Source organism: Melanotaenia boesemani, chromosome 23 (genome assembly GCF_017639745.1).
Source record: "Melanotaenia boesemani isolate fMelBoe1 chromosome 23, fMelBoe1.pri, whole genome shotgun sequence".
In the NCBI taxonomy this organism is placed as follows: Eukaryota; Metazoa; Chordata; class Actinopteri; order Atheriniformes; family Melanotaeniidae; genus Melanotaenia; species Melanotaenia boesemani.
In genome coordinates, this window is record NC_055704.1 from 14171056 (window position 1) to 14716592 (window position 545537).

A 545537-nucleotide genomic window follows, 5' to 3' on the forward strand; every position below is an offset into this window, starting at 1 on the left:
GTTATAGTCAGTAATCTAGTGGAGCTATGGTAGTGGAGTAGTTTACGTCTGCCCTAGTAACCTTGAAAGCATGGTTTCAGCACAGGGTGGGTTGGGGGATCCACGGCTTTTTGGTAGTTGCATGAAGGGAGCCTTTAAGGAACTCGGTTGGGCACCACCCTCACATTGAGCTGTGCTGCTCATTCCCCAGAGGCACAATCCTCACAAATTATGCTTCATTGAGTGACTAATTAGGCTTTTAAACAATGTATGACACAACATCACTTAGTATTTTTAAATGGAACTAATAATAGATTAAACAGACATTTATTTACCTGTACTTAGTTTATTCAAATTGATGGACCATGTTCTGCCGCTAGATGTCACCGTCGTTTCTCAGTGCGCACATGCAGCGGCATGCAGCAGCAGCCACCCGGTTTGAGGAACTCCAGCAGCTCCGCTCCGTGTATTTGCACTGACCCCGTGTTTTTAGGATTCATTCATCTCAGACAGAGCTGCTGTTCGACCCACCCAAACAGGATCTGTCCATTCGTCCACCCGTCTGTGCATCCAGCTGCGCAAATCTGTGCTTCCATCCAGCGGTGCGCCGAGTCCGCATCTTTCTCTCAGAAGGTCAGACATAATTCTTCTTTCTTTTTTAATAAACGTACCTGGCAACTTTTTTCCTCCCTCATATTCTTCTCCACCTGATCCACGTTTGGACACCGGGGGATTATTTCTGCATTTAGCTGTCGCTGGTGAGTAGACCTGCCAGTGTTTTTAGGTGAAATGTGTCCCTTTAGAGGACACCACTGCAGAATTCAAGTGTGGAGTAGATCAGAGCTGTGGTCAGACCGGAAGGTCTAATATTTTACCAATATCATAAAACCTTTAAGAAAAGGCCATGCCATAGACCATTACCTGTGTACTTTAAAAAGACACTTTCATGGTTAAGAAAGAATATTTCTACAGATAGTAGGTATATGTTTGATGATATCTGACTCCATGTCTATCAATAAGATGTTTATCTTTTTTTCTAAAGTGCAGTAAGATTGTGCATGTTGAAAAAATCTTTGTATTTATACAAGTCAAACTGGGGTAAAAAAATCAACATCAAGAGCAAAGTGTAAAAGTTAAGGTGCTGTTAGAAGCATCTTTGTTTCAGTCTGTTAATATTTTCTTTTCTTACTTGATTTCTGCAGCTTAAAATCCCTCCAAGTTTCTTGCTTGGGATCAAGGATACAATTTGCATTCAGGGGTAGCCCCGAGTGTTACATAACAACCCAAATCTCAATAGGATTAAGGGTCAGTCACCCGACACAGGTGTCTGCCAAACTAGGGGCCGTGGAGCTTTCAGGGGTCCTCAAGCAGGAAGGTTACAGGATTGGCCAAAATCTCAGCATAAAATATAGATTTTTATAATAACATGTATTTTGTTAGTTGTTGCTTATAAGAAATAGCAGGGGCAGGGAAACTGAGTCCTTAAAATAAAAAAGTGTAAAGTGCTGCCGGAAGTGTTCGTAATAGTGTAGATACGATAACAGGAGCCACTCAATGAATACTTTATATGTGTACAGTTTTCATGAGAGGATCCACCAATGTAATGATGCAGATTAAAAAATGTACACCTTTAAAAAATCAGTTTGTTAAACAAATATTTGAGCTTTAAGTTCTGCCTCTTCTATCTTTGCTTGGGGAGAAACTAAAAACAATTTGTCAACCTTTTTATTGTAATTTTGAGCTTGAGTCTGCAATTTTAGACTGGCAGATCTACTTTCAGTTGATAAAATCTTGTGGAAATCTTTTCCTCACTGCTTTTCCTCCAGCTGTAGTGCACAATTTTCCTGCATATATTTTGATGTCAGACCTGTGGTTTGCTGTCGTTCTATAGTCAGTGGTGCAGTAGGTCTCCTCCCTTGGTTGGAGTTATATAGTCTGTAATCTCTCAAAGCCACAGCACCACCCAGATTCATTTCGCGGAGTAAAAATGACACTGAACTCAGCTGGGTATACAGTGGGAAAAAAAAGAACAAAAAACACTACACACGTGCTCAGTTTGACAGTTTGGACGAGGTCTATTTAGCACTGAGTGCCATGTGTAACAGAAAAAGCAAACTTGTGCATCCTGGAACGGAAAATTAGGCTCAGTATGTTTCAGTGTAGATATTTTTTTTATTTCCCTTTGGCCTTTGCTGAATGAAGGAGGTTTTATTCAAGTGACAAAGCCTACACTGGATATTGATGAAGAAACTAAACAATACAAAACATGCCCTTATGGGGTTTTTCAACAGTTTGCTTTGCACTTCATTTCAGTCTGTGCTGTCGCAGTGAGGGAAATATTTGCCACCTTGTTCCTTAACCTTATGTTTTGAGCCTCTGAATAAATCCTGGTACCCGCTTGGATGTAGGCTTTGGAACCTGGGAATTATGTTGGGTTCTTAAGCTCATACAGAAACCTGGATCCCGCACTAGACTCACACTTGGGTGGCAGGATGTCGTCCCCGGCCCCCTGGGGCCCTGTGTTCCATGGCCACGAAGGCTCTGACATGCGGCCTGGTTGTTCTGGTCGGCTGCTGGTGTTCCAGGTCTGTTATTGCTGCTGGCTGCCCAGGTTGCATTTGTATGATTGTACTCATCTTTAACCACAACTTACTCCCTATATTTTAAAATCACCCTCATAAACACACACATTGACTACCAAGCATGTGCACAGTTACTGTGTTACCCTGCAGGTTTAATCACCAATAGCTACAGTTATGTTTTCATGTACTTGTTGATGGTGTTGATGTTGTTCATGTTTTTCTGCAGGTGCACATGATGATTCTCTGCTTTGTTTTCTTACAGAGGCTGTTGGATATTCTCTTTTAAGTTTATTTACCAATGTTGCATGTGTGTTTCTTTTTTGTTTTGGTTTTAATTGTACAGTTTCCTATTGTTTGCATCTTTGTCGCCCTTCCTAACTTTCTCCTTCTCCTCGCTCATCCTCTTCGTTTGTTCACTATGTCAAGTCCAGCATTAACATGTAATTCAGCAAGCAAATTAGAAAATAAAGAGCAATACTCAAGAATCAAAGGAAGCCTTACATCAACAAAGCTTCATTCCCTTTATATCCATAAAGGTCCCCCTTGGAAAACAAATTTGTTTGGCACAACATGGCAATCAGACCATCACTTTGCTTGCCATGAGCAATTAAGGAGAATCAGATCATTTCCTTATCATCCTGTTAAGAGTAATAAAGACATTGTTTCCACTCTCACCTCTATGTGAAACTATGATCAGGAAACATTAGTCAGGCCATAGCATGCAAACATAATTACACTAAAAATAGAAAAGCCAGTTTACCTACAGTAGTAGAAAACAGGAAACAGTGGGGTGCAGCTAGCTAGCTAGCTAGCTTCTCCACTATTAAGTCAGTTATTGAAGGACTTGAGGACAACTTCCACCGCTGTCGGTTTATCACCATTTCAGAAATACTTTATGGAGGATGAAATAACACACATGCTAACTCAATGCTAAACCAGAATATTTCTCATTCTTAGACTACTCAATTTCAACCAGTATGCCAGAACAAAGTGTTACTGTGGTTGTTGCAGCATTACTTCTTCACTGTTGACTGTACTGTTGAGTGTGTGTATTAATAATGACAAAAATAAATATTTAAAGATGTTGACAGCTGCCATGATGACCCCTGTTGAGTGAAAGACAAAGGAAATGGATGATGGACCTCCATTTGAGTCACCCCAAGCGGCACACAGCCTCACTATATATGGGCATGTGTGTGTCAGTATAAAAAGAAAATGTCAGCTTAAACTACCACTGAAACACATCTCTCAGCTTTTATTTAACTGGGCACCGAGTGCTGAAACTAATTTGAAGTCTGAATCTCATGAGCCAAGATAAGTGAAGGGATTTTTCTCGTGTGATTTATTATTCACACGTTGGATTAGATAAAGTGTTTGCAGGGAATTTGGTCATGTGGTCTTTTAACAATTTATTAGGCTTTATTCAAGTTTGTAAACCAAGACAATTTAAGTAAAGAATTAGTTATCCATTTAGAGATTTTATTGCTGCTTGAGCAAATCTGATTTGTTCATTTAATACTGCTAAGCATCATAACTAGATATGATGTTAGTTTTTGCATCAGTGTTGTTATAAATTTACAATAATATTACCACTACAAATTTGCCTGAAAAAATCATAGCCATATTTTGCATTAAAAACTGGAATATTACTTAGAGCTGTTACAATTAACTATTAATGTGGCCTAATTACAGTTATTTGTAATAATTATGATCATATCTGCATAATTGTTGAAATAATTGAAAAACTCTTTCATAGAGTTGATGTCATTTGCTGCGGACATGGCATACCTGATATGTGGAGTGTTTATTTAAAAAGCCAAAAAGGTAATCTGACCTTTTTTTTTTTAAAAAAAAAATCGATGTTCTTGTATTCTTCATCAGTAGGATTAAAGGAATTATAAATTAAGCTAAAAAAATTTAAGAAATCAAGAGATCAAGAATATCTGAGCCGTGAGTGAAAGCTTTGGCTTGGTGGTAGAAGGAGGAGGCAGGAGCTCAGATCTTCTTATCCTTGTTTTTATTTTGCTCAACAGTAAAGTGACGCTCAGATGTGCAAAAGTGAACAATTTATAATTTAGAAATTAAGTAGAAAGTACAAAAATGTAACGTAGGAGCTAGAACAATGCCATGGCTAACAGAAGACCCATAGCTATGGGGCTCTAGTACTTGCTGCCCTGCCAAGTCCAAGCTGAAGAAACTACCACGTGGAGCTTCAACTACAGGCTTTATACTAGAAGCCTCTCCTATGATTCCTTCTATGTACTGACAACGACAGGCCTTCGTTTCAACAGGTTTAAGTCTCAGCAGCTCCAAAAAAAAAAAAGAAAAAAATAATCACCATTTTCTTCATCTTCTTTGCCCAGGCCCAGTTATAACATTATAGTTGCATCCAAACACATTACTGGGGATGATTTAAGCATTACATCCACAGTTGTGAAAAAAATTGACCACCCCTTTCAATTAGTTTAAAAATATGTGGTCCATGGCATGTCTTTAAATTAGAAAGGTCTTTAAATGACAGCTCAGATGTATTCTGGAGTCGTAAGTGAGACCATCTGTCTGACAGCTACAACTAGACCAAAGTTTGGTCATGTAACAGGACAATGATCCCAAACTAGCAGCAAATCTTCACCAGAATGTCTGAAAAAGAAAAGAATCGGTGTTGCAATGACCCGGTAAAAGTCCAGACCGCAACCTGATTAAAATGCTGTGGTGGTTGCACAAACTTCAAAGAAATGAAAGAATGCTGTAAAGACCTGAACAAATTTCCTTCACAATGATGTGAGAGACTGGTAACGTCAGAAAATTATAACTTAAAGTCATTGGTGGTAGAAGGTGTATTTAGCTTTTCCACATACTGCTTCTCCAGTTTAGTTTAGAGCTTGTTAAACAGAGAGAAAAAAGGAAAGAATTATATAACAGTATAAATACTTTATACTGTGTTTATCTGAGACACCATTTAAAGACAGTTATAGACACTTAGATTAACTTTCAACCTAAAGCTCTTTGTGCAACAGGGAATAAAGTATCAAGCAAAAAAAATTTTAAAAAGTCAGATAAACGGCTTATATTTTCACCTGATGCAGCATCATCAGTATTTAAAATATAGATATTAGCAGCCCAGTGGGAACTATGTTACATGCATCCAGTTGCATCACTGCATTTCAACATATTGCAAAAATCTCCTCCACCTGCAATTTAAACAGGCGACACTTTGATTTAACTCCTGAACAGGCTGATGAAAGGCCATTGTATTACAGTGCATGACAAACTTTAAGGAAATTTAACATTTATCTTCTGCTGCAGACACCGAACGTTCATAAACACACTTCTGTATTTGGCTTCTTATCTCAGTTGTCATTGCGGATATTCCTCTGGAATTTGTAATTTGTAATTTGTGTGTTTCTTGTTAATGGCTGTGAGGAGACACCAGGAGAAAAAAAGTCTGTTCAGGACAGTGATTTAGTCTGGTGAGAAATCTTCAAGACTTTGTGCTTAGTTGTTTAATCAGGCTGTAGTTGTTGCAAATGATTCCACTTCTCTCCGTGCATTACTTTTGTCCTTAGTAAAGCTCAGTTTGGAGTTTGAAACTAAAGCCTTGATTTGTGGTCTTTAATTCTGTTCTCTTCTGCGGAAGACCACCGCAAGAAAAACGCTCTTTATAGTATATTTTAATGCTTACGCACTTTTAATGGCTTGACAGTTGTAGAGTAAAAGAAGACAAAATACAAATAAAGGAATATAAACCGAGCAGTGACAAGGTTGGACTCAAACAAAAGTCCTGTGCTATGCAGACAGATGTCTACTCCACTCTTCCTGACTGGCTTAGCTTCTGTGTTAATTGGTAAACTAGCATAAAGAAATACCATTTTAGTGCAGCTGCTGGAGGATAACTGCCACCCTGAAGCTATTAAACAGCTCACCGTGCATCCTAAAGTAACTGTAAAGGGGTAACTTTGTGTTAACCAAGCAGCATGTGACAAGTTGCAAATGGGAATGAATTTGCAATGAAAGACTTGTTACACCTGCACGCACAAAGACAGAAATGTGGAAATGAATTCCTCTCATCATAAATATAAAGCCCTGTGTGTGTATATATATATATATATATATATATATATATATATATATATATATATATAATATTATTTCAATATATGTATTGAAATAGTTATATTACACTGTGCTGTAATGTAAATTAACAGAAATGGTTTTCATTCATTTAAAGAACTATTCATGAACTGAGTGTCTCTAAAGTTCAGTACAAATTCTAATAAACAAATCAATAAAATTAATAATAAAAAAACCCTTCCCTTGAAAATGTAAGTGCTGCAGTGATTTAAATAGATGCACTATGATTTGTTCAACACTGCAATATATTAAAAATCATTTAGTTTGCTTGCGTCAGTCCACTTTTGAACAGTGTGTTTTTTATTCTCTGTTCCCTTTCAGACTGAGCCCTGTTATGCCAGGATGCAATGGTTTCTTTTATAATATCAAAAATTGCTGTCATTCTAAATTTGAGTCCATATTAATGAAAAAAATAAGAATTAAAGCCGCAAGCGGCATCCATCGGGTCCGAGCGGCCTGGACCCCGCCACCCAATGTTGCCATGACAACAGGTGTTGTAATGCGTTAAGGACCCAACGTGTATGAATCCTGTCAAGTTTGGTGCAGTTCCCATGTATTGCTATGGAGATATGAGCGAACCGTGTCTCATGGCGAAGAGGCTTTTTCCGTCGGTTGCCATGGTTACAGGCTTGTTCCTATTAGAAAGATTTGAATAGCGTTTGGTCCCCAACTTGTCAGGAAGCTTCCCACCAAGTTTGGAGTCAGTCGCACGAATCCCCTCAGACTAGTTCGTTCAAATACGATGTGTGTAAAGTGCAAAAAATGGCAAAAAAATGGCCGCACACGCCAAGATGGCGGGCACCCCATTGCCATGGCAACAGGTGTTAGATTGACTTTTTTGCTCGACTCGGGGTGTTACACGTGTGTGCCGAGTTTCGTCTTCCTATGTCGAAGTAGACTTTTTGGACCCCATTCATTTGGGCATTTTCTTGGTGTCTAGGTGGCGCTGTTGAGCCACTTTTGCATTGAAGTGTATGCGGACCTTATAATATCCGAGTTACACCGGGCTTGACGTGTGTGCCAAGTTTCACAACTTTTCATGGGTGTTTAGGGGGTCAAATTTGGCCTCGAAGCTCTTAGTATAATAAACATTTCAGGAACAATAGGGTCCTTCCATACTTCGTATGGCTCGGTCCCTAATAAACATTTCAGGAACAATAGGGCCTCGCCATACTTTGTATGGCTCGGACCCTAATAAAAAGAAACAAAGCACTAACCTTTTACATGTTGTGCACACAAACCGGTCCCCTAGAAACCATTTTTATAGACCTGTGTTCATGACTGTATTTGACTCACATCACTTGCCTTGAAGGATGCACACTTTATTAACCAAAAACAGGATATATAAAATGTTTCCTCCCTTTTACTGGGTGCAGTTAGTCATACTTTGAAGAGAAATTCTTGTCTGTATGTATGTTTTGCTGAGCTTAATATAGAAATGTTTTTAAAGAAATGTTTTGTGTTGAAAGAAACAAACTAAAAATCTAAATAAGAACCTGCAGATAATGAAGTCAAGATGTTTAAATACTCTCCCCTTTTGAAGAACTAACAAAGTGTTTTTGTTCAATTGATCCATTCAGACGCTGCTTCCTCTTGTAAGGACAAAGGGATGGTCGGCTGACCTCTGAGTTCACTGACTGGCTCGCTGAGCTTCACCAACTGTAGCTGCTGTCATGGCCAAAAGTCCGGAGGTGAAGCTGGCCGTCTTTGGCAGAGCAGGAGTGGGCAAGTCAGGTAACATGTGTCTTGTGTTAAATGGCTTCAAGTGCATACCTTTGTTTGTTATTCAGTTCCTCAACACGATAAGAAACTTAACAAATATTCTCATTGTGATCACACATGATATCTGGAATGATCTAAACTTAGCTTTGTATCAGTGTTATCTGTTATTACCACTATGTTCCAATCTGGTCATCAGTACTTTTATGCTTTCATTTTCCTCATACTGGGTCTGTTTGCGTGGTCACCAGTAGAGTAGGTGGTTGTTTTGGTCAGGTTTACATGCCTTCACTCTCTCAGATGACTCAGCAGAGTCATTTTCACTTGGTTTCAGCATTCATCCATAAAGATGCAGCAGCCCAGGCATCCTGAACATTCTCTCCATGCTAACACATATTGCGTGTTTCCTGTCAAGGCACAAAGACAAATTGCTTCTATGTAGTAATCAAATGCTAGAATACATGCTTCTGGATTTCTCTCACATTGAAGGAGGTCATTAAAATGTTGGGAGGTAAACTCAAGGGCTGCAGTGAAAGGCGTAATGGCTGAGGAGCTCATAACTTTGAATGGAGTAGGCTTTAAAACATGACAGCAAGGCTGAAGGCGTCAAGACTTAAAGTACTGGAATCTTGTTCAAGAAAATGAGAGCTTGGAGCTTTAAACTGCAGCATTTCTCTGAGCATGTTCCAAGACTTGTGTTTTTTTTTTTGGCCAGGGGTTGTATGCATACAAACCAGAGAAAGACACTAGATGTCGCTTTTGCTGTGCTTATATGAAAGATGTCCACAAACTATATGGAGAGGATGATGGACGTACATGTGACCATGAAATGTCACACTAAAATCACAGATGCATAATAATCTTATTTTCCTACACTTGTCCAAAATTCATATCAACTTTTAATTTAATCTAAGTCAGGAAATGTTTCAGTTTTTAGTCTTGTGTCTGTGTAGGAAGACAGCCAAGTGAACTGAAAGGAATAAAAAAAGTCACCAAAATACATAATGAATAAGATGCAGATGCAGTTTTTAAAGCTACTGCTTGATTCTGCAGTGGCGGGTAGAGACAGAAATCTGAGTAAATAAGTTCTGATTTTCTGTGAGAGCAGACAGAATTGGTTTATTGAGGTTTTATAGCTGAACTGTAAAGACTGGTTAGGAACATAAATGAGGACATTTGTGCGTGTCATTTGACGAATTATTAGCTAGTTTCAGTTTCGCTCGGAGCTCCCCCCAGTTTCAGAACTTCTTTCAGCTGATGCGCCGTGCGCTTTTACGCGCGACAACAAAGTGTGTTGGAGAACAGAATCATGCAGGCTGTCAGTGAAGGAAGGTGTCTCATTTAGAGCTGACCCGACCCCTCAACATGATCCTGCTGCTCAGTTTGTTTTGTTCTCTGTGGGTAGAACCGGTTCTGAATCTGGAAGAAGATGAAGGTTTTACTTTTGATGGAGACCTCCAGAAATTCACCGTGAGCAACAACAACGTTTACGCCGCTACAGAAAAGAAGCTTTACCAGCTGAGCCACGACCTGAAACTGATCTGCAGTTTGAACCAAAGGGGGGTCTTGAAGGACGCGGACCCATCAGATGAGAAGATGTTTCACCGGGTCTCTGAGTCGGCTCCGTGGACCAGAACTCTCAGAGTTACCTTGTTGTTACCATTTGTTGAGAATAAGACTCTGGTCAGCTGCGGAGTGACTGACAAGGAGTGTGGTTACTGTGAAATTCTGGACCTGAAGAACATCTCTAACCTTCTGCACAGTGAAAACATCCTGGTGGGACCAAAGAGGCGCAGCAACGCTTCTGTCGGTTTTCTGGTGGATGTGAAGAAAGATTCAACTCAGACAGACACTTATATTCTGACAGCGATACAACAACACAGAGAAGAGTCAAGTATCAAGTGCAGCTCAGATACAAGGACAATCAACCTTCACTCTGTCGATAACACACAGAGTGGAGGCTTATTTTCTGTAACCGATGACCGCAGCACAACTGTAATCAGAAGTGAAGGTTATGTGGAATTTGTGGACGGATTTCAGATCAATTCAACGGTGTATCTGCTCTCCAACGTGCGCCCAAGCGATGAAAAGATCATGTCTCAAGCCAAAGTCCGTCTTATTTGGCTTAAGAGTGAAAAAAGTAAAACCGAGACTCTCAAGTCTCTGCAAGGCGCGACCCTCAGTATCTCTGATAGAGGTGGAAGCTGCAGACTCCTGGCCTCCTCCATCATCCCGGGTGGACAGCAGGTGCTTTGGAGCGGCGTCTTCATTGTGGACGGAGAAGAAAGCAACACAGAGCTGGTGGTGTTTGACATCAGCCCTGATCGCAGCAGTGCGCAGCAGAGCGGTGTGTCTTATATAGATCCAAACTTCTACACAACAGTGAAAAAACCTGTAACCACGGTAGGTTGCACAACAGTCTTTATATATATATTCATTCAAGTTAAACGTTTAAAATTGTAGGGAACTCATATTTTCCCACAGGACAAGAACAGAGCAAAATTGTGGTCTATAATATAACATCTCATTGAACCAAACACGTTTTTTGTGTCATGGTTTGGTTCTGTAATTAAAGACAGACAGGAAGACATAGAACTATTAAAGTAGCTGTGGGTTAGAAAAATATTCTTGGAGCATCACTACTCAACTTTGGCTAATTTTCTCCCTGAGGTGCCCACTAAGGATGGCTAATTTGGTATTAGTCTTGCATCCTGTTTCTTCTCTAAGTTCTTGACAGCCAGTAAAGGACAGATGTTGACTCTTGTCTTATGTCTTGCTCTGTCCTTACTCTCTTTTGTTTTTTGGCATCCTCTGGAAATGCCGTCTTGGGTTCCTTTGCTGATTCAGCCATAATGTCCTTTTAAAACAGCTGGCGTGTTGATATCCATTTGGGTGATGCCATAAAGCAAAACACTGCTATAAAATGATGGTTACGTTTATGTTTATACTTCCTTGTAGCAAAGTCCACCCACTTTGGTTCTGGTTAAACTGGTGTGCACACAGACCAGTTTGCCAGAAAGTGCAAAGGTTCTGAGACTCAAGAACAGAGAGTAGCCAAAACAATTTGTGTGAAAACACCAAAAGTGAGGTAGAAATTTACATCAATTTACGCAGAGGTTTTTCTTTATTTTGACTGTTTTGTACTTCCACACCATCACACCCCCTACACCATGCTTTACAGTGGGAATCACACATGCAAATGACATGAAATTTCCTTCACTACATCTCACCAGAAATCTCAAATTTTAACTTCTCAGAATAAAATGCAGATTCCCACTGGTCTGAGGCACATTTCCTTCATTTCTTGACCAAACAATCCTCCTCAAATTACTGACCCGTTAAGAGCCATTCAACTTTAAAAGCCTGATTTATGCAATTTCCTCTGAACAGATATTGTTTAATTATGTTTGCAAGTTGAACTCATTTATGTCAACTTAAGCCAAAGGTGATGTTATCTGGTGTTTTCTGAGTCTGAAAAGTCTAAAGAACCTATACTTTGTTTAATTTTAGTCAGGTGTGTTGAGGTGTGTCAGTGAAACATCTAAAATGTATAAAATCTGCAGGGCAGTGACCCTCAAAGACTGGAGTTTTACATTCCTGATCTAAGGTTGATTTACATACATTTTGCTACCAAAAAGGCAGTTTAAAAAAGTTTCTCTCTCTCTCTTTCTCCAGATAAATAGATTGATAGATTAAATAATTTAATATCATCCAAACTTCCTTGACACAACCATAAACCAATGTAAGAGCTAAACAATGTCCATGCTGGGGACCTTTACAATTGTTTAATAACAGGCTGTTACTCTATTGAAGCCTTTAATACATACACATCTCCAACTGTCCATAAACATCAGATCTGACCATTATACTTGTTTCTCAGTCAGAACCAAAGATCCTGAAACCAAATGCGGTGCTCTTCAAGCAGAACCACATGACATCTGTGCTGGCAGTGAGACAGAGGAGCTGGATGGTCTTCTTCATTGGAACAGGAGACGGGCAGCTCATCAAGGTGAGTAGATGAAATAACGTGCATCCACCAGTGGTCAGAGAAAAATAATCCCACTTGGGTCTTCATTAGCAGATGTGATATGACAAATTAACTTGAATCTATTATAATTAGTGAGGTAATCATTGTTCTATCTAACTTTAACTGTAGGAGCCATTATTTCTCTTTATTGTTTGGTCCAGGTTTATTGTGGTAGTGGTAGTGTTTGTTTATGTTTGGGATGGCATAGGTGACCTATATTCCCCTCGACCATTGGTGGTGGTGTTGAGGGGAAGTGCATATAGGCATGGAGGTGACAGTGCACGGGGTGCGTGGGTAATGGGAGATTGCACGGTTTTTATCGCTTCTAAACGATTTAATGTTTTTCCACAACCTTTCGCTATACCTCCATCCCTCTCATAACCTCTGGGCCATCTATCTATCCTGTTGCTGTATAACGCCATCCTGGACTTCAAGTCGTTTTTCATTCATTCAACAAGTGGGAACACACCCAAACTTACCTTTCAGTCTGGACATTGGTTTAATGAAGTGCGTTATCACCAGGATTCCCCGCATCCAGAGCGACTAAAAAGGATAGGACCAGTGTTGTAGAAAAATTACCAAGAGTCTGGAATGAGTAAAAGAATATAAGGTTTATTTACAGGAGAAGTATTGAAAAAGGATTACATGCAAGTAAGAGAGTGATTGTCCCGACTCACATGAAATCGTGAGAGACTCTGATGATTCATCAGAGAGAATTTTTTTTTTTTTTTTTTTTTCCTTTGGAGTTCCTTCAGCATGAACACACCTACTGAGATCCATTCAGAACAAAATTCTATTCTATTGAATTCTTACCATCTATCTAGCATGTGCGGAAACCAGTCTCAACTCTGTCATATCAGAGTTCTGGGAAGAAAGTGGTCAGTCTGACCTCACACACGCATACAATGAAAACTGTAACTTCAGTATTCTGTAGAATGAGAACACACAATATAAAAATGTAAAAGTGAATGGATTAACAATATTAAATTAATAAAGAAACTGAATATACATGTGATTATTATGAGTATATATGAGTGATTACCATATGCAGCTAAATTTCTTTCACACCAGATAGTCGCTATATTAACTATCTAAGCCACAAGTCAGTTAGCAGTTAAAAAACAGATTTCTGATAGGAATATGATTGTTTGCTTAACAGAGGTTCTGTAAATACTTCCATTATCCTTTCATCTTTATTCTGTTCAACACTACCACCATGATTTCCAGTGGTACTGTTCCGTTTGCTATGTTGGAATAAACATGTAAGCTCTCTTAAAACAGTGAAATATGCACAAAATGAAGCTGTTGTTATGTTATATAATGTTGAGTATAAACGTAAAAAGACCAATGAAGACAACAAATTCATCAACAGGTTTAAGATTAAGACACTTTTCACTCTTTACATAGTTGCATCACATCCTGTTTTGTATGTCCTGACTAAGTCTGGCAACAAAGTGGACATGGATGGAATTTTGATTTCAGAGGTGGAGGCAGAAGTTTTTTTTTTTTTTTTTTATAAAACTAATCTTTCAGCTCACGGTGTTTTCTAGTAGTTCTTCTAGTTTTCTATTGCTACTTTTAAGCTTAATGTTTCCTTTTTTGGTTTGACTGGTTGTAAAGCATGTAGCAAAATGTTATCACCCAATTTTGTTTCACCTTGTTGATAAACTTCACACCAACTCAGTACCACCAATTTTACAGTTATTTATTGATTTTTATCATTTACATAGCACCACCCAATGGTGGGCAGCTCAAACTGGCATCACAGGTAGGAAGAAATTGAATAAAATGTCCATTATTCAGTGTAAGTATTCAAGTATTAAATTTTATTTTAAGTAAGTGTAACACAGAACCATTTTTTTTTTTTTTTGTAAATGAAAAGTGAGCAGTAACACCACAGAAGGGTCAACATAATGAACTCAACCAAAGATCATTTGGCAGAGATAAATTCCTGGCAGAGTTTCTTTCTGTCTAAAGCATCAACTCCTTCTTGATGTATGAGACAAAATGCCACAATGTTAATGCGTTTCTGGCTCATGCAGTTGCGAAGCCAGGTCTCTAAACTCCTCAATGCGCTGCAACTCTGCTCAGCTTCAGCAGACAAACACCTAGCCGCAGACTTACCGTTGTGCAAAGTGGAGTGACAGCGGGGACAGCCAATCACACAAGAAGTAGCAGAGCCAATGGGGGAGCTTGTGGGCGGTCTAAACGAAGGGAAACAGGCTTTAGCTTGAGCGACCGTTTTCCGCTTGGTCCTAGTGCTTGACCTTTCTCTGTTTACAACAATGAAACATTGTTTTTGGACAGTAAAAAGAGCAGGCAACCAAAACGGCCATTTGAAAAGGTGCAGGGGACATGTTTGCTCAGGTCAAGTCTCTGGTCCATCTACAGTATATCACAAGGATAAGAGACACTTTTCACATTTTAGAGCACAAAACAACTCGAAAAGCTAAACCATATAACTATAACTATGATAACTCCATAATAAAAACATTAAAAGAGTCAGCAAAAAAGCCAGCATCTCAGGCTGAGTTAAAAGCCAATGATTATGTGTGTTTTCCTTTCTGGTTTGATTTAAACATTTCAACCAAATGTACCAACATGGCAGCAAAGTGTCTCAGAAGCATAACAATTTGTTTTCTTGTCAGCTTGTTGTGGACAGAAACTATCGCCCTGCCTGTCCCAGGGTGCTCTACAGAGCCAACAATGATCACCAAGTGTTTCCCAACATCCTTCTGGACCCAGTGGATTATAAATATGTGTATGTGCCATTTAGAAACCAGGTACCTAAATTACTTACTTATTATAATATGTTAGTATTCATGGACGTGTGTTTTGTTGTAATGTGTTTCTAAATGTTGTTTCTTTGCTCCAGATCAGGCGTGAACCTGTGGCAAACTGTGGCTCATACAGAGACGTGCAGAAGTGTTGGTCTGCACAGGATCCATACTGTGTCTGGTGTGGCTCTAAGAAAAGGTCAGGAAAACATCATCTGCAGCTCACAATTGTACATATTTAAACATGAGGATGACATTTTTCTCTTTCTCCAGCTGCACGTTTGAAAGTGACTGCAAAGATTCAGACTGGTTGTCCATCCCTGATGAATTACATCAGAAAATTGTTTCCCACAAAGTTGAAATGGACCCCACTGGACAGGTAGATTACAAACACACTTAATACTTAATTCATTAGTAACTACCATCAGTTATTTGTCTCTCACATTTATTCCTCTTACAGATCAAATTTGTTGTCCAGACACACTTGACTGGGAGCCCAGATGCACTGTCAAACTTTGCCTGTGTGTTCTCTTCACCCTCCAGGACTCTAGACCAGATATCCTCTCCTCCAAAGTTCCCACAATGCACAAACATTTTTCCTAATGTAACTCTTCCTGCAGGCGGTCAGTAACTTTTAAGAAATTATCTACGAATATAAATTTAAGGAATTGTCGTGTAACCAGAGTGTAACCAGCCTCTTACCTAGTAACTGCTGGGATAGGCTCCAGCCCCCCATGATAGGTATAGGAAACGGATGGAACTAAAAACTGCTGGACTGGAAGCAGTGTAGTTAAGATGTCATCTAATCTAAGATAAATCCATCTCAGGTCCTGTGAAAGTTGCTGTAATGAAATGGTAAATAACACTTTGTTTACTTTACCATCTCTACCAAACTTAATCTCTTTAAGCAGATCACCTAACTCCATGTTTGTTTTTGGAGAAGTTTAAACATAAGACAGAACTTCACATGTTTTAAATCTTAATTGTGAATGGATATCTAGTGTGTCCAGTACAGACAAGTAAACAAAACATAGTGTGTCATCTTTGTCTGATTTTAAATGTACTGTAATTGTGACTCTCGTGAAGATCAGACCTCGTTCTCAGAGTTTTAAATTAAAAATTACAAAGACCACAAAACTTTTATTTTTTCTTTCTTCTAGCCATGAAGTAATTTGACTAAATGATGGAGCTTATTTTTAATTCCCAGGTCTGGCTGTCACAGTAAAGATAAGACTTGGAACGACGACACTGACAGAAAAACTGAATATAATCAACTGCTCTGATATTCGTGGACCACCGAGTCCTGTTATGTAAGTGTGATCAGATGTTCAACAGACCATGAATCAAGATATTCACCTGCCACATGTAAAAGCTGCAAAATGATCAACATCTGACACTGTGCTGCTTAAACAGCAACACACACACGTTGCATTTTATATGATCCATACTGGTGGTGTTACACATAATAATGTACCCATCTCATTTTCTCCTCAGGTGTCAGAAGTGTATCAAGGCTGGATGTGGATGGAGCAACAATGCCTGCTCCTGGGCCAACCAAGGCGTGCAGAATGTAATAAAGATTTTAAAATTGGATTTAAATAAGCTTTAAAACCATAAATGTCATTTTTATATTCTTTATATTGCCATACCAAATGCTTTTATCATCCAATCATCACATTAATTGTAATTTATTAAAAGATGGCTGAAGATTCTCTGAAGTTCAAGTATTTATTACAAGTGAAGACAAAAATACAAACAATTAATAAATAAATAAATAAATTGCTGCAATCTGAGTTACTGAGCACATTTGCTTTATTCTTCTTTTTGTCCTCTTGCAGGACAGTTTTTGCCAAAAGATGGAGGCTGGGATGAACTTTTCTGTAAGTCTGAACGTCATTTCTCACTCATCTTATTCACAGTCAGTAAAACCTCAGGAGAGCAGATTGTATTCAAGGAAAGTTAATTGTTTGTGTGTGTTTGTGTGTGTTTGCTGTCAGAGGCCAGAAATCTCCTCCATCGAACCCAGTGCTGTGTCTTTCTACGGCAGAAACCATGCTTTGCTGTCAGGTCATAACCTCCGTAGTGTGACTGGAGTGAGGATCCAGGCGGACATGGACTGCTCTCCACGGGAGTGAGTCATTTACAGAAAGCTGCAACCATTCTTAGACTATAAATAACAAACTGAATCATAAATATTACATTGTTTTCTGCAGGTTTGCTTCAGACGCACACTTTAGATTTAGTTTGTACTGAATATGAAAAAAATGTTGGGCAACACTTTTCGCATATTCACATATTTTCACATTAATTGTGTTTGCACAAGGCGTTCATCTGAAAAACAAATCTTTTGTTAAATCTTTTTCTTATTCTTATCGTGAACGATTAACTTTAATTAAATCTGTTGAGTCTGATATGCAGCTCTTGGGTTTCTTGTATTTCTTTGCAATGCACAGATTGGGGTGATTTTGATGCAATCTCTGTTCCTGGGACGACTGGCATTTTAAATTCCACATTCCACAAATTTCCACATACAAATAGTTTCCTTGCTGTTTGAGGAAATCCACATTGTTTTTAAACCTTTTTCAAAATGGCTTCTCTCTCTTTGCTGATGTCTTTCCTTCTTAACATTGTGTTAACACACCTGCTCCAGACCAGCAAGCTGCTAAAAACACTTTCTGATAATCATATAATCAAATACATTTGATCAGCAGAACCCAGCTACAGCTTCCCCTCTTGTTTCCTATAGAAGCAGTAAAGGAGCACGTTTGACTTTATTCTTGTGAAATGAATAATGACACAGTGTGATATGTCATGTGTTGTTGTTTATCTGAGTCTGTATTTATCTAACAGACTTGGGAAGACCAGGTGATTTTATTATGTTTTTAGACTTTGTAACTAAAAGAAAGGACAGTTTCTTTTTCACAGGACTGCATGCTGATGTTGGTGAATCTTGCTCAATTTGACTGTTTCTGCGTCATCTTGTGTTTTCTGGTCAGATCTCCTGTTTGGAACAACACTGGTGTGACTCTGACGTTCCACATTCCCAGTACAGATATTAAAGGCTTGGTCAAAGTGTGTCTTCTTCTCCCAGATGGTAGCTGCCACAGTAATGCTATGATCACCTACAAGTCTTCACCAGTCTGCAGCAGCGTTACACCGAGCAGCTCATGGAGGAGGTATTTGCTTAACATTTTTTTTTTACCAAAATAACTTATTTAGGTGAAACATGTCCAGAATTAATACATTAAAGAATGCATTTAATGAATGTAGCCTCAATTCATGTGTTAAATTTAATAGAAAAGTGTTTTCTAACCAGTGGTAGGAAATTTCACTGAAACTTATTCTAGGTTACAGGGTTAGTCACAGCTACAGGCTGCGGGTGATCTGGTAAGATAAAAGAGTCACTTCTCAGAAGCAATGTCTTACACTGTGAGAGCACTTCTTCTTTTTAAATGCACCATTCTCTCTCCTGAAGCTTGTTCATATTTCAATAATAATGTTGTTCTGGTCACTGAATGACTACATAAGTGATCAGGTCACCCAGAATGGATGTTAGCACCATGTGTAAACAGAGGCACAGTTAAATCTTAGAAGCAGAGCTTTTCTATGCAGTTTTAGTATTAAAGCACATTAAGTTCAATGTTCTTCTTTGGCCATCAAGAAACTATGAAGTTAGCAACTTCTTCCTTCTGAGATCTAGGATGACTCATGAGATTTATTATGCTAGTACATGAGGGAACTAGGACGTCTACTTAGAGTCTATTTAGCTTTTTTGCATGGTTGTATTTGTTGAGTCCATCAAACACTTTGGTGCAGAGCGGAGCATCTTTAGATCCTCTGAGCATGATTTAGGTATGACGGTAAATATAAATAAGTGAAAGTAATGATATATTTAGATATCAGGTACAGAAAAGCCTTTCTTTGTGTTTTAATTTCATCTCCTGTGATTGGCTGCTGCTCCGTGTCCTGCAGTGGGAAGAGGAAGATGACACTCAGTGGGGCCCACCTGGAGTTTGTGGAGGGGGTCATACACAGCCACAACCCTCAGAAAGTTGTTATTCCCAGAAACAGCAGCTATCAGGTGGTTCTGCAGACACAACATCCCATCTGATTTTTATCCAAGATTTACTTTCCCCTTACATTACACTGTATTTTACTACATTGCTGTAGTCTCACAACATTCCACTAAATTACAACTTATATGAATATGTGAATCATCCAATGCATTCTTGTATTTTGTAATTTAAGTACGTTACATATGTGGAAGTACGAGTTGTTTCAAACCCCTATTACCAAAAAAAAAAAAAAAAAAAAGAAAGAAAAAAGAAATTGGATTGCTGTGTTAAACTAAATAAAAACAGAATGCAATCATTTTCAAATCTAATAAACACATTCTTTATTATAATAAAACAGAAGGAAACATGAAATGATAAAAGTGAGACATTTTACTAATTAATTGTAAATATTTCCTCATCTTGAGCATCAAGTCGTAAAAATGTTGGGACGGATGCAAGAAATGATGAAAAAGGTCTAAAAAGAAACAGCTGGAGAAAAATGTTGTGATTTATTTGGTTAATTGTTAGCAGGTCAGCAACTTAATTGGACATAAAAAGAGCACCTAAAAGAGGCAGAGTCTCTCATAAAAAAAAGATAAGCAGATGATTGTCAATCTGAAACAAAAGGAAAAGAAAAACAAATAGAAATTGTGGATCAGTTTTAGAAGAAGTTTCTTCAACGAATTGTAAATACTAAATTTCCATGATCTACAGTACATAATACTATAAAAGATTCTGAGAATACGGAGACATCTCTGTGCAAAGGGGACACGGCTGACGATCAGTATCAGAACACATTAAAGCTGATAGAAACTGGCAACTCCTCATCTGGAAAGACTCCATCACTGTTGAAGGTATATAAAATTTGTAGAGCAGCATATGCTCCCACCCAGACTACATCTTTCAGGCAAAGCCTTTTATATGGCACCAAGACAAGGAGACTGTATCTTTTACAACAACATGGCTTCATATTAGAAGAGTCTGGGTGCTGGACTGGCTTACCAACAGCTCAGACCTTCACCAGCCGGAAACGTTTGGTGCATCATGTAACCGAATTTACAACAAAGAAAATGTTAAACAGTAAACAGGTGGTTCGTCTTTCACAGCGTTTTTTAGATGTGTTGCTGCCATCAAATTCAAGAGGAAGCAGTTTTTCATGAAATACTAAAATGTCTCAGATTCAGTTTAATGTGTTCAATTTTCTATTGTGAATAAAATATTCATTTTTTAGATTTGCAAATCATTATATTCTGTTTATTTATATCTTGCACAGCATCTCTACTTTTTGTATGTCTGGTTTTGTTTTGTCACATTACATCTTATATCACCACATTCACATTCTACTATATTTTGGAGGCCTGTACTGTTACATTACAATTGCCAATATATTAGTTTTATTGTGATATTTAGTATTTTGTTGTGAAATCCATTCCTTAGATCACTGGTTTCCAACCTGTTTTCCTTAAAACCCCCCTTCTAGCAACTACCAAAAGCCATGGATCCCCTTCCCCACCCTGTGCAGAAACCATGCTTGGTTTGTTGCTTTCTTTAGCTAGCTCCTTGCCATAAATGATGCGTTCTGGCTCAGTCCTTTCCTGTCCTTTCATAAAAGAATAATGTAATGAACCAAATTAATAAAAAAAAATCTTAAGCTGATGCACATCATCTCCTCTCTGTGTGAACGTGGCCTTAATTTTAATCACACTGGCTCTGAACAGTCAAATCTTCGGGGACCCCTTGTGCTCTGTGGGGAGCCCCTTGAAGGGACAGGAACCCCAGGTTGGGAACCACTGACCTAGATCACCTTGTTATGATAGCCATATTTTATTCTGATATATAATAAAGCTGGTGTTTCATTTCTCTGCAGTATCTCATCTATGAAACACCTGCAGCTGAAAGCACTGTTTCCCACAGTACCGTGTCTGTGAAAGTAGCCAATCAAACACTGGCCTGCTCTAGTATTACTTACTATCCAGACCCAGTGTTTACCAGCTTCACATCCGTGAGCACAGGGGACCATGTCCGTGTCACTATACAGGTGATTTTATTTTTTTATTCCACATGCACAAGAGGCATCCTTTAATTAAATGTGTTAAAGATAATAATTTATTTGTATTGCTTTAACAGAAAGAGCCAGATAATCTGGAGATAACAGCAGCAGAGCTCTCAGTTTGGGGTGTTCATGAAGAAACACACCATCCCTGTGTCGGCATACTCAAAGCCAGTAACAACACTTTCACTTGCAAGATCAAACAGGGAGGCAACACCACGTTTCAGCAGCTGCAGGTAAGTCTTTATATCAAGTTATATTAAACTTTGCAGTTTTTTGAGCTGTCAAGATTAAATTTGATGTTTCCACTGTAGTAATTGGTTTACCTTTACAGTGTAGTACCAGATAAGTTCAGATTTCCAGAAGTGGATAATAAAGTAGATGATGAGGATGCTCTCTATAATACAGTACAATATGGACTAAACAGAAAAAAATCAAATAAAATGAAATTCCTCCGTGGGTATTTCTGCAGACTTTTTGTAACTGAATGTAGGCCTCACATGTAATAAATATTTAAACTACAGGCTTTATGTTCATAACTTATAAATGTTTAACATTGTTGCATTTGACAGTATACTGTATATTGTACATTTCAAATACAGTGTGATTATATTTATTTCAGATAAAAGTTGGAGATGAAACCATAACACTTAAGAGCTCTTCACTGCTGTTAATTTTGGTATTGCTTACAGTAGTGGTGATACATACCATCATTATTGGTAAGTGCAAACTTTAATCTTTTATAACTTTAAAAGCGCATACAAATACAGTTTGACCAAACTATAGAAGCCCTTTTCTCTTTAAGGGTCTGACTGACTAAACCAGGCACCAATGGGAGTGTCCAGTTTTGAAAGTTAGGTTTCAAATTAGGATTTATATTGAGAAAAAAAACCTCTATTTTCAATTAAGTGTCTTAACACTTCAGTCTTTAATATAGTTGTATTATAATTAGTAGGTTTTATGGAGAGGAAAAGTCCTTAAAACCCAACATGCATCTCTTACATACATCTCTCTTACATTTATCTCATGGACTCTTCTAACAGCTACTGAAGCCTACAGTTCACTCCTGCAAAATCGTAAACAACCGACATTTCAGAACTATTCCAGTCAATGTTAAAGCTTTCCATCCCAGTTAACCTGTCGTTGTGTCTTTGGGCAAGACACTTGATTCCATTGTCAGCATTGTTGGTAAATGAATGCTTATGCCTGTTGGGTGAAGGTTGAAGAGGCTGTTGTTGTGGATTGGCTGCCTCGTTTCTGTCAGTCTGCCTCAGGGCAGCTGTTGCTACACATGTAGCTTATCATCACCAGGTGTGCATGTGGAATTGATGAATAATTCACTCTAAAGCACTTCAGGTGCCTTTAAAAGTGCTATAGAAATCTAATCCATTAATGATTCACACCTGCTGCATAATATAGTGATAAAGCAATTAAGTGTATTCAGTCAGAGGCTTCTTCAGCTTTGCTACAACAAAGGAACAAAGGTCTAGGAGGGCACTCCTGTCCCATTGTACACAATGACTTTTTAATGATTGGCTAATGAGAAATGACTGTATCATTAATGATTCTGTACACCCATCCTTCCATCCATCCATCCAAAACATGCCGGTTTGGGATGAATGAGTGTTAAAAAAAATTCTTCCACCAAACACCAAGCACCACTAAGCTAAACCTTCAGACACAAGAAAGAACCAGAGTGTTACATAAACTGAATTGTTTTACACATCACAAGGCATTATAAAGGGAGGTTCACAAAGTCCTTCCCTCGAACATCACACACTTCAAAATTACACAAGTCTCAGGTTACAGCATTTTCCACTAAGATAAGACATGAAAAAACAGAAGGCATGGGTAGGTTAGTGTCTGGTCTTGTTGTGGTACAATCACATCCTTTAATCTCATCCATGGCCTTGCCTTTTGTTTTTTCAGACTCAAGCATAAAACCAGCACACATGCACAAAGAATGCTGCTGAGTACATTTTCTAAATCTTAATACTAAAAACATAATGATTTGTAGAAAGTATAATGAATCACATATTATAATAGGAAAATATAATTATAATATGCATGATTTTTCTTACAATGAGTAAATGGATAAAAGCCTATGCCTCTTGAATAAAAACCTTTTTGGTATTGGTTTCAGTGCCATTTCTCTACACTTCAGGAAAATGCAGGAGAAAACTTTGGATGATGAAATCAAAGCTACTTAAATTATGTTGTATCTTTTGAAACAAAGCGCACATAAGAGGTTAAAAATAAGAGGTTAAAAAATGCCACAACCATGAGTGAATTGCAAGCTCAGACCTTAAGAAATCCCTCTGCTTGGTTTGTTTTATATATGTCTAGTATATGTATGGTAAAAAAGAAACTATAAATATAAATGCAGCAGGGCCAGCGATAGAAATCTTTGTCCTCAGCTTTAAGTGGTTAACTTACCACTGTAAATACAAAATACTAAATACTGTTGCTTTTCAAAGACAAAACAGGGTTTGCACCAGCTGCAAAGAAATAGTAAATCTGACCCTAAGTGTGCAAAATTCAACATGGTCTCACATTTGCTTTTCAGTGACGGTGATCGTCTGGATTCTACGTCTACGAAGCCAGAAACATGAGCAGGTTTATGGAAGACCTGGACGAGGTCAGTAACACACTCTTACAATTAAGCAACACAACAGCATGATAAAACTGAGCACCACTCCTTAGTATCAGCTTTTTTTTTTATTAGAGTAAATGCCACTAACTTGATAGCCAAAATGAAAGATGTTTAGATGATGTAGATGATTATGGTTCCAGTGCAGCATATTTTATGCCATAAAGAGAAATAAAGCAGAGTACTTTTCAGAGAAAGACGTAAAACTGTACTCTCAAGCTGCTACTTCTGTTCCCTCATTGACTAAGTTTCATTCATACTGCTGGATAACAGCTTTCCTTCAACTGATCTCCAGGCTTCTTCTAAGATCTCATCACCACGCTTACTGCAACAAATATTTCTTGGCATATGTTAAGGGGTGACTAATTGTGTCCTATGAAGAACTTTTCAGGCTTATCGTCTGGAGAAAGTTTCCACTGACACATAAGGGGAGCTGCACTGTTTGCCCTGTTTAAAATCAAACAAAAAGGTCTTCAGTCTGACTCAGCAGAATAAAAACCTTGTCTCTAAACATATCATTGAAGCCATTCATCTAGGATTCCAACAGTATGATGTGGAAGAAGTTTTACTTATTATGCTATATATATATATATTATATTATAATCACACCTGTAGTCACTTTATTATATACATTTATTCATTCATTTTTTAATCGTATTCACATCGATTGTTCCTATGTTACATTTTATGTTATACTTTTCCATTTGTTCATTTCTTCATCTGCGTTTGTTAAGTTAACTGAGGACAGGGTGACCTCATCTTCCTCAGACCTCTGTTAGTGGGTAGTTGTTATGACTCCAGTCTGTAGATTTATAACTCCAGCGTCCAGAGAGAAAAGGCTCCATTTTGTCTGGTCTTATCTGTTCAGGATGATCTTCAATGGTAAAGAGAAAGGTATAAAACTTTTACCTGACTTTGGTCCAGCAGAGTCTCTCCTGACTTCACTCGAGTCAGGACGACTAGACTCTTGGTAATTCATTTTTCTACAAAAATGAGCTTTCACTCTGTGTTTAGTTTAGTTATTAAACGGGTTGTAGACAGATAAAGTTAAATGGAGCTCTTAGAAAGCTTCCATGCAAAAAAATAAAGTTGTAAATGCTCTTCTGGCTGTTGCTATGGTAGCCAGAGCCACAGGAAACATCACAGAAATAAGAGGAAGGAAGAATGCCCCATTTTAAGAACAAATAACATGCAAGGGTCGCAAAGGTGAAAACAAAGGTGTCAAATTTTGCAGAACTTTAACTTCAACATGAGAAGAGAGTGGGGTTTCTCTAAAAGTAAATTAAAAATAAAAGCTGTTGCAAATTCAAATATTCTCTACAGAAAACATATCTACAGTAAAAAGTAACATTGCAGTAATATTATTCTTGCTGTTTATTTTGCATGCAGTCTGACAACTTTAAAACAGCATTAACCCACATCACCGCACACTAACGTCTTCCTCTTTCATTTGGTTTATTTTTTCCATCTGTGTCTTCATACCTTTCATCTAACATTTATGATGGCTCATAAGAGTTTATAAGGAGCTTGTTGTAAATGTTTTTTTTTTCTCTGAAGGTGCAAAAGATTATACATCTACATCACAGTGACCCTGAAAGTCTGGATCCTTTTTTAAGAAACTAGACCAGTTGTTATGGAGTAAAGCTAATTTTACTGTGTCTATATTTACTCTGCACAAATAACCCATGACAGTTTTATTAAAGGAAGCATCACTATGGTTACAAACATTTTCTGTAAATACTATCAGAGGAGAGTTATTGACATAATCATCAGTATCTTTACTTGGTTCTGTTACTATGTACGACACACACTTTATAATGATTTTAATTTATACATGTTAAAATGATAAAATAATCATTATTACTAAATTTGTTTATTGTGTAAATCTTGCTGTTTCCTACAATTAGAAACCACAATAAATGTTCAAAAAAGACATTAAATAAACCTGTTTAAAGTTTTTAACACAAATTTTTCCAGGATGTTTCTTGTATAACCAGCTGAATATCATATTTGTCATTTGTGCAGGAGACCGCCGGCCAGCACTTGTTCCTCATGGTGAGCGCATATCGCCAAAAGGGCCGGTGGACAGTGTGACGGAGAAAGCTCTGTACATGCTCAACGAGGACTTGCATGCTGGGGCAGGCTTAAGACTTTAGCTCCCTGGATACACACAAAACACACACTTAAGCCCAAACTATTTCTTAGCTAACAAGCTGCAATCTATCTTCAAATGACTTAAACCTAACGGTCTAGATGAACCGTGGTTAGATATAGAGCGAGCATTGTGTGAGGATCTGGTTATCTCTGAAGTGCCACTCATCAGCTCAACCATCAAAACACATTAGTGTTTTAAAAGCATCAACGTCAGTTCTTCTTTAATGGCTTGGTGGGAATTTCTTAAGATAACCAAGTCTTCAATTATTCCATGTAAGCTCACACCCATCTGGAACAACCCTGACATCCTGCAAAACAAGAAGCTGATTATACTTCCTGCTTTGCTGGCGTGCGGACGCTTCCTGCTTTGCTCTCCTTTCTGCTTGCATTTTCTTCTTTTTTTTTCTTCTTTTTTCTTATCTTTACTGGCAAATTTAGGAACAAGGACTCCTGGTCACTTATAAATCACTGGAACGAATATATTTTTTGATTGCCATTGGAGAACTAGTGGAATAATGTCTCCTAACCCTGCAGTATCAGTGAGCTGCACTGAGTGTGAGCAAGTTTCTTTGAGGATAACACAGCTGGAGAAGAGGATTGAAACACTGCAAGACATTCGTGTGAATGAAGAATTTATTGACTCTGTTGTAGCTTCTGTACAAGCTACTGAGTTGCCAAATGGATTGAGTCAAATCTTCATACGTGAAGGCATGTCGAATGTGGAGCCTCCCGCTACAGACCTGGCTGATACACTTCCTTGGATGTGTTCAAATGACACTGGAATAGCTGGGGAAGATCTCAAACCGGATGGTCAGACTGATATGTCCTATTGGAACAGTGTTGGTGCCAGACCAAAGTCATCAACCCCGGCCAGAACCTGGTCTGATGTTGTTCGTTGCAGAGGTAAATCCAGCAGGAAATTTAAAGCTCCAGAACTCACTCCACCACCTGAAGTCTCACTGTGTAATAAATATGATGTGTTGACTCATATTAAAATAAATGATGATGAATGTAATGCAAGGATCTATAAAAATTCAAGAAATAGCCCTAAAACTCAGCCCAGGGCTAACCAGAGCAGGAGGAGAGGCCAAAATTCCACAAACGGGAGGACTAGAGAAGCTAGTTTTTACCTCAGTAGAAAGTGATCTCCTACTGATAGTTAACAGGTCACTGGCATCAGGCATTTTCCCATGTCACTAAAGATAGCTGCTATTAGGCCACTCCTAAAGAAAAGGACTCTAGACGCCTCTATAATGAACAACTATAGACCTGTCTCTAACCTCTCTTATTTCCAAGATTATTGAGAAAGTTGTATTTCACCAGCTTAATGACTAAACAAGTGGAAATCTTGTTTAATTTCAGTCCGGCTTCCGACCTCATCACAGCACTGAAACAGCTCTGGTCAAAGTGTTAAATGACATTAGGTTGAATACTGATTCTGGTCAAGTATCAGTCCTGGTTCTGTTGGATCTCAGTGCTGCGTTTGACACTGTAGATCACAGAATCCTGTTGCACAGGCTGGAAAACTGGGTTGGACTTTCTGGAGCGGTTCTTAACTGGTTCAGGTCCTATTTAGAAGGCCAGAGTTATTTTGTTACGATCAGCAGCTATGAATCTGAGCGAGTGGCCATGACTTGTGGAGTCCCCCAGGGGTCAGTCCTTGGACCTCTTCTGTTCAACTTGTATATGCTCCCTTTGGGTCAAATATTACAGAACTATAGCATTAATTATCAAAGTTATGCAGATGATATACAACTTTATGTGTCTCTGTCACCAGATGACTGCAGTCCAATAGACTTAATGTGTCAGTGTCTGGAGCAAATAAACACCTGGATGAAGGAGAATTTTCTAAAATTAAATGAAGACAAAACTGAGATTATTCTGTTTGGTAGCAAAGAGAAGAGGGTCAGCATTGGCAAACACCTGGAGACTCGGGCTCTTAAAATCACCAACCAAGTTCGTAACCTGGGAGTGTTGATAGACTCAGACCTGACTTTTAGCAGCCACATCAAAGCTGTCACTAAGACGGCTTTTTACCAGCTCAGAAACATCAACAGAACTAAAAGTTTAGTCTCCCAGAAAGACCAAGGGAAACTCATCCATGCATTCATCTCCAGTAGGCTGGATTACTGTAATGGTCTTTTAACAAGACTTCCTAAAAAGAGCATTAAACATCTGCAGCTCATCCAAAACGCTGCTGCTAGAGTTTTAACCAGGACTAAAAGATCTGAACACATCCCACCAGTTATAAAATCTTTACACTGGCTTCCAGTCAGTCACAGAATAGATTTTAAAACCCTTCTGATCATTTACAAATCCCAAAATGGTTTAGGCCCAGAATACATCTGTGATATGTTCAGAGAATATAAACCTAGCAGAGCTCTTAGATCCAAAGACTCTGGTCAACGAGTCCAGACCAGAGTCCAGACTAAACATGGGGAAGCAGCATTTAGCTGTTATGCTGCAAACAAGTGGAACAAACTGCCAGTGGAGATTAAACTTTTACCGAATGTAGACATTTTTAAATCCAGGTTAAAAACATTTCTTTTCTCATGCGCCTATGCATGAAATCTGCACGGAAACTTTTTAACTTATCTTGCTTTTAATCATTTTAATGTAATTTATTATTTTGTTGTGATTATGTGTTGATGCCTTTTACTATTTTCTTTTTTTGTTTTCTTTTTTTTTTTTAAACTTGTCCTGTCCAGCATCATAGCAAGCAAAATGATAATCTGGTTGCTGTATCGTGCTGAACAAAGGGGAGGCCTATGGGTAAGGCTCCTCTTGATAATGTGATTAATTTATTTATTTATTTACTTTGAATCACGGAATCTATGTAATCTTGCTGGACCTGACCGGAGGGGACAGAAAAAGATAGAAAATAGCAAAAAGAGCAAAAGGGAAAGAAGAAGGGAGACAAGAAGACCACAGACAGAAGGCAACAACCCTTGAATCCACACCATCACCAGACAATAAACAACAAACTGTTACACCTGTACACACCAGAAAAAAAAACCTACAACTTTTACAAAAGCAGAAACATACACACAGAAAAAAACTAGTCATTAAGAGTTTTTAAATAATAACCAAATCAAAAAGACATAACAGCGACCAGATACTAACTCACAGAAAAAAAATAAAAAAATAATCGCTTAGTATTAAAACCCACTGGACGACTCAGTGACCGTGTCAGCATGCAGAGCATGAGAAACAAGCAGAGGTGGGTAGAGTAGCCAAAAACTTTACTCAAGTAAGAGTACAGTTACTTCAAAATATTTTTACTCAAGTAAAAGTAAAAAGTAGACCTAAAAAAATTACTCAAGTAAGAGTAAAAAAGTACTTATTGAAAAAACTACTCAAGTACTGAGTAACTGTTTAAATGTAACATCGGATTTATTTCTTTGTATTTATAAAATCAGACAATAAAATAAATAAAATGTGCAAATTCTTGTATTTTCAAAAATAAACTAAATAATCAGTAAAAAAACAAAATAAATGACATCTTTATAAATAACTTGTACAAGCTTTCAAACAAAAGCTTTTTAACAGCAACAAAAAACATACAACATATTGTATGTACTGTATGTGAGAACCCTGCAAACTATTCCAAGTCACAAAACAAACTTCTGATTAACTTTTGCCCTCCAAATGGCTCAGCATGCTTGGCAACCAGAAAATAACATTAAAACAACACTGTTATGGCAAATGTCTGATATGAAGAAGAGGACACAACAGAAGTCATTGTGTGTGTGCTATGGGGAGTGTTTTTGTTGTACATGCCACTTTTGAGTCTGTGCATGTGTGGTGCTTGTTCTCACTCAGTGAACTGACGGTTAAGCTTCAAGATTCTTGCTGTGAAGCTGTGATCGTTTAGCAGTAAACATAAGTCCTGCATGATTGAAAAGTCTCTTGGAGGCCGCAGATGCAGGAAGACCAGTGTTGAGTTTCAGTGAGAGCTTCTTGATGTGAGGAAAGGTGTGCAGTAGATCCATACCTTCAGAGGATGGACATGAAAGGTACCTCTCCAGCTCTCCTGCTTGTGGTTTTCCTGATTTCATGGATGCAAAGAAGTCACCTTCATCATAGCGACTGCTGTTTGTGCTGCCATCATCGGAGTCTGTGTCTAGGTGATTTCTAATGAAGTCAAGTCCTGCGGAAATTGTTTAAAATAAATAGGTCAGCATACAATTCTTAACCATGGACTTCAAAAGCTGACAAGTCAGAGTTTACAAGCTCAAATTTAAATTAACAAAAATATAGATAGATACCAGCTTTTAAGATGCACTCCTTTGTTGTCCAGAATGTTCGAAATCTTAAGAGTATAAGAGGTAAGAGTATTGCTGCTGCAATCAGCTCAGGGTCCTCCATGGCGCCTCCAAAACGTTTCTGAATCCCATTGAGCAGGGCATCTACCAGAGCTCTGCAGACTTTGCAGGATAACTCCAGCCTTATTAGCTTCTCCTGCAACTGGTAAAGTGTTGGCAGCAAAAATCCCATGTGCACAGACGTTTCCCCTTGAAGGATGTTGATGGCCATGGCAACAGGTTTCATGACAGCAGTGTACCCAGCCAAAAATCCAAATTCAGCAGGATTAAACCTAAAAGAAAAAACCCACACAGATCAGAAATTAAATTAGTTTAGTGGTTTTCAAACTGTTCACACAGAGGACCACCTCAGAAATAGTTTGCTCTCCACATACTAGTTTATTGAATGCAAAACTAAATCTAGAATAAACCAGTACTAAGCCAGGATTAAACTAAAACTAAACTCAGACTAAACCAGTTTAAATGAATTAACAGTGGAATTAACCATGGGTTGTATGCATAATTGTGTTTAAAACATGTCATAAGTCAACTTACATCTTTATCTTCAGTGCTGTGCAGACATTCTGAATTGCTGCCTCTCCTTGCTCTTTCTGAATGCATACAACTCTCTCCACAGCCAGGAACAGGGAGCTCCAACGTGTTTGAGTTGGTTGGAGGAACTGCAGCTTACATTCACGTTCCACTATTTCAAAGGCCATGGTTGACCTACTGGTTTTGTTCCATAGAGCAGAACACTTTGGAAAAGCAGATCGAGACAGCCTTTTGTATGTGTCATTGGTCGCTGCCGTGGCGGCAGCATCTACTGTAGACATCAGGTTTAGGAGATGGCAGGCACACTTTTGGTGCCTCGGAAGTTGGTATTCAAGGCCTGTATTATCATTCAACACAGCAGAGACATCCTGGATCTCCACCTCCGACTCACACTCATCCTCTGATGCCTCATCATTGGTGATGTCCATCTCCTCCTCTTCATTGGTGACTTCTTCATCTTCGCCATATATTCGAAAAGCTTTTAGAAAGTTGGAACCACTGTCAGTGGTTGTCCTTGTCACCTTATCTCTTATTTGATATTCAGAATGTATCTCTTCTAACGCTGCTGCAAGCACATCAAAGGTGTGTGAGCCTTTAAGAGGCCTACAAGCCAGTGCAGCAGAGTGCCTTTCTAAGGTGCTGTCATGAATCCAGTGGCAGGTCACTCCTAAGTAGCTGCGCTGTCGGGCTGACCAGCAGTCTGTTGTTGTTGCAACATAGTTAACAGTACTGAGCGTTTTTATAATAGTGTTCTTCATTGTTTTGGCAGCTTCCTGTATTTTTGAGCACAATGTTTTTCTTGTCATTACTGTATGCTTAGGCAGTATTGTTCCCATCATAGTCTTAAACGATGGTGTCTCCACCACAGAAAAAGGTAAGTTGGCCTCACAGACAAATCTGATTACAAGATGATCAAATGTTGCCTTGGATACTCGTTGTGGGCTTGAGAAGGGAGAGCTTTGCACTTTTTGCAGGTGGTTCACTTGTAGTGAAGGACCTTCGTTTTCTGTGGGACTCAATTAGGTCTGTGTATTTCTTCATGCTGTCGGTGTGAACCCTCTGTCGACAGAAAAATATAAATGAGGCTTCAAAGTATAACATATTAAGTCATAAAGTTTTATATACGGGAAGAGTGGTAAATAGTGTGTTGTAGTTGCACTTTAGTTGTGTGATTTATGTACTGGTGCTGAATTAACGCCTCTGAAAAAAGGTTTAACTTACAATATTTCTTGTGCATGAATAGTATACAATGAGAACAATAACACTTTTAAAACATTAGTGATGGGTGCCTTTTTTATTATTGTTAATGTGGTTATTAGATGTACTAACCTTAACGTTAGATGCAGCCCAGATGAAAGAACTGTTGGATGAATTATGGCTGATATGTAGGCTAATGATAATGATATGTAATAAAATTATAACGTTATACTTATCGCAACGTGTTTCCTCAAATTAGACGTCGAGTTTTTGAATGCTGAAATGTCGGTTTGTTTTGGTAGGCACAGAAGACACCGCATTACACAGCTGTTCTTTTGCGTTTTGCGCAAGCTAAACATGCTTTGAATATGAGGCCTGGGATGTTCTCCAACTTCGCCGTCTTCTGTTGTGTCCTCTTCTTCAATGCAGACATTTGCTGCTGCCATTTTCCCTTGTTTTTCGCCGTAGCTCGTCTTTGGAAGAAAATACTTTCTGCCGCTAATATTTTGTTTCCGTGCAAGTTGCAGCATGGATACATCTGATAGGTCAGACGGAGTCATGTGATTATTGCTGCTACATTTGACTGGCGGAACATGGTCATATGGTTATCCACGGGAGAAAAACAAACGTTATAAAGAGAAGTAACGAGTCCACTTTTGCCCAATGTAGCGGAGTAAGAGTAGCGTTATTTGCTCATAAATTTACTTAAGTAAGAGTAAAAAGTACAAGCCATTAGAAATACTCATAGAAGTAAAATTTTTTCAAAAAGTTACTCAAGTAAATGTAACGGAGTAAATGTAGCGCGTTACTACCCACCTCTGGAAACAAGGAGTGATCAGTGATGAAGAGTGATGAGTGAGATCATGCAAATGCGACCACGCCTCCACGGAGGCCAGAGGCAGACCAGGGCCAGAGGCCCGGGCCCCCAGCAGCAGACCCGGAGCACCAACCCAAGCCACCCCACCACGAAGATGACTCCAGCCCCACCCGAAGGGCGGCAGAGGAGAGCCCCAGCAAGAGCCCCCACTGTCCCGGGGCACAGGCCCCAGTGGGCCAAGATCAGCAGCAGCCGGCCCCGCCAGGGACCGGCCACCCAGGGCAGCCCAAGCGAAGGGCCCAGGGCCCCAGGAGCCCAGAGGCGGCCGCCCCACCCCCCAAAGGCAGAGGGCCCGCGACATGCCTAGGAGGACCAGGCCCCCCCCAGACAGCCACCCGGCGCAGGCCAGCACACACCCCGATGTTCCAGCCGCACACCCCTGGAACCAGGGTGCTATCGGCCCCCTCCCCCCATTCCCCACCTGCACCCTATATAACCCCACACCACACAACCCACCCACCATGCCCCGTGGGGGACACCCCAGGCGAACCAGAGGACAGCGAGCCCCAAGCACCCCCCTTTGACCCAACACCCACAGAGCCAGCAGCCCACCAGTGCAGCCACCCCGGGACCCGGCCCCGGGGCAATCACCTCCCCCCGCCCCCGGCCACACACAGGGGGAACAGGGGTGTGAGAGGTCCCCAATACCCTCTCCCTCCCCGCTCCTGACTGTTTAGGTAGTGTGTGTTGTGTGCAATTAAAATTGAGGGGCAGTGACCGCAATGAGCCGGGAGCCGGGCCACCTAAGTGGCCCCGCCTGACATGCACTGCATGCCATGCCCCCCAGGTGTTGTTTGTGTGTTGTGTTTCTTGTGCTTTGGTGTCTTGGTGCAAATAAAACAGAGAGGCAAGTCGCCACGGGGTGCATCCAAGGAGACCACTGAATGGTCTCCTCTGCTCCACCCCGCATGGCTTCACGCCTCCCAACTCCCTACGTGTGTGTGTGTGTGTGTGTGTGTGTGTGTGTGAGACAGAGAGAGTGGGAAGTAAGAGGGGTCCGGGGATGTACGTCCAGAGGGAAGCAAACTTCCCTCTGGATGATGAGCCTCTAGTGGCATTAGGCACCCCCGCTCCCCAGGAGGCCCCCCAGGGCAAGACAGGCCAGGCGAGGCCGCCCCCCACGACCGGGCCACTCAGGGACCACAGCCAGTGAGACCCCCCCACAAGTGCACTTAACCCCACCCCAACCACACACAGAAACACATGCACACACCTGTTTCCTTGCACACTCCCGCTCATCCTAACTCATATATGCCCTCTCAGCCCCACCCACACAATATAAACACTCACACAGCATCCAACCCTCCCACTCTCACTCCCCAGACACACCCCCACTCATCCTAACGCATGCATACACACGCACACAAACATACCCCCACATCCACACAAACATCATCCAAAGTACACACACACACACACAACATACAGGCATCCCTGTCTCACACCCCAGCACCTCCACCTATAATCCCCCGAATCCCACTCAGCCCTCCTCCAAACCCCTGCACCCCCCCTGCCCCCGGGCCATACCCTGGGTCCCAGGGCGTCAACCAGACACCAGGGCATGCACCAACCCACACCACGGCAGCACATCCAGGCAGGCCCAGATCCCCGGCACACACGGACCCCACCACCCCGGAGGGAGGAGGACCACCCCCGGGCACCAGAGCCCAGAACCCCCGCCCAGCCCGCCCCGGAATAGCCCGGCCGCCCGGCCGCTTGGCCCAGGACCGACGCCCACCAACCCAGGCGCCACCAGTGGCCTCACCCCCCGCTACGAGGCGACTCCAACCGCTGGCCCCCACAGCCCCCGACAAGGCCAGACCCAGAGCCACCCCCTACCACAGAGCAGCCCTGTCCCACACCATGGGCAACCACAAAGAACCCGCAACCACCAGTCACTCCCGGCCATATCCCAAACCCTCATAGCATAGCTTTGTTAGTTCTGATAACCTGGGGGAAATGTTTATGCCTAGATATCTAATGTTTCCAGACTGTATTGTAGTATTGGGTATGTTTTGTAGGTCACAGTTGATGGGCATAATAATAGTCTTAGACCAGTTAATAGAGTAGTCAGATATTGATGAGAATGTGTTAATAAGTGTGATTGTCTGGGGGAGAGATGTCGGTGAGTTCTGGAGGAAAAGTAATACGTCATCAGCATAAAGACTTATCTTGTGTTCTATATTTTTGGCATGGATTCCTTTAATCTCTTTATTTTGTCTTATTGCAGCAGCTAGGGGTTCAATAAAAATAGTAAAGAGTGATGGAGAAAGCGGGCAGCCCTGTCTGGTGCCTCTATGCAAACAGAAGCTTGGAGAGGTTTGATCATTGGTCTTCACACATGCATTTGGGTTGTTATATAATATTTTTATCCAATCTATGAAAGATGACCCAAACCCAAATTTGTTCAACGTTGCAAATAAAAATTTCCAGTTTACTCGGTCAAATGCTTTTTCTGCGTCTAAAGAAATGACTGTGGATTCCGGGTTATGTAGAGTAGAATAATCTATGATGTTAATTAATCTACGCATGTTAGTAGAGGAATGTCTACCTTTAATAAAGCCTGTTTGGTCAGGATGTATTATTAAAGGGGTTATTTTTTCTATTATTCTGGTCAAAGCTTTGCTTATTATTTTGAGATCTACATTTATTAATGAAATTGGACGGTAACTGGATGGAAGTGTCGGGTCTTTACCTGGTTTTAATAGTAGAGTAATATTGGCTAGGTTCATATTTGAAAGTATTTTTTGTTTTTCCCTTATTTCTAATATCATATTGTAGAAAGTGGGTGCCAGCATTGTCCAGAATTCTTTGTAGAATTCTGCTGGGTAACCATCTGGACCTGGAGCTTTATTGTTGGGCAAATGCTGGAGAGCTTCTTGGAGTTTGCTGACTGAAAGGGGGGAATCCAAGACCATTTTATTTTCATGTTTTAATTTTGGAAGATTGATGTTACTAAGAAATTTATCAATATTGTCATCTGTTGTAGTTAGTTGTGATGTATATAATGTTTTATAGAATTCTTTGAAAGTGTTATTTATCTTGTCAGGGTCGTGGCTGATGTTTCCTTCTGGATCTCTGACAGAGGAGATGGTTGTTTGTTTTTAACTGATTAGCCAGGAACCTTCCAGATTTGTTGCCATGCTCAAAATTCTCCAAGCGAAGTCTTTGCACCAAGAATTGCGTCTTTTTATCTATTATTTCATTAAGTTCAAGTTTAGCTTTCCTTATAGCCTTTAGTGTGTGTTCTTCTGGGGAGACATGGTAAGCATCCTCTAAGGATTTAATTCTGAGTTCTAACTCTGAAATTCTCAAAGTTTCCTTCTTTTTCTTATGAGAAGAAAAGGAGATGCCTTTTACTATTTTTAAATATCTGTAATGCCATTGTTTTATGTAAAGCACTTTGAATTGTCCTGTACATGAAATGTGCTATACAAATAAACTCCCTTTCCTTAATTTCACTCAATGGAAAAATAAAGGAATAAAATAGAACATATAATAGAAAATTGAAACTTTTTGTTATTTTATATTCTGACTTCACAATATGGAATCAACAGCAAAAGTTTTTTTTTAGAATATCACCAGTTTAAATCTATTATATCTAAAAATATGGTCCTGCCTTGTGGTCCTGCACACCTGTTCACAGGTTCTGGCTCCAGGTTTGTGAAGATATATCAACGTGGCTTCAATGTAATATTCCTGCAAACTCCACACTGTGTCTACTAGGTGACTTGGGTGACATTAACATGACAATAAACTCTGCACACATGATACACACAGCATTATGCATCACAAAGAAAACTATCCTTGTGAACTGGAAAACGAAAAATAATCTGTGTATTCAGCAGTTTAGGAATCTCTTAGTTGACCACATCAGTACTGAGACAATGTCTGCCTCCTCAAAGAACCAGCTAGCTGAATCTCATTCCCTCTGGTCCCCTGTGATTAACTCCATCAGTTAGTGTAGGTGGAGGACTGTGACCTCGTCGCTAGTTTTGTGCTTTTTTTGCAGTTTTCGGGGACTGCTACCTGCTGTTCTTTTTAGATTTATAAAGCTTTGGTTTTGTTTACCAAGTTAGTCCGCTCCTGGTCCAAGTTGTCTCTTCTATGTTGTAAGAGCGGACTAACTTTTTTTTTTTTTTTGTATGTTTTGTTTAGGGGGTCACCTTCCCCTAAAATGAATTATGTCCTCCTGTCAGTAGCTACTCAGAAGTGTTTACACCCTTATCTTGTAGGCATGAAATCTTTGCGGTGTTCTAAATGCAGTGCAATTGATTGAGGTTTAATTGGGCATTGTCGGCGGGTGCCGTGTATTTAAGTGGATTATCCTCTGTGTGGTGTGCAGGTGAATTCGGGTAAGTAAACTAGCTCTGAGTAGGACAGCAAGTGGAGAGAAAATGGGAGTGCCTTCTTATTTGTTACAGAAATAAATATACTTAAAACTTTATTTCTGTTTTTGTCTCTTTGTGCTTTTCCTTCTATTACCACTGGAAATGCATGCACACATACATTAAATGTACAAACACACACATAATTTGCAAAAATCTCGAGAGATTAGAGAGATAAATGCAAAAAATCACATATGGGAACTAATACTGCTTTTGATAATTGAGCACCATTGTAAAAATAACTTAAATACTTATAAATAAAAAAGATATTATACCGGTATATAAATTAAAGGCCTATTTACGCTCGATGCAGAAGACGGATTGTTAATTAGGAGTTGACAGGAAACTTGGTTCAGGATGGATTGGAGGATACTCGCCCTGGGGTGTCGGTTAGGACACTAAGGACATGAGGCGGGATGTGGTCGAACAGTTTAATGAAGGGTTATTACATACAGCACAACAATGCGGCAGGCCCGCTGACGTAGCAGCTATTAGGCTTGAGGTCTTTAGGTAGAGTGTGCAAAGTGGTCTGGAATATACAAAAAACACATACACCAATCAGCATAGGAGCACATCGTTACAGACCATAAATCAGATATTGTACTGCTTATGCAACCATAAACCTTCACTATGCAGAGAGCTATGGTCATATTAGCACCATTAGACCAGAACAACCCGCTGGTAAACTCAAAACATGAACAGAAAGACGCACCGCGGCACGACGGGCGGCATATTAGCTAACATGACCTATATGAAATAACAGGCACGCAGCATAACATGAAATAACAGGCACGCAGCATAACACCATTCAAAACATCAGGGAAATTACATAGAACTTACTATCTCTTCATGCACGCACTCACACACAAGGAAACAGTTTGTGGACGAGGGTGAACAGCAGGTGGAGGGACAAACGTCGTTCGAGGGCGAAGGCGAAAGCATGAAAGTAAGGGGCTTTGTCTTCTCCGCGGCGCTTATTCCCGCCGCTGCTCGTTCGGCTGAGCTCGTGTCCGCTCGGGTGCTGTCGGGAGCGCTCAGCTTCGCTCGGCTGCACTCGTGCCCGCTTGTGCGCGCTGTCGGGACAGCAGTGGACTTTATTACACGGATACGCAGACTGACGTATAGTCGGTTTCGTCACACGTCCGACCTCATTCCACGCGTCTTTTACGTTTCCATGGGTAATAAGTCAGTTCATCCACAAGTGGACAGGACCGAGTTCAGAATTAACTTTTTGCGTTTTGACCCCGGTTGGTGGCGGTATTGCACCCCTATAAAGTTGTTTACAACCATCCAGAAACACACAACACACATTATGCTTGTCCCCTCGCCCTGGCGACATGACATCATAAATATTGCTGTGGTTTCAGACACATTGACACAGCCTCTCTTAAAATCCTCCAGACATGTCTACAGTTGTATCTGTAAATGCTGATCTTTCTTCTAGCTCGACTTACAACATATTCTTCACCAAACTAAACTGAAACAACTGCTGGCAAAAATGATGGATTAACCTAATGAATGAATGAATGAATGAATGAATCCAACAGCTGATCATCTGTCTTTGCAAAATAAAACAAACAAACCTTTGAAAAAATTATAGTAATTCTTTACTACTTCCCGTCAGATCATGTAGGAAAAGAGAGAAATTTTGAGCCAAGAAAAAAAAAAAAAAAAGGAAAAGAACGAGGAAACTGTTTTTCTTGTCTTGAAATTATTCTTTGTATTTTTGCACTGTGGGATGGAGAGAAATGTCCTTTTTTAATTCCTGTTTATGTACTCACATACTGCAGAAATTGACAATAAAAAAGCTTGATTCTTAAATCAAAGCCTATCCCAGCAATTAGCAAGCAAAAGGAAGGGATAGGTTGTAAATCTATCGTATGCAACCAACCATTCAGGTTCACACTCAGGAGGATGGTCTGGAAAACAGGAACATCATTGCCAACATTGTTCAGGAGAAGGCTAAGGTTTTCCATATATGTATACCTTTTGTTTGGACTTTTTACAACATGCTTGCTCAGAGTGAGGTAGGAAGAGACTGAAAAAGCACTGTCTCATAATCCAGAGGTTCCCAACTTGGGGTCCCCCATAGAGCATAGGGGACACCTCAAGGCTTTGACTGTTCAAAGTCAGTGTGATTAACATTAAGGCCACATAAGGTGTAGCCATTTATGTTTTTTTTTTTTTTTTATATAATTTGGATCTTTCATTCACAAGGAACTGGTGTTTGGGAACCAGGTAACATGAACCTTTGAAACCAGGTCCCAAAGTGACTAAAAGGGGATCACCAAGATCTATTACACAAGAATATTTTTAAAGATATATTCTTAGTCAAATATGAAAAAAAAAATCATTGTGCATCCAATCAATTTTACTGTACTATGGTTTAGTTATAGTCAGTAATCTAGTGGAGCTATGATAGTGGAGTAGTTTACGTCTGCCCTAGTAACCTTGAAAGCATGGGTTCAGCACAGGGTGAGATGGGGATCCACAGCTTTTTGGTAGTTGCATGAAGGGAACCTTTAAGGAGCTCGGTTGGGCACCACTAGCCCTCAAATTGAACTGTGCTGCTCATTCCCCAGAGGCACAATCCTTACAAGTTATGGTACATTGAGTGACCAATTAGGCTTTTAAACAATGTGTGACACAACACCACTTAGTATTTTTAAATGGAACTAATAATAGATTAAACACACATTTATTTACATGTAGCCTACTTAGTTTATTCAAATTGATGGACCATGTTCTGCCGCTAGATGTCACCGTCGTTTCTCAGTGCGCACATGCAGCGGCATGCAGCAGCAGCCACCCGGTTTGACGAACTCCAGCAGCTCCGCTCCGTGTATTTCCACTGACCCCGTGTTTTTAGAATTCATTCATCACAGAGAGAGCTGCTGTTCGACCCACCCAAACAGGATCTGTCCATTCGTCCACCCGTCTGTGCATCCAGCTGCGCAAATCTGTGCTTCCATCCAGCGGTGCGCCGAGTCCGCATCTTTCTCTCAGAAGGTCAGACATAATTCTTCTTTCTTTTTTAATAAACGTACCTGGCAACTTTTTTCCTCCCTCATATTCTTCTCCACCTGATCCACGTTTGGACACCGGGGGATTATTTCTGCATTTAGCTGTCGCTGGTGAGTAGACCTGCCAGTGTTTTTAGGTGAGATGTGTCCCTTTAGAGGACACCACTGCAGAATTCAGGTGTGGAGTAGATCAGAGCTGTGGTCAGACCGGCAGGTCTAATATTTTACCAATATCATAAAACCTTTAAGAAAAGGCCATGTCATTGTTCATTACCTGTGTACTTTAAAAAGACACTTTCATGGCAAAAGAAAGAACATTTCTACAGATAGTAGGTATATGTTTGATGATATCTGACTCCATGTCTCTCAATAAGATGTTTATCTTTTTTTCTAAAGTGCAGTAAGATTGTGCATGTTGAAAAAATCTTTGTATTTATACATGTCAAACTGGGGTAAAAAAATCAACATCAAGAGCAAAGTGTAAAAGTTAAGGTGCTGTTAGAAGCATCTTTGTTTCAGTCTGTTAATATTTTCTTTTCTTACTTGATTTCTGCAGCTTAAAATCCCTCCAAGTTTCTTGCTTGGGATCAAGGATACAATTTGCATTCAGGGGTAGCCCCGAGTGTTACATAACAACCCAAATCTCAATAGGATTAAGGGTCAGTCACCCGACACAGGTGTCTGCCAAACTAGGGGCCGTAGAGCTTTCAGGGGTCCTCAAGCAGGAAGGTTACAGGATTGGCCAAAATCTCAGCATAAAATATAGATTTTTATAATAACATGTATTTTGTTAGTTGTTGCTTATAAGAACTAGCAGGGGCAGAAAAACTGAATCCTTAAAATAAAAAAGTGTAAAGTGCTGCCGGAAGTGTTCGTAATAGTGTAGATACGATAACAGGAGCCACTCAATGAATACTTTATATGTGTACAGTTTTCATGAGAGGATCCACCAATGTAATGATGCAGATTAAAAATGTACACCTTTAAATAATCAGTTTGTTAAATAAATATCTGAGCTTTAAGTTCTGCCTCTTCCATCTTTGCTTGGGGAGAAACTAAAAACAATTTGTCACCCTTTTTATTGTAATTTTGAGCTTGAGTCTGCAATTTTAGACTGGCAGATCTACTTTCAGTTGATAAAATCTTGTGGAAATCTTTTCCTCACTGCTTTTCCTCCAGCTGTAGTGCACAATTTTCCTGCATATATTTTGATGTCAGACCTGTGGTTTGCTGTCTTTCTATAGTCAGTGGTGCAGTAGGTCTCCTCCCTTGGTTGGAGTTATATAGTCTGTAATCTCTCAAAGCCACAGCACCACCCAGATTCATTTCGCAGAGTAAAAATGACACAGAACTCAGCTGGGTATACAGTGGGAAAAAAAAGAACAGAAAACACTACACACGTGCTCAGTTTGACAGTTTGGACGAGGTCTATTTAGCACTGAGTGCCATGTGTAACAGAAAAAGCAAACTTGTGCATCCTGGAACGGAAAATTAGGCTCAGTATGTTTCAGTGTAGATATTTCTTTTATTTCTCTTTAGCCTTTGCTGAATGAAGGAGGTTTTATTCAAGTGACACAGCCTACACTGGATATTTATGAAGAAACTAAACAATATAAAACATGCCCTTATGTGGTTTTTCAACAGTTTGCTTTGCACTTCATGCAGATGATCATTTCAGTCTGTGCTGTCGCAGTGAGGGAAATATTTGCCACCTTGTTCCTTTACTCAAAACCTTACGTTTTGAGCCTCTGAATAAATCCTGGTACCCGCTTGGATGTAGGCTTTGGAACCTGGGAATTATGTTGGGTTCTTAAGCTCATACAGAAACCTGGATCCCGCACTAGACTCACACTTGGGTGGCAGGATGTCGTCCCCGGCCCCCTGGGGCCCTGTGTTCCATGGCCACGAAGGCTCTGACATGCGGCCTGGTTGTTCTGGTCGGCTGCTGGGGTTCCAGGTCTGTTATTGCTGCTGGCTGCCCAGGTTGCATTTGTATGATTGTACTCATCTTTAACCACAACTTACTCCCTATATTTTAAAATCACCCTCATAAACACACACATTGACTACCAAGCATGTGCACAGTTACTGTGTTACCCTGCAGGTTTAATCACCAATAGCTACAGTTATGTTTTCATGTACTTGTTGATGGTGTTGATGTTGTTCATGTTTTTCTGCAGGTGCACATGATGATTCTCTGCTTTGTTTTCTTACAGAGGCTGTCGGATATTCTCTTTTAAGTTTATTTACAAATGTTGCATGTGATAGCCTGTGTTTCTTTTTTGTTTTGGTTTTAATTGTACAGTTTCCTATTGTTTGCATCTTTGTCGCCCTTCCTAACTTTCTCCTTCTCCTCGCTCATCCTCTTCGTTTGTTCACTATGTCAAGTCCAGCATTAACATGTAATTCAGCAAGCAAATTAGAAAATAAGAACAATACTCAAGAATCAAAGGGAGCCTTACATCAACAAAGCTTCATTCCCTTTATATCCATAAAGGTCCCCCTTGGAAAACAAATTTGTTCTGCACAACATAGCAATCAGACCATCACTTTGCTTGCAATGAGCAATTAAGGAGAATCAGATCATTTCTTTATCATCCTGTTAAGAGTAATAAAGACATTGTTTCCACTCTCAGCTCTATGTGAAACTATGATCAGGAAACATTAGCTTAGCTTAGCATATAGATCAGCAGAAAATGACATGAAACAGTAGGTGTTAATGGCACCTCTAACTTAGGTCACATATTATATCCAGTTGCTTTAATCCACAGAAAACACAATTTATGTGTGTGTGTGTGTGTTTATAGTGATAGGCTGTTTTATCTTTTCTTTACCTTGAGTACAGTAGCAGGATATCTAATATCAGAACTTAACAAGAAAACAAACATTTCCAGTATAATGAATTCTTTATGCTGAGACAGAAAGAACTAGTCAGAACGGACATTCACTGCATTTGGCTTCACTGAAGACTTATACATACTAAAATGTACTTTTTCATACCAAGTGAGAGTCTCAGTGTAGTTTTCATCAGTTTATTTTAAAAAAGAAAAGCCCACAACTGAATCATTCACATGCTATATCTTGTCAGGAAAGTAACACTTTGGATTTCACAGAACTAACAGCATCCTCCTGATTCCAGGTTTATTGTTCTGTTCTGTTACACCTACCATCGCGTGTCTCACTCTGGAATGGATACAGCTGAGATAAAGTGGATAACGATCATCCAGTCTGACACATAGAGGTGGCAAACAAGCATGGTGATGCTTTAAAAAAATGTTACTCCTTAGTAGTTTATTATTGCACTGTGGTACATTATATTTGACGTCAGATCCATTCCTAATTTTTAAATGAATTTATTTCTTTTGTCTTGGCAACGTGTTGCACTAGCAGCTGCTTTAGCTTCACTGATGCAGTCTATTCCTCTGACGTCTACATGACTGAGGTGTGTGTGAGAGCCTGGATGATGAGTGGGTGGAGGCCATAAATGGCAAAATGAGAAGAAGAATGATCTCGTCAGTCCGCTGTGTGTTTGTATTCCTCTTCTCAATGGTGATTCCCTGCTGCAGCGTTGGAGTGTGAGGGATTACTGTGGTGGTCTCCGAGTGTATGTCGCAGAAATATGCATGAGATATAAAAAACATAACGAAGAAGCAACAGCATAAAAGTGTCGCAACCTCTCCCTTTTCATTTTTACTGAAGAACATGATGTATTGATAGTTCACCCTGTTTATCAGTGGAGATGCACAATTCTGCACAGAATTGAAACAGTTTAAACTAAGAAAATAGGATCTAAAAGTATGTTTTGAGGGATTGTACACAAGCTGCTAAACAGGCAGTTTATTTATTTTATAAGATGCATATGAAAGAAGTGGCCCAAAAAGTATGCACTACAATCAGACAATAAGATGAAGTTTTGTACACAAACCATGGCCACGATCCTATATTGGACTAAATGGGTATAGAAAATGGATGGATGGACCCTGGTGTCTTTTTTTTAATGAGACACAAATATTGCATATTAGAGAAGTCATCTTAGAAACAAGAATGTAAGTCATGATTCTTGGATTCTTGTCATGATTTATTATATGTGACCACTGCAACCCACGACATTGTGCACAAGAATTCCAATGTTGTCAGCTTGTTGGATTGAACTATTTTTCCATATTCTATCGTTGTATTTTTCATAATAGCAGTGAGCAGAGAGCAGAGCTGTTAAATATTGATCAGTAAGAGCAGATACAGCTGTCAACTATCACTCAGAAATAATGTTTGAGATTCTGCCTTTTCTTATTTTCTGGCCGATCATCATTACAGTAATAGTAGAGCAACAGCATGTCAGTTGTTCTCAAAGAGACAGAGGATCAGCATGTCATCTCGGTAGGACCCTTTTCAGTCCTTATTTACTGGCTTGTAATAGAAACTGAAAATTGAAAGAGAGCATTTTTGAAAATTTGACTAATAAAATACAGTAAATGTGATCACACACAGTAGGAGTGTAAAAAGGCTAGCACAATGCAAATAACTTTATTAGTCTATGATGCCATCTAGGATGTTTTTAGGCAAAGGCTCATTTTTGATTATTTTATGTATGGGAATAGGTATTTCTGTTTCAAATGTTGCCAAAAGTTACTACCCACATACTCCACGTGAGTGCTTTATGTTGGCATGGATGTTAGGCAATACATCCACTGGAGGATGTGCAGAATTCAGAGATCACTTCTGTGTTCTGATGTCACTTTCAAAAGCAGCAGACAACAGCAAACATGGGGATGGTGGAAGAGATCATGATAATGCACATTCTCAGATAGAGACATAAAAAGCTGCAGCACAGTAGACGGCGTGGTGTGCAACACTGCTCCATAGTCGTTGGTGGTTTTGCTATGATTGTTACGTTTGGGTACGCATTCAAAAGCTCTCCAAAAATGCATTGAAATACATATGAAATGAACGCAGAGGACAGACAAAACGCTAAGTTTGCGTGTGTTTAAAATTGAGCATAAATGAGCCATTAAGCTACATTCCACTGCAAATAGTTGATAACACTCAGCACTGCTGCAGAGGTATTATGCTAACATGACGAAACCACAAAACCTTTCCATGTTGCTAATGGTCATTCACAACTTCAATCAAGGTGTTCAAGAAAAATAGTACCAGTCAGGCCATAGCATGTAAACACAATTACACTAAAACTAGAAAAGCCAGTTTACCTACAGTAGTAGAAAACAGGAAACAATGGGGTGCAGCTAGCTAGCTAGCTAGCTTCTCTACTATTAAGTCAGTTATTGAAGGACTTGAGGACAACTTCCACAGCTGTCGGTTTATCGCCATTTTAGAAATACTTTATGGAGGATGAAATAACACACATGCTAACTCAATGCTAAACCAGAATATTTCTCATTCTTAGACTACTCAATTTCAACCAGTATGCCAGAACAAAGTGTTAACTGTGGTTGTTGCAGCATTACTTCTTCACTGTTGACTGTACTGTTGAGTGTGTGTATTAATAATGACAAAAACAAATATTTAAAGATGTTGACAGCTGCCATGATGACCCCTGTTGAGCGAAAGACAAAGATGGATGATGGACCTCCATTTGAGTCACACCAAGCGGCACACAGCCTCACTATATATGGGCATGTGTGTGTCAGTATAAAAAGAAAAATGTCAGCTTAAACTATGAGTGTGTGTGTCTGAAAAGAAAAGAACTGAAAACTGGAAGTTTGCCATCTCATAACTTAAACCAGTGTGAAGTTGTCTAACATGTTTTGGCTCAGAAACCCACTGAAACACATCTCTCAGCTTTTATTTAACTGGGCACCGAGTGCTGAAACTAATTTGAAGTCTGCATCTCATCAGCCAAGATGAGTGAAAGGATTTTTCACGTGTGATTTATTATTCACACGTTGGATTAGATAAAGTGTTTGCAGGGAATTTGGTCATGTGGTCTTTTAACAATTTATTAGGCTTTATTCGAGTTTGTAAACCAAGTCAGTTTAAGTAAAGAATTAGTTATCCATTTAGAGATTTTATTGCTGCTTGAGCAAATCTGATTTGTTCATTTAATACTGCTAAGCATCTTAACTAGATATGATGTTAGTTTTTGCATCAGGGTTGTTATAAATTTACAATAATATTACCACTACAAATTTGCCTGACAAAATCATAGCCATATTTAGGATTAAAAACTGGAATATTACTTAGAGTTGTTACAGTTAACTATTAATATGGCCTAATTACAGTTATTTGTAATAATTATGATCATATCTGCATAATTGTTGAAATAATTGAAAAACTCTTTCATACAGTTGGTGTAATTTGAGGCGGACATGGCATACCTGATATGTGGAGTGTTTATTTAAAAAGCCAAAAAGGTAATCTGACCTTTTTTCTTTTAAAAATCCATGTTCTTGTATTCTTCATCAGTAGGATTAAAGGAATTATAAATTAAGCTAAAGAAAAGAAGAGAAAGAATTATATAACAGTATAAATACTTTATACATTGTTTATCTGAGACACCATTTACCCAGGTAAAGACAGTTATAGACATTTAGATTAACTTTCAACCTAAAGCTCTTTGTGCAACAGAGAATAAAGTATCAAGCAAAAAAAATTTAAAAGTCAGATAAACGACTTATATTTTCACCTGATGCAGCATCATCAGTATTTAAAATATAGATATTAGCAGCCCAGTGGGAACTATGTTACATGCATCCAGTTGCATCACTGCATTTCAACATATTGCAAAAATCTCCTCCACCTGCAATTTAAACAGGCGGCACTTTGATTTAACTCCTGAACAGGCTGATGAAAGGCCATTGTATTACAGTGCATGACAAACTTTAAGGAAATTTAACATTTATCTTCTGCTGCAGACACCGAACGTTCATAAACACACTTCTGTATTTGGCTTCTTATCTCAGTTGTCATTGCGGATATTCCTCTGGAATTTATAATTTGTAATTTGTGTGTTTCTTGTTAATGGCTGTGAGGAGACGCCAGTGATTTAGTCTGGTGAGAAATCTTCAAACAGACTTTGTGCTTAGTAGTTTAATCAGGCTGTAGTTGTTGCAAATGATTCCACTTCTCTCCCTGCATTACTTTTGTCCTTAGTAAAGCTCAGTTTGGAGTTTGAAACTAAAGCCTTGATTTGTGGCCTTTAATTCTGTTCTCTTCTGTGTTTTAAGACCACCGAAAGAAGTTAAAGTTTTCTGCAAGAAAAATGCTCTTTATAGTGTATTTTAATGCTTACACACTTTTAATGGCTTGACAGTTGTAGAGTAAAAGAAGACAAAATACCAAAACAGGAATATAAACCCAGCAGTGACAAGGTTGGACTCAAACAAAAGTTCTTTGCTATGCAGACAGATGTCTACTCCACTCTTCCGGACTGGCTTAGCTTTATGTGTTAATTTGTAAACTAGCATAAAGAAATACCATTTTAGTGCAGCTGCTGGAGGATAACTGCCACCCTGAAGCTATTAAACAGCTCACCGTGCATCCTAAAGTAACTGTAAAGGGGTAACTTTGTGTTAACCAAGCAGCATGTGACAAGTTGCAAATGGGAATGAATTTGCAACGAAAGACTTGTTACACCTGCACGCACAAAGACAGAAATGTGGAAATGAATTCCTCTCATCATAAATATAAAACCTTGTTTATACATAAATATATAAATATATATATATATATATATATATAATTATATTACACTATGCTGTAATGTAAATTAAACTTCCCTTGAAAATGTAAGTGCTGCAGTGATTTAAATAGATGCACTATGATTTGTTCAACACTGCAATATATTGAAAATCATTTAGTTTGCTTACGTCAGTCCACTTTTGAACAGTGTGTTTATTATTCTCCGTTCCCTTTCAGACTGAGCCCTGTTATGCCAGGATGCAATGGTTTCTTTTATAATATCAAAAATTGCTGTCATTCTAAATTTGAGTCCATATTAATGAAAATAATAAAAGGAATAAAAAGAAACAAAGCACTAACCTTTTACATGTTGTGCACACAAACCGGTCCCCTAGAAACCATTTTTATAGACCTGTGTTCATGACTGTATTTGACACACATCACTTGCCTTGAAGGATGCACACTTTATTAACCAAAAACAGGATATATAAAATGTTTCCTCCCTTTTACTGGGTGCAGTTAGTCATACTTTGAAGAGAAATTCTTGTCTGTATGTACAGTATGTTTTGCTGAGCTTAATATAAAAATGTTTTTAAAGAAATGTTTTGCGTTGAAAGAAACAAACTAAAAATCTAAATAAGAACCTGCAGGTAATGAAGTCAAGATGTTTAAATACTCTCCCCTTTTGAAGAACTAACAAAGTGTTTTTGTTCAATTGATCCATTCAGACGCTGCTTCCTCTTGTAAGGACAAAGGGATGGTCGGCTGACCTCTGAGTTCACTGATTGGCTCGCTGAGCTTCACCAACTGTAGCTGCTGTCATGGCCAAAAGTCCGGAGGTGAAGCTGGCCGTCTTCGGCAGAGCAGGAGTGGGCAAGTCAGGTAACATGCGTCTTGTGTTAAATGGCTTCAAGTGCATACCTTTGTTTGTTATTCAGTTCCTCAACACGATAAGAAACTTAACAAATATTCTCATTGTGATCACACATGATATCTGGAATGATCTAAACTTAGCTTTGTATCAGTGTTATCTGTTATTACCACTATGTTCCAATCTGGTCATCAGTACTTTTATGCTTTCATTTTCCTCATACTGGGTCTGTTTGCGTGGTCACCAGTAGAGTAGGTGGTTGTTTTGGTCAGGTTTACATGCCTTCACTCTCTCAGATGACTCAGCTGAGTCATTTTCACTTGGTTTCAGCATTCATCCATAAAGATGCAGCAGCCCAGGCATCCTGAACATTCTCTCCATGCTAACACATATTGTGTGTTTCCTGTCAAGGCACAAAGACAAATAGCTTCTATGTAGTAATCAAATGCTAGAAAACATGCTTCTGGATTTCTCTCACATTGAAGGAGGTCATTAAAATTTTGGGAGGTAAACTGAAGGGCTGCAATGAAAGGCGTAATGGCTGAGGAGCTCATAACTTTGAATGGAGTGGGCTGTAAAACATGACAGCAAGGCTGAAGGCGTCAAGACTTAAAGTACTGGAATCTTGTTCAAGAAAATGAGAGCTTAGAGCTTTAAACTGCAGCATTTCTCCATGAAATAAGAAACCTGTTTGTGGTGTCTTTCGCCTCTTCATTTCAAGTTCATCCCCCTAAATTTGTCAGTCATCTTGATGAGCAGCCACCTGCCCTGATCTTTCACCACAGCTATGATTTCTCATTTCCTCATAGTTTTTAGTTTGACTTAATCTTCTGTAATGGCCTTAGCATAATGTTTTTCTTCCAGCTTTGGGCAACACAGTATTTTCTTTGAAAATAGCACCAAAGCGCACATCAGTGGATTTGAATTTCTTTTATTTCTGAAAATTATGAAATACAGTCAAATGGGAGTCAACATCACTGTGATCTGATCAGCACGAACAAAGCCAGGAAAGTGGCTGCCTTCACTCTAGACATATTACATCAGATATCTAGTCAAGAAAACTCCATTATATTTACATACTGTACGAGTGTGCAGCTTCAAAAATATTTTCTGTGTAGGTCTATTCACAGCTGTAAGAGCAGCACAGTGAGCTAAGTGTTAGCATAAACATGCTAACATGTTTATTGTTTTTTACCATAATGTTTGAACTTTTTTTTTTAAATAAAAATTTTAACTTTCTGAAAAAATTTTCCCCCAATTATCAGTAGTGGTGTGTTTGAACATCAGTTCCTGAAAGGTTACAAGAGCACAGAACTGTGGCTGCATTCAGCAACACTACTACCTCCCAGGAGACAACTCCGCAAGTTAAAACAACAAACCATGCCATGACCATGCTTCTGTAAGTTATGTGTTGGTTTAAAAATGTGCTTCTACATGCTGCTGCTGCTTGGACGCGGTCTCAGAAATAAGCTAAACGATCCTCAGTATGGGTTGTTTTATGTTGTGTTTCTGGTCCTTTAGCTTTGCTCTGTTGTGAAAAAGTGGACAAAGATCTGCTTCGTGATGGAGGGAAACAAATTGGTAAAATAATAAAAATTCGCCATATTATCATCAACATTTAAACTACATGTAGCACCATTACAGTCGACTACACACTGTTAGCTTGTTGAAAGGTTCACACTGCATAAGTGACCCAAACAGATGCCTTTCTGCAAACAAACGAGCTCTTACAGTATTCTGCATGCAGCATTTTTTCTAGTTAGCTCACCTCATTCCTCCAGCGATAAGTCTAGCATCCTCCTTAAAAGTAATTCCTCCCTCTATGAGTTGTGTTCTTATCAATAACAATGAACCAATAAAGACTTTCCCATTGCACCCAAAAGCCAGATTACTATAAACAGGGGTTTACAGTATTTGAAGTGTTGAAACTAAACTGCTGACAGGGTTCTGGACATGTGTTCCTGGGAAATAATTCAACATAAAACAGAGAAAAAACTGACATCATCTCTACTTCTGCAACCCCCTCTTCCCAAGAAAACCATTTTCCCTCCCAACCTAAGGTCTAAAACACTCATACTGTATATGATCTAGTCATGAATAGGTCACCGCTTAGAATACTAAACTCAAAAAGGCTGAACTTAACTTACAAGCCACTAGTCAGGCAACAATTAAAATGTTTCTTGTGGTCTTGTTCTGATTCAAAACTTATTATCTGTCTCCTGAAAAACCAGCTTGCTCTCCTGCTAACTTTTAGGTGGGCAATAGATGCCTGATCCTTGCTCACCAAAATGCCTCCCTTTTGTTCTTATCTATGCACAAAAACGGACACAGCAGGATGGTAGCCATTGTTGTCACATCTGAAACTACAGTACATGTATCCCTGGTGATCAACAATAAACTGCTCTCATCTAAACATAACCCCTTAATGGAAACCAACAGATGCTAATGAATCAGTTTTCTCTCCAGTTGGCCAACACATGGATTCAAGTAGTAAATTACACTCGTACTTCATGAACAATATCATGGGGAGTAAAAACAAAACATTGATATGTAGCAGATTAACATTTTGTTAGGAGGTTCGTGTGTTTGGAGTAATGACTGTTTAGTTTAATAATCTCTAACTAGGCTGCTGTTTCAGCTGTTTTTATCGTTTTAATAGATATGTGTGTACAGGAAATCATTTTACTGTTCCATGGATCCCATCGTGGCAGTAAAAACGCCATTTGAGGAAAAATATAAAGCATACAATTAAAGATGTTGCCATATATTTTCCATGTAGATAGCATCATCACAAAACTATGCAAGATCAGTACCGAACAACCCACTTAAATCAAACATGGGGTGTTAAATATTCTTTCCAAGAGCAAATCGGACAATTTTAGGCTCTAAGAGAAGAAATTTAATTTTTTTAAAATTCACATTCTTTGTGCAGTAATGTTTTCATAATGTCTGATTAGGGTAACGCCAACAGTTTGTGTTTTAGTTTGGCTTATGGGATTTGTACTTAGCAGTGATTATTCCTAATGATCAGCAGCAGAACTGCATGATGTCTCAGCATTGCAGGGGTTTTCCAGGCCAGGTATGTCTGTCCAACCAGGACTCCTGCAGAGCACTAATAAAGAGCAACATGTCTTAACTCAAGTGGGGGCTGTTCTGGCACTTTGCAGTTTTTTAGTTTATTGACTCAGCAGGGGGAATCTGGGGTTGGGAAACAAGATACATTTAACTCACACATGCACAGATGGGTTTGGTTGATTTCTGAGAAAGCATTTAAGTAAATATTAACTCACGTGACCATTTCTTTTGATTTTTTACATTTATAAAATTAAAAGAAGTCAAGTGACTGTTAACAACACTACAGAGAACCTTAATTAGTATCTGAGCTACAAATGAATTTCCCTTTCTGCTGCTTCAATCTCTGGTAACACAAAACGTATGCACGCTGAATGACTCATTGTTAGTCACATTTATTATTATAATTATTTATTATTACATGGATGGATGGATTACTCTTCCTTACATTGGACACTAGACACGATGTATCAGAAACAGAGATAATGTCTTGCTTTTGTTAGCCGTATTTCAAACCAGCATTTAAAACCGGTAATAAAATTGATTTGGAGGAAAAGTTTTAGTTGCACCATATTTCTTTTGAAAAATTATGTTGCATTAAATCACTGGCTGGTAAAAACCTTGTTTTGCTCCTCAAACATATCACCTCCCCTCCTCTTCTTGACCTATAAGCCAACAGAATATCAGAACAATAACAAGTAATGGAGCCAGCATGTGTCTGCCCCAGAAATACCAGTGTTTGCTACCTCCAGTTCCAGGCGTGATCTATGAATCAGCCTGTTGTGTGGTCTGGAGTGTGTAAACAGTCATTCAGAGGTTAGAAAACAAGTCATGACAGAAAATAGCTGAATATTTGGTTTGATTTTTCTATATTGGGAAAATATCTGCAAATAAGGGAATATAAAAAAGTAATAGCTGTAGTTAAAAAACAGTTAATTTTACATACATATTTTCTTAATATACAATAATCTCTTCAAAGAAAACAATGATTCCTGCCCTCACATTTAAAGGTCACCGTAAGTTTGAAATGAACCTTCTGCTGAGAGCCGGTAAAGTCAACCATTCACTGTCATATCGCTGTTGCATTGATCATGCCGCTTCCACATATCAACCACTGGTGCCTTCTGGGGAAAATGAATGTCCTGGAGAGTGATTAAATAACTCATTGTAACCTTGGCATCCATCAGCAGTGCTGCATAGCTTCTTGCTCAGCACCATCAGGCAGTCAACGGGATGCCGAGGAACTCAGACTGTCTCATCCTGCTGCTTGTAGCTTTTTAACTGCTGCACAAATTTAATAACTTTGACATAGTCAAGGTTTTTATAATACCAAGCTTTAAGGCTTTATTCTCCTTAAATATGTTTTACTTGTGTGCAGAAGTCTGTGGAAACAAATGTGATTAAGCAGTTCTTCTTCCTGTCAATCAAACAACTGAATCAAGCAAATCCTGTTTCACTGGCGTAACACTCCACCATTTTTATATTGCTCCCATGTATCAGATTATCAGGAGGCTCTCTTCTGTTCTTATACCCACATTCTTATTTGGGTTATAACAGGCTGAAAGTTGAAAATATATTAAGATTTTTAACAGGCCTAATGAGAAGTTATGATCAGGTGATGTTTTTTAATCCAAGCAGTCAAGGAAATAAACCCACACAAGATAAAGCTCCACATTTATGTGCAAACATCAATCCAAATGACTTCTGTGGGTAATTAAGTCAGCAAATTGAGTGTTTGCTGTGTCAAATAAACCTGATGACATTGTAGGCACTCATGACTTCACCCACATCAGCTGATGAAGAAAGTCAGTCATTAGAAAATGAATGAAGTTTTGCATTTTCCAAAAGGTCTAAAAATTGCTCACCTTACAAGTTAAAATCAAAAGTAGCATCATAAAAACACGGTTAAACATACAGGCATTGGTATAATCAGCCCTGAATTCTTCTTTTCTTATATGTGGCATACAGCATGAAATTATTTCAGATGTGTACAGGAGACACTGATTAAGTAAGCGTTGGGACTGGTTAGTTTATGATACTGAAAGTTTATGAGTGACTCTCGTGTCATTCATTGATAATGTCTGATTTGTCTTGCTGTTTACCAGAAGAAGCTCTTAAATCCCATCATCTTTATTGTGAAATTTTTGGATTTATATGATTATAACTTTTCAGTGAATGCATGTATACTTTTGGTTTAAAAAAGAAGGATCATGGAAGTCCAACATGCCTGCTAGTATGCTAGTGGACAATGACTTGATCCATTTACATTACATGTAGCATTAGCTAAACTGATATCCCATTAACATTCAATACATAGCAGTTTAGATGCAGTTGCAGCTACCGGATGATATCCACGTTGTAATGTAAGGGTCCCCTTTGATGTTTAATCACTACCACCATGAAGACAAAACATATTTTCCTCAATAATTGGTTATACCTGCTAAACTTTCCATTAGCTTATACGGTACTTTCTGTTTTGTGTAATTTTTTTAGCAAGTGTTAGCATACTAACTAGAGCGGTAAAAAAAAAGAAAATAAAGTGAATTAATCAATTGGAATTGATTAAAATTTAAACAATCCAATAATGATTAATAAAACTCAGACAAAGATTTCTTTATATTTATATATTTATATTTTTCAAGTGGGCTTCACCACGCACATAAATCAGATAATGGACTGGTAAACGTAGAGAACCTTATAAATATGGTATTTCAGAAGTGTATGTAGATCCATATCAGATTACAGTAATCTGATTACACCCAGATATCTGATTTTTATGGTCATGTAAATGGATCAGTGTTTTATAAAAATACTTATCTGAGAATTTTTCTAATATTCAAGAAAATTAGTTGTTACATGAATATCTGTAAACGAATCGATATTGTACAGGATTGAATCAAGTCAAGCTGTAAGTAGTGCTAGTTCTTAGTTTCTGACTCTTACTGACTCCTACACCACACCTTCCACCTCTTCAAGAGGAAAACATTGTGCTACTTTAACTAAATCCATTAAAATGTTAGTTATGTGTAAGCTAGCAGCTTCTTTGTACGTCAGAAGAATCCATGTACTTTTCTTCCATCCCATGCCTCCATGCTGTATTTATGTAATCAATCAAAAACAACAAGAATGAAAACCCCCCCATGCAAATTTGTGTTCTCAAATCAAAATGTTTAACATTCACCCAGTGAAAATTCATTAACATCTTTTCAAATTATTCCTTTATATCAAAGTTTTAAAAAGCCACTTTTAACCAATGCATGAACATCTTGGCTAAAACAAATCCACTAAAGTCACAGTATAACTGGAGCAAGATCATTTTGACACTACAGTGGATAAGCAGCTCTTCTGATATCCCAGTCTAACATATCTGAAGCATCTTAAAATGCCAAATGAGTTGCATTCCCTTAGGATGCTCAAACTCAGTCTCTCCATCCTCCTCCACTTCCTGTTCTGAACACACATCTGCTGCCTGCAGCTTCTTTTGTCCTCAGAAGAACATGATGTCTCTACTATTCATTTTTACTGTGTGAGCTTTCTTAAGGCCACATGCCCGCTTCAGTATCCAAACCTCCCCCATCTTTTTTTTCACCTGGCACATGCCCACCAAGGGATTGCTAATATCGGGCTTTGCCAGTTATAGGATATGTCTATGCAGTGATGGAAGCCAGCGCTCTGTATCTCTAAATATAAAGACCAGTACATTAATCAGCTGTCCCCTGACATATAAATATGAATTGAACCCATAGAGGGAAGAGATTGTGTCACAGGAAGGTGGGCTTTGAGTGGTCTTGTTTATTTTGTCTATTGAGCCATTTTTAGAGCCTACCTCCTACTTTCCTCAGCCTCTGCATATTGTCCATTTTCCATTCATATTCTCTGATGGCTCCTGCTGTCCTTGGCCCGTAAGCGAGTCTTTGCTGATCATTTCCTTTTCTGCTTTAGAAAACTTTATTCTCTAGAGATTAATAGATTTTTAATAGCCTGTGTTCAAAATCATACCTAAAAGAAGCCAATATGAGGATGAAATGCTGACGCTCTGCACAATCTCTTCATGCTCTTTACAAAGCAATGAATGATAACTACTTTTCTAAGAGTTCTGTAAAGTCTGTTTATACAACATATTGTATGTTATGATTTGATGTTGAATTAAATTTAACTGTATTGCTCTATTGTACTAAATTAAAAAATAACATATCAGTGCTACTAAAGCTATCATGGGTCCACTTTATTTTTGATAGACCGCAGTCACCAGTTGCATTGTGTATTGTACTTTGAAGCCTTGAGTTCAGCATTTCACCGATGTCATGTTGGCCTTTCTGCTGGAAGTGACCACATATCCAATCAGCCATATGACCACTGAAAAGTAAAAACACTGCTCAGTTTGACCCAATACAATGTTCTGTTAAACTACTTGAGAAGGGCTCAAAGAACAAGACAAAGTCTGTTCACCTGGCATCCAGACTCCCCAGATATCAATTTGATAGCATCGGTGGGAAGCAAGCCCAGTGCACAAAGAACCACAACCCACAGGGACCAAAGAGATTTATAACCAGCTTCCTGGCATCGGGTACTTTAGGGTCCAGATGCATAAGATTGTATAAAGATTCATGAATAACACCCTTTGCATAACAGTGTCCAAGTGTAATAAATCCAAGTTTATTCTTATAAATAATATGTGCACATGTTAGATTTCCAGCTCGATTTGTTGATGTATGCAAACATTTCCCTAATTAGTCATTGGCATATTAGAATATTGTTTGCATCACAACAATAAGTAAATAGAAAAAAAAAGCAACAGAACAACCCAAATTTAAAGCAAATGATTCTGCAAAGGGTAAAATGTGTAGTGGGAGAGAAAGAGGGTACCAAAGGAGTGTCATAAAGACAGTATGACAGCAATGTGGAGGACTGGCACCAACCCCTGCTTTATCTAATATAGATGAACACCTAAGGCACATAATCTTTAGAGCATACCACTTAGTGTCAAAGTTATAAAAATGGTATATCTCTAGTCTTCCTAATGCAGCCTAAAGCAGTGCAGCAGCTATCTATCCAGGAAGGGGAGAAAACAGTTTTATTTCCCAAATAAAATCAACACTCACTATATATATAACTTACTCTATTCATAAATAAGTTAAATTGGATATTATGCAGAATTACATAGTACAGATAACGTCTGGCAGAGTTTTTGTTTTAGCAGTTGCAGCGCGTAATGCATCCGCCCGTAGGACTACAAAATAAATGTTATTACACTCAGGTTGTTGGTTTTCTTGGTGAAAATAGGTACTTTGCTTGTTCTCTCTGCTCCTTGTACATAATGTTTTACCTTCTCTGTAATCAGAGAAGGGATTGCTCTCTAAGGTGTGGTTACAGTAGCATCTCAGTCCTGATTTGCCCTGCATGATGAATAGCACTGTGGAGCTATTGTTGGAGACTAAATTAAAAGGGCTGAATAGGGTGTTTGGATCCTCACACCCTCCCCTTTATAACCCCAACAGTGCTAGCTTCTGTCCTTTTGCATTTTCACAGATGTGATATGAAAACCGCTCTGGTGTCCCATTTTACAAAGCCACAGGGCCCCAAGGAGAATGGCAGCCCGTTTCACTATTGTAATTACATGAAGCTCATCCAGAGCCGAGAGTAGGGAAGTTTCTGACCTTTTTTTTTTGTCATTCTAAAGGGAACATGATATATAGACTGTTGTGTTTAAATAATGACAATTTCCCATCTTCAATGTGCAGTTTTTCAAAGATAGAAAAGTTGAGGTGATGAAGACAATACTTATTGTTCCTTAGTAGCCAACAAGGAGCTATGGAATTTCTGTTTTCCATATAGTCTGTTGTTAGCGTTTAACTGACAGGACTAGTTGCTACTTTCTACCAGCATCTGACACCATTTATTTCACCTGACTCAGCTTAGTCATTACTGAACAAATGAGAGGGCTCACACCGACAGACCAGCTAATAGAAGCAAAAAAAAAAAAAAAAAAAAAAAAAATCAAATCGGATAAAACCAAAAATACTGAAAACAAATTAAAAGGATTATTTTGAAGATTTTTAAAACAAATTATGCTTTAGTTTAGATTTTATTTATTTATTATTAAAAATATACACACTAGATAGTGAAATTTACTACTGGCCATAGACATGTTGCATTCTTCTTCCCTCTAAATATCATAAAATGTTGTGGGAGTCATGTTTCTGGTAACCTGACAGATAAGTCATGTTAACTCAGTTTTTAGCATAAAAAATATTTCTAATAAACAAAAAGAAAACAACAAAGAAAAACACCTCTCTTGTAATACATTCAAGTGTTTAGTAGCTAATAAGCACCTAGCTAGCACACTGAATTCCTAGCTAGTTGCTAGCTTGTGTGTTGTGTAGAGGGGAGCTTTACATATGGTTTTCTTCCTTTAAAAATTTTAATGTTCAAGAAACAATGATAATGAAATGGAATTGAACAAGTTATAGCTGTAAAAACAAGAAACAATCAAAGATGTTAAACCCCTCTTTAAGTGATTTTGAATAGCTATTGTCTTCTAAATAGCTGAGTTGATGAGTCCAGCTCCATCAACAACTAACACAGACAATTCATAGACACAAAGCAAACCTTCAAACTGGAATAAATTATGGAAGTCATGCTGACACTCAGGAAAACAGTAGCCAATTTGTATCAGTCTAAACAAAACCATTTATTTCATTTTGTTAGCATTTCTTGATATGCCATGAGACTGCACAGAATTAGATGACTCATAATTGCTGCAAAACCTTTCCACATTTCAATGTATGTAGGCAAATGAATAAATAAGTCAGGAGTATAACACTTGATTGTCTTTTTTTCTCTTTGGATTTGTGTCTGAAATGTGGTTTGAGGCAGCAAAACAAATTTATCAATCAAAATACCTTCTTGTCACACCAGTAATTTAAACCTGTCAGCTGATATGAGACTTCTCACACGATAAACATGTTTTAATTTTCATTTGTGGTTCTATTCTAAGCAAAACTGAATCTTTCAAGTTTGACAAATGAGTTTTAGATATTTGATGGCATTACATGCTAGTTTATTTGTGGTTTTCTGGGTGAACTGGGATGTGAAATGAAACGACAATATCAAAGTGACCACCAGATTCTTTTCCAGAAAAAAAAAAAAGTCAATTATATTTGCTAATGAACTGTATACAAATAAATGCAGGCTGGTTTATGAAACTCAGGAGCACTTGTTCTGATTACATGCCGCATCTCTTACAAATTGAGTCGTAAGAGTTTACAAGCATAAAGGAAAAAAATGAGTCATGCACTGTTAATCAACCAGCTTTGGTTTGGTCTGGAAAGGTTTCAAGTATAGTTTTGCAATTTAAGAAGACATGCATGATGTGTGTTTTCTATTCTGATCGGTGAATTTAAAATACAAAGCAGCACCCTTCCTCTTTGAATCAAATGGACAATGAAGTTGGAACGGGCAGCATGAAGACCAGTCACATAGAACAAAACAAATAATAATTTTTCTGAATGTGGTCTCATAACATTACTGTAGGTCTAACAGCTCAGTACAAAGTACAATTACAATGTGGCAGATGCAGCGCTCACAATCAATAATTTGATTTAGTAGCTTGATTTTAAAACAAGTTGAAAAGCTAGACATTTAATTTCTAAGAAACAAAACAGCCACAAGCAGAGTTTTATGATGGTGATTGTCAATAGGTGTGGAAACATGCTTCACCCACACTAGGCTCCTCTCATTTCTTTCTCCTTGTCTCTGCCCACTGTCTTCTAATCCAGAATTCAGTCTTTGCAGATTCAAAGCTATAACTCAAACTGTAATCAAAAAATCCATGTCTTCACTCATCCATACAGTATTTTCTATAGAGAGGACTTACCATGAGATAGGAGTAGCCAGCTGCTAGTCCATTCTGGACACTAATGCTGCTTCACAATTATCTGCAAAATAGTCAGTTACATGTCAAATAGCGGCAGGAAAGATACCTACCCACTCTGATGTGATGGACAGCACAAAACATGTCATTTTAAAACATTATGTGTTTGACCTCCTCATCTTTCACAGCACTGACAAAACCCTCACTGACTCTACTCATCAACACAAACAAACATAATGATTTTTTAAAAATTGATTATTAATTAATATTACCAACAAAAGTTATCTGAATTTTTTTTAAACTAAACAACTTGTCACAGTTGTGTATAGTTGAGGACCCCAATGCAAATTCACAGACACAAGGTAGGTGGGGAAAGGATAATGACATCCACAGAATCCAGAGGTAACAATCAGCAGTAGGGAAACAACCAGAGCAGGAACATAGCCAGGAAGAATGACAAATGAACTGGCAAAGGACAAAGAAAACCAAAGGCAAAAAACCAAGGAGACTAATAATAACTAACAAAACACATGGCTTAATCAGTAAACTGCAACCAGGTGTTTATGGGAGTTTGAGGAAAGAACAAAATTTAACCTAATACATTAGAGGTATAGCTCTTATATGATAAACATAAAGTAAACTAAACTAAGGAACGAACATCCTGCCACACAGATCATGACACAATTTGTTAAAATCTGTATTTTGAGTCAACAGCTGATGTGTTGGCTCCAGACTGCAATGCATGATGATCTAATTCAAGTCATGCAGGTGTTTAAATTGTCTACTCATTCACTATACAGTCCATTATGCAGTGAGTCAGCCATTCTGTAGTGCTGTTTGAAGTTTCATCCTCTTTTTTCTTTTATTCACTGTGCAGCAGACTGCAAACTTGTTATATGGCACCACAAAACCAGTGTACAGAAGCTCAACATAATTCATCATGTATTGCAGCTGTGGAGCTAATAAAGCATGCTAATGCTAGCGCTACTCCTAGTTAGCACCAGCTAACATTTGCAGCTCATTATTGCAATTTTCGTTGCCATAGAGAATGTCTGGTGAGCACTCTTCACACGTCTCAGCTGTAAAGTGGTTTGTCCCTGAACTTGTGAAGCTTGTAGTAAAACATGTTTTCTACTTTAGGTTATTGAGCAGATTACGTTGAGGATTGTTGCACTGAACATAGAAACACTTTATTTAAACAACCTCATAAATGCTCAGTTTAGCTTATCTCTAATGTCATGATTAGCTAACATGGTTAAAAATGTTTGTGTTATGTTAAGTGATGTTTTTCTTTGTTACGTATCTGATTCTGAGCCACTGTTTGGTTTTAACTGTGACTCTCTTGGACCCCAGCACAAAGTGAAATATTTGTTTTTGACTGGCCCAGACAGTAACACCATCAATCGTGGGAGTTGACATGTTTACTGTTGATGTGTTATTGTTACTCTGCTGACTTTAGACTTCCCACATCCGTTATTCTTGAATATAGGTCCTAAACATAACAAACATGAATGCAGTCTAATTGGTGAGCTGTGATATTATGTAAAAGAGGGCTGAGATGATATGATGTCTGACTTGATCTCTATCTATATTGGGCAGGAAAGAGTGGATTTTTTTTCCTGGCACTATGGAGACTCCCAACAGTACCATATAACACAGATATACATGTCTGTCCTTGCTGAGAAAAATGGTTTATGTTTATTAAACAGGTCCAACGAGGCTTGGCGTTTGTGGTTTGGGATTCAGACATGCCCCAGGGAGAGAGTGGTGGTGAGAGGAACTCTGGGAAAGCTCTGAGATTTGGAATAATGGGCTGTTCAGGAAGTGTTGGATAATTTTGTAGCTCTTTTGTGTGCTTTTACTATCACATCAGGGCATAAGCAGACACAATCTTGCCTTATAAACCAGGCATTTTCAGAGAAGTCAGTAGATGAACATGTGAACCCAGCACCATGCTGAGTTTACATCCTGCCTATAGACATTATGTATGATTTAAAACACACAAAAATGTATAATATATTTTCAAGATGGCTGTAGTTTTATTACAGTACTTTGAAGGAAATCAATCAGTCAGTCAGTATATATATATATATATGTATATATATATATATATATATATATATTGTATAACAGTAAATATAACAATATACTACAGTTGCCCCAGAAAGCTTTTTATTTATTTATTTATTTAAATAGATTTAAGTACTTTAACTAATATTTCTGGCTATTCTCTAATTAAGAGTCAACTACATGTTACAGTACTTGACACTTTGTAAATATTTTTTGTCCAGCTTAATGAGCTTAATGATTATAGGTGTGTCTACATGAGGCGCATCTATAATGTTTTCTTAATACTGTTACCTTTTGAGTGCTAAGAGGAAAAGTTGGAAACCATAAATCAATGATTGTAACAAAAAGGGCAGCAATCCATAATCCTGTTGTCAACATCTCTGGTAACAAGTGGAGGAGATATTGATTAGAGGCCAGAGCTTCCTACATAAATGGCCATTTCCTGGACATGTGAACAACTAATGAGACTTAGAATCAAACTGCTTGACAGAATTGACATATAAATGTTAGTATTTGTTTTGCACATGCTTTTTGGCCGTATATTTTCATGTTACTCGTCTACATGTGATTGACACCATATTGGGTCAGTTTTAATGTTTTGCCTGCAAACAGATAAGTAAGGCAGTGATAGTCTGCAACCCAGTTCCCTCTTCTATTCATGTAACACACAAGAAAGCCTTCAAGAAACCCTGTCAACCAAAAAGTGAATTAACATGTCTGATTAAATCAGTAAGCTCAATTAAATCCCCATAATTACTCAAACTAAGTTCAAAGTTGATCTGAATCATCCGTGATTCTTTTAATCTTTTAATTTGACTTATTTACTCCATTTCTGTTATTTTGAACTCTTCTGAGTATGAGGTAAGGTTTAGGCCTTCAACCGCAGTCTCAATTGAACGTTTAGAATAATTATCTAAATTAGTGTAAGCGTAAACAATAAGCACGGAATCATACTACAACATGACAAGCCTAAATATTTAACATCATGTGGTCATTTTGCATAATTCTGTGTGCTGCTATGGCTAACTGTTGGTGATGGTGTGAGACATTTTAAATGTCAACTTCGTCATGTTAACTTCACGCCTTCTGATTCTGTAACACCGTAATGATTTGTGAGAAAACATAGTGACAGATCAAGACTTGCTTGTTTGGCTCACCTGTAAAATGTGCAAAAGTGACTTAGAAAGGGACTTATTACTGCTATCAGGCGCAACTGATCTATGAGAGGGTCTTTTTGGTGATAATGTGGTAAAAATCTGGCTTCACCCAGGTAGCAATACAACAAGTCGTTCAACCCAAGTAATCCAATTGTCTCTACTATTAGAAACAACCCATAATAATGTATATAATATACCACACTGAGAGACAACAACAGCTACAACACATAGAGCCAAGTAATAAAACACATAAAAACTCAAAGCAATGGGAATGAAATAAGTAGGTCACTTATAAAATGAGTTTGCAAAAGAAATAAATAATGAAATACTTAGCATGCTTAAAGCACTGAGTGCTGTTAAAAGCCACCAAGAGCATTTGATCTTTATGTGTGTTAATGTTTAAATATATGGGGCAAATTTAACAGTGGATTCACAGTGGAAGGCTGTTCCACAGGGCTACTAACATAAGGCAAATAATGGACTTTGCCTTATTATCTTTAATTGCAAAAAGCAATTTTTCTACCACAGAATTGGTCTGTTTATTTTATTATTTTTAGAATAAAGTTTTACATCAAGTTTCAGAAAAAAGGATCCTTTTTGGGTTCTTCTTTGATTTTATGCCTTTTCTAACGTTTTCTTTGGTTTATTGTTGATGTTCAGGTTCAAGTCCTGTTTGTAAGATTTAGACACTAATATCACCTGCTTAGGTTTAGCCACTAAAACTACCTCTTTAGGTTTAGACAACAAAAATAAACACTGTGGGTAGACTGAAGGGTATCACAAAAATGGTCTTTCCTTGCTTCTGTAGGCTTTTCAGGCACTTTGAGTTCAGCCATTTCTCTCCTGGTCTTATCAGTACAAGTTGTTGTATGACATGACCCGAGATGACATGAATACAAAAGGTTCAGAGCTTTGCTATAGAGGCACAGCTCTTGGAGAGCCAGTAAAGGGGTATTTTTGTGACTGAAGGGAACGAAAGAGCCGTGGGTGTCCGTCTGATGGCCACGGGGAATCAATAGAAGCTGTTCAATGAGTAACACTGCACCGGCTCAGAACAGAGCCATAGGCGCCACTAATTGCTCTTGCTTTGTCTGCAATTAGTCCAGCATTCTGCTCCTAATGTGATTAGGTCACTTTGGATAAAAGCAGCTTTTGGCAAACGTCTCCTATGAATGATGTGTCTGATGTAAAAATATAAAAAGTTAGGAGTGCCAAGTTTTTATATTTCACATCCACACTTTAAGCAGTAAAGTCTGGGCTGCAGAATTTGAATAAACCAAGTCTGTTTACCCATGCAGAAAGCAGCTGTAATACATGGTGGAAAATATTAAGTTGTTAAAACCAGCTCCCAGCTTCAGAATGTCAGATACACAACAATGTAAGAAGGCAACAGAACGTTTGCCAGCATGCCAGAAAGCAGACGTTACATGGCAGCAGCTTTAGTCAATGCAGATCACCGCTCAGCTGGAGAAGTGACTCCAGAGACTAAACACTTTAAGTATAATATATTTTAATCTCTTAGCATCACAGACAAGCACCTGTCCTGATGAGTTAAAAGTATTTGAGACCATTAATAAACTGTATACAATGATTTTTTTTGTAGATTTCAGATCCTTCTACAGCCAATATGTCTAATCTGAAACCTAACTTTCCTATACTCCTTAACTTCCAGTGCTAATCCTGATGGACTGTAGCTCTTCTGTGCAAACCTAAAAAAGGCTTTGTTTGACAGAATTCACTTTACTGACAAACACAATGTACAATGAGAAAGTCCAAACAGCGCAGTGCAGTTTGCAGAAAGTGAAATACAGATTTACACATGTCTCATGTTTCTTAACAATCTCATATTCATCATATCATCGGTTCAAACAACTGTGTGTAAATACACATTACTGAGAAAAGAGGTCAGCCTGACCCAAGGTTTGTATCTTTAGGGACGATCAAGAAACCACAGAGACACACGTATGCCATGAAATGAAAGATAGATCTATGTTTTTAGGAGTGAACGTCTCAAATTCATTTATAATAGTAAGTGGCTTATTCTAATCTAGCTCTCAAGCAGAATAAATGACTGGTGAGAACGAGACAGAAGCTTCTGGCACGTGACCCATTAGAAATGCCCACCTTATAACTTCACAGCAAAGAAATATAGATTTTTATTTGATTTACTGTAACATGTTAAATAATACAATTTTAGTATAGAATGGATAACTTGCTCAAAAGAAATGGGAAAAATAAGCATACCACACATTCCCAACTGAAAACAAACAAACAAAATACATAAATAAATAAATAATAGATGAATAATTGAAAAAGATAACAGAAAGGACAATACTAGTTTAAGCACCCAATCTAAGCCCTTTTTCTCTTCTGTATTTTTTAAGAGTCGTTTTAAAGACCAATAAAGGTTCTCACTGTTGTTCTTGCGTATTTATATTTAAAAATAATAAAACTCTCCACTTAATTTATAGTATTTAATTTTGGTTGACAAACTGTTTTAAAATGTTGTCAGGGATTAGTTTTTTATTTCATACATGAATATTGAGATGTGAAAAAGAACCAGATCTGTGAATTTTATAGGTGTTGCCCCTTCTCCACAACAATTTCAATAAGGAGAAACAAGTTATTAATACAGAACACGAAGTGATTCATGAGCCAAAGTTTGTTTTGATTTACTAAGAATAGAAATATTTCTTGAAACCTTGTTGTGTTTATTTAATGTGAGATTTCCATCTGACTCCATCATCCAGTACTATGCCAAGAAATATTTTCTTGAAATGTGTTACAGGGCTAAAAGTAAATGTATTTTAACAGATCAAGTGAAGCTAATTAGAGAGAGAGAGGGAGGGAAGCTAATCAGAAGAATCTTGTTTTGCCTTTATTTGCATTTTCAGTACTATGCCAACTTTTTCTGATTAGAAGTTGTATTTTCTCTACATTCCAGCCAACATTTGTCCCCTTCCAGACTGGTTACTGCCAAAACTGTACCCTCCACGCTTCTCTAAGCTCATAAACAGATCTGAGTAGGGCACTAATGACATTATTTTTGACAAAACCATGTTTATTACAAAATATATTGGAAAAGAAAAAGAGTAGCTATAAACTTTAGCTTTTCACTATTAAATAGCATTGAATAAAAACGTGCAGTGGATAGTGAGGCTTCTGCTTTTTCTTCTTTCTTTATAATCATTGTTTTTATTGTGTTTAATCATCTTTAGATATTTTCTAACACTACTTTTCCTGTCTTTGCTCAGACACCGTATCTCTCACATGAATCTGGGCCACAGTGTCCATACTGATGCCTGTTCACAAAGACTTTTCTCTGCCTTGTGTACATTTCTTTCAAGTGGGAGCGAAAAGCAGGAGATACAGTTACCTCTAATGAGGAGAGGACTTCACACCCCATTGGTTGTTCTGTGTACCTGGAATCCAGGCCATTGTAGCAGAAACATTACAAAATCACTTCAGAGGGAAATTCGGGGCCAAGGAAAGTAAAGCAAACGTACCCAGAGAAGAAACGTGCGTCACTTCTCAACAGGCTGACAAATTATCTGCTGCTGATCTGCTTTCAGTGCTTTGGGGAATATCTTTCTTTGGCTGGAAGAAGAAAAGGCATATGTGATTTACTGAAGGACAAAATCAACAAGACAGGGATAAGGTAGACTGTTAAGTGCATAACTTGTTCGGATAATAACCAAGACTAAAGTAAAGCTTTCCACACCACTCCATATGGTCAGTACAAATCATTCTTCACACATGCAAATCCGTCATTAACCACTGTCCTGAGCTCGAAGACTGGACTTGACTTCTTTAGGACTTCAATGAAACGTGACAGGGACACTTCAGCTTACACAATAGTTTCTCTCCCTTTTTCCTCGTAGCGGTTAATTAGAAACAGGGGCCAGCTGAGGATCTTTTTTCACAGTTCAAAAGCAGCTTTCACAGGGGAAGCTGTCTCCTCAAGTTCTTCCTGCTAACAGGGGCAGCACGATATGTTGACTTGAGGACACCACTACTTACATGGACTCAAGAGGACCACTCCACTGGGAATCTGTCACACACGTAGCCGCTCATGCAGAGAATCTGAGCGGAAGTGGGAACACCAGGCTTGAGTGGTGTTAATGTTTTATAGCTTAGCAGCTTTTCATCCTCTCACTAGAGTACAGCATATGTTGTACGACAGATTTTGTTACTACAACAATAATAAACCAGTTAAAAGAAGAAGCACATACTGTATTATTTGTACGGTAACACTGGGAACTGGCTTGTACACCAGTCATTCTACTGAATTTCGATTTGTATTAACTGGGAATTTTGGTTGTCGTTATCAATATATAACAAAAACTAAGTCAGTTTGTAGAAAGTGGGGGTAAAAAAAGACAACAAAACCGTACACCCCATGATTCAGTAGCTTGAAGAACCACTGTCAGCAACACTTATTTCAAGTAATTTTTTCCTGTATGACACTTTCCGTCTCACATCATAGTGGAGGAACTTCGGCCCACTCTTCTTTATTACAGGATTTCACTTGTGCTCTCTTTGAGTCCTGCTACATTTCAGCCGGGCCAAGGTCTTGACTTCAGATTGTTACAACACCTCAATTCTTTTCTTTTTCAGCCATTTCAGGATGAATTTAGTATCATCGATCTGTTGCATAGCCAGATTTTCAATTTGGTCTTTTACTTTGTTTAGATGCAACTTTCCAACGCTTAGCTGTGCTGCCATGTACTTATTAAAGTAAACAAGTCTTACTCGTTCAGTCCTTTTCTAATTGTACTGTCATGAACTTCAACATTCAACATGCTAATTGAGGCCTGTAGAGTCTCAGATGTAGCTATTGTTGTTAACAATTGTTTCTCTTACATCATTGCTGATGTCTTTCCTCCTTGGCATTGTATTAAAACGTGCATGCATGATTTGGACCAACAAAGTGCTCGTCTAGATGGGCTTAAACATGCCAGTCATCATTTAATCAGATGCATTTATTTAGCATCATATTGCTGCCACTTACCCTCCTAATCTTTCAGGAAGCAGTGAGGATAAACATAGTTTTTCAGACAGTGTCTGACTTTAATATAAAACTGGAAAACTGAAAGAGGGTTTACCTCCTTTTTTTCCACAAGTGTCCAATAAATCAGCAAAAACATGATTGATTTAGGCTACTGTACAGATCAAATTATCTGAGTATATCATGTCACTTCTTTAATTTAGTTAAAATTAAAGTTTTGTTGTGTTTCCTGTTTTCGCTACAGATTTCACACATAGCTTCATCTTTGTAGGCTTGTCATAAGATCTGAACTCAAAACATTTCCACAGTGAAAACTGTGTATCCCCCACCAGCAGTTGCCATCTGTCTCAGCCTGGCTGTCTATAAGCGTGATGCCTCATTAGTTCATTCTGTACAGAAACATGACAACAAAAATTGGCCAAGACAGGCTGGTTTTGTGCCTTTGCCCTCCATTTTTTATGTTTAAGCCAAAACAAAAACAAAACAACTGTCATACACTGATCATTTAGATTTATATGGAAGTTCATTAAGAAATACATTCACCAGCCACTTTATTAGGTACACAGTCAAGATGACTTGTTGAATTTCAAACTGAGCATAAGAATGGAGACGAAAAGGGATTTAAGTGACTTGGTTGATCTGAAAAGGGTTTGCAGAGATTGGCCTAAAAAAGAGAAATTATCCAGTGAGAGGCAGTTTTTTTGGATTAATTCAGAAGTCAGAGGAGAATCGGTAGGCTGGTTGGACGCAACTGTATATAATACAGTCAGAGGATGAAGAAAATCTCTGAGGAATGTTTCCAACACCTTGTTGAATTTATGCTATGAAGAGCTAAGGCAGTCCTGAAGGCTAAAGGAGGTCCAACACGGTGCTAGCAAGCTGCAAACTCGTGTGTGTGTGTTTACACTAAACTGATTTACTATTTTCTGGTAGAACTAAATAAGCTTTTTCCTACAAGACCAGAATTCAAAGTGGCACCATGCTTACCCACTAACAGAAGCAAAAAGGAAAATGTTGCAGCGTTCAGATAAACACATTTTACATTAGTGTTTACAGCCACTTCCCCTCTGGCAAAGACCAGAAGGTTGTTTAGTTTGAGTGATAAACAGGTAATGACGTCTAATTCTGTCTTAATAAAGGGGGCACCACATTTCCGTTCAGCAGATTACTTGTTAATGGTAAACCATTAAGTCAGAGAGTCAGATGCTCCCTGATGATTCTCTATTTGTTAAGATGGGCAGATGCTCTAAAACCACGTTAACTACCACATATAATACAAGATGAACTTTGAGAGCTGAAGTTTTTTAGTGGAGGCTGTTTGAATTCTACCTTTATCACTCAGATCTGCTCAAAAAGGTACAGTATTAGCATTTAGATGAAAAGATGATTAAAGTGGTTTGGATCGGATGCTCTCATGGTGAGTTATCTACAGCTGATTAGTAATTGAAGTAGACATTGATGCGTACATGGGGGCAGCATCCTGGAGTGATTAGCACCATTAAGAACTGCTGGTCATGCTATTTGAGTTTATTTTTAAACCAACTCTTTACTTAAAAACCACATTCAAGACATAATACCCAGTATGATAAAATCCTGCACTTTATATTCACTAAACCTTGAAATTCAAATAGCAGCACACATAACTCCTGTTTTCCCTGTTTCTGTTTCAGCATTGGTGGTGAAATTTCTGACCAGACGTTTCATCTGGGAGTACGACCCAACACTTGGTAAGAAAACTGTAAACACTACCTGTTTGCCCCCTACAATATATATATATATGTATATATATATATATAAATCTGTGCTTGCTAATTATCTTTTAGGACTGCACAAAAATGAGAAAATTATTACTGACTGGTTAAGATGTGGTCATTTCAAATACACAATTCTAAGTGATACAGTTTAGTTTAATGCAAAAGAGGCACAATGAAGAACTTTCCTTTTCATGTACTGGTTTTGGCTGAACTGATTGCCGACTCTTTAATTGTAGGGCACAAAGACAAACAGTCCATTGTGCAAAGTGCTTTTCATTTCCTGGCTGCACAGATCAGGTCAGAGCCTTGCAATTGTTCATTTGGTGCTCTTTTCAAAAGCACGCCTGTTTGTGGTGACATGACAAACACCAGGGTGCAATCAACAGTGTAAACAGACCTCTCTCAGAGAATTATTCCATTTTTACAGCGACCACATAATGATTAGAAGCTTATATGATGTTCTCTGATATCTCAAAATATGCCCTGTTATTAACATGCCAAAGAAACGTAGCCTCTTCTCCTTTTATTCTAAATTTTTTTTTGTACTCTTGTACGTGTACTTTAGAAATTCCAAGTAATGTACATGTTTTCTAAATCAAGAATAGAATAAAAGCTGCCTCCTTGGTTACAAGAGTTGGCGTCACAACCACGAAAGCACAGCTTGAGGTCTGTAATGGTAATAACAGCACCGCTGGTGGGTGTCTGTAACCAATCAGACTGCCTGGCTGAAATTACCCATGAAGTGGTAGAAACATTATTAAACGCTATTGTGGAAACATCACACAGGTAGGGGGTTTGTGTGCAGAGTGCTAACTTTAAAAAACCAAGAACATGAACTTCACTTCATCGATCTCAATATGCCTGCCACTGGCTCGTCATTCGTCTCTATTTATTATCTACCTATTTATTTTTGTCAGGTGTATAAAAAAGTTCTTTTCAACAATGAATAACATCTGATTAAATGTACCTGCTGGGAGATGTAGTCCTTTTAACACTGCAAATCCTTCCAAAACCAATATTAATATATGGATTTATACAAAATAGCTCAGTTTGTTTCGGAGTGAGGTTCTTTCTCTCTGGTGGTAGACAACCAGCATTTTTCAAGAGCTATTTCTTAATGACCTTTATGATTTAAAGCTACTGAAAATGTCTCAAAACGTAAGTTAAAATTTCTGTTACCATCAACATCAGTTTTAACTTCACATTCCAGGACATTAAAGTATTAGTACTGTAGGATTGTTAACATTTCCTGTAGTCCATCTGTTGATCTGTTATTTGTCCTGAACTGTATGTTCCTTGCTGGCTTCAGCAGATATTATAAGTACACATAAATGTCACAGGATGTCCAGTTAGGTCTCATTAAACAGGAGCAATAAAGAGAACAGTAGCTGTTCATACTGTTGACGGCCCCAATGTGGCCATCATACAGCAGAATTTAATTTCCTTTCCTTCGGTGAAATTAACTCTGGTTGAACTAGGAATGCTTAAAGTTCAGGGGATATTTTTAAATTTCCCTTTTGTGCAAGGGAGAAATTGTTTGTGGGAGTTTATGGGAGCACGTGTTGGCATGCCCTTTCAAATAACTGGACTGTTTCTAGCTGTGTCACAAGACTGAGACTGACACTTTCTTTCTCTGTCTGTGCCTACGACAGCTGTCAGCCATGCCAGAAAAATTAGTGTTCTTGTTTTTTCTCCACGAGATGATTGTGGAGCTGGTTAAATCGAACCAGCTCTGCACTGTGTGTGAGTCTATGGACCAGTGTGCTGGGGAATGGACTTGGACAGATCGGTTTTTATCGCAGCTGACAAAAGTGATGGCTCCTGAAATAGTCTGTCCCACGAGTCACAGTGTGAGACTCGGAGATGCTGCTCAAGCTTCCAGGAAACAGCTGGACATGCTACTTCCTCTGGCTCTTTGTGACATTCGATTTGCGTCACAGGTACGCAGTTTATCCTCCAGAGAGGTGAGCGCACCTGGGGCACTGCAGGGTGAGCGTGCGGGACCTGCCATTTAAAAATGCCCCATCACGAGAAACTGAACATCTCTCGGACATCTTTATCTATTCTTTATTTAGACTCAGGTTTTTAGAATTCATCAAAAAAGTACATAACAAATATACTTCTTGTATAGCAGTATGGTCACAAGGAAAAAAGAATATTTAGAAATAACCATTTATTCAGATATTTATCTAATTCACAAGATTTTCCTTTAGATTAAAGATGAGTTTAATTCATGGTTTTCAATATATAACCTAACAGGCTTAAATGAACCTGTTTGTGTAAACTTAAAAGTAAAGAAAATGTGTTTGGTCTATCATTTCTCCCCTTATAATAATACTAACTGGTGTTGCATTATACAAAAAGCCTGATTAGTCACCTTTACAGCCATAGATAACATGTAAGGATCAAGCTTCTGTGGAATGAGCAACACGGCTAAATGTGTGGGTAGTGCCCGCCAAAAATGTTCCAAAATCCCCTGCAATATTCCCCTGTTGGTATTTGCTCTTGTTTTGAGTTTCTTGGATAATTGCACTGCAGTAATAAATAAAAAAATGCAACATATTGGCCATTTGTTACGCTGTCAGAAGCCTCAGTAGTGTGTGAAAGATCCATACACAGCAAGCTTGGCACCTCCTCCTCATGCTGGTCACATTTTGCTGTGTGATGGCATCTCATTCATTCCTCAAACAGGAGTGGTTGAGTTGTCGAGTGTGGTTATGTTGGTCACTCTAGCATGGACATCACAACCAAGTCTGGACTCCCAGCAGGTCATTTCATCCTCTCTGCTCCCAAATTCTGGAGGTTCTCTGTATTAGTCACATAGGTGGCTTAATATAAATTCCTTTAATTAGGACCAATAAAAAAAGGGAGAACCAAGTGGCAGACTGGCAAAAGTATCCAAGGGGCTATGGATGAATGCAAATTACATTAGTTAAGCTGGATCATTAACCCTAGGATTCACAGGGAGAAAATGAATGAGAGCACAAGGGAAGGAGTATATATATGAGACACAGGTGAAACACATTAGGGGGTCAATTACAAGAGGGCAGGATGTGAAGATGTCTGAAATGAGACATTAGTGCACAAAATGAAACAGGAAATAGAAAACTGGCTACCATGATGGAAGAAAACACACTAGTGAAGCTGGATCTAACAACAACACAAATTATTATTGAAGGGAGAAATAATGGACCAAAGACAAAATTCCTTGCTTTTTGTCCTAAGTTTAGCTAAAACACTGTAAAAAATGTTAGTTTAAATTAACCCAAAAAGAATGGCACGGACCATATAAGGGAACAGTGAAATTAAGACAGCTCGGTCTGACCATGATGTTATTTTTGTGAAAGATGTTAGAAGTCCTCCATCCATCCTTAAACAGCTTCTTAATAATGTAGATCCCAAAGTTAGCTGAACATCGTCATTAAATTTTCATTAGAATATGTTAAAAACCTAAGACTCCATTTGGCTGCCAAGCTAGCAGTTTGTTAGCATCCTTGCTACATTGTTTTTCAAACTTCCTGGCACACTGTGTGGTCTCTTCCAAAATCCTCTGCAATGTTTAACCTTTTTCAACATACTTGAAGCAAACTATGGTAACAGAAGGCTGAGTTTCACACTTAAAGGGGTTTCCCATTGTAGTTAGTGGACTGCAAAAAACAGAGATAAAAAAATTGGATTGTTTATGATCATTGTAGCCACCATCCAGCAACCAGGAGGGCCAAGCAGTAGGGTGAAAAATTTTAAATCTTACAGATATTTTACATGAAAATAACCAAACTGATATTTTTATTTCTATTTCAAATAAGTCAGCATCTTGTCTATACCTGTCAGAAAGCAGCATGTTTCCTTGTTTTAACCCTAAGTAGAAACGACCTCATCCTTAACATCAAAGTGTTTATAAGTTATTCAGGAAATGAATAATACCCACACTTCATTCTCAAGTGTCTGAGGGGAAAGGTCTTGCACAAAACCATAAAATTTATGCATGATTATTCAAATATTTTATTTTTGAGACAATTACATCCCCCACTTTGGTAACTTTGGAAGTGATTACACATAAAAACATCACCCTGGTGGTGATCTGTGATTTGGTAAGCCAAAAATGCATTTTAATGTTTTACGCCCACATTAGGATTTGTCACCATCATCAAAGAGTGAATCAAAGCTGAATTCATTTTTCAAAGATGTGATAAAACTATCTTGTTATTTTCTCTCTCAGAGTCAACATATCGTCATCAAGCCAATATCGATGATGAAGTTGTTACCATGGAGATTCTGGACACTGCAGGGCAGGTAAGACAAATATCATCTGTTCAAACGTGGAGAAACTTGGAGCAGCAGCTGGTTAATTAACTAAAATCTGCTTGAAACATGGAGCTAAACAGAAATAAAAGCAGAACATTCACTTTAACTACTTAATTCTACTGATGTACTTAATACTTTTTGAAGCTCTAACTTGTAATTTCCAGAAAATAAGTTTATCTTATCAACTGCTAAGGGATTTCGTTGAATTTTGAGTCTATAGCTCAGAGTCCAAATCACATTTTCAGATGGTACAATGAACATGGACACAATGAGTTAAAAAAGTTGTTGTCCTTGTTTGAAATCTAGGTAAAGATGTCCTTAAAGTATTAGGTTGTTGTCTTCCCCTTGCTGCCTCTTTTGAAGATATTCAACAGTTGTTTGAAGACTTGTTGGATGGATGTAAGAGTGAATGGCATTTGAAGATGGTAATTTCCTGCAGCCTAGCAGGAGCCTGTTGCCACGCTCTGACCGTGAGGGAAGGCTTGCGTAAGTCCTCGAGCTGAAGATAAATATGCTGCAGTGCTGCGTAGGTGTTGTGCTGAAGGCTGATTTCCCCTGTGACACTTCAGCCCAGTCATCTCTCTCTCATTACACTGTGGGTTATTTTCAGTTGGCATTAGGATGAGGCCTGAATGTTTCCAGACATGACTGCAGTGGATGTCAGGTCACTCCACAATGATTGCATCAAAGCATTTTGCTAACTCAGCTGAACAAGTGGAGTCGTCTTCGTAGCTCATAAATTCCAGATTCAAAAGTTGGGTCAGGTAAACAAAAGCTTTAAACTCTTTCTCATCTGCCTCATAACATTGAAATCATAGTCTAATTTTCCCTCCTGTCATGGTAGGACTGCAGCTCCGCCATGCAACCAGTTTGGTCATATTAAAACTGAACACAACCTGACTGGTTTCTGCCTGGATGTGATCAAATTAGGAGCACATGCCTGACCCTTCGCGTTCCTCGGATGGCTGCAGAATTTAATTTATGTCTCTAAGTGTGAGAAACAGCATTTAGAAGTCAGAAACTGGAAATAAATGCTTCATACATCAAAAATACAACACAAAAATCACCATTGCCAGATTATTTTTTGGATGTTAATTAGCTCATTCAGTGCAGAGACTGAATGAGCTAATTGAAAATACTAATCATTACAGGAACTATACAGACCATTCATGTTGTTGTTTAAGGTCTTGCAAAATAGACATAAGAAGGTGCAGTTCAGTTCTTTGGATCTTTGAAATGTAGGGAATCATGAAAAAAAAAAATCCTGTAAGCAGCAGTTGTCTGGACCAAAATGTCTTGATGTCAGAAGAGACTTGATGGATAGACCAGTTGGAGAGAAACTCAAATAACCACTGGTGCCAATCAAGGTATGTGCTGTAGAATAACATCTCTCAGTGGCTCAGCAAGCTTTTTCAAAGTGTGGTTCATGGTTTGCCAGGTAGGGGGGCTCTCTTTACCATCCATATTTGCTAGGTTTTCTCAAAACCTGTCAAAGAAACCTCATAGAGTCAAATAAATTATTCCCAAGGGACATAATCTGTATGACACACTTCATCAACTGAGCGCAATACATATATACACATATGACAGCCCATAAATGTACTTATTAAAAATGAAGTAACAGAGTGAGGGATTGAATGCGGTCTTGCACTGCAGGAAGAGTGGGATGTGTTAAGAAATACACAGTTCTCTTTAGCTGCCAACATCTTAACAATTCAAAGACACTGGCCTTGCTCTATAGTCTAAATCTATGACATTATTTGGTATGACACAAGCCTAGACTGATATTTAATGTCACTTTACACAATGAGCCCGAGAAACAGAGCAAACACACAAACATATAACTTTACTGTAATTCAGGGCAACTACAATAATGCACTCATCCCAACTAAGAGTTTATGTTTGAGGGACGTCAACGTCCCAGATGAAAAATTCCTCATGAACGCATCACTGAAAACATGTCGTGAAAATGTAGTGGGAGTGTAGGAAAAAAAAGAAAAAGAAAACATACTCGACCAAACTCACAGTAACACTGCTTGTCCTGTGGCGTCTACAGAGCAGAAGATGTGCTTTCAACCTAGCATGTAGCCCGATTTTAGTCCCAAATATCTGCGGCTACATTTAGACCACTTTTAGCCGAGCAGTTTAGTTTGTAAAAAGAACTCATTTGTATATCACACAATTATCGTCTAAAATTTGCAAACCTCAGCAGTATACAAATAATATTGTCTAACGCTAAAATGTTGCATTTTCAACAGTAAAATGTCATTTCAAATATAACATGTCTTATGTATGACAAACATAGATCCACACAGCCTGTGATTGAAATCAAGACTTCTACTTTTTAAAGGCAGCAGTTGACTAACTTTAAAGAATTGTAGTGATTTTTGACTTCATCATTAAATTCAACTATTCTGCAAACAAGACTGGTATATTACAGCTCTGGTACAACTACATCAAATCAACTGAATCAAAACCCATTTATATTTAGATATATAACAGTTCTAGACATCTTTTAAACCAGAAAGTGCTCTGTGGGTGGAGATCCATGAATGTAAAGTAGAATATAAAAGTCAATAAAAGGCTTTGGGGTCTATGAGAGTTGTGGAAGGAAGAAAAAAAAGAAGCTGATGTGACATAGCAGTATATTAGTAAGTGGTAAACCAGGAGAAAATAAAACAAAATAAAATTAACATGAATTGTTTCAGCTCAATAAATCCTGGTTAATAATAAAGATTTCTCCTGAAATAAAATCCCAAAGCACCGTCAATAGATTGAGCAAATCTCCTTAAATAAATGAGGCAAATAAAGTCTGTCTTATCTCACACCAAAATAAAATCATATAAGCTGTGTTTTTTCTTTGCATATAAAGCATAACTTGAAAATAGGCTATTGTATTTTAGTTGGAGGCTTGGTTTGCATCTCTCAAATTTCTTTAGCTTTTTGCCAGGGGCCGAGAGTTGACATATGGTATGACAGGAAAAGTGTTTGCTTTGACAAAAGATATAATTTTTTCCCTGACCACATAGCTTGTGTCTGAACCCCTTGGTCTGGCACACACAGTTTCAGTGTGTGCCCGTGTCACAAAATGCCACGAGACTGTATTTATGCTATTCATGCATCACTTGCATGGAAAAGTTTAGAAGTTCAGTTCTCTACACTTGAAAGTGTTTAAGCCTGTTTCACAAACATCTATCAGACTCTGTTCAAATCTAAACATTTCAAGTAGCTGCTGATCAGTTTAGAGGAAACATAACTCAGTTCTTTCACAAAGGTTTCAACCCTGAGATGTTTTCTTACATAAGCTGCTTCCTTTATGTCCTTCAACACAATTTCTGCTGGATTTAAGCTTGTACAGGCCTTTCCAAAGCATTAACTTTGTTTTCCCTTTACTAGTCTTTGATTAACCCATGTGTTCAGGCTTGTTCATGGATGTCTTACACTCCCTGGAGATAAAGTTAATGGACAGATGTCCTGATATTTTCCTTTAATTTGACTTAAGTTCATAATTCATTGCTTCATTTTTAATGGTATTTTGGCCTAGAAACTAGTAAGAGGTTCAAAGCTCAGTAATTCCACTATATTTTACAGATGGGAGCAGTAATGTGTATATTTATAATAAAATCGTGACAAGTATATTTCTTAAAATGTAAGATTATTCTTTCAAAAATATTCTAAATGTAGAATTAGCAGTTTTATCACCATATTTTCCATCTTCGTCACAGGAGGACATCCAGCAGAAGGAGGGTCACATGCGTTGGGGTGATGGATTCATCATTGTGTACGACATCACAGACCGGGGAAGCTTCGAAGAGGTGGCCCCGCTACGAAGTCTCCTAGAGGAGGTGAAGAAGCCGAAGAACGTCCCTTTGGTCCTGGTGGGCAACAAGTCAGACCTAGACTACGCCCGCCAGGTCACCACAGAGGAAGGAGAGCGGCTGGCAGCTGAAATGGCTTGTGCCTTCTACGAATGTTCGGCCTGTGCTGACGAGGGTGGCGTTGTGGCCGAGGCTTTCCATGAGCTATGCAGAGAGGTGAGACGCCGCAAAGCCGTTCAGGGCAAGGCCAGACGTCGCAGCTCCACCACCCACGTCAAACAGGCCATCAACAAGATGCTGACCAAGATTAGCAGCTAGGGACACGCTATGCTGCTGTCAGATGACAAGATAAAAAAAAAAAAAAGTACATTCTTCCCTTGGGAATTGTTTTGGACAATTGTTGGCAGAGATATGACTGATTCAGCGTGAAAAGTGTGTTATTCTCCTTTTCTGCTTCATGTGCAATAGCCCTTCCCTTCAGAAGAGGTAAATGTTGTCACTCTTATGGATGATTTCTTATTTAAACCTTAAAGTTAATTCAGATCAAAATCATTCTTGGTCCTGCTGAGACGTGTTAACATGCTAATCCGACAAATCAATTTTATGTTAAAGCTGTTGACTTCTACCTTTTATTCATATGGACATGGACGTTTTAACTCAGACTAACTCTTTAAATTATTCCATAAACCACAGTGTAGTCTAAAAATGTTGCATGCAGGGATTCCAAGAATTTACAGATAATTAATGAGATTTAAAGATGCTTTATTGTAACCCGTCTGTAGGACTATATTGTGATATGCTTCAGCCCACGTGTCAACTTTTCCCCGTCTGCAGCAGTCAAAGAACATTAAGAGAAGATCAGAAGACTAGATGAAGACAGATCCACCGTGCTTCGCCCACATCAATCCTAGAGAAATCCCCAAAGTTGTCATTGTCTATCCCTTCAAGCAAACCTTGCCCACGTTCTGTTGACAAGAGCTGTTCTTCAATGGACCGTTGTGTTTATCTTGGGTACATCTACTCAAGATTTTTCAGATAAAGAACCAAAACAAATGTTCAAGACATGTCACAGCTAGTCCATGTAAGAGTTTGCTGCATTCTTAAAATATAGGAAGGGAAGGGAAACAACGTCGTTCTAAGGATTTTCTTCATGTCTGTAATGTTAATACTGTAAGCAACAGCATGTATGATGTAGTATATAGCCTTAAACACTGCTGGGTCTTACAGTAGGAATGGACAGAACCCAAAGGTATCTTCAGTAGAAGATACTGTAATTGTTTAAATGTGATATATATGTGAGCTGTCTCTGATCAAAACAATCAGCTGTGCACTTAATTAAAAGCTAATATATCCCACCAGTGCTTCTCCTAATGACTGTTTAACCAAGTTAATCAAATAGCAATCATTTAGATTGATTTAGAGATCTTCTAAATGTCATGTTTAGTGACAATCTAAAAGGCAAAACAATGTTAAACCTCAAACCTTGTTCATTATCGTGACAGCATGTAAAATTAATCAGTTAGTTTTCTAATCAAATGATGACTATATTAGTCTATTATCACATAGAGGCAGATAATACTGACATGCATGAAAAATATGTATAATCCACTTGTCCTAAACGCAATTGTGTCATCATGTATTGATGTAAGAATGAGACATTTGTTACCATTTTATCAGGCATATTGTAATATACAATATGGTCCAATTTATGTAAATTAATTCTAACTGTTTGCGGATGCAAGTATTATCAAGTGTAAAGGATCACAGATGGGAGGAAAGTAGGAAAATTACAATAATGGTTGTATAGATAAAGCAGGATGGGTTTACAGCCAGCAGTCTTTGGCACAGCAGTGTTCAGTGTTACAAAGGTCCTTAAATTAGCATCTCCATTCATCTTCTGTGCAAGTGTAAAGTGAACATCATTAAGTAGGAATATGAATGGAGATTTAATATGCTGATGGATGAAGTGAACGTGAAGCTGCTGAGACTTTGGAGGAAAATCCTGCAAACATTTGGAAAGCATCAAACATCTGTTTCATGAGCTTATTTAAAGAAAAAAAGAACAGTATTTACTGTAATCAGTTAACCTCAAATGATATGAAAATGCCTCTCTTTCCACAGACTAAGGCCTAGTTCATTTTAGCCATCTTTGTTCTTAAAAAAAATAGGGCTGTCAAAAATAATTAATTGCATTAATATCTTTAATGCAGCTAAACTCCATTTTTCTGTTATGATGGCGGGAAAGGAGACGCAAGATAGAAACGATAAGCCACACTCGCACTTTTCCTGCATTGCTTTTTAAAGTTATCCGGTACCAACGTGTCTGCTCTAGAGTATCTCTGGTCGTCTCTGTTTGTGCAGCTGTTTTCTTCTTCTCCTCCCATGTTGTTCCATGAATCATGATGGCTCCGCTGATCAGCTTTTCTCTCTTGTTGCGTTTGTTTATCATTCATCTGAGGAAGACACTAGCGATTTATGGTTCACACCCTCACATATTTACCCAAAAGAATTGCTTTTGGCAGGAAGGTTCATGGTTCAGCTTTGCAGGGGCGGGTCTAAAAAGGTTTTGATGGGTGGCCAGACAGGAGCACTGACCAGGAAAAGGGGGCACAAATGAGACGTGTATATATATACATATATATATATATATGTATATATATAGGTGTGTTTGTGTAAATATGACAGAACATTTAAAAAAAACAAGTTTTGAAGAGAGGTTACTGTGTATGCACAGGGCAAAAGTTTTATCAGGCAGAAACAACAGGAAAATGTTTTGCTATAAGACTTCATGGTCTGACGCTGTCTTGTCCAGAACCAGCAGTGTTGAATTGTGCAGCCATGTCTCTGTTTTACACACTACACTTCTCACCTGATAATTTTTATTGCACTGAAAAAACACCTTTTTATGTGCTCACTATCTATACAATATGGACATATCAACATTTAAATGTTCATTTCTGTTCTTTTAAGGGTGTGCTTCTTTTTTTAAAGCCTTTAGAATTTCCCTTTTTTCTTTCATACATTAAAGAAACACTACAGATCTTTGACAGATTCAGTTGAAAAAAAAAAAAAAAAAGCAAAACCAAAGGTCACCCACTTCTGACAGTGGACTATATTTACAAAAATCAAAAAATCAAAAAAAGGAAACCTCACCAACTACACCCTGATACTTAAGATAGATTACCAGCTCAAGGGGAGAATAAAAGACAAAAATTGCTTTTGGTTAAGCATGAGGACTGGCCCTGCTATCTAGCAGATAATTACTAGAGTGAAAAATCTCAATGAGTGGGGAGAGAAGCCACAGCGCTCCTCCACATCCTGACCAGCTGGAGAAAAGGAGAATGCCGGGTTTTCCTATCACTGCAGGTTAAAATCTGCCTTATAAAAATCTGCTGGGACGAGCTTTGAGCTTCTCAACTCTAAGGGAAATAAAAGGAAAATTAAAACATACTTTAGTTAGTGACAGTAAATCTGGACTGTGCATGCGGACAGTCGTTCTGTGTTACATGCTAAAGGTTAGCTAATGTGGTCAGACTGCAGTGTTCTCTACTTCTGATAGTCAGCTGATCCGATTGTTTTGCAGAGTTCTGAATGCAGCTGGAGGTCTGATGGTTCAGCCTGTTGGTGAGGTAATTGTGTGGGGGGCACACTCTGGACCCCTTAGTACCAACTGAGCATGGTTTAAACACCACAGTCTACATGAGTATTGTTGCTCACCATGTCCATCCCTTTATGACCACAGCGCACTATTTTCTGATAATGGACCACATCACAAAGCTCAGATCATCTCCACATTGTTTCTTGAACATGACACTGAGTTCACTGGACTCCAACGGCCTCCACAGTCACCAGATCTCAATCCAACAGAGCAGCTTTGTGTTGTGGTTCAATGGGAGATTCTTATTATGGATGTGCAGCCGACAAATCTGCAGCAACTGTGTGACATTATCATGTCAATATGCAGCAAAATCTCAGAAGAATGTTTCCAACACCTTGTTGAATCAATGCCATGATGAATCAAGGCAGTTTTGAAGGTAAGAGGTCCAACCTGGTATTAGCAATGTTGCACAGATCAATCTTTCTCTCCACAAACTGTAATAAAAATAATGAATCTCTTTTATTATCCAAGAAAACAAACTTTTGTGGGTGTGCACAAAACTCTTCACTGCATCAACCAAGTCCTCACAATGCCCATAAAATAATCTGTTTTCTGCTGATTTAATGTTGCTATTGTTCCTCTAAAGTAAAAATATGAACTAATATAAGCTAAAATGTTTCTAACATCTATTTGCAAAAATCCAGAGGCAATATTATACATGAACACATGAATGTAAGTTTATACAGCATGAGTTCTGTATGGCATGACACTTATTTGGACTGTTATGCTTCAGCACAAAGAACTGTTGGCTCACTTGTCAAGAGTGGGATGAGAAAGTCACTGTGGCACAAGAGACTAGTTCCACACACATCTCAGAGCCAGCAGAGTCCTCAGCTTGAATGGGATTTGACAAGTGCATCAGTCATGAGGATGACTGCAACTTACAAATACCAGCTGCCAGAAAGACCTGAACAGTTGGCGCTACAGCAACTCCTCCAGCTTCATTATTTACAGTTTCAATATTGTTTTACATGTTGATCATACATGCTACATTTAAGTCTTTTAATCAATTAAAAAATAATAATAATTGATACCTTCAGTAATCGATGGCTAAGCCCTTCTAACGTGCTATGCACTTTTCTACAAGGACCACTTCTGTGTGACTCTTGATTCATGGATGGTGATTTTCAAAAAAGGATTCAGGACTGGACTTCAGCTAAACATGTCAAAATGTCGACAGAAACTCTAGAAAATGATACGATGCAGTATGACAAAATATGATAGAACAGAACTTTACGCTCAGATAAGATCGATACTTCTTTAAAAGCTTCTCAAGAGTACTTCTTAAATGTGAGATTTTTTCTTTTATCTCCAAATTTATCCATTTTTCCAACCTATTTCGACTACTAACTCTTCACACACTTGGTCAGGAGCATCACTCTTAAACTTGCAGTTTTCCAAGCTCCTGGTGGCCATCATGGGACACGTAACCATAGAAACGTAGAAAATGTCAGCTTATACAAATTTATATTGCGGTAACCATTTCCACATAATTTTGATGGTTAGGTGGAGTTTGACACCTAACCACATGTCTTTTCTCGCCTTGATCAAGGGTTTTTGATGTGTATCAAGGCAGTGGAGTAGTGGAGTCAAGAAAGTTTAATGGAATAATAAAAGTAAAAAATAAGGATAAATTCTGGATGTGTGTCTCCTGTTGACATCCTTACAGTTGTTACTTTACTATTGGTGCAACTGGTGTGTCAACTAGGAAAATACAACAGTTTCCTTTGAGTAGGACAGTGATTACAGGAATACCACATGATTTTAAACTGAAGGGTTTTCTTGACCAGGTGTGAAAAGGTGCTTCTCAAAGTCAAAAAGGATCCTTAACAGGATACTCCATCATAACAGCTTGTTTTAGGACTGTTCTGATGTCAAGGATCCTTTAAAGAATGTAGTTCTTGGTTCGCTGAGATTTCAAGGATGCTTCTGTAAATCATGTTTGCTCTCCAAGCACCCATAATTCTTCATGCATGCTGGAAATGATGCAGACAGAAGATGGATTGAGGTTGCAGCAATATGGTGTTAGATTTATGCAGTTTTTAGCACATTTGTTGTCATCATAAAATTGCTAGTATCAAAATGTGTTATTTTATAAGTTCCTTCATAATTGCCATCATAAATGAGAGTTTCGGGCCTTCCAAGCCGTGTCAGTGTTACACCCGTTTGTAGGGTGTAACTGAAGGTGGGAGTCATGGCTGTGAGTTATGCTCTGTTGTGATGTGTGTTTTGAATGCGAGTAAAGAGACATGACTTTGAAGGCTCCAAACTACTGAGGAAGCAGAATGTGACAAGCTGGGAATGACATTGTGCTTATTTATCATGGGTTCCCAGCCGCGATAGTTTCTCTACTGATGCTCCTTGAAATCTATAAAAAGGATATTAATGTCGCTTGAACAAAACTAATTCCTATATCCTTACAAATACTGTCACTATGCATCTGTTTAGATTTGCAGTCATTGTGAAACACAGCACCGCAGTGATTTCATCACAACCTCACAGAAGAAAACACTAGTATCTTGACTGATAAGCTGTGTGAGTGAGATACAAATGCAGCCGATGATCATTCATCAGAGATGAATCATTTACAAGCAAAGAGTGATTTTATTTGCTTTTCCATGTTTACATGTACTCTGTGTTTATTTTTTATGAACTTGTTTGGGAGGAGACGTGTTCTTGAGACAGATTTGATTAAATTTTGTTTTACAAGGCAGAAGGAAAACAAAACAAAACAGAGCTTCATAGCAGAGGAAATGAAAGGCGTTCAGAGAGGGGTAACGTTCCTTCTGTAAACAGGCGCTCTCTCCAGAGCTCTTCACTCCTCTTCAGCCCAATCGCCTACAAATAACATATACTTCTTCCTTAAGTAGGGCAGCTATATCCTGACATAATGTTTAAGATGAACTTGAAGGGTTTATTTCTAAAGTGATAAATGACATCTTTTTTAGAGGAGACAAACATCATGGAATTTGTCATTTTTTTGTCTGTTAAATATTATTGTGAGCCGTCCTGTAATTTCATCAAGTCTGGGTACTCCACTGTTGATATATATATCAATTTTCCATCCATTTATCTTTGATATCCGCTTAATCCACTTCAAGTAACTGTGAGAGGAATGCAGAGGATCTGGAGAGAAAACCACACAGACATGGAGGCAACAAGCAAACTCCTCAGCTGAGCTTTATACATAATGTTTCAATGTTTTTAACCCAAAAACATCAGTTTTATCTGACTTTTACTGTTTGTATTATGTGTACATTTATGTTTTTTAACATCAGGAGGACATAAATCCTTTAGAGTCACACTGTCTGCACCATCTTCAGAGACATAAAGAACATTTTCATGAAGAAAATTATGCCGTTTTTAAATCTAGATCTAGAAGACTTGTTTAAATGGTTTTGGGGAAGTGAATATGAATCAAAGCAGTGACCTCTGAATGGACATTTATGACAACTCTGTGCCTGTTTGTGTGTGTGTTGATTTGGGTGAACTGACCTTTCTGGAAAAAATGTGTCTTGACCGAACATCCTTTGAAACAGGAAATTCATCACATTTAAGGTGCATTAAAGGGACGTAGGTTGTCATTATCTCTGCTTTGAATCTGCAGAGCAAGGTGAGCTAATTTGAGCTAATTTGCATGTGCTGTGAACTTATAAAATAAGAAGGTCAGGCACAAAAGAGAAGTTGGCACAAACTTGGAGGCAACTTGGTAGAAACAAGGAGGAGCTACTTGGTATTTTTTTCTCTCGTGAAGATGGCTGAGAGGTTGTATTTATGGCTGTAAAAAAAACAAAGATTCTGCATGTATTTTGCAAAGATGTTAAAAATATAGAATAAAGACAAAAACAGAGCAAAATACTCAAAGTCAGGGTACAAAGAGAAAACAAGGTATAGGTTAACTGGCAACAGGTCAGTAACATGAGAGCATTAGACAAAGTCTCTTACATATGAAGATGGACAGCAATCTGCAAAGAAGTTGCAAAAGTTGTGGAGCAATTTTGGAAAAATGCTCCTGAATATAAAACTGGAAATCATTCCATGGCCTCAGGAACAGTTGCTGAAGTCACTGTGAAATACATTTCAGTGTGCCATACACATCATGCAAAGAAGTCATATGTGAACACGATCCAGATGAACAGTTATCTTTTCTGAGCCAAAGTTAATTTTAAATGAGACTAAAGCAAAGTGGAAAAACTATTTTGTGCACAAACACATCAAAATGTGAAATTCTATTTAGTAATCAAGGCTACTACATCCTCCAGGGTGAAGAAGAGAGGAACTACCCAGCTAGTTATCAGCAATCAGTTAAAAAGCCTGCAACTCTGATGGTACAATGGTGTATTCGTCCCTACTTAACTGGCTACTTGCGCATCTGGAAAGCCATCTTCATGCTTATACATCATGTTTATACGGGTTTTAGAGCAATATCTGCTCTACTATCTTTTCAAGGCAGCCCATGCTTATTTCAGCAAGGCCACACATATTAAAGCAGCATGGTTTTGAAGTAGAAGACAATCCAGACCCTTACCAACTAAAAACATCTGGCACAACATGAAATGCAAAGTAAGACAAATGAGACCCAGGAGTGTTGAACAGAATCCTAAATCAGGTAATATTAGGACAACATTCCTTTCCTAAAGCTGGTCTGCTCAGTTTGCATTTACACACTTAGAAGAAGAGGGGATGTGACACTGTGGTTGACATGGGCAGGTATCAACTTTATCAAAACGTGACAACGAATTCAAGATGAGCCAGTGTTTTTCATGAAATACTTAAATATCTCACTTATGTGATATGTTTTCTATTTTTATTTTCTTTTGTGATTAAAATATGTGTTTATGAGACTTGCAAATGTGCATTCTGTATTTATTTATTAACATTTTACACCACAACTTATTAAAAATTGGGTCTTTACATACGTATGTTTTCATATACTTGTCAACTAGAAATACATTCATTGTGATCTACATAACCACCAACAGGTGTGTGAAACTGAATTTTCTTCGAGTGTGTAAAATAATAAATAAGTAACATTTGCAGTGGATTTTAGAAAGAGAGCTTATAACTTTGATAGCCTGTGATGCCATCCATGTATTCCATTAAATTTGACAGGAAAATGGCCTAAATGGGCTTTCTCTGTTGCTACAGTGACATTTTCATTCATTCAAACAGGAATCTATATCTTAGCAATTTCAAGGCCATTAGCGGTTTTTAAGTTGCACAGAGATTTTTTTTTAAACAGAACACCTCATCTTTTTCATTTTTCCATCTACAAAACTTGGAAACATGTCAACAGTCAAAATAAAAACTGTCAAAACAAAAGTAGGGTTTCTCTGCTCATCTGTGCTCTACAAAAAAATTGCAGTCACCATGACAACCAAGGCCTTTTTTTCTTTAACAGATACTCCCTATGATGGCCAAGGCATTGCTGCACAAACACACACACATATGCAGATATAAATGTGTAAAAGCAGGATGCTTGCGGGCAAACACACACATCTGCCCACACATACAGTATGCACTATAACAGAGAGGTTAAATGTTGCGATGAACCCTCTGCTGCATGCTGAGACCTTCAGGGTCTGACATATAAACTGAGCTGAATAAAACACATTGAAGGTTAAATTTAGAAGTGCCACTGCAGCCTTTTAAATTAATGTTTCCCTTCATGCAGGTGATGCAGTCTTCATACGCTTGCACTTACAGTTTGGAGATGAAAGGCCAATTTTCATGAAAAAAATGTTTGATTTAGTCAAGAGAGGGAACTACACCAATACCAAACACAGGTAAAGACATTCATATAGCGTGTGCAAAACCATTTCCTAGATTTACCCTCCAGCTTTTAAGTATTTAAGTGTGTTGGTGTATCCATCACTTGTACCCTAAAGCAGAAAGAGATTCAGCTCGTTATGTGTCCATTTTATGAGATGCACTGAAGAAGTAAAAATGATAGAGTGATTTCAGACAAACACTAAACTTCATAGCACCACCCTAAAAACTCTGGTCGTGTGTCTGTGATCCTGTTTGACTGTCAGGCAGCAGCTTTTAATCCACAGCAACACAGATGTAAGGACAATTTTAAGGTGTTACTAGGTGAGAACATCCCTAATAAAGAACCAAATTAATGCATTTTGCATGTGTCTCTATTTGTTGATACTCCAGCTGTTGCTAAGCTACATCTTCTCCATTCCTTCCTGTTCTCACATTTACATGAAAAACATTTGAATGAATTCTACAGGCAGAGCTACCCTTTATTTAAAGCTGTGCAGACATGAGGACATTTACATCCTCAGAGGTTTGGGCTTTTCCCATAAATTAGGAGTTAACCTTCCTTTGACTCTGGATTGGCTCTGGATTCCTGCTGGACAGAGGGAACCTCCATAGTCTTAGAACTAAAGCAGCTAAAATATACAATAAATGCAAAATGTAGTAGTGAAGAAAGCAGCTGCCATGATTTAATAGAGGAAAGAAAAATAAAAACTAAACAAAGATGTTGATGGATGGGAGGGAGAAGAACAGATATGAAGAAGAGTTTGAGTTTAGTTTGAGAGGACGATGCCCCCTTCTGGTTCAATTCATTTCCCATGCAAGCCTGAAACGGACCACAGATTTCTCCCCTAGACGCCGTGCTTAGTTTAGGTGGTGTTGTGAGGACAGACCATCACCAAGTGCGCAGGCAGGCAGGGACCTGCAGCAGATGAGAGATTCGACATTCCATCTTAAGAATGCAAGAAATCACACTGGCAGCAGATTACCATCAGGCTGCCAGTGGTCTGGTATGCAACACGTGTCTGGTTCAGTCCATTCAAATGTGGATGGCAGAACAAACTGTGAGGGTTTAGGTTTAGAGCGCTGTGATGGGGTCAGAGGTTGACTGATGTGAGCTGAATATATAAAAGAAAGGAGTCCAATGTCTTTTTAAGGATGATACATGTGTACTTGTGGGGTCAAAGTTGGGTGAACATGGCTGTGAACTGCATCAAAGTGGTAGATGTAGAGGATAAAAGAGTTTCCAAGAGGTAATGTTATGTAATGCTGGATCTTATCGCTAATTCACTTAACTGCTGTAGAGTTGGAGGGTTTGAAGTCTGAAGCTTCACAACATGTGCTGTAAAGGCAAGAAGACTGCGTTTCATCTTCAGTGTTTCATGACTTTATTTTCTCAGTGCGAATTGTTGGAGATTAATTGAAAGAGCAAACCAAATCATAAAAGGAGACAACAAAAGCTGAAGTTCACTCGCTTTTCTTATTGCTCTGACATTATTTGTAGTTGATTACATAAATGTTGCAAGTCTGCATGATTACTGTAATATTATGGTACTGAATAGAATAGAATTGCTGTTCTTCTGGTTTGTTTTGTGGAAATATGGAGAATTTTGGCTCTGGGGTCAACTTTTCTTTGTTTTCTTTTAAAATTTAGTCAAAGGTGGTTTGTATATCTCAATAAACTTCAAGAGAACGAGGCTGTTATTGCTGCCAAAGGTACATCAACCACATCAATAACCAAAAAGCTAAAAGGGTTTACTTTTAAATTCAGATAGTGAGCATGCAGATGTTTTTGATCAAGTATGTAAACTATTAACACACCAGCATCTTTTATTATACTGTTGAATTAGTAGAAGTAATATGCTTGGGATAATAAAACCCACCAGTTAGATTTTCCACAATTTTGTTTAATTTTATTGCAGGACCCCCTTAGCCAGCCTCCGCTTTGCAAAAATATGTTGTGGGAAACGTATCAATGATCTCATGACTCAATATTTAGCTCTGACCTTGAGCCAGAATGGTGTCAGAGAGCTAGCTTAGCTTAATCACTGTGGAACAACAGGTATCATATATTAGATTCTTATATATTTAGGATATTAATTCATATGTTAAACTCATGGTCCAGTGGGAAAAAAAAAACCTTTTAGCCCAGCGCCAGCCTCTGGGCCAGTGGCTGTGGACCCCTGTTCTAGACAAGTCTACACTAAGTACCTGTTTTCACATGTTTAAGTCAGTTTAGTTAAATTGTCCACAGCTGACTAACATTCTGCATGTAATCTGAAGTGTTATTTACCTAACCATGCAGCTACGATTCTTACAACTCTGCCAGTGTTTTAGATACTTCTGTTACAGCTCACAACTCATCAACCTTTTTCCAGCTGCAAGCAGCTCTGCATGCGATCAAACAGAGAAAGTCAATGACAAGCATATTTGTCCTTGAAGCTGTGTCTACAGTACTGTTTTGACTTATACGGCATTTCTACTCATGTTAACAGTTTTCAGAAAAGCATTGTACCCGTTCCAACTTCCTGGTAGTTTATAGAGAAATGAGGGGGAGCCGCAAGACGTTTGCACAGTACATAAATATAAATAAACATCCAGATATATAATTTTATAATCAGCTACACCTGAATGCTGATGGCACTGTTTGAAAAGTCATAATGTCAGTGAGTGTGTGCAGTGACATTCATGGCTGAATGTGTTTCATATTATCTCTAAATGCGGTTAATTTAAAAACTTGCCGTAAAGTGGGCAGTAGATGAAAGCTTGTGCTGCGGCCTTGCACTTGCCAGTCAGCTTTTAACACCCTGAGCTTCATGCCAAGGGGAAATAAATACGGTACTAATCCAAGATGAAGGGATTTTAGGATTATCAAGGCATATTATGAAAGTTGCATTTTTCAAACAGGACTTTTAAAAAGAGCCCAGACTTCCATAGCAGTGACCAAAAAAGGAGAAAAACCTCCAAATCATGGCAAGCGTTGTGAATGACTGACAGAGACTGGAATGCAAAACCACAGGTATAATAAAAGTTGATACCTTTAATAACAGAAATTTAGTTTTCAGACTAAAGAACAAAATACAGAAATAATATTAATACTAATAAATTACAGGAACATACAAGACGCATCACGCTTCTCACAAATAAGCAGCCAGACATTAAGATAACATGATCACTAAATTAACACACCTTAGGCACACAAGAAGAGTTGGTTTTCATGCCACATTTACACCAATATACAGAACGTTAATACACTTAAAGAACCACACAACATCACCCACCATTTAGCAAGGAGGAAGGAGCACAGTGGACTGAACGATTGGCAAATAAACCCGTGCAATGACATTATTTCTCTCATGTACATACAGTACACAAACTCAAAAATGGACTTGTTTGCTTGCAGTAAGTATTAGCTGTATTTAATGGCAAGTCTCTGTGGCTGCATATTATTTTTTTGTGAGGTTATGTAACACTTTAACAGACCCTAAGTAGATCCATATGACAGACATGTGTTGATTAAAATAAAGTAGCAGTATTGCCATTTTTTAAACAAATAAGCAAAAGAGAAGTGGCGTTTTAATTTTGTGAAATGAGCATAAACTCCACAAAAACAAGTAAACCAGGGCTGTAATAACATATATAGGCATCTCAGGGCAAAAAATAAGAGGTGGGCCCCAGATGGGCCCCCTCAGGGAGCTAGTTCTGCTTTAAAAACAAAGAATATAAACTTTGGAAATCTGTCTTTAGTATGAAATATATATTATGCTTAGTATGAAATATATAGTATACTAGTACAATACTAATTTAACTGAGGAAGTTTAAGGACCCTTTTAGGAGTAGTTTTCTATGTCCACATCTGGAAACAAATTCTGGGTGGAGTTTCAATTTGTAATAAATATCCAAAGTCTGACCTTCAGAAGACATCTCAAAACAACTCAAACCTCAAAACTTTGACAGAATTTTGAACTAACACCATATTTTATGTTCTTACATTGCATGTAAGTGGGATCGGGTAAAAATCAACATTACATAGAATTTTGAGGTTTAAGCAGTTTTAGATGGTAAAAAAAAAAAAGAAGCTTGGCTCTTAGTTAGGATTTACAAGTATTGCATATGACTCCACTTAAAAAATGATGAAAAAATCCAATTAAATTCTAATTAATGGTATTTTGGTGCTTTAGTCCAATTATCACTAGATATGTCACTGGATGAAAGTGTCAATAACTGGACAGACGGGTGAAGATGGGCATGTTTTAAGCTGTATCTCAGATTTAAAACATCCTATTCTTGTCAATCTTCCAGGAGTGATCTTTTACCATGATATGAGTAGTCTGCAGTTTTTCGATCAGGAGTGTGACTGTAATCTGAAGGCTTTAGTTCTAGATACTGGGGAACACGCACCCACTTTCAACAGGAGAATGGTTTGTTTCCAACTGAACGAGAAAGCTGCGCTTTAAAAAAAGAGTCTCATTGGGGAATTAGTCTTTGTTTTTTCCACATCATATCGACTGTACTAGCTGTGACATGCAAGACACACATACTTTATTCTGCTAGATCTTGCTGGAAAACTAGTGTTTTTTCTCAAGTTACTATCCCAGACACTACGTCATTGTATTTTTTTACAGTATCAGATGTATCAAGCTGGTTAAGGGCTTTTTTTTTTTTTGCACAGATAAAAAAGAAAACACTGCTCATTTCACAAAATCTTCAACAGTACTACCAATCTGTTGTCAGTTTCTGCAGCACACTGCTAAACTTGAGGTAGGTACTAGTAAAATTTGCAATTCACATCCAATTTAGTGAGATGAAAGAAAAAGATCTTTAGAGTTTTGACCAAAAAAAGCAGAAAAATAGGCAAATCTACAAGGGCAAGGACAGAAATCATCTGACATCAGATCTCAAACTGCACTTCATTCCCAAAGTACATAAAACTGAGTAAACTGACATCAAAGTTTATCCCTCATCCTGGCTGAAGTATTCAACACACTTGTGGTTTTAACTGAAATTAATACACAGCTACTGTTGAGTGTCTCTGCATGGCAGGACAAGCCACGGACACAGTGATCAAAGTTAATACGTCAGTTTGTCTGTGATGTCACAGCATTATTGCGCGGTACATCAGGGATAGGAAATCCTCATCGATTAGTTATGGCTTATCACACCGCTGTGTTACATACTGAATAGTGATATTCTTTACAATGTAGATGAAACAAATTGATTTCAATCATGCAATCTCACAATGATGTCCTGATTTGGTCCATTTTGACACACAGCTTAAGGTTAAGAAATGATTGCAAAAGTGCTCAACGACAAGACACTGCATTGACCCAAGAGATAAAGCAGGATTTTTACTTTAACAAACAACCCTCTGAGGCAGAGTTCAGACAGTAGGTAACAGCAAATAGCAGAAGGACCTCGGATGTGGCAGACATAGTAGAATCAAACAAGGGTATCTTTTCAGAAACACACCTAGAGCACCAAACACCATATAAGCTAATGACAACACAGCAGTACCTGTAACAGTTTCTTGCTCTTTGATGTAAAGAGCGAAGCATCTTAGTTAAATGCAACAACAATGTCAAGAATATACAAAAATGTTGCAATTCTTCAAGAAAACCACCATCTTTTCGAAGTTGTCCCACCACTGATCCGAGGTTGGTGATGTTTGGTTGTGTGTCATTAAAGAGTGTTTGATGTAGCAGTGAACAGTCTCACACCTTTTTCATCAGCTTTTAACTCTGCATATATGTCCAACGTAAACGATCCTGCTAGCAAGATTAGCATTAGCACCATGTTTGCTAATCCGCCATTGCCATGTTAAACAATGGAAAAACTGGATTCTGACATTCAACTGTGGAAACAGAGGTGCGAAATAGAATAAAAACAGCAGAATATTACAGTTTGAGTCTGAATATCTCCACCCTGAGAAATACTGTTCACAGCACTGGTGTTTGTGTGTCTAGCTTAGCTCGCTCTTTAGGAAACCTGTCTTATTATCCAAACAGAGAACACTGAATGCGGCTGCTCCAGGTAAGACACCGACTACCACTCTCAAAGAATCAAATTCTTTTCTATTTTTGATTGGATGTTTGAAATGTCCAAAGCAGAGCTGATGAATCCATCCATTCATATTATTTCTGCCTCAAGAGAAACTGCTTGTAAAAGCAAAACTCTTTTTGTGTCATTGTCAGCAAGAAAAGTAGGAACGTTTCTTATTAAAAGCCAAAGCTTTTCTTAGAGTGTCAAGTTTTAAAGTTTAAATCAAAATTGCTTAAAAACTTAACATAATTATTGCAAAAATGGCTAGTTCTTTTTTTAAGCAGAATCTCTGTTGATAGTATTAGCATAGCTACAACTTCAGGCATACATACTCATTCGTACACAAACAGAATTTTACTCAACTCCATGCGTTTAAATGTTTGATCATAAAATGGGTTCTTTTCTATTATATTTATTATTATGAACCACCACAGGTCCATTTAAACTGCTGTTTACGGCAAACGATTGATTCAGGTCCCTCTCAGTCAAAAGGAGATGAAAGAACATTCAGTTTGTCAATAAATACCAGGAATCTTAATTTCTTAGAGGACAAATTTGTGATTCAGAGTGATTGTGTCTGCATAGCAGTAAGTTTCAGAAAGTAAAATATGAAGATTTAACATGGTATTATCTTGTGATTTTGTAGCACAGACTTTTCTTTAAACAAATAGATGTTTTTAATAAATTTAATTGTAGTTTTTTTTTTCTTTTTTAATGAAGGCTACATGTCATATTGGAAGGATGTTTATTGAGCTGTTTTAATACTTGTGTTTCTTGGTCAACCTGTATGTTTGTCTTTTACAGCCTTCCCATTTTGTTTTTACTTGCTTCATTTGTCTACGTCTCCATCTGCCATGCGGGAGACCCGAGTTCGAATCCCACAGGGGACATATTACAACGGAGTGAATAATAACACCTTCCAGTTGGGTCCTTAGGCAAGACCTTTAACGCCACTGCCTACTCTCAGATGTAAGTTGCTTTGAAGAAAAGTGTCTGCTAAATGACTGCTGTTTCCACAGATAGCTCTCTTGTTGGGGCCATGTTTCCTGCCAGTCAGTTTGGTATAAAAACAGCTCATTAAAATCTGCATATTATTATTGTTAGAATTAGTGGATTTGAAAAATTCCATTAAATCCAACTTTGATTTCTCTCTCCCCCCTTTTTTTCTACATGTGTATTATTAAAACAGAATTTTCACCAGTTAAGTGAAAATGCTTAGTCATATCTGATTTTTTTTAACTCACCAAAACCAAAATAAAGGGCTGAATTAACATCTTTCCAAGAGTGTTGAGTCCATATATTTTTTTCTAGAGGTTGTACATTTTAAATACAGTTTTCACCTTCAGGGCAGGGAAAAACTTCTTAGGAAATGATGAATTTTTGACCAAGAAAAGCATCGCTATTGTAAAATAGCCAAGATCATGAACCCGTCTCAGTTTTCCCATTTGACTCCACATACGAAATTAATTCAGGTCCAAAACTAATTAAATGTTGGAGGAGGACATCTGCTATCACTGCAGTACAAACATGAAACCAAAACCCACAAAAGGCTGAAGATAAATCATCTGTAAGCCAAGCTGACAGTAGTTGTAAAGGTAAAGAAAAATAATGGAATGTTACTTAAGAAAACATCATCAGTCTGAATGGATATAAGCTCATAAGTCTCAAAATTTTACATCCTCATGATTCACCTTCCAAGACCCAGCACGGTTAATTATGATTAAAATCCCCCACAACAGATACTCAATAGTGCTATTCACAAAGCAAAATAAGAAAAAGGACAGTTGTAGGGTAAGATCTGAGCTGTGATGGAAGACGATGGCTGTAAGCCAGTACAGCATTCGCAACTTGTAAAAATCCAAAGCTCAAAAGTTGCGTTACTGTAGCTGTGTGACTGCTTTCTTGACGAAGTGCAAAGGGTATTTTTATGTTCTATTAAAAAGCACTTTGGTACTGTTAGGCCAAGGTAAGTCACTACGTCGTAAACTAATAAGTGTCTCCAGCACACAGATGTCTGAGAAATGCAACTGCTGGCTAAGATGCTTGAGAGCTCGCTGGTGAACTGTGAGGATCTCATCAGTTAGGAGGAGCTACAACGGGTGAGAATATTGCCGTAGACATCTTCAAAACAATTTGGAAGCTGACTGTCAATTAAAAAGATATATGTAAACAAATGTAGAAATATGTAAATAGCATCACCAGGTGGACAAAGAGAATGCAGAACGATTATATACCAAGCAGTACAAGCCAGAATATGAGCAGTAGCTATAATTATTTAGCACTAGAAAGGCCAAACTGCCATCAGCTGATCTGAATTGAAGGGTGCAGATGGGAAAAAATGGTAGTTAGGGCAATAATAACAAAATACAGCCTGAACACTGCATCTATGCCATCTTTAACAATCTGACATGTTTCCTCAACACCTTCATGTGAGATCCCAGAGACAAGTTGGCCATTTCTAGTGACAGGTGCATCACTGATCTAAGGACATGAAGAAAGAGAAAGAAGAGAAAGCTGAGCTCTGGAGGTGAGAGGAGACTCCATATCAGATGGATATCAGAAGTGACTGACAGGAAGTGGGGGGCTTTTAGTCGGAAAAGAGGCTGGCAAAGGACTGCCGAAGGCTGCGGATGGTCTCAGCTTTAGCCTCGTCATCAGTCAGGCTTCCTCGTAACGTCTCTGTGAAGGTGTTGGTCAGTGACTGGGATTTGCTGTGCAATGCAGAAAGAAAGGTCAGAAGAAATAAAGAAGACAGAAAATCCCTCAACCTGAATGCAACATTCATTCAAACGCACTCTCCAGCAAAGGTAACGTCAACAGTGAGGTTGTGCCAGAAAAATACAATATCAGCCTGAAATGTGGACTTACTTGAGCTGAGGTGACTGTTTCTGAGATCCAGGCCCAGAGGAAGCTGGGATGGGACCAGGTTGGAAGGCCTGGCTGGGTGAAGTGGTGGCTGACCGAGCTCTCTGAGGTGACCCCTGAGCTGACTGGGATGGAGAGGCGGAAGCAGAGCGGTGTCCTCCTGCAGTACGTATATGCACATGACGCATGCATCATCATTTCACTGCACCAAACTGTACATCACTGTACTAAGAAAAAGTCAAACAGCTGAGTCTTTTACCTCTTCTGGGCTGTGTAGTCTGAGATTGTAGGGAAACAAGAGAAGGAAGCAGAAATATTATATTCAGAAAACAATCAACATGCATTCTGCTGCTGACACTACTTCTATAGATATTAGATTCTTCTTTAAACATCGAATAGGTAGGAGGATGTGACACCTAGTGGCTCAAAACACAAGCTGCAATCAACTGAATGTCCTTAATGTACCCACAGGTATTGAGAAGTAAGCTCACTTTAGAACCAGTGAGTACTTTTATGGGCACATTTATGGATCTACTGTAGGTTATTTTACTTTATCTATGACCATGTCTCAATATTGCAAGTATAAGAGACAAATCAGTTTATTAATATTGCCTAAATTACAGTATGACCAACTACCTACAACAGAGCCCGATATGCATCCTTTCAGGCTGGGCTTTTTCCCAGCAGACCTAGTAACATCATGGACCAAAACAACTGAAAAACAATCTTTAAGCTTTTTTAAGTCAGCTTACGAAAGTCTGTACATTTTGAAAGCATTTTTAAGCTTTTTCTTCTCTATTTTCAGGTTAGTCTGACTTTGAGTAATTGGATTTGATACACTTTCAGTCCAGCTAACAATTTTACAACAGAACTATTAATTTCACTCATTTCTACAGTTCTGCTATAAGTAGTTGTGTTCAAAGCTACAGCAGGTACAATAAGAAGAAGCATTAGAAGTCATATGAATGATTGTTTATCATTGTACCTTCACAGAGGAAGGCTGAGGCGTGGAGACTCCCAGCAGCACATTAGCCATCTTATTGATGACCAGCTCTGTGATCAGCTGTTTGTCCTCCTCCACATGCTCACCAATTAGAGGCATTGAGCTGTCCATCACCTGCAGAGACAGAAAAATAAAGCCAAGGCTCACTTGAAAAGCTAAAATACTCCACCAGATGGCAGAATTGTATGAGTTATGATGACTGAATCTACACCAACCCCAACTGATTTCAGTGATAATGGACTCAGTGGTGTGTGGCCAAAAACGATGAGTCATTTCTGCAGATCACATGTATAACTGTGTAGTTTGTTGAGGTCAGGGGACATAAGCTTTACAGCCCTCTGCTGGCCCTAAATCCAATTAACTGCCGGATGAGACTGACTACTCGACATGTTCCCATGCACAGCAGTGCTTGTCAGAAAGTCTCTCAGTGTATATCTGTCTCCATGTATCAAAGCTGTAACAACCACTCAAAACTACTTTTAAATTTAGGGATTCAAGATATAAACTAAGATTTTTTAGACGACTGATTGTTTCTTGTCTGCTGTGATAATGAAACCCATGAACGACTTCCCCTGTTTTGGCTTTCAATAAACTTTAGTGGTACATCAAAACAAAATTCAATTACTTTCACAAAGATAATGTGAATCCATCAGAAAAAGGGCACAGGCCAATTTAAAAGTAAATAATTCACCTAAAAGAAAGACAAAACAAACATCAAAAACTTTCCCAACACTTGAGCTCACGTGCACATACACGTGCACTCCTGAACCACAGCGTACAAGAGGCCTGGAAAGCCACCATCCTCCTCCATGAGGACCAAAACAAACAGCGGCAGAGGAGTGTGGCTGCTGGCGCTGATGCTGGCTGGGTTGCAGATTCCCATCATGGTGGATGAGGCTGCTGCACCGCGCCCCGACCCTGAGCTGTAAACACAGTGCACGGCATGGATGCGTACACTGATCCTCACGCACTCAGTGCTGTCCAAGCATGAACTGCAGTCATGCGCTGAAGTTTCATTACAAAACCTCTCTGTGTGGTTTTTATTAGTACTAGTAGATAAATACTTTCTCAAGGGTAATTCTACATGAGCTGCTTTCTAAACATCTGGAGGTTTGTTTGACAAGGCTGCAATTTTATGACCTTTAATGACACAAGATACAGCTAATGTACCCAAGAATGTTCCAAAGGTTGGGATTAGTTGTGTACATATAATTTTAAAATCTGTAGTAACAAACTGTTAATGACAGGTGGTTATTGGACCCTGTGTCCTGTTTTCTTTTCTGTTCATAATATGAACATTGTTCTGTTACTTATTAAATTATGCATTGTGATGAAGAAATACTCATGTCTAAAACAAGGCTGGACAATAACTTGACGTTGCATGGATAATTTTTATTGATTAAATAATTGTGTAATTTCTTTAAATTGGTTTTATGTTTCTGTAATGCAAAAACAAACCAAGACTTCAGACAGTCTTGATGGACAACCACAGACTGCTGTGATCATGTCACCAAGGCAGCCAAATGTAATATGCTTGTACTGTAGATTCCTTCCTTGCTTTCCTTTTCCATATTTCAGACATTCCCATCCTTTCTCTTTCCTTTGTTCCTTAATTTCTTTCTTTTAATTTTCAAAACACTTGCAGGGCCTTTTTCAGGGGTTCAGCTTACAAATGATAAGGAAAAAAACAAATCAAACTCAAAGTGGAGGTATTAAGTATCTCAAGAGTCTGGTTCACCAGTGAGGGAAGGATGAAGCAGGAGATTGAGGCAGAGGTGCTGCTCAGTTTTTTTTTTAACATCACTCTCTTTTGCTGTGGTCCCTGTGCCTGAGCAATTCATTCATCCAAATAGTCAGCACAGAACTTTCTTTCCGGACCATCGGCCCATTAAACACATTAACCTAAAGCCCATTGGTTCTGTTCTTAACTGACAGCTGGCTGAACCAATCAGGTACTTTAACCCACTTTTGGCTGTGTGCCAGTGCCATTGAGGTTCTGCTCTGAGTAAAGAGACCATTAAACCCAGTAAGTCTGATCCATATGAGCAAGTAGTAATAACATGTCAATAAAACCATTGTTTTATTACCACGTTTGTCTCCTTAAATTTATGAAATTAGTTGACGACAATTTCCAGCAGGAGAACAGCTGGTTAACTGGTTGTGTTCATTGGTTAAAACACCAGATCTTAAACTGCGTTTAGCATACACACAACAGTTTTCATCTGATTCATTGTTTCTTATGTCCGTTCAATTTTCTCTCTGCCTTAAACACACAGTGCCATGCTAATATTCATCACTATGCTGGAGTATAGATGTTTTTCTATTTACAAATGACACTTTTGGAAGTATTAATGTGTCACTTTCACCGATTCCTGCCATCTCACCGAGTGGTTTTAGTAGTTTAAAGAAGTTGCACGGTTTAAATTCACATATAAGAAAGAACAATGATTTGAAGTGTGCATGATTGTTTTTGTTCCAGTCTGCCCCTGGTTGACTGTATTGTTCTTGTAGTCTGTGGCTTAAACCATAAACATTAAATCAATGGCCAAAGAGTCAGTACAGACCACAATGGAGCTTCCTGGTAAAATGAACTAACTGGAGCATTGGAAACACCAGTAAATGTATTTCCCTTATGAAGAGGTTGTCTTGCTTTTCCATGTTACTCCACAAAATGCAGTGTATTGATTTTATATTAAATTTAACAAGCAACAGTATTTATAACTACAGTCATCTGGCAATTACCACACATAATAACCATACACATCATTATGATGTAACACGCAGTACCAGTCAAAACTTTACACACATCTGTTCATTAAATTTGTATGGATGTGTGTCAGTTTTTTGACTGGTATTGTAAGTGTTAAAAGGTGGGTTTTAAAACACATAAATGGTTTTACAATGATGTCAAAAACAGCTTTAAATAGCTTCAAATGTAGAAAAGTTTTTAATGAAAAATGTTTAGGAACCCTGATGAGGTTTAGCCAGTAGATTTTTTTAACTAATTGGACCCAAGATCACTTCTTTAAATTTCTTCCTGAAGAAACATAATAGTCTGTTAAATCAGTCTGAAACAGCTGCATAGCTTTGACGCCAAAATAAACAACCTGACACACCCCACAACTGGAGCGCTATATGAGGTGATATTACAGCAACAAAAACATCATTCACTTTTCTCCAAGCAACACTAAATGACCACTGCAATGAAGATGCCAACCCTGAAAATATGGTGCCAGTTGTGTTTGAGAAACAAACATGTCCTTTTCCAGTACAAAGGCCTCCAAAAGGTCAGTGGCTGTTTGTTGGACAAAGTCAACAACACTGTGTTGAGCCAAAGGTGCTAAAGACAGTAAGCTAACAAGCAGATACCATACAGGTGTAATGTTTATCATGACTGTGGCTCGCCTCATGTTTTTCCTATTATTGTTTGCATAATTTGAGTTCATAAATACACACTGAAAATCAACACAAGCAGTGTGCTGTAACAAGCAACTGAACAGAATAAAGTGGAGTGAATGTAATCCAAAGGCTGACAGTACAAGGACTAATATGTACCTTTAAGAGACAATCTTGATTCAAAACCCAAACTTTCTTAAAGGACAAAAAAAAAAAAAAAAGAACAAACTAGATTTTTTTACCTCTGTATTTTTTTGCCCTTACTTTTTGTTTTTCAGAGCTATCCAGCTGTTTGGATTCATACTGTTCAATATAGAAGTATTACCCATACCGTGGGACCCTTTAAAGCCCTTCCTTTTCTGTGTGTACCCAGCTTCTTGGCGAGGATTTGGCGGTAAGTTGGGGTGTGGCCCGGTGTTTTGGCCAGTTGAGTCATTACCACATGGGACTTTGCAGAGGCCTGGCAAATGATTGCCAGGATCCACTTCAAACAGTGTGCGGTGGCAAGCGGAGCAGGGATCCACCCTGCTGATTTATTAGGTTACAGAGTCATCTAGCAGAAGACTGGAGCTGCCGCTGGCCTTTTCAACACTGGAACACAGAAGTGTTGTTCTGCATTTTCCCTGAGTAGCACAGTCTGTCTGTCTGTCTGTCTGGACAATGTACCTAACTGCAGGTGAAAGTTCATGGAAAGCAACATGTGACGTGCTGATTAAAAATTATAATGCAGTTGCTATAGGGATAGGCAAAGAGGGGCTTTTCTCTGAGAAAACAACTTAAACCTTATTTGTACTCCTCTCTGCTTCTAGACTATGTATTTATTTGATTTTCTTTTGTGACTTTTTAGAGTGTTTTAAATATATCCCTATTCTGGTGTCATCTAATCATGTGTGCACAGTTTCCTTCCTTTAAAGTGTCAAAATGTTGCTGTGTCATGTCCATCACATGATTAATGCAATGTCTAAAGTTATCAGAATAGACCATCAGGATGGTGCATTACTGGGCAAAACTGATGCATAATGATTAATAACAATAGACAATATTTCATTGGCTAGTTACATGTTTATGTATACAATTTTAAACCTTATTCAAAGCAATATTATAGCAATCAAGTTTGTTTATATGTATTTCTACAGCTTTGTAAATGCTATCCTCTGGTCTGCCGGGGATGTCTCCTACAGGGCATGGTGGGAGGGTTCAGTTTGATTTGGATGTGTGACAGTGAGTGTTCATGTGTACGGCACAGAGGAGGCTGTGAGTGAGGGATTACAGGGTGGATAGATGGGGGTAAGGGGTAGGAGGATGGGACAGTGGTTGATGGTGCCCTGGTTCAACGCTGGTGTGGCTAGAACACTGGGGTGAGTGCTGGCCCATGCTGGATGGTTGTCTGGAAGGGCCTGGTTCCGGGTTCGTGCTCTGGGATTGTTGCTGATCGCACTGGTCTCTGGGCTGCCCTAGTCTGCTTCCTCTGTAGAGGCATGGTCGCATTTGCATGATCACATTCATCTCTGATCACTCCTCATGCATGCTGACACAGTCACTGAGTTGTCCAGTGGGTTTATACACTAAGGGCTACCTTTCTTTAGGTTTTTGTGTGCGTATGTGTGTGTGTGTGTGTGTGTGTGTGTGTGCGTTTCTGGTACTTTGGTTGTTGTTGTGATACATGTTGTTGCTATCTTGGTTATTTATTTTTTTTTTAGGAACTCCTGATGATTGTCAGCTAAGTTCACCTGTAAAAATTCTCTGTTGTGTTTTTTTTTTTAGGTGTAGCAGTTGGTTGTCTACTGCTAGGTTGAATTGAAGGGTCGTTGCCTTCTATCTACTCTATCCCATCCTATTTTCTACTTTACTTTTTACTTCTCTTCACTATTTTTCTATTTTTTTTCTGTCCCCTCTGGTCAGGCCCAGCAAGATTACATAAATTCCATAATTCGAAATAAATAAATTAAAAATAATAATACTTTAAAAAAATATATCTGGCAAAGTAAACTTGTTTGGCACGACACAGCAGTCAGACCATCATTCTGCTTGCTCCCATGCTGGACAGGACAAGTAAAAAAAATAAAATAAAATAAAAAGCTAGCTGCTCTGTGAATTTGTGAGTTGTTTTATCTTTGAGCTGAATGCTAATATTAGCATGCTAACAAGGGGCTGGTTGTGGGTCTGCATCACATTGTAATCTAAAATATAATCTTAAACTGTTAAATAAAGTCAGTGAATCATGCTGATGGTCATAACTTCAAGCCAGCTTACATCCTGACATTAGGAATAGGAGACAAACCAGTTAATACATACACATCCCCATTCCAGTTATCAATAGACAAAAGTATTTTAACAGGTGTTTAACATAAATCAGGTATTTATGAAAATATATCTTAAAAATTAACTTCTATACTTGCAAAATATGCCAGATCATGTCATATAGTGCAATGTTCCAGCATGTCATATGAGTTGTATCACAAGATAATGTCGAATATAAAATTACTACGGCACTGCGGCCTCAATGTCAGTATCATATACCATAATATACAATTGTATTATTAAGTAAACCTAAATGCAGACATGCAAAGGAGGCAGGTAGTTGAAGGACCATAAGGCAACTTTAATAACTTATGACATGAGAAGAGAAGACCTCCAAAAGAGAAAAACAAGAGCATCATGGAAGACATGACCTAACTGGGAGAAAACAAAACACGATAAACTCAAGAAACTAAGTTTCAACTAAATCCACAGGCCATGACAACTATAAATTAAATGAACGCTCAGGAGGTCACGTCCGTCATGGCAGTTGTTATTACACTGTGCTGTGGTCTGCAATGCTGTGGGACATCAAGTTAAATGCCACACCACGTCACTCCTCTTGCATGCACGCTATTCCTGGAAAGCACCACAAAACTAGAGCTTTGTGTTTTATCAGCTGCAGTACAGAGATAATGAAGTGCCTCTGAGTAGCTCATTACTTTTCATTAGGGAGAGGTGTCAAGGCTGTTGTCTTTGTCTTGAACTGAAAATAAATCTCCACTGTTATGGACCGACAACTCTTCCCAACTTAATTAAACTGAATCAAGGGTTAGAGAGATATGTAGAAGAAGTAGAAAAGGTGGCGGAAGTATTGCTCATCAGAAAACACTGCTACTCGACTGTGTCGAAGGTTTCTCTGCCTAAATAGTTCAGCTCTTAGACTACACATCCCTTGGGAGCTATGAGATATTTCCTGAGATAGTTTGAGTTTTCAGTGGGTTATTTCTTCACAGCTGACCACACCCAGCATATAGATAGAGGGAAGAGTGATGTCATGCTCTCGGCCTATAAATGGCCATGTCAGACACCCCAGACTGGTCTGTTTCCTCAGATTTCAAGGCACAGGAAACTGTTCTAAAAACAAGACTGACTACCCATGATGCAACTTTTTATCTCATGTTATTCTCTTGGGTGTAATCTTTTCAGGAAAAAACATTATTCTCTCATAGTTTATTCATTGCTATATGGGGACTGATGTTTCTACTATCCTCATAATATTGCACACATGAATACATTTGTCAGAGCATTATGACTTAAAAAAAATCTTTAGAAAAATAATTGTATTAGTACTAACAATTAAACATGTACTATTACTGTAACAGCAGCTAACTCGCTTATATTAGACCCCTTCCTCAATGATAATTTTTTCTGTATTAGGAAAAACTGATTACTACTAAAAGTTTTCTTTGCCCTTCACTTTCTTACTAAAATGTTTTATTTGCCATTCTATTTCCACATTTAACATGATATAATATTTCTTTGGATGCTCAGACACAGTGGAAACAATCTAGAAATTTTCACACCTTGTTAGGAAACAACTGCACTGAGTGAATATGACGTTAGCATCAACTCTAAATAGTGTGTATTGGCCAACTTTTTAAGGATAGTATTTGGTTTAACAGCTTCCCAAATGCATTTGTCTTGTTTTTTTTTTTACCTTATAAATGCTCTACTGGTAATTAGCTAGTGATTGACTGACTTTGGAAACAATGTGGGTGTGGTCATTGAATAGTGAGACATGGATAAGCTAATGCTAATGCTAACTTTGTAGCTTGCAAACAATTTATCAGAATTTTGTTGCTAAAACTTACCTGTTGTGTTTAGACACACCACTAATAAGAGCAAAGAGATGAAACAAAGTAAAAATATGAGCTGTAAAAGAAAAACAATTAGCTAGAAAAAAAAAGAAGCTAGCACTTCATAGGTGAATTGGAAACTTTTTAAAATTGGTGTGTTGCAATGATGAGATATCAAAGACCCTTGAGTATTTAGTCATTGAAGTGGTGGAAACTTAAATCCAGACAATGTTACTTCCCTACTCATGTTGTGGAATGAAACCCCAAACATCCAACCACATTTGTTATGTCGGCCTGTGGTTATTTTATTTATCTACAAACCTCAAGCTACAAGTCAAAAATTAAACTTCACCAGAGGAGTTAAATAAACAGGTTGTTTTTGCTGACTGTATGAGACAACCACAGGCCCTGATGTTTTCATTTTGATCCCTGTGTTTGGTCTACAGACTAATCAGTCTTTCAAGGCTTGGCTGATTGCACCCCATTAAGTCTGGCTACAACCATCTCTGTTGACTTTGACCATGGCTTTTACCCGCTATCTTTTCCCTGCTGATGGCATTGTCAACAGAGGAGAGAAAAAAAATGGAATCCAAGGTGATGTTTACATTTGATTGGTAAATTGCCAAAAGCATTAACAATGTTTTTTTTTATCTTTCCTAAATAAGTGCAGCTTCTGTAGATGTACTGTAATATTTTAATAAAAGCTGAAAATAAATGTTAGTAGTAACCTAAAAACCTTCCTTTTTCTTACAACCTTGCTCAAACCCCTTTGAGCTGCTTTCTGAAAAACACACTTACCTCAATGATATAGTCATTGCCATCCTTTCCATGAACAGCCTTCACAGCACAGATATCTAGGCCACCAAACATCTCAGAACAAGAGTCAATCCACATCCGATATCTGGAACAAAGTTACACTAATTACTGATGAACCAATAGTTAAAGAGCCAGCAATCTTTGATGATATCATTGGGGACAAACTGAACAGTACAAACAGTGACATATGTGATCTTCTAAAAATAAACTAATAACAGCTGCACTCTCAGATTTGCCCTTATTATGTGAAGCTGAAAGCAAAATATACAGTCAGTCTACCTGTCAGTCATTGCAATCTGTTCCAACATGGCGGAACCTGTGTTGGCCTTCCAGTTGCCAGAAATGGATGTTCTCCTGGAAAAAACAAAACAAACAAACAAACAAACAAAAAAACATCAGGAAATGCTACAATCTGCTTCAGTACAAAAGTTTGCAACACTCAGAGTTAGTCTCTCCCAACTACTGCATGTGTTGTTGAATCAGAAAACTCATGGGAGAAACTATCGTGAATGCATCAGTGATAGTGATTGTGGTCCACACCTACAATATGTTTGTGTCAGGGCCAATTACAAACATGTTTTCATGGCGAGGCCGGTTCTCTGAAATATGTTGAGCAATTGTTTAGATTCAGAAACATGAAAGTTAAGAGGGCGTTGACACATAGTTTCTTTGTTTCTCTATGTTCGACTGAATTTACAAAGCAACGCCTCTTACTTCCAAATGGGTGTATGTGCTTGAGTGAGGAGTGGAAACATGGAATCACATGGATGCTGAAACTTGCCAGAAATCTATATGAAGACTGACATCTGCAGGTATAAACTAAAACATGAAAGTGAATGAGCCACCTCCCAGGTTTATAAAAATAGAAGAATAACGCTGCAATGTAGAAAAAGTTATTACTGTATAGTGATTATTACTGATCATTGCTGATTAAGTTTGGAGGGTGACTGAATACCAGCTGCATACCATCATCCATGAGATGTGAAAATAAGTAGTGGTTTAACTGTACAGCCTTGTATCATCCCATTACCAGTCATTTCAGCTTGCAGGAATGTGGTCACATCTTCAAAGTCTGAATTAGTTCTCCTTCTGAACACCTGCTATTTTCAGCACAATCCTTTTTAAAGTGTTAACACTTCATACCAAACTGGATTAATTTGCTAAAAAAAAAAAAGAAGTTTGTGTCACTAAAACCTTCCCTGAAGTACAATCCCTTCAGTTTAATCGCACAGGGCATTTTGTAAACAAGTCATGGGTCTACATGCTAATGTTAATTTAATTTAATCTGATTTTACCTCAAAATTCTACAATTTTCACTGGAGATAATTCTTGCCACCATTAAAACAGCAACTTTTTAAGCAAATAGAAACATCTACTTCTATTTGCAAAAAAACTTTTATTACCTTCAATTCTTTAATTGAATGCTATATTTTAGAAACAAAACATTTGGAAACAGAGCCGAGAGTTGTGCAAAGGTCTAATTTCTAGAACTTTAAATACAATTAAAAGATTGTTGTCCTTTTTTTTAAAAAAAAAAAAAATCATAAATGTCATCAAAAGAATGAAAGAAAATGACTCTAAATGACCCTAATTAAGTCACATTAAAGCACTAAGAACATCACAACAAGCAATAATCATTTTCACCATTCAGTGTACTGGTAATATTGGAAATATCTACTCTGTTAATCAGATGTGACAGACTGTAGAAACCTGTTGTGTAAGCAAATTGAGGGTTAGTTGGCAGATGTTAATGAGACTCCGCTCAGACTTGTGGAGCTTCTATTTAAAGAATAAAAAGTAACGATTCGCTTGAGACTTGGTTTACTTTGTGGTTCACACTAGCATCACTCTTTTAGGACGTTGTCATTCATTGTCGCCCAATGTTTGCACTTTATTACAACACCCTCCACAGCATTTCTCATGAAATTTGCTTAAATAAACCAGAGGCAGCTGGCTCAACAACTAATTTAAAGGCAGCTTCACCACATATTTTCCCATCACATGTACTTGTTAAAAGCTAAATGTAGGATGCTGGTGGTGTGAAACTTCTCACATGTAAGCCTTGTAGTTATTGCCAATCTTCTGGATGCGGATATCATATTTGGACTGGACGTAGGGCTCGGTGGTGGCATACGTCCCAGCAAGAGCCACCACACTAGTGATGTCCTGGAAGTCTTGTTGGTTTTCAACTTTGATCTGTGGGAGAGAGGCCACTTGTTAGTGAGAAGCTAATTACAAAGTGTGTTGTCAAAGCTGGCAGTGGCTGCTTAAAATCCCACAGGAATGTCACACTTGTACACAGGCCAGGTAATGAAGGGTCCTTGGATGGAAACACTGCCAGGGGCAGCTTTGAACAACGTCACCATCAAGTTATTAGACTGTAGACTGTAAACACAGGATGAAGGAAAATGACGAGGTGGTAACTAATCAACACAAAACATGTCTGTTGCATAAATTCAAGTAGATTTTTTTTGTTCTTTTTTTCTTCTATGGGAATAGCTAAATCTGAACAACCTTCAACAACAAAGTTTTTTTTTTAAAACAGCTAATGCACAAAATAAGAGATAATAGCAGCGTCCAGTTTAGTTTGGATGACCATATAACTTTCAGGTGATCTGAATAATCAGTTGTTTGTACCACCAAAAAACCTAATAGCCTAGTTTATTTAATAAAACATCTGCAAGTATGGTTAAAAGACATGGGAAACAATGATTCTGGAAGAGCTTCTGGGTCATTTGTAGTGATCACAAGGTGCTCTTGATCCTTCAGTTGTGCAGATTTCTTTTTTTTTTTTTACTTCATGTAGGACTTCTTGCTTAAAGTGAAAAAACTTTAAGAGCAAAAAGCCTACAAAAAATCATCAAAGACCCTCTCCAGAGTAATTTTCAAACATGGGATTGCACATGGGATTGCAAGACAATTAAAAATAGCCTAATTCTGATTTTTAATCATGTTTATTTAAATATTTGATCTCTTTTTTTTATTTAAATATGGTAACAGCATCTTAGAACATAAACTCATCAATATCTAAGACTTATTTCTTTAAACCAGGACGTATGTGCCTTCATTTCACATTGGTGTAGTGTGTGTAAACACAAATGTAACGCTGGGGGAGGGGGTTGTGTCAAAGTTGATCCACCACTGAAGCCTCTGAGCTAATTCACTTTGTCTTACACAGCAGTGTAAAAAGAGCACAGTGCAAGTCTTAATCAAAACTGGGTTGGATCACTCCAATAAAATTCTTGTGTCTTTGTAATACACTTCAAAGAGGAGGTTCTGAATGGAAATGGAAGCCAGGACCTGCGGGAAAATCTGTGAGGTCTTCATCTAAGTGTTTACAAGGGATTATGTTTGGCACCCGTTCACATACAAACAACTCCTAAAAACCGCTGACAAAAAAATACAAATTGTCTGGGTGGAACAAAGAAATCCAGAGAAGCATTTAAAGATGATGCAACCTTTCACTCGAAGATGAGCAACAGAAACAACACCAGGAAAACAAATAAAGGAAAACTGAGTAAAAGCAAGAATATTTCCAAAACTATAAAAGTTTCATAGTTAAAGAAGGATGGGCAACTTTGATGCTTAATTTGATCTGTAAATGGTGTTTTCACTTTGTCAGGTCCTAAGATGAAAGTAGTGGGCATCCACATATAGAGCTGTTGCTAAACCATTTAGTTTCTAAAATTAGCTTAGAATACAGAGTGGAAAATACATTCAAGCCAACAGAGAACATGGTAGATGAGCACAATCCAAATTTAAAAGGTGTCATTTTATGTTCTGAGTGATTTTCCTGTGTTGTTCAGCTTTACAGTGGATGTAAAGGGTCTGCAAAGTTACATGGCCTAAAGGACGTTATTCTTTCCCAGTAAGTCTGAATTACTCTATTTCCAATCCTGGCTTTTCTTCCATTACTTATCTTTTTCATAATAATTATACTTTACATGTCTGTTTAGTACATAGTTTTTTAAAGCCAAATTACTGCTAGTTAACAGGGAGGTTAAGGAGAGTTGATATACACTATATTGGCTCACCTGCCACGACTCTTGTTACTTCTGGGAATTTCAACCTATCACAGTAACACGCTGGAATTCACTGAGCACCAGAGAATGTTTGTAGAAACAGTCTGAATGCCTCGGTGCTTGATTTTTATACACCTGTGGCCATGGGAGGGATAGGAACACCTGATTTCAATTATTTGGGTGAGTGAATACTTTTGGCAGTATTGTGTATCAAGACGTTATTTCTGTATGGATTTCCAAAAGTAAAATGAACAATCAGTAGCTAAAAATAATTTTTATTACAATTTCTTGGAAGTTTTTTTTATTTTACTGAGCACTGCTTTAATGCTTGAAAATCTTAGAGACAGCATTGCAGAGTTAGGATACAGAGAAATAGTCAAGAAAATGACTTCTTGTATCTTTACCTGAACTCTTTTGCTAATCCTCAGTTGAAAATGCCACAAAGCCAAAGTCAGATGGTAGAGATAACTTGTCAACCATGCAGATTAGACTCCAACTATGCAGGTTGCAATTGCAAGGAATTGTGTGATAACACTTTCACATTTTCTTTCATAAAGGATAGCCCATTGTATTCTCTGTTAAAGGGAATGATGATGAAAGCATTGAAGCATTTACAAAATGAAACCACCCACCCTGGATCACTTGGGAGGGGGTTTAAGAGACAGGAATGGGCCTAGTATTGGCTCTTTTAGAAATATTCCATTTTCTGTATCGGATAAGTCAAATGATTTAGGAAAAGCAGTGAATACAGTGATGCCATCTTTGAATGACTATAACAGTAATTAGTCACTTTGCAAAACAGATTAGTCAAAAAGAGAGACTGAAGCTTCAGTGTCAAGCTGGAAGACTGGTCTTTTAAAGTGGAAATAACTTTGAAGCTAAAAGCTTGATTTCATAAACACACTTTTTTTTATGCAATCAATACTGCTTTCATGGCCAGTAGCTTACTAAATGGAAAGTTTAACCAACCTCTGACATTAAACAGGGAAACCTGTTTCTTCTTCCACAGACTGTGTTGTGGGTGGAAAGGTGTTGCTATTACATTTACTAAAGCTTTCAATCTGAGCCCACTCGTTTACAGTAAGCAGGCAGAAACTGAAAGAAAAATAGACTGAAGGGACATTGATCAGGCCACATAATGGCTCTTCAGGAAAACCCTGATAGAAAGTAGAAGGCAAAGCTATATACTATATATATATATCATAAAATATAATTACTGATATAACTATAATCTTAAAGCAAATGAATGTATGTTTTTTTGCTTCTAGATTTCCACATGTATATCTGAGTATTATAGTTGAATATTTTATTAGTGCACTAGTAACTGAATAACACAAAATGGATGAAATAATAAGATAAAATTCTGTATGTGGCACCTTTAAGCTATATTATAATATTGGGCAAAACAGTGGAGCCAGTTTTGTACAAAATTCTCAGAGCTCTGTGAGGTCTGATGGGTTAAACAAGGTCCTGACCAAAAAGAGACTTCCAGTTCCTCGTCAGCCTTATGGGATATTCTATAGCATGTCTGGCTCCTGAACAGGAAACCAAGCCCATCCAGACAGACGAGGGAAAGACAGAGCCTTGCTCTGGGAATTTTAATAAATGACGGAGGAGGAAAGCTAAGTGCTAAGTTTAAAACTGCTTCAGCTACTGTGTAACTTCATATCTAAAAATGAATAATTAACACTTATTTATACAAGATAAGTTTTAAAAGAAAAACAACTGCTCACTGGTTATTGCTCATTTTGTAGTCAGAAGACCTGATAGACATCAGCTGGTTATTTCTTCACAGCAATCATGGTTGAATATGTAAGACAGCCAGAATATGTAAAACAACAGTTACAGTTTTAATGAAATGCTAATGAAACAAAATACCAGTGGACTGTACTCTGATCTTATCAGTGGTGTTAAACATCTGCGTTCATCAATCTTTGTGGTAATCAGATATCTGCTTCACAAGAGAAAATCCAAGAACAGTTTTCACACGATACAGCCTGATTAAAATAATTACTTGGAGCTTGTCTTATTTTAATCTTTCCAGATTTCAACAGGTGGGCGTTTAGAATTTAGACCTCCTGCTTGATCCCAGGTTAGTAGAAGCAGCTCAGATATTATCATGTTTGATTTACATGACTGCAGTCTAGACAAATCTGTGTGAACGTACATGGTCTTAGCTTTTATACGAGGAAATCCAAACCTGGGTGCTTATCTGCATATTAACAAATTTGTTTAAAGCAGCACTACTGAACTTTGGCAGATTTTTGTACTGTAGCGCCCCCTAAGGAAAGGATAATTCAGCATCTGTCTTGCATCCTGTCTTTATTGTTCTCGTTCCAGCAAGTAAAAGCCAGCCCAATGTTGACGTCTGTCTTATCACTTGCCCAGTCACATTCTCTCTTTTCTTGCTTCCTCCAATAATGTCCTCTCCTCAAAATGGCCACTGTGTTGATATCCAGTTGCTGGCGTGTGACGTTGTGCCAAAAACCACCAGGTTGTGACACCCCCAGCTCAGCAGAAAATCCCCCTAGGCTAACTTTACTGCGCTTTCAGGATTGGTGCAGCCCTCTAGTAGACACTGTTGCATCCATCAGACAAAGCAGCAACACAAGCCTGCGCAATACTCCTTCAGAAAAGGTTTTAAAGCAAGCACACAGCTAACATTTCTCGAAAAGAGATGACACAGGGTTAGTTGCTAACTCTGTAAGTACAACAGAGAAGCGACCAATTTTTTTTCTTCCAAAAATATCAAGAATTTAAAAGCAGAGTTGGGACATTCCTAAAAACTGGAAATCTCCAACTCTTTATTCCATGAATGACAACAACACTGGAATGGTAAGAATGTTATGGTCAACGGGTTTTTGAGTTACGGTCTTGATTTTGTCTTTTGGTTTCTTAATAATACCTTATTCTACTTTACTATTTTTTAATAAGCTTATTTCTTGCCCTCAATTACCTTACTTCCTGTTTTTTGTTGTAGTTTTTGCCCTTGTCGTTTTGGTTGTGTTCACTTCCTGTTTTGGTTTCACACCAGTTTAAAGTAAAGTTTACCTACAGTTATTTGTAAAATTGTGGGTCTTCATATCAGAATCTGTTCATGTCCTGCTGGAACTTTTTGGGCGGCAATGATTTGTTTGTGATAAAAGTTAGAGAGACAAAGGGATATACAGTGTTAAAGTTGCAGGATGCAAGATGAATATTGAATTACAATGTTGTTAGGAGGCGCGTTACTAAGAAAATTTGCCAGAGTCCTATAGTGCCTCTTTAAGGTCAAGAAAATGGTTAATTTTAGAGTGTACGGTAACAAAAGCTTTGTATATGTGTATTTATATTTTAAGGAACTTACCTTTCCCATTCCAGCATGTGCATGCCCCATCTTGACTACTACGGGGAAGGAAGGAGTTGTCACCTGCAGACAGGAACGTCATCACATAATTAAATGAATGTCACACTAAGTGAAAATAAATAAATAAATAAAAATATAAGACCTCTATTCTAAAAGTCAAGAACATCAACATCATAGGTTGAAAGTATAATTTCATTTCAAGGTTTTCAACTGTAACCGATGTCATTTGTTCTTGCCCCTTGGAAAAACTGGAATTCTTATTTTTATTTATTTATTTATTTTTTATTTCACATTTATTTTACCAGGTAAGTCCCATTAAGATTACAAAATCTCTTTTTCAAGGGAGCTCTGGCCAAGGCAGAGGTAGTCCAAATTTCATTACAGGTAATCATTATAGACAGTTTAAAAAACCAACATAAACCATACAGTATAAAACGTTTAACATATACATCCAAGAGGGCAAAGGTGATGCATTAACACAGCAATGATGCATTATTTTCCTTCCCCATAAAATTAATATTGCTTGCTAATAAACAGTCTAGTTTTATAAATATATAAAGCAGATGTTTTTCGCAAATGTGTGTGGCCTGCTGCTAAATTCCTATCTTCTATTTAACCTAGCTCTGACGAAAACATTTAGGCGCTATTGCTCAAACCTGTTTAAATGTGGTATATACATTAAAGCATTTTTGCTTCAAATTGTACTAATCAAAATTAATATATTTCTTCACAGTCACATACAGTATGTCTGAAAACTAAATGCTAAAGTCAATGGCTTAAGGAACAATGAAAACCAACAACACCCGATGCTAAAGCTAACTTTGTTTAAGAGCTAAAAACTGGAGGTTTGACAATACAAACAAAACCTTTCCACACACTAACACATATACTGAGATAAGGATGTCTATGTATTGAAAGAAAAGTGAAAAAGACCGGTGTAGCAGGTAAACCTTTCCATTCATTCATGTGTTGAAATTGAATATTATTCTCAAAAAGTTAAAAATGGGAAAGAAAAGGATTATTACATAACGCTAAAAGTTTGATAAGGTTGTGGTCTGTGAGGACATTCAACTCTTTGTACTCTAAATATCCAGCTAGACCTCTTGTAAACATCACATTGAGACACAACTAAAAGCAGACAACTATTTCCTTTGCATATGTTCCGAATGTGTACATGAAGTGTCCAGAAAGGCACTGGCTCTCATGCCATCCCACTAAACTTGAAACTGCCCCGCATGAGGAAGAGTTGGAAGAATGTTGGTTTATTACACAGTTCTGGGAAGTTGGGTGGAAGACCACATTTCAGTGGGATGGCTTTGGACAAACCAAATAGACTGCAAACATGTTTTGTCTCATAATTTGTAGAACTGAAGTGGACAGAACATCAACAGATTACTTCAAACCTTCCTGTGGTTTGATCGGCCCTTGATAAATTTACTGATAGGGAGGTCATCTAAAGAAGCACTTTTCCTGTTTCAAAAGCACTTTCCCCATCCTTGTGTTAAATAACTCCGGCTTCAAAACCAGGTTACATAAGTTTTTTGCTTCTTTAACACAGCCACTGATATAAAGAAAATAACACTAATATGACAGTTGCTAAAGGACCCCCCCCCCTGAACAGCTGCTATCATTTCATCCACACCTCCTGACAGTTGACAATCTGCACATCCCAGTGCTGCCGTCAGCTTGTTTTGGGCTTTGAACTGACAGAGCTGCTTGAGGGTGTGAGTGACGCATCTACTGACAGACCTGGCTGACATGCAGACAAGTGATTTTAATTGTCTCCCATTATCACTTTACAAGTGCCGAAGTACAGAAAGGAGGCTAGGCTGTATCGAGGAGTCATCTCTGTAGTCCACTTTAAGAGCTGAGTGCACAACAAGCATTTAGGAAAATGAAGAACACACAGCCTTGAAAAATAAATTAGAAACTAATGCAATTATGCATTTGATCAGCCTTGCCTTGTAATCATGCCTTCTGGATTGAAATACCAGGAAAGTCGGAATAACTACCCATCAGATTTTCATGAGATCCGATACTTTCGAAACCAAGGTTTCAAAAACAGGTTAAATGTTTGAGGGTCTGTTGAGTCTTTGTGCTGTATAATAGCGGAATTCCCTGAAAGACTATACAAATTGTACAGCGCTGTAACAAAAGGGGGGCAAGTTTGTTTTGTGGGCAAACCTTGCTCCTGCTCATGGATTGAACCAGATAGGTCATGGGCACATTCTGGGTGGCCACTCAAAGCCACAGGATCCCAGTCATAAGGAGAAAATATAGGTTTGTTCATATCTGTAAGTACAGGCATCCTCTATATAAAATATGACTTATACGGGTGTTTCCACAGTTTCTTTTAAAAGCCACAAAGGCCTCCTAAACACCTTTTTGACCAAAGTTTCAGTAATACCGGTGACCTGTCAAGGATGTACCCTGTCTCTTGCCCTGCCTAAGCTGCAGCCCGCCACAGCCCTTTACTGGAATAGGTAGGTATAGAAAATTGATGGTTGGTTTCTTTACTGGTGCTAAAACCAGTTCTAAGATCAATGATGTCAATTTAAACACAACTATACAAGACTGTTGCTTCCCATATCTCCAAAATTTTATATCAATGATGATGACCAAAGTACAAAGAGTAAGTTTTTCATTATAGGTTTTCAACTAAAAATAACAGTTTTCTGGGTTACATTCAGTTAATAATACTGCAACACTTTACAAAATACTAAGTTGGTTTCATATGCAAAATATGAATGAAATTGATGAGTATTTTCTGTAAGAAAGCAGGAAGTATGAAGCCTGTCAGAAGTTCACAGTTTAGAGCATCTACATGTGTGCGTCAAATGACGCATGATGACATGCCTTCAGTTTAACAAGTAACTGAGAAGTGCCACAGCAGGGTGGATGCCTGTTTGTCTGCGGGAGTGAGTGGGTTGGGTGGATGGAGTAGTAGCCACCTACCCTGTCTGGACATGTTACTTCCAGTCATTGTCATCAGCATGGTGATGACGGCAGATGAGCCTAGACTATTTTTTTCCAGGTGATTCACTGACCTCAACAAGTCACCTTTACTGATATCCAAATATTGAAGAAGGTGAAAAAGCCCTACAGGGTGTAACAATGTTTTCAGGAACATTTAAAGAATGCTGTCTGGGAATCATCTGTCGAGCTATCAACGAAGATACTGTCAGGTCAGACACTGTCACTCGCACCCTTCCAGGTTTTTAAATTTTTAATGAATAACTTACAAAAGAAGTAGATGCCATAATGTTAAAAATATTGTTCAACAAAACAAGGTTCCACCATTTAAAAATCTTGGCAAATAGCCTCCATTAGCTCTCAGATGTGGCAGGTTTCTCTTTTAAAACTTCAGCTGTGTTTCATCTAAGTTGTATGTGCACCCCTCAGCCTTTTGCTCCAAGCAGAAATCTGTTAAAGGCATCCAGTGTGGTAAAGATGTTAAGAAGTCACATGCTAAAAAAGCTAATTATATGGTGGGTGATTTCACCAGTCTAGGTTTCCTTTAGGAACAGGCAGGCTCCCCTCATTTTCAGTAAATGTGGCTAAAAATCAAGAGCTGGCAGACGATGGAAATACTTCAGGGAAACCCACCCACCCAAACCCCTCTGTGGCTGTTTGCGCAAAGCTTGTTGGGTGAGAGTGAAGCAAGATTATTGCTCAGGTCAGTTTCTGAGGTGAATCATGCTTCCATGCAACATTCCAGCCTGAAAACTTTCATCTGTACTTTTATTTGTACATATGGAGACCAACACTGTCTCCACTGGAAAACCTGTAAAAGGCCCTTTAAGCTCACAAACGGAGGATCTGTCACAAATAAATGGCTGTTTTTACCAAATAATGGTTTGTTTAAACACGATAAAAAAAAGCTTTTCTTACAAAGCCTTGAACACTTGACTGGACTGGTTTAAGTCTTATTTACCTGGTAGAACACCAGTCTGCACATGTGATGTGTCCTTTATGTAGTTTGGAGACAAAGACATTGGCTGCAGCATTAAGACAACATTGAAGACCCTCTCCAAGACTTGCTGAGGGGTATCAGACCTTATTAGAGACCAGAGAATCAGTGTGTGTGGCAGCTGCAGTGGCCAGCCTGGAGCCTCAGCTCCTATAAGTCTCCTGTGAGGTTGCTCAGGGACTGGTTCCAGCTGATAACTGGCTCTTTTAATCACCTGTAAGGGAAAGAAGTCTAAAGGAGTAATGTATTTAGCTGCTGGGTTTAGTCTTGGTCAGTTCATTTCACAGTGTAGTGGAGCAGGACCCAAATGTAGACTAACCCAGGAGGCAGTAGGTGCAACAAGAAACTTAACTGACTCATGTAAAAGGTGCAAAAATACTATGAGTGCTGTTGGAGCAGGGTAACAAAATGTATATGGAGGCAGGAATCCAAGAAGCAAACTTTAAGTCATGGGAAAACTGGAACTAAGGGGAATGATATTAATACAATAGATGGCTATTAAGAAAGGAATTGGGGTATATATATTAAGGAAACAATAACTGGGTGTATCAGCTGTGTATCAACACAATGGCCAGTAGGAAAGACGTCAGCAATGATGTCTTCCCTAAAAAGGCAACTGTTGTGGGCCATTAATATGAAAAAGATTATACAGATTTCCCAAAAATTTGGTGTCCGTCAATCTTCAGAGAAAGATTATTCAGAAGTGGGAAAAAATCAACATAATCTAAATAAAAAACAGATGTTGATGTTCATTGGAGTTTGTTGGAGCAAGTTCCCCCCAAGATCAGATTGTGCAATGCTGAGAAACTGCAAAAAGGGTGGCCCAATAAGCTACTGAATCATGGGGTGTTTTAACTTTTTCAAACATTGATTATGCATTTTGGATTGTTTCTTTTTTTTCTGTGATGGACTGGTGACTTGTCCAGGATGTACCCTGCATCTCACCAGATGACGGGATGGGCTCCAACCCCTTCACAACCCTATTTAAGCAGGTATAGAAAACAAGTGGGTTAGTTTTTGTTAAATGAAACAACAGATATAAAAGGAGGTTGGGGTATTTTTTGGACCAGGATTTTTCTTTTTATTCATGTTGACATGACGATTGGTCTCTATCATGGCCTTCATTCGTCTGAAAAATATTGGAGAAATCAGAAGCTTTCTTTCTTAAATTAAGCCTGAAAAACTGGTTAAGTCATTCATCACATTTCTGCCAGACCTCAGCAATGTCATTATAGTTGGGTGTCCAAATAATTCCCTCAAAATCTTTTAGTTGATCCACAAAATTGGAGCCAGAGGATTGACTGATGTATAAATAAACCCCAACCTCAACACAGCTTACTTCTAACCTAAACCTTTTACCCAAACTTATTTCTCACCTTAGTCTTAACCACAACCTCAGAGTCTAGCCTTTGTCCCTATAAGGACTGTTGGTCCTTAGGTCTGTGATTATACCAGAAGTCCTAATAAAGTAACAACAAGAACACACAAAGACAAGCTATTTCCAATTACAAGCTTGTAGAGCGGTATAGCGATTAAGTTGCTGAGCAACGAGTGTTAAACCTCTTGTTGGGAGCAAAGGCAGTATAAAACAAAACACATGGTACATCCATCCTCTATTTATGATCTCTTAATTTTTATTATGGCCACTCAAACTTGCCACATCAAGGGGAAAACATAAGGCCCAATGGTTTATGCAGACGTCGAGAGCAGGGGGACCCCCGACTCAGAATCCCATTTCAAGAGTCTGACTGCAGTAGGACCAAAGAGTGCCTGACCACATCAAACCCTGCTTACGGATTTAGAGAGCCTCAAAAGACCCATAATGTTTATTATGCGAATCCCCTCAAGTTACTCACTGAACTCATACACCTGATGGGAAAGGATTCAGTAGCCAACAGATGAGTCCTGTCTTTTTGCTTCTACAGCTATGCTGAAACAAGATAACCAGACTGCAGAATTACGGTATGTGTCATAGGCATGACCCACACAGTAGTTCCTGTAACAGACATTTACAAGTTGTCATAGTAACCCCCTGGAATAACATCCGCCCCGAAACTGCAGTAGATGCCATTGTGTTAAAGTGTATACAGTAAAAGCTGTCTAATGCGGCATGGTAATTATTGTTGTGGAATTTGAGCCCATATGGCTCCCATTAGGATCCATTCCTGTGTGCTTCCATGAGGCTGGCAGCTGTCTGGAAAAAATACAAGTTAGACCTGAGGATGGAAGTTTCCAGGGTGGATGCATCCTAGCAGCACTGAGGTGTTGATGGTCAGTGGCATCCTTGTTGTTAAGTAACCTGCTTTGTCATCAAAGCTTGCTTGGTTTTTGGGAGGATTTAGCTTTATCCAAACCATATTAAGGTTGGTAACATCCCCTTGAGCAAATAGATTCTGTTATCCATTACCTCAAACTGAGTCAGTGTCTGATCACAAAGCAACATTTCTTTAGTACTCTTGTGACTAAATTCCCCAAACATAAATTTTTGTTGTCTGTTTTTCTTGGAAGATGCATCATATTGTGGGTTTCTACTGTAAACAGACTTTTTAGCACTGATGTATCGTTCTGGTTCATTAGTTTGGTCCCACATGTCTACAACTTTTCTTTATATTTGTTATTAGTGTCCAATTTGGTTTCCATATAAAAGTAGGGGAAACAGTGAAGACATGTCAAAGTAGCGAAGTGTTTTCTCAGATGTTGTGAAAACTGGTAGATATACAGAGAGGAAAATTGAGTCAGTAAAGCATTTTTTCATAATTCCATACATCAAATATGAGCTTATTCAGGCTAAAGTAGTCAGAAATGGCTTTTTGCATAGCACTGTCATATTCAAAGCGAGGTCTTAATGAGATAATACTAATAATAATGTAGTTATTGTTGTAGGTTGTAATGTCCATCCATCCATTCGTTATCTGCCGCTTATCCGGAGTTGGGTCACGGCTGCCTAAGCAGGGAAACTCAGACTTCCCTCTCCCCGACCACATTCACGAGCTCATCTGAGGGGATCCTGAGGCGTTCCCAGGCCAGCCGCGAGATGTAGTACATCCAGCGTGTCCTGGGTCTTCCCCAGGGCCCCATTCTGATGGGATGTGCACGGAACATCTCACCAGGGAGGCGTCATGGAGGCATCATGAACAGTTGCCTGAGCCACCTCATCTGGCTCCTCACGATGCGGAGGAGCAGTGACTCCACTATGAGCCCCTCCCGGATCACCAAGCTTCTCACCCTATCTCTAAGTGAGAGCCAGCCACCCTGTGGAGAAAACTAATTTCGTCCACTGGTATTTGTGATCTTGTTCTTTCGGTCACTACCTATATATACCTATACTACCTATACTACATCTGAGCCATCTCACCACCAGGTGGTGATCAGCTGACAGCTCCGCCCCTCTCTTCACCCGAGTGTCCAAGACATGCGGCTGCAAGCCGGTTGTAATGTCATTTTTTTAAAAGTCCATTCATTTTCTATACACGCTTATTCCAATGCAGAGTCACAGAGTCTGGAGCCTATCCCAGGTGCTACTAGATGAAAGGCAGGGTACATCCTAGACAGGTCGCCAGTTTCCAAAAATGAAAAGAAAAAAAGAAGGATATTCTTATTCTACTTTTATTAATTATTCTCTACAGTGTAGATTGTGTCCCCAGGTGGCAGCAATTAAAGTAGGTCTGATTATACCTTTTTTTTTTTAAATAAATACAGTTGACTTTTTTATTAGACAATCTGTTCATCTCTCTCTCGCTCTCTCTGTCTCTCTCTCTCTCTCTAATTAATGTAATAATACCAATAATCACACAAATTCAAGAGGAAAGGAAGAGGCGGCAAGACAGGAGCAAAGCAGAGAAAAAGCAGAAGAAATTCAAACCATTTCTTCCAGCTGCTCTGATGGGAAATGTGCAGTGTTGTGCATGAACGAGTTCAAACGCAGCATTCATTGAACGCTTTTGTTTTTTTGTGAGTGTTGAACTGATGAAAACATTTTTTAAATAACAACTTTAAAGAACTCGTTAAAAAAGGTCCTGCAACAGTCAATGCCTACATTTTCCTGGTCATACACCTACTTCACACTACATTACCCATGATGCATTGTACACTAACATAACAAAGGAGGAATGCTTAGTGGCAACGTTGATAGGAAGAAGCTGCAGATGTAGCATGCACATCAGACACCTCTTCTGCTTATGATTACTAATGGAAATATTATGTACTGCCTAAAAACAAATCTAACATTTCTGTGCAAATGCTGTCCACCTGAGTCAAAATGTCAGATGCAACTTTATGTATTTCAGATTATGGCTGCAGGAACATATCCTGGACTCTTATTTATATGCCGCTTTAAGACTTTACGAGCAGATTGAGACAATCAAATTAACCAAAAACTACAAGGTGCTTTTCAACTTTGACGAGTCACTGTAAAGGTAAAAATCTTCCCACTGGAAACCAGTCTGTGAGCAATTTGTTTCGTATTATCTTTCAAGAATCAAGATCAAACTCAAGAAGCCTGGCTCTGTGCTGGGGACTGATCTGGATCTCTTGGAACTCAAATTTCAGAGAAGAAGGCAGCATAAGCTGCTGAACATAATGGACAATGCTTCACATCCTCTACACACAGTGAGAAAACAGTGTGTTCAGGAAGAGGCTTCTTCATGAAGCTTAAAGACACAACAATACTAACAATCTTTCTGTCTTGATACAGACCAAGATACTAACAGCCATCGCCTTATAAAATATAATTATTCATTCATTCATTCATTCATTCTCTGTACCGCTTGGTCCATTAAGGGTTGCGGGCAAGCTGGAGCCTATCCCAGCATTAACAGGTGAGAGGCAGGGTACACCCTGGACAGGTCACCAGTCCATCGCAGGGCCAATACATAGGGGACAAATAATCATTCACACTCGCACACACTCCTAGGGAGAATTTAGAGTCATCAATTAACCTAACATGCATGTCTTTGGACGGTGGGAGGAAGCCGGAGTACCCGGAGAGAACCCACGCATACACGGGGAGAAAATGCAAACTCCACACAGAAAGCCCACCGCCCTCAAGGTTCGAACCTCCCCCCAGCCGAGATTCGAACCAGTGACCTTCTTGCTGTGAGGCCTTATGAAATATAATTCACAATTATTTAAAAAGAATAAAGAAACAATAAAAATCAAAAACAAACCAAAAAACAGAAACAAATCCGGGACATCATCAATTTCCTGATGCCGAATTACAAAGTTTTCTTCATTTCATTCAACTTCCAAGATTACATACATTTCTCATTAGCTATGTTTACATGGAGCACTTTTGATCCGATCGAACATCCAATCAGAATATAAATGCATCATGTAAACATGTCAGCTGATCCGATCGCCCTCGATCGGAAATAATTTTCCAACTGGTTGGATCACTTTATCTAGCTCCCATGTACACATGTCAGCTGGAATTTCCAATCAGACTGATTTTAATTGGACAGATTTAATATTCATCCATGTAAATGTAGCTATTGAACCACACAAAACTTCATACTAAACTTTAAAAAGGCCTTGTAACTGTATGTAAACATAACAACCCAAACATGGTTTTCTTTGGTTGATCAGTTCATCCATTTCTTATCCAAAACTAAGCATCAAATTTAGGGTCTCACTTGTAACATTTGAGTATAAGTATAGAGGGACAATCTGTCCCACCATCTGAGCCACTGATTTATACATAGTTGCTTCATTTATTTACTTTGTGATACTAGGTACAAACTGTGGTCTCAACGTATCTCTTACATGAACTTTGAGAAGCATATGTCAGGTATATTCAGCTGTAATTGCCCATTTATTATGTCTTCAAGAACATTATGTTAAATATGTCAATTAAAACAAAAAAGTAGTAAAGTCTCAGAGCTCTCACAGGTGGTTATTACAGATGGTTAACCAATAAGTTTTATTAACAGAACACAACCACAACATGCGTCCAATCCATTAATTCTTAAAAACACAGATTTGTTTGAAAGTCAGTGTTAAGTACATGTCCAGACTGCACCAAAGTTGTGTTATTTATTTTCCAATTCTCTTTAGTCATACTGTGATGGGGGACGAGATAGGATTTTTTTAAAGCGATAATTCACTAACCTACATTCCTTTTTAGAAAGAGAAAAGACAGACAAGTCGTGGGTAAGCCAATCCTGCAAAAGCCATCAACGCTGTGCCACATTCTTCTCAGTCTAAGAGGAAAAGTGATGTTTCATTCCCACTTTCCAGGCTTTCCGACAGTATTAGGTCTCGGAAAAGGCTGAGCAGAAATGAGGTAGCCGTGTGCAGTTTTGGATTCCCTGTCCCATGATGCATGGAGTGAATAGACTCATTCAGTCAGTTCTTTCAGCTTCATCATGCTGGCAAAAACAATCACAAACCTGCACCTGTGACTCAAAACTATGTACACAAATGAACAAAATATTGACTTGTAGGGTCAGATTTTATTTGTGTGAAACCTTCCCGTGAGTGTCCATTCACAGAGGTCAGAGGTTACTGTGACACACTGTTGGCAGCTGTTGCCATCCATGAAACCACTCAGCTGCTCCTACTCATCTCTGATTCTAAGAAAGAAAATGTTCATGCAGCCACTTTCTTTATCTTGCCCAAATATCCAGTTTCTACTGAAAGCATGTTTAATGAAGGAAGCCGGACGCATAAATATGCAGCTTCACATTCAGGATATAAAGCAGATGTTAAGACTGAATTTGACGGAATGAACACAGTTTTGTCTTAACTACATTTACAATGGACTTGCACTTTGCAGTTTTCCAAAGTTTCATGCAAGATTAAAGTTTGCCGAAGCATAAATCAAAACCCTCAAAGCTGGTGTCAAGTTATCTTCAAATGCAAAAACAGAACAGAAGCATACACTGTTCAAACAGTAATATTTATCAAAAGTTGAAACAGCATACCCCTTATCATTTGAAGCTCCCATCATTTTGCTGAATGGAAAGTTGAGCTTACATGAACCCACCGTGTCTAGTTACTGTTAGAATAAACAGGGTGCCTTCATTTTCCTTGCTCTTCTCTTACATCTTTCCAACATAATTTCGCTCATAGTTTTTCAAGTCCTTATTATGATTTGGATGTAAGAAAATCTGTAAAACTACCAAGGCTTACTGTGGCCACAACAATAAGAGAGGATTACTGTATTTAAGGCCTCTGTGGAATTTCAATTAATCTGCAGAATTAGGGGAAATGAAGATGGAAGAAATCATACTGTGACAGACAAAAACAGAAAAGATTTTTCTTTTTTTTCTCCTTTAAACAAGCCAAGTAATGCAGAATTATCCTCTTCTGGACAAGAGCCCCCTATACAGAGGGCAGAATGAGATACTACAGTACAGAAGTGCCTTTGGAGGGCTATCTCTCGATTCTCCTGACTGACGATTGACAGAGGGGACGATAATCAACATCGGCTGATGGCTTCCTGAGACATAACACCTCTATTTAAACATCTGTAAAACTGCTCAGGGTCACTTTTTTAGCTTTTACTTTTGCACAGTTCCTTGTCAGACATTATTTTACTAATTCCTAGATGAATTGGGCTGCTATACTCTGGTTTTCACTGAAAATAATGTGGTTCTCTTTAGGCGAGGCGAGTTTATTTGTACAGCACAATTCAACAACAGGGTGATTCAAAGTTCTTTACAGAAAATAAGAAGCATAATTCAACATTTAAAAAACAAAAGAGAAAGGAAAAAGAAAGAACATTGGATAAAATTTATTAAAACGTGATCACATTTAATAATTTAAGCTTACATATTTGACTAGGTCTCTACAAACAGGAGAAAACCTGTTACAGTAAAAGTAACACGGTAGCCATGATCATGCATAAGAGGTTAAATGTCCCAAAATGACTTGATGTGCATTAAAAAGAAAGAAAGAAAGAAAAAAAATTTCCTGTGTTTTATTCATAAGATGCAGAATTTGAGTGGACGTTTGAGGCAGGAGCAGTCAGCAAGCCTGACAGCTAAGGAAGGAAAAGGAGGACTTGGACAAAGTGCATACATAGTTCAGCCCAAATGTCAGCAATGCCACTGTTTTCAATTAAGACATGGCACACAGGGAGCAGAGAAGGGGAAACATCATGGAGGAAGATGCTTTGGAACATGTGGATGTGGCAAAGCTAGTCTGTATTTATCCCAGACTGTGCAAGCAACAGGAATGGGCAGTACTCTGGACGGTACAGTAAACTGCACCAACATGAGCAAATTACCTTACAATGTAAATTTTGATAAAGATTTGTGTCATGCAATATGGAAGACGTTCTACAAAGAATTTGTCACTGCTCTTACTTTAGTGGGCTTGAGTGACATCAAAGACTATAGTGATCATTTAAAGAAAATAAATAGGTGCAGCCAGAATGACACAGTGCTGTGGAAGTACGGAGGCAAATCAAATGAACCTATGTTTAAATAAAACGAGAGGATGAACACAAGGTTGACTTGTTTGACATGACTCAGATAATGAGAGATCCCCCTGCAGGTTTGACATGGACACTGTCTAAACACCATTATAAATTTCCTAACAGCTAGAAAAATAATTGTGTAACACAACTCTGTTTCCATGCTGTGCATAAATGTTTGTGTAGTCTCTTGTGTACTTAATGGGGGATTCCAGCTATAAAAATACATGTGTAATACCTTACCTCCTGCTGTGGTTTGTCGAGCAAATCTTGGTCAACAATGGACAAGAAAACCCGCGCCCTCTGGTCTCATCCAAAGAGTTCATCACTACCCACAGAAACACTGACACATCAGGAAGTGATTCAAGAAGAAAAACCTCCTAGCAACAGTTTAGTTCGAACCAAATAATGATGAAAAATGTGAGATATCTTCGATTAGACTTGTTTTTAATAAGAAAGATGTCACGTGCAGACATTAAGCTGCACTTAAGCAATTATTAGTTGCCTAAAATTGAGAAGCTTTTACCAAAATAACAGACACACACAAACAACCTTAGCGTAAAATGGTGTGTTTATATCTCCACATCTTTTTTTTATGCTAATTTTGCCCTGCACACAATGAAAATGACACAAAACAAAAAGCCACAAGACGTTTGTGGTAACAAGCAGAGGCCAAACACTTGGCCCAGAGCTGAGCACCTCCTACAAATAGTTAGAATCGGATCCTCCATGCTTCTCGAAAACGTGAAAAAAACTGTCCATTTTTTCAGGAACTAATGTCCACAGCCCTGTTTCCTTGGTTACCGCAGTCGTCCGATCTGAACACCCATACCCACACACAGGTGCACACAACTTCACCTGACAGAGCAACAGAGTGACAATACCTGAGAACAAATAAGGATATAACATATATGGGAGGTGATTCGAAGTCATTCTACACGACTACACACAGTTTTAGTGTGTGTAAAGTGTGTGAGAGAGTGAGATGAGTCATGTATGTCTTATTTTAATCAAAGTTTAAGTTACTCAAGAACAGACAGACAGAGAAAATATACTTTTTTTCTTTTGTAGAGGGGGCAAGTCACTTCTTTTGAGTTGGTTGCTTGTTTTTCTCGTAAGATCTGGCAACACTAATGCTAATCTGGTCAGATTTATATTCTCACCCACCAGCAGATGACGAATTAACAGCCTGCTGGCAGCTAGGAAGGACCAGGCTAGTTGCAGTTTCTAGTCAGGGACTAGCAGTGCACCACTTTGCAAGAATCAAAAAGTGATTTATGAGATTTGACGACCAGAGCAGCTACGGTTGTAATCTTAGCAGCAGAGACTGCGAGTTGCTGTGACTGCTAGTCACCTTCTACAGAGTGCAGCTAGGCTGGCCTTTCCAAGCTGCATTAAAATGAGAATCTAGCTTGCCCTAAGATTTGTTTTTTTAAACAGTTCCTTACAACATAAGCAAATTAGCTCTGAAGTCCCATCCTACGAGTAGTCAGGATTGGTTTCTCCAATGTAAACCTACATGGTGTTTGACCTCACCATATCTAAGACTATATATTGGTGCCTTGTTGGTTCAAACTGGAAATCACTGATTTTGTTCACAAACTTTTACCAGATGGGTAAGCAAGCAACTCCAACCAAGACACTAAGGTGTGTAAAAGACCTGACTGTAACATGAATGTATCAAAATGGACATGTCATCTTATTAAACTATTTGACAAAATGCTAGTAAATGATTGCCTAATGGGATGCCATAAAGATACATAGCAACATCAGCATTTATTTAGAGCAATTTTTTTAGCAATCCTATGAATCTACAATATGTCCAATACTAGCAAACAGTCTCCCATTAGCTCAGTTTTTGTCTCACTTTTAAAACTTCTGAATGAGACACATTTTCTTTAATTTTTTTATACTTTGTCAGTTCCCTGTTTGCTGTTGTGCTGCTTGAGTACGGTTAAATACATATAACCAGCTACACTTAACAGTGGTAATCTCTTCGACCAGGGTTTCTCAATCCTGGTCCTCGGGACACCCTGCCTTACATGTTTACAATATTTCCAACTCCAGCACACCTGATTCAGATTGATTTGACTACTTTCCAAGTTCTTTGTAAGCATGTTAATGAGCCATTTATTTCAGTCAGGTGTGTTAAAGTGTGGAAATATCAAAAACATGCAGGGCTGGGGGTCCTGAGGACCAGGATCGAGAAAACTGCTTTAGACCCTGGATATTCATCTGCTTTATACATTAGGATAAACAGTCATTTCTGCTGCATTTTTCATTGTCCTTTGGGAGAGTTTAATGTTACTTTAATAATGCAAAGGTTAAGCAACTCATTTCTAAAAGAGTAAGTCATAAACTGACTCAGCTTTATGTCAGCCCTAGGATACTATAAGAACGACAGTTAACTTACCGTCAAGGGGGGAAAAAAATGGCAGAGGCCTCACAAAAACACTGTCATTTCTAAATTTGGACTTGCTAGAGTCCCTCGACCCTCCCATTGTGTGACACCAGCTTCCTGTGATCCCTCTTGACCCTGTTGGCCTCTGACCTATCAGTGACTCACTCTAACATCTCCCCCAAATGAACTCTCTCACACACACCTCCCTGTTGAAACAAACTTTACACTTTTCTGAATGAAGGAAATTGGTTTATAGAGACGTAGTTTTAATAAAGACACTTCTCAGTTTGTCTTTTCTCAAAACAGTTTAGGTAGCTGGTCTATAATCAGGTTGTATTTTTGGTTTATACTTTTTAGGAGCACATCATTGCTAATGAACTGCATCCCAGAATTAATCTCTCAATCAGTGCAGACTGTCATATAAATGCCATCTTATTTCTCATATATTTGTAAATAAATTGTGTGCCCCTTAAATGTGGGCTTGATGTTTGATACTGTAAAGGTCTTATGCACTTCAGAGCTGACTGAATTGATCTAAGATCTGCAAACATCAGTTTATTTTTCAGTCTCAACCCAAGGTGGAAAACAAATTTTAGTCACCAGTTTGGTGTCACAAAATATGGTCACAATCTCCCCTTTTATTCCCGAGTTATGGTGTTAAAGACTTTTTACTGTGCTCAGCATAATACCCAGTTAAGGCATTCTCTCAGCCTTAAGGAATTCCAGAAAGCTATTTCCATGCTGTCATATGCCCATGGTATGGTCAGGCCTGGTGTCTCATTGTCTCATGCTGTAATATAACGTAGTCATTTTGTGGGGTTTCCTGACCACATACACACCAAATATGTACAGTAGAGTACAGCAGGGGACCCTGCGTCTGAGCAGCGAGCGCTGTGGTTGCATTTGGCCCGCCTGAGTGGTAAGTAACTGACCGTTCATCATATTTTATTACAGGGGGAGTCCCATTGTGAGTAGGATCATGGGTCGGGGCCATGTTTGTGTTTCCTCCTCTGATGTCTTAACTCCACATCAGATGACAGACATGCCAAAATCGGAAACCAATAAGCATCTGTTAAATTGTTCAGCAAAGTAGAGGACTAAAGGCTTTGGCGAAACCTTGACCAAGTCTAGATATCTTTTCCTATTAATGTGGGAAGGTGGAGACTAGAACAATAAACAATATCTAATTGTACTGATTGTTTTCAGATCGTTAGCTTTGAGCTCATTTCCAACCTTTCAGGCTAATGCTAATATAATACCAGCCTGATAAGAAGATTATCTCTGACAACCATTGGCCATTTCTTGGTCTACTCAACTTTTCAAGGCTTTCAAAAGTAGATAGATACCAAAGGTAAATGGGCTTGTATGTTATTGGGTCCACTGTTCGACAAGCAGGATCCTAAAACAAGACCACATGTATGATACCGAATTATTTGGTTGAGGCAGAAATTGGGTAAAGAATTCTCTTGGCAACAAAAATGATATAGCCTACATAAAAGTGTACTCCAACTTTTAACTGCTTTACTAAGCTTTTGGTCCACACAGGCAGGCCAAAAATGACCAATCCACATCCTGTTATAACATTTATCAGCAACTTATCCTTTTGTTTAATTTGTACCATTTTATTATAAGCGTGCTGCTTTTCACTACCAACTCATTATGTATTTGGTCAGGAATGTTTAATGTCATGCTTGATGTCCCCCTTTAGTGTATTTTTGAATGTGGGTATTAGAAATCTTAATCAGCATCTTGTTGAAGATGTTCAGTTAAAAACAAAATGTTTGTTTTCAGTTTAGTTAGGTTTAGGAACTAAACAGCTGAGTTAGATTTAGGAAAATATTTTAATATGGATTAAATATATCCTTGGACAACATAATCCATACATAAGAAAAGCTGATGTGGAAGCTGTAAAATGCAATTCCACCAATGACTACTACTAGTACTACTATTGGTACTAATCTCCACTCTAGCTTTAATATGAATGTGCTAAATTTAAGTTATTAGCAACTATTTTTGCAGTATATTTGTAAGTATGTAACATTCAAAACTTACACATTCAAGCCCATATGAATAATCTAGGAAGCACATAAGCTTCAATCCTCAAGCAAGCTAAAGAATGAATGAATGACAAAATAAAAGTCTGAAGTGACAAAAAAAAAAACACTAAATCAGAGCAATAAAGGTAATTTTCTGTTGTTTGAGAGATATTATGTTAAAAAATTAAAATGAAAAACATCCACAGTGAATAAACAAGTGTGAAAATTCTAATATGATCTTATTTAGGCAAATCCGTTAAGTCTTATAACAAACTTACTAATTACCATATTACAAGCAGAGCTGCAGTCAGTATGTCAATACTTTTGAGATACTAAATATGTAAAAATAAACCCATCACTACTATTATAAGATTCCAACTCCCCCTGAGAAGTAGTCAGATTTATGCAAAAATGAAACATGTTTGCCTGCTGTGACACGGCTTCCTGTCTTTTCCACAGCACAGAGCTGCACAGCGTGGGTCAACCTGTCTGTCCCACTTAACTGGAACGTCACGTCGGCTGTGCAACAGGGACCGAGTGAGTCAGGCCTGAACGTTCTCCCCCAGTGTTTGTCGCTCCCAGGAGTGCTCTTTTCTTTCTTAAAAAAAGTTTTGATTCTTCCGGTGTCTCTTTCACGGCTTGTCAGTAGGATGAAAAGTATTTCCTCTGAGTCACCAGCTCTGTTCTCTTTTGTCAAATCAAAATCAGACAGGGCTTAAAAACCTCTGCTGCACAATGGCAGCTGGCCGGCTTTGATTCAAGCCTTTTTCTATAATTGGACTTTTTCAGATGATAGAACTGTGCCCTGCATTATGCTTACAGTATGTTGGCCTACTTTGGTGACATAATTTCTAGAGGTTCTTATTTTACATTTTTTTTTATATTTTTTTTACCAGTTTAATGTTTCAAATGACAGTGACAAGCAGTGAGAGACACACATAACCAAACCCATAACCCATTTCTGACAGGGAAGTTAAAATAGAGCATGTAGTTTTGCATATTAATGGCCAAAACACAGAACTTGTTGCTGGGCTCCAGGATCTTACTTTATTCATTTTACTGTCAGAGCTATCCTGTGAGGACATCTCCAGCCAAAGACACACACTAATCCCGCACACAGATGGCATCTCTCATCAGTCAACTCCTAACTCAAAAGGCAAAATTATACTTTATGTACTTGTAAAATCTCACAAATCACTTTTTGATTCTTGCCACACTCCAAGAAATAATGAGAGAAAGTGGTGCACTTAACTTTTCCTTTATAATAACAACCATTTCCATCATTCTCATAGTTAATGTGCTGTGTTCAATTTTCTGAATTGAAACACAAACAAGAGAATGAAGTTAGCATGTTGCCTTGATCCAGATTACAGTGAGTATAAACAGACTTGTAGCCCTAACAGAAAGACAGTACAAGTTCAAGGTAATTTTTTATCACACAAGTGTTTATGGGACAACTCTACAAGGACCAAACAAGAGAAGGAAACTCGACAAACAATGAAAACATTTACAATAGCCAACAAATATACAATCACTGTAATGGGTTTCTGGGGCTAGAGTCAAAGGCAGCTGTAAATAATTTCCACCATGTTAGGCTAGCATATCAGTTTGCTTTTATATTTCAATTTATACTAAACATTGTGCTGATATTGACTGTAATGTTACGACTTTTGTAGGTGCCTGCTATAAAATTGTTATATAAAAATTGGAGCCAAGCGTGGTGCTTGAATTAATCTGATGTTCAACCTGTCCAGAAAAAGAAGAAGAGCAACAAAAGACTAATTCGGGCAAACACCAGAAGTAGACCCTCCACCACTGCTGAGGTGGCATTTCTGTGCATGTCAGAGATAAGAATTTAGGAATATTCATACACACACATTCATTCGCTGACATCTAGGAAGGTGAAGTGTCTTGCCCAATGACTCAGTGACAGATTAACTGGGAGAGCCAATCTTGTGGTCACTGGACAACCCATTCTACCGCCTGAGTCACTACCGCCCCAATGCTGGTTAACGAACTATGAGACAAGAAGCTGTGGTGTTGCTGAGAGTAAATGACTAACTTGGGAAAGATTATGAAATGTAACGCTATTTGCTCTATACAGTGCAGCCTAAGCTAGTTATAACTAGGTCAAATATCTGACAAAACAGAAAATTAACAGCTTTTGCAAAAGTTTGAAACTATTTCTTTACTATCTTTTGATAAGTTATTAGAACGAGATTTGCGTTTTTATATTCCAGTATAGATTGTCAGTCATTAAAAGCAGTTTTTGTCAGATCAGTCACAGTTTACATTCATGTCTGATGTCTGACTAATATGGAAAAAAAATCTCCTGGTAACATACACATATCAATAAATGTAGACCACTGTCTTAAGCTGTCAAGTCCAGATATCCATGCTGCTGTCCGTGTCAGCAGATATGTAATTAGGATTTGCCACCTCAGTAATGGCGGCGCCACAAGAGAGAGAAACACACAAAACAGTCGCTGGATTAGTTTATATAAAAATACTGTCCAACAGCATTTTGTAAAATTGTCATAAAACATGTAATTCTCAGCTTTAACTGCTGTAAAAGTCAGTACTGACAGTCTGAATTGGTGTGGCACTGGAGTTACAGACATTACTTCATTGCAAGAGACCAGTTGTCTTAAGTCTGGACCAGTACCTTCATCAGTACCACATTAACTTCAGCTTACCTTCTTTATTTACCTTCTTTGATTAGGTTTAAGTGATATCAATTCATTTTCAGGTTTAGACATTAAAAAGTAAATGTTAAGTCTAGGCTATTTAAAAAAGCAGTTAGGTTTGAGCTAAAGAAAGTAATTAGTTCGGGTTTAGACATTAATTTGAGGTTTAGGTATTAAAAAGTAGTTGCTGATTCATTAAAATTAATAATTTAATACAACTTTAAAAAGGGTTGTTAGGTTTAAGTATTAAAAAGAAATGAACGAGCTTGAGGTTTTGAAGAGTAATTAAATTAAGGAGTAAGAAATAATTAATTAGCCACTGAAAATGATTGTTTGGTCTGGGCATTAAAAAGTAATCACTTACTACAGCTATGCTTATTTTCACTTTTTCCATTAATTATTTTTTCATTTTAAACTATTTTATTAACATGTTAATAACATTTTTAAACACCATTTAATTAACATGTTCAGCCCCAAAACATTATTTTTCCCCATCTGGACTTGATGATTTTAAAACTTACAAACACCACTTCTTTTCCCTCCATTTAGCAAAAATGGAAACAAAATAATGGGTATATCAAAAGAAACACAACACCTGTCCATCCCATCCCAGTTTCATACTCAGATAATTTTTTTTGTACTATCAAATTCCAACCATCATATCACCAGTTTTATTTGGTTTATCAATTTCAAACAATAACAGTGTTTCAAATCTGCACTGTCCAGTGAAGCTGACAGCAGCGCTCTATCTGACCTACTTTTCTTTGTTACGACACTGTCATGCAATCTGATGCATGCCGCCTCTGCTCTCTTAGACGTGCACAGTATTAGAACTAACAACATTATAAATACAAACTAATTTATTTAAAAATATATCTGGTTACTTAAAATCCATGTTAAAAATTGACCAGCTAGTTAGTAAGTGGAGAAACTGTTACCAGTTAGCCTGATGAGAAGGATGCTCCTATTTCAAATTCACTCCAGCCACCTGGATCAATCAGTATTAGCCTCATATTTGACTTTCATAATATTTTTCTTTTTGAATTTTTCTTAGTGTACCACGTGAACCACAGTTTGAGAACTACTGGTCTGGGCATTAAAATGTAACTGGGAGGGTTGAGCGGTTGAAGAATAACAGATTAAATGTGGGTGTAAGAAGTAACTGTTCAGGCAGAGAGAATAATTCTTAAGTTTGGACAATAAAAACTAATAATTGGGTTTGGATATTCAATGGTAATTGGTAGGTAAATGTTAAAATGCAATTGATTAAATACAGTTGATTACTTTGCTTTCGGCTTAGGAAAACACGATGGCTTCCTTCTATCTTACTTGGTGATGAGTCATGAAGAATAAAGAAATTCATAAAGAAGTTTATTGAAAATGACTTATAGCATTGCTTTGACAGCTAGACGTTGCAAAAGAGGCACAATTTGTATTCATCAGAATAAATAAAACTATGTAATGTTTTAATTAGACTAAGAGACCAGGACCAGGATATGAACCATACCTGCATCTATTTTTGTGTATCATGTGTTTGAGATAATTTCCTTTTTAAAGCAATGTTGCCATTTTAGGCTTGTTCTTTGTCTGATTCAGGCTGTTACTTTGTTATCTATCTTTCTATGTGAGGAATCCAGGGTTGTTCTACTCTCTATGTATGAATGAAGTCATATGTTATGTTGCCCCAAGTGAATCACTCCATTGACTTCCTGTAAGTTCTTGTCTTCACTTCATTTGGGTGTAGAAAATGTAAACTCAGAGGCCACACATTCAGATCCACTGTCTAACAAAGGGATGTCATGAACACTAAGTCATGACGCTGAGTGAAGGCTGGAAGCTGAAATAATATGTGAGCGGCTGTTATCAAACAGCAGCTGCCATGTGTCTCGCAGCTGTAGCAAGCTGGTCTGCACCATCAGCAGCAGCTCAGATAAAACATGGCAGTGATGTTAAATTTCCACAGATGGTTAATGTCCTGTGTTTTATCTTTTGGTCAGGGTATTTTGATACATCACACCTAAATGAACCACCGAACAAACATTGAGCTTCTCAGAGGGAGAAGGAGAAACACAGTGGATGTTGAGCTCTTTATATAACTCAAGAGTAAAGTGTAAAACAATATCTTGTTTATTATTTTATCATCAACATTATTATTATCTATAATTATCAGTATATAATAATGAAGAAAATCATTGTCAACTACTGTATTGTTTATAAAAAACAACATTTTCAGCATATTTTTAAGCAGAAAATACAGCCTCTATCTGGCCTTGCAGCCTCTTTAAGTAAGATAACTGTTAATGAAGGCGCATTAAGGGTCAGAGGTCCCCAACCTGATTATTTCTAGTTGCTTATATAACCATGAGTTTAAACGCCAACTCTTAACATAGCTCTCTCAGCCCCTCAGCAGATAAGCCTTTGCGGTGATAACATAGCTCAGCTCAGGGCCATTAACACAGTCAGTTTAGAGACAAAGAAAAAGAGTTTCATTGTCTGATTTGACAGGCTGTGCTTCAAGAGAAATATAAGTGAGGTCTATTTAGAGTAAAATTAGGTTTTAGCCAAGACAGTCACAAGTAGTTTTTCTGTTTTACGCTCTGACAATTGAATAATTTAAAAATGTTACTTGACTTTGCAATGATTAAGTGTTGATAATAAAGAGAATGTCAGGAGAAAGGAAAGATGACTGAGACTCCTGAATGAGAAGGGAGCAAAAACAAAAACGGACAGGATCCAGTCTTCATTGTAATGTTTTAAAGTGGGCAAGAGTAACAGTTTTCCAGGACTTCTGAAGGTTTTTCAAAGGGTTTTCCTCTAAGCACAGTTCTTATATGGTTCTTATATTCTTATATATATATATATATATATGACCTGAAATTTTATTTATTTATTTATTTATTTATTTGTGAGCAGCTTGATACTGACCCGTAAATCATTGAAGCATAAAAAATGCACCTAATTCAGGGATGAATCAGTGTTTTCTCTACAAAGAAATGAGCAAACTTCGGCAAAGACGAAAGTGAAGAATTATATTATATATCAATGTGCATTGCATCTAGAAAAACATCATTTTCAGCAGATAATCAGCAACCTATCAGCTGGATTTCTTTTCTTTTCCCCCCATTTCTTAGTATCACTTCCAAAGGCCTGACAGGACCTGAGGGATGGATCAGAACCTTCAGCTGATCCATTTACTGTTTACTTAAGCCTCTTCAGGAATAGTCTCCCTATCAATGAGGTGTTTAAATAACATGATCCTGGCAACATATGGAGAAGTGACAGGACACTTGTTGGTGCTGAAGATAAACATGTAAGAAGGAAATACGATTATATATCAGGTTTAGACATATTGTTGCCAATCAATTAAATCTGAGATCTAAACGTTTAATTTTTATTATATAAATCAGTCTAAAACATGAATTTATTTATTATCAAGTTTGAGAGACTTTTCTTTTATCTTCTGTTAAAGGGAAAAAAAAAAACACTGCTCCTTTTTCTTTCCATTTTTTTTTTTTTAAGCCAGTATGATACGTTGTTTTTCTGTTCCTTTTTTTATTTGGTCAGTCTGGGAAAATAAAATGAAGTATGGTACAAGTTCCAGTAGCTATGTCATCCTGATTCCCCCTGTGGCATCACCGGCCTCTGATTGGCCACCGGAGCCGCGCGCGCTGCAGAGGTGGAGAGGGGGCGTGGACGCGTCTCCAACGCGCTACAGTATATGTACCACTGCGCGCTTCTCCGAGTTCAGAGAAAAACGCTCAAGCGAAGACAGAGAAGCAAGAGCATTAAACACAGTGAGCAGCAGAGCAGGCTTGGAGGTTAAACAGCCCACAGAGCTCATCAGTACCGCCGCGGATCCAGTCGGACTTCGGTTTCGTCTTTTTTCCAGCAGCAGAGAGGAGTGGGGAACTTTGGAGAAATGCAGTCGGTGTACAAGCACCTGATCAGCCTGCTGTTCGTCTTCATCAGCCTGCAGGTTAGACAGCTAACGGAGGGCTGCTCGTGCGCTCTGACGCACCCGCAAGACGCTTTCTGCAACTCCGACATAGGTGAGTTATCATGTCAAACCCTTAAAACGGCGCAAATAAATATATTATCATGTTAAATAGATCTGTTGAGAATGAGGGGTATATGGATTCCACCACTTTCCACCTTTGGAAGTAAATCTGTCCTTTTAATCTTTTTAATATGTCTTCGGATTTCTGGGAATTTTTAATGAACATTTTTTATGCTTTTTTTGGTTCTTTAACTGCAATAATAAACGCTTACTTGTCATAATATAATATAGAAAAGGATTATTTTCAGCATTTAATGCAAACCTTTTGTAAGGTAACGAACTTGAGTCTGTAAAGGAAAACATTGATGTTTTTTTAAAAGCTGGTTTCTACTCTAGCTCAAGCTATGCATGTCATAGGCCAACTGTAAATGCTCCAAAACAATAGAAGGTTTTGGGCTTATTTTAGCTGTTTAAGTGTGAGGAAAAAAAGAAAAGTGGGTCACTTCTTTAATTCCACTGCAAATTTTTGTTGACAATGTAGGTATCCTAAATAAAATCTAATATTTCCCCCCAATTTTTTTTTGAAATATTTACCTTTTTGTCTATTTTATTGCTCACATCTGGATAAGCTTGGGTCTTTTTGGGCTTTGGGTAAGGTTTTCAGAATGTTGACTATATAACCCAGAGTGTTTTTCATACCCTGCTTATTACTTTGCACACTCTGGTATTTGTGTGTTGAAGTGACTGGCTCACAAGCAGCAGCAGAAAAGAGGGCTAAGTAGCTTATTTTACTACTTGCACAAGTTTTCTTTGAGTCCCTAGAATAATATGAACTCAGGAGCTGGCTTAGCCTGGAACGCCAGGTCCACCTCACCTCTGTTTTTGGATAACACTAACAAAGACCTGAGGATTATGTGAACTGCCCTGTAGGGAGCAAGGACATCTCAGGGTTGCAGGCTGTCAGGGGTAGCTCAGGTGATCTAGAAGGGATCCTTTTTGGTTTTTTGTAGAGAAGCAACATTGCGTTTGGAAGCTGATGGTGTTGGAGTTGAGCTGATATTTTGTTTCAGTAGCTTTTGACCCCTGAGTGCAAGGCTGTCATGAGGCACTGTAATACCCTGGCAACATAATCGAACAATAATCTCTCAGTCTGAGCTACCATAAGCTCACACACACTGCACAGCACTGCAGCCATGTGCGTAGTCCATGTGTTTAATAAGTTGATTATTTACAATTCCAATATATAAATCTAATAAGCAGCTCTCATATACAGCTCAACTTTAATCCAGATAGCATACTTTGCAAATAAACCAAAAAAACACAACCTTGAAAGCTACAGTAAATTTCATATTTATATAAAACTGCTTCCCTTTGCTTTTTAACCTTCAATAACATGAAATTATTAACATTAGGGCTGCATTGTGCCTTCAGAGTTGTGATTTCCCTCATGAAGACTGATTATGTCAGTATCACACCAAACAATTCAATTTCCTGAAGGTTTGCCAAATATAACTGAAAAGGAACCACCGCCCTCCATTTCTGGAGGACACAATCAGTACGTAGGCTTTTGTATCAGGATGTCACTTAGTTTGCTCTGACGTGGGCGGTAATTCACAATATAGCTGTGGTGAATCCTTTATAGTGTCTTAAAAGGGAGGCGTGTTTAGCTTTGTACATCCTGGATTTTTCAGGATCCTACATTTTTAAAGGGAAAGCCTTTGAAGCACAATTATTGAGATTGAAAGAGTCCGGGCTGAGAATGGCCCCTCCATCTGTCTTGCTCTGTCAGCAGTTCAGATAGTTCATGGTGTTGACACCCATTGATAGTCATTAGTGTAGAAACCAGGGCTGACTTCAGTGGGGACAGTGATTAGCCCCAGAAATCCCATTTCCAAGGTCCTGGCTGAGCTCGGGGTGTACGTTAAATGCTTGCAGTCCCTCTTACATCCAGTCCTTTGAAGGAAAACACATTTAAAACACTGATCCACATAAAGGTCACACAGCTCGTGTTATTGATTGATCTGGGCTGACTTTAGTTAAAATGAATGTGCAGTTAAAGTTATAATTTAAGTTCAGATGGTACAGAAATACCATGTTAAAGCAATTGATCTCCTTCTATTGTATTAGGTCACAGTTTTAATATGCAGAGGACACATTTACATTTGTCAGTGATGTGCAATCCACAGATCTTTTTTCACTCTTTAACCAAACCTCTTTTCTATAACTTGAAACGAAAGGTTGCTCTTCTGCTTTCATCACCTAATCTAATTAAAGCACAGACAGGAAAACAACAAGGTATGGGGCTGAAATGGTAATGCAATGAGAGAAACCCTGTAATTCTCACTGCTGACATCAAAGGCAACAAGACTGGATCTTCCCAGTTTAAGACCGGCAGTAGAGTTCAAAGCATTTTTCTCTTGTTTTCTTGGTGCTGACCCAAAATCACTAGCAGGCGTTACGCTAGATGAATCACAATTAGGATAAAGTGGTGGAAATTGGGTTATTGAAATTGGTATCGTTCCACTAGACAACATTTAAAACAGAAATATTGAAGAGCATGAAGATCTTGAGACAAATTTAGTTTTTAATCTGGTGTCCTGCTTGGTGTTTGTTTGTACTGTGTTTTGTCAGTTGTAAATCTTCCACAATAACTTTGGCTAGCTAAACGTGGTTGTACTCAGGCTGCATGCTGACAGTCCTTCATGTTACACACCTTAGCACTGGGCCGTGACCTGGCTGCTATTTTAGACGCACAACTAATTGGCTGATATTAACCAGCCCATTCACCAGAGGAAGTGAGCAGCATTTGTTTTCTCAAAGTCCTCCCAAAGCAAGATAAGAGGCTCAGCAGCAAGCTCTGACCCTGAAGCATAATATCGCTCTGTAAAGACGCTCATTTCCAAGTGCATTTACATTTACATGTTGGTACCATGGGTCAGGTTAGAGAATGGGTAAAAATTTGTGTGGTACGTTTATGCTTGCTTTGAAATACAAGCATGTGCATGTTTTGTTATGTACAGAGAAAGTGGGTTTAGAGAAATGTTTGGCCTAGAGTTTTGTGACAACACTCTCCTTGCACCAGTGCATACTATTAATGACTTAGTTTGATTAGTTTTGGCAGCAACCACCTCTCTCCTTATCTGCAGGGCAACAGGTGGTAGATGATGACCTAAGCAAAGACAAGACTCCCATTATGTAAGCTTGGATAAGATATCTGTAGTTTTTTCAAAAGTGAGTTAAAATACGATAAGATGTTGGAGAGTCTGGAATCTCAACAAGCCTGGGATGTCCATCCTCTGAGCCAGGCATATCAAATCTCCAGACCCCCTCCTTACCTAATGACCACTTAGGAGCTTTGGGGTTTCCCTTTGTTTAGCATGCCAGCACAGAGGTAATGGGCAACGGCCTAAAAGGTACTCATGGGAATATAATGCACTATAAACCATTAAACAATGAGTTGAACAATTCATGCTCATCTATTCTAAATATGATTATCAGTGGTGAGCTGTAGCTGTAAAAAAAAAATGAAGTCACACTTTTAAATAAAAAAGTTCTCAGTTGGATAACCCATGCCAAAACTAAAGATCTGTCCCACAAGTGTAAATAGAAAAAGGCAAGAAGCAGTCGGTGACTGTTGAGCAACAAGTAAATGAGTTGGATAAAACGCGACAAGAGGCAAATGCAAAGCAGGTACCAGGATAGTAAGACTGCACAGATAATACCGGGTCTTTGCAATAACGTCATGGATGTTCCTTAACATTGAGGTTGGGTTCATGATATTTTAGTCTTTGGAGGTTAATCAATCCCTCAGACCCTCATAGTTTTTGCACTCTGTCAAGGATCATTGTCCTGTTCATTGCCGTGATGGCTTGTATTTTCTGCACTAGTATTTTGATGGATGGCATGTGTCAAACATTCAGTGGTAGCAAGATGAGCTATGTTATCCAGGTTTAGTTCTGTTCAATCTTGAGTGTCTGATGACAGTTGAAGCACCATAATATTATATTCTTTAACCTTTATCTAGTCATATGCTAGCATTTATTGACTACCTCTTTCCTCTTTTACTCCTGCATTACCTTAGTTCCAAGAACTTTAAATATTAATGGGCTAGAGCCAACATGCTCATATCCACCTCAAAACAGTGCTCTGATGCAGGTGCCAGGCAATTCTTTCTTAGAATCCTTCTTATCTGCACCAAGCAGCTACTTTTAAATAAATCTGCAAAGCAGACCCTGCTACAGGTGAGGAAAGAAAAGAAAGAAAAACACAAACCACACATACATTCAGTATGTGCTTTATGACTTAATTTGCGTTTAGTCAGCCTGTGACAGTGTGACATGCTTTCTGCTCCAGAGGTTTCAATCTGTAATGACATTTGCCAGCAGGGTTTTAGTTTCAGTGTTTATTTTTGAGCGTGGTAGTGTCGTTCCTCTTCCTCCCACTTGCCTCCTTAAACTTGGACAACTTTCTCCATACTAAAATCACAATCACCAACCACATGCATTTCTAACCTTTCTACTTCACACATACAGACACTGACACACTACTGAGTAAACCTATTTTTTGTCTTCTTGTGATTAGTCACATTTTATGTAGACTGAAATAAATGTTTAACTTAATTACATGCTCACCTTAAGATTTGCCATTTGTATTCAAGCCTGTGTAATCCCCTGCTTTAGGCAAGAGATACAGAGTGAAAAATGGATTCACTTTCACTCAGAACCTGGTTACCTCTTATCATGAAAAGCCTCCCACTCTTGAAAATGTGTGTCAGATTCTCTGCAGAAAATACATTTTAGTACATCACTACACTGACCTGTAATTCCATACAGTATAATTTCATCCATTGGTACTGTTAGCCTTTTAATGTAAGGCTAAAAATGCTAAAAAAAAAATGTAATAATTTAAATAAACAAGTATATGTTTCTTTACTTTCATTCTTAAGTTGTTTTCATCAAAAATCAAGCGTCAAAAAACAACATAGATAATGAAATCAGTGGAAATCAGAGGCGTGTTAGCTAGGCTAGCCTCCACTAATGGAGTGCTAGCTAGTTAGCTAAGTTTGATAGCTTACAAATAACCAAATAAAATAGAAACTCAAAAACCCCAAGTCCCCCTAAAAAGGGCCCAAAGCTAAAATTGCCTTTTATTAGCAGTCATTGTTAGCTTACAATTGACGTGAAAACAAAGTCAGAATGATTGCATTATAAACATGAGCTGCCATGTTGTAATAGCCATCACTTAGCGAGTGTAAGTTATGTTACTTTACGTAATGAACATACATTTCTGTTTAACCATATGTTAATGCTGTAAACAGTGCTGACTGATTATTTAACATTTAAATGTTGAACTTGGTTACTTTATGCTGGTATAACAATTTTTTGAAAGAGGAACTAATTTACAGTATCTGATTCCTAAGTTTTCATTTTAATCAAGGACATGAGAGATTATAGAACTGGGTTAAATAAACACTTTAAATTTTTTGAGTGAGTTGTATGTAAAAAAAAAAAAAAAACTGCTAAACGCAGAGGGCAGTGACACACATACAGCATCTTCTGAGGATCTTGGGCCCTTCATATATTCCCCTGGGTGATAGCATCAACATCAATATTGACCAATTAGTGGCTGCTTGCCAACATGGAGGGGTCCTATCTGGATGTACTTCAATTAAATCGTCTGACCTGTGGTTCTTTCAGCTTGAACATGTTTCTCCTGAGGGTTGGTTTTGAGTTCAGGCTGAAGTATGAAACTAGGTTTTAGGGAGAAACTTAAAAATAATGACAGATGGCTTTAACTAAGTCAAAAGTATCATGTTATAGCCACAAATTCCTGTGTAATTGTGCACAGGCTTTACTGTAATTGCACCAGCAGACTTCAGTATTTGGGTACATTTAGTAGAGACCAATTGTGTAGTGGTGCACAAGAGGTGATAGATGAATGGATTAGAGACATTATAATGAAAGGTTGGAAAGCAGGGCACAGACAGGAAGCAACACTTTAATCTTAAGACTTGTGTTTGATTGGGTTGTGGGTTGTCTTTTGAAGCTGTCAGTGAAAGTCTATAGGTGACACTATAAAACTGGTAGCTGAAAATAATTACTCATGAACAACTTTACATGCAGATTGACATATTTTACTCTTGCTAGTGTGGTTTACTACATGGCTAAATCAGAGAAGGGTTTTTGTAGTTAGCTGCTGGATGGCAGTTGGTTTTCAAACTGACTCGAAGTGAGGTAAGATTTCTGACAGTTTATTCAAATAAACTCTTGGTTCATTTCAAGGACATCATGTCCAGAGTAAATTTGTGGTCACCACTTTTGGGTGGCCATGCTGTAACAGCTTCCCATTAGAGCTGCCCAGCTTCCGTTTCACAGCTAGACAAATACAGACCCAACAGAAGATGCCACATGCCTCATTTCTCTCCGGAGTTAAAAAGGATGAAGGCCTACTCTTTTCTTTTCTTCCTTCCTTTCTGGGGAATGTGACCCTCCCAAAGAATGTGGGAAGGAAATTCCACTGGGAGAAGATAACAAACATGTCCAGCGTTAAGTTGTGTCTGCAGCTGGTTGGTTTTGGGCAGCAGGTGAACTTCAGAGAACTAAAAGCTTATGCAGGACCCGCAGCCACAGTTAGGTCCTATCCAGCAGCTCAAACAACTTTTCCACATTCCCAGTTCCTGGGCTAACACAATGAGCCCCCTTTCTCCAGCATCAGTGAAAGCAAACAAATCAAAGCCACCTCCAAACATTTTCACCTCACCTCCATGTACATGAGGGCCCTGTGCACGGATGAGATATTTATCAGTCTCTGATGCTAATACTGATATACACATTTGACTGAGTCTGCTTGGGGTCATGTTCTTCTTATGTTGCTCCCAAAATTAAATCTGCACAAAGACTGGAAAAAGGGAATGGTATGGCTTTTCTAATTTCTACCAGTTGCATCCCAAAAAAAACAAACAAAAAACCTTTCTGGGCAACAAATCACCAAGATTTCATAACATGTGGATGTGTCCTGTTTTACTCTTTACCCCTAATATCTGTATCCCACTCTCTTCTTGGCAAACAATGCAGCAATGCGGAAAATCGGATAAACAGATTAACTATGGTGCCAACCTGGTTCTGAAATGGTTTTTATAAGGGGTTTACTAATGCCTCCTGCTGGCTGAGGTGTAGTGTTATTTGCTGGATTGGAAAGAAAAGCTCAAACTTGTATACTAATTGGAATGTGGCTGTCTCTCTTCACAGTGATTCGAGCTAAAGTGGTGGGCAAGAAGCAAATGAGAGAAGGGCCATTTGGAACAATGCGCTACACAGTCAAGCAGATGAAGGTGAGAATTAGTCCCCTGCTGAAGTTTTGTAGAACAAGATGACAATCTCTGTCACCAAAGACTGAGCGGTCATTTTAGCTCAAGACAGTTACTTCCATTCTTGTTGAAATAGATAAGATTAATACCAGTCACATGGTTGTAAGCTATAAATGAAGCTAGGGCTACTATGGTTAACTCAGCTTATTCAATGACTAGAGGACAATGATTTTAAAGGGCCTTCCTCATTCCAAATACAAAATCAACTGAGCCCTAAAGCATACTCCTGCTTTATTAACAATTTTACTCCAAGTGGGACCATAATTTTATAAAGTTATCATGCTTTATTCATAAGACATCACACTAGTGATTCAAACTATAAAATCCCTTAATTATTCGGAGGTAAAAAATAAATGAGGACAGTTGTTTTTTTAGAGACTCCTACACAATCATACATTTATTTGACAATCACAAAAGTCGACCGCTCAATTAGAAATAAAGCAGATTTAAAGTATGGATACATGAGCTTAATTTTCCAGATCATGTTTTTAATGGTTTAGCTGCATGTTAGTCCCCCTTTTACTTTCAGTCTTTTTAAGCTAACCGTGCTGCAGCCTAACTTTTAGCGTGCAATGATCTTAGACAAGCACCTGTAATGTTGAACAGTTAATGAGCTGTATCTCATAACTTCAACTTCTTATAGAAACATTTTTATCTCTGTAATTAACAAAGAGGTAATTAGAGAGATAATTAACTCTTATTTCAAGTCTTTATGTAACTGTCCCAGACTATAGCTTCACATTCAGCACACAGATTAAAGTCCTTAATCTTTAATTACATTTTTAAATGTCACACATTAGGATATTGAGAAGAAAATGTTAGCATGGCCTAATGCTAGGCTATGAATTTAAATAGCTAACATTGGGTTAGAGCTGTATGTGATAACAACCGAGACACTGCTAATGTTCAGGCAGTGTACAGATAAAATACTTCCAAAACATTTTAAGCTACAAAAGCTAAACTTTATCAGCCAGTACATATAAATGCACAGTTAAGAGCTTGGGTTGTGAACTGTAGAGCATGCACAGAATCCCTAGTCTAGTTTGAGTCCAGTTGGGCTTATACATGCAGGAGTACTTCTCTGCATTATCTGGGGGTAATAGTCTGACTTTTTTTTTAGTTGGATAATGGTCAAACTAATTTGACTTTATTTTCTAACACTACATAAATGCACTAAATGGCTTTATAACAGGCCGTTAATGTAAACATATTAGTCTAATACCACTGATGTGGACATCAGTTACATCTGTGCAAATTTGCAGCTGGATTTAAATTAACTAAAATCAAGATTTCCCTCATGTAGGACAAGTAAATTATACTGGTAAACTTGTTTGCTGCATTCAATACTTTCTTTAGTTTCCTTTAGCACAGTCAGATATGAGTTATATTAGCCAACCTTACAGCAACTCTTTAGTTCCTGCGGTGGCTCTCCACCCCCTCAACCGCTATGTGATAGCTAAAAAGCAGCTTGGGCTATTTTGGCCAAAAGCCGGCTCCTCACTTCCTCTACATTCTTACATAACGCTGCATATTTCTGACAGATGCTAACATCAGCCTGCTGGTCAGACAGGAGCCGGGCATGAGGATTAGTGGGCTTACGGGCATTACAGCTCAACCAAACTCTTTGCACCAAGTGTAAACATTTCGTCAGAGTCATTCATTACATCTGTACAGTCTCACTTTGTAACAAAAGGATTAAATGACTTCTTACTGGTAAAGGATAGCCATTATCACCATATGGACTTTCACCTCTTGGATTAAAATACCTTTAAATTTCAACAAATCCTAGAAGACATATGCCTTTGGTTTTTTTTTTATTTTATTTTCCACACTGTGTGACTAAGGTAAAAGATTGTTCTGTTTTTTCAAGGAGTTATTTTTCTGGGAACAACAGGAAATCCCTATTTAGACACATAACTTGCACTGAAAAACATTTCTCAGAGAACACCCTGACTTTAGGCCATTTACCTGCTACAACAGTCACAAAGTCCAAGGACATTATACAACATAACCATACACACCATTCTTTTCCTGAAGGCATTCTTAAAAATGTCATCTGATAAAGTCAGCATGTTATTTTCTTTCTCAAGGATGCAGTGCAGTCCATGGTGAAGGCTGTTTTTCTCTTGCAGCTGTTAATTCTACTTTTTTTTTTTTTTTTTTGCTGCAGATGTACAAAGGATTTGACAAAATCCAGCACGTGCAGCACATTTACACAGATGCCTCTGAGAGTTTGTGTGGCGTAAAGTTTGACATCAACAAGTACCAGTACCTGATCACAGGTGAGCTGTATAATTTTTTTGCCATACATTAAAACCATTGAATGTCTCTTTTTGTATCTTTCAGAAGTGCATCTCATTTATACATGCTAACTCTGGTCATTTCCATTAAAAGATGCTAAACCATTCTAGGCAGTGAAAGCCTTTTCCCTCTCCGAGGCCTTTCAGAATCCAATGATCATCACTGCAAGTTTGTTTGGCCTAACAGACTCCTCCTGCTTGCTTCCTCCCCAAGGACTTCATTTGTCCTGTGACAGAAACTTTCCCACTATTTATAACCTACCATTTGCCACTGTGTAAGGAAGGCAAAGCAGGGGGCTTTTAAAATTTTTGTGAACTCATTTCCCTCAGCTTCTTAGGCCAGGAACAGCAGTTTTCTCTCTCTTACAACTTGTAATTAACAGCCAGCAGGAAGCGACTGGCGTTTTCCAGCACAAGCATTTTATGAGTTGCCATTTCTAACAGAGGTGCAGTTTACTTTGGACCCTGCAGTGTTTGGTGTATATAACTGTCGCTAAGTCCCGACCTGTAAATACTGTAACTCCACCGCACGGTGCAAGCCAACGAGCCAACGTTGCCAGGCAACATCAACTATGTTTACACAGCCCGGGTGCGAGTGACATCAACAATGTCTTTCCCTGCTCTCAGGACATCTATAATAAGTCCTGCATATGACCAGGACTACATTAAAAGCGACTGAAAACACATCAGAGCCTGCAAGATGAGCCACTTGAATCTCTTTTAATCAAGCTTTGAGCATATTGGCCCTGATTAGTATTTTAAGAGCACATTGCACTCAGCACTGTATAATCAGCCTGCAAATGACTCCAATAATCCGATGTGGGATTGCAGGCAGAGTGGGATGTTCAGGGGGTGTCAAAGAAGCACATATTTGTGATTTGTGAGCTGTTAAGTTCCCACTCAATGACAGCACTGGAAGAGAGACAAACAGTGACAAATTGTAATGTTCCTGAGCGCTCGCAGGCTGTAATGGGGCACCTGTCTCATGAGTCGGTAAGCTGCAAATGGTCCAACGCTAAAAATAACCGTCTCATGACCTTTCAATATTCAGAAATAGGGGTGTTGGTTTAATATGGGCTCACTGTATGAGATTGTCTTACCTTAGATAAACAAGTTGGACTACTTACAGTATACTGTGTTACACGAGGAAGATTAGAAAATTAGCCAAATAATGCAACCGCATGTGTGCGTTTATGGTATCCCTCATCAGTGTAGTTCTTCACAAGTTAGGCGTGTAAGATACCAGCAGCGAAGCTGTGGCTAGGTTAAATTTGCATATATACCATCTTAAGATTTACATACTCCACAGTCCTTTCAGAACAGTTTTACTTCACAGAGAACACAGTTTTAATTTGGTTAGATCTCTTAAAACTGCAAAGTTCGGCCACCGGAGTGTTTTTGCTGCATGTGGCATCAAGGATGGGGGTGATCGCCATAGATACCACACACATTAACAATATCTCTTTCATTAACAGAGAAAAATTGTGTTTTTGTCTTGTACCTGCTATAGAAAACCTGGATATAACAAAATAGCTTGATCTTGTTGGTTCAAGTCTAAAGTTGGTTTTTTAGTATTTTTATTGCCATCCATGAAGTTCACCTCATGTTTGGTATGAAAACACTGGAAGTATAAATTAAAATTTCTTCTCTGTTCTTTATTCCAACAGGTCGTGTGTATGATGGCAAGGTTTACACAGGGCTCTGCAACATGAACGAGAGGTGGGAGAGGCTCTCATTGGCACAGAAGAAAGGGATCAACTATCGCTACCAGCTGGGCTGCAACTGCAGGGTGAGTGGGAACACCGTATGCCCGACAAGAGAAAGAAGAAGAGGCAGGAGGAGGATCAAGAAGAGGAGAAGCTAGAGCTTGCTGCTTCTCAGTGTTGCATCATATATTAACCACAAAACTGCTAGCTGACTCCTTATATAAAGTCTGTTAGGGCACCTGTTAATGATTACTAAAGAAACAATTACTTTGATATTCATAGTGACTGTGAATAAGGGGTCAGTGTTTTTTTTCTATTAAGACTGAATTACGAGCTCATTTTTAGGGCCTATTTTCTTCCAATATACATGATGGATGTTTAACAGAGAAAGAAATGGAGAAAAAAAACAAGTTTTACTACTATCATTGGGAATTATTAAGTAATGGCTTTGGAATCAGCTCAAGTCTTCATTCCCAGTTTCATGTGACTCAAGCATGTAGCTTGCCGCTGTGCAGCTGCTGACCCATCTCACAAATGGCCTACTGTACAGCCGTGTCCTGGACATCTGCTAACACACTCAGCCCCTATCAGTATAAGTGGATTAGCAGAGAGACCTATTTGTTTCCAATGCAGGCCACTACTTGTAAACTGTGTTCAGAGTATAGATGACAGCAGCCCAGAGACATCCAGAGAAAGCCATCCATCAAAAGAGGCTTAAGAATGAGAGTCTGTAAACATAAGCAGGCAAAAACATCACCAAACTTATTAATAATACTCCTCCTTCTTCTGCAGCCCCACACAAATGATTTACGGCGATGTAAAGGAGGAAGTGTATTGCACCAGTTAGAAAATTACTCTACACATCATTAGGCCTTCTCAAACCAGGAAGTTATGTCAAGCATCTTTGAACCATTGAGGACAGACTCCCCAGCCTTGAATAACAAAAGCAGCCAAAATGGGAAGCATGCCCTCTTATGTTCCAATTGAATTTGCCGGTGCATTCACAACCAGATAAGTGCAGCTCTTTGCAGCCAGTGACTTGGTTTTACTGCCATGACATAAAGCCTTTCCGTTCATCACCTCTCGGAGCAGTTGTGAATCTTCCTGTCAGTCGATGCTGTTCATTCATTCAAAAAGCTGCTTTTTGTGCCAGCACCTGGAGTAATGACGCACGATAGAGAGGTCGGGTAAAGTCTGACTGAATACTTAACTACTAAAAACTTAAGGAACATAATTTGACATTCCACAGCATAGGCATACTGTGCCAGGGTACGCCTAGTTATTTAAAAAGTAGCCTGATTTCTACAGCTGGTGCAGCAAATGACTGAAAGCAAATGCTCAAAAGAAGCTGAGCAAAGATATTTTTTTTTATGTTTTACCAAAAGCATGTTCACCCATTGCTATTTCAGAAAATCATAGTATAGCCACTTGCTTTGTTTAATTTTTCAAAGCACTTGTGCAGTGTTTATTTCATATGCTAATGGCTCATTTAGCTAATTCTTCTTTGGCGTCTACACATCTTTTTGCACTGTAGACTCACTGTTGTGTGTATGAGCCTTTGAGATGAAAATATGATCAATATATTGTTCAATAAAATTAAATGAATGCCATTTATAGTGAAGAGTATCTTTATTTGCTTTCTAGCTGACATTTAGACAAGTTGACATCACTCTCATCTATGCTGAATATGAAGCAAGACGAAACAGTTTGCTTCAGCGACTATTAGCAGGAAGCTAGCTTGCCTTTGTCCATAGTTTTAAAAATGAATAAAGTTAATATTAACTTGGTTTAACTGACTTTTTAATGAAGCTGAATGACATTTTCTTCCAGTAGTTACTGGTACTTTTGTATTTCTCTCCATTTCTATTGTCTTGTTACATTTTATAACTTATCAACACTAGCTTCATAATTAGCATAAACAAATGATTGGTTTTAAACTTATAATCTAACCCTTGCCAAGAAAGCCACCTTTTTTTTTTCTTTCAAAATAAAATCATTCTAAGCTCAGTTTTTTTGTTTTTAAAATCAAATATCTTTAAGAATAAAAACCAGTATAGACTTGTTTTCTGCTTCATGGGTACATCTTTAGTCTTGCTTGTGTCTCTGTAGATTAAACCCTGCCACTACCTGCCTTGCTTCGTGACCTCAAAGAACGAGTGCCTGTGGACGGACATGCTGTCCCACTTTGGTTTTCCTGGCTACCAGTCTCGGCACTATGCCTGCATCCAGCAGAAGGAGGGCTACTGCAGTTGGTACCGAGGCATGACCATCCGTGATAAAACCACAATCAACGCCACCGACCCCTGAATCCAAACGCACCTAATCCCAAAACTCACTGCCACCCCACCCCCGCCCCCCTTCCCCAGACTCCATCCTGTTCCTGATCACTTTTAGAGTATTAAAGGACTCTTGTAAGGTCACTGGCCTAGATGATGGCCTCCCTTTAAAGGGGAGAGAGAAAAAAAGAGCAAATATATTACAGTGCCTGTTTGTAGCACTTCTGATAGAGAGAAAAAAAGCCTTTTTGTTGTACAGATTTCCCTTTTAGTATGTTTTTCCCATTCAACAGTGTTTTAATCAAACTGTCTTTTATGATCGGGTGGTGTTAATAAAAAGTAAAGACATACAGGGCCAATATGAAGTATAAGACTGTGATTGACCTCAATTGGGATATTTAAAACATTTTCTACAATATCAAGTGTTACTGTTCTTAAATAGCAACTTGTAGCTAGTCGAACTCAAGTGCAGGGCTACTCAATTCGGTCCTAGAAGGGCTGCAATCCAGCAGGTTTTCTATGTTTCCAAGACACCTGACTCAAACTGATGAGTCATTGTGCAGTCATTATGCCCTCGTAGGACCGAATTAAGTAGCCGTGCTCTAGTGTGATTGTCATTTTTGCATTAGAAAGTTCATCTTCTGTAATGCAAGGACTCCACAGCTAGGTCTCCAGTTATTCAGTGAACTTCAGTTAGACAAAATACAACCAAAAAGACACAAGGTAAACTGGAGTTGCAAAGCTCCTGCAACATCACATATGTACTGCACTTGCCAGCAACACTGCCAATAGTTCTTTTAACACAGATTCAGTGCCAATACCTGTACAATTTGACAATTATGCTTTTCATTTGGCTCCAAAAACTTATAAAAAAAAATACATTTTACAGTGAGGTATACATTGATTATGTTCCCAGCTTTTTACTGTAACATGTGTCTATATGACAGTATATGATGGTAGTGTCTCTGCTTCCCTGATTGTTTGTATTGTGACTCATTTTGCAGTTTCATCACAGACAAACTCCCCACTGTTGTGCATGTCAGAAAAATGTTGATATCAAGCAGTGCCAATGCAGGGAAGAGCTCTTGTTTTTGAAAAAGATTGTGATATTTTATTTTTTGCTGTATATAACATAAGCTACAGAAATGAACTATCAACTCAGCTGAAACCTCTATATTACATTTATTTATGTTTATTGGATTACAAAGTAACTATGTGGTGTATGTGCAGAAAAGGAGGAAAAAATATATATATAAAATAAGCCAAACTTTTTGTGACAAGCAGAGCAGCATGTTAAAATGTCCAGAATGAAGGACAAGTATCTGCAAATTTATTATTATGGTACTTTTCTGTTTAATCTTCGTTCTCTTGGCTGGTACTCAACTATCCAGTGACAGTACAGTATAAACAGGGGTTTCAGAGAATGAGATATTTTTTAAGTGTATATTCAATCTTTTATATTTAACTATTTTAAATGGATATTATGTATAAATAAAAGTAATAATATTGTCACTAAATTCATTCTTGTTCACCTGAACCCATCTGGGGTTTTTTGTATTTCTACTTCCCTTCAGTTCATTCCATTAACAGACCCAGTCTGGCCACAAAGAGGGCTAACAGCTTATTTATCACTTATGCTAAAACAGAACACCAAGCACAAATACTGTTCCAATAAGTTTTATTTTCTAAGCTAAAATGATACCTTAATTATGTCTAATCAAGAAAGGGGACACATTTATTTGCTTTCCTGTGTAAAAGTTAGGAGAGAAAATTGACATTGCTTTTTTATCAGTAAGCTAAAAATTAGGCCAGTGACAGTAGTTAGCTTAGCTTACATATGACAGTATTACAGTTAGCTAAGTTGAGCGATTTCTTAGTTGGTTTAAGTGACTTTTCTGGGAGTCTCCAAATGTTCACATTTTAATAAAAAAAAAAAGTTTAAGATTACATTAAGATTAATTAATTGGTGAGCTTTTGATTTTCTATTACACATATCCTAGCTAACTGTTACCAATGCTAAGCTAACCACCTGCTGGCTTTAGCTTACAGATAGAGTGTTTAAAGTAATTTTCTCAAACTAGCTTTAGTTGTCAATCAATCAAAAAACCAACAACAAAAAAGTATTTTTAGTTTCAAACATCCTTTTTCTCTTTGTAAGTGATGAGATTTCTCCAGCTGTGGCATTTCTGGGTCATAATTTCTGTGGTTCATGTTTCTGTAAATATACTGTCTGCTTAACAGATGAACAACTGGTTAAGTTTGATGCGTAAAACAAATAAAAACATAAAAATCCAATCAAGGAAGCTGTGTACAGTGTGGGTTTAAACACTGATTCCTGAATTGTGTGGGTCGGGGGAGGGGGGTGATGTTTCCATGTAGGGGCTATAGAAATGTTTGAGTTAATTTCTGTTTTATATTTTTATAATAAAGATTTAATGAAAAAATGGACCAAACAAGGTCACTGGTGATTTTTTTACTCTTCCCACCCAAAAAAAAAAGAAAAAGGAAAAAAACATTTTTAATGTTTTTTAAAAGATGTATGGTCTTCACTCTGAATTGTTTAAATGGTAATATTTGTGAGGCACTCACCATCTGCATATGGTTGGGATAGAAGGTTTGTTCATTCAGGGGGAATTTCTCTGGGCCAAGGGAGTGGTAGAGCTTAATCATCTGAGAATACTGCAAGAAAAAAATAAACAAGACAGGCTGTCATTATTTAAGCAGTGGAGGACAGGCAAGGTTAGATGAAAGCTAAACCTGTGTTTGCAGCACAACATTTATGACCAGATGTCACTTGGGTGATGGATCATCCTGAACTCAACCTGTTGCACTGGGATGGCATCGTTTTTTTTTTTTTTGTTTGTTTTTTTTTTGGCAGATCATTTTAAATACTGATAAAATATGACTGGGGAGGGTTGCTTTCCTCTCTTTCTCTGCAAAGGCTGCCGTAAAAGGAAAACTTTTTTTGAGGGACTCAAAAACAAAACTTGCACAATTTACCATAGCAACAATGCAATACTCTGCCTGACCCAAATTGAAAAAAAAAATTACCTAAAGATAACCAAACAAAAACGTAGTGGCTTCCCATTGGGAAAGTACCATGGTTATTAATGTGTTTCATCTCACAAGTTATTTAACCCTAAATTATGAATTAAGTAGATTCTCAATCCTTAAAAAGTCATGTTGGAATGCATGCCCTGTGGTTGTGAAAGAGATGCTTATTTTAAGTGTCTGCATTAAGCAACCAAAACTACCAAAGGAGACTGGTGAAACTGCCAAAACACCTCCAAAAACATTAAAGCAACTGGGGGGATACTGAAAATGAAGAAATTTGGTTGAAAGAAAATCTTCAATGAACTCCAAAGATCACCAAAAATGCCTGGGGTAATTAAAATTAAAGAAGACAGAACTTATTTTTTGCCATCAAACATAGTTTTACAAGTATCGCCAAGTGTTATGAGAAAAAAAAAACAAAATACTGCAAGTAAATAGTTATGTAGCCTTAAGAAAACTTGTACTGAGTGAGGCCAGGGAGTGTATATACAGAAATATTAAAGCATATCCCTACTAACTGACTATGAGGTTATGATTTTTTCAACTTATGGTGTGCTTTGTAAAATACATACCAAAGCTGTGTAAATGTGGTGCATTGGTAAGTTTTTTCACCACATTATGTAACTATGTGTCAGCTCTTGCTGAACATACTTTAAACTCAAACTGCAGGTGACAAGACTGCAATTATGAAGTCATGCAAAGCCAAACATGCACATTCTTTCCACTACAGTTTTGTAGCTTTCCTTCTGTACAGAGTTACTTATAAAGTCTGGTGATTGAGGCCTCCTGCGCTAGGCACAGGTGTTTCAGCTCCATTTAATAGCCCAAATAAATCAGTCGGTGGCAGCTGCTGAGGGAAGACCTCATGACGCCTTTGTGGAGGTTAAAGAAGGGCAAAGAGAGCTGTTAAAGACTGCTTACCACCCAGGGTTTGCTGCAGAAATTGTAGATGGAGTAGAGCGAATTAATGCTTGGGACGCCACCAAAATGAAGGCCAATCACGAGGTTCCTGAAGTCTTCACCAGGAATCATGCTGTAGGCATGTTGGCGAATCAGGACAAAGTCTGGCTTGAAGGACCTGCACAAAGACAGATATTAAAAAGAAAACTGTTGGTGAGATTCAGATCATCAAGCTGCAAGGTTCTGGCAAATTGTAAACTTAAGAAAAGGTAAAATAATCCAGGACAGAAGAATTTAATGCGGTGGTTGAGAGTGAAATTCCTCAAACTTCATTAGATTCTGTGCTATGATTCACACTGATAGCTCCCAGAGGATGTTCCCAGATGTTTTCTCTGATCTCTTGATACCAGTGTTAAACTATGGGCTCCCTAAGGTCTGTATATTATAAATGCTGTCATCAGCAGGTCTATAAGTCTATGCAGGCACTGTACGAAGCAACCCCAAAAACACAAATTGCACTTCTGCAATAAGAAAATTCAATTTTAGCAATTTTCTTATTCAGTTCAAAGAAATATGCACATGGAATTATTTCTGCAGAGTGACACGTCTTCCCACTACGAGAGAAGAAGCAGCTTCTTTTCTTAGTTTAGCAGTTTTGTGAAAACAATCTAACAACTACACATCTTTGTACATTGCATAGTTTCTCATTATTTTGATACCAATCTTAACTATACAAGTGAAATTCAAAAAATTGAATATCGCACAAAACTTAATTTACTTCAGTAATTTAACTTAAAAAGGTAAACTAATATATTACATAAACTCATTATATGCAAAGTGAGATATTTCATGTGCTCTTTTCTGATGAGAGCAAATTTTGCTTCTCATTTGGAAATCAAGGTCCCAAAGCCTGGAGGAAGAATGGAGAGGCAGCAATCCAAGACATTGAAGTGCAGCGTAAAGTCTGTGTTGATTTGGGGAGCCATGTCATCTGCTGGTGTTGGTCCACTGAGCTTTATTAAGTCCAGAGTTAACGCAGCATCAACCAGGAGATTTTAGAGCACTTCATGCTTCCTTCAGCAGAAAAGGTTTTTGGAGATGCTGACTCTATTTTCCAGCAGGACTTGGTACCTGCCCACACTACCAAAAGAACTAAAATCTGGTTAAATGACCAAGAGATGACTGTGCCTGATTGGCCAGCAAAACTCCCCTGACCTGAACCCCATAAAAAATCTATGGGGCATTGCCAAGAGAAAGATGAGACACATGAGACAGAGCATTGCAGAAGAGATGAAGGCTGCTATTAAAGCATCCTGGTCTATATCTCACTTACAATGTATCTATATAATATATTAGTTTACCTTTTTAAGTTGAATTACTGAAATAAATTAGGTTTTGCGCAATATTAAAATTTTCTAGTTTCACCCGTATATGAGAGTTTTCCCTTAAAGGTGTTCAAAATATCGTAATCAGTTTGCTGAAGTAAAGTTTCGTAATTTGTTAGCTGTTTGTGCAATAGAGCATGCACCTGCAAAACCAATAGCGGACACTTAAAAAGAGTAGTCTGTAAAATTATGTGACATCCAGTAGTGAAGTAACAGACCAACCAGCTAATTACTCCTTACCTCACAACATGGAGCATTGCAGGCTTTGCTAGAGAGATAGAAATGCCAGATCTTATTGTTGTAATTCTACACTAATGACAATAGAGTTTATATTTTATTGCATTTCTGCCAGATTCATCCATGAGTTTCTGTCAGTTGTTTCCTTAAATGCTTCTCATAGAAGGTAAGTCCAAGGTACTTCATGTTCAATGCTGATAGCAAATGTTAGCATCTTATAATATCTTGAACATTACCACATTATGAACATTAAATATAAAAGTGTTACATACAGTATAGACATGAGTTGCCTGTCTTTATGACAACTGACTTTCTTTTCTTTTTTTTTAATGAAACACTACAGAATTACCTGTTTAATCACTGACCTGACTGTGCTAAGCCCAGAAACCTCCTGTGTACTAGTTGTTCCCAGGTTCACGGCTCTGTCAGCACATTGGCACGCACTGAATCTGGGCCTCGTGTTTACAGTCAGGGGCTTCATTATTCACTGACTGAGTCGGGTTGAAGAGGTGAAGAAATGCTCCTCACAGCACCTAATCTTTTTGGACTATCTATCCAATTAACACTGCCTAATCCTTCCTTTACAAACTGTTCTGGGAGCAAGGCCAAATGGCCCATCAAGCACCTGCAGGCATCCTTTAACCAGCCCACATCTTATATTCACAGAGGGAATTAAGCTTGACTTAAGTCTTTTTTTGTTTTTTTAACCTACAGTTTTAATTTCAAGTACAGTGCAGCTTAGATGCCTTTCATTTGTACAGCAGGGTCCTCGGGGTAAGGTCATGCAACCGTTTACTTCCAGTTTTTATGCTTCTACACAGAAACTATTACTCTTTCTGTGAGATATAGAACATACATAAAATGGACCTCATTGTATCAGTGGTAATAAAACACAAGTTTTTTTCTTTGTCTTTGACACCCACTGCAATTCAAAATTTTACAAACAATGCATTTCAGTAATAATGTATTCTCCTCCCTGAGCTGAACCCTGAGGATCCTAGGAGCTATGCTGTCTGTGCCTTTATGACCCTGCTAGGGTCACCCATGGCAATTAGGTCTTTATGGGGAGGGACCAGACAAAGCGCAGCTGAACAGACCCCTATGATGAATAAAAACAATAGATCCAGGTTTCCCTTGCCCTAAAGTGGGTGATCGAGGTCCCCCTCTGTAGCCAGGCCTAGGAGCGAGGGCCTGGTGGCCAGGCCTCTGCCCAGAGTGACATGGGCCCCTCCTCCTGTGGGCCTGTGGGTAGTGAATAAGGTTGCGAATACAAGCGGCTGAAATGAGTTTTCTCCTCGGGATGGCCAGGCTCTCCCCTAGAGATAGAGTGAAAAGTTTGGTGATCCTGGAGGGGTGCAGAGTAAAGTTACTGCTCTTCTACATCGAGAGAAGCCAGATGATGTGGCTAGGGTATCTGGTCAGGATGCCTCCTGGACGCCTCCCTGGTGAGGCATTCCAGGCATGTCCCACTGGGAGGAGACTACATCTCTCAGCTGGCCTGGGAATGCATGTATGTATTGAAATTAATGCTATGCAATCACAAGATACAATACGGAAGCTATTAGTAGAGGTAGTGTAGGGTCAAATGAAAGTGAATATCTAATACCCTTATTTTAAGCACTAATAACCTCCTATGCTACAGTCATCCTTTTTTCTGTCTTATCATCTAAATACAAACCTACATTGTTGTCTCCATAGTCATTGTTTACATCCTACAAATCCTGAAGCTCAGTATAATCTCAGTATGTAGCTCTTTCTTCTCGACAATCACAGTTATAATGATACTGAGGAACAATGTAGTGATTCAGAGTCTTGCCAAAAAACATTTTGACACATGGAAGGGCTAAGACTCAAACCACCCATTTATATTTACAAAATCAATCCCTCTTTAACCTGAACCAAAACCCTCCAAAATGTGTGCTTGTAAGCACAGGTACACATAAAATAAATCAATTTGGTGTGTGGACTGAAGTTACAGCTAGACCCCTATCAAACACCTTAAGTGTTGCTTTTGTAAGACAGCAAGGTCCAAATTGGCAGGATCGTTGAGGACGATCTGGTCTGAACAACAGAATGACTGCAGCTGTTCCTTCCTTCATACACTCAGCCAGAGCGGCAACAGAAAAGGGCTCCTCTCTTTTATTTATACTGGATAGAGCTGTCTTTTGAGCCAAAAAGAAAAATTATTCTCAAGAAGAGCATGTCACGACTCCTGACTAATGCTACAGACTCTGTTTCCTATTGATAAAGCAGCACTGGACACACAGCAAGTCTTCAAACATCAGGTGCAGAGAGTGTTTAAGTACACAGTAAGAGTAAAACACTGACAAAAATAATGCAGATGAAAAAAAAAAGTATTAATTTGATATATTATTAATCATGCTAATGAGAATGTTTCAGAGAATGACAAAGAGGAGGGAAGTAAAATAACTAGGATTATGGATTCTGTTTTATATAAGAGCAATTTGAAGATCTATATCAAGCATTTAACTTATCGAATTATGTAATGCCAGAACAGGCAACATCCCATAAAACCAAAGATTTAAAACAAATCTTGTAAAGATGAAAGCAAAAACCAAGAAATAACTGAGAAAGAACTAAAATCTTTAGAGTAGTGCTTAAATTGTTTGTTTTTAAATAATTTCATTAAAAAAATTTTTTTATTTAATATTTTATACAGTTTATAGACAGCATTTAAGATAGTTGCCATCTCTAACTTGACCAATTACAGATACAGTAAGTAACTGTTATATCGGAAAACTATGCAAAATGTTAATCAAAAATGTCCCAGAAATCAAAATTACATGTTTGACATTTCCTGTAAGTTCTTTGAAAAGCTGGAAGTTAGTTTTTGTTTGTGTTTTTAAATTAAAATAAGTAAGTGGATAAGAATTTCTAGAAGCTTCATCTCTGGTTGAAATTGGGCTGAAACATTAAAAAGAAATCAGAACCTCAAAATAGTGATTTAATACATGTTTTGTCTTATACTATGTAGTCACAACACATCTGCATCTGAGGTAAGAAACCATTGTCTCATTTCTCTGCTAAAATCCTCATAAAACTGTTTTAGTTTTACGGATTCTCCTTATATTGTGAATTGTATACATATAGAAAAAATAAAAATAAAACATCTGACTCATGCCATAACTACAGGAAGGTTTTAACCAAGCTATGGTTAATGCAGCAAGTGCCCCAAAGCAACAAAACATCAAAGGTTTGCCACCCAATGACTATGTTTTTTATCTCTTTACTCAAGCTTGTTCGTCCAAAGCAGGTCTGCCTGTGAGTCATGGATTAACAATAAAGCAGCACATTTATGTTTTACGATCTGAATCAGTTAGGCCCTAGAGATACCCCTTCACGACCGATATGCTAATGTGCCCTTTAAATGGGTTCAGTGTTGCAATAAAGGCTGGTACAAGGCTCTGATGGGGGGTGATGGGGTTATAGATAGGGACATGAGGACAGAAAGGCTCTCCATGAAATCATCAGCCCACTAATAACACATGAATAGTAAACTGAGTAAGAAAAGTATTGAAGTGTTGGGGGGAAAAAAGAAGAAACAAATCGGCATAATAGGAAATGATTTTTGCCATGAAGTCAAATGAACCTGAATCTGAAAAATGCAACATTAACTAATCTAGCAGAGTTATTTAATTCAATAAATCCATTTGCTATGGATAGCACAAAATTACTACCAATTTTTAATAATGCCATACTTGTAGCTTTATATGAGTTCTGGGCTTAAAACCTAAAAATCATTGAATGCTGCTACAACAGATGTTTATATATGAATGCTATTTGTGTGTAGCCCTTTTTATTCATCATTCCAAAGCTTTACACACAGTAGATAATGCAGTAATAAAGCAAATACTTTTCAGTGCAATACTGTAGAACCTGGTCTTGGTAGTTTTTGAAAAGGATCACTCTAACAGATCCTGGTGCATGAGAGCAAATGGCATCATCTCCATCTACCTCAGTGTGACTAATGGTGTTCCTCAGGGGTGGGTTCACTGGTCACTGGTTCAAGCCTCGTCTGGGAGAAGGTTCAATCAGTGGCCTTTCTTCTGGAGTTTGCATGTTCTCCCCATGTATTCATGTTAAGTCTTATCTTTCTTTTGCGTCAAAAAAAGAAACACTTTTACGTCTTTGCTAGATTATGACAATGGTCTTTATATGCATGCTTCTTCAAAATGCCTACATACCTTGGACACTGCCTACCACAAACCACTGAGTTTAATCAAAACTGAGTGCATCTTAATTTGTCAAGTTGTAGGGTCATCTTTGCCCTTTAGTCCCAAACACCATCACATTCTTTTATAAAGCAATTGTTAGTCTTCTAGACCCATCTACAGACCAGCGTACTTCAAAAAGTACTGGAAGTTATTAATCCAAAAAAGTTCATAGTATCGATAATTTTCTATAGCTAATTTAGTTCTTATGTTATCAGACACTTAGTTTTATCATAAAACCTATTCCCATAGGTAGGCTAATGATAAACTAAGTGTCTGATAACATAGGAACTAAATCCGCTACTGGAAGTTATTTTTTCAGCTCCTAATATTCTTTCCTTTCAACATTATGTAGAGACCATACTGAGCTGTTCAGATTTGCAACAATAGCATTGCTAATGCTACTAGCTAGCCAGCTGAGCATACATGAGTTTCACTGCAGCAAGCATGGAAATAACAGAAAAATGTTTCATTGAGAGTCTGGTAAATGTAAAACTTCCCCAGTTTGATTTGAGACCACACTAGCGGGTTAAAAAAAAAAAAAAAAAACATTCAGAAAAAAAGGTGTGCTAAATGTAAGCGTATTAAGAATTTGTAAAACATACCATACTTGCTTTGGGAGTTGGGTACAGCTAAAAACAGCTAAAAGAGGAAGTTTAAAAAAAAAAAAAAGTTAAAGGGGGATGAAGGGGGTTGCTTTGTATGTGCTTGATGTGTTAAAGATGTAACTGGTTGGTATTTAATTGTTGTTTAATTGTTGTTTTATTCGGTAAGCAGCTAACTCCGGTTGGGGCTGTTATCCGGCAGGTTTTTGTTGTTTCCCTGCTCCAACATACCTGACTGAAATTAATGCGTGATTGTGAAGAAGTTGTCAAGAAGCTGAATTCATTTGATTTGATTCTGGTGTGTTACCTGCTGGTTAGCGGCACTCGAGAACCAAAGTGAGTAATAGAATGGTAAGAGAAAAAAAAAGCTAGCAAAGCTCAGAGTGCCAATACATATATGTAAAGCAAGAACAATTCACTTAATATCTGCTTATAGTTATGAATACATAATGGAACAAACCTGACATTTATATGGCTATTATACAATATACTGTACAACAGTGCCAACAGGATCTTTTCATCAGCAGACCTTAAGCAAGAAGCTATTCATACTCAGGACAATATGCTGCCACTGGGTCACAAGATCCATTTATCACACAGAATCTCTGACCTAATAGGCTCTAAAGGGATACTGAGTTGTGGGGAACATTTGTACTCAAAACGACCCTTTGCTTGGCTCTAAAGCTGCTGAGGGCCTTATCTTCCTCCATTAGTCTGTCTCTCATTGATAAGGCTAGTCGGGATAGAACTCACTTGGAATGCCACAAATGTCAAACAGTACATACCGAGGATCAGCACAGCACTCGTACACAATGGGGCATTGTACCATGCTGGCCCTCCGTCATCACAGGGAAATGCACCTTAGAGAGAAAAGTGTGCTTTCCTGTTTTTCAGGACAGACGCTAAAGCATAATGCCATAAATATGTTATGTGGCCACATAAATTAACTGAAAATTTCACTGGATTGTAAAATAGGGAATATATTCTACAATTATTTACTTTTATCATTTAAAACTGATATTATTTCTTATTCAGATTCTCATTAACATAAGTCACTAAAACTTATATAAATAGATAACTTATTTAATAAGAAAATAGTACCTCATATCCACTATAAACAGAATCATCATGTCACTCAGCAGGTACCCGAGCTTTTCAGGGTGGTTTAGGGTCAAAACCATCCATTTTCCATCCATCCATTTTCTACCGCTTATCTGGAGATGGGTTGCGGGGGCAGCCGCCTAGGCAGGGAAACCCAGACTTCCCTCTCCCCGGCCACATTCACTAGCTCATCCGGAGGGATCCCGAGGCGTTCCCAGGCCAACCGAGAGATGTAGTCCATCCAGAACACCTCACCAGGGAGGCGGCCAGGAGGCATCCTAACCAGATGCACAAGCCACCTCATCTGGCTCCTAACGATGCGGAGGAGCAGCGACTCTACTCTGAGACTATCCACCTGAAGGCGGAGGATAGGCTACCCTTTCGTCCACTGGGGTAAAACCCAACGTACAGGCACCAAGTTGGGTGGCAATGAGCATGCCAACACCTGCTCGGCTCCTCTCACGGGGAGCAACTCCAGAATGGAAGAGGGTCCAGCCCCTCTCAAGGACAGTGGTTTCAGAGCCCAAGCCATGCTTTGAAGTGAGTCCAACTATATCTAGCCGGAACTGCTCAACCTCACGCACCAGCTCAGGCTCCTTCCCCGCCAGAGAGGTGACATTCCACGTTCCTAGAGCTAGCTTTTGCAGCCAAGGATCAGACCGCCAGGGTCCCCACCTCTGGCAGCCGCCTAGCTCACACTGCACCCGACCACTATGGTCGCCTCCTGCAGGTGGTGAGCTCACGGGAGGGTAGGCCCATGTCACCCTTTCGGGCTGAGCCTGACCGGGCCCCATGGGTCACCAAGCACTTGCCTCCGTGCCCCACATCCAGGCCTGGCTCCAGAGGGGGGCCCCGGTGACCCACGTCCGGGCAAGGGAAACCCTGGTCCTTGCTTTGTCATCATCTTAGGAGTGATTTGAGCCGCACTTCGTCTGGTCCCTCCCCTAGACACCTGTTTGCCATGGATGACCCTACCAAGTGCATGAAGCCCCTGACAACACAGCCGCTAGGATCATCAGGACCCACAAACTCCTCCACCACGATAAGGTGACGGCTCAAGGGAGGAGCAAAACCATCCATTTTTCCATCCACAAGCGGGTCCGGCACTCCATACTCCCAGAGTATCCCAAACCCCCCACAGGAGTCCCCCCAGGTGGGGTGTACACATGAACCTCATTTAGTCTCAAATGTCATTTAGTCTCAAATATCTTTTCACTCATTTGCAGGAGTAGCTCATTGAGCTCAGAGAAAAAGCTCCAATTACCTACTGCATGCCACCCACACGGCATCATACCACAAAGTCAGGACCCGCAACGGCTGCAGAAGGGACCGGGCGAGCCGTCTTTCATGCTTCCCCTCACTGACGGCGTATCCCTGGAGAACAAGTTCAACGTCCTGGATCTTGTGGATTTTCCTCCTCTGGCCGCTGGCCCTTGCCATCCTGCTGTGTCTCCGGGGTCGCTACCATCCTGCTCCCGGAGCCGTGACGGGCAGTCCCACGCTGCTGTCAGAACTCGCTTAAAGCTTAAAGCTGGATTTCCTTCATCTTTTCACGTTGCTTGGACTATGTCAAGTAAATGTTTATATCTCTGGCCCCACCCCCACTTGCGGCAGAGGGATAGGCTGCTTCAGCAGGCTGCTCAGCCTCAACAAGTGGCTCTCCTCCGCCTGTAGTTCCCACAGCCTGGGTTTTATTAACAACTCTGATGCTTTCTGGGAGCGGAGGCATCTTTTTGGGGCTGACGGGCTCCACCTCAACACGCGGGGCTGCCGTCTTCTGTCCGCCAATTTGGTATTTGGTGTACAGCACTCCTACTCCCAGCCCACTCATTACACCAAACCCACTGCACCTGCTGACCTGTCCGCCATGGATTGATGCCCCCCTGGTCCCAGTTCCTACTTATTCAGTTCCACTTTTAACAGCAAAGCTCACAATACTGGACTTGGACCTAACATTCCTCCAAACAGTTCATCAATTCATGTCATCATCACATTCAGAGAGCAACCACACCACCACAAACCATATCATACCGTAAACATCAATAATCTCAGGCCTCTTCCAAAATGTCAACCAGTACCTGCCTTTTCAGTTCAAATGTCACCAGTCACACTCAACATGGCACTTTTAAATATACGCTCTCTGTTAAACAAGTCTTTTATTGTCAATGACCTGATTTTAGACCACAAACTAGACTGTTTGTTTTTAACTGAAACGTGGTTGGGTGTGGATGCACCTGTTGTTCTAGCTGAGGCCTCCCTGCCAAATTTTAACTATTCTTTTTCTATAAGAACTGGTAGGAAAGGTGGTGGCACAGCATCTTTAACCAATAACACTCTCACCACCAAACAGATTTTATTCGCTAATTTTACCACTTTTGAATACCACGCCATTGTTTTTAGCAGCCCTCCAATTTTATGTGTCACCGTTTATAGACCACCACAAAAATGTGCTGCTTTTATTAATGAGTTTTCAGAATTTTTATCAATCATACACACAACGTACAACATGATAATTTTAACCGGTGATTTTAACCTCCACATAAATAATCCTTTAGACTCTGTTTCAAAAGAGTTTTTAAACATTCTTAACTGTATGGATTTTACGCAACATGTCACGCAGCCAACTCACAACAGAGGACACACACTGGACTTGGTCATTACCTATGGCCTTTCTGCCAGTGTGTCCTCTGTTGTTGACTTGGCTGTCTCTGACCACTACTGTGTGTTTTTTAACATCACCGGTTTTATTCAGCGGGAGACCTCGGTGCGAACTGTGAGGAAGAGCTATCTAACCTCTGAAGTGGCTGCAAATTTTATCAAGGTTTTAGATAAATGTCCTCCTGTGATTTTACCTGCACCCTGTGATTTTATTGTTGAACACTTTAACAGTAAACTGAAGACAAGCCTCGACTCTGTTGCTCCACTCACTACAAAAAAGATTTACACAAAACTTATATCTCCCTGGAGGAATGAGGAGGTCAAAAAACTCAAAAGAAATTGCAGGGCGGCAGAAAGGAGATGGAGGAAAAATAAAATGACAATAAATTATCAGATATTTTGTGAGCAACTTAAAATTTACAATAACGCACTAAGGAACTCAAGAAACATGTACTTCGCAAAAATAATCAGTAACAATGAAAATAATCCCAAGGTTCTTTTTTCCACCATCGATCACCGATGTAACCCTGATTTTAACAGCTCCCAGCGAACCTCCACGGACTCTCTCTGTGAGCAGTTTGCAGACCACTTCAGAGGTAAAATCAGTGCCATCAGATGTGGTATTTTATCCAACCAGAACACGAACACATCTGAGTGCTTGCTTTTACCTGAGGAGACACTGGACAGTTTTGTCCTGGTTAATGCTGAGATCCTTGATAAAGTTTTCTCCACAGTAAAACCCACCACATGTCTTTTAGACCCAATTCCCACTTCACTTTTTAAATCATTTTATGGATTTTTTAAAGACGAGCTTTTATGCATGATAAATTGCTCTCTTCAGATGGGCGTTTTCCCTGCGGCCTTTAAAACGGCGGTGGTGAGGCCCCTTCTGAAGAAGAGCAATTTGGATTGTAATGATTTTAATAACTATAGACCTGTATCCAACTTACCATTTTTAAGTAAAATTCTAGAAAAACTGGTTTTTATTCAGCTTAATGATTTTTTAAATAGTAGAAATATCCTTGAGATATATCAGTCTGGATTTAGGGTGAACCACAGCACAGAGACTGCTCTCCTGAAGGTTTTAAATGATTTTAGGATTAACTGTGACTCACAGAACCTCTCAGTCTTGGTGCTACTGGATCTTAGCGCAGCATTTGACACAGTAGACCACACTATTCTTTTAAACAGACTGAAACACCCGGTGGGCCTCTCTGGTGCTGTTCACAACTGGTTCACTTCCTATCTCACAGACAGAACTTATATGGTAAGTTTGGATACATGCTCCTCTAAGATCCATAAAATGACATGTGGTGTGCCTCAAGGGTCAGTTTAATGCCCTGTTCTTTTTAATTTGTATATGCTCCCTCTTGGCAGTGTCATCAGGAGGTATGGAGTAAACTTCCACAGTTATGCTGATGATACTCAGCTGTACATCTCCATGTCTCCTGATGACACGAGACCAATGGATGCCCTTTTCAACTGTATTTTAGATATCAAATCCTGGATGGCAGAAAACTTTTTACAGCTTAACCAGGACAAAACTGAAGTTTTAGTCATTGGTCCTGAGGCTCAGAGAGAGAAACTCTTAGCTAAATTACAGGCATCCGCATTAAACCCATCATCACAAGTAAAAAACCTGGGCGTTATTTTTGACTCTGAGCTTGGTTTTATTCCACATATTAAACATGTTACTAAAATAGGATTTTATCACCTAAAAAACATAGCCAGAGTCCGTCCCATTCTCTCTCGGGCCAACACGGAGATGCTGATGCATGCTTTTATCACCAGTCGTATTGACTACTGTAATGCCCTGCTCTCTGGTCTTCCCAAAAAGAGTATTGCACCTCTACAACTCCTACAGAACTCAGCTGCTCGTGTGCTGACGAAGACCAGAGGGCGGGCCCACATTACACCGGTTTTAGAATCACTGCATTGGCTCCCCATGTGTTTCAGGATCAATTTTAAGGTTCTCTTATTGGTTTTTAAATGTCTTAATGGTCTTGGGCCTTCTTATCTTTCAGATCTGCTTTTACCTTATGAACCCTCGCGGCCCCTGAGGTCTTCCGGTACTGGCCTCTTGACTGTACCTAAAGTCAGGACACATACTCACGGAGAGGCAGCTTTCCAGTGGTATGGTCCTCGTCTGTGGAACAGCCTGCCGGAGGAGCTCAGGGCTGCAGAGAATGTTAATGTTTTTAAGAGCAGGCTCAAGACCCACCTTTTTAATTTAGCTTTTACTTAATATTTATTCATTTTATTTTTATTTATTTTATTCCCCTAGCCTATTTATTTTTCTGTGTTAACCCATTTTTATTTATTTTATGCTTTTATTCTATTTATATTATTTTTAGGTTATTTCCCCAGTGTTTCCTCGGAGGGGGCTCTCTGCACCGGGGGCTTTCATCGGCTGTGGCTGCTGCGGCTCTGTCCTGCGGGTTCTTCAGTCTGGTTGGGTGGCTCCTCTGCCTCTCAATTGGCCGTGTGCCCTGGGTCGGTGTCCTGGCGGTTGTAGCCTGTGAGCGGCTCCCGGTGCAGACGGCTCCCTGTGATAGTGTTTCCTTACCAGGCTCATCTGTGCTCAACCTCACATTAGTCTTTTAATATGTGCAAGTATGTGTGTGTGTATGTGTATGTGTATGCTTGCTTGTACACAAGCGGGGAGGGAAGGGGTTGTGTGTGGTGGTTTCGGTGGGGTGGGGTGTGGGGGTGACATTGTTTTAACCATGGAAAGCACTTTGTGCTGCATTTATGTATGAAAAGTGCTCTATAAATAAAGATTGATTGATTGATTGAAAGTTATTTTTCAAACACTGTAGTGACTATTCAATCATCGTTGTTTGTTGGATCAAAATTCAACAAATCAAGATCTGATCCATATTAATTTCAGAAAATCTGTATAGCAATACACATGAAATTTAGTTTTCACACATCAGAACCCAACTGCGTCATCTAGCCTGACTTTTGTAAAGACATTAAGAAAATAGCCTTAGTAAGCTACCAAAAAGCTGGACAGATTTAGAAATGTTGACAAAAGAAGCAATATTTTTGCTCATTTCTGACAATGAATATATTTGCATCTCTAAGACAACATTGACTACTACACGACTACAGTGGAACCTACCTGGTTAGGATTATGCAGAAAAAGTACTTGATAATGGTTAGGTAAAAATCACAGGTATAGTCAACTCTTTAAAACATTAACCGCATACTTTGAAGCTTAATTTTACAGTTTGTGTGTTTATTGAGTCCAGAGATTTTGCATGCACTTGTTGTTCCTAAGGTTGGATTCACACCAGCCCTTCTGAAACAAATTGTAGTTCTTTTGCTTGAAATGTCCAGTATGAAAGCGCAGCTGAATTCTGATGTGTATCAAAGACTTGAAATCTGGTCATTCCAAAAACATCTTCTTCGTCTTGGTTTGCATCAAGTGAACCAAATGCAGAAAGTAGACTAAACGTCTGTGGCAGAAATGGAGGTTGTCCTGCCTCAATCAATAAAGGGGCAAGTTTCTTATGTCCATTGATAGTCTTTCTTCAAAATTCTTGATGCAGTGCCACCTCTGGTAAGGAGGGGAATGTGTTATTCAAAAGGTTCAGTTGACTAAGTGCAGCATGAAAGCCAGTTCAAACCAGAACAATGTTCCAAACCCCAATTGAGCCGAGTCCCCCAATCGTACCAAGTCTTGCGGACATTTAGGTTTGAACACAAACCTAAGACTTGTTAAATCTATGACTTCTTGTTCCAGTAACACTAGGCCTGGCGGTACCTGGCATGGACCCTCTGTAGTGGGCTAGTCATGGCTGCCAGAACTCTGATTTGCCTCCAGCTAAAATCCTTCTCTGGGGCTCTTATCCGCTCTAGCAAAGGTCATATAGCAAACAAAAAACAGTTAGATACCTTTATTTAAATCACACGTGAAATCCAAGGAGCAGGTATAACTTAAGCACAACTACAAGCTAAACAAATTACAGAGCATTTAGTCACTTATATGTTATTGTGTCGAGGATTTGGAGAAGAGTCCCATGGGAGGCAGATGTAATGACGAGAGGAGCTGCAAGAGAAATAGAACACCAAATGACCTATAGCAGAAAGGGAAATGAGCATTGTAAGGAGTTTGAGTGAATTAGGAGGGCCATTTGTATTCAATGTTTTATTACAAAAGCAGAGATAGTGGAATGGGCCTCATGGCCACTCACATACTTTCATTATGGTCACAGCACTCTGCAAGGAAACACCCTCAGGCCTCCTAAAGCCATGTCTGTACTCGGCATGTTTGTAAGCGGGATTTATTTGCTCGGTAACAAGATGAACCTTTCTGAGGTATTAGGTGTTGCTCCAGGCAGACAGTTCCTTCCTTGATTAAAACAGACTTTCCTGGGAAGGGTGTAAGGGGTGTTAACACTGTATACGTGTGTGTGTGCTTATGAGGACTGTTTCTATGTGGTCTAAGTATTAAATTGTCACCTGAGGAAAAAAAACAAGTGTCCTTGTGTACTTAAAGGTTTTGGAAAGAAAGTGGGCCTGGCTCTGTCTGGTTGAAACTGATAGCTTTCACAACATAAAATTAAAAAGAAATAGAAAGAATTAAGTCAGACAAGGATCTGTTACTATATTTCTGCCTATATTTCTGCCTTCCTCCAGAGATACCTAGGAAAGGCGACAAGGCAAGATGGCAGTGGCAGCCATGAACCCCACACATAGTAATACAAGGCCCATTTGAACAGTTGATAAAAATCCTGTCAAGTAATCTAAAATATTCATAGAATTTTTTTTAATCTGAAACTTTTTATGAGTACTTTTATCTGATTCAGAAAGGACTGTTTGTCTGTTACCCATTCACACCAGCCTTTTTGATTCAGATCTGAGTCTTTGCTCAGAAAGTTCACTTCATTTTGGGTATTTGTGAATGCGCAAACTAATTCTGATTTGAAACAAAGAAGCGGACTCGGTACATACGCAGGTCTCTGTAACACATCGAGCAGACCAAATACAGGAAGCGGGCAACAAAACAAAGTGCATTGTGAGCTCAGCGCACGGCAACGTGGGTAAACACAACCAAAACTGTTCAGATTTAACACTAAACTTGTGAATAATGAGTCTGTCTCAGATAAATTCTATGAATAAGCAAGAACTCTGAGACTAGAGTAGAGCTCAACACTTTAATCCAACAAGGACAACAAAAGTATATACAAAATATGTGATAAGAATATTATGAAATGTTATTTCTTAGTATTTTTTCTAATTCTTAAAATGAATTTAAGCTTTGTCTAGCCTGTAGTACTGCTTTGAAAGTTAAATTTCTTCACAAACTAAGTTTTATACAAAGACACTTTAAAATATTATAAGGAACTTTGTTTTCTAAAATTATGTTTCATCTGGATTAATATAGCTGCTGTGGGTTTCTTTGGATATTGAATGTAAGAGTGAGATATTTTCAACCATTTAGGGATTTGGGTCAGTCTATTTTGACTCTGCCTTTAAGGACCAAACACGTACATCCCAGATGCAACAGGGAAGTTGTGCCTGGAAGTAACCAGGTTCAGGTACACTGCTTCAGTGCTAACTGCTTGTTTTAGTCTGCAGCGGAATATGAAATGCACCATTTTTCTCTCATTTTTCTCTTTTCAGGAATAAATCAGAGTGATGCCATTTTTTCTAAAATACAATTACGCTGAAAAAAATAAAACAAAACAAAACCTTTAGCTAAAATCAAAGGGCGATCAGTGCAACAGAAAGCAAAATATCCATTAATTCCAGTTTGCTGTGAAGACGTTTGTCCATTAGCAATGGATTAGAGAATTTTAGCCAATCAAATCGCTCTACAATGTACCGAAACATCTACCATGACTATATTTAGTCTGAATGCAGCAGGGCATTTATTCTTTCATGTATTTTATATCATACTTAATGTATGTTTTGTTATGTCTGCAAATATTTCTAACAATCAAACTTCATTTAAAGGTCTTGAGCTACCCCATTTCTTTATATATTAGGAATACTTTTTTTTAAAACATATAAATAATAAAAGTACAGTTTGTGAGTTTGTACAATTCTAATGAACCTGAAGGTCAATATTTGGTGTGGCCACTGTTATTCTTCAGCACAGCCTGAACCCTTACAAGTAGGTCTTCAGAAATAGTTCTCCAGGGTTCTTTAAAGGACTTTCCAAAGCTCTTCATTGGATGCTGGCTGCCTTTTCTTCTGTTCTCTGTAAAGATGATCCCATACCGTTTCAGTAATGTTGAGGTCCGTGCTCTGGAGCAGCCAATCCATGACTAAATTGTATATTTTTCTATCAAGGTCCATTTTTACAAGATTGGTTGTGGGATCATTTTAACCTGGCAAAATAAAGAAATTACCAATAAGACACTATCCAAAATCTAACAGCAACCCTAAAAAAAAACCTTCAACTCCTCCACTTTCATGAGTCAATTCTTTACATGGAGGTGTTTAAGTATCATGAACTGTTGTTCACGAGTCAGGTTAGTGGGATGGTGCCCCAAGCCGCCTGTCAGATGCCAAACGAGCCTGTCATAATGAAGAAATCTGAGCTGAAATACCAGCTGATCCATGCTGTAAACCCTTTCCTATGCTCGTGAACGGCTGGAAGTGACTGAACCAGTGAGTTTCATCACGAGTGGTCAAAATAACCTTCCTCTGAAGGGTGTTATCTTTAGAGATCAGATGACGAGCTTGCATATCCGAGAGGGGCTAACGTCACTGCTTTGTGCATCCAAATAGACCATCTGAGGTTGTTTGCTCAGGATTGCTTCCGGATTTTTCACAGGGGATGTGTTTAGGACGTCCTATCAGAAGGCAGCCATTGGGAAGACCCAAGATTTGCTTCAGAGGTGATATTTCTGGCTGGGAAAAGCTTTGTTTTCCCTCTGGAAAAGTTAAAGGGAACTGCCTGAAGATCTCTTCTCAGACCTGTTGCCAGACCCAAACAACTTTCATTTACAGTTCCAAACTGCTTTTTCCCCTCATTACATTTGTTCTAGCTCATACACTACATAGAAATGTTTGTGAAAAGGTTGACTGTCTCCAGAGATCGTCTCAAATGGCTCTAGTGAACCATGATTAATGAAGAAAATACTTTATAACTTTCCACACCGTTTACCCTCCCTATGTAGATGTTGCAAGAGATTAATATTTAATGCACACTACACATGACAAGTGTGAGAGAAACCTGACTACATTAGCAGCAGTGAAACTACAGAACTGTGAGAAAGTGTGTTGCTACATGGAGCCAACAGTGGAGAGCACGCCTGTAGACAAGAGGTCAGAGGTTCCATCAGCCAGGAGACACGTGGAAAAGCTGGAGCCTGCCTTAAATATATTCAGTAAACGTGCCTGCACGCATGTGTGCAACCCTTGTATGAACGCACATACAGAGACAGAGGCAACACAATCACTGAGGGTGTGATTCATTTGTGGTTGGGAAGTTAGTGTTTGAACATTCCTTAGGCTGAGAACCAAACATACAGCTGTCACAGAAATAATTAGGCCATGATCTATGGAAAGGACACATTTTAAAGGAAGTTTGCACAGTTTTCAGCACGTTCTTTTATCCAGACAATTCTCCAGCGTCCTCCTTGAGGAGGGAAAATTACGAGTCAATAAAGCAACTTCTAGAAGTTTGAACTTGTGACTTTCTAGTTGCAGGACTGCTACACATTAATAATCATCTGGTTGCTTGAAGCAACTATTATTCCATTTGTAGACATAAATAATGTGCAAAAACAATTTGGCAGTGAATGTCAGTGTTTGTGAGCAAGGCAGTCATCGCACCATCTGCATCCAATTTAGCCTCTAAATCATTACAGCAAATATCACCAAAATATTCAAAGCACGCAATAACCCCAGTGTCAGCTCCTACAACAGGTTGCATTGTAACAACAGCTGCATTAAAACCCCTAGTCAACTACTATCCTCACTGAACTGGTGCAACATGGTCAGACCATTTTCCACAACTTTTTGTAGTCAAGCATAAAATCACAGATCATCTGATTATTATTTCTCAGAGAAAAAAGAATGAATGGAGTGATGACATTGAATGGCATGCACAAATATTTAGATAATAGTGTATTCACAGAGGTTTTTTTTTTTTATTTAGATTTTTTTTTAATGAAAAGTTTAAAATCAAATATTCATTTGAATGCATCAACAGCTTGCAGCCTACACAAAAATTAGGTCTTCCTGTCTCCATCATTTCCTCCAGCTCTTCATGGAGACATGGGTTTACCAAAGCTTGCAGAAATATGCTTGCTTTGGTGATCATGGGTTTTTGCCAGGGTTTACACAGTAGGACATGCTGGAAACAGTGGAAATGACTGAGTTCTACATCTATTTGTAATCTCAGATCTGCAAATCTACTGGGAGGAGGAATGCAACTCAATATTAGATATCACAAGTGAAACAATCTTTCAACACATAGGCCAAGCATTATCAACTTGGAAGGACTGACCATCAACGTCTCAAAAACCCTGATTTAAATGGACATAATTTTCATCCATAAGAAATTAACAAGAACAATTTCTTCATAGGTGGAAATATTAAAGGTTAATTCAACATTAGCAACACATATTATATATATACATATATATATATAATAATGGTTATATATAATAACAGTTCACCACCAATTTCTTTCTGGATGTTAAACAACTAAATGTTTGCTTTTCTTTGCTAGCTGCTGTATGTCTCAACTCAAAGTAGCCCATTGAAAGTGGAGATGACAAAATACTAAACACAAATATAGAGGGTTAAATATTATCTGTATAATTATCCATCTTTTGCAACCAACTTTTACATTCCATGAACTCAGGTGATCCATGTTTTAAATAAAAGAATAAGGCTTATGGTTATCTCAAAGCTGTGATGTCTGACAGCTCTTGGTTTTGATTATAAAAAGCACTGGCGACTTTCATCAGGTTGGCTGTGGCAGGGACATGACATTGTTAGCCGCTTCTGCCACTGCTAGCTACAAATTTAGCTCTATAATCTTTATAAGCTAAGCTAAGTGCTGACATACTAAAATATAGCACAGGCATGGCTTCAGTTGGTTGAGAGAACTTTTTTCACTGTGACTTTTGCAGGTGATTCATATTATGTAAAATCTATCAAATTCACTTAATAACTGCAGTCAAAGGTTTTAATTTAAGGTAACAGATTAAGGCTATAGATTGATTAACTGCATGCTAATTTTGCTAACTAGCTTCCCATTAACCTCAACAGGCTAGCATTGCAACCAGAGAGCTAACAGGAATCTGTGTTGTTAGAGCACTAATTAGACTCCATAGTGACAATGGCTGTTTGCTTAACATCCCAGTAGAGAAGTTGACAAGATTAAGCTTTAAAACAAGCTGTTTTGGGTTTTCTACCAACATAGTGACAGTACAGACCTTATTCTTCTAAGTTTTTTTTTTTTTCTCACAGCCATGCTTAATATCCCTGAAAAAACAAAACTGCTGTCATTGTGATGGTTCTCGAGGATTCAAGATTAATAAGGTCAGTGTCTCATCTTCTGTCTACCCATCTCACCTGACCACTTTGCTGCCACCCTTGTTGACTTGCATGTCCACCATACATCCTGAGTTGACGTATGAAGCCAGGTTAATCTCCGAGAACTCTGCCTGGAAGATACAAGAGCAAAAGAAAAAAAAATGTTTTATGTCCCATAGCAACATGTGAAGTAACTGAACTCCCTGACTTAAGTCTGTTTATCTCTTATTCATGACAACTTGCTTTCTAGTCTCATGCTTTTGAAATCTTTAAGTTCTGTGATGTAGTTTTCAGAATGTAAGAAAACCATCTGCAACCCCCAGGAAATGTTGCAATGGATCCTTTAATGTCATTTTAACATTTTGAATTTGCACTGACAAAAGAAAAAGAGCTGGAGAGATAGAGCATGCTGGTCAGGGAAGGCAAATTGAGTTATCCCCAGTCATGGCCTCTAGGACAGTGAGAGCCTTGTGAAAGGCTGTAGCCTGGCTACCTAATGACTCAGTCAAACTCCCAGAGATACTCAAAAGGAGGGGCGACACTCGACTTCTGGGAAACTCTTTGGATGTTCAACAACAAAAACGGGACAATTCAATATTCTGTAAATCCACTAATGTGAATCCATTAAGGAAAACCACCTACATGCCTCCTGAAGGTTACAGGCAGATACTAAAGAGCAGCAAGTGTCCATAAATGGCATTTAGGGTCAACTTTAAACTATCAAGTCAATGGCTAGGCATCTACAGCTACAAGTGGAAACAAAAAAACACTGAAAACACAAAAAGTCTATTTTATTTTTTTTTAATGCACATGTAAAACAAAATAAGAAAATAATGTGTCTTCTGTGTATTTTGTGTATTCAGCAGACACAGGGCTGATATAACTTCCAAGTCCCGCAACATGTTAAAGAGCCAGCATCACTGTAGATGCTACACCAATCTACCCAGCTCCCGTCTTCCCATACTCTACCGAAGCCTGAGACAGAGGAACCAAACAGCCCTTAACAGAGGATCTGATACCCCATGCTCCTGAAAACATTCTCTGCAGGATTCTCCAAGCGAAATGGTAAATGCTTTCTCCAAGTCCACAAAACACAACACTGGTTGGGCAAGCTCCCTCCAAGACCTAGAGGATGTAGATCTGGTCCAGTGTTCTACGAACAGGATGGAAGCCACACTGCTCCTCCTGAATCTAAAGCTCAAATATCCCACGGAACCTTAAATGTACCTTAACATGAAAGCTGGGGAGTGTGATCCCTTGTAGTTGGACCACACCTTCTGGTCTTCCTTCTTGAAGAGGAGCTACATACCAGTCTGCCAGTCCAGGGAAACTATCCCCACTGTCCATGAGATACTGCAGAGGCATGTTCCACAGCATTCAGAGTATTGAGGAACCCTGGGCAGATCTCATCCACGCCTTGGGCCCTGGCACAGAGGAGCTTTTTAACCACCTCTGTAACTCCAGCTTCAGAGATAGGAGAGTACCCCCAATCCCAAAAGAAAGGCATCTGTACTGCTATTACTGTTGTATAGTGGTGTTATTTTCTCTATAGCAACACCTACTGTTTAAGATGAAGACTGCAGAATCCAGAGCACCTCTAAAATCTGGTATCGCATGGTTAAGTTGCTATGTTGATGTCACAATTCAGCTATGCAACAAATAATACAGTGAGCATAATAGCTGCTTCATTTTTAGTAAACACTCATTTTACTTCTGCAGAAGAGAAGTGAAGGAATTGCTTAAAGCTGCAAAGCTCATAAAGAATGGTTTCAGACAGTCTAACACGCGACATGCCCTACAGATTCTATGTTGCCTGACAATAGTTTTTTGTGTTAGATTCAGGCAGCGTCATTGTAAAAATCCCCTCCGGACCAGGTACTGAATATCCTGCAGGGATGCTAAACAGCAGTAGCTGACCTCAAGACAGAAATAGCTGCCATTTGTTATTCTTCACATCCCTTTAAAGTATGAGACATGACACTAATGTAGTGGATTAAATTGACCCTAAACAAGTAGCCTGCTGACTCTGTGGAAAAAACAAAAATTCAATTTGACATGTTACGGTTGACTACCAAAAACAACACGACATGAAGAGCACGGCTGCACCTCATTTGTAAGGACGCCAAGGCTGAGTCAGCTGTGGACCAGATTCAGTCTCTTGTGGCTTCTAAACGCTACTGTGTGAAGCAGTAAAATATTACTGAACAGATAAATAATCAAGTGAAAAGCCTTCCACAAAAGTGTCAAAACCAGAGCAAAGAGTTCAGCTCCGCTATTAATGTGACATGACTACATGTTGCCAGCAAAGGCAGAAAAATACTGCAATCTGATTCTGTAACGTGCTAAATTTGAGGAAATACTAAGTTAAAACTGTTTTATTTTCTGCAGCATACATTCATGTTATACAACTTTTTAGAAATCAAATACTAAAATACTTTATGTACTTTATTCACAGAGTCAGGATGTAATTAAAAAGAAAAGATATTGCTTTTTGGAATGAGTCTCTGTACACATGTGCAACACATGGCTAATATTATAGTCAGCTAACCAAAGAAATCAGTTTATGACTGGGAGGTTGATGGATTACACCCTGAACTGCCTTGGTAAATAAATAACTAAATGAGAGCGCAAATAAGCCTTTGTGGCTTGTTTGAATTTGGATGAAGTATTTGTGAGGACTGAAGAATTTGGAACTTTGTTTTCATTTTACCTCCATCCACTTTGAATTTTGAACCACTTTGCTTTGATAGTAGATGTGGCTCAATGTTAAGCATTAAAGGTTTTTCCTCATGTTAATCAGTCAGATGTGAAACTTTTAGCAAAGTAACTTTAAAGCTGCATCTCTCCCTTAAAGATTGGTGGAGAACAAACCAGAGACAAAATAATTGTGAACGTCTATGCTACATTATGCTACTACCAGGGCCTGCTTATGGTGCCCCATACAAAGTTAAAAACTAAAGGAGACAGAGCTTTCTGTTCAGTGCCCCCAGACTCTGAAACTCTCTTCCTTTGGACTTGAGATTGCTGTGCTCTGTGGTCGCTTATGAAAACATCTTTTTAAATCAGCTTTTTATTCATTTTTTGTTTCTTTGTTTTTACATAGTTGGCTCTTGTTAAGCACTTTCACTGATTTTATATCTTGAGAGGTGCTATATAAATAAAGTTTTAAATACTTAACTTACATTACATTTAAAATTAGTCTTTTGGCAGACCTTCAAAGCAACTTCAAATTTTAAGCACAACATTTTGGCTTTCAGTGCAGTAAGAAACCCAAGATTAAAACTCAGTACTAAGGTTATGTCCACACAAACATAGGTATCAATTTAGCCTCGCCTCTTAAGTCATGCTGGTGACCTTTAGTGTAACAAATGTGTAAAAAGTCCTGGTACCACCCAGATAGCAAATATTGTTTGGCCCAAATTTGCATTTTTGTTTGGGCCATATTTGGTCTTGACTTACAGCTTTGTCTAAATATTAGTGTGGCTGCCAAAACTCAGTTACATGATCACCACATGTGGCCTATAAGGAAACTGCCATAAAGCAGGCCCATTTCCGGCTTATAATATACTTGTCTGAATAAATGTTCAGGCCAAAAACGTACATCCGGACCATACACCGTACAGAGTACATTGGTGAATGAGCATGAAATTATGAGTGAGTTTAGGTAGACTTATATGTTGTAAGTCTTAATGTTTGATTTAGGAGGCCATGGGTACCCAGTTGGGTTTAATAAGTAAACAGCTTTTAACCATTTTGGTTGGTCAACTCTTACCCTAAACATGAGTCTAAAAAAAGAGTAATGCTACATACATGTAGATATGTAACTGATTGTGAGCAAGTTTACCATAATAAGTTTCAATAAATGGCTCCATTTAGGTTTTAGGTTTTAGGAAATAAACCAGTCTGTTTTTTTCAGGAAATAAGATCAATTTAGAAAGAAATATCTATTTTTTTATCTAACAGCTGACACTGTGACAACCCGTCAGCAATACAAATCTAAATAAATACTTATCTGCATTATGTGCTTCAAAAGACAGGCACTGCAATACATTTCACACACAGCCTTCGTACACCTCAACATGGATGAAGAATGAAACAAATCCAGCAGCTGACCCTCTATCCAGCCCAGCTCCTTCCAATTTGCATAGTAAATTTAATCAATCACTATCATATTCCTCATTCCTTTATTACCACTTGTGCAAAGTAGTTCATGTAAAAATATCAAACTGTCATCTACATATAAAAGGAGAACGCTATCAGCAAAATGATCAAGTTCCCCTCTCATCCAGTGCTGTGGTCCATGTAAAGTCCATATGGGGGAGTAAGTTGGCCTTAAAAGAATGTGGCAACCTAATGACACTTTTTTTTCCTTCCACTTCAGCTAAGACAGAAAAGGAAAGACACTCACCTCTTTCATTTATTGTTTTGCACTCTCAGGAGAAGATCAGTGGGCGAGTAAATGCCATAATCTTATTTGAAAGGACAATGAGGAGCCACTCACTCAGCGACACACACTTGGCTCCGATCCTCTTCGCTGCTCATACCCATCCCCATAAGAAACATCTGTGTGCTCAGCAGCACAGGCTTTGCCAGAAAAGCCTCCCAAATGTGTAAACACACACCGACACTCCCATGCACATGCACACATCCAAGCATCTTTTGCCTTCTAAACAAATCCCATTCCAAACATGGAGGCCTACACTGACTTCTGCTGCAATAAAAGAAAAGAAAAAAAAATAAAAATAAAAAAAGAGTGGGCAACATTTTGTAAAATTATTCAACACCATCTCTGATTGGCTGGTTAAGGATAAGAGGTGTGCTAACAGCCACTGTCATTGGGCAAGTAATACATGAAGTGGTGGCTGATGTAGGGCACAGGCCCAGAAGCCAGGACAGGAGGCTTTTCATAGTGCCATGGTTACCATCACGGTAACACATTCAGACACTTGTCTTGGAGCAGCTCCTGCCCCTGGGAAAGGAAAACAGGAAGTAATACATAGAACAACCTCCTCCAGAGCAGATTCTTTTCATCCATCAACATGCATCCAGGCCAAGTTAAGAATGGTTCTCAGATGACCTGCCAGTAAAAACTATGCTTTACACAGTTGGGCTTAAGTTTAAAGGGCATACGCCTGGTTGTTCATGCATTCTGGCTTATCTGCAAAGGTAAAACACTGTATTTCTTCCTCACTTTGTGCCACAAGGAACGAGTGATCTGCCACTACCTTTCAGGGAATGCCACTGCGTTTTAGTTTCAAAGATGTCTACAAGAAAATGTTATTTTTGCTTTAGTGACAAGCTAACCCTTATCAGCTTCCCTAAAGACCCAGCAATCTTGTATCAGGTATTGCAGGTTCTGTTGGGAATAAAATATGAGTCTGAGATAATAAATCATTGCATTCATTTACATTATACACAGCATCCCAACTTTTCTAGAATTATGGTTGTATGTGGAGTTATGACAGTTGAAATGCTAATCTAGATGTGGCCAACATTAGGAATTAAATGACTGGAAATGATAATGCCAGGTCCACCTAAAGCTCAACTCTTATTCAAGCAGGATTCTACAAGCCATATATTTGGAACTTCCACCATTTGTGTCATTTATCCCTGTAACGCTGTCTGGCCTTACTGGCAACTCATTTAAGCATGTGGACAGAACAATAAACACCACTTGAAAGAAATTCATCTGAAAACTCTGCAAGTATTTTTAGATTTGAACTAACCTGTCACTGAAGTTCATGTGGTTTGGTCATGAATGAAACTGTACACGACGTGCCCTTTTTTGTCACCTACACTATGATTTGCAACTTTTATTGTGCAGCTAAGGGAAAGGTTCCTGATTAAACCTGTGTTCCTTGAGCAAAATAAATTGTTGGTGAAAACAATATAAAAATCTTAATCATTTGTATCTAATCTCTTTTGTATCTAAATGGGGACTCGAATTGGGCACTTGGACTCGAGTTGCATTTCCAGGACTTAAGACTCGACTCAAACTCCCAATTTGAGACTTGCGAATAATGTTTTTATTATTTCCCATGATCTCCTCTTTGATCTCCTGTCTGCTGTCTGTGTTGTGTACTGTCATTTTCCCAGATGCAAAACTGGCGTAATGTCACACAAACACAAACACGTCCATTCCCACATCAAAACAATGGCACCACCGGTGAACACATCTTTTGCTGCTGCACCATTGTAATGTTTGGCTATTTAAAAAAAGGTAATAAAAAAAGAGACAAATATAACAGTAGCAAACTGTAACATCTGTGGTATTAAATTCCAGGATGATGGATCCACAACATCCACTTTAAAAGCACACCTGGTAATGTTATTCACTATAACATTATAACATCTCATTCTAGAATGCGCCGCTAGGTGGCAGCAGCAATTGTAGTAGCTCTGTTTTTAACTTGTGATTTTTTGCAATATAGCCGTCTTTTTTAAGACATCAGCTGTCAATCTGTGTCTGTTCGGGTAGATTTTTTCGCGCTGGTCAGAGGCTGTGCTATACGGGAGATTTTTCTGAATATTTTTTCTTTTTTGCAAGACTTGTTATTGTGAGTCTCCATGGCAACGAGACTTGTTTACCATCGGGATCAACTGATAAAACTCTCCAAACTCAAGATTATCAGTGAAACAACACTTCAAATCCCAACGGAGTTGAAAAGAAAGAGAAGAGGATGCAGGGCAGGAGCGAGGCAGAGAGAAAAACGGTGGCGATTCAAACCGTTTCTTCCAACGGTTGTTATGGGAAACGTGAGATCGCTAGTTAACAAAATTGATGAACTCCAGGTGCTAACCAGGTCTCTTAAAGAATACAGAGAGTGCAGTATTATGTGCTTCACCGAGACATGGCTGCATGAACACATCCCAGACTGTAATGCGTCTGTACACGGCTTCAGGACGGTCCGTGCAGACCGCAATAAACAACTCAGCGGGAAGCTGAAGGGAGGTGGAATTGCGGTGCTGGTAAACCAGCGCTGGTGTCATCCTGAACATGTCACTGTTAAAGAGAAGATCTGCAATAGAGACATTGAACTGCTAGCTGTGAGTCTCCGCCCGTATTATTTACCCAGAGAGTTCACATGCGTTATTCTGGTAGCGGTATATATATTACCTGGTACCGCTCCAGACGCAGCCTGTGATGTCATTAACTCTGTAGTGGCCAGGCTTCAAACACAACATCCAAACGCATTTGTGGCGATCTCTGGAGATTTTAACATCTCCCTCTCTGCAACTCTACCAACTTTCCAACAGTTTGTCAGCTGCTCCACCAGAGAAAACAAAACGTTGGACTTATTTTATGCAAATATTAAAAATGCATACAGCTCCTTTGCCCTGCCACCTTTAGGAAGATCAGACCATAACCTAGTTCTTCTCTCCTCCTCCTACAAGCCCATCGTTCAGCAACAACCAGTCATTAGAAAGGCTATTAGAACCTGGTCTAATGAAGCTGAAGATGCTCTGAGAGGATGCTTCGAGGCTACAGACTGGAACGTCCTATGTGAACCTCATGGAGATGACATCAATGCCTTGACTGAGTGTGTGACAGATTATATTAACTTCTGTGTGGACAGCACAGTTCCAACAAGAACAGTGAGGTGCTTCCCCAATAACAAACCCTGGATCACCAGTGACCTGAAAAAGCTGCTGAACATCAAAAAGAAAGCTTTTAGGGATGGAGACAGGGAGTTATTGAAGTCCACACAAAAACAACTTAAAACACAAATGAAGAAGTGCAAGGAGGACTACAGGAAGAAGTTGGAAAGTAAGCTTCAGAAAAACAATGTGAGGGATGTGTGGTCAGGAATGAAGAAGATCACTGGCTTCGGGATAAAGGAGGATCAGACCGATGGAGGTCTGGACAGAGCGAATGAACTGAACATGTTCTTCAATAGGTTTAGCTCACCTCCTGCTTCAACCCCAACTAGCCACACACCCTCCATGAGCCCACAGCTTTCCTGTCACACCTCCACTCTGTCACCCTGCAGCTCAGTCAAGGACCTGGACACAACCTCATCTCCCTCCACATCAGGACTTCCTGAAACCTCCTCTGCCTCCACCTCCACTCTGTCTGTCTCCTGTAACCAAGTCATGCAACAACTGGTGAAACTGAACCAGAACAAGGCTGCAGGTCCAGATGGTGTCAGTCCCAGAGTTCTCAAGACCTGCTCAAAACAGCTATGTCCGATTCTCCAGCACCTGTTCAACACCAGCCTGAGCCAGAGAAGAATCCCAGTGCTGTGGAAAACATCCTGCCTTGTTCCAGTGCCTAAAAAACCACAACCAGCTGAACCTAAAGACTACAGACCAGTCGCCCTGACATCTCACGTCATGAAAGTCCTGGAGAGACTCTTACTGGCTCACCTCAGCAAGCAGGTGAAGACCTTTCAGGACCCATTACAGTTTGCATACCGTAATGGGCTTGGGGTTGAAGATGCCATCATATACCTGCTTCAGAGAGCCCACTCTCATCTGGACCAGTCAGGCAGCACTTTGAGGGTCATGTTCTTTGATTTCTCAAGTGCTTTTAATACGATTCAGCCTGCTCTGCTGTGTGAGAAGCTGCAGAAATTCCAGGTGGATCCCTCCACAACCACCTGGATTTACGACTACCTCACAAACAGACCACAGTTTGTGAGACTGAAAGGTTGTGTGTCTGAGATGGTGGTCAGCTGCACTGGAACACCACAAGGGACTGTACTTTCACCATTTCTATTTACGCTGTACACCTCAGACTTCCAGTACAACTCTGAGTTCTGTCATCTGCAGAAATACTCTGATGACTCAGCAGTTGTTGGGTGTATCAGTGATGGACAAGAAGCAGAGTACAGAGAACTGGTCGGTCAGTTTGTGAAATGGTGCGTTGACAATCATCTCATCTTGAATACCAAGAAAACAAAGGAGATGATTGTTGACTTCAGGAGGAACAAGAACACACATAGAAGTGTTTCCATCATGGGAGAGGAGGTGGAGGTGGTGGAGGAATACAAGTACCTTGGAGTTCAGCTGGACAACAGACTTGAGTGGAAAAGCAACACTGAGTACATTTACAAGAAAGGTCAGAGCAGACTCTACTTCTTAAGGAAGCTGAGATCTTTTAACGTCTGCACCAAAATGTTGCAAATGTTCTACAGGTCTGTTGTTGAAAGTGCAATCAGCTTTGCAGCAATCTGCTGGGGCAGCGGCATCAGAACCAGAGACTTGAAAAGAATTAACAAACTGATCAAGAAAGCCGGTTCTGTGCTTGGAGTAACTCTGGAGCCGCTGGAGTTGATCATCAAAAAAAGAATTCTGTACAAGCTGACGAAGATAATGGAAGATCCTTCACACCCTCTACACAACGCCGTGACGAAACAACAGAGTGTGTTCAATGGGAGGCTTGTTCAAGTCCGATGCAAGACAGAGAGATACAGAAGATCCTTCCTTCCAGCAGCTATCAGGCTGAAGAACAAAGCCCTTAATTAATTAATGTGATTGTTTTACTAAAAAATTACTACTACTACAATATTGAATTTCCCTTTGGGATTAATAAAGTATTTTTCATTCATTTCATTCATTCATTCATTCATTCATTCATTCATTCATTCATTCATTCATAATATGAAAGCTTAATGTTAGCATCTATATTAGCAACAAGCTTAGAGCCACAGTGGTGTAAATGTTAGCTTGTTGCTCTAAAATAATGTTTACTCCCCCAGATTGGCAACACTGAATGTGTTGAGAAGAAGAATGAGACATTTACTGAACAGTTTCCATAAACTGCTGAGTTTGCCATGATGATGTTAAACTGGGACCAATTTGGGATCAGGCCCACTGTGAACAAAATGGTTTTACTGGGTCTGTTTTACTTACAGCTGTTGCTGGTTTAAGAATGTAAGGAATATTTACTGGAATCTATAAATTAAATAAAAAAAAAAGTGATCTCACAAAAATGAAAAAGAACCATAGCTACAGCCAGAAAACACAACACCCACCATGGAAGAGGACATACAAGACTGGGGAATGATGGTGGTCTTGTGAGTATTGTTAACAGAAAAATCTCGAACCTAAGAAAAAGAAAATACTTTGAAAAATAACGGCGGAGACAGTGTAAACATAGACCTTAAAGTCCTTCCTTGCTTCCCAGTCCCCTCACCATCTTAATATGCTACACCCTGTTCCACTTCACAATCCACAAAGTCACAACTCAGCAGTTGTCTGCTTTCCCCACACATGTAAAGAGTTTTGGTTGTAAATATTTAAAGTTTAAAAACTTGTGTGTCGTAGAAAAATTACCAAGAGTCTGGAATAAGTAAAAGCATAACAAAATTTAATAAAGAAAAAATTAACACTGACAAATTATTTGCAAGTAATGAGAGTGGTCGTCCTGACTCGCGTGAAGTCAGGAGAGAAGGTTTTATACCTTTCTGTTTACCTGAACAGATAAGACCAGGACAGAGTGGAACCTCCCATCCTCAGAATCTGGATTTGGGCGTGTAAATCTGTAGATTGGTGTCTTAAACAGCCTATGTTATCTTTAAAGAGTTAAGCTATGTCCCAGATCTGCGTCTGTACCAGTTCCAGCCTGCACCCACTATCAAAGTTCTGAGGAGATTGGGGGTCTCGTCAATCCCTTAGTGAACTTTAAACAGAGACAGAACAGAACACAATGCACACAAGTGTAGTATAGGAACAATCACTGTGAATACAATTAATAAGTCAAAGAATAAAGGTATATAATAAAGGAAGTAATTATAGGGGTGATTATAATATATAAAGCATAATAAATAAAATTTCTTCCACACTTGCCATTGTCGGCCACAACCCGTTTCAGAGCCAATTTTCAGGACAAACTCACTCTTAACACTCCTCAGACCACAGGGTAATTTTCTAGAATAATTTTATGAGATTTAAGATAATCGGGCGTTTGCCATCCTTGGTCAGGAAGGGGAAAAATTGGGATAAAAACAGCCCGATAATCTTAATGCGAGTACCCCTCTTAACTGTGGGCATCTTAAGCCATTGTTGTGCAGATTTTACATCTTTATCTGCTGCAATACACCAGTCTAATTATTAATGAGTCATTAAGAGACTTGTGCAGAACTTAAATGTCATTTTAATCAGATTTGTTTCAGCGGGAAAATATCCAAAACCTGCAGAATAGCTGGTGATCCCTGCACGGGGGCGTTGCATACTGGCCCTTCTCTTTACATTCAAGAAAGAAAATGCTATGAATTGCAGTATTAGTTTTTAAAATTTCTCAGTGGGTCCAGATGGAGTTTTATACACATTAAAAACTCATGGATGAGTTAAGTTAAGAGCATATTTACTAATCTGAATACATTTCCATGTTCATCTACAGGTTTTTTTTCCCTATATTCAGTAAGAGATGGACAAGGCATTTGTCAAGCTGAAGATCAGTGCTGTTACAAAATACTGGTAAATAAAAGGTGAGTATGAATTTTAAATTGCTTGGATTTTATAATGCAGCCTTCTGAGCAAAGCGGACAGCAAGCATTGCATGGCAGATTACTCGTTACAACTAAAAGTGACTTGCGACTTGACTTGGACTTGAGGTCAATGACTTGAGACTTAACTTATTTTCCTGCTAATCTGATCATTAAAAGGTTTAAACCACCCCTCCCAAACAGACTGAAAATTTTCCAATAGAGGCTGATTGGATAAACTGAGATCCTTACATGACACATTTATCGACTGGACATTCGCCTGGATCAACAGTACAGTCCTAATACTCAGGGGTTAGCATGTTGCTCCCCAGCACAGTATGACATGATATACTGTGTAGTCTCCCACTTTTTCATTACACACCCTCTTTCTTGGACAGCATCTTTTCTCTAGAGTCAGATCACATCAGCGTTCATGCCCCATGTACATTAGTTATCCTTAAACACCTCGGAACCCCATTGTCTGTTGACTAGTTTTCCTTCCCTGAGTCACTATTTGTAGTCAACTACTGCATACACACCCTACTCTCTTGGAGAAGAACCAATCCAGCTGTACAACCAACACAATGTCTTCACACTTCCTCACATTTCAACCCATTTACTTGCTGCCATCATCACAGATAGATAATCATGCAAGTCCTCTCACCAAAACAAAGACACATTCATTGCTAAAAAGTATTTCTTAAAAGTTAAAACTTAACTAAATAGATGTTTCCAGAATTATTTACAGAAATCTAAACTAAAATTAAATTTCTTGAACTTCAATTGTACCCCCACCAAACAGTTACCTTTTATATATTCATTTTAAAACTCACCTTGTTTTAATAATACTTTTGGGTTCCCAGTTGTCTAAACTGAAAAGCAGGCCGGTAAAAAACATTTTAACACAGACTGCCATTGTGTGATTTGTTTTCATTTTTAAAATCAGCATTTTTTTTCTGTCAAACGAGACTTTTATGGCTTTGCCGTACAGAAAAATCAGTGGCAAACCAAAGTCTGGATAAAATAAAAAACTGGATAGAAAACAGTCCATCAACAAAGCCTTATACAAGAGAACAAAGTACATTCAGCACACTGGAAACAAACAGTAGCTGTGTGGCAGACATTTTTTACATTGACAAGATCTGCATTTTTTTGTAATTTCTTGGTAAGCTTGGCTGAATCACATACTGATGCAATTGAGAAGTCTGAGTTAAATGGGTTTATTCATATGCACTACAGAGAAGTATTTGCTGCTAATCATTACCACCTTGTGTAATAGTGAAATAATCCATTGAGGCACTAAATGCTAAAATTTAAAACAGATGCTAAACACAACAAGAGGGCATGAGGACAGCTGAATGAGTCAACTGGCTGCAGCCAGTAACAAACCATCTCATCTGTGCCTGTATGATCTACTGCACAGGAGATATCAGCCAAAAGCAGGTATGGATAACATTTAACCAACTGCCTGTAACCTGCCATGACTGTGGCAGAAAGAGTTTGGACAGCACTGAGGTCATACGGCTGCTGAGCAGATGTTGCCCCACAAGACCCAAACCATGCAGGGACCACAAACCCTAAAGAACAGCCCCTTGTTCCTTTACAAACACCACACCTGTTCAGCTCTGTTTAATTTGTCCAATTGTGTAAATTACTGTGTTTATGACTTGTGGGCCGTAAACAGGCAGTTTCTCTGGCAGCCTTTCATTGGGTGTCATTACATATGGAGAACATTTAATTATTCACAGCAAACTATCATTTTTAGCATGCCAACGAGGGATGCAGGCGACAACTTTCTGTGTATGAGATGTAAAAGAAAAAAAGAAAATGAGGAGGCCTTAGTTTGGCACTGTTGAAGCTGTGCACATCCAAGATACTTCAAAGACATAAAAGGCATTGTAGGCGATACCCAATCCTCCTCAGCTCAACAGATCTGTGGAATGCGTCATTCATCTGAATGAACACAATCACTCGGAGTGTAGATGTAAAGGGGGCGGACATATGAGCTCAGATAAGAGATCAGCTGAGTCAGTGGGCCAAATTATCTTTGGCCAGCTAAAGATAAATCACTCTTAGGGAATAAACTAAAGAAAACCAAACACAAGCTGGTCAGATGGAAAAAATAAATAAAATAAAAAACAGCTATTTGTATTTATAAAATGTAAAAAAAACTAAAACAATTTTATACATAGATTTGCTTGACTGGGTTTCTTGCCATATACAGTGCCACTAACCTACATGTTTCTGCAGACCAATCAACCCCCCCCCCCCCCCCCCCCCCCCGCCCTGCAAAAGTTGCTTAGAAAGTGCTCAGAGAATATTGCAGGGAGTTTGAGGTGCTCACACTCCTCAAAACTCCCAAGATGCCAGTCTGATTGGATTTGTGGGACGCAAGCCCAAGCCACAAAGACTCTATAACTCACAGGATCCAAAGAATCTACAGCTAACATCGTAGTACCAGATCCACAAGGACAGCCGCATGTTCTTTGTCCACACCTTGACTGATCAGGGGTCTTTGGCACCATAAAGAAGACCTACTCAATAAGGTGGTCATAATATTAATTCAAATTAAAGGGCTCTGCTCAACAGCTTGATGTCACGTGGTGCCCAAGCATATTGACCAGTTAATATGACTCGGGTGTATTGCAACAGGAAACATCCAAAACCTGCAGGACAGCAGTCTTCGAGGACCAACGTCAGACACCCCTGGTCTATAGCATGCTTTCATTCTGACTTTAAAAAATTCTCATAAGCACAGAATATGGCATTTGCTTTGCACCTTCAATAAAATCATGGGTATAACATATAATAGTAATGAAGGGGTTGAGACAAAAGTCCACAGGCTGAGTTGACACAAAATAACATTTAATGGTGCGTTTAACAACCTGGAATCATGGAAAATCTTCGATTGCTATCAGTCTTTGCACAATATAATACATACAAAGCACTTCGGTAAACAATATGCAACACAAGCATCCTCAGCACTTATCTCCGACAGTTACTGTCGCCATGACAATGAGGATGGGTATAGTTGGGCGATTTAGCTTCAAAGAAAATTGTGATAACATAACACAATACGGAAAAAAGTTTCCACCATCATCTTATCATGATTAGCCAATATCATTGGCACAAACTAAATTAAGGGAATATTCTATTCTTCCACTCCATTCAACACCAGATTACCATATTCAAAGTGTGTTTCTTTTGCTAAACATTGCCTACCACAGCAGCATTGTAGTGCATAAGAAGCCAAAACTCAGTTTTCCCAACGGGTGGTGATCAGGAAGCAAGACAAAGGCAACTGAGGACATCTAGGGATAATAAAAAAAAAGCCACTCTGACAGAGATTAAAAACCAAAAATGAAACAAAGCACAGTACAAAAGAAATAGGCACATAAAAAACAAAAAGAAAGAAAAAAAAAGAACAATCCAGATATAAACTAACTGGGGAGCAGAATAAAGGCAAATGACACCCCCAATAACCCAGGAAAACAAATGACAAAACCCCAAACAAAGCTCAACCAAAACCCCCAGATTTTGACATCCTTGCACGTTTTCATAGTCTGGTTTTACTCAAACAGTATGTTTTTACTCAAGTTAATTGTTCCAACCTTCAGCTGTTGGCCAGCTGATCTCTTGTAGCAAAACTACGTCCACACTGTTAAAATAGCTTCTTTTAAAGGGAATCAATCATCATGTGTGGTGGCAATTTTATTTATCAAGATAAAAAAAATTCTGGTATTATCATGGACAGTCTGACATGGGAAAGTTTTAATGTGGAGAAGAAGAAAATAATTCACCTGGTAAGATTGCTGTGAATTATTTCTATTTGCAAACCATTTACAGGTTGAAATACACACTTATTACATACTTTATCTGGTTGGACCCGTTCCTTTTGCCCTCAGAATTTCCTTAATTCTTCAGAGATTTTACTCCACATTGACATAATAGCATCACACAGTTACTCCAGATTTGTCGGTTGTACATCCATGATGAAAATCTCCTGTTCCACCACATTGTAAAGATGCTCTATTGACTGTGGAAATGATATGATATGATATGATATGATATGATATGATATGATATGATATGATATATGATATGATATGATATGATATGATATGATATGATATGATATACTAAGATATGATATGATATGATATGATATGATCTGATCTGATCTGATCTGATATGATATGATATGATATGATATGATATGATATGATATGATCTGATATGATATGATATGATATGATATATGATATGATATGATATGATATACTAAGATATGATATGATATGATATGATATGATATGATATGATATACTATGATATGATATGATATATGATATGATATGATATACTATGATATATTATATATGATATGATATGATATACTATGATATGATATGATATGATATGACATACTATGATATGATATGATATGTTATGATATGATATGATATGATATGATATATGATATGATATACTATGATATGATATGATATATGATATGATATGATATGATATACTATGATATGATATGATATGATATGATATATGATATGATATACTATGATATGATATGATATACTATGATATATTATATATGATATGATATGATATACTATGATATGATATGATATGACATACTATGATATGATATGATATGATATATGATATGATATACTATGATATGATATGATATGATATGATATGATATGATATGATATATGATATGATATGATATGATATACTATGATATGATATGTTATGATATGATATGATATATGATATGATATGATATACTATGATATGATATGTTATGATATGATATGATATGATATATGATATGATATACTATGATATGATATGATATATGATATGATATGATATACTATGATATATTATATATGATATGATATGATATACTATGATATGATATGATATGATATGATATGATATGACATACTATGATATGATATGTTATGATATGATATGATATGATATGATATACTATGATATGATATGATATAAAATGATATAATACGATATATGATATGATATGATATACTATGATATATTATATATGATATGATATGATACACTATGATATGATATGATATGACATACTATGATATGATATGTTATGATATGATATGATATGATATATGATATGATATGATATGATATACTATGATATGATATGATATATGATATGATATATGATATGATATGATATACTATGATATGATATATGATATGATATGATATACTATGATATATGATATGATATGATATATGATATGATATGATATGATATGATATGAAATTATATGATATCCTATTTTTGATGGACTTAAATTTCAGTTCAGATATGAATAGACACTCTTCCTCATTTTTGCCTATTTTCCAAATTGGGGTTTGCTGCTAGACAAAATCAAATCCTAGGGAAGGATTGGTGGGTTTTTGAGACCCACAGCATCAAGAACCACTACTAAACAAACTTGAGTCCTTACTTTGTTTAAAAAAAAAAAAACTCAGAGCCTGCAAGAGTGTTTAAATTAGCTATATGGGAAACAAAGAAGCTGTCATCAGTTTCCCCACAAGCATGTGTTCTGTGGTCGAAAAGATGCCTGAGGTCTTATGCCCAGTTGACATAAGACCTCAGGCATCTACCAAATGTGATTTCAAAGTGGGTCATGTTAAAAAAAGGAATATTCCATTATAATGGGCATACAAATCTGGGATGGTTTTAATGGCAGGTAGGTAGAGGTGGTAGAGAGGTAGTCATATCTGAGTATCTAAGTCTCTCTCTATATATATACTTTTCTCTTTCATAGAAATTTGTTTCAGGCCTCCCTTGTGCAAAATCACATGAAGAGTACCATCATGTAGAGATGGTACTTTAAATGGCAGCAAGGGAGTCAGCAAAGAGTTATGATGGATTGGAGCTTGTGGGTACAGTTTAAGCTAACTGACCTAGCATTAACCTGTCAGACAGAAAATAGCATGTGATTGCTTAGTCAAATGTCAGTCCATATAAGACATATATGGTATAATGACAGTTTTAGAAGGATGAGAATATAAAAAAAACTGCTTTGGGGGGCTGCTTTGAATAACTTGGTGCTAATGCTGTGTTGCAGCACTGGTGTCAGTCACTGTAAAAAAATTACAGGATGGAAATAAAAAGTAAACATAAGTGGGATTGAAGAGAGAAGAAGAGAACATGTAATAGGTCTCCCTGCCTTGATTGTCACACTCTAAAAGGGTTCATCTTTGCATGTCAATTGCTCTTCGCATAGCGATCATGTTTCTATTGTCCTACAGCTCTCAGCAAGGTGTGTAATCAGCCTATGAAGAGTCTGGCATCTGAAGGCAATTAGCAACCGACTTTTTATCGTCACTGTAGAGGGCTTTTGGGAAAAGAGCAGAGGGGCCAACGAGATCTAACTAGGTCACCCATGGCTGAGCACTGGAGGCTAGATTGTTCCCCAATCAATCGACTTAAGGGGCCTAATTAAATCTGCCAAGTTTTAGTGGGGTTCAATAACTATGACGGCACAAGATTTCAAAAAGAATAGTCAAATTTCATAGAAAGGTCTTAAGTCGCTGCAGCTTCCACTCTGTCCCAGACAGAAGATGTGACCACAACAGTGGAGAGCTGAGCAAACAAGCAATAAAATCACAGTCCAGCTTTTTGTGGTTCTTTTTTTCTTTTCCCATAAAAGCCTACCACTGTATTTCAAAGACAGCTTCAGTCTCAACAATGGTTTGCACATGTATAACTGAACAGCTCTTTGAGGTAAATTAGATACCATTGAAGCTCAGTAAATACTGGATGTCTAGACATATAAACATATTTCTGTGCATACTGTATGAAATACTTTAACAACTGCATAAATATTGAAATAGTCCAATATTTGGGGAACACTTTCCCAATATTTCTTGCTTTTATGTACAGAAAAAATGGATGTTTCAGGGCCTTAAATGGATCTCATCAGAAAGCAACTAAACATCCAGTGCATGTGAACAGCCCCGCTATGACAGAGAAATGCAGTGATCCTTTTATCAAGTACTAAAAACCCTCTTGCACGACAAGCAGACAATGAGGTATTTGTTTTTGCTAACTTTATTTTACCAGTTAAACTTGTGTTAGTTAGTTTAATTGTTATGCTGTATCTTTAAACATGTTTTGTTATGGAGGCACGGTTGTGATGGAAACTATGCAGAGGACATGCCTGTATAAGAAATACTTGTTCCAAGGAACTGATCTGTCCACATCAGTGGAGAGGTCAGATAAACAGTGCCTGGGAACCTTGTTCTAAAAATTACTAGATTTAATAAAATCTCTGGAATGTCGGTGAGTGAGACAGCATATCAGCAAAATGTCCGGAGTAATTTCCACAGCGTAATTTCTGCATAATGTTCTGCCTCCTGTACATATTTAGCCAGAAATTGTGGAAAGAGACTGAACAAAACTGTCCTCACTTTCTCCTTAAAATATCTGCTGTTCATGTGTAAAAGTTGGTGAGTTAGAGTAGTTGGTCTGCAAAAGCAGTCATTTTCAAAGATAAAAGATTTTATTAACCCAGACCCATTCCTCAATGCTAATTTTATACATGCCAAACAGATGCAGTTCAGCCCCACATCAATGTGTGCATACACACAACAAGCTGACAGCAGCTCAGTGATGATAGCACCATTGGTCAGCAGTGCTTGTTCTACAATGCCAGCTTTGTTTACCATCCCACCATGTTAAACCTTTGTTAATCAGTCCATTCCAGCTCACAGGGGCATTAGTGATGGATCAGTTTTGAGTCCTATCATGTTACCTCTTTATTTTCACACAGATGCACAAAAGGCATATCCATCCCATCTTTAAAGGCTTAATGTTTTGGTGGAAGGTAAATATTAATGTCAAATACACACCGATGTCGCCTAAGAATGTTTCATTCTGACCCAATAATCAGATATATTCCCCTCATCTTTCACTTTGTATTGTGATCCATTAGTGTAAAGCCATTTTAAACTATAACTGTCTGGGTCACAGGGTGGACTAAACCAAAGAAATTAAATTTTGAACCAAACACCATGAGCCAAATGGCTTGAAATAAATACATGCTGTGCATGTATTTATTGCATGTACAAATATTCACTAGGAAAGTGTTTATTATACAGTTTATGCTGTACCTGCTCCACTCGAATCTCGTACTCTCCGTTTAGTCTCTTCCCCCGGAAATACTTCCCCCTGCATGGAAATAAGAGACAAAAAGTGATCATCAAAACATTGGACATATGCTTTTTATACACACTAGGCCACTTTCACATGTGGATTCTCCTCCTGCACCATAGCGCACATGCTCCACAAATTCCTCAAAGTCAAAACAACCTTAAAATATCCTGCTGTTTATTTCATTCAAGGCGAGCTGAAACAGACCTTCCAAAATACCTTGCAAGTAGGCAAATAATAACTCACATTTTCCATGATTACATAATCTGACCTTTCAGGCTTTCAAGTAAACAGAATCCCTTGAGAAAGAACAACTGGTGAGAGGCTATAGAGCTCTTTTAACAAAGTGTAAAACCAAACAGGGAGTTTTTATTTATTTATTTATTTATATTTTGGAGTTTGTGTGTGTAACTGCAGCCATTTTTGTTCAAAGAGGAACCATAGCATTAGCTCCATTTAATGAACTAAATCATATCATCTATTCACTGATAATCAACACTGCTCTAAGGTTTTGGAGAACTGTCAAGGAAAATATGCAGAAATCCTCCTGTACTCATCCACCTGTTAGCTTGAAGTCTAAACAATGAAGTTCCAGTTACAGAGATTTCGCCCCTTTTGTTGGACATGCAAAATGTAGCCTGACCAAAAGACACATGTGGATTGTTTGGGCTATTAAAAATATTTTTTTTTTATAAACAGAAAAGTGTAACTTGACTTTGTTACATATTTCTACATGGCTAATTTATATACACACTGCTAAATTTAACATGTTTAACATGTTTACTGCTTATCTGGTTTAGCTAAAATACTATCCCACCGGGAATGAATTCAGTATCCTGTAATATCACTGTATTCTTCTGTATTTTTATATAGACACAATGAACTAAACTGATTCAAGACACAAGCAGTGCTTTTTGAAAAGCTAGCATAAGGATGATGCTTACCATGCTAACATTAGCTAAATAGCTGAACTATTTTAAGCCTAAAGTTTAGCTCGGGATTGTGGATATTGCACATCATTTCTTAGAATACTGAAATTTTAGTGCTTAAAATGCATACAATTCCCAACACACATTTACACTGACGTAATCTTGGGTTAGCATTGTTAGCATTGCAGAATGCAGGAAGAATGTACAGAAACTTTGCAACTGACTAACTTCTATCCAGGAAAATTCCCAGCTTCCCTCTGTGTAAAGTTACAAGCTCATGCTGTTGTTGAAACAATGAGAGAAAAAAAAGAAAAGAAAAGAAAAGAAAAGCAGTTCTTTGCATAAGGTTTGGGTCATCCCTCATTGCTTTTTATATTTCCAGGAACATAGTTGCAACATTTTGTTGAAACATGTGCAAACTAGTATGAAAGTCAATATCTTGTGTAACTGCTTGTAGTCTTCAACAAACTTTCCTGTAATTTCTAAGTTTAACAAAGTGCCTAAAGATACCATTTAAAATAGGGTCTTTGCAAATTCATCAGTTGTGGGTAGAAACCACATTAGTTCATCTCTTGAGTTAAATGCTTTTCTCTGACTAAATGATTCATAGGTCAATGACCTTCTTAAGATTTCTCTAAATCTTATCATTTTGTTTTTTATTCATGTCACCTTCTTTTTGCAATAACAACTTCAGTACAGAGGTAAAAAGGGAAAATCTAATAAATTAAAGACAGCATTAAAGGAGTTTCTCAGATCTCCTTGCTCAAGCACGTTTCTTGATAGGTTTACTGTTTTGTCTTTACAGCCATGCCCCAGTGTTCAGGACTGAACTTTTACCTTTTGCAAGCATTGGGCAATGAGCAATCTGTCAAGGGCTTCAGGCTGAAGCTGGGAGTAGCGGACTATCTAGGCTACAGGCCTTCAGTTACTGGGACAGGCTGTATATAAGTGCTTTTTTGAACCCACTCACACTCAAACACATTTCCCTTTTGCACCATTTTCCTCAGAGCTTCTCTCTAAACGAAGCACTGTTCCCACTCTGCTTGTCCTCTCTATATCCGCCTCCTTTGTTTTTCATCTGCCTACATCTGTCCTTTCAGGACTGATTATTAATGTTCATTACAGTCACTGAGGAGCATCTTGTACTTAACTTTTCCCAGCTGTTTGACTTGAAAGTGTTTGGTTCCAAAGTGTATCATTCTCTGCAATTTTGGAGGCCATGAATCTTCAGCGTGACAGACCTACATATTAAACAGTTAATGCCCCCTGTGTATTGGGACCACCAATGAAAGTGAGCATGAGCCAGGACCATCAGACTCACAGACTAAAAAGGACTGGTATGCCTTTAAAGGTATTGCAAAGCGTGTCGTCACTTTAAGTGATCAATGAGCAAGAGTTTTAAATGTGTTCTGCTTAGAAACGAGGTTTGAGCTCTCCCTCTCTCAATCAGACCCACACCCAGAACATAAACACTATGAAGCTGAATTCCTCCTTCTTTTACCATGAGAATATGTTCCCTCTTGTGTGTACCACTAATAGAAAGCATACATGAGTCATATGTAAAAAGAAGCTGCTGCCCCTCTGGGTTTTCCTCTTCCCCTTATCACAGATTCTTTCTAAAACCAATGTTATGTTTATATTAATGCATGTGTAAAAGTAATTTTCAAATAATCAAGATAATTTCTTTTATTTTTCATGTATGAATCAGGATTTGTTTAGACTTTCTTTCAGCAGTTCATTCAAGAATGTTTGAGTAATATGCGACCTCTAGTGGTTATTAGAGCAACAGCACGTTAAGTGTCAAGATGGCTTCCATTAATGCGACAGAAATTTTACAAAACAGTCTAGTCTTTACCCAAACCATGATCTTTTAAAACCCTAAATGAGTCATTTGATGCTTGTTTGATTCATTTTAAGTTACAAAAGGTTTTATTGCGCAAAATTAACCCAGATGCCAGTGCTCAAGTCAAGTCCTGTAGCTTTAATCACGACATGTAATGGTGGCATCCATCCAACATTATCACCTGTTTAAGTAAATACTTGAAAATTATGTTTGTTTGATAGTGAAACACCCATGAGAGTCATATTTGAGGGAGAACAAATATCTTAGTTCAGAGACTTGCAATAAATAATAATAATAAGGTATAATAAATACCTGCCCACCTGTGGAAGTGATAACGCAGAGGATGCCTCTATGGACTCTAAGGGTATGGCCTACACAGTTGTATGGATTGGAGGACTTAATGGGTTCTCTGTAATGTTTTAACAGTGTTTTAGCCCACTTAGAGGGAACAGAAATGAAAGCATTACTACTGAAGTTTCCAACCTTCAACTCTGTTTCTAAATTGTTGTGATGGCACACTGACATTTATTAGGCACATTCCTGAGGCTATCGTTGTCCTGCAATGCACCAAAGGTGAAAAAACACATTTTAACACATTTTGTTCTGGCCTGACCAGTCAAACAAAGATCCCATCTTTGAAGTTGAAATTTTAGGTGCAGCTGGATTCAGAACTTTATGGTGAATGAACTGGATGCATCTTATTGGCCAGGCTAATAGCTGGTTTTGGCTAGGACACGGCTTCCCTTAGCTTTCATTAGCAGAAAAAAAACGTTACTCAGATTGAGGACAGGGGGGGATTTATAATGGAGGACACACCTGGGCCAGGTTTATTATTGAAAGGTTGCATGTTATAAAGATATCATCTCCTCATTACCGCTTTTCACCAAAGTCTTTGAGAATCAAAATCAAGACATTTCTGGGATGTCATCATTAATGAACCCCTGGATTCTCAGATCAGACCAATATACACAGCTAAAGATAATGGGATTAATTTTCCTTCATTATGTACATTACTTTCTTAACTTTTAAGCTCCTTCCCAAAACAGTTCTAGGACTTGCCTGCAAGTGCTTGTGCTGCAGTTCATGAACTTTTGCCCTCTTCGTGAGGCACAGCACAGATAAACTAATCCCACGGGGGAATTTTCTGCTTCTTTCGGTGAGTGTGTGGGCTTCATGCTTCTTCTGTAGACATAACATTAAGTTAAGACTCTTCATATGGCTCAGGGCAACCAGGGGCTCTTCTGGTACTTCACTATGTTTAAGAAGATGTAAACAATTTGCCAGAGCAGGACTGAATTGAGCAATCAAATGCTTATATCATTCAGAACGCATTGCAAACAGACCGACAGCTACTTGGCAAATCTTCCAAATGTCGGCCTGAAAGAGAAGGAGAGAGAGAGATGTGGAGCGAGAAAGGGAGGAATTGTTGGTGGTTGTGGTGATGCTCTCAGTGCTGTGTACTGCTATTGTGCATCAGTCATTGCTGGAAGCCAAGGCTGTCAGGACAGAGCAGGGTTTCCCCAGAGACCCTAGCCTCTCTGTTGGAATGACCAGGAGGAAATTCAGCCCCAGAGAGCGAAGGGTGGATGGACAGACACCCTCATAGTCAAAGCTATTCAGAGAGACTGGACAAACAGATAAGTAACCTATATGACATCATTGCAAAAGATCATGGACATTACTGAGGCAAGGAACGTTGACAGAGCATCGATTGTGGGGGCATAACATGCCTGAATTAAAAAAAAATACAGAATTGTTTTCTTGTTGCAGTCAGAAAAGTTCTGTTTTAGCTCTTCTTTGCTCTCTGTTTCTGCTTCTTTAAGTCCAAGTCTGCTCTGACTGATTGGTGGAAAATTGGGGGAGTAAGTACAGAAATCAAAAGCAAGTTTTCTCAAGATTACATGCTGATTATTCTGTTATCTCAAGATAAGAAATCACATTTTTGCATAAAAATATGTTAACTTACCTTATTACCCCAAGAAATTAGCTTTTTGTTTTTGTAACTTTTTTTTGTTTTGTTAAGATGATTAGATGGGATGATAACGGGGAGCTCAAAATTATTAATGTCACAAGCAAGTGCAAACACACATTTTTTTTAAAAACCAGGTCCCATAGAAAATAAATCCGAAAATGCTACTGATTTGTTTCTGCATTTACAACCAATACACAAGTTTACTAAATGATGATGTCATAGCCCCACCCCTTCTTTAGTCCACATGTGCAAACACCCCCAACAGCTCCAACAATAGAAGATATTTTTTTTATTTATTTGCTTTTTTGTATTTTTAAATCGTAAAGAATGTGTATTAATGTAAAATAAATTCCCAATGACGTTGTTCTTTACTAAATGCATTAGAAACTGTGTCAACTTGCAGTTACTTAAAGGTTTACCATGTTGTGGCTTTCCTTTCATAAAATCATGACTTTATAACTGCAGTGTTAAAAAAAAAAAAAACACCACTCAAGTACCTTAAATACACCTGTGCAGTGATTTCTGCTGCATGTGTATTTGAGATGATCTTCCAAATGTCTAACGTAAGAGATTAAAACTAATTAAATGTGCTCTCATGAATAACAAGCCTATGATATCTTTTCCATACCTTAGTTTGCTTTTGCACCCAATATCAGTACCCAAGTAAAACACACGATCGTCTCATCATATCATGCTACACATTCTCAAAACTAAGTCTCACTTTCATCAAATGTCTTTTTTTATTTGCTGCATCAAGTAACTGGAACTTGTTCCGAAAACTCTAAAACTAGATGCTTTCATTTCTGTCTTTGTCTCTCCTCCTAAAGAAGAAATTTGGTGCCACAACCTAATAGCACTTTTTAAATGATTTACCTAAATTTATGTGCATTATATATATTTTTTTGTTTGTTTGTTTGTTTTGTTTTTTTATTCTGTGCTACAAGTGCTTCCTGGCATTTGCCAGATCAACATAATAAATAAGAATTTGTTATTAATGTTTTGCCTGGTAAAATAAAGGTTAAATGAAATGCTGTAGTTTAAAATAAAATTTATTTTTTCTATTGTAAAGTATATATTGTATGTTGTTGTGCTGACCTAATTTGTTTAAAATAACTTGGGTATAGTTCAACAACACAGTGAGAAGTGGCTAGCAGCTAGCAGCTAGATCCATGTCCCTAGGCTGAGCTAAGCGCTTAGCCCCGAGCTAACTTATCCTTGTAGCTCATTTTAGCTTCTCATGTCATCAGTACCCCAGATTGCAACAAACAACTGTACAGCCCCATCCTGCAAGTAGTAAGGACTGATTTCTTCAGTCTTCTATGGTCTGTTTGACCTTAATGAAACTTCCAGCCATTAAAATGATTCATTTAAACTTCATCTTATGACTAAATTAAGGTTAAAACTCGCGTTTTAGCAGATTAACTTTCCATTGGTGGTCGGTACAACGTTAAATGAGACATGCTGCAAGAGTGATTGACTGTTTACTGTGCTCAGATGTCTGGTATGCTTCCCCCATGAGCTACGGTAAAGATGTGTTCGGGCTTCGGGTGCTTTCTTGCAGATAAAGTCATTCTGCTGGCTGATGAGGCTCCAGTTAAACTGGTGACCGCAGACAGGATAAAATCAATGTTTACTCATGCAAATGCATGAAAAGCACACCACATCTGTTTAGATAGCGACTGCTGGAAGACTCTCGAACTCATGTGGCTTACAAAACAAAAATAAGATCCCATCTGTAGTCACCACAGGGACTTAAAGCAGATCTGATTTCTGGCTATTGTGGCTGAAACTTTTTATCTTTACTTTGTCATTCAAGCAACCCAGTTCAGAGATTTGAAAAGCAAAGCAGCACACAGTACACCAATTTCCTAATATGCATAGATTTAGAGCAAGACTTAGTTCCACACTGTTCTGCAAGCCCGCCATGTCATAGACACGTTACCAAAGCAGCAGCCAAATATTTGCCTTTTTAATGGGTTTTACTTGAGTCTGGGAGTTGAGCAACACCAGTTCAGCTGTTGCTTCATTCTCTACCTGTGCCCTTCAAACTGGTCACTGACTTTTTTTAAGAAATGTTTACTTTAACCCGTGTGAGAAGGGTCTCTGATTTAATTTTCATGTTTTGTTGTTTTTTTAACAGTAATGACAAAGTGCATATAAAGAGGTTGCAGGCTAAATGAATTGTGTAAGTTTATATTCTTCTTGTATGCACACTGCTGCTTATTTTGGGCTTGTTCTCATAGATCAGGTTGCTTGCTTCTGTCACAAAATCTGGCTGCGCTAACCAGCATAGCTTAATGCTCTATAGAGATGTGTCATGTACACATTATAATAGAAATATTGCCTTATTTAATTTAAGATCAACACTGAGGATATAGTTGTGCATGTACATGTACAGATAACATCATACTGGAAGCCATTACTTTAAGTTACTGCTGGTGCCATAAACGGCTGTTTCATTTCGGCTTAGTTTTTGCTCTGTATATTTTTGTTCATCTGAAGCTGTATTTGCTAAATCTGACATCTAATGAAATGGAACTGGTTGAGTTTAACGAAGGGCCCAGAATAAAGTGCTCTCCTCAGATATCAGGTATCAGTATATTGTTTTATTTGTAAATGAGAAGAAATGAGGACTCATGGAATATATTTTTCATTTAAAAAGCCAGTTCGTTTGCTTTTATTGTGCTTTAAAAGGTTTTATATTATTCTAGTCTATTAAATATATATTTAATATAATTGAATTATCACTGCCTAGTAATCTGAAGACTGTTAGAAATAAAGTGGGGATATCTGTAATCATAAAATCCTGCAGGTGCACAAAATCCTTCAGAACCCAAAGGAATATAAAACCATATAATCATTCTTTAACAATATTAAAAACAGATAGGTGTCTCATATCAACTTTAGATCCTGTCTTATACCACCATCTGCTGGTCAAAACTCTATTTCTACACCACGGCTTCACTCAGAGGTATTCTCTGCAAGCTTGTAACTGAGTTACAGTGCCACCCTGTGGTCAATAATGGAACTACCAGTCAGTCAGGCAGAAATGCAACCGGACCTCATCCAAACTGATTTCAATTTTAAATGAATAATAATGTGGCAAATTCCCAGTAAGTCACATCAGTCAATTTTTCCATGGAGATTACAGTTTATAGGAGTACTCAACACTGTATATACTCTACTGAAACCCAGTAAAAACTGAAAAACCTAACCCTAAGATGCAAGAAAATGGATGGATGAACTATCCCTTTAAGTGTTGGTTTTTGGGTTTTTAAAGGCTAAGATTAAAATGCAAACATTCAAGAGTTTACTATGGTGTTTTAAAAAATTATTATATATTTTTCTCTGTTTTAGGTTTGATTTTTACTTGAACAAGTTAGCAGGAAGTGAATTACACAGACAAGCCAGAAAATGACAAGTGCTTTTATCTAAACACAAATACTTGCCTTGGCACAGAAGCATCTTTCAATCTAACAGACATGTTTCCTTATGAAAAATTCTTTAACATAAAATGAAGAAAGCCAATTATAATAGATTGGCTGTGTTTTTTGAGTCTTACATGGAATGAAAAACACTTTCATGTACAACCCCAATTCCCAAAAATTTGAGACGCTTTGTAGAATGTAAATAAAACAGAAAGCAATGGTTTGCAAATCTCACAAACCCATCTTTTATTCCCAATAAAACATAAACAACACATCAGATGCTGAAATTGAAACATTTTACCATTTCATGGAAAATATTAGCTAATTTTTAATTTGATGGCACCAGCACACCTAAACTAAATTGGGACAACAAAAGGCTGGAGAAGAATTTAATACAAATTTAAAAAAAACAAATGGAGGAACATTTGACAGCCTCTCAGATGTAAATATGGGCAGAGGTTCACCAATCTGTGACAAACCTGGGCCAAAGCTCGATAAAATGACCTGAGGTGAAGTGGAAAACTGTTTTATAGTCAGATAAATATAATTTTTAATTCTTTTTGGAAACCGTGGACACCATGTGTTGCAGACTAAAGAGGAGAGAGATCATCCAGCTTGTTATCACAGTTTAAAAGCCTGCATCTCTGATGGTATGGAGTCACATTAGTGTCTATGGTGTGGGCAGCTTCTACATCTCTGAAGGCTAATAAATGCTTAATAAGTCCATAGAGCTTTTAGAGACACATCTGCTCCCATCCAGACAAAGTCTCTTTCTAAGGAGGATCTTGGATATTTTGTCAGGACAATACTAAACCGCATACTGCATCCGTCACCACAGCAAGGTGATGAGGACGAGGTGCTGAACTGGTCTGCCTGCAGTCCAGATCATGAAATGAGAAATCCAGCAACGAAGGCTTAGAACTGTTGAGCAGCTAGATCAATCATCTCCTCAAAACTCTTACAGACAGTTGGAGATGCCACAAATGGTAAACATCACCCTGTTCCTACTTCACTGACATGTGTTGTTATGTTCTATTGGAAATAAAATATGGGTTTCATGAGATTTGCTTTTTGTTTTTATTAATAATTTACACAGCATCCATAGTTTTGGAATTGGGGTTGTGCATTAGGTTTATTAGACTGAAGAAGGGACTAAAAGAAAATCTGGGCAATCTACCCCACATTTAAAAGAAATCATATTAAGACCATGAAAAACATCCATGTTGAACAACAAGGTACCAGTGAAACAGAAATTCCCCTGGTGGGGATGAATAAAGAGCTAATCTTATATTATAAACTGAAAATCAACCACTTTGTTTCATTAATGTAATAAAAAAACACTTAATATTTCATAAAGATAGGATTTAGTGCAAGTATTTTGCACACACAGGTTTGTTGTTAGGCACAAATGAATTGTTCTCTTTGTCTGTACATCACAAAAAAAAAACCTAGTATTTTCTATAAGTATGCTTACTCAGAGAGGAAGAATGAGCCTGGATGCCTCAGAGGGGGGATGATCCCCTGATGTCTCATTTCAGAAACACCAGGGTCTAAAGAGAAATGGGCTCTTTCAGGATTTCAGTCAGCCAGCTCACAGAAAAGAGGCTACCAGACTTTTTATTTTTAGAAAATTGAGGGCAATCTTGGATCTTTAGACACATCTGTCAGCAGGCTGCTTTAATTTAGTTATCAATTTCAAACCCCAGCTTGATCTTCCCGCAGAGGACACTTCTGTACATAATCATCCCCACTGACATGGTAGATAAATTCCAAGTGCTGGAAATGGCAAATAACAGCCTCACTGAGGTCAATCTGCCTGCAAATGTCAGGCAACAGAATAACAGTTCACGAAATGGAAGAGTAGCTTATTGATTCAGTAAGACGAACATGAAAAACTAAATGCTGCATGTCTTCACTGCAAGCTGTGGAGATAGAGTAATCCATCATGTAGAGCAAAAGGCAGCTGACACCATGTACATGCGTGTACTGCTGGTAAAAAACAGAGCAAATTCTCCTCATGAAGCCCATATAGTTCACTATCATGTAAGCACCAGCGTACGTTCCTCCTGTTACCATGACAATACTTATGCCAGCACCAAGGGGAGGTATGGCATGTGTGCCAAAGCCAAGGACATACAAGTCTATCACATCAAATATAAAGCAAGCAATAAACACATTACGTAAAAGGGTTAGTATAAAAGTGTTTACAGTATTATTGACATATTTCTCTTTACAGTAACATTACTGTATTTCCATTTGCAGTATCAATACTGTAAATTATTTTACAGTGACATGTAGTATTTTTTACAGTACCATTAACTTATTTAATTTTACGGTATATATATTGCATTTCATAGAAGTGAGTGAATTTTCTATTTTATGAATATACTGTAAAAACAGATTTCATAGGATCTTATTATCCACATTACTGTAAGATACATTTCAACATTTAACACAGACATAAATTAACCTATATCACTTATTAATTATGATCTATCTGACTTCCTGTACCTAAGAAATTTTATAATTAGCATTTTCTTCCAAGTAGTACAAAATTAAATATAAACAAATAAAGTACCCAGGCATGCAGACTGTTTCTACAACATTTGTGAAGGAATGGGTCGCTCTCAGGAGCTCAGTGAATCCCAGCGTGGTACTGTGATAGGATGTGTAACAAGCCCAGTCATGAAATTTCCTCACTCTAAAATATTCCACATTCACTGTCAGTGCTATCATAACGAAGTGGACGCGATTGGGAACGACAGCAAGTCAGCCATGAAGCGGTCGGCCCTGTAAAATGACTGAGCAGGGTCGGCGGATGCCGAGGCGCGTAGTGCACAAAGGTCTGCAACTTTCTGCAGAAACGATTGCTACAGACCTTAAAACTTCATGTGGCCTTCAGATCAGCTTCATGGATTGGGTTTCCACAGCCGAGCAGCTACATCAGAGCCATACATCACCAAAAGCAAAGCAAAGCAGTGGTGTAGAGAGCACCACCACTGGACTCTGGATCAGTGGAAAAGCATTCTCTGGAGTGAAGAATCACACTTCACCATCTGGCGATTTGATGAAGAGTCTGGGTTTGGCCAGGAGAACAGTACATGTCTGACTGCATTGTGCCAAGTGTAAAGTTTGGTGGAGGGGGTATTATGGTTTGGGGTTGTTTTTCAGGAGCTGGGCTTGGCCCCTTAGTTCCAATGAAAGGAACTCTGAATGCATACCAAGAGATTTTGGACAATTCCATGCTCCTAACTTTGTGGGAACAGTTTGGAAATGGCCCTTTCCTGTTCCAACATGACCTCAACCCAACAGAACTGTTTTGGGATGAATTAGAGCTGTTACAGCTGTTGAAGCTGTTATAGCTGCAAAGTGTGGGGCAACATCATATTGAACATGAACAAAATGAACAACAAAAAAGAAGAAAACAGTCAATATTTCTGTTATTAAAACAATGTACTGTTAAAGTACTATTTTTGATTCAAATATCAACCCACATGTTAAAACTGTCAGACCTTCCACTCACCAGTCTGTGTGCTGATCATCAATCACCAGCAGGATCTTGGGTTTGCGGATCACAGGCTTGGCTGGCTGACTGCTTCCTGCAGGGGTGCCCTCAGCGGCTGTAGCTGCAGCTGATTTAGCGTGTGCAGCCGCAGCAACATTCTGGGCCATCTGTGCGCTCTTCACCACACTGGAAAAGGAGCTGAGGAAGCTCCCTGAGCCTGCAGCCGAGCCCGAGCCTGAGCTTGAACCCTGGGTCTGGCTGGGGATACTCGGGGGCTGCCGCCTCTCTGTGGCCGGAGAGGCGGGAGAGGAAGTGGATGAACCTGGAGGGGTTGGCCTCTGCAGATCCATCATGTAGCCATTGGGAAGGTTAGCCACAAAGCTGCTGTCTGACAGGCGCCGGCGAAGGTAGTTCATGATGACGGCTGGTCGGTCTGTCAGGCCAGAAGAGGTGAGGGGAAGAACGGCTGAAGTCCTGCAATAAATAGAGGAGAATAGAAGAATTTCAGTCAAGTTTATGATGAAAAGCTAGAATTTCTGGAATAAATCCTTCATTTATGTTTTACTTGCTCAATACTCGTCTCACCTGTGTACTGTCCATGGTCCTGAATTGTGAAAGACTAAGAAATTGAATTGTTATTCATTTTAAAAGACTAAATTCTTATTACACTTCCCTAAAAATAGTTTATTTCATAAAGTAGATTAATCACAGCCAAGCAACTCAGCTCAAATAAACCTAGCATAGAAAGTGAGAAAATTTCAGATTTTTTCTTTGTTGTCACAATGCTTCATGGCAACAAATCTTATACTGTTTATTTCTCTTTTAAATGATGCCACACTCGCAAGGAAAATGCATTTATGTGATGAGCAGCCCAGTTGAGTATGTGGGTTGCACCCATGAAAGAATCTTCTCTGCTCCACCATTTAATAAGGAAATAAAACAGGCTTTCATACTGTATAAGATTTATTGCCAAACACATTGTTAAAACAAACTAATGATCCACCAAACACAAATTTCCTTACTTTTTGTCCTAAGTTTTATTTAACAAGTGGTAAGTACTTATCATAACTTGTCATAACTTTAACAAAGACCTGGCAGATTGGTTTAGTCTTAGCTGGGCGCCATAGATGAATTTCCTGCTTTGGAAATCAGAGGAAGCTCACCATACTTAACCTTGACATCATGGCCGCCCTGTGCATAAAAACTGCTAATAATTAGAGCGTCAGCTAGTTTGTGTGTCATTAAATCAGTCCCCCATATGGTGTGGTTCAACCTTTCTCCACGTACAAAACACTACAGTGTTTACATTTACATAAGAAAGCACAGAATTCCCAGTGAGTGAGCACAACAATGGTCAGATTTTACTGGTTTTCTGACTTCTAACCGGAACATGTTCAAATAAAAGGCAGCATATCTCTTGAAATCCGGGCCAGGCAGTACCTGTACGGCCTTTCACACAAGTACTAAACACCAGAGGATGGTTTTCTATAGTGTACTAATGATAAGAAACATCACAGCCCAGCTTTGAGAGTGATTTGAGTTATACTTAAAGTGTCACAGAAGAGCTTGTGCTGTTTTACTGATAATGCATTTTACTGATTTCACCACAGATATGAATCTGCTAAAGCTGATTTGCATAAGACTGAGTTACCCAGGCAGACTGGGACAGAAACCGCTCACAAATAATTCTGTGACACAGAAGTGATGAGATTCACAGCTAATTTCTCTGTAAAGCAGATGAAGTCTGTTAGGAGGAAGGACTCGGTTATGTAATACATGAAATCCAGTGGTGCAGAGAGGAGGAATTCAAACAGATTAGCTATAAAACTGCAGTGACTCAATATGCTAACAGAGGGGGGAAAACCTTTAAACCTGATTAAAACTAGGCCGCTTTCATAGTAAAAAAAAAGAACAAGGATTAGATGAAAGCGCATTTCTTGTTGGGGAATCGTGTCTCAGGAGGATGCATCTGGTGATTTTGCAGTTAAAGGCGGAGATGGGTCTAACAAACCCACAGCAGCAGGAAGAAAGGGATGTAGGACACAATGTTAAACCATCCTGACAAGTTCATGTGGTCCGCTGATTACTACCATAAAGCCACTGAGTGAGGTAAAAGTTCTAGCTTCTGTCTGATCATCGAGAGAGAAGTCTAAACTCTGACATATCTGCGAAACCTAACATATGATTGCCATTCAAGCTGTGTAGGATTCACACTGTTAAGCCACAGATGATATATAATAGAAGCATCTCTGGCAGAAGGCAACACAAATAAGATCTGAAGGTTAAATCCTCAGTTTTCACAAGCTGTTTTTAGCATAGACCTAACATTATAATCTCCAAAATGTGGGAATCAAAAGGATTAAAAAACTATTTAGCATAGTCATAATATTAAAACAAGTATTATCACAAGGCCACAAGTATAATGCCACTTTTTTTTTTTACAAAGACTTAGCCGGGTTCTGCAAAACAGGCTTTCAGGCAGCGATGCTGAGAAACAATATCCTGACGTGAAAAATAAAAAACATGCAAAAAAGTGAAAAGGTGGCAGTAGTTTGAATATATCACAGAGTGACAGGAAGAAAAAAGAAAATATACCCTTTAAGTGCCAAGATTTCAGGATATGTCTTAAAAGCAGGTAAATACAACTTTAGATGGCAACACATAACATACAGTGTCATTAGTTTTTTTTTAGCAAAAACTAAGCCAAAATGCTGAAGCTGTGTTTGAACCCCCCCCCCCAAAAAAAAACACCCTGTGATTCAATAATCTTTAGAACCACCTTCAGCAACTCTAAAACAGTTTGCTATATACAGGAGTTCATTGTTGACTCAAGGACTGTAGCTATACAAGCCCAAATCATCACCCCTCCACCACCTTGCTTGACAGGTGAGATGCTTGTGCTGCTGTGCTGCCTTGCAGACTGTTAAGATGCAACTTACTAAACCAAAGCTATGCTGCCAAGTTCTTTTTGGAGAGAAGTAGCTTTCTCCTGGCAATGTGTCCAGCTAAGCTGTACTTGTAGCATTTCATTTTACCTTTAAATAACTGTTAGGATTTTTGCACTTTCTCTGAGCATTGTGATGTCTAACCATAGCATGGGAAATCCACTACTGTGAAGATGTGTAATTGTCTTGAATGTGTCCGACTTGTGATTTATTTCAGTGCAGAAACGATGGGACTCCAAATTATTCCCTACCCAGATGGATGGCCAGGAACATTTGCCTCTCAGATCATTGCTAATGTGTGTCCTCCTTGGTAAGATGTTAACACACCTGAATGCTCCATACAGGCAAAATGCCAAAACATCAGCTTTTATAGAGATGATAAACTTGCTGATGTTCAATATCAAATGCATTTTACTGGCAGCACCTTGCTGTTACTTAGCCCCATAATAAAGAAGCAGTGGGAGTGTTCTTGGTATTTCACACACTATTTCTGCATTTTGGCTAAGTTAAATAGATAACGGAACTATAATAATCACGTTTCATTTACCTCATTTTAAGACCTGGGTAGGCTCAAATTATACTAAAGCCTTAAAACTAAATGATGATATGTCATCCACTTCAAAGATTTTTCAGAAACAATTAACATTCATGTCAAATGAAAGGAAATTACTAGAAAACACAAAAAAGAAGAACAAACGGTGATAGTTATACTCACAGTTTCCAGTCCAGCTCCCTGGACCATGCCTTATTTGGTCATGTTTCCTGTCACTTCTCTAACCTCTCTATTAAATACAATCAACTCCTAACAACCAAACCAGTTTCACCTGTCCCTCTCTCTTTATAAGCAGCAGTGTCAACCCCAGTCCCTTTCCAGATTGTCTGTAAACCTGTCCTCAGCTGGCGACTCTCCAGCCTTCGGTATTGTGCACCCGGATGTTGATCTGATCTGATCTCTGCCTCTGACTGCTCGACAATATTGTCATCCTGTGTGTAACCTTCCTCTGACCCCGGACTTGCTCTCATTCAGTGAGCACTCTATTATTTGGATCTGGAAGTTTAACAGGTTAATGGGTTAAGGATCTGGATGTTGTCCTGGATTTTGACCTCTGTTCTCACTTTAAACCTCTGCAAGCCTATTTCCCTCAGTTCACCCTGCAGTCTGACTGAACTTTACCCATCATCCCCTGTACCTGCTCGCCTCCGGACTCTGGCTTAACTACTTACCCGCTGTGTCTACAAATGTCACTGCCCCATTGCTACAGCATCCTGTAACGTATACCTGGTTCATCACAAAACCTACAGAATTTTGATGGAAACTCTAATCTGAATGAAGACTCCACTAACGTGTCTCTCTGTTTTTTAGACTCAAGAATCACCTTCCAGCCACTGCCAGTACTCTCAGTTCCTGCTCATCAGCTCTGTGACTCTGTTAAACCAATTACAACCTTATCCTTCTGGCCCTTTGTGAGTCCACCACACTGTTGTTACACTGACTGCAGTTACGACCTCTTTGCATTGACTTGATCTCATTGGACAGATACAGAGCTGCCTACAGAACTGATGAAAATCACTGCCTTGGTATCACTGCCACTTTCTCCACTTTCTTAACGCCTCATAAGCAGCTTTGTGTCTGAGCCTGAAGCTATTAAAACTGTAAAAGCTTTGCCTCTTAGTTCTCTCTGTGTCTTCACAGTGGGAGGAATCCACAGGAACTCCATGATACATTACAGCTCACCTGATGGCAAACATAACTGACAAGACAGAGTAAATAGCATAGAGGAGAGAACAGAGTACTGAATAGATAAAAAGCTCAATTTTAGTACAGTTCCTCTTCATGCTTCTTTAAGACCTTTTTTTTTGTTATAAAGAGCCTGTTGGGGTCAATATGTTAAATTATATTTCATCAATATTTCCAAAATATACACTTCCATGACAGAGCACTATGATAAGTCAAGGAGCATGCAGAGAAAATATTAGAGGCTGTTAAACTCTAACAGACTGAGCAATAATCACGGGCTTCACTCTGTAATGATGGGGAAGAGCAGGATAATACCACACCAGACTCTGAGACCCCTGCTGACGTACAGTGTGTGTTTGGCTATATTTAAAGAATCTTGTAATTGATGAAGACAGAGCACAAGGGTTGCAGCAGCTCCTTCCTGTTCTTCACATCCTGCCTGTGAATCTGTTAAATCTTGCACATAATCTGAATGGTGGTTCTGTGAATTTACACATCAAAGTCTGATAAAAAAAAATAAATAAATAAATAAAATCTTGATTAGATGTTGCAGTGGAGCCATGTCTATGCACTCTTCTCCAAACATTTAATATTCCAGTCACACACATATTGACACATTATGTCAAAATGGCCAGTGTACACTCAAATGTTTTGGGATTAGGATTGTTGCTGAAAAATAGATACAGCATATCTCAAAAGAGAGTTTAACCTTTTAAACCCTGAGATTTCTTAATTTGAGAGCAGATGGTGTCAAGCTGTTCCAAAAAGGTCATTTTGGAGACCTAGCTGGGACTGTCTGTACTATCACGTCTCTAATTTTATTCTGCTTTCTTTATCAGAGTTGCCTTTTGAAGAGACAACTGTCACATCTTTTACTGCGATCTGATATAAATATATATATCCAAAAATATATTAATCCTGAAAGTGTTTTGGGGGGGGGGGGGTTTGGCAAGCCTGAAACTTTTATCTTCATTTAGTCTTCACCAGAAACACACATACTGATATTTATACATCTTAAAAGTATTCAAATTGCCCTTGTGGTAGCAGTTATACTAATTTCCAATAGGGATATGCAACTTTCAAGCAGGAGCCTAAAAAAAAGGCACAGATTAAAAGGCTGTTCATTTCCAGTAGGCTTATCATTATGACTATTAGAGGAATGTATGCTTTGCACAGTTTGAGCTAGGGGTGAAATTGCAGGGAAGAGTGGCAACTCTACTGAATGTTTACCACTAGTTATGGACTCCAAATAATTTGGAAAAAGCATTTATTTTTAATCTTATTTAACCTTCGTTTGTACAGGTCATCTCTTTAAAACACAGTCTCAATTACAAGCGATAGCTAGTTAAGACCCCTCCCCTCCCAGATTGATAAGCAGCAACAACTGCTTCTGTAATGCTTTCTTCCTCCATGATTATACCTTTAACTTCCTTGTAGGCTCCAACATGAACTCCTGGTCAAACACTGATAAACTGAAATGAGCTTAGAGAGATTACTGTCTCCATAAGCAGACAAACATGGCTTTTATAATTCATGTCAGGCTGAGCTGATGGGTTGGGGGTGTAACCAGTTAAGACTTGAGGGTCACCGGCTAGACTCATGTCAGAGAGGGGCAAATGAAACTGAGAAGAGGTGGAATGATTGCGAAACATAATGCCAGGATGAGGAGGTATCAGAAGCCTGCCCTGAGGCATTCTGAGGAATTATTAATAAATGAGTGGGACTCACTGCCAGATGGATTATCACGACAGTTACTTTATTGGAGTTTTACTGTAAAAAGTCCTTGGATTCAGTGCTGTTGTCATGGTTGCTATAATTATATTTATATTCATTAACAGTCCGCCAGAGTCTGTTTATTGCCAGATTGGAAAGACATTTTAGGCTTCAAGTCATGTTCGTAAAGGTCCCAATACATTAATACTGCTTGTGGAAACTGAGTGGGTGAACATTTCAGCAAGAGACAGAAAATATGATCAAAATATCTAAATCTAAAGGGCAGACTGAAATCAAATCACTGAGCCAATTTAGGTTTCTCAGACCTCTGCTGTTGCTCAAACCTGCACCCAGTCTCAAAGAGTAATGAAATCATTGGGTGTTTTTGCTTCAGTTCAATGGCATTTATCTGGGTTTAAAATGATAAATAGTCTCCAAAGAAAAGTGACTTCCATTTCCTGTTATTTTGTTTTACTCAAGTATAAGATTAAAATAAATATATATATATATATATATATATATATATATATATATATACACTGTATGTAAAAAAATCACAGTGTTATATTCATTCATATTCTACTAAATCAAAATGATTTTGTGCCTTAGAAAACCTTTTAAACAGCCTGTTATTGTTAGCTTTTAGCCATATGGTAGCTGATTTAGTTCCGTCAAAAATACGCGGTGCATATGTTTAGCAGACAGCCACGACAAGACGCTTCTCTACCGCACCGCGGTACGCCCAGTGTGAACTGAAACATTGACTAAAATGGCCATGAATAGCTGCGGAGGCCGCGGTGCAGCCATAACATGCCACACATGCACCCGGTGGAAATGAGGACTACTTTAGTTGAGCCCTGATCGCTGTAGATGCAGAGATTCTAGCTAACAAAATTCATCCCTGTCAAAGTCACTCAAATTGTTTATGCTATTTTTCTTTTCTACTTCACTCAATTTAAGCTTCAAGGACAAATGTTTACCATTCCACCCACCACCGGTTACCATTGTATTTAGATAACTACATCTTTTAATTTCACCTGTCAGAGGTCATCATCTTAAGGCAAACAGGTGTATAATGATTCTTTCTACAGAAGGAATTCTGTCTGAAAACCTTCTACATTTTGTTATTAACATGATTGTCCGGTATCTTTAACTTCCTGGGTTGTTGTGAGGAAGCCTGCTGCTTATCTTAATGAGCCGTTAAAAATGTGTTGCTTTTGAAGACACTATTAGGCTTGGGCTATTAACTTCAGTGCACCAAAATCCAAGCTTCTATTTTGTACAAGTGTCTACAGGCGTTTCCAAACAGAACAACAGCCAAGACGTACAAAGATATTCAGAAAACAATTAAGTTCAGAATGCCGATCAATTTATAATCTAAAAGCTATAAAGCATAAAAACTTATCCGAAGCTCTTGCTGCTTTTTTGCACAAGAACAGCCTGCAGGGACAGAGAAAGTCATCTGTGAACTGTGAACCTTGTCGGCTGCAGTGTCAGAACGAGCTTGGTGACACAACAGTCTCAGCTCAGAGTGTTACTGCAGCAGTGACGGGTGAGGGAAAGGCGGGGTGTCACAGCCAAGTCACCACACAGGAACCTTACAGCACCTCTCACTGCAGATGCCACATTCATTTACAAAAAGACAATAAAGCAAGAGGCTGACTCTTGTCTCTGCCTACAGGCTCTGGACCACCGCAGTGACTGGTCGTATTCTTTAAAGACAACCTAACAAAAACCTTGAATAAAACTGTAAACGTCTCAGAACTCTAAAACTAATAAAACATTTTTTATTTGTTGAGACAAAGAGAAAATCTGCTTGAATTTTGTATGCATGGAAGCTCAGTAAAGTTTTTTTGAAGAGTCAATGGGGGAAAAAAAGAGAAAGAAACTTCTTAATACACCATTCATCTCCTGCGTCTGCTGTGAGAAACAAGCCGTCAGTGAATCACTTCCATATAAAGAGCATCAGCAGCATATTGATTCAGTCAAATAACAGCCACTCTATTACTACAACTTGTTTCTACACCAAAGAAACAAAAAACAATCCATTTCCTGCATGAAATCTGGTGGACAATCAGCAAAACCAGCTAATTAAGGACAAAAAAGGTCACCGTCATTTTGAAATTCATCTTCACATTTAAAAACAGGGATCATTAGTGGCTGCAGCCTCTCGTACTGAAGAGCGTCTGTTGGAAGACAAAAATCACTGCTTATTGGCAGAACTTGTGTCACCCTCCTGATGGTGAGATTAACATTTCATGAAATAGTTTAGCACCATCACGTCATTTTCAGTCAATAATCGAACCTCAACTGTGACTGAATTCGGAGTGTCAGTACAGTGATTGTGTGGAAATAACATAAATCTGTTCCTGAGCTCATGATGCCTTTAAATGTAGCCTCATTTACTGAGTTCAATACTATATTGACAATATGAAAGGGTTATTTATATGGGTGCAACCACAGTAAACACAATAAATGGAGGCATGATAAGCCCTCAAGAACACAAAGAAAATAACAGTAAATAATGTTTTTCATGGTAGCCCATTGCTAGCAAGATGCTAACTGTGCTAGATGAATTTACAGCTAAACCCAAACAGTTAGCATAGATCTACAAAGTATTGCAGCTTCACAGAACTCTTGTTCTAAATATTTCTCCCATTGTTTCATTATGAAATCCTATATGAGCTGTTTACAGGCGCAGCCGATAGGTCATATTAGTGATAAAGCTAAAAAACTCACAGTATAACTTACAAGGCAACTACAAATAAGAATGTACCTGATAGAAGTCATTTTTAGCTGAATACACATGCGAATACATGTGGATTGCTTAAAGACTAAATAATGAGAACATTTAATCAGAAAAAGTGTTAGTGTTTGTAAAATTCAGCTTTTTTCACATGTAATTGCTCCTATGAAAGGTAAAGTGTAGCCTAATCTACAACTTAAAAAAAAAACAAAATACATTTTACAGGTAAAATCAATATCTTAAAAGGTAATCCACGATAATTTGTAACTTCTGTAATTGCTTATTGCTTATTATTTTTGTAATCTACTTGGACAACTAGATAACTGTGAGGTTGGTTGCAACAAACTGTCACTCCCAACTAGGTACATGCTGACAGAATTAATTGTGACAGAATGTCCAAAGCAAAGGTGACAAAACTTTAAAATAAAGAGATGTCTTGTTATTGACTTAGTGTAAGTCAGTATTCCATATGGCTAAAATTTGGAAAGGCTTAGTATGTCAGGTTTCTTTTTAAAGCTTGTTTTTGCTGCTCCCAGGTGGCAATACATAAAATATTAGGGGAAAACAAGCAATCTTAAATTAATTCGTGGATAAATATTTAAATAAAAAGGAAAAAGATGCTGACAGAAAGCTACATCAGCATGCTGCAAGACTGACTTTTTAATGCAGCGGGTCTTCAAGGATTGAAATGGGCCCCGGACACACAAACAAACACACGCACACATACACAGTGCTCCCCATCTTTCCCCCAGTGGTGAAAGCTGGGAGGAGTGACTGGACTGAAGGCTGCAGAAACGCGGCTGAGGGAATCCCTGCACAGACCTGATGTCCACCAGAAAACCACCGATTTAACGCAGTCCGACACAGACAAACCCTCAAGTCACGGCGCCACTTATACGAGGAATAATAACCTAATCAATAATTAGAAATAAATACTCGGGAAAGATGATCGTTGTGTAGAGTGACTGCCTTTTTTTCTCTCTCTCTCTAAACAGCAAAGCCCTCAGCAGCAAATACTAAAGCACCGACACGCGGGTTGGAAACAAAGACGCGGGTTATGATGCCGATATTAAAAACTCAAACACGCACAAATTACCTGAGCAGTTGAAAATGATGAACAAGTGTTGGATGATGACCCTTCTTCTTCTTCCTCGGATGCTGCTGATGCTTCTTCTTCTTCTTCTCTTTTCAGCGCTCCGGTCCTCCTCAGCCTCCCAGCCAAGTCCCCCCCTCCCACCGACCCACCACCTCCACGCGCTCTCTCTCTTCTCTCTCTCTCTTTCCACAATGCATGCTGGGAACCTGAGGGATGTCCTGTGTTTATTACCGCAGTCGGTGCCTTAGAGATGGGATTTATGGCTCTTTGAAGGGAGCCGGATCTTGAGGAGCCGTTCCTTTCAAAGATTAACAATATCTTACAAAATTTCACAATATATAAGAATGGCAAACAATCAGAATTTGTACCTATATAAAATCTACTATACACGATTTATATACACGATAAAAATTATAGGAAAAATATAGATAAAAAAGGATAAACCTGAGCAGTCAGTGCAAATTCTAGTAAATGTTTTGGATAGAACTCACAGTATTTGTTTATATAGATGCTTCACATGAATGGAGCGTGTTGGACATCAGACTTCTATTATGTCACAAATGTTATTTATTTTATTTTCATTTGACTCAACTGTACTACTTCTTATTTACTTATTTATTATTTATTCTTATTCTTATTCTACTTTGATGTATGTAAAGGCTTGTTTTATTGAACAATGACATATGAACTGAGATATGCATAAATGTATTTAATCATGTAAAGAACTTTGTGTTGCCTATGGCATTAAAAGAGCTTGATTAATAAAGTTTGATTTGATTTGATTTGATGAAGGCAGTGTCAAAAATTTGTATATAAAAAGAATGGCTCACAAATGAACGGCTCACAGCTGTGAATCGGTTCCCATCGTTCATTTAAAAGAGTCGTTCAAAAGCATCGATTCGTTCATGAACGCCACATCTCTAGCCTGAATCTAATGAGCTTATAGGACAATTAAGTATCTAACAGAAGAGGAAAAAGAAATTAGGAGATATTAGTTCTTCCATGGTCTTTCTAGCCTTTTAGAGCACAAAAACCTACTGAGCAAAGTGCTGAGCCACCTCTCTCTTCTTTTCAGTAGGCTTTTTGTTATTTTAAAGTGGTCTTAGGCTTAAGTTTTCAAGGCTTTTTAATGGTTTTCATAGAGGGGTTAGCTCACTATGATTTATTAAAGCACAAAAAAAGGCAGCATCATTGTCAGAGTTAATTTATTTCTTTACTAATGACAGTTTAGAATAGCAAAGTTTGAGAGGAAAAAGGAAACAAAAATATTTGAACTATTTATATAAGAAGTGAACAAGGAAGTTAAATTCAAGTGCAAGTGAATGCAATCCAACAGATTTAAAACTATATGGTTCAAATAAATACAAAAAGTTGTTTGATTTGTTTCTTTTTTCCAAGTTTGGAAGTTTTCTTTCCTTTTAATTTACAATAAAAATTTCTGATTCTGACATTCTGAGCAGGTCTTCATCTTGTGTTGTGTATAAAAGAAACAACAATCCAAATGCAGTTTGTCTGATTTGAAAATGTTTTGAGTTGTCTGGGGAGAATTTTTGCAGACATTTTCATTGTTGTACTCTTGTCATTAATTGCGATAAAAAAAACTTTCAATGTTAAAGTTCTGCAATAAAATAACACTCAAAGCTGCTTCCTTTGAGACAAGGGTGGCAGACTTGCTTTCACAGGGACAATTATGTGCCAGTGGATTTTTAAAAGTAAAGACTGAAAGCAATGATTCCTCTAAAGACCCAGGTGGAGGCCAAAGCAAAGCTAAAAGGAAAGTGATGGTTATACTCGAAACTTAACACCACATAGATGTTATTGTTGCTCCATAGATGTTGAATGTGTTAATTAGCACATTTATTAATCAGTGTAACCTGTGGCTATAGCTTACCCCCCCCCCCTCCTCCAAAAAAGGCTCTGGACCAACATGAGATTTTTTTATTTCCATTGCCAAGAAACTGAAAAAACAACAGTGAAAAGTGAAATGGTTGTGAGATCTGTCATGCTGATATCAGCAGAGGTAAATATTTGGTGATGGTGCTCAGGAGGAGAAGTAGACCCACAACTAACACTGATGTAACACAGTGTAACATCATCGCTGGCCTGTTTTAATCCACAGCCATGACACCACTGAGCCTCATATGTCATGTTTAAAGTTTTCAGTCATAGCTTCAAAGTTCATCTGGCAGAATGTCTGCGTTACAGCAATTACATAATGAGCCTAATTACAACACTGCTTTCTCTAGTCAGTGCTGCAGATAAAGACTTTACATGCACAAAGCTGGATGAGGAAAACTTTTATGAAATTCATGTGAATGAATGTACAAATCCCAAGACTGTGTTTGAGCTAATTACTCATTAATGAGAAGAGCTGGTCCAGCCCTCTGGATAAAAACATCCCAGATGCTGCAAACATAGCAGATAATTAATTCTACCTCTCATATTGCACTGCATCAGAAACCCTCATCAGCATGAACATTATTACTTACAAACACATACATGAATAAACTTTCATATGTGTATAGTTTTGTTGATTATTAGCAGTATTAGGCCTTTGTTTTAACCCTTAAATGGTTGATCTATTGCCCTGTTTCCATGTTGTTTCGGTGAAACAGCCGTTACATTGGTCTGTGTGCAAGAAAAATGACAAGAATAGAGACAGAGGCAGCATCCCCAACATGTAATACAACTGTCATCCAGTTACAGCAACAGCTTCACAATGCAAAGTGGTGATATAGCCTCAGAGGGCCATAGTCTTTCTCACAGCAGTGGCATCACTGCAGTGAGGCAGGTTTCTCCAGATTACATTAAGACTATACTTGCTATTGTCCCATTTGCTTCCTGTCTTCCTCCCTGAGGGCAAGATATTTTTACTAATATAGAACAACAAAATAAATAGATGTGGTGGAAGAACTAATAGAATCTCTCTCTTTTTCTCTCTCTCTCTCTCTCTCTCTCTCTCTCTCTCTCTATATATATATATATATATATATGGTGGCAGAGGAAGGCCCCAGCAGGCCAAGACCAGCAGTTGCCAACCAACTAAATTTTTCAGACTATTGTAGCATTGTATATTTTTTTGTAAGTTGCTGTTAGTGGACATAACTATAGTCTCAGACCAGTTAATAGAGCAGTCAGATATTGATGAGAATTTTTGAATGCGAGTGATTGTTTGGGGCCCAGATGTTGATGAGATCTGGAGGAAAAGTAATACATCATCAGCATAAAGACTTATCTTATTTTCCATATTTTTAAAATGGATTTCTTTCATTTCTTTATTTTGTCTTATGGCAGCTGCTAAGGGTTCAATAAAAATAGCTAAAAGTGCTAAATTGAGCCAGCATGCGTTGTTGAGCATATATGAAAGTGGTATACACTTCAGATACATTTGGAAAAAAGTAAGCAACATGTCATCATGGAGTTCATGGAGTTCACCGTGGAGCACGGTTTGCAAGCCTCATCTATATAACACTGTGAGCTCTGGAGGCTCTGCATAAAACCATAATAGCAGTTCATCAACAGATGCTTCATTGATTTATTGAGGGAGTCCATACAGTGGATCTGCTGACCACAGCTGTTACCTGCCACATTAAAGACTGACTCACTTCCTCCCCAGTCCCTCCTGGGGTCATTTGCCACTTTGCTGTCCCTCCATCTGCTGGACCTAAGCCACAATGACTCAGCGGATATATAACCATCTCCAACACCAGGAGGCAGACATAAAAACAAAGGGATTCATATTTAATTCATAAGGTTAAGCAGTACAGATTTTCCAATATGCTGAGGCTTGTATGCTTGTGCCAGCTTGCCCTGGAAAATCTACTCAGTCCAAGACACAGCAGCCACCATGAGCACACATCAGACAGGAAGTGGCAGCTTAAGCTGGTTAATGTCATTGCATATTTACTGCCATCGGGTGGGCTGTTGCATCCTGCAGGGCACAGCTGCATTTCCCATAGGACAACTCCATCTTAATGGTTTGCACAGCCATAATGAAGCTGGGGATGCAGATAAATGGATGCAGTGGAAATGAGAGCCAAATCTATTTTCACTCAGGGAATTGTCCCTCAGCAATATGAGGTATGGTGGGAACTGTGTGCCTTTTTTATATGCATATGATAAAAGGAAATAAATTCTCTAGATGATAACATATAATAATTCTATCTACCCTAAAACAGACATCAGTACTGGAGCTTCTAAAAACATGTATTTTCCAAACTAGTGATTGTCAGTCAGGAACTTGTGGATTGTTAGTGAATGTCTCATCTCAGCACGCTATACTGTTGGACCCTCAGGTCTGTTAATGAAACAGGTCCTTCTGACTGATGGCTCCGTGTAGCTGGAGAACCTACGATTTTACATTCTTCTTATTTTTCATCACCGTTTCTTCTGTTCCATCATCACAACAACTTCTGCCAACTTCTTCTTTGGAAAGTCTCATCCTCTTTCAGAGGCATAGATGATTAACCCTTGCCTTTGCTGGAAGTCCGAGGTTGTCTACATGGTCTAAGTGCGACTTTTATGCCCAGACGCAGGCAATCTGAGGATACCCAGCCCTTTCCTTGCCGCTGGGTTTGACAGTTTAGCCCACAGAAGCCCCGAGATTTGTTGTAATGAATACAAACCCAAGCTCAAATAGTGAAACTTTATTTTGAACACACAAGATAGGGTCCATTAAAAACATGATCAACAGCAGATTTTGAAAAGTTTGTATCAAATCAGAACACAATATATGCGCACCAAACAAAATGGTACAATGAGCTCTGTACCATCAGAGGCTCGACTCATTATAAATCCCTGATTGTGCATGCGTTTCTCTTTAAGGCATATGTGCATATATTGAAGCTTTAAAGAACATATAAATTCATTAGCCATCTAAATGGCAGAACTTCTGGGCATTTATGGTCCAATTTCCCTTCTGTATAGGTCTAAAATCAAACTTTGAAGTCAATTATTTTTAGATCTGGTCTACTTAATCATCATGAAGCAAACATCAGCAAACTGTCCACACAAGGCCAACAAAAATTAAAATCCTGAACATATTTCTGTGTCCACATGGCTTTATAAACAAACTTGGTAAAAGTTGGCAGCAAATCTAAAACAAGGAACTAAAAGCAGTTAAGTCCACAGAAATGAGTTCAGCTCCAGAGTCGAGAGTTTAAATATTCGTACTAAACTTAGACACTGGGATAGAAGTTTAGTGGCCATTATATCTATTATTACCATTTGATAAAGCCACAGCGAGAGGTGTTTGTTGAGAGGTTGGGGGTCATCTGCAAGACTAACATCTTGTATTAGAGGAAGAACTGACATTGATCATTTCTTAACGTCTTCCTCTCATTTCACTAAGAGGCTTGACCTGACTGCTGGTTGCTTTTTCATTTCACTTCTGAGACGTACACAAAAAGACAGAACTGTATCGCAAAGAGCAAAAGAAAAAGAAAAAAAAACAAAACAAAAAAAAAACAACCCTCAAATAATGTGTACTTAAAAATTAGACAATTAATATGAACCTCGCTCTGAGGATACAAGCACGAAATAAGTTGTAGTAATTTGAACAATTATGCAACATCCAAAATTTTATTCAAAGCAAATCATCTATCAAACACATAAGAAAGCCTTATTTATGTTTGCTGATTTATGACTTTTTATTTGAATAACCATTAGTAATTTGTTGCCCTCTACTGACCAGTAGAGTGTGACAAAATGAGTATTTCTCCGTAGTTTATCACAAATCAACGCTGCATTTGGCGCACCGTTTGGCTTCTTCACGTTGTATTGTAATATCCGAAATGTGGTAACTAAAAAGAGCACAAACTACTATTTAGTTCACAAAACGGTGACGTAAAGTAGCATGTAATCGTCTGTTCGAGACCTGATGGCACTCCAGAGAGAGCTCAGGCATTTCTGAACACAGCAGCCGGTGTAATACACGTTTGTTAGCGCTGTTGTTGTTTTTTTGTTTCTTTTTTGTTTTTAAGATTTCGTAAGTACATTTCTCGTACTTCTTCCACAATGACATTACGGATGTCGTGGAAAATGGTAAGCCATGATTGGCTGGGTGCCAACATAATGTCTATGTGGCGTCTCAACCAAACTAGTTATTCATTATTCGTTGCCTAAGCTGACACACCGACCATCATGGTTACCCGATGAGTTACGAGACTTTTCCAAGCAGAGATGCTGCTTTAAAGACTCGATATTCCGTTGCACCCTTTCACACGTTATTGCATGTATTTAAAAAGCATGCCGACGTGGACTCAGAAGTGACAACAGCATTAGTATGTAGTGCGTCACATTTAGCTGTGCTTCTGCCCCTTTATGTACATATTGTATATCAACTCACATACATTCAAGGCCCAAAAGTTCAGTTGTGTGGGTGGGTAGGGGGATGATCTATCAGAAATATGTGATATATAAGACTATATGAGTCAACACCCCCAGAGTCACCTAATGCTTTTAGCATTAACTTCTATTGGAAATTTTTTAAAATGAAAACAGAGAAGACATCCTAAATAAGTATATGGTTATAGGTGGGAAAGTTGAGGTTAGGTAGACAGAAAGCAATAGAAACATGTTGTGAATCAAGTGACATTACTAAAGTATGTGTCTTGAAAATCTGTTTTGTTTTGTAATTCCTATAAACTGCACCCAAGATGGTTTAATCCCTCCTGATGGAGGAGTTACCACCCCTTATCACTGGCCAACACAATTACTTATTTTTCTACAAATCTGCTTTTATTAATGGTATCATTAATTTTTTGTGATATTTTTAAGTTTGTTCAGACATTAACACCACCAACCTTTATTCCTGCTTTGTTATTAAGATATGACGCAGGAATCAGATTTTTTTGGCTTTGGTGATGAGTAAGATTGGGTGGTTTGGGATGATAAGTAGTTTTGTTGCAAGCTTGTGGCTGTGCTGGGTTGGTATGATGATGTGTTGGATAGGTACGATGATGTGCTCGGTTGATGCGCTGATGTACTGGTTCGATATGATGATGTGTTGGATAGGTATGATGATGTGCTTGGTTGAAATGACGGTGTACTGGCTCGATACGATGATGTGCCGGATAGGTACGATGATGTGCTTGTTTGGTACAAAGATGAGCTGTGCTTGTAAGGTGTCACGCTTGGTTGGACTGAGGTTGTACTGCTTTGATGCACTGACGGAGCTGGTTTCGGTGCCGGCGCTGGTTTCAGTATTGGCTTAGGTGCCACTATTGTTGTCTGTGTTGGTGCTGATGCACCACTGACGATGTCAACAAGTGGGTGTGTGGTTCTGTACTGCAGCAGGTACTCAGGATAGATCTGGTGCTTCTCAAAAATAACAAATATGGAAGGGTTTATGTCATCGTTCACGCAGCTGTCATAGAAGTTTATGTCTCCTCCATCCTTGGAAGGAGGCCGGCGGTATTCAGAGTCCCCTTTGGTGTAGCTTCCAACCAGCACCCGTGAGATGAACATGGTGTTGACATCAGAGCCATCTGTGTAACTGTGGGAGTATTTGGCATCCCGGGCAAAGTAACTACCTGGAGTTGGAAACAGAAAGAGGTAATAGTAAGAGGACACTTTTATTCGGTATAATATTTAGGGGTTGGACTTTAACACGTTAATTACCATTAATTACAAAAGAAAGAATGCATTAAAAAATGAACAAATCTAGAGAGTTTTTCTGGTGTTACTGGGGTCTTTTGGAGACTGACGTGAAAGCACGTATAGTTTACAAAGCGTTGTGGGTGCTGCTGCAGGCCCCTCCCCCACCCAAAAGCTCCCTCATCCTGTAGTCAGTGGCAGATGTTCACCTCTACTAGTGAGGACAGAAAATGAAACGCACAAAGCTGACACTGGCTGATCCCGCCCTACTCACCGCTATATATTAATGCCTATGAATGAAGTGTGGACAAAAACATTTTAAAAGTTAAAAGTACTGTAACATGTTGTAGACTCATCAGTGAACAATAAAAGTACTGGCGCTTTACTGGCACTTTAACTTTAGGTCTGTTCAGTTTTTGTCTGGGATATTTTCTATTTCTTTTTCTACAGTTTTTAATTGAAATGCAGTTGAATGCATTTTTCAAGTCATTACTAAAGCTTGAGTTTACAATGTTAATGTCTGTGTCTTTTATTTGATACAGTTATCCACTAAAATCCATTTAAATTAAAAAATGTTTTTTGGGGAAAAATATTGTTATGCAATTAAAATGTGAATAATCAAGATTAATTCATTACAAAGCCCCTAATTAATAAGATTCATTTTTTTAAATCGTGTCCTACCCCTTAAAATATTGTTACCAACCAAAATCCTCCAGAACTGAAAAATGAAGCCATTTAAAAGCACACAATGCTGGTATTCTCTGAGAAGCCACTAGAGGCTGGCTTAGAGAGAAATCTGCACATAACATCACATTAAAATGAAAACAGAAATATATGAAGACTGCTACTAAAAACATTTCTGTTAATGCCAACAGTATAGGGGTTACACTGATACTAAATTCAGTTGTTTAAGTTACATAAAGGCTCTACAGATATGCTCCATTAAGTCAAGGGGTCACTTTAGGTCATGGAAAGTAGCACGACTCAGTGGAAACACAGTGTTTTCAACACAATTTCCATACAGTGGAAAGAAAATAAAGACATTCTCATTACCCTGCTCCTGTTCATCTTTAGTAATTCATGCATGCCAAACAGAAGTGTCTCCGCCCTACATCAATGCCTCAACCTCCAATACAGTCTCTGTACTTTTACACATGTAAGTAATCTGTGACACAGTTCCAGTTTGAAAAGCATGTCTAAAAAAAGCTTTATGGGTTTTCATTTAGATCCATCTCAATTCATTTCTGGATCTAAATGTCTAAGATGATGGCTAGAAGACAAACGCAAGGTTGCTACGGGTTAAGTCACCACAGTGGTAATGTCCATCTTTTACACATAGCCTATAGTGGTGTTTCCATCCAGCTGTTTATTATGTGCATTTTCAATTTGTTTAGAAAAACAGCTCGATGGAATAATTAAAATTACAAAAATATCTGGGGACATTTTACACTTAGAAGTGGTGGAGAACTCGACTGATCTTGGCACTTCAGTAAAATGTAAATAAAACAGCATTTTTGTCTTGAAAATCTGTTAAAATTTATTGAAAAAAAAAACAACTTTTTAAAACAGTTGTTGATTCATTTTCATAAAATAATCAATTCGTTGAATTATTATTTAGGATGTAAAAGAATGCAACTAGTTTCTCAGATAGAAAAGATATCCCATGATGCTTTTTGGTTTACTGTTTGAATCGGATTAATCACTGTGATTTTTAAGTTTAGTTTATGTACAACTTCATTCAACTCACTTGCCATTGACAAAGCATAAAGCACTGGTAACAAACATTTCTTTAGCTTACCTTTGCCAAAAGCCGTTCCATTAACCCCACAGATCCTCCAGTCGAAGTTGTTAAGGCAGATGGTGTCCACAAATTTAGACCTTGTGCCATGAAAAAGTTGCTTTTCCATCACATCGCACCCACCGTTGTTGTTCTTCATCACATTTTTCTGCCTTTAAGAGATCCATATCTCAAATTAATCTTATGTATTAGTCATGTTCAAAGAAAAAATTTAAAAGTCATTGCTTGACTAAAAGATATGAAAATGATGAGTTTGCATCTCAGAAAAACAAACTTATTTTCATAAGCCTTTAATGTGTTATCTTGATTTTTATATCTAACATTTTCCTGTGTTTGGTTTGGAAACTGAAATCACATTCATACCACTGAAAGACTTCCCAGAGAGCTTTGTTCTGAATCCTCTCAAGACTGATAATGTCAAAGCCTCTCATGGTTGTACGGAAGAGAGCTTCAATTGCCTTGAACTCATCTGAAGTCCGTTTCACTGAGACTTTCTGGAAAAGACAGAAACATGAAACATCAGTCACAATCATAAGTCACTTGGAGGGATCAGAAAAATTAAGATATTTTTTTGAGGTGATGTGAAAACTTTGTCACTCAGTCCACATCTAAACAGATGCATAAATGGATCCATATCAACTATGATATTCTAACTAAATATGAAATGCTAGCAGGCGACATCAGATGACCTCTAACCTGGACGAGGCGGTCAACCTAAAAACAACATACTGTAGAGTGGACATTTCTACTAAACTAGGCCTTTCCAAAGAGTGAAGGTTTGATCCTGAACACACTTTTGTACATTAAACATTAGAAACTATACCAGAGCGAAGTTCTGTGCTCAATTAAGTTTGTATTGAGACTCAACTTACACTGTTTAGTATTAATCTGTAAATAACTCTTAATCTATTTTATTCTAGCCTTTTGGTTTGTGGAACCATCTGGAATGCTAAGTATAAAAGAAGTGTCAGTTTAAGGACCAATGTGTGACCTTAGTGATGAATACGTTGCCTCCTCTGTACTGTAAAGACCTGCATTCAACCTACCATTTTTAAGTAAAATCATAGAAAAAGTTGTTTTTATTCAGTTAAATGACTTTTTGGATAAAAACAATATCTTGGAAAAATATCTATCTGGGTTTAGGAGGAACCATAGTACCGAGACGGCCCTTTTAAATATCGCTAATGACCTCAGGTGTAACTTCGACGCACGGAAACTTTCAGTTCTGGTTCTACTGGATCTAAGCGCCGCCTTTGATACAGTAGATCACCAGATTTTATTAGACAGACTCAGAAGTCTGATGGGCCTCTCAGGTACTGTTTTTAAATTGTTTTACTCCTATCTCACAGATTGATAGTTTTATGCAAGTATGGATACATGCTTCTCAAAGATCCATAAAATCCAAGGTGGCGTTCCCCAAGGATCAATTCTAGGCCCACTTCTTTGTACATGTTGCCACTTGGAGATGTCATCAGGAGACACGGCTTTGATTTTCACAGCTATGCTGATGATACGCAGCTTTACATTGCCGTGTCTCCTGATGACCTGGAGCCTATTAACACCCTTTTAAACTGAATTTTAGATATTAAGTCATGGATAGCAGATAACCTCTCACAGCGCAATCAGGACAAAACTGAAATTTAATTATCGGTCCTAAAGATAAGGGAGAGATCATTTTACCAAAATTACAAAACTTTAAATACTCTAAGTGTGTGAGAAATCTGGGTGTCCTTTTTGACCCTGAACTGGATTTTATTCCACACATTAGAAATGTCACAAAGACAGGATTTTACCATCTTAAAAACATCACCAGAGTTCGCCCTTTTCTCTCCCTTGCCAGCACTGAGGTGCTGATGCATGCTTTTATTTCTAGTAGATTATATCACTGTTCTACCCAAAAAGTATTTCTAACCTGCAATTCTTTCAGAACTCAGCAGCATGAGTTCTAACGAGGACCAGAGGGCGGAAACACATTGGCTCCCCATGTGTTTCAGGATTGATTTTAAGGTTATTTTAGTTGTTTATAAATGTTTTAATGGTTTTGGACCTTCTCATTTATCGGACCTGCTTTTAGATTATGAACCCTTACGGACCCTGTGATCCTCTGGTACTGGCCTCTTAGTTGTTCCCAGAGTCAGAACCAAGACTTATGGTGAGGCCTTGTTCTACCACTACAGGCCTCAACTGTAGAACAGCCTGCCAGAGAACCTCAGGTCTACAGAGACTGTTGATGTTTTTTAAAAATAGGCTCAAGGCCTTTCTTTTTAGTTTAGCTTATAGCTGAATTTTATTTAATTTTGTATAGATTTTTACTTATTTAATCATATTTTTTTCTATTATTTTAAATACCACCTAATAACCCATTTAGGCCCGACCCATGAAAAAATGGTAAGAAAATTAATATTTTTTAAATATGAGGTCTTTATTGGGTCCTTTAACAAAATGTAACAAAAAAAATGTACTTTTTTTGGTGGGGGGTATCTACCATTTATTACCATGTGATATATTAAAAATGTTATAATGTGGTTTTCTGCTTCTGAGTATCTATTAGGGGACAGAGGATGAGTATCAGATTGTGTTCAACAGGATTTTGAGCAAAGTTTATACCATAAATTGAAGCAAAATGTCTCAGAATCTGTATGTGACAAATATGTTATGTCGGGCTCTTATGGGTTAATGTGGCTTTCCATTTTATTGTTTTATTTTTACCCAAGTACACAGTTTTGATAAACTCCTTTATTTTATCATTTTCCTGAAATCTTTTATCTATATTTTTATTTAAACTTGTTTTTACTTTTTAACTCCAGTGTTTTCCTCCTGGGGATCCTCCACACCGGTAGCCATGGTGACTGCCCTTTTTTGGGTGGCTGGGGGACCTGCACTGCAGCCCTGTGGCTGTGGTGTGGACCCCGGCCTGCCCTGACCTGGGTGGTTCCTGTGGTGGCACCCTCTGTTGTCATGGGTGGGCTGGCTTCAGGTGTGACTGGATCCCCAAGATATCATTTCCTTACAGCAGCGTCAAGCCAGATGTTCTCATTTTATTATTATTTTTATGCTTACTTAAGTGACAGTAACTAAGGATGGAGTTCATGTTCGTACAGAACGGGGTATGGGTGGGTGGGGGGAGTGTACATACACTGTGTGTGAGTTGGTGTGCGCTTTTGTGTGAACTACTATGAAGTGTGTTTTAACTTTTTGTTATACTTTGGTGTGTGAAGGCTTTTAAATTTTTTTTTTATATGCAAAAGTTTTTATTATGTGAACTTTGTGTTGCTTTTGTGCATGAAAAGTGCTCTATAAATAAATTTGATTTGATACTGTTCTGTAAATGTGTAATCTCCACAGGTTGTCTGGTCGGAACGGATGAAAAATATAAAACCAGTCCAACACATTTCTCTTTATGTCATTTTTTTATTGCTGTGGAAGCAGAGCAGTATTTTCAGTGGGTGATTTTAGTCATTTATGCATACGTCATTTGTGCATGCTCGTAATTGCGTCAGTCGGTTAGAAAGCTAAGCAGTGAATTGAAATGTTCTTGGCAGTGCTGACATAGTCTCTGTTTGTCTGTGTACTGTCACTAAAGACGTGGATGGTGGAGTCAAGAGAAATAGGAGGCAACGTAGGTCCATGGCTGTAAAAAGTCAGCATTGCATAACCGCTTCCTGGGCAATTTTGCCCAGCCGATCGCACAAATCCAGGGTGTTCGCTGGTGTTTCTTCATGGAAAATCATTAAAAACGCATTCCCTGTTCGCATGCCTTCTTGACTTAACAATTTGAATAGGCAAATACTCTGTCTAGAATCGCTCTGATTTTCTCAGTAGAGACAGACCCACTGCATATTTCAATTGACAGCGTAGCTTTCTAACTGGCAGACACGTACGAGTCACATATGCATAAATTATTAAAAAGGCCTAATGAAGGAATATGAATGTGTAAATCTGTGGTTACAATCAAGGGAAAAATGTTATACAAAGGGCCAATTAAACACATGCCATAATGGATATAAACAAACAGAAACAACATAATAATACAATGTAAATAAAGGCTACAATCATCAACAAGCCTAAACCCTTTAGCACAAATGGGAAAGCAAATATATTGCAAATAAGCACTAATAATGGTAAAACACCAGATTACATACTCGAGAAAAACCCTGAACAAAGTCCAGTAATAAACAGGATGAACTCCATAAATATAATGGTGAGAACAGTGAGTGGTCTTGTCTTCATGTTAACAAGCAGATGTTTAGAAACACCTGATTGGCTAATTGTGCAAGTAGACTGAGTCAGTGTCTGTCCAGGTGTGTTCTGTGGATGTCATAAGGTTGTAGTGTGAGGTAGGGAGTTTAACTCGACTGATATCGACCTTTAATACACTAAGTGACCACTTTTCCTATATCCCCAAAAGAAAAGGATCCACAATTAAAGTGACACAAGGCAAAATAGAGCTTTAGGATTAAGAGGAGGAATTGGGACTGATATTTAAGATGCGGTGCACTTATAATACCGAGAATCCTGTTTGAGGAATCTGTGTCTTGTCCCAGTTGTCTGGCAGAACAGTGGAATTTAGTTGAGGCTTTCTGCAGGGAGAAAAGGGTTGGGAATAATTTTAAAATACTTGATTAGTTTTTTTTCCTCAAAAAAAAAAAAGAAGAAGAAGATATTGATTTAATAATTTATGAGAAAAAATAAATAAAAAGTAAGCCAAGGAGGTCAAGTCACCTCAATTTTTGTGGCTACACTATAAACTGGTAAATAAAGTGTGAAAATACTACAGGGGTCTTTAATATTTTGCTAATTTGAAGTATTTTAGAATTCTCACCTCACTTTTGCTTCTCTAACATCAGCAGCAGAGACAAAGCGAGGACGTCGACACACAACCCTTTTAGTCCCGTACTTCTTGTTTGTTTGGATCATGTCTGAGAGGAAAATAATGCAATTTAAAACAAAACAATTCTGCTTTTTTCACCATGGCTTTGAAGGCAGGCAACTTACCCTGGAAACTGAGTGAATACGACTGCAAGCCAGCGATGAACTCCACCACATCTTTGTCATTGTCCAGAAACATCTGCTCCAGCTTCGTGCTGTTGATGTCTGCCGGTTTGTGCCCACCGTTCTGCAACACAACACCAGTGTGTCTGTTTAATGGGTGGACAAACTATCTGGGACACTTTTAGAATAATAATAAAAAATACTAACTTTTTGATGTGGATTTCACAATTTTAAAAGAATTAAACAAAAAAATCTTGATTAATTTTTTTAATTAAATAACATTTAAGACTATTTAAAACTAGAGCAAACATTGTACATATGGAGTAATTCACCTAATCAGATTTTGGTGCAAGATTAGTTTTAATATTAAAATAAAAGTTGTTAGTTAATCTTTTGAGGCCATCAGAGAGCCTTACTATTAAACCAAACAGTTCAACATCAGCGTGCCAAATTCAGATAATTTGCCCACTATCGCATAACATCTCCTCAGAGATGCCTGGGTTCAGTGAACAGGCCGGAAGGCCACTTCACTGTATCCAGTATGAATGTAGAGCCATTCAAGATTTATTTTTTAATCTGTGTGCTGTATGTTTAGCAGCTGAGGTACGAATACAGCATAAAATAGATTAACATTAAACAGATCCGGATGTTCCAGTGTTAGCTAAACTCCTGTAGTTGTCAGTTCAACAAGAGTTAACTAGACATTAAGTGGGAGGTGTAGAGTGGGATGGAGCACTCCAGCAGCCTCACCTCCTTCTTATCATGAGTAGTATTTAAATACCATGGTCATTATTGGCAGCATTTAGGCTCATGGCAAGTCTCCAAAATGTCACTGAAACTGTGGCACAGCAGCCATTTTTAGCCCACATCAGCTCCACTTGCTTTCCTCACTGAGGCATCCTGTCACTATGAATATTCTTAGTGAAACTCTCAGCTGCCAGAGCCATTTTTTCCACTCCACTTTTTGTTAGCATGTATTGCTACAAGACTTCAAACTATGGTTGCATCAAAATGGTCAACAAATATTTGCCTTGGAGAACTACAATACCACCAGGGTGGAAATGGTGGGACAATCATGTATGTTTATGAGAGGCTTTCTATCCTTTTTGAGGCCTGAATATTAGAAGCTAATATTTCAGAGATGGACATTGTGGGTATTTTCAAATGCATCGGTACAACAGAAACATGTTAATTATCATAAAGACTGTGGTTACTAACGTCTGAAGCATACAGGTTCCACTTCCCAAACTCATCCTGCCAGTACCAAAGCCATTCAGTGGTGTGGATGAAGTCCGGCTTAACCAAAGAGTTTATAGTAGAGAGTCGTCGTACTTTATTCTGTCCCTGGGTCATCGTGTCAAAATGCACCGGAGGGCTGCTGCTACTAAACAAGATGATACGAGAAACTGTTAATTGAATTCATTAGGTTACGCCATAAAAGTGCTCCAACACCAGGATGTCAGTGAAGTACCTGTATGCGTTGTTAGGATCACAATAGTCTTTCTCAATCGTCTCATTTTTCGGCAAGTTGGTCCACTTATCGCCTTCCTGGACCATCCATCTGTACGGCATCTTATCATGAGCTTTAATACATCGCTCTGAAAACATAATATCAGTCAAAACTGAATTATCTTTATGACATCTGACGACTAGAAAGTAGATTCAATAAGAATTATAATTGCTCACCCTCGTGTTTACAATATCCTTTGATGAAGAACATGCAAATCTCTGTTTTATCTAGAAGCAAAGTAAAAGTACAACATGAAACAAGTTCTTTTACACAATCCCCCAGTTTTATCCTCTCCTAACAGATTTTACAGCTTACCTCTGACAGCAGCAGCGATGTCGCCGATGAATCTGGCTCCCCCGAGCTGGTGATTGTTGCCCCTGTTGCCGCCTCTCCCTCGAACACCTGCTGGGGTTCGACTCCGACTTCGTCTCCGTCGCTTGTCTCGATCACCGTCATTGCTCGCAACATCACTGGCGCAAACAGATACATCACTGCTGGAAGAGTACATGCGTTGATGGTCGTCCTGACTCAATCCATCGCTGGTATACAGATCTAAGCCATCAATGTCCATGCAGAGGTCTTCTGGCTGCTGGACAGGACCGCCCATGTTTCCTCCATTTCCTCTGTTGCCCCTGCTGCCTCTGTAGCCCCCGTTTCCACCTCTCCCTCTCCCTCTTCCTCTTCCTCTCCCTCTGTACCACTGTGTCTGTTGCGAATTCAGACCATATTCACCGTTTGCACTGTTGGCAGCAGCGGAGTGGCCGCCTCTTTGGCCTCTACCGCGCCCATTGCAAACTAACTTCAACGCTCTTTTATTTGCGCAAACAGACCTCAACGAGCGAATGAGGGTCTCAGGGACACCTTTATCATGCAGGTTTTTTAATATCTGGACAGCATAAAAATCATGGTTCTTCCAGCAGCTGCAGTCGTGGTTCAGGTAGTTCTCACAGATATGGAGCCTCTCGCAACCAACACCACTCTGACACCTTCCAAACTCTCCGTCACCATTGTTGTAATCATGACATACCTGGTAAAAGGGGAAAAGCATGAACATAATCTTAGGGAATTTAAAAGGTGATGCAAGGGGAGTATAAAAGCTGGTGTGAAATGCAAACTAAAACGTGAATATCTCCTCTGGATGATGCTGTGTTTGTTGTCAGACTTACAGAAGGCAGGAGTGTCACGTCGTTCTGCAGCAGCAGCGTGCACAGCTCCGTCCTGTCCAGATTCTCCAGTTCATGCTCCCTCAGCATCATTTGATTGTGATCAGTGTACAAATCATGGGAGAAGCTGCAGACTCTTCTGTTATCAAAAAGTGCACAGAGCTTAGTCATGACTGTGACCAAATGTGGTTTCTCAAAATAAAAATTAAAAAGTTAGGGATACTATTTTGCAAATGATATTTCTATAATTAGAATGGACACATTATTGAGAAATATGAGTTTTTTCCACATATAATGTTAGTGTTGCTGTACAATCTGAAAGGCAGATATTACAGAGAACAGAGGACAATGTACCTCTGTCATAAAGTTAGGGCGTGGTAGAAATAAGTTACATGCAACTGGGATGACATCATCAGATAATAAAACATAAGCAATTAGTTAATAGTTAAAATTTGTATAAAGAGATTTTCCTGTTCGTAACTAATTATTTTCAGTTTATAAAAGGTTTGAAGGAGTTTTACATTCAATTTATTCACACCAAATATAAATAGCATGACTTGAGGGTGAACTTTTCCATCACAGGAGCAAAGTATTACCGGTACTGGTATTATCTTAAATACAGGTCTTGCTGTGTCCCACTTGTCCCTCAGATTAATATGCAGCTTTCAATCTGAAATTGAATCTGATTATAATCTGTGTATCGTAATGAGTTACTTGGTGTTATTTATGGCAGATACATCCATTATTAAAGAAAACATAAGACTTTTAGCACAGCTTTGTCAATATCTTTCATGTGTACCTGTAAGTTTTTGGTGCATTTCTGGCAGACCTTTTTCATTCATGTAGCTGCCATAGTTTGGTGTTTCTAGAAGTAAACGTCATCTCTTTCATGAACTTAACCAAATGAGAAAAATTTGCATGAGCCAATTCATGTATTTAGTAGCGTTGGTCTGACTGTTAGCAACATAACTCAAAAAGGTGGGGATGGATTTTCATTCAATTTTCAGGAAATCTCAGAAATAGAATAAAGGACAATGTAATTATATTTTGGGGGTGATCCGGATCACCAATTGGAACCAGGAATTTTTTAAAGGATTCTTTACTATGGGGAGATAGAAGCTTTAATGGCAAAATTATTCCTAACTGAAAAATAATGCCCACAGTCTTAGGAAAAATAAAAATTACAATGGCCTGGCAGAGGTCCAATCTTTAATTGAAATCTATTTTCATATAGACATAAAAAAGAGAAGAATCTGTCAATAAGGGAAAAAATTGTTAGTTCATAATTCTGACAAATCTAAACGTGTTAACTTGTTATTTCAGGTTAAGTGTTGTAAATTAAGCATTTATTATATCTTTTAAAAGCTCATAAAAACAACCAGAAAAAAGTTTCAAATTCTGATTTCCATATAAATTTGGTCAATTTGAAGCAAATTTTCAGTCATATTTGTTAAAATGGGACAGCTAACACTGCGCATACATTTTAATGACATCACACACTCAGGCTAATCGTATCACGTGCGTGTGACGACAGTGACTCTGAATAAGGAAATAACTTCCTTAAAGTCAGGGTGTCTTTTATTGTTGTTCTTTATGACTGTCAGCTTTGTTATTCTGGAGATGCTGCAGGTTTTTTTCAGTTTCCTTATAGGTGTAGCTGCTGGGTGTCCGGTTTTTCCTCTTTTTCTCTTAGGTGTACTTTCTCCTTTCTATTGCCCCCACCAACCTGTCAGGTTGAGCATTATTCTTTCATTATTATTATTATTTCTCATTATTATTATTATTTCTCATTATTATTATTATTATTATTATTATTCTATATAAACTCATCAGGAAGTAACTTTGTGAAATCATAAGGCATTCACGGCTGTATCGCTCTTGTTTTTGTGTAAATAACTTACAAAGAAAACAAGTGTAATGGGTTAATGATTACAAAACGCATTAGAAAATAAGGTGTTTCTTCTCTGGCCTTTGGATGGGCTCCACCTAATGACTCCTAATGCCAACTAGGCCAAATTATGCTAACCGTGGCGGCTTGAGCATGACTAGGCCTACCTTGTAAGCTAATTTTCTGATCTAAAGACAATCAACCGAAGATGTTTCTAAAAGCTTCAAATTAATAATAACAGCTTCATTTTAATTTTAAATGCAACTGAATACGCAGCACCCCTTTAAATTCTTCCATTAGCGTGTGGAGGGGCATTATTTTCTAGTTAGCTTCTCTGAAACTTGGCAATTCACAAAACCTGGGTTTTCCCAACAGAGCCTGAATGCACCGAATCGAAGCTTAATCAAATTAAACTTTGACGTCAAATTATACTATGACAGTATCGCGCTTTACTTGATCATTTTACATAAAAATACAAAACGCTGATAGCTTTTATTTCCGAGATTAAACGACCTTCTCAAAACAATAAAAAAGCCATATAACTATCTCAGAACCCTAACCCTCAGGCCAACCACCACAATAAAATGTTTACCTCGGACAGGATCCTGTGTAGAGGAAGTTTTTACACAGGTGTAGCGCTCTGCATGTTCCCAAACAGCCTTTGATTCTGCACAGCTTCAGATTGGTCCTGGCCAAAACTTTCTGCTGTCCATTGGAGAAAAATATGGCAAACTTTCTCTGGTTACAGATGGCCTGGTTCGTGGAATCGCCAGGGAAAAGATTGAACTTTAAATCATCCGCATCAACTGCTCCTTGATTGGCGCAGATGAACTTAAATATTTCGGACTCCATCGGTTTTGGACCGTCTCTGCGCGCTCCTCCACCTCAAACAACAGCTGCTAACGCTGGGCTGCTCGGTTTAAAGGAGGAGGAAATGTTTGGTATCATTTCTGCAGAGAGGAAACCGAAACCTAACTTAATTTACCGGGATGATTCTGCAATAACTGCATTCTCCGCTTGGGGGCGACATCGCGTTGCATGACTTCAGGCTTTGATGATGTGAGCTGAGTTTCTTTACCTTAACTTGAAAGAGTTTTAGCTGACACTTGTGAAAGCAACGATGGACTCTACTCACCAGCAGCACTTTTCAGAAATATTCCTGATCACACTCTTAGATAAGCCTTAATCTTTTTAAAGCAGTGTTGAAGATCATGTCCCTTCACTACTTTCTTTTTTTTCTTGTTTACATATTTTCCCAGATTCTAATATGTGCAGTGCAGAAAATTATATCCTAAAATGATAGTTTTAATGAAATATTCCCAAGATATTTAACTATTTGCTTGACAAGCCTTTGAACTAACAGAAAGTGTCAACATGTAATATTTTTCTAAACTATCTAAATAAAAAAATATATGTGTAAATACAAAATAAAGTAAGGAAATTTGCGTTTGTCAATTTCTCCCCTGATTAGTCAATGTATAATTCGGAAAGACCATTCTTCTGTGGAACCAGCAATGCAGCTAAACATGTGGATAGTGTCCCTTTAAAAATGTGCCAAATTCCCCTGTAATATTCTCCTGTTGGAGCAGCATCCGAGTAAGACCTTGAATATGTCTTTAAAGAAGTCTATATATTTGCACATATTTCCCATTTTCCTGGCAGCATATGAGGGGTGGTCCAAGACTTTTGCACAGTCTTGTATCTTCCCTGAATGTCACTCATCTGCATTTTCTCATTTACTTGCAGCACATTTCTCCTCACCTTCAGTGCTTTCTGTCTCCCCACCCCCTCTCTCCCTGAAGACCATAAACATGTTGGTAGTGATTTTTTTTTTTCTACAATTCTACCATCTGTTGTCACCAGCAACTTTGAAGCTTGAGGGCTCATCCCTCTGAGCAAACATTTACGCCTGTTTTGTGCCATTAAACACACCATATTTGCAGACAAATCTAACCTAAAGCCTCAGGAGTGCTAAGTTTGGTATGAATATTTATAATAGCATTCTATAACATTCTATTCCAGAGGTACCTTGTTCCAGTATCTAAAAAATCTCAACCATCTGAATTAAATGACTACAGACTACTTCCTGGACGATGCTCTACCACTTCTCTTCACACTGTACACCTCAGACTTCCAGTACAACTCTGAGTCCTGTCATCTGCAGAAATACTCCGATGACTCTGCAGTTGTGTGTTTGAGTGATGGACAAGAACATCTTGAACATAAATAAAAGAGATGATTGTTGACTTTAGGAGGGACAGGAAAAAGCAACTTAGAGTTCAGTTTGACAACAGACTAGACTGGAAATGCAACACAGGTACATCTACAAGAAGGGATGTAGTGCAGACTACTTCAAGGAACGTGAGATCATTCAGTGCCTGCACCAAGATGTTGCTACTCTTCTATAAGTCTGCTGTGGAAAGTGCAGACAGCTTTGCAACCATCTGATTGGGCAGCAGCATCAGAGGCTTAAAGAGACTGAACAAACTGATCATGAAGGGTGGTTTTGTGCTGGGAATAACTGGAGCCGATTGTCCAGAGAAGAATGATGTACAAGCTGCTGAACATAAAGGACAATTCTTCCCATCCTCTACACAACAGAGTGAAGAAAAAACAGTATGTTCATTCAGAGGCTTCTTCAGGTACAGTAGCATAAATCTTGATGAGTCATTTACTCTGTGTCATGTGACTCACTGGTTCTGCATGCTAAATAGGTTTCGTTAACATGCTGTGGGACACAACTTCAGCGCATTATTACTACATTTAAGATTAGTTGATTATTAAATTAACATTATTAAATTTTCAGGTCCCTGACCTAAGGTTGGGAACCACTGATCTAGATGATAGGACAAGAGAAAAATGCCATTTAAGGGGTGCTTGAGATCTATATGGTAGTTTGAATAATATTTTGGAACATATTTTCCAACAACTATATTTTAATTTTTTTCTCAAGACAAGTGTGATTTACACAAGCAGCGCATGTATTAATGCTCTGTGCATGGATTACTTGAAATTTTACAGGTGGGACTGAAAATATCCTCCAATTTTGGAACGTACCCTCTGCAACATACAAGCTAATTGCTTTTCCACAAAAGAAAGGGACCTTTTTTTTTTTTGCTTTTGCTGTTTTTTTTTCTGTTTGTTTTTGTTAACAGTGTTATATGAACAATTTATATATCAAGTTTCATACCTCAAGTCCACAGTAGTCAGAGGACTCTTCAGTTGGTGAATCAAAGGTTTGATATGCGAGTATATGCCAAGAGGCATTCATAAGGGAGCCTTGAAAGGAGCTAATTTTTCAGTAATCTATCTAGAACAATTTACATTATAATGATTAAAGTTTTCAAGGTAGCTCATCCAAGACCCCCTCTGAATAGCTTTTAGCTTGACCTGCCAGTCAAGATTTATCTCTGATTATCCACACGGAGAGCTTTATGTCTGCTGCAGGCAAGACCTACTTAAAAAAGAATAAATAATTCCATGTAATCATTTTACAACCTTCCTCTAGGTAATCTATAAATTATTAGAGGATATGCTTATAAATTTGACATATCTATAAATCCAGGCTACTGTATATGTCTGTTTGAGACAATTTTAGTGCAACATCTGAGTCAAATAATTTCTTCTAGCGTGCTGGATTTATACTTCTGAGACTAAATCAGAGTGCCTACCTCAGGTGTAATATGTTTTTAGTATCTTTAAAATCACCCTGACAACAAACAGCCTGCTTTAACTCATGAAACACACTCCATTTGCCTTTATTAAGTAGATGTTACTACTGGGGGACATTTTAAAGGACAAAATGGGTGTAAATGTTGTGAGTTCATCCTCTGTTCTTTACTTTTGCTGTTGAGTTTTTGCACTGAGGATAATCTAATTAAAGCACGTGGATAAACCTATTGTGTAACCGCATTTGGCTTAAGCTTTGATTCAAACAAATAATTAAGCAGAAAATCGGTCTGTCTTTCTGTCTTTCTGTCTCTATGGTTGTGTGTCTGCAAAGCGATCTGCTGCGATTTCCTGCTTCGGGTTTCCCTTTAAAAGGGGGCAAGGCTCATTGCTGGGAATTCACGTCATTTCGCCGTTTTACACACGTCCAGATCAATGAGAGAGAGACAGAGAGGGAGGGAGAGAGAGGGAGGGAGAGAGAGAGAGAGAGGTGTCTCTCTCTTCCAGGAAGGGATTATTAACCAGCGCGCTGCCGACATGTGAAGGAAAACACACGCAGACAAAAGAAGTTTTCACACCGACGGCTGCGCTATGGACCCGGCCAGCACATAAAGGAAAAGGAAAGCAAGAAAAGAAAAAGAAAAGGAAGCGGGCTACATGAAAATAACTTCTCCCACAACAACAAGCCGAGCAGTCGGACTGCCGCTTCTGCTGCAGCTGTGCGGCTTTCTATAGGAGAGCAAAGGAGATAAAAGAGCGGAGCACAACGGAAAAGTGGAAGGAGAGGGAGCGAACTTGACGGGAGATAATGTCTGAATCCGCGACGAACAAGGTAACACCGTCGGCTTGTTTTCTCCTTCACACTCTTTACTTTGAGCGTTAGAGCTCGCGCGGATACACCGCGAGAGAAAAAGCTCCGCTGCTGCGGACACGGAGCCCAGGAGCGCAGCTGCTGTAGCGCCATTCAGTTGAGGCTCGCGCGTTTGTTTGTGCTCGTCATCTGTTGCTCGCGGCTCCACGCGTTCACTTCGCCTCCACTCTGCTGGTGGTGGCAACAAGAAGTCGTGACTATATGTTTGACTTACCGGCAGTAAAAGTGCTTGGGGCCGTGTGGGAAGGAAGGAGCGTGTTGGAACCTGAGCACGAGCACAGAGCGTCAGTTAGGAAAAAAAAAACAACAACAACCATATATCCACAACAATGGGGTTACATTGAACTGTGAGTCGTTGAACTCACTATATTGAGTAATTAGAGCTATTTTGAGTTATAACAAGCCGTTAATCTGAAATAATTAAGTTAAGATATTGACTCAAAGAAAGAAATTGGGTGACACAGATAGCTTTTCTACTTTGTGTTTGCGGAAAAACTACACATGGGGTCTGAACCTTGGGGAAAAACAAATGTCCATAATAATATAACAAAAGAAACTGATGTCTGATTTAGGGTTTTGCATGTTGGTAAGACTGTGTTTCACATGGTGCAATCTAAATGATCCTGCCATTAATCAGTAATGAACCAAATCCATAGTTGTAACCCTCGAAAAAGGACAAACAGCAGGGGATTCAAGCCAATACTGACCAACACAGACTTCCTCCAAGCACTTGAAAATTAACTGATTGATCTGGAATTTGATATCTGATTAAGCCTTGGGGTCTGTGATTTCTGTTGGTTTGCGTTTGTTGGTCAGACAAAAAGTATCTGAAGATGGCACTTTGGCCTTTTAGAATTGATTTTTTTATTATGATTATACAGTAAGTTGCAGTCCTGCAGCCTCCTACACTAGAGATTTAATAATGACTGAAAATAAATGAAGTGTTTTTTTATGGGGGCTGTCTGCTCATTATTGACTCTGATGTCAGTGCAGGATTACCGAAGTATGATCAGCACTAGACTCCAAGAAGTTCCACTTCTGACAGCGAGAGGGGACGGTTTCCCCCTCGCCTTTACTCTGCAGCTCTTTCTTAGACTTATCACTTTGTCTTTATTGCAAACTTCATACCTGGTCTCAGCATCTCTGCAAAAACTGACCCAGCTGAAGCAGTTTGAAGATGCTGGATGGTTGGATTTTTAGAACAGAGGAGAGAGGGGGCTTGTCTTTACTGCAGGAGGAGGAAATAAGGGGGCTAAGAGATTATTGCTTGGCTTCCACAGGAAATTCCTGGTACATGCTGTTGGCATGCAGGTCTCAAAGCGGCTGGGTGGTGACAGTAGGCTGAAACCAAAGGAAGAAGAAGAAAAAAAAAAACCCTAACAAAACCCAGTCTTCATTTCCTCGTGAAGTTCAGGTGGCTTTATGTTCTGTGTGCACTTACAGGAAAGGAAGCCATTCAACATAGAATGACCGCAGACTGTAAATACATATGTACTAACCTAGATTTGGTGCTGTATGTGTCCTGTACGGTAAAAGACCTAAGTATCTTAAAATTCAAGCCACAAAGAGATGTAAAATAAAGCAAGAAAGACCATAAAACCAGTGAGTTGCTTTACAACTTAAAGGACAGATCGCTCATGAAAGCTCGATTATAATAAATTGAACAACTATATAAAGGACAATTAAATGCGTTTCACATTGAATGGGCTTATTTTTTTAGCTTTACAAAGATAAAGATTCAGCATCTTCTTATAATACCCCTGGAAGTCACGATTTATCAAATATTTCCCTCAGTTATTACGTTTCCTTTCATTATATACTTCCCAGGCTTGAATGAAGTATGTGGGACTGTGTTACACTACATGGGAAACGTCTTCTTTTAGCTTGTTAGGCCTGATCTTTTTCCCGTTTCCCTGGCCTGTTACATAGCATAAAAACAACCGACCAGTTAAGGCGACAACATACTGGTACCACACATTTTTATGGTTTCTTCTGTTATTTTCAGGTCAAATCCTGGAACTGAAACTGTGAAGTGTGTGTGCAGGGTACCTGGACAACTCCAGTTCAACACACACACACATGCAGGAATGATTTGATTTGTAGTCTTGGAAGATTTACGCTACTTCCACTGATTTCATTTTTAATTTTTTCTGCAAAGATGGAATTATTAAAAAAAAAAAACGTGCATGTCCACACAAAAACACTGAAAATGCTGTTGTATGTATGGCAGGCCTGTAGGTCTGCTGCCACAGAAATACAATGTTGGTGGAGTAAAGGTAGCATCTACTTTTTTGGGATCTAATCTTACAGATCTGACCCTAAAGGGTGGAGGTTGACATGCTGCAAGAAGTTGATTGTTTGTTTTTAAGCCACATGCCAAGTAGAAGAAGTCATTCTCATCCTTTGTTTCTATGTAAAACTCTTCTGCAATATAATTGGAGAAAGGCATGGTGCCTCTTAAGATGTCACACTTTTACACAGCTGGGGCATTTAACTGGCTTATACCCCACCTACCAGGTAAGGGTAGGGTTGGTTGTGGAAATGCAACATAGATCAGAGTTTACTGAACCAAACTGTCCCCATCCTAAGTCCATGGTGGATACAGGCTTATGTTTCTTTCTCTTGCGCATCATTCAAGGTCTACAAATATCTGTAATATTTGGACAAATCTCTTGATTATTTGCTTAAATCAATCCATTATAGAAATAGATTAACTGCCTATAAAGTCTGCACAATAACCTAAAAACATATAAGTTGAGACTGAAGATTTCTTTCTAAAAAAAAAAAGTGTCTTTAAAACATAATTTTTTTTTGTTTTTATTTAAAAAAGAAAGAAAAAATTAAAAATACTTTGGCAGAAAAGTAGCTTGCAATGCTGTTTCAGCTTCAAATCAGAAAACTTGTTTAACATTCCTGCACGAGAATCATTAAAACCTCAACAACGAATTTAGTTAAATTTAGACTAAAATGACAAATATCTGCTGGTTCCAGCTTTTCAAATCTGCCTAATAATTTTTATTTTAGATGTTGTACTAGTGCACCAATGGATAGAAGAGTTGGAGGTCAAAATGTTGCACAGATTTATTCGGCTCCTCAGTGTTGCAAAGTGCACATGTGCTAAAAGTATTGCAGAAGGTGACCTCACCGCTCTTCGGGGTCGTGCATCAGTTTGTCAGAGACACGTTTCCCTCTTTTTGTAGCGGTTGTTGTGTGTACACGGCGAGGTGAGGCGAGTCGGCGTGGGGCTGTTTGGGTTCAGGGCCGGTGCATCGTGGAGCTTTGTGAGCCATGCTTTGTGTCTCTGTGTCTATTCATAGCAGGAGAGGAGCTCTTTCAGTCCTTCCGCGAACCCGCTGCCAAACTCCACTTCCTCCCCCGTCCATGCTCCCGCCGCGAGGCCAGCCAGCCGAATGGAGGACGAGCCTGCCAGGCTGCCTGCGCACCTGCGTGAGTCACACACACTTGCACACACAGATGACCACTGACTCCTACACACATCAATCATTCGGTCATCTGAACAGGACAGATTCTTTTTTTTCCAAGCATCTGACTTTGGAAATGTTTTAGTTTGGCCAAAGTGATGATCCAGGTAGTCGGTTTTAGATTTATTTTTCTTCTCACACCAAAAATCACATGTCAGTCAGGCTGTGTGGGCGGGACAGCGACATCTTTGGATCTTACTGTTGACACAGTCTTAGAGTTCAGCAAAGCAAACAGAGTGATATCTAAAGGAGAACAGACATGAATAAGAAAAGGTCCCGAAGTATTTACTTTTACAAAAATTTTAAAACCCATCACATCCAGACAGGATGATGGAGGGAGAAGAAGAAGCTGCTGGAGAAGGAAAGGCTGGGGTAAGAACGAGGAAGGAAGCTGACACTTACTGTAGGTGTACAAACACGTAATGCTCACATCTCTGACATCATGTCCCCATTTCTTCCAAACGCTGGATTACAGGCACACTTGATCATCAATCACACCAACAGGACAAGTTAATAGTTGCTTAGAAAAAGAGGAAGAAAAAGGGGCAGATTGAATGTAAATAACTGGGTGAGTGGAGAGATCTAGTGAGGTTGTGAAATGGACTGAAACTGGGTCTGAGCTTCAGATTGTTTGCAGCTCTGTTGAAAACAACTGAGTCAGAGTTCGATGAAACAGCAGCTTTGTGGGAATTCTTTAGATAACTAAAAACATGCTTGTCCTCCTATTAGAGGAAAGTTGAATTTATGAACAATAAAACCAAACTCGATTCACAAAGGTCCTTATAGATACAAGTCGCATCTATCTTGTTAACTTCTTTAGAAAAATGTGGAGGAGGCAATAAAATTTTCTGTCTGAGGAACAGAGAGACAACCATAGATGTAATATCAATGACACCTTAACATAACATCCCCCGTTATCGCAACCTTTTTCTCATTTCCATAAGAATGGCTTCTTGACAGCCATCCCTCCATGGAGAAAAGGACATCTTTTTCAGTTACTGTTCATTGGCTGTTCATCGTGTCTTCTTTTCTCTTGCATACCATGCTCAGATATGCCAGGTTGAATGTTCTTGGCTTGTAGAAGTATACTATGACTGTATGCTTTCAAGCCATCTTTAAGTTGCAGCTCTTTCTGTAATGATGTCTCTGGTGGATCTCAGTAAGCTGAGAGGTATTGCTGAAACAGGCATAACTGGTCTTGTGTTAGCTAACATTGCTAAACTTTTGGAACGAGGCTTCTGTGGCAAACAAATTCCAAGCTCTCCCCACTGAGTAAGGCACGAGCCCATTTAGTTTAGCTTTTATAACACAGTATAGAGATTTATGATTTAGTGTTTCATTTTATTTCTGGCTCAGTTTGTTCTGGGGTTAGTCTGCTGTTCTGATGTGACAACCAGTGGTTAGATAGTGCACCTTTTAAAGGCCCCCAAAAGGAGTTGAGAACAAGGTTCTCCGTGTATCGTTGTGCTAACTCCACCTGCTTGATGCAACTCTGATGTTTGGCTGTGTTAAAATGATGCAGACCCACTTTGTTTTAGAAAAGAAAAGCTGCAGCAATGATCAATGAACTCCAGCTTAGTTACTCACTTGTTGCATTGGGGAGCTTTATGCTTCATCTGTGTCTGCAAGCAAAAATGTAAACGGTATAGATTAAAATTATCTGAGGATATGCAGTCAGTATGATGCATTTCTTTGGAATCACTGATTGTGTGTATGTGTGTTAATTAGCCGTTTGGTCTTTTTCCCAGCCAATGACAGAGGACTGCATTCACCACTGCCTTTTATTTTTAGAATTAACCAATGACAGGAAGGTGAAACAGGTTGGTTAGTCATGGTAAAATCTGCTGAAATGTCGAGGAAAACTATGAGCTGTAGCAGTCCCAGTTGTTTTGAGATTATAGTTTGGTTGCATCTGCCCGTTCATCTCTTAGCCAATCATAATGGAGGTGGGTCTGGAGTTGGGCCAAAAGGTAGACTCACAGTTCAAAGAGTAAACTGGAGCTTCTTCATCCACGCACCCGTCAATGTTTAACCAGCTTTTTTATTTTTCCTAGTTAAGTGTGAAGTTCAGGGCTTGTTGTGGGGCGCCGGTCTGAGCGGCTGCACTGGCTGAAGCTGGATGAGCTGAACAGGAAACTCCCTCAGCGCACTTCCTCTTTTGCATTGTTGCAGAAAAAGGAAGAAGGCCCAACAGGTCCGCGTTGAGTTTCCTGTCAAGTAAACCGATGGGTCAGTTCACATCCGCAGACGCGTGGAAGTCCTTCTGTGTTTTAATGAGATTTTAAACTCAGTTCCTCACACAGACTCGTCTCTCACACACACACACCTGCAAGTCAGGAAGAGGTTTAAATTTCCTCTTCTGCGTTTGGTTTCTGGCTGTTGCTGGTGAAGATCCTCTGTCTTCTTTCAGACAGAACGTAACTCGTCTCCGTCACGACTCATGGTCCAAAAAACATCCCATCTTGTCCCTTCTCATCCTTGCTGTCTAAACACACATGCTGGAAAACAAGCTGTCTGTTAACCCCCACACTCAGAGGGAGATTTGTCCTAGGCAAAGGGGGAGGTGGAGGGAAAAAGAAGAGAAAGACGAGGAGGAGGACAGGGGAGTGGAGGAGGAGGAGAGGGGTGAAAAAAGACAGAAAGAAAAAAGAATGAGGGAGGAAATTGCAGTGTGGGCAGAAATCCGCCATCTCCATTTCCTGGGGAGGAAGTGGATTAGATCGGGGAGAGTTGCAGCCTGCTCCTCACACTAAAGAATGCTACCAGGCTCAGTTTTTAACCCTTTCAGCCACACATCACTGAAACACTCTAAACCCACTAGAGGGTCGTCTCTAGTCACAGCTAAAATATCTTTTTTTTTCTTTTTACTTGTTTTTGCTGTGTTTAAATCTTTTCCATCCACATTTTTTATTCTTATCAGAAAATGTCTAATAAGTTATTTTCCATTCATTATATTTTTTTTGTGTAAAACCACCTCACAGTTTGTGCCGTTAATGTCAACAACTTCAGTACATTAAAACTGATATCTGAAGGACATATATATATATATACATATATACATATATATATATATACATATATATATATATATATATATATATATACATATATACATATATATATATATATATATATACATATATACATACATATATACATATATATATATATACATATATACATATATATATATACATATATATATATATATATACATATATACATATATATATATATATATATATATACATATATACATACATATATATATACATACATATATACATATATATGTATATACATATATACATACATATATATATATATATATATATATATATATATATACATACATATATATATTTATATATACATACATATATATATTTATATATATATATATATATATATATATATATATATATATATATATATATATATATATATATATATATATATATATTAATAATAATAATAATAATAATAATAATAATAATAATAAACAAAAAAGTTTTTTTCTTTTATAACCCGAGTTACTTTTGAATTATAAGTAATTTAAATTGCGACTAATTGCTTACTCTTCTGGCCTTTTTGGTGATACTGGACTTCTGCTCTGTCCCCCAAATGCTCTTCATCCAGTCATGTAACCATTCTCAGTGTTTCCTTCCGTTTCGTGTACAAACATTTGCATCTACCAGGAAGTGTGAAGTAGATCTGCTTCTTCACTGACACACAGAGGAAAGTTGCTGTGCTGACAACGGACTTAGTCAGGTCCATATATATTAAGAAGTTGTTATTTTTGCTGCTTGCCAAAACATTCAAGTGACAAGTTACAAGTTATCTAACCAATATAGGCTTAAAGTGCACATTCTCAGCTTTAATTTGATGGTATTCACATTTAAATTGGAGGAAAGGTTTAAAGATTACGACTCTTTAAAATGTAGCTGCCTATTTTTTTTCCAAGGGACCAAAAGTAATTGGATATTTAAAAATATTTCATGGGCTATTCCCTCTTTAACCAATCAGGTATAAGGTCTAGAGTTGATTCCAGGTGTGGCATTTACATTTGCAATATATTTTTCTTCCATTTTCTATTTATCACAAATTATATTGATAAGAATGTAGATTTTTTTCCTCTTGTATATGCACCGCGAACACTCCTTGGGCTTCCACAGTTAGCAGTGGGCTCAGCCCTCCATCCACACCAGAACGGTGTTTGTCTGAAGGCACTAAGATTTACAGCCGTCACTCATGCCTGGAATTTAGCTGTGCATACAACTGCAATGAGAAACGCTGCTCTCTTTGAGATGCAGAAGACAACTTCAGCCCACACTCTCGCTAAGAGACGAGCTACATCAGGGGAATTATTTCCGCAGTGGATCCCGTATGATAAGGATCTAGATGGAACGAGATCACGGATGCAATTGTGTTGCATATCTCTATGAAAGATATGAAGTCATTACACAGTGGAAAATTCAGGATGTTATTTATTTATTTTGCTGTAATTCATTTATATAAATAAAATATAAACATTTTGCATGCAAAAGCTATAAGTTAAATATGGTTTTTAATAAGTTTATTATATTTTTAAGAAAGAAAAGCTAAAAAAAATGGATTAAAATTAGAAGTTGGAATTGGTAAAAAATCACCCAGCCCTAGTTCTGGAACAGCATTCTTTGGACAGATTAAACTAAGATCAACCTGTACCAGAATGATGGGAAAAGAAAGTATGAAGAAAGCTTAGAACAGCTTGTGATCCAAAGTACACAATGTCTTCTGCAAAACACGGTGGAGGCAGTTAGATGGCAAAAACATCCATGGAGTTCTAACAGCTCTGGGTCACTGGTGTTTTTTGATGATGTGACAGCAGACAGAAGCAGCTGGAGGAAATCTAAAGTTATAGAGATTTGCTTTCTGATCAGATTCAGCAAAGCTGATTTGGAAGTCACATCAAGTACAGATGAACAATGACTGAGAACATAGTGCAGAAGCAACCCAGGAGTTTTTTTAAGGCAAAGGAATGGAATATTCTGCCATGGTTGATGGTCAGTCATCAGATTTCCTAAAATGAGGAGATTTTACATAAGAATGGTTGCAGTTCCCTAAATGCTTTGTAGGATACTTTAGTTGAACTATATGAATTAAACCTGAAAGTTTGCACTTCAGTTACATCTTATTTGTTTAATTTAAAATCCACTGGCATAGAAAGCCCAAATCATGAAAATGGTGTTATTGTCCAAATATTTCTGGGCCTAACTATATTTAATAGCTGCTTCCAATGAATTACATGTAGAGTATTGAGGTGAGTTACTGACATTCAGCTTTTTATAGTAAAGATGATCACAGAAGTTACTTTTTCATGGTTCTGGGTGTACTAGATCATTTCAATGGACTACTGTTTGTGTTGCAGAATGCAAGCATGAGGGGAGGTGACGACTCCACCACAATAAGTGACATTATGTGAATGTGCAACTTGTTGGAATCAGTTTTTTGGGGGAAAACTTATCACATAACAGAACTACAGACAATTTACCTGATGACAACTTTTTCCCACATTGAGCGGTGAACTGGACAGCTTCATAGTTCTGTACATTTAACATGTGCTGTGCAGTTTTACAAATAAGATGGCTGCTGTTCCTCATGATAATTCTCTGTTATTCCTAGTTTATTGTCTCTTCTGTGTCACCTGACTGGATCTACGGAACACGGACAGGACAGAATAGTCAGTTTAAGTGTTGAGGAATGAGAACTATCTCTCCTCGCGTTCATTTATGCCTATTTTGGTACGCTTTCAAAAAGCTTAAAACAGAGCAGTACCACTGAAAATCATGGGGGCAGTGTTGAGTACTATAGCTTATATGAAACCAGTGAAAGGAACACAGAAGAAGCTGCAATGTATTTCATGGCTGCAAAGACAACCACCATCTACTGCACAGCCTCTTTTTATGTCTCTCTCTGAGAATGTGTGTTATCATGATTTGCAACATGTTGACATTTTTTTTAAGTCTGGTTTTGATTAAACGTAAGCTTGTTTCATACTCTGCACAAAGTAAGAACTTTCTTGTTCTCAAGGCTGCAAGAACAAGAAAAAAGCTTGCGTTGGTCCGATCAATTCATACTCTACGAGAACTTTCGTCCGCAATGGGGTGGGAATTACTGTGAGGGGTGTCTGTGTGTTTATGTGCAATGAACAACTGATGCAGCGATTTTGTACTAAACAAGAAACTTCAAACCGCAGCAGTGTATGTGTCTTTATATACTACGTGTGTTGTATTCATTTTCATACTTTTTCACCACTTCGATCAGCTATTAATTGAAACTGTCCGTTCAACCTCGCATCAACAGATGTGGAAGTGACAACTTTCTGCTTAACGTTTTCCGCGTTTACTATGCCCGCCTTAAATGTCTGACTAATCACACAAAACGTCTCGGAGCCCCACGGTAAGAAAGTTCTGTTCGGCTAATTGTTGAGAACAAGCTGCAAGATGTCCCCAACCACGTTCGGCCCCAAGAACATGAAAAAAGTTCTTGCTTGTCGCAGAGTATGTAACAGCCTTTGGATAATATTTCCTTTTTAAAAGAGATAATTCCCTTGCTGAAACCCAAAGTTCCCTTATGTTGAGTTCTTTTAGGCTTTTTTTATGTTTATCTATGCTCAAACAACTTAGTAAGTCCAATCGATGTTCTGAAGATGTTCCTTCTCAGTGCGAATACTGTATTAAATTTCATTGCCATTTTAGCCTCTGCTACAAACTGAGCTGAATACTGTCTTTAAAATGTTACCATCATTCGTGATGTCATGTTTATTAGAGTTTCATGTCTTCAGATTGTGGTTAAATTGGTTGTAATTTTTAAACATCTTGTGTTTAATCTGCCTGTCTTACAGTGAAAATTGAAAACTTTCAAGGTCTGGATTTTTGATGGACATTTTGTTCCCCTTGTATCATCTGACATTGAAAATCTATATCTGTTGCATTCTTATTCAGTAAAGATCTGAAACAGACTTAACTATGAGCTTTGACTCAGATAATTTTAAAAACAAAAGCAGAAATTATTATTCTGTGGTTTTAAAAATGTCTTCCAAGGAGTTGTGCTGTAGCAATTGGCAGAAGTGTCAACTGAAACATCAGCCTCAGGGCCACTGTCAACTGTACATTAATTTTTTGTATTTTTCTTCAATGGAAAGACGTCAGCAACTATAAAGTCAACTTCTGCAAGCCTGTACAGACACTATGGGTTTTAATTCGTTCGTAACCCTGGCAGCGTCGGCCAACTTAGTGCCTACACACCAAGCAGGCTACAAGTGAAGGCTAGTTGGTGGAGAAAACGGTGAATTATTTCAAGGTCTATATCAGAGGGGCAGCTGTCTCATTCTACAATAAACGTGCATGAAATGCACAAAAGCAGCGACTGCCACAGAAGAAATATCTTCCAGGGTGATTAAAAAAAATCTATGTCCATGGAAACAAGAATGGCTAGTTTCATTGGTGTCTGTGTGCACGCTCACAGCTGGGTTTGGACTATGCATGCTCGTATGAGTGGGTGGATGAGTGTGAGTGAATCTTGTCTTTGTGTGAAGCTTGCCAGAGGTAATGTAGGTGTATACTGTATCTGTGTGTGCGTGCGTGTGTGTGTGTCTTACCGTACATCACTGCAACCCCCTCCTCCTTAAGCATCCTTTGGGGTCTCTCTCTGTTTTCTGTTTTTTTTCTGCTTTTATGGTTTGTTACCCTTTTACAGCAGGGGGAGCGGGTGTTAAAAAAAAAAGTGTGTGTGCGTGCGTGTGTGTGTGTGTGTGTTGGGTCTTTCTAAGGGGAAATTTCCTGCCCCTGGAAGCAGCTCTTGTCCTCAGGAATTTCCTGAGTGGGCAGACAGCGTTTCCTGAATAAATGTTGTTGTTGTTAGTGTGTATTTGTGTGTGTGTGTGTGTGTATTTTAAGCCTTTTCTCCTCTGAAAGGGAAACTGTTCTCACATGCCATCGTATGAGCTGAGCGCAGCCCCCTTCTCTTCCTGTTCGCGACACACTCCACATGGTGCTTCTAATATAATATGGGGGTGGTGGGGTCACTGAACTCAAAACATTACCACGCACATACAAAACCAAAAAACAACACACCGATGTTGTGTTGTTTTCAGGGTTTTATAGATAGAGTAACACTGACTAAAAATGCTTCTCCTCTTGTTAAATGTCCAGGTAATGAAATCTCTTCCATGTGCTTTGTAAACACTCTTTTGGTAGCTCTTTCCTGCCACACAGGAAGTGATGTGTTTTTATTTATGAGAGAAAGAAGGAATGTTTATTGTGACTTTGACCAACTGCACACACTTAAACAGCAAATGGATATTTCCAAGGCAGAAAATGTATTATTGTAACATCCTAAAGTTGCGACATTTGAATGTGTCAGTTGTGATAACAGGTCTATGTTGGTCTATGGTTAGGCTTCTGAAACTTTAGGTTACTGTCGTAACCCCGGTTCTCTGAGTAGCATGAATTGAGTGTCTCACTATGGGGAACGCCTACTGCGTGACCTCGTCAGAAGCTCAAATTTTCATTACGCCAGCCCTTAGTGGCTGGCACTGGTGACGTACGTATATGTCTGGAGAAGCTCCGAGCCCCTATATATAGGGCTGACATAGCGTCAGTTGTCATTCAAAACAAGCTCACCTCGACCTTGCTTCTGCTGCAAGGAGGGTGATGTGGTGAGACACTGTAACATCCAACTTATAAAACCTAGCGAATGTATGCGGGGAAGCCCAACATGCCGATGCACACACGTCTTGGATTGAAACTCCCTTAAACAATGCCCAAGAGGTTGCCAGGCTCCTTGTGGTGTGTGCACGGAGCCCCCCAGGTGGCTGCAGTGTATGCCAGGGCAATAGCCCCCACTATCCAGTGGGAAAGAAGCTGCTTAGACACAGGTTTCCCAACATATGGTTTGGCCCAGGACACAAACAGCTGGTCACTTTTCCTAAAGGACTTGGTTCTGTCCAAATAAATCCTATGTGCCAGGACAGGGCACAAAGAATGTAAAAGCTTCTGCTCTTTGGAGGCAAAAGGCGGGGGACAGAAGGCTGCTAGCTCTATAAGCAAGGATGAGTCTGTAACCTTAGGGATGAAGGCTGGATTAGGCTACAAGCTAACCTTAGTATTTTCCGGAGAAAACCGGATGCACGGCGAATTTACAGACAGTGCATGTATCTCACCAACACGCTTAGCCAAAGCTAAAGCAAGCAGTAAGGCCATCTTTAAAGACAACAGTTTCATATCCACCCGTTCAAGCAGTTCAAAAGGAGAACTGGTTAGAGCATTCAGAACAGCAGGAAGGTCTCACGACGGGGCCAATGGCCTAGACACGGGCTATTTGCGGCGCGCGCCCTTGATAAAACAACATACCAAAGGATGCTGGCCAACAGTTTTTTCATCAAAGCCAACATGACAGGCCGAAATTGCAGCCAAGTACACCTTGATGCAGGGACGGACTGGGACAAAAAAGCAGCCCTGGACTTTGACTCAGCCCGGCCCAAAATTGATACGCAAACTCAACGCCACCACCTGGCACAGATACTGTACTGTCTAAATTATACCAATAGCGATGGCCTTAGTTAATGCATAAGGTGTTGTGTTATGAGCACTGTATAGGGTTTGAACTTGAATACTCACAATAAGAAGATGCTGTAGTTTCTTCTCCGTCTGACTGAGCCAAAATAAAACAGGTCTCTAAAATACACAACACATAATCTTTGGTTTATTATAAATCACAAACTATTATTTTGTAAAGTATCTGTAATATACTTACAATGAAAAGAAGATGTAGTTTCTCTCTAGTTTCTCAGACTCAGCCAAAAAACAGGTAACTAAAACACACAACACATAATCTTTGGTTTATCATAAATCACAAACAATTAGTCTGTAAAGTATCTGTTACTATTTAATTTTTTTTAAATTACATTTAAATACTTACCTTAAAAAACCCAGCTAGGATCTGTGGCGTTTTCCTCAATGTTGGGGGATTAAGAGTTTCTTTAACAGGTCACTTTTTTCTGCAACTCTGTCAATGACCAAGTCATTGTCAAGAGACATGAGGATGTCTTTTTCTGTGCTCATAAGCATGAATGCTTCCAGGTGCTCTTGTGACTGCGTGCTCCTTATGCGACTTTTGATGTGTTTGAGAACAGAGAAGGTTCTCTCACAGGCTACCTGTGTCACAGGCAGAGTAAGGAGGAACTTGTATGCCCAGCCTAGGATATGATAGGCATCTGTGAAGAGGTTGTAGCGTTTCAGAATTTGGTAGCAGCAAACTGGGCAATCCTTACAAGATTTGCACTGTTTATTTAGTACATCTGTGTCTTCATCATCATTACAGTTATCCTCTACCATCCTCACTTTGTACTCTTCAAGAGCAGACATTTTAAGTCGTGGCCACTGAGCTGCCAAACATTTTAACTCAGACTGCAAATTGACAGCTGTTGCTCCACTGTTAAATCTGAGCAAACATTTGCTCAGTTCTTGAAATGCAGAATCAGGCAGAGTGTTCAATGATACCTCAGCAAAGTTTCTTGGATCAAGAAGGGCCAAGTCAGCATAGAGTGTACCATGGGTCAAAAAAACGCCTGTGGATGCTCTCTGTGATTGTATCCATAATCTGGTTATGGACCTCAACTTCATACTGTCTGTCTGCATCTGTGAAAGTCTCAACACTTGCCGTTTCACCAGCCATCATCTTCCTTTTCCTCTTCCTCTTCTGTGGATGTGCTGCCTCCAACTCAAGCTCACAGTCCTCTTCCTCCATGAGTTGTGCATTTACCCATTGGATGAAGGTATCAGCAGCTTGCTTAATGGACTCAAAATCTCTTGCCATGTTCTTAACAGAATCTTGAGTTGCCATGACCATCCTGTGGGCACTTAAGATATCTAGTCTACTTGACTGTAGATATTTTGACAGTGGTGTTGTGACCTCAAAAATCCGCATGAAAAGCTGGGCAGTTAACACTGTGTCATACTTCATCAACGCCTCTAAGAATCCCCTAGCTTTGACACGCACTGCAGTTTTTAAGTTGGGTTGACCTTGGAAGATGCTGAGTGTCATGAGGACATCTACATACAAAGCTTGTTCTGGTTTTCCAAATGAACCAAAGATTCTCTTCAAGGCTACATCTTTGGCCCACCATCTTGTCTCTCCAATAACAGAAAGACGCCTGTGTCGGGTTTCCTGACTTCTTTGTTCCCACACGTTCATCCTTTGATAAGACTCACGAATAAACACAGCAATGTCATTCATGAGTGAGAAGAGGGACCCACTAGATATGGCCACTTCAGTTGTATCAGCCAGGACCAGGTTTAGCACATGAGCATAACACCAAACATGTATTTGGTTAGGGGCTTTGAGTGAGAGGAGGGTAGAGAAGCCTCTGTACTGGCCCTGCATGTTTGATGCACCATCGGTAGCATTGCTGACACAGTTACTGATGTCCAGATTAAAGCGTTCCATCACATTTGTTAGCATCTGAACAAAATATTGGCCAGTGGATGCCTCACACTTGACCACTGCAAGAAGCCGTTCCTGAATTGCATCTGTAACATATCTCAAAATTACAGAGCACTGCTCATGGGATGTGATGTCCTGGGTTGTATCTATCTGAACAGAAAACATCTTGCTTTCAGCAACCTCTTTTGCTATGGTCTCCTGAATTAGCAACTGTACTGTGGAGATGACTGTGTTCACAGTGTTTTTGGATAAAAATGTTACAGCAGCACCACGACCCCTGGTCTGTGACTGATGCATCTGTTTACTTTTTGCTATGCACTCAGTGAGATGTTCCTTCAGGCATACACCGTATTTCCCTAGAAGAGTGATGAGCTCTAAAAAGTTGCCATGGTCGATGTTGTGGTCATCAAGAGTGTATGCTGCCTCCGACTGCTGTCCTCGATAACTCAGTCCTCTCTTTCCAATGAACTTCACCACATCAACTACACGTTCCAGCACTTGTCGTTTCTTCCTAACTTGATCTCTGTGAGCCACAATTTGGGGGCCATGTATTAAGCTGGCTATATCTGACTTGGATGCCCTCAAAAAATATGCCTCAGCACAACCTCTGTGCATGCTGCTTCGCTCATGCTCCTCAACTCTCTGACTGATATGATTCCAGTCCTGCATACCACTTATAAATGGATTGTTTACATTTGGTTTTGCAAATGCTAAACATACCACACAATAAAGTGTATGGTTTGCCTCACAGTATGTCAGCCACTTTCGGTCTGTGCCATCTTTGTGTTTAAAAAGCCTCTGTACCAAAAGCTGCTTGGTATTTCTCTGTGGATGGAAGGAAAAAAAAACATCCAGACTGTGATTATCAGGCTTGGGGCGCTCAAAGCAGTTTAAAGTGGAGCTGGGGGGGTCTCTGGGCCTTGGTCTATGCTCGACCTGAATAAACAAATGATGAATAGACTTTTAAAAAGTTATTAAAAAAATTAAAATCATTTAAAAAAATGTTTTATGTATTTAACACAGAACACCATACAATATAATGTTGTCCAAAGACAAAATAATATATTCACGCTATTTCCCTTTTTAAACTTAATCAATTAATAATCTTTATTAAAGCAGTAACTTAAATTATCTTACTGCACAAATATACCATTTCAATGAAAAACACCAGATTAAAAATATAACCTTTTTATTCAAAGTCTAGTTTTTGAGAAGTAACTGTATGTTACTGCAATTTTTAAAACATAAAACGTAGAAGTAAAAACTGAAAGCACTATCTACTGCCTACTGTCTTTTTTTATTTCTCTTTTATTTACTATTTTTCAATAATAATCCTACATGTGGCATTTAACAGCATAACTGTTTCAAGTTTAGCTATTTCAACTCCTACAGTAATGTTTTTATTTCATGTCAGCACAAGCATGTCACTCTCTCTTACTTTCTTATGTTCCATACTTACTTGCCCTGTGTCTGTCTGTGGAACTTCCACAAGCTCGACTCTCTGTCCCTCATTATTATGAACAGGTGCTGCCGTGGCGCTGCTGCTAGCTCTGGCTGGCTCTGTGCCGCTGGCGCTGCTGCTGCTGCTGCTGCTCCTGAACATATCTGTTAGTTTGTGGCATTTTGCAGCTTCATCATCTAAATTACGCTTTTTCTTATCCCTTGCTTTTTCTGCTCCACCTTTTTCTTTCCGTTTTTTATTCGTAGTACTTTCCATACTCGATTTTATCTTACTCTTCGTTTTAGATTTTCTTCTTCTGCTGTGCAATTTGTGCGCATTGGCGGATGACATTCAACTTTAAAGCGCATTGCTGCCACCTACAGGTCTGAGATGTGAAACAGCAGATTGTAGCACTGGTAACGTCTGCGGCCGGCCATCAGCTGCTGTGACAGCTGGCGGCCGGCCGTTACATAACAGCTGATGCAAATTACATACTGTATGTGACGGCCGGACCGGCCGCCAGCCGTCCTATAGCACCGGCCGTTCTGTGATTCTCCAGAACTCACAGATGGCCAGTCCGCCCCTGCCTTGATGGTTAAGAGGGCTTTGCCTTTGTCAATGAGGTCCTGAAGAAATGAAAGAATCACTTCCACTGAGCACTGAAAAGGCACAGCCTGAACTTCTGTGCGCCACTTTTCAAACACAGCCCTTTTGTGATGCTACAATGTCCTAGTTGAAGGTGCCCTAGCACACCGAATAGTGTCAATGACAGAAAGGGGCAGCTCACTGTATGGCTTGGATACAGTTGCTGCGATGTTGTTGAGCAGTTCCGGGGAAAATTGGCAACGACTGTTTCCCTGTCTTTTTGGCCGTGGGCAATTTCTTTTTTGCACGCCTGAACAGCAGGTCACAGGATGTTCAGTCGGGTGGCTGCATGCGTGCACATGTCCTGCTTATCAAAATCCAAGGGAGACGGTGTAGAGGGCTTGTCATCCATTCCTGCAAACCGGCTTTGCAGCTCCGCAGGTGTTAACTTTGGGGAAGGACTACTCAACCTCATCTGATAACAGGAGCTCCGAGTCGGCCGACTCCGCTCCGTCATTGTAACCCTCCCCTTCCAGGACCGGCAGTGTCCCGGCACACATCATCCGTCTCGAGCAGGGGAAACATGGCAGAGTCTGGCTGGGGGTCTGCATCCGCCCAGCTCAGACCAGGTGTAGCGACCAAGCTCTCACTCATATCCACTTCAGGGGTGGCCACTTTACACATCACTGGGTCTCCACCCGACAAGTTAGCCTGGCGAGCTAGCCTGCGGCAAAGCAGTTTACGTGGAAAGGCGGTGCAGTGGCTGCACTCGTCCGTGGAGACTATGGCAGCCTTGGTATGAGCTAGGCCTAGACACGTCGCACACATGGGATGAGTGTCCCAGGTGGATATCTTATTGCCACTAGGGCTGTACCTAATGACTATTCTGATAGTCGATTAGTCACCCACTATTAAAACGACTGGTCGACCAATCGGATTATGTATCTCATGATTATTATAAATGGCTCTTATTTCACTTTCAGCTTTGAAATCTTGCATGAGGTTGTTATGAAAGTCCGCCATGCCTCCTCTTTAAATGTTCGAGCATTGCAGACATACTTCCGTGGTACGCAAGGTCCGCTTGACAAATCTGGCATGCATTTAATTTATTTTATAAGTTTAACGTAAAGTTAGCCCAGACTTTTGACGTCCTCTGCTGCCGATTTGCTCCCTAGTCAGCCGCCATATTTTCCCGCTGGTGGACTTTATTGTGCATGTGCAACTCTCAGCAGAGATTAAAAAAAAGGAGACGATGTCTCACTCTGTAGTTTTTTTTCTCTCCTCTTTGCGCATGTGCAGTGTGCAACTCTCAGCGGAGATAGGATTAGAAGACGATGTCTCACTCTGTAGTTGTTTTTCTTTTGTTTGTTTTTTTTTTTGCCGACAATAGTCGACGGCTAAATTCGTTGTCGACTATTGTCGATAACGTCGACTAATCGTTGCAGCCCTAATTGCCACAGGGGCAAAGCTTGGGGTTTGCACCGGGGTTGAAAGCCGTAGCCATGTTTAGCTATGGGGCTATCAGAGCTAGCCTGATATTTAGCCCGCTTTGGCTTGTACAGCCAAAAACGTAACCTGACTAGCCATGAAAAGTAGACCAGAGTGGAGCTGCTCCTCGAGGTATTGCTCCCCCTTAGCAAAGTGTTGCCACTTCGTTAAGAGAAATATTGCTATTTCTTTTCAGTGGAAATTTTGCTACTCTGCACCTGTATAAGCTGCTGAAAAGTATTGCTACTCATCGTGAGCTTAGCAACTGTGTTGATGGGAACAAGCACCCGGTGACCGAGTTGTGCATCCAGTCGGTGGACAATTTAGCTTTGCGCCCAGGATACAGTTGTTGTAAGGCTTCTATGAGAAGCGAGAAGAGGTTTTTGAATGATGACTGATGCCATGTCAGCCCTATATATAGGGGCTCGGAGCTTCTCCGGACATAGACGTACGTCACCAGTGCCAGCCACTCAGGGCTGGCGTAATGATTTGAGCTTCTGACGAAGTCACGCAGTAGGCGTTCCCCATAGTGAGAATGCTATGAAAGAGAACTATAAAACATACAGTAAGTGACTGGAAGTAACTCTGTTCAAGGAGGCATATTGGTCTTTAAACGTTAATAAGTGAGTTTGCGTGACATTACTCAAACACAGAAAATGGCCACGACATCAGAGAAGATGGTTGAAATGAGAAGACGGTGTGTAGTTAGATTCTGATAACCTGATGTGAACACAGCCTGTTACATATTCTTCTCCCTATGTAAATAGGTATGTCCATTTTAAACGCCACTGCCCTAATATTTCTATGTCCTTTGCGTTGGTATGTTTTTAAGGCAACATATCCACCAGAGGGGAGTGCAGAGTAAGAGTTCACCTCCGAGTTCCGATGTCGGTTTTAGACAATAGTAAACATGGGGATGGTTGAGGAGATCATGACAATATACATTCTCAGAAAGATGCATTAAAAAAAAGGCACTGCAGTAGGCGGCGATGGTGTGTTTTTGCCGGTTGCCTGTCACCTATACTGCTGAACACTGCCTCCAGGTTCCAGCGGTACTGCTCCACTCACTGCATCAGGGGATCAAACCGCAAGAGTCCTGTAGACGGACCAGATGACGCAAGCATGAAATGGGCAGAAAGCTTCCTTGCTTACTTAAATTATGTCCTCTTGGTCAGCAATAATGCACAGCAAAGTCAGCTATAATGCACAGTCAAAACAGCCCGTGTGTTTATATCCAGTTGCTGGTGTAATGCTCCAGGCTAGAACACAAGTTGGTGAAACGCAGTTCCAGGACGCAGCAGGGCAACGATGGCTCCAGTAATGTGCATAATCAATGACAATGGACCATCAAAACAAGTCAGAATCACCCAATTTTATGGTTGGAAAGTTATGTAGTGTTGTTTTAAACAAAACTGTATGCCATTTTTATATTGTATACCGACTGGACTGGTTACAGTCACAGTGGTTATCATGATGTTTAATGTTTGGGGAGATGCAAGTTGGGCTACATCCACAAAGGTTCTGTGTCTATCATTCAGTTGTAACTGATAAGTACAAAAATTTGGTGCTTACCTTTTTTGTGAATTATGATTTACAAAACAAGCTGTGATAGGAAACTTCCAAACAGATTATGTTGCAGGTAAAGAGTAAAAATGACTAATGCTCTCCTTTCTCACCAAAAACATTCAACAGTTTTATTTGCCCCAGAAACTTAAGGTTTTGGTTTATGGTTGCTGTTCTTCCCATTGTGAAATGAACTAAAATTGACGTCAAAATAGCTGTAGATGCTTTGCTGTTGTTTTGGTTAGTTAGGCACCTCCGGATTTTTATAACTTGTTGGACACTTCATTAATGGTATGTTTAAAAAAAAAAAAATTAAACTCTAAAATTGTGAGATATAGTTAATTTTTGCAGGCATCTGTACAACCCATCAAATCCCCATAACTAAAACTGTTTCAAATGCCATAAAATGCTATAAAGTGTTTGTGTTTGCATGCTTTACTTCCTGTAGGACTTCTTTTAAGTGTCAGAGTGCCCTTTTCTCAGTTACTGTTTAACTTAAGAGGAAAACCGCAGTGAGTCCAGTGCACCTAAAGCCCGGGCATTGTGTAGACATCACAGTTTGCTTGTACAGTGACAAATATGGCAAGCATAACTGTAGCTACAGCAGTATAAACAAAGTACATTCAGTTTGAAGATTTAATCTAAGATATTTTCCCTATTATGTGATATATAAAATAAATGGTTAACTTGTGCCATTTGCAGTGTAATCTCTCCCTTTTTGTGTGTGTATATCTATCTATCTATCTGTCTATAAAACCATAGGTTATTAGCTTCATGAAAACCTCAATAAGATTTTGCAAGCCAGCATTTGTGTTTATTTTACACTACATTAACTTTTGATTTCCCATTCTTTGTCTGGAAAGGAGAAAAAAAAGGTATTGAATGATGTACCTGTGTGTAGGGGGGGGGTGTTAGACAAGCACAGGCCTTTTGCTTTAGTTAAGTCATGTCTTTGAAGTTGCTGCATTAAAAAAATGGAGGGAAAGAGAGAGAAAAAAAAATTGGCTCCCGAACAAAAGGAAGAGTGGCAGCTAACGCTGAATTCAGGAACTAACCTACAAGAGCCGGCTTGCTCCTGCGCTCAACAACTAACTATCAAAAACAGGTAGTGCTACTTCCTGGCCATAAAAGTTGAGTGTGATTGATGAGCTGTTTTATGTTTGTTGTGACTGGATGAAGTCCAGTTTTGCCGGACGAGGGCAAGCACGTGCATGCCGGTGGAGGAAGCAAAGGATGTATGGGGGGGGGGTTTCTTTTGACTGAAAAGTAAAAGTGCGTGTGTTTGCGTGCGTGTGTGTGTGTGGGGGTGGATTTTCCCCTGCCGCACCCACCTGACAGGGAATCGATGTAGAGACTCACACAAAGCGAGGGGAGATGAATAGTGTGTGAGAACTAAGTGAGGAAATGTGTCGCTCTCATGCCCACATGTCCCTGAGTCAGGGTGTCAGAAGGTCACGACTAACCCACCTCCTCCTTCCTCCTCCTCTGTCTGGAGAAAGAAAAACCTTTTTCTCGATTGAGATAGCAAGACTAATATCCGCCTACTTCTGCTTTGAGAGAAAAGACAAACATTTACTGAGGAGCTGAGTGACTAAGGAGCTCTGAATTTTGAGAGCTAAGTTTCAGTGTTACTGGTGCAGCCATGTTTTTTTTTCTTGCTGTTTGTTTAGTAACAGTTCATCCAGGTCAAGTTGAACTGAAATTCAGTTTGATATGAATTTGCATCAGTTATGTCTTTGTTTCTATTTTGACTGCTGAAAGCAAGACGTTTCTGATAGAAAGTAATATCTGATCTGACATTCACATCCCATTATGACTCAAAATACAGAATCGGTACAATTTGGTTCCAGTTTTACACATTAAGAAGGAAGCAGGACCTCTCATATATATATTATACATTACAACCGAACATAATAAGTATCTGTTAGGAAATTAATACAAGTGCTGATAAACTTTGAATGATACAGAACAGGAAACAAATGGTTATGAACACAGGTTTCACTGTTTTGACAAGCAGTGCATCCGAAAATTCATATAATTTATAAATTTATAAGCATAACTAGAAATAAATAAAAGCTAAAAACAACATGTGTGTCTGCAGATATGTTCAGATTACCCACAGGCAAAATAATCAACATGAAGAAGTAGCTAGCTTGTTTTTGTAAATTGTTGTAAATCACAAAGTGTAATAGAAAAATGCTTATGTTAATGCTAACATTTTACTAGCTTCTTCCAAGTTGAGCTTGCTGTTAAGGTAGATACATCTAGCTGCTAGTTATCCAGACAACCAGCATAAAAAAAAAAACTAAAACATAGCTTCTTTTAAGTTGTTCACCTATTTTTATTTCAATGCTACAGAAGTATTTACAGGTTAAGACACAAGCTAGCTTATAATCTGTGTGTGTCTGTGCATCAAAGATGTGCTTTATTTTTTTTTATTTATCACAGGTCATATCGTCATCGCAACTTAAAAACACATTAACAGTGTTATCGCATATCGCAGGTTTTTCCTGATATCATGCAGCCTTAGTATGTATGCATGCATGTATGTAATACAAGTCAAGTAAGTTCCTGCTGTTTAAAAACAAGCTGTTTTTTTGACAGTAACATTCATTAATAAGTCATTTTTGCATTGTACTGCCATTTACTATTTAAAAAAAACATGTTTAGAATTGTCCTACTGTGTAGTATTTGTACTCAGTTAATCATAGGACTTGGATGAGGACAAATTAAAATTAGTCCAATAACAACGCAACATAATCTGACTCAAAATCAGCAAAATAATAATTTGTTCCAGATCAAAAATGGTCACGATTAAATAATTTGCACCTTTGAACTGTGGCCCAATATTTGTGGGAGTAAAACATCAAATCCACATCAAGCTTTCTGCTAGGTGGCAAAAGCACGAGGAACATTGCCCGCAGTGAGTTGTGGTGACATGTAGAGTGGAACAGTGGTTCTGGACAGGTCCTTGCAGCAATGCAGCAGGACGGACATCATGAACTCATCTGGGAGGGGAAGTCGGCTTCTGTACCGCACCGACGAAACAAGATACCAGTGATCTCATCCTCCTCTTCCCTTCATTCATCCCAAGCGCTTATGAGTTGCCTAGGCAACTTGTTTGCTCTGTGTGTGTATGTGTGTGTTAGTGAGCATTAGCGGGGGCCTGAGAAACCACAGAGTGAAAATTATGTGTCATCAGAGAGGATTAGGAGCCCACGGTTTAGTCAAGGGTTTGGGATCCTGCTGCTGTCGTGCTTGAGGGTTTTATTCTAAGTAAACACACACATGCTGAGAGACCCACGCACACGCAAACATATTTGCTTACATTCTCATGAATGCCACCAACCTGAGACGCATTCAGCAAGCAGGCTGATGACGATGAAGGCTGAGATAGATTTGTAACAGGTTATAAGAAAGGACATATATACCAGCTCCAGTCAAGTATGAGGACATAACAAAGGAATAGAAGGTCAGAGTTGAAGGTATTTCTTATTTTTCCTTTTTCTTCCTTTCTCTTTGTAAGCAAAGCATGTTGGTGTCTGCACTTCAACACTTCAAAAACATCATCGTTGTTATAGCACACAAATCATATCTGTAACAAAATCATAAAAATGCAGCTTAACTTATGAATCAGAAAGACTCCAAACTGTAATCTTTTTAAACTCTATCTTAGATGTACTTCTGTTTTGATATAATCAGTTGATCTTTATTGTTGCATTTAGTGCAATTAAGATGTGATTTGGTGTTGTACAGTATGGGAACTGTAGCTCCTGTGTAGCTTGTGAATTTTTAAAGAGTACAAGCTGTGCAGAAAATTACCAGAAATTAGACAATGAGAACACTAACCGGGTTTTATTAAACAGGAATGCAATTCTGCAGCAATCCTTTGAAAAAAGCCTCAAAACAGAAATATGAATCAGACACATTTCTATTGATTGGTTTGAAGTAGTAATGGGCATTTTAGGTGATTTTCAAGTTGACTAGTCTGGCCAATCAAAATCAGTTCGCTGTAATGTCATCATGACATCATCAATAAATACTTTATCTCCAAAGGGAAATGGTCAAACGTGTGTAAGATCTTATTTGTATATTGTGTGTGTGTGCTATGCATGAGCATTTTTTATTTTGTTTGTTTTTAACATTGTGTGGGCTCTAGTGTCCTTTATTGCTCAGCAGGTAGATGAGAAAGTGGTTTAGAGAGACTCCAGGATTGAACCTTGTCTGGTTGTGTTTATATGGCGACTGCTATGCTAAGTGGGCTAAACACTTTGCCCACAGGAGCAACAACAAAACAAGTTTTCCTCGTCTTTATGTGAGGGTTTAGTAACTGTGCCACCCTGGTCTGTTGCCTCCACCACTGACCAAAACTTTGTCAGAAAAAGCTGTTAAACTTCCTGTTTTCGCCTCAAAACTGAGGCCAGGCGGCGGAGGCGAGGTGATTCCTCCTGGCTGAAGCTGCGACTAGGTTCGAAGTTAACTTCCGTCACTTTACCCAGCAGTGGTGAAGCAGACACGGGACTCTCATGCACGTAGCAGAGCTGTGTGGTGTTTATTGCTAAAGCTTGTAGCAAAACATTTTTCACTAAACAAGCAGTTTCTCACAGCTAACTTTCTCTGCTCCGACCACCACACTCTGACTCAAACCAGCTGACTCGTTGTGCTTCTGTCTCTCTCTCTCTCTCTCTCTCTCTCTCTCTCTCTTTAGCTCGACCTTTCAGGGGCCACTCTGTTCTTTTAACACAGCGCTGTAAACAATACCAGGTCTGCACAATGAGACATAACTCTAGTTCAAACAAAAAGTCAACCTTTAATAAAAGTAACCGACTCTGTGCTTTGTTTTGGCTAATCAATTAGTCAATTAGTCATGCACATCCTTAGTTGGAAGCCAAAAGACTCCGCTGCACAGCGTCCCTAGAGGTTGGCGGTATGAGCTACACTGATTTTGGTTGTAGTTTAGCAGAAGAAGTAGTTGTCCTAACTAAACACAAAACTGTTCAACAAGTAGAAAATTGAGTTCTTTAGGAGTTTTGTCCTGTAGGAAAATCTGGTAGGATGCTATTCACCTTGTAAACACCTTTTGAGCCATGTCCTTTTATTCTTTGGAATGTCAGACACAATTGCAAAGTAATCTTTTTTTTTTTTAATGTTCAACAGCATTTTGAGAAGGTAGATTTTTTTCTCTTGTATATTTTCCAGATGAAAATTAAAAAATGCCAGCTGACTCACAGCTTGTTACATTTGTCCATGTTTCTAATCCACAATATTTTTCTAGCTTGGTTTGTACTCTTTTTTTCCAGGTATAGCTCACCTTTTTAGGGTGCTGCTCCACCTAAAAGGGGTGCAGCTTCTCTCACACTATGAAAAAAAGTTTTAAAAACAAGTTGCTTGTCATTTCTGTTCTTTTAGCAAAGATGACAAAATTCCTTAAACACATCACATGTGGCCATAAAATGAGCCTACAGATTCAAACTGATGATTTTTTTAACTGACAGTTGAAAGCAAAATGTGTCACCTGAAATCACACACAGACAGTGTTATATCAGAACAATATGATTCATTTAGAGATTTTTACTATCTATAAAAGCAATATCCATATATAAAATACAGGCTCAGTGGGTAAGGGGCAATATTTTAGGTATCGGAAGCTACTTAGCTTCAGTTTGTAGTTAGTATCAAATGATTTTTATATCCATTATATATAATCCATATATAAACAGCAGATATCTAAAGAAATACAATGGCTGAAATTGAAAAAAGGAGACAAATATAGCTTTCAATGACCAATTATATATCTGTATATTTATTATAAACTGATTAGCAGTATTGTTCCATAGCATTCATGCAAACAAGGCTGCTTACTATATTGATATAACAGATTTTTTTTGCCAGTAGCAGAATCTGTGCATCTGTGAAGTAATTGGCCAATGCATATCACATCAAAATGGCAAGTAATCTGAAGCACCAGTTATCATGACATGTTGACCAGTATGACCCTTACAATTTACCCTATAAGTTGCTTTTAAAAGTTACCTGCATTCAAAAAATAACGTTAGCCACACTAAAAGCACAGAAGTATTTGACATCGACAGTGGAGGCATAGTTTTTAGACTTTTGGGGACAAATTTGAAAACCAGTTTTTAGTGAGCTACTAATTATCAATATTAGCTAACTTGGATGACTTATGAATTGTTATGTGAATACAGTGTTACTTTGATGTCATCGCTTCTTAAACAAAGCAACATGGCTATATGGAAAGTTGGTCTGTAAACTGGTGTAGCAGCAGGAATATGTTATGAGACATCATGTGATCCAAGTTTATTGCCTAAATATCAGCCTGGCTTTGCTTCATACACGTTACATCTTAAAACAAATGCAGATTAAGTAGCAGCATTAATGAGGTATGAGGAGGAACCAAGGACTGAGCATGATGTCCGGCTTTGATCGACGCTCCCGCTCGGTTTCTGTCTCCCTTCCTGTTTGCCTTTCCTTCCTCTTCTTGCGTCTTTGTTTAGTTCTCCTGCTTTTTAACCCAATCTGCATTCATTTATCGTCATGACACACCATCCGCTGCGACTCTCACCGCACTTTCCTTTCTGTTTCCACTCTTCCTTTTCTCTTCGCTGCATCGCTGCTGCTCATGGCATTGCTGTCTAACCTTACCGCAGGAAGTTTCCTGTGCTGAAACCAAGCCCACGCTGGATTGCTTCCTGCCAAAGTGTGTTGTGGGACACATTTGTTTGGGCCCCCTTCTTCTTTCTCTTCCTCCTCCCTCCTTCTGTTCCCCGTGTTGCTTCTTCCTCTGGGCCCTGTGCAGATGGCCGAGACCGGCAGACCGGATCTCGGAGGGGTTTTGGCAGAGCAGTACATCTCTCCGGCCCTGGAGAGAGCATACCGCAACAGTGACCTCTCGACCTGGGCTGCACTTCTGCCCGCCTCAACGTCTCTGCTCTCACAAATCAGCCACGAGAGACAAATGTACAGCTGGTGTATGTAGTGCAGGAGGCAGCTTGATTCAATATTGATAAAAAGTCAGAGTCAAAGTCACTTAGTGGTATTCCAAAGAATCCTGGATGTGTCCCTGTTTGGTAGTTCAGTTACACTACAAAGGAGGCATATTTGTATCAGTCGTATGTGCAATGGACTATGTGAAGCCATGTTTGAGACCATGTTTATGTGTATGGACATGCATTTACATGCACATAACTATAAGGTGATGTTCTGTGTAATGTTTTGGTGAGTGAGGCCCACCTTCGAGGTGCTTTTGTTCTGTCCTATAATGACCTCTGACAAAGTGGAGGTCATGTATTTGGCAGCCTTGGTCTGTCTGTCTGTTAGCAACATAATAGAAACTTATGGACAGAGTCTGAGGAAATTTTCAGGACATCTGCAAAATAGAACAAGGAACAAGTGATTAGATTTTGGTGATCACCACGTGGATCCAGGAATTTTTTAAATGATGCTTTACTATGGGAAGATCGGGATAATTTGGCCATTAGAGCTCCTAACTCAAAAATAATGCCCACAATCATTGGTGGAGGTATGCACTCTCCGAGTGCTTCTATTATTTTTGGAAGATGGCAGTTACGTTAAGAAAAGATATTTTAGCAACATCAAATGCCACATTTACACATTATAGTATACTTGAATATAAGTCATGGCTATTAAAGTACAAGACAGAGAAGCTGAAGCTTGGCTATGATTTCTACTCTGCTTGTGCTCCACGAAGGCAATCCTGTGATGAACTAGAATCTCAGCAGTAAAATTTTCAGAAATATAGTGTCTAATCGGCTCTCCCTGTAGCTGTGCAACACCTGTGTGTTGACAGTCTGAAGGGTCAGCGCTTGTCAGGCTGTGAGCAGTGCTTTAGATAACCCAGGTCGTCCCAGGCTTATCAACTGTGCTCGTGCCGCTATCTGAATAGAGAGGACTAAAAGGGAAGGGAAGAAATTGGAAGCAGACAATCTAGACAAGGTTTTGTTTTTTATTGATTGCACTCTGTGAAAACTTCCTTTGTTTGACGCGTCGGAATAGCAAAAAGCGGAGGGGGGGTGGGGGTGGGGGTGATCACAAGGTTCTTATTACTCGTGTGACAAGTGACATTGGCAGCCAAAGATAACAGCTGTACGACTCCCAAAGGAAGTGTTTGAGGCTGGCCGATAAGTCAGATGTAAGAAATGAGTAGTTATGCTCCGTGTGGGTGTCATGATGTTCTGATCAGAGCTATACACAGCTACTAGTCTGGCTTTATGTGTGTGTGAGAAAGAGGAAAGAAGATAGAAGAAAGAAAGGAAGGTGAGCCTTAGTCATACAGTAATTCATCAGGTTACAGCAACAGCACAAAGAGATATGATGAGATGGCTGCATCTGTGTTGACTGGGATGAATATGTTTCAATTTATAATGCTAAATATATCCATCCTGTTCTGTCAGACAATTTACATTTTTATTTTATTCATTGGTAAAATTCTTACATTTACTAATGAAAGCAAGCTTCTCTGTAGAAAATGGTCAAATTTAGCACAATTTAAAATAAATAAAAGTACAGCAATTTTCCTTAATGTGACAATAAGTGTAGGAATTTAAGTTTATACATTTTCTTATTATAATAATCTCATTTGAAAATAATAAAATATCTTGTCAACAGGTGAACACCTGTACAGGTGAATGGGGTACACACTGCAAAAAGAGATCAAATATCTTAAAGTAAGGCAACATAATGCTTGTTTCTTCTTTGTCAGACAAGATATCTTTTCTTCCCTTGACATTTTTACCAAAGCACATTTTACTTTCATCAAGCACTTTGATTCTTAATTTACTTAAGAAATTCTAACTTGCTAACGTTTTTTAAAGTAAATTAATTAGTAATAAAGATTTTAAAACACTGACAAGATGGAAATTGAAAAACTTCATAGCAGTCTGGAGTATTAACTCGTTGGTATCAGAGTGGCCCATAATATTATGATAATGCAATATTATGATAATAGTTTAGATAATTTATATTTTAAATTGATATGTTATTGCCATGTAAAAATTGATAAATTGATATCACCTGACATTTCCTCTTGATTGATTAACTACCAATATGACCCAGAGAATTTGTCTGTTACCTTTGACAACATAACGGCATTGCAGGCTCTGTGGGACCATAAGTTCTTATATATATATATGTATGTATATATATATATATATATATATATATATATATGTATATATATATATATATGTATATATATATATATATATGTATATATATGTATATATATATATATATATATATATATATATATATATGTATATATATATATATATATATGTATATATATATATATATGTATATATATGTATATATATATATATATATATATATATATATATGTATATATATATATATATATATGTATATATATATATATATATATGTATATATGTATATATGTATATATATATATATATATATATGTATATATATATATATATATATATATGTATATATGTATATATGTATATATATATATATATATATATATATATATATATATATATATATATACACACACCACACATCTGGGGGAGACTGAGCTGCAGAATTTCATAGACAGTGTATCAGCCACATTTCTTGCTGCTCTTATCAAGAAGAAGTGCACACCAAAATGTAGTACTCTCATTGGAGGTTTGCCTCTTTGCTCATGTGTTATGTTCCTATCATAGCTGACAGTGGTCAGGGCAGATTAACCCTTAAAATCCTGCAGTTTCACCTAAAACAAGTTTTTATGGTTAAAAGATGTGCTGTGGACCAACTATTTTACCAGACCCTTGCTGATGTAAGAGGGCTCTTTTTGTTGCAGTATCATCTGCTACTAGAGTACAGTATAGCTTCAAAGATGAATTGCATTTGGGACTGGTCTGAAAGTCTGAAATAAATGTTTACTGAATCTACAGTTATGATTGTAACCTGAAATGGTATTAATAATTAAAATCTCACGAATCTTAGCTTTCTAATGGTGTATAACATGTAGGTAGTTGGAATGTAGACTGAGTAAAATACATATTTGCCATGTCCCGCCCACGGGACATCTGCTACCAACGGGTTAATACTCCCGACTACTATGAAGTTATTTGACGTGGGCCTGAATGCTGATTTAAACACATTTATCTTTTTGCACTCAAGCAGCTGTGTTTGTTTTTTTGTTTTTTGTTTTTTTTTTCTAAAGTTTTTCGAAACCATATTGTTTTCCAGCATCATAATGATTTTTCATTTTAATTCATTAGCATTAGAGTTTCCTCTATAGCAGCTGTGAAAAATCTTGTTCCATCCAGAATCCATTTTCCACAAAATTCCCCAATATTCAATTGAGACTGATCTTTTGGTCAGATTTCCTGCAGCCTTCTCTGTTCTGTCCCAGTTGCCTGTAAATACTTGTTGGTTACCAGTGCAGCTGTTTTACACTTTGGTTCCCACAGCAGTGAAAGAAACAGGACAATGTGAGGGAGTGGGGAAAAGAGAGCCATTCCTGTTTCTTCCCTTTTTTTCCTTCCATGTGTCCTCGTCCTTTTGTACACAAACCAATAAACTGTCTGTCCTCTGATGAGTCTGTCTGGAGTTCAAAGAGCCAAAGAGCAGAACAGATCATAACATATCAAAATAGCAGTCTGGACTGTCTCTCCTATGCCCTTCCTTCCTTTATCATCTCTCTGATTTATGCTGTATACTTCCCTCTAACCTATCATATTCTAATCTTTTATTCTAACCTCCTCTCCCTCTCCATCATCTTTTTTTTCATCTCTGCTGCCGTTCCCGTAATCACTCCCTCCTTTTGGCTTTTATCTGCACTTCCTCAATATCCTTTTTACTGCCTCTGCCTCCTTCCTTCCTCCCACCCCTTCCCCTCCTCCTTTCCTCCCTACCTCTCACTCCCCATTCCCCCCATCCCCTCCTTCCTGCCTTTCCTTTCTTCCTTCCTCCCCCACCACACCACCCCCATCTCACTGTCTCTTAATCACTACACTTATCCTTTTTTTTTTTCTTCTTTTTTCATTTTGCCTCCATTTGATTGCTTCTTCAACAATCCCCCCCCATCTCGGCTTCTTCTCCACCTCCAGGTCTGCAGCCCGTCTTTTGGAACAGGGAGGACGTGGCCCAGTGGCTGCGATGGGCCGAAAAGGAGTTTGCCCTGCGGCCCATCACCAGTGGCACTTTCCAGATGAACGGCAAGGCCCTGCTGCTCCTCACTAAGGAAGACTTCCGCTACAGATCCCCTCATTCTGGTACTGCTCTTAATATACTCGATTTTGACACAAATTCCTGTCTTGGAAAAATGTTTTATAAATGAGTCATTTCAGGTGATTGCATTAGATAATTCTCTAGTCCAACTGGAGCAAGATCACTGGAAAATAACACGACTGGGAAGGAAGCACACATGTAGATCATGGAAACTCTGGTTAGTTCTAATTGTAAATAGAGGCCTAATTTCTAAGTGAAAAAAAACTGTTCAAACCATGTGTAGTCTCTTAAAACTCACCAGGGGCAAACACATTGGCCCTTGTTCAGTCTGACTTTATTACCAGTAGTATGTTTATCTGTGCATGTAAGCACGTGTTAATGCATCTTCAAAATCAATGTGTTTACAGCAAAGCTACACCCTTTAAATAAATCAATAAAGCCAGCAGGAGGAGATGATGGAAGGTGGCAGTGTGAGGTTACAGCGGAGGGAGGCAGCTGTTACAGCGTGGCTGCTGGGGGAGGAAGTAGGAGACGGTTGATCAGGAAGTACAAAGCAACCTCAACTGTCGCCCCGGCAACGCCAGAGACCAGGCGCGTGAAAATACAGCAGAAAAAGTGAACTAATTTCTGTTTTTAATTTTCTGTTTTGAACATGAAACGGGATTTCGTGACCGTTGTGTGGCACTGTGGAAGTTTTACAGTGTGGAGTCGTCGTGTGATGTGGCTCACCATAAAAGTCATGAGTGGGATGTTGCAAAGCCTTCATCAGTTTAAAAACAAAATGTAGTATAAGCACCTTTAAAAGCTGAACAAACTGCTCATATAAATTATTTTATTTTAGATTAAAAATTAAGTTGTGTGGAGGAAAGTTAGAAATGAAAATAAACTGATAATTATTCTTTTTTAATGAACATTTAATAGTAGTTTAACAGTTCTGGAAAATCCCAGCTAAGTTAATTTGCAACAGCATAATAATATAATTAGAGTTGCAATATGTAGCAATAACAGACTGATAACTAAGACTAATTAAAAACATTTACTTTTTTGTTTGTTAAACAGTTATTAAAATTCCATAGTTCCTGTTATGAGTGTCAGTTTCCAAAAAGAATACAGCAGGTTAAATAAACCAATAACCAAAAAAATAGTCTGTAATGAATGTGTTGTTTTTTTAAGTTGATATCTTAATATTAAAATCCCAAGAATATTATGATAAAATTGTTATCGTGATTACTTTTTGCCACAATAATCGTGCAGTGAAAATCAGACGGCTTTACAGCCACAGCTTCTGTCATTTCTCAACTTAGTTGATAAGTTGTCGTGTTTTTATTAGTTTAGAATTAAAGATTTATCTGCTCACACACCTTGTCATTTCACATAAAACAACCATATTACCGCTGTATGAGGCATGTAGAAGAAGAGTAGAGCTCAGATTACCACAAAGTAGGAAGTGGAAGAATCTGTGTTTGTTGTTTGCGAGAACTTAGTGTACAAAACTGAGAAATCACATCTTTTAATGTAAGGATGTAGCTGTACCTTATTGCACTCGGTATAACTAAATCAGTCTAAAAGCAGCATGAAGCGCCAAAGAAAACTCCAGATTTGCAAAAACAAGAACGAACACTAGTGTGGCTTTTTACACTTGGAAAGAAAAGAAAAGAAAAGAAAAACAGAGGCCTTTATTGTGACACATAGTTGATGTTTTCTCAGGTAATTAAATGGTAAATAAAAAAATTTCAAGTATCAAAAATAATTATGCAATTTGTAAATGGAATATGTTTAGAAACGCTGCATAATTTTGTGGTGCTCATTTAAAATAAAGTTAAATATTTAATTAAAATGTAAAGTGAAGGATGCTTGATATGAGAACACTGTTCAAGGGTCAGCTTCCATTGGTGATATGAGGGTTCTGTAATGTATGTGGTACAGATTTTGGAGGACAAAACCTCACCCTACTTCCGTAACCTTGGCGTTATCTTAGATACCAAACTCACTTTCACCCAACACATTAGACTCGCCACTAAAACAGCCTTCCACCATCTCAAAACATTGCCCGCCTCCATCCCCGTCTCTCTTCCCCTGCAGCTAAAACCGTCATTCAAGCCACCATAACATCCCACACTGATTACTGCAACAGCACCCTTGCCGCCTGCATCCACACCCACAACTGTTCCCGAGACCACATCACCTATGTCCTCCAAAACCTTCACTAGCTCCCTATTCCATACCGCATCAAATTCAAAATCATCCGGCTCACCCATTAAGCACTCCAACACTAGCCCCCTCTTACCTAAAAGACCCCTACACCCCTTCCTGTACCCTCCGCTCTGATCAAGGGTATCCTCTTGATCATGCCTAGGTCCAGGCACCAAACCTGGGGGAATTGGACCTTTTCTGTTGTCGCCGCCACCCTTTGGAACTCTCATAATACCTCCGAGATACCGCAGACCCGGCCACATTTAAATCCAAACTAAAAACTCACCTGTTTTGCTCTGCTTTAAGCATATAAACTTTTAATTTGAACTTCTTTGTTTTATTTTATTTGTGTTGTTTTGTCTGCTTGCTTGTATTTTTACCTTGTTTTTTATCTTGTAAAGCATCTTTGGGTTTCTGAAAAGTGCTATATAAATAAAACTTATTATTATTATTATTATTATTATTAACCATGCTAGCATTTTCTTTTCCCTTGTTTTCTAATTCATGCAAGACAGTGCTAAATGATCCAATCTAGATCTATAATCCATTGAAAAATCATTTGACCCACTTTATAACAGATTTAGACAAAGCTGACCAGATTTTTTCTTTTCTTTGTTAAAGAGTTGTTTTCATATATATAGATACTGATATGTAGGGATGGGTGTGCTTGAATTTACTGTTCAGATGAGCAATAAATCAGTTACGGTTAGTAAAGGCTGAACTGTTCAGAATATACTCATCACCTGTTACTTTAAATGACGTCACGTTATGGGAATAATGTGACTCTAGATCAAAGAGACCCAGCTGACAGCTGCCGTCAAGCTTATATCAAGATGTCTCTGTTTTCAGCTGAATGCAAAGATGTTTCACATCCTGTCAAGACATTGATGCTCAGGTGAAAAACTGGAAATGTGATTCATATTTTATAGGTTTTATCAGCTGTTTTGTAAAGCTGGGGTAATTTTGTTCTGAAACAGTTCCACGTGTCAGCAGCTTTGGATGCTCGATGACTTTCCCTCCACCTCCACAACTAAAATGAGTTGTCAAGTGATAAATCTTGGGAGTTTTAACATTTCAGTATTAGTTGTCATTCGCACCGTGGCCAGTGACATCAGCGATAACGTCAGTTTAGGGAACAGAGCAATTTTCTGGCTTGTGATGCGTTTATTTCCTCTTTTGCATGATTTAAGGATATCATATTTTCCTTTAAAGAAGCTTTAATAATATACTTAGAATAATGAGCTACTTAAAAAAAAGACATAGCAAGTTTGTTGGGGTCCATGGTAACCAAAATGAGACATTTAAAGCATCGCATCTGACTGTGATGACTACAAAATGACATATTTACATAACATACACAGATTTTATACTAATTCAGTTTATTTAAATACAGAATCAGCAAACACCAGGAAGCAGGATTTTTCCCCAAACTGCAACTTAGTGCCTCAGGAAGATAAAGCGAGAACTGAAAGGGTGGTTGGTGGTGGTGGGGGTGGGGGGGTGCGCGTGTGTGCCTGCTCACCATTACTTCCTTTATGAGAATCATTTCCTTGTTATAGTAAGTCTTTAACAAAACAGTTAAATAATACATGATGGTGATGTCTGTTAAATTCCCATCTCCGTGGTCATTTGTTAACTGTGTAAATGTTTTGTCACGCCTGGAGCTCAGCTGTTGGTTCTGAGGAAAAACAAACTGATGAGAAGCATTTGATGGACTTCCTGCTCAGGCTTTGTTCCAGGTTCTGGCCAATACTCTACTTAAAGGTTAATACAGAGGTCTTAGAGAGCTGTGGTGCATTTACTCATGTTAACAGATTTTAACTCCTCACTAGCAACTGTAGTCACTACATGTTTTTTTACCCCATTAAGTTATATTGTTAAGTTATTTAATCTGTCTTATCACATTTATGTTTTATATTCCTTCCGGTTTTAATAACACAAACAAACACCATCAGAGAGTCGTGAAGTATTTGCAGTATTTGCTAGATTATTAGACAGTATATCAAGTTGAGTGTTTTGTTACAGTTTATATAAAGATATTACCATGCTGTAGTTGAGTAAAACTTAGGGAAACAGCAAATGAAACAGCAGTGAATTGGAAAAGCTGACAATAGTCAAGAAACAGAACCTTCATCTGCAGTCAAAATACTCTCAAGCTCACTTTTCTATTTTCATTTTGCTCATACGCTGTTGAAAAAAACACGCCATGGTGCTGCAGCTTGGACAGTGTTGTTACCTGTTTAATAATTTAGTCTTTTGGATTCTTCCAAATGGCCAGTGATGAGCCAAATGAACCCACCACTACAGAAAGTCTAACCATTAATGCAGTTAAGACCCTTGCTTTGTCAAAATTGCAATAAGCAGAAAAAATAGTTGCATGGCTCTGATTTGAAAATTCGGTGAAAACATGAAGTGTGGAAAAAATGTGAGTGTAATTTATTCTGCTGCTCCGCAAAAGTAAAATGCTCGTCTTCGGGATAGGTATCCTCTGTATTTAGTGGCTCAGCAGGGTTAGGTGTTGAACATGTAAAGGAATTGTAAATGTGCTTGACCTCCTTTTCCTGCAACTACATCGTCATTCATTCTTCCATTATTGCTCAAGCTCCTTGAAGCTTGAGCAATAAGAGCAGTAAGGATGCGAAAGAATCCTGGATAGCATAAAGAAGTAAAGGGAACCAGATACTCTGGGTGACGCCAGTGCTAATTTCCAATTTAATGCATTTGTGTCACAGAGAGACATTTTTTAACTTCCAACCTTTCCATCTCGGCAGGGGACGTCCTGTATGAGCTGCTGCAACACATCCTGAAGCAGAGGAAGTCCCACGTGTTTTGCCCATCTCCTTATTTTCCTGGGAACTCCTTCCATTCACTGCCTGAAAGCGCTGTGCAGCACCTGAAGCTCGAAGGTCGGTCCTGCACAAAGTTGTTTATTTCACATAGAGCTCATACATTTTTAGCCCTGAATAAGAGATCTCTCATGAAAAAATTTGTCTACTTAAAAGTTTTTCTACAATGCTGTACCCAATTTCCATAAAACAAAATAATTGCTCTTGATAATTAGTTTGTGTATTTTACAGTAAATAGTCCCAATTCTATTCAATTTAAAGCAACAATACTACCTAATAGCCAACTAGTTTAATGCTAATTGTTAGCAACCTAAGTAGTTGTAGTAGTAGTAGCTCTGTGAAAATAGCAGACATTGTTCCAGGAATTTCTTATTGAAATTTTCCAGTACAGTAGTGCAGTACAATTTCTGTATTTTACAGTAAATAGTCCAATCTCTGGGAAATTTAAAGCAACAAACCTAGCTAAGGGTCAGCTATCTTAATGCTATTTGCTAGCAAAAGATTCATATTACCAATGTTAATGTTCCATCTTTGCTAGCGTTGGTTAAAGACTGACTATGTTAAACTTGAAATAGCAGTCTTTTGTTTGATTGCATTGGCATCAGTTTTATGGGGTAAAAGATAAAGCTTAGGTTAGCTTGAAACCAGTTTCATGGAGTATTCCTTGCATGTGAAGTATGCTGTGTGTAAGCCAATAGCTTACCTGCTATGTTGATTATTTTCTTTTGATTAGCACATTAAAGTGGGAGTTTATAGCTGTATGAGCGCTGTAGTACAGCACAAATCCAGTAAGGGCTGTAATCATGTCAGTTTTCAGAACTTCCCTGAAATGTCCTTGAGCAAGAGTCTAAAGCATCGTGACTGCTATCCAATTTTAGCTGGCCAACTTTATGGCCTTTGCATTTTGAATCAGAATATATGTAATCATGTTATCAGCAATTACACAAAAGCTTTATAATTATACTTCTGTTGCTAATGGTCATAACAGGCAACATAGACCAAGCATCTGGTCTAAAACTGACATTATTAATCAAATTGGCTCTATTAAGACAATGTTGGCTAATACTGCATCTTTATGGTATCAGTGTTGAGGTTTACAAAAGCTAAATTAAACAAGAACTGATAGTGATGAACCTTGTGTTGCCAGATCTTGCAAAATAAACAAGCGACCAACCCTATATAACGTGCCCAAAACAACTTGCCCCCCCAAAAATTATAATAAATAAAATAAAAAAATATATATAATATTTATATTAGTTCCTGAATTAAAAGGACTCTCTAGTTCATGTTTCCTGCATCCAGGGGTTATTGCCATATTGTGGACAACTGCGATAGAATCAGGAGGGTTTTCACAAGGGGAAGCCTAAATATGCAAAGCTCAAAAACCAGCAACCTGCTACTGATGACATGTGAAAGAGACTTTACAGAAAAACAAGTCCAAAGTCACTTATAACAAGTGGACTTGGCAACACTGTATGAACCTTGCATTCACAATTAGATGGGCTAATGTGTCACCCATAGTGTTGAGCAGTTCCTAAAAATGTTCAAGTCTATAAAACTTTGACTGGAAAAAAACTCCTTGATTAGTAAGGTAGATGTTAAAAAATGTATTATAAATGTGCAGTGTTGGTGATGGAAGTCTTAACCTTACCTGGCACCTTTGTTTGTTTTATTCAAGGAAGTAATGATGTTTGACTGAAATACCTTAGACTGTTTTCTGGCTTTGACCTGAGGAAACGTGACACAGCAACAATAAGGCATGGCGAACATCAAATGTTTTCAGTTAAAACCTGCTCCACAAGGAAATGCTGCTTTATTTAAACAATACAAACCTCATGTAAAGTGCCTGACAAATTATTGTGACTGGCTTCCTTGTTTTGAGTGCTTCCCAGAATATACGATTTTTCCTTTTAGAAATGAAGAAATCATTGCAAATTCAAACTGCTTCCAAAACTTTGAGAATCTTGATTAAAATAATGTCAGCACCACGTTCAGTCTAACTGTGGGATATTAGTGACACCTTGTGGGATGTTGTATGTGAAGCAAGTGTAGTAGGAAGTCAGGGATTTGTACTTCTGAATTCCCAGCAGTGGTGATTACAGGACACAGAAACAGCATCAGACCAGTAAAATATGAAAAGCACGCCATGCTTTGTTAATCCTATTTCCTGTTTTCAAAACAGTTTTTATTTTTGTATTTTTTAGGTAAGTTTTTTAGTGACACAAGATACAACTGCAAAGATAAACTTCTTCAGGTAGTTGTGGGAATTTTTGCTGACAAAATATTTAGATAATGAAGCAAGTTTTAATATTTTAGCTGCTGAAATGAAACATTTTAGAGTTTGTTAGAAAATACACATGAGTTTCTGCAAGCTACTGTCCTAACACCTCAAAGAAGGGAGATTATTGCTTTAAATCTTAGCTGAGGGGACCTTTCTTTCAACAGCCTACACATTATTATTATTATTATTACTATTATTATTACTATATCCTGTTTCCTAAAATTACTACTTCATTATTTCACCATCACTTAAGGAGGTACAAAAGTTGAACTTTATTACTAAAAGTGGCATTTGCATTTAGAAGTTGTTGCAAACCCATAACATAGTAAAATTAGCTTTCAATACAAATGGAAGATAGCATCCTAAAGTTGCCTAAAATGAAATGAGATAGTTGTAATTTTAGAAGCAATCACATTCTGCAAAAAAGTTGAGTTCAATGATATAGGAAAGCCCAGTCTTCTACAGAGAAGATCAGTGGTGGGGGATTGCAAGATTCCCTTGGAACATCCAGCTAAGTGGAGAACACTGCACAAGGAAGACATCTTTATCCAAGTCTGTGCAAAAGACCAAAAAGGATTATGACAACATGGAGTGAACTAGATTACAATAAACTGGTGAAAATTATGTATTTTTTTCTATTCTCAGAAACGGTACGGCGGGCACCACGTGGTACAGAGCCCATCCCCCAGCATCCACCAACTATTGAACTGCGGCACCGATCCCGCTCCCCCCACAACCCGACCCCACGACGGTCCCCTCCTGAACCAAACCACCCTCGCTCCACCAATGAAGACCACCTCCAAACCTTCTCTCAGCTTCCTGACAGCAACCACCACCTGCCAGATGAAATGTACCCCCTGTCGGTGTCCCCTGCAGCACCCAACGGGCGCTGTGCAACACCTAGAGAAGCCCCCTGCCCGGGCAGCCCTGGAGGCCAGGAGGCAGGCCCTCCTCGCGTCATCCAACTCATGCCCAGTGCCATTATGAACCCTTTGCTCCTCAGCCCAAGCAGAGGAGGCGGGGGTGCCAGCATGGACTTCAGGCACAGTCGCGGTGGACCTCCATCTCAGGTGACAATGGAGAATGGACGTGAGGGGAAAGTACATGTTCACCATCATCAGCTGGCTCAGCAGCAACAGCAGCAGCACCTAATTCAGCAGCAGCAGGACGAGGCGCTTTACAGGAACCACATCATCATGCCTGTGTCTCCTCCAGAGGAGCAGCAAATGCCCATTGGGCGGATAGCAGGTAATGTTCAGTTAGATGTTCACATTTAGAGTATCTTTAGGATTCTGCTTTTAAAGGCTGCTCTGTGATAGAAATCACAGTTTAACATCAGCTCATCAAGTTTTTTCTCTTTTGGGTCCTTGCAGACTGCAGGTTGCTGTGGGACTACGTCTACCAGCTCCTGTCAGACAGCAGGTACGAGAACTACATCCGCTGGGAGGATCCGGAGAATAAAGTCTTCCGCATCATGGACCCCAACGGCTTGGCAAGGCTCTGGGGCAACCACAAGGTAAAACCATTCACTCTCTGGGCTCTTGGTGTTCAGATATACTCTACAATTGGGCTGCTGGTGGCTCAGTAAACTTGTAGTGGAAACTTGTAGCTCCAAATAGAAAGAAGTCAGTACCTACATTTACATGGAGCACTTTTGATCCGATCAAACATCCAATTAGAATAAAAATGTGTTATGTTGCAAACATCTGGATGTTGCTGGAAAAAAGCACAAAGTGGCAGCAGGTGCAAAAGGAATCAAAGTGATCCCAGAATGGAGCCTTGTGGTATCCCTCAGGGAAGGGCAGCAAAGGTTTCTACATTACAATTTCAACAATGACTCAAAGCAGCACTGAGGATCAATTTAAGACAATGTAGCATAGAAATACTGCCATGCTGACAGAAATGTCACCCAAAACTTTATTTTGTCTTATGTTAATAATATGAAATGTTTGTGTTTGTAATTTATCAGTTTAATCCAAATGTCTTAAGACCCAATTATGCTTGATGCATTAGACGGATGCGCAGACAGACGGACAGTTTCGTTCATCTCCTGCATCGGTTACGCATGCAATTTGGTCTGTTTTCAGGGAGCTTAGCCAGCCGTTGCTTGACACAGAAGACAGAACAATACAACAGGAAATCGCGGGGGTAGTTCTGAGCAGCATAGTTGATATACGACCAGCGAAAGAAACAAACCAGAGGAGAGTAAGAGGATCAGTAAGAGAAGAAAAAAGCAGAAGAAGAATGTAGAGGAGCACAACTGTAGAAATGGTTCAAGCTTTTGAATGAAGACGGTATGTGATTGTTTAGGGTGTGTTGGGCGGTTGTAAATAACTTTATAGTGATGCATTACTGTTGCCAAACAGTGTCTGAAACTGACGTCGGCTCGCGGGGGTGAACACTAAAGTTAGCGCTGCTCACTAGTGGAAGAATTGACGTAACCATGGCAATGCAAAAGACGCATGGAAGTATGAGGATGACAACGTATGACAAGATTTGAAACAGAAGTCGCTATTTACGCACGTAAGGGAGCATAAATGGGCCTTTAAAATTACCCTACAGTAAAATAGTTTCAGTCACTTGCAGTCATCTGATGACTGATAACAAATCTCTCCTCATGATGTCATGAATGCATTTCAGTGCATGTAAATGTTTGCTTCCTATGGAAGCAAATAAAGCTTCAATAAATACAAGGTGTGATCTGAATAAGTTTTATTTTGTGCTAGCAGAGAAGTGCTTCTAATTACAGTTTCTTCTCAGTTACAGTTTTTGAGTGTTCTTCCCAAGTACTATATATCTGTTACATTTAAAGTCAGTTGTCACATTAGTCCATGAATGACATGTATTGGCTTGTCAGCTCATCGAGAGAACAACCAAATAAAGTAGCAGATGATTACTTGAGTATTTACTTTTTTGACTGATAATAAAAATTAGCATGCTGATGGTCAAAAGATGTTAAAATAAACTGAAAAGTTCTAAAAGTCAGTGTATCCTAGTTTGGTTCATTGCTAGTTGGTTCCCTGCTGTGTGTAATTGCAGTGTTGTAATTATTTTCTTAAATTGATGTGCATCAAGCTCTCAGCTGCACTATTTTTTTTTTAATCTCTTTTTTTGCTCTCAGATTCTGGTTTTCTGACTCAGTGGTCTAAAAAGGGAAAATAATGGAACTTTAAACGCTACAGAGACTCTTAATGTCCCTGTTTGGACATCAATACTGCCACGCTGTCATTACTAATGGCACTTGTGCTGTTTATCTTCTACAGAACAGAACCAATATGACATACGAGAAGATGTCGCGAGCACTGAGACACTACTACAAACTGAACATTATCAGGAAAGAGCCCGGACAAAGACTTCTGTTCAGGTAGGTCCACTTTAATCAGTCAAGCTCTTCATGATGTGTACTTCTAAAATCAGTTTTCACTTTGAATTAAAGACCAAACAGAGTAAAAACACGCTTTTCTCCAGGTTCATGAAAACCCCCGATGAGATAATGAATGGACAGACTGAGCGGCTGGAGCACCTGGAGTCGGACACGGACGAACAAGTCTACATCAAAGAGGAATGCTGAAGAGCTCTGGGGAAAGGGAATTCATGAACTACTTACTACTACCACATCCGCTGATGCCTTTCAGAAGCAGCTTGAAAAATCGTCAATGAATCTACAAAGTGTGGACATTTGCTCGTATTGGTCCCACAGGGAGGGACATGAAATCTGATCTTCTGTAACATTGCCTTAGGATATCCTCCTGATGTACTGTAAAAAGTCAAAAATAGCATCTTTGATTTGGACACAACTGAAAGGACTTTGTAAGTGTCCCTTTATATTTCTGTGCTGCAAAAACCAATCACCTTGAGCTTCTATGATTTTCTTTATTTTCCATCTTCTCACATGCATTAGATCTTGGTATTTTTCCTGTTTGTAAAAAGAAAGTTGTATGTATGTATGTATGTGTGTGTGTGTGTGTGTGTGTGTGTGTGAGAGAGACATGACCATTTTCATCATGGAATAAACATTTTTGATCAAACTATTTGCTCATCAGTATGCTCTGGAGTAGTTTGCAAAAGTCTTCGGGACACCTCTCATGTCTTTATAATTAATCAGAATTTCTTGTAATCTTTCAAAGGGGTCTTGAGCAACAGTTCTCCAGTTTTTCTGAAGGTACAGTATTTCAAGGTTTTTCTTTGGACATTGGTTGCTTTTTCACTGATTTTAAGTCTACTCCTTGTACCTAAACACTTTAAAAAGGAAACACTGGGTGGGTCAGCCATAAAAAGACACCTAACTCAAGCCAACCTTTAAATAATAGTTTTGGGAAGTTTTTCAAGAAGCTTAAACAACTGTTTCAGGTTGCACATGTTTTAATAAATCACTGCACCCATTTCTTGTTTTATATTAAATATATAAAGGAAATGAGGACTGGAGCAAGACTTTTGTTTAAATTTAAGATGAATTAATTATTATTAATCTTCACCATATTCACATCTTTTATTATCCTCTTGGGGAAAAAAGGTTTTGTGCCATCAGTTGCAGTACACCTAATATCCTCATGATGGCAGTAGAGGGTAACTTTTTCCACGTGGGTGTTTGCTGCAGTTAACAGCTTCACTGAGACTCACCACACTGACACGGAGACCAGAACGGCTAGGATGGACGCATATGTGTGAGAATGTCTAACTTTTGATGCCTGACGATTATTAATCATCAAAACAGTCAAATCCAGCTTATCATAATTTACTCATCAATATTGTGTCCAACTTCAACTTCTTTGTATTTGTTTCCTCTTTTGATCTCTATTGCGGTGAGCTCGACTACATTAGAAACAATAACTTTATTAAATTGATATTAGTTTAGGAGGGAATAACTATCTGTTTTAACAGGCTTCATTAAAGAAAATATTAAGAGTAATCTGATTACTGTACGGTAACGCCGTTTAGAGAAAGGTATAGCAGTGGTGCGCCGTGCGCTCCGGAGTCTCCATAAAAGTTGGTGCGCGCAGAGCGGAGCTGTCAGACCGGGAAGAGACGCGGCAGAGAAACGACTGGAGGGGGGAGGCTGAAGTGATCTATCTATCGATTTGGTTCATTTTGTAAATAAGCCTCATTCATTTTTAAGTGCAATCTGCAGAAGACATACCATCAGGACGCAGTTAAATCTTTTCTTCTTTTTTAAATCTCACTCAAGGCTCCCGTGTGGTTGGTGGACTATCGGACTGAAGAGAGGGGAGGTTTGGATGGCGGATGAGATGCTTCTCTCTTAGAGGACGAATAATCTTGCGTGATAAGTCTGTTTGTTTTTTATCCATAGGAGGAAACAAAAAGGCACCACTCCCAATTTTTTTTCTTCATTTTTTTTCGCCTGCTCGGGACCCAAATGTCTCCACTTCACAGACGCACATCTGGATTGTAGCAGCAGCCCCGCCGATGCTTTAAAAGAGCGTGAAGGTGCGGGAAGGGAGTGGGACAATTGCAGGTAAGATATGATTCACTGTGTGAAACACTTCCCACAGGGTCGGGCCGGGGAGAGCTTTCTCTGGTGGGTGCGCACGGCCATAGGGATGGAAAACCTCAGCCCAACGTCAATAATCAGACTGAAACATTGCAATGAAGACTGAATGCAAATTTAACTAAAACTCGCCCCTTTTTTGTTTAGAACGAAGCAGCTGAGTTTTATTGCTGTGGTTGACATTTGTTGTGTGAAAGGAAGAACTAGAGCCAATTAATATGTTTGGCTTTTTCTATATGCAGTTTCCCCCTAAGAAGTCTCCTTTCTTATGCAACCAGTGCAGTTCACTTATCTCTGAACAAACCTGTGCTACCCTCCTTGGAGTTCTGAGTATTTATATAACAAGGCAGGGTCAACAGAGATTAAAGTCTGAGCAGGAGGCTAGACCCTGAATCTTGTATGTCTGTGGGCTTTTTCCAGAGTTAATAGATGTGTCTATTAAGTGCGCAAGGATGATGGCATATACAAGTTCACTGATTTTAGTCAATCATCAGCTTGACCTCCTGCACCAACGCTAACGGTAGCTCACAAGCAAACAGCCATGAGTCCTGTGATGATGAAATACAGTGACACATTGGCAGCAGGTTCAGATGGGCTCTGCCCCCTCCACCTGCTGCTGTGGTGTAACTGGGTTTTACATACTAAATAAAGCAGGAGTAAAATGAATCTGTCACTTGAAGGGAGCAGATAGTCAAACTACACTCTGCTCTGGTGGCCTTGTACTGTGACAAAGTGATGAACCACCCTTCATTTCCCCACAGGTGTTAGAGCTTCTTGTAATCTTTTAAAGTGGTCTTCAGCAATAGTTCTCTGGACTTTCTGAAGGTCTTTCAAACTTTTTATTTTGGCAATGGTTACTTTTAAAAAAAATTAATCCAGTTATTGCTCTTGACCATTTTCAGATGGATTTGATAAGCTAGTTAACCAGTTGTGTCGACATATAACAGACAAATTGGCTAAAACAACAAAAAACAAAACAAAACAAATCATTTTGCTGTGTCTCTTTAGTTTGTCACACAGACAGGGTTTGTTCTCTTTTTTTTTTTTAAATAGTAAATATAACAGTTTGATTAAAATAAAAAATAAAAATAACCCATAAAATATCTGAGCATTATATGCAATGTCTGCCTAAAATAAACAAAGAAAAATTAACAAGAAGGACAAAAGATGTGTGTACAGCTGATGGACAAAAAAAATCAAAGTGATGTCCTTAAGAAATAGAAAAATATCCAGCAGAAACTTGGCACAGGATCTGAGAGATACATCAGGACTTTCAGTTGATCCATCTTCTGTTTACTAAAACCTCATCAGAAATGGTCTCCGCAGAGCGGTGGCTGTCAAGGAGTCATGTGTAAGGAAGGGAAACAGGGCTGAGGTATGCAAATGACAAGAAAAAGACTGAAAATCAGTGGCAACGGGTCTTATGGAGTAATAAAACTTTCTCAGATCCCAGACTTTAACATTACTGAAGCAGTGTGGGACCATCTGCTCAGATGAGCAGAACAAAAGGAAGAAAACATTAAGGTGCTTTAGGATGTCCTTCAAGATGCCTGGAGAACTATTCCTTAAGACAACTTAAAGAAATGACCAGAAACATTACCTTAGAGGGTTCAGAATGTGTGGTGGTCACACCAGATTTTTTCATCATGCACCCAAATTTAAAATTTTCTAAAGAAATGAAGGGTTGTTCAAGACCTTAGTACCGTACTGTTCACCAGATCACTTGGAGGGTTGAAAACAAGCTGTGTGAAACAAGCACTTCATAAAAATCATCATTTTAAGGGTTATTAAGACAAAAGAAAAAAGGCCCCGAGTTGTCCTCCAGTTGTTATTTCGAAGGATCAGTTTCCCTCTCTCTCTCTCTCTCTCTCACACACTTTTCTGACATCATATATTTCTGCCTTAAAAAGTCTGAGAGAAATAAATGTTTATAAAACTAATTAAAACTGCAATTACTGTTCACAGCTTGTTTACAGCATTAATTCCACCACTGTACACTCCCTGCTGAGTAACACTAAAGAGCCAGAACAGAAATATGAAAAGCAGCGAACTGTTTGTTAGATTGAAGGCAGATAAAATGGTTTTATAGTTGGATTTTTCAAGTGCTGCATTCAAATACTTGCATTCTGCTTACATTTTCCCACACTACGAGACTTTGCAGCCGCTTCTCAGAAAGAACCTTTGTGCTCTGTGTTGCATATTTATTTGAAAACCTAAAGAGAATTCATTTTATTACATCTAAGAAAAATATGAGGTTTATCAGTTCTCTACAATAGCTTCTAGGAGTCCCTGTCAAGAGAGATTTTCCCTTTAACAGGTGATGTTATAAATGACAAAAAGTTTAGATTCTGATTCAAGAGGCTGAGATTTTCAGTCTTTTCTACATAATTAATTAACCTACCACTTGTAAGATGTGTCTAATAATTTCACCTCAAGACAAGGGACAACTAAACTAGTAGCTTAAAGTAATTTAATGCAGCCAGTTTCTCCTCTGAATAAATAGGGGGGACAAAAAGTGTTTATGGGCGCCTGGCTAAGATCAAACTATCCCTCCCCAGTCCAGATGGGCAAACTGGTGCCAACCGTCTGGCCAAATCCACCAGATCAGTCAATGTCACCTTTTTTTTCCCCCCTTCTTTGGGGTCATGTGACCTCCTCCTGGTGCAGTCTTGCCATTGATCCAAAGCGGTGACACGGAGCCTTCGTGGTCCACCGCCCCTCGCCAACCGGGCCGACCTGGCACTGTCGCCGAACAGCTGTGACATGCAGCACACAACCAGTGGGGGGTGTTAGAATTAGCTGGAGTTGCTGGTGTTTGGACCTTTTAAAAGAAAATTCTTTTCATCTCTAGATTTTTGGAAGCATTGCACAGATTTAGACATCATAATACGAGTCCATCTTTTTTTTTTTTTTTTTTTTTGGAAAGGGTTAAATTAGTAATGACTGAATTATTTTTCTTTTTTTGCCAGATTTCAGAGAACCATGATGCGATTGGTCTTTAAAACACAATATCTCCAACAAAAAATGTCTTTACGATGAAATGATTTTTTTTTTTCTCCTGAAATGTCTGTAAAGACTTCGTAGGTGTTAGATGAAACCTGGAGGAAAACTGCTCGAGGAAGAAACAATGCTTGGAATTTGTGTAAAATACCAGGAGCTGATTGGCACCCTCTGTGCAGATGTTTGATGTAAACAGGAATCGAGGACTTTTTCCCCTCTTTGTCTCTTTTCCTTTCACATTCTATCTGATGTCTGGCTTGCGCTCCTTTCTCCGTATCATTTGAAGTGAAGCAAATTCACCAGCGGCTGAGTAAACAGGAATTGTGCAGAAAAAATAAAATAAAAAGGTTTCTGTACATGTTTTCTCTTTGAATTGTCATTTTCTGTTGATGCCTTTTTTCCTCCTTATTTGCCTGCAGGATTTTAGTTTCACCAACTCTGTTATTACTTTTCATATTTATTGCAGATGGCAGCAACTATCAATGCTGTGATGTGAAGCTTGCTGGCTAGGCTCAATCTTTGTCTAATTTTTTTAAAGCAACAAATACACTATTTCCAAAATGAACATGACTTGGAAGCAGCCATTGACAGATCTGGATCAATAAAATGGTATATTTGGAATTTACTGGCGGATCATTTCATGGACAAATGCTAAAAGCCAGTGGTCTTTTTTCAGCACTTTTAAAAGTTCTTACAAAAACAAAAAAGAAGAAAACTTTGCTCATAAAAGTAACCATCCTCACATCCAGGAAAGATGACATGAAACCCTTACAAACACACCCACTAACTCCCAACTCATTTCATGCAGTCTTGGACTTACATATTTGTTAAAGATCACTTTGAATCTGTTTCTAATGCACAGAAAAAGACTTTACCTCTGCATATTGGTTATCTCTCTATAGCAGGAAGACATTCTGTGTTGGCTTATTAAGTTGCAACATGGCCTGAGTAAAGAAGTGTGATGGAAGGAGGGTGAAACACACCACACTGCCTTAATACTGCTTTTCATTTCCTTTTTAGACTTCCTTTGCTCCAAAGCTGTTCAACTTCATTACATACTGTAATGGTTAAGGTTAGGTCTTACAATTACTTGGTTTGGAAAAGGAAACACTCCTGTTAACTTCACCAGGATTTCCTTCAGTCCAATTTCACCACGAAACGAGTCATGAGACATAAAACTTAGTTTTTGTGATGGCTGTATTTTCTCATGCCGCCAGCAGGTCGTCTTGCAGGTGATAACAGCCTGTAATCCAAGAAAAGAATGCGCTGAATTATTATGGTGTTTTAATGGAAGATGTGATGTATTTTAGAGTGTTTTTAAAAACTTTTGGATTCATGCACAAGGTTAGGTTAATAAACATCCTCAATATAAGTTTATTTACAGTACATGATTTGTATATTCTCATTTACTCAACGTTGTTTATTTAGATGTGTGAAAAATGTTATCCGACAATATTTCTGAATGACGTTCCTTGTTTTTTTGTCTTTTTACATTGGTTGGGTTTCTACTCTCTGGATTTGACATCTCAGCAGGATTGTGGTGACGTTTAACTTGGCTCAGTATGTAAAAATGTTCACCTCATGTTACATTTGAACAGAAATTTTACCTGCTGTAGATGGCATCTCAAACCATTCTTTGTCATGAACAGTGTTCTGATCCGAACACGGTTAAAAGCTAATGTTGCAATCACTTCCAGCCACTATCCAAGTTAGCGGTCATGTGTGTAATTATGTGACACGTCATTGAGAATGTCATTGATTTCACAAATAGAAAATTTGCAAGGAGGAGAATAATTTGATGCAAATATTTATGTTTTCTGTGTAGTTTTATGAGATAACGTCAATAGCAGAGGATCAGAGTTTTGCATTTTGAGACTGAAAATGAGCACTGCAGGCACTTTGCTGCCTTTGGGACTTGCAGGACCTCAGTCTGCTCTTTTACTGGACCAGATCTTAATCTTCCTGGCAAAAGATTGTAATCCCCTTGGAATAATTTCCATTCATATTTTTAGCCTACTAGTAAAGTAAATTGCCCTGTCATTTCTGGCTCTGCCAAATGAACTGGGTTGAACACAGTTTTCTAGCCCACTGGTTATGCACACACCTCTGTTGCACAGGAACACATCTGTACCTAACTGTAAACAGTTTCTAATGTTTTAAAGCGGCAACAGCAACTGGAAGTGCAAGGAAACAGCAACTCATGGCAAAATAGCGTCCACAAAAATCAAAGAGTAATCAAAAAAAAGTCCACACAGGATTTGTGGCTATTTGACAAAATGCAGTGATGCTGTTATCTGTTGAGTTTTTGTGGTCATTTCATATTTTGCTGAGACTAGGTTGCATTTTCCACATTAGCATTACCAGCCCAGGAAACTGAAACAGGTTTCTGCTTTTTGAACGGGTGCCTTCAAAACCTAAAGCCTGGGCGACAAAGATTTTTTGACTGTTTTTGTCCTGATTTAGCTTCTTCCTGACCACAGACAGCAAACGGCCGATTATCCTGACTCTTAGAAGATTTTTCTGTACAATTACCATCTGGTGTGTGGTGTGTTACGAGCAGATTTGTCCTAATAATCTGCTCTGAAATGGGTCATTGCCAACAATTGGAAATACTGAACATGTTCAATATTTCAGAGCTGATTTCTTAGGAACGACTCGTGCATTTGGACGGTGTGGATGGTGACGTGGAACGGAATGTAGCCAATCAGAGAGCGAGCTGGCTGGGGCACAAGGAAGTAAATAAAGTCTGTGTTCACCCCGTCTCCAGTCTGTTATTCTTTTCAGTTCTGGCTTTTTCTGTTAACAATAGTCCCAAGACCACCATCATTCCCTCATCCTATCCCCCTATCCCCTTCCACGCTGTGTGTCGTATTTTCCGGTTGTTACTGTGTTTTTTCTCCATTTTTTTTTGTTGCTATGGTCCTTCTTCTACGTTTTTGTTAGATCACGTTTGGTCAAGTGAGACGTCCGGCTCGGAGGACTAGATTGTACATAAGTTGCGGGACATCATCGTTATGTGTGTGTTGTTCTGTGATGAGATTATCGGAACACACCACAGACATTATGATCAAAACTGTTAAATGCCTGATTTTCTTATCTTCACGTGTGAGGTCTCGACCAGACAAAAAATCTCATAAGATCAAAAAATCATTATGTGTGTACCAGACTTTAATAAGTGTCAACTTGTGAAAGAAAAGTTTTATCTTTTTCCCCTCAACCAAATCGTGCCTCTCTGAATGAGCCATTTTTGCTTGTAGCCTTGTGCAATATCAAAACCAGATTAGCATCATCCCTTGCTGGCAAACAAATGTGCTCGAGAGGCACCTTTGTAAATTCTACACAAGCTGCAGGCAAGCCAGTCTGTCATTGCTGTTTCTTTGAAAGAGCCACTACTTCCTAGCTATAATGTCAAGTGGATTACTTATATTTTTATTTGAAAGTCTCTGCAGAAATGCTTGGCTTTCCATCTCCTCTGTGCAACTCTATTTTAATATAGTCAAATTCTCAATAAAGCAGTTCCCATCTATGATTTCTTATGCATCTGTATCAGAATGTGTATTTGACTACAGATTAGCCAGCAGTAAATTAGAAGCTATTTTAAAAGGGCTGCTTTCCAACACAAAAAGTCAGATTTATAATATCTAACAAAATCCTAAAAGATGACAGCTGTGTGCAAACCATGGCAATATTTCAGAGTGAAATTATTTCTTTTAACAAAGAAACACTGTGATTGTATGTATTAGGCCTTTTGAGACACAGACAAAAAAATTCAGATGGAAAACATTTTAGTCTCTCTTAACTTGAATTGAGATTGCAGGAAAATCAACATTTCAGCTTTAATTTCAGAATACAGAGTAATTTAAATAATTTCCTATTTCCTTATAATGGCTATAATCCTCCATGGATTTTGGACAGTGTTTAGGGGTATGGTATGGCCATGCCTCCCTTAGGAGACTAGCTGCAGGTCTTGGGTTTGCTATTTCCAACGAGAGAGATAAATGTGAGCAAAGACTCTGATCCTTCATTTCACCTCACAGATATATGCCAGCCACACAACTTATGAACATTCAGTCAAGACTTTTTTTTATGAATAAATGAATATAGCAACAGCACAGTGAGATCAGACAACAAAAACATGTCTTTGCAGACTTAAAGAAATCCTACAAGCTGTATGGATATTTATTAACCGACCACTTCCATCTTTATCCATCAGCACAATGTTTACATCACCTTAACTACAGCCACTTAGGAGTCTGTTAAGATATTTCATATTTTTCTTGTTAGCTTTAAATTTGTTAGCTTGTTTGTGTAAAAGATACGAATAAAGTCTTTCTTCAGAATGGAGGGTTTGAACAAGCCTGTTCTGAACAGACATAACACAGGAGGGAATTTAGATATGTTGGACAATGTTCGGAGTAAAATATATATTCTTGCAACATGTGAAACATGCATTACCTTGTTAGAAAGAATATGTTTCCTTTAACTTTTTCTACATCTTTCTTTTTCTTAAAAAACAAAAACAAACAAACAAAACAAAAAAAAAATGCATTTGTAATCAAATACTGTCAGAATGAGTATTGATAACAGTTAAACTAAAAGCCTGTAGCACTAAAATAAATAACAGTTTTATTTAGATTTAAAAAATGGTTTATGTTTTATAGAAGGTAAATTAAAGGTTCCTCTTTGGAAAAAAAGTTTATGCTCTGTAAATACATTTAAATTCTTCTCCTTCAAAATGAATAAAACAAATGACTGAAAACTAGTATAGAAACAGAGCAGGATCCCATTCTGTCAGCAGAGCTCTGGTCTTCGTAGGTTCAAGCTGTCCGCCTCCTCAAACAACAGGCTGCCTATAGTTAATTGTGATCCTGTTTCATGAAGGGGGTGGAAATAGAAAAATAGTGAGAAAAAAAGTATTCAGGGAGAAAAACAGATCACCAGGTCTATGTCTAGGTTTTTCTCCCCATGTGGACATTTCATCCCTTCATCTCTGCCTCTTAGTGTAGATCTGTGTGTGGCCCAGTGGGTTATAAACATGATCCCATCACACAGGATAACTCCAGCCACCGACCACCTATTTATATTTTGGACAGCACAGACATCTTTTCCCAACTTCTCACCCATCCACTCCCTTCCCTCTGTTTTATTTTGATGGCTGATGGTGTGTGCAGAGCTGTGGGGCTCCACCACTTTCATGATGTGAGTCAAAACTCATCTGGGACTCAATATCCTGTTTACCAGCTCTCAGCACTCTGTGAACCACAACAATGCTGAGCTGAGTCAGAAGTTCAGAACTCATTACAGCTTGTTCAGGTCACTGCCAAGGTCTTTCTCCATCACTGTGCCACGTTTTCTTCAGAAAGACGACTCTGCAGCCGACCCCTTCTTCTTCTTTCTTCTAATCTATACATGTTTTCATGTCACGCTTCAGAATCAATACTCCAAGCAGCCTTATCCGTCGTATCTGGGATGGTCATTTCAGCCAAACTATTTAGTAATTAAAGGTTTTTTTTTTTTTTTCTTTTGAGCTTTTCCTCTCAACAAGCTCAATTGATAAACATTTGAATATACATGACTTTAAAACTACCCTTGTATTATAAGCTAGAAACAGTGTTAAAATAAAGTCTGCCCTTTTTGTTTTCGTTGGAATGAATCTGGGTACATAGCAGCAACGTTATTTAATCACATACACTCATCTAACAAATTGGTAAGTGTGAGTAGTTCTAAAAAAGCAGACATTTTGGCAATATGTTGTTCTGGAGCTTTCAGGTGTGCATTAAAAGAATGCCAAGGAGGAAAGACACCAGCAATGGGTCAGAAAAGCAACTGTTACTGCTCATTATTTTGGGAAGGGTTATAAGGTTGTTTCCAAGTCATCAGAAGTGACAATTTCAGGAAATCTCAGATATGGAATGAGGCAAAAAGTGATTAGATTATGGGGGTGATCCAGATCAACGCCTGGATCCAGAAACTTTTACTATGTGGAGATAGTTTTAAAATAAGAGATTCTAACTAAAATTTCAATGGCTTGGCGGAGGTTTGCGCTCTCAGAGTGCCCAAGTGGAAAACATGTAACACAGATGCCAGTCTTGCCAGCAAAAAACCTAAGAGCTACATCTCAGACTCAATATGCCTCAGTTAGCATGAAAAATGTAAAAGTTTCATGACAGAAGACTGAAGAACTGCGGTCTATTTGGAAAGGCTGTCAGGAGTAAGTGTCATGGTAACTGTTATGAATAAACAAATCACAAAAATTTCGGAGCAATTTTCCTTAAAAAGACAAGACCAAAGTAATAATATTTGGACATAATGCATAACACCATGTTTGGTTCAAACCAAACATCATATCATCATGAACGTGTCATACTGTCAAGCACAGGGGTGGAGGGTTGATCATTTGGGCTTGTTTTGTAGGCACAGGGCCTGGGTATCTTGCAGTCATTGAGCAGACCATGAACTCATCTGTATATTAAAGTTTTCTACAGTTAAATGTGAGGCCAAACCAAGATTTTGATCCTAAAGCAAAACTGCAAATTTTCAACAGAAATTAAAAAAAAAAAACAAAGAATTATGTTGTTGCAAGGACCCTGTTAAAGTCCAAACCTCAGACTGAAGTACTGTGGCAGGTCTTCAAGAGAGCTGTACATGAATAAATTTTGGCAAACCTTTTAATGAACTCAAGCAAGAGTAGGCCAAAACTCATCCACGACGATGCAAGAAACTGATCTGGTGGTTCTGACGATACATTTACGTGCTTTTAAGTTCAGAAAATGACAGACATTTTTCCTTTCGTGTCCCGATAAATAAAGCTTTAGAAAATACAGAATACGTACTTTTAGAAAATGACTAAGTACAGAAATAAAAGAAAATTTTCAGAACCAATTACTTCAATGCTAAGCTAGCTAAACCACTATAATCTAAGCAAAACAAAAACAAACCAAAGCCCCACCAAAACTGTTACTTCATATATAATATAGAGCAATTAATTGAAAATAATAAACACTGGTCAGTAATAAGTAACAACCTTCTAATTAAATATTACAAACATTTGTATTATAATATATTGGCATTGTTTAATAATATAATATTCAATATTCATGGAGTAGAGATAACACTCAAATAAGGTACAGATAAAGTACCTAAAAGTTCCAGTTCAGTATACTGATAAATAAATGCATTTAACTACTTCCAACCTGTGTGTTTAAAATGATCATGTTACATTTTGCTGCATAAGTGAGCATTTGTTTTTATTTTTGGCCATTGTTTGGGGAACTGATAGAAAATAAGCTATTGTGAATATCAGACAGTACAACAGGAAGGTCACAGGACAAAATTTGAGTTGTGTTTCATTCTGGAGAGAAGGCTAGACCTTGCTCTACTGCTAGTGTGTATTCTAATCCTTGACGATTTTATAATTAGAACATTTTCTGGCTTTCTGTTAGAATTAAAGGTTAAAACATTTTGCTATGAAGAGAAATGAACCATTTCACAGAAAACAGATTTAAATTAGTATTCACATTCAAAATGAACTTTTTCTTTCAGTTTGTTAAATCCAGGTCCACATGAACAAATTTTATTCATGATGTCAAATATTAAAATAGCATGTTTATTATGTGTAAGTACTTTGTGTGTGTTTCTCTCTACACAGCTTCATTGAGCTGTATGTTTCATTTGGCTTCCTCTGCACCCCGAGGCCACTTAACCCAGGGGCTGTAACTTAAAGACCTGAGACTGGCAGCCTGTGGCTTTCAATCTGACCGCGGTCCCCCGCTTATCTGGCAAATAAGCTGTTTTAATTGTATACACACAGAGCCCTATCGGGCCATGTAGTGAGCATGGAGATAAGGGTTACACAGAGTCAGGCATCAGTAACAGGATGAGGGGACCACAGAAAAACAGAGCTACTGGGTCCCAAGAGAACGACAAGTCAGGAAGTATCTGTTGCCCTCCTATTAATTTCAAACTCACAAAGCCTTTTCTCCACCTTGCCCTGGGGCTCAGGAGATAGCTGCTGTTAACTAAACTCAAAGCAATTTTGAATTGAGATGACAGAGTGCTGACATTGTCACTGGGCAGATGGGAAGGCTACAAAACAACCTTGACAATGCCAGCATGTTCATACATTTATACCAATAAAGAGACGGAGATGGGGAATATTTGCTGTTAAGTTTGAATCTAAAATAATCCAGCAGCCAAGACTTTGTCATATTTAATCAGAACACTAACACCTTTAATGCTGACAGTACAGAAAGGATATGACATGAATAGCAATGCTCAAATTTCAACGTCACATAAAAATAGGCCAAAAAGTCCATTCAGAAGATATGTATTAGTTTTTTCTGACATTTCACAGATTTATTCAGGCATCTTTGAGTTTTTATTCATCATCCAATCATGTCACAGGCTCCTGCAGCCTTCCTTTGCAAAGGGATTTGAGCTGTTGAAGTTATACTTTGTATTGTTTTGACCCTTGTGCCCCGTATGAGGAGCCAGTCAACACTGTAGCTGGGTAAATGTCAGCTACACCAGGCTTTTAATGAGACCAGAGACTAAGGAGGGGGCTGACACTATCATAGGCTCTGTGCTGCGAAGCTCATTTACATTATGCCAGGCGACAGCTGGAGATATGAGGGCGAGAGAGGCAGAGACAAAGCACAAAAAGGGGGAGAGAGGGCTGGAGAAATGGAGCAGCAGGAAATAAAAACACGTTGGTTTTAGGTTTAAAAAATTGTCACAGAAGCAGAACTTCTGATTCTTAAACGATAGAGAGTACTCTCCTGGATTTTTATTATAATATATCTACCTTTTTTTTTTTTTTTTTTTTTTTTTCAAAAACTACCCCAAACAATATTTTATAGCAAGAATGGATAAAATATCCACATACAATGAAAAAGATGTTAATATTAAGAAGAAAATATATGAACAAGCGCCAAGAAATGTGGTTCAGCAGAGCACAGTTGCCATGGCAACTTCATCTGATCATAATAAAAGCATGTCTGAAAGCTAAAAAGAGTGCTTTGAAAAGAGATAATTTGCTAACTGCAACTCCCCCAAGTGGTCGATGACGTTTGGTGAGGGGGGTCAGAGTTCATTCTCCAGGTTTGGTACCAATGCAGGAAACTGATTCCATCCCCAATGTAATATGTTTTTCTGTCCATCATACACTAACATGACAAGTTGACATGTTTCATCCACAGTTGCATGATGAGATACAAGATTTAATTTGTGAAAATAAATGCATCAACTGTTGTGAGGCAAAAAAGATTCTTGATGAGCAGTTAAATGCTGCATCGTTGTCAGAATGGAGCTTGGAGCCTGTGTTTGTTCTGAATAGATCACATCTCTGCTAAGTTTTAACTGAGTTGAGGCATAGTCATAATGATCTATTTACAGTTTTGTAAATTCTGATGTAAATTAAAAATAAAATGTTCAGTTCAAATATTTTTTTATGCTTTATTATAAATTTAAATGGTGGAAAATCTAATATGTTAGAAACTGACATCATTGGGTGCTTTGAACTTGGCTTGATTCAGTAAATTCATGTCAGCATCGAGTATATGGATCGAAAGTTTTATGCATCTTGATCTTGAATCCAGTGGTGGACTAGTGGGCTTGAGAGTACATCTCTCTTAACATATTCTAAGTTTGCCCTGGAGGTCCCAAACCAACCTAGCTGATGTGTTGCTGTCTACAGGAGCTTGACCCTTTACCCACTGAGCCTAGCTGGGCTCAGCTTGGCAATCACCAGTCAAATGAACCACACAAGTCCAGTGCATTGTTGACTGGGCAATAGCAGACATCAGAAACCTTACAAGTCTGATCCCTGGCTGCTTAGTCTGACTTTAGGGATGTAAAAGGAGGAGGCCGAGTACGAAAATATTCAGCTTCCTATTCAGGTTCACAACATTTTTGTCAGATTTGCACTGGATGTTAAATTTATTCTTCTCTCAACTCACTGTGTTGGTTTTACATCTACAGTTTTAATACCTTATTTCAGTCCCGCTTCTCTCATTAGCTTCAGTGCCAGAATCATTCAGCTGTTTCAGCAAAAAGCTCTGATAAACCAGCTGTACACAACCCTGAATGACAGGGGAAACATAAACATTATTGACTCAGAAACAAAACTAAAATGAGAGTAAATGTTAAATCAATGGAATTATAAAAATTCCAAAAGAATAAGTCATTCCTCATGTTGACTAGACATGTTTATATATTTGCTAGTTTCCACACCGACTTTCTATAATATTGATATAATAATTACTGCTGGCCTGATGGACAAAAAGTATCTTACTAAGAAATTGAGATTAAATTATTTAAACAAAGCATTTAATAATTAAATCTCCCTTAGTAAAACAAAACTCAGCTACACTACAGAAGGAATTGGTGAAAACCACACTATAACCCATGAGTCAATATCTTGTATACCTGGCTTTTCCAAGATGGGAGTCCAAAAAATAATTTCAGGGGATCGCCAGATCATTGTAAAATAAAATAAAATAAAATTTGATTATCATCAGGTCTGTCAAAATGAACTCATTATATAATCTAAAATAGCAGCAGGACGACCCATTTGATAATTCACATAATTAACCAGCCTTAAGCAACAGTAATTTGAAGTAATCATTTTCTGTATGACATTGTCAGTCTCTTCCATCATTGTGAAGGCATTTTAGCAAACTTCTTTGCGATGTCACTTTAGCTCAGGGGTGCCCAAGTCCGGTCTTCGAGATCTGCTTTCCTGCAGCTTGTAGATGCAACCTTTCTCCAACACACCTGAATCGAATGAATGGCTCGTTTACCAGGCCTCTGCAGAGCAGAAGGACATGCAGATGAGAGAATCCAGCTATTTGATTCAGCTATGCTGGAGAAGGGTTTGATTCTAAAGTTGCAGGATATGAGATCTCGAGGACTGGACTTGGGCACCCCTGCTTTAGCTTATTAATCTCAGTATTTCATTCAAATCAAAGTCTGGATTTTAAAAAGGTCATTGTATTGTATACAGAGGAGTTCATGACTAACTCAGTGACTGCAAGGTATTCAGGTTCAGTGGTGGCAAAAACAAGCCCAAATCATCAACCTTCCACTACCATGCTTGAAAGATGGTAGGAGGTATTGTCAGCATGCTTCTTGACCAAATATCTTCATTTAGGTCTCGTCATTGTTTCACAAACCTTGTCATTTATTCAGATGCAACTTTGGCAACCCTTCCTAACAAGCAATACTTCCTCAGTCTTTTTTTTTTAAATATATAATTGTAATGATCAGAATGTAACTAAATGAGGCTTGTAATCTGAGATGTAGTTCTTGTTTTTAATGCAGTTAGTGTTAGATTTTAGCATCCTCTCCAGGAAGGATTGGCAACTACCTTAGATGTTTTGTATTTGTAAACAATCCTTCTCACTGATGAATGATGGACTCTTACATGTTTAGAAACAGCTTTATGACCCTTCCCAGACTGATGGACAGCAGCAGTTGCTTGTGCAAAATAATTGCTGATGTCTTTCCTCCTTGGCATTGTGTTAACACACCTGAATAATCCAGACCAGCAAACTATCAAAGCATATGCTTTCATGCATTTGATTACCAACACCTGGCTGCTACTTAGTTCCAAGGTGTAAATTTCTTTGCTTATGACTATAATGCAGTCTCAATATTGTGAAAATGACCTTTCATTGTTAAGAAGTAGCTCTGGGCAGACATCTGTATTCTCACTTTGTCACACTGTAATTGCCAGAGATCACTGACAGAAAATTCGATCACCTCATTAAAAGAGAGCATTTGTGATGGCACAGAGCATCGGCACTTGGCATGCAACCCCTCCTTCTCACTGTGACTCCCGGTGTGTGTTTCACTAAATGAGTGGGCCTCTTTAATTGAAAAGGACACACACTGAGGGCCTGTACACATCTGATATTTAATGAAAGCAATACTACAAAGTAATAAAAATAATCAGAAAGTGGAATAGTAACTTATAAGCCAGATGACAATAGTTATATACACTAGTATTCCCAGCCAAGGTATTAAGGACAGTCAGTATTATCAGATGGACAAAGTGTTCTCAATTGAGCTGGCCTAAGTTAAGGAGTAGAGTCAACTTTTCTTAATTAAGAGCAACTTTATCCTGAAATGGATTTTAAGGGTACCGCAGTTTTAGTTGGATTAAAACCACTGACGTTCAAATTTATTCTCAACACAAGTCCACCCCCCCCCAAATATGTATTTCTACATGAACTATTATCTTAAAAAGGCCAACACACCGCACTGTACAGTAATGAAAGTGGCCTATTAACATTACCCAGTAACACCCATCTCACATTATGAGCAATTACATTAGTTTCTTGGTTTAGTTTGTATAATTGAAGAAAAAAGTTTAACAATACTTAAGATTTTGGCTGCTATTTATAATTATTCAACATGCATGAGGTTGTGTAATTTGAATTTATTATTCATATTTCACAGCCTCATGCATTTAAAATAAGGTAATATTCTTTTTTCCCAAAAATGTGTTCAGAGGTCTCCGCTATGTAAATGTTGACATTGGAAAAAGGTTTACAGTAGTATTGAAGTTCATTTTATGCATCTTAACCAGAATTTTATTTAATTTTTTTTTTTTGCTTTTATTTCACCATAAGACTGTTTCTTTAATTTAGCAGTTTTGCTGCTAAGAAACACACGTCAAATTAGAAGTAGTCTGCTCCATGCCAAATCAGCTCGACTGCAGAGCTGTAGCGTTAAATTAAATGTCACATGCTAGAATGTCTCCTCTGTTTGTGATCCAGCAGTCTTACATCAGCTGCCTTTCTTTCAATCTGAAAGGAATAAACTGAATTTCTGATGAAGAATAAGCAGCAGTGGAGGCGGTGATGAAAAAAACACTCCATCACGTCTCGGCCTGTGTAGCTCCATATCCACTCTGGCTGCTATGGTGGGAGAGAGGGAAAAAAAATAGGAGAGAACTGGAATTGCACTGGCTTCCAAGTACAGTAACATGCCAAAAAATGAGTAACAGCAAGCCTCCAGACTGCAGAGCTCACTGAGCTCCTGTCTCTAGGCTCTGGGATCTGTTGATGTGCAAGGCAGATGTTTCAGGTGCCAGTTGAGATGGCTGCCAATTTCTTAAAGTAGATAGACAAACGCATATTGGGAATATCCTGTTAGCACTGTATTTTGGACAGCGAATAGCATTGCAAATATGGAATGAGCAAGTGAACAATCTCAATTGGATGCAACGGCTCAAATCAACAACTTAAAAACTTATAGCAGATGCTTACATCAAGTACAATAAAAGTCTTTACTATTTAATAATTAATGTGTAACAACAGTGTAAAAATAATAATACAATAGTCCAGAATGTGATTTCTAAGTAATTGTTGAAAAGATTCATTGGTTTGTCATCGCTTAAGCAGTGCGACAAACTGAGTAGTTCTTTTTCTGTCACTCTGAAGGACAGTGCAAATCAAGTTCTCAAACAAGTCTGCTTTTAATGTGTCCAAAGCAGCAGAGTGCCCAATTATATTGTCAAGCTCTAGGTGCTGACAGCTAATTACTAAACTTGAGGTGAAGAGATGCTTCCAGTGAGCATTGTATCATCTTCAGACAGCATATTTCACAGTTAACTTACTATATTTAAGCAGACCTGTATGTGAAAACACACCCCAGTTACCAGTTTACATTTCAACACAGGAGATGGCTGTATCTCAAATAGGAGAAATTGAGCACGTTAGCAAAAATGTTTGTTTTGATCATGGAATATCTGTAAGCTTCTCTCCCTGCAAAAAGGAAAAAAAAATCCCACTTCAGCTCTGCAAGCAGTTTAAAAAGCTGCTTAAAAATATTTATGCCACCAAAAGTTGCAACCTTACCTTACAAATACCTAACATGCTAACTCCTTAGCCAACGTCTTGTTTAAGTAATGAATTAGAGGCTACATTAGCATCTTTGACTCAGTATTGAAAAGCATAATATTGTTGACCAATTAAATAATTTTCAATAATATTTGTATATTTAATTAAATTATAATTTTAAATAAGTGTGTTTTAAGTTATGCTAATTGTGATAGCCTTTAAAAATATTTAGTTTTGTCATAAGTTAGCATGAGCAGCTAGGTTAGCATTACTGAATATTAGGTTAGCATTATTGAATATTCTTTTAATTTAAGTTAAACTTTATGAGTACTAGTTATTCACACAGTTTCACACTTCCTATGCAAACGAGGCTTTTCAAGAACCCTGTGTTTAATAAATTCATAATATTTTAATGTATTTATAAATTGTAATTAAGATTGCAAGAGTTTTGCTAGGCAGATGGCAAAAACTTACTGTTAAAGTGTTAATATTCTCTTAGTTTGTGCTTTATAAAAAGAACTCAGGTTGTCAGCACTCTAGCCTTCAGTATCTAAACTTCTGAAGGTGTTTTTTTTTTTTTTTTAAGTTGTCTTTATTAAAGGGTGTTAGATCTGTGACGTACAGGAAAGCATCTGCTCAGCATAACACTTTCTCATCCTACTTAGACTAAAAAAGGATCACAAGTGTAAAGATATTTTATTCTCTTATCCTAGGAATTAATCAAAATTTAATGGACAAATATCTATTAAATGTCTATTTTAATTTTAATACATTTTGCAAACTGAAAAATTTTGTACAATGATTTTTTTGTGCCTGGCAGCATGAGGAGAAGAAGAAGACAAAGAAAAAAACAAACAAAAAAACAAAAAAACTAATGGATGCAAATCAGTAGATGACATTTTTGAATATTTCACATTTTGCTGTGAGACAGGATTTCACTGTGCTGTTGGTCCGACCCCTCCAGTTTTAGGTTTTTGTTTACAGAGAAAATAATTATAGAGACAGGCAACTTTGTGTGGGACTGCTTTCTGATCTCAGGCTTAGTTTGCTTCCCAGTCACAGTGTTGTGGGCAGAAATTACGTCAGTTTTTAGAATAACATGACCCAGTAGCACTACACAGTCCTGACAGGTTCAGTAGTGGAGCTTCAATAACATAAGAAAAGCTCATCTTAAAATAGGTGTAAAACACCAAACAATGCAAATACCAATAAAAGTTGTTATAGAAATAATGTTTTAGCTTGTCAAAAAATTACACCGTTTAATTTAGTTTATATTGCTGCTGTTGGTTTTTCTAGAAACTAATTTGGGTTCAGTCAAGACCAGTTAGAGAATGTATTCATTTTACATTTCATTCTGGTCCTGCAGTCTCAATTCTTCTTTTTTTTTAAAAAAAAAAAAAAAAAAAAAAAAAAAAAAAAAAAAAAAAAAAGAATCCATTAATTTTCTATACTCAGTTGATTCAAATCATAATGGGGTTGGATCCTGTCCCAGCTACCCTCAGGCCAGAAATGGTGCAGACTGGAGGATACATTGCTGTAGAACTGGGTAGGGACGGTAGGGACACCTCACAACCAACATCCAGCACCTCCTTGGTCATCCCTACCATTTTGTAGTGCACAGAACAGTTGAGAGACCCTGTTTTCTGGCAGCATCGCTGCTTTAAGTCCGGACTTGTAAACAATTTAAAATGGCTCTGCTCTTGTGTCCCCTACTAACTCTGTTCAAAGAGCTAGCATGAGCTGACTACACAGAGTGGTGTCAATAGTGGTCATGTCTTCAGTCAGAACTTCAGGAGCAAAGAAAAGAAAAGTGACATTAGGAGTTATAGTTAGAGTCAATATAAAAGTTTAAGTCCCAAAGAAATTACTTTCCAACTGCCCTTGTGTCATAAACAGGGACGTCTTTAGGATTTAAAGATGGGGGGGCTTAGCCCTCAAGAGATGGGTGGGAGATGAGGGAAGTTACCATGACCTCATGCGCCTGCTGACTTGTTCTGGATACAATATAAATGCTAAATGCTTGAATACAACAGCCTCATACCTAATTCCACACCCTATTACAGGGTGTCAAACTCCGGTCCTCGAGGGCGAGTATCCTGCAGGTTTTCATTGTTTCCCTGATCTAACACACCTGAATAAAATCAAATAGATCCAACAGCTTCTTGTCAATTTCTTCACAACTTCTTTAGTACAGATTCCTCCAGAAATTTACCATAATAATTAACATGGGTTCAGATTAAGATGAAAATATTAATGAAAAAATTTAATTTTCCCTCTAACATCACAAATTCTATGCAGTTGCAATCTGTGATTAAATATAAATGTCCTCTATCAGAATTATTGCAGTTGTATGGATGATACTATATTTTGTAACTATGGTTTATCGCTGTGTTTGTAATTTTACCCGTTAATTATATTTTCTGTCAAAGTTTGATTAAGTTGATTTGGTCGACTTCTTGTACCGTTTGATTAAATTATATTTCTGTTGATATTTTGCACCATAGTGCAAAATACTTTTTTCTCTGGACAAAATTAAAGTGAAGCAAATATGCTTACAGATTCATCTCATAAAAATCACATAAATCGTTAAATAAAATAATCCTGTATTCACTTTAACAAAAAAAAAAAACAAAAACAAAACAAAAACAAAACTAAACTAAATATTGTCAGTCCCTGAATTTTGCTTTATAAATTTATGCATGTTTAAATGTCCTAGCTATTCAATTACACGATTCTGCAAATAAACGTCTATCAGCACTCGCCGTCCAGGGGACTCTGGACCAATTTTATGTCCCTACCAATAACAACATCAACCCTAAACCCTTGGATTGACTGTCCCGTTTTTAAAGCAGCACTTAGCCCATACACATGTACACCAAAATCTGATCATTATCTGATTTCTGAAGTTATCAGATTATTCGTGATCATGTAAACAGCATAATGTGATATGCTTTATCAATGGCAATTATCCGATTGTGAATCAGATTAACACATAGATTCCTCTCCAATGCTACCATGTCTTTGTGCATCTATAGCCATAATTTATATGTGCAGATTTATAATGTGCTTTGACATCTGTGTATGTTTTAGATAAAAAAAACAATCTCTAAAAAAAAACATTGAAATAAACTGATGTATTTGGTCTGTTACCATGCCTTTACAAAACACGTACACAAACTTCTTTACTGTGGATTTGTGATTAGCCTGTACTCTCTTCATCTACTGGGCTTGGGTCCCCTTGGTAACAAGGGTGAAGGATATAATTTTTCCCACCAGGCTTTCTTAAGCTCTTACAAAGTGTTCATTGAACATTGGCTTCTTTTTTACTCACTTTCAGTCCTAACCGTGCACCTGACCATTTTCAGATGGATGACTTTCAGTTTTTTTTGTAGTTAATTGACACTGAAAAAAAAAACCAACATAATGAAACAGCTAAAAGCTGGCAAAGTGGACAAAAGAAGTGGCAGGCAAAAAAATCAAAGAGAAAACCTCATAAGTATCTGGAAATCTAAAAAGAAATAAAACTCCGGCAAAGACGTGACACCTTTCACAACTAAAAGATGCACCTGTACTTTTCAATTGATCAATCTACTGTTCACTGGAGCCTCATCAGAAACAATCTACATGGAAGGGTAGCTGTAAAGAAACAACTCATATGGAAAGAAAATAGAGAGAAGAAGCTGAGGGATGCCACATGGCACAAGAACTGGACTGTGGCAGTAATTCTCATAGTGTGGATCCAAGCCAGAGCCTAGGTCAACATTACAGAAGCAATGAGAAATCATGTTGACAGGGAACAGAACAAAAGGCAAGCGCTTTAGGATGTCCTTCAAGAAGCCTGTAGAACTGTTTCTACAAACTACTTAAAGAAATGACAAGAAAGTTTCTCCAAGAGGGTTCAGGTTTTTTAAGAATAAAGTGGCTTAAAAACATGATAAACTTATTAAGAGTTCTTGTTTTATATACTGCTCCATTTCTGTTTGTACATTTTTTTTCCAATAAAATGCTGCACACGTTTTGTTTTCCTGGTAAAATATAAAGAAATATGGGGTCAGCTCAAGGCGTTTGAATAGCTCCTTAGTTTATTATTGCCCAGTCTTTGTCAATAGAGAATGATTTATTCTGATCCCATATTTTAATATCCAACAATCATTTCCCCAACCCTCCCAGTTTTACCTTTTCTGGCAGCACAACACAAATGCAGAAGGGTGATGATATCCTGCTTTCTCAAGGGAGTTCTTTCTCTCCTTACTTTACAATCCTGTCTCTTAAAAAAAAATAAATAAAAAAATAAATCTTCAATTTTCTGTGTTTAATCTCAGGGTATAAGACCTGCTTTAATCCTAGAATAACTAGCATGTAGGCTGCTGATCTGTTTCATAAAGGGACGTGTCTATGGATATGTCTAACCATATGTGTATGCATTTACGTGCATTTGAACCCATGTCAATGCTTGTGTTGTTCAGGCTTATGCCACATTGAGTGCAATCATTTACCTGTCCAAACAGCACATCAGCTCAGTGACAGACCCTTTAATGTCAGCATTTGAGGAGATTTCAGTTGCAGTTTTACCAAATGCATAGTCATGTGGCTGTGGAGGTTTTTAAGGGGAACTTCTGAGTGATAGTAATGAGCTCTCGGAGACAGCAGCGCTGCGGTTGTAGTCGGCACGGCGCCCAATTATCCACCAGCACCTGTCGAAGTCGCTTGTGGCTGTACGGAGTGTGGCTTTCAAACGGCATGTATGTTGTCCCTTCCCCTGCTATATCCTCCATGCTCGTGTAATGAGTTTGGGGCTTTTCTGGCAAAAGTCCATTTTTTTTCTTTATTTTTAAGAAGCCCTTTGCCTATAATTGGCCTTTTAAAATTGCCAGTCCCTGATTATTATAATATTTACAGTTTTTAAATATATATATATAGCCTATATATTTTTTTTAATCTTATTTCCATTATATCAACTTTGATCTTATATTGTTGTATTATGTCCTTAAATTCATGTTATGTCATTTAAATGTTATATATTCTTACTGTTCAGCACTTTGGTCAGTACCTACTGTTTATGAAGTGCTTTATAAATAAAGGTGGCTTGGTTTTATACTTGCACAGCATGTGTGTAAGATCGGTAACAACTTGACGTGCACTTCTTCCAGACCCGATGAGCACCCCTGCATGCAGCATGGCTACGTGGAAGTACTACCTTGCGATTGATCATTTTGTGATTATTCTTGAATTTATGAAACTTCGATAAATTTGTGTGGTAACCGAGGAAGAGAAATTACAACATGATAATGTAACCCTACGCTTAAGTGTGCAAGCACATTAGCGTTACTGCGCTGATGCTTCGCAGACGCTTCGCATATGCTTCGTAGACGCCACACCAGTATAAATCCAGCATGAGAACACATACAGCAGAGCATGATGAAGTACATCTGCTTAACTTCTTGTCAAGCTGAAGATATGCTGTTCATAATCAGCACCATCCTGGATATTGTTGAAGACCAAGCAACTGTTCTCCTCTGACAGCAACAGCAATCCCCAATGGCAGCAGCCTTCCCTAATTCACCCTCACATGAACCACAGCCTAAAATGTTGACCTGTCTGCCTATGTATCACACCTTAATTCCCCAGCTGCTTCATTACAAACTCACAAGGTGCCATTTCTTACACAGCCCTTGGATTTGTGAAGGCTTATTTAATTTGTTATATGTTATTTTGGACAGGAGGCAGATAAAATAGGTCTTGTGATGAAAAGGTTAAGTTAAAGCAAAATTTATTTTGCTTGTGATTTTTAAAACATTTGTTTCCTCTTAGAAATAATAGCATAGGCATCAATACAATCTTACCTATTCCCATCCAGTCTGTGTCTGTCAACATGGTTGGAGTCTTAGTCTGAAGTGTCCTAAGACTGATGTAAGCTGGGGGCAAGAAGACATGCCTGGGCTCTCACAGAATACTTCGAGTGTCTGCTCTGCTTCCTCTGGTAAAAATACCTAATGAGTGGCCCTATTGAGCCTGATGCTGTTAGCAGTCAGATCTGTTAGTAAAGCTCTTTTCTTACTGATCAGCACTCTTGCTAATAGGCCACTTATTGAACTGAGAAGCTATCTCACATTTAACAATGTAATGTTAATGTAAAAATATAGGCTCTCATACATGGTGACTGTTCTTTGACCTCAGCCTGGTAGTTTTAGTGGTCTAAATTCGTGCATAGCAATCATGCTCCCTGTCTACCACTTTTGCCTGGAATCATGTGAGTTTTGTAACTGTGTAATATATACACTCAGATTTAATTTCTCTAATATGTCAGATTGACACACACAGCCCTCTGGTGCTACGTCCATTGATTGATTATGCAATAACGTGGCACAATGTCATAAATTGTGTCTTTACATGGTTTGAAAATGCAATAAAGTCCAGTCAGGCAATCAATTCTCAGATGACATAACATCACAATATAACATTATCTGCTATAATATCTCCATGGAAGACGTAATGTATTGCTAAATGATGATCCAATAAAATTAAAAGCAATAATAAGGGTCGATACCGTTATGGCTCATGTTATTAAACTCCCCCTTTTCTTAGAGCTTGTCTCATTTTGTGTCATATGATTTTACGGTTAGTCAGAAATATGCCGCAGCTTTGACTTAATTAGCACCATTAATCAATAATCACTTTTTACCGGACCATCTCAATTTCATTTGTTTTAAATTACTGACATAAATCACTTCAGTTTTTATTGCCACAAAAGACTCTGTGACAACTATTAATTTCACTCAATTAAAGTGCTACTTGCAGGTTAACAATTTCAGTGACTTGAAGTGGAGAAAATTGTATTAAAAAGCAAGCTTTTGAGAAAATGAAGTCTCTGTGTGCTATTCCTTTCATTAACATTTATGCTATAGTGTTTGAGATGTTCAGTTTAAGAACAAGCTAAACAATAATGGAACAAAAATATGGATCCACACAAAAAAACAGCCTTAGTTTGACAGGTATTAATGAACCAGGAAAACACAAGGATAAGGAGAAATGTCATCCAGAGAGAAATTAATTATGTTGTGAGGAGAACCAGTGGAAGCTTCACTGGAGAACTGAGTGTACCAGGATTAATGTTAGCTAATAATTGCTCATGCTGTTTTCAGAACTGCAAAGTTTCTGCCTGGCTGCACTTTGTGCAGGTGAAGAGACACAACTTCACTCAAGCATTGAACAAGAAACATGACTGTGTGTGGGACTCATTTTAGTTAAAAGGTTGATGTGCTTGGAGGTTTACGTACAGAATGTTGTGCAAGAGTGATTGGGATTTGCTCTGCAAAGCAACTTTCACTGCACCTCATTGATAGCAAGATCAGGGGACTGGTATTGGTACTCGGTGGTCACATTGGGCATGCTAGAGGTTTTTTTGTGTAATTTTTATTAGTTTTTTGTTTTTGCTGCTAATATTTAATGTTGATTTTATTTATTGTTTTGTTTGATGCTCATTTCTTTGTATCTAAATATGATGGTATACTTGAACATCTCCAGAGGAGAAGAAGCAGGACGTGAAGAATTGGATCACCAACAAGTACATTTGTTGAGAAATGGAGAAGGGGTAGCATTAAATGAATCCAGGAATACAGGATGGGATTGTAGCATTTTCAATTTTAAATTGTTAAGTGTTTGTTTATGTAAATATCCTAACATGCTTGAAATAAACCCTTTAAACAAAATGAAAAACATTAGCAATTTTTTGCTAATGTGGCTAACATCAGTTTGGTTGTTCCTCTGTAGTTTTCCCTCATATAATCCTAGTATGGTATTTTCAATACTGACTCATAATCTCAAGGCTGTAGTCTGTAATAGTCATGTGCTCTTACACTTTTTAATATCTTGAGCACCAGAATTCATGTGTTGGTGCTCATTTATTACCAAAATTAACTTTAGATCTATGCTTTGTTACTACAGAGCAAAGAAAACAAAGATCTGAAAATGCAACAACTAAATATAAACCACATAAATTTCATTGAAAAAAATGGCTACTTATTATTATTTGTCCCCAGATGTTATGTTGTGTACCTAATTTATGTCAGATTAATGTCAAATCATTTTCATATTTACTTAAAAGCTGCATAAGAAACTTTCTACTAATTGGTGTAATAAAATAAGCTGTAGTAGCCTTAGGAAAACAGTAAAGTTGTATTACTTTGGCTGACTTTCTAGGACATCTGCCACACAGCTTTCCTCCTCAAATAAGTATTTAAATCATCCCATGGCCCAAAAAATATACAGATATTTGCAGACCTCTGCTACCCCTCACACCACAAACCCTGCATCCTTTCCTAATCTCAGATCTGAACTGCACCCTGAGTCCTTTAAATGAAGAAATTCATATTTTAGCATTCGTTCTCATATTACATTTTCTCTGACAAAAGGAGAACCGGGGCCACCACGTTCTTAATCACTTAAATCCACATGCAATCTTCCTTAGCCATCTTAGCCTGGGCCTCGGATCCATTAGTCCCTTCTCATTTCAGGGGGGGGGGCTGCCAGCCTATTAGTTCTGCTATGCTCTGCTAGATTCCCATAACTTTCCATTTCAGCATTTTCTGCAAGAAAATGGGAAAAGTTGCAGATTAATTCTAACTAATCCTCCATTTTTCTATTGCCTTTAATTACTTGTTTCGGCCTTTGACACTTTGAATGGTCATCAGCATTAAGTTGACTTAGCATCATATTGTTAAAGAAAATGGTCTCATATCTGTGTTCAAGGGTCGATTTCATTCTTAAACTTCCACCACAAACACGCATTCACTCTGGCTCTTTGATGTGTGGCAACTCGGTCAGTTTTTGTCTCACTGCTGAGCCACTTTAACACCATCAGAGTCACATCTTGTCTTCTGTGATGAATTTACACCCCTGCAGAAAACCCATTTTCTCATTCCATGGACCTTTGGTTCAATTTAAGTCTCAACAGTCATTATAAACAGGCTAAATTCACACTATGATTAGATTGAACACTCCACTGATCCCGGCTGGTTGGAAGTTTCCCCCGCGCAGCTCCGTCATCTTTCCCTAAGTTTCAATTGCTTTTACTTGTTCCCTATCTGCACAGAAAAGATTGAACACGACTGTGGAAATATGGCCGCCAAGAGCTGCTGCGACCCCTAACACCCCCCCCCCCCCCCCCCCCCCTCTCTTTCTTCCTCCTCCACCACCTCGTCTCCTTTCTACCCCCCAGCAATCTAAGCATACAAGTCAATGTGACCGCTGAGGCAAAGCGGCCTTTTCATACCACTAATGTTCAAAGCAGGCCCAAACGAACCGATGAAAGCAATCTAATACCACAAATTAGCTTGTCACTTAGCCTGGATTATAAACCTCACGAGGCTGCAGCTAAAATAACTCAAGCCTCATTGTTTTATCATGTAAAACTGCGGAGAGAGACATGCAATCCCCCCAAAATAAGTTAAAGCTTTTTTTGCTCTACTCAAATGTTTTGTGTAATTGAATTTATTAATTCCTAGCAGTCTCTCGTCCGCAGCCTCTTGCTCTGGTCTTTCTGTAGCCACAGCCTATGCCGGCCTTTTCAGAGAGGTGAGGCCCTGATCGCAGCTGACACGGGGCCATTTCTAACGCTGTGCCTCGACTCTGACACGCGAGAAGGTTGACACGAGAGAGCAGGAGATGAGAGCTGTTGATTAATGGCTCGTGTCAGTGGAGCTTGTCATTCGAGGAGTGTTCGTGACCGTCAATGTACTGCAAAGACAGTCAGTATGTAAATACAACCTGTGCAGAAGTGTTGGAGATCATGATAAAATGTGAGAGCTGCCATTTTTTCCGGCTTATTTTTTTTTTCTTGCTTGTTTCTTCACAAACTCACATTTATCTAAAATAACTAAAATATTTAGTTATTGAAGATCTTAAAATTCAGACATTTTAGTCTGCTTCAAGTTTTTATTATTATCTGTAGTCTAAAGTATCCTCTGTGCACCACACAGAACACTTATTATATTGTCCACCTGAATACTAACAGGTAGCGCTTTTGTTTTGGAAAAGGGCTTTACACTTGAATCTTAAATCCTTTACTGCTTCATTCAAGAGTTCATCGTCCCTCAGTACATGTTGATTCCTCCCCTCCCCTCCTCTCCTCCCATCTCATCTTAGTCCCTCCCAGTAGAGATGCAAGCAGTGGAAGAGATGGCAGACATTAGGAAACATTCTTGCATCAGACCTGTCAACATAAAGCAATGGAAATGAATTTCTTAGACTAGATATGTTTGTGACAACATATGTTTCTAGTTGTAGTTGCACATACAAAAATGTTTCTCCTCTCTTAAAGCCCCTCCAGCAGGCCACCAGTCTCCATGCTTCTCACTCCACCTGCTGCATTTTAGGTATTAAGCTGCACCTCTAGATATTTGGCTGGGAATTAGTTGTGAGTCCCAAGTAGGAAGACTGAGATGAAAGGAGACAAAGAGGCACAAATTAAACAGATTAGATGCAACTTGTACCTCTTTGGGCAACATCCAACATTTCTGGACTTCCATTGTAACCACCTGTTATCCAACAAACAAAGAATGGATATGTAGGTGAAGACAAATGTGTTCTACACATGCTTATGCAGATGTAGTCAAAGCCTGCTGATGTGTAAGTTGTAAATACAACTTACACATAAAGTAGACTTCCAACAAGTTCTCCAGTCCCAACAACGGTATACATCATTTATTCATAGACTAAAAGAATCAACCCTAAAAGTGTCAGAGTGGAAACTAAACTTGTATAAATGTTTTCAAATTGTAGCAGACATTGTAAAGTCTTTAACACACAACATTCTCAAAAGTAGGTGAATTGGTGGACATTGTGTTGAAAACAGCAATTTCACTCACTTACATGAAATGCATGTTGAAATCAAACATTTAACTGTTTTTTCCCCCCTTCATACTTATGTAAAAACTCTGTGTTTAGGGTAAATTACCTGGTTAGGGTAAGAAAGCGATCATATTTAGGATCGAAATACCCTTTTTTTAACAACACAACCAGTGCCCCAAAGGCTACCATTCTTACAATTTACATGCAATTACTCCAATGACCACTAGAGGTCTCATACTTCTATGTAACTAAGTCTTTTTAGTCTTCATGAAGAAACACACAAATCTCCTGGGCAGAACTTTTTTCTTGTGCAGTGTCCTACACCGAGGTGTGTGTGATATGTCAGAAATTCAGACTGGGCGCGATTAATGCATAAACATGGGAAGAGAAAAGTTGTCATCTCTGTTTTTCTGCTGATTCAGAAGATTCAACAAAGTTGAACAGACAGTTTTGAGAAACAGCTGTCCTAAGTGTGGAGGGAGTACAAAACTCTTTACAGCAAACTTTGTTTTAGCTACCTACTTTCTACTTCCTACAACTTCCTACTTTGCTGCCGTGCGGACGCTTCCTGCTTTGCTCTCCATGCATTTTTCTTCTTGCATTTTTCTTCTTTTCTTATCTTTACCAGCAAGAAATTTAGGAACAAGGACTCCTGGTCACTTATAAATCACTGTAACAAAATATATTTTTTGATAAATCTAGTTAATTGCCATTGGAGAACTAGTGGAATAATGTCTCCTGACCCTGCAGTATCAGTGAGCTGCACTGAGTGTGAGCAACTTTGTTTGAGGATAACACAGCTGGAGAAAAGGATTGAAACACTGCAAGGCATTCGTGTGAATGAAGAATTGTCTATTGCAGCTTCTGTACAAGCTACTAAGTTGTCAAATGGATTTAGTCAAATCTTAATATGCGAAGGCATGTCGAATGTGGAGCCTCCCGCTACAGACCTGGCTGATACACTTCCTTGGATGTGTTCAAATGACATTGGAATAGCTGGGGAAGATCTCAAACCGGATGGTCAGACTGATCTCTCCTACTGGAACACTGTTGGTGCCAGACCAAATTCATCAACCCCGGCCAGAACCTGGTCTGATGTTATTTATTGCAGAGGTACATCCAGTAGGAAAGTTAAAGCTCTAACACTCACTCCACCACCTGAAGTCTCACTGCATAATAAATATATGTTGACTCATATTAAAATGAATGATGATGAATGTAATGCAAGGATCAATAAAACTTCAGAAATAGCCCTAAAACTCAGCCCAGGGCTAACCAAAACAGGAGGAGAGGCCAAAATTCCACAAACAAGAGGACTACAGAAGCTATCGGCTCCTCCACACAAAAAGAAATAGACACAATTCTGATTGGGGACTCTATAACAGCATGTGAGAATGGCAAAGACAGAAAATCTAACATTTTTTGATACATCAGTCAGGGAACTGATAGAGATGTTGCCGATCATTCTGTCTTCACATCCAGATGGTATGAAGATTATTGTCCACATGGGGTCTTTTGATATTCTGAGGAGGAAAACCGGCTCCGAGATCCCGAAGAAAGACTTTCCTCTGCTCTGGGAGAGACCGTGTCAGTATGGAGCACACCATGGACCCATTCCTACAGCGGGTAAAGGAATTAAACTTTTCAGTAGACTTCTTGGCCTGAACACATGGTTATCAAATGCATGTATCACCCATTGTATAAAGTTCATTGATAACTTCAATATCTTTTGGAACTGTAAGGAGCGATTCAGACCTGATGGTGTACATCCAAATATAACTGGATGGAGATTACTTGGTGCACACTTACGTCATGCTGTTGGGACGGCAAACCCAAACGTGAGAGTACAAATAAGAGCAAAGGACACAGCAGAGAAGTGCAGAGAGGTGATCTAACTCCCAGCCCCCCCCCCTCGCCAGACCCCCTTCTCAACATCACCCAAGGTCTTCAAAGGATCTCTCTATCCCGGTCTGGATCCCAGCGACCACCATCTTACAGGGCTCCCTCTCTTCATCCTCCTCTTCCTCCTCTTAGATCATCTGTCCTGGCAGAGCAGGGCACGGCAGGATGTGCAGGAGGTTCACAATGCAGCAGCAGAGTTCACAACAAAGATAACATGCCATGATGCGTTCAGGGTCCTTGCTGTAGTTCTGCTACTACTGACAGCTGTTCTGAGATCAAGCCTAGACCCAGTAGGACTCCTGGGTTAGTAAAATAAGGAATCAAACACGGTCAGTTTGTGGGGTGAATCGATCAAATCTGTTAACTGTACCTTGTATAACTCAGAATACAACAGAGACTAGTGTAAACTTCATAAAGCTGCTGTACTTAATCTTAGATCTCTGTCCAGCAAGTCCCTGTTAGTTAATGATTTCATCATTTCTCACAGTTTAGATTTTCTTTTTCTGACAGAAACATGGTTAACAGAAGACACAAGTGCTACCGTTCTTAATGAAACAGCACCCCCTCATTTTAGTTTCATGAATAAATGTTGAAACGGGAGGAAAGGGGGAGGAGAAGTTGCCTTATTTAAAGATTCATTCCAGTGTAAAGAGATTTCATTTGGTGATTTTACTTCTTTTGAATATCTTAGTTTTATTTAAAGGGGCGTTTCTAAAATCCTATTTCTAATCACCTACAGACGTCCAGGACATTGTGTAAATTTTATTGATGAATTTTCTGAGTTATTGTCGGTTATCTCTACTGATTGTAACCATTTTATCTTAACTGGGTTTTTTAACATTCACATAGATAACATGATGGGTGGCAATGTCAAGGAATTTTCTTCCATATTGGACATGTTTGGTTTGTGGCTACATGTAAAAGAACCGACCCACATTCAAGGTCACATTTTGGACCTGGTTATTTCAAAAGTTGTTGATATTTCTTTTGTTGCGGTCACTGACTTAGCCTTGTCTGACCATTTTTGTATTTTGTTTGATTTACTGATCACTCAGAATGTCCAACCAACCTGCTCCTCGGTTAGGAAGAGGTACATTAATGAAAGAAGTGCTAAGTTTGTGGAGGCCATAGCTATGTTACCAATAACCAGTGCAGAGTCAGCTGATGGACTCCTGGATCATTTTAGTCTGAAAATCTTGAATGTAATGGATGCTGTGGCATTGATTAAGACAACATTCTGTATAAAACTCTGTTTTATATGCATACATGTTTTTAATCATGTAAAGCACTTTGTGTTGCCTGTGGCATGAAAGGTGCTTTATAAATAAAGTTTGATTTGATTTAAAACCCAGAAATATTTCTGATGTTATGTCGCAATTTAAAATGGTTGATTTAAAAATCCTACAAGAAACAGTTTGGCATTTGAAATCAACAACATGAACTCTGGACATGATACCATCTGACTTTTTAAAATTATTTACCTCAGTAGAAAGTGATCTCCTACTGATAGTTAACAGGTCACTGGCATCAGGCATTTTTCCCAAGTCACTAACGATAGCTGCTATTAAGCCACTTCTAAAGAAAAGGACTCTTGACGCCGCTATAATGAACAACTATAGACCTGTCTCTAACCTCTCTTTTATATTCAAGATTATTGAGAAAGTTGTATTTCACCAGCTTAATGACTTTTTAAATGAAAGTGGAAATCTTGATAAATTTCAGTCCGGCTTCCGACCTCATCACAGCACTGAAACAGCTCTGGTCAAAGTGTTAAATGACATTAGGTTGAATACTGATTCTGGTCAAGTATCAGTCCTGGTTCTGTTGGATCTCAGTGCTGCGTTTGACACGTTAGATCACAGGATCCTGTTGCACAGGCTGGAAAACTGGGTTGGACTTTCTGGAGTGGTTCTTAACTGGTTCAAGTCCTATTTAGAAGGCCGGAGTTATTTTGTTATGATCGGCAACTATGAATCTGACCGAGTGGCCATGACTTGTGGAGTCCCTCAGGGGTCAGTCCTTGGACCTCTTCTGTTCAACTTGTATATTATTATTATTTTTATTCTGTTTGGCAGCAAAAAGAAGAGGGTCAGCATTGGTAAACACCTGGAGACTCGGGCTCCTGAAATCCCGACCAAGTTTTTAACCTTGGAGTGTTGGTAGACTCAGACCTGACTTTCAGCAGCCACATCAAAGCAGTCACTAAGAAGCTTTTTACCAGCTCAGAAACATCAACAGAATTAAAAGTTTAGTCTCCCAGAAAGACCAAGAGAAACTCATCCATGCATTCATCTCCAGTAGGCTGGATTACTGTAATGGTTTTTTAACAGGACTTCCTAAAAAGAGCATTAAACATCTGCAGGTCATCCAAAACACTGCTGCTAGAGTTTTAACCAGGACTAAGATCTGAACACATCACACCAGTTTTAAAATCTTTACACTGGCTTCCAGTCAGTTACAGAAAAGATTTTAAAACCCTTTTACAAATCCCAGAATGGTTTAAGCCCAGAATACATCTGTGATATGTTCAGAGATTTTAAACCTAGATCCAAAGACTCTGGTCAACTAGTCCAGACCGGAGTCCAGACTAAACATGGAGAAGCAGCATTTAGCTGTTATGCTGCAAACAAGTGGAACAAACTGCAAGTTCATCAAATGTAGACATTTTTAAATTCAGGTTAAAACATTTCTTTTCTCATGTGCTTATGCATGAAATCTGCATGTTAACTTTTGAACTTATCTTGCTTTTAATCATTTTAATGTAATGTATGATTTTATTGTGATTCTTGCAATGTGTTGCTGCCTTTTACTATAATGTAGTCTGCAATGCTTTTGTTTTATGTAAACCATTTTGAGTGGTCCTGTACATGAAATGTGCTATACAAATAAACTGTCTTGCCTTGTCTTACCTTGAGAAAATTAACAAATTTTCCCGTTAAGTGTAGCCAAAGTGTCCATCTAACACTTGGCTTTCCTAAAAGCCAGTGTGTAAAGCTAAATAAAGCTGAAGCACACATAATTTTTAACAGTTAACAGAAAATGCAGTGGCTAATTAGTCATTTTTGAAACAAAATTACCAAACAGTTTGAGGTTGTATCTTCAAAAGATTGAGAACAGCCTGATTTTCTCTGTTTTATAGGACTATAAAATGAAAATCTGTAGTACTTGCTGGTTTGGTTGGACAGAAAAATGCTTCTACAATCCCCCAAATCTTTTATGTTCAAATAACTTATGTTTTTCTCAACACATCTTGTTGTAAAAATCTTGTTTGACCCCGTTATAACATTTGTGCGCACATGCATTATCTATAAATACTAAACTTAGTATTTCTATCCTTACCTCCGACACATAAAACCTAAATTGGAGGGATAAAATGTAGTGCTGAGTGATAATCGGCTGATAAACTAATTAATGGCTCAATAGCAGACTTGTGCAGAGCTTGTCAGAGATTCATTTAATTTGAATCAGGTGTGTTGCAGCAAGGACACATCTAATACCTGCAGGATAGTGAGCCTTGAGAACCAGGATTGGGGATCACTGGGCTAACAGACATGCTTTAGCTTGGGAGCCAATTAAAGAGTACCATAATTACCTGTCATCTCCTCTGCTGTTGTTGGTGTGGCACTGAGAAGTTTCATGAGACACCTAAAAATAAATCCCCTGTGCTCCAACACTTCGATTCTCACCTTTTCCTCTCATCAAAGCATTTAAGAGCCGACTGTTCCCCCACACTTATTGGCTATAGCTAACCCGAGGAGGGAGTTTTTGGGTTTCCAATCACACAAAGTGAAGGGAGCGAACCAAGGCTGATCTCACCGAGTCTGTCACCAAAGAAGACATTTATAGTCACAAGTGAGCTGGAATCAAGGAGTGAAAAGAAAAAAAAAAAGAAACAAGGAGAGGAAGAGCTTTGTTATTGTACTTAAACATAGCTAGTAAACTTCTCTTTCATATAGCACCTCTAATCCTCATAGCTCTGCAGCTCTCACTTAAACTCAAACAAATTCTCTCCTTGTTCATTTCTGCTCAGTCTATTAGCATACTCAGCTGCACAAAGTGTGAGGCAGCTGCAGCCTTGACAGCTTTGTGTGTGAGTATCACAGTGTTTTGATTGGCACACTCCTCTCAGCGGCTTCGTTTGCAAGTTTTTATAGACTTTCCATTTCCCTCTGTGTTGAATATGTGTATAAGTGCTGCTGCATATTGTCTCAGTAAAAGCTGGATTTAAAACAAAAAAAACATCAATTTAGACTATTGATAGTTACCCCATAGAGAGACATGGCCAACAGTAGCACTTCTAGGTGCTTTAACTGTACATGAAATGCAAGAATGGGAGAGAAGCTATCCACACAGGTGCATGACTGTTTACTTAATAATGATAATGATGATGGTATTATATCACAAGGCATAATGTATTCCTATTTTCCTATGTAAAAACACCACAGAAGCAGTTATTTAGCTATAATTTGTTGGTATTTCTGTGGTATATGCCCACAGAGACACACTAAAGCTGCAGATCAGCAAAGGTAATCTTGTCAGGTTTGTAGCTCAAACAAAAGTACATGTTCTCAAAAAGAAAAATGGGCTGAAATCTTGCCAGTGAGAAACAAGTCAATAATATAGTAGGATATTCAAACATAAAATGATCCCAAAATCTGCTTCTAAAGAATGGGACAAGATTGTATGAAGTGAGTATACAATATGTGCAATGAAGTCTTTTGCCATTATTTAAATAGGACATTTTCATTCATACAGATAAGACAAAATAAATGAAGTTAAAGTAAAATGACAGATGTACTGATTATATGTAGACATATTTAATCATCACTTCCAAAACAAAAAGTGTAGAAATTACCAACATAATTTCCTATGTATGCAAAACAGTTTATTTAGTCAAGATGGTTTAGTCTATCAGTCAGCATTCCCTGATGAAATCATTTAACTTGTTCACGTCAGACCTGATGAACTGTGAATGCAAGTAAGAAATGTTACAGGTAGTTGTGTGTAGATCAATACTGAAGGTTTATTCTAGAATAGCTTTGTATATTAAAATATCAATATTTTAGTCACGTGGGTTAAAAATGTAGTTTATCATTGACAGGAACACAGTAGAAAGTAACTGTACCATCAGGATTTTGTCTAAAGGAGTTCTGCCTGTCATGGATGCAGAATAAAGCACAACATCACACGGCAGCAGCACAACGCTCATACAGTTTCTCAGTGCTCACTCAGCCCATAACACAGCCATGAATATACACATTTCAGCTCCACACATGACGTCACTGAGTCCTTTGTTGCTGAAGGACATTTATTCTTTTAAAATCCATATGGTGGAATACTTGGGAATAAGTATTTCATGATGGGAAAGAAAAGAAGACAATGATTTAAATTGATCATTTATTTTTTCACAAGTGGGAAATGTCTGATGAATGTATCCTGGCATTTGTTACATCTAGCTTAAGCCATAACCATTTTTAACCAGAAGTGCTTTTCTAAACTTTCACAAATCACCCAAACTTAACACTAAATCATTAAGAGCTTATAAGTATATCAAAGACAGCAATTAACTAAATGTATTGACTTTCATGAAATGTGCAACAGTATTTTGCACTTAAACCCTTTAATCCTCTTATTTAGAAATATAGCTGATATATATATAGCTGATATATATATATATATAGCTGATATATATATATATATATATATATATATATATATATATATATATATATATGCATGCTGTCAAGTGATTAGCATTTTTAATTAGATTAATCACAGCTTTCAAATTATTTAATCATGATTAATCACCATTCATGACTATGCCTGATATGTATCTGCTACAAATATTTAGTGTTAACTGACCTTTCCTTGGGTAAACGTCAGATGTTTAATGGTCAGTAAATGTAAATGCAGCATGTAATGTACTTCTATATGCTGTTCTAAATCATCTCTACCATATTCTAGATCATAATTCAGAATTCATATATCATTATCTCACCAACCATCTCCATGGTGATTATTTCTGTTATAAAACCACCAGATGTGATGACTGAAGTTAAACAGCCAGCACTGATGAAGAAAATCTGATAAAACTGATGATCTAAAAAAAAAAACAAAAAAAAAAAAACATGGTTTTTACCTTTATCATTGAAGTGTGTGTGTTTGTGCAGCAGTGTTGAAAGCCCTACAGCAGCATCACCCAAAATAAACACCTGCTGATAAAATAGATCATTGGCTGTTTGTTTACTAATTTTTCTTCACTTTTTTACATTAGATGATCACTTTAGTTGTAATAATCAGTTCAATATTTTATATAATCTAGACCTAAAAAAGGTCTCCTTTGTGCCCCCCTTTTCCTGGTCAATGCTCCAGCCTGGCCCCCCATCAAAACTTTTGTAAAACCGCCCCTGTATAGGGAAATATAAACCCTGTTGCCAAAAACAATACTTTTGGGTGAATATGTAATGGTGTGAACCATGAATCGTTAGTTTCCTCCTTCTCAGCTGAACAATAAACAAACGCAAAAAGAGAGAAAGCCGATCAGCTGATCACTGACAGCTGTCATGGTTCGTGGAACAACACAAGAGGAGAGGAAGGAAGCAGCTGCTGCATAAACAGACGACAGAGATCCTCTAGAGCAGACACGTTGGTGCAGGATAAGTTTAAAAAGCAATGCTGGAAAAGTGCAGGTGTGGCTCATATATACACAGTGTATTCAATGAATATAAAGGTTTCAGTAAAAATTTAAAATATACTTTTTGTTTTTAGATTAAAATTTCTTCCTGAGCATCCATTTCACAGAAGATCGTTTTCTTTTTAACCCTTTCAAACAGATTATATCTGTAAAATTTTGTCTTGTTTTTTAACCCTTTAACTCCTAAACCAACAGCCTTCTATTTGAAAGTCTACAACAGTATGTAATGTCCACATCGCTATCAAGCTAGGACAAAAAAAAAAGGTAATTAATATTTTGAGACATGTAAAATCACAGCACATGTTTCAGCTTTGGCTTATGAAACTGACCGTGGAACTGAAGGACACCCACTGTTATTCTACCTGTCTTTTTCCTTTTTTTACCCAATCCAAAAGTTGCAATACCTAATGTCAAAAGTTAGATAATAGTATTGTCTTTGCGGTCTTAAGATGCAAAATACATGCAGTGGAACTGAATCAAATTAAACACTTTAGAAACTGCACTAGCATGAAATTGTGACCCACAAAACAGATGAAATCAGACTGAAAGCTTCCTGCTGACTCCAACGTTCCTGACTGGCAGTCAGGGGATAAATATGATTTTTCATACATCATTTATTTATCATCTTCCATGTTGTTTTGCAGTCATTAAGCTGACACCACTCATCACACGACAGAGGGATTTGGCATCTTGTGTGGGCACAGGGATCACACCGATGTCCTTCCAGTTCAGGACACTAAAAACATTGCTGACATGTCACTTGGATGCCCAAGCAGGTGTCGACCTCAATGTAGTTTTTACCTTTTGTTGTCCTTAGAGTAAAGTGAGTTTTAAATATAAGATATTTCTCCTTAAAATGATACCAAATCATATAAGAACACTTTTGAAGTTCTTTCAATACATTTTATATTTTTTAAGAGCTTTCATAAATTTGATGTTTTAATCATTTTATCACATTAGAGGACTAACAGTGTTCACTCCTTCCTCAGTCTGATGTCCCTCCAGAATGCATAAAGGCTGTTTTCTTATAGTGCAACATACTGTTTATTTACAGTGGTTTTAAAAGTTAAAAAGCAACCAAACAAAAAATAAAAACAGGATGCAGAATTAGCCTTGTCGCAGTAGTAAATATGAACTTGCTTTTTCTTTCATGTAACATCACATTTACTTTTCTTGACTTTATCAGTAAAGCTGTAAAAATGCAGGTTTATAATCATGAATATCTCTAAAAGTCCACGTTTAGGAAAGTTACACATATATTTATTTTGATATATTTTCTACATTCAAATACTTAAAAATGAAGAACCATATCACAGAAAAAGTCTTTTCCCTTCTTTATTTTTGCAAGCATTGTAAATCATGGATTTATAAAATTGTGCAGCCTTATTTTTGATTAGTTATTTCCCTACATTATCACTTGACATTTTTAGGGGCTTCTTAAAATGCCTTAGCCAGCCTCTTCGCCATGACAATAAGGTCATGTGCATTACTGTATGAGCAGGGCCCAGACAGACTTTTTTCTTTCTTTTTTTTTTTTCTTTTTAACAGCTGTTTCATCCCAAAACTGCAGGGGAAGCAGCATAACAAAAGTTAGACAAACTATTTAACGTGGCTTAAAAGTATAGCAACTTATTGGTGCTTTATGAAAGACAAATCTGTGCCCATTGCATTGTCTAGGTTCAACACTGATGACTACCTGATGATGTAACCACTGCTGACTTAGCAACAAATGCTTATAAAAAAGTAGGATAGGTGGATGGAAGGGTTTGCTTTTAAGTTTGGGAGCCATCCGCAGCAACCTGACAGCCCTTTCACTTTACTACGTCACTTTCACTCACAAATACATCACAGACTCATTCATGGTTCATGGCTTCTACCATGCCACATGTGGATATGTCTACTCACAAAAAACTGCAAGGGATACAGTGCTATCTAGCAATTTTTGACCATAGAAAATGACATAATTTTGGAGAAAGTTTTTCACAAAATTAAAGTATTGAAATGCAGAAAAAAAAACTAAACAAAAAACCAAAAAACTAATTTCATAAGAATAGTTATATTCCACCGGTGTAATTTAAATCTTTGAATATCAACTTTCTGTGCCACAATGGAGCTTATTTTTACTAAAGTGTTCAGTCTGTGCTCATTGATAATTCATAAAGCCTCAGCTGACAGAGCAATTACAGGCAGGCAAACAATAACCTGCTGCGCTATGAAATCATTCCATGAAGAAAGGAGAGGAGACTGGTTTTTAGTCAGGTACACTGTGATCTGTCTGAATGCTACCGGTAGATTAAGCCCTGATATATTTGAGGGACGGATAAACTGAAATAGCTAACTGGATTGTGACATGGTGATGCATTGACACTTTGATCAAATGAAAACTAAAGTTGAGACCATTTGGCTGTTGCGGTTTTCATGAGTTCTGCTACTCAGATAGCATCTTGATCTGTTGTTACGGAAGGTCGTTCTGGTGGTTAACTCAGAGAGCACTCAACGTCAGTGTCAGGTAACAGTGCTGATATTTGCTCTGCCCAATCTTTTACTTTAGTGAAATTTGAAGTCAAGGCCTTTCTAGCTCTTGTTCAGTCACACCACCTCTGAAAGGGCTCCAAACAGTTAGCATCTTTTTAAGACTGACTTTGAGATTACATTTTGTCATTAGCATGGGTAGTAGAAAGCAGCATGGTGCTGCTTTTTGTAGTTTTAGCAGGATGATGAAATCACGCATATGAAAGCATCTGAGAAAGCTTTGATTTGATTTGGAGCAGATTATAACAAAAAAAATTGAAAAAAAGAATTCACAGAAATACAAATGTTTTCTTCATGAAGCAAAAAGCTCCTTGATTTATTTTACCTCACAAATATGGATCCAGTAATAATGAGAAGTGGTCTTGAAGAGTGAACTCAGACATTTAAGCCTCTCATGCTAGAATTTGTATGTGAATAACTTGGTCTCTGCAGACCTTTGTATATTTGGATTAGCAAGTTTAAAGGACAGTGTGTTAAAACAGGGCTCCTTTTATAGCCTTAAGATTATACATCAACTTCAACACAGTCCTGACAGCTGTCTTGTCTTGTTTATGATATAAACTGAGCAGGCTTTGCCTCAGTTGCTTCAGAGCCCATGACAAAGAGTGGGCACACTCCCTTGTTTGGCTTGACAGGGTTGAGAGCTTGCCTCCTCAACTGTCAGAAGGGAACATCTGTGTTTTGGCGAATGAGAGATGTTTGTTCTGTGATGGAGCAATCGGCTCCCTGCAGCCGTCCGAGGTGACAATCTCGGTCACGGTCCAAGGAAAGAGTGGGATAGAGATGTAGGGGAGAACGGGAGGCGGAGTGTAATCCCTGTATCAAATCTGGCTGCAGAAACAGGGATGGAAAAAGTCTTTCCTTTTAAGATTTAGCATACTCTCTCTCTTCCTGCCCTTCAATCTCTGATTATGTGGATTACACACTTGCCTTATGCATCTTACTACAGCAAAAAACTGAATCCTAAACGTTAAAAATAATTATTGCCAAGAAGTAAAACACTTTAATTTTCATTATCAAAGCTGCTTATAGTTAAGATGTTTGAGCAAAAATATAATAAACTTAAAAAAAATGCTCAGAGTGGATTTTCAGCCTTCACTGTGCAGAGAGAAGCTCAATTCAGAACAGATTTCATGTTCATGTTTTAAATGAAGAAATCACCTCTAAGCATACCTCAAGGCTGGCTTTGAGTTATGTTTGGGCTGCTGAGGGGTTACAGGACCTATTGTTTCAAAATATTTTAGGTTGAGATCTGATGAAACAGTTGAGCTGGCTAATGCAGTAGTAGAGCCAAAAATAGTTTAACAGCCGAGGTGTAGCCAGGTTAAGGGCAGCACTCGCGTTGGGCCAACACAAAAAAAATGCATGTGTGTGTATATTTGCATTATTAGAATCTCTTGTATTGTGAACACATGTTAAATAGAACATGAATGGCTGGATTTTACTTGAAATTATTAATAACCATCATGATAAAAATTCCATCTGCCTTGCTGTGAGAAGCAGCAAGCTTCACAACTAACAGTTCTTCATTCCGTTATACATTTTTTTTCACCTTTTGTAAAAAATTATACTCCTTTCATTGTGTAAAAATCTTTAGCAAACTAAACACAATTTCTAACCCTTGAGAGAGCAGGTGAAGAATAAATTCCCTTGTGTTTCTCCTTCTTTGCAAACATTTGCTATTAATAGGCCAAGGTCGGCGGAGTCCTTCACTTGCTAATGAAAAGTATGGTGGCTCTGTGCAGACCCATCAAAGTAGAAAAATAAGTGACACAAATGGGACAACAATGAGAACAGAGGTCAGAATCTGTGTAATGTCCTTGATTTTAATAAAGCATTCTGCTTTGGTTTGCAAACTCATATATATATATATATGTATATAGGCAATTTTCCTTTTACACATTTTAAATTCTATCTATAAAAAGATAATTCTGGCTGTTTTCCTAATCTTATAAATTACAAAATGAATATGAATCAGCTGATTAATATGCTCATTTGAGATTTAGGTTAGGTTATTTTGTTTTCAGCACACTGACTAAATTAAAATCTAATCACACATAATAACAGAAACTGAAATACTGAAAAGGAGCCGAAATAAGAGCAAACTTATTTCTGCCCCTTTATCACATCAACATTTTTATTATCAACCATTTGATCAAATCAATAAACAATGAATGATATATTCAACATCCAATATTACATCACTGTTAGAAAATCATCCAACAACCAGCTTACTGGTACAAAATTACTAAATACAGTTTTTCATTTTAACTTATTGCAGATTTTTGTTGCTTTCTACACCAGTTTCTACTGTTTTCATGTCCTTATTCAAGTTATTCCACAGTGTGACCTCTTTTACTGTAACACAGCGTTCCCTCTTAAATATTCATAAAAAAAAATAAAAATCTTTTTCCTTTAAATTCCCTCTTTTTAAATCTGCTTTCCAGTTTGTTTGTTAGTGCTCTTTCATTGACTTTGAACATGATTTTTAAAATGCAACATTCCACTAATTCTTGAAGTTTTAAGGATTTATTGGCTCTTTATATGGTTTCCTGCTAATGACTGTAATGGCTCTCTTGTGTAAAATAAAAACTGATTGTAAGACTGTTTTACCTGCACAGACTTCAGTACCACACCATAGATTTTAGCCTTCACTGGCTGCATGTGCATACCAACATGCCCCATGTGTATCCCTGTTTTGGCAAATCAGTGTAAAAACGGTTGTCTAACAAATAGTAACACTAAAAAAACAGCTTACCACAGTGGTTAAGCTGAAGAAGCAAGGCAAGTTAGGGGAAAATAAGAGCTTACAGTTTATAAAAAAAAAACTAAACGTGGTCAACAAGACTGACAGGCCCATTTAAGAGTAAGGTGGAGTTAGCATGCTAATGCTAACCACAGCTAGCAAAGTTACTCAACAATTCCAGGAGCTTGAGTGGGTTTCATTTAGTGGTGCAGTTTAATGGAAACACCCAATAATTTTCATTACATGTCTCAGAATAAAATACAAAGCAGGAATATAAGAGCTGAAAGACAGTGAAGGGAAAATAATGGCACACCACAGTGTATTCTGTCTAATCTGCCATGATTTGTTCAGCCCCTTCATTTATTTGAAGGTGTAATTGTGGTAAGATAAAGAAGTGTAGCAACACATCACATGAACGTAAGTCTTGGGGGTGGGGGGGGGGGGGGGGGGGGGGGACAAACAAAAAACACAAACAGGATAAGACTTTGCTGCTTGACTGCTGTGGGGAGGAAATAGATTGTTCACCTCAGAGAGAGTCCTTTGCATTAGTTTCTAATTGCTCTTTTCTTTAATTTGTTAGTACAGAGTATAAAATGCTGTCGTGGCTATTTATCCATTGCCAATCAACACACCAATACAAAATTAAAGTTATCCATTGCAGCTTTCATGTTCAGCAGTCTTACATGTACATAGACACTAATCTGTGTCGCACTTTTATGGCAGTGAGTCAATATCTATTTGTCATAATCATATAAATAAAAATTCACATGAGTTCATTGAGCTTAAATTTAGAGAGATTAGAGAGAACAGAACGTCTGAGAACGGATTCTAAATGTAAAACAGTGTAAAACATTGACCTCAACCTTCCCTTACATGACTGATTGTATTCATTTGTCAAGATAAAGATTTTAAGTTTGTGTAAAATTTTAAAATCAGCAATAAAGAACCACTACACACACACACACACACAGGATAGGAAAACACATTGGGGGAATTTAGGTAGCAAGTCAAGCTTGCTGTTTAACATTTTTTAAATCCTAACTATTTCAAGGTTGCATTTCATCCCTGTATGGTTCTCAGCTAAAAAGGTAAATTCTTTCTATCTCACGTTTTTTTAAGATAATGCTTGGTGTGTTAGACTCACAACTTTGTCCTGATGTGGCTTGTTTGTTTACTACCCATAGCCGAGTCTTTACCAAGGGGATAATCTTTTTTTGTTACATTAAAATGAAACTGGTTCATACATATTAGCATAGCTATGTTAGCATAGCTATGTTAGCATAGCTATGTTAGCCTCTTTCTAGTGCATACAAACAAATACTGTATTGGGCACGTTATCTCCCCACTATGTGCCAATAAAAAAATAAAATGTTCAAAAACTTTTAAATATTAAGATTTAAAATATGGAATTGCTACAAGTTGATTAGCACCAACATGTTAGCCCGTTATGGTAACGACACCATAGCTAGGGGACTAACAGAAGGGGACATAACTTGAAACATTTTGATGTATGTTTCAGTCTCACTGTCAAGTGTAGGAGAGAGAAAAAATAATGGGCAAAGTGTCAAATTTGGGGGTCATTCGGTGTGTCTCTGGGCAACTCTATACCAAATGTTATTATTTCTCCACCGACAGCAATAAAGTGGAAGTAGACTCCAGGCAGTGCAGTGCTTGCCCTAGCTGTTACAACTTTTCCGATCAATATTTTTTCTTTCCAGCAGTTAGAAAGATCAGTAAAAAAGGAGCAGCCAATGAATTCCATTCATACTGTAAATGCATTCAAATACAACAAATCAAACATATTTCTACAACCTCATGCTAAATGTTCTTGTCTCTTATGCCTTGTTCGATTTTTGTGGGATCTTTTGCACAACAATACAAACTCATACCAAGAGAATAAAAATCCTTTCTCCAGATAAATCGAAGCACACACTTCCAGGAGAATAAATAAAGGTGTTTTTTTAATTTGTGTGTCCTAAAGTGTGATGCACAATATTCAGTAGAGTGAAACACATCTCTGCTGCCAAGAGGATAAATACAGCACTCATCACAGTCAGATAATTACATTTCATTTTCACTTCAGTTTATTAGTGTTTACTTCTTTCATCTACTATCCTCCTTATTTCACCATGCATTTCATGTTCTCTGCTCCTGGCAATAATCTGCATATTATTCTGTGTTTCACTGAAGGGCCTATACCATGGCACTGCATACATTATACAAGAAATATTATCAAATGTATATGCTAATGAAAACTTCAAGAGTTTGTAAGTCAAAGTTTGAGTTTGCTTCTTCTAAAATGCCCAGCTGAATCTATAATATCAAATCCCTGGTGCCAATAAATATCTATATGTCCAACTTGTATAAAATGAAAGAATTAAAACTGTTATCGGGAGGATGATCTGCGATGTCTTTATTGTTGTAGACCAATGTATTTCCATGGTATATTGTAAGAGAATCTTCTCACATCTTTTATCTTGTTTATATCATCCACACAAGTTATTTATGTGTGGGTAACAAATGCAATTTAGCAAATAATAATGCATCAAGCAGCTTATAGTATGTATAATAAGGCTAGGATCTCACAAATGCCTGCTTTAATTAAAGTGGTATTAGTTTTTTTATACACTAATGATTTAATCACATTTTAATTTGTTTTGCTGATCATGTCAGACAATATTCAGCAGATATTAAGGGAAATTATAATTAATCTCTGCTGAAACGCTCTTTTCAGCATACAAGCTTATAACCATTTGGCTGAATAAGTGTACAGTGTTTTTTTTACAAAGCTTTGCTATTGTGAACAGCTGCCCACTGCATCTAGCAATGACACCAATGACAGGTGTGAGACTGAGCCGAGGCAAGTTTCTGAGCTCTAAAATCCAACTATTAAATAGTGTTGGATTTCTCTGTGGGGAAGTGCAGGCTGGGGGTGACACATCTCTATAACTTTGTGATAATGAGTCACCACTGGATTCTTTGTCTATAAAAAAAAAAAATTCAATCTGTGTAGCTGCGATTTAGGATTTACAGGATTATTGTTTTTGATGAAATTTCTGTGGGTGGTCCACACTAATTTCTTTTCTTAATTATGGAATAAAGTTTTCCATCTTTAAACAAGCAGAGGAAACAGAACATATCACAAATCGTACAGCTGTAACGTTTTGCAAAGATACATTAAAGTTGTAGAAGAGTTTAAAAATCCAAATGAACAATGACTATGAGAAGAGGTTTTTTAATGCCTCCAAGTTTAGGTTAAGAGGGTTAAGAGGTAAAAAAAAATACTGAAACTGCAAAAAATGTTGGGCAGCTTGTTCTACTGAGCACACTGCTGCACCAACCACAAAAGAGCACATTCAGGGACAATGATCGTCATTTATAGAATTGCACCCTCAGACTGCAGGCATCAGATGATGTTGGAGTGCTTTGCTGTGCACTCTGTCACCAGCAACCTGGTCCTCACACACACCCATTTGCTGTGAATTGCCCAGAAACGTTGACTGGCTACCATTTCAATCCAGCATCCAATTCTGAGGTTAACTGATGACTATAAATCTGTCTCCATGAACATCAGACATAATAGGTGTACAGTTTGAGGGCCACTTCAGAAATACACAGAGCTCATTATTACATGGCTATTACACTCTACATTTCAATAAATTTCCACCCACATCTCTCTATTTACCTTGAATTCACAGTTGAACATCATGATGCAAGCAGTATTATGCTGTCCTATATGATGATGGAAAAATTATGTATGAAAATGTAAATAAATATCCCCCCCGAATGAATATTGCACATATGACTTAATGTTTACTGTTCATCTGAGGGGTTTCTGATGCAGTTTCTGCTGCATCCTCTCTGCATCTATCATCCTCTGATTATCTGGCTGCTCATCTGATAGTCTGAAGTGTGACAGACTAAACCCAATGAACCAGAAAGCAGCTTTACTTAATGTTATTTTCATAGACTAAACAAGGCATGCCACACCTGTTAGAATTTCAGATTAAGACCATTAAAAACAAACAATTTTATCTGCTTGTTTTTCATTAAAAGATAAAACAGTAACAAAAAAGTCATCTCGACATTATAGAAATATAATTTCAGCTTAAAAAAGGATGTATGTATATGCTTAAACATTTCAGTAGTTTAAATTACGAGAAAAAGAAAATAAATCCCTGGTATTGCTCTAAGTCTCTCTCCTGCTACACTGACTCATCTCGATTTCTACTCTGCTCAATCAACAGAGTGGAGATGATGATTGTGTGAATGGTGCTGGAAAACTTGGATCTGCACGCAAAAGCTTTTAAGAGAGGCTGCTGCTCCCATCAGTCCTTTAGGGTTATCACTGTGCAGTTAAAGATGGACAGAAATCACATCACACAAGTTGTCTAGCTTCTGGATGTGAGTTTTGTCAAATGATACTGCAGTCATATACAAAAAAAACAAACAAGCTGGATTTTATCAGAACAGAGCAGCAGTCTCTAAATGCCTTGATAGTAAGAGTGGGTTAACATGCAGTTAAGCTTCCAACCATTAAACTTTCCTTTTTTATATATATATATATATATATATATATATATATATATATATATATATATATATATAGACAGCCCTGAGTATCACATGACAGCTGAGTTTTGCTTTGAGGCGCCATGTCACACACCAGTAACTGGGTATCAACACATTTACCATTTTAAACATGCACCATGGTTGATTCAGCAAAGAAATGCAAGAGGACATCATTGGAGGAAACAAGGAAAAAGAAAGAAAAGAAAAGAAAAAGAGATGAATCAAGAGTCAAAATCGGACTGATTTTTACTGGCTGAAGAGGGCTCAGAGATGCAAAACTGATGCAGAACTAGCCTCCGTTTAGGAAGTGTAAAACTTGTTCAGGTAGTGCCACTTTCAAGTGCTTTTGTTACCCACATGTTTACCAAAACACAAAAAAAAAAAAAAAAAAACTAGACACAAACATCAACAGGAAAATGAGAAATTGTCCAAAATATGTTAAGGTCTTGACTCAAGTGATGTACTTAACATTTCAATCACATTTATATTTCCTCATCTTTAATAAAACTAATGCTTTGTATTCATAATACAGTGTCATTTTATTTTTATTTTTTACCTCCATAATAACTAGAAATAGTTCACCACTGGTCTTGATGACAAACACCTTTATAAATTCAGATTGCTAGCTGAACATGTGAGTCCTGTCTTTGCTATTCTGCCGTCACTCAATTATAATTCCTCTGTGATAGTGGGAGGTATAACAAAACCTTGATAAAGGTCATGTTTGCCTGGCAAAAAATAAACTTAATTACACAATAATCTGAGATCCCTGATGAGGTTTAGCCAATCTATACGTCAATGCAGCAGGCAGATAAGAGGCGGGAGGCGGCAAATAAGGCATAAACACAGCTTGTAATACTGTATCCTCCCGCCATACGATATCATGCCTCGTCCAGTAATTACCAGACTGCCCCAGCATCCTTGTTTGAAATTTGATCGTTGTCTGTCAGCGATAACACACTGTGCCAGATGGTTTATGCATTGTGGCCTTGGCTCCAGCGCACTTCATTAGGGAGAAGCAGTGCGATGGAGAAGGTGCTGTGGAGAGATGGATTAGCCATTGTGGTCTGCTTGTTGGACTCCGCTGTAAAGCTCAGTGAAGCCTACTGAAACTTGTTGGGTGGTAGTTTTCAGGAACTGTCCATTTCTCTTGCTTTTCCCTTTGTAAGAATGAAGGAAGTGGAAGAGAGGAAGCATTTTGGAAGCAGATAGCCACTGAAGAAAAAAAGTTCCTGTCTCATTTTATGCTTTCTGCATTTTTAAAATATAAATAAATCTATAGAAAGGCAACTGAATAACCATTACTATTAAAATGTATTTACAGAGGCAGAGATGAATGGGAGAGTTAAATTTAAATTGTTCATTTGTAATGCAGATGTGGTTGTTTTGCTGCTTTTGAACTTTGTGGTTTTGAAGGTTTAAATGGCTGAAATCAGTGAAAAATATTACACAAATGGCAACTTTAGCTGAGGGTTTTTATATGGATGTATGGTTGGCTATGATTTACTGTATAACAGATGGACTGGTGATACTGTTGCTGGGGACTGAATATTCAGTCTCCAGCAACAGTATCACCATATATATAGTGGTTGTTCGATTGATCAGTCTTTTTTACCCCTGCTCCCACATGGTTTAAAATGTCCCCTGTCCTCTCCATCACACAAAAAAAAGAAAGAAAAACAAACAAACAAACAAACAAAACGTGGGTACTTTCTTCTATAAACATCAACATAAAAAACCCCCCACAATATCACATGTTATTATAAAGAGAAACTTTATGGGGTACAATAATGTTTTTAAGACAAAGATTTTTAAGGTATTTTTCATTTTTTTGCCACTCGGCTGCTGGAAATTTACCTTTTAATATTTTGTTCCTTTTCAAACAAAACACAAAATAGTTTGTTTTTAAATGCAAGATGAAGGATTTAAATAATTTGTGTGCTTCATATAAAACAAATTTCCCTCAAATCCAGTCGAGGGGGCTTGTACAGAAAAATGCCACAGAATATTCAATATATATACTTTTTCATGAAAAATATAAAGCTTGCTTGCTGTAAATGCCAGATTAAACATCTTTATAACCCTTCTCTCTTTTCCAGGATGAGTGAGCGATACATGCAGATCGGAAGCAAAGGGGCTCTACTTCTAATGGTGCTTGTGATGAGTGTCTGGAAGATGTCTGTACCAACAGAAGGAACGACGGGTGAGATCACAGAAACAGAACTAACATCTAGTTTCATTGCTTTGTAGAAAATGAGTGTCATTTGTCAACATCTGGGCACTTTCTCCTCCAAAAAACAATAAGGTGACCCAACAAGGTTGAAGCCATTACTCTCTGCGAGTGCACTCTTAGTAATTTGGTGCTTGAAGAGAGCACCTTCCAGCATACTTAAAGTGCAACCTGGTCTTACAAATAGAGGATTTTCATGCCAGTGTGTTTTTGAAGCAGGTAATGTCTTGAGATTAGGGAAGCACAGCTTTTACTGGCCGTTGCATGTAAAGAAGATGTGCTCATTTCACATCATTTATTAGCTGGGTTTCCATTCAGCCATGATTCAAACCAAACATTTGCAGAAAAGAAATGTGTCAAATGTTTCCATCTGCTGAATAAATCAAAGTTAAGTCAAGTCAAGTCAAAGAGGTTTATTTGTCAGGCTGTAAGGTGCTGCCAGAGGGTGGCGCTATAAGATACGTTGCTAGGAGTTGTCCTATGGTCGTCCTAACCAGAGACAACACTAGTGAAACAATAACTTCAGTGTATATCATCCATGGGAGGATATTAAAGAGCTTCACCTTAATAATTAATAATCGGAGATGTTACATCAATTTTGGATAAATATCATGTGATTAATAAAACATGCCAACCCAGACAGGAAAAAGCTGGTTAGTGTGGGCATTTTAATGTTTGCCATTTAAGGGACAATTTTCATTCATTTTAAAATTATCTTTTGAAATGTGTAAAAAAAAAAAAAAAAAAAAAAAAAAAAAAAAAAAAAAAAAAAGGAGCTTACAAACATTTTGTTCTGTAAAGTTTTTAAAGAATTTTACAGTTTCAATTCACCTTGTGTGAACTTATGTAGAAATCTTTCTCAGCCTGTTTGGTTACCATAGAAATGATTCATTTTAGTATGGGCAAGTCAGCTTGTGCCAAATTGACCTTCATATTTAAACATTTATCTATAATACAGTTCTGCAGCTAGACTTTTAGGTTAAATCTATGTTTTTAATTTGCTGTTTGCCCCCATTTTGCCTGTGCAGATCAAAGACTCACACAGTCTAGTTTAAAGAGTTTTTCCTGACACTTTGCAATAGATGTGTTTTTACTGTAGTGTCATATTATGTCTCATTTGTTATACTCTAAAATCAGAAGTTTCATATTTGAATTTTTAAAGAATTATTCAAAATTGATCAATTTCCTCAATAAGTTTTGATTATATTTATTTTTAAAAGTAGCCTTTAGTCAGAAAAACAGAATTAGCAAGCATTTAAGTCTTTTAAAAAGTCTCATAAGAAAGAACATTGGTTAAAGTTACTACCGTGTGTTCATCTCTTAGTCATGCTCCAAAACATGTGCATCATTAGGCCTATTTTAGGGGGTCTGGAACCCCCCTAAAATGTTCTTAAGCCCCCCTAAAAACATTACTTTATTGATTTCATTTTTGGCTTTAATGAGTTAGGTGTTTGTGATTGTTTGAGCCGTGTTCGGTGATGTCTGGAACACAGCACAGTGAAGTTTCCCATTTGAAGTCCCGTCAGCCAAATCCAGTCCGTTTATCACTGCTCCCCGTTTTCATTCCTGTCTTTCACTCGGACTGCATTCACAGCTGCATGTAATATCATGAGTGTGATCAAAATGGATATATGGGGAGTTTTTTCTTTTCTGTTTAAAGATGATTAAGCAGTAGTCACTAACTACAGCTAGTTAACAGCTAAAACCTGGTTATTACTGATAAAGTAGGTGCTCCATTATACAAATAAAAGACTTGCTAGCCCTGTTTAGTTCAAATCTAACCATGATGCTGAGTTCTTGTTTTGATGGTTCACTCAGAATGATCACTTCTGTCAACTGTATCCAGACTGAGACAGGGACGGAGAGGATAGAAACATCTGGGGAGGGGGGGTGTTTGTGTTTATAGATCTCATATATTCTACATGGAAGTAAAACTACAGAGTAATATAAACTGTTGAATTAATCTACAGAGCAGTTATGGTGGAATTAACTTTCGTTAGACCTGCAATAGTGTTCTTCATGGCTAGTTTCTTCACAGGAAGAGGGTTCCTGGTTCAGTCTTGCCTGGAGACTTTTTAATGTGGACTTTGTGTTTTCCCTGTGCATGCATGATATCCACTGTCCAACAAGAAAAAAAAAAAAAAAAAAAAAAAAATCCATGTTAAAACTATCTACACTAATCTAAAGAGTGAGTATGAATGACACCAACTAGGATAAAGTATAGAAAATGGGTAGATGAACAGGGTTATCTAGTAGGAAGTGGAATTAGGTAGTATGTGCCTTTTCTATTCAAACATTTAGCATTTATATCATTGTATCCAGAAGAACTCAGCAGCAGCACGAGGTCATGGTAACTTCCCACACAGCTTTGTATCATAAAAAGCACACAGTAACTGGAGTTAATTACAATAACAGCTCTTCAACGTTGTTTAACTAATCATCATCATGTTTTCATTACTGGCTGAATGGAGCAACTTTTTATGTCATCTGCTGGGGATAAGCCCCCCCTGTCTTTAAACCCTAGAGACGTCCCTGCTCCAAATACTTCCCGCAATGCAACTCAGTCATATTCTTTGTTATTCTTCATGCTTGTTGTTACGGCCACTGCCTATTGCTGGCAGCTGCCTGGTTTGGAGGCTCTCTTTCAGGAGTGGCTGGATTTAACACACCTCAGTCTCCACCCTTCTGACAGGCTAATTGTCAGACCAATCAGGCTGCAGCTTACTAGAAGCCATGATTGAAAAAGGTGGCTGCAGCAGCCAGTCAAGAGGGGGAAGCCGGAATGGCTCAGCCTGCTTTCCCCTCACGTTGTGCACTGGGTGTGTGTGTTTGTGGCATCAGGGTGAGACTGGATGGCGCAGGTGGTCTCAACCTGAATTTGACAGGATTTTTGGTAGTAGGGCTAACTGGGTGTTCGCTGTGCTTGTTGTGGGTGATCCGTTTTGTGGCAAACCTTGTTGTGGAGTCCGGAGAGACTCGGTCATGGTTCTGTGTTAGTTGGATTCACCCTTATACACTCAGTTTTGTTTAAGCGTTGCTACACCTTTATTTTGTTCTGTCATAGTGGGAGTTTTGTGTTTAGCTTGGTGTTGGGCTAGATTAGTGTTTGGGTTTTGTTGCGACTACGGTCACTTTAGTTTATGGATCTGCTGCTCTTTTGTTTGGTTTTAGTTTCACCGAGTTCTGTACGGTCATTCTTTTGTTTCACTCTGTGGTTTTTGGTGTATGTTTTATTTATTTCTTTCAGCAGGTCCTCGAACCCCAACACCTGTTTTATTGTGTATTTTCGTTACAGGTTTTATTCGTTGTCTCACGAGATGTCAATAAAATGTGCTTCCGTTGCCACCTGTCCTCGTTTTTGTTACCTTTTGTTACGCCCAAACATACCCTTGATATGGGACGTAACACTTGTCCATGAAACTCAATGAACACAGCATTTATCTCAAGCTTACCATAAAATTAAAATCGCAGACAATGACAAGGCTGAAGGTTTATTTCCTTGGTCTTGACACAGCTACAGAGCCACGGGTTTTATAAAACTCACAGGGTGAGTCATACTCTTCATCAAAATTGGAGGGTGTCCTTTATAAGGTAACAAGAAAGCAATGACTAAAAATGACTACATCTACTCCATATGAATTGAACCTGTAGATGCTTGTTTGATTTGACCAAAAACAGTCAACTGTTGCATAAATTCAAGGTTCAAATAAAGCAAACAAATCGGAAACCACCTAAAGTGGTTGCCACTTCTAATGTGTCATGTATTCTATTGAATTTTTAGCGATTTTCCACCACAAAATAAATACCACAGTGGCAAATGAAGTATGAATCAAACTAGTCCTTGAGTAATTAAAAGTGCTCTGTTGCTTTAATGACCCATCAGTAGTGATTGTGACAATTCAGTTACATTAGAAGCCAACCTAATTGTTTCATCAGTGTGTACTACTCAAAGCACAACTTCAGGTTGTTGCTGGGCGGTCCTGCTGTCAGACAGTCCATTTATAAGCATCAGAGAATCTGTACACATCTCTTTGCTTTTTGTCAAACAATTAGACGGGAGCACTTTAATTTGATGTGAACAGCTTTGTATCTCAACTCGAGGTGCTAGTCATTTAAGCAGGAATTGGACCTGAATAATCTTGCATGCATTCAATTTCTCTTCGATAGCCACCGCACATCCTAATTTCCCTTGAGTGTTATTTCTGTTGCTGTAAACCTGTTATCATTCAAGAGACAAAATTAACCCAGAACATTAGAAAGAGAGAAAATTAGTTTCTTCAGAGAAAACACAGAAGAAGAAAAGTAAGTCTGGTCTCTTAGAAGCAAGGCAGATTTAGTGCATTTCAGCTAAGACAAGCCTCCGCTTCCTTCAGTGAGGTCAGCAAAGACAGATCATGTGTACATAACCTAATATGCTTTTCTCTGACAGCCATGTAATTTCTGCTGATTTATTTCTATTTGACTTGTCCTGCTTTGTGTTGGAAAAGAAAGAGCCATATAAGAAGTTGTGTAGCGTAATTCTTGGGCATATGAAAAATACATTTATCACATCAAACATTTGGCTAGTTGAATGACAGTAAAGTCGCAAGCACTGGTTAACTGGTTCACTATACCTTATTGTCGGTAAACACTGCCCAGTCTCACCCCTAACCCCAACAATCTACATCTAACATCTAAGTCCAAACCCAACACATTTATGTGCTTATAAATTAAAAGCCCATATACATCCGTACATGGAAAATCAAAGCATTCAAATCATTTTTAAAGTTTTAGCTATGAAAATGTAGCATTAAAAAAACATACACGGGAAAGAGCCTTGCTCTGTTTAAAGTCAGCTAAACAATTCTCTTGCACGTGCACTGCAAGCCATACACAGGGACAAGCCTCATATCAGTTTAAACACTCAGTTTATTTAAATCCAGGTTAAAGACCCACCTGTTCTCTGCTGCATTTGAATAGTTTTTATTTAAAAGTCCAAATCTGCACTGTTTCTTTTAAGCTTGAATTTTTAAACTTGGTCATGTTTTTAATACAGTTTAATCTTCTTTTCCCCTTTCTCCTGTTTTTTAATTATGCTTCTTGTTTTTTGATGTTTCAATGTCTCTGTAAAACACTTTGAATCAGCCTGATGTGGAATTGTGCGATCCAAATAAACTCATCTTTTAACACTTAATGGTCAGAAAGCCCTATTTTCAGGCAGGTGATTTGATGGGCTAGCACCTGCTCAGCTTTCTAAAGCAAGCTATGCTATAAGAACAAATGCCAAATTGTCACTCCATTTAAGGTTAATGAGAACTAAACAGTTGACGCCTCAAACACATGTGGGAAATTCTGCCTAAATGAAAAAGTAAATTGTTAATGTAAGCACACTGCTCAGGTTAAGACAGAAGAGATGTATGAATGTCATCAGTTCATGTCCTCACGGCTCTTCACCTTGTGACAGGAACTAATAATTACACACATGGTGTTTATATGTGGTTGAGGTGTGTTTCTGGCCCTATTACATGCTACCCTTCTTAAAAATATGCTAGCTCAACTATTTGCAAATCTTTTTCCTAACTAATTTTAATATAGAGACCACCATATATTGGCTGATTGCTTTCTATTTATTCATATAGAAAGTCTCTTATCATTCTGTGTGCTGTACAGATACAAGCCAATGTACCCACACATGACAAAATGACATCTTAACATTAAACTGTGACATCTATCCAGCATCCATACTGGAGGCAAGGTACACCCTAGAAAGGTCACCAGTGTTAAACATCACATCAACAAGGGACATTTTATAATATATGACAGATGGAACAATGACTAGACTGTTTACAAGGGAGTACATTAACATATTTGCTGGTTTGCTTCTATAACTTGCAATTCCTCTACCATTTCTTTTCATGCCCCAGGCTGGAGGATACATCATATAGAGGGCTTCTGCTGCTGCAGCTGAACTATATTTGCTTCTTTGTTTAAATAATTCAAATTGTTTGGCTTTCAGCTATTATCACTTACTTCTACTATCCCACTACTTACTTCCATCTACTTTGACTTTTACACAACAGTGCTAGCATCACGCTGATTAATTCAACACTACATGCTATGAACCCTACTCATTGTCCAATTTAAAAAAAAGAAAATTTTAATTAGGGTTAAAAAAAAAAAAAAAATACATGAAGCATGTAACAAAATATTTAGAACATTTAGGACTCTAATGTCATGCTGAGATACAATTCCTGCAAGTTTTCCTTTCAACGGGAGATTGCAGAACAACAGCTACAAAATCTTAGAGATGGCTACACCTGTACAAAAATAGTCCTCGTTGAAAATTAAATTAGCCTTTTACCCATTTCCAGCTTCTGTACTAAGCTAACTTATTCATCTCCTATTTCCAGTTTCATATCCTCCATATCTGGAGTTAATCAGCTTGTCACTAATGACAGAAAATGATTCAGTGCTTCTGATGTAGCCAGGAGCTATGAATAAATAAATATCCAGGCCAAGATATATGAATCAACATCAATAAAAAAAAAAAAAAAAAAAAAAAAAAGCTTAAAATGCAAAGCCATTGATGGTTGTCTGTTTTCTATCAATACATGTCACCTTTTGCTCTCCAAACATTTGATGATTGTAATCTAAGCAGCATCAACCAAACGCACTACAAAATGAAATAAAAAATGTTTTTGTACAAAAATCTGGTTGCTTCCCTAAAGCTTGTGGTTTACATCGGTTACTTGCATACAAACAAGAGAATATATTTTTAATGTGGTTAAGTCTTGACTATTCCTTTATGATAAAGTTCTGCAATAATTAAGCAACAAAGCCCCATATGAGTTGCTAAATGTGAGGCAAACTATCTGCTCTGGCACTGAATGTTGGCACCAAGCATAATTTGCTCCATGCAGTCATCTAACATTGTGTAATGTCTAGGGACTCTGGGATGATCAAGAGCTCTTGCAGTCCGATTACTAAAACCTCCCTGTAGATTCAACTTTAAAGAGCACACCGCTCTCATGTGAACAGTTTTAATCTAAGGAATATTAATAAGGAAATTAAATAATCAACCAGATATGAAGCTTTGTATAGCTGTGCTAGTTGCATCTCAAAACAAACAGCATGCAACCAGGACATGTAAAATAATAATAATAATAATAATAATAATAAACATTATTCTGATTTTTATATCTAATGCAGTTCCTGCATATGGTACTGTACATCTTGCTGCCCAAGTGGCTGTAGAAAGTTTAAATTCTGACCTTCAGTGTGTTGGTGTGATCCCCACAGACATATTACAGCCTTGAATTTCAGTTTCTACAATGGAAAACCACTTAAGAATCAAAGCGCATTGACTGTTGAGGAGAACTTGAACCTGAGAGGAATTAAATATTTGACAGATCATACTCGGTATTTTCAGACATTGGTAGCACTCTGTCAGCAAGCAGGTGGTGCAGTTGCAGTTCAATTTGCTGTACATCATTTGAGACATTTTCTTTACTGTTGTAAATGTTCCAGTGATGTATGACCCCGATATCTGACTTATATCCTGTGTTATATGCATCAAAGAGTATTGCTTGCACTGCACCTTCTTCTTTTTGCAGTAAAAATGACTTATACTGCTTGTAGCACTAAGAATCTGGCCAAGATAGGAAAACACTGATTGCACCCTGCAGGAGCAGTAACTAACCAGCAGATGCAGCACCAGATCATTTAATAATTTGTGGTTGAAGGTTTAAGGTGGTTCACCATTTATCTCTTTATATTAATTTGATAGGTATATGTTAATTTGCATTAACAAACCATACTTCCTGTGCATTATTTCCCAATATGTAAGGTGTTTTTTTGGCTGCTTACAATACTACATATAAAGCAAAGAATTACATCATCAGTTATATCAGTTATGTATCATTTAGAGTTTTCCCTCCGTTTCCAGAGACCAATATATAAAAGCTTCACAAAAAAATTCATTCCAACTGTGCTAAAGGAAAAAGCCCATCACTTTCACTCACTGAAAGCAGCTTTTGCTCAAAGGATCTGCTGAAAAAGAAGAAGAAGAAAAAAAAAAGTTTAAGACTAGTTCAGTCATGCCAACAGTGGTATAGAAAAATGTAGGGTTTTATAGCAACTGTGGAGTAACTTTAGTGCTTCTTGTTTACCATTTTAAGCACATTTGTCTCTGTCATGAAGCGTGACGCATAACTTTCCAAGCAAAAACACATAAGGAAGCTGGAGGGGTGGTGGGGGAATAAATCACCCCAGTTCAACTACAGCATAAGAACACTCTTTTACACTTAGTTTTATAATCTGATTATCAAATTTGGAAGGACTTTTTTAAAATTATACACAACACAAAAAGAGAATGTCTACCATTTCTATTTACTTTTTGGAAGAATTAAACAAGGTTCTGAGATTTCAAAAGTTGAGTAAAAGCTGGGTTATAGATGGTTGCAACTGATCAAATACAAGAGAAAAAACAAAAACAAATCCAATGATCACCAACACACCTGTAAACAAAACCTTGAAAAAAAAAAGATTGAAACTGTATTAAATAAATAAATTAAAAAACCCAAAATGTTCTGTAAAGTTTGTGTACATCAACCATTTGTTGCAGAGCAACCAGGGTGAGAACCACAGGGGAGCTGGGGGAGCTATAGCTCCCCTTAATGAAACATGAGCTCCCCTAGAAACAGGATTTATGAAATGTTGGGGGAGCTATATAATACTGACAATAAAATGTATGCTGATTGCTCACAAATTCACTGTAGCCTAAAGTATGACTATGGATGCTATAATTATTGTGACCACTGAAGCGTGGCAGCGCTCCAAGTTAAACTTCCTGTAGATCTACGTTAAATACAAAATAAAAGAAGTAAATGCGTAAAAGGTAAGGTAAGACCTGCTTTAACTATTTACAATATGGGAAACTATCATTGCTCATTATATTGTGTATGGCAAGCATCGCTGTGTACGTGTGTGATATGTGGGGAATATTAAATATGTAAGTTGATCTTCGCAAAAGTAGTGGTAAAAATTTTTTTTGCAAGGGAAATTTGCACCTGTTATGTATTATTGTTGCATAAGAGTTGTTAACCATTATGTATTGGTACGCTTATGTTCTGTGGGGCAAGCTGTAATATCAGCTGGCATCATGTTCTTACTTGCCGAAAAAAGATAGGAAATGCAAAAAAGCGGCTCCCCCTAAGCCCACGGTATGGTTCACACTCTGAGAGCAACCTTTGCTAAGCATAGCATATAGATAGTGGCAATGCTTCATATTTTAAGTACAACTTATTTTTTGTGAAATAAATTATTTTGACTTGCCGGAAGTTCCCTTTAGCATAAAATTTCCACAGGTGGATCTTTTCCACCAACTTCAACATTCAAAACATTCAGAGTTCAGTACAAAACGACAAGTTTCTGGACTAAAACTACAACATATTGCCCTAACTAGCTTACAGTTATCAGTAAGCTAGTAGACAAATAATAAACTTTAAATGTTAGCGTCCACTTTGATAAAATTTGAGCATTTATAGTTTTTTAATGCTAATGTGAGAAATAAAAGATGTGACTGATTGTTTAGATTTAGCAATGGTATCACACTAGCTTAAAAAAAAACAAAAAAACAAAAACACACACTACAACAACTACAACTAAGAAACACCAATACCCTGCTGATACCCAGTAATATCTGGCTTATGACTGTAGTGCAGAACAATGCACACACTTATTTTCACTCACTTTGCTGCAGTCATAATATAAAAAGGGGCACGGCTCACTTTTTCGAAATAGGACATATTTACTGACCACAATAGTTTGCATGACGGCTGAGACTGACAGAAACATGTGACAGTCAAAAAAGTAATTAGATTAATCCATTATTTGCAAGACAGCTGGAGTCTTGCGCAGAGCCAGACAGATCTCTGTGGTCCAATCAACAAACAAGTCGTATTTCAGGAAGACATTCTTATCAGAAACTGTGGTCCAGTTTAAACAAGACTGCATATGCTTCTTTTCTCCACTCCAATTCTTCCATTTCTTGACTACTAATGTGTCAAAGACTTTAAAATGAAAAATTAATGTTCAGTTAACTAAAATTTTCTAAGTTGAGCAGAAAAGGGAATTACAGATAAATGGGTAATTTTCCTGCTTCTCATTTTGATCAAGTCACAAAAAGGCGATTTCAAAAGTAGTTATATAAAAGGGAGTGAAGGTTAGGAGTAAAAGGCTTAAAAGCAGGTGAGAACAAGCAGATGGTGCAATAAAAATGGATTAATTATTAAAAATGTAATATTTTCTCAACCTTGGTTCATTTAAGAAATTATTCTGCCCTGGCTCTCATTTTCTTATTGGGAAAGCAGGTTAAAAATAATAAACAAAAAGACTATTATTAAAAATGGCCACTGCAAAAAACAGAATATGGAAAATAAGGGATGTAGAAGTAAGTATTATTTACTGCATTTCGAGTAAGTGGTTACTGTGCACCACATATTATTTAGGTTATTTAGCATTATAGCTCATTGCCCACTGCAGCTCTGCAGAAGCATAACATCTCATTAGACCTTTACAGACTTGCAGCAATTATTTGCATTCTGATCTGTACTAATACGATTTACGCCATTTGCTCATAGTTTAAGGTCATTTTTAAATTACAAAGTGTTTAATAGACATTGATAGTAGAATCAGATAAATGAAATTCACCAACATTTATCTTGACGAGTCTGTGACACAAACGAGCTTGCTTTAACAAACCAGGAGATGTACAATATTTCGCACGTAAAATTCCCTAAAATGTTTGAAAGATTTTACATAATATTTTATTGATTTCTACTGGTAGATGCTCCACTTGAGCTGAAAAAGAAAAAAAAAATGAAGTTTTACCTTTTAAAATGAATTTGTATGCTTGAATAATGGTAAGAAAAAAAAAAAGTCTGATGGTCAGAGATGGACAACTAAAATGGTCTGACAAACCAACATGGTTTAGAATGTATATTTTTTCCCTTACTTTTGTGTCATCTCAGGTTAAATACCCACAATAAAAATCAGATTTTTGCCAGAAAATATCCTGTTGATCCCCAAGACTTTTGAGAAAATACACGATGGAATGACGAGACAAAAATTTAACTGTTTGGAAGGTGTGTCCAATTATATCTGGTGTAAATGTAACTCCGCCTTTCAGAAAAAATACATCACGCCAACAGTAAAATATGGTGGTGGTAGTGTGATGGTCTGGGGCCATTTTGCTGCTTCAGGACCTGGAAGACTTGCTGTGATAAATGGAACCATGAGTTCTGCTGTTTACCAAACAATCCTGAAGGAAAATGTCCGGCCATCTGTTCGTGACCTCAAGCTGAAACAAACTTGGGCTCTGGAGCAGGACAATAATTCAAAACATGCCAGCAAGTCCACCTCTGAATGGCTGAAGAAAAACAAAATTGGAGTGGCTTAGTCCTGACCAGAATCCTTTTGAGATGCTGTGGCATGACTTTTAAAAAGGCAGTTCATGCTCGAAAACCCTCCAATGTGGCTGAATTACAACAATTCTGCAAAGATGATTGGGACAAAATTCCTCCATAGCGCTGTGAAAGATTCATTGCAAGTCATCGCAAAAGCTTGATTGCATTTGTTGCTGCTAAGGGTGGCCCAACCAGTTATTAGGTTTATGTGGCAATCACTTTTTCCATACGGGGCCTTGTAGGTTTGGACCTTTTTTTTTACCATTAATAATATAAACCTTCTTTTAAAAACTGCATTTTGTGTTTACAAGCGTTGTTTTTGACTAATATTTAAATTTGTTGTTGACTAAATACAAGGTATAAAACGTTAATCTCTGAACATTTCATAGCGGTTAAGGCACAAAAAAAAACAAAAAAAAAACAAAAAAACATACAAACAAGAAAAACTAAACACAGCCACATGTAGAAATGTGCAGCAATAATAGCCTCCATCCTCAACTGCTTTATGAATAGCATGCTGTCTTTAACACTTTGGCCATTAATTGTCACTAAAGTGTATCTTATAAGGAAAAGACTTGGAGCTTAATAGTTCGATGTTCTTGATTAAAGAAGCCACAGCAAAATGTTTAGTGAATGAACAATAAATAAAAGCATTAGGTTGGTTTATCAATGTATCTTCGTCTCTCAATGATATTTGTGTTGTTAAATGAACCGCTGTAAAGTCCAGACAATCTGCTGGCCATGTTCCAGCTGTCCAAGGCTTAGGCCGTTCGATACTTTATGCATTTTACCTGAAGTTCATAATAAACTGCCAGGCTAATGAAAGACAATTTTAATCTTTAATTTAATTTGCAAATTTTGTATAGTACAATTTCTTTAGAGAGTTGTTGGCTTTAAGACACTCTCAAGAGTAGAAAACAAATGCCACTGGTTGTTTTAAAACTTTGTTCAGAGTGCTACATTTAATAAACTACCTTGTCATGTCTCTCATTAACTGGCAAAGTGTGTGAAAATGTGTGGATGATTCTAGTATGAAGAGAAATACACAAATTTCAGGACCTGTTACAAGTCTAGTGAGTAGGTTTACAGTAAAGTTTTAATTAAAAAACAGCTGCAAAATGCACTTTCTACAATAGCAAGCTACTATAATTTGTAGGGCTGGATATCAACATTTTTTCCCTAAATATTTTGATTCACAACAACCTGTTTCGATTCAATTTTGTTTAAATCCAAATTGATATTTATTCATTTACAGATATTTATATAACCCCAGAATATTAAAGACATTCTGAGATAACTATTTTCATAAAACGGTGAGTCCATTTACATGATCAAATCAGGAATAATCAGATTGGGGAAATAATCCAACGTGACACACTTCTGAGATTTGACACCTGAAAGATTGTAGTTCACATTTACCAGTCCGTCAGAAATAATTCAGAGTGATGCCATTTCCTGTTTTTTTTTCTTATATTCTTATATATATATATATATATATATATATATATATACACCCCTCTCTCTCATAGATTGTAAGATCTGTTTTTTAAATTGATTTTGGATTAATAAAATTTTATAAAAATTCATATCAATCAAAAAAAGAAAAAAAACAGCTCTAGTTACTAGCATCTGAAAAAGACAAGCAAGCCATCTGCCCACTTTATTAAAAACACGCAGGGTTAAGGACTGAGAAGCTGAATTGATCAACAAGCCTTAAGTTTGACAGTTGTCTTTCCTAAGCTGTTTAGGATTCAAATTAGAAAAAAAAAACAAAAACAAAATAAAACGCACTAGACGAAAAATTTTATTGTGAATTACTCATTTTGTGGCAAGGTTTTGACCTAATTATGGAGTGTTAAAGCAATAGTCAAAAAACTGCTGAACTCTTAAATTGTTATACCAAATGTTATGATGGTTTTGTCAGGTTCAAGTATTTCAGTATAAATTAAAACAGTAAATGTTGGGCTTATGTCAAGAGATCAGAAAGTTGGTTCTAGGTTTTATGCTTATGAATCACCTGGTTAGATTTAGGCATTAAAACCCAACAGGTTAGCTTTAGGATAACAAGACATTTTGCTTGTTTAAAGCCCCTTGGAACAAGGGCTGTAAATCACAAGTTTGATCCCAATATGATACATTCATTTAATGGATAACATCAATATTTTTTGAGATCACAATCTATATTACAGTACGATTTCAGTTTGATTCAGGAGCCAGCAATCAATATGAGATGAAATCATATGCTAGTTCAACACAGTAACTTCCATTCATATCAAATCACAGAAAGCAACTGAAATATATTAAAAACAAAATCAAACTTTGTTATCATAACCCAATAATAGACTTTATCATAGCTGCACATCACAACTCTGGATTAGAAAATAGTAAAGAAATGTGTCCTTGCATTGAAAAACCTTTGTCATTGTACGAAATATATACAATAAAGACAGATACTCTGAGGTGCTTTAAAAATGCATAACACACACAAAAAGATAAGTAATGTTATGAAAAAATACTGATCAATTAAAATGAGTGGCAGCACTAAAACATCTGCCAATGCCAACAAAGTTTTTCCATTTTCCATTTTTCCATTAAACTGATCGATGTTTTGTTACAAGAATGTGTCTATAAAATAGCCAAACGTGATTAAAGCACAAAAGAAACCTCCAGCTGATATGTGCTCATTGTTAGAAAAGCAAGTTAATATTTGTGTGCATTCTAGGTATTATTAGTAGACTTCGTCATTGCAAATGGTTTTAAAGCTTTACCACAAGTTGGTCAACAAAACATTCATCTTAATCATTATTATAAATCAACTACATCTAACTTTCAACTTTCTTTTAAGTTTCCTTCCATCTTTTTATCACTTAGTTTTGCCATTATTGGAGGGGATTGTGACAGTTGAGATGCAAACAGGAAACATGGGGAAAAGACAGGCCACAAGCAGCAGAAACAGGTCAAAGTTAGAATCAAACTGGGTTTGTTGCATTTAAATATTCATGTGTAGTCACTAAATCCTGCATCCAGTTAAGCAGATTTTAATGGCATCTTACTAGTTCAAAACTTGAACTCTAAGAAAAGAAAAAAGCCAAACCAATGTCAGAAGCAGCATGTCCGAGGCATGAGGGTTCCTTTCTGCCTCTGTGATACCACAGCAGGTATAAAGACAGACTGTGGGTTTGCAGAATGGACTGATTCCTCAGTGAAATGCTTTCCTCTATCTGCTGGCGGGGGAATCTGGGCAGGCATCCAAATAGAACTCCAAATCTAGTCCAAAGCACCACAGCCGCTCAGTGTGAAGTTGCTGGCAGCGATTCACTTACAAACATCTGAAGCAGCTCGACTTGATGCATTGTTTGTCTTTCATATCTTTCCTTGTTTGGCAACCAGAGCATGAGTAAGCATCCTGCCAATTTTGGTTGACTAGCTGAATTATTTTGATGTATGAAGAAGGACAGGTTGGACTGCGGGAGCAGACATGCAATCAAAACTTGCAAGAGATTGCATAATCAAAACAGAAATTCCCTTTCCCGTCTGTTTCTTTGCGGTTTTTATTTGACTGCTGTTCGCTTGTATAGTTTAAAAGCAGCCATTGGTTAAATATTTGATGCGATGGGGTAGAACATGTTGCAAAAAATATGATGTTCAGGGGTAATTTTATCATAAAGGTCATGCAAATGAAAACAACTAAACACCCCACTGGGTATTCGGGCACATTTTTTGTCAGATTGGTTGCAACTCAGTGTCAGCAAAGAAGTTCATTTCATCAGTGCGTCTGTCAAACGGACGCTGTCCACCAATTTAACTCCCTGGGTTAAGGAACTAAATTAAGTTTAAGTTTTAGCCGAGTTACTACAGTGAAGACAGCATCAGTTTCATGCCTTCATTTCAGATTTACAGTTTACAACAGCAGCAGTTTGCACCTCTGCAGCAAGACCTCATGAAAATGTCACAAGCAATTAAAAGAGAATGGAGCAGCACAGGCTCTAAATAATTCAGACAATGGAGCGTGATCTGGAAATTGGCTCTAAATGCTGCAGAGTAGCACTTTCCCCTTTATGCGTCTCAAGGATCTTTGTGTTTTTAAGCCTCTGGGTTGTTTTGAGCTACATGAAACCATGTTGCACCTTATTTTTCTGCTAGTTAAAAAGAAAAATATTGACCAATATTGTGGTTAGGAAATAATTGGTGACATTACAGTTGCATGAGAAAGTCTAAGGTTATATGTTTCAGGCCAAAATGAAAGGTCATAAAAAGAGATAAATACATATTAACATATTACACCAACATTCATTTTATTAAAATTAATATACTGCAGAAGCAGTAGAAAACCAAATACATCCTGACCATTTCCATAGGAATTAAGAGGGTAAGCAGCAGCCAGGTAATCAATGCGCTTGCTTGCAAAATAATTGATATTGCTCAGTTTATAATCCAGAGCTTGCACTTAAATATTTGAATATTTAAGTCTCTGCTGCTTCCATTCTGATTTTGTTACGACTGAGGCTCAGTTTTTATGTTACGTGTTTTCATGCAAAGAAAGGAAAATTTAACCTATGATAAATGAGCTGTTTTAAGGAAATTAGAGGTCTGATTTCCAGGATTCTTTTTGTTTTTTTCTTCCACTGCTTGAAGAGATGAAAGTTATATAAATCATGTGGTAAAGACCAAAGGGAGATATTCTTCTGGGACTCCATTCAAGGCCAGCAGTTTGGATGTAGGTGATAATTATTCACTTCCACTGAAAATTCCTTTTTCCTTCCCTTCCCCTGTCATTTCTCCTCCAGCGCACCATGTCCGAACAGGCACCTGTGAGGTGGTGGCGTTGCACCGTTGCTGCAACAAGAACAAAATCGAGGAGAGGTCACAAACCGTGAAGTGCTCCTGCTTTCCAGGGCAAGTGGCCGGTACCACCAGAGCCGCCCCGTCATGTGTAGATGGTACGCTCCACTTACTAAATAATTTGCAATATCTGTACTTTTTTTGCTGATGCTCTTTTCCACAAATCTTGAATAGTATTGCTGAGATCACTACTAGAAGTACAACTTGCTGTCAGAATACAATTGTCTGTTTTCTCACATCTTTCAGATAATCTAATGAATTCTCTAAATTTTGGTCTATAAAATACCAGCAGGGTCATGGTTGTCAGAATATGCAGAGACAAAAGAGGAACTCATAATTCAGTCTTTCTGCAGTAGCAAAAGTAGATTTTTTTCTTTAGACCGAGTTTGTCATTACTTATCAATGCAAAACATGATTGATAAAAAAAAACAAAAAACAAAGAAGAATATAAATTAGTTCTCAGAATCATAAGAATTACTGTCTGCTCCGAAATGCTGGGGGACATCTGCTGATCACCCCGATTGAACGATCTCAGATCAGCTCAAATGAGCCACAATTGATGAAAAAGAGCTAGTTTTAAAATAAACCTTACTTCATAACAGTGAAATCACAAAATACAAACTATAGATGGGTCTTCCATGACTAAAAGATGCCCAGCAGGTCTATTTTAGCTTCTTCTTGAACAGCAAACAGCCTTTTATTTATTGATCTTTGCTGCTATTTATTACTGGGTTTGTTGTTAGATTTGCCAAAACATGTTCTCACATCTACAGACCTCAGTCTGTAGAATGTTTGTGAAGTGTGATTTCTCAGCTTAAGGACGCTGCAGGGTAACAGTGGCTGAATGTGCACAATGAACATCAGTGTGCCATTAAAAAAAAAAAAGTGGTTTTAGGATTTGAAAGTTATGTAGTGTTGCATGTGAGAAATGAAGTATTGTAAATTACAATTTAGACAAAGTAAAACCCAGCAATACGTTAAACTGGGGATTATTTCACATCACAGTGGAAGGGTTTTGCTCAGGGGTCATTAATGGTTCACCTGTGTTGCCATGAACCTGGGTCCATTGCGTACATTTCTTTGCATGTAGAACACGCGTAAAAACACATTTCTGATAGCTATCAGTATGTGTTACTTTACTGTACCTGCGTTATAATGAACTCAGACTTCAATAAAAGTGTTTAAAACTTTGCTCGTCTTCTAAGACATGTGTGCAGAGGGCTCCCTGCAGGCACAGATTCTAATGGGTCACAGATTTTGGTGAAACACCCATCTTTGTAATTGTGTTTTGGTAAACTTGTCCAAGTGTTTCACTCGATGTAATATTGTTTTGCACTTCCCAGCCGCCGTAGCCAACGCATTTGATTCAAAGTAATGAGTGACTGAAGAGCTTGATAAGCTATTGGATCAATTTGATTTAAATGAAAAGTTGTTTTGAAGCAAGAAAACATGTAAAACATGCATCCCTGTGGTCCTCGAGGACCAGGGTAGTCCACCACTTTGCTACACAATGACATTCGATTTTCCCCTGTATAAATTTGCCTAATGTTTGTGTATACAGTTTTCATTTTTCACATATTCCATTTGCTGTTGTGTCATTCATTTTTCTGACAGGATCAGTCCATCACTTTATGCTGCAATGATACATTTCCTCTTTGAAAGGATTAAAAAGAATTATTCTGTTTTATTCCATTTGAGTTTCATAACTTCGTCTTACCAGACACCCAAAAATCCTAATTTGCATATACTGTACAACTCAATTCCAAAAAAGTTGGGGCATTGTGTAAAATGTAAATAAACAGATTTCCAAATTCATTTCTAAAAAAAAAAAAAGTCTGTAAATGTCTTGGAAGTAAAGACTTTAGGAAAGGAATTTTGCTCCATTCTTGTTTGATGCAGGATTTTAGCTGCTAACCAGTCTTGGAACTTTGTCAGATTTTTCATGTCATGATGTGCCGGTGAAAATCTGGACTGCAGGCAGGCCAGTTCAGATCCCATTTGATCCCAGCGGTCACTTGAATCTTTCCCAAAGCTCTGCTGTTGTGATGGATGGAGTATGTAGTTTAGTATTGTCTTGCTAAAATATGCAAGGCTTCCCCGAAAGTGTCCATTTTGTCTGGACGGGAGCAGAGGTTTAACCTCTATGTACTCTTCAGCTTTGCTGGAGCCTTACCACGTGTAAGTTGCACACGCCTTCTATTGCAATCCTATACCATCAGAGATGAAGACTTTTAAACAGTTTGTTAAACTGGATGGTCCCTTTCCCTCTTTATATCAGGGTACATCATCCATGGTTTCTAAGAATTTTAAATTGAGATTCATCTGACCAAATACAATTGTTTTCCACTTTACCATTTCTAAATGAGCTTTGGCTCAGACAAGATGGAGGAGTTTCTAAATCATGTTCATTGAAATTTAACCTGCATTTGTGGATTGCACGATGAGCTGGGTTCACACACTGTATGATTTCTGGAAGTGTTCCTGAGTCCATGCAGTGATTTCCAGTAGCAAATCATGCCCATTTTAATGCAGAGCTGCTCGAGAGCCTGAAGATCACATCAGAATCCAGTTTTGATTGACCCTGTCCCATGCACACAGAGATTCCTCATGATTCTTGTGAATATTGATACGCAGCACTCTAGACCAGGGGCGCCCATGTTCGGTCCTCGGGATCTACCATCCTGCAACTTTTAGATGCAACCCTTCTCCAACACACCTGAACCAAATGATTGTCTCATTACCAGGCTTCTGCAGAGCGGAATGACATGCCGATCTAGACGATGGGATCTTTATGTGCACAATTTGATATTTAGGAATATTTGTGATTTTTCAATTTTTAGATGCAGTTTGAAATTTGGCGAACCTCTGCCCTTCTTTACATCTGAGAGATTCTGCCTCTGAAATGCTCTTTTTATAAAGTCATGGTGCTGTCCTGGAGCCAGTTAGCTTACAAATGTTCAACTTCTTGATTTGTGCCAAATTACTTTTCCTGTTGTTGGCCCTGTTCCAACTTTAATGAGGTACCATTAAATTTAAAATGAGCCAATGTTTTGTAGGAAAAGTTTTTCCCAACATGTTTTATTGGGAATAAAATATGGGTCTATGAGATTTGCAATTCATAACTGTTTACATTTTATACAACATACCAACAGTTTTTGGAATGGGAGGATGTAAGTAAAAATGTTAAATTTTCCATCAAAAATAATGAGGTTTAGATTATGTTGACACAGTATGAGTAAGATTAAAGGAATTATGCACACTACACTTTGCCTCAGCACCAGGGGCTCTACAGAGACACTCCTGAAGGCTTTATTAAGACACTGATAAATGAACGTGATGGTCCCCGTTGTTGAATCTAACATAGATGACCTAGAAGCTGCCTCAGCATGCTAATATGCCAGAGCCCTCTCAGCCAGCGTATGCAGCCTCACTTTGGTCTAAAATGTGAAGCTTTCTGGTGAAACTCTGGATAGCCAGTGTTTGACCTATTCCATGACATTTTAGTATTGACATTTTCTGCAAATTAGAGCTGCAAGCTACCAGTCTCAGTATAAAGCTGCTCTGGTGATCTCACAGAAAAAAAAATTGCAGCTTAACCTTTTAATTATTCTTTTACAACCAGTGTTTAACTTTAGCTGCACTCAGTATGAGACAATTTCCTTTTGATATGAAGATAAATAGGCTTCCAGGCATCTGATAAAGGAAAAAAAATAAAACTTACTGAACGATTAAGAGGAACAGGGATTACTTGTAAGCTTTATTCATAATTCATAACATGCTCTTGTAGTCATGTGACTAACTTGGTTAAAATGGGACGATGTTACTTTAGGTTCTTCGTAATGGTGGTGTGCCTGTACATGGACATTGAAATACTTAAATGACTGGATGGGGTCCTTTGGCCTTTTGAAACCAGTCAAACATCCCGATTCTTTTGTACTGTGTTACACACATTTTGTCTTTGAGAAACATGAAAAGCAGCAGGGAAGTGTGTGCAAACATGACCAAATACCAGATAGACACAACACCAGCAGATATTTCAAAACGTGACATGCTTCAAAATTCATAGTTTTTTAAAAAATTAAGTTGGGTGAAAACTTGTATGGTGTGTAACGTAAATTTTAGATAAGCCATACAAGCTTTACTATTAGTTTGCTGGCAAATCATGATTAAGGAAAATTGATATCTAATGTTTGTTTCACTAGCTAAGACAAAAAAAAAAAAAATAAAAAAAATGTAATTTTATATGCAGACATGAGCGGTACACCTGCCACAAGAAGCTAGCTAGCTAAGCATAAAGATGGGGATGGTTAATCAGGGTAGTTTAATAACTTCACTGCACTGACTTAGATGTCATTTGGGTTGTGTAAACAAACAAAAGCCGATTAGCAGGTTACACCTTGTGCATCCAGTCCATCTTTCAATGTAACGTATGTTTTAATGAAGGTACAATAGTGAATTTTTTCCTGCAACATTTCATTAATGAAATGTGTCCACCACAGTGCAGATGAATTATCCCTCTACAGAAAAGATAAGATTTCCAATTTTGCACAGGATGGCAGAAAAGCAACTCACAAACTGCTACACCATTTCAAATGGCTAATAAGTCTTGGCAGAATAGTTTGGCCACCCTTCCCAATTAGCACATAAACTATATAATAAAAAAAATATATATATACATCTCAGTCATTGTATTTTGCCAGTTGGTGTACAGAAGGGCTTTACATCCATGTAAATTTAAGCTAGTTATGAATGCAAGGTCAACTCAAAGATTCAGACATTTTACAGCCACATTAGACATAAATCCAATATTTGCTCTCAGATGTTTGTTTTTAAAGCATCATTAACTGTTAAGTGAAATGTATCCCACACACCATGTTTGATCATCAATACTCGTTTCATATTAAACCTTTGTGGCTTTTTAACAGCTGCTGTTACAACCACCAGCTGGTTGAAGTTGACCTAATGCTGCTGTGTAAAAAAAAAAAAAAAAAAAAAAAAACACACACTACAACACTATACACTATAACCACTTTAATTCTACAAATTAATTTTATTATGTCATGAAGTCCTCATTCTTTCATAGATACTCCTGCGAGGCTCAGTGTTGTGTGGATTATAAAAACCATCCTATTCATTATGTATACCACTAATGCTGCTGGAGGGGCTTGTGGAACATGGATAATGACCTCAGTAATATCCCAACCTTAAATGATTTCTTGCATCATAGAAAAGCAGCTTAAATGCTTTGTTATTGAGGTAAGCAGGGAGGTGTTCTCACAGTAGCTGAAAATTTTCCCTTCACAACTGGTGTTACATCTCTACCCTCTTTGACATGTCATATGGATCCTGAAAGTCAGGCATACCCAAAATAGATGCTTTAACAGTCAAAAAGCAAATCTTAAAATCACTTACCTGACACAGCTGTCAGAAGGTGACATCTTGGTGAAACACAGCTTTGATGATCTAGGGAGATGATGCTATTCAGACTCAATATGAGGACATTTATTTAAAGACAACCTGTCTCTTTGATCATGAGGTGAAAAATCTGCTCTAACTCTCTTAATGGTTGAGAAGGTGTAGGACCCAGCTGCAGGACAGAGCAAACCAAAGTCCACCTGAATAAATAAATAGGAATATTCAAGGTCTTCAAAACCAGGGAATCATAAAACTAAACAACAAGCCATGCAGCACTGGCCAGAAAACTACCGACCTCACAGAGATAATACCACAATGAGAAGAGTCTGACTAGGAAACCAGGGAGCTTTTATACTAAGGAAGCTAATTGTTAACGCAGGACAGGTGGTCGCAATATGCCAACTGAATCCAGGTGAGCAGAAAGCAGGACTAGCTGACAACTACAAACTTAACAGAAAAGCTACAGTGAGCTGTTGTCAACTTTGCACAGTTTTAGAGGAAATGTATGAATTGAAGCACCTGCACCTTTTTAAAAATGCATAAATATTTAGTTTTAGATGCTGTTTAGACAAGATTTTTGTTAGCATGAGGTTATTTGTATGCTCTTTTTACACATGAATACTGAAGACTTTTCAGGAGAAAGTGTTGTCAGTTTGGCCCACAATTACTGTTCACACTTGCACATCACAGCGGGAGGTTTTCTTTGGGAGATGTGCTCTTCTGGCTGGAAATGTGAGAGAAGAGGTGTGGGAGAGGAGCTGTCTGGAGCACACAGGAAGCAGCACATGAGGTTGCGACAATCATGTTTTCTTTAAAACACAGTGAGAATTACAGATGATGCTCCTTATTGTATTACATTATCTGGGTGTATTCAAATAGCAGGGGTTGAGCAGGAAGCAAGGTCAACAGAAAGGTCAAACTCTTGCTGGCAGAGACACAAATGCTCCAAAATATTATGACAGTTATGTCCATTGTCTCACCCGCTGATAATCCAGAGATTATACCAGGGTGCTTGGATGGCAAATGTCCAGGCAAAGGTTGCAAATATTTGTATTTTCACCTGCTGCTGCTTTGAAACATCTGTAGACTCCAGGACAGTGAACTCATTGTCATGTTCAAGAAACAAGTTGGAGATGCTCTGAACTGTCACATAGTGCATTATCCTGCTGGAAGTAGCCATCAGAACATGGTGAGCTGTGGTCATAGAGGAATGGAAATAATTAGCAGCAATATTCAGGTAGGCTGTGGCATTAAAATTACGCTAAACTGGTACTAAAGTAAATATCTCCCACTTCATTACACCACCAGCCTGAACCACTGAGACAAAACAGGATGGATCCATGCTGTCATGTGGTTTCCACCAAATTCGGACCCTATCATCTGAATGTTGCAGCTGAAATCAAGACTCGTCAAACCAGCCAATGTCTTTCCACTTCCTGTCGGCCAGTTTTGTTGAGTCTGTGTGGATTGTAGTCTCAGTTTTTCTGTTCTTAGCAGACTTGAATGACAGTTTGTGTGGTCTGCCCATTCTCCGCTGACCTCTGACATCAGCAATGCATTTTTATCCAGACAACTGCTGCATCCTAAACATTTTCTCGTTTTTGGACCATTCTCTGTAAACCCTAGAAATGGTTGTGTTTAAAAATCCCAGTAGATCAGTAGTTTCTGAAATACTCAAACCAGCCGACGTGGCGATAGTAGTCATGTTGCATTCAGCGTCACCTACTGTAATTCCCCTTTCTTCCAAATTCTGATGCTTAGTTTGAACTTCAACATGTTTTTCTGGACCATGTCTACATGGATAAATGCACTCAGTTGCTGCCATGTGATTGGTCAATTGTATACATGTATTTATACAAATACATTTAAATGTATCCAAATAGGTTAAATGTAAAACAGAAGTATATTTATAGATTTTTGTAAGGCATTGGCTTTGCTTCAGGTATTGACTTCATCACTACATTTTCTTCACCTGCAAAACTTTTCTTTCAGCTTCAGACAGATATGTATCTATCATTATCATTATTCAGCTATCATTATTTATGAATGAAACATTGTGTACAATATATAGGTTTACATGAATATATAGTACTGTTGCATTTCTATTCAGTAATACATTTATATGTATGAGGTGGCATGGCTCAGCAAAATACAGGCCAATTACCATTTTTATGTGACTCCATCACTGGTTTTAAGACATCCCTTCATCTCAACATATTACATGATTAAGAGTACAGGAAAGATAAATGTATGTTCTGCAACACTGCATGGTGTTCTCATTGTTTGTGGATCTTAGTAAACATGCATATAAAGATAAGAAAAAGAACTTTTGAGCTTCCTCTTAAGAAATTAGCATAATTTTCAGCAGGATGGTTTGTAGGGAAATAAATAGCAGATATATTGACGTGTAACACTTCAGACAGCGTCAGCACAGATGTTCCTGACATTTTGTTCGACCTCTTTGTCTTTTTGCAAGCTTCAATAGTAGAGCAGAAGTGGTGGTGTCAGATGCATCCGTGCCTTGATGGGGAGGAATGCAAAGTTCTTCCCGATCTAAAGGGTTGGAGCTGTGCAACAGGGAATAAGATCAAAACCACAAAGGTAAGGTGCAAGAAACATGCCACTTTATTGACACCAAATTCAAACCTGTTGACTCTGATGTTACCGCTCTTCAAGGTCAACAGGCTGTGATTTCTCTTACTGTCGCCTGCCTTTACCTAAAAACTACTGTTTAAAGTCGGTGCAAAGACCCTGGGGAGCTTATAATCAATGGGCTGCCATGTCTCCTTAGCACTTTCAGGCCACTTTGAGCACCCACACTGGCCAATTATTCACTCCATTTACTTGCTTTTAACTTTGTAACATGATGCTTGTATCCTTCACTGTGTTATGACTACCCGTAGACTTCAGTTCTGCCTCTCTCCATGTACTTAATTATTTAAACTGCCTGCACCACACCTGCCTGGAGTTAGGAGCCTGGAGCCTTGGGCTATTGATTCAGGGACTGGCCGAGACCTCAAAATGGGATATTGATACCTATGTAATTATTTTATCTTTTAGTGGTTTTGGTTCTGAAACAAATGTAATCATCTAGTGATGTTTTGGAACAGAATTATTACATCATGATTACAAGAATACTGAAATTCTCTTTTCTTTTGTCTTCTTTAACATGACCATCTGGAAAGATTTCCGCTGATAGAGACCAGCTTTGGTAATGTCAGGTGCCCCACAACAGAGTCCAGGTAATTTATTTGTGGTTGTTCTTGTTATTATTCCAATATTTAGTTTTTTTTTAAATGAAACCCCAAATATTTTCTCATGATGACTGCATTATCAGATAGTATTATTAATCACAATTTCCAATAGTCAAATTTACCTAGAGATGGAGAGAGCAGTAAGAAGAGGTGTTCACAGATACACAACAGCAACCTGTTCAAAGCATCATCATTACTCAGCAGATGTATCTCAAACACCTTTGAACTCAGTCAGAAACAAAACTTTCCTCAGTTTCAAATCTTTCTGCGGGCTGATAAAGCCGCAGGAGGTCATGCTCTCTCACCTCTCACAGCACAACATAAACCCAAAACCGCCGACTGCTTTCACCTATCTGTATGACGTACCACGTTGAGGATTTAAAATGCAAGCAAAGGAGTGAAGGTTACCACAAAGTCTGGGGCACGGTGGGGAATACAGTCAGAGTTATAAATAGGATCTACATACAAAGAATTTGATGTCTTTAAAGCCTCAAGTGGAAGGAAGAAGTAACAGTTTAAAGTTTAAACTGTGAATTTTTACAGATAAATACAGAAATCCTCAAAGGTGACATCAGTAACATTGTCTATCTGTGTCATTTAAATCAGCAGGATAAGAAAGAATAAAAATCTATACACTAATACAGCTTTGTTGCACTTTTCATAAATGTACATCTTTAAATCCCTGCTCATCCTTTTGATTCAAAATTCAATTCGAAGAGAGGAGGAAGACTGTGGTGTCTCAGTTTCAGGAGAGAAATTTCTTAGGGAAGGTGTTGTGTCTTGAAGTTGTAATAAAGAGGATTGTAAGGATGTTAAATGATACTGAAGCTACAGAATCCTCCAAATTATTCAAATTGCAGTTTGTAGGAAAATCAAGATAATTTCAGGGAACGATCGCACTTTCTCTGTGCAAGTTTCAGATCATTTCTTACTGTTCCAGTTTTCTGGATCTGTATCCTTACCTTTAACCCATCACATATTAAGTGTAATCTGGAATCATTTCTGGCCTCTTTTGTAGTAACTTTTTTTTTTAAATACATTTATTTATTTACAGAGAAAATTAGTTTTACAACAGGTAAAACACATTTTTCAGCTGACTTAAATTGAATGATTTACATTAGACTGACACAGAGCTAACAATGCAAATGTACCAAATATTGTAGCCTATACCAAAATGTACCTGTAATATGATGTAAACTTCTCTTGATTCACGTTAGCGTGATGCAGACTGCTTCACTCAAATACAGTACCCCACTTGAACAAAAATTCAAAAGTTAGCATGCTGTATCAATTTAGCTCGTAATGCTAGCTTAGCATTCTGTCTGCACCTGTATATAGTTTTATCTTATCTTATAAGTTCTGTCAGTCTTTTTATAGATGTAATTGTCTAATCCCCTCCATCATCTCTGAGGTTACAATAATCTGAGTAAAGGTTTCTGTTGTTCTCGGTTATTTGCTCCCATGTAATTACAGAACTGCAGTAACATCAGGTACATTTTTGTTTTCTTTTTGCCATTATTTGAAGTCATGGGCTTGAAAACCCCAACACTTATAAAGTTTTGCCTTCCAGCTTTGTGTTGATGAACAAAAGAACCAAAAACCAAAACCACCTCTGATGGCAACAGGTAATATTTTGGGTTTCTGTGGTAGCTAGAATACATTCTGGCTCAAGCTGTTACTTATGCTAATTGTGGATTGAGGACAAATTTTAAAGTACAAATAAACAGAAAGGAAAGATCATCAGATAAAAGCTGTTGTTCTTGAAATAGCCTTTTTCTTATGCTCCTAAATGCATACTGCTGAACTCAAAACTCACTTAACCAACATTGGTCATCACCTAAGACTTCAAACAGGAACAAGAAAGCTAACATTTATTATTATTTGTATTAAAATCTTGTCAAAAATCCGTGCAGGTAAAAATATATTTATAGATTATCACAGATTAGTTTTGCATCACATTTAGTGGATGCAAAAATCCCCTCTAGCTAACCATGAAAGGCCAAATATTTACTACATTACTTTACTCATTAAAATTAACATCAAGTTGCCAATAGGCAGGTATTAGCTTCAGCTTACCATTATGAAGCAAATGTTGGTTCCTCTATATAATAGCAATGCATTAATGACACTATCTGTGCTTAAACTGGTTCACTATAAGCCTCAATTTCACCATGTTGTTAGTTTTGCTACCAGTGCAAGATCTCACAGGAAAACCAAGGCTCAATATATTATATAGTAGCTTATATGGAAGATAGTGATAACACTGGAATAACTGTGGAAACGCTGCAGAGCGAAATAAAAAAGGCCTTTCAGAGTCATAGAAAATTAGATAAAACCAGAATGAGCTCTAGGAATGGAGAGGGTTCAACAACGGCTCAACAGTGGCATTCAATCAACAATATTTCTTTTATTTCTGATGCTTCTGATTTCTGATAAGCATAAACAAACCTTGGAAGGTAAACAGGTTCTTAGAATTCTTTTACTAGCTTACACATGTGCGATCCTTAAATCTTTAATAACCTTGGATTGCCTCAGCTGCCTTGGGATTTGCTTTATATGATTCCAGCACAAATAAGGGTTTATTTTGGATGAAGCCATGTAGAATCACATAGAGAAGCAAACTTTGTAAAAGATGAGATCAGAGAGATGGTAGGGAAGACTGAAGCCAGGTTATTTGTATTCTGTAGATTAACTAGAGCAGGGGTACTCAGTTTGGTCCCATGAGGGCCGCAGCCCTGCAGGTTTTCAGTGTTTTTGTGCTCCAACACACCTGATTCAAATTAAAACGTCATTGTGCAGAACCCCATAGGCTGTTGGATCTAATTAATTTAAGTTAGATGTGTTGGAGCAGGGAAACACTGAAAACCTGAAGGTTTGGCAGCCCCTTGTGGGACAGAATTGACTAACTCTGAAGTAGATGGTTGGAAAACAAAACTAAACATACAGTTTACAGGGTGGTCACTACAGTGAATAAGCAGAGGAGAGAAGGAATAAAGGAAGAGAGGCATTGCCAAGCATCGTTGTTGCATTAAGGAAACTAGAAAGGAGCCTGTACATGTGAGGCTAAACACATTTTTCATACCTTCTTTCTCAAAAAGAAACACGCATCAATGATGTCCTGATGCTTTTGTTCTTTAATATAGTCAATGAGTAACTGTATATGAATTTAAACCAAGGAGATAGCACACAATCTGATGCATAAGCCAAAACTCCAATTTTCTGGTCCACACATATGATTTTCATTTACTGTTTACTGGTTTACATATGATTTTTTTTTTAAATTTCATTCTCTGTAATATTGATAGTTGACAAAAACAAATAACAATCCCGTCTTTACATCTGTGTGGGATTAAATGTCTAAAGGTAAAGTCGTCTACTGCTACTTTAGCAGAAGATATGGGTTCAGTTCAGAGCAGCTAAATTAAAGTGGATTAGAAATTCATCTACACTTAGGTGTGCTGTAATCTCCCCTGGCAGAATGTATTTGCTCAGCTTTTCAAGCAACTTCCTTGTAGGTTTTCTTTTCACAGCGAAAAGTTTTACTTGATGGGAGTTTCCTCCTCATCCCATCCCATTTCTAATCTAATATATTCCTACGGTGCAACACCTCACTCGTGAATTTCCTTCCAAAAAAGTGACTTCAAGTTTTGACTTGAGGCACAAATTTGTTCATTATAAACTTTATAATAAAAAAGGAAGGACTGGATTGTCTATGCTCTCTGTATGTTTATTTTTATAAGCAAATTTACACATAATTCATAAACTTATCAAGTACATTATAAATAGGCCATATGATGAAAAACGGAGTCATGGTAATTATAACACTAAACATATTGCTCAGTAGGACGCAGCAACGTGCCAATTACACGGCTGAATTATACAAACAAAAGCCCCACACCTGCTGTGTTCAATCTTTGAGCCAACCTTACTTCAGACTGAATGGAAACTAATGCTTTGCCAGTTAAATTAGCACTTGTCAGCCTCCAATTAAACAAATGCAACACCTAGGGAAGACTTGGTTTTCCTTTGAGTATTTCTTTTTTTCTTTCAGTATTTTTAGCATAGTTTCAGTCACTCAAAAACTGTTAATGATTCTTCCCTCTCCTCCTGAACTGAGACAGTACAGATCCATCTCTGGAGAATTTTTTCTTCCTGCTCTTTGTCTTTTCAGACAGAAATTGTTCTCAAATTAGTACAACATTAATCACAGCGAGAGCTTTCTAATGTGAATGACTGTAAAGTGAAACATTTATTGCAGCCAGTTCTGCAATCAGACAAATTCAGCAGCTTTCTGAATATATGAAAACTCTTCATTCTGTTTCAGTTAGGCAGGTTTGTCCTGTTTTTCTTGGAAATTGAGGATGATTAAAATAATATTGGGCACTGTAATGTTGGTCCTCTTCTTCTTCTTTGTCAAACGAGCCATTTGTGAATTAATCTACATGCTATCGTGCTGTCAAACTGCAGCCGTACATTTCCGATCAAAACTTTGGCATCGATAATGAGGCTTTACAGGTCTGGTGATGGCTTCCCCTAGCCTGTCAAGCCGACTTGTCAGCTGACAGCCGGCTGGAATCGATAGCGGACGTTGTTATGAAGGTTGTTATGTTATGTTCCTCAAGAGCCTTTTACCAGAATGTACTTTTAGACGAGCAGAAGAGCTGCCAGTCAGCCACCAAGCTTCATGACAGGCAATTTAATCTCAAGGAGAACGGAGGTCTTCAGAGTATCTGACAGCAGCGATCTATGTGTGGAGGACTAGAGCTACAAGTGCACACCCAGCTCAGCAGCATGCTTTATACTGAACACTGTAAAACACGTAGAGAGATTCTGTACAGATGTATTAGGCTGATATGATAGTATTAGACAGGTGTTTTCCAAACTTTGACATTTGATTAAGGAGTCACTGCATAAAGGTTTGACCATATTTTTTTATTTTAAATCTAGTAATAATAATAATCAGTTGAATGGTATGAATCTTATGTTTAGATAAACCAAACAGAGGCACGTTTTCTTCATTTTATCCAGTACCTCTAGGGTTGTCTTCTAATATTTACAACTGGTGCTGTACTTTTGCTAAATTTCTAAGATAACAAAGAGTGCTATCACAATTACTGCTGATAAAAGCTTTTCTTTGATGTGAAAGGACATGCCCTTTTCTTAAAGAAAAGTGGTGGTAAGTATTACTAAAGGGTTGTTTGTAAGGTGGGATCTTTTCATACTGCTGCTACTTTCATGGCTCTGATTTGTTTTATGGCTGTTTTCTCCTGACACAGGTTAACCCACTGTTCTGGTCTGGTGGATCATTAAAGGAGAAGAGAGTAATACAAAGGACCTTTCTGTAAATAAAGACATCCTTTATTCTGGACTGCAGTTAATCTTTTAAAACTCTGAATGCTTCTTCTTGAACTCAATGGACATAAAAAAGAGAAGCACTGATCGCTCAGTGCTTCTTTCTAAAGGACTTCGAATGATTAGCCTTATCGGACAACAGGATTTAATCTCCAACATTGTACTGCTTGTAGTGGAATACAATGATGAACTTTGGCTGTGTTCATTTCTAAAATAATCTGAACTTTACAATGGATTTTGTAAAGTTATCCAGGACCACCAGATCTCATCTTGTATAAGCAACACAAATAATGAAGACAAAATGATTTTGTTTTAATCAATTGGTTGTGACATTCCTCTCTGCAAAGTGTAGTTTTAAAAGTTTAAATATAACTGAACATAAATGGCAGATATTCAGCGTGAGTTTTGAAGAAATAGACAACCACATCTCATCATTACCTGTGTATTAGGTGCTCCATTGAACCCAGATATTGTTTAAGGACTGCTAGATTCAGCTAACCCCCAAAAAGGTGTATGTTGATCAGAGGTAGACTGAGTTCAGTTTATTTAAATATTTTCGTTTCCCCTCTGAAAATCAGCCAATTTCTGCCACTTTGTAGAAGATTCAGATCATCTATAAGATCTGTGTAAATTGAACACAACATCTGGTTTTCATTGAGTTACTCGATGATTTCTTAATCACCTTTGAGTAGGTATCGCTGACACTTCTTTTGTCTGTGTAAGTGATGACATCAGTAATAAACTATGGTTGTGTAACTAAAGCCTTGTGTCTTTTAACCATCTGTATGCAAACAATGATGCTTTTTTTCCCCCCATTTTGTACAATAATGAAATATCTCAACAATAAATCACAACCAAACCTTCCACGTGTCTTGTGAACGAGACATTTTATACTGACTGTGATGATCCACCACTGCTGCAGCACTATGAGGTTGATAGTTTTTCTTTTGTCCGAAGAGATTATTTGCATGACATTTGGTGTAAATATTCAATGTTCTCTCAAAATTAAGTGAAATTATTGGGGTTTTTCTTTTCTGTTCAATTCCTCAAAAGTAAGAGATTCCCCTTTTGTGTAAGACTTATTCATTTGTGCTCTAAATTTAAATGCTGAAAATGGGAAACATCATTCTTACAGGCCAAAAAAACATCAACAGTCAAGAAATTATGAACAGATCAAAAACAATATAAAACCCTACAAAATATAAAAGCATCACCTCAATTAGTGTTAAAAGCCATAGAAAATAAGTGGGTTTTAAAGAGAGTTTTAAAAACAGACAGCATTGAGGCCTGTTTAATGACTGAAGGCAGCTGGTTCCTCAGCTTTGGTGCTGCCACAGCAAAATTCAGATCCCCTCTTAAGTATCAGCTTGATCTTAGGACCGACCAGCTGGGGCGGCAGACCTTAAAATTTGTGAAGGAATGTAGGGCTGAAGCAGGTCAGATAGCTATGGTGGTGCTAGTCCTTTCAGAAATTTATATGTTAAAAAGAGAATTTTAAAGTGGATTCTAAAACCAACAGGAAGTCAATAGCGTGAAGCCAGGACAGGTGAGATGAGCTCTGACTTGTGGGTGCCTGGCTGTCAGCAAGTGAGCAGTTGCATTCTGGAGAGAAAAATGTGGCTAACCCCAACACACAGAGCATTACAGGAGTCCAATCTTGTTATAAAAGCGCAAATGAGTGCTTCAAAATCTTTTTGTAATAAAGTTTTAAGTTTTGCTAGCCACCTCAGCTAAAAGAAACTGTTTTTAGGATTAATCTGTTTGTCCAGCCTCAACTCAGTCATCCTTTATGCCCAGACTCAAAACAATGGGCTTAACAAACAGTGACAAAGAATGAACATATATACATTTCATACATTTTGTTTTATTTATAATCCAATTCTTTGTTTTATAAAGTTCACAGTTAAAGCATGACTTTCATTTCAAGCTTACATTTTTTCACTTTCAAATATTTCTTTCAAATGAACAAACATTATGACCCTGATTTACCTCCCTGAAGTTTCAGTACTGTGATGGGTTTTAAAACCAGACTTAAAGACCTCAAGAATTTAGTTTCTATCTAAAAAGGCCTTCAGTTGGATTAAAACTATTTTTATTCTAAAAATTTGGAAAGGAAAGGAAGCCTAGATATTGCTTTAAAGGTAGATAAAGCTGAAGGGTCTATACCAGGTTTTATGATGAGTGGTTTTATAATTGCATGTTTACAATCATTAGGCACTACACCAGAGGACAGGTTGCTGTTGATAACACTGAAGGCACAAGGGCCAATCACAGACAGGACATCTTTAAAAAGACGAGGGGGCACAACATCCATTGATGAGCCTGATGGTTTAAGCTTACTAATAATGTCCTCTAACACCCTGAGGGACACATTTTCAACTGCTGAAATACAGCTGATCAATGAAAAGCAAACGATGGAGCAAGTAACTGCGGAGAGATCTGTGTTCTGATGATGTTACTCTTTTTAATAAAAAATGTTTGGAAACTTCTGCAGGCTGCTGCAAATACTTCCAAACCATCAGGATGAATAGGGTTCGGGACACTATTTATGGTGGTGGTGATAATGTGTTCCTTCCATTTGGTCTGTGGCTGATGTTACAAACTAACTTTTATTATAGTTTAAATGTGCTGGCCACTCAAAATTAGGCTGAGTTCTGTCAGTGTGAAAGGGTTATTAATGATCTTACAGAGGGTTTAAAACCTGGGTAAAACAAACGAAAGCCTGCCATGTTGTCGCATTTACAGCCTATCCTTTTTTCTTTCTTTCTTTTTTTTTTTTTACAAACATAATAGACCGAGCTTAATTGATCACAATAATATGTAAAAAACAATGTTCATCTTTAGCTTTACAGTAATCATGTCATCTTTTGCTCTCGACTGTTTTTGCAGGCACTGTATACCCTCAGCCCACTCTCTCATGCATATATAAAAAAATATGTATTTTTGCTAACAAAGACAAAATCTACTTTTTTTTCTTTCATTTTTTTCCCTCACCATATTTGACATTACTTTCAGAGTAATGTCAAAAGCATGGCTAAACACATTTTGTGCGTTTAGCTAAGTGGGGGTCAGTATCCGGTAAGTCAGAAGAGGAGAGGATATTTAATGCCATATGTTACTTCAAGGTCAGTTTTAATGGAAACCACAGTGTTTTCCTAACCTTGACTTCTTGTTTTTAATCAACATCAAGTACTTTATGAATACCTATGTACTACTTAGAAACAAATTTGACTACCAACAACAAGGTCAGCATTGTAATCTTGCTTAGTACTCTGATTTCAGCTGTTTTCCTGAAATATTTATGTTTGAGTGAAACATAAATAAACTAATTGTAAGATCTGAAATGCTTGAACTAAAAACGGTCTTTTTTATCTTTTTCGAGATATTTGAATAGATGCAACATTTGCTCCTTCATATTTATTTAAGATACTTTACAATTTACTGGAGGATTTTCATGCTTCTTTAGCTGATTGTGGTTTTAGCTGTTTTGGATCAGTGTTGAGTGTGACAATGAAAATAAATCCCAGAAGAGTAGAGTTGGTTGGGTTGCCATTATGTCAACACACCATGATAGATGACTACACTGGATTATTTAGGTAGTGACTGTAACCCTCCTACTGCCCACAGCCTTCAGGGTTTTAAAACATATCTTAAACTCACCAATTTCCCCCTATTTCCTAGAATTTAATTATCTTAAATGTTTTTTTAGAGACCATGTGAGATGTTAATTTTCCCTGCTCTGGGAAATAGACTTATTAAAAAAAAATTCATATCCTCGTCATAAAGGGACCCACTAGCCACAGGCCTGTGAGTCAGTTTGAATCTTAACTCTCTGCTTTAGGGGCACTGATCCAGGTTACTTTGAAGGCTTTCCAACACTTTATAATTCATATCTGATAACCTTCCAGTTTTAAATTGTTAAAAAAATGTTTTCTTTTCTAAAAAGACTCAGATGCAGTTATTTGCCAAACTCTAATCTTTTTCTAATTAAAGTAATGTTTGTTTCTTTGGCTTTTAAAATGGACTTTTGTTTTCATTTTGCACCATGTTCTGCGCCATTATTTGTCTCCTTGTCAAACATACAATACTTCAACTAAATGTCTATTTCCCAGCCTGCTATCCATTTCCAAATACTGAGCCTGTGAAACAGGAGACAAGTGGCGCCTAAAGCATCTTTCTCATGTTTCACGACAGCTCTCTTCAAACATCAGGCTTCATTCTTCCCTGCCAAAGGCATCCTCCAGCTTCATAGACATATATCTGTGAGTCAAAAAGCCGTGACACGGCTGGCCTTGGCGTGTCAAAACAGTATGATATTTCCAGGGTTGATCCCGGACTCCAGGCTGGTATCTGAATCAGAACAGAGGAACTGGAGAAGTAGATGAGCACTAAAATACAGAAAACCCTGCTTTCAAAGCTTTGATTTCTATCTAGAGACTGAAATGAAGTAAAAGGTAGGCAATTCTCTCTCACTTTTAGGCATGTATATATATATATATATATATATATAGATAGATAGATAGATAGATAGATAGATAGATAGATAGATAGATAGATAGATAGATAGACAGATAGACAGATAGATATATAAAGACTCCAAGTATTGGCTGCACAACTAAGGAGATACACAAGAGAAATAGAAACCAGGAAAATAAACCGGCTGTTCTCCACTAACCCAGCTATAGTTTACTCCCAGTGGCAGGGTAATACCGCACACACTAACCCACCAAGGCTGGAGACTGAACAATACTAAAAAAAAACATATGGGAGAAGGAGGGATCAAATAATAGTGAAGCACAGTGGTTAAATAAACTAAGATTGGACCACAGCACCCTCCCTGAACAAGGCCCAGTTACCATCACAGTGGCAGATATCCAGCAAAGAATCTCAGGTATGAAGAACTGGTCAGCATCTGACCCGGACATGATCCACACCTCCTGGTTAGCGGAACTAATGAGTCAACTGCTGAGGGATGGGACCCACCCGACTGCTGAGGGATGGGACCCACCCTGAATGGCTGACCAAGGGTCGGACAGTCCTGATACTGAAACATCCCCAGCAGGTACTGGATGATCTCCAGAAGAGAACAGTCCCATCCAACTGTCGGCCGATAATCTGTCTCTCCACAACATGGAAGCTCCTGTTGGGCATCATAGTAGCTGAGATAAGTGGGCACAAGGATCAATACCTGATAGAGACACACAAAGGCATTGGTAAAGGTACCAGAGGAGCAAAACACCAGGTTGATAGAACTGTTGTCCAAGACTGCAAAACCAGACAGACCAATCTGTGGACTGCCTGGATTGATTACCAGAAAGCCTATGACTATGACTTATACATGGATCCTGGAATGCCTGAAGCTATACAAGATCAACAACACTCTAAGAGTCTTCATTGCAAACTCACTGAGGCTGTGGCAGACTACCCTTGAGGCCTACTTCCAGCCAGTTGCACAATTCTCCATCAAATGTGCTAAATACCAAGGAGATGCTCTGTCCCTGCTGCTGTTCTGCATAGGCCTGAATCCCCTCAGCCAATTAATCAACAAGACTGGCTATGGCTACCAACTCAGGAACGGGGCCATCATCAGTCACCTCCTCAACATGGATGACATCAACCTGTACAGTAAGCATGAGCGAGACATTGACTTATTGATCCCCACAACCAGGATCTACAGCAGGGACATTGGAATAGAGAAATGTGGTCGACTGGTAACAAAGAGAGGGAAAGGTAGTCCATACAGAGGGCACTGCACTCCCAGAGGGCAGAGTAGCAGATATTGAGAAGAGCTACAAGTACCTTGGCATACCACAAGCAAATGGGAACCATGAACAAGCCACAAGGAAAGCTTCCACAGCCAAATATCTGCAACGAGTAAAGCAAGTCTGAGAAGTCAGGTCAATGGCAAGAACAAGATCCAGGCACATAACAGCTTTGACCTGCCAGTGATCAGGTACCCTTCTGGGACAATAATTCAGCCAAAGGAGGAAGTTCAGACCACAAATGTTAAAACACGGAAGCTGTTCACCATGCATGGAGGGTTCCATTACAAATCCATTGTCCAGCGGCTATACATTAAGCGTAACAAGAGAGGCTGAGGACTAGTGAGCATCAGGACCACTATCCAAGATAAAACATCCAAGCTCCACGAATACATCAGGAAGATGGCCCCAAGAGAAGAAGCACTGAATGAATGCCTTAGGCAATGGAACCTGGGAGTACATGGGATGTACAACAAACAGATAGCTGAAGTGGCAGATGAACAAGTCCTACCAATGGCTAGAGAGGGCTGGACTGAAGGATAGCATTGAAGCACTAATCATAGTGGCACAGGAGCAAGCCTTGAGTGCAATTGAGGCCCAAATCTACCACACCAGGCAGGACCCCAGGTACAGGCTGTGGAAAAAAAGCCCCTGAAACAATCCAGCGCCTCACAGCAGGGTGCATAATACTGGCAGGGAAATAATACATGGAACGCCATAACCAAGTAGCTGACATAGTGTACAAAAAACATCTGTGCAAAATATGGACTGGAGACCCCTAGGTCACAATGGGAAACACCTCCCAAGGTGGTGGAGAACGAGAAGGCTAAGATCCTGTGGGACTTCCAGATACAAACTGACAAAATGGTGGTGGCCAACCAACTGAACATTGTGATCATGAATAAGCAGCAAAGGAAAGGTATAGTGATCAATGTAACCATTCCCAACTATAGAAATATCAGGAAAAACACAAGAAACTGTAGAAATACTAAGGACTCAAGGAAGAGCTGGGAAAGCTTGGAAGGTGAAGGCAACAGTATTACCAGTGGTCATTGGAGCACTGGGGGCCATGTCCCCCATGTTGGAGAAGTGGCTCCAACAGATACCTGGAGAAACATCAGACATCTCCATCCAGAAGAGTGCAGTCCTAGGAACAGCTAAGATACTGCGTAGGACCTGTTGAATAGTGATAGCTTTAAAGGGCTGCACCTATGCTAATAGAAGCTGGTGTTACAATACATATCCAACGCTGCCAGGACTCTGGTAGAGGACCCGAGCATAAGAGATAAACAGCTACCCAGCCTACCCAGGGAAGATGGGAGGTTGGGTGAGAGAAGAGTTTTTTTATTTATTTATTTTTTTTATAAATATATATTTTATGTTGCATTCATTACAAGAGCACATCAAAGGAATCTCCTCCTCTTACCATATGCTGTATAGTTTCATAATCTAATGAGGGTTTTGTAATTACACAGTCTACCAGGGGAATAGAGCTCATCGATTCTCTGGGAAGAGAAATTTCATTACACAGAGCCACTATAAACCACTGATGCTATCAGCAGCTTTGTACTTCTGTTTCATTTATTCATTTTACACAACACAAGTTCATGTCAGATATTGGATATTAGAAAGAGACGTACAGATGTGAGAATGATTCTCGATTTAGAGTCTTATAAAGCTTTTCATGAGGTCGTGACAATAGGTTGAAAAACTGATATGGAGAAGCAACATACAAAAAATGTTTGATCTGATCGTGTCATCTCTTTTCCCTGTGCAGCACAGAAGCCTGTGTGACATGTCGTTGCATATGTTATATGCACAACTAATGAATGCAGCATTTTTTTTATTATTTACCTTTTTATAGACGTGCTTTGCATCAATAGAAAATGCTCTGATGCTTTCATTGAGCCTTTGGATGACAAAAGTGGCATCCTGTTCTGCAGAAGTATGCCTCTCCAGGTATAATGAAGGTGGTAGCTGTTAAAAGTGGATCCAAAGTACCCATCCATCCATCCATCCATCCATCCATCCATCCATCCATCCATTGCTTGCCTCAGCCAGTATGGGTAGATGGAGGTCAATTTATGCTAAGGACTGTAAAATGTTTATCTTGTTATTTTATTAAGTATCCACCACACTTGTATTTTTAGTGTACTTTTAGGTAATTATTAAATAAATTGCTTAATAAATTGATTAAAAGATTTGAAACAGTTCATTTAAATATATTCCTTTTCTTTTTGTCTTTTTTGTTTACTGAGGGAGCATGAAAGCCAAATCTCAAAAAGAGTGTGTGGTTTTTGTTCTCAGTTCCAAATAAAACTGCTTTTGCAGTTGCTTTAAATGTTTCTACACCAGGGATCTCCAGCTCCAGCCCTGGTGAGCTACTGTCCTGCAGGTTTTGGATTTTTCCCTGATGCAACACACCTGACTCAAATCACTGGGTCATTAACAGGCTTGTGTAGAGGTGTGTTATAGTGGGAAACATCTAAAACCTGCAGGGCGGTAGCTGATGAGGAATGGAGTTGGAGACCCCTGTTCTAGACTGTCACCTTGCTCTTTACGCTCTTGAGGCATCAACTAACAAAATCGACTTTCAAGCAACTTAAGAAAGAACCATGGAACTTTGGCAGATTTTCTTAGTCATGAGCCTTCCTAACAACAGCTAATTTGGCATCTACCTTGCATCCTACCTGCATTCTGAGCTCTCTCCAAGCAGTAAAAGTCAGTGTGATGATGACTCTTGTCTCATCTCTTGCTCTACCACTTTCTCTCTTTTTTTTTTCTTTTCTTCCTCTGATAATATCCTTGCTAAATCAGCCAATGTGCACGTCCAAAATAGTCAATATGTTGATATCCAGTTGCTGGCGTGTGATGCCCTACAAAAGCGAAACTCAACGTAAAACGTAACTCACTGAGTGGTTTCAGGATGAAACCCAAAGTTGCAAAATGCAGTTTCTCAACCTCAGGATGCTGCTAGGCAACAGCAGCTCCAGGAATGTATGCATATATAATAAATATCACACTGCCAACAAAGTCAGTCAGAAACAAATATTTTTAAGGTCAGAAAGTTACATAGTGCTTCTTTAAAGATTCACCTACAGTCAGTTCGGCTACATTTAAAAGTGTGATGATTTCCCACAGAAAGTTAGAAATGGCAGAATGTCTTGAAGATTTCTTTAAGTCCACAAAGTTATGAAGTTTTGCATACTTTGATCAATCATGATAAAATGATTAAATTAAAAACCATGCTGAACTATGCCTTCTTCCTTTTCTTCTGATTTTATCTATAGAATAAAAATTAATAAAAATGTAGCTTCATGTAATGTGCTCTACTTTAATAGATCTTCAGGGGCCAAATAGATTTTATGGTAAACTGTGATTTTTTTTCATGTTTGGGGGGATAATGTCCAACAGCTAACTCAGATGCATTCAGAAATAAACAGACTTATTCATAATTTAATTAATTGCCTCTTACCTTTAACACAAGATAAGGTATTGCTTTGTCTGTTTTAATTATGGAATTTCAATTTAAAACAAATGGTTATATTTAACTGCAGCTTTGGTAGCGAATTATGAATATATCAAATCAGACATCTTGCAAATTAGTACACCCAAATTAGTAGTCTCACGTCATGCATTGTAATGATTTCTGACAAGTTATGTGGATTTATAAAGAGTGCATGGGTTGAAACAAAAATTTACTAAAAACAGATTTTATTGATGCCTTCTTTAAACTTGTTTATGATTACTCATCTCCATTTTTATATGCAGTTTCTGGTGTTTCAGAAGAAGAAATAGAAACAATTACCAATTCATTAAAGCTTTAATTTAACTTGAGTCGTAATACAGCTGAAAAAAAATCTGGATATAAATTGATAAAACATTACCCTGGTTTAATAACAATTGCAGTAATTTTACCTCACCAAAGAAAGATTACACACCATAAGAAATATTCCTGTCTCTTCTTATAGGTGCCACAGTAATGCATCAGGATTGTATCCATTAATGTCATTAATACTGTCCTCAAGGGTGTTATTGCTATATTCAGTTATGGGAAATTTGATGAGGAACAGATCTCTAAGCACGTAGGCCAACCATTGCTGACGTTATCCGCTGCTTCTTGTGCCAATAAAACTGAGACTTCCCTAATTAGCAGCAAGATGGATCACGCCTGTTTTGTGCGTTCCCCTGAGCTCTTTGAAACATCCCTCCCGGAGCAGTGTTGGATTACACATGGATAAGAAAAAGGAAACAGGAGAGATTCATCTTGATCATACAAAAAGCTCCTAACTTCCTGTTTCTTTGTGTCAAAGCAAGTACATCACCCTGCCTTGTGAAGCACACCAGTCTATGACCTCAAATACTGCAGAGATTTGCAGCACAGGTTAAAGTTCAAACATGAGTCATATCATGTCTATAACTTTTAGCTTCTCGACGTGATGGCTTACATTTGAAAATGCACCATTTTTGCTGCTGCAACAGGACAGAGTACTGCAAAGTAGAAAATATAATGAAACAAACCACCATGGAAAAGCACACATTTTGCAGGTGAAACCAAAAATGATCACTCTTTAAAAGTGACAACACCTGCTGCTTTCACACAGATACACAGCTTTTTTCTACTTTTTGATTTTCACTGCTGTCATCACTGCAACCACAGGATCCACATGGAATAAGACAATGGAGTTGCAGATATGCTCAGATTTGTTTTACACTTCATCAAAAGTTCTAAAGTGTCACAATCTTATTGACAATCTTTTAAGGAACATCTGTAGTCTATCATAGGAAGAAATTACAGTTCATGAATACTACATTACAAAGTGTCAGATTTAAAACAGTACATGCACAATACAGAAAAGAACACAGACTGACATCTGAGCAATGGAGATGCCCAATATTTACCATAAACAAAACTGCCTTACCCATCTGAAAAGGGATGTTTTAGGGACATCTACTGGTAAAGTTAATAATTGCAACAAACTGAACTACTTACCCCATCCTCTTCTTCCAAGCATGTGGTATACTTTGTTTGCACTGCCCACTTGTTTAGGCATTTTAACCTCTCATTACTGGCGGCTGTACCTCAGGAGGAAGAGCAGTCGTCTTCCAACCGGAAGGTAGGTGGATTGATTTCAAGCTTCTGACTACATGTTGAAGTGTCCTTGGCAAGACACTCAACCCCGTGTTGTCTTCCGATGTGCCTATTGAGGTATGAATGTGTGTGTGAATAGGTGAATGCGACATGTAATGTAAAGTGCTTTGAGGGGTCAAACTGACTGGAAAAGTGCCATATAAATACAAGTCCATTTACCATTTCAAACATTTCCTCACAAAACACATAAAAAGTAATGAAAAGATGATGTACACTATATTGGTAGAAACAGACCATTATGTATTGTGCCTTGAAGTGAGGAGCTAAATGAGCTGTATGTATTCACCTCCAGAAATACCTTAAAAAGCCACATAATTAGTTAAATAAGCTCCGCCTGTGTGCAATCCAAGTGTCACATGATCTCAGTATATATACAAATATAAGTCATTTACTCCACAGAACTGAGCTTTATGGAACAAACAAACAAATAAATAAACAACAAAATAAATACTTACCAAAAAGTTCCCCAAAAAGCACATGGGAGACTATAAACATATAGAAGAAGGACACCATCCCAACAGTGATGCATGGTGACGGCAGCATTATACTGTGGGTTTTTTTATGTGAAGGGTTGGGGAAACTAGTCAGAAGTGAGAGAATGATGGAAGGTTGCACACAATACTTGAGGAAACCCTGTTTCAGACTCCCAGAGTTTTGGGACTAGATTGAATGTTCTTTAAAAATCCCAGTTGTTAGACAGCATAACATAGGTACTAGTGGCCTGCCACAAGAACAGACAATCTGTTTGCATTTCTTTGGTTGCATCTACTAAAATGCCAAAGATAACAATTTGACAGACAAAAACTGATATTTTTGCACAAACAAGTCGACTGCAAAATAACTATTTGTCAAAAATAAGACACACCAGGATGGTGCAAAGTATGTTCCTGAAATACTGTGTCTAAGGAAACTGGACAAGTGAGAGAAAAATATGAAGTTTCAGGCCCCCAAAAAATCTAATTACAACAGATGAACAGTATCTAAAAATGATGTCTAAAAAACTTGAGGAAAAAAATATGAAAGACCAGACACACGATCTGAAAGACATAAAACTTCATTATCAGTGGTCTCCTTGGAAAGGTGGGTGGCAAGAAGCCATTATTAAGAAAAACAGGGGAACAAAACTAAATATGCCAAAAGACACATAAACTGCCTAAAATTAATTGGAAGAGGTCTTATGGCATTATGAATCCTCCCTAGAGTGTGGACCTCAACTTTAATAAAGCAATGTGGAATAATCTTGACCGAGAGTAGAACAAAAACCAGCAACATCCAAAGAAGAGATTTGGAAAGTCCTTTAAGAAGCCTGGAGAACTCTTCCTGGAAACTAGTTAAAGAGATAACAAAACAAACAAAAACAAAACTTGTATAAGAATGTCCTGGCATTGAAGAATTAGGGTGGCCATGTCAGGTATTGACCGTCAAGCCCATTAAAGTAGTACAAACACTTCATACACGGGCACTTTTTATTATATTATAATTTAGTCCTAACAGGAAAGTATTGAATGCATTTTGCTGAATAAATCATAATCTTAAATGTGAACGATTTAGCACCATCAATAGAAGTTTCATCCTGCAGTCAATTTTTTTTATCAGTGCTGGTTGAAGAATAAAAAAAAATCCTGTCTAAGCCTTGCTTTTAGAGAAATGAGCAGCTTTGCATAACATCCTTGTAAGATATTGCAAGAAAAGTAAGAAGACGATACAATGAGCAGCGAGGCAGCTGTTGTTACATAACGTCTATAGAAATCATTTTCTTCAAAACCGTCTGGTTATTGTATGCCCCTGACACACAAATCTAAATCTATTGTGAAGTTAAAAATTGGTTCAGTACCGCCAAAAGCCGCAGAAAAATTAAATGTTGCAGAGCTTTTCGTCGACTACAACAAATCAGATAAATGGATGGCGCTGATAATTTGAGTGAGCTGTCGGTGTTGTAGAAGCTACCTGTGTGCAGCAGGGACAGGCACAAAGAGAACAGCCTCTGATTTGCTATTGTGTCGCTTCGCTGCTACAATTTTATGATCTTGCCGTCTGGGATGAATTTGCTATCATTAAACTGTGCCTGCGACAACAATAGTGCCAGGAGATTGACAAAAACCAAATAACGTTTGAGAGAAAACAGAGGGTTTTTGTGAAAGCAAGTAATTTCAATAACTGTCAGCTTTCTGGTGGCACATCAGAACTGAACAAATGTGTCTCTTGTCAGTTTTGGCAGCATCTTTGTTTCCTGAATCTGTCTTTATCTGACTGATCCAAGCATGTCATCTAGGTATGCCTTCGTATTCATCAAGGCCCAGCTGACATATTTTCCCCCCACAATGACTGGCTGCTATATCTGCCAGACTGCAGAATCACAATAGAGTTTATTCTCTATTCCCTTATGGAGGCTTTTCTTATTCTACTTGTTCAGTAACAAAGAATCAAATATGGAATTAGATATTCCCAGAGCTTCTTTTACTTCCAGCATGCTCCATTATATTCCTTATAGTTTAATGCTTTGTGGAATTTCCAGTCACAAGTTAATTAATTGGGTGGAGACAGTGGGGTTACTGTATCTCAGAAGTAAATGACCCACATTTAGTGCAAAGAAAAACTTCACTTTTTTGCAATCTGAGGGAAAAAAAGCAGCACCAGGAGCCTGGCCCTTAGCGTTCAGCAGCAGTGGTCCCTGTTTCATCTCAAGGCGGCTTTTAACAAGATAAATCCTCTTCTGACAGTGACCTGAGATGAAAGTAAGAGACGCAAAGCCAGTGCGAGTTCAGGGAAAGTTCTTCAGTGCTCCACCTACCCACCCACTCAACCCGCCTAAACCTCTCTCTCAATCCCTAGTCCTAGTGGTGCTGAGGGATAGGAGGGGAGTGGGTAGGGCGGCGGAGTGTGGCGGTGGACTAGAAAAGTTCCTTCGCCTCCATTCAAACTTTGCCGTTGATCCCACAAGGAGGCCTGGCTAGGTACTAAAGACGAGGGGATTGACGGCTCTAATCTCACTGACTCACTGTCTCACTTGAACTTGGCCTCTTCTTTTGTTCTTTAAGCCCGGGATTCTCGTGTTTCTACAACTCTATTTAGACGCAGGGCGGGTTTTCTGCAGAGAGCAAGAGAGCAGGTACTGCTGGTGAAGTTCCTGCTGTGGTTAACATAGCAAAGGTTTAGTGTTCTCAAGTGGAAAAAAAGACTAATGACTCATTCATGTAAAGGACTGACATTTCCAGTATGAGTGAAAGATAAATATTATGAATGACTTTTGAACAAATACATGTAGGTACCAATTAGAAACTGCAAATCAAGCTTAAGTGAGTGGTAATTTCAGGTTGAAAGAGCTGTTCTCAGTAGGTGTTGGAAATTTTGATGTCAGGATTAATGCATTTTACGTTCATATTCTGCTAGTTTTCGATTAAAATTTTTTTCTCTTTTTATTTGGTCATTTCTTTTAAAAAAAGAAGAACTTTCTAGTACTTCAGCTCAATGTGTCCCTGATCACTGACCCCTACATCGCAAAAGATGAATAACTGAGAATTAAACCAAGTATGTGAGATTTTCTATAATGAAAATTATGCAACAGAAATACTGAGCAACAACACTGAAGGATGAAGCACTGTGTTGTTTGCTAAAGAAGATGCTACTGGAAAAAGACTTTAATTAAACATGTGTATTTAAACAGGCCTTTTAAAACAGATCAGGCCAAAAAATACTAAGTTATTTCATTCTTTCAATTAGAGTTTCAGCAGGGGTTGCTATTTGGCCTTTCTTTTTTAAATGGTAGTCCTTTCCTACATAATATTTTTCTCAACATATCGACACAATCTGTGATACTGACGATATTATAGTATGAAGACATGTTGCCATACATTTGAATAGGCAATCTTTGGAGCGTGCTTGTCCAACAAGTTTATTGTGGCCTCCATCCCCCTACATGCATCATCAATGCTACAGCTCAGAATTCTGACCTAACCAATTTATTTAGTGCTGCCTTTTCATGCCTTGATTGTAGCTAAGGTCCATCTTATAGTTAGAAGACAGTTTGCATGGGTAAACCAGCTCAAACACCACTCTATGGATAACGAAACATTTCATGTAGTGGTGGCAAATGCAAATAAAGCACTATGGAAATCTTGTAAAAATATTACAAAGCATAAATTTATAGCATTCATTTGAAAGACTATTATAATATTCACAGTGCTAAACTCAGGAAATAGGAAACATTATATTTCAGTACCTTAGCAGCATTATTTACACAAAGAAGTAGAGGGTTAACAGTTTTCTCGCTTGATAGATTATTGGTCCAGAAGGGAAAATTCAGAGTAGCTCTATAGCCAACTTTTCACATTTTTTGAAGACTCATCTTTCTAACACAGTCAGTAAATTGATCGACCAGCGCTGATGAGATTGACAAATGAGAAGATATTTCTGTGAGTAAGGGAGAAAAGAGAAGGCAAGGCAGTTTATTTGTATAGCACATTTCAGCAAACCTGGAAACGAAGCCAGCATGTATAGTAGAAGAAATGAATCAAACTGCTCTAGAAATTATATGTAAAATTTAAAAAGAATTTTAGCTTTTGTCATCACAAGTGTTGAAAACTTTTGTCTGAATTAATGTCATCACTGTAATTAACACTGCTCTGTTTTGTAGCCTGGGAAGTCTTGGATGCTACAACTAAATAATACTTGATCCGGGGAGCTCTGAAGACAGACTTATACCATTAAACAGAAACTATTGTAGTTTCAGGTAATCATCTTTTTGAAGATGTAGTCCTGACTAAACATACATATAGAAGATGTATAAGTGCTTCTCTGAACTTGCAGTTAATTATGATTTGCTGAATTTTGGGGAATAATGGATGCAGTGTTTTCCAGGCTACAGAGCAACAATCTAGCTTCTTTAAAGGCCTCTGACATCCAGCAGGGATAAATTAGGCTAGGTTCACACTGCAGGCTGAAGTGACCCAAATCTGATTTTTTGACCCCTATGCGACCGTATCTGATGTTTTCATGACAGCCTGAACGACACAGATCCGATTTTTTCAAATGCGACCCAGGTCCATTGGGATATGTGGTCCTAAATCTCATACGTATCTGATCTTTTGCCATGCGACTTCAGTCTGAACGGCCAGGTTGCATTAATCCGACCTACGCGTCATACACATCATTGTTTATAAACTCTTATCTGTAAAGGCGCTCACATGTGCTGGCTACGGTTGGATAATAAATTAAAAATTGCAACATAAGCTCCGCTGTTACCGTCCATGTTTACTTCCGCAAACACGGAGACGTCACACGCACACTCACTGTCACGTCGTCGTGTCCTCTACGACTGTGGGACACTTTCGGTGCACATAAGGTTCATACAGGACATCACATACAAGTCGCATTTGATTGGAAATGTGAACGGACTCTCAAAAAAATTGGATTTCACAAAAAAAATCCGAATTGAGCATTATGCCCTGCAGTGTGAACCTAGCCTTAGTGTGCTTGGCTTTGATAATTTATATTTCTGCTGTCGTACTATCACATATTTGCACAATGTATGCTCTCACATGAAGAAATTATTAGGGTAAGCTTTGCTTATTTCAGCAAGACAATATTGGACCACATATTTCAACTGATGCCACCCATTTGGGAGTGAATTAGTGTGCATGGCTTGGTTAATTTACACATCTGTAACAGCACTACTATTTTTTAGAGGTTTTTGGACAATGGAATTGAATTCTTTAGGGAAAGCTTAATTCATTTTAGCAAGACAATACTGTATCACATTACAATTGATTTAATTTATTATTTTTTTTTTTTTTTTACATTATGTATAACTGGCCTGTCTGTGGTCCAGATCTGTCAGCCACTGAAATTTGGGCCTTTGAGCAAGAATGGGAAAACATTTTCCCTTTGACAGCAGACTTCTGCATTCCCAAACACTTACAGGTTGTTATTAAAAGAAGATAATTATGCAACACACTGGTAAAAATGCTCCAAAATGTTCCAAAATTTTAAAAATGTAGCAGGGTCGGCATCCAATTAAAAACTGATATGCCTTTATACTGCTTCCAATTAAATTTAAGAATTAAATTATTTGGAGATCAATGCATTTTGTTTCTAATTATACTTTACACAGTGCGTTAACTCTTTTGGAAACGAGGTCATACTTAGATCCACATACAATGTTCAGGAATTACACACAATTAATTTGAAGAGCTGCACCATTGTCAGCATGAATATGCACTCCAGTGAGACCATGTTTGCTATTATTTATACTGCGTAACATGACAGCCCCTCATTAACAGTGTTTGAGGAGTTAGATAAAAGGGTTGCTAATGAATACATCCCCTGCTGCTCAAATCAGCATATGGGGCAATGACAGTAAATCCTGACCCCTTCTTAGTAAACCTTTGTTCACTTTGTTTTCATGTGCGTGTAAAGCCATGGGACTATCATATTCACAGCTCTTCACTAGTGATCCCTTCTCTCCAGCAGACAGCTTGTTTTGCAGAACGAGACCTTGGTGAGCAATGGCACTAAAGTGGACACCAGGCTGCAAGGGCGATGCATTAATGACCACTCATTTCCACTGAGCCATGAAAGCAGCTTCCTAATGAGAGAAACATGCTCTTGTTGGGAGTGTTGCATAGTAAGTACCTGTAGGCATCACCCAAATAACGAATACCACGGCACACAGCAGCAGTTCAGCTGAAGACAGAATGCCAAACTGGTTTTCTGTACATGTCTCCTTGTGTTTTGCAATCTCTGTGTTGTCAAAAGTAAATTCAGTAAGATATGTCCTACCCTAGATGTAAAAATTATCAGTTCTATAGCGCGCTTCCTTCTTTGCTGCCCTCTTTAGCAGCTGTGCCACCTAAACAATAGTTATGTGAAATAGAAAGTGCATCCTTTATAATTTCAGGGTTTCATGAATGAGGAAATAATAATGAAAAAAAAAGTCTCATTATTACCAGGTCTTAAACGTCTACAACCTCAGATAAACACCACATTATATTAAATTTTGCAATTATTTAACAAAAAACCAAGCCAAGCAACATGTGAAAAACTTAGCACATCTAATGATTTCAATAACCACATTTAGCAGCAATACCTCAAAGTAATACTTTTTTTTCTAAAACATTATGAGTCTCGCATCATTGGAGGAATTTTAGGTTATTTTAATTTATATTGTTGCTGCAATTTATTGGGTTTGTGTAGAAATATTTTAAAGTCCCACCTCAGTATTGTAATCAGGCTGAGGTCTATTCTTTGAGTGGGTCATTGCAAAACATTTTTTTTATTTCAGCCTTTCTGTTGTAGGTTTGCTGCTGTGCTTGGGATAATTCTTTCTTTCTTCAGTCAAAAACAGACGCATTTGCAAAATGAAAGTCCACACATAAAATATAATCACAATAAAAATTTCAACCAGGTTAAAAAATATTGTCATGATAAAATATGATTAAAAAAATATGCTTGCAGAAGATATTTGCAAAATCTCTGAAGCATTTAATTGTTGACCTTGGTGTAAAAACTGCTGAAATGTCCATTTACAGCTAACATGAATGTTTTTCACTAGTGGATAATCTTTATCATTATAGAAGGATGGACTCCAGATTGTTTGGAAATGGCCTTATAACCCTTCCTAGATGGGCAGCAAAATTTAGTTATCTAAGATCTCTGGTGACGTCTTTCCTCCTCAGCATCGTGTTAACACACAGCTGTATGTTCCAAACTAGCACACTGCCAAAACCTTTGCTTTTATAGTGGTGATTACACGATTGAAGATAAATTAATCATATGCATTTGATCAGCACCACAACTGACATCATGTCTCCAGAACATGTCAGGGTCAGCTATATATGGCCTGACGCTTGTTGCAACTTTGTGACTTTGGCACCTAAAGGGTTAAAAGCTTTTTTTTTTTTTTTTTTTTTTTTTTTTTTTTTTGGATTAGATTGTGCAGACATGACAAAGCTCCACTATTGATAGTTAACATTGCCCTGATTTCCATGGTCCTGGCTTATAACTGTTCAAAATTGTCCCAATAAACATCCATATTTGTTTCACTAAAACATGTTTCTTACTTCATGATTAGGTTTACACAAAAACATGTCTTTGGTAGAGTTGGAAAATTAATTTAGCTTCAGCTAAAATACATTTACATAGGACTGTTTTACTGGTTGCCATTATTACATGTAAACAACGTAGGTTTCTAAAGTAGCAGTTTTATTATTCATGAGATATAATACTCAAAATGTCAACATAAAAACAATATTCTATTTGATATTCTATATTCTAAGTGTTGGAAAGTGTTGATACTGATATACATGATATGGGTTTGTATGCACTGTTGTATATTGTATCAATTATTTCTAGTTGGTTCAGAAAGCTGCTGCAAGGCTGATAACTAAATCCCCCAAATTCACCCATGTCACTCCTCTACTAATCCAGCTGCACTGGCTGCCCATCTATTACAGGGTGCATTTTAAAATTCTGGTGTTTACCTATCAAGCCCTACATGACGAGGCACCTGAATACATCAGGGATCTCCTACAGCTCTACGTGCCCAGCAGGTCCCTGAGATCGAGTCATCTAGATCTGCTGGTTGTTAAACCAACACGGCTGAGAACTAAGGGTGACAGAGCCTTTGCAGCAGTGGCCCCTGTCCTCTGGAACTCCCTTCCTCTAGGCCTGAGATCTGTGGACTCCATGACCTCTTTTAAAAAGCAGCTAAAAACACATCTTTTTAAATTTGCTTTTACTTAGTTTTATTTGTTTTTATTATCTCTGTATTACTGTTATTCAGTGTTTTATCTTATTGTTAAGCACTTTGTGATTTTATCTTGAAAGGTGCTATATAAATAAACATTTACTTACTTACTTTACTTACTTACAATACAAAAGAAACAAACAAAAAAAAACATATATGTAGATGCATGATTTCACTTGAAAAGTTGCAAAACCAAATAAAAGATTAGCTTGAGATCTTTGTATTTTCATATCTGTTTCAAAGTTCTAATAAAATACTGAGAAAATGACCAATATCCAGATTAATAAGTGCCTACGATTCATCGCTATACATGAGTTCATCTTCATGTCAAGCAGTCAGCTTGCCATTATTGCCAAATCTAGACAATGCTGGACTATTATACTTAGTCAAAAATCATTTTAGGGTGTGTTTTATTTCACAGAAGAACAAGATGTTAATCTAATAATCACTTGATCATGCTGGGTGCAGAGTCCAGGGACTGAGTGCCAAAGATTCTTGGAGTCTAGAAGGATGAATTGTTTAGTTGGCTTGCTAGCCTAGACTGGATGATGGTGTCTGAAGGAGCAGATGTCACGTTAAATTGAAAGCCTCTCTTATCTCGGCATAAATCCTTGTTAAAACCAGAGGGCATGCACGGTCTTCCCCTCCTTAGCACTTTGGAAGGAGGAAGGAACCGGTCCCGTTGTTGGCTGGAGATGACTGTCATATCTTGACTGGAAGTGTCACAGCAGTGGGGATGTGTGTGTGATCTGTGTGACTGCGCCAGGCAATAGGAACTGTCTGGCCAATGTCACAGATGGTATTTGGAGCCACTGGCACTTTGCAATCACACAGGCTCAGGAAGCTCTCAGCTCAGACACCATCTTTATTGAGGTTCAACGTGGAAGAAGACATCAACAGCCTAACACAATGTATTATACAACAGTATAGGCACTTCAAAGGAACTTAAATAAAGTTTTATTTTTAAGCTTTCATGTGGTGTTGACTAAGTCGCCCTTACAAAGGAGGTTCCTGTTTCTACAACTAATTGAATAACATTTAAACTGAGTAAATATAGCTTTGGTTGCTTTTACTGACCATTTGGATTGTATTTGGGCAATTTTAACAAATCTACTATTTCACTTCAGCAGAATGACCCAAAACAACAACAACAACAAGCAGCATGTTTACCCTTGAATCATACCTTTTAATTGTTTTGGAAATGTCGATAGTATCTGTGTAAATTTATGTTGAATTTGAGTCTGTGCTTGTTATGTGGTTCTTCTCTTTTTGGTGTCCAATTAATTTGCAATTGGAAATATTTGTACTGCGGGCAGGCCAATCATGCACAGATGTGTCTATAAAAATATCTATATATATGTACATGCCTGCATAAGGCATGCACATCCTTGTGGTGTAATTGCTAAATGGTAAAGTGGTACATCATAGAATAAATATTAATTACATAGCCCACTGTACCTTCTACAGTATGTAAAGCAAATGACTACCTTGCATCCATTTAAGATGCAGTGCGCTGACGGTGGTGCAAATGTTTCCATCTGATGAAATGAAACGTTCAGGTGAGTCTGATAGTTGGCCAGTGATGCTTTAACCAGGTGACCAGGACATAAACTTGATTTTCTAGAAAAACAATACAAAACCAAAAACAAATCATTATATTAAAAAGGTACAGTTGAATTATTAAAGCCCACATTCAGGACCGAATCTAATAAGGTTTAAATGAGAATGTGTCCAGTTAAACACACCAATGGTGTTGGGAAAACAAGTATTAAAGATAGAACCAGAACCTCCTCCAGTTAAATGAAGAGAAATTTGAAACAATAGTTTTTAGAGTCAAAGAAAAAGATTTATGTCAGTACTTGACCTCGATCGTTGGTGTTAAAAACCAACAAACAAGCCAGAAATCTGGGAGTAGTCATGGATACATTCAGGATCTTCTGGTTCGTTAAGAACCAACCAGATCTTTTAAGTCAACAGTGTCAAGTCTTCTTTCTGTTTCCAGCATTCAGCTTTCATGCTCCTCACATTTGGTACAAACTCCCAGAAAACTGCAGGTCTGCTGAAACTCTCAGTTGTTTTAAATTAAAAACATTTTTATTTGCTGCTGTCTTTTATCAAAACAGCAGTTAATCACTTAAACTGTAAGTTTTTTTCTTGCCTTTTATCTTGTTCGCATTTAGATGTTTCCTCACTTTTTAAAATGTCTTTTCTTTCTTTTTAAACTTTTAAGTACTTTTTAATGCTTCCTCGGCACCCCGCTGTAATGCTTTTAATGTTTTATGTAAAATGTGCTATACAAATAAACTTGCTTTGCCTAGAATTATATCCGTTGTGACTGTGACTTGTTCTTGAATATATTAAATGAATTAAAAAAAATTTAATTTTCCCCCTGGGGGAAATTATAACATTATGACATGGTCTGCAATATGATATTTTTTTAAGATATCAACATGCTTTGTAAATGGTCAAAAGTTATTTTTAAAATCTGAAAACAACATTACTAGAATTTTATTATTGGATGTTAATGAAGATTTTACATGAATGCCAAAATCTTTTTTAAAGTTTGAAAGTAGAACTGGAGAAGAAATAAGTTTGTAAGGGGAGGTGAATGTTTCTACACACTTTTTAAAAGGCTTTTTTTTTTTTTTTTTTTTGTATAATTATTGCAGTTTCAAGTTACATTTTTAGATGCAGCTGCAAACTTTGTTGAGAGACAATGGTTTACCAAAGACTCCTGAGCCCATGTGGTGATATTAATCTGGTGACATGAAGGTTTTTACATATCAGAATTTTACAATGGTTGAAACTGTTCATGATTTTCTTATAAGAAAAGTGGTGAGCAATGAGCCATCCATGATTAGCCTTGATGAACCTTTGGTAAATGCTCCTTTTATACCCAATCCTGGCACCCTCACTTGTCAGCAATTAATCTGCTGACAGTTGAATCTTCCAGATCAATATATATTTTATAAACAAGTCTTTTTTCCTCCTCTAATGTATGTGTATGTAGTGCTTGTATTAAACTCTAAAATAAAATTAAATTAGTTAGTGGAGACACTAAAAATTAAATTTTTTTTGTTTAATTCCTGCTAAATAAAAGTTAAAAGACAATGAGGAATTATAGATTTAAGTATTGATTACATTTTAGAAAACTTTAGCTTCTCTGAAAATAGCTCATTGGTAACTTATTTGGGTCAACTGGCATTTTAAAAATTAAAATTACTGAATAACTGTATAAATTACATACAGTAAGTATGAAATATCTGTTCTGCTCATACACTGATCTTCTGCTTGGAAATCTTTACAGTCAATTCTATTTGGTACAAAATCCAGTTCTGGAAAACGTCTTACAACGATATGTTAGATAAATTTCGCTTTTCCTTAGATAAAATTCCCAAATTTCCCTGAGGGCTCTCTGAAGGGATTATTAAAGTATTTCTATTCTAAATGGTGAGCCACAGCATTTCTTAATAGCATCTAAACCAAATGCCTTTACTGGTAAAGAACTGGTCCTTTCATGTACTGGTGTGTGTTCAAAAGGATGCCATATGAATGCATGCTCCTTAAACAGATAAAAAAGACAAAAGTATATCAAAAGCTTGTAATTTCACAAATGTTCTGAAAAAGTACAACCTTTTCGGTCCTGTTGCTCGTGTCATGTCTTCAGGGGTTTTGTCTTGTCTCTTTATCACATACATTGGCACTGCAAGGGACAGAAATTCAAGACGGTTCAATGGGGATGGTGGCACCTCACGGAAACCAATTATACACAGGCTCTGAAGCCTTCATTTCTGTGCAAGAGCCTTGAATGGTTTTGATATTCCATGATGAATTACCACAACCAAATGAGAAGGAGAGAGAGAAGGGGAGAGCACGAAAGCGAAAGAGCAAGAGACTGAAAGAGAAAATCCAGGAGGATTTCTTTGCCTCGACTCCCTCGGGGCGCTCAGTGTGTTGGTGGAGTACTGTACGTTTCTCTGGCAAGCATATCTCCTCTCCTCCACCCACGCTCGTCTTTCAAACCGAATGAACTCCCAGCGGAGGAGTTCCTTCATCCAGCCAGAGTGTGCGTGCTCTCATGTAGCGCACACCTCCTCCTAATTAAACAATGGCAAGCGCTGAAAATGTTGTTTGACAGAAACAGTGAAAATTGACTGTCTGAGCAGAAGAAAATATGAAAAAGTCAACGCTAATGTCATAAGATAAGAGTTTGTTTAGCAGAGAAAGGTGGACCATGCTGATTGTGTTTTAAACATGGCCTCTTGCTGATTCAAGGGTTGCTTTGGTTCTGAGCATTGGCCATCATTTCGTCATGGCTTCTTTTCTTTAAGCTTTCATGTAACCCCGGATCCTTTGGTCTTTGTGTAGCTGTTTGCAGAGCAGCAAAAACATCATTACTCAAATAACACAAAGGCCTCTGGAGAAACAAAGAATGTGAACCATCAGCAGAAAGAATTTATATTTTTAGCAGTAATCAGCTTAGAAACGTTAAAATCTATCTGCAGAACTCTTCAGTGCAGCACAGAGAACATTAATATGCTAACAAACTAAACTGATACAACTGGTGGCATTCTGCTTAAAGCGATGTTTTGTTTACTGTGTTTTTCAGATGAACCAGTTTTAATGGAAATGATGTGATAATTAGACAAACGCTGTGGTTAAATGTAAATTTAACAGTCAGAGAGCAGAAAGGTTAGCTGCAAAGATGCAAACACAGTAGAAACTAACTGCAACACGAGCAGTGCAACCAGTTTGAAACACCTCCTCATATTTATAAAATGCTAACATTGTTAGGATTTAATTGATTTGGGCATTGAAACTTATCAGTGCTGTTTTTTTTTTTTTTTTTAGTGGGATTTATATTTACTAAGAGCTGGCTGAGCCACTTCATTGTTTTTATTTTCTAAGTGATTCACCCACGTTGAGTGTGATTTCTGGATTAACTGCAGCAGCGAGATCATGTATGAAATTCCTAAAAACAAGGAGATGTCCTGCAGATACACACTTACTTGACATAAACGTAGGTATATGCTCAGGTAGGTCTAGTCACCTGGTCTCCTTGGCTTTTTCACACTTTTGAGAAGCTGCCATTTTCTTTTTTTTAAAAAACTTGTCTTATTTATTTGATTTTATTGTTTTGACTTATTTTATTCTCTGCACTTTTATTTTTCTGTACAGCACTTTGATCCCCTGTGGTTGTTTTAAAGTGCTTTATAAATAAAGTTGGTTTGGAGTTGGATCCGATATTCTCATTTCAATAAGACACAAAGATGCACAGCTGCATTACGAACAGCTGGAGTTTTACAACAGGGGCCTTTCTTAGTAGAGTTTGCATGTTCTCCCTGTGTATGTGTGGGTTGTCTTTAAAGCCATGCATCTTCAGTTAATTAGTCGCTCCCTAGGTGGATTGACTGGCGACCTTTCCAAGGTTTACCTTGCCTCTTGCCAAGTACCTGGTGCTAGAGATTTGGGTGCTTGAATAGGCTCCCTATTAAAGAGATATTAAAGTTATTTGTTGTGAAACTTCACCAGTGGTGCTCAGCTGGTACTGTTTTACATGAATGATTTTATAAATAAATAATAATTATCCATAGACACTTAGCAATGGATAAAAACTAGACTTACTTCTACCAAAACCCAAGCATGGCCAAATTTGATCTGTGCTCAAACCAATCTGTGCCCTACATTGAAAGTTAAGTTTTTTAGGTGAAATGTTGATCAAACATTAAAGCTGAAAATACATCTTTTCTTGCATGTTAAAAAATGTAAGTTATTATAGTTATTATTATTACACTGGCATTAGACTTTAAAGGTACAGTATGTAGGAATTACTGACATCTAGTGGTAAAGATGAAGTACAGAAATAAGAATAAAAGAAGAGTTATTTTAGTAAAATATTTAGACACCGATAGAAACACAGTTTTTTTTTATTTTCTATATCTTTTTTCTGTCACTGATATTGCATTTTGATCCAAACTGTACCTTGAAAAAGCAAATGTTTTCAACTCCAGATTTTTACATGGGCCTGTCAGAGCCAAAGAACACAACAAAAGAGCAAAGAGAAATACAGAGGGCAGATTCTGTGTCCTACAGAAATTTCTATTTAATCACCTGATTCAATTTCAGGTCACCTAATTCAGTTCTTAGAGTATGAAAACACATGAATGCTTCTACCAGTGTCACTAACTGTACTGCATGTAAGAATACCTTACATGTAAACCATGATGGGTTATAGAAAAGTCTTTAACATTAGTTTAAGATCAAATACACACAGTTTAGCTGTAATGAGGTGAAGGATTTCTCAGATTTTATCCGACATCTCCACAAATGTGATTTATGCTCGCAGCACAGCAAGGAGCTCAAATCTTTAATTACCAAGCAAATTACAGGCCACTGTAATTCATCAGTACACAACCACCAGAACCTTGTTTCCACTCTAATTTAATGAATAATTACCTTCTTGGAAAACCTGCCTCTTCTGGTACCTCGGCGAAGGTTTCGGAGGGTGTGGCCATGAACATGGAGCTGCCTTCACATGCCAGTGCTCACCCAGTTGAACATAAAGCACCTTAATTGCATTGATGTTTGAATCTTTAATGCTACATAGAATTCAGTTGTAAATCAGTTTGTCTGCAACATCTGTTGATTATATTCGCTGAATCCAATCAACCAGACAAAAGTGACTGCTTTGAATTTTCCCCACTTGATTGAGGCCACTGACCACAAGTTCCCATTAGTGGTTGTAGGATGAAGCCAGCACATGAATTTACAATGACATTGAATTTATTAAAAAAAAAACATCAAATCTAACTTCTAAAATCAGTATTAGAGTACAGACCTTAGACTTTAAATTATATATTTTCTCTTATCAAGATATTGTTTTTCATCACATAATTTCAGCCTTTGATAGCAAAATCATAACTGATGTCATACTGTGCATAAGTATTCAGCCAAAATGAACGTGAGACTGCTGAATAACAACCTCTGAACTTTTTTTCTTTACCCACAGAAAGAACCCCAAACCATGAACTGAATCCACTCACTATTGATTCCACCCTTCACATTAACTCTACTTCTTATAATAGAAAGACAGGGTACTAAAGAAAAGCTGGCACAAACATGCTGACCTTCACTTGCACCAAAAACACAAAGATCCAGGAACTGCGGACTTGAATCCAATCAATTACTCTGTAGCTTAATTGATTTGCAAAAGGTAATCACTGGGCACACATCCACCAGGGCAGAGTATTTGATGTTTTAATAAATGGTTTTAGCAGAGGTGGACGAGTGAATCAATTCAACCTCTGCAACCTTGATTATAGCATGTGTTCGGAAAAAAAACACCACTGTCGCAGTGGGACATGCAAAAGAAGGAATTGGTTGGGATTATCTTTATTGTTTACACTGGAGTGGTGTACAGCAGCGTGGTAAAGATCAAAGCTGACCACAATGCTCAATTCCTTCTTACAGGAAGGAAACTGAGACCAGATGCTTACTGTACTGCATAATATCTTACAACACAGCAGAAAATGCTGGAAAATGTAAAAATAGTTACCTACAATTGACATTTGTCATGATGGATGCATGTCAACAACTTCCTTCATGATTGATATCATACTAAAATACAGCTGACATTACACAATGCTGGCTTTAGTCGCATCACTGAAATGTCTAAACTGACATGATGTTTTCTGCTCATTTAATTGTTAATCTTGGACGCGTCTCACTTAGCTTTGCACCCATCATGACTTTAAACGGCTTGAATGAACTGTAATTGTTTTGGAACAGTGAGTGCTCTCTTCTGGGGGTTTCTCCAGAAAACGAGAGGATTTGGCTAAAGTGGCAGACTGGCTGATTTCTTGGAAACCTGCCTGAGGGGGTATGATGGTAGCTTAAGGCAGCAACAATTCATTCACAAAACAAAGACAAAAATATGCATTCATGCACCTAATGCCAACGCAGACATCTGAAACATTTTTACTCGCCATCTTTCTGGGCCTCTTTCATTTAACTGTCTTCTGTAATGTTTACTGAACAAATCCAAATATTTTTGCTGTTGCTGACCAAAAGTGCAAACAGCATTCAGAGATGGAAGCTTGGGGGAACTTTCAGGAAGTTGAAAAAAAAACATCTTATTGCAAGCACATTGAATTGTAACATCTTAGAAAAATATTCTAAGAAGTAATGATAGACCAGCAGCTAATAGGCCAGTATTAGCTGCCTTTTTCAGTATTTAACCCACAGACTGTATATAGAAGATGAACGGAGCCTCCATGACGTCACACGTATGTTTCTGAAGAACAAAAGTGAAGCTCATTGGGCGTTCCCACCATCGCCATCTTGGCAGCATCACAGGTGTCGCTAGTCCCAGAAAATCCAAAGAGGTCAAGCTGAAAGGGGGACTGTGAAGGTGGGGGTGGATGATTGACAACATCAAACTCAGAGTTGCCTGTAGCTAAATGCTAACTGAGCTAACCCCAAGAAATGATAGCTAACCAGCTAACGGAGGTAGGTGGGCTAAAGCTAAGGCACACTGTTAGCCAGCTAAAAACTGTGTTTGTACCCTCTATTCTTTCCGAGGATATTGGAAACCTGTCAATCAAAAGGACACGCCCTAATTATGCTGAATTTCAAGATTAAATAACATCCAAACAGATGAGTTAGAAACAAATTTGTCCCCCTCACAGTTGTCATGAAGGTAATCTTGACCTGTTAATCCTAAAATGGATTTTTGTACCAGGCTTTAAACTTGTTTATTTCTGCTGTAAAGTTGGTCTTTTTAACATGGGAGTCTATGGGGATTTGCTCTGTTTTGGAGCCAGCCCCTAGCAGATGAGGGGTGAACTGCAAATTTGTTGCACTTCACATCAGCTTCACATTTTACAGGCAGAGGTTGCCGCTTGGTCACCACATAGAAATAATATTGTTCCTATGTTGACATTTATATTCTGAACCTGGAAACATGTATTAGGACGTCACTGCTGACTCCAAAACTCTAAAACAAACAAACAAACAAACAAACTAAAAGATGAATCATTGTATTTTGTTTGCGTATGTCTAAATCTTTCATTTTAAATTTTTTATTTATTTACCAAGTAGAGAAACAAAAACTCTGATTTCCAATCTGTTATATAGTGTACCTCCTTTCTGTTGTAAGTAGCCCATTTAAATAAAAGTTCTTTACAGCAAAACACAAAGAAATTAGTGGATAGCAAAGCCCAGGGTTTATTATGCCAATATTTGACTGAATTACAGCATGATTTTTAACTGTAGGCTGTGGGACTCCAGCCGTCCTATCTGTGATACATTGTTTTAGCAGCCAGCTCTACTGAATTGCATGATTCTTGATGAGATTTTGCAGACAAAAGGATCAATACCAACCGGCTGTTGCTAAAGTGCACCCTATAAGGTGCTGTATAGGACAGAACGCATTTTTAACTCTGACACACACCTCTGATATCATGCTTACACTACTGAAATCACTCGCACATACACATAAAATCAACTCTCACATACACACACAGGCAATGTCTCGCATATAAACTAATGAAATTACACAAATATATACTACAACACCCCCCTATACACCACACACCCACACACATGCACACATAAGACACCCTTTACCCATTTGAATCTGTAACAGCAGTACTTTCTGTCCTTTACGTCACCTCATAGTGTTCGCTAACAGTGACAGTGACATGGGAGCTAGCTTTACCACCATATGCTTCAATATGCTTCTGTGGTTTTATGACCAAAACATTTCTTTAAGACCTCAGGAAATTGTGACAACTGGTGAAAAAATGTAAAAATTAGGTGTCTTCGTTACTGAACATTTCCCCTTTATTTTTCAAACTCTGCAGAACCTGCATCAGAGTTGAAGTTGACTGAACCATCTGTCCTCTGATTGGACACTTTGATTTATAATTGAATTTTCATTGTTTAGTCAGGCAAAATTATTATCTTAAAGACAGCAATATTGAAGGCTTTTCCTTTTTCCAAACACAACTTAGCTACAGTTCAGAGAGGTCGTACGTAGCTGCAGCATATGTTACCCAGTTGACTGTTATAACTTCAAACTGTGGTTAAGCATGACAGTTATGGCGAGTTGATGAGGTCTGTGTGTTTGAGTTGTGTAAAAAAACAATGCCAGCTAGAAAGTTTTACAACAAATAAATGAGAGCCAGAACTAGAGAAGAACAAACAAAATCTGTCTGGTGGATTTGCTGTTGTGCTAAGAAACAACAAAAACACTTGTAAATCCCTTGTCTCTTGTTTTACTAAAAATAGCTAATGCTACATTTATAGAATTGTAATTTCATTTACAAAGGAAATCATACCTAAATTGAGTGTTAAAAACTGTCTCCAAGTGCATTGTTTTGCTACATTGAATAGTGTCTAAATTGTAAGTTCCACATGTATGTCTTTTTTTTCTTTAAACCACTCTAAACTTAAGGACTGATCCACATCCCAATGGAGCTATTTATCTGTTTGCTGTGGCAAGATATTTCTCCTGTTACCACATTCAGCACAGATGGGCATCTCCCTAGAAGCTTGCCCAAGGCTAAACTGGAAAATATGTGCTATTAGTTGAATTGATATAGGAGAAAAAACTTTATTAAAAAGCAACTGTTTGTCCTTGTTAGAAAAACGTGTGTATGAATTCTTTAAACATGGTTCAGATGCAGTTAACCCTATAATACTGTATGCATCATATTTGATACATACAATTTCTGAGACCTTTTGCATCATTTTATGGTAAAACCTTTGCTCAAAACCCTGTTCTACCCAACCTAATACTTGTCTTCTGCCACCTGGTGGATAATATAATAACACAATCGTGCACAATAACTGACATATCACATGATAATAATTGTAAATATACAAAAAAATATTTTTGGTCATTATTATCTTTATTTATGTTTTGTTAAAAGGCCAAATGAAGACGTCAGACTTTTCTCCCCATGTTTTTTTGCGTTGGGCTTTAAAGGGATAAATTCATCCAGCCATTTATTTTTAATAATTGTTTTTGTCACCGTACAGTAGAAACAATAGCAAAAATCTAAAAAGAGGGTGTTTTAAACATTCAGATGTACACTTTTACAAAGGTGAAAGACTAAAATGTAAAATGAGTATCAGAAAATAAACAAATAATCAACATATTGGAAGAAAATCAAGAAGAAAGAAAAACAAATCTGAAGTGTGACAGATCTAACAAGAGCTAGCTGAAGGTAAAATAGTCATTTCTGAGGAGAAGGTGATGTATTGTTGTGTGGCTGCTGCGCCTGTAGCTGCAGAAAGCCCTCAGAGAGCTGCAGTCCACCATCACCTGATTATTTTTCACCTTGTTTAAGGCTGCACTACTTCATGGCCCTGCCTCCATCTCACTCCCTGTATGGACCTGTCTCATTACGTCTATCTCAACGAGTCACTCAGCCGAGATGGAGAGCGTAAAGAAGAAAGAGGGAGGGATGAGGGCAGGTAAACACAAGGACAGGTGAGGAAAGACGAATAGAAATAAACATACAGTCATGTAATATTGTCTAAATCCATCCTGACAAGAGACGAAAAAGTGTTTAGTGTGGAAATCAGAGAGAGCATGTAAATTAATCAGAGGCAGGGCGGACAGAGAAGGACAAAGTAACACCGTACACACTGTGTTTGCTTTATATTAAGAATTGTGTCTTTCAGAAAAGCAGTTGCCCCAACTCTCTGTGCTTCATGCTAGAATTGTGGCATATGCCAGAATAAATAAAGATAAAACTGAAATCATTGTGTTTGGAAACCATGATGAGCCTCCAAAGATTAATGTCCAGCTACAGTCAACAGATCAAACCAGAAATCTTAATGTCACGAGCTGAATTTTAACATCCATGTTAAAACAGTAACAAATTCAGCCTTTTACCTGAAGAATATCTCTAGAATTAGAACAGAATAAAAAATGGTTCTGGTCCAAAATAAGTATCTGATCTGCTGACACCGTATGAACCGTCAATCTGCATTTAGTTTTTATAATCCTAATTTCTGGAACAAACCACCAGAAAACCTGAACACTGATCCCATCCTGAGTTCTTTTAAATCATATCTGTAAACTGAAAACTCTTTTATTTAACACAGTATTTATTTTAAATTGAGTTTTGTTTTTTTCTTTTTGAATAGATTTTCTGAATTGATAAAGATGTGATGATGATGAGGATGGCAACAATGATAATGGTGGTGTTGATGATGTATTTCCTATTAATGTCTATATGTAAGTCACTGTAGGAATTCTCTTGTTTTTTTGTATATGTACAGAATATCGGGTTGCCTTGTGTGAAATGTGCTGTATAAATAAACTTGCCTTGCCTTTATCCACGTGTACAAACACATAGCGTGCTTTGGTTTTGTACAAGTTAAATATACTTCTGGAAACCACATAACAATCTAAGTCTTATTTGTCTTTTTCCACGACTAATGTCATTTTCACTGTTTAATTTAAGACAGGTAATCACAAGCATAAGTACAACAAATTGTTCTTTCTGCATTTGCATAATATTTTAGGACAATATTAAAGCATAAAATGATTTTCTAGTGCCTCCAATTTGTAACTTTGCCAAGTCGCACACAAAATATAAAAAGATTCTTAGAAAACACCCCAGAAATGCAAAACCCAGGAATCCTAAATGACTAATTCTGTTAGATTAAATGTCAGTGCAGTGCAGCAGTTGTAGATCTAATGCAAAATACATAATATGACTTAATAGCAACAGCACTGTCACAGCATGACGTTAAACAATAATAGCCACATAAATACCAAACCATTATAAACAGATAAAAGAACAGGAGTGAAAAGAAAGAAGTATCTACCACCATTATTTCTTTATATTTTACATCCAAGGAGCTTATTATCTTTGAAAATGGTTTTGAGCATTAGTTCTCAGGTTTTCTGAAGATGTTCTTTGAACAATGACTTGTTCTCAGTTCAGTTCATGTCTCCTCATCGTTTTCTGAGGAATGTGTTTTTGGTTTCCACCTGTCTGACATCAGAAGCTTCCTTGATGCCAGATTTACATTCTAAGTAAATTACCTGATGCTGTTGGGCTTTAAGAGGATTGTGTGAACTCGTTTAATAAGACCATGAGTGTAAAGGACATTGATTTATACATAAAATTTACTTAACCATTAGAGAAAGGGCTGCCAGAGCAGCAGGATCCTGCTTTGAATATTTGTCTCTCTTTCTGTGCACTGAAGTTAATATAAAAACATGTAAAACACAGAGAAACAGAAGTTTTTGTGCTCCAAGTATTCAAAAAGTGACCAGTTAGCTTAGACCAGTTAACAGATGGTTAAAGTGAAATGGTCAAGAAAGTCACCTTCTATCATCTTTTCCTAAGAAACGTCCTTTGATCTCAGCGTAATTCATAAAGAAATAAAAAAAAAAGAACAGCTGCTGAAAAACAAGAATCTGGCCACACCTGTATTAAGCTGTGGGTTTGCAGCAGTGAATCAACATTTGTGTCAATTTTCTAAGAGCACAATAAAACATGCAAGTTGCACAATTCTTAATTTTATTACTTTATTACTTGCAGGCGCAGAAATAAAGGGCAAAAGAACCATGTGCTCAGTAGAGATCCAGGCAGGGTGAAGGGCGCTTAGGCTCTGGTTAGGTCCACGACTGAGCTGCAGGGTTACAGAGTGGAGGTGTGAAAGCTGTGGGGGATCGTGAAGGCTGTGAGTCTGGAAGCAGACTTGTGCATTATAGCATAAGTATAAAATCAAGAAAGAACTGAACTTGGGAAGGAGGCAGTCGGTCCTGCTGCTTGGAATCAGATTAGCTGAATGTGACAGTTGGTTTCCTTGAATTTGGTTAAAATGACTTGGTGGTAAACACACCTGCTTCTAGATGTTTATTTTAGGATTCTGTATTTAATATTTGACACTTGTTTAATATAACCCTGTTCATAATGCAGCTGTCTGCCTTTGTTGGAAAACTTGGTAAAAATGTTCATCACAAATATTATTTTACTGTTCAAAGAAAGTGCTGGAGGGATAAAAAGAGTTTGTCATTCCTAAAAAAAGAAACAAAAAACTATGTGATTAATTGTTTTAATTCAAACATTTATCAAGTTTCTTTGAATTAGCTTTTCTTTTTTTATGTTTTTCTTCCCGGAATAGTCAGTCTTTACAGGCACCTGTTCAACCTCTAAATATGGAGAGAAAAGTAGAAAAAAAACTGTTTGGGAAATGCATAAAAGTATTCAAGTTTATCTGAACACCTGGCCAGGTGCACAAAATCTGACTTTTAGATGATCACTGTTAAAATTACATGAGGTCAAATGTTTATTCGTATAAAGGCTACAAAACAGGCAATCTCCATGACCCAAGCAATGCAAGTCAGTTGAATTTTGAATGATGGTATTTCTCTAACCTGACTATAAAAATACTTGAGTTAGTAACGCATTCTAACACTTAATAAAGAGAAGGTACGCCATGAATGGCTAAATGTGCTGTTAAATGGTTAAAGTTATCTTATCACTGTACATTGAAATTGGTATTTGTAAGTTTTTTTCAGTTGGATATGGCATTTTGTACATTTATCCCTGCTAAAAAGTCTACTTTTTTTAACTGGTAAAGCTGAGCACATTTTAACAGCTTAGTACAAATGAACATGGCTGGAGGGCAGGATGAGGAATTACTGTTGTAATGCAGTAATTTGACACTGGGTATTTAAAAAGGTTGCTTGGGGATATGAACATCCATGCTCACTCCCCAACCTGTCACCTAACAGCTGAATTCCAACAATTTTGGCGAGGTTTCAGTCTAAAGTAACTTGTCTATGTAATCACACACAGCAGGGGGGGCGGGGGATTGTTGACTTTTTCTTTACCAACTCTGCTGCTTGTGCCAAATCGCAGATTTATGATCAGGGTGTGTCTGTTAATAAGGCTGTTTTTATGGCAGTATCTACATCCTCTCACCTTAGAAAGCCTTATTGACAAATCTGCTTCAAATTTAACTAATATCAACACAAAAATCCTTGACATCAGAACTTCAGCACCTTCCTACAAAGAGATGTCTGAGCAGCCTCCTGGACTATGGAGGACTAAAACGGCCAAAAATCTAAATAAATACAGAAATAAAATTTAAAAAAATGTCTCAATAAACTAACTGATATGCCAATAAATTATACAAAAAAGTAAAAATAGTTACATTAAAAACCCTATAAAACACAACATAAATGTATTTTTCTTTTGTTATTTTTAAATGTTTTAATTTAATTTAATTTATTTACTTTTCCATGTCATTTCAGTTTAGTTTTGGTGATTTATAACATTTCTTTTTATGCCTGTATTTATTTCTGTATTATTTTCCTTTTACATTTTCTTATCTCCAATATTATTTATTTCTACATTTTATTTTCATCTGAATTTTTTTTTATTTATTTATTGACACTTATTTTTATTTACAGTCATATTTACGTCCTTATTATTTCCAATCTTGAATCCTCTAGTTATTTGTCCAAGAGTATTTATTTCATACTGTGTCTCCTTTTTACATTTCTTTGTCTCCATTTTACATTTCCACCTCATGATGTAAATGAGGGGGGCGGCCTTTCAATTCTTGTCTTGGGGGCAGGTCCTCATTAGTTGGGATCTCTAGCCAGAGTCCACAGAGACTCCAATATATCCAGAATTCTGCAGCTAGGATCCTGATGAGAGTACAGAAATATGAACATATTACACCCATTCTTCATTCCCTTCCCAGGCTTCCCATCTCCATCAGGGTTGAACACAAGGTTTCCCTTTATACTGTTGTGTGTGTTGCAGTTGACTTTTACCTTTGACCTGTATCTACAGTATGAGTTTTGCTGTTGTGTACTGCCCTGCTGTTGAAGCTTTGCATGCCTGATGTGAAGGAGAACATGACGTCTCTACTGTCTGAGATACATCCTTATGTTTAGAATTTACAGCTTACATTTAGAAAAACAGTTTTGAGCTTTGAGCCAATACACGCAGACCTTTTTTGCAAGCACACCGCCACGAGACACGTGAACAGGAAAGCAAGCGAGACATGGCAATTTTAAGAGTCTATAAAAGACAGCAGTTGGGCTCAGAGTAAACCCTGTCATGCTCTGGCTTTTGCCTGCTGGTTTTCCATCTCTTTAACAGAGGATCAGAATTGTATTTATTTGTGATTAGGTCAGTTCTTTTAGTTTATTCTCTTTAAAAGAGGTCAGAAGTCTAGAATTGTACTGCATTTATTTGTATCAAGCTTAATCTTTTATCTCCCGATGCACAGAGACGACCGAAGCCTCCTTTCCACTGAAAGGGTAAGTGGTTTCCCGTTTAAATAGAGACTGCCACTGACAGAAAATAGATACCATTCAAGACTGATATAGACTTATGTCAGACTTACCTTTAATTTAGTGCATTAACTAAGGGAAATGGGGTTCCCCTAGATGGATAGGGGTCAGAGTCTGAAGCCCTAAAAGGTACTGGCGAAGCATGCTGTTACTCTCCCATATAGCCCCTCCAAACCTCAAAGAACTGCTCATCCCAGAAACCGCCACTTCCTCCACTCCTCTCAAACTGCCTCTTCATTATCAAGACGGAGCTGAGCACCATGGGAGATTGGGCCTTCTGTGTTATTATGGAGTGTCTGTGGAATGCCCTTCCTGACACCCTCAGTGCTTCACAATGTAGACAGTTTTAAAAAATAACTTCAAACATTTATTTTTAGGAGAACCTTTGATTTTTTTTAGATTACTTTCTTATAGCCTGGTTTTAAATCCATTTTAACTCACAATGAATGATCTCTTCCAAAATTGATCTAATGCTTTGAAGCTTATGCTCTATTTCCCTTTGTTTATGCTCTAGTTCTTGTTTCTTCTTCATCATCTTATTGTTATTATTAACCCTGATATATCTGTAGTTCTACTTGGTAATGTATTGATTAAAAATGATTAATTCAAATTACCCCTTGGTAAAGAAATTAAGAAATTAAATGTTCCTATAAGCAAATGTGTTGCACAGATTGGAAAAGTCATCAAGGTGTAAAATGCAAATATGTGAGATGTGAAAGTGTTTCCTTATGGTTGACTTCAAAAGCATTTCTTTTACCACATATGCTGGCATATTTGGAACATTTCTCAGTATGTGGGAGTATAATAGATGCAGTGCCACAAACATAAATGTATCTCACTGCAGAATTTTATCAATTTATGTCTCAGACAAGATAACACTTCAGAGCACTAAGCATTACATGTTGACATGATATAAAAAGAAGATTTGTGCTCATAAAACTAATAAAGTTGTCACATGACACTGGATACAAACAACGGAGACGTCTACGGTCACATCTCATCATCTGTTCAGGGCGTGCTGTCATTTTGTCATTGCCTTAGATGAAGACATGCATCACTGCCTGTTGCCAAGCCTTTGAATCATTGATCTGTCCCTCTGGTCCCTCAGAGGCCTCCATCCTCCACCACCACGGCTTGCGATTAGCTCGTCACTCTGAACATTTCTGGAGCAGAACTAATCAGACTGGAGAAGAGGCTTACCCCACTGTTAGCCAGGCGTGACTTGTCTTACCAATGTATGCAGAAGGTGAACAGAAGCCCGGTACAATTGGACTTCATCTCCAGGATCTGCCCGTATCCTGCTTTTTGTTCAGTTAGACACCTAGACTTTGTCTTCTTGTGAACTTATTAGCAAGAATTTGACTTTAAGAAGAACCAATTTAGTCATATTAACACAATATTAGTGATAGTCTGTAAGCTTGTTGCTTTATCTGTGGGATGGGGACTGTGGTGCAGAAACAATGAAATGCACTTTTTTTCCTTTTAATTTTATTGCAATAACTATATATTTCTTTGTTTCAATGACACCCGATGAACTTGTGTTCAAGGTTGTCCATCAATATGGTCTTCAGGATACACCTTTAATTCATGCACAACACTTTAAATCCTCCTAATTAGCATTTATATGTATGAAATTTTATTAAACTCTTTACAATTGACATGGTTGTAATGACTTGTAAGCGTATAATAATGTATACCTAAGCAACTGTAGCTGTAACTGCCCCCAGTGCCAACTGTTACTCTAAGGTGTTATTGACAAGGAGGTCAGTCAGAGAGGCTGAGTCCCAAACATTGAGCTAATTCAAAAACTTGGGAGTTGTGTCACATTAGGACACATACTGTCGTAGAATCTGGAGAAATCACTGCATTTAGGACTTAATGGCCACAATATTCAGGCCCACAGGCACAGGCAGCTTTGCATTAAAACCAGATAACTCCATAGTAGAAATCAAGGGGGATCTTATGACAAACTAAAAAAGAGCACTGCTTGTCAATGGAAAAATGTCACAGTTTAGCAGTAAAAGGCTCTAAAATGGTCGAGTAGCCACATTTAGCTTCCACAGTTCTCCACTGCAGTAGGCTACAGCTTCCAGTCTGCTGTTGATGACATTTTCACATGTTCACACTGGCAACAAGGACAACACAGAAGTGTAGTGTTATTCCCTTTACAGAGAACAATGGTACAATAATGCTTTTAAAGCTGCAGGGAATCTCCTGGCCAATACGACATGGTGCAATCTCAATATCACAGAAAGTTCCTAAATTGTAGAAAAACAGAGAGATTCTGACTTTTGAAGAACTTAGAAAAAGACATAATCTGAATATGAAGAGTTTTTTTTAAAATACTCTCATTTCAAGTCAATTATTTCCAAATTTTCTTAAGAAAATTTTGATTACAATTATAAAAAAATCAGATTTCTATAATTAAACAGAGGAGCAGTCTCAGGTTTATATAAGTTCTTTATCAAGTTTGTCAAGTTTACTTCTGCAGAGTGGGGGAACATTTGGCGTGACATTAAAACAACCTCCAAATCAGTCAAAGGTAGTAAAGAGTAATACAACTAAAAATTCTTCATACATCCCCCCATAGACTTAAAAAAAAAACAAAAAAAACATGTGCTTTAAATCTTTGTTTGCATAAATGTGGACAAGTGGGACATTTGTTTCATGTGTTATGGCTCTGCCCAGCAGTCAAGTTGTTTTGGATAAAAATCTGTGAGGTAATTTCAGTGATCTTTATGCAAACATTGCTCTATCTCCTATGTGTCTGTCAGGTCACAGGACCATACAACTAAAAACAAGATAGTTGGCTTCACCTTCTTGGCTGCCAAAAGAATGATTTTGCCAAAATCATTCACACGGAAAATTCACAAGCCAAAATGTTTCTCTATAGAAACATGGTTATCTGAGTTTTTTTTTTTATCTTTTAGGTACGGAACAAATAAGTGATACATTAAATGGCACTAAGTTTGGGGCTGAAACCATCTGGAAGCAGGTGTAGGGGCAAATAGCATTGTCACATTTACTGACTTGAACTGATGTTGAGTTGACTGACTGTTATACCGGGTCAGTAGGAGAAATGTGTGTGTCTGATTATGTCCTATGCAAACCTTCCTGTTTTCTTTTCACCGCTTTGACGTTCATTTGGATTTTTAAGTATGAGCACATACTAACCCCCTTTCTATGTGGTGTTGCTGTGAATATGTCAATGTCAATTTTATTTGTGAAAGTCTGGACTTGTTTATATTGTTGTCTTGTATAATTATCAAAAATTATGAAAAATAAAAATAAATTGATTTTCTATTTGGAGAGTTACCTTCTGCAGCCACAAATCTTCCATTTGAAATAATTACAATAACATGTGAATTCTGAACTCTGAACTCTGAAAATTCATATCCTCAAGATTTGTATAGTGTTTTAATTAATTGAGCTGATTACTTTATCTACAGCATTCAGACTTTAACCTTTTTACTTATAAGCTTTGTTATTTATAATGAATTGTTTGTTTTACTTTATCATGTTTTGAATTATTGATCAATGTTCCATTACACTGTGCATCAATTTAACATCCTTTAACTTACACATGGGTTCACAAATGTTTTAATATGATACTTTTAATAAAAGCAATCAGGAAAGTTTGTAACACTAAACCCTTTGTAGAGGAAAGAGTAGGAATCCGATCTCCTGGGTTTTCACTGCCCAGCCAAGCTGCATGGAGCCAGTAACCACACTTCCTGCATACAGTAACCACACTTTTTAACTTAGACAAAGAACTCAAAAGTCATACACACACTTTTACATAAAGGGTTGGGAAAAGCTGAGCCTGCATGAGAATACTGGTCCTGGAGAATGGCCAGGCTACGAGACGCAGAGAATCAACATCTCTGTTTTTCTTATGCCCTTGTGACCAGTTAGACTCTGTTCATGTTTTTGATTTGTTGGCAACCAGTTAAGTTTGCCTGTGCCACACTTTAAACAGCACAAGATTTTTTTACTTTTAAGCTCAGCCTTTTCTTTTTATATTTTTCCATGACTGAGACTGAATGAGAGGGAGAACCACTGCAGACCCAAACCAATGGGCCACCACGAGTGACAGAAACTTGCGGCTTCCTGGGAGCTTTGGCCGGAACTCATCCACCAGCAAGACTCCCTCTGTGCCCCGGAGTTGTTCACCAGAAGCAACCATAAGTGGGTCAACTTGGTTCAAACAGAACCGGCCGGTTCTCCACTAAACTGCTAGGAATATGGTTGGTTGACAGAAAAGAATCGGTGATAGTGAATTAATTAGCCTTTACCAGGAGTTAAACTTCAGTCTTAAACAGATGATGCAATTTAGCTCCATAATCCTCTCAGTATTCTTTATAAACATTAAATAATTAACACCACAGTTAATTAATTTGTTTCTGTTTACATTGTCTTACCATAAGAGCCTGAACATCACACTGAATGTTTCCTCCCCATATATATTTCATTTATGCTTACCTTTTTCCTTTGTATAAATATTATTCTGATATTATGCAGTTTTTTGTCTAGTTAATAAATATTTACATTTATCAAACTAGTCGTTTTGTTATTTTTCCTTTGAATCATGTTTTGGTCCCTTTGGAAGAGAACTTACGTAATTAGCGTCTAGAGACTGATTGATTTGATTAAGTTGAATTAATTAATTTATTTAGCTAATTAATCTAAGACCTAAATGGTTTTCCTTGCTTCCATTAAGAGAAAAAGATTGGTGTGGTAAATTAATATCAATAATTAATACTTTATATTGATTATTAGTCTAAAATTTTATATAAACATTATTAATGTTTGAGATCATTACAGAAAAATGGAGCACAGAAAAAATGTGACTGTGGAATTATTTTTGACCATTTGCCAAATGGCCATACCACATCTTACCAACTACCAACAAGATTATACCTTAAAGAGCAGACTGATGCCAACTATCTGTAACCAAACTGAAGACAATGGGAAAATATAATTGCCAGTCAAAATGTGCGTGTTTTTTTTTTCTTTTATCAGTATTGTGGGTGACAGTGGGTCCAGTGGGGCAGTCTGTGTTCAGATTTAAGTTCATGTGGTATCTCAAATATATGGGGCAAATTTTAAAAAACGAAAGGATAGAGTTGAATAGTTTCTGCCACCGCCTTAAGCTATCTATGAGGTTATTCAACCAAAACATGCCACATATATTTCATGAAGACCTCCTGGAATTGTGTCACTGTGTGTGTGTGTCTTTTTTTAAGGCAAAAACTGGAAACTGTCTTATATCCAGTTAACATTTTGTCGAAAAACTCACTCCACTGGTTGCCTGTGCATTTTAGGGTTCATTTTAAAATGATTTTATTTGTTTTTAAAACCTTAAATGGCCTTGGTCCAGCTTACCTCCCTGAGCTGCTCCACCTGTATACTCCTGCCCGGTCTCTCAGGTCAACCGATCAGCTGTTCCTAATTGTACTAAAATATAAGCGGAAGCTAAGAGGGGACAAAATGTTCCACGTTTTAGGAGCAGCAATAGAAAACAATCTGTTTTTAAATGTTAAACAGTCCACTTTTAATTATTGGCTTTTGACTTAGTACGAGACACTGAATTTATTTTTTTATTTATTTATTTTGTTTTATGTTTTTTTATTATTTGCTCTTTTGCTTCTGTTTTAATTGTATTTTATTGTTGTCATTCATGTTATTTCTACCACAAATCCTTGTAAAGATGTTCTACCAATAAATAAAATATATTCACTGACTTCTACTGAAGTTCTTCATAAACTGATCTGTTCTCAGTTCACATCACGGTGCAAAACCAGTGTATGTCAGGTGAGAACCAATGCATAATCATCTATTTTCCATCAGTGAGTGAGTCACTCTGACACCAAGACATGTGGGATCAACAAGGCTCTACTAATCAAAAATACAACTCCAGGAAAAAAGTTTCTCGTCCACAAGCTTGCCCCCCCCAAAGCACATCATTCTATGCAAACATTTTTCTTTTAAAATTAATTCAGTGCTGCAAATTTAGCAGCATAAAATATTAACAGAATTTTAATATTTCAGTGCAAATAATGAGAGCTCTTGACCTCTGAATTTAAATTTAATCATTACATGCAGAATTTATTAGCTGCATTTTCCCTTGTCTGTCTAGGAAATTTTACCAGTAATACAGAATTCCCACAAAGCGCATAGTGATGAAGAAACTGTCTCCATAATAGATGAAAACAACTGAGAAATTATCAGGTAAAGAGGGTCATAAAATGTTCACCCAGTGCACATAAAACAGCTCTTCCCTGAAATAGGAAGCCTCCAATTCTAAATAATTTCAACTGAGAATTAAACTAAACATGTAACTAGTTATATAGGTGGAAAGAGAAACTGTGATAAAGAAAAAGAGGCCAAGCATGAAGCGTTTGACAGCTCAATCACAAGGAATGAGCTGAAGGTCAAATACGCCGTAATTGCTGCACCCTGTTCCCATTTGTCTTAACCAGGGCGTTTGCGTTCAGAAATCAGCTGCAGGTGAAAAGGCATTAGGCTGCCTGTCATCCCCAGTCACCTTCATCCCAGAAGATTCCAGCACAGAGGGGACACACAGGCCCACAGGTAGAGCTCAAGCTTTTATAATTAACCTGAGACATATCCCTCTTTTGTGTTCGAATCAGATGTTTATTATTGTCATTGGAATGTAACGTGTGAAAGGTATCTTGCAGTTTTCCAACAAATTTGGCAGCCACATGGAAATCTGCTTTTTCTTTTTGATTAAAATTGCAGGATAAAATCATATTTAGCACATTCAAGACTTTTTTTTTTTAAATAACTGCCAGATGTTACATTAATATAAACATTAAGTGACGTCTTTTAATTATCAAGAGTAACAGAACATGTTAAATGTTTCTCACTTAAAGCGCTTGCCTGGTTTTTTTAGTTAACTGTTTTTTTTTTCTTCTTCTTCTTCTTTAATCTGCATATTTAAACAACACATGAAATTGAGAAGATTAGGCAGCCCCATACAGTACCATGGAGTATAGCCACCACTATGGGACTAAAAAAAAATTATACTGGCATCATGTAAAATAGATATACATGTAAATGCAAAACACAATGTTAAGTTAACTGGTCAGTCAGTGTCAGTGGTTATTTGTCTCGCGCTGTGTTGGCCCTGTGGTGGACTGGTGACCTGTCCAGGGTCTAACTTGCTCTCACCTGTGTAGTGTTTAGCATCATAGGAGATTAAATTTTTTTTAAGGATTTTTGGGGGCTAGTTTTTTAACAATAGCTGGACAGGAAAGATAGGTCGGAGAGAACGGGGAATGATCTGCAGCAAGATCGGGACTCAAACCCTGGCCGGAAATCTCTGTACATGGGCCGGCTGCTCAACCACTGAGCTACACACCAACGCTGCAGATTAATATTTTTAATTAATATTACTAAATAATATCAATATTGATAAAATTACAATCCTTCTGAGCACCACCATGCTTTTTGATATGGAAGAAAGGCAAACCATTAAAATCTTAAATCAGTTAAATAAATAAATCAGTCTCAAGACACTTCTCGTAGAGTTCTCGTTTGAATTGACCTTTATCAGCCCACAAGGAAAAATTACAGTTAGATAAATATAAATATCTATCAACTACAAATGACTACAAACTACATAAGATAGAATATGAACACGTTATTGTTGAAACATGAACAAAAGTATGTAAAATATGATGTTAAACCAAAATTCGTATGATAAAGAGGTGTAACATGGTAAGCAAAAGTAAACATAAATTACTTAAATTGTGTTAATTAATGTTCAAGAGAATGAAGAAAGGATTTCTAAATCATCTAGAACTAGACTTGATAAATCTAGTTTAATCCCTGAGAAGGAAAATTAATAGAGGAAGATAAATTCACTATCTCAATCTTTTCTGACGCCAGTCATGTTTCATAGCCAGCTTTTGCAGACAATCGATCCTCATCCGAGGTTCCCGAGTTTCCCTGAGGTGACACTCATGCTCAGTTCGACGGGACTGGTCCAGGATCCAGAGGAAGTTAAGAAAGGTGGTTCCACCTGTACAACACTGCCAGATCCTCTTGGGATTGGTCTGCAGCTGGTTTTAAAAAATGGGTGTTTTCAGGCTCCTAAACCTACCTAAACCTAAAGTCATCTGAGTAGATATGGCCTGCGTTAGCCACAGATTATGTGGTTCAAATTAGAGTTTGTAGATTTTTAAAGCTTTTGTTGAGATTAAATGTGAGCCAACTAAGACAGAGGCAGAATTAAGACAAGCATAGCTTACAGATGAAGTTCTAGTACCTGTATATTTTCAATTTGCCAAAACAAAAACAAAAACTTTGCACTTCAAAAATAAAATTACTCAACATTATTCACGATTTCTGATTCTAGTATCTGAGTAGGTGTATGGTATCAGTATCTATTCTAAATATATTTATTTAGCAAATTGTGTCTCTGTTTATTATCAATTAGATGATGCACCATTTATTTTATCACTTATTTGCATCTCTTCGGTATATGTGCACATTCTGGTTCTTGTTCAGATCCATGTCTGATGTGTGTTTCAAAGCACAAACACTTATAATTACGGTCTTCAAACCAAAATTTTCTATTTAGTTAATGTCATAATGTTCAGCTGTATATTGTGTGAAAATGGAGCATAGGTCATTTAGCTTCTCTAAGTTTTCTTGATATCTGAGCATAAAAAAGAAGAAGCAGAGCAGCTGCTTTGTCTGCTGTCTCCACATGATGTCATGATGAATAAGTAAGCAATGAATGAGAACTGCTCTGGTCAGTAAATAAGCACAGAAACATGTGACTCAATAAACATGTAAAAGTGTGTGTGAAACAGGTGAAAACATGAGGAACAACTGTATCCATGCAACACTTGACTTGTCCTTGGCTAATGGGGTCAGATCAGATAATAAATAAAGAACTTATTGGTGAGGAGGTGGTTGTATGACACAACTGTTATCAGTTTTTCAGGTTTATGTACAAGCTGGACATATTTAGACAAACCGTGTAACACTTTCGGTTGCTGGTTTTCTTCTTCCAGAAGAAGCCATCTGCTGTTTGTTAGATTATTTTTCAACAGTGAAAAAGAAACTGCTTCACCAGAAGGACATACGTAATCACTGTAAGCAAAGAGTGTTTAATTTCTATCACTTTGCATTGGTTTTGGATATTGCACATCAACTGCAAAATCCTACCCTCTGCATTCAGAAAAAGGCAGGTACTTTCAAGCAAGGTTTAAAATCTTATTTTCCTGACTCCCTGTCTGTCTGAGGGAATGTTAACTACAGAACAAAGACACAAAACTGTTTCTACCTGGTAATCTAATTATTTAGAGCATCCTACCTCTCTACTCTACCTCTCTAGGAACTGGTTTTGCATCCAGTAAGTCAAAAAATATTTTTATAACTGGAAGCACTGATGCTGTTTTTTTTTTTTCTCCACCAATCAAAGATCAAACTAAAGTCTCTCTCTCTCTCTCTCACACACACACACACACACACACACACACACACAAGACTGTCAAAACTCTGAGGTTGTAATACTCTGCTCTGTCACTCTGCAGACAGGCACACTTTCAAAACATGATAAAGATTCAAGATCATTCAAGATCAAAGACACTACAGCCACAGTTATAAAAATAGTTGCTAATAAGTAAAAATGGCTAAATTCTTTTTTAACAAAAATTCTATTGTGAAATTTATTATTATTTTTGGCTGTACTCCGGCTTCCTCCCACTGTCCAAAGACATGCATGTTAGGTTAATTGATGACTCTAAATTCTCCCTAGGAGTGAGTGTGTGTGTGAGTGGTTGTTTGTCCCCTATGTGTTGGCCCTGCGATGGACTGGTGACCTGTCCAGGGTGTACCCTGCCTCTTACCTGTTAATGCTGGGATAGTCTCCAGCTTACCCGCGACCCTTAATGGACCAAGCGGTTCAGTAAATGAATGTATTATTTTTCGTTTGTTGTTGTTTTGTTTTGTGTTTTAATTCAGTAAATACAAGGTAAATCAATATGCCCATGCTTAATTAAATTTTGTTTTAAACCCATTAAGGTCCGACCCATGAATAAAAGGTAAGAAAAGTCCCATTTTTTTTAAATATGAGGTCTTTATTTGGCCTTTTGAGAAAACGTAACCAAAAAATGAGCATTTTTTTGGGAGGGATATCTACCATTTATTACTGTTACGACCCAATGTAGGGGTATGATTGGGCGCAACAAAAGATGACGCTGGGGACAGATGGTAAAGTAAAATAAAACCATTTTATTAAGGCCCGTGAACGGTGACTGAAAACCTGTAACAAAAAGTACACAAAATGAACGCGTGTTGGGGTTAGCGGACCTGCTGAAAGAAATATACCAGAACCTATACCAAAAACCACCGAGTGAAACCAAAAGACTGTACAAAGACTCGGTGAAGCTAAAACCAAACAAAAGAGCAGCAGATCCATAAACTAAAGTGACAGAAGTCACAACCAAAACCAAACACTAATCTAGCCCAACACTAACTAAACACAAAGCACCCACTGTGGCAGAACTACTAACGGTGTAGCCAAAGCTTAAACAAAACTGGGTGTAAAACGGTGAATCCAACTTAAACCGAACCATGACTAAGTCCTCCCACAGGACAACACAAAATGGTCGGCAACCAAACGGATCACCCATACGAAGCACAGCGAGCACCCAGTAAGCTTTGCTACCTAAAAATTCCACCACAACTCAGAATGAGGCCACCTGTGCTAACCAGCCACATTCCTACAACACACACTTAGTGACTAAGGACTGGCTTCGGCAGCAGTCTTTTTAGCCTCAGCCTCTAACAAGCTGCAGCCTGATTGGTCCATAGAGAAGCCAATCAGAGGGGCGGGGACAGAGGTGTGCCGGCTCCAGCCACTCCAGACAGAGCCTCCTGAACTGGCAATCAGTGGCAAAATGAGCCACAGCTGCCAACAATAAGCGGTGGTCGTAACAATTACCATGTGATACATTAAAAATATTATAATGTGGTTTTCTGTTTCTGGGTATCTATTAGGGGACAGAAGACATCAGATTGTGTTCAACAGGATTTTGAGCAAAGTTTATACCATAAATTGAAGCAAAATGTCTCAGAAACTGTATGTGACAAATATGTCACATCGGGCTCTTATGGGTTAATTATAATAATTAATTACGTTTTTTTTCACCTCAAGATTATAAGGACTGTATTTCCATGGTAACAGAATTATTCATCTTATTTCAAGAAAACACAGTATGTTCTTTCAAGATCACCAGATGATTAAAGTGGGCTCAAAAGTAAAAGGTTACTGTGTTACACCTAATGTTATTGAAATCACAGCTGGGGAAGACTTACAAGTCATGGCATGGCCAAAAAAAAGTAACTATTACTGTTTCAATCTGCAGATCATGATTTTTGATCATGATCAAAACATGACATGAACAATGACATACCCCGCAGGGCTCCTTCAGCAACAGATTACTTCACCCCAAGTGTGAAGGAGTGCTATCACTAACCCCAACACCTGTGATTCACCACCCTTTTGTATTGTTCCTCCTTGCTACCTGCAACAATAAAATTTCAATAGCTCCATTTTTACCACCTGTCCGCAGTGCTCTTTGTTGCGCCTTCTATCCTAGCGGGGCCGGGTCGTAACAAAGACCATCGAGGACTGGGCACAAACCTACAGGGATGAAATGGAGAAACTACTGTGGGAGCATAAGGCAGTAATAATTCAGAAGCCTATTCATGGATGGTTGGCCAGGTGCAGCCTCGAGGCCATCGTCTACCTGCAGTGCTGCATCTGCAGGATGAGAGCCAAGCGAGAACTGAGGAAACTGAAGATTGAGGCTCACTTAGTCGAGCAGTTTAAGAAGCTTAACAAAGGCATGGAGAACAAGATCACGCAGCTACAGAGAAAGATTGATGAGCAGCATAGGAAAAACATACAATCAGCAAGAAGCTCATTGGCCTGGAGAGTTTGTATGCAACAGAGAACGAGAGGATGCGTACCGAGCTGAGCTCGTCCCTGCTGGAGGAGCTGGAGAGGCTGAAGAAGGACTCTTGTCACCAGGCAGCAGCGCCATACCTAAAGAAGACCAGACAAGCCATCTGCCACAGGATGAGCCGTGGGATGCACCTGTAGACCTGAGTCATCTGTCGGAAGAAACAACAGTTACCGGCACAAAATATGCTTAGGGATGAATGTGGAATGTTTGCAAAGGATGAGTGGGACTGATCAGAGACTTAAGAGATGGACATACTTCTTAAAGATTATGTCCCAGTACAGAAAACGTACAACACAATTCCCAGACACCTTTTCCAGGAAGTAAAAGCACATATACAGGATTTGCATAACCAAGGCTGGATCCCAATCCCCCAGGATACAGGAGATCCTGGAAAACCTGGGAGGTAATTACTGGTTCTCGGGTCTGGATCAGGAAAAGGCTCATCACCAGGGTTTCATGAGCTTGAAAAGTAGACCCAGGTCCTTCATTCCTGCAGCAGTTAGACTGGAAACAAGCACTGCTCCCAGTTCACCACAAACAAACACAATCAGTAAAGGCCAATATAATTTATTATTGTTCATATTGAATTTTTTTATATACACAATCCTCATGCTAGGTTGATTTGAGTCTCTAAATTCTTGCTAGCAGGGAGTGTGAGCCTGATGGAATATTTGTCTCTGTGTTGGTGCTGTGATGATGTGACTAGTAGCAGCTGAAACAGGCTCCATGCACTAATATTTATGTGCATGCAAGTGACTTGCGAAGTTGCAATGCATGTCCGAAAACAAAGCTCCACCAAAACACCCGTTTAATGCAAACCCTATCTTCAATTGTGTAAATACGGCTTTTAAAAAGCTGTTTACTTGTTTAAAGTGTTGGTAAACCAAAGTTTACAACATTTTCCTTCATATAGCAGTACATTCACAAGAAGTCTCCAATACACTGCATATTGAATTTTGCTCATAATATGATTACAATTTCTTATCGTTGCCCAGCACTAATTTAAATAAATGCTGTTTTTGTCTTAAATGTATATTAAATGATAGGAAATTACTTTTACTTTGTAAAGAGAAAAAAATAAGAGTGTATAAGACCAAACTGGTTTCACAGAAATGTGCAAAATCAGCACATTTTTAATACTGTGGTCGTACATAATGTATTATATATTACATGCTGACAAAATAGAAACAGTCTAAATAGAAAATTAAAAACCAGGATTTGTATCTCATGATCAAAAAAATGATAAATGGTTTGTGTTAACTGGGCATCGGGTTTCTGCTAGCTGGGTTTATCAACACTTACACTAGCAGGTGAAAGCTAGCCTAGTTTGTGTCAAGACTACAAGTGTTACAGCCTGGAAATATTAGGACATAGTATGTTCTAATTTAAATATTATCCAGGAGAAGTGTTTCAGTAATGTTCATTTTTCTTTTTTTCTTTTTTTATTATTCAAGTGATTTTTCAATTCAGTTGTTCTGTTGGTATTTTCTGTTGTGTATGCTGCAGGAACATGTAACACTTGTGAGCTACAGTACGTCGTCAGCTTGTACGCATCGTGTGTGTGTGTGTGCAAAGTGTGTTGGGCTGCTGGCTCACGTGTGGAGTGTGTCATGTCCTGGCTGCCTCGAGAAAATATTATTAAAAAAGAATATGCAGCGCAGGACGAATAAAGTTGCCAAAGTCAAGGCGGAGTCCTGTCTGCTTTAAGGATGCAACACAAGCAGCTTTCCAGTAAGATCAAAAGGAAAACTATACTTAATAATACTTAATTACTTTATTGTCCCTAAGGAGAAAGGTCGTTTGGGCACAGTGACACTGTTGCAGACACTAATGCATAGCATTTTTTTTTTTTTTTAAAATGCCATAGAACTATTTGATAACCATGTCACAGCGTTAATTTTCATCCAGAGTTGCTACATGATTGTTGCTGATGATGTGTGAATTAAACGGTTATATAAAATCTCAAGGTTTGGACCAGCAGTAGGCAATTCATGGTTGAAAGTTATGTTTCATGCTCCCTGAACCACTTTCACAATTTAATTCTGATGCATTCTGATACTGTCATCTCTTGATGACACACCCATGCCATCAGGGAAGAAAAATCATTTTATGAAAAAACCTGGTAATTCAGTTTATTCAGGCAGTCAGATGAACTGAGTTTTTAGACAAATAATGTGAAACCAAGACCTGACCCACTTAAGCAACCTCAGATCGTTTGCTTGGTTAAATCCAGATGGTTGAATATTTGTTTATTGACAGATGGAGCATATTATTTTTTAAATTAACACCTATAAACCTCTAAGTCTTCTATGAACATTTGAAGTTTCACCAATTATTTACGCAGCTCCAACTTTGGAACAATTTAAAGCATTAAATTATTTTACAATAGAGCATTGAGATACTCAAACCATCTGCCAGAGGGTAAGCACTCATACAACGTGTGATTGATGTACATCCTCGACTTGCTCTATGATCACTGCCTTGTGAACAAAGTGATCCCTTGAGGAGTTTCCCAGCAAAAAAGCATCCAAATGATGTTGATAAAATTATGTTCACTGAACATCCAGATTCAAAAGAAACCCCAGCAACATGACAGCTTATAGCTGAAAGCGTCAAAAAAGCAACTAAGTTTAGGTTTTAATGGGAAGATATTCAAAAAAAGACAATTAAAAACAAATTAAATCTTAAAATCTGTGCAAAATAACATTTTTAGAGGGTCTGATTAAAAAGATAAGAGCATATGGGTATCTAATCTGGGACAAAGAACACCCAAAGACTTTAATTCCACAAGGAAAGATGGATAAGACATATCGATTCCTATGTGTCTTTCACCTGCAATCAGATACTGTACAAATTGCCTTTTGTCGATTTGTAATTATATAGGTGAATGATTTCCTGGCAAACACATGCCACTGATAAAATGTGCTTTTTTGCTGATGCCTGGGTCATCCAAGCGAGAGGAGAGAAGGCACAGGGGAAGCTTAAATCTAAATAACTGATGGAGTAGAAGGGGGCTTTCTTTCTATCTCAGAAGTGTGAGTATTGCTTCAATAATAAATTTCATTGGGGTTCATCAGGGCTGTGTTATGCTTGTCGTAAACAAATTTTCATCTCAGTCAACATGACCTCAGGCTTTGGGTTTTCACCACAGCTTGGGAATATAAAAATAGATTTGCTGTGGTACAGTACAGTCACGGTTTTGGATTTGATTTCAGCATTACAAAGAGATGTGTTAGGAACTTACCCAGTGATCTTTGCACCATAAATGCTTGTGTAATTGGCGGAGGCTGGAAAATCTGGAAACAAATCACAGTAAATAAAACATGCTCTGTGTAGAACTGTGTGCTGCAGCAAACTGATGGAATCTGGTGGTGAAAAGTGAAAAACTCACCTTCTCTCCCACTGTGGCTCAGCTGAAATCTTAACACCTCCCTGCTGTGGGCCTCTGCTCCTTGAACACATTTTTTCTGCAACTCTGTAATGATTGCTTCAGCAGATGATGGCATGGGAGAGAAAGAAAAGTGGTAAAGGCGATAGTTCTCACCTTGTCTGCCACCTCCGTCTCAGGTGCATTGTATGAGATTTACCTATTGTCATGGCAACACCGAAATATTCCAGTCTAAATGTTCAAATACTCCAATATAGGTGGCATCCCACAAGAAGCGTAGAGTGCAAGAAGGAATTTGTGAAATTCTAACTTTTGCCTCTACAAAAGGAAGTTTCACCTCTTTTACCTAAAATCCTTTATTCTTTACAGAGAACAGAAATATAATCAAGAATTTCAATCAGTCATTTTTTAACTTCTTGGCATGGTTTTCATCAGCAATAAATCCAAGGACACAAGACAAATACAAAAAAATATTCTTGCTGAATATGAATTTGTGTACCAGTTTGAGAAACTCATAGGATGGAGTGCCAGACTGGAACTTTGCCAGCAGTAATGAGGGCACTGCACCGGCCCCTTGTGATGAACAGAGAGCTGAGCCAAAAGGCAAAATTCTCAATTTACTGATCTAAGTCTGTTCCTGTGATTGCAGGAATTTGGGTAGTAACTGAAAAAAATGTGGTTATGGATACAAACCATCTCTTCTTTACTTTGCACTACTTTTTAATATGACTATTTTACTTGATTACTTGTGTTAATATAGAAAATGTGAACATAATTTGTGTGACACAGGACTGCTGTGTAATTGTAAACCTAGAAAGAAATAAAACAAACAAATAAAAACTCTATTATAATGCTGAATGTTCATTTGGGCTGCCTAAAGCAATGAACTTTGCTCACTTTGGTGCCCCTTAGCAGTCCTGCATCCTGTCTCTCCTCTGAGCGCTCTCCAGCCAGTAAGAGTCAGTCCAAAGTTCTCGCCTCTTGTCTCATTGCTTTCTTTTCCTCGATTCCTCCAAAAAGTCTTCTTGGGTTTCTTTGCTGGATCAGTTATGGTGTCTGTCCAAAGAGTCATGTCACACAATGCCGTAAAGCAAAAGTAAGTAACTAAAACTGCCAATGATGGCTCACAGCATCTTCCCAATTAATCTTAATTAATTCATTCATTACATCTGAGTTATGAGTAGTTAGTTCATCCGACTTCAGTCATGTTTTTTTTCTTGCATGACTGCCAAATACCAAAAAAGCACAGCCACTGTCAATCTTTCACACATTGTCCTCCTCATACTGCCAAACTGGCCTCGTCTCCCAATAGATTCGAACAGGGTGAATGAAAGCTTAAAGAAAACAGCAGTAGCCCTTAAAAGCCTCCTGCTAAGAGACGCTTGGCTTTCCCTTCATCGTCCCACTCCAGAGGTTTGACAGAAACATGTGCAAATTTTAAGGAATCTGGATTTCCGGATGAGCAACTTCATTTATCTCTGTGTGAGAGCGAGACAGAGATAGAGTCTATCCTACCCTGCAGCCAAAATAAAAAAAATCCAGTGGGGTTTTGGAAGTACAGGCACTTTGCATGCAAATATCTTCACAGTTTAAGGAAAACTTTGTAGGTAATTAAAAGAAAATGGTATAAGTTTCAAACTGTGCACTATTTAATGTGCATGTTATTGTACCTGCACTTATTTGTCCTGTTTGCTTGTGTTTCAATGTGTGAAACAAGGTAGGTGATAAGACAGCAGTCTCCCATTCTTCCCTTCTTGTGGACTGACCCTTCACCACAGCAGACACATCATATATTAAAAGATTATGCCGGTCAGAGGTTACAAAGACTGTGACAAGTAACTGAGACATGAGCCACAATCTGAGCCAGGATATATCTCATATTAGCTTCCTGCTGTGCACTTTTATCTCATTCCTCTGGGAGAACGTGTTTGTGAGCAGCAGAGTTCAGGAGGTCTGTTTGGTTTTAGCAGCTCACAGCTAGGCTGTGTTCACAGCTGCTCTGAAGTCATTCCTTCTTTTCTTTGTCAAGCTGAGACTACTGCACATAATGGGAGCCAGTAGATGACAATCTAAGTTTTATGAGAAAAGAACTGTGTTGTGATTTGTTAGGAATGACAAGGTTTGACTGATTCAGTTTGCCAGAACTACAAAGTGTGGAAAAAGAGAAACCACTGCCTTTTTTTTCAAAAAGCTGCTCTGCATTTATGTTTGATGTTAAAATGTTAACAGCTGTTTGGGTACATTTGCACAGACTGAGTAGAATTTGCTCATGTACAGCATTTGTCCTCTATTTAATTTTCTTATGACACAGTTAGTCAGCACTTAAGTACCCAAACATGAGCAGCTCTTTATGCCTCTTAACAAAAGAGGAAAAAATTATCAGGAGTCAATCCAAGCACAAGCTTGGTGGGTTTTGCTGACACGGAGTGCTTAATATCTTCATCCACCTTGCTGCTAAAAATGTGTGTTAGTTATTACTCAATTTGAATATAACAATCCAGAATAACAACGTAGCCAGTCTGAGTCACACTCCTTAAAAATATTTTTTTTCCTTCACCAATGCAGCATTTTATATGAGGAGGAAGTGTATTAATGTTTTCCAACGTCAATCCTGCAGTTTGAGCAACAATCCACAAAGTAATTGACTAAAAAAAGCAAAACTGGAGTGTTTCCTTTAACAGAAGGGTTGCTTGGCACTATATTTACCTGGAGGCAGCAGAAATCAAACAGAATATATATATATATATATATATATATATATATATATATATATATATGCTGTCATTTGCATCTGTCAGAAGCAATCTCACAGACTTTGTTGCATGGCTAATAAGTCTGAATACGTCAAGAGAAATCCTTCTTCAGCTGGACTTTGAAACATAATTTATTGTTGAAAATCAGTTTGGGTCAACAAAGAAATAATTATGATTATGATTGAGAGACAAGGCCAAAGTCCAAAAACATATCAAAATACTAACTGGAATCAATCTCTTAAAGCAGGGATCACCAACTCCGGACCTCTTGAGCCAGTGTCCTGCAGGTTTTCACTGCATCCCTACTGCAACACACCTGGTTCAAATTAAATAGTCAATAGTCAAGGTCTACACCAGCCTCTTAACGACCCATTATTTGAGTCAGATGTGCTGCAGTAAGGAGATATTGAAAACCTGCAGGACACTGGCTCAAGAGGTCCGGAGTTGGTGATCCCTGTCTTAAAGTATACCATAATAAGACATGGAAACTTGCAGAGGCATGCATTGCTCTGATTATAAGCTGCTGTGTAAATTAATTTTTGGTAGAGAAAACAAAATTTGCATTTTTAATTTGTTATAGATTCATCAATCCACTGTGCCTAGAGACCCAGCAGCAGTTATGAGTCCTCACTCTGGAGGAACAGGGAAGCCTTGAGCTGTGCAATGCAATTCACATAAGATCCTGCAGCACAAAATGAGTGTACTGTAGGAAAAATGTGTCCCAGATGTCAGCATCAGTAAATACTTTAGACCATTATTTCTCAGTCCTGGTTCTCAGGACCCACTGCCCTACATGTTTTAGAGGTAACCCTGCTTTAACCCACTTGAAGGAAATTTAATTATTTAGCTTACAAAGGACTTGATGAAGTTCATTAATCTGAATCAGGTGTGTTGGAGTAGGGACACATCTAAAGCAGGGGTGGCCAATGTCGGTCCTCAAGAGCCACAATCTTGCAGGTTTTCCAAATTTCCCTGCTCCAACACACCTGACTTAAACTAATGAGTCATTGTGCAGATCCTTACAGGCTGTTGGATCAATTTAATTTGAGTCAGGTGTGCTGGAGCAGGGAAATTTGGAAAACCTGTAGGATTGTGGCTCTCGAGAACCGATGTTGGCCACCCCTGATCTAAAGGCTCAGTTATACTCGTACTGCTTCTACGTCAGGTTAGCGTCACCACCGTAGACTCTGCGTAGGTCCGCAGAGGCTCGACATGTCCCTTTTCCAAACAGACGTGCAATGCGGCAAGTAATCCATTGAGATTGGTCAGTTTGTGTTTACGTGTTTCCGGATTTTTTGGATATTCTCATTAAACGACTGCGAAAACCACCATTTTTAAAAACAACTCACAATGGACAACGCAACAGATGTATCATTTCTTTGTCTGCTTTCACAATCTCTCAAAGACACTGCACCATGTCGGCCACCATTGTTGTTCTAAAACAGGAAATACTTGCCGGAACTGAAGCGATTAAAAGGAAGACAAAAGATAATTCTAATTGACTTTACAGTAGAAACAAAAATACATTAGTTCAAGTTTTTTTTTATCCAAATGTGGGCTATTTGTGAGTAAAACTGCCTTAACAAACAAGAATTGTATGTGAGTTTCTATTGGCTGATCAGTATCAAGCTGAATGAAATACAAAGCAAAAATACACCACTACAAACTTTTCTAGGGTCTCATTTATAAATCATTGTGTAGGATCTATACTAAAAGTGTGCATACACCCAAAAGCTTAAAGTGGGATATGCCAAAGAAAAATCCAAACCATGCGCACACACCTGCAAGCAATTTTCCCTTTGTAAATCACAGACTATCTGGAAATGTGTGCACCGAATCAGTCTCATATCACACTCTGAAAATGCACAAATCAGCTAAACATGATCAATGCAAATTAGGATATGAATATCAGTGCATATGAAGAAGCCTGCTGATCAAAGAGGAAATCGTGACAACAAACAGGGAAAAAAGAAATTAAAAAAAACTTTTTTGACACAGAAATTAAAGTGCTTGTTGGTGAGGTGGAGGCAAGACAAGACATTTTATTTGGTGGGCACAGAAGCAGAATCACAAATAACAGAACGGACAGAACTGTAACAAAAATAAACTAGAAGCAGACCTCCACCAAGTCATTGCATTTTTATTTATTTAGTTTTTTTGATGTTGTTGTTTTTGTTTTTTTTGCTAACGATTGTGGGTATTATTTTTTAATTAGAAGCTGTAATGGCAAAATTGTCCCTGTCCCTGCTTTGTCGCCGTTTTAGACTTGTTCACACTGGGATGCTTCTGACCCCACATTTCCACCCCGGTGTATGTGCGCCACGATCTGGCTACACCACAGTTTTCTTCAAACCTCTGTGACGTGTCAATCCACACTAGAAACATGTCAGGTGTGAAGAGCTCGCGAGTGCAATCCACATAGCTGATGTTCCCTTCCTGATCCTCTTCTTCTTCTGTGGTTTGTTTCTTTTGATGGCCGCATGTCAGCTATTCTGCTCAGCACTGCCCCCACGATTTCTGTGATATTGCTCTGTCTTTTGCATCAAGCGACAGATAGCTAAGCTCTGTGAAAACGGATCAAATTACACATGTAACCGAAGCAGAAGACAGACGAAACGTTTGTCTGCGCATCTGTCTTCTGCGTTGAGCATTAATGGGCCTTTACTCCAAACACAAAGGGACACCATCAGCGCCATCAGTGTCATAGCTGATGAAAATAAAGACATCAGAGCTGTGACATGCAACATAGTGACATTTATGTGTGAAATATCTAATACATTAAAAGATCTTTAAAAATTTATCTTTGCCTTGTCGTCATCTCAAATGCTGCATTACATCCTCACAGATCTTTAGTCCCGTGTAAGGCATTTCTGTCAGGGAGAGGGCTGTGGGTCGTAGTTCTAATACTGGGCGGGGGGAGTCCAGAGGAGAAAACTCTTTGCTTCCCACCTTGGCAAAATGATTGTGTCAGTTTAGTGGTATAAACGTACCTGTTAGTTACCACACAGACCAGCCCATTTCTCTGCTCCAGGGTTTGAGATTTGAGCTGTTTAATATATATTTTTACACTGAAAGACATAAATGAAATTGTTATGGCTCACTACAAGTTACAGTACAGATAGCATTGCTGGTTTGAATGTTTATGATAATGGGGAATTGATGTTTGGTGTGAAGTGAAATTAAATATGTGAGAGGAGTATGCCGCAGTCTGGCTACAATTCACCACATTAAGACCTGCATCATCAATTTTCCCCATCTCCAAAATGTCCGTACGCATTGGTCAGAGTTTATGTGCGCACATACACCACTTTCAGGCCCCTTTTTGTGTGTATGCAATGGTTATAAATGAGACCCCTGATCTGGACTAAACTACATGAACAGCAGGTGTGATTGTATCCCAGCAGCTGAGAACTAAGTGTGGTGCATCCTGCTCTGAGTGGTTCACATGGCAACGAGACCCTCCAACCTCAAGAGGTCGGCCACATGGGAATTCCAGAGACTGGGCTGTCAGATCTGCCAGCCACTCAGGCGTAGTGTATGTAGTAGCAGGGGTAAAGAGCAACATGCGCGCACACAGACACAAGTGCTCTCTCAAATTCCCAAAATCCATCAGCATCACTCCTCACCCAGCATCACCATTACACCATTCTGTACTTCACTCCTCCTCCTCCCTGGCAACCACCTCAGTGTTTTACTGGGGTTAAACTGATACTCTCAGGGGCCGGATGGGTGGCAGGTGCCCAAACTGGCAGGAGGGAGCCAGGGTTTCAAGGGATGCAATTAATCTCTATCAAACTTCCCCTTTTAGGTGTGATTAGAAATGAGCTGGATGAAGAAGAGAGGCAGAGCTTTCCAGCAGTGGGATGCGGGGTGAGGTGAACACTGAGACGAGGGATAATTTGTCTCGCTAACGAGGATGTAATATTGATCAGGATGCAACATGAGATCATACAGCACCCCAGTAGCATTTTTTTTTCCTATTATATTGATTTCAAACATTCAACCAAGTCAAACCATAAAAAAATATATATATGGTCTTGTTTGGGATAGTTTTTCTTCAGTTCTGTAAATGTATTACTTTACGGGAGCAAATTCATAAACTACAAAGCATAGCCAAAGTCTGTTATTTCATTAAGGCACTGTTTTGTATTTTAACCCTTTAGGTGTTGACGTTTTTAAAGTTTTTAAGGCATTTCACTATGAGCTTGTGATTCTGAAGCAGAAAAGGACACAGAATGGATCTCAAATATCACCTGATGTGCAAGCAAACAGTTGATTCAGAGAGCTCTCGTCTTGCTGTAGTTGTCTTGGTTATTTTTTTAGGAGCTCCTAAAGACTGTCAGCTTTACCTGTAAAAGCTGTTAGAAATTCTCTGTTGTGTTTCTGTACAGGTATAGCAATTGGTTGTCTGGTGTTAAGTTGAATTGAAGGGTTGTCCTTTTTTCCACTTTCCTTTTTACTTCTTTCCATTACTGTCCTTTTTTTTTTTTTTTTTTTTTTTTGTCTTCTGTCCCCTCCGGTCAGGTCCAGCAAGATTACACAAATTCCATAATACCAAAAAAGTAAGATAAAACAATATATATAAGCTCCTCTTAGCAGAGCAAATTCGTTTAGCACAACACAGCAGCCAGACCATTATTCTGTTTGCTACAATGCTGTACAGAACAAGTTTTATATATATATGTATGCATGTATGTATGTATGCATGATACATACATACATACACACACACACACACACACACACACACACACACACACACACACACACACACACACACACTTCCTGTACTCATCTAACAGTTATTTCAATCCCTTAAAAAAATAAGATAAAACTATGATGCACCAGAACAGGGATCATTAACTGTGGGCCTGTCCTTGACACTTGAACCTGACTTGAGACTTGACTTGGACTTATAAAAAAGAACTTGTGGACATCTGTGATACACTCACCTCCAAAAGGAACTGTGAGGCAAGTTTCATTACTTTTACTGTATACTGCAAGAGTATGGGTTTGATAACAAAAGATAATTATGAGGAAAAAACATCAACATTTCAACTTTTATTTCCAGTTAAATACATCTGGATCTGATACAACTCAGGAGATAACATTATTTTTAACAAACAACAAAATTCTTAGGTGTTTGTTGTTGCCCAGGTGTGTCCTATTACACTAATCCTCCAAACAATAAATAGAGCTGAATGTCTGCTCTAGGTTGGGTCTTGTCTGTGCAGGAAGCATTTATAGTCACTGGAGTAATCATCATGAAAACCAGAGAGCTGTCCACGGGTGAAAACAAGCAATTTTGAAGGTGACAGCCAGTAGAAACCATTTGGAAGGTCCTGAAGAAGAAAGAAACCACTGGTGTTCTAATTAACAGACATTGAACAGGTAGACAGAGGAAAACATCAGTGGATGACAACAGAAACATTGTGAGGGCTTTAAAGAGATAAGACAGAGATTAACCTTTACTAAAGTAATGGAAAGGCTAAGGTTTGGAGAAAGAAAGAATCTGTTCATGATCCTAACCATTCAAGTTCATCTGTAAAACACTTGTCATGGCTTGGGCTTGGATGGCTTCTTCTGGAACAGGTCCATTAATCTTCTATGATGATGAAACACATGATGGCAGCAGCAGAATGAACCCAGAAGTCATTAAAACATTTTGTCTGCCAGTTTAAAGAGGGATGTACCCAAACTGAGGGGAAGATCCTCCACCATGCAGCAGGATTATGACCCCAAACACAAAAGATCATCAGAGGCAGGAAGTGGAAGATTACAGACTGGCCAATTCAATCTCTGGATTTAAACCAGAGAAAGCATGCATTTCACCTGCTGAAGAAGAGACTGCAGAAATATGGTGAAGTCAATGGGTCACACACTTGATGAAGTCTGTTTTCAGTCTTTATTATTATATTATATTATATTATATTATATTATATTGACAGATGGTTATCAATGGTATTTGTGGTTTATGCAAGTGTTATCATTCTTGGAGCTGCAGCAGCCAAGTTCCCCCACAGGAATCAACACATTTTTGTAAGACCTCATACAGTGTTTGGATATTTGATTCAAAACCAAACACTGAGCAGAACCAGAGAGTAGAAACTGATTACATTGCAGTGGCTTCCTCTCTGACAGTCTTGATCCCTCTGTGCTGAACCTTCTACATCACCTTACATTAAAGTTGGGCCATCATCTTATGGCTTTCATTTCCATGTCAGCACATGCATCCCTTGCTAGCAAACAGTGGGAAAGCTGAGAAAAGCAGAGCTACGGCATCTTTGGTAATTAGTAGGGCGTTCTACATCATTAGCCTGAGTGAGCGACAATAAATGGGATTGTTTGATTGGGCCATGAGAGGTTATTTAAATGCAAAAGAGCAATCTTTTTCACACACTGGTGTGTGGGCTAAATGTTTGGTTTATAATCTCATAGTAATGACTTTGCTGTCAGAATTGGTGTCAGTAAGATTTCCTCCTAACCTTTTTTTTTTTTTGCATAGCCCTGCCATGCTGCCAAGGTGAAAAGCAGAGGAATGGACTCAAAGAGAGCCAGCAAGTGACTTAAATTGCATTTACTCCAGCAGGTTTTAAGCTGATTACTTGAATCCTGCTGATTTCAAGTTTGGTGTTTGGTTTCTTTGCTATTTTCACATTCACATCCACTACAGATTGGGCCCTTAAATCCCTGTTTCACTCTAACTGCTTTTTCAGTGTATTAAAATCAATGCATCCTCATTTAAAAATGTTTTCTTCATGCTGCTACACTTAACAATAATTTTAAAAAGCTTAAAATACCAAAGTGACAAAGCCGACAATGGTCATCTCATCAAAAAATAAATAAATAAATACAAGTGCTTAAAATAGAGCAAAATAAGATTGCTTTATTTTAAGTTCAGAATTGTTCTTTAAAAAATAATTAGTAAAGAATGTGCTTGCGTTATTACATAATTCATAAAAAATAATTATCTGTGCAAACAGACCATTTGTCTGAGAACTGATACAAAACTAACAGAGCTTGATTATTCTAATTAAAAACATTTTTATCAGATTTACGTAACATTCCTCCTATTAACAGTCAAAGATTTTGCAGTTGATGAGAATCTGAATCACAACTGATAATAAATGGTAAATGGTCCGTATTTATACAGCGCTTTACTGTACTTGGAATGATAAGCAAAGCTTTACATTATACATCACATTCACCTGTTCACACACACATTCACACACGACCATGCAAGGCGTTCAACCACAACCCACCAGGAGCAATTTGGGGTTTGGTGTCTTGCTCAGGGACACCTCGACATGACCTCAACAGGCCGAGGATCGAACCGGCAACCCTCAGGCTACAAGATGACCACTCTACCCACTGAGCCATGCTGCTAACAATTCCAAACTCTATACAAAACCTTTTGCAACTCACTTTGATTCCAGATTATAATTCATTTATAAAACTGTCCCGAATATTCTTGTTTACACATGATTCAGTCAGGCATTCTGTGATGGAGATGTGCTGTCACTGACGGACATCAGAAGGAGAAAGTTCAGTGAGGATTTCAGTAATTAGGTAAAATCTTTTCTCTTCAGGCAGCATTATAAAACAGGGATACATGCTCTTATTTCATTCAGCTTTGATTTCTGTAACAGACTTTATGTTGGAGTGAGTCGGTCTTTATGCACGACTGACGGGTACCTACAAAAAAGAACATATCACCCCTCCCTGTCCTGGCTTCACTCCATCCTGTGCATTTTAGGGTGCTTTTTTTTTTTTTTTTTAAATTTCTAAATGATCTTGACCCGCCTCACCTCTCTGAGCTTCTTCACCCCTACTCGGCTTCTTGGTCCCTCAGGTCAGCTGACCAGCTGCGCCTGCAGGTGCCGAGGTCCGGGAGAAAGCTCAGAGGGGACAGAGCAGTCGCCATTGTTGCTCCAAAAGTGTGGAAAAATCAGCCTTGTGTGTGTTTTTATTTAAAGTGCTTCATAAAAAAAATAAAAAGTTGGTATGGTATGTATATTTGCATATATCCAGAACAGCAAGAGAAAAGGAGAACAATGCATAGATCCAGAGAAAAGAGTATGAAACACCAAGTCACTTGCACATTGCAGTAAATGCTCTAGAAGATTCACACTATATTCACACATTATTGTACTCAACAATCTTCTAGAGTTAACATGTGGAAGCTGGATGCAAAATTCAAAATTCAGAGTTAAGAGATCCAGACGTAGCAACATCACTTGCTGATTAACACAATCACTTTCTTTCATATCAATTTACAAAAAGCAACAAAAATATCTAACTATAATTTTGTTCTTGAGCTCACACATTTTAATAAAAATCACTTTTTTAAAAAACAAAATTAAACTGCCACATTTTGTATATTGAGCTTTAAAATTTTCACATAATTAAAAAGAAAACTATAGTAATTATTTTAAAGATATATAACTTTTTTGCATTAAAGTAGGATACAGTGTAAGCCAAACTTCTGTTTAAAATCTAAACATTTTTTTTAAGTTAGTGCAGCCTGACTTGTCTGATAAATTTATGATCGATTTTTCAGTTTGAATTGATGTTGTTGTGTTGGTGCATGTAGAGTGTAAGTGCAGTAAATAATGAATTGTTCAACCCTCCTGATTATAGTACAAAATAGTGCTCCATAAGTCGCCTGCAGCTATAATCTAATTTTATTCATTTGAAAGCTTTCAGCTTTTCCATGTTAAAATCATTCAAGCTAGCTGTGTTTTCTACACACCTATATGTGCTGTTTTACTAGGAGGTTTGGGGAAAACCTTCCTTACTTCATAGCAAAGAATCTGTGTGCATGTAGAGAGAAAGAGTAAAAGGATTGAGCGAATGAAGCTTGTGTTAAATCCAGTTTCTAAGCTCTGAATTTAGCTTAATTATCTAGGCTTGTTTAACATGGGGCTCCAATATGGAAAAAAAAAGATCCTACAAAAATAACCAAAATATGCATCTGTTACATAAAATAAACAAAAAATATGAAAGGAACTTTTGCCTAGAAGAATTATCCAGTATGGATATGGTGGAAGACGTGAGTATAACCTCCTTCACATAAAAAAAACTTACATTTCATTCTGCAAAAATAGTTTGCTTCTCTGAGGTGACAACTAATAAAATCTGACCTTTTAAACTTTCAGTGTGGGTCATCATCACAAGAACCCAGACTCAACCACAAGAATATTACAACAACAACAACTAACAAAATAGTGGGGCTGGAGCAGGACACACACCAGGGGCTGCCTGGCTGCATCACACCAGTCTGCTTTTGGCCTTTTTGTCCTCTAGTGTCATTTGGCTGGCAATCATCCACGTCTGTTACCACTAATCAGGAAAATGGTCACTGTCCACTGATTTACAATCAACCTATAAAAACCAAAACCTAGGCAAAATATATACAAACATAAAACGGGAAAAATTAAGAAAAAGAAAGTTACCATTCTGAGCAGTAGAATACAACATGCAAGAAAGAAGCAGAACAATACATTCCAGCTCCCATTAGTCTCTCCATGACAAGAGCAGAAAAGAAGCCTCACATTGCTTTCACGGTGACAGCTGGGAAAAACACTGTCTTAATGGGTCTTTGCTTTTGTTGCAGTTTTGGACTTCTTTTTGCTGTCCAACAGCAGAAGCAGAAAAATATAAGAACTTTATTTGGAATTTGGCTTCATCATATTATCCAATATGCTTGAGCAAAGAGAAGCAACAGATGTGAATGTTGCATAAACAACATGATGATGCCAAGATATATATATTTTTTTTCTTTTTCTTTTAAGCAGACTTTAGCTACATTAAAAAATAATTGGCATCACTGAAAAAGTTTAAGTGAAATTGCACTTGTGTCTTTTCACACACATACAACCACCTTTCCACTTTCATGTTTTGTCCTCCAAGCCTATTTATTTATCGCAACTTGTAGATCTGACCACCTTTAATACTATGAAGTCTGCTATCCTATCACAAATATATATATATATATACATATATATATATATATAACTTTCCCAAGAGTGTCCAATAGAATAATTGGAACAAGATGTGATGCTCAATACTGGCGTTAACAGCTTAACAAAGCTGTAAAAATCAAATAGAAGACTAGTGGCTTTGTGGGCTGAAAATTCCTAAATTATGTTTGGAAGCATCTGTATAATTCCAGCTTCTACATTAGATTGTAGATGTGCTCACATGCAATAAGTGTTGACTGTTCCTGCTATGATATTGCTCTTATATTTTATGCAGATTTGCAGGTGCTGTAGAGAGTGGAATAATAGTTGGTTCAGAAGCACAGAAGAGTGAAAAATATCGAATGATTTGCACTGATGTAGAAAGTTTATTATTAAATTCTGCTAAGATGTTGCTTTAAAACACTGTGCATCATTTCCAGTACAGGTTGTTTGAAGTTGCTAATGGGGTTACATTTTTTTTAAGTGACATTTTCCTTTGTAAGAAAAAATATAGTATATATAGAAAGAGAACATCCATCTGGTATCTGCTCTACAGTGTGAGGCTCCATCTGAAGCGCCAGCCTAGTGTGAGGATTCTAGTGCAGGTGATATGGAGATCAAATGGCCTTCCTGCCAGCCGAGGCGACCTGTGGCAGCCAGCGCCACCCCCAGCTGCCTCTTGAAAGGAGACACAATCCCGATAAATGTATTCCTGTCAACATTGCTGCGATGCCTTTTTAATACAGTCCTTGGAGAATTCTGGGCAAGAACAGCCTGAGTCAAACTCCATTTCTCTGAGCTGAAAGAGAGATGTGGCAAGAGCCACGTGCAGGTCAGGGACAGTCACGGACAGTCTGGCAGCAACCACCATGGAGAACAGATAAAGGCTGTTAAGGCTTTTTGTTTGTGGGTGTGTGGATGTGTGTGTATGCGTGTGGGTGTGGGTGTCTATGTGTCAAACCATGGTTGAGTAAGCTCAAAGCAGCATGAACTGAGGGAAGCTGCACCCTTGTCATTTATTACAACTCACAAAGAGAAGATTCAACTGACTGGAAAAACTGTGCAAACAGCTATTTTAGGTGAAACTTTGGTTTGGATGGTAAGTCCTGCATGAGCCAGAAAAAAAAAGTGCTGTATTCTTAGCTAAATGTCAAATGCATCGCTAGTCTTTGTGGAGCTTTGGGACTCGTTGCAAAAGCAGCAGTGTGACAGTTGTGGTAACCTTTCAGCTGGTTAAAGATTCAGAAACAGCTTCATTTTGTTCTCTGCAGGTGGTTATGGTGTAACTGCATATTTCTCCTCCTGTTTTACTTTCTGTGGGTGTTGCGACTACGCTTTGCAGCTGAGACTCGGAGCAGACTCAAAGTGTCAACCCTCATTTAAAAAACAGTTGTGGTGTACAGCTGTGCCCTGTGAAGCCGGGAAGCTTTAAAGAAAGAAAGAAATGATTTTGACAAATTGTCTCGTACACTGTAAAATCTAACAAGTTGTCTTTACAAAAAAAAAAAAAAGTTTTAGAAACTGGAGTTAACTGGAACAATTTAACTTAAACGAACTTGGTAAATCTGAGACGTGCAGAAAAGGATCAAACTCTTGGCTTTGTTAGCTAAATCAAGCCCCCTAGTGGAAAGAGTTGCTTCTTCTATCTCTGGATCTGTTTGGTCTCTTATTCCAAACATCTGCTTCACCTTCTCTGGCTGGATCTCAATGTCCATGTCTCTGTCTGTATACAGATGACAGAACTGAACTCTATTTTCAGAGCTAACCAACAACAAAAGAACTCAAGATCATGCTAAAATTTGAACTAAACAGATATTTTTCAGACAGGGAGCGCCTGCTTTATCAGCAACAAGGTCTTAGCTGTTAACCAGCCGGAGTTAGTGACTACTACTTACTCTCCTTTTTTAAAAAAAACTCCTCATACATCCATTTCGATCACAGACTAACGGTGTTACATGCAGCTGCAGATGCAGTTCCAGTGTAAGGTGGGAATGAATGTGAAGCAGTGATAATCGGACTGGATTTGGCTCACTGTGCTGCGTTCAAGACATCGCTATTTATCCATTTACACCTCAATTGTTAAAGCCAATAATAAAATCAATAGTTGTGTTTTTTTAGGAGGTTTAAGAACATTTTAGGGTGGCTCCAGACCCCCTAAAATTAGCTTAACGACTATGTGCAAGAAACTTGATGTGATTTAAATTAGAAGTTATTCTCCACATGTTAAATTACCTTTAATTACAATAGCTGCTTTGGTTTATTTTGCTAGCAGTTGTTTGATTGACTGGTGAATTAGTTAACTTGGTTTGGAAGTATCAAAAAAAAAAAATCCTTAAATGTGGGAAAAACATTGAAAAGAAAAATTTTTTGGTCCATTTGATTTGGTCACAAGTGCTACCCTGACCAATTTTCATTCCTCATTTGTGCCTTTTATTCCCAGTTTGTGAGGTTCATTGCAGCCTAATGTGTGTAAAAACACAGTAGTGAAGCATAATGCCACATCATGGTCACTTTAACAACCACCTTTCAAAACATAAAACGAAAACCAGCTGAAAGAACAGTTATGATGTTCCTTGAATTAACCTCTTACATCACAAACTGCTTTCTCAGGCTTTCACATGATGGGATGCTTAACTCAAAAACATCTTCATCCCTCTAGAAGCCTTTTGAAGGTCTTTCACTTGGTGGATAATAATCAAGCAAGCAATCTCTTTGTCATGCCCCGATATTACAGATGCACAACTTTCATGATGGGCCATCTATTGATTTTCTGTCAAGAAGGAAGCAATAAGGAATTGATTATAGAAGCCTCTTTAGACCTCTTTAAGTTCAGCTAACCAGGCATGGTGTTTGTTGCATCTGAAACATGAGGGTTGCTAAGCATTGTTAAATGCTGACAGAGCATGAGGCAGTTCATAAAATGTTGAGGGAAGTGTAGCGCAGATTCTCTTTTCCTCTAAAAGACATTAAGAGGCTGCATGCAAACAGCACATCAACACTTAATTTGATAGAATGGGACTAAAAACAATATATATGGTAAACAAAAGGTTTTTCATGAGTTAAAAAAGTGTTCAGTGATCAGTAGTTTTACACAGAAGGTTGTTAATTACCACCAAGAAAATCATAATTGATATATGATGTTGATGTTGATGTGTTTTTTGTTCTTTCAGTGAAAGAAGTCTAAATAAAAATATAGTTCATGAATTCCAACCGCACCTAGATTTGAAGTGTCACTTCCTGTACAACAGTTTACATTAACAAGGTTGTCACAAGCAATACTACAGATTGGCAATGATAATCATAGTCTCTTGGGACTCTTCATGCTGCAAAGGAGGAATAATACCATGCACAGTTGCTTAATTATGTGCATGATGGAGCATTCAAACTGTAAATAAATATTTCTTCTGAACCCTTACAGCTGTAAGATAATTAATTACCATTCTGTAAATATAAATGTTCATTAAACTAATGAGTTCTATGTTTAGGGAACATTTGGTATTTATCATTCAAGCCCTTTTTCTTGAATGAAAACCTCTCCTGCACATAAAAACAAGGCATTTTCCTATTTTCTGATGTTGCTAACAGATTAACACAGTGAGGATAAATATGAACCCATTCCATTTCAGGGCCAGGGCTGGAAAATCAGCCCCAAAAATCATTCTTTTATTCCACCAAAAAGCTTTAAGAAATTGGACTTATTCTCTAGTGTTCAGCCATCTGAGTTGTAATCAACATCCCTCCAAACCAAACATCCCTCATCTCATTTCAACAAGATGCGGTGACAAATAATACGCAGGGTACAAATGCATTTACATATAAATTAAAGCCCAAATCCAGCTACGGCTGCAAAGAAATGTTGTGTTATGAGTCAATAATTTAGACTAATGACTGCAATAATAGCTGTGTTACTGTAAAACAATGTAAGAGGATGTCATTTGCATCCAGTTTGTGTTCCCAATATCCCCAACAGAAAACAACATGAGTCTAGTGTGTTTATTTTCTACCAGCTTAGAATCATGCGTAGCTGACAGTGGAGAAATGATTGTATTTCTAAGTGTAGCATTGATCCCACTTTGAAAAGCTTTGTGAGAAAGAAGAAAAAAAGGAGAGAAAATAATACCTCATTCTGCGAGAAATGAAAAGGTTTTGTTTTTTTTCGTCTTTATTTTTATCTCTTCTGTAAAGATTTTAAAAACTTGATCTTGCTTATTCTCAAGTTAACCCACTCTTAAAAGGCTTGATTAAGAAAGAGACAGCTTTAGGAGTGTTTACAGCCGATAGCAGAGCAGTGATTGATGACAGGGTTTGATGTTAACATTTCTAAAATGGCCCATATTTATACTTAGGACTGAGCCACAGGGGGTCCACCCAAACCCCCACAGATATATGACACAGCTAGCCAGTCAGTCTAATTTTATTTGTTGGATTTCTCAAGATCTAATAGGTAGGAGTCTTTCTCAGAAAGCAGCATGCAACCTCACACACACCTGCAGATAAAGACACGGAGAATGACTAGAAACACACCCCAGCTGTGTTAATCTCTCCCACCTGGTTCTGTTCACTGAATGCTACCTTGTCTCTGTCTCCAACAGCTTAGGGTACACCATATTCCAAAGGCAAGACAGTGGTAAACATGTTGGGAATTTAAACATAATTCTTACTAGGAATTGGCAAGAAAATACCTGGTACTAGATACTCTTGGTTTAAAAAGGAAAAAGTGTTTCAGCTCTTCAGTTTATTCCTAAGCACACTAACGTACAAGCCTCATGGGAGGGCCACTTTGTAGTTTTGTAGTGACATGCTTTCTGTTTGTGTGTCACACACTTTCAGGCTTGAATTGCAGACCTGAAATTTTTGGATAAAATGTACTTCCAATGGGACATCTTCCACCAAAACTATATGGAAAAGAACATTGAGCCTCATTTACCAGCAATTCTTACAAATTTGTTCTTAAGTCCAAGTTATGAACTTTGTACGAAGATTGTGGCATTCATCAATAATTTCATATTCTGGATTTTTTCTTAGGTAAACACAAATACTATGAACACTAAGGAGTAGTCTTGTGAACATTTGGGTTGTTTTCTGTTCATCAGCCAATTAAAATATAACAAAATTACACTTATCATTTTTGTCAGATTTTTTATTTTTATTTCAAGTCACAAAACATTTTATTATTTTAAATTAAATAGCAAGATATTGCAGGTCATTTCCAAACATTATCTTTTCTCTCAGTAGAAAAATAAAATATTTTTTATTCACAACTTGCAGTCAAGACAGGATTTAATTCTACAGTGTTCCTAACACCAGCGGTGCATTAAAGGGCACATGTGCGCATTAAAACACCCTTACCAGATCCATTCCCTTAAACCTTAAGGAATATCATTCCATAAATTTGCAACTCATCTGCAACTCCCAGAATCACTGACCAATGTGACCTGCTTACCAAGCAAAGCTCAAGAATTTCTTTTTTTTTATCTTACAGGGCGACTCCATGGGCATGTACCTACAACAAGCCAGTAGAAAGTGAGGATGCATGGCTCATTGGAAACATCTTTTAATTAAAATCCTGTGTTTTTAGCCATGTTGGTGGACATTCTCCTATTAGCCCACTTATTGTACTGCACTTTATGTCAAGCAGTAATGATTGGTTTAACCATAATGACAAATATATGAGCAAATGCAACCCAATTTTAAAAATAAACTTATTGAGTCTGCACAGTTAGGCGATTACATTTCAGTAGCTTATATAAGGGAGCAGATATTGGTCCTGTTTGTTTTTTTTAGCAACAAATAAAAATAAATTACCATAAAAAAAGAAAATGAAATTAAACTAGAAGTTGATTCATTCCAACATGCTTTCACTGTCAATCAACTCTGCCAATGTAGTCTACCCGGGACTCTGTTTACTAAGGAAGAAAGATGCCACACATCTTGTTCATAACACACATGCATTACATTAAGATCAAATAACTGTCTTATCAGCACTGATACAGAATGGCTGCAGTATGTTTTGTCAGCTAAACAGGAGATAATTTAGTGGTGTAAAATTCACAGTCGAAAAAATCCACCATGATGCCTCTGTGCTGCTTCTGTAATGAAACTGTAAACTGAACACTAGGGATTGCATGCCATGTCAATTGATTGCAATTTTACCCTCCCAGCAGGCGCGTCTAGATTTCTCCCTCTGTGTGTGGGCTTGTGCATGATTAGTTTGACTGTGACCAAAAAAAAAAAAAAAAAAAAAACAGTAAATGTCCTGCTGTAATCACAATGGAGGTGGGATGAAGTATAATACCTGAAAATCTGAATTCACCTCCACTTCTTTCACCTTGGCCTCACAGCTAGGCCGTCATGCACTTCCTCTCTCAGTCTTTGAAAAGGTTAATATGTTTTCTGAAAGCAGCCATGTGCTGGGATATTTTTTTCAGACGTTTTTGCACCAAGTAAAACTGTCTGATTAGATTCGATCTTTCCAAACCATATGTTCCAACATGGTGTCCGGATGGCCAGGACGCATTGTGTTCTGTTCAGTGTGTTTCATTCGCAGTGCATGACAAATGATCTTTCACAGGTGTGTTGCTTTTAATTTTTACCTGTTATTTAATGGAGCAACTATATGGGGAACCTAATATAATTAAGTTTTTAAGCAGCTGTGAAACCTTGGATCTTTATTTTTTTTAGTTTTAGCTTTAATTATAATAGAAAAATTACTAAAATCTTTAATGTACTCAGAAGAAACAGTAGAACCATTTTTTGTAGCATTTTTTCATTATTATTATTATTATTATTAAGGTAGTTGTATGTTTATTTTATTTATCCATTTAAATTTGTATTTGGTAGCATTAAAAGTAGATTTGTTAATTTATTACGATTTAGTTTTCTCATCTTACAGTTCGTGCTACTGGTTCTGGGCTTCATCTGGAATCAGCACTAAGAACATTAAACTATCAAATCAAATCCAATCAACTTTATTTCTAATGCACTTTTCTTACCAAAGGCAACACAAAGTGCTTTACATGGTAAAAGCAGTTTATGCATAATTAAAATAAAACAAGCCATCACACAAAAAGAAGAAAATCACACTGACACCTACACACACACACAAACATGAATTCCCTAATTTCTGTCTCTTAGAATAAAAAATAAATAAATAAAAGCAATAAATTAAAAGTAATAAATATTAAAGGTAGCAATATTTTAGAAAAATATCCTCCATGAGAAAAACAGTGGAGATAAATAAATAACTTATTTAATTAATAAATTAATTAATGCACATAAAGGACTTAAAAAAATATGTGTGGTAAAAAAAATTGGTATAAAGTAATAAAATAGAATAAAATAAAAAATATTTTTGTTTATTTAGGCAACTTTTTCCTCTGAATCTGGCTGTTATTTTGGCTGTTAGTGCAAACAGCACATTTTTTTCTTTTGTAAGAAAGTCTGTCTTCACACATTGTAGAGTTAAACTTTTATATAATAGCATTTTTATGGGCAGGCCTGTCATGGAGCTGATTTTAGTGTTGAATAGTAAAACCCCAAACATCACAGAATGCTTAATTATTGGCTGTAAGATAAGAAACAAAGGAAGATTTTAACAAAATTTATAGTCACTGTAGAGCAAATTTGCTCCACCAAATGTTATTTAAAGGATTAAATAGTATTGTCAACCAAGACTTTTGAACTCTGGATGTATAAAGAAACTCATTTATTTGAGTGAGTTTTTGTTTTTTGTTTCTTTTTTTTTTCTTATCTTTTTTTTTTTTATTTCCTGGCTTTTACCATGAGATGCTCAGATTTGCATGTTTTATCAGCTTGGTTCTAAACGATAAATAAAAAAAAAAAATAACAATAATAAGAAGAAAAATCTAAATAAAATAAGCCTGTGCTTATACTAAGTTGAGAAGCATAAACAGGTTAACACACCAAAGGAAGGTTAAGGTGTGTGCTTTTGTTTGTCATAAATTTACCACAATCCTTCAATCCTTATACCACCAGGCCCATAATTTTATGTTTTTTTTATCCTTTTTCTAAAGAAAAAAAAAACAAAACATGCACAATCTACACCTTAACTATCCACTGTGTTTATATGAAGTGGGAAGCTCTTTTTATTTTCTCATAATAGAATAAATAAATAAATAAAAACACAGGGTCCAACCAACTGAGCAAAAGAGTTTTTCACCAGCTGATTGAAGAGCTGCAGAATTACCCTGATTGTGGACAAATGTACCTCAGGATGATAGCACTACATTTTGATAGCCTGCTAGCTGCATTGGAACAACAGATTTAGATGAAAACTGCTAATTTCCACAGTCCAATTAACCTTCTATTCTTCACTTTGTTAAAGAGTGCTATTTGGTGAAAGATAAAGTAAATAATGTCAGATGGTGTTGTGGATAGTGATGCCTATATGGTGGCTATGAGTTTGATAACGCAAAAAGTGTCATAGTGTGACAGTGAATCAGTTTTTTAAAGAGTGTAAATATGAAACAGGATTTGTGTGCCTTGAGACCCTCACAAGCCTTTACAAACCTGCAAACCCTTTTTTTTATGTTGTTAAAAAGGGGCAAAGCCTGACTTGGGCTACATTGGAGGTCGTTTCCACTTCCAAGGTTGCTGCAGTGGTTATTAAGTCTACGAGACTAAGCTTTTAGGAATCATAGTAGATGATAGGTTATCATGGTCAAAACATATAGATAGTATGTGTGCCAAAATGGGCAGGGCAGTTACAATAATTAAAAGATATGCAAAGTTCTTAACATTTAAAACAATCAAAGTAATGTCACAAGCATTAACATTGTCAAATCTCGACTATTGTCCAACTGTATGGTGAAATGCAACAGCTGAAAAGATAAGAAAATTACAAATAATACAGAACAGAGCAGCAAGAATGGTTCTTCGTTGTGACTATTACACCAGTGTAAAACTCATGCATGAGAAATTAAACTGGCTGTTGGTTTATGACAGACTTTTATATTCATTGTTGACATTTTTTAGGAATATTTGGGTCACTAAAACTCCTCAGATCCTCTACCAAAATCTACTGTTTAGTGTAGACATACATAAGTATGATACTAGCCATGCCTCCGTAAATAAATTTATTTTAACCAAAGTAGTAACAAATTATAGAAAGAAAACATTTAGTTATAGAGGAATGCAGGAATGGAACTTACTCCCTCAACAAATAACACAAATAGAAAACAGACTGAATTTCAAGATTCAATTAAAAAAGTTAATTCTACAAAATTCAAGTGAATTATTAGCATAATTGTCCAGACTGACCTATGATTGAAAATGTATTTTTTTAATTATTATAAATATTTAAATAATGAATGTGAAAATTGTTATTTAAAAATGATATGAGGTTTATTATTGTAAGAATATGGTTTTAATATTGCTGAGTATCTTTTTACATTATTTGTGCATGGCAATGAAATGTATGTAATGTATTGTATAATTATTTTGATCATGTCATTTTAAATGTGAAACTCTTTTTCTGGACCCCAGGAAGAATAGCTACAGCTTTGCTGTGCTAATGGGGATCCAAATAAATAAAGTGCAGCGGTTTGTCAATAATTTATAATATAAAAACAAATCTTGGCTGTTTTATTTTCCCTTTCTTGTTGATCTTGAACTCAACTGTAGAGAAAATTTGCCTGTATGTCATATAAAAAAGAACATAACATTTTAGCTTTAAATCAGCTAATAAACCCACTTCCATGCCAAATTACTCTCTTAAAGAGTTGCACCTTTAATCCATCAAAGATACTCAATATCAAACAGGCCTGTATCAGATAGATTTCTTTCTTTCTTTTTCTTTCTTTTTTTTTTTTCTCTTTTTTTTTGTGGGGGAGTTACACAGCTTCAGGAAATCATTTGTTTTCTTTTTGCAATCTAGCCCACTGTGGGACCTTCACATGCCCAGCAAAGGCAATCGTTAAGAGCTTCTTTTTTCATCTGCCATTAAGGTCTAATATATCAGTTGTGCAGTCAATTGTTCTTGACAGGCAGCTTCTTGAACTTGAACTGGGTCATCTGGTGACAGATAACGTGGCCTGTTTGTTCAATTTCCTCCTTTGCAATGGCAAAGCGAGTTATTATAAATCACTGTGGATGCGTTCATCATGTATCTTGTCGGTGCTAGGGAGAGTGGCAAAGCACTTTTTGTGTATGTGTGTGTGTGTGTGTGTGTGTGTGTGTGAGACACAGGGAGTGACAGTACAGTATATGGAGGGTAAAAAAATGACAAAGGGCAAACAGGACAGGTAGCATCTGAACATGTGTTCAATTTATGTCATATTGTGTTGGCACAAGTTTGCCTGCATTTAAAAGCATGTACTCACAACCATTTTTTTCTCACTCATAATTAATGTTATGTTCACACCCAAAAAAGCTGTAAAGTTGCTGTCGTAAGAGGTGTTTATTACTGCTTATGTGCGTGGGTTTCTTTTGCACTTTGGCCTGTGCGTGTTCACACACTGAGACAAGCAAAGCTACAAAAGCCAAGTAGCACCCGGGTCTCAGGAAAGGCTCAGATATATGAGTTTTAATGTGACAAAGAGAAATTGAAGACATGACCCCCCCGCCCATCGGCTTGAGAGGTGATTGCTGAAATGGACAGGCAATACCATGGGAGGATGGCAGATTACTTGGGAACTCTGTCCTCATTTCTCAGCCCCACTGCAGGGGACAACCTTTTCCTTTCTGATATAACAAGTAATATCACTGCAAGAATGCATATTACTTTTATCTAGAGGTAATAATCACTGGCATTCTCACAGCCTCTTTATGAGTTGTGTCTACTTTATATCACTTCAGAAACACACTTGAAACTTTGAACCCCTCCTAGCATGACACGGACAGCTCTTCTCCTGCAGGTATTGCAGTAATAAATTGGATAATTAGTATATCTGCTGCAAAAAGTTTGACTTGAAGATTTCAGTCATGAGGTGAAATCACAACTGCAAGAAAACCAACATTAAGCTGCCTCTCCTCTTTTGCAAACTGCTCTCAACCTGAGATGCTGATGAACCAAATTTTAAACAATGAATACATATTTGTGACACCAATATTAATGGCTTTTTTCCTTCTTAGTGACCAGCCATCCGGAGGCTTGCTGTCGGCTTTTTCCTTGGACACAAGACAGATACCAGCTGTCCTCGTGGTGTGTGATTCACTTGAAAGCAGTCACAGTGAAGAGCTTCATTCAAGGCCAATAGGGGATGAAGGATGTGGCCCAGAGCATAAAAACGCTTTGAGCAGTTGTAGCCCTCAAACTGTGAACAAAGTTTTTATGTACACTACCGTTCAAAACTTTGGGGTCACTTCCCTATTGAATCCCATGGCAAAGTGACCCCAAACTTTTGAACGGTAGTGTACTTTTACTTTTTATTTAACAGTAAAGATAATAGATAGAGGTGTACATGTTGCACCTTTAAAATATGACAATACCTTGTGTGTACAACTGGAGTCATTTAATGGGACAAATGAAATCTTTATAGCTATAGCTATAGCTTTTATGAATGGAAACAGAAAACCGGCATGTTTTCAAAACCTTAAAACAATCAATATGTCCACATGCAGAGTGTTTCCTCTTCCATTAAGCCTTACGTTTTTTTTATTTTCCAGCAATGTAAGGCATGAAATTTACGAAATTGTTCTTATGTAATTTACATCTTCATAGTCTTACAAATGTTACCATAGGATTCCACTAGCACCAGCACCAGCACACTCTGACAATACAGAATTTCTGAATTTTGCAGGATGTAAACTGCTTCCTGTTCACCTTGTGGAGACAAATGTTAGTATTTAGCTGTGATTGAGATTAAAGAAAAACAAAGCAACAGCTGAGGCACTGGATATGGAATTTACAGCTCTTGAACGAAAGTTCTGACTATATGTTATCTGGTCTAATTCACATCTTGACTTGAATGTAGCTTCAGTTTCAGAAGATGTCTCATTTGAAGCCCGGGCCTTTCTTCCGTTATACTTAGTGACATCACCATGTCATGCACTTTGCATAAAACCTGCTTAGTGACCACCACACAAAGAAACTCTGCACATTTGACTTGCATTGATATACTAGACTTGAGGACTGAACTTCTGACTTAACTTAGTTTCCTTCTCTGAAAAAGCTTCTTGGAAACACAAGATTATAAAAGAGTGTGCAAAATTTTAAAAACCAACCAAGAGTACACCTTTTTAAGGAAATAATAAAACATCACACATCTTCAGTTACAGCAACTGACATGGGAGGAAGAAAATCCAACTTGCTGCTGCTCAGACAAACAAAAGAAACCTCATTAGCTCCTCATATTCCATGTGTCAGAGCCACCTGTACATCTCTGCGAAATGATGGATGGACCAGACGGAAATTAGTCTTGACAGGTTAAGTTGTGACTTGATCAGATTACGAAACGTGGCACCATTAATGGAAAAGCTAAGCGTTTTTCACTGTATACTGAAGACCCAACCATATTTAGTTACCAAGAGAAGTCTGTGACCTTGCCAGAATCCATCATACAGTGAAATATTGACAGGATCATTACAAGGTTTCAGTCAAACATCAGTTGAAAGTTAACTGAGTTCAGCCCTTCTTACCCTTCACAAGTCCTTTAGTTAATATCTCAGGTTGCTTTTACCCCAAACTTTTCTGGTTTGAAATGAAATTAACTAATATGAAAATATAGTGTGACCCAAACAACTCAACAGCAACTCTATGAAAAGCAAAGTTTTATACAGCTTCAAATCTGAATCTGGTGTTAGTCCTCTGTGGTGGAAAGTAAGCCAATACATGTGATTTTAGCTTAATTTTAACAACTAAACTTACATTAAATCTGCTGTTATCTTTGGGTAACCCTCAACCTTTATTTTGACTCGTTCATTTCAGCAGCATCTTAAAGAAAATTCACTGCTATAGACCTACCACATAAAACTAACCATCCATATACTGAAATAGTACCAGAATGTCATTATGTTGGCATTCTGATTAATACTCATTAGTCATTATTCATTATTTTATCTTGAGTATTCAGCGCTCATGGATCAAATAATCCCCATCTTCAAACTTGTCATTTTATATTGTGTTAAACTCCTGTTAGGTCTTGTGAACACATCACACCAGTTTTGAAATCTTTACACTGGCTTCCAGTCAGTCACAGAATTGATTTTAAAACCCTTCTGATCGTTTACAAATCCCAAAATGGTTTAGGCCCAGAATTTATCTGTGATATGTTCAGAGATGTATTCTGGGCCACTGCGGCAAGATGCAGTCCGTCTAGTGTGTCCTGGGTCTTCCACGGGGCACCTTTCTTGTGGGACATGCCTGGAACACCTCACCAGGGAGGTGTCCAGGAGGTATTCTGGCCAGATGCCCGAGCCACCTCATCTGGAATCCCTCCGGATGAGCTAGTGAATGTGGCCAGGGAGAGAGAAGTCTGGGTTTCCCTGCTTAGGCAGCTGCCCCCGCGACCCGACTCCGGATAAGCGGAAGAAAATGGATGGATGGATGGATGGATGGATGGATGTCTTAAACCAAACAGAGGTTGATGAGACCATCAGGGAATGTGCCAGGGTTTGAATTACTCACAATACATTAATATAGATGGTAATTAGGATATTGAAAAAGTTAAAGATTGATCCTATTTAGATCCTATTTAGATACACATGATAGAATCACGGTTTGATGTCAGAGAAAGATATTGTGACTTCTTCAGGATTATTCTGGTCTGAATGCTTTTTCATGTACATCCCATTTACACCATCTTCATTCAGACAATTTATTCTTTGTTCCTGAGCATTACAAATGTGAAAAAGTCAGAGGTGCAGATATGGATATGTGCACCTACTCAAACAGTATTTAACAGCATTTCTCCTGGCGGAACTTCATTTTGCTTAGTCTGCTCCTGTCTCCATTTTTCATTCAGTATTATCTGCCTTACTGCTGTCTCTCTCCACTGATCACTAAACCAGGCATCAATCAAAACGATGTAAGGGTGCTGCAACACAAAAGGAACTCCTCTTCATTACTGGACTCAATTTAGACCATGAAATTTGATTTTAATGAAGGACCTGCAGAGCAACCAGATAAACCAGGTGACACGTTCATGTAATCATTGTAATTAGCATGTAATAAAATGTTGCCTATTAGAAAACATGTCACCTCCACATCCATGTTGTTACTGTCAGAAATGGGATTTCCTGCAGAGTGGTAGTTGTGCTGCTTCGGCATTTAAAAGGCAGTTTGAAATCAAGACGGCTGACAACATTTTTATTTGTGGCATGCACAACAAGGTAAGTCTGCAGATGTTTTAGTAGATGTATGATGGGGTGCAGTAATGTCTTTCGCTGTCTTCAGACAATACATTTCCTCACAACAAGGTCAGGGCATTCAAAAGGAGATCGAAACAGTAAAACAGCAGGCAGTAACAGAAATGCATCCTGAAATAAGGGGGAAAAGGGATGAAAATGTGAGACAAAAACAGTACAGCACATATAGCTGTAGTTTCAGAGAATAAATAACTGCTGTTACTGGTGTTAGTAAAACAAGCAAAACTTTAATTATCCATATAGAAATGGGTTGTATTTTTGGGTTTTCATTACATGTGCAGACTTTCAGGTAGTGATGGGAACTATGGCTCTTTTCAAAGTTCCAGGTCATTCAGCTCGGCTCTGCAAAAAGAGTCAACTCTAATGCCTCTTGTTACACGTTACCACCTCCAGCTTTTGGAGTTTTGCCAAATTAAAATAAGTTTTAACATCTACTTATTATGTATGCAAACATTTATTCATATTAGTAAAATAACATGTAGTAAACTTTAAAAAATTTTCAAATACAATAATTTTAGATTATGTTCAACGTAAAAGAAAAAATATAGAAATCATCATTACAGCTGTGTCTGGAAGTTTTATTGATACAGAATCAAGCAAATTTGTGTTTTTGTTTATAACAAGCTTTAATATGCTGGTTGTTTGAAGTCTCTCTTTAATATGACAGTTTATCCTATAAATGTTACATTATGTGCTTGTGATGTCGATATTATTAAAGTAGGTCCAGATGTTGTTGTATTTTTAACTTTAACTTATCTTTATACTCATCTGTCATGTGCTCACGTCATCCCTGAGCTCTCTTCACACTGGTACCACTGTTGTAACCCAGTGGTATGATCCTGGTGTATTATGGTATTTGGTCGGTTTGAGAACATCAAAACAATAATCCTAAATATTGTCAAGCAGTGCAGAAACAGAAGCTTATGCTTTGAATTTTTCTTTAATGTCATGGTCTTACTTGACTCCCAAGTCTTCAGTTTTTTATCCAAAATTGCCATGTTATTGTGAAAGTGTTGCTTATTTCAGTATAAATGAAGTTTTAAAATGAGTAGAGCTTCTGTGCATCGTGCTAAAATAGCTGTTAGCTTTCTGACATTACCACTACCTGCCAAACCCTGTCCTCATTAGGCTGAAATACAAATCAGACTGAGCACTTTTACCAACAGGCAGGATGCTGATTCTACAAGTTAAAGCTAATAAAAGCCTCCTTTTAACAGCTAAAGTTAACTAAGTGATTAAGGTGCTTAAACTTAACCAAACAGTGAAGGATAAAGTTCAAAAGAATGAGATGAGTGTCATGAGCCATTGGTATTGAGCCTGTTTTTGGTTTTAGTAGTTTTGTATTTGAGAGACTTCCCTCTCGCCGGCCCCATTAATCAGCTCATCCGGAGGGATCCCAAGGCGTTCCCAGGCCAGCCGAGAAATGTAGTCCGTCGAGGGTGTCCTGGGTCTTCCCCGGGGCCTATTTCCAGTGGGACGTGCCCAGAACACCTCACCAGGGAGGCGTCCAGGAGGCATCCTAATAAGATGCCCAAGCCACCTCATCTGGCTCCTCTCGATGTGGAGAGCCCCTTCTGGACCAAACTTCTCACCCTATCTCTAAGGGAGAGCCCGGCCACCCTGCGGAGAAAACTCATTTCGACCACTTGTATTCACGATTTTGTTCTTTCGGTCACTACCCACAGCTCATGGCCATAGGTGAGGGTAGGAATGTAGATCGACCAGTAAATCAAGAGCTTTGCCTTTTGGCTCAGCTCCTTCTTCACCACGACAGACCGATGCAGAGTCCGCATCACTGCAGACGCCGCACCAATCCACCTGTCGATCTCCCGCTCCATCCTTCTCTCACTCGTGAACAAGACCCTGAGATACGTGAACTCCTCCTCTATTGCAGACCCGGAGAGAGCACTCCATCCTTTTCCGGCTGAGGACCATGGTCTCGGACTTGGAGGTGCTGATTCTCATACCAGCCGCTTCACAATCGGCTGCGAATCGCTCCAGCGAGAGCTGAAGATCACGCCCTGATGAAGCCAACAGAACCACATCATCAGCAAAGAGCAGAGACCCAATCCTGAGGCCACCGAACCGGAACCCCTCAACACCTTGGCTGCACCTAGAAATTCTGTCCATAAAAGTTATGAACAGAATCGGTGACCAAGGGCAGCCTTGGCAGAGTCCACCCCTCACCAGAAACTACTCTGATTTACTGCTGGCAATGCGGACCAAGCTCTGACACTGGCCGGTGTCTAATGATGTGCTAATATGAATTGTTATGGTAATGTGGCATGTTTTTGACTGTAAAAACTATGTTATACTTCAGTGTTATGAACTGTTTTAATTGGGGGCCTTTCGTCTATCAGGTTTTAGGTGCATCCTTGTTGACTTTCACAGGTACGCCTGAAAGACCTAATGCTATTGCTTTAACTGACATTAGTGTTACATTTCTAATTTCTGAAAAAGGTTTAACCAGTTGGTTCTAGGGGTGCCGTGGGCTGGATATGACAAATAAATGTGTATTTTACTCAGTCTCCCTTCAAAGTACCTACATGTTTAACTGCATAACTGCAGATTTGGTTAATACTTATTTGCCGATGCAATTTATCTTTGAAGGTGTGCTGTAATTCAGTAGCAGATGGTACAGCAACAGTAATGGTTCTGCTACATCAGAAAGAGTCCAGTAAAAGTCCTCCAGTAAAAGAGTTGGTCCACAACAAGTCTTATATCCATAAAAAAATCAGTTTTAGGTGAAAATTGAAGGATTTTAAGGGGTTAAGATAACACATGAAAACATATATTAATACTCACTCACATATAGATCTGTCAAACAATACATGTGCTGTACATCTCATAATCCGTGGACTGAGTTGGAAAAAGTGTGTTAACACAAGTCTTACCTAAACAATGCAGCATATGATAAACATGAATCAGCTACTTAAACATAGCTGGGCAATAAGCCATCCTCTATGGAAGCAACTCACTGTTTTTTAGATTATTTATGACATATAATGAGCGTTTTTGACCACTGGACATTGTGCAAAAAGAGCTGAGGGGAAGTGCTGAGCATACTGGTGGTAATATGAAAACTTGCAGTTAAGGTGTAAGGCAAGTACGTTTGCACACAGCACACAGAGCTAAATCCTTTCAGAGTGAAGAAAGATTTTCTGTGGAATGACTCAACCTCAGCTTTTGGGATCCTTTTTGTAGTGTAATGCTATTCTGGCCCGTAGACACAGAGTTCTGCCACAACAAAAGAAGATGTGTTTGAGAGGAGGAGAGAAATGACTTTCAAACAGCATATATTATATATCTTCTTTTGCTGCTTTCAACTTCCGTGCTAGCTGTCCTTTGAATTGGTCTCACATCCCCAGGCTACGATACTAACAAGGCTTCCTGCTATAGTCTCTGATCACTCTGTATTTATCTCAGTGTCATACAGTGTAAATACACTACTTACAGCTGCAGCAACTTCCTGCCTGAACTCAAGTCACTTTAAAAGATGTTCTGTAAGTAGACTGTAAAACTCTTGGAAGAAGTTCAGGGCTGTTGGGAAATGTGTTTAAAATAAATAGAATAAAGATCACAATGTCAAAAAGAAATTCTGTCAGCCTTTCAATTGTAAAAGCAACAGTTCACTAAGATAAATGTAAATAAGCGATAAACATTTAGTTTTTGGCAGGATAGGACACAGAAACAAAGTTATGCAGAACAATTTACATCAGAATCTTTTGGGGTGGTAGTGGTTGGTGTGGATTGGCAGCCATGTTTCATTTCCATCTAATCCATTATTATTGACATTGTTTTTGGGGTGTGTTGTTGACATCAAATGTCAGTTTTTCTGTGTTTTCTTAATACAATGAAAGTGTGGAAATGCTTTTAAAACTGACGGTGAAGCTGTTTTAGTGTTAAAGGTCACATTTTATGCAAAATTCATTTTCTGAAGTTTTTCTAACATTCATATGATGCCCTCAAAGCCTGTGTAGGAGGCCCAAAATGAGAAAATTCTGTCACCTTTTGCTTGCTCCACTTTTTAGTGAATGTGTGCTCGAATGGGTGAGACTGAGATCTTTCCCTTTGTGACCTCACAAAGGGAAATAACCACTACCCCTGATAGTGGATACTGCCATTGACCTGCCCCGTGGCAAACTGAGCATGCCCTCTAAAATCACAGAGTGGGTGCCAGTGAAAGCCAGATCCTCTCCCAGAGAGAGGCATGGACAGGCACCACTCATGAACATTTAAAGGTCCCATATTATACACTTTATTCCCAATCTGAGACCATTCATTAATATCTAAATGAAATATTTCCGCCATGGTATGGACAAATCGACCCTCAGTTTGAGTGCAGCGGCTTCTCTTCACCTCCCTCTTTTTAGCAGCTTCAGAAATGTGCCGTTTATGGTGGGCGGAACCCTGGTGGAGCAGCTCAGCTGTTGGCTCCGCCCATCGCATCGCCCGTCATGAGGTGATTGACAGGTTAATATATTTTCAAGCTATCAGACTAATAAGGCTGAAACGATAAAATAACTGCCAGCTCTCACCTCTCCAGCTGTGTCACGGACAGTTGGTATTGAACCTGGCTTCAGCTTCAAACGGTTGGCGAAGCCTACTTTCCATGCCCCCATGTTGTGGAAACAGTCCTCTTTGAAATGCTGGCCACAGACATGCAAAACCTTTGGAAGTTTTCCGGGTACATTTCCTCCAAAAATAAAATTAATCCACTCAGTCCTCGTGGGTTCAGTGGATGGAAGTAAAAAAACGTTTTCGTGTTCATTTATGCAGCCACAAACAGAACAGTGCTTCTGTCGCTTAGCCATGTCCGCTAACGAGGGTTGCCGAAGAGGGAAAAACACTGGGCGCTAGGTGATTTTTAGAGGGCGGGCTTTGAGAGCCGGTAGACGGGTCCATCGCTCTGTGGGGAGTGGTTATTGTCCCTTATGACGTCATAACGTACACGCTTTCAAACAAGCTCATTTCAGCGCTTACTTCCCTAGAGGTGGAGCAGGGGGGAGAGAGAGCGCCTGAAAGAGTTTCACACTTACGGGTCTCCTACACATGCGGGGGGACCAGTATGACTGTTCCAAAACCATTAAAAAGTGAATTTTGCATAATATGGGACCTTTAAAGGTTCAGACACAGAAACAGCCTGTTCTCATTAGAGCTCACTAGAGTCACATTTGGAATGGCTGAATTAAGGACCAAGGCTGAATTTGGGGTAATACACTTTGAAAACAATGTTGTTGGACCTCTGACACCCATATGAAATTGTTGAAAAAATGTATAATATGGGACCTTTAAATTAACGTGTCATAATATGTTTGTTCAAATTTCCTAAGGAAACAATTGCTAGATAGCAACGGATGACGTTTCTTTTTGGGAGCCAGCCACAGAGTGCCACCAACATTTGTATCTGTGACTGGTACTTTACCGAAGACTGCTGGATGAATAAGGGCTGGTAAAAAAAGAGGGATTTGTGACCAGGCTTTCACTGAAAGGAGGGTCTGTTTTTACAATCAAGGACTGCATTTCCCATCCTTAGCCACAAGCTGCAAGTAAACTGAATAAGTTGTTTGTTTTCTTTTGATAGTTAGTGTGTGAGCAACAGTCAAACTAAAGGAATGAACCCACACTTACTTTACGTGATCGCTACAAGCAGGTAACATACATGTAATGATGACCAGTGATCAACCCTGTAGATGGAAATGCTATAAATGTAACAACCAGACAAAAACACCCAGCTGATTAGTCACATGAAACAATAAATGTACATGGAGTGGCTAGAAATACTGCTAACTATAGTGTAATAATGCATGGAAGCAAATAGCATCATTACCTTGCGTATTTCTTGGCCGCAGATATTTTCCCCCTCTGTTGGCATTGTGGTACATTTGCCACATATACATCTATTAACAACGGCAGGGGAGTAAAAGACAGCAAACAATGTTATATCCGACTACGTTTTGTTAAGCTTAGTATTTACCAAACAGATACGTCCTGCTGCATTCTTTGCTGCAGGCTGCTGAGTTGTTCACTCTTGATTTCGGGGTCTGATTCGGGCTCGAACATGTACGGCTGTATGACATTGTTCACTGAGTATTTATATTACTTCGGTTTGTTTATGAGTTCTGCCGGTTTTCTATGATTAAAACAGTGCACGCATTTTATAAGTCAATTTATTTAATCTTATTTTATATTATATTATCTGGACTAAGGTGTTATAGTGAGGTCATAATGTTACTCTTATAAGGCCTACTTTATAGACTTTAAAACCAATTTTATTAACTTCCATGTAATAAGCACACAGTTTTGAAAAACTATTTTCAACATCTTGTCAAAAATAAAGCCAAGGACAATCTCATAAAACAGATTTAAAGTGAGAACCTGACTTCCTGTCAGTTGATATATCGTAGTAAACTGTTTTAAGTGTGCATGGTTTATTTAACATTCATGAAATTTTAAAAGAAAAAATAACTGTAAGCTAAACCTTTCTGAGTGCATCCACTTGTATCTCATTGCAGCCTATCTATCTATCTATCTATCTATGTCTGTCTGTCTGTCTAGATAAAGAAAAAAGCTAAATATTGATATCTTCATAAGTATTTATTTAGATAGTTGTTCAACTGATACAAAACAGGCTTTATGTTTCAGATGGCATTCATATATAATAGAATAGAATAATTCCTCAGTGACATCCACTGACTCACTGTGACTTGCATTTTTTGTTCATTAAATGTTAGATTAAGTCATCTCAACAAGGTCAACAAATCTACTTTCACGGTCTACGTTCAGCTGTTGATGCTTTGTGCAAGACTTATATTCCTGTTTACTTTCCCGTGGGAGGGAAATCTAATGATCTTCTCAGGGTTGCTGGCTCACAGTGGTTGATCAAAAGCTGCTCCTCCTTTGGCAGCATTAACTACCTGAATATGTCATGGTAAAGAGTCACACAAATTTTGGACAGATGCTAGAGGAATTTCCTCCAGCAGAGCCTGTTCCAGCTTTTTGAGAGATTATAACTGTTAACAACATTGGCAGCAATAAAATAATTTAACAAATATTCTTTATAGAAGTAACCCTGCTAAGCAATACTTTTAAAGAACCCAAAGAGTGTCATGGCATAACTGCTCAAGCTATTGCAAATCCACCGTTATGCTTAACAGTTGGGGTCAAGTCGTCATGATCAAAAGCTTCTTCATATGGAAAGTTTTCCTTATCGGGGGGGAAATGACAAATGATGTGTCAGGGAATCATCCTTTTATGTGTTTAAATTCCTTCATTCAGCTGCATTGAGCTGTCACTAAACCTTTTAGTTGACTTTAGTTGGCAAGATGTCTGTTAAGCTCTGCAGACACTTCACTGGCTGTGGCTCCGTCATTTCTCAACAAAATGAGATTTGGTGGTCTTTGGTTGCTGAGTTTTGCCTTCCATCCTGAGTTAGACCTCCACACACAAACATCTTTGGAAGGCAGACAAGCAGCACAGTTAGACATAAATAGATGCACATCTTTATTATCGTCTACAGTGTATATTGTATATGTAAGATTTATGTACCTTTATGATTCTTATTCACCTTTTTGTCCATTTTCCTCTCCATTATTTGTATGTTGCAAATAAAATCTAGTCAAACCCCTCCTTCGAAACAATCAGGCCAGTTAAATTACATATTTGGATGTTTGTTTTTCCAGACTTTAACGCTGATTACTGTACTCCACCATAGCATTGAATATTTAAAATGATAGCATTTCTGCCTTACACACACACACACAAACACACACACACACACACATACACCTGTGAGCAATCTGGAGGGTATCTGTTAGTTTCAGTATCTTGCCCAAGGACGCCTTCACACTTGGACTGAAGAAGCCAAGGACCAACTCAGCAGCCTATCAATTAGTGGAGAACCCAGTTTGCTTCTACCTCCTGAATCACAGCTGCACTGATGCTGAGATCAAGATTGTAAGTGATCTGATACTTTCTGCAGCTACATGAAGCCAAAAGGATAGTTAAATATGAAGAAATAGAACTAGAAAAAAAATGTCTGTTGGTGTCTGGTGCAGTTTTATTTCATGGTGCAAAAGCGGACTAGAGTTTGTTCATGCACAGTCTGACTGGGTTGCCCAGACAGGTGACCTTTTTACTTCATGTCATGTCATGAAACCTGCAGCCTGCTGCTGTATGAATTCATGGTAACCTCACCCTGTGCACAGGTAATGCCCAAGTATAGCAGCCTGTTGTGTGATAGGTCAGGAGGTAACCCCTTTCTCAGGAATGAAGAAATCCTCCTTTTCTGCTTTTACCTGTGTTTGCGTTTCAGAAATGACATGTAGAAATCATCACTAAAAGCTGAGAAAATCATGTTCAGTGATTTTGAGTGAAGCTGAAAGAGTTTTAGCGCACTGAGAGGTCAAAAGGAGCAACAAGGAGAGGGCTGCATTTGCTGGTAGCCAAGTCGAAAGTGAACTCCAGCAGATTCAGACTTCCTGTTGTGACACTCCTGCAGGGCTTTCAGCCATAATTATATGACAGACTGATCAGAATTCAGCTTAGGCCTGAATATTTGTACATCTAATCCCAATTAAAATGAAGTAATTACACTCATTTGCATGCATCGGACACATTCTGAGTCAAGGTTTTGCTGGATCACAGTGTCTTTAAAGTAAAAAGAGCTGAGTAATAGATATAGCAGAAACATACAGTGTTTTTCCCCAAGGCTCTCTGTGAGACAGAGATGAGTGCCAGAGAAACTGCTGTTACTTGCAGCATATCATTTTGGATGTCAGCAGTTTGATTGTAATTAAATACCAAAACCGGTGCCCTACTTTTACCCAACTTTGGCAGGCGTGCAAACAATCTCAGAGCGACTGTGTTGAAGGACAGGATTAATGACGCTGGCGTGTGAAACAAAGATAAAAGTCTGTGTCATCTCTTGTTTTTGTTTGTTGATTTTTTTTTTATTCTACCTTCTCCTCAGGGGGGATTTTTGTTTTTTTCTTTTTGACAGTATTATAGTCTCAGGATGGATGGCATGATGGTCTAAAATTAATTTCAGGGACTTCTTTTCCTTTTAAACTGTATTTCAGCAACAGCCGGTCATCTTCTCTGCCCTCTGCGGATTCCAGCTGTTAGACATCAGTATATAGTTTTTTTGTTTTATGTTGTGTTCGTGTTCTTTCAGGTCTTATTTGTTATGCTGTTTGTGGTCTACAGCTCCTGTCATGTGTCCTGTCAGTTTGTGCCTGTCTTACTTTACCTCCCATTTCCATATTATGTTTATTTTATAATACTGTCAGCAAGTCTTCCTTGTTGTCCTCTGGATTTAGATGGTTTTTGCTGACATTTTTTCTGTGCATGTTTATAAATTTGAATAATGATCAATTGAAGTTAAATAGGGATTTAATTTAAAACATTTTTAATACAACTTGCTGCTTGCATTTGTGTTCATTTAAAGCTACGACTCATCCCCTTTAATTCAAAAGGTAAGTATTAAAAACCAACTTATAAACTGTCCCATTAGAAAAAAAAACTCACCCTAACTTTTGTAATCCAATTTTGCTATTTTTAGATTTAAATATTTAAATAGTTGGTGGTGAAAACCCACAACAGTGATAAATCCTCTTTCATATGGACACAAATCCCATGTCCAGAAAAGCTTTGAAAATTTTTAAATGCAATAAGTTGAACTTAGAGAAACAACAAAATAATAGATTTTCAGTATCCTCACAGGCAAGCTTAATTGTATTTAGAAGACATATTTAAAATTCCATGCCAGCTACACACATTTGGGAAATGAAGATGCTAGTTGTTGGAGTTTGCTAGAGGATTATGATATATACTATATCATATATACTAAGATCATGTAGTTATACTGATAACACAGTGGTATGACGGTTTCTCATCTATTGCCCCCAAGGACTGAGGGTTGTGCACATCCAGCAGTGGCTCCTATCCATGGCCTTTATGCACCAAAACTTACCCCAGATCTCTGAATCTCTACAACATGAACTGTAGATGTCAAAGGAATTTTTTTTGTGCAATCTTGCATAGAACTGGTGAACCACAACCCATTATAGCTTGGCAGGACTAGGCTTTAGTGCAGGTATGTCCTCCAGTCCTCAAGGGCTGCAATCCTGCAGGTTTTAGATGTTTCCCTGATCCAACACACCTGATCAAATAGAGTGGCTTTCCTCAACAGCTTGTTGTCATGTTCTGCCCAAACACGTTGACCCATCAATCTGAACCTACTTTAGTGGCTACTTCTTTTATATCTAATCCTGACACCCTCATCTGTTATCATTAATCTAATGATTGTAAAATCTTCCAGAAGGCTCTTATAAACCCTCTTGTCTTTTTCTGCCTCCCTCCTCTCTCCGTTAATGTAAATGAAAGCAAGGAAAGATTTTTTAAGATAAGAAGACCTGTGGATTAAGAAATATTAATAAATTGACTAACATGTAAGTTAGCAGTTTAGAAAGTGATAAAAGTAAAAAAATAGATAAAAAGGGCTGTAGAGTTACTTAAAGCTCTAACATTAAGAAAAGTACTTTAATAATAGCACAAGTTAAGATATAAAGTAAAACCATCAATCAGGGACATTTAATAAAGATGAGTGCAAAACTGCATCTGTATTATGCAGGTGAATGAAAACAATTACAAAAAGAAAATAAGTTTAATATTGCCATACTTACCAAAACATTAGAGGAAACCAAGTTTATAGAGAATGTACAATCAGTTCTTTTAATATATTCAACTTGAAAATCTATTTCTGAAGCATAAAACAAGCTGCCAAAAACCTTTTTTGCCAAAAAGCTTCTTTTTTTTTTTTTTTTGGAAGATTAATTTAGATGTTTGCATCTGCTCAAAGCTTCCAGTTTTCATGACCGTGGGATTGATTGTTTGTGTATTTGTGGTGTTGCCTTGTGAAATTTCATCAGAAAAGCTGCTCCAGACAGCAGCACGAAGATAGTTGATTCGAAAGAGGTTTTTTAAGAGCATTCGTTGTCAGATTTCTATCAAAGTCACATTGACACAAAATGTTCACATAAGCCAGAAAAATAAACCTCAGCACCAATAATGATACATGAATCTAGCGTTCAACTAAATATCAATAAAGCTACAGGTCTGTGTGTGATACATCAAAGTGCTCAACAGCAACCAAACTTGGAATTTCAACTTTTGTACTCTTATTAAGCAGTTTAATTTTCTTTTCTAAATCACACAGGAAATGGGAAGACTGTCAGCAGAAGACAAAAGCTGTCCTTTCTATCTCACACAAAAGCAAAATCACCTCACTAAAACTTGCTCTCTTCTCCTTTGAAGCCAGCCTCTATAAATAACTTCCCAGTGGTATTACATGGAGGGACTGCAGAGGAAAATCAGGCTAAGAGTGCCCTCTATGTGCAGACTGACACTTGCAAATGTGGCATGCAGTCGTGCAAAGGCAGTGATTATCTGTTCAGCACAGAATCAGGCTTTTTCTGCAGTTGTATTTGCACGCATGAGTTGGCTCAAATTTTAATGAGTAAAATGTTTTCCTACTACTGGCTCCTTCTGCAGCTGAGCCACTTTAACGAATAAACTAAATATTTACAAGCACCTGAGGTAAAAGTGAGAGTAAAAGCTTCAAGTTTGGTGTGCCCTCTCTAAGTGCAGTGTCATCAGAAGTTAAGTGGGAAGACAGGCCAGATCAAAGCAGCAAGGCAGATCTTCACTGTCTGGATTTATCTCTGCGCAAGCCCAAGAAATCCTGTCACATCCTCACATGCTCAAAAAAAAAAAAAAAAAAAAAAGATGATTTTTTTCCCTCTGGGCTTATTATTCCCTCCAGTGCAGGGTGATGGTACACACACCAGTCACGCTTGCGTAGCCCAAATCAAAGAGCTCTGTTTGAAGACTCTTTAGGTTAATAAGTCTATTACAGGGCCATAAAAACTGCAATTTGCTGGAAAATCAGGATTAGTATCAAATCCCCGTTGATCTTGAGCCATATTATTCACAGACTTGGTCTATCACCTGCAACGATTTATTCTAATACACCCCACCAATCAACAGCCAATGATAACTAAGATACAATAGAAATAAAATTATGGAAAAAAAACCTCTGCTAAAGCTTGATGGAGCTGGGTTTCAATAATATACACAAACATATATGAAAAAAAAAATATTCTGTTGGTGCTTTAGACAACACGAAGCGGTGAAATGCAGTAACCCAAAAAGAGCATGAAAAGAATGTGCCAGAAGAAATCACTAACAACGCAATGAAGCCAGGGAAGGTCAAATGTTATTAAAGTCACAAAACAAAAATGATCCTGTTAAAATACTTGGAGAGCCTATGAAAAATGACATTTTATGGTCAAATTGGCACAACATTGACAGAATTTGGCACATGGAAAAATGTCATCTAGCAGATTTACAACAACACAAACATGGTTAATTTACCTGTATATCCACTAACACTGCTAATTACAAATTAAATACTAATAAAAAGCTCATTTGACTATGAGCATGTGCTTCAAGAAGCTGATGCACACACATATATCTAACAGTAGTTGTATTTTCTTAAGTTCGTGGGCACCAAAACATAGCTAAAATGAATTTGTTAGAAATGATTTCTGTGATGAGTAACCTTAGCCAAAATGGACACATTGGAAGGCATGTTTACACAAGCTCTTGTTCCTCTGGCTTGACACAGCTGTCTGAAAATCAGACCGCTTGCCACCGTAAGATCAGGATTAAACATTTTAAAAGTGAGATTTTGACACATGGTACAGTAAAACCAGCAAGTTATGGGCAAAACACTCGCAAAGGATCGAACAGCCAGTTCTTCCCTCCATAGCCTGGCGCTGGAGCAGACAGATGTGCTGATATGCCATTTATAGCCGCGGGCTTTTTCTGACTTCTAAAGGCTTCCGCTGTCAAAATGGGGCGCAGGGGAAAGCATGACACAAAAGTTAAATGAAGGTTAAATGGAAGCACTTCAAAGTGGGAGATCTCCAAAGAAAAATAACGGAGGAAAGGTTAATGTGTGTCTTGTTGAGACACCAGAGCAGCTTGTAGCTTTTGGCCATTTCGGTTTGAGGTCCAGTTTGGGTCAGAATACCTCCGGGCCACCGTTTATTGGTTTAGTACGCACAGTAGCTGTACGCAGTGCGATAACAGGGTTTTAAACTGATGCTTTGAGTTCAGCTCTCTTTCAGGTTAGATTTTCCTCTGTTATTGCTTCAGTACATATACTGTGATATTGACTTTGCATGCAGTGGATATCAGCCAGCTGGCAGCACCCACATCTGATATGATGTAAGCACCTCAGTGACTGCTGATGCAATAAACGGGGTAATGCTGGAGAAAAAAAATTCTTAGGTTTCAGGCTTCAGTTTTGTTGTGTTTTTTTTTTTTTTTTAATTGAATAGTTTATTTGTCAGGGACCATGTACAATAAAACATTAAACTCAGACCAGACTGAGTAGAGATGCACGGCACCAGATAATAACTTTCTAGCTAGTTTCCATTTGTATTGGAATTGTTTTATATATATATATATATATATATATATATATATATATATATATATATATATATATATATAAATTATATTTAAATATATCATCCAAACTCACACAATGTCCAGAAAGCTCAATGCATAATACAGAAGATATAGTTCCATGGTGCAAATTAAAGGTAAGAAAATACATAAAAACTCACACTTTGCAAAGATACAAAAAGGTCAACGAGGTTACTTTCAATCGAGACATTAAGATATATTAACGTATATTGAAGTATTCAGAGTAGACAGAATTAATTTCTTACAATCCATTTCTTTGTTTCTTTGGAGAAAATTCTGTAATTTGTAATGCCTGTTGTTTCATCAAGTCTGTGGGGAGTTTGTTTCTATGCCTTTATACATAAAAAGTAAGGAGCTAATTCTCCAGTGGGACTGAAGACCACTTTATTTAAGAGATTTTTCTTACTGGAGGGGCAGGTTTTAAAAGCTACAGAAATAGATGATTTTGCCGGACTATAAGATTTCCTTTTGACTAGCACCAATACCAACACTTAACTTGTCCATCTCCATCCATCCGTCCATCCATTATCTATACCGCTTTGCCAATAAAGGGTCGCAGGGCAGTTGGAGCCTAACCCAGCATTTAGCAGGTGAGAGGCAGGGTGCACCCTGGACAGGCCACCAGTCCATTGCAGCTTGTCCATCTCAGCATCCATTTACCCAACATAATTTAAACTTGGCAGCTGCTTTTCCTGGGGACTGCAGTACGTAAACATGTCCAAATGAGGAGTAGTCTATTTGCAATAATTCTTGGAGTACCTTCATGTTTAGAGTCTGGGGAAACCCTAGAGCACCATTTGCACGTTTTATGATTTAACAATCTTCTTTGAAACAGGTTTCTGTCTTACTATGGGGATTATCATCATTCAAGACACCCACTGATTTCATGTGATTAGCTTTAACATTTGAGCTAGCTTATGTTTGCTTTGCTGCAACAAATTTAAAAGGTCCAACTTTGGATCCCACATACTAGCTTACAACTGTGCTGAACAATAACTTGTTAACAACAGATTACTTGTTTTTACTGAATAAATGTGTACAAGTTTAAAATTAAAACAACTAGTTACATGCTTCAAATAACCAAATAGCTACTCACCAACTTAAGGGGTAGGTGAAAAATGTGCTATTGAACACTGGAGTTAGAGATAGAAGAAACTCCAAAAATATACTTAGTTCCCCAACTAGAGATTTTTCTGCTTATTGTGGACTTTATAACAGTGTTAGCTCATATGACATGGCAGCTAGCAAATGGTGTTCAACTTACCGCTACAGTACAGAGTTTTGAACTGATATGATGCATGTGTTACTGGCACCAGACCTAGGGGAAATCTGGACCGACAGCAAGCGGCACACAGGCTGATACTGTGTAGCCAGTGAACTGTAAATCACAGAGAGGAGACCAGTTTTAACGTGTTGACCAGGCCAGAGCTTGTTAATTCTGAGCTGCCTTTTCAATTAACAAATACATTCAGACAATGTCAAAGTGCTCATTACTCACAACAAAAGAAACTGAAACTTTCATTTAAACAAACATATTTAAACAAAGTGCATAAAGAGCTTTTCAAGGAGCTTGGCTATCCGTTGCTTGATGCAGAAAACGGAGCAATACAACTGGAAATTGCGGGGGCAGTACTGAGCTGAATAGCTAGAGAAACAAACCAAAGAAGAAGAAAAAGATCAGGAAGGCAACAAAAATGCAGAAGAAGAATGCAGACAAAGACATCTGTAGAAATTGTGTGAGCTTTTGAAGAAAGGATATACAAGTGTTTAGGGTGTGTTGGGCAGTTGGAAACAACATTATAGAGATGCATTACCGCTACCAAATGGCGTCTGAAACTGACGTTAGCTCGCAGGAGTGAACTCTGAACTTACCACTGCCCACTAGTGGAGGAATTGACTTAACAACCATGGCAACACAAAGGATGCATGAAAGTATGAGGATGGCAACATATGACAATGTTTGAAATAGACGTTGCCATTTATGTACATAAGGGAACATAATTAGGCCTTTACAAGTACAGCAGAATACACGTGTACTTAAAGGTGACAGTAAACAACTTGACGGTGAGTGTGAAAAAGCACATATGTAAAAACGGTTAAAAAAAACTTTATCTTATTCTCATAGAACATGCTACTGGCTGGTTAACATTTTAACAGCATAAAAAACACATTTTAAAACAACAGTACTGGTTTATGTCAGTTAAAGACACTTTAAAAATACCATGCATCTGACATAAAACATGCTAGGTAGTGGATAACACAGACCAAAGTTAACAACAAAGTAACTATTTGAATTACCCATCTCAAAAGTCTGTCTACAAACACTACACAAACATGGTACACATACACACTACAAATTAATAATAATGCATTTACATTAAATTCTAATTAGTTTTAGCATATAAAAGTGGCGTTTACTGTACCTGTGAATCACAGAGGAGAGACAGGTTTTAGTGTGTTGCTCAGGCCAGACCTCGTTTATTCTGAGTTGAGCATGTCCAAAGCATAGACTGAACCTCCGTGACGTCACCTGTAGGTTTCTGAAGAGCTGAATTGAAACTCATTGGGCAGTTCCCACAGTCGCCATCTTGGCAGAGTCACGCGTGTTGTCGTTCCCGGAAATTCCAAAAATGGGCAAAGAGGTGGAGCTGAGAGGGAGACTATGAAGTAGGGGTGGATGATTGACACCTATCAAACATTGAGCTGCCTGTAGCTAAGAGCTAACCAAGTGAACCTGGAGCTAACGCTAGCTAACCAGCTAACAGAGGTTTGTGGGGAAAAGCTAAGGTGTGCTGTTAGCCAACTAAAAATCACAGTTGTGCTGCACTCTCCCTTCTTGCCACCGATATTGGATGCCTGTCAATCAAAAGGACATACCCCTAATTATGCAGAATTTCAAGATTAAATGACATCCAAACATCCAAAATTTACCAAACACCATGTGAAAAATTAATGCTAGATATTAGAATAGTTCACAATTTATACAAAAAGTAGGAGGTGATGTTCTTTTAACAAAACGTAATGTAGCCATTTTTTCCAACCTACTACACATGCTAGGGTTTAAGCTAAACAAGCAGGTTAGATATTTTTCTTATTTTTACTACAGCTGAACATGACAGAAAAGAAGGCAATAGTGGGCTGCTTCTGAAGTAGACATCTATTACATTTATGTACATACTTGGCAGCTGGAAGTTGGAAGGTGTTCAAGTGCTATACTTTTTTATCCCAGATAACTCTTGCAAAGATGTTCTCCCCCTACAATGCACTTTATTTGTATGTATGTGGGAATTATACATTATGGTTTATAGAAATTAAACTGTAAAAGAAGTTTATTTTTGTTTGTGTAAAATAAGTAAAACCTTTGTAAGAATTTTTCGCCCCCCCGATAATATGGTTTCGCTTGGCTTTTCTTTTTTATTGCATGTTTATGTCAATGTTCTCAATAAAACTGAAGAAATAACTGTTTAATAAATTTTTATGTTGGCAAAATTTCTTTGGAATCAGCAAAAATATGGTTTGAATTTACATTGCTGTGCAAAAACCACACACAACTGCTTAGTAAGTGTTTGAGTGGGTGCTTTATAAATATAGCATTAATATATTAAAGGTTTAAAACAATGTGCACATCCTTTCCTTTCCCTTAGTTCCCCGCAAGCATAGGGTTACTGCATTGATCCAGATTTTTGTAGAAAGTCCAGCAGCACAAAATCTCTACATTCAAAAATACCGCACAAGGGAAATGATGGGAGTATGTTTTTTTTTTTGCTCTGTAACAATAAAAAAGAAATAGAGCAAGGAGACAAAATCAGAGGAATAAAAGGCATTGAAAGCAGGTGTATGTAATGCAATTACCTGCTCAATGTGTTATCAAAAGAATGGTTACATCTCCACTGGGCCACTTGTGTCCCTTCAGTATTTAACCTATTATCACAACATTGTGACTGAAGTGTTTCTGGCCTCTGTGCCAATATGACCAATAATTGCCAACCACCAGCACTCAAAGCTAGCCAACCTGAAAGTTCGCAGCTTTGCAGGGAATATTGTTTGACACTGTTTTGAAGGTCAGCTTCTTCTGCATTCAAACCCCAACAGACCCCCTCCCTCTCCGATCAGAGGAATCACTGTAGAGATGTGTTGTGCTCTCTTTGCCTGGTGACCCATACCGCCCCATTAAAATCTAGCCTGAAACTCTGCCTGAGGGTCTCCTGCCATCATCCGCACACATGGCATCGCCAAAGCATTGCATACTGATGAGACAGCATGGAGCAGAGGAAGAGGAGTGGTCTGTTTTGAATAGTGGGGTGGAAATTAGTCCTGGGCAGAGATAATGACAGAATGTTATTAGATAATTGATGGGTTTGAATGCAAGAAGAGCTCAACTTCCCCTTTAGGAGTCAATATGGCTGACATGTTCTTTCAAAAGTTGTTCTTTTGTATTGTGCTGACTTGCAAAATGATAGCTCCCTCCACCATGGAGTTTCTGGCTATGTTTTGTGGTGGGCTTGTTTGGCTGTGTCAACAATTACAGTCACAAGATTATAAAATGTTCATTCTCGTTCCCATTTATTTTTTAAAACTATAAATGGAACATTGAGGGCTTTTAATTCTGAGCCCCCGTATACATCCACAGGAGGACAGAAGATCAGTGAGAACAATTGGGTTCTTAGCAGTTTGATGGGCAGCTATGGTGAAACTGCTGTAAAGCACTGTGTTTAAGGTTCGGAGGCCACGTCTGAGGTGGTAAAATGATCCTGCATCTTACACGTCCACCATAGATTAAGTTTGTTGAAATCTTGAAGTAGAGCCATCCACGTTAGTCAAGAACCACTGGCAAAAGTGTGACATAACCTGGGTTCAGCAAGCAAATTTGCTGTCCAGGACTTGGTACTATGGCTTGTTTTTTTTTTTTTTTTAAATTCAGTGTATACACATTGTGTCATGAAAAAACTGAACATTGTCTGGTGCCCCCTGTGGTTAGTCCATCAGTACCACAGTGTTACAAAATGATGGGGTTATTATGAGAGCCATAGTGACCAATAATTGTCTTTCCATGGAGTTATTTTCATGTTTGGCAGAACAATCCAATAAAAAAAAAAAAAAAAGAAAAAAAAAAAATTGTATCAAGACTATTTTGATGTTCTTTCACATTTAACACTGAAACTAAGTTGGAAGAGCAGCACATCATATAAACTTGGTTCAATTTTTCATCATGAAACATCAGTCAAGCAACAGAATGAGAAGTGAGTCATGCATCAGAAGTTTATCAGGATATATACTTTATTTAGCTAGTGTAATAGGTGATATCTTCATATCAGAGTTACAAAAACATAGTCTGTTTTCTGGACCCGTGATGTTCTTTTTTCCTTAATCTGAAGTGGTGGTTTCAGAGGTAGTGGACAGACTGACACAGAAGTTTCCCTGATGAGAAAACACAGAGTGTATCTGCTACTGGAAGGATGTAAGTAACTGGACTGTACACTGCTAAAAGGACAGTACATATATATATATATATATATATATATATATATATATATATATATGCTCTGATTAGATTTAGTGTTACAATTTTTGTTCATGTGGCTGAATGATGGAACAAATATGTTATTTGAAGCAACATAATATAAATTATTTACAGAAAATGAAACACTACATTGATTTGTAAAAAAAGAAGAAGAAAAAAAAAAAAAAACAACACATGCAAGGACATACATGGACCCTCACAGTTTAAAGAAATAATGCTCAAAACAGCACAATAAGGCACAGTTAGCTTAACAGCTATAGATGTTTTGATCCTTCAGCCTTCCAGTAGCAAACTACCTTGATATAAGTTTGAAGCTCATGTTGGAAGATTTTATTAAGCAGACTGGACTTTGGTTAAATGACAATAAATGCTTCCAGGAGGCAGAGAATACCCTACTGTTCATTAGTTTTAATTCAGGTTTTTCAAAATAAAGTTCTGAATATGAAAAACCTCATTTAACAATTTACCCTAAAACATTCAGTTTCAGACCCAGAGTACATAATTCGTAATTCAGAGTCCAAACAGATCGTTTAGTCATGTGGTCATCTCCAATTTCAGATGAACTATGAATCTTTGGGTTTTTTTTACAACTTCTTTATTTCTGACTCTTTATATACTGAACAGTACAAGTTCGGGGGCCTCCAGTCTGCTTTCCCAGTTCAACTCAAACGTTAATCTCTTTTAACCAGCACACTGATTTCACAGGAAAAATTAAGCTATACAAAAAGTTAAATAAATATTTCTAAAGTGAGCATCTTCTTTTACAATTATTAGACTATGTTTACAAAAATAATCCAAGGAGGGAAACCCCACTTAATATTAATTCAAACATAATATCTTGACCAAATTTGGATTTAAGTAAATCTAAAGATCAATCTCTTGCTTTTAAATATACACACATAAAAATAATTAAATAAAATCATTCTGATGCCAAGCAGTTTAATTTGTAAGGCTATACTGGTGCGTGTTATTTCTTAAATTTATACACTGATAAACTGAACAAATTGCATTTCTTTTTCTTCTGGGAATAAACTTATATAGCAAAATACTATAGATAAATATTTAATGGCTTTGCAGCACAGTCATAACATTTCAAGCATATATTAGTTACCTTGTCATATGAACACCAAATATTTTGCATTTTCTTTGTTGCATGCTCACTGCTGGACAACAGTCATTGATGCTCCGCCTGCTAGAGGAATAACACATTCTTTGTTTTTCATTTCATCTTTCTAAATATTAGGAAAATGGGTGTAGTTTGAACTGTTTGCATGCATTGACAAATGGGGGAAACACCTTGTATTTCTGGTTCTAATACAAGGTTTTGCTGTTGTATGAGCATATTTTAATAGGAAAATCAAAACATTTGATTCAAGGTCATGAAAATAGAAATAAGTGGAAGAAAAAAACTATTGTGATTCTATTACAAAAATGAAATGAATGAAACTTAGTTTGGGTAGTCTGATACCAGCAGGGGGCAGTGTTATTTGGTAGAAAGTGATTGTACAGCAGTCAGTTTCCCTCATTGACAATCATCATGAGATCAGAGATGCAAGTAGTTCCTCTTATCACTAAGTGCAAGCAAGATAACATTCACAAGGATATATGGAGAATACAGACATAAGAATATAAACATATTACTTGTGTAATATGTGCATGAAATGCTAGTGAACCAAGTGCATTTTTAGAGACTGAGTCAAAGTTCCAAGTTGAGAAGCAATATTCATAATTAAGACTCAGGTATCCCAAAGTAGAAATATAAGTGAGACCAAGTTGTGGTCAACAGCTAAACTCAGAGACTCTAAAGTTTAGAAAGAACACATATCACTCTAGGATTCACATTACAGCTGATTGAGCTGATAGTCCCTTGAACCACGCCATGTCGATCTCAGAAATCAGCATCATCTTGAGTCTAGGGTGAAGATGAGATGTTGAGCCACTGCTACACATTTAGTGATTGAAAGTAGAGGAAATAAAAAGAAAATAACCTTTGATCGTTCATGGTCACTTTGAAACATTACGTTGCATTTGTAGATAAAACATGTTTAGCTTTTGAATAATATCTGAGACCATTTAGTCAGGTTTTAGTGGCAGGTATTCAGGAAAAACAGATCAAACATGCAGCAAGGTAACACTTCTAAAAAGCTTTACACATGGAATGGACAGAATATCGAATAATATTGACATTTACAGCAAAAGGTAAAACAATCCAGCATGTTTTAGTGCATACTATACAGGTAGATCGATTAGAATTAATGACTTAGAAGTATAATTCTTGATATTTGCTAACACCCTGACAAGTATGTGGTTAATGAGTTAGTTAATGTAGAGACGAAAGTATGAATAACACAATTACTTAAAGCTTTAACATTTCAATACAGACATGTTCGGACACAAATGGAGCAAATGACACTCAATGTTTTGTGAGTTTTATCCTGCATCACAGCAAAACAAAAAATGGTTCACAGTTAACACAAAGCTTCATATAACACTATCAAGTATGAACTGTAAAACCCCCCTGCGCTCATTACACTGCATTACATTTAAGGCAATGTATCACAGAATGGACCGCCATTAGAAATACATTTCCCTGTATATTTGCATTAAAATAAGTGAATGTTGCTCATGGGCTCTACGTGTAGAAAAAAAGCATGATTATGCAGATGGGTTTTGGTCATTAATACCTTATTAAGGCCCACAGAGGAAATTACATTCAACCACAATTAAATTCAGTGAATTGCAGCAGTTTTCTAACAATGTTAGGGGTGAAGTGTGGCAATACCTCTTTTAGTGCAGCATACTGTATATGAGTGTTAGAATATGAAACCCAAGACATTTAATGCAGCATTTTATGAGTAGATCAAAAGTTTGTGCAGGTTTTACTGCACAGGGTTACAGTGCTCAGGCGGGCAGCATAATACACAGGCACCAGCGTCACCAGCTGTGAACACATCTGTTCTTTATTAATGGTAGGTGGAAATTTAGGGCACCCAACTACTGTAGTTAGAAGTTTCCCAGTTCTTTTTAAATTGATTTTAAAGTTTTATGCTTAGAGAATGGCCATGTTTATGGATATACCCTATCAGACTTCATCAGTTGTTTAGCTTGGTCAGTTGTCTGGGTTAATGACATAGCACCTGCAGTTGCAAAGTGTTTGCTATGACTGTGCAGCTGGAACAGTGAAAACCATTAGCTATTTGAACAGTGAGTTACTTTTTTTCCATTATATGGTTTGGCTCAACATGACCTGACTTTTCTAACTTTTGATACTGGATGCTCTATTTTTTTTTCCACTGTAGACAGCTCCCCATCAACAGGAGTTCCTTTCACAAACCTTTACAAGCTGGGACTGATGCACCTTAGTTGCGGATGAGTGTAATATGTGAAAGAGCAGAGTTTGTCAGAGTTTGCCCACCTCTGATTTGCCTCTGAGGCAGCATGGGAAGTAGTATCAGAGGTGGATTTCATGTAAGTTTTAATGCTTCAAGGCCTGAGAATGTGAAGTTGTGATTATGCAGGATGTATGTGACTAGCATGCTTCATGATGTCAAAGCACAAAACATCATCACAGAATCTTAGCTGCAATGAAATAGTCAAAATATTTTATCATCATGTGGTCATGGGGAGTCACTGGGGAGATGGTGTAAGGATATAGTAGATGCACATTTTACACGCCTTTCAACATGCCAACTTGGCAGAGTTAACATCACGCCTCCTCTAATTCTGCAAAGCTGTAATGATTTGTGAAAGGACTCACCAGCAAGGGATAAAGCCGGCTTTCATCATTCATCATTCACATCATTTGTGAATGGACAAAAATGTCCATTCACAAATGAATAGACTCATCCTTGCGACTAGATTACAAAAACTGATATGTGAAAGGGACGACAGACCGTATTAGCTGATTATCACGACGGTGCTTTGTGAAACTGCTGTGTAAAAGGAACAGGATACAAAACGTCCATGTTTAGAGTGGCCATTGCACTAATATCTTTATGAAGAACGAAACCTTGTACCAAACAGCTCATCAACAGCCAGCTATCATGTAGTGTGCCTCAACTAAAATGAGGCTTCACAGATCAAGAAATAACACTGGTGATAAACTGGTGACCTTTTAGAGACAGAAAGTTCCTTGAATCAAATCCTGTCTTTGCTTCCAGTTACTAACCTGACCTTTCTTTATTTACCACATATGTTGTGAAGAAGACTTATTTTATTATGGTCACAAGAATATCAATGGTCAATGGTCATGAGTTATGAGTTGTGACTAAAAAAAATTGAATTGCATAAGTGGCAGAAATGAGCATCCTCTGAAGGGTTAGAGTCTGACCGGACTCCCTCAGTCAATCAGGACAGGCTCACAGCAGAATCATTGCTTATTTGCACTGAAAGGAGCCAACCTAGGTGGTACAGACATCTAATGAGGATGCTTTTAAGGGGGGGCTCACAGAGAAAATGTTTCGTACACATCTTAGGCCCAGACCCAGGACCAAGCTGGCATGGGAATGCCTCAGTGTTGAAATGTGGTTATACAGACGGTGGTCTCTGTTTATACTGCTTCCCCTGCGACCTGGTCGCAGACAAGCAGCAGAAAATAAATGGATTGATTCAATGCTGGCACAGTTTGAACAGTGGCAACACTTCGATGCTGCATTCACTTCATATTGGAAGATAAAGCAAGAACAACAAAATGACACTTGTTGCTGCAGCTTAGAATATTTGGGACATAAAGGGACAACTATAAAGAAGCTAAAGGAGATAATACATAAAATAAGGGTAACTGACAATAAACTAAAAGTAAGCTGCCCTTTTTAATATTCTTGATCTGGACAACTTGGGCCCTGGTACCTTTTGATTATTTAATCTGTTCATAAACGGAAATTTGATTTGCATTTCAAAATATATACAAACCCAAGTTAAAGTACAGGGCTTGTTAATTTTTTATTTATTTTTTTTTTAATTCTAATTTCTGAAAAGAAAATCCAATGATAAGGAAATATATGGACCAGTTTGAGTAACTGGTCTTATTTTCTTCATCTAGGCAACATGTTTGTACCTCTCGATAAACATTGTCCTTTGCCCACTTACGTCATTAAATCAACATATATAGATAATTATCCCACAGTTATGTGGTAAACTGAATGTAGCATAACAGCAGCAGTGTCTCAGAGTGGCAGTCTTTACAGTACAACCAATATGAGGTGAATGTGGCAGAAAAGTAAACATAACTAGTACTACTACTATAAATGCTTTCTAAATGGAAGCCTCTTCACAAACATACAGTAGAATAATTTAATTCTCTGGTTAATAATTCAACTGTAATCACAGCTAATGCATTTAATAAACAGATAATATGCCTCAAAGCCTCTTACAGCATAGCTGTTGCTTTGGCAGTTATACAGAGGACCCCAAATAGATCGTGGTTGGACACTGAGAGGCACCTCTTGGCTAGGAGCTCAGTTTGATTGTAGTTGATGGTGCTGCAAGGTTGCAGTGGAGGTGACAGTGAGCTGTTGGCAGAGCAGAACATTCTAGATGTTGGTCTCCCGCTGCATAGGTTCTTCACCTTTCTCACTCTTTTCCACCAAATCTTCAGAGGCCTGAATTTCACCATCAGCCTCCTTCTCGTCCTGAACTGGGTCCGGATCTTCCGTCTCAGTTCGTTTGTACATCTCTGCGTGCTTGCGCTCACGCTCCAAGAGTCTATAGTTGATAAAGTTTCCGATGAAAAGCCAAATACTGGCGAGAATCACAACAGCGCCACAGCAGAAGTACATGTACTTGTAATTTTTTGTGACATCAACCAATTTTCCTGAAAGAGAGAACAAAGTTGTCAAAGTTCGGTCTTAAAGAACGGAGATGCACTGAACAGAAAATGTGACTCGATGTTGCCTATTGGCCATTATTATTACTTTAAATGAATCCTACTTGTGATTAAACTATATAACAATATTGAGAATTCAGAATTTGTGCTTAAACATATATAAACATACAGAAGTGTTCACATATAGAGACACCGTACCTGCTAGTGGTGGACCAAAGAGAACCGGGCAGCACTCCACAATCGTAGTGAGTCCCACAGCACTGGAAAACCGCTGAGCTCCGACCAGGTCCATCAATGTCTCAAACAATACTGAACTGACCATGCCAAAGGCAAAGCCAAAGAAAACAGCATACACCACCAGGCCAGTGTAGCTTTCAACCAGTGGGCACAGGATATGGCACACTCCGTTGTATAGCACAGCAAAGCTGAAAAAGTACTGGATCTTTGGCCGGATCCAGCGTGAGTTTGCCAGTAGCCCCATAGTAGGCCTGGCAAACATATCAACAAATGCTAGGATTGAAAGCAAGAAAGCGGCAGAGTACTCATCCACACCCATGTCCTTTGCATAGGCAGCGAGGAAGACTATAGGTGCAAAGAAGCCCAGGAACATGATGACGTTGCCTGACAGGTAAATGAGGAAGCCGCGATGCTTGAAGAGTGTCAAATCCAGGTACTTGTTGATTATTTGCCAGGCACTGCGCTTCTCTTTTGTGGTAGCAGGGAGGGCAGGCAATTCTTCGTTCTTTTTGGCCTTGTTGGGTGGTGGTTGCAGTGGTCTCATGAGGGAGCCAGCCACACAGCAGTTCAGCAGCAGGCCACCGAGGATGAGGAAGCTGCCTCTCCATCCAAACTGGTTAAATAGGTACTGATTGAGAGGAGCCAGGGTGCTGAGGAAGACTGGGCTTCCTGCCATCGCCAGCCCATTAGCAATGGGACGTTTCTTATAAAAATATCTGCCTATCATTGTCAGTGCTGGCTGCAGGTTGAAGGCCAGTCCGAGTCCTGTGATGACAGAAGCATGTCAGACTTGAAACAGCAATACTACAATTCTTAATGCAACTAGTACTCGAAAAAGCCTTTTGAATAGGATCTCCATTGTGTGTTACTACTCAAACTATAAAAAGAACATATAAGCCAAATTAATATAAATCACATTAGATGTGTCCCAATTTGGCAGTTTTGTCTCTTTTGGGGATATACTGCATTATTTTTACTGGAAAAAAATAAGATGTTACATAATATCTTGGCAGTGCACCTGGTAGGTCTGTTTCTTTTTTTTAAATGGTCTGACTTGTATAGAGTCTTGTATAGATGTTAAAGAAATACATGTAAAGGAACTGGGCTTTGGTCTATATTACTGTGTAATATCTGTAGTAGATGTCTGGAATCTAAATCTAAACACACAGATGAAAACTTCAGCTTTGTTAAGGGAGCCTGGTAAATCTAAATAGACTGTTGTACATTTTGACCTAATGGTAAGTTTTAAAATGGGATTTAGAAGTACTGTGCAATAACATGAAAAGACTATAAAGTATATGGCACTAGATATATTTTTAACTTCTTCTTTTTAGCAGCACAGGTCAATCCAATCAACTTAGAACGGACTTACATGGATTTAGAAGGGCTTACCTCCAATTACTCCTATGCAGATGTAAAGCTGCATCACGTTGTTACAAAAGGAAGCTAAGATCATGCCAGTGGAACAGAGGCATCCCCCCATCATGACAATGGGTCTGCAGCCATATGTGTTGACCAGTATGCTGCTGATGGGACCTGCAATAAATGAAAGAAAGAAAAAAAAAAACATGCACAAATGTTGTATGTTTAAAGTTTTCAGGATCACTGAAAGTGAGTGTGTAATAATGTAATCTGTTAAGTGCTGCATGCCAGTAAGAACATGGTTGCTATTAATAGCAGTAAGTAGGTTGTTTTACATTTTAAACACAGTATTACCATGTCAAGTTAAATGAATTTAAGTAAAGTGGTGATTCTATGATTTGAAAAAAGTCTTAAATATATTTAAAAGAGACATAAAAGACTGTTTCAAGCATCTGAGGTCTATAAACTCAGATAAGACCAAAGCTATGATGTTCATGATATATAATGTTAAAGATTCTTATGAAATGTCTGTTGAGTTTACAAAGTTGCCTCCTGGATTAGTATCATTCAGTCAACCTCCACTCTCAATTCCAAAACGTTTAATTGTGATAATAGGAAAATCTCTGAATCTAGAATTGGTGTGCTTAAATGTGCATTAAATCACTGTTTTCGGACACTGAGGGGCAGTGTAACACATCTATAAAACAATGGCACAGTGTTCACAGACTATTCTGTTTTAAAGAATAACCATCAGAATTTTTTGTGCCAATAGTGATGGGCATCTGTTGATGTATCACTAAATCATCATTAGTGACTAAGGATTTATGACTCTGTCTTGCAACATGAAAATTTCTGCTTGAATCATGGTTCAAGTCTTTCTATCTGGAGTTTGCATGTTCTCTGGGTACTCGGATTTCCACCCAAAGTTCAAAACATGCATGTCAGGTCAAATAGTGATTTTAAACTAACAGTAGATGCGATGTAAATTTCCATTTTAGTATCAAAACATAAAAAGGATACAAGGTTTTTTTTTTTTTTTTTCAAGTACCATATTTGTATCTCTAAGGAGACAGGAGGAAAATTCACAAGGCACGTGTTTTGTTTTTAACCTTGCATCAACTCTGGAATCTACAGTGTCTCTGGAAATTTAGTGGAATTTTAAATACAGAAAGTGTAATTCGAATGGGGAGCAAAAAGTAATGAAAGGAGTTTTTTTTTTTTTTTTTTTTTTTTTTTTCCTTTCGAAATAATTCCATGTATCATATTTCTGCCAATGCAATTTAAAAAGCCACAGCGGACAAGAAGTCATCTCACTTAATTTGCTCTGCATGAATCTTTTCTCGACCTTGAGGAAAGTTCCCCTCATTTGCATCCGCAGCAGTGATCAGTATTCTCAGGGGGGCTTGGCTGGGCCTGAATCGGCCAAGATGAGGAAGCCCCTGAGCCTCCACATTACTTCCCTTGCAAAAGCTTTATCATCTCGTAGCCAGACACAGCATGGACTTCATTACACAGTGCATAAAACCCTTAACTAAATATAACCACCTAGATTCCAAAAGGGAGTGACAGATACAGAAATGCCATGAACTGTTTTTTTTTTTTTAAATGAGCTCTAAAGTAAAAATGTGTGCAGCTCATGATGTGAGGATGCCAGCCATCCATCACACTTCACACAGGATAGAGCTGACAGAACTGGAAGAAACTACTTTTAAAAGCTGTTCTGCTGCATGTAGACATGGAAAAGGTTTTCAGATATGATTGCATATCTGGCTCCTGGATATTTTCAAACGGATATTTTCAAATGGAGAATAAACATGTCTGAAAAATCACTAAATCCAAGTTTTTATGTAAACATGAGGCTTTGACATAATGTTTAAGGTGTGCAATATGCAACAACAGATGGTGCCTTTGATATTAAAGCAAGCTTGTGATAGGGAGGTTGCCTTCACCTGTGAGATCTATCTGGATTTAATGTTTAATGTCTGCAAAAGCAAATATGCATTTTTCTCTACAGTATCCATTTACCACCAACAATTTTCATTTGAGCTTTTTCCTGTTTATGAAATAGTCCCATATGAAAACTGTTAACAGGATGCCCAGTGGATTATTTGACAGAATTACATGGTTACTGAAAGACTTCTTAATCCCTTTTCACATTCAGCAAATCCAGTAAACATCAGGGTGCTATTTCAGTGCTGAATTTAATTTCAAGGGGGGAAAAAACACCAGGGACTATCATCTAGAGGAAATAATAACTTCTAACCAAAACCTGCGTTTAGTTAGTTAATAATGGCTTAAGTTAGCCACTTGCTTACATATAAAAATATTAAATGTTTTAACTTTTTTCCAGCTTCTGAGAAACAATTCAGTTCATATCCTGTCTTCTTGTATTTATGACTGACAGTGAATTTAACACCCTCAAGGTCAACCCTGAGTCTCTCCCTGGATTAGAAACATTGATCCAACTGACACTCAGCATGCAGCTTAAAGAAATCATCGCAGTGCGACACTCACTCTTCCAAAGGGAAGACAGCATGCCATGGATATTTTTGTGATGTGAAATAACTGCAGTTATTTCCTTCAGGAACTACCTAAGTTTGGTTTTACAACTTGTAGACACACCTTTTTTCAATGATTTTACAGGTTTAGCTGCAGAAGTTTACAATAGTCCTTTGTGTGGAGAGACTTCTGTTTGCCAGCTGATTTGCATAGTCGGTGAACTGATGATACAAATCTCAAGAGGGCTCTACCAGCGTTACTTATTGGGGGAAATGTGATATGCAGATAACATGGTACGGGTTTACAAAGGCAAGTACATCACAAAAAATCAGGTTTATCTGGTTACGTTGGCGTGCCAGGTTCAAGAAGCTGAGTCCAATGTCTTGGCTTTGTGTGATTACTGGCTGATCCGTGTAATTTTTTGTTTTATCTCAGAATATGAACAAAAAGAAAGTGAAATAGAATATCCAAATGAGGAAAAAAATATCCATACCACTGTCAAAAAAGCCAGCAAAGGGATGAGACTGCACTCCCAAAACAAATCCAGTGTAAATGTCAGCATTAGCATGCTAACAATAACATGTCAAGCATGGATGTTTACCATCACCCAATCCCCAATCCTCAACTTGTACCCTAATCACTAAATATTATCAGACTTAAGCAGATATGTAGTTGAGTGTGTGAGTTTACCCTCAGTATGTATTTGATGAAAATGGCATCACTTACAAATATATTTGCAGGTGAATTTCCTGCATCATCCACCTTTGAGTATGTACATGTTAAAGGTGCAAGGCAGCACTTGTTAGCATCATGCAACAGTGAATTTTGTTTGTTTTTTTGTTGTTGTTGTTGTTTCTGCTGCATATTGTTAGCACCAACCCTGTCTATGGAATATGGAAGTATGGAAGGACATACTTTTATACATATACTGTAAGACTGGCCTTAAAATCATGTTTTAGCCTATTCCTACTAGACCTGAATGATTTAAACAAAAATCTCATTGCATTTCTTTCCTGACAAATAATGTGATTTTGTTTGTGATTGAATCTTGTCACGGTTATGGTTTTTATGTTCATGTTTTTGGGTTTCTGGTTATGTTTAGTTTTTCCGTGTTTGTGTGCTGTGGTTTTCTGTTCCTGCGTCGTTAGTTCACCTGGTCTGATTAGTCATCCACTTCACCTGTGTCTTGTTATTCCCTCTGTGTATAAGTACTCCTGGTTTTCTGTTATTCCTTGTCAGATCCTTACATGTGGTTCATTCCCCTGTCGTGTGTGGTTCCCTGTCCTGTGTTTCGAAAAAATAAACCTTGTCACCAGCACAGTTCTGCCTCCTGCCTTGACTGCCTGCATTTGGGTCCTCACCTCTGCCCGCTACACGTGACTGAATCTTTTCAATGCCAGCTTCTATTCAGTGTTCACACAAAAATATATATATTTATATTACATGATAAAGGATTACCACATGAAATTACATCTAACTGCTCTATATTCTAACACAAGGACGTCAAGTTGAGATATGAGCTGCTTCACTTACCAACTGCAAGATGCAACCTGTGGCCAAAAAACTGAAGGCTGCAGGTTACATTTCCTCTAGACTGGGATTATACTTTGTCCTTGTAGTAAAAACTAAACAGTCTGAGTTTTTTATGTTATTTATCAAATTTTCTATATGCTTTCTTCATTGCACATGGTGGAGTTCATCCTGATGCAAGCGCACACACACAGGTGAGCAAACTCTAACCAGCAGAGAGTGCATGGTGGAAAATATGTAGCTTCAGCCACCTAAAAATCATAAAAAAATATGTTTTTTAAACTCTTCAAGGGAAGTGAAGATGGAAAAACTTGTGTTGTACATGAACACACCAGAAAATTTCCTACAACTTTTACAAAAATACAGAGCTGCTAGCCATTAAGAGTTTTTAAATAATAACCAAATCAAAAAGACATATCATGAAAGTAGCACAACAGCGACCAGATACTAACTCACAGGAAAAATAAAAAAAATAATTATCTCTTAGTAAATAAGCCCACTGGACAACTCAGTGACTGTGGCATGAGGAATAAGGAGTGATCAGTGATGAAAAGTGGTGAGTGAGATCGTGCAAATGCGACCTACGGAGGTCAGAGGCAGACCAGGGCAGCCCAGAGACCCGGGCCCTCAGCAGCAGCCCCGGAGCACTAACCCAAGCTACCCCACCCCGAAGACGACTCCAGCCCCACCCGAAGGGCAGCAGAGGAGAGCCCCAGCAAGAGCCCCCCGCAGTCTTGGGGAACAGGTCCCAGTGGGCCAAGACCTGCAGCCGCCAGCCCTACCAGGGACTGGCCACCCAGGGCAGCCCAAACGAATGGGCCTAGGGCCCCAGGAGCCCAGATGCGGCCCCCCCACCCTCCAAAGGCAGAAAGCCCGCACCATGCCTAGGAGAACCAGGCCCCCCGAGACAACCACCCGGCGCAGCACGATGTTCCAGCCGCTCACCCCGGGAATCCAGGGCGCCATCGACCCCCTCCCACCACCCTCCACCTACTCTAATCTCCACACCATATAGCCCCACACTCACACCCTCCCCTGTGACGTACCCACAAGCACTCACCATCATACCGTACACTACAACACTCAACCTTCTCCAACAAATCTGAGAATTTTGCTAAACTTTTTTAGCGGAGCTAAACGAAATATAAAGCTAACCAGAGTTTTTTTCTTTTTGCTATTAAATTAAGCTAACAGACAAAAAGTATTCCTGTCGCATTCCTGACATCATTACTGTGATAGATAAAACATCAGAAGAGCAGCTTCATGGCAATCCGTTCAAGCTGTTGAAAAGTTTATTTTAGCTAACTTCCAGAAAGCAGATGGGGGGGGGATCAGTCATCAAACTGAAAAAACAAACTTGTTTAGCATGTTAAGTTCATGAAAACAAAATGGACTGCAGGTTGTGAACATGAGGTTAGTACTAGGCAGGGTTAATAAGTGAAAGGTCTTTTCAGTCATTTGGATCGATTACATTATTACTTGTGGGGATCTGCTGCTGTTGGCTCATTACCCAGCAGCCTCTCTGTAATGACAGGGCTGTGTAAACACCACACAGAAGCAGCTGTGGGGAATTAGAAAGGTGTTAAACATTCAAAGAGTGATGGAATCATCAGTTTAATAGGCAGAACAAGAGAGCAGGTGTTTAATGAATAGCTGATGAGTGCAATCAATATGAATGAATGAGAAGAGTTTCTAGTTTAGTAACTGCACATACTGATGCCGTCAACACGATAAAGACATTAAGCCATTGAAGCAGACAGTAAAAGTGTGGCTCCAGCACTTATGATATCCCCAATCCAACTTTTTCTCCCAGTAAGGTTAGAGGTCGGCAAATAATTAGGAATAACTAGCAAACATTTTAAGTAAGAAACAAGTTTATCTACAGTAATGATATTCTTTCAGGCTGTTTGGACTGTAGCTGTGTTTCAAACAAATCATGCCACCTGTTAATGAGCAGCAGTCTGTAATAAACACTGCAGCATTTCAGCCTCCTATCCATTCGGAAAAAGGTATTTCTTTGTAGAATTTTCCTGCCTGAAGCAATGGTAAGCCCATGACTCTTGATATAGGTATGAATCACAATCTTTAGCCTTTATGTGCAGATATATTTTGCTTTTTGGTCGCAGAGTTCCATCTGGAAGCTGCTCCATACAGCACAGGGCTTTTCCGGCTTGATGTTGTCACAGATGGTGACAACCCAACGGTACAAGTAGTGAGGATTACAGTGTGGACAGATGGCAGTCATGGCAGTGCCCAGGAGAGAGCTGCAAAGCTAAAACTCAAGAAGGAAATACAGGTAATCAAAGCAGCAGGGTGGAAAATACTATCTAAATATTTCTTATTAAATGAGAATTTTTCCATACAGTGGCTACTCGTACAGGAACAGTTCATGTTCTCCAATTCCTTAAAAATATTGTTTAAGTTCATTAGACGTTAAAAAAAAAAAAGTAATAGCAAAACTACGTTTTATCATGTTATCATCAAGCCAAAACATTACAGGTTGTAACTTGTAAAAACCCGAGTGAAACAGGCTAAACAGGTATCCTACAATCCTATTTGTAATATTGGAGCTAGTAAAAAATAATGGCTGGTGTGGTGCTGGGGATTTTGGCACATTTTGGGGGCACTACCCACACCTCCAGCTGTGTTGCACATTCCACAGTAGCTTGATCCCTACAAGTTATATCTCATTGAAAAGGTGACTAATGAGGCTTTGCAACGTTTTAATACAACACCAATTGGTGTTATTAAAGGGGAGAAACACTCAGCCAAACACAGATTTCTTTACTTTTTTGTGCCAAGTTTGTTTGCATTTATTAAATATGCCTGGAATAAATTTGGTCTTTCTACAAACTTGTTTTATGCAGTTCTAATGGCGGACCAGATTACATCCACGACTGAACTAGTAACACTATATAAACTCAAAACTGGGTTGTTGAATCCTTTCTTTTAAAAAAATAAAGATTTCTCCTTTGAGTTTATAATAATGTACTCTATTACTATAACAAATTTGTCATTGACTATTTGTAGGAATAAATAATTTGGTGAACAATTAACAAGCTCAAACATTATTTGGGGATAATGACGAGTAACAAAACCAATTTGAAACAGACTAAAACCAAGAACTAGAAACCAACAGAATACACAAGAAATAAAGCTGCATGAGAACATAAGCAGATACTGACTTAATGTAGAAAAGAGCTGAAGAAAAGCAAAATATGTCAGCAAACCAAGTATAATTAAGCTAAACCACAGGATCTGATTCACACAAAGCATCGTGAAACAAAAAGACAAATCAAAACTAGATCTTTATGTTTTGTTTTTTTTATTCTTTGTAAAGTAAAATATTTAGTCTGAGCAGTAACCCACAGTCAGAGTAAACATGAATGCTTATATGCAGTGGGCCTCAGCTTAGACTCCTGCAGCAGATGAGCAATTTTTGTTGAAGTGAGTGTGTGCATTTTAATCCATTTTCCTTCCAGATCTAAAAATAAATCTATGCATGTTCTTACTGACTTACAGATCTGGAATCCTCAGGTGAAGATCATTGTTTGGAGTCTCTGGTGAAAAAGTAAGGTGAGATTAAATGCAACCCATGACTAACCTGCAGCATACATGACCGCAAGCATGATGGAGGAGATCCATGCGATCTGACTGTAGGAGGCATTGAAGATGATCTGGATCTCTTTGAAGAAGACTGTGATGGCTTTGGGGAAGGCGTAGGAGAAACCAATGGAGATGAAAGATCCCAACACCACAGCCCACCCCCACCCGCCGTCTGGTGGGGGCACAGCAGGAGGACTTGTGGCTGGAGGTGGCATCACTGGCCCACCTCAATGCTATTCACTGCAATGACAGGAAAAAAAGGATATGAAATTAATACTCATAGACAAGAGAACTTGCATGTTTGCTCTTCTTTTTCTTCAGTTCATTCTTAGGGAAGAGAGCTTTAAAATTAGAACGAATTAGGATGAGAAGGTGTTTATAGGAAAATGTCACAAACCATTAAAACTGTATGGATACACCACCAGCTTCAGCTCTATTGACAGTACACATACATCCGTGTGATTATAAAACACTGTCCTTTGTGTCATTTAGGTGCAAACCAATAAAGTGACACATGAAGACATACCAGAGCTCCACATCCTGGAAGAGATGTGTGCCAACATGCAATCACACACACATCAAACCTAATTCAAGAGCTGACTCTCACTCTGCTCGATAGGCCAGACTTGCCCCCACCTGCTTTAACCTTGAGTCTGCACCCTTGCCTTAAAATAGGCAAAGGCAGTCAAGTGACAAAAACTTAGTCATGGCTTATAATCAGGTGGTGTGTGTACAAAGTAAACAAACCATAATTACACTAAAAAGAAGGAAACACACTCACCAGCACTAACTGTCAACACCCTCATACGAGCTCAAGTGTAGGAACCTGTTAAACAACTCCTTTTAAAAGCCAACTTCTGATGTGAATATAACATTTCCTTGAAATCACTGCCCCTGACTTTGGACGACTTTAGACTCGGATGGTCGCTTACTATGTTGTGCTAAATGTAAATGACCCCTTTTGCATGTCAAATATTATTTATTGCAGCAGATGTTCTGTTCCAGCTAGAATATCTCTATTTTGAGTAGAATATCTCTCCATACATTTATCTAAATATTTGCCAACATAACAAATTCTTTAAAAGAAATCTATACATACTTAAGGGACAAATGAGATTTCTGTAATAAAAAAAAAAGATAAAAAATAAAAATCCCAAGTGCAATGTTATTGTTTTTTTATTTCTTTCACAGGGTGCATGACCTGTTCCTAAAATAGCAAAAACACATCTTGCGCTCAAAGTTGCACGGTGAAGGAAAATAGAATCCAGAGTATGCAGTCCTTGTGTTATCCCTTTAATCAAAGTTAGAGATTGCAGCTTTTTCCAGAGTTCCACACAGTGCATCTAATCCACGCTAATCAGATTACAGGCTGTCCGAAGCAGCACTTGATGGAGTTACTGGTTTTGGTTGATTGAACGTGACGACAATGCACGATGGATCATCAGAACTTATAAGAAGCTTAAGTTGATGGGTTCAAATATGAAGCTCCAAATAGAAAGAACATAAAAGAGCAGAGACTGAATAAAAAATAAAATAATAAATACGGGGAAACATCCAGCTTTACAGAGCTGGTTTATCATCAGCCATAATATAAGTACATAAGAAGTCAAGTAAAGCAAAGTCACTGCCCGGTCATTACAATGTCAACACTTCCTCTCTTTTGACTTCCAAGTCCAGTTTCTCCTCATGTCCCATCTCTACTGTGTCCTTCACCTGACGCTGCTAACTGCAAGAGCAGCTGACAACCACGCTACATTAAAAGCTAATGGTTTATAAAAACACAGAAAAGGAATAACTTAGCTGAGCAGTAGTGGCAACAGACCTGAAAGTGTGACCCATTGTTTCACATAACTTGAAAGACCATTTCTGGTATAATATATTACAAATGCAACAAAAGTTAATGTGCCTGGTAATAATAAAACTTCAGGGTCAATGTGGGGATTTTTCTGTCAGAACTTCCACTATGGCTCAAAGTCCAGCAGCTCCAGCACTTTATGGTAGCATGACTTAATCCCAGGTGTGTGTAGGCATATCACATAACAATCAAAAGAGGTTATCAAAGTGTTGTAAAAATAAGTGACGTAAAGTGTGTGAAGGTTACCTGCATCTTGGCCAGTGGTCACAATTGTATAGTATAGTAAATCCTATTCTACATGCATCTGAGGTGACCGACTGGATGATTTGATTATTGAAACATTATTATGGTTTATTTTCTCATGTCTGGGGAAACCAAACCACAAAAGGTCATCTGACAAAAGTAGCCATTTAACAAAAATGTGTGCCAGTGTGTGCATGTGTGTGTGGGTGGCTCCATTAAAGACATAACTTACTACTTGGGCAGTGAGCCTACAAGACATGTCTTTGTAGAAAGGACCATCACAGAGTATCGGATTTAACTGACAATGAGGGGCCATAGCTGAGAGAGCAGAGTCATGTTTCAGGTCAGCCTAGGTAAAGCAGGATCAGATATGTTTGACTTTTGTGCTGAGAAACTAAAAGAAAACACAAGTCATGCATGTAGAGTCATTTAAAGTCAATGGGTTTCAGAAGCTTGTGTTTGGATTTACAGTTTCCCACCATTTTGGCAGTTTCTGGAGCAACAAAATACAACTTTGTTTAAATAGAGCAGCCTGCATGGATCTGAGTAAGGAAAGCACAAAATAACACACATAAAAAAACATAAGCCGGTGGTGTCGGTGTAGAGATATACACACATAAATACTTATCCCTACTGCATGACATCTCTTGTAAACCAGCAGTTTTGGCTGATGATATTTGTTATGATCAATGCAACATGTTCATAGGTTTACAATGATGCTGCATTTCATTTGAACCCTTCATTTCTGGGAAGGAAGGTTTATTAGCACTTCCATCTGTTTCCTGTCAATAAAACTGTTTACATAGTGCTGTCTATTTTCAGTGGGTTTATTGCTACAGTGCTGTAATGCATGTGCAAAAATACATTTTAATGCACTTGTACTGATAACTATAGCTACCCTAGTCAATGAACAAATCCTTCTGGTTTTCAATCATAAAAAAAACCCATTAACTTAATGCAACATCATTCCAAGCTCAGGGTTCAGACTGCCAGTGCAAATATAATTCAATGCTGTATGACATGCACATAACAATATCCAATGTTTACTTTCCTTCTAACTTAATTTTGGTTTCCACCAACTTCTGAGTGGCTCTTAAATTGTTAGAAGTTTCCCTACCAACTTGCCACTAACCTTTTTATTTATTTATTTATTTATTTTTTTACTATGCCAGGTAGCTATCATGTCTGAGTTTATCAGATGACTTCTGCCTGCCCATGAGGCTAATGAGAGAAGAGACAGTAAATCAAAACTGTAAAGATGTGGGTGTTCGTCATAAACTGTCCACAGAGGATGGACAAAGCCACCATGTGTTACCCAAAGGTTTGTGGACAGCTGCTTTCACGCCTCAAGTTCTGAACAAAAAAACCCACATGGTTTTTTGGACCTAGTGGAGGTGACTGTATCCGGATAGCAAGCAGGAGCTGGAGATACTTGAAACCTTATAAGACTCTTTGAGGCCAACTATATAGTTCAGTACAGAATCATCTTTACAGCAATGAGCATTGATTGGAGCTGCGGCACCATATTTACTTACTGAAAAAAATTTAAGTTAGAATTTACAGCAAGACTACTGAACTTTGGCAGATTTTCATACTTAGCCGCCCCGTAACGAAGGCTAATTCGGCATCTGCCTTGCATCCTGTCTCTTCTCTGATATCTCTCCAGCCAGTAAAAGTCAGTCCAATGTTGACTCTTATATCTTGCTGTGTCACTCCCTCTTTTTTTCTCACTTCTTTCGATGCAATATCCTCTTGCATTTCTTTGCTGAATCAGACATGGTGCATGATCAAAACAGCAAATGTGTTGATATCGAGTTCACTTCCATCTGGAATGTGCAAACAAAGTGCAGTCGTGTGATGCTCTGGGCTAGACAAAAAAGTTAAGTGCGGTTTCTCAGCCTTGGGACGCTACAAGACCATGACGGCTCCAGGACTATGAATCATGATTGTCAGTGTACAATCAAAAAAAAATCTGAAGCACAGAGTTTTTAGTTTGGAAAGTAGCATTGCTTTAATAAAGAAGGATCCCAAAATAGAAGGACAGTTCTGATCAGATATTTTGTCACCCTTCACAGTTTTGGCCTGTGGAAATGCAAAAAAAAAATGCATACCAGCCATTCCGTACAACAATGGAAATAGGGCTTTTCAAACCCAGTAATTAAACCCTTTATATTCTGTCTCTTGCCATGGACAATTTGTCTACTGAGCTCAAGCTTTTGCTAAAATTCAATAGAGCTGAAATATCCAGCAGCTTGAGTTAAATGTCATCCAGATAAACATGTAATACAAGTTCTGACAGACTACAAAGAGAAACTTGACCTCAAGAGTCAGCAGTTACCAACATGAACATCACATCCCCACCCACTCCATCCAAGTCTCATGCTGCGACTTAGTTACGGCAAAGCAAGAGTAACACAACTCACTTTGTTCTAGAAGTAGTTCATCAATAACACAATTAGCTAGCCCCTAAAGGTTGACTAAGTCAAGAGTTACATTACCCTGAACATAACAGTGATGTAATCTTACTACAGTGATCAGGTAAGCACACTTGACCTTGGTCAACAAACATGAGAAATGCCACAGAAACAACAGCTCCCTCTGAAAGCTGCTAACAGGCTCACAAGGCCATCAGGCAGGGGGTCTTCCCAAAAAACTTCACTAATACTATAATACTCTTTCTACTAAACTCTCTGCCTCTGCACTTTGAAGTCCTTGAGCTAATTCCTAAGGATGAGCCTTGATTAAACAAGTCCACTTCACTTTTCCTTGTGGACTGACAACGCCCACATCCAACAGCCAATCCAAAGCTCCTTCTCTGGCACACACCTCTGAGCCACTAATAAAGGTCAGAGGCTTGTAGCACTGTTCCCTCTTTGTTGCAGCATTTGTATAAGGTTTTACTGAAGCCATTATGGGTCTACTTGAGTGTTTAAACGTAACTGACATATGCTCCTAAAAGGAATATAATGCCTCATTGTCTATCAGGCTGTGTTTCTACACAACAAGCTGATGTCAGCAACAATCTTCCCCCAGCAAATCTGGTGAAAGGACGTGATCTTGAAATATGATACAAGTGCGAAACCAAGTTCACTTACCTTTCACACAAGAGAACAACCTTATCTGTGTATTACACTACAATCTCAACTCCTTACAATCTTCACAACACAATTCAGTTCAATTCATTTAGCAGAATCTACTGGCAGAATTACAATACACACACAATTTATTTACTTTGATTTGTTGATTTGAATTGTAAAGTGTCCTTGGGTTTCCTGAAAGCCGCTTTAAGTAAAATGTATTATTATTATTATTATTATTATTATTATTATTATTATTATTATTATTATTATTAGTGGTAGTAGTAGTAGTAGTATTGTTGTTATTATTATTAGTATTATTATTATTATTATTGTTATTATTATTGTTATTATACTGTGTTTCTACTAGGGATGTCACAATCATACATTTTCTTGGTAAAATTATTGTCAAAGAAATAATCATGATTTTATAATAATCACAATTATTAAGCATTTATTTCATAACACTATGTGTCATATCACATGTATAGTCTTATAGGTTTTTAAGTTTAATTTATCTTTTGATGCAAACATAATATAAACATAAAATAATATAGAAACACAATGAAGTAACCTAAAAGTCTCACTACAGCTCAGTCCCCTCTGCTCTCTAAACAAAAAAAAGAATACTACATATTGACTCTGGATTTTTCTAAAAGAAAACAAATGAAAAGGGCGACAGGACTTGTACCAAAGAGGCTTCTTTTAGTGAACTAAATCATAAAGAATTAGGAAGCACATGGAAAAAAATCTGTCTGGCTTTCGATTTCCAGCTGTTTTCTTTACATAAATAATACTGGAAATGAGAAAATAAAAAAGCAATACCATACAGTGAAAAAAATGCAAATGAAAAACTTCTGGCTTTTCTCATATGTATGTTTAACATTCTGTCAACGCTGCTGAATGTATTACATTGTAAGTCCATCTTGAAAAATTGCAAATGGCACAATGACATTTAATTTCAGTGTTACAGGTTAGATAAATATTAATGTCATTTAACCAAACTGCTGTGCATTTAACTTTACTTTAGTATAAAAAGCTGGTGGTTATCCTGCAAGTGGTAAAACATATTCAATGCATGTCGTCCCTTCACTGCAGCTTTTTTATAGCTGCTTTACAGGCTGGCCAGTTGTCCTCCATAATGACACCTTGGTCATTTTATTTTTCTTTAAACACAAAAATTTGACAAGGATGTTTGGAGGGAATAAGTTTTCCTCTGCAATACTGTCCTATTGAGGCAAACCTCTTCTGCAACTCACACAGAATTTAAAAGAAAGGCAAAATGTGGATGTGGCATCACTTTGTTTTCATTTTGTGTGCAAGTTAAACTGATTTTTGAAACTAAATCTCCTCATAAGGTTCATAATCTTTTGTGATAATATTGAGGGATCTTTAGGATTAATTAACCATAGTGTTTAATACTGTGATTAATTGTGAAATCAACAAATTGTGTTATACCTAGTTTTTACAGTAACCCAAGAGAGACAAACCAAACACCCAATTTAACAACAATTAACCAGACCCATGGTCAAAGCTGAAATAGGCAATTTAATGAAATTATCATTAAACTCATCACAGACAAAAGAAAGGAAGTGAATTACTGACCAAATTATGAACAACTTCTCTATGGTAGGTGGCGATATGTCCTTTTCCAGCATGTGTCTGACTTTTTCTGGTGCATATCTTACATCACACCAAAACTAACTTAAAAAAATTAGCTAGTAGTAAAAGGCCAAGCTGAGTGTCATTGAATACATCCCGATGTAATTTGATTCTCAATCACAGTATTTGGATTTAATTGAAATATTTAATTAAGTGCAATTTTAAAGGGGACAAACACAAGCACAATTATTTTAAAAGTTTTAAAACACTTAAAGACTAAAGATGGCTTTTGCATTTTTAGAAATTTGGAAGAGGATGTTACGGGATTTTTAGCTGGTTTCAACCTGCAACTTTGCTGCTATATGTCTAAATCCTACAGCCAAGCTGTGACAGAAGCACCCTGACACCCAGTCTATGAGTCAGACAAATAAGAAAAATCTTAATATTCCTGCCCACATGTTCAAAGATTATAGCTTCCATTAGAAAGAGTGTCAACCAAAGACAAGCCAACACTGAAAACTCCCAAAATGTCCTCAAAGGCCAGAAAACTTTTCTATAATTTACTCTGTCATTCTAAAGAACAAATACTCTGACATTTCAGAAAATAGGCCTCTTAGCCTATTCAGAGAGGACTCTTTTCCCGGTGTAGTAAACCAGCAACAGGCAGACATTAAGTCAGTTAGCTAACTCCAGGAAGCAGCTGCACCTGGTCGAGATAACGTCAAACACATCCTCTCATAAAACCACAGTGTTGGGTTTACACTTCACTCTGTGTACAGATTAAACAAAGCAAATAATACATGTTAATTCAATAAAATGGGACAAAATATGTTCTCTGCTCAACCTGGAGTACTACTGTGTTTTAGAGCTTACACATCCTGTAATTTCTACTCTTGGCCACAGAGGTCGCCGTAAAATAGATTTTAAAGACGAGAGGAGAGATGCTTTGCCAGAGGAAACTAGTTGAACAAGAGGTAAAAACGGTTCGTTGTATTTTGGTCACACTTCAGGAAATGACCTACAGTCTTACTATAAGCCTGTGTAATATAAATCCAAAGCCAAATAAACAGAGTGCACTGACACACTTTCCACCAGAATGTAACGTGAAGCTATTTTTACAGCTGATGAGAATGCAGCATCCCCCACTTGTGACAGACTTGCTGTGTTTTAAAAAAAATTCCTCATCTCTCACCGTGTGATGATAGTAAACTTAATAAGACGCATTAAGCTGTAGCTCCATTGGAAAAACTAGAGTAGAAAAAGTGATGCCACAGCAAGCAGGAGATTCCTCAGCACTGCAGCGTAATCATATGATGCTGCTGATGTAAGGACAGGGACCGGATGAAGCCAGTCTTAATTCCCCAGGCCTGCATGGGCTAAGCCAGGCGCTCAAAGTAGCCGCTAAATTTACACGAATTTAACTCTAAGTTTTACAATTCATTTTCTATGGTAGTTAATCGTCACAAATTTCGACACCTTTAAAAGGCTCTTGAACGCATCATAAAATGTCTTCACCCATCCAGCAAGGACACAGAACCGGACTCCAACATTACTCTGAATTTGCGCTATATTTGTGGGTAATAGCAACACAAATTCACCTGGGTTTAGAAAATAAACACGGATAGCTCATTTAATCTTCCTGAGCAGCAGCAACAGCTGCTCTTTCAGCGTCAAACAAACGCTATATAACCTATATATTATTATTATTTTACCTTTGGGGGAATAGAGACGTCCGTAAGTGTCCTGCGCAGGCTAGGTGACCTTGGAGCGGAAAGATGCGTGTGTCCGTGGAGTGAATGGCTGTATTTGAAATGAATTTCCTGAGTGGTGAGCCGCTCAAGCGCGGAGACACGGAGCTGCTGCGCGCGGTAGAGGGCGGCGCTGCTTGCCTCCTTCTCTATTTCAGACCAGAGCAGCTCAGTACCGGATTATCTCAGTCTACAGTGCAGTACACATTAATTATTCCTCCACCCAGCGCGTGGGTACTGCAGTGTAGATTCGGAAAAAAAACGGAGAGGAACGCAACAGAATTTGTAAGTCAAAACAGCCAGTGTTCAGCCACAGAAATTTCAAAGAGCAAAAAAAAGCCTTTTCGGTTTCTTCCTTTCCAGTTCGTTTCAATTAAGACACATCTGGGTCAGTTTGGGTACTTTTGTTGGGTCAAAAGTAGCTCCCACTTGAGGAGACGTTGCTAGGCAAGACTACCGGGCCAAGAATTCTGTGGCGTTTATTCAGTTCAAAACGCGCACTGTAAACCGACCATTCACATGAAAATGGAAGGCATCTTCAGTGTGATAAAGTTAGTACAATAGTACTCTAGAGTGAAAACCCACATTGCAAGCAGGCAATTCTGCACTGCTAACAAACAAAAACAATAAGCAAGGAAGCATCCCTCAACAGACTATAACCCCACTGTGTTCACAAATGGCAACACCAGCAGACTAGGGATGTGCAAATCTTTACTGAAATATTAATATCCTAATACCAGATCTTAATGTTCTAAATACAATTATCATATGATCATATCAGTTTTTTAGTAGTTTGTGGTAAATATGTAGTTTAATAGTGACAGGAACACTGGAAATGTTGGCACTGTCAACATATGGGCAGAGTAACCTGTTTAATGTGGTCATTTAGGGAGGAAAAAGGAAATACACACATTGCTCCATCTGTGTTTTGAACCAGAAGAGATAGACCCCAAATCCTTTTTATTTATACTGTGCATGGATCCCTCCACAGAAGACAACCGACAACTGTGACATTAGTATTAGAGCACACATACACAACAATTTAAGTTAACATATCAAGATCTTGTATGTCAGTTTTAGGAACTACTTCTTCTTCTGCCTGCCATGTGAGATTTGGCACAGTCTAGGACTAAGAATATACATGCAAATGCATTGCATTAATTTCTGAGAACATGCATAAACAATTGCAAAACTTGTGAGGCAACTATATTCACACTTGCACATAATTAAAGGAAGTATATTTTCAGCCAAAGCAGACGTGCTGCTCACTCAGTTCAGTTGAGCAAGTTGATAACAATGGCTGGAGGCAAACACAGTCATGCCTTGAGCTATTTCAGCACCTTGAACAGCAACGATGCAGCATGTGTGATGTGTGTGGGAAGACCGAAATATTATGGTTATACCACAAACATCATTAAACATCTGAGAATCAGTATTAAACTGAATATGATGAAGTGACCTGTAGAGGAGGACAGGAGAGGGACAGGTTCTTCTAGCGTGAGACAAACTATCATAGTCCTTTGAAGCTGCAGGCAGGTGCTGTTCAGGTACAGAGAGAGAAAATGTGGAGTTGTTGGAGACATATGTAAGTGTTGTGAAGCTATAAGTTGGAATACACTACTTTTATTTCGATTTTTTGAAAAAGTATTAAGTTTTGTAAAAAACGCTAAAAACAAAATAATAAATAAATAGAGCAGTATCATTAATACGAGTTTGAATTTTACTTGGTATCACACATTGCGAGCACATGGCAGTGCACAGGCTTGGTCATTGCCAATGGCTCAGTAAGGAAAGCAGCTATTGGTTGTCCTAAAATTTATTGGAAGTTGCTAAAAATTAGGTCATTGTCTAATTTTTATAATTGACCAAGTGTATGTGATTTTAATGGATGCTGTAAGAGTAAGGAGTAACATTGTGGGAGAGATAAAACATGACTAAAAACATCCTAATTAGGTTTTGACCTAGAAATTACCCAAAGGAGACACTCTGGTGGCATCACTTGGATTCTTTATTTTTAGTTTTTAAGTTTAGTTTTCTTAAGTCTGGTTTGGTTTTTAACCTTATGGTCCACCGAGGAGCTTAGTAAAACAAGTCACAGTAAAACATAAATATTTTTAACAATTCTTTTCTATACAGTCTGCATTGATAAGAGAACAGCAGCGTTGCACATGCACATTTAATTTTCAGTCTGAATTTGGAGGGGTGAACATAACCTCTGACTGCATCGGGGGGGGGCTGCTGTGTTACAGATGGGTTGTCTGAGAGTGCTTTGGTGTCCACACCTGCTGCTCATTAAGAGCGAGAACATCATGTACTTTCACATCAGAATCTCTAAAAATCTCCACTAACACCAGAAAAAGTTGTTTGATTTGGTGCTATCGGCTCTTTTGAAAAATACTGACTAGAGGGGTCTGGATATTTGCTAAGTATTGTGATAAAGTTGCTAAATTATCAACACTGCGCTGAAGTTTAGTGCTTTTCACTTTTTACTTTCCTTTAGCAAGAACATTATGAACTGAGTTGGTGATGAAATGCACACCTGCCAGAGTCCATCTCTCATGTCATACCCACCTCAACCATTATAATGGTTTGAATAAAATAAACAAGTACATCAGATAGCTTAGCTTGCTGGCAGATGTGGAGAGGTGTAAGGGGAAACATCACAACTGCCTTAGTTTAACTAGTGGTTCAACTCTTATCTCAAAAGGTAAGGTCACTGACATGCATCTTAACTGAGTTACACTTCTGATGTGCTCAGATACACACATTCACCAACAGGCACACTGTAATCCATGCTGTGCAACACTCCTCAGACTCAGAAAGCTTCTCTTCAGCTTGTATTTTGAGTTAAACACTCCCAGATGTGTTTTTCATGCCGTGCAGCACATCATGTACCAATACGTTGGTGTGCTGCATGTGTCTCACAGTCTCAGCTTCCTTTTTCTGAAGACCTTGACTTTTGCTTTGCAAAAAAAAGGGTAATGCTTGTGTGCATTAGTAAATCATTACTGACAGTGTTATTATTTCAGATGATTTCATGTTGCACAGGTGTTCAATAGCGAGGCCTATAGATTTGATTTTACACAGTATCTACTTTAAATGGGACTGAGGTTGTTAAAGGGGAAAATGGTTTAAATGAAAGCTGAATGAGCTGCAATGGAAACAGTTGAAATGTCGATCAAAGCATCCACAGACATATTTCTTCTATACATCAACTTTTAACCCTTCAGCATTGTGTTAAAGTCTCCTCAGTCTTCTTTGCATGAACGAAGCTCCTGTCATCACCAACAGCCAACTCAATTTAGGTCATCTGTGCCAAATCCATGAGATTAATTTGATGGCAGGAAAGCCTGGCCATATGGTGACACTGACTCTACAAATGTAAACAAGTTTGACACCAAACGACTGCAAAAGCCAAATAGTTCATGATCTGTTAATCACACTGCCAATAATGTAGTGGCCTTTCCTAATCATTATTTCTGATTTTGAATGAATATTGAAATGAAACCAGCACAAATTAAGGAGGGGCATTTCCCTATCTTTAATCAAGAGCATAATTGTTCAATTTGAGAGCAAGATTTCTTGTTTTCACACTCAAATATATGGCTGTCTCTCAAAACTCTGCTCTCACACTGAAAAAGTCCCTTCTTGCTCTCAAACATATAATTTTACCTTTCAAAACTCTGCTCCTATTCCAAGAAGATGGGGACGATTTTCTCGATCAGCATTTATCTCGTATTCTATTAGTTGGAGGACGTTTGACAGACAGCTCATTCAGCAAGTCAAGAGAAAGAAAAAATCTCCAAGAGCAGAAGCGCAGAGAATGCACCCGACTGTGGTGAAAGAGGCCACGCTTGAGTCCAAGAGATTTGGACCTGCAACACTAAACTTGAGAAGAGAAGCAGAGTTTTGAAAGGAAGAATGATATGTTTGAGAGCAAGAAGGGGCTTTTTGTGTGTGAGAGCAGAGTTTTGAGAGAGAGCAAGACGTTATTTAAGCGTGAAAACAAGAAATCAAAACAATTCTCACATCGAACAATTTACACTTTTGAATAAAGATACGGAAACACCCACATACGAAGTGGTTTATTTAAAGCATCATGGTATGCATTATTAGTTTGAAAATTAACTATATGGATTTACTTTTTTTTCATGTAAACAGTTTAAATCACAGCTTCCTAACTTTTTTTCCCTCAGGGTACCTTGTATTTTAATGCTGCTTTGAATTGCTATCGGATGAAATGTGTAGCTTTAAATTAAGTAAATTAGCCAAAGTGAAGGAGAAATATTCCAACAGCATCTCAGGAGATGCTGGCCATTAAGTTGACCTAGCTTTATTTATTTATTTAATCTTACATTTTAACATTACCAAGTATAAAATACTCATTGCTATTTTTAATGTTGTATCAAGACTTATCTGTAGCAAATGATTGCCTAAAAATAGTACCTCACTAAGAAATAAGAAGTTGAGCATATTTAGGGTATGAATGAATAAACCAACAAACAAACAAATGAATGAATGGAGGATTGGCAGTATATATATATATATATATATATATCAAAATAGCCTAAATGGGAATTGTACATGCCCCTAGCATGACCAGGTGTACCCTGCCTTGCTTTTTGCCCAGTAGCTGCTGGGATCTCACATGAGATCTTTAGAGATCAGCAGTTCTTTAAACTTACTGAGATCCACAGGCACACTGTTGCTGCAAACACCACCTCAGTAAACAACTAATAATCTTTGGTTGGAGCTGTAACTCCCGGGTCATGCTAAATGATGTGAGTATTGCTGTGGAATACTGTGTAAGCCTGTTTTCTGAATTGATGACACAAGACAAATGTTACAGATGTCTTTCTTCAATAGAGAAAGCATTAAATGCACTGCCTGGCCAAAAATGAAAATGTCGCCAACTGGATTTAACTAAACAAACAGGTTTGAGCCTTCTTTTGCATAATTACTGTATGGGGGGTTATCTTTCAACTGGCAGCAAGTTATTTAATTCAAACTGATGCAATGAGTAGCTTCTCATTTCTTAACTATGTGGAAAGACACATCCTGTGATCTTGGAAAAGATGTTAATCTGTTTAGGAAGGGTCAGATCATTGGCATCAAGCAGAGAAAACATCTAACGAGATGCAGAAACTACTAAAACTGGGTTAAGAACTGTCCAACATATTTTTAATATGTTACTGAACTGTAGTCAGAAAAAAAATCTGAATGATCCTGATCATTAATTTAAACATTTGGAAAAATCAAACTGAAGAAAAAAAAAAACTGTTGAACTTGGGGCCATTTTTAATAATGAACGTAAGAACATTTCCACATGCACAATGTGAAGGGAACTCATGTGACTGGGACTGAACAGCTGTGGAGCCATAAGAAAACCACTAATCCGTGAAGCTAACTGGAGACCGAGGCTTCATTTGACTAGGGAACATAAAGATTTGACCGAGGAGCAATAGAAGAAGGTCATGTGGTCTGATGAGTTCAGAGTGATGGGTACATCAGGGTAAGAAGAGAGGCCAGTGAAGTGCTAAACCCATCAATAGTGCCTATTGTACAAGCCTGTGGGGGAAGTCTGTAATCTGGTGTTGCTGCAGTTGGTCAGGTCTAGGTTCAGTAAGAATGAGGTCAGTTGGCTACCTGAATATACTGAAAGAGCAGGTTATTCCATTAATGGATTTTTTTTCTTGATGGCACGGGCATATTCCAAGATGACAATACCAGGATGCATTGAGCTCAAATTGCAAAAAACACATGGATTGGCCACCACAGACTCCAGACCTGAACCCCAATGAGAATCTTTGGGATGTGCTGGAGAAGTACGAAAAACTGTGAAAAATGACAAATGGATGAAATTAAATTTTGTGACATTGCAGAAGCTTATCAAAACAATGCAGAATGCTGCCGTAATCACAGCTAAAAGTTCAAGTCCAGTACAAATTTCAGCATATGTTGTCTGATGTGGTCTACATATGCAACGAAGGGTGGTGGAAATCCTGTGTTCGAATTCACCTCTGTTCTCCACAACACTTCAAATGTAGCACAAAAACAATAGGCAGCAAGAAAGAGGGGAATATTTGTTTACTTTTAAAAATAAATAACTTCATCCTTTGAGCTTATCCAAAGTGTGTTTTCATTCTTTTTTATTTCTTTTTTATGATTAGATTTTGACTCCATGTAAGCAAAGGCCTGCTCTGTATAATTTATTACAAATGTTTGTCTTATTTTGGAGAACATGAGACTTTTTCATGTTGAATTATACTAAACATCTGGAAGATTCTCATTTCATGTAGATTTAAATTATTTAGTATTTCCTTTTACTTTGGTTTGTCTTTGCACTTCAGTTGATGATATTTTTAGCCCTTCGTTTTTTATTTTATTACATGTCTGATGTAAGCTTCTGATTTTTTCCCAGCCTGATAAATATTTTAAATCATACGGATGGCTGCGTGTATGTGCACCATTTATTTCAGAGAAGTGACAGCGGGATGCACTATGAGAAGAATGTTAAACAGCAGCAGCAGAAAGATGTTTTGATGGGGAACTTTGGATCCTGACATCCACGTGGATGATACTTTGACACCGACCTGCACGGTGCAGATCATGACACCCACCCCCACCCTTTATGGCAGTAACATTTCCTGAAGGCAGCAAGATTCTTTCATCTGAATAACTAGCCCATTCTCCAGAAACTGTTCAAAGTGACTTTGAGGAAAATAATAAAGACTTCAAGGTATTGTTTTGGCCTCTGAATTCTTCAGATCTCAAGCTGATCAAGCATTTGTGGAATGTCCAAGAAAAACAAGTCTGATCCTTGAAGGCCCCACCTCAAAACCTACAGGACTTTAAAAATCTTTAGTCTCTTTGTGAGCTATAAAATTCAATACACAGAGATCTAATGAGCTTGTTGGGAGGCTTATTAAGGTATGTAACCAAATGTTTATCCATTTATTCATTTTGACTTCAAAGTGTTACATTATGTATAAAAAAAAAGTGAATATTTTGGTAGCTGCAGTGTCACTGAGGCGGAAAGAGTGCATTTGGAGCACAGTTTGGGTTGATACATATTTGATGCTCTTGTGAGTTTTTTTAGCAGAATACCAGCAAATGTTGGAATCACTCAAAATAAATAATAACATCCATGCAGCCACATCTCATGAAACAGTTGTGAAAGGATTGTCTCTATATTTTATTAAATGATCATAAAATGGCTGTTGCATCACAAGGCTTCTGTTAAAACTGACCCTGTAACAACATCTTGCATGAAAATATTCTTTTTCTGGAATATTTGCTCTACCCCCTTAGCTTAATATGCATTTATTATTTATAAACTTATAAGAAAAGGTAAGGAAATTTTTGTTGGGTTGATTCATACTCCCTATAATAACACCAATTGATGTTATATTTTACATTTTTAGACAGCCTGGTTTTTCACCTTTAATATAAGCTGTAACTTGTAAGGACCATGTGTCTGTCAACACAGCTAAATATGTTGGTGCTCCCCAAAAATGTGCTACAATCCCCTCAATATTCACACTTGTTTAGTGATTCTTGGTGGATGGGAAATTTCCAACCTCCCACATTAAAAATGAAAAAACACATGTTGGCTATTTTTACACTTTATTAATTTTACAGTCAGAAATCTCATGTGGAGAATTCATAGTCAGCCACAACAGCTCAGCATCTCCTCCTCATGCTGGTCACGTTTTGCTGTAGTATGGCATCCCATTTCTCAATCAGGAGTTTTCTAAGACTAACCAGCTTGGTTGTGTTGGTCACTGTAACACAGCATGACAGAGCTGACACCACAACACTCCAACTGGATTGAGATCTGAGTCAGAGCAAGGCATTCCATTCTTTCCATTCTGGAAGAGTTTCTGGAGAGTGTTGTCATCCCGGAGGATCGAGTTAGGTATCAGATTCTGGCGATATAAGATCACCACTGGCTTCAGAATCTCATTCTGATATATTTTTCTATCAGTTAGGTGTCAATTACACACAAGTTGAACACACCTGGCAGTACTTGAAGCTCAAAACATACCAACAGAGGACATACAAACTTATTTATAGAAGTACTGCAGGCAACAAGTTCTAGAAACAAAATTTAACCAAGAAACTAAATGCAGGTCGGATAGACAAACAGACTGAAAATGGCAGAAATGATAAACAATAAACTGGCAAAGAGCAAAGGAAGCCAGGAAGATAAAACACAGTGGCACAAATGATTAATGAGGAACAAACTGATTTGACAGATTTGACTGTGACAGCCGCTGAGAACCAGGTGTGACAGGAGAGCAGAAAATATACACAACATAACACAAGGAATTAACTTTTATTTAAGTCATTTTAAAGGGACTTATAAAGGTATGTTAGCTTACCGATAAAATGCAAAGCAAAACTACCACATTTTCCATCAGATTCTCTGCATCAGTTCCCATTAAGCTTCTTACTACTACTTTCAACTCAACAAAACCACGTGCTGTTGTTGTGGGAATTTATGTGATCCTCACTGCTTGAAACTGTAACAATAAGCTTTCCCGTTTGTAGCTGAAAACACAAACATAGGAGCTCAGATTATGGAGGCAAGGAGCTCCCAAAATCCAAACAGAAACTTTAGACAAACTCTCGCTGTTGAGGTGGAGGTGTGGTTCACAGGGGAAGCCGAGAGTAACAAAACATTGTTATTGTTTTATAAGGATGCCTTTCACCTTTCCCATACAATCTTTTTACCAAACCATCAGAAAAATATATAAGAATGTCTCTACTGCATGAAGATGAGCTAAACATACTTAATTTAATGTTGTATTTTGAAGGCTTAGTGTTTGCCTCCTTTTGATATCCAAACACTTGAAGCTTCTGGAATGAATACTGCAAAGGTTGCCCAATCCAGTTCACAACACAAAAGCAGAAACTGAATCCAGACTAATCCATAACAAGTGATTACATATTTGTTGTGGGGGAAAATTAAGCAGCCACATGAGTTGCAGTGAGTCGGATGGGAACAGACAAGTTTACTGGACAGCTGCTGTGAGGACATCTGAGGGGAAACATTGAACACGTATGTAAACTCACAAGACATTTTATTAGGTACACAGATTAAATTCTTTTTTAACACAAATATGAAACAGTGAACCCCACTGAAGCAACTCAGTGTATTTTGGCATTAAGACGTAGTCAATGTGACAGATTTTGGGATTAAAAAAAGGGATTTACGGGTCTTTGAACGTGAAATGGTTGTTAGTGCCAGACCAGCTTGTCTGAATATTTCAGAAATTGATGACCTCCAGAGATTTTCACATACAACCATCTCGGGTTTACAGAGAAAAAGAGTAATTATACAGTGAGCAGCAGCACTTCTCTAGATGGAAATGACTTGTTGATCTCAAAGATCAGGGGAGAATGGTTGGAGATGATAGAAAGGGAACAGTAACACATTACAATAACTTGTGTATATTAATGCACATGGCATGGGTAACTTAAATATCTGTGAAAGAGACATTAATACTAAACAATATTTATAGCTTTAGAGTCAACATATGCAATCCTTGGTTGATATTAGGTAAGGAGCACAGGGAAGCAATCACTAAAAAATTTTATTGATATTTTTACTCACTGAAAATCTGATTTGTGCAAAAAATTTTCTCTCTATCACTCTATAACTATCACTAAAATAAGTTGAAATGGATTAGACAAGGACATCATGAATGTAGTCTAAAACATGCCACCAGCAGAGGGCAGTGTGGTAACTTAATAGAGTTTTAAATGTCCTTTGAGTAACATGACTTTATTAGGTCACATTCAGGGAATTTTTTTTTTTTTTTTCAAGATTTAAGTGCAATTTTTTCTGTTTTCTGAAGGGAAATTGTGACTTTTCACAAAGTGGGAGCATTTTTTATGACACAGCAGAAGTTGTGAAATGGTGCTGACAAAAGAATGTGCACAGAGAAGCTCATGCTCCTGGTGTCCTCTGAGGACTTTAGACCAGCACATGAAACTTTTCTTGTGGATGTGCTTCCTTAGTTTATATTTCTGTATTTGAATCTACAACATTTTAAGGCAACTCATGATGTTATTCCAAACTTTAACTTAGTATATTTGATGGCTAAACCTACTGAAACAGTAAGTGATGTGAAAATATACAGCAACTGGAAAGAATTATTACATTCAAACATAAAATAAAAATAAATGGGAAGTATCGGGTGAGATTGGAGATGAGCTTGGGGCTCACTGAAGATAATTATGTATGTGATGAAAAATGGAGAGCGAGAGAGAGAAAGAGAGAGAGAGTATTTCATTCCAAAGGTAAGATTCAGTATATCTTGGTTTCTAAAAGATTCTCCAAATCCACTGAGACTGTTATAATTTTTGGTTAAGGACTGATGTGGTCATAGTATTAGTTGCCCAGTTGCAAAATCTAAGATTTGATCAATGTTTCAACCTTAAAATGTCATCCTTAGTTTTTGTCATAATGCAGATGTGCTTTTCATGTATTTAATTGGGATGTTCTGTCAGAAAAAAAGGGGGAAAACATTTACTTTGTAATATCCTGGTGTTGTGCTGCATGTACTCTTAATAAACATGGTCCATTAGATTGATTTTGTCTGATCTTCTCATACTCTAAATCTGTATGCAATGACGGATTATCTCTTTTCACGACAAATCATATTGAAAGCCATAAGAACCAGAATGATCTCTAAAACATATAAAGATATAAATCTGCATGAAGACACAAATGAATCATGGAAGAGTTTTTATGCTCTAGCCTAGGATCTGTACCTGTATTATCATTGTAAAAACTAATTCCTCTTTATTACCTTCACCCCTAGAGGTCAGTGGATACTAGATAACTTGTGCACACAACAGAAGAGCAGCTCTGATACTTCAAATCATCACTTCACCTCTCCCATCATGAATTTTCTCATCTCTGCTGGGTGCTGTTTGAGTTTACAGGCTGCTGTCTTGATTTAAAACTGCATTTAAACCGTGCAGACCTGTGTGAGTGATGAGACCACCGAAGGAAGAGTATGGTTCTTTCCACACCTTGATGTTTACTTTTCCTGTCAGCTTGATTCCACATAAGCATTGAGAACCCCAACTGTTTGGGTCAGAGGAGCTGCAGCTGGATGGAGGGTCACACTCTCACCTCAGCACCTCCTTCCTGTCAGCGGTGGGAGTGAGGAGACATCCAACAGCTGTGGATATGCTAGTGTGAGCATACATACAGGTTGTAAAACTGGGGTATTTAGGCTGTGGTCGATTCCTATATTAAAACTATTAAAAAGTGTTTTTATTTTCCAGAGATTTACCCACATTTAATAACTTAATAATTTTCCACATTCAAAATATACATACAGCTACAATTCCATGTTGCCTCAAGGTGGGCAACATACATACATGCATACAGTATGTGCTTGTGTATGTGTGTATGTGTGCGTGTGTATGTATGTGTGTGTGTGGGTGGGTAGGTTTGTGTATGTGTGTGTGTGTGTGTGTGTGTGTGTGTGTGTGTGTGTGTGTGTGTGTGTGTGTGTGTGTGTGTGTGTGAGTGACAGCGAGCGAGAGAGAGAGAGAGAGAGAGAGAGAGAGAGAGACCAGGTATCTCCAGCTGCTCCAGAAACAAAAGCATGAATAACGTGCATGCTAAGTTAGCAAACAAAAGGTCAGGTTGGAGAAACAGAGGAGGTGAGAAGGGGAGAGCATGCATTCAGGAGGTGGACAGCAGGCGGTGAGTTAGGGACAAAGGTTGGGTGGGGGTGTTGGATTAAGAAGGGAGCTCCCTGTAGAGCTGTGAAGCTTCACTGAGTGCATTCACACCAGGATTGTCTGTTAGACTTGGGGGCCGTCCCCACGACACCGGATTGAAGTAAACCGCAAAAGTATTTTAGCAAACCACCCTTTCATCCCCACGAAGCCAGGGATTAGCCTCCATGTAACCGACCATGTCTGAAGCCAGGTACTAAAGTGGATAGGTTTGAGTCCTCTACCATCTGCGGTACTGTGCGTACAGTGTAACCGCACCACTAGAGGATATGACGTCAATGTGACAAACACGCGCTGATTCCCAGTCCACCGTTTCTCAAGTTTTTTATGCTTTGTAGTCAAGCATTTTTTGAAGAAGAAGCTCAACTTCTTCATTAGTCCAAAGAAATGTTTATCTTTTGTCTCGCAATGAATCCTCAGCCATCTTCCCTTTTCTGCACTGTACTTCCTGCAACATGAAGTGAGCCTTTATCTGCGTTGTTTTGCTCTAGCTTTGGAATGTTACGCTTTAGTACCCCCCACATCCTTGTAGTATGTACTACAGCGGTGTCGTTGGGACGTTGAAGCCTTTTTTCCTAGTTTTCGCCACCGTAGAGGGGGTATAACATTCTTACAAACAAAGATTTGCACTGCATGTAAACTAAATGAATCCGACCTTTTAAATAGCGTGTTTAAATAATGTGTTCTTCCAGTCTCTGCCAGCAGCTCTGCACCAAGAATTATTAAAGGACAAGGTGAGGCACAGCATAGAAGAAAACTTATTCATCTCTTTGTTAATGCAGGACAACTTTGGTTCCCAGTACATAACTGTTATATATGGAGCTGCATTAGAACCTAGCGGTCTTGGGTTGATCATATTTCTTTTAAAACGTTTCCCAAATTCTTCCACATCTGTGAGTTATTTCTCCTGTTCAGAGCTGCCTATTGCTTCACAGGTGATGATGCTTTGGTTTTGTTTACTCATGATGCGCCCATGTGCTGAACCCACAGTATACTTTGTTTTGTAGTTCTGGTCCTCTTGAAGCAGAATAAAGGCCTATTTATGCTCCCCTATATGCATAAACGGCGACGTCTGTTTCAAATGTTGTCATGCGTCGCTATCGTCATACTCCCATGCATGTTTAGCGTTGCCATGGTTGTTAGGTCAATTCCTCCACTAGCGGGCAGTGCTGAGTTCAGTTAACACCCATGAGCCGGCACTAGTTTCAGACATCGTTTGGCAGCGGTAATGCATCGCTATAGAGTTGTTTCCAACCACCCAACACACCCTAAACACTTGCATATAGTCTTTCTTCAAATGCTGACGCAATTTCTACAGTTGTGCTCGTCTTAATCCTTTTTTGCTTTTTTGTTTCCTTCTTGATCCTATTCTTCTTCTCTGGTTTGTTTCTTTCACTGGTCGTATGTCAGCTATTCTGCTCAGCATTGCCCCCGCGATTTCCCGTGGTATTGTTCTTCTTCTGCGTCAAGCGATGGATAGTTAAGCTCCCTGGAAATGGACCAAATTATGCACATAACCGATGGAGAAGACGGATGAAACTGTCCATCCGACTGCATATCCGTTTTCTGTGTCGATCATTATGGACCTTTCGACCCACATTTGTAGTGTACCGTGATGGATTATTTGATCCAAATAGTCTGTTTCACAATACCCCAAAAGAAGCGGACTTTCCGAACAAACTCGGATTGAAATAAAAAAGGCTTGTGTGAATGGGCCCACTGTCTCCCTGATGTTTTCCACAATTCACAACTTACAAGGCTAAATTTAAGTAGATTTGACAATTATTGTGGATGGTACACAATCAACAAACCACCATTTAAAGTCATTTAAAGATGCATTTATTGGATATAGCTGCTCCAAGAATCATTAACAAATTATAGTAAAAGTATTGCTCACTCTGTTGAATTGAAGACAGAACCAGCTTGGTGGCAGTGTTCTGTACAAACAGTGTCACTGGAAGTGAAAACATATATCCCCTGAAGGCTCTTACTCACTTATCTCCCATCAGATATACTTCCTCTATTCTATTCAAAATGAGTCACCTATTAACAGTGCATTGTTTTCAACAGTGACTCTTTTAACCACTGACCTGACAGCCACCAGGTTTAATCTGACAACTTTGAGATGCAAATGTGGGTACACATAGTCCTGTCACTGCAGAAGCAGAAGGTGTTCCTTGTTTAGCTCTGGCTAACAAATGAAGAGGGTCATGAATTTTCTATCATTTGTTGACTATTCCTAATATGTTTTAATGAGCTTTTTGGCCCTGAGGCTGTTACTGAACAAGCTATGGAAGTCAAATGTTGTTTTTGTGGCCTTTGTGTTTTTAATACTTTTTCCTTTTTGTATCGGCCTCATCTTTTCTTTTAGTCACCATCTTCTCAGCTTCAGAAACATGATCGTGTGTCTGAATGAAGGGTTGTTTAAAATGCAAATCTCTGCTTGCATGATGTAATCTGATATGGGATCAAACCTCATGAAACTCCAGTGGATAAGGTGGGCATAGCAAACAGATGAATGAATGGAAAATATCTTAATGGATCTGCCTGAGCCCCTGGTTTAAAATAGTTTAAGGGCTATATGTAAACATCTAAAAATAGTATTATACCAAATGCATTTGGCTTTCTAGAGGTTTTTTTCATCTTATTATTAGGTGTTCTGTTGACACTCATGGAGATTCATTAGCACAACCTAAATAAGCTGATGTAGCCCTCTGACTACCCCCACTGCATCCCTTCCAACTGTTTTAACAGCTGGGATCACTGCTCTATCACTGCTCTGGACCCACCACGAATTCTTCTTGGTGGGAGGGATAGGTGAGGTGAGTATATGTAAAGGTGGGGGGTCCTGAGGCTGGAGCACTTGGCAGGAAGGAGATCTGTGATTACTGCCTTGCTTGGCAGAAGGAATCAGACTGACAGACATTAACAACAGATTTGCATTACTCTGACAATTTAAGTGCCATCTTTGGAATGTAAAAATTGATGCAAACAGCACAAATGCCTCGAGACGAGTATAAACTGACAAACATGTTTCACCGGGAATCTGGACGAGTTTCTGAAGACACAAAAGCTATCACTCAAGGACAGAGCTCTGTACTAATACTAAGTCAATGAACTCAAGTGGGCCGTTTCAGGGTCTGACTTTTCACAAGTGTCAGCAGCTACTTCATTGTGTCAGATAGGCTGCCTCTTTAAAATTTCCCAATACAAACATTTTTTCCCCAGTATGAAATTCTGGCAAAGGGTAGGAAAAGAATGTTTCAAAGAAGGGGGAATTACTATGTTAAGCAGAAAGATTTATCAGTAAGGTTACTTATGTATATTTTATAAACATTTTTTTCAGGGACAATTACAGACTTAACTTTATATCACTGCTTTGTTAAATTAAATAAAAGCACCCAAAAATAGCTCAAAATACACTGTAAAAATTGCAATCTTTAAAAATAGCACAAAAAATAGAAATTCCACATTGAAGATGCACAACTATTTTTCTCCAAAGTATCCACTGAATTATATTTTACTTTTATCCTATTTATTTGTTTTGTAGGACATTTGTATTACTAAAAAGATCTAAAGCATATTTATCTGGTTTTAACTGTTTGTGATTACCTGTTGAAGTGGATTTTAATGAACAGTTTAATGAACAGTTACTGTGTTAAATGTGTTACTGTAAAACCAGGATGTGAGCCCAGGTCTTATGTTCCTATCAATATCAACCAGAACTTGCTTCAATAAAATCCAATAACTTGTACATGGATATCTGAAGTTGATATTAATAGAAGTTTCTATTTTTTACTAGTTTAAAAAGAACTTAAATGTGGCCGTTTTTACAGATATAATCAGCACTGATTTTAGATTTGTTTGGAAGACATTTAAACATTTAAAACATTGATCCTTTTATTATGCCAGTTTCTAGTTTTCAGTGCTATTGGCCACAGTTACATGGTGTTTTTTAATTCGAAATTAAATATTCAGAAATAAATCATTTGGAAACGAGTATTCTCCTTCGTGTTTACATGGAAATTGTAATTCTGAATTGAGGTTTACACGGAAAACACATTTAATCGCCTTTATGTATTACGTATTTACGTCTACCGGAAGAAAACACTATTTCTTCACTTTTGTCAGCAGAGGTGGAGAAGGGAGATAAAGTACAACACTGTTATCATGCACAGAACAACCGGAATTGATTTAAAGCAGAATGAATGTATGCATGAACAAGGAATTATTCAATTTGAATTAAAATCACAATAAACCAGCCACTCACGGATTTAAGTTTTTTTCGGATTGGCCATTTTCATTCGGAATTATGTGTTTACACGTTCATATTAAAGAGGATTTTATTTTTATTCTGAATTAAAGGGGAATTAAAAAGCTCATGTAAACGTGGTCACTGTAGAATCAGGCTAGTATGCATCCTAAGATGCACAATGTTCAAATGTAACAATGGTATCTCTCCAATGTGTCTGGTCTGTATATTTATTCATTAGAAACACTCATAAAAACTCATTTAATTGAGCAGCAGTGCACTGTGAAGTAAATGTCAGTGAAGGAAAGTGCAAAAGGTTGATTTGGTAGTTAAATTGGATATCGAGTTGACTTGATTCAATGTATGAGCATGCAGGAGCATCAACTAAAAAAGCATGGCAGTCAACTAAGAGCTAAGAAATTCAGGACAAATGGGCAGCATATTAGCAACAATTGCAGCTCAGGGTGAAAGATAATTACAATCAATGCTGACCTCAAGCCAAAGACCTATATACCATGTCCTTGAACCTACGTTGAATGCTTCTGTTCTGTGTTTTTTCACATTTCAATAACTGACATTGATGTCGGTAATGATTCCCATGTTAGGAGAGAAATTTCCCTTCACACTGGTGTCAAGAGCAAGATAATAAGGTTTACAATTAGGAATCTACTCAAAGGCAAATCTGCTGCTTGATACTTGAGTCTGCAGGGTTTTTGAGAGGGGGTGAATGATGGGGTGAAAGAACATATGTTGGCAAATCATACAGCCATCAGTCTTGTTCACCACGCTCCATGCCAAAGTCAGTTGTCCCATTAATTATGAGAGGCAGGCATCCTAACTGAGCTCCACACACTGCCTCATTTATTCCCACTGACCTGTTCACACAGCAGACATTTTGTTTTGAGCTCTGAAACTTGTAATTGGCAGTGGCCACACAACGCAGACCCTTTACACGGGCCACTTTGGAGGCTCTCAGCCACCCGTCAACATCAGCCTCACACAGACTCAGCTTTGACAACACATGCACTGTTCTGATGCCTAAATGCTCCTGTGTTGGAAAGAAAGAGCATGAACATGGTTCAGCTTCTGGAATGAGCCTTAATGCAACACGTTCCAAAGATCCTCTCCTCAAGTAAATGACCACGTTTACATGAGCATTTTAATTCCTCTTTCATTCGGAATTAAAATAAAATCCTCTTTTTAAAAAATGACCTTGTAAACATCTAATTCCGAATGAAAATGATCATTCCAAATTAAACTTAAATCCAAATTAAGTGGCTGGTTTATTGTGATTTTAATAATGATCAAGGAATTGAATAATTCCTTGATCATGTCTAGGTTCAATTCACTTTAAATGAATTCCAATTGTTCTGCGTATATTCGTTCCCTTGTCCTGTAGCACATACTATCCCCCTTCTCCTCCTCAGCCAACAAAAATAAAGTAGTAGCCTATGCTAGTGTCGAGCTGCTGCTTCAAAACTATAATCAAAATCAAAGCCAAATTGGTTCTTATTATGTGGTCTTCCATGTTGTAGTTGAAAAGAAATGGAGCAGTAACTGGAGTTTGTTTACTTCTGTGGACGCAAATATGTCACGTCTGCCCCCTGTCCAATCAGAACCCTTCTCAACAGAATTGAATAAAGGCAGAATTGAACTGAGGTCGGCTTGTGAAAGGAACTCTGAACTCAGCACTGCCCGCTAGTGGAGGAATTGACTTAACCATGGCAACGCAAAAAACTCATGTAAGTATGAAGATGATGACGTATGACAACATTTGAAACGGACGTCCCGATTTACGTACGCAAGGTAGCATGAATGTAGCCTCTAGTCTTCTCCAGAGAGCTGAAAAGAACGTAGGATTCAAACACCAGACTTGACACACTTCATGCTTATTGTTTGACGTGAATCGATAGCCATGGCACCTTCTTATTTAAGTTAGAGGATAAGCTGACCTATGTAAACTCTGCAAGAAAACTTTTATAACCAACCTAAAATAAATAAATAAATAAAAAAAACATACTTCTTGCAGTTTTCTGCATTTTTGTGCATATGCCAGTGTGCAGCTGCAAACATTTTTATTTTGCTTCTACAAACCTAACTGCATCTTTAGTTTTAAAAAATAGAACCAAATAAGGAGCTATGAGAAGTAGACGGACGAAGAGGTCCAGGCTCTTTTGAGCATATTTGCCGAAGAAAACGTTCAGAGGACCTTTGAGTCCGCAACTCCAAACAAAAGAATGGACAAGCTGGCAGAGTTGAATGTAGGACAGACAGAAACAAATTCAGAAGAAGTTAAAGTAACTGAAACAAGATGGTAAATATAATAAAATGTACTGAAAATGTTGGAGGAACTTAAGACTTTCTTTAGTCTTCCTCTCAAACACGAATGCAGAAGTAAATCAACTCCCAACCACATAAACTGGTTGTGTTCCTACAGCTTTCAGAACTTTGCACAACTTCAGCTGAACATACATAATCTGCAAGAACAGAGGACTTTGTTCTTGTTCTCTGGGTGGCAAAAATAAGAAAAAAAGTTAGTTTTGGCCCAGTTATTTCATACTTCACGAGAAGCCTCGTCCACAATGGGGCGGGGATTAATGGAGTGGGGTGTCAGTGTTTTTACATGCAATCTACTGTTGGCTCAGTTACTTAATACCTAATACTGAGGAAAAACTTTGTCCCTTGCTGGGTTGGCTGTGCATGCTGCGGTATCAGTTCTATATCCCACATGTGTTGTATAGGTTTTCATACTGTAAAACCAGCTGCTCGTTAAAACTATCCATCCAACATTGTTGAACCTTTTGCATCAGTAGAAAAGTGGAAATAACATCGTTCCGCTTTACACTGTTAACTTTTCACTACTGCATTATCCATGCTTATTTCAAATGTCCAACCAATCACACAATTGTTCTCAGACACCCAACAAGTTTTGCTCTACTGATGAGTTGAGAACAAGACACAAGAACTCCCAAACCAGGGCCTTGAGAAGAAGAACAAAGTCCTCCGATATCGCTGAGTATGTAACAAGCTTAACATGTTTACATGTATTTTAAAAGTTTTTTTTTCTTTTTGTTGGACTAAGACAATAATTTATTTTTCCGCATGTAAACTTGCTTTCTGTTTCAGATTTTTATTGTTCCCAATCCTTTCTACAGGGCCAAGAACATTAAGCAAATCAGTCTGCCAAATCATTGCTGAAAGTAAACAGTAATGCTACAATAAAAAAGAAATTCTGCAATGAAGCAACAAGTCATTTCTCACTCCTTGTTTTGATCTTGCTGCCCCCTCTCCTAATTTATGCACAAGTCCATTTGGCCAAAAATGTGTTTAATTTAGACTTAGGAGCAAAGACACAACAGTCCTGGCCTTGATATCCCCATACAGACAGAGATTAGAGCATGTCTTAGCATTTAATAACTACTTCACGTTTAAAAAGTTAAAAAAAAAGTCTGAAGCTGCACTAATTCTCAGATAGATTTAAGCAGAATACCTGGAAAACATGTGGACACACAACCATAACTTTCCTCTGCTTATTTCTGTAAGTTGTTACTGGCAAACAGGGACACCTGGAGCTGGGCATTTTTCATCAGTTACTATTCTGAGTATAATGTCTGGCGGAAAACCATGCGCAGCATTAGCAGCTCAGCGAGCCTTCTGCCAACATCTGTGCATGCTTCGCAAAGGCTCTGAAGCGATTCTAGCACAGTTAATACACTGATGGACGAACATTGCAGGTCCACATACCTCCAGACTGACTGGAGAAGGGGTGGGGGTTGCAGAGAAGGGTACAAGAGGTGTTTCACAGCCAGAAAAACATCTATCATGCAGGCGCCGCTGTGACCAAACACATCAGCAGTGGCTAGAAAATATGATTTCACCAGGAGAGGAATGTGAAGGCTGAGGCACATTTCAAGGCTGGTGTATACAGTAAAGCTGTGCAAGGCATGACGGGATCATTGGAGACGACTCTGGGGCCCGCAGCAAGTGAGAGCTGAAGTCAGGGCCAAGTGTTCACTGAAATTTTCAGCTATGCGTTTGATGAAATATTCCAAGTTGTTGAGAACTTTCAAGTGAAAAGTGAAATTACAGTAACTTTCTTAGAAATTTTTTTTTTATTATTGTTTCTTAGCATCTAGATCAAACAACATGTCAAGCCCTGGGGAGGTTTTGTTGCTGCCTGTTGTTGCTTTCCCTCTGGAGGCCTGAGCAGAAGAGACCATGAGGAAGCAATCAGTCCATCGATGAGTTGGCCTGTTGGGACGGTCTGTTCCATCCCCCAACCCTCCCATCTCTGCTCTCCATAGTCCTCCAGGACTCTGCAACGATTCAATCAATCACCACAAGCAGGCAGAATACCCCAGACATGCCATTCCTGCCCCACATTCCTGCTAAGTTTGTGTTTGTGTTAGTTTTTCTCCCCACTGAGAGAAAGTCAACAGCTCACATAGAGGGAAAAAAAAGGAGGAAAAAACAACAAATTCCTTTAAGACAAGTTAGTATCAACTGAGTTGATCAGCTCAAACTACTAGAACGTATCTGAGTTAATCAGCTAAATTCTAAAAAGAAAAGAATTGAGTTTTATTATGTTTAAACAGTTTGTAGCAGATGAGGCCATTGAGTCCTTTACCACCTAATAATAACAACAAAAAAACTGTTAACACCCACTAAGAGATGTCTTTTGTCCTCAGTGGGAAGCATTACAATCCTCTGGTTCAATGACTCACTACTCACAGGTATTTAGGCTATTTTATCAGTGATGATGGAAACATTGATGATGAAATAATGTGCTGTGTGTGATGTGCTTGGAAACACCTTATTATATAAACATATGGCCCATCTTATATGGGGGTTATGAAAATGACTGAGGCAAAACCTCATAGATTAGGGAGAGGTGCGCATGGTGGGTTGTAGTTCAGTCCCAGTCCTGCTGTGTTGGATTAGTGTCAACTGTTATAGTCCAGTCAAAATATAAAACACTTCTTTTTTTGAAAAAAACACTGTCACAGCCATTAGGACCATAAAACTACATATCTTCCTGTGTCCTGATGTTTGCAGACTTGTTGCTGGAAGCAGCAACTGGAAAACAAAACAAAACAAACAACTACTTCAATAAATCTAGATAAAGGGTTCATATTTTTACAGAATTACATTAAATCACTTTGCTGTACAGTCTTTCCCACAGGGAGGTGAATCAATATTCTATATGTCGGCCCAGTTTCTTTCTAGCTCAATCCAATTTATCGACATATTATAATTAAAAATGGATAAAGACAGTGGCAAATGGGGCATTGGGAAAATATGTTGGTACAACTAGAGCCATTGCTCTGTGTTGGCAGAAGCATAAACAGTGTTTTGTAAAATTTTAAAACATCTGATTACATTCTGAAACTGAATATGAGGACATGTTACATTTTTAGTGCTTTAGAAATAAATGACCCTGTCATTTTAAGCATTAAATGGGGGTTTCTCATTCAGCCAAGGCACCATTTGCCCTTTTTTTTTAATACAAATGAGCTGTTGTTGATGAAAGGACTGTTACAGATGCAATAAACCAATCACTACAAACCTTAAAGAAAACAATGAAGATACTTATATCCAATCACCTGCATTGTAAACACAATACCGAATCACAGCAGAACCATTTAGAGCTCAGAAATCTGTCACTGGGTAATGGTAGGTGATGAGGAGACAAGGAGGAAGGACCAAAGTGCAGGACTGCAGAAAGGAGGAAGGCTTAATCTCAAGACTTGATCACACAAGGTGCTGCCATGGCAGGATTAAAAAAGCACATAGCTAAAAAACTAATGAGGAACAAAAACTACAATCATAAGCCTGATTTACTGACCAACTGATTAGAAAAAGCTTGAGATAAATCAACATGGACAGTATTGATGAGGATCAAGCAAGGAGGAAAAGAATAGGGCGGGAGTGGAGATGCCTGCAGAGCATCCAGGCCAGTTTTTTTTGTTTGTTTTTCAGTAATACATCCAGTTTGTTTTGTTTCTCATTGCAGGTAGCACAGCATAACTGACACAACTTTTGTCTTGATTCTACTAAAGCTGCATGTGAGTGAAATCAAACTATGGTAACTGAGCACTACTACCTGCAGCACATTGATTGGTCAGAGATAAATATCACCTTTAAGGCAAAAAGATCTTAGCAGCAGAGCACACCAACAACTTCTTTGCACTTTAAAGTAATTTGAACACCAGGCAGACAATGTACAACAGCTTCTTCAAATTTATAAAAACAACTTTTACATCAGCTTGCCTTTTTCTAAAAAAATAAAGCACATTATGTGAAGTAGCAATAAATAAGTTCTAAGAAGTATTTCAGTTTTTGGTCCTGGCCAGTTGATGATCATGATTTTCTTCATCCTCCTGCTGTTTTATTTTTTCTTGTTGAGTGGCCATTTGAGGCTATACCGCCCTAAACTAGCAACAACAAAATGAATTATAATTCTGTGATGTTTTTAAGGTGCTTTGGTCTGCTTGAGTAAAGTGCATTGTGAAAGCAAACCAACCCAAAGGAAGGTGTGACATTTCCCAAAGGAAGTCCCCCAGACTACCCTGGTGTGAATGTGCCCTGAGTTACATTATATATCACATAAATAAGCTTTTTTTTAATTGAGTCAAAAATAGCAAACGTGTTTTGGTTCTTACTTTTCAAGGTTTCCATTAAACATCTGCTAAATCCTCTTTCCAGTTTATAACAGCTGTGCAGCGAATAGCCGACGATGCCACCTTCCCACATCAAACAGCCTAGTTTATTCACACTAAATCAGAAGGTGTTTATTTTGCATTTCTCTGCCTTTTCACATGTATGTTTTAAATCTTGGCTTTTATAAGGTAAAACAATAATTATTTATCATCCTTACTCTCAGAAAACCCATATAACAGCTTACTGTCATTAAGCAAATTCCTTATTGTTTTTCTACCAACAACTACAAAAGTTTAATACCAAACATAAACTGAAGACTTGTTTGATTTATCAACCCATCTTTTTTGTTTGTTTTGTTTTTTCCCAGTATTTTTTCAATTTTTGACATTTCAATTAAGTAACTGAATAGGCTCATTTCCACTAAGGGTGCGGGTAGGGTGTAGACATGGTTTGTAAACTGTAATCTCATTGTGTTTCCACAGCCAACCATAACCTTACTTGAGAGGTGGAGTATCAGTCAGATAGCAATAAGCCTCAGCTACCTAATAGCATGACGGACCTTCCTTAAAGTATAACTGAAACATGACTCAGGAACAAAGGAGGAGATTGATGGCTATCCAACAGATTGTGTTATGTCTTCTTGGCGGTGCTTTGTGACACCATTTTGAAAGGAGATTTAATCTACAAAAAGAAAATCTGTTGCTCTAAACAAGGAGCCGTTCCTGCATTGTTTTATGCCAGGTCGCATGTGAAGTGACTCTTTTTCTCAACCACTCAACGGATTGCTCAAGTTCCACCCTTTTGGGTCGGGTCAGTTAGATTGGTACCCCAACACAAGGTTCCTAACAAAGTAAGATGGGACGAGTCAGATATTAAGGTACCCTTCCAAGCTTTCAAATGTGGAAACAAAAGAAAGTGTCATGATGCGCACCTGTCGGTGGAAATGGGCTAATGACATTTATTTTTTCCTGAGTCAAGATGAGTCTGACTTTCATCTCTGTGTCTACAGATGATATGGGAATATCTAATTTGTGTCCTAAAATGACCATCTGTATACTATTGGTGTTATATAACTGCTTGTTCCCAAGTGACCACCTGCATGTTATATTATTCTGCTTGTTTTGGGAACTGTGTAACTGCCTATCTTTGGAAGGGTGAGAAAAGGGTGTCTTGTAAATATGTTTACAAGACAGGATCTCAGGACTCATCCTCGCCTGTGGGAAAGGACTGGCCATCCTCTCTCTCATGCGATGTTGTGTTTTTTCTAAATAAGTATAAAGACGGGGAAATCCCACATCTCGGTAGAGTCTGCTGCGGGTTACGTACGAACGCCCAGCCGGGGTTTTCTAAGCCACTCTACCGGGACTGTTGGCTCTCCAGTCCGTGTCAAAGGTAGGGCAAGCTATGCTATGCTATGCTATGCTTATAAGGCTGAACCCATTGAGATGTAATGATGAGTGTCATGAGCTGCGGGGAATAAACCTGACACACTTATTCTAGCACTCTGACTTTGTGTGTTTCATCTGCCGACCACCACGAACCTCTAAAATCACATATTACATTATTGGCGTCACGAACAATTAATACATTGTAATTGATGTTATTTGGTGGCTGCAGAAATGTTTATGAAACATAATAAGAAGCCTCCCGCCGTGGAGCAATCTGATGTGCCAGGTTGGACTGGCGAATGGAGTGAAGTTGCGCTCTGTCTGCGGGACGGCGGTGGTCGTCCCGAGCCGTGGGGAGATGCTGTAAAGGACGGCTCTCTAGCGGCTGCATTGCCTGCGCTTAAAGAAATTGTTGTTCCTCCGACATCCCCGTTGGGGGGGATTCAGAGGCGTGCGTGGTTTTGTGCATCAGCATGGCGTGTATCGCAGGAGAAAAAAGAACAGTTGGAAACACAGCTGTCTTTAGCCAGGCAAGAAGTAATGAAAATGCAGGCAGAGAAAGACGCACTGAATCACTGTTTGAACAAAGCTTTGGTGGGATTGGCTCAGACTCGGTGGCAAATGCGGAGGAGACCGCCCCGCCGTACTGACCCTGCCAAAGTCCGTACCGTGGCTGCACGGGTACGGGAGGATGCTAGTTGGGATCCCATGAAATGGGATGAGGATGTCTGGGACGAGGCTGAAGGGTTAGACTGGTATCAGGCAAAACCAGTGACCCGTCGTCGCCTGACTGAGGATATGGCTCAGTTAATGATGAGGGAAGGAGTGTTTCTGGGAACGGCTGATGCATGGGCTGATATGAATGTGCCCAAATCAGTACGGGATCAGCTGATAAAAACCAGTCCTCCACATTACAGATCCCTGGTGTTAACGTTAATGTTAAATTCTGTAGACAGACCTGCTTCTGCTGTACAAGGGATGATAAGAGAATTAGAAAATCTGGCGGATGGATTTTGTTGGACCGTTGCCAGTCTCACAGAACTGTAAATATGCATGTACTGCTGTAGATACATATTCTGGAGTATTGATAGTTCATCCCTGTAAATTTAGTAATCAAAAGGCAACGTTAAAATGTTTGGACATGATTGAACAATATTATGGCATGCCTGTACAAATTCAAACTGATAATGGATCACATTTCACAGGTCACATGGTACGGAAATGGGCGGATGAAAACCATGTAGAATGGATTTATCACATTCCGTATCACCCACAAGCAGCAGGGTTAATTGAAAGATTAAATGGATTATTGAAATCCTCACTGAGGAAAGCCTCTGGTGATAATAGTTTAAATAATTGGAAGCGCAATTTACCAGAGGTGGTTAAACAAATTAATAACAGACCTCTTGCAGAAGGAGTGACACCACTCACTCGAATGGTCATGGTGCATGCTACCCCAGCAGATGAAAGTGTTAAAATGTGGAAAATACACAATGATGCTAAAATTCCACTGCGTGCCACACCTGGCTCAGCGGGTTTAGACCTGACGAGTCTACAAACAGTAACGCTCCCTAGTCATACCCCAACGGTTGTGAAAACCGGTTTAGGGTTACAATGCCCGCCGGGCATGTACGGACATATCCTGCCTAGATCAGGACTGTCTCTGAAAGGAATCACTGTTATGGCAGGCGTAATTGATGCTGATTACCAAGGAGAACTGGGTGTAGTGCTATTAAATATAGCTGCTGAACCGTTTGTGGTCACTAAAGGTGACAAAATAGCTCAACTGGTAATAAAGCCATGTAATATGACAATGGTGCAAGAAATAACAACACCACAGGTGGTTACAACTAGAGGTCAAGGAGGATTTGGATCTACAGATAAAGTGGGTGCTAAGGTTTGGGTCAGGCAAGAACATGGCCCGCCTAGACCTGCTGAAATTATCGCTCAGGGGGCGGACTCAACCTGTACTATAATATACTCTGGGGAACAAGATTGGAAAAATGTTCCCGTGTTAAAATGTTATTTAAGAGAAGACTAATGCTGTTTGCTATATTCTTCTGAAGTTATGTGTCTCTTTCAGCCTGGTGTGCCTGGTGGATGTCTGAGTGGGGGTGGAGGAGGTTGATCGGCGGACCCAATAAGGAGGGGGCGCAGAAGGATCCTCGCTATGGCCCGCCTACGACCTGGTGGTGCCGCCTGCTGGGGCATGCTGCAAGCTGCCCTCACTGCCATCCTCACCAACAGCTTTGTGACTGCGATGACGCCCCACCGGTCGATGACGGAGGTGGGCATGTTTCGGACGGGCTGGAGGTACGCAACAAGGATGAGGAGACAGGATAACTTCACCTGTCCAGCCAAACGAATCTGTTATATTGCTAATCTAACCAGTGAATGCCCCATATATGTGTGTCGAGGCTGCATACAAACGATGCACCTACGGAGACCGATGACATCAGTACATGTACAAGCTGGATGCAACGTCACTGTCACGTCGGACGTGATGATGCTCCTGGTTCTGACCGATGGAACTATATTGGGAAATGGTACTAATTCACAGGTGCAGGTTTATGAGTCATTCCAATTAAGAAATGCTACAACCATTCACAATCGGATTGATCCTTTGATTCACCCGGTGGATGTGCTGCCAAAGGAACTAGTAATTAAAAATCATACAGCTCCACTGGTGACGACCTGCCAGGAAAGAGCACACGCTGTGGTTCGAACAGGAGAAATCACTTGGACAATGTTGTCCAACACTGGAAATAAAGCTAGCCAGGCCGTTCATCGCCTGGGGAACTGGATGCCGGTCCCTATAGGACCCCAAAAAGAGACTGCAATCATTTTACAACAACAGTTGAAATGGCAAACTAGATTGTTTAATGACACTGCCGATGTTTTAATAAATGTAACCAAAGCTATTGATGCAACTGTGTGTGGTTTACAGGTGATATATTCCCGACTACAGGAGGAGAGGTTTGTACGGGTAATAACTACACCTAACCCAAATGAATGGAGACGATTGTTTGATATATCTGATGCTTTATGGTTACAAATAAAACCTGAACAGACTCGATGTAATATGACCATGTGTACAGTAAGTTGGATACAGTGGAATGTTACTCAAGTAATCACCATCTGTAAGTTTCAGGTATTACCATTGGTCGTACATAATAAGTATATGTTTTTGAGAACTTACGGTGAATGGTTTAGTCCCCAAACTAATCACACGTATGACCTGAAGGACTGTGAAACTACTGATCGAGGCCAAGCCTGCCTCTTATCTAAAGGGTATAGAGATCCATGCTTTACAGGAGACACGGCACTGTGTGAATGGTATATAGAACCAGCTAGCGACATGCTATGGCAAGTGGGCCCCAACACCCTTTGCGTAGCTACTACTCACAACCATACTCAGTTGCCTACTGTACCGTTCTCAGGTTGTTTAAAAGGTTTACACCTATGGCATTGGCACAATGTAACTTACAGGTTGACTAACTTTACCACAGAATCTCATCTGACGGCTGTCCAGTGGAAAGTGTTACACCTACCATGGCGAATTTCTCTGGAGCGTTTCCAAAGTGCACTGTCTCGCTCCCGTGATCTTAAAGATATTATGTCTAGCCATTCTCAGAATGTTACCCGTGCCTTAGTAACAACTCTAGTTAACCGGGAACAGGTTTTGCATGCAGCAAAGATGGTGGAGATGGACAGTGCTCATCACTGGTGGGACATTTTTTCAGGAATGTCTGTCACCGCTAGAACATATGTAGCTCCACCATTATTGATTCTTGTGGCTATTTTATGTGTGTTGACGCTATGCAATGTATTAACATGCCTTTATATACGCCGGATTAAACAACGATTGTCTAGGACCATATATTACACTGCCTTAAGATGATGCACATACATATTTTAGCAGAAGATGGACCTTATGGAACGATGTGTTATCATGTAACTGTGGATACAGATACTGATGTAGATCAGTTCACTTATATGCACTGGAGTAATCAAGATCGATGGGTGCACAATGATGTATATGCCACGCGAATGGAGTTGTTAGATTTCGTGTGTCATTGGGTCAATACTATCTGCCAGGAGTATCAACATGCTCCTGGCCATACTGAAGATGATGATGTTATCTGGGAAGGTGAAAGTTTTATGAATTAAGGCCATTTTAGGCCAGAGGTGGAATGATATGGGAATATCTAATTTGTGTCCTAAAATGACCATCTGTATACTATTGGTGTTATATAACTGCTTGTTCCCAAGTGACCACCTGCATGTTATATTATTCTGCTTGTTTTGGGAACTGTGTAACTGCCTATCTTTGGAAGGGTGAGAAAAGGGTGTCTTGTAAATATGTTTACAAGACAGGATCTCAGGACTCATCCTCGCCTGTGGGAAAGGACTGGCCATCCTCTCTCTCATGCGATGTTGTGTTTTTTCTAAATAAGTATAAAGACGGGGAAATCCCACATCTCGGTAGAGTCTGCTGCGGGTTACGTACGAACGCCCAGCCGGGGTTTTCTAAGCCACTCTACCGGGACTGTTGGCTCTCCAGTCCGTGTCAAAGGTAGGGCAAGCTATGCTATGCTATGCTATGCTTATAAGGCTGAACCCATTGAGATGTAATGATGAGTGTCATGAGCTGCGGGGAATAAACCTGACACACTTATTCTAGCACTCTGACTTTGTGTGTTTCATCTGCCGACCACCACGAACCTCTAAAATCACACATTACAACAGATTAATGGGTTTGTGTCCTTACTGAGAAGAGGAAGTGTCAGTTAACAGTGAAAGTGTAACCTTGGTCAACAGGAAACTGTTGAACACTTTGCCTGAGGGGAACTGACACATCTGTCTGGGCATGAATATCCCATGAAGGGCCTTTTTATGTGGAAATTTTAAAAGAGCATACATCTTTTAACTTGCAAATGAGAAAATATCAGCTGGCTTTCAGGTGTAGAATATCAATTAAATTCTGTTTGCAACTTTAACTTTAAGGTGAATGAGGTTGTTTTCTGTTCTACATTAATGGGGGGAAACTGGCCTTTAGTCTAATTAACACTATTTATGAAAAATGTGCTCACTGATTCCTGCTGTAAGGAAAATATCTTACAAAATATCAGTTCTGACATCAGATGCTACAAAAATAGTCATCTTCAGGCCTTATTGTAATGACAAAATGTCTCGAAGTTATTAGTTTTTAATCAATTTGATGACCTGTAATTGTCCGAGTCACCAATTTACCAAGTCTGGAGTACCTGAAGTGTTGGTGAACATCTGTAATGTTCTTTTGGTGTGTAAAAGTCTACACTGCCAGGTCTCGTCAAAACTTACCCAATACAGGGGTATGAAAGGCGTAACAAAGAAAATGAGAACTGTGGACGGATGTAAAACTGGGAGTTAATAGATTTTATTGTGGTAAGTGGAAATGAGGAACCACACAAAAAATAAAGGTGGTGAATCACATGTTGGGATTAGCGAAGCTGCTTAAACCAAAACACAATATAACAAATATTTTCAAAATTCAACTCAACACAAGCCAGTAAAAAACAAAACCAAGAGTAACCAAAAGGGTGAACAAAAAAACTGGCCTACTAATCTACAATGTTAACAAAAAGTGAAGCAGCTCCAATATCTAAATTCAACAAAAATACTATATACAACTACAAACCTAAACTAGCCCAACACATTCTACTTTTAAAGATAATCTAACAAAATATAACTAAAGGAGAAGCCAAAAGAGCTTTAAGTCATTACCAAACAAAAGAAGTGAGATAAAGAAAACAAGACTACAAGTCAGCTATATGCAAAATGAAGAACACAAAATTCAAACAGTTTTAACACTGGTGGAAACCAAAAAAACACACTAATCCTGCTACATAACCACCACCAAACAAAGCATATGGGCACAATTAAAGTTCACAAGCCAAGGGCAGTCTGTCTATGCAAACAGGCTGCAATGTTGATGACTGGCCAGGCAATTAACCAATCAGGTGGTAGGAGGCGAAGGCGTGGCGGATGGAGCCAATTCTCAGCATGTTTAATTCTTGGCATGATTCAGGGTGGCAAAAGAATCCATTTCACTTCATTAGTTTGGTTTCTCCCTAGTTTTTTCTCTGCATCATGTTGGGGCAGTCCCCATGACTCTGAATTGCAGTGAAACCGCAAAAGTACTTTAGCAAACCACCCTTTCATCCCCATGGTGCTAAATCTGTACACAAGCCAGGACTGTCTGGAGCAGCACCACAGCCCAGTTGGTCACAGACACCACTATTGTTGCGTTTGGCGCACTTTCACACTGACGTCATATCCTCTAGTGGTGCGATTACGTTGTCCGCACAATACCACAGAGGGTAGAGGACTCAAACCTATCCACTTTGGTACCTGTTTTCAGACATGATCCGTTTCATGGAGGCTAATCCCTGGTTTCGTGGGGATGAAAGGGTGGTTTGCTAAAATACTTTTGTGGTTTAACTGCTATTTGGCATCGTGAGGACGCTCCCCAAAATAACTTTAAAAGATTCCGAAGCACAAACAGAACACGGAGGTCTGCTGTTGTTTTCTCATGCTGTTTGTGGAAGTAAATAGGGCCTGAGAGCACAAATGCAACATGATATGACAGATGTCATCGTTGCTGAACGATTCCAGTTTGTGTTTACATAGACAGGATTCGCCTGGCATTTTAAAAAAAAATTCACTCTGGGACCCTTTCTCAAACCTTTGTGATTTTGTCCACCCCAAACTCTATTGCAGAGTAAACAAAAGGCCAAATCTCATCAAAGCTTTTGGGTTTTACTGTCTCAGTCTTGTCATGTAAACAGGGTCTCAGTCATAAAGTCAAATAACTCAGCAAGTGGAGCACAAAAGAATAACTAAAAAAAAAAAGGTACATACAGTACCTGAAAGTGATGTCCTCGCACCCTGTTTACACGTTTCAGTGCAAACCCCCAAAATTTTCCCTTTGCATATTTAAAAAATAAAATTACAACAACAAAATTAAAACTTCCTCCACGTAAACTGAAATGCAAATAGGTCTGGAAATGAAACAATGTGCATGCCAAGCCTGTAGTGGGCAGTAAAACTTTGCAATGACACATCCAACGTGTGCATTACATCCTCATCTGACTTGAGGGCGTAACAACGGCTTTTTATAGAGGTGTATTGGTTATCCGTGCATGTAAGCTATGTGTCTTTGCTGATGACATAAATGTTGCACAAAAAGCAAGTTTTGTTTTAAGAGACCAAAATAACTTAAAAAAAAACATTAAGCCGCACAAACAGAGGACAGAGGTCTGCCATTAATGTTGTTGTTGCGTGTGGTTTGCAAATGTACATGGCCTGATTGCACAAATGCACAGTGATATAACACATCATCATGTATGATGCTGAGGTATGCCAAATGACCCAGGAACTAGACTGAAAATCAGTGGCAACTGATTTAATAGAGTAATGAATCCTCCTCAAAGCCCAGACCTTAACATTTCTGAAGCAGGTTGAGATCAGTTTGACAGACAACAGAAATAAGGACGCCCCCCCAAATGATTGACATCCAAAGAATAGCTTTGAAATGTCCTTCAAGAACCCCGAAGAACTATTCCTAAAGACTACTTAAACAACTAACAAGAAAACTTGTCTACAAAGGTATAGGCTTTAAGTATATAAGTGGTCATACCCAAAACTGACCAAAAAGTACTACATTTTTAAAGCCTTTTATAATTATAAAAACTTTATTTATACCTTATATAGTAAAGTTCTGTTTTTTTTATATGAAAATAGTTTTAATAAATTAGCTGTTTTCTGTTTGTTTTTGTTTAATTTCCAGAAATTATTTTTATTGAAAACCTTAATTAAGGTGTAATGATTTTAACATGCAGTTGAAAAGGAATATGTCCATAGTCAATAAGTGAATTATATTTATTGTCATTTATTACATTTATTCATTACATTTATTGTTAATTTATTGCATTCATTTTTTTATTTATTCATTAATTGTGTGCCATTTGCTTGACTTCAATCTGTATTGGTTTGAACTACATTTCCCATCCACCCCTGCGGCCCCTCCCCTCGCATACCTCTGGTTTGTGCTCACGCTGCTCTGCGGGGATCCTGCACAGCTCAAGTTGCCCCAACAGCAGCAGCACGGCCCAAAAGTTTCTTTACAGGAATGGGAAAGTTTGAGAGGCTCGCTTTTTCTTTACTTAGCTTATCTACGACCCACAGAGCCATAAGGGATTGGATATAAGGAACTACCGCGCGGATGAAACAACATTTAGGATTTTAACAGGGTGATTCCGCACTTTGTCTTGGTTGTGCTCTTATCTGAAGAAATAACTCTAGAGCGGTGTTCTGTGTGCCAGAAACAATGTGTTCCTCTACGCAGCCTCGCAGTTTTGCAAGGTTTGCCGTGGTTTTTCTACTGTTTTTGAGGCTGGAGCATGGATCTGGGGCCAACACAAGGACGTGCCCCCCTCCCTGCGCGTGTTTCGGGGAGCTTGTGGACTGCGGTCGGTTGAAAAGAGGCCGAATTCCAGCAAAGATCCCGGAATGGACAGTTCAACTGTGAGTCTGTTTTAAGAGCTTCCATGTGTGGTATCGCTGCCATAATCACATAATGTATTTGCTTGTTGACACTTCTGAGCGCTTCTTCAGTTACTTGGTTCAGTTTTTGCGTCTTAGGCGAAGCTGGAATGAGGCACAGAAACCACGTTAGAAATATGATATTGTCAAATAAATCACTGAATTGGATTCAAATGGATCTTCATTTTGCTATACGTATGGATCATTTAATTATCTTTTTATTTTATTGTCAAATTAAACTTTTGCATCAACGCTGAAGATATTTAATACTTATTTTAACGTGTAAGAGGCTTTATTTATTAACTTGTTCTTAAATATGCCATTCATATGAAGAAACCTCCATTAAGGACGCATTATCTATTGATTACACATTCATTTCCAAATGTCACTGCCATTAAACAACTTTGCAAGATTGCATTTGATTTTAAACGAATCCCTCAAAATACTTAATGCACTGTGTTCTGATTATGCTTGTAGTAATTACAGTAGTAGTAGTAGTAGTAGTAGTATTGATTCAATCAGCAGTCTTATACACCCATTACGATTTTTTCTTTATTTTATCAGTGTGATTATATCTATATATTCTTAATTTGCAACAATCACTGTGCTTTAGTATTCAGTCTCTAGTTTTAATTTTCTCTTAGCCCTAGGCCTTCAAAACTATTAGATGTAGTTTGTGGGTGGTGTTTAACTGTTTACTGAAGTCAGATCTCCATTACTTTGCTGTTTCTCTACTGGTTCCACAAGGTAAGAGAGAGGTTGAGCTCAGTATAAAAGCCTGTTGGACTTGCAACACCATTTGCTTTAATGGCGTGTTCCTTTCTGTTTTCTACTTTGCAGATAATTAATCTCACTGGATTTTCATTGGCCCACATTAGGCTGGAGTACTTGGTTTTTATTGTCCAGTGTGAGGCTATAACTCTTGATTCAGTGCCTGGTTGAAGCTGTTGCACTGTTGCTGAATTCAGTTTTTCTCTTGCTAAATTGTGCTGCTCTGGAAACTTGAAGTTGCCAAAGAAAACAAACCCAGCCTGAGCCTCATAACCAAGGCCTGGTCTTCCAAAGAAAGAAAGAAAAAAAAAAGTTCCATACGGGAGAAAAATTCTTTTCACTCTGGCATGCTAAATTTACGAGTGGCTCTCCAGCACATCTTAAACCCCTTAAACCACCCGAGCCTTTTGTTTTCCAGCACCCCATTATTTCTGCTGAATTAGCAACACCAGAGCCAGCAATGGTACTGATTAAGGAGGAGCGTGTAGGATTAGTTTGGAGCAAACTTGCAGAAAGGAAAGGGGGATGGAGAAAGTAGGAAGAAGAAAGAGAACAGAGCTTGAAGAAGTGGGATTAAGCCATGCTTATCAGAGAGGTTTTTGGAGGTGGGGGGCTAAAGTTTAAGCTTTAAATTTTTTTCTAGCTAATGAGCTTCAACAATTTATATATATATTTTATATATACATAGGCCAAAAAAGGCCCAATTATATATATATATATATATATATATATATATATATATATATATATAATATAAAAATAACATTTTTAGAAAATAATGTTAGGAATAGGACTAGGTTTAATCAGGTTTTTGGCTAACTTGAACTAAGGGATTCTCGTGCTCTTAATTGTAACAAATATGTGAATTAAAGATTAAATAAATAATTACCCTTCCACAAACAGAAATACTTTGGTCATATAAACATAATTTTTATTGTTTTTTTTTTTTTTGTTGTTGTTTGTTTGTTTGTTTTTGTATTTTTTATTTGTGAAAATAACAGGAATAATATTTGTTAGCATTATAGCTATTTTTAATGTATGTTAGTAACTTTGCTGTGTAAACTGATGTCTGTTGTAGTAGGCTAATAACTACCTGTTTTTAATTACTGGGACAATCCCAATTGTTGTCATATAATAAAAAAGATATACACTACTTTTTATCACATAAATCTTAGTGTTTGGCTTTCTTACTTTTTGTTTAGCTAACTTGTTGTCAGTTTAGCAACTTACCTCCCTATTACTTTTCACCATGAGAAGTACTTTCTGTAAGTTTGAATAGTTTCTGAAACTTAAATCTGCTGCTTTGCAGCATTGCTTGAACATTAATGATGGCTCTTAAAGGTTAAAGAGTAGCCCATTCATTCACTTTTCAGTGACTGATAAGGAAACTGTTCTTCACATTTTCACCAGAGCAGCAAATACAGGCTGAAGCCTGAACGCAGCTCTACGCATTATCTTGCTCCACTCAGAGCCCGCTTTGTGAGGGAAATGGAAGTGTAGGGGCTACTCAGTTTATCTAGGGAGTATGATAGGACACCTTTCTCATATGGCTTCCAGTGCTGGAGCTACAACAGCAACAACAACACATAGCTGCACGCCTGGAAAGAAAAAGAGGAGGAAGGGAGGGGGCGTTAGCTTAAGCGAGGCAAGTAAAACTCTGCTTGAGTGGTTCATGAAACTTTCCACCAAAGAACAAAAACAGACCCTAGAAAATTCAGCAGGGGTGTCTCAGGCGTATGAAAGGCGTCCCTCTCGCTTTTCCCGGCATTGTGAATACATTACCAGTTGTTAGGTTCTCCCCCCTCCTCCCAAAACTCCTTGATGGATTCCAGATGAGGGAGGTAAAAGGGGGGAGGAGGGGAGGTGTAAAAAGAAAAGTGTCTGGCACCACAGCGCTGCTCCTGCGCAGCAGCGCAATAACTCCATCTCTTTATGGCGCATGAGACTCTGCCTGCCAGACTTTTTGAGCTGGTTTTCAGGCTAATTTTTATTTTTTTTAAACAGGCTGCAGACACAAGAGTCTCACCCCCAGTGAGCTGCAGCCAAAGTTGCTCCAGACAAGTTCGAGGCCAGGCTCTGTGGAGTTAAAGCCAGGCTCGGATCCAAAGCAGGCTCAGACAAACCAAAACACAGAGCAGACCTAAATGAGCATTGTTCAAGTCTTTAACAGACAATAAGCAATGTTTGCTTCTAGGGTACAAACAGCTTGGTAGTTTACAAATAAGAAGTTTCCAATGTGCAACACTTCAGCAGAGCTCTGGATGTAAGGGGTTTTTGAGGTCTTGTACATTGCCAATTATCAATGAAAATACAAGTTTTGATACAGCTACATTAGTTTAAAGATTTAAAACTTTTACATTTTTATTATAACTTCAGTACTTATAAATTATAAGTGCTGAAGTCATAATAAAAATGTGACTGATACAAGTCCAAACACCAGAGAAAGACATCTAAAGTTATGTTGACTTCTCTCTTCAGGTTTTGGTCTCCATTTAGTACAAAAAAACCCCTTTCTCCTTAATAACTTTTAAGCTTGTCTGTTTTGGCATTGCTTCGCTACTGAGGTCTGGATGTGAATTGAGCTATTTTGGCACGGGCCTTCTCTTCTGTGTTACAAAGGAGGGATGAAAAGATACAACCAGGCCTTTAACTTTAAAGCCTTTTTAGGGGGAGGGGGCTCAAATGAGAGGCAGTTTGTTTGAGGACTTTGTCAGTTGCTTTCAGATGTTTGGACACTTGAAGCTCGTATCAGCTCAGTCTGACACGGGCTTTGATATAGTTCAAAAAGACAATTGTTTGAAACACTGGCTCTGGACTTCTTTTTTTTTTTTTTTTTTTTTTTAAGTATGTCAGCAATAAATCTTGTCCCTACTTACTTGTCTTACCATTTCATTTTATTTATTCATCATAAGCCATGCAAAATATTGGCACAGTAACAAAGAATTTGTATGCAATAATCATTGTGCTGACCCAAATAGAAGATTGGAGAATTTGAGAAAAATGTATATACGTTTTTGTTCAGATTTATTTTTTTCTTTCACAGGGACCTGAGCCATAACAAGCTGTCAGCACTTGACCTGAATTTGTTTTCCAGACTACAAAACCTTAGAGAAATGTAAGTATGCTTGTTACTCTTAATGCATTCTCCAGTGCATACAAGTTTTTCTGTTCTTATTGCCCTATGTGCCATTAATTATTTTTGATCTGTCTGCTTCTCATCAAACAAAGAAAACTGAATCACAATGAATTGGAGGAAATACCAGACATCGGTCCCTGTTCTTCAAACATTACAACATTAATTCTGTAAGTAAAACTTTAATTGTTAAACTTTTCTGGATTCTCACCTCAGGTTGGTGTGAAGGGGAATCCTCCACCACAAATGTCATTGCTGGTTAAAGTAGTGTTCTGGAAGGTAGCTCCTCCTCTTCATCCATTTGACTGAACTGATTCCCAGGCGGAGCAGTCAGAGACATGGCGGGCAGTCCCAGACGGGGCAAGTGTTCGAAGACAAACGTCATCAGCAGAGATGGAAATATTTTGATTGGTGGCTTTCCCTGCTGTTGCCGTATTTTTAATCTGGAGGCAGTGACGCAATGCTGACAAGGCAGAAAAATCTGTTTAGTTAAAATGAGCAAAATCCAAATTCTGTGATATTTATTTGATTTTATTTAGATCTCTCGACATAAGCATTTACTTTGGCATTCTATAGGACTTGAAAATAAATGTTGGTCCCCTTAAAGTTAATTTAATGCCACTTTTTAATAGCAACATACTTAATTTTACTTGTCAATTTGACTTGACTCATATTTCATCTTCTTCAGACTTCAACCAAGTGATCCCGTGGCATATTGTTTTTGCAGTTTGTGCTTTTAGAACAACATTAGACATTAGTGTTTAAAACCTCAACAATTTAATTTGCTCTCTGTGGCATGTCCCTCTATCCAGTCTGAATTAACTTAGAAAGAATGTGCCCATCTCACAGCTATATGAGACATATTCCTCATCAAGCCTCAACTTGAAGGATTGCAGCAGCCGCAGGGTACACAGTCTTCAGTCAATCAACAATTTGTCTGCCGGTTTAGCACAGGAGTCGTACCTCCAGCTACAGGTTTTCTCTTGGCAGAGAAACATGAACTGAACTACTTGATTTTATTTCACAAAAACTCTTCTCACTGAAAAGGCTGTATTTTTCCACACAGTTTGGGAGTGGGGGTTTGTTTGAGTATTGTATACTTTGCTTGCTTATGTTTTAATTATTACATTTGGTTAAGCTAACTTTGTGCCATCCATGTTAGCCCACTATACTCCACATACTGCACTTTTTGCATTGTATTATTAATAACTTAGTAACTTTAGTTTCTAGAAGATTTGAAATTTCACGCAATCCAAAGGGTTTTGCATCACAGCCAATGCTAATAATGTTAGCTACATCCTTTTCCATAGTTGAAGTTAGCTATCAATTAGCCAGGAATTTCTATGATATCTGTGTATTTTAACAATTAAATATTTTCATGCAGCTGTAATTATTGGGATTCTTGTAAATACATGAGGAAATGATGGTGACTGTGAGTAAGCATTATTAATTATACAAATACTTTTTTGTAGCCCTGTTATGTTATAGTTTTAAACTATGAATGGGTTACCCAATTAATAACCTATAGCCAATATGAAACAACCCGGTAAGATCACACATGGCAAAGTAACACACTCTTTGTAGTCTATTTTTGTAACAGTTATAGTTTTACTACAGGAAACACCATCTGCATTGTAGAAAAACTGTGGTCAGATTGTCTTGATGTGGTCTGCTTAAACTACATGCTTAGCTGGAGTTTTAAGTAACTATTTAAGCTAATAGCTTTCAGTTAGCAAGTTACATTTTATCATGCTAACACTAACACTCCAAAAATGGCTCATGTTGCTGTCAGTCATGACTTTTTTTGGTTTTTCTCTTGTTTTTTGCCAACAAATACGTTTTTAAACCCAAAATAGGTTACAATATGTATGACTACACAATGTACATTATATAACAATTAATAGCCTCAAGCTAGTAGGCTTATTATGCTAGTTGTATGAGTGGCTAATATTGCTGTAAATCATAAGTTTTATTTTGCCAATAGATCTTAAAAAATTTTGTGATCTTTAATCTTTCAAAATATTTTTATTCCCTTTTAACCCATCACTTTTTGTATTTATAATTAAATATAAAATGTTAATATTTCCCTAAATGTGTCAAACCTGGAGAAATCACACTAAGAATCCCTCACTATTGATAGCTTGTAAAGTCAGTGTAAGAGTATGATTAATATAAATATTTTAAATCCCTTAAAATATTGATAACTTGTAAAGTCAGTGTAAGAGTATAATTAATATAAATATTTGAAATTCATGAAGAAAAAAAACATAAAAAAAACTATTATACTTTCTTGTGCCTACTATCTTTATTAGCTGCTGTGCTCTTTCCTCAGACTTAAGCACAGTCATTTTTTTTCTTCTTCTTCTATTTTTTCCACTCCAGTGGAACATTTTTCCAGAATTTCTCTCCCTCCTTCAGTTTCTCCAAGCTGGGAGAGTTGTAAAGAAAAAAAAGACCTCAGGGTATCAAATACCACTTATTCAAACAGCCAGTCAGACATAGCGGCAGCTCTCGCCGACTTCTTTGACCTCGCAGCTCAGAGTAAAAACAAGCGGCAATAACTCTGCAGCTGGTAGTAATTGAGTCGTGATCATCTTAATTAATTGAACAATTTCCTAGGAATTTATGGAGGGGGTAAACTCCACCACCACTAAATCCCTCTGCCTGTGTTCAAGGAGGGTTCAACAAATGACCAAAGAGATTCCAGGTTTGATTAGGTATAAGGAGGTAAAGCTCTTGGTATTTCAGTGGAAATAGGAGACATGTTGAAGATGAGAACTGGAAGCCAAAACAGGGGCAATAACAGTAATATTCCATGGCATTTTCATAACAAATGTGTGATAAAGACTCAAGACAACACCGTTGCTAATAAAATCTTCCATTGTCTATTTGGTTGCTTTTAAGGAACCTTGTTGATATTTAGTCTGTATATAAATCTTAAAACTACTCCCTTTTTCTTCTCTAAAATTCAGTTATTAGATTTATCCTTCATGTCCGAGTTCAACGCCAATTTTCAGTGATGGCTTTATTGACCAATTGTTGCAGCTCAAGATTCAACTTTATGACAGTTACTTTCTGCAGGACCAGCAGTTTTGTTAAGATGATAAGCCCCTTGGGTGAGAAATGTGAAGAGTTAAATATTGCATCTAAACAGTGAATGCAGCACTGGTTTTCATTACAGGCACCACAACAGGGAGAAAGGGAGTCATCAGATTGCATCTAAAAATTGTTCTTTTTCCAATAGGAAATACCACACAGACACAAAGCTCAAACACCATAAGCAAGACCATTATATGAAAAAAATCTACTTTCCATTGGGAGAGACTGTTCCAAACCCTTTAAAATACAAGTAAACGTTTTAATCCAAAAAAATGAAAGTGTATGTATACAAAAAATATTGATGGAAGTTGAAGTAAAAAAAATTCTGTGGAACTGAAAGGAGAGTACTGGTAGGTATGAGCTTGAGTGAAACCCAATCATGTTGGTGTGATAATAGGTGTGGTCAGGTAAGATAAATCTGGAAATAAGAGAAAAAGAAAGAAATAACCTTTGATGCACACACACTCAATCTACATGGTAGGCATCAAACATGGTTGGGCTTCCATCTGCACAACAGTGCTGCTGCAGTGTCTGAGTGCTAAGTTCAGATTTCAACAATGCTGAAGATGCCTCAGGCTGTTATTGACACATGGTTGTCCTTTCACTTCCACAAACAGCTGGAAAGCCCTGCAGCCACACTCATAATTGGGACCATAATCACATCAAATTGGATGAACAAATTTGAAGTGTGTACAATTAAAGTGTACAATGCTGTCTCTGTTTAGGGAGCAGACTCACTGAGTCGTGTGCAGATGTGTGTTACTACAACTGTCTGGGCATGCCGTCACACTGTGTTAAAAATTTTACTTATTAGTTTAGGGGGCATAATTCATTTGGCAAAATAAGTAATTAGATTATAGAGTGATTATTTGGAGACATCTCTGTTATCCTCTGATACCATCTAGCAGCTGCATCCGAGGGTCTATCTTATTGTAAATAGTTCACTGAGCCCCTTTTGCCTGTTTGTGGCTCTACTTTCCCGTTGATAAAAAGGGGAAAAACTAGTTTTTGTCTCACTAGGCATCCCTCCTTCTCTCAGCAACCAGTCAGGAGAACATGTAAACTGAGATACAGGTGGTGCGCTGCACTTTTGTTTGGGACCTTAGGGCTGTGGTGCATGGAGAGCCCTCTGCAAATCGAACAAAAGGGCTGCTTGTGCCATTTTTATTGTAGAGATTGAGCTAATGTTGGTTTTTTTTTACAGTGGCCCCTTATTCTTAAGTTACTACACACCAGAATACTTCTGTATGTGTTTGAGCATTAGTAATATTTCAGAACAAGTGTGAGCCATTGTGTGTGGATATTTTTTTTTTTTTTAATGAAAAAAGACATGAAGCCAGTGGCATGCTGGCCACACTTCCCTCCTACACCAATGATACACCAGACCAATTTCTCTCAACCCATAAGCATAGTGTGGTGCACCGTAGCTCAACCCAAACCTTTCACACATCTTTGCTCTTCGATGACCAGTGCATCTTCCTTTCTGGTGGAGTGCCTGTTTTGCCTGTTTAAATAAACACCTCGGGCATATTAGGGTGCATGGAAACAACTTTAATTGCATCTTAAAACAACATGATTCACCAGCTGTTTCCGGTCTAAGCCTGCAAACACTGTTGTAACTGACCATTGCGTTCCCAGATATAATTGATGTTCTTCTTTCTTTTTTTTTTTTTTTTTATAGTTGATATTCACCATTGCCATTGTTGTTTTTTTTGTTTTGTTTTGTTTTTTTTTGTTTTGTTTTGAATTACTACCACCAGGAATGTAGCCTATAAAGCCATCCTCCAGAGCCTAGTTTTGAGCTTCATATTTAACAGTGTGTCTGATTCATATTTGTTTTTGCTGTTTTGTAGAGGATCTCTTCAAATTTGTTTCTGTAGTGAATGAAAACTTGATCAATCTTAGCATGAAGTCCATAGAACAAGTGAAAGGATTCACAGCAGCTTAGTGCGCTCTTATGGTTCTAGAAGTAACTGCAGCACAATGCATCCAGATTTTTAAGAGAGAAGAAAATGTCCTACCTGAAGTCTAGTTCAAATTTTGATTAGCCTGTGATGCATGTCACACATTAGCAACGTTCCAACATTCAAATTTAAACCTCAGTTATAAATCTGTCCAGAAACTTTTAGATCAGCAGCTCCCAACCTGGGGTCCACCAAGCATGGTTTCAATACGGGACCGGCAGGGGACCACAGCTTTTTGGTAGTTGCATGAGGGGGGTCCTTAAGGAAAATAGGTTGGAAACCACTGTTTTAGATTTTCCTTTATTTTTCACTTTTTGCTCGTTGCTGCTGCAGCAATAAAGAAAACCTTAACACTGGTCAGCAAGGTGTAGCTGGAGGCGGGACCATAGCTGTAGCTGAATACTGAAAAACAAGGCTTGTAGTCTGGTGCGTTCCCCCCACCACCACCACCACCACCACCACCACCACTCTCTCTCTGCAGCCGAATCTCATACACAAAGAGAGCACTGTACACACTCTGTTTATAACTAAGCAGTCCCTGCACTGCAATTTAGGAGGCGTGCAGCTCAGGAAATTGCTGGCCTCTGCCGAGGCATGCTTTCACTGAGGGAATGGTATTCATCAGCCAAGTAATTGGTGGGTTACTTTTTTAAATACCTTGTTGGTAATTACCTTATAAACAAAATAACACATCACTAAACCTGAAGGTTGTTTTGTGTGACAAGCAGTGACATTAATCATATTGAACAATTTATTAGCTTTTATAAAATATGCATCAGGAAAAAAACTTGACAGAGTTTCATGTTGGGTGGTAAGTTTCAGCTTTACAAGCATGTGAGAGTTTGTCATTTTTTTCATACCACAGCCTAATTTGGGGACTTGGCTGTTTGTATATCTGGGAACATGAAACTGTTGTGCACCACTAGTCAAATATCCAGTATTTTTGTAATTTATTGGAGCAATGGTGTCTGTATTTTCAGAGCAAACAACAAGATCACCAGGATCTCTGAGGAACAGCTCAGACCCTTCCCCACACTCGAAACACTCGACCTAAGCAACAACAACATTGTGGAAATAAAGGCCAACTCCATCCCCACTCTGCCCCTCAAGAACTTGTGAGTGCTATGATTTCCTTTTGTGTCTGATGGAAAGGTTTTTTAGGGGAAAACTGCACCACAGACCTTTTGTAATGCATCTTTTTTTTACGACTTCAGCCAACAGAAACTTCAGATTTTAAACAAATGTTATTCTAAAATCTCCATTCAGGTTCCTGAACAACAACCGTATCTCATTGCTGGAGACTGGCTGCTTCACCAACCTGTCTAACACGCTGCAGGTTCTTCGGCTCACCCGCAACCGAATCTCCACCATTCCTTCTAAAATCTTCCAGCTGCCAAACCTCCAGCATCTGTAAGCTCTATATTTCATGCTTCATTTATGAACCGATGCATTTTTATTTTTGGAAATGTGAAACTGAATTATAGTGCAGATAAAGGGAGGGAGGGCTCACCTTGTTTGTAGAGAGCTGATGTCCTATTCACACTTTGATGGGATCTGCTTTTTCAGAGAGTTGAGCAGAAACCGGGTTCGTCGGGTGGAGGGCCTGACGTTCCATGGTCTGCACGCTCTTCGCTCCCTGAAGATGCAGAGGAACGGTCTCAGCCGCTTGATGGATGGAGCTTTCTGGGGCCTCAGCAACATGGAAGTTCTGTAAGTGAATTTTGCAAATCATGTACATTATGTTTTTTTTTCTTCCAAATATGACAAAATGCATAAAGTGTTGCTTTGTTTGTTTTGACTGCAGGCAGCTGGACTACAACAACCTGACGGAGGTGAGTAAGAGCTGGCTGTATGGCCTGCTGACTCTGCAGCAGCTCCATCTCGGACACAATGCCATCAGCAGGATCGAACCTGACGCCTGGGAATTCTGCCAGAAACTCAGCGAGCTGTGAGTCCACCTTTTTTTTTTTCTCGTTTTCTTTTCTTTTCCCCTCCCTCTGCCTAAACCCTCTTTACTCAGCATGCTCACCCCAACCACCTCCCTCACCTCCATTTATTCCCTCCTCACTTTCCATTCACACTCTGAACTCCCAACACTTCTCTGTGTTGCTTTCTCCTCCTCTTTGGCACTACCTCCTGCCCTTCCTCACACTCCAGTTCCTACCGTCGCCAATCCCCACCCACCCACACACACATACACACACAGAAAGACAAAGCACAGTCTCTTATGCACTGCCAGTCAGTGCCAACATTAAAGCTCTGCCAAAATATTACACACCTCTGCCTCTTTTTTGCTTTAATGTCACTTGAGCCAAAACATTGGTCCATGGAAGTCCTACTCTTTTCCCCAATATTGTATAATAAGTTACACTTTCTTACATTTGAAAAACCTGTAAACATCAAGGATTTCTCAACCCATCAACACATCTTCCTGGAAACAGATTGAATTTCCTTTGATGTGGCTGTTGTTTACAGCCGCGGCCAGCTCAGTGTTTGTCATGTTTGTCTGGAGTATTTCACAGAAAGATTTTTTTTTTTTTTTTGTCTGCTCGCCTTCTTCCCCCCACTCTTATCACATGAACCTGAAAGTAAACAAACTGCCTGTGGGCCATGAATATGTCCAGATATCTGATTTGTTTTCATCTGAGTTTACATTAAATAAAAATAGCCAGGTGTTCTGAATTGTTTCCAGTGTTTCCTAAAACCAGGCTGTGGTGTGCATGAATAACATTTAACTGCTCAAATATGAAATGAAAAACAAGGGACTCTGGACTTTTTGGAATGATTTTAAAAGTCTCCATCTATAGTTTTTTAATTTTCTTTAATGTTATTCTGCATCTGTTTTGCAGCAACTTGTCATCCAATCATCTGTCCAGGCTGGAGGAATCCAGCTTTGCTGGTCTCAGCCTGCTGGACGAGCTCCATATTGGAAACAATCGTGTGAGCTTTATCGCAGACGGAGCATTTCGTGGCCTTTCCAGTCTGCAGATGCTGTAAGTTATGATTGACATTTTACTACAGAATAGTTTTCTTTTTTTCCTGCTGTTACAAATCCAAACATCTATTTGTGGTCACTTTTAAAATTAAGGATGGGCAAAGGTCTTGGTTACCCAGGTCTTAGCTAAAGTTTATAAACTCTAACCTTAAGATTTAATATACTTAATATAACTGTAGCAAACAATAGTTAGACATTCAAAATTTATTAAAAGTTGAACAACACGCTTTGTGTGAGGCTTAAAGAGGAAAAGCTTTGTGTTGTTAGTTTTTCATTGAAAACAGTAACATTAAGAACATGTAAAAGCCCTGATGCTCTCTAAAAACCCAACCTCTCCACCAGTCCTCTGCCTGAGTGCAAATGCTGCCTGTTTTGGGGATGTGAAACAGATTACTGTGTTGAGGTGTCTCTGCACACATTGGGGGGGGGGGGGGGGAGAAAAAACTCAGTGAGGCATAACCACGACCTCAACAACCCCCCGCTGTCCAACCCCCATTCCCACATCCACTCCCTCCACCCCCCTTTTTTTCCCACAGAAAGGCTCAGTAACATTTCCCGTGGTTAGAACCTTTTAACTGGAACCAAATGTGAGCTGTGCTGTTGAGGTCACTGTAGGGCAGGTGTGCACCTAGGTGGACATGGATTGCTTCAGGGCGTAAACCGCCCCTCTGACACAGACACACAAATACACATACTCACACCCTTTCTCAATTTCAATCAGCCATAGCCAAGCATGTCGAGGAAGAAAATAACTGAAAGCATTAGAGCAACTGACAGATCAAAGGAGAACATTTCTCTGGGAAATTCTTGGCTTTTAGTAATGTTGGTGGACTTTTCTTTCTGTAGACAGACAACATAAATGCCTACATATTTTTCCAGGAGTCGCACTTAAGTTAAGATTGCCACACAATTAAAGAAAAAAAATACAGACCAATTTCTGTGGCCACAAACTCAATATTAATATAAATTATAAAGATGATACTCATGTAACTAAATGTAGTATTTGGAGGAAGTTTATTATTTCATTTAAGAAATTGATCAAAGACAGAATATTTTATATTAAGCAGTAAATGTACCGCTGCTAAGTCCCTCTGCTTGGTGTGCTAACCTAATCAACTCACAAAGCTAATAATGACTCACTTTAGTATGATCACGAGCCCAAATAATTTCATATAAAATAATGAATTAATTAACATCTATCCTATTTATATAGATTTTTTAATTAAATGCAAAAAAACAAACTCCTGGTAAATAGTATTTACCATGTCACATTTCTTCTTCAACTACTTCCTTATTAGCAAGCTAGCAATAACTTTGGTTCTATTAGCCATGCTAATGGGCAGCTAGCATAGCTAACAGAAGTATAACTATGGTGTAAATGACAGTGTTCTGTGTCTGGTAGCTCATCATTGTGAGGCCTAATTTGTGTGTTTTAACCAACTGTAATTCCAGTATTCACAAATATGTTCTCAGTAAATGCTTAAGTTAAGTTAAGGTTAAGTTTAAACTTGCAAGCATTTTGTCCTGTTAGCTCCATGCCTATTTAATCATAGGCATCTACTGAAAGGCATCCAAAGAAATGCTGTGGGTGGAGCATTGTGGTGGGAGATCACCAAAATTCAGGACTTGTCTGAAATATTTAAAATGTTCTTGACAAATAAAACCAATGGATTCTGTTTAATGTCACACATTCAAGTAATAAAATCCTTCATGTATTTAAAGGTGGAGACCGTTGATGTCTGTCACATACATAATTACAATGTATGCTAAGTATATTTGTACCCTCAAATGAGGTTTGAAATGTAGCACAAAAGCTGTATAACAGTTCTTCCTTGTAAAAACCTTTTTTCTTCTGAATCACACAAAAAAAACATCACTTTAAGTTTCACAAAGTCTAGGAAGTTACTTCCTGTTAAGGCGCAGAGTCACTTGGAATTTAATTTTGATGTTTCAGGCATTTTCCCTCACACGAAATGCAAAGCCACATAAAGTTTTATAAGCATCGCAAGCTTAGTTGTGTTCTGGGTGTGGATTTTTTTACAATGTGGTCTATCTTTGTTTCCTTTAAAAGGGATCTCCAGAATAATGAAATCTCCTGGACAATTGAAGACATGAATGGGCCTTTCTCTGCTTTGGACAAGCTGAAAAAACTGTGAGTTTGTGATGCGTCTGCTTAAATGTGTGACCTAAGAAAATGCAAACCAAACAGCGTTGCTGACTTTGTTATTTTTCTCCCAGGTTTTTGCAGGGGAACCAGATCCGCTCTATGACCAAAAAGTCTTTCTCAGGTCTGGACGCGCTGCAGCACCTGTGAGTTGACTTCACTGATTGTTTCCAAAAGTCCAGGCTGTAAACTTAGCAGGCTGAATCACATAAGACATAGAGGGTGTTTGTTAGAGCCCTGCACCCAAATGGTCCTCTTCCATTTCTCTCCTTTGATGTGGAGTCAAGAAAAAACTCTGCCATTAGTATCTTTACATGTCTGCCAAACTATATCGATCACCAACTCGAGTGGAGACGACTCTGTGTGCACACAAATGTGTGGTATGATTGTGCAACAGCTGCATTTGATTCTAATTAGAGTTTTTTCCCAGCCATTGCCAGAGCTCAAAGCAGCCCAGAGCTGGGCCTCTTTTGATTAACACAGCAAACTGCTGCCCAAAGTTTTATTGTTCTGGGGCCCAGACCTTTTTTCTTCTTGTCTTGTGATTGAAGTCATTGAAGCCGTTACTTCACACAGCTGATGCTCACAAACAGCCAAAAAAAAAAAGAAAAAAAATCTGCAAGGATTGTATCATTCTTAATGTCTTCTGTCTTTTTCTCCACAGAGATTTGAGCAATAACGCCATCATGTCTATCCAAGCAAACGCCTTCTCACAGATGAAGAACCTACAGGAGCTGTAAGTGTGGTCATGTTTAAGCTCAGCTCTGGTGTTTTTGTAGGACAGAACACCAGGTGAAAGTCATTATGTTGCACAGGGAAAGTCAGCACCACACAGAGCTTACTTCAGGGTTAATAACAAGCTAACAGTTTCAGTCTTTCTCCATTATGGAATAGTTTCCTATAACTTTTTTTTCTCCATCTTTAAAACTAATTTTTTGCTCTGTTTAAACCTCCATCTATAGATTCTGCTGTTGTCTGCATATAAGCTATTGTTTACCTCAGTGAAGTAAGTGACAAAATATAAATATCTTATATCTTGCAGGCATCTCAACACCTCCAGCCTCCTGTGTGACTGCCAGCTGAAGTGGCTTCCTAGCTGGGTGGCACAGCAAACCTTCCTGTACTGCGTCAATGCCAGCTGCGCCCACCCGCAGATACTGAAGGGCAGGAGTGTGTTTGCTGTCAGCCAGGAGGAGTTTGTGTGTGGTGAGTGATGCATTCACTTGGCTTAAATTCTTGACACACATGTGCCATAACATCTCAGAGACAGACATTTACTCAGGGCAGGTTTTCCATTTGCAAACTGACCTAGATTGTTAAGTATTTTCCTCTCAGAGTCCTGGACAAGCAAATGAGTTTCATGAGGGAACATTATGAAAAAGGAACAAAGTCATTAATTTTTTTTCCCTTTTACAGCTTTTTCTGCACTAAGTTTGGGAGATTTAAACCGTCATGTTGACATTTTTTTATGACAAACCCTTTTTGTTATTCACCCAGATGACTTCCCAAAGCCTCAGATCACTGTGCAGCCAGAGACCCAGTCAGCCCTCAAAGGCTCCAACGTGACATTCGTGTGTTCTGCTGCAAGCTCCAGCGACTCACCCATGACTTTTGACTGGAAGAAAGACAATGAGGTTCTGAACGATGCAGAAATCCATAACCAAGCTCTTTTACGGGTGAAAGAAGGTGCAGGAGGTGAGACAGGAGTAACAGAGTATACAACCACATTGCGACTGCGTAACGTGGAGTTCTCCAGCGAGGGGAGGTATCAGTGTGTCATCTCCAATCACTTTGGCTCATCTTATTCCACCAAGGCTAGGCTCACTGTCAACAGTAAGTTTGGAATGAGAGGAACCATTTCCACTTGTCTCACAAGCCACTTTAAATTCTCAGAATTTAAAATCTTTTGTCCATTTGCTAGTGCTCCCCTCCTTCACCAAGATGCCGATGGATCTGAGTATCCGCACTGGAGCGATGGCTAGACTGGAATGTGCTGCTGTTGGTCACCCTTCCCCTCAGATTGCCTGGCAAAAAGATGGAGGCACCGACTTTCCTGCCGCCCGTGAACGTCGCATGCATGTCATGCCTGAGGATGACGTCTTTTTCATAGTGGACGTCAAGACTGAGGACATCGGTGTTTATAGCTGCACGGCTCAGAACACAGCTGGAGCTATTTCTGCAAATGCTACACTTACTGTTCTTGGTAAGAAAGTCGCATATACCTCCATGGTCACTTTGACTTTCTTAGGTTATTGTCACTCAAACCTGCTTCACTTTGGTTTTTCTAACAGAAACACCATCCTTCTTGCGTCCGCTCATCGATCGCACTGTTGCCATGGGTGAGACTGCAGTCCTCCAGTGCATTGCTGGTGGCAGCCCTGCTCCAAGACTGAACTGGACCAAGGACGATGGTCCATTGGTGGTAACTGAGCGTCACTTCTTCGCAGCTGCCAACCAACTCCTAATTATTGTTGATGCCGCAAAGGCAGATGCAGGAAAGTACACTTGTGAGATGTCCAATGCACTGGGCACGGAGAGGGGCAACATTCAGCTGGCAGTTATTCCAAATACCAACTGCGACTCTGTAGTCCAGGGGGGTGTAGGGATCGGCATCGCAAGCGGATCTGGATCAGACGATGATAGATGGACAACAGTGGGCATTGTCATCATAGCAGTGGTTTGCTGTGTGGTTGGTACTTCTCTAATCTGGGTGGTCATCATCTACCACACCCGTCGACGGAATGAAGACTGCAGTGTCACCAACACAGGTTGGCTTTTTGAGAGTTCTTCCTTTGTTTTGCTAATTATCAGATGGATTTCTTTGATCCATTAACTGTTAAAAAGAAAGTGTTATAAAAGCTATTGTCATTGTGCTCTAGATGAGACCAACCTCCCTGCAGATATCCCCAGCTACCTGTCCTCCCAGGGCACATTGGCTGACCGACAGGATGGTTATATCCCATCTGAGAGCGGTAGTAGCCATCAGTACATGACATCATCAATTAGTGGCTTCTATCTGCAGCCTAAAGACATGAACGGTAAAGACCTGCCCTTTCTTCTTTCTTTTCGAAGACGAATCTGCACTTTTCCTTTATCTATCCTGTATTTTTACTCTGCTAGGTCTTTGTCAACTAGACACAGGAAGTGAAGCAGACATGGAAGCAGCCATTGATCCATTGCTCTTCCATTATCAAGGTCCAATAGGCTCACTGCTTCGTCAAGAAAATATGTACTCCAATGACCCATCTGAGGTCTTCACAGGTCTGTAAAAGTCTCCTCCTTGACTCAGAAAAAATATTATGAGGTTCCTAATAATAACCCCAAACTTTGTCGCTTTTTCATTTTCAGGTTGTTCCATCGACCAAAGACAGATCTGCGTTGACTCCTACGGCGGCAGCCTAACCAACTCCAAAAGGAAGGACTACTTCCTGTCAGAGCATTTTGACCTCTGCTCTTCCACCGCCCTATTGCAGCTTCCAAATGCCAGTCTGCATTATGACCCTTCCCACCTGCAGAGCGACTGCCAACTTTCCACGGACGATTTAGATGTGGTTGACTACGGGAGACCCCATGAGTGCATCTCCCCTTGCAACACCTTCATGGGTATGTCTTTAGTTACTTTATCCAATTTGAAGGTTATTGCCCATACTCTCCTCTAACTGTGGTATGTTTACTCTCTTACTCTTATGTTTCTTTCGCAGGAACATTTGGGAAAGCTCCATGGAGGCCTCAGCAGGATCTTTACCCAGGATTTAGTCCACCATCAGTGACGTATAATGGAATAACTCTGCATGAGAATCCTTATGTGACTCCAGATGCTGATTCAGACAGTGAGGACAGTGGTGTCAACAGGAATTTGTCTTCACAGAAGAGCAACCGTGTCTATGAACAGCCCTTTGACAGCTGTAGGACGGATCCCATCTCACCACGCAGAGTGAGCACTTAGCTAAGTGACTGAGCTCCTGTCTGCTCTCAATTTCATAAAAAGGATGACCAAAAAATGTTTCTACCTCACTGAATGGACACGTTTTGCAATAAAGGACTTCTGTAATGTGCAACAAGTGAATGTATAAGACAATTTAATGCTCCTGCAGAAATTAAGAGGAGCATAATAGTCGCTTTTGCTGATAAAGAGTCAGTTAAATAACAGATGAATATATATATATATATATATATATATATATATATATATATATATATATATATATATATATAATAATGTAAAGATTATTATATTTTGTAAATTGTATATAAACAGATTTCATTATTTTTGCTTACATTTTTGTATGTTTTGTTTTGCAGCCCTGTCCATTTATTTGAGCTTTCAATGAAGCAATGTTTTGCACATATGTAAACAATAAAAAGAATAAAGAAAACATCTAAACTTGTGCTGTTACTTCACTTAAATGCTATTAGTCTTCAGTAATGTTCTTGGCTTTAGCAAGCAGGAGTTGTGTTACAGATTTCGGAGCTATTTTACACGTGTTAAGGGTTTAAACACTGGTCCTTTAGTACAGAACCACAGACCTCCAAGGAAGGCACAAGTCTGTCATCAGTTAGGCCCCCCCACTTAGAAATAGAGGATGTCTAACGGTTTAGGATCAAAAGTCTGGTTCTTGAAAGGACAGGGTAAAAACTTTGTATTTGTGGATGAGGTGGAGTGCTATGGACCAATCAGCATTCTAGGCTGGAGGCTACAGGCATGTTTTAAGTGTGATGATAGCCAAAAACAGCAGCACCCAAATAGTACCCATAAGTGCAGCTATAACGTCAGTTATATCATACATACATACATACAGTAGTAATTTTATGAAGCAGCTGGATTCTGGATTTGTGAGAGAACACAGCTTGCATGGTTTTTGGCTATCCATGTGTGGCTGAAACAGAAAGGTTATCGAGTATACCCCAAAGCATCCCTAAGTCCAAAGGGAAATTTATTTTTCAAGAGCTAGTTTGTGGTGCTAGGAAACAGCACATCCAGGCCCTCCGAAATTCACCTGACAGCTTACTCTGCACCAACTTTGAATGTCATTCTTGTATGTGGTGCTCTATTGAAGGTGGCATCCTGTGGCTTCTTTAGGCTGAGCATGAACTCCAGGACTCAATGCTCTGCCACCAGATGAGCTCCTTCTAGTCCTGGCTCCATAGGGTGCTCCACTTTCCCTTTTCCAGTCAAGGTGACTCTGGCATTACTCCATCAAGGTGTCTGAATCACTTTTAGTCTGACCTCTAATGAGACCAGTGTGCTGTGAAAGACCCTACCAAGGGCTACCATTACAACACAGTTCTCAGGATCATTTAGATTTTTAAACCCCTGTACCCCATTAAGGTGGACATTTTATACAGAAGTAGTTGCATTATGCACTGCAGGAACTATGGGATTTATTTTCCAGGCATCTGGGATGTAGGGTCATTCCCTTCCTTTGTAAAGAATTAGTAAGATAAAATCTCTCCTATTTAGTGCAGTAATTAGATGGTATCTTCCTGAATATGCCTTGTTATTTCAAAATATTAACTTTTTAGAACTTATTCCCTCTGCAGCTCATCAAGGAAACAGTCAGTACAGACAAAAAGAAAAGTATTTGAAAAGTATAAAAAGTTTCTAAGATTGCCACTGAGAGTTACAAATATTAGTGCTGAGACCACTGTCAATAATAATTCTATTAATAAAGGTTCCTGTAATTAAATACAACTTAAAGTGATTACATGTAATTTATGCTAAACCCAGAAATTGCTGTTGGAAAAGAATGGCACAATATGTCTTATCCCAATCTAGACTCTCTGTTTGCTGGATGACTCATGCCCCTCCCTGGTCCCCCAGCCCTTCTCGCTGGTGGTTTGTTGTTTCAGGCCTCTCCTCTTCAACATGAGGGAAAAAGGTGTGCTTGTGCAGCAAGCTAGCTGTTGAAACTTGCACTTGGATTTTGTCTTGCGGCTCTGTGGCTGCCACAATGGAGCTGTGTTTATGAAATGGCAGATTGACTATGGTGGTGCCAGTTTGGAGGGGATTTAATCTTCTATTCAAGTTGTTTCAGTGTGCACCGAAGAGAAAAGCAGTGAAACTTATTTCCTAACACCCTAAGAATTCTTCCACGCTGTGTATATGGAAATGCTGATGATAAGTTTCCTTTAACATAATCTGCTATTTCTCTCCCATCCTTCTGGCTGACTAATGTTTAAGTACACCTGGCTGTTGGTTACATAGTTTGTATGCCTTTACCCAAGTTTAAAAGAATGAGGGGGGTGTCTTGCATGCCTTGCCAGTTCTTCAAGGAGGCTGCGATTAAGACAAGATGGTGGAGCCACACACATCCAAACACCTGGGAAACAGCTGCTGTGCTGCTGAGGCATTGTTCAAGGTCCAGTCCGTTCTTGTCTCAGTACTTTATGTCAATTCAGAAAGTAGATCTAAAAAACCTCTTTACAATGGTACAGTGGAATTCACAAGTGATCAATGATCAACTCAAAGGTTTTAGATTACACTTTTTGTTGAGGGCATTGTTGTGATTTTCACAGACGTGACAGACTGTATTGTTTAGAAATCAATTTCCATACCTAGTCAGTTGTATATGAGGGATTGGTGATGTATTTAAGATATGCATAAACAGATGTCAGACCACAAAAAAAAAACAAAGTTTGATGTGCCTGTGGTTGGGGGAGTATAAGGAAGGCTAAATTAAGTGAGGATGTACTTTTTGCAGTACACTGATCAGAAGTAAGCAGGTATATGTTGGCCACCAGTGAATTTCTTTCTAATATCATTCAACAAGCCTAGAAGTCTATACCCAAACCACATATTTCCTAAACCTAACCAGTGGATGAAATTCCTAAGCCTAACAAACAGCTAATGAAAACGATGGAAAGCAAATGACAGAAAACAGGGAAACAAGAAAATTAAATATTATTTGTATAAGTTGATGTGGAATTTCAGTGTCATGTTTATGGGTCCTATGACCGATACCAACCCACTCTGGTGATTCCAGTGTTTACTGTCAATGTAGTATTATTATTATTACGGCAACTGGTGTATCCAGAATCCATAATCAATACCAAAGGATGAAATAGATCTTAGAAGCTGGATGACTGTCAACCCACCCCTTCACACCTGGACTTTGTTGACTCATAAAGTTGTGTCCAAAATCACTCTTTAATGGTATTTTCTCTAATAAATATAAGTCCCTGTTGTTTGATCTTCTGATGAATCTTAGTCCATACTAAATACTGTATGTTCTTAGCTTTGAAATATAACACCATCATCACTTGATGATTGTCTGCTGTTAACTGATGGGTAGGAAGTGCAGATCTGATTTGTATGGTGTAAAGGACAGCTGTTCTCTGTGGCTTTCATTTCTAAAGACTTGCCATTACTTTCAGTTATTTAATACACACATCTTACAGGAATTTCAATGTACAGCAAAGGAAAATCTGTAGCTGATAACATGCGTAATTTCATGGCAAAATTGCTTCAAGGTTGAGTTGAATACTTCACATTGAGGACTGTCAACAGTATAAAAGGACCTCTGTGGTGGTGGTGGTGGTGGTGGTGGGGGGATTGTCTAGGGGGGGGGATTGTCTAACTGCCTTGCTTAAGGTCATTTACCAGCAACTGTGAGACAAAGTTTATCCCTTTTGTCTGGGCCAGTGGATTCAAACTTTCTTGTTAACAATGTGTCTTGGCCTTCTGAAAGGCGAGGCTTACTCTTTACTAAACTATGCATGCTACAATCAAACGTGTGGATGTAATTCCCCTCACAATGGTTTATTTACTTCTTTAGGAAAGTCTTTGAAATGGCTGCAACTAAAAAACTATTTGTGGCCTAACAAGCAAATGTGGCGTAGAGGGTTTCCACTTCTAAAAAGTATTCTGGATCCAGGAGTCTGTGCTCAGCAGCACCCTTTGCATTCCAAGCCTCGGGGGGAGGGAGATTGCAGAATAATTTCCTCTCTTTGATTTTGTGTCCAGAGAAATGAGACAGGAAGTTGACTATTCCTGTGGACCACCAAGGACTGAGAAACGAGTAATAGTACCTTCTAACCCTGGTCTCAGATCTGAGTCTGATCTCTATTTTCTGACCCTGCTGTGTTCAAATTAGCAATCAGACACTGATCTAGGGTCAGCTCCTCAGGCCATCTCTGCTCTCTACCCCAGTGTCTGAGTCGAGTGAATTTAGCATGCCACAATCTTATCTCATTTCCAGACACTCTGAATTTTGTAGCTAATTTGCTTTCATTACTGCCAGATGTGGTGACATGCAGATAGATGCTTATTATATTAAACAGCTACAGGCGGCTCACAGATTTTATTATTGCTCTGTTATGAACCTATGGAGATCTGGGGGACTGGTGTACATGCTTTTTCAGGTCTGGAACAGAAACTTTATAAATGAGCTGACTCTTGCTTTTTTTGTATTGCAAGATCACACTCCGGGTCTCACTTCTCAGATGTTGACAGGTAGCTCCAACAATAGTTCTCTTGTGTTGCCTTTACAGATGATTTTTCACCCTTCCTGGTTTATGTTTGGGTTATTGTTTTAGTCTACGGAATATTTGGATCATTGACAAACACATTTTTGACCATATCAGATCACAGAAACAGCATCACTTGTCACCACGGCCACCTGAAGTCAAATTCAGTCTGGAAAAGCAGTAATGGAGAAATCCCACGGTCATATAATACTTTCACATGGGCTGCCATCAGTGTGAATCCCAGCATGGACTCCATAAAACTCCATCACACCATCGCTTTTTCAATCTCCAATCCAGCCACGGTTCTTTGTATGATTAAATGCATACACAAGAGCTTTGCATCTTGCAGATGTTACCATAAATCACCAGTTGGCCCTGCCTCTGCAACTGGCTGCCTGACAAATGTTCCACAATAACTGTGGCCCCTACCCCACCCTTCCAGTAAAAGAAGAAAAAAAGAAAAGGGGGTGAAAGAGAAGGAGAGAAGGAGCGGGGGGGGGGAGCTTGGAATTTCAACCCGGCTGCTTGTAACTCTTTCAGAACTATTGTAAAATCTCAGCCATGTCAGCACAGGTGGAAACCTGAGGGGTCGTAAAACCAGAAAGAAAAAGAATCCCGCCCACTCCAGGCTTTCTCCTTCCCCACAATGTCTTAAACTCCCTGCTGTCCAGACCAGCCCTCCACTGTGACTAATTCCACACAAATCTAAAGAGCTAAATCAGTCAGTCTGCCTGAGTGTCTGTGGACGGCAGTAACCAACACCCCCAAGCCTGTAAAAGACGCAACCATAATGGCTGAGCTGGAGACTGAGCTGGGAATCACAGTCTCTGCAGCAGTGGAGAAAGATGGTGTCTGTAGGCAGCTTTCCCTGCTTCAACCTTCACCCAGACACTTTAAAATGATTTACGTTGATATGGACAGGAATTATGAACAAATGGAAAGGGTCAGCTAAAGTAAAATAAAGTCAAGGGGTGAAATTAAAGCCAGGAGATAATTAACTGTAGTAAATTATAAAGACTCTTTTGCACAGATGTAACTAAGAGGACAGTAGCTTGGGAATCTGACTCTTGGGTAACGCATGTCTTTGCTCCAGAATGCCTATAAAATCAATTATAGATTTTCTGTGTTACCAAACAGTGAATGATCAAACAGAAAGTTGACACAAATGAAATGGTGGATTATGAAATACTGAACACATTGAGTACATTATGAAATTTTTGTCAAATGGACCCTTACAATTCAAAAAGCATGAGCTAGTCTTTAACAGTGCTTTTTGACATTTGTCAACATGAGCCTTGGGGCTATATTCTCACAACATAAAGTTCCTATTAAGCATCTGAAACTTAATCAAGATATATAACAATAAGATGCATAACATTCTATATTTTGCTCATTTTGAATAAGAGCTTATATGAGACACTGATGGTACTCACTTGTTTTAAACAGTATAAAGATGCTTTAAAACAATAAACTACCCAGATAGCAGACATGTTTGGTATGAATCCAGGATCATTTTGGAACTGCAGTTACGGCAATGGCAGTATTAGGTGGACCAGAAGTGGACCAGATGTCATTTGCCTACCTGGCTTGTTCATTTCATGTTTCCTGTGGGCCAAAAGTGGACCAGACGTTTGCTTAGATTATGGCAATTCTCCTGTGGGCCACATGTGGTCCAGATGTCAGTTGCTGGCCGGGACGTGGATTATGGCAAGTACTTTGTGGGCCAGAAGTGGTTCTAATACATGTAGTCTACCTGGACATACAGTAGATCATGGCTATTTTCTCGTGGGCTACATCTGGTGGTCAGGTAGCTGAGTTTTGGCAGCTATACTAACATGCCTCAAGCATGATTTTGTTTCATTTTTACATCATGTCAGTTTTTACTAATTTGCAGATTTTAAGCGAAGCTCGTTGAACTGAATATTGAACTCATGAACTTAACATGAAAATAAACTAACCGGCTCTTTTCTTTAGCTCAAAAACTTAGAGTGACACGTTGACATCCCTTCTTGTTGGCCTAAAACATGTCTGGCTCCAACAGACTACCATTTTAAAATTTAAACTTATATCATTTTACACTCTCATGAGATAAAATATGAGAAGCATGTTGGCTTCATGCCTCATATTTGAATAAAACATTCATATTTTCTACACAACGTATATTCGAGCGACATTTTAATACTCAAACATGAACTGTATCAAGTTTCATAACCTTTCAAACAACCATCCATCCTTTCTTTAAATTAACATTTCTTTGAAGCTCAGTCAATGCTCATATTTCCACATTTCTCCACTTCTTTCCATGTTTTAAGGTCTCGGGACTTTTCCAGCATGAATTTTGGAGACAAGGGCGGGAGGGAGGCGTGAGGGCTCGTCGTGATGACAGCAGAGATTTATAAGTGAGACACTGACAACAAACTGCTTGAGGGATAAAGCCCTTTTTCTCTGAACTTCTACAACATACTTATCTTATTTTCAGGAATCCATACTTAAACATTTTTCTACATACCAAATTGACAGACTGTATTTAATACAATTCTAAATCTGATACTTGAAATGATTCTGTGAAGGCCAAAAATAGATTTAAAGTAAATGGACCTAAATAGAAAAACACTAGAAGAACAATTACTTAAGAAATAATCCCAATCAGACTTATAATAAAAAGGTAATTGTTGTCTTTTTTTATGAGCTAAAAGAAGAGAAAAATGAGGATGGGTGAGTTTTTGAGTTTAAACACTAGCTGGTTTCTCTTCATTTTGCCAATACTATAAAACTACAGGCGCCTTGCATTCCTTCACTACATACATAGATACTGTAGCTGCAACACTGTGGCTTTTTTTTTGCTGACAGACTGCAATTACCTTTTAATATTTTATGAGCTTGTTTCATCCCCTTAACAGAGTGAATGTGAGCAGATCAAAGCAGATGAGGATAAAGCTGAATTATGAGTCTGCAGGTACATACTGCACCAGAGACCACAACAGTATTGTAGACTGCAGTGAGACCTAAAAGGTAAAAATAAACGACAAACTCATTTCACATCTATTTATTCTCTTACACAGTATTATGTTGCAACACGTCCACATCTGTGCTGTGGCTCAAGTTGAAATCTTGCTTAATCCTTACATGTGGGCTCTTGCTCCAACTGCTCTCACTGCTGTTCACTCACTGGTTAAACAAGATTCCCACATCATGTCTTCAGCCACGCAGGAAACATTTTGTATGTGAACTCTTCAGGTAGAATAATCTTAACATTTAATCAACAATTGACATTACTGTGATGAATGTATCCAACAAGTGATAACTTAGCTGATAAGTATTACAACTATTTCCATTCCAGAAGTGGCTCGATCGCAACAACCACTCAAAACATCCAAAATTCACTACTGTTAGTTAAACACTGCTTACACCAAATAAAATAAGACAGTTGATAATTGAGACAACATTAGTGTGTCTTAATTTTAGAAAAATTTCCATAGCGTTTAACACAAACTGTGCAATATTAATGAACTTTACACTATTTACATTCATTGCTGGTGGAAGCTGGATTGAAATAATTTGATCCTTCTGAGGGCACTCTGAAGCAAATGATAATAAATTGAGAAACTGAGAGACAAATGTGCTAAGCGAATGTGTTTGAGCCAGCAAAGACATGAAACAGAAGAGGGATCTTGGCCTTCAGTTGACTCATTTGTTACTGTCCGTCATGAGAAATGTCTCCATGGATGTCAAGAAGCCTTTCTTATGGAAGCAAAATGAGAAAGAAAGGCTGAAGTATGCCAAATGACACAAGAACTGGACTGAAAATCAGATGGAGTAATGAAGTCTTCTCAGAGCTTGGACTTCAACATTATTGAAGCTTTTTATTCTTTCTTTGTTTATTCTTTGTTTTATTTCCCCATTGTTCATTTAGCAAAAAAATATAACGTAAAAACTGTTTGAAACCAGTGCAAATAAATACATAAGAGCAATTCAGTCACCACTGTTCAACTAACCTTTGACTTCTTGAAGAACACTTTCTAGGTCAAACACACAGGCACTGAACGTGTGTCCGATCTATAAAGATCACAGCCTGCAAATACACACAAAATTGCTTTTTAATTCATAGGTTTAAAAAAAAAACTTTAAAAAAGACATTATTTTATTATCTGAATACCTTCTTTTATTTTTATTAGTGAGGGTTCCAAAATTTTTGGATGCCATCCCTTTCATCAAATGAGCTGTTTTCAAAAGGCGTGAATGACGTTGTCCGGGGAAACGATGGGAAAATCCTCGCGCTGACAACGAGCAAACAAACACTAAAGGGTTTTAATTTCAGGCCAAGCCTGCTGTCGACAGCTCAAACAAACTAAAGCAAAAGAATAAATGAGGACGGGGGCAGGAACCAGAGAAGAGAAGGACCCAACACGACACAGTGCTAATCGAGTCCCTTTCTTTAAGAAAGAATAAATATCTCCCCCTTTTGTTGATGCTGAGAGCTCTTTGTAGAGAGCTAATCTGATAACAGGGTGTGATTGTTTTCATGAGTTAACCTTCTTACTGTTTACTGAGACCTGGAGTCGCCAAATGGTGTTTGTGAAACCCGCTGCGCCACATTGAGTCTCACTAAGGGGAATAAAACCTCAAAACAAAAGTTTCATCTGGTTCTTACATCTCAGATGGATTCTCAATAGTGTCTTTGGAAAGGAATGTTTTGACTGCCAGAGTTTATATGTTAGCTGAAATCTCAGTGCAATTAACTGATACTTTGGTTATGTGTGCCAGTCATTAATGAGTACAATATGGCCAGTCTCTCCATATGCAAGGAGTTGAATCTTGGCTTCACAGCTTGTGGATCCAAATTCAGAGGTTTTAAAATTCCAACAAAACACAGCAACAGATGTAAAGAGTAATTATGTGCAAAAGAAAATGCATTTTGTTTGTTTAGAGACACAAAGAAAGATATGTTTTGCATGCATGACTTTATATATACATAAAAAAAAAAGGTTCTACATGCTTCTGAGTTTCAAGTGCAGCGCAATGATACAAACAGTACATCACACTCAGTGACCCCCATGTGCATGTTCTGGCAAGCACTGTTGTGCCAACAGCTCTGCTTTTTAGAGCAAGTGAGCTGTCGAATATTTATTGTTTGGTTTAGGATTCAGTGAGAAAATATGACATCAGTCATAGGAACAATTCAGCATGGAGAGTGGGAGGAGGGAAAGGGAGGGGGATTTCCCACTTTTTCCTCAAACCAATTCTGTCTGAGTTGAAGCACACAGATCTGTCCATGTAGACAGCCTAGAAGGTCAATGTATTCATCTTTGCCTCATCGAATTTCTGGTTCGAAGAATCAGTTTTATGTTTATTGGCTGAACTTTGTTCTCCATATGCTCTCTGTTGGTTCCTCTACAAGTACATGTTGACATGTTAAAGCATTTTTCTTCGGGTAGTTTCAGAAATGCCTGAAGTATGGACTAATGGGCCAATTCATTCTTTAATCAATTCATCATGATGCAGTGCATGCCGATTCAATTACGATTCACAAATGTTCAAAACTGATTATTTTTCATAATAATTAAATGACAGGAACGCAGCTGCAAAGCGTGGCAGGAACATAAAAGTTGTGCATGTCGTCCATCCCGTGTCCGGGTGGCAAACAAGAGACGTATGAGAACGGACAAGTAGTGATTGAATGTCCAACAGAACAAGACTGTGATTCATAATCAGAACAGCAAACACAACGTTGTGGAGGAAAGTCTTGTTCACATCTGCACATGGGAGTTTCTTCCAGTTGGGCACAGCTGCATTTAAAATCATGTACTCATTACATCTGTAGCCACTAACCCTCTCTATATTCTCGATCTTGGCTACCACCTCACCTGCTCTCATCATCCCATTCATAGCTGACACTTTGTAAATACAGCTATCTTTACTTGTGTTAACATTAAGCCCAAACTGTCCTTTATATCCAAACCATGGTCAGCCAGATGCAAAACCTGGAAAAGTTTCTGCAGAAGTCCACTACTCTCTGGGATGTGTTAATCCAACATATTTACTGTACTGCACCAAGTCAAAAGCAGAGTATGAATGTCCGCTGGTTGATTTCCTATTTGTACGTTGATCACGAAAGCGCTGCTGCAGCCGAGTACACAAGTCAATAAATAAATAAATAAACAATAGGAAGAAATACTTGTCAGAAATTCCAAATGAGATGGAGATTAAAATGAGGAGAGCCACTGCTGAATTGATATAAACAGATGGTGGGTACACCTAAAATGACAATTTCTCCCACAGTTCTGTGCGATAATAACATAGTTGCACATTCTCTTTGCTACAAACATGCAACAACACCTCATGCATTCCCATTCCCAAGATTAACAGAAAAAAACTATTAAAAGTACAGTTTCATACACTTTATCTGGGTTTTTAAGTGCATTTCCCTTTGAGTTTACTCATACAAGAGATGCACTCGAGCAATGTGCAGTTAATATGCAATATAATATCTAACTGCTTGTGGCTTCACCGTCGAGTATGCCAGCACAATTTCTGAGTCAGTGGAGCTGAATTGATGGTTATTTGCCTTTTTCTGTGCTACGCATGCACGTTAACCAACGGTCGCTATTCTGACAACATATGCCAAACCGACAGAACACCTGTTGTTTCTGCTAACTATTGCTAACACATTTTTCCAGTAGAGTCCGTAGAAAAATATGAGCATAATATGAAAAATTTGTTGGATATGTGTTGGATTTTGTTTGGTTACTTGAATTAATGGATACTGAATGGATTTAAAAGTATGAAGTAGCCACAAAGTGAGAAAAAAAACCTGAATAGGGGGAAAAAAAAAAAAAACAATTGCTTGAAAACCCTGATAATCATTTAATAATCATATTGAAGCACAATACAAGTCTTCAGGCTTCGCTTTGTGAAATTCCCCAGCTATAAATAAAAATATCAAGAAACCATTTTTCTGGCCAGATGTAAGTGTCCACAGTCCACTCAGTATGTAGCAAGTATCTCCATAGCAACCAACAGCCTTTAAGTAAAGATGATGTTCACTTGTTTTTATCCCAATTCCACAAATGGTAGCAGCAGCCATGTTGAATGCTTTTGTTAGACATGTCAATATAATATATTTAACAGGGATGCAGCTACACTCTATTCTTTACACCTAACTTAGTTCCCCACAAACATATTTTTAATAACAGAAAATGCTTTTAATAACATTCAAATGCACTAAAATTCCCAGCAATTAAACATTTTGATCAGTTAAATCCAGTGAAAGAGAGAAAATTATGGGTTGTGAGACTTTCCCGTTTCATCTTTATTTATTTTCATGATTTCTTTTTTATCAAACATCTTTTTCTACTGCTTTAAAATAACTCCAATGAAGAAGGGGATTTTCCAAAAAGAAATTCGTCTACAAAACTAATACTACCAATGTAACACAGGTATTCAGCTCACCCAAGTATAAAATCTGGATTATTTCAAATATCTTTACAAAT

At 38.3% G+C, this 545537-nt stretch overlaps 11 protein-coding genes and 2 long non-coding RNA genes across 19 annotated transcripts; 7 read left to right on the forward strand and 6 right to left on the reverse strand.

The window, feature by feature from the left end:
- Positions 1–9669: 9669 nt before the first annotated feature.
- On the forward strand, positions 9670–26482 carry LOC121634517 (plexin-C1-like). The gene is made up of 17 exons (XM_041977192.1): positions 9670–10814; positions 12292–12420; positions 15087–15221; positions 15314–15414; positions 15489–15594; positions 15676–15838; positions 16423–16525; positions 16710–16785; positions 17054–17095; positions 17213–17346; positions 18212–18391; positions 19188–19296; positions 21138–21308; positions 21398–21556; positions 21943–22039; positions 23887–23958; positions 25996–26482. The coding sequence occupies exons 1-17, from the start codon at positions 9777–9779 to the stop codon at positions 26124–26126; spliced, it is 2946 nt and encodes a 981-aa protein (XP_041833126.1). The 5' UTR covers positions 9670–9776; the 3' UTR covers positions 26127–26482.
- Positions 26483–29492: 3010 nt separating this feature from the next.
- LOC121634520 lies at positions 29493–32906 on the reverse strand. Its single transcript, XM_041977196.1, has 3 exons — positions 30984–32906; positions 30393–30721; positions 29493–30274 (listed from the first exon to the last, which is right to left on the reverse strand). The coding sequence occupies exons 1-3, from the start codon at positions 31817–31819 to the stop codon at positions 29958–29960; spliced, it is 1482 nt and encodes a 493-aa protein (XP_041833130.1). The 5' UTR covers positions 31820–32906; the 3' UTR covers positions 29493–29957.
- A 7406-nt stretch (positions 32907–40312) lies between these two features.
- Positions 40313–78423, forward strand: rerg (RAS-like, estrogen-regulated, growth inhibitor). 2 transcript variants are annotated; one of them, XM_041977713.1, is made up of 5 exons: positions 40313–40451; positions 48832–48985; positions 69825–69881; positions 74128–74201; positions 77939–78423. In XM_041977713.1, exons 2-5 carry the CDS (start codon positions 48925–48927, stop codon positions 78347–78349), a joined length of 603 nt encoding a protein of 200 aa, XP_041833647.1. In that variant the 5' UTR covers positions 40313–40451; positions 48832–48924; the 3' UTR covers positions 78350–78423. The 2 variants fall into 2 exon arrangements, with proteins under 2 accessions (XP_041833647.1, XP_041833646.1); XM_041977712.1 differs by having other exon boundaries at positions 40329–40576.
- Positions 78424–83033: 4610 nt separating this feature from the next.
- LOC121634788 (synapsin-3-like) lies at positions 83034–215522 on the reverse strand. Of its 3 annotated transcripts, none has more exons than XM_041977708.1 (14): positions 215451–215522; positions 205231–205686; positions 193496–193553; positions 173913–174004; positions 154170–154326; positions 152784–152873; positions 113040–113102; positions 107725–107867; positions 105951–106025; positions 105654–105756; positions 97345–97476; positions 96619–96637; positions 96363–96519; positions 83034–83113 (listed from the first exon to the last, which is right to left on the reverse strand). In XM_041977708.1, the coding sequence occupies exons 2-14, from the start codon at positions 205626–205628 to the stop codon at positions 83071–83073; spliced, it is 1530 nt and encodes a 509-aa protein (XP_041833642.1). In that variant the 5' UTR covers positions 205629–205686; positions 215451–215522; the 3' UTR covers positions 83034–83070. The 3 variants fall into 3 exon arrangements, with proteins under 3 accessions (XP_041833642.1, XP_041833641.1, XP_041833643.1); XM_041977707.1 differs by lacking the exon at positions 83034–83113 and adding an exon at positions 94427–96205; XM_041977709.1 differs by lacking the exons at positions 83034–83113; positions 96619–96637 and adding an exon at positions 96099–96205.
- LOC121634790 (metalloproteinase inhibitor 3) lies at positions 136288–152193 on the forward strand. Its single transcript, XM_041977710.1, has 5 exons — positions 136288–136598; positions 143794–143876; positions 146083–146194; positions 147880–148001; positions 150028–152193. The coding sequence occupies exons 1-5, from the start codon at positions 136469–136471 to the stop codon at positions 150223–150225; spliced, it is 645 nt and encodes a 214-aa protein (XP_041833644.1). The 5' UTR covers positions 136288–136468; the 3' UTR covers positions 150226–152193.
- Positions 215523–222077: 6555 nt separating the features above from the next.
- On the reverse strand, positions 222078–235360 carry si:ch73-252i11.1 (uncharacterized protein LOC553517 homolog). 3 transcript variants are annotated; one of them, XM_041977414.1, is made up of 13 exons: positions 234990–235357; positions 232513–232648; positions 231662–232373; positions 231523–231573; positions 231308–231434; positions 231055–231220; positions 229840–229960; positions 229667–229763; positions 229352–229424; positions 225208–225338; positions 224845–224996; positions 222454–222982; positions 222078–222390 (listed from the first exon to the last, which is right to left on the reverse strand). In XM_041977414.1, the coding sequence occupies exons 1-13, from the start codon at positions 235247–235249 to the stop codon at positions 222273–222275; spliced, it is 2673 nt and encodes an 890-aa protein (XP_041833348.1). In that variant the 5' UTR covers positions 235250–235357; the 3' UTR covers positions 222078–222272. The 3 variants fall into 3 exon arrangements, with proteins under 3 accessions (XP_041833348.1, XP_041833347.1, XP_041833345.1); XM_041977413.1 differs by having other exon boundaries at positions 222078–222982; positions 231055–231217; positions 234990–235360; XM_041977411.1 differs by having other exon boundaries at positions 222078–222982; positions 234990–235355.
- Positions 235361–238528: 3168 nt separating this feature from the next.
- LOC121634514 (transcription factor ETV6-like) lies at positions 238529–281554 on the forward strand. Of its 2 annotated transcripts, none has more exons than XM_041977189.1 (8): positions 238529–238898; positions 242255–242384; positions 270086–270250; positions 275171–275305; positions 278172–278774; positions 278900–279042; positions 280790–280890; positions 280995–281554. In XM_041977189.1, the coding sequence occupies exons 1-8, from the start codon at positions 238875–238877 to the stop codon at positions 281095–281097; spliced, it is 1404 nt and encodes a 467-aa protein (XP_041833123.1). In that variant the 5' UTR covers positions 238529–238874; the 3' UTR covers positions 281098–281554. The 2 variants fall into 2 exon arrangements, with proteins under 2 accessions (XP_041833123.1, XP_041833124.1); XM_041977190.1 differs by having other exon boundaries at positions 238530–238898; positions 242258–242384.
- LOC121634515 lies at positions 252052–252507 on the reverse strand. Its single transcript, XR_006009253.1, has 3 exons — positions 252383–252507; positions 252218–252275; positions 252052–252138 (listed from the first exon to the last, which is right to left on the reverse strand). It is a non-coding gene; the product is annotated as an uncharacterized LOC121634515 (long non-coding RNA).
- A 631-nt stretch (positions 281555–282185) lies between the features above and the next one.
- On the forward strand, positions 282186–362570 carry LOC121634863 (chemokine-like protein TAFA-2). The gene is made up of 6 exons (XM_041977824.1): positions 282186–282999; positions 331270–331373; positions 347632–347784; positions 355578–355702; positions 356287–356343; positions 361632–362570. The coding sequence occupies exons 2-5, from the start codon at positions 331271–331273 to the stop codon at positions 356314–356316; spliced, it is 411 nt and encodes a 136-aa protein (XP_041833758.1). The 5' UTR covers positions 282186–282999; position 331270; the 3' UTR covers positions 356317–356343; positions 361632–362570.
- On the reverse strand, positions 309875–353369 carry LOC121634865. Its single transcript, XR_006009312.1, has 3 exons — positions 353099–353369; positions 310171–310310; positions 309875–310086 (listed from the first exon to the last, which is right to left on the reverse strand). It is a non-coding gene; the product is annotated as an uncharacterized LOC121634865 (long non-coding RNA).
- Positions 362571–459807: 97237 nt separating the features above from the next.
- On the reverse strand, positions 459808–483171 carry zgc:165507 (uncharacterized protein LOC561188 homolog). The gene is made up of 5 exons (XM_041977836.1): positions 482768–483171; positions 474277–474518; positions 466674–466817; positions 465243–466046; positions 459808–465032 (listed from the first exon to the last, which is right to left on the reverse strand). The coding sequence occupies exons 2-5, from the start codon at positions 474491–474493 to the stop codon at positions 464752–464754; spliced, it is 1446 nt and encodes a 481-aa protein (XP_041833770.1). The 5' UTR covers positions 474494–474518; positions 482768–483171; the 3' UTR covers positions 459808–464751.
- A 22934-nt stretch (positions 483172–506105) lies between these two features.
- On the forward strand, positions 506106–511188 carry LOC121634748. Its single transcript, XM_041977648.1, has 2 exons — positions 506106–506358; positions 508953–511188. The coding sequence occupies exon 2, from the start codon at positions 509040–509042 to the stop codon at positions 510768–510770; it is 1731 nt and encodes a 576-aa protein (XP_041833582.1). The 5' UTR covers positions 506106–506358; positions 508953–509039; the 3' UTR covers positions 510771–511188.
- Positions 511189–514972: 3784 nt separating this feature from the next.
- Positions 514973–533751, forward strand: lrig3 (leucine-rich repeats and immunoglobulin-like domains 3). The gene is made up of 19 exons (XM_041977647.1): positions 514973–515437; positions 519270–519341; positions 519455–519529; positions 525403–525537; positions 525689–525832; positions 525989–526132; positions 526227–526370; positions 527272–527415; positions 529489–529569; positions 529656–529727; positions 530246–530317; positions 530624–530787; positions 531079–531414; positions 531503–531784; positions 531873–532349; positions 532461–532619; positions 532702–532842; positions 532930–533184; positions 533283–533751. The coding sequence occupies exons 1-19, from the start codon at positions 515241–515243 to the stop codon at positions 533525–533527; spliced, it is 3339 nt and encodes a 1112-aa protein (XP_041833581.1). The 5' UTR covers positions 514973–515240; the 3' UTR covers positions 533528–533751.
- The last annotated feature ends 11786 nt before the right edge of the window (positions 533752–545537 follow it).

Coding starts and splice junctions, on each gene's coding strand:
- LOC121634517 (XM_041977192.1), top strand. CDS start 9,777: ATGATCCTGCTGCTCAGTTTGTTTTGTTCTCTGTGGGTAGAACCGGTT. Junction 15,222..15,313: donor ATGTGCCATTTAGAAACCAG/GTACCTAAATTA, acceptor TCTTTGCTCCAG/ATCAGGCGTGAACCTGTGGC. Junction 15,415..15,488: donor TGGTGTGGCTCTAAGAAAAG/GTCAGGAAAACA, acceptor CTCTTTCTCCAG/CTGCACGTTTGAAAGTGACT.
- LOC121634790 (XM_041977710.1), top strand. CDS start 136,469: ATGCAGTCGGTGTACAAGCACCTGATCAGCCTGCTGTTCGTCTTCATC. Junction 143,877..146,082: donor ACACAGTCAAGCAGATGAAG/GTGAGAATTAGT, acceptor TTTTTGCTGCAG/ATGTACAAAGGATTTGACAA. Junction 148,002..150,027: donor AGCTGGGCTGCAACTGCAGG/GTGAGTGGGAAC, acceptor GTGTCTCTGTAG/ATTAAACCCTGCCACTACCT.
- zgc:165507 (XM_041977836.1), bottom strand. CDS start 474,493: ATGCCACCTCCAGCCACAAGTCCTCCTGCTGTGCCCCCACCAGACGGC. Junction 466,047..466,673: donor CTGCATAGGAGTAATTGGAG/GTAAGCCCTTCT, acceptor CTGTCATCACAG/GACTCGGACTGGCCTTCAAC. Junction 465,033..465,242: donor CTTTGGTCCACCACTAGCAG/GTACGGTGTCTC, acceptor TCTCTCTTTCAG/GAAAATTGGTTGATGTCACA.
- LOC121634514 (XM_041977189.1), top strand. CDS start 238,875: ATGTCTGAATCCGCGACGAACAAG. Junction 242,385..270,085: donor CAGGCTGCCTGCGCACCTGC/GTGAGTCACACA, acceptor CTCCACCTCCAG/GTCTGCAGCCCGTCTTTTGG. Junction 270,251..275,170: donor CTACAGATCCCCTCATTCTG/GTACTGCTCTTA, acceptor CCATCTCGGCAG/GGGACGTCCTGTATGAGCTG.
- LOC121634748 (XM_041977648.1), top strand. CDS start 509,040: ATGGCCCGCCTACGACCTGGTGGTGCCGCCTGCTGGGGCATGCTGCAA.
- LOC121634788 (XM_041977707.1), bottom strand. CDS start 205,628: ATGAACTACCTTCGCCGGCGCCTGTCAGACAGCAGCTTTGTGGCTAAC. Junction 152,874..154,169: donor TCTGCAGCAAACCCTGGGTG/GTAAGCAGTCTT, acceptor TTTTTCTTGCAG/TATTCTCAGATGATTAAGCT. Junction 107,868..113,039: donor CACATGCTGGAATGGGAAAG/GTAAGTTCCTTA, acceptor TCTCTCCCACAG/ATCAAAGTTGAAAACCAACA.
- si:ch73-252i11.1 (XM_041977411.1), bottom strand. CDS start 235,249: ATGGAGTCCGAAATATTTAAGTTCATCTGCGCCAATCAAGGAGCAGTT. Junction 229,961..231,054: donor GGAACCTGTATGCTTCAGAC/GTTAGTAACCAC, acceptor GTTGTGTTGCAG/AACGGTGGGCACAAACCGGC. Junction 222,983..224,844: donor TGGAACGGCTTTTGGCAAAG/GTAAGCTAAAGA, acceptor TTCCAACTCCAG/GTAGTTACTTTGCCCGGGAT.
- LOC121634520 (XM_041977196.1), bottom strand. CDS start 31,819: ATGATGGGAACAATACTGCCTAAGCATACAGTAATGACAAGAAAAACA. Junction 30,722..30,983: donor ACAGCACTGAAGATAAAGAT/GTAAGTTGACTT, acceptor TTTTTCTTTTAG/GTTTAATCCTGCTGAATTTG. Junction 30,275..30,392: donor GGAGTGCATCTTAAAAGCTG/GTATCTATCTAT, acceptor CAATTTCCGCAG/GACTTGACTTCATTAGAAAT.
- LOC121634863 (XM_041977824.1), top strand. CDS start 331,271: ATGAGTGAGCGATACATGCAGATCGGAAGCAAAGGGGCTCTACTTCTA. Junction 347,785..355,577: donor CGCCCCGTCATGTGTAGATG/GTACGCTCCACT, acceptor TCTTTTTGCAAG/CTTCAATAGTAGAGCAGAAG. Junction 355,703..356,286: donor ATAAGATCAAAACCACAAAG/GTAAGGTGCAAG, acceptor CCATCTGGAAAG/ATTTCCGCTGATAGAGACCA.
- lrig3 (XM_041977647.1), top strand. CDS start 515,241: ATGTGTTCCTCTACGCAGCCTCGCAGTTTTGCAAGGTTTGCCGTGGTT. Junction 529,570..529,655: donor TTGGACAAGCTGAAAAAACT/GTGAGTTTGTGA, acceptor TTTTTCTCCCAG/GTTTTTGCAGGGGAACCAGA. Junction 533,185..533,282: donor CCCTTGCAACACCTTCATGG/GTATGTCTTTAG, acceptor TTTCTTTCGCAG/GAACATTTGGGAAAGCTCCA.
- rerg (XM_041977713.1), top strand. CDS start 48,925: ATGGCCAAAAGTCCGGAGGTGAAGCTGGCCGTCTTCGGCAGAGCAGGA. Junction 69,882..74,127: donor GGAGTACGACCCAACACTTG/GTAAGAAAACTG, acceptor TTTCTCTCTCAG/AGTCAACATATCGTCATCAA. Junction 74,202..77,938: donor TTCTGGACACTGCAGGGCAG/GTAAGACAAATA, acceptor TCTTCGTCACAG/GAGGACATCCAGCAGAAGGA.